The sequence below is a fragment of the Stenella coeruleoalba genome, assembly GCF_951394435.1.
Source record: "Stenella coeruleoalba genome assembly, chromosome: 7".
NCBI classification, from domain to species: Eukaryota; Metazoa; Chordata; class Mammalia; order Artiodactyla; family Delphinidae; genus Stenella; species Stenella coeruleoalba.
The window spans coordinates 103,563,155-104,080,042 of NC_137153.1; the positions used below are offsets into that span (position 1 = coordinate 103,563,155).

At 44.0% G+C, this 516,888-nt stretch overlaps 5 protein-coding genes and 1 long non-coding RNA gene across 18 annotated transcripts; 3 read left to right on the top strand and 3 right to left on the bottom strand.

Moving 5' to 3' along the window:
• The first annotated feature begins 43,468 nt into the window (after nt 1–43,468).
• Nucleotides 43,469–49,502, top strand: ATP6V1G1 (ATPase H+ transporting V1 subunit G1). Its single transcript, XM_079926699.1, has 3 exons — nt 43,469–43,653; nt 47,203–47,303; nt 49,204–49,502. The coding sequence occupies exons 1-3, from the start codon at nt 43,572–43,574 to the stop codon at nt 49,375–49,377; spliced, it is 357 nt and encodes a 118-aa protein (XP_079782825.1). The 5' UTR covers nt 43,469–43,571; the 3' UTR covers nt 49,378–49,502.
• Nucleotides 49,503–49,656: 154 nt separating this feature from the next.
• Nucleotides 49,657–83,036, top strand: TMEM268 (transmembrane protein 268). Of its 6 annotated transcripts, none has more exons than XR_013829093.1 (10): nt 49,657–58,301; nt 60,486–60,672; nt 65,700–65,809; nt 68,244–68,351; nt 69,409–69,558; nt 73,906–74,016; nt 74,824–74,904; nt 76,112–76,297; nt 79,076–81,689; nt 81,932–83,036. XR_013829093.1 is itself a non-coding variant. In XM_079926695.1 (10 exons), the coding sequence occupies exons 1-9, from the start codon at nt 58,212–58,214 to the stop codon at nt 79,253–79,255; spliced, it is 1,203 nt and encodes a 400-aa protein (XP_079782821.1). In that variant the 5' UTR covers nt 49,657–58,211; the 3' UTR covers nt 79,256–79,294; nt 79,423–83,036. The 6 variants fall into 6 exon arrangements, 5 of the variants coding, with proteins under 5 accessions (XP_079782821.1, XP_079782820.1, XP_079782819.1 ...); XM_079926695.1 differs by having other exon boundaries at nt 79,076–79,294; nt 79,423–83,036; XM_079926694.1 differs by having other exon boundaries at nt 49,657–52,095; nt 52,200–58,301; nt 79,076–83,036.
• Nucleotides 83,037–103,515: 20,479 nt separating this feature from the next.
• Nucleotides 103,516–405,304, top strand: LOC307188624. 8 transcript variants are annotated; one of them, XR_013829019.1, is made up of 8 exons: nt 103,516–103,724; nt 248,836–248,930; nt 253,450–253,655; nt 361,907–361,984; nt 370,131–370,205; nt 374,274–374,365; nt 401,491–401,590; nt 405,215–405,304. It is a non-coding gene; the product is annotated as an uncharacterized lncRNA (long non-coding RNA). The 8 variants fall into 8 exon arrangements; XR_013829020.1 differs by lacking the exons at nt 374,274–374,365; nt 405,215–405,304 and adding exons at nt 343,389–343,438; nt 366,571–366,675 and having other exon boundaries at nt 401,491–401,877; XR_013829021.1 differs by lacking the exons at nt 374,274–374,365; nt 405,215–405,304 and adding an exon at nt 366,571–366,675 and having other exon boundaries at nt 401,491–401,877.
• On the bottom strand, nt 201,997–225,786 carry TNFSF15 (TNF superfamily member 15). The gene is made up of 4 exons (XM_079926012.1): nt 225,537–225,786; nt 211,078–211,120; nt 210,076–210,123; nt 201,997–206,641 (listed from the first exon to the last, which is right to left on the bottom strand). The coding sequence occupies exons 1-4, from the start codon at nt 225,759–225,761 to the stop codon at nt 206,187–206,189; spliced, it is 771 nt and encodes a 256-aa protein (XP_079782138.1). The 5' UTR covers nt 225,762–225,786; the 3' UTR covers nt 201,997–206,186.
• Nucleotides 301,368–328,986, bottom strand: TNFSF8 (TNF superfamily member 8). The gene is made up of 4 exons (XM_079926016.1): nt 328,536–328,986; nt 318,611–318,653; nt 306,710–306,781; nt 301,368–305,239 (listed from the first exon to the last, which is right to left on the bottom strand). Exons 1-4 carry the CDS (start codon nt 328,728–328,730, stop codon nt 304,845–304,847), a joined length of 705 nt encoding a protein of 234 aa, XP_079782142.1. The 5' UTR covers nt 328,731–328,986; the 3' UTR covers nt 301,368–304,844.
• A 4,640-nt stretch (nt 405,305–409,944) lies between the features above and the next one.
• On the bottom strand, nt 409,945–503,965 carry TNC (tenascin C). Its single transcript, XM_079926013.1, is given in 31 exon segments — nt 409,945–410,645; nt 413,205–413,368; nt 416,164–416,325; nt 417,201–417,297; nt 418,068–418,219; nt 419,799–419,931; nt 423,183–423,313; nt 424,078–424,221; nt 426,037–426,156; nt 427,986–428,129; nt 429,282–429,404; nt 435,032–435,304; nt 436,859–437,131; nt 440,737–440,989; nt 440,992–441,012; nt 443,448–443,719; nt 445,333–445,605; nt 447,909–448,181; nt 450,946–451,218; nt 451,825–452,097; nt 453,145–453,417; nt 461,138–461,401; nt 462,906–462,995; nt 463,239–463,424; nt 464,174–464,443; nt 468,510–468,666; nt 469,413–469,528; nt 470,617–470,880; nt 472,176–473,585; nt 476,591–477,184; nt 503,718–503,965. Coding segments are annotated over 30 exon segments (7,152 nt in total). The 5' UTR covers nt 477,048–477,184; nt 503,718–503,965; the 3' UTR covers nt 409,945–410,534.
• Between the last annotated feature and the right edge of the window lie 12,923 nt (nt 503,966–516,888).

Here is a 516,888-nt window from a genome sequence, read left to right on the forward strand (position 1 = left end):
GCAATTAATCTACACAAAACAGGCTGTAGTGGCAGGGATAGTGTCCCTCCCACCCCACCAAATGCATGCACATCCGGAACTTCAGAATGTGACCTTATTTGGAACAAAGGTCTTCGCAGAAGTAATTAAGTTAAAGATGCTGAGATGGGATCATCCTGAAGGTGAGCTCTAAATCCAATAACTAGTGTCCTTATAAGAGAGAAAAGAGGGAGACTTGGCACCCAGAGGCATGAAAGGAGGCCAGGAGAAGACTAAAGCAGAGGTTGGAGTTAAGCTGACAGCAGCCAAGAATACCATGGGTTGCCAGCAGCCGCCAGAATCTAGGAGAAAGGCATGGAGTGGATCCTCCTTCAGAGCATCCAGAGGGAACCCACCCAGCCAATGCCTTGATTTGGGGCTTCTGGCCTCCAAACCAGGAGAGAAGAAATTTCTGTCCTTTTAAGCCACTCACTTTGTGGTCATGTGTCACAGCAGGCATAGGAAACTAATACACATGGTTAATAACAATTATTTAAAGTTGCTGTGCCTCAAGTGTTATAGTGTTTGACTCTCCCCGTTTTAGAGATGGGAAACTGAAGTTGAAAGGGTATGACGACTTGCTCAGGGTCCTTCCCTAAGACAGGTGGCGGAGGGACTCAAATTCAAGCAGCCTGGTATGGGCAGGACTTCTCACACTTCGACACGCACAGGAATCTCCCAGGCACCTGTTACAGTGCAGATCTCAGTTGATGAGATGAGATGAGATGGGACCCGGGGTTCTGTGCTTCTCACGGGCTCCCGGGTGATTCCAGTGCCATGGTGCCTGGACCCTCACCTGAGCAGCAAAAGTGTAGTGGGGGACAGGCACTGGGCACTGAAGATCCAGATTCAGGATTCCATCCTGAGTCCTGGCTCCGCTATTGCCTCACCGTGGACCAGGAGTAAGTGGCTGAATTGCTTCACTTTTCACAGTGGGAGTAAACTGAGGATGATCATTCCCACCCACCTCAGATTAAACGAGGTGAGGGGAGGATGAGGGGTGAGCAGTGGAAGTTCATGGAAGGTTTTCAGGGACAATTTCCCTTTCTCTGGGTCTTGGTTTCAGATTCATAGATGCAGTATGGCTCCACAATTAGGAGCAAAACACAGGCCATAGAGTCAGACTGACCTTGGATTAAACCCTGACTCACCTGCTTCTGAAAGCTTCAGTTTCTGTGTCTATAAAATGGACATACACATCTTACCTGCCTTCCTTGTGTGGTCTTCTTGAGGATTCAGTCAGTCAATGCATGTAACGTGATAAGCACAGTGACTTCCACATGGTTAGTCCTCAGTAAATGCCACATAAACATAATAATAATTAATTCAATTAATATGTTATTGTTATTATTGTTAAATCAAAATGAGATGATGAACTTGGAAGCCCTCTATAAACCTTCAAGACAGCAAACAGAGGTGAAGATAAATGGTCTCAAGGCATGTGAATTCAAATTTGCCCTTTTGACCCCTCTCCTCAGAAAGCTGTTTAGGATGGAGGCCACCCAGGGCCCAGCACTGAGCTGCGAGGGCAAGTCCTAGAAAAGGAGGCTTAGCAGTGGATTCCTGTTCCGCTGACCTCTGCTCAAGAAGGGACTTAGACAATTACACTACAATGAGGTGGGTGTTCAGGGAGAAGGTGACTGTGGCACAGAACGGGCACCTAGCCCGACACGGGGGCTGCAAGTCAGGAAAGACTTGCTACAGGAGACAGTGGCTGAGCTGAATCTTTTTTTTTTCTTCTTCTTCTTTTGTTTTTATTGAGCTGAATCTTAAAGGAGAAGTCAGGTGAAGAGAGTTGGTTGGAGAAGGTGCTGTGGAATCGAAGCCAAGCTTCTTCATGCAGTTTAAGGAATGAGTGGGGGTCTGCCGTATTGTGAAGGTGGAGAAATGCAAACCTGACCGAGGGTGTCATTTCTTTTGCAGAAACCCCGTTCAACTAACAAAAGTCAGAAAAGAGGTTCCACCTCATTTGAGAGCAGGGAATTGCTGATTAAAACAACGAGACATCATTTCACACCATCAGATTGGCAAAAATCAAAATATCTGACATTACCAAGTATTGGCAAGAGTATGGTGCAAGAGGTACCGCCTACAGGGCTGGTGGGAGTGTAAATTGGCATGACTACTGTGGAAGACTACTTGGCAATCTCTAGTAGACTTGAAGACGTGCCCAGTCTATAACCCAGCAGCTCCACAGCTTGATACAGCATGTTCCCCAGAGGAACTCTCGGACTTTTGTACCAAAAGTGTGTCAGTTAGTTTCTGCTGCAGAACAAACCACCCTTAGACAATAATCATTTATTCAGCTCATACTTCTGTGGGTCACCTGGGCAGTTCCTCTGGTCTGGCCCACCTTGACTGATCTCTGCTGGGCTCTATCATGCAGGACTGGCAGCTCACTCACATACCTGTGGGATCACCGGCTGTTGGCTGGGGTGAAAGGTGTGGCTGGGCCACATGTCTCTTGTCCTCTGGCTCCATGCACGATTAACACCCTCGCCTGGTACAGGGGTGTCCTTAATAAATGGGAGCTGTCATCACACTTGCCTGCTGAATGAACTGATAACCTGGTTTAGGGAAAGGTAGGCTTAGAGGTTTTATTCTTTTTCTTTCTTTCTTTCTTTTTAATAACAGCTTTATTGGAATATTATTCATGTACCATACAATTCACCCACTTAAAGTTAACAATTCAGTCATTTTGAAATGTATTCACAGAATTGTGACAGCATCACCACAATCAATTTTAGAACATATGCAATCACCCCAAAAAGAAACTCCATACACTTTGGCCACCAGGACCCCCAATCCACTATCCCCCTGAGCCCTAGGCAACCCCCAATCTACTTTCTGTCCCTAGAGATTCGCTTATTCTAGATATTTCATATAAATAGAATCAAACAGTATGTGGCTTTTGTGACTGGCTTCCTTCACTTAGCGTAATGTTTTCCAGGTTCCTCCATGTGATAGCCTATATTAGTACTGCATTCTTTTGTAGCGGAGTCATATTCCACTGTATGGACAGACTATATTTTGTTTATCCATGCATCAGTTGAGGTACATTTGGGTTATTTCTACCTTTTGGCTATTATGAATGCTGCTGCTTAGAAAATTCATGTACAGGTTTTTGTGTAAATATATATTTTCATTTCTCTTAGGAGTAGAACTTCTGGGTCATATGGAAACTCCATGTCTAACAGAACTACTAGATTGTTTTCCAGAGAGGCTGCACGAAGCCTTAGAGAGTTTTATAGCTCTCCAGTCAGCCTTTTGGGTTCTTCAAGGCTAACACCTGTTCGTGTAACTTTTAGTTCCTTCTTTGCTATTCTTGTTTGTTTTGTTTCTGTGGTGGCTTTTTACAAACAAGGATTCAGGTGTGATATGGCTTCAGGTCCACTTCAGTTGACAGTGTCTGGGCAGCTCTGACTATGCCTCCTGCTGGCCTCTGAGGCCCCAACAGGATCTACAGCTAGTGGCTCCCTCCCCTACATGCTTTCCTAGGGCTCCTGGGGAATCTTTCTGTTCCCAGTTCTATTGCATTCCTGTTGCCTCTTCTGTAGAGCCTTCCACACCGCCACTCCTCCGCCAGGCCACCAGAGAAAGGCATGGAAGTCATCCAACCAACTCCCATTTCTCGTTGGGGACTGAGGCAGGATGCGGGGGGACAGGGAGGTTGTGATAAAAACATAAGTTGATAGCAGAATTGAAACAGAAACCCGAGGGTTTTTGTCTTTCTTATATTTTCTTAGTATAGACGTAATGCATGTTTATTGTATAAAAATTAGAAAATAGATATAATTCAAAAACAATAAAAAACATTTTTTAAAAAGATCACCCATAGTTTTACCACCTACAGAAAACTAATGTTAACGTTTTAGTTTATAACTTTTATTCATTTCATTATTCATTACTTTACTCAGTAAATGTTTATTGCGCATCTACTAATTGCCAAGTACTTTACTGAACCCTGAAGACATTTTTCTTTGCATAAGTATATGTGTAAATATATACATCTTTCCCTACAAAAAACAGGATCACCCTATATATGTACTTTATCATTTGAATTTCTCTATCATTCCTACAATATGTGATAAATCCTTTTCTGTGGCAATACATTATTATTCTTAATGAACGCATAGAATATGCTATGATTTATTTAAGCAATCCCCTATTTTGTACAAGTAGATTATTTTTAACTTCCCCTATTATCAATGTAGCTATAATCATCTTTTTATTTCCTTAGTTCTACAGATAAATTTGTAGAAATATAACTACTGGGTCAAAAGGTATATTCTTTTTTTTTTTTTTTTTTTTTTTTGTTTTGTTTTTTTTTTGTTTTTGTTTTTTTTTTTTGTTTGTAACAGGTTTATTTATTTTTTTTAATTTTTTTTTTTAACATCTTTATTGGGGTATAATTACTTTACAATGGTGTGTTAGTTTCTGCTTTATAACAAAGTGAATCAGTTATACATATACATATGTTCCCATATCTCTTCCCTCTTGCGTCTCCCTCCCTCCCACCCTCCCTAGGGTATATTCTTTTTTTTTAAGGCTGCTATTGGTACACTTTGCCAATTCATTCATCAAAAAACAAAAAACAAAAAAAAAACTGTAAACACAGTCTCCCATCATCAGTGTATGAGTGCCTATTACCCACCCCTCAGGAACATCCTACTAAATGCTGGGGAATTTATTCTCTTTATTCTTTTCCAGTGTGAAAAGTAAAAATGGTTTAATTAGTTTCCTAGGGCTGTTCTTACTACAAACCATGTGACTGAAAATAACAGAAACTTATTGTCTCACGGTTCTGGAAGCTAATGTCTAAAATCAAGGTGTTGGCAGGACCCTACTCCCTCTGAAAACTGTCGGGGAATGCTTCCTCCTCTTCCTAGCTTCTGGTGGTTTGCTGGCAATCTTTGGTGTTCCTTGGCTTGCACGGCCTAACTCCAGTCTCTGCCCTCATCATCGTGTGGCTTTCTCCCTGTGTCTCTGTCTTCACAAGGCCATCTTATTATAAGGACACTAGTCATATTGGATTAGGGACCCATCCTACTCCAGTGTGACCTCATCCTAACTGACTGCATCTGCAATGACCTTATTTCCAAATAAGATCGCATTCTGAAGTACGGGGGATTAGGAGTTTTTGGGTTTTCATTTGACATGATTTCTTTTTTTATTGAAGAATAGTTAATTTACAATGTTGCATTAGTTTCAAGTGTACAGCAAAGTGATTCAATTATACACCCCCCCACACACACACACACATATTCTTTCAGATTCTTTTCCATTATTTGGTTATTATAAGACATTGAGTATAGTTCCCTGTGCTATACAGTAGACCCTTGTTGTTTAGCTACTTTATATATAGTTGTGTATATATGTTAATCTCAAACTCCTAATTTATCTCTCCCTCCTCACATACTTTTCTGTTGTTGTTTTTTGATTACTGGTAAAATTGAGCATTTTTTTTCATATGTACCTTAGGCCATTTTTCTACAGGGGTGTTTGTCTTTTCCTTATTTATAAAACTGTTTATAGGGCTTCCCTGGTGGCGCAGTGGTTGAGAGTCCGCCTGCCGATGCAGGGGACACGGATTCGTGCCCCAGTCCGCGAAGATCCCTCATGCCGCGGAGTGGCTGGGCCCGTAAGCCATGGCCACTGAGCCTGCGCGTCCAGAGCCTGTGCTCCGCAACGGGAGAAGCTGCAACAGTGAGAGGCCCGCATACCACAAAAACAAAACAAAACAAACAAAAAAACCTGTTTATATAATAAAAATATTCATACCTAAACCACAGGTTTTTCTTTTTTACTCAAACACAGCAAGATCTGTCCAGACTCTGGGGTATTTGTAAAGTTGCCGGAGTGTGTGTCTTGCTCTGGGTGCAGCTCCCTGCCCACCAGCATGGCAAGACAATGCTCTTGGCATAATTCCAACTGGAGGGCATTGTGACTTCAGGGCTTCTGTATTAGTCAAGATAAGTTAGATTGTGCCCCATCAAAAAAAATGACCTCAGGAATCTTGGCGGGTCACAGCACAAAGGTGTGTGTGTATTTCCTGCTCAGACCACGTGTCCACTGCAGGTTGGCTCTGCCCGCAGCACTGCTCCAAGATCCAGGCTGCTGCAGGAGCTCCCATCTGGGACATCAGGATCAGAAAACAAAAACCACTCTCATTTTAACAGAGAGAATTTAATACAGGGATTGTTTTATTGAGTACTAGTGGTATGGAAAGTCAAAGGGAACAGTGGGGTAATACAGAGAGTAACTGCAAGGGAGCAAAGGCCACCTCTGGGTCTTGGGGAGCAAAGGGGAGGGATTGGGGATGGTACAGCCTGTGGCTTGGAGGTGGGGTGGGGAGTGGGTGTTGCTGCTGGCACCTCACGGAGGGGAGGGGGGGTGTTATGAGGCTGGTTCTGGGAGGGCTGGAACACCTGGAAACTGGAACCAGCTCTTAGTTCAGGAACACGGGCTGTTGCTATTGCAGCACTGACAGGATCAGCAGACAAACAGGAGTGAGCAAGACCCCTCTCCCCTCCTCCAGCCTTGCATCCTCCCTTGAATGCCCACTAATAGTTTCTTAGTTTGAGCAACTATAACAGAATACCATGGACTGGGTGGCTTAACCCACGGAAACTCACTTCTCACAATGCTGGAGGCTGTGCATTCAAATCCGAAAGGCTCATCTCTACAGCACAGCGTGCCTGGTGGTCTCTTTTACCTGGACCAGAGGAGTGTAGACCTTGCATTAAGCCTGGAGAGGTTTTTTTCCCGGTCCCTCTGCGTCATCAGCCTTGAATTCATGTCAGTTCCTCACAATGGCCTTAATTTGAGAGTCCACCTTAGTTTTCCACATTGCTGGGACCTTTCTCTCTCTCTTTTTTTTCTAGTCGTAAGCATTTAGTGAAAAGTTGGAGGGACCCTATTGGGGGTTGCAAGTCAGTTGCCACTTTTCAGCAATTTCTTGACTCCCAGCCCATGGCTCTAAATTGCCTGGACCCTGGTTTGTAACTTCATTAAGACGTCCTTTCTGTGACTCTCCTAAGAGGTTTGGGGTTGTATGAGTTTCCCTGGGCACCCATCACAAACCACCACGAACTTGTGGACGTAACACAACAGAAATGTATTCTCTTACAGTTCTGGAGGCTGGAGATCCAAAATCAAGGTGTCGGCAGGGCCATGCTCCCTTTGAAGGCTCTTGGGAAGAATCCTCCCTTGCCTCTTCCTAGCTTCTGGCGGCTACCTACAATCCTTGGCGTTCCTTGGGTGGGAACTGCAGCCTTCTGCCTCTGCCTCCATACACACATGACCCTCCTCCTCTGGTCTGAGTGTGCCCTCTCCCCTTCTCATATTAACTTTTTCTTTTGGCCACACCGCACAGCACATGGGATCTTAGTTCCCAGACCAAGGATCAAACCAGTGCCCCCTGCAGTGGACGCATGGAGTCTTAACCACTGCACTGTCAGGGAAGTCCCCATATTAACCCCTCTCCTCTTCTTAAAAGGACAGTAGTGATTGATGTAGGGCACACCCTAAATCCAGGATGATTCCTATCTAGATTTGTAACTAATTACATCTCTGCAAAGAACCTATTTCCATGTAAAGTCGCCTTCTGAGGTTCCAAGTAGACTTGGATTGGGGGGATACCATTCAACCCATGTGTGTACTGCCGGGGTGGGTCTCTGCACTTACTCCAAGCGTGAAATCCCCTTGTTGGCTCCGTGGTTTCTTTTTGGGATGCTTCAGAGCACCCTGGCCTCATACCCTAACTCTACAGGGAGGCTCCGTGGTGACAAGAGACAAACGTCTCTCCTGCAGCTGGGTTGTACTAAACCTCAAATCCAAATACTGTAGGATAAGTTAATTAAGGACAAATCTCTTTGCCTTTACAGCATACAAATCCGTGGATGTCTGCAGCAGTTGACTGTACAAAGCCAATTATTTTAAAAAGTGCTCTTAGTTTTCCATATGCTGTGGATTTTCCTCAAAGCAGCAGCCTTGGGCAGCTTTGCGCAGCAAGTCAGTTGAGGCCGGTCAACTGAGCGCTCGGGTAAGTTGTCCTGTTCCCCAGGCTGCACCCAGAGGGAGCATGGTTATCTGCAGACAGAGGGCCCAGAACCACATGGTCCCACCAGACTGTGAGCTCTCTGAGGGCAGAGAACATGTCTTATTCTTTTCTGTATACACAGGACAGTTTCCAGCAGACAGCACTTACTCAGCTGACTCCAGTCAGATTTCCCATACACGGACCTTGAGATGAAGATTTGCGGGCGCGTAGGTAGTTCTGGAAGTACTCCCGGGGGAACCCCGTAAAGGAGCAGGGGAAGCAGATAGGGAAGAGGAGGAGGGCCAGCAAGCAGGGTGCAGGGCTGCAGGAACCAAGTGCCCAGGGTGCAAAGCGTGTGGAGGTTTGTGCACGACCTGAGAACAAGGGTCCCCATAAATTCTGCACCCCATTGCCTCACTTGCCTCGCCCTAGCCCCAGCCCTCTGGGCAAGGATGGAATTTCAGACAAAATCCCTCAGAGGGCAGCTCCAGCCTGATCCTCTGGGGGATGCTGAAGTGTAAACTACACCTCAGTTTTCCTGAGTAGAGGCCAGGGGTCTGGGGCTTTCTGATTCCTGCACTCTGCTGTCATTGGTAAAGTCACCCTGGGGGTTTCGAGGATGTAAATTCCCCAAAAGACCTACAGATGCTGGCTGTCAGAAGAGAAGGCACACCTAAGGAGAGGGTATGGGGCACAGAAAGAGTAAGAAGGGATCTGGGCAGGCCACTAATAATGTGGCTCACCAATGTTTGTTGAGTGAATGAATGAAGGAAAGAGAATATTTATGAGTAAATTAACAGTTGAACAAATGAATGAATGCACTAAAAGTTGAGAATGCTCATAAAAATCCTGTCCTTCTACTACCTCTGAGTTTTTTTTTTTTGCGGTACGCGGGCCTCTCACTGTTGTGGCCTCTCCCGTTGCAGAGCACAGGCTCCGGACGCGCAGGCTCACAGGCCCAACCGCTCCGCGGCATGTGGGATCTTCCCGGACAGGGGCACGAACCCGCGTCCCCTGCATCGGCAGGCGGACTCTCAACCACTGTGCCACCAGGGAAGCCCAGGGGTGGACGTTCTTATAGCAAAGACCAGGACATTTCCCACCACTGGTGGGTACACAGAATACCCAGTGATGTGATCCAAAAGCTGATGGACATAACAGCCCAAAAGAGGGTAGGGCAGAGTGTCCTTCCTTTCCCTGGGAACATCCCCAAGGAAGAGGAAGGGAACGAGGAACGCAGTCGCTGGCTGATTAGTGCCCTGGACGCTGGGCTCTTGTCCTCCCAGTTTCTTGTCCTGCCCATTATTAGGCCTCCCCAAAGCAGCCCGGCATATTGTATCACCGTTTAAATCCCATCACTTCTCCCTGCTGACTCTCATTCCTAAATATTTATTCATCTGATCGCTTAGAAAAATTTCTTGAGTCCCCAGCCTCTGAGACTGGCAGTGCAGAGCGGCAGATAATTCCCATCCTTGCCTGGCTCTCCTGCTGCCAGGCGAGCAGTGGTGGCACCGACAACTCTGGGGGCAACATGAGACATGCAAGCACTGCCCAGCACAGCCCCCTTCACCCGAGAACCACTTTTCCTGTCCACACTCTCACTTTCTGTCAGAGGCATCCTCATTGTTCTGATGACCCAGGCTTAAGACTGAGGGTCATCTATTAATTCATTCAAACACTTACTGAGCACTTACTTTAGACCAAGCCCTGACCCTGCCCTTTAGCTCTATGGTAGGTGATCTGTACATGAGTGCCCATATAGTGCCAGGCATAGAAAAAGCTTTAAATAAATGCTTATTAGATAGAAAAATGGATGGACAGATCCATGGATGGATGGATGGATGGAAGGGTAGAGAGACGGATGGATGCATGGATGGGTTGAATGGTAGGATCTGTTTGCTATGTCTCTTCAGTATCCTGTACACATCCCTTGCGATTAGATGGCGCTGAACTTGACCACTCACATTCTCCACCATGGCCATGTGTCCCAGGCCTAGCTAATCAGATTATTCCAAACTTCCAGCTACAGAAATTGGTTTCAGGCGAGGACATGTAACATGAGCTAGATCCGAGTTCTCCCTGGGATTTTTCCGTTGGGGCAAGCAGTAGACAATCTCCCTTCCCTGGGTTGCTAAGCTGCTAGGATACTTACTTAGGGCTGCTGGAGGCTCTTTTACTTGCCACAAGGAGAGAGCCTGACTGAAGGATGGAAGATGAGAGGTGGGAGAAGGGAAAAAGAAAAGGAGAGGAGGAGGAAGAGGAAGACAGATCCTTGGGGACATAGCTTAAGCCCCCCGTGTGGGAAGCCAGTTGAACTCTTAGACTTTCCAGGTACATGAACCAATGGATTCCCTTCCTCTGACTTAAGACAGCGTGAGTTGTGATTCTTCAACTTGTAACCAAGAGAATCTTGTCAGCGCGGAGGGAGTGAATAAGTGAGTGAATGCGTGATTGAATGAATGAATGAGCTCCATAAATATCAAACTAGACAATGTTTTTTTCCTCTCTTGAGAGCTAGACCTGCTAATATAAGGATTTAATTCGGTGTTCCTGGTTTCCACGGGGGCCTGTCTGATTGCTTCTCCTGTGCCCGGTATTGACTCTAACTCCTGAAATGTAAATGAAAAGTGAAAAGGAGAAAACAGCCCACTAAAATTAATGAATTTCTGGGGCAGGCTTTCAGCTCTGGCTACAGATTCCAGACTCTAGAAATGATTATAAAAGGAGGACTGAAACGAAAACCAATAAAATTAAAAATTCCCCCAAAGTCTTCTTCTCCATCCTCCCACCTCCGTTCAGACCAAAGAAGTGGGAACAGGTGGGAAGGCAAGTCTGTCCATACATACATTTTGTCTCTCCTTCCCTCCCCCCATCTTCCAGAACTCTATCTCCATCCAGAACTTTTCAAGGGCTCCTCAACGACTGACAACAAGCACAGCCTAAGGGTGCATAGAAGGCTTCCCAGTTGAGGGGATGCTTGAGCTGCACCTTGGGGACTGCATCCAGGCCCAGAAAGGTGGGAAGGGCTTCATAGACATGGAAACAGCACAAGTCAAGTCACTGAATGGGAAGTACACGTAATGGGAGTGGCTAGAGATGACTGGAGGAGTTGCAGAGGCCAGCTCACAAAATCCCTCATCAATCCAGAATTTGTGTGTTTCCTTAATTGTCTGATTGTAACTTGCAGAATTTGGTGTTTCTCTAATTGTCCTACATGGAACATCTGTAATGGGAGCTCCCAGGGTGCTTTTAAACAATACTGGTCCCAGGGTCCCACTGCAGATCCACTTAGGAGAGAGTCCGTTGGGGTGAAGTCCTCACGCTGAATTTGCGTCAAGTGCCCCAGTGATTTGGACGCTCACTAAAGTTTACAAACTGCTCCTATAGTTGATGGGAGAGTGTATCAGTTAAGACTGAATCTGACTTCGGTAACAGAAACTGAGATGCAATTACTTAACCAAATAGAGATTTATTTTCCTTGTGTAGGAAAGGAAGTCTGGAGCTTGATGGTCCGAGGGTACTACGGCCGCTCCGTGAGGTCATCAAGAAAACAGGCTTCTTCTACCTTCCTGCTCTACCAACCTTAATGCATGACCTTCATCTCCCTGATGTCAAGATGATTCCTCCTTCTCCACTCATCAATCTGTGAGTCAGACAAAAAGAGGGCAGAGAAAAAGTGCCTTGTACCGCTTAAAGCCGTCCCTTGTTGATCAGGAAAACCATGGCTCCCCTAGAAACCTCCATCTATAGACTTCTGCATACATCTCTTGGACCAGAACCTGGTCATAAAGCTTTGAGAGAGTCTGGAAAGTAAGGGTTTTGTTTGTTTGTACTGAGCACATTGCTACCCCAAGCAAAATTGGGATCTGTTAGGAGAGAAGGCAACGATTGGGTGTTAAGTTAACAGAAAGAAGATTGTATAGGGATCCATGGAGGGCTTTTCAGCGGGGTAGACCCATGGGTGGATGTCAAACATTCTCTCTGCAGAGTAGAGAATGGGTTGACCTGGACAAGGGAGAAGCAGGAGGACTGGGGAGATGGGGGTGCTGCAGCCCATCAGGTGAGAGAGGACAATTATCTACAGGGGGTCATGGCTGTGGAGGAATTCAGGAAGTACTTAGCAGATGAAACTGACAAGACTTGATTGCATGGGAGCAGAATGGGGGAATGGGCAGGGCAGCAGATGATACAGGGGAAAGCAAAGGGGAAAGGAAACATCAAGGATGTCAGTAAGGTTTTCGGCTTCAATGCCTGGATGACGCCATTTATCAATGAGTTTGCAGCCACAGGGAGGGGAATATTTAATCTGGGACAAACTGCATTGCCCGGAAATACAAAATCTTAGCCTCTCGGGTGGGAGTTCAAACTCCCAGGGTTTGTGTGATTGTCAAGGAACATAAGGTAAGAAAAACAGAGGACACAGAGCTTATGTACCCCATGCCGAGCCTGCTTAGGCCTCCAGACAGAAGTAGCACCATTTTGAATTTTTTTTTTTTTGAAACATTGAGACAACAGGGAGCAGAAGCAGAATGCTGTAGCTTCCACCCTCTTTGGGATCCAGGGAGCCACCAAGTGGCTGCCACTGCCTCTGAGGAACCATCTAAGATTCTGTCCTCTGGACTGAAAAAAACAATGAATAATAATAGCTAACACTGAGTGCTGACTTGGAGCAATGTGCTAGGTACGTTACGCATCTCACCTTGTTTCATTCACACAACTGCTCTCTCTCTCCATTTTACAAAAGAGGAAACCAATGAGGAATAAAATGCCTCAGGAAATCAAATGACTTGCCCAAGGACACACAGTCAAAGTCAAAACCAGTAGGTGAACCCAGGTCTGACTCCACAGTTCTAAATCTTAACCGCTATGCAATACAACTTCTTAAACGTCTTCTACAACGAGTTCCAATAATTTATGCCCTTGTCTTATATCCCTATTGAACTGCAGCCATCTGAGAATAGGAGGTTATCTTAGACCTTTCTTTCATAACTGTTGAATAAAGGAATCAATGCAGGTTCCCAGTGATGGGCTAGGTTTAATCGCAGACACGTTCCCTGAACATCATGGCTTCTTTCGTACCCCGTCAGCCCTAAAACAGCCTTCAGGACCAAACTTGGTCCTTTTTAGTGTACAGATATTTGTGAAAATTCTGTCTGTGACTGTATTGATTTCAGAGATGAAAAGGGGCAAATGAGAGGGACTTCCCTGGTGGCGCAGTGGTTGGGGGTCCGCCAGCTGATGCGGGGAACACGGGTTCGTGCCCTGGTCCGGGAGGATCCCACATGCGGTGGAGCGGCTGGGCCCATGAGCCATGGCCGCTGGGCCTGCGCGTCTGGAGCCTGTGCTCCGCAACGGGAGAGGCCACAGCAGTGAGAGGCCCGCTTAACGCAAAAAAAAAAAAAAAAAAAAAAAAGGGGCAAATGACTGTTTGTTAATGAACTGCAGGTACCATTATGCAAAACCAGTGTACCAGTGGTCACCGCTGATTTGAGCATGAGAATTTTAGTTCTTAATGACTATAAAACCACTTTTCTTAAAAAAGATAAAGCAGTACCAGTGGGCTCCTGCTTGTGTGGGGCATTAATAAGCCCCTGAGACATAAGTCTCTGCAACACTAGGGCAAGATGTGACAGGGGGAGCAGACCCTATTTCTGATGATTGAAGCAGGTGGGAAGGGAGCGGTCTTATAAGAACACTGAAATGTAGACCTTGTCTGAGGCATGTCCTACTGCTTTAGGTGACACATTGTGACCTGCCTCAAACTGCTGGCTTTCCTCGGGCCTCCAGGAGGAGCCAAGAGGATGCCTGGTCCATAAAAAGTTATAAACACCACATTTGATAACACCCACGTCATCACTCAGGGAAGATGTCTGAAGACCAGGAGTTGGAAATTAAGGGGATGGAGAGGCTAGGCCACTATTTCCTTCATTTCAACTGCATGCCCCAAATAGGTTTCTCTCCTTTTTTTAAAAAAATTAATGAATTTATGTATTATTCACTTTTGGTTGCACTGGGTCTTTGTTGCTGTGCGTGGGCTTTCTCTAGTTGCGGGCGAGTGGGGGCCACTCTTCGCTGCAGTGCACGGGCTTCTCACTGCAGTGGCCTCTCCCGTTGTGGAGCATTGGTTGTAGGTGCGTGGGCCTCAGTAGCTGTGGCACGTGGGCCCAGCAGCTGTGGCTCGCAGACTGTAGAGCACAGGCTCAGCAGATGTGGTGCACAGTCCTAGTTGCTCCGCGGCACGTGGGATCTTCCCCGACCAGGGCTCGAACCCTTGTCCCCTGCACTGGCAGGCGGGTTCCCATGACTGCACCACCAGGGAAGCCCGGTGTCTTTCCTTTTTTAAAGAGCTGAGTTCTCTATCTCATTTGCCCATATGGTTAGCCTGGGAAGGATTGGAATCAGCTCTTTCTTTCTTGCCCTGAATTCCTCTTGCTAACTCAGAGACTGACCTCCAGACTCATGAATTAAACTCTGGTTTGCTCTTCCAAATACGCTTGTTACATTAATTTAGGGGACATAATAAATCCGGAGCGAAGTATGTTTGCTGCAAATGCTAATTTGCTCAATGAGAATATCCATTAGACCTTTGAGGCATAGAAATGATGGCTGTTAAAGATCTCAAAGGTCATTCTAAACCTGCTCCAAAGTACGAGGCTGAGTAGCTATCTGCTGGAGAGGTCTGGGATACAGTAGTAAAGTTACAAATATTTAATACCACTGAAGTGTCAGGTACTCTGCTTGGGACTGAAAATTCAGGAGTTTTACAGATCCCAGAAACCCATCCATACATAATAATAACAACAACAACAACTTTAAAAAGAAATCTATTTATTTATTTATTTTTGGCTGCCTTGGGTCTTCGTTGCCGCACGTGGGCTTTCTCTAGTTGTGACGAGCAGGGGCTACTTTTCATTGCGGTGCATGGGCTTCTCACTGTGGTGGCTTCTCTTGTTGCAGAGCCCGGGCTCTAGGCGTGTGGGCTTCACTAGCTGTGGCACGCAGGCTTCAGTAGCTGTGGTGCACAGGTTTAGCTGCTCCGCAACACGTGGGATGTTCCCGGACCAGGGCTCGAACACGTGTCCCCTGCATTGGCAGGCGGATTCTTAACAACGGCGCCACCAGGGAAGTCCAATAACGATTATTAGTACAACAAAACTGATAGCTTCTACCTATTGAGCAATTACCATGTATTAGACTCATGTATTAAAGCATTTAATCCTTGCAACAGCTCTATGACATGGGCGCTATTTTTATTTGCATTTTATAGGTAAGGAAATTGAGTCTTAGAGAGTTTAAGTAACTTTCCTGGTTTCTACTTCTAGCCAAACTAGAGAAACAGGGATCAGACTTACTTTCCTTCTTGATTAACTGAAAAACCAAACAACAGCTCTCAGGATATTGGCTATCAGTCAACGAAGGACAGTAATCTCTGAGAGATGGGAAACAAAGGAGGTGTCTTATGCACACACCAGCTTTCTGCCTGGAGAAAGTTTCTAGTCTACAGTGCTGATGGGGATATGGGGTAGAGCCTGATATCCCCAACTCAGGCTCCTTGAGTTGAGGATACAGAGCTGGGAGTTCAAGAAAGTCAAGGTGGCTAGTGGTTGTAAGGTAAAGTACCAGAGAGAAGGGAGCTTAACAGAGAGAGAACTCTGGTGCCTGTCAGAGGGTCACTCACAAGTGTTCCGTTTACTGACAAGTGCACATATGTGTGGAAATTGCCAAGATTGAGGAAAGAACCACCTGAAAGAACTAGAGGAACATGGCTGAGAGTTCCCACAAGACCGGAAACAGCCAGAGTGGAAAACTCTCAGAATACATGGGGCATTAGTGAAAGGACTGAAAAGGGTATTGCCTCATTCGCAGAGAAAATTAACACTGACTAAATATTGCTCTGGTCATGCTAAATAAAACATAAAATAAAGCCCTGAAAGGATGAAACTGCCCTCAAGTAACTGAACCACATCCCAGAAAAACAGCTCAAAAATATATTTTAGAAATACATAACGACGACCTGGCCAGATAAAATGGTAAGTGGATGGGCTAAATGCATACAGTTTAAAAGCTATACATTTTTTCTTTTCTGGTTATAAGTGTCCTAAATTAAAATGATCTCTATTCAGATTTGTTTGTTTGTTTAATACAACAATGTTCAGTACACAACACGGTAAAATTTATAATGTCTGGCATCCAATAAAAAAGCAGTAAAGTAAGGAGAAAAATCAATTAAACCTGACCCAGAAATGACGTAGACGATAGAACTAGTAGATAAGGACTTTGAAACCGTCGTTATAACTTTATTCCATATGTTCTAGAAGCTAGAGGAAAGAATAGGCCTGTTAAGTAGATACAAGGAAGATACTTAAAAGATCAAAATACCCAAACTGACGTTCTAAGAGATGAAAACTACATCAGAGATAAAAATCCATCAGAGGAAATGCATGGCATATTATACATCAGAGAACTTTAGTGAACTTGATGACATAGGGATAGAAAGTATCCAAAACTAAACAAAGAAAATGCAAATCAATCTATTATGACAGAAAGCGGAGCAGTGGTATTCTGGGAATGAGGGTTACTGGGAGGGGTGGGAGGGGCAGGAGGAAACTTTTGGAGGGGATGGGTGTGTTCATTACCTTGGTGGTGGTGATGGTCTCACGTGTGTTGACATATGTCGAAACTTATAAAATTGTATGCTTTGAAAATATGCCGTTTATTTTATGACAGTCATACCTCCATGAATCTGTGTTACAAAACAGGTTTCCAGAGGCCATACAGCTAATAAATTGCAGTCTGGCTCCAGGTGCTAAGCACTTAAGCACTACTTTATACAACAAGGTAGATACTATTATTCCCATTTTATAGATCAAAGAGACTCAAAGAGATGATGTGAATTCTCCAAGGTCATGCAGCTGGTAAGTGACAGAGCTAGAATGTAGACCCATGTCTGTTTTACTCCAAACCAAGTGCTCTTTCTGTCCCATTCTCTCCGTTTTGGGTGTTTATTTGCAGTCTGTAGACACCATGCACACAGCCTCTGCTCTCCCCCCGGGACTCTGGGTCATCGCCTTCTCACTCCACACCTCTTCCTCCAGATACAAAGCCCCCCATGGACTCCCAGTCTTCACCCATGGATCATTCCTCAGCTGTTTACCTTCTCTACCTGGAAACACGGGAACAAATCAATTTGTAAATGCCTAGAAGAGAACAGGGCCCGAGTAACTGCCAATGCATCTTTGCGAAAGCAAGAGCTTGGTGGGCGCTTGGAAGGAAGCCCCTGCCTGTTTGAAAGAAGTAAGCACTCTGAGATGAGACAAACAGACCAGCATGCATGCAGCACTTAGCATCTAGAGAATCCTTTCTCCTCTCTCGAGTCTTTACAACTCAGTAAGCTCTGTTTTCTCACTCCCCCCTCCTCCTTTTTTTTAGGTGAGGCAACTGATGGTGAAATTGGTTATGAGGCATGGAAAAACATAAGTAGCTAAGCTTGCATCGAAATTCATCCTTGTTCGGGGAGGGATCTGAATTCTAGATCTTATTAAGGTCATGGCACAGTGAACATCTGACCACTTTTTTCAATATATGCATGAAGTTTATACAGTCAGAGCTGTTAAAAACAAAAACAAAAACACCTCCAACCACCTGGTTCCTGGAGTGGGAGGGAGGTTTCTATTCCAGTTGGGGGGTTCCAACAGATGGCTGCTATCAAGAATTACACTAAGGAGACCCCTGTACAGAGCAGGGACCAGCCCTGACAATTGCTGAGGTCCCTTCCCAATCTGGTGGTCTCTGAACAACAACGGTACTACGGTCAACCTTAGAACATGAGTGCTATTTATATATGAGGTTAGGGGTGAAGAGGAATGTCTGCCTATGGCCTGCTCTATCCCCTGATCTGACTAATTCAGCATTTCTCAACCACTGGACTGTCTTTCTGAGTGTAATGCCAAGTTTTAATCATTAAGTAAAAAAATTTTTGTAATAACTAAGAAAAGATGCCATTGCATATCGCCTGCTGGATGGTATCTTGTTACAAGATGCAGGGCATAGCAGGGCATGCCTCTCCCTGAACTCCAAGGACACATTTCATGTACCTCTGAATTTTGTGAACTACAAATGTTGGATGATATAAAACATATTAATTAAGCTTTCTTTCTGTGGGCAAAATTTGAAATAAAATTCCCCTAAATTGGAAAAAAAAAAAGTGCATCATGTAAAGAATGATCTCCAAACTGGAAAGAGGCTGGGACGATTTGTATTCTGAGTTTATGCTATTGATTCATGGCTGTACCTCTTTAGCAGGGACAGATCCTGACCATTTCCCTTGGTCAGGATCTGTCTTGATTCACGTACTATCTTCAGGAACCATGTCCCTTGCATTGTCCTGTTGAAAGGTAAGAAGCAACATCAAGCCAGCTCCAATGAAGTGTTGTATATTTTCTGGAACATGAGGGAACTTGGTCTCTGGAGCAGGTTGTTTCAATGGAAATATTATGTGAACTACATACATAATTTTATTGAGAACTTTTCTAGTAGCCATATTAAAAGAAGTTAAAAGAAACAGGTGAGGACTTCCCTGGTGGCGCAGTGCTTAAGAATCTGACTGCCAATGCAGGGGACACGGGTTCGAGCCCTGATCCGGGAAGATCTCACATGCCGCGGAGCAACTAAGCCTGTGCGCCACAACTACTGAGCCTGCGCTCTAGAGCCCTCGAGCCACAACTACTGGGCCTGTGAGCCACAACTACTGAAGCCCACGTGCCTAGAGCCCGAGCTCCGCAACAAGAGAAGCCACCGCAATGAGAAGCCTGTGCACCGCAATGAAGAGTAGCCCCCGCTCACCGCAACTAGAGAAAGCCCGCGCACAGCAAAGAAGACCCAACGTGGCCAAAAATCAATAAATAAAATAAATAAGTTTATTAAAAAACAAAAACAGGTGAGATAAATTTTAATAATATATTTTATTTAACCCAATACACCCAGATTACGTGTTATCTTAACATGTAGTCAATAGAAAAAATGATTTTTGAGATATTTTACATTCTCTATTTCATACTAAATTTTCAAAATCATGTGTGTATTTTAGTGATAGCACATCTCAATTCAGAATGGCCCCAAGTTCTCAGTAGCCACATGTGGCTACTGACTACTGTATTAGGCTAGAATATATAAGGGGTGGGGTCAGAGCACTAAAGAAGTTTCCTTGGTGAGGGGCATAGTTGCATGGATGGTTCCTTCCAGAAAACAGTATGTTAACTGCCTCCCTTATGCTCTAAAACTTTCTCTGACTCTGGCAACCATTGTACTGTAATTTCTGCTCCCTTCATCTTAGTAGGTCTTTTAACCTCACCAAGTGGCCTGCCCCAAACTCCAGTATTCAAAGGCATCTTCTCACACAAGAAGACTGAGAACCACTGGATATAATATTGGACAAGCTACAAGTCCATTAATTACTTTTTGCGATAAACTCCCCATCTGTAGAATGGTGATAGGTAGGAACACCAAGAAGATAAAATGAGGCTGCTGATGTGATGGTATAATTTAATTTTTATTATGGGTGGTTAAAGATATATTCCTCGGCTATATTGCTGTGCGTATGTCCATGTATAATTTTATATTTCACCCTACCTTTGAAGCAGGTATTTGAACTTAAAGCAAGCAAAAACAAACCTAAACAAACAGATAAACAAACAAAACCCCACATGAACTATATGTATTTATCGAACCTCTAACAAACCAAATCCAATTTTTTAAAAAAGTTTAACTGCAAATTGAACCACTCTACCCAAAACAACAACAGCGATAAAACAAACAAGACCCAGTGAGTCACTTCTAAGTAGTCTGATACATTTTTGATCTTTCCTGATTGCTGCCCAACCTCAGTCACAGAGCCAAGTCCAGGTTTGCTACGCCTATCACAGGGCTGCTCTAAGGCATGAGACACCAATACCTGTGGCTCTGGGAGAGGTACTACGGCACCAGCCTAATAATCATTATTTTCTTATGATATGCTGCAGATGCAGTAAGGCTTGTCTGTTCACTTTATAGAATGTGCAGAAAAGGAACCATTTCAGAGGAACTTCCAAGCTGCCAGGACAGGGAAGTCTGTTCCCAAACAGTTATCACAACACATCTGGGTACTCTGATTGAGTACTTGCTTAAAGGAAATTGCACTGAGAATCCATTCAGTAGCCTGTTCCACTCTGTCTTGCTCAGAATCAGATTATTTTCCTTCCATCTGAATGATAGGTTATGATCATGTACCTGAGAAAAGACTTGAAGCTACTGCATGTGGGTGTCATACAATATTTCACTCAATACAGTTTAATGAAGAGCAATCAGAACAGCTATGTTTAATCTTCTTTGCTTGAACAACCAATGGGCTGTCCAAATGCTAAGCTGTAAAGAACTGGTCTACTGCCCTCCAATGGAAAATCCATGGGCTTTGAAGTGGGGCATACCTGGTACATATCCTAGTTTTCCTCCTTATATGGTATCTTAGTTTTTCCGTCAGTAAACTGGAGATAATGCTGGCTATCCAACAAGAGAGAAAATGAGGTCATAGAAGTAACTTCTTGGCACACAGAGGTGCTCAGTAAATACTTTCCCTTTCCAATTGCCAAGCCAGAATTCTCCAGCCAAACTGATCTTTCAAGTAATTGCTGGATGTCTTTCAACTAGAACAGCAGATGATGAATTTATGGATCCTATATAAATTATGACCAACTTTATTACAGCAGCCCGAGAAAGGCTTCCCACAGGCTGGTAGCCAATGATCAAACCGTTGCCAAACTAGAGGACTTTTCTGCTCTGGTTCCTGAATGAGTGGCGAGATACTATCAGCTCCTTCGACTGTAATGACAGTGTATTCTTAGCGGCAGAGTGATCCATCAGAAAATAATGAGGAATTAATGGGAGCTGTATGTGAAGATGTGTGTGTGTTACTATTTAATTCCTTGGAATAAAAATGCGAGTAGAATAGTTGGTTAGCAGAGCTTACGCATTTAAAAGACCTTTAGGACATATTGTCAAAATGAGCTCAGGAATATTCCACCAGCCGTGGAGGAAAGTCCTCCTTTCCTCACAACCTCATTAAAACCAAATCTTGCCATTTTTCACGTTTACTAATATGAAACATGAAATGGTATAATGTTTCATGTGTAAGGCTTTATTGGGCTTTTTTTCCCATATGTTTATCGGCCATTTGTGTTTATTTTGTGTTCATGTTTTTAGCCTCATGTTCTTTGGAGATTAAGTGTTCCCTTATTGGTTCATAAAAGATTTTTGTAATATAGATATATTAACTCTTTATCATATATATAACAACTGTTTTTTTCCCCAGTGTGTTATTTGACTTTTAAGATTTATTATTCTGTTTTTCAAAATTGTCTACAAAGTAATGAGCAACCATTTATCCATCCAATAAACGTTTGCTCTGCCAAGGCATTGGCATTAGAAGAGGAAAAAAGCTCAAACCTCTGCCCTCTAAGAGATCATAATCTAGAGGGGAACAGAATTTTTTTTTTTTTTTCGGTACGTGGGCCTCTCACTGTTGTGGCCTCTCCCGTTGCGGAGCACAGGCTCCAGACGGGCAGGCTCAGCGGCCATGGCTCACGGGCCCAGCCGCTCCGCGGCATGTGGAATCTTCCCGGACTGGGGCACGAACCTGCGTCCTCTGCATCGGCAGGCGGACTCTCAACCACTGCGCCACCAGGGAAGCCCAGACATTTTTTTAAAAGTGCCATCAACCCAGTGTAATAGGTGCTACGGCCAAGGGAAGCACTAGGGTCCACAGGAGCAGGGTAAGGACATTCTAACCCAGTTGGAAGAGGAGGAGGAAAATGAGGGAAGGCTTCATGGAGGTGGTGACATTAGAGCCTGGTCTCAATCAGACACAGTATGGAGGCCATTCCAGGAAGAGGAAAGAGCACAGGCAAAGGTCCCAAGGCATTGAAGAGGCTTCATCTTTTCCGAGACTCCAGACAATTCAGAGGGACTAAAGCATGCGATATAATGGAATGAGGGGAGACTCCTCATTCGAGGAGAGAGATTTGACAGCAACGAAGGCGGACAAGTACGTGAGGACCAGGTCCTGAAGGACTTCAGGATGAGGAGCTTGAATGTCATCCTGAGGAGCACGGGTTGCCAAGTGAAGGGCTCTGGGCTGGGAAGGGGCCAGGTCAGAGGTAGGCCTAGATGTTAAGGCGTAGACTAGCAGCAAAAATCCAGTTGGCTGGGGAAACAAACCAAGCCAAAAGGAAGCTTGGTTTCTAACGGGGCGGGCAACTCTTCAGTTTTCTCTGGGATAAGCTGATATTGGACCCCTTTACATGCATAAGCCTTTCCTGGAAAGATTAGCTGCTATTACTCATAACCTGGAATCAGAATAAGAGGCACAGGAGGAAGGCTCATAAGCCAGGGAAGTTGCAGCCCTGGTTCCTGGGATTGCCCACGACAAGGAGGCAGGAAGGGGGGTGACAAGAGGTTGAGATCTGTTGGCTTCCATTCACCAGGCTCTTTCCAAGCACCCTCTGTATACAAAGCCACAGAGAGGAATAAGTTATGGTCCCTGCGTATAGCACAGGGATAAGAAAAGCATGGAGGATAAGATCAAAGTTGGCCTAAGCTTCCCACCATATAATAAAGACCACACAATTTAAGTCTAAGAATTAGGAAAAGCACCAAGGGACTTTTAGAGGCTGGCCCTAAATGTCTGGGTCCCGTTTCATTGTAAGAGGGATGGAAGAGAGAATTAAACATTTCAGGCAAAGGATATGACTTTTCAGCTTGAAAGAAGTATTCAGAAGTAAGCCTGGAAAAGAAAGTGGAGCCAATCTGGCAGTGGGAAGTCACCGACGACTTTGATTAGGGAGCATTAGAGAGATGGTTTAGGGGGATGACTTTGGAAGCATACATGGATAGACTGGGAACCAAGAGACTAGTTAAGAGGCCATTGCAACCTTCAGGTGGCTCTGAGGGGTGGTGGTGGGGATGGAAAGGATGGAGAGATTGCAGGGCACTGTAAATGTTGAGGGACCTGAGGGATTCAGGTATGGGTTACGGTGATGCTCTCTTACAGAGTCAGCTTAAGGAATTAGACAGTTGCTCCTGGAATCCAAGGTCAGCTCGTTGAGTCTTCATACCCTGGTGCATCTGAACTAGCAGAGCCCTTAGAGGTCATTGTGATCAATTGCATATGGCTGCAAATTCTCTGACATTCCTTTTATTGAGAGGTGGGAACTCTGTGAACTCTGTGACTGCTTGACCAGTAACAGCAGGTGGCAGAAGCTGCACTGTGCAAGTTCCCCGACTCAGACCTTGAGACACTGACAGCTTCCACTTCTCATCTGTTGGAGTACTTACTGTTAGAACACAGCTGCCATACTGTGGGGAAGCGTAAGCAGCCCTATGCAAAAGCCTGCATGAAGACGTACCATCTTCTTTCTTTAAAAAAAAAAAGTCTATATGAGATGATGGACGTTAACTAAATTTGTTGTTGCAATCATTTCACGATATCTATAAGTCAGTCATTATGCTTTATGCCTTAAACTTATACAGTGCTGTTTGTCAATTATATTTCAATAAAACTGGGGAAAAAATGTATCAAGCCTCTGGCCGGCAGCCCCAGATGAATTCCCAGCTGACAGTCAGCACCAACTTGTCCACCACGTGAGTGAACAGTCTTGAAAGCGGATCCTCCAACCTCAGCTGAATTTCCCCAGTTGAAGCTGCCTGGAGCAGAGATAAGCCATACCTGAAGAGTCTCGCAAATTGCAGATTCACGGGCAAAATAACTGATTCCCGTTCTTTTAAGTTGCTATATTTCCGAGTGGCCTGTCACATAGCAATAGTTAAAGGGAACAATCATCTACTAGAGGAGTGGTAAACTCTGGCTAGACAGTCACATTTGGGCCATTGCCTGTTTTTGTAAATAAAACGTTATTGAAACACAGCAATGCCCATGTGTTCACATATTATCTGTCTGCTTTCATGCTGCAGAGGTGGAGTTGAATGATTGTGACAGAGACCCTATGGCTCACGAAGCCTAGAATATTTACTGTCTGGCCCTCCACAGAGAAAGTTTGCCAACCCCTCATCTAGTATATTAGAAAGAGGCCCAAGGGGAAGAAGCAATATTCAAAGCTGACATACAAATTAGGGACAGAATCAAGACAAAAACTCAGGATTTTCTAATCTGACTCCTGTGCTAGTTACATCATTCCACTCAGATTTATTAAGCACCTACTATATAGTAAGCTTCGAGCTGCTAGTGTCAAGGTGATAGGGGTCACAGCTGCTCCTCCAAAGCATATAACCAGCAGGTAAAGAAATATCTCTCTAGGAAAAGCGATGGTAGAAGTGAGCACAGCACAGGCAAAGCAAACACTTTTCATACCTGCTGTGGTGATCAGAAAGAGCTCCTGAGTGCCTTCTCAGCGCCTGGCCCCCCTTCTTTCAACAGCAGCACCCTAATTTTCCCTTAAGACGCCATTGCCATCCTGTCAGTTCATGTGGTTTGAGTGGGGCTGACCTCGCCTTTTGGCTCCAGGCCTGGCCACTGTGCTTTGCTTTGCTCTGGGAATTCAGATGACACACCTGGAAATGAGATTCCACCCTCAGACTTTGGCTGGATCATCTAGACAAAGAGGAATCCTTTCTCTGGAGCGGCTAAGCTGGTGGCCTGGAGCCACTGGGGATCATCTCTGCCACCACAACGGGAGGGCCTAGCCAACACTTAAGCTCCCGCAGAGGAAAGCAGAACCAGAAGCTGGAGAAAGGTTCCTTATGACATTGAATCAGATATAGCTCAGGGCTCTTTCACGTGTGGTCATAAATTTCCTTTTTTCTGAAACCACATAGAGTCTGTCATTGTGACGAAACAATTCCAGGCCCTATCGTTTTTTTCCCTAGGCAGCCACCACCCGGCACTCATCTGAACCCCTCCCTTCCCCACCCCATCTCAGCCGCTGGCTCTCTGCATCCCCATCTTCCGTCTAGGAATGCAAATTTCAGAAACCAATGGTGCCAAGGGCACGTCTGAGAGGAGCGGGGCCACGTTTTCTCATGAATTCCTCATGAATTCCTGCACGCTGAGTCATTCCGAGGTTATTCAGAAACCCACTCAGTGTTTTTCTCCACTGGTAATAAGTACAGTGTTCTTGGTATTGTGTCTGTCACCACCTCCATGACAGTGATAGTTCCACTCAGGATCTTCGTAGACTTGTGGCTCTGGAAATGATGCTTCTCAGAGGAGACTGGCAGCACAGCGCAACAGACGTGTGTGAGCAGGATGTGCTCCAAGCGGCTGGCTGCCGGAGATTCACTGCCCGCGGAGGACCCACTGAGATGTGGACCCCATTGTTTTCAGAGATTCTTGGATTCAGAAGGCTTTTTCTTTCCCTTTGAAGTGAAGACTGACTTCTGCAATTGGCATCTCCAATGTGGGCAGCAGGGCAGCTGGGAAGGAAGTGGTTAGCGGCACTGTGGGTTGGCTCAGATCCTGGATCTCCAACACCTGCTGCTTCAGGATTTCCTGGAGAGCTTTCTGAAAGTCCCCGTTCCAGTTCCCATTCCCCGCAAGATTCTGAGTCAGTAGGTATGGGAGCAATCCTCATATATACCAAGATCTCCGATTCTAAAGGGCAGCCATGCTGGAGAATCATAGTATGAGATGTCCAGAGGCCAGGGTCCCTCTGTTTCCTCTTTGGGGGCCTCTTCTCCCAGCCTTTAAGACCCCCCACTGGAACCCTCCTGGAGTAACCTTTGTGCAGTCAGATGATGTAGTGCAACCCTGTAACTTCTAACCGAGAACCAGAGAGGCCAAATGAGTTTCCCAAGATCACACAGCAAGTCCAGGCATTAACCAGGGTGCATACCAGGGAAGCTGAACAGAGAAAGCTCTCCTGGGCCTGGTCTCACACTGAATTATGGCTGGGGTGCTATCCTCCTATTAGCACACTCAGCCTCCCAAAGCAGACTCAGCAGGCTTCTCTCCAACCTGATAAGTGAGAAGAAGCTGCTCACTGAGGCAGAGGAGAAGGACTTCTCTCAATTCCCCACTCCCAAGCGCAAGCTCTGGGCTCTGCAGAGGCTGCTTAGACTTTAACAGGTATCTCACCAGCATCTATAAGTAAACTTCCCTTCCCTCTTCCAGGCTGGGGTGACTCTGTATGGTGGATACCCCCTCTACCTCCACCCCTTCTCCGTTCCTCAGCCCCTCCCCCCAGTGTTCCCTATACCCACACAGCCACTCAAGTAGAATCGGCTCTTTCCAGGGCAGTGTGTCAGCAAGAGTGAGTGATGGAGCCTGCAGACAGTTGTTTGGGGGAGGATGCTAGTGAGTCAGCGTGAGAGATGCTTTCCAGGCTGTGCTGGGAGGCAGAGTAAGGGCAGCTCTGCACTGGCTTCCTAAAAAGAGAAGGGATGGAGAAGGCTGCCGTCCAGGGATAAGTCCCAGGAACTGGGTGCCCTGGCTGCTCTGATCAGTTAGGTTATAATTCACCGTAGGATGCTGGCTCCTGGTTTGCCCTCTGGTAATTGAAGAGTGTCATTTCAGGCCATTCGAGGTGGGACTTTTAGGTCTCTTGGGGGTTGCAGAAACTATCAGGATGCGACATAAACCAAGGACACTCCATACCCAAGATTCATATACACGTTTACGCTCTCCGTACAGTTTCAGGGGTTCATGGAACCCCCTGACACTCAGTCATGGGCTCCCGGCAACGAATTCCTAATGTATGTGTTCTATTGTTCATTAAGTCTATGAAACGCATTTCTTCCAAATTCTCCCCCTTCCTGCTTCACTTCATAAAACCAAACCTTTTCTTCTTTTTTGTTGTCATTTATTCATAAAACATTTATTGAGTGCTCTCCAGCTCCTTGGGGGACTTTCAGCATTCCTGAGAGGGGGAAGAGAGGAGGGCTGCCTCCTGCGAGGTCTGCAAGAAGGGCCCGGGTATTGGAGGTGCAGACGCACTGAGAAACTGACTGCCAAGGGAAATGGATGGTCAACGTGGGCCGCTTCAGAGCCCAAAAGCCATTCTCCACCCTCCACCCCCTCCCCAGGATGTGGTAAGGGCAGAGATACCCTCTCCCAGCCCCAGGAAAAATTACCATTTGTCTAAGGCAGCCCTGGCAATCCCATCCCTCTTTGTGAGTGTTCCTGGCCCCAGCAAAGTGACTTAAGGGGACATCTGCTTGGGGGCCTCAATATCCACAGAAAAGACAGAGCTTCAGAAGGAGAAGATGTTATTGCTCAGGCCCTTTCTTTCTTCTTTGGGAGGTTGGTATGAGGATTTATGCCTAATGGCTATGACCATCTTGTGACCCTGAGATGACAAGAGTGAAAATGAAAAAAACTAACAGCTTAGGAAGGAGGAACCAAAATGTGAGAAGAGGCTGGCTCTCATTGGACCTCTGACTGGATTTCACTGGATCCTCGGACTCCTAGTCTCCTTATGAAGTGAGATAGTAAGTGTCTGCTTTATGTAAGCCACTGCTGGATGAGCTTGTGGCTTGTAGCCCAAAACATTCGTAAGTGATGCAAGTGAGCATTCCTGGCTCTCCAGCAGGGGTATGAACCTGGTCAAACACCAGGGCTCAGAGAAGGAAGTGATCTACTCTAGTTGGAGGTGAAGGAGGGGATTAAGGAAGACTTGAAGTGGTAGCCTTGGGTTGGGTCAAAAAAGATGGCTTCTTCTTTCTGTTTTATTGGATTAGATTGAAATGACCAGTGGCAGATGAAGAGGTGTATAAGTGAGGTCCTGAAGTGTCCAGAGTGCAGTAGCCTCTGTCCCCATGGAGATGGGATGAGCCAACCTCTCAGCACATAGATATGTTCATCAACTGGGAAGCTCCCCAAACCCCACTGTTTAGGGTTTTAACGGAAGTTTTATTATGTAGGCTTGATTGATAAATCATTTTCCATTGGTGATTGAACTCAACTGGCAGCCCCTCTCACCTCCCCAGAGATGAAGTGAGGCTGAAAATTCTGATCCTATCATCACAGGGTTGGTTCCTCTGGGGACAGGTCTCCATTCTAAGCTATCTAAGGGCTCAGCAAGGGTCACCTTATTAGCATAAACTCAGGTATGGTTGAAAGGGCTCATTACAAATAACAAAAGACACTCCTATCACTTAGAAAATTCCAAGCGTTTTAGAATCCTTTTAGAATCTAGGATCACCAGAAACCGGGGACAAAAACCAAATATGTATTTCTTATTACACCACAGGCTTTTTCACCAAATATTTATTAAGGCGTCTCAACTTTGGGAGAATAAATAGGGTGAGCAGGACCCTTCTGAGAATAAAGGGGGCACATCCACCAAGGCTGTACTGGGTACATTGGGATGTGTGGTCATCTTAATACAGAAATAGCTTTAATTTTCCAGTAGATGGTTCAACTGGCACATATCTTTTCTCCCTCCCCCCACCCCTCCCCTCTTTTCTATTGAGTAATGGTCCCATTATATCATTTTGGTGAGAACCTTTCATTTTACCTTCACTTTGGTCAAAGCTCTGCCTGGCACCCTGGAGTCTGAAGGTGTAGGGATGTTGCATCCCTTGAGCCCTCAGAGCAGCCTGGGTGGGGCCCTGGGCAGCCAGAGCTCCTGGCCAGTTGCCTTGGGCCTTGAGTGTTCAATACACAGCATCCTTTTCTAGGAGATTTGGAAGTACTTCTTTAGGTTATTAGTAGAGTCTCATTTTGGGGTTTCAGACACAATCTTGTTCATTTAATTAACTCACTCCAATTCCAAATGCAACTAAAAACTCTTTTCCTCCTCTTTCCTGTGCAAGTTAAGAACAGGAGCTTCCTCCGAACCAGCAGAGCCAAGAGCTTGGCAAGCAGAGCAAGCTGCGGATCCCAGCCCCACTCCCCACCTCCGCTGGGTACCCCTGTGCTAGACACAAACCTTCACGGCGTCACGGAGCACAACCCTGCAGAACACACACCGCAGAGACCAGCGACCCTGCACTCGTATGGGGTCGTCGCTCCAGGTCCTTTCTCTCCAAAGAGGCTGCTCATCCTATAGCCAGTACAGTCAGCTCTGCTACCACATGACTGTATTACGTGCTGCTGAGAATGACTGTGCTGTGCCAGTCCGTGCAATTACAGACCACAGGGCTTATGGGGAAAATGGGCTAAGGACACAACCCTGGAAAATGTTTTCAGTGACGCATTTAAAAAAAAAGGTAGGAACCTAATAAAAATAGTGCCGTAGTCTTACACATATTAAACGGTTAAGAAATACATAACCACCGCGATAAATACGGCACCTTTCCTTGAGAAAGAGCTGAAGTTTGCTTGTGGAAGTTGGGGAGGGGTTACAGCTTGTGAGTTATGGTGAAATGGTGGAAGGATGTTATGTGAAATCTGAGAGCCAGCTGTGACACCAGATGGGGGTAGGTGTGCCGGTAACACAGGTGGAGAACCGAGGCAGCTGCGGGTGTTTGAAGTGCTCGCGTGTGGGCGTGTTTGCATATTCCAGGGACCATGCTGAATTTAACTGGAGTCCTGTAATCCTGGGAAACAGCGATGGCTAAAGAAACCCCCTCACCTTTTTGTGTTCCAGAAACAGGCAAAAAAATACTCCCCAAAACCCAAAAAACCCACGTTTCCCATGTGACTTAGATAAGAGTCTAGATGACCCCCTTATTAACCTAAGACAAGGCCAACCACACAGCTTGCAAATACCCATTCTTCACCTTGTAAATGAGTAGCTGAATTGTTTTGTCCCACTGATCAATCGGAACAAAATTCCTGTCAGCCAAACTTTGGTTTAAGGCTCTCTCCTCCCCCCAGGCCCCTGAGCTTTGGCCCACCGTGACCCTGAGGCAACATCCAGCATGCCCTGCCCCCTCCCGGGGCCTCCTCAGAGTGGGCTGACATTCTCTGAGTTACTCTGTCCAATCCATCATACCAGGCTCTCATCCTTCTCTCCACAGCTGGTTCTTTCCAGCTTTGATTACTTCTCTCCATCAAAGAACCTCCTGGCCTAAACCTTGTGCAGGTGCAGATCTATGGCGGACGTTTCTCCCCATTGCAACTGTACCTTGTCCCCTTCCCCTCCTTGCAATAAACGCTTCAAATAAAGTCTCTCCTTGCTTTGGTCCAGATTCGTTTTTTATTTGCTGCAAAGTTGGGTCAGAAGGGTCCTGTTTTCTTCTTTCACCTAGTGTTTCTTGTGGATGAAATTAAAATTTGCATTACACCCAAGTTATTCTCTGATGTATCAATTGCATTGGGACAAATTCACATCTACAAAACAAGCATTAAAACAGAACTGACTGTAGAGGTCCGGCCCAGACATTCTGAATCTCAGAGGTGGACACAGCTTATCCATGTGACAGGGTCCCAGTTACCTGACAGTCCTTTTAGACTCAGGGAAAGAGAGATGCTGGGCTCGTATTTTGGTAACACTTTGGAGCCTCTACGACATTTCAATCATCTCCCATCCTTATCTTTATCTCCAAGCAAAGCCTTTCTTCACAGGGCTTCCTCCTAGAATTGACCTCGTGTTCTTCAAAATCATACAATTTCAACATAAGAATGGATTTAAAAATCACTTTGTCCGATGCCTTCATTTCACAAAGGAGGAAAATGATGTTGCTGACGGTGAGCTCCTCAGGGTAGGTCCTGGGCCAGATTCTTATCTGAGACCCTCAGGCTTAGCTCAGGACCTGGTGTGATCAGGTACTCGGGAGGAATCGAAATGAATTACAAACCTGAAGGGAAGGTAGGATAAAAGTCAGTGGAGCAGGGCGTCTTACTTGGTGTTCTCTCAAATTACACCAACTGGCTGAAGCCTGCTGTTCCTTCCAAAGCCAACCAACAATTGTTCTCAGTCTTACTCTCTAGATGTTCCCTAAGCCACCAAAAATATAGAGGCAACTTTGGGCTCAGGGAAGACTGAATTGAATCTTTTCGATTTTTCCTGTTTGATGATTTTTGCCCCTATCGCAGTAGATGATGTGGGCTGTAAATGGTCAGACCACATACTCCAAAATGACTCCTCTGGGAGTTTTTAATCTATGCAAGACACAGACAAGCACAGCAGGGAAAAACGAAAATATCTCAGCTTCATTAGAGGAAATTTATGAGGTTGCTTAGGCTCGCCATGGTGACCAAAAGACAGGAACTTTTTGTAGATGCTGGTACCTGTAGATGATCTCAGGTGAGGGACCGAGCTACATTTGCTGATCACACACGATGTCCCAGGTTGTCTAGCACATATTCCTTTATTTAATCCTTACAGATTCCTATGAGGTGGTTAGTCTTTTCCCGCTTAGAACTGGGGAAACTGAGGCTCAGAAGCGCTAAGCTGTATTTGCTGAAGACCACGCAGAACTGATCTGAACTCAAGTCTGATCCTGAAGCCTCCGTGAGTTGGACTTTTTAAGACTGTGCTTAGGTTGACTCAGAGGTGGAAGCTGTTATAAAACTGCACGGAAGGAGTTCCTTGGTTGCCTTGCGGTTAGGATTTTGGGCTTTCACTACCATGGTCCAGGTTCAATCCCTGGTCAGGGAACTGAGATCCTGCAAGCCATGCGGTGGGGCCAAAACAAAACAAAACTGCACAGAGACATACACATGCCCAGGGAAGCACATCAATGGGGGTGCCGGCATGCAACTCATCTGTTGCTTCTTCCTTTTTCTCACTTTAGTTTCTTTCTTCTCTGCTCCCTGAGAAAAAGAATCAGGTTGCTTTGTTTAATCATAATCACAGAGTGCAGTTCTGGCCCACCATGGGGGGCTGTCTTGGATTAAGGCTCAATCTTTGTCTAATCAGTTGAGCCTGGTGGTACGTGTGGCTTCTCTGGGAAGCAGACCCTGAATCATGGACTTGAGCACAAGTGTTTATGTGGAAGGTGCAGGAAGTGCAGAAGTGACCCAAGAAAGGGGCAGTGCGTTATTAAGCCAGTAGAGAGTAGAGTTAATTCCCTGGGGAAAACCTAGCACAAAACATATGTCTCAGAATTTTCCCACCCAAAAGTTGAGGGAACAGAGATATTTAACACCAACTCCCTAGTGTCACTGGTTGAGGACTGCTCCTTGGAGAGTGCCCCTGGTCACTTTCAGCTGGATCTGTACCTGGGAAGAACAACCTTCCTCGATTCTGGGGAGAAAAAAAAACAAAAAGAGCCTTCAGGCTGAGAGGAGCAGATACTGGCAGCTGGCAATGGGCTGGAGCCCATTAAAAGGCCACAGGGAATTGGGTGTGACAGTGACAGCTTCTGCTACACCAGGGTGGCAGGGGTCACAGGAGCAAAAGCAAGGTGACCTTTTTGCAGGGATCTGCCTCTGGCCACTTGGTTCATGAGTGACCTAAGAGAGTGGCAGACACTGAGTGTGATCTAGATTCTTTTCGTGGACAACGGCCTCTCACTGCATTGAGAAGACCAAACTGCTTTTCCAACATAGTCTGTAATAATAACAGGCTAACATTTCATGCATTAACTCACTAATTCCTCTCAAATCCCTACAGCATAGGCACTACTATTTTCATTTTACAGAAGAGAAAAGCGAGGCTAAGATAACAGAGACAATAATATCTACATGGGGATATCTTTTTCAAAAGGTTGTTGTACAGGCTCGATGAAAGTTGTGATGATGATAATTTACCTAGAAGGTAATAGTATTTTGCTCCTGGCAGGTTTATTCATCCCACAGTCCGGTGTCTCACAAAGTGCTTTGCACATAGAAGATGCTCAATGAATGATGTGTTCAATTGGATTGAATCCATCCTGCTACATGGCACATAAGTGACAAGATCATAGTTTCCACACCAAGGAGTTCTGGCTTATGAATGTATTTGTCTGAAAGAGATCGTCAAAGACAAAACGCACAGGAGAATTAAGGGGGTGATTTTATTCAGGCTGTTGCAACAGGGACAGCCATCCAAATGTGAAGATCAAAGGGTCTTGTCAGAGTGGCTTCATCTTAGACTTTTATAAGAAGGAGTAGATAAGTTACAAGGTGGGGGGATGTAGAGTTGGAATGGTTCTGCAATCAGAAGAAGTCTCAATCAGCCGATTAGGAAGTGTTTATCTTTGTGTCTGGCTAGTTTCAGAGGGATAAACCATTCTAATCTTAATCGCTCAGGAGACAAAGAAGGGTCATCTGTGTCTGGTCTTGCCACAGATAAACAAGGGAGTCATATGTGAATTTGTAAGAGTAGTGACAACTGGTGACAGGGAGTCTTTTCTAAATTATTTGGGGAAGAGTGGTTCTTTCAGGTAAGTTATTTCCAGAAACACAAAAGCGTGGGGGATTTTGGAAAATAAAGGTTAAGGGGGTTTGTTGCTGTTTTCCGGGAGCACAGGACTCAGATAAAATTGAACATTGTCAATCTCACTGATGAAATAAAATTCATATTTTATGGCAAGACAAGAAAAATTTAAGCATAAAATATTTCTTTGCCTGCTTGGCCTCCTCCCTCCCCTTTACTGTATACTGTGCATGTGCATTAACCAGACCTTCTTCGAAGATACCTTCCTTCTTGATCTTATAAAGGGTCATAATGACCCACTACTCCATAACTTCTTAGGAGATAATCTTACTTCTTAATCTTGTAAAGGGTCACAATGACCCACTACTCGCTTTGTACATGCAGATGTGGATTGTGTAAACGTCATTTAATATATAACCCCTTTTCTCAAAAACGTATATAACTGTGTTTTCTTTTTTAATTTATTATTATTTAAAAATTTTTTGGCTGCATCACTCGGCACATGGGATCTTAGTTACCCGATCAGGGATCGAACCCGTGCCCCCTGCAATGGAAGCGCAGAGTCTTAACCACTGGACCACAGAGAAGTCCTATAACTGTGCTTTTACCTCTAACTGGTGGAACAGTCCTCAGGGCTTCCTGAAAGACTGTCTCCTAGGTTATAATTCTCAGGTTGGCTTGAATAAAATTTTCTATTGTAAGGCCAACTGGCCCGAGGCAGGGGAACACAATCAGATTCACAGGTTGCCTCAGACCGAAATTCTCCGGACCACCCAGTTCCAGAAACTGCCCTGGAGACATTCCGGACCACCCAGTTCCAGGAACTGACCTGGGGACTTTGAACCCAGCCCAGCCTTCCCACCTTTCAAGGGGCGGGACCAACGGTCCCCCAGGATACCCGAAAAGACCACCAAATAAGGAATACCCTGCACCCTCCCAGATTCACCACACCCCTTTCCCTTCTTCCCCTATAAAATCTTGCCCAACCCTCGCCCGGGTGCGACTTCTCTGGCCCCTTTCTGTCGGACCAGTGAACCTCGCCCAGGAGCGCTCCCTAATAAAGCTCACTTGAAGCTTTCCTCTGTTTCGCGGTGCCGTTTGTTAAGATCCGACCTTACATCTATTTCTTTCCAAGATCGGCTATTGATTATTTCTTGTCGATATCATGAAAAATGGATAAAAATTAATTATATTTGATTACATATTAAGCCTCATTTGATTCAAAAACAAAAACTACTCATACACATACATACAGATGCAGCAAGAACAATCTTTTAGAAGACAAATGCATCCCTGGCTCTACTCTGCGGGCATCCCATTGCTTTTAAGATAAAGGTCCAAGTCCTTAGCAAGGCCTCCAGGGCCCACCTGATCTGGCCTGTCTCGGACCCTCTACCCCTCCCTCTGTGCACTCCAGCCTCACTGCTCTTTCTGGAATATTCCATGTTCTGTCTTGCCTCAGAGCTCTTCTTGCTCAAGTTGTGTCCTCTGCCTCAGAAGCTCTCCATGCCCCCTGCCCTCAGCCCCATGCAGTATAAACGCCTGAAGCTTGGCTGGTTACCCACTCCTTGACAGTCAGATCAGGTCCTTTGTTAAAAATCCCTGAAGACCCCTCAACCAACAGAAGGTTAGCAACCATTTGAAACTACTTATCTTCATTTGAATGTCTTCTAGAATATGTAAAAAGTAAAAATTAACTCTATCTTCCATGCTTCCATGTACAATCAGAACGGATAGCTATGTTCTTATGAGTAGTGAATACATTCTAAACTAATTACATGTATTAACTAATTTAATCCTCATTATAACCCTATTATACTATTATTAACTTCATATGAAAACCTGAGGCTCACAGAGGTTTAAGAATTTTGCTGAAGGTCACCCAGCAAGTAAATGACAGGGTTGGGATTCGAACCTTGTCCAGTTTCCTTAGCCCAGGGAATGAGAGACCCCGCTTCCCTTAGTCCTTGCTGACCTGGGGCCAGGAAAGATTGTTGATGCTCCTTCACCTTGTTTCAGGCTTGTGTCTGAACAGCCCCACCTCAGAATGGGCACATTCTTTTCCTAGACTTGCTAATACATTCCCTCATCAGGGAAACAAGGCCTGGAATCAACTCTGTACCCTTCAGATGACTTTGCTAATCTTTGTTCTGACCTGTTGGCTCAAGACTTGAAGGCTTCCCTTGGAGGCATTTGCTTCACCCTCATTTCCTAGTTATTGAGGGACATCTCCCCAGGGTACCCAAGTTCTGACAACAAACACCCACTCAGATAATCAGAAAACCCAAACCAGCCTGAATATTTCAGAGGACAGATTGTCTAGAGTTTCTCTCTTTACACAATAAACTTTTGAAATGCTGCGAGGAAAAAAAATTCTGGAATTTGTAGATATTTATATGCTTCAAGGAAGCTGGCTGTTAGAGAAACCCTGATGTGAAGGCTTTTGTTAAGTGGAGAGCTGGATTTGTAAATCAAACAATTATTCCCTAGCCAGCAAAAGACAACAGCTTCCATTTCGTGGCACTTACTGTGGACTAGAAACTGTGCAAATCTTCACATCCACCATCTCTCTTTTCGCGACAGCTTTATTGCGACATAATTCACATACTGTACCATGCGCCCTTTTAAAATGCACAGTTTGGCGTTTTAAGTATATTGACAAGAGTGTGCAACCATCACCCCATCTCATTCCAGAACATTTCCATCATCCCCCAAACCCCCGTACCAGTCCGCAGTCACTCTTCATTCCCTCTTCCCCCAGCCCCATTAGCAACTGTAGGGCAGCAAAACCTGCCGCCCCAAAGTGTCTCTTTAGCATGCAGATTATTTTGAACTGAAAATAATCAAGGCCCAAAAGACTCAGGAAAAACTTTGACCTTCCGCCTAACCGCCTGAAGAATTTAGATAGAGGACCTGTTACAGGAGTAGAGCTATCACCAGAGTTGTCTGCAAAGAATATGGGCTAAGTGTGTTGGGGGAAACTCTTCAGAGACCAGAGTCCACTCTGTGTCCCACTGACTCAGCGTGGCCCAGCAAACATTTATTCACCAAGCCTTTGCTTTTCCATCTCCGTGTCAGTTGCCTTCCTCCCTCTCTGAAGTCCCAAACCCCTACCCCCACTATCCTCTTTTGCTTCAGCTGAAGATGGTATTTAAGGTGAAGGTTTCAGCCATTTTGGTGAGTTACTCAGTTTTCCTGGGTCTCTCCATGTACACACGTTCTTAGGTTTTGCTTGATCTTCTCCTGTTAATTTGTTTCGTGTCCAATTTAATTCTTAGACGAGCCAGAAGAACGTAGAAGGGTAGAGGAAATTTTCTTCCTCCGTAACAGCTCGCGAGGAGGATAGGACGTAGCTTTAGTGACTGTGTAACCGAGCAGGACCCTGTGGGGCCTTCCTGGGACAGGCAGTCCCCCATGTCCTCTGCTTTAGCTCCTCTCTGAAGTACCTAGATAACAGTATTTGATGCACATTTCCTGAGTTGTTTTGCAGTAGTGAACCCCTCCCCACCACCACCAAATGGAAGCCCCAGGCCTCCTGGAGCCTAAGGATTGACAATATTAACCCCTGTGACACCACCCTGCTGCCTCACCATCAGCCAATCAGAGAACTGTGCACAAGCTGATCACGTACCCTGTGAATCCCCCCACCCTGCCTCCTGGCCTTTAAAAATGCTTTGCTAAAACCCTTCGGGGAGCTGGAGGCTTCTCAGGGCATGAGCCACCACGGCTCCTTTTGTGGGCTTTCAATAAACCTTTCTCTGCTCCAAACTCCAACGTTTCAGTTTGTTTGGCCTCTCTGTGCATTGGGCACATGAACTTGCGTTAACAACTGTACACAATTCACCCCAAAGCTGCTGCAGTTAAGAGACCCTGGGACAGCTGACAAAACCTGACGGAAGGTGAGAATCCTTACCGTGTCAGTCAGTCTCCTGGATCTCTGCCTGCAGGATTTGTTGGAAATGAGAATGGTAAGAGTTTTCCTCTTTTCTAAAACTGGATTAGCAGAAAGAAACATTTGTAGGGCTAGCTCCTTGGACTCAGCAACTCTTGGTTTGCAATTCGATTGAGTACTCTTGGTTTGTTGATCCTCTTCTTCCCAGAGATGATCTCTGTTTCTCTGTGTTTCTGTCTTTTGTGTCCTTTGCTATAAGGAGGAAAACCAGTGGTCTGATTAGATTTTCCTTTTGTCTTGCTCTATGTCTTGAGAACTTGGCTTATGAACCCATTGGAATAGTCTCTCTGGTCTCTGCCATCCGGAAGGTGCACACACTGGTGTGCATTTGGCAGCCAGTCAAATAGACTAGGATTCCTAGCGGTCCTTTGTCCAGCTGTGCCACCTCTCAGGGGAGTTTGTCATAAGGGGTCCCAGTCCATAAGAGGCCTTCGTCATGTCAACCTTTGTTGCTTTATTATTGATGCAATAAAGTTCCTCACTTAAAAAAATTTATTTATTTATTTGGTTGCACCAGGTCTTAGTTGCAGCATGTGGCCTCCTCAGTTGTGGCAGGCGAACTCTTAGGTGCAGCATGCATGTGGGATCTACTTCCCTGACCAGGGATGGAACCCAGGCCCCCTGTATTGGGAGCGTGGAGTCTCATCCACTGCGCCACCAGGGAAGTCCGCAAGGTCTTCACTTTTTAAGACTGTTTTTGGACCTTTCTGGACCTTGCAAGGGCCACATCCTTTGTAGTCTCTTGTGCAGACGCCTCTTGCGTCTTATTGGTTTGAGTCACTATTAAGACCCTACTTGTCAATGGCCAGAAGATGGATCCTTTAAATTGAAAAAACTTCTAAATTGGTAAACTTTTTAGAGAGCTCTCATCATAAACAGCTGTTTTATTGGTACCTGTGAAAAGAACAGAACAAATTAAAAGGTGGACACAATGTAACAGCTAACCTTAAGCATTCTAACAACAACAACAGTTTGGGAAGCCTTATGGAGTCTGATTGGTGTCTCAGCTTCCTCTCATGAGTCTTACAGATGCTAGTAAAAACATTCGATTTATTAGCAAGAGAATGAAAAGAAGCTGAGAGGAAAGTCAAGAGACTCTTGCCAATAAGCTATCTGGTCATATCTGAGTCTGTGCATATCTCTCTCAAATATGACATTCCAGTCAAAGCCCTGGTAATATAACCAATGTTTCCAATTGTGCCCTGTTATAAGGAGAACAGATTCTTAGGGAACTTATGCAAATAATGATATTGCCTGAAAATAAGAATATTCCCTAAGAGTTTCCAGATTCTAGAGGGATTAGGTAGGGAGAAAAAGATAAATGTTTAAATTCTGCTTACAAAGGTATAATTTACCAAATTGCTGTAAGGCATAGTTGGCATACGAGGAAAAGTTCCCTTATGTCTGGAAAAAAAACAGTAATATTTCAGACAAAAAGTCATAAAATTATATTCATATCCATCAGTTCATGTTTAGACAATCTTTGTGCCTGTTGCTCTGTGGTCCACTCAGAAAGTTTACCTGAATACCTGATGATATCATCAGAGACATTTTAAACTGCAAAAGATGCTTAGATGCTGACATTTAGAAATCTTCTTGACTGGCAGCTCTCAGGACTTAGACACTGGGTTTACAATTTGCTCCAATCGTTAACCTTTGTTTTTCTTTTGTCTCCATAGAAATGCTTATTAAATACCTGATTGCTTACACTTTACAGACCTAACTTTGAGAGCCCACTTGCATCACTGCTTCATGAAATGAATTTAACTGGACTGACCTAGTGTTAGGACTAAAGGAACTGGCTTAATGAGATGGAACAATCTACCAACTCAGCTTCTGGACCGTGAAACTTCTTAAAAGAAGGGTCAAGAATGGGAATGTAGGAGAGCAAAATTTGCCGCCCCAAAATGTCTCTTTAGCTTGCAGATTATTTTGAACTGAAAATAATCAAGGCCCAATAAAGACTCAGGAAGAAACTTTGACCTTCCCCTTAACTGCCTGAAGAATTTAGATAGAGGACCTGTTACAGGAGTAGAGCTATCACCAGAGTTGTCTGCAAAGAATGTGGGCTAAGTGTGTTGGGGGAAACTCTTAGAGACCACAGTCCACTGTGAGTCCCATTGACCCTACATGGCCCAGCAGACACTTATTCACCAAGCATTTGCTTTTCCATCTTATGTCAATTGCCTTCCTCCCCTTGGAAATCCCAAACCCCTACCCCAAATATCCTCTTTTGTCTTCAGCTGAAGATAGTATTTAAGGTGAAGATTTCAGCCATTTTGGTGAGTTACTGTTTTCCTGGTCCCTCCATGCGTACATGTATCAAGCTTTGTTTGACTTTCTCCTGTAAATCTGTCTCATGTCAATTTCTTAGACCAGCCAGAAGAACCTAGAAGGGTCGGGGAAATTTTCTTCCTTCCCGACACCACAACCTACTTTCTGTCTCTATAGATTTGTCTATTGTGAACATTTCACATAAATGGAACTGTACAGTACGTGGTCTTTCGTGCCTGGATTCTTTCACATCGTGTTATCAAGGTCCAATCATCCTGCAGCATGTACCCGTACTTCATTCCTTTTTATGAACATCTAGTATTCATTGTAAAGATAAGACACATTCTGTTTATCCACTCATCAGATGATACACATTTGAGTTGTTACCACTTTGGGGTTACTATTATCTCTTATTTAATTTAATTTAATTTTTTTTTTGGCCCTGCTATGTGGCATGTGGGATCTTAGTTCCCCCATCAGGGATTGAACCCCTGCCCCCTGCATTGGGAGCATGGAGTCTTAACCACTAGACCACCAGGGAAGTCCCATATTTATATTTAATTTTAATTTTTTAATGGAGGTAGAGTTGATGTACAATATTATATGTTTCAGGTATACAACACAGTGAGTCACAATTTTTAAAGGTTATACTCGATTTACAGTTATTATAAAATATTAGCTATGTTCCCTATTATGTTGTACAATATATCTTTGTAACTTATTTTATACATAGTAGTTTGTGGCTCTTAATCCCCTACCCCACCTTGCCCCTCCCCCCCAATGGTAACCACTAGTTTGTTCTCTATATCTGTGAGTCTGTTTCTTTTTTGTTATATTCACTAATTCGTTCTATTTTTTAAATTCCACATACAAGTAATACCATAGAGTATTTGTCTTTTTCCGTCTGACTTATTTCATTAAGCACAGTACTCTCCAAATCCATCCATGCTGTTGCCAGTGGCAAAATTTCATTCCTTCTTATGGTTGAGTAGTATTCCATTGTATATATATATACCACATCTTCTTTATCCATTCATCTGTTGATGGGCATTTAGGCTGCTTCCATATCTTGGCAATAGTAAATAATGTTGCTATAAACATTGGGGTGCATTTATCTTTCTGCATTAGTGTTTTTGGGTTTTTTGGATATATACCCAGCTCTTTTTTTTAAAACATCTTTATTGGAGTATAATTGCTTTACAACAGTGTGTTAGTTTCTGCTGTATAACAGTGAATCAGCTATACACATACATATATCCCCATATCTCCTCCCTCTTGCATCTGCCTCCCACCCTCCGTATCCCACCCCTCTAGGTGGACACAAAGCACCGAGCTGATATCCCTGTGCTATGCGGCTGCTTCCCACTAGCTATCTATTTTACATTTGGTAGTGTATATATGTCCATGCCACTCTCTCACTTCGTCCCAGCTAACCCTTCCCCCTCCCCGTGTCCTCAAATCCATTCTCTACATGTGTCTTTATTCCTGTCCTGCCCCTAGGTTCTTCATAACCTTTTTTTTTTTAGATTCCACATATATGTGTTAGCATACGGTAATTGTTTTTCTTTCTGACTTACTTCACTCTATATGACAGACTCTAGGTCCATCCACCTCACTACAAATAACTCAGTTTCGTTTTCTTTTTATGGCTGAGTAATGTTCCATTGTATATATGTGCCACATCTTCTTTACCCATTGATCTGTTGATGGACACTTAGGTTGCTTTCATGTCTTGGCTATTGTAAATAGAGCTGCAATGAACATTGTGGTACATGACTCTTTTTGAATTATGGTTTTCTCAGGTTATATGCCCAGGTGTGGGATTGCTGGATCGTATGGTACTTCTATTTTTAGTTTTTTAAGGAACCTCCATACTGTTCTCCATAGTGGCTCTATCAATTTACATTCCCACCAACAGTGCAAGAGGGTTCCCTTTTCTTCACACCCTCTCTAGCATTTACTGTTTGTAGATTTTTTGATGGTGGCCATTCTGACTGGTGTGAGGTGATATCTCATTGTAGTTATGATTTGCATTTCTCTAATGATTAGTGATGTTGAGCATCTTTTCATGTGTTTGCTGGCAATCTGTGTATCTTCTTTGGAGAAATGTCTATTCAGGTCTTCTGCCCATTTTTGGATTGGGTTGTTTGTTTTTTGATATTGAGCTGCATGAGCTGCTTGTATATTTTGGAGATTAATCCTTTGTCAGTTGCTTCATTTGCAAATATTTTCTCCCATTCTGAGGGTTGTCTTTTCATCTTGTTTATGTTTTCCTTTGCTGTGCAAAAGCTTTTAAGTTTCATTAGGTCCCATTTGTTTATTCTTGTTTTTATTTCTATTTCTCTAGGAGGTGATACCCAGCTCTTTTGATCCTCATCACACCCTTAGAAGTGTGTACTGTCCTCCGTTGACTGACTGAATGAATTAAGTTTTCTTGAAATGCCAAAAATGACAAATTTTCCCAGGAAATCATCGACTGGAATTAAAAGTTCCAGAGATCAGTCAAGTAATAGTTCTTGAATCGGGAAAGGAGTTTCTGATTTTAGCCTCCTTTCAACCCCACTCCTAACCTCATCAAATGAAAATGTCCTGAGGCAGGAATCCAGCTCCTTCTGAAGTACAGAGATACTTCTATCTAAAAGTGCTGGCATCATTCTATGCTCGTCGTGCTTGGTGAATTCTAGATCACCTGGTCCTTTCCACAGCCCACAAGATTCTCAGAGAAGAGCACAATGGGTCAGATATTCCACTCTGCAGCCCTGGCTAGATTCATACACCTTATCTCACAGTTAACAGGGATTTGACTTCGGGCAAGTTACTTAACCTCTGTGAGATGCAGTTTGGTCAGCTACAAAATGGGGTTAATAACACTACTTCTAAGTTACCATAAGGAGTTGTCAAGCGTTTAGGACACTGCTTGTCATATTGTAAACTCAACCACTGGCTTCCTACCTCCCTATTTGTGGTGGGAGACCTCTCTGTGCCATGTTGCTCCCCCCAAATCCACATATGCATGTCCTTTTCCCCTAATCACGCTCCACCCCCACTGTCTCCCAGTATCCTTTCCTGGCTAACTTCTCATTATTCTGATATCATTTTAAATACTTCTTTGGGAGAGTCTTCACAGTCACCTCCACACCCCCTCTTCCTTATTCCTTCGTAGAGCAACCTGCGTTTTTCCTTCATTACTTTACCACAGTTTGTAATTTTCCCTTTAGTTTAATCTGGTTTTGCCCATAAACTGCGTGCTCCACCAGGGACCTTGTTGGTCTCGCTCTCTGCTGTATCCTCAGTACCAACAGCGGTCTAGGGTCGCAGCAGGCATTCATCAAATATTTATGGAAAACACTAATCCTTTCCTGAGCTTCGGTTAAGAAAGGGAAAACACCCTTCCTCAAATCACACAGATTAGTGGCAGACTTCACCCCAAGTCTCCCTATTCCCAATTCAGATTCCAACCCAAGAGCCTGACAAGAATTTTAGCCTGTCCCTAAATATATTCCGAGTGCCAAAGAAAACTCCAAAAAGGGGCGGGAGTACAGCAGTGGGCAAAATAGGGGAAAGTGATTTGACTTGGCCCCTTTCTGGATCTCGATGTGAGCTTACTGTAAAGGGAGGGATTACCGCAGTAACGACGTCGCAGAGCGGCCACAAAGATGGAACCAGAGAAAAGACAGACCTTGAAAGGGCCTTGAGCTGCGTCTGAGCAAGGAAGACAGCCACAGCAGATCCTGCGCAGGCGCAGTCAAGGCGCTCTGGTCTCCCGCCTCCGTCCCGCCCCGCCTCGCCCCGCCTCGCCCCGCCTCGCCCCGCCTCGCCCCGCCTCGCCCCGCCTCGCCCCGCCTCGCCCCGCCTCGCCCCGCCTCGCCTTACCTCGTCCCCTCCGAGTCACAAGACGCCAAGCGAAGTCAGCTGACGTGGCGTTGCGGAGGTCACGTGATGGTACGCGGGGCGGCGGGCGCAGGCGCAGATCTTGGGCAGCTGGGTCAGCTGACCCGAGGGGGCGATAGAGCCAATTTAGGCCTGTCTGTGGCGTGTCGGAAACGTCGCCGCAGCTATGGCTAGTCAGTCGCAGGGAATCCAGCAGCTGCTCCAGGCCGAGAAGCGGGCCGCCGAGAAGGTGTCCGAGGCCCGCAAGCGTGAGTTTGGGGTTGGGACGGCCAGGCGTGGCGCGAGTCCAAGAGTTGCGGGCAGGCCGCGGGAGGTGGTAGGTGGGTGAGGCCCGAAAAACTGCTGACGGGGCCGGGGGCGGGGTGGGGATTGGTTACAATCGCACTCGCAGCTCTCTGGATCCGAGGCTTTGGAAGTCTTGTAGGTCGCCTGAGAGCTGCGATGTAGGCTAGTAGATAGGGCGTGGAGACAAAGTGGACGTCCTTCTTAGGGTCTCGGGGGTGTGAAAAGTGGATTATCCCAACGGAACGCGTTGTTCTCCCCCTTCGCACTTACTCCTTTGGGGTCCTCCATCTCACTGTAGGGAGCCACCATCTACACTTTTGCTCAGTCTGGAAACAGTCCTTTTTGCCACGTCTCAGACCCTCCCTCGTTCGCCATGTTTAGTCAGTTGCCAAGGTTTATTTGTTCACTTTTTCTCCATTCCTGCAGCCAGCATCTTAGTCCAGGGCATCAAGTTCTCTGAGGCTCCCCTAGTAGCCTAATTCGTTAATTCCTTACATTTGTTTTTTCAATGCTGTTAATACGTGCCAAACACAGTACCTGGGACATCTGTGGTCTTTATTGCGGTATTCAAAGCCCCAGTGAAGGAAGCAGATTTGGGGTAGATTAATTGCAGGTGAGAGGAGGGCTAGAGTTGAGAAGTGTGAGGTTGCTCAAGAACTTAACAGGTAGATCGAATCTAGATTGGTGAGTGGAAGGCTTCCTCCTCTCTTCCGTTTGGTTCTCCTCACTGCAGTCAGTCATACCTCTCAATTGCGAATATGACTTCCCCACCGCCCCTATAGTCAACAAACGTTTAGTGCTTGCAGAATAAAGCCTAAATTCCTTAAGAGGGTGTAGGAGGTGCTTTTGCATCAGGCTGTGGCTTTCTTCTCTAAGCTCCCTTTTAGGTACTCGCTCCAGACACAGTGATTCCTCAAAAGCGCCTTGGTTGATTTCCCCTGCAAGCCTTTGCACAGCTGGTTCCTGATGGGAAGAGCCTTTTCCTAGGTTACTCTTCATCCTCTAACACTTAGGCTTCTTCCGATATCAAAATTTAGGCAGTAGTTCTTCCAGGAAGCCTTCCCTGACTTCATCTTTTCCCCTCAGACTAGGCTAGGAGTCCTCCCCAAGTACCTATTCCCGTCATCACTGTGCAGTAAGCTGTTTCTTCATATGGCTCAGTCACTAGACTAAGCTCCTGGAGAATAGGGACTATGTCTGATTTAACTTTTATATCTTCAGTTTCCCATCTGGTGAGATAGATGTTTCTATTCCTATTTGACAGATGGGAAAAATGAGGCTCAGAGAAAAATGGTATGACCATACCCTGGGAAACAACATAGCTGGGGTAAAATACCAAAAACTATTAATCTTAGTAATGTCTTGGTGTTCTTTCCCCCAGAATAGGATTTATACTCTTATCCCATACCCAAGTAGATTTCAAGCATGCCTCTTTTACTTTTTCAATTAGGGGTTGTGTGGTGCTCTGTATTTCATTGGAAAAGCTTTCTTTGAGGGAGCTGGAGATGGGAACAAGTCTTCTATTCTTGCTCTGGTGACTGGGAAGTTCTGTGTTCCTCATGGAGTATTTCTGATCATGACCTTGACGCAGTATTTCCAGAATGACTTCTCAGAGTTTGTCCTGTGATGGCTCATCAGCAGCGGAAGTTGTATCTGTTGGGAAGCATGTGAGAATATTTGGGGGAAGTGCAAGAACAGGTATTGGGCATATGGTAAGAATGATTCTGAGTGCCTTGGAGGTAGGGGTCATATTATACATCTTCCTTTATCCCATCAGAACTGGTGCAGGGACTTGTATATCTCAGGTAGCTATTACATAGTGACTGAAAGAACTTGTTTTAAAGGAGTGAGTTCATGGCTAATATACACCTCAGAATTTGCAGTGGTTAGGAACAGAAGTATTGAGCAGACATATAATATGAAGAAGTTACGCTCCTTCTTGATCTGTAATTATGGTTGACACACCCAGTTAGGAATTGGGAAGAGGCAGCGCATGATGTGGTAAAATGGTCCAACCCCAGTTTTTCATGAAATCATTGCTTGGACCATAAACTTTTTAAAAATTTTGTATGTGGTTTGTCATTGGGAGTGAAACAGAACGCTGGCCTCCACATGTAAGGCCCACAAAAAAACAAGATTTAAAAGAAATGATTTCCTCCTCAGATATTTTTAGGTTTTCAGAGAAGCCAATGAAAATTGAACTTTGAAGGTGTTTGCTGACAGGCGGAGAATGGTTTACTAAGTAATTAATTCAGGGAGCCATAGTTGTTGGGAGTCATCAGGACAGTGGTATTGTGAAATTATGTGGAGCTACTGCATAATGTTCAGGCTGTGTTAAAATTTGTTGGTTTGGAAAAGAACCTTGACTTTGGAATATGGCTTTGAATATATAGCAGATGAGGAAGACAAGCATGTGGGGCATTGGGATAGAAGTTGGCTCCAGCAGACCTTAAATAGTAGGCACTAAATAGTACTGGAGTAAATATATACTTGGAGAAATAGTCCTTGTGGGGCTTAGACACCTATTGTTTTAGACTAGCCTCATGGAGGATTGATGTCATGGGGTCATCACCAGTTCAAAATCCTGTTGTTAATCAGGAGGTGGAAGGTTAAATTCAGTTTCATTCACCTACATGGGTTGACTGGGATTTCGGCAGTTGCTATACAATGAATTATAACAGCTTGCTTTTAGATGCAGGATGTCTTTTACTCTGAATTAAATCCTCAATCGATTGTCTAGGACCTGCCCCCCTCCCCCACCATCCCATTTGGGTGTCTTAGAAGTTTGGTGAACAGGGAAACTTGTTGGTTGATCTTGTGGTCTGTTTTCATAAAGCCTCTGATAGAACCTAGAGAATTTTTCCAGCTCTATGTTAAACTATGCTCTTCTAAAAACCAGAGCCCCTGTGTCTCCTCACTTCTTAGATGCTTGTGCAGTCTTATGTCCAGTGCTCCCCGTTCAGAATTCCTTCCCAGAACCACTTTTACTTATTTCCTTGTGCACAGGCATGGGTTTTAGTTTCCAATATTACATCATCTGTTTCATTAGTTACAGTTTAGGTTGATGTCCCTTGGGAGTGTGTTAGCCTCCCTGCTAAGCTTCTAAGCCGAGCTCCAGTTGTAATCAGCAGCATACTTAGGTGTTTACTTCTCAGGAAGAGAGAGAATTCCCCAGATGGCTAATGTCGCCCGTTTTATGTTGGTTCTTAGTAGTTGAGATTGAGAGAATATTCTGACACATTCCAAAATTTTTTGCATCATTTTTACGGTCTACTGTAGGTATAGAAGGCGGTCCTTTTTATCTAGTCACTCCTTCTGAAGTACAGTCTAGTTAAGTACAGGAGGCAGGAGCTTGTACTATTAGTTAGCTCTGAATTCTCTCTCTCTCCCTCTTCCCCATGCATGTCTCTTGAGACTGTATCTTTAAACTTTTGTGCTTGTTTATTAGAATTTACCATCTCAGTCTCTGCTTCCTCTTCTGCTTGTCTCTTAACCACTTCCTTTGAAAACAGGAAAGAACCGGAGGCTGAAGCAGGCCAAAGAAGAAGCCCAGGCTGAAATTGAACAGTACCGCCTGCAGAGGGAGAAGGAATTCAAGGCCAAGGAAGCTGCGGTGGGCTCAGTTTATTTTCATTACTGCCTTAGTTTCCTGAGGCTTCCTTCTCCTCCTCTTCCCCTTAGGCTCTCAAAATATCCAGCGTAGCTCAGAGATTCTGATTCTGGTAGAAATTTGAAAATTTGGTTACTGGATGCTTAGGCTGAATCTCTTAAGGTGATTAATTTTTAACTAACATTTGAATCCTAGTCTTCATTTATTCAGTTAAATTATTAATAGGTATAATTAGATATTAAATATAGATAATTTATAGAGATAAGTTATTTAATATATATATTGAATATAGATATTATTAAATATCTTTTGAACAGTTAATGTGTGCCAGATGCTAGAGGATCAGCTGTGAACAGAAATAGACATGGCCCTCATGGAGTTTAGCGTACAGCCTGGTGGTCAGGGACACTTAGTAATAAAATGTAAGTGATGCAAACCAACAACTGAAGAGGGCTGTAATGGTCATAAACATAAACCACATGGAGCCCCACTTTAGTATAGTCACTTATCAGTAGTATAGGCTAGACCACAATGTGTAAGATGCATATAATAATAGTACAAAAACAGATACAGAAAGTACAGAGGAAGTAGGGAAAATTCTGGAAAAGGGAAAGGATGGAGGAGGTTTCGTAGAGAAAAGAACCTCTATCAGGACTCTTGGATACAGGCAGCAGAAAACAGTTCAAACTGGTTTAAGCAAAATGGAATTTATTGACCTATATGCTTGGAAGCCCAGGTAAAGGCTAAGGTTTTTTGGGGTTTTTTTGTGGTACGCAGGCCTCTCACTGTTGTGGCCTCTCCCGTTGCGGAGCACAGGCTCCGGATGCGCAGGCTCAGCGGCCATGGCTCACGGGCCCAGCCGCTCCGCGGCATGTGGGATCTTCCCGGACCGGGGCACGAACCCGTGTCCCCTGCATCGGCAGGCGGACTCTCAACCACTGCGCCACCAGGGAAGCCCCACTTGGACCTCTTTGAGCCCTGGTTTCCTCAACTGTAGAAAGGGGAGTGATAGCCTCCTCATAGGTTATGGAGGAATAGGTAACAGGTCATATGAGAGAATGCTGTGTAAACTGATGTGTTACACAAATGTGAAGGGATATAGTTGTAAACCTTCATAATGAGGCGACAGCAGTTTAGGTGATGAAAAGATTCAGGCACAAAAAAGTGATACCTTAAGAACCTGATAGATCACATTCTAATAAATTAGGCATAACAGTTAACAATGAGAAGACAGTAGACAGTAAAAGAAAATCTGTCCATCAGTGTGTGTGTTAAGTTGTAAATGGAAACTGAAGAGGTGAGACATCCATGCATTAAAAATTTCAAGCAATAAAACAGGGCAACAATGAAGGGATAGTTTCCCTCTCACCCAGACCCACAGTCCTCTTTAGAGATAACCACTGTTAACAGTTTCTAGTGTATTCTTGTAGAATATTTCTACTTGAAAGAACAGATGTCACGTATTCTTAATACTGGTGAAACCACTGTTGAACTTAAGGGCTAAAACATTAACCAGTAATGGTGAAACTGTATATTCTTTCTAAATTGTATTGCCCTTGTGTTTGTTATTTTTTAAGAGCTTTTTTTTTTTAAAAAAAAAACAAAACACCATGTATCTGCCCCCTTTAAAACCACACAAGGAGACATATTACTAACCACCAGGCCCCAGTTGTTAGGTCTTTAGGTTCATTCCAGTCTCTGGTTAAGGCTGCATGTGAGGCTGTAGAGGGATGTGACTGTGGAACCCTGACTTCTCTCACGCTCTTCAGTCATGCTGCTGATTACTTATATTCATTATGAGACTGGGTTTCTTCAAAAGTCAGAACGTTGCTTATTAAATGTTGTTCCTGCCCAGCCAGAGCGTCGTCCTGACGTTCCCTCTGTCATTGCTCCCCGACTCCAGGCTCTGGGATCCCACGGCAGTTGCAGCACTGAAGTGGAGAAGGACACCCAGGAGAAGATGACCATCCTTCAGACCTACTTCCGGCAGAACAGGGATGAAGTCCTGGATAACCTCTTGGCCTTTGTCTGTGACATCCGGCCAGAAATCCATGAGAATTACCGCATAAACGGATAGGGGAAGAGCAAAAGCGCTGTGCTGTGGATAGGCATTTTAGATGCCTTCATAGAATATGAGGCTTCAACAAGGCTTGGGTTATATTCTTGTGAAAAGGCATTAAATTATTTCTGTATATTATATAATAGGTCCCTTCACTTTTTGCAGAATAGCAATCATAGCTTCTTTGTACAAACTTATGGCCTATCCAAAGATTTTATCTTTTTACCTCACATTTCTTAGAAACTTAATGGGTATATGTTGTCTGTTTTCCTGTGCCTTTTCGCTCGAGTGGCATATTAGGAACACTGACTTTTTCTTTCTTAGATATAGTTTTGTTTTTTCTTTTAATTTTATGTCATAGCTTTATGTTGCAACTCTACTTGTTCAAAAGTTAGATCATGAAGGTTCCTTCCTATGACCTTAGATATAGTTTAAAAAAAAACAATTTTCTTAAGAAAGAAAGGGATTAAATTTTTTTTTTTCCCTAACTCTTTCTTGAAGGTCAGGGGCTTTATCTATGAAAAAGTAGTAAATAGTTACTTGTAACCTATGTGAACAGCCAGCCTTAAAATAGTCCTTTCTGGCTAAGAGTTAGAACAGTGGGGACTAGTATTGGGCTGCTTTTGGTTTCTCTTATTTAAAATTACTAGATGATAGAATTCAAGAACTTGTTGCATGTCACTACTTGGTGTACTGATACTGTACGAATAATCATTTAAAAGTCAAGACTCTGTCATGCATATTTTTCCCCTCTGCTTCATCCTCTTTGATAATGCAAAATGCACTTTGACCCAGATGTTCTGCAGAATTTCACTAAGGAAATTAAATTAGCACATGTATCACACACATTCACATACATACTTAGAAAATATTCATGGTGCATATCTTAGCAGGAAGGAAATCACTTCCTTGGGTGATTTCACCCAACAACTGTTTTGAAAAACAGCAAGCAGGGGACTTCCCTGGTGGTCCAGTGGTTAAGAATCCACCTTCCAGGGCTTCCCTGGTGGCGCAGTGGTTGAGAGTCCGCCTGCCAATGCAGGGGACACGGGTTCGTGCCCCGGTCCGGGAGGATCCCACATGCTGCAGATCGGCTGGGCCTGTGAGCCATGGCCTCTGGACCTGCGCGTCCGGAGCCTGTGCTCCACAACGGGAGAGGCCACAACAGTGAGAGGCCCGCATACCGCAAAAAAAAAAAAGAATCCACCTTCCAATGCAAGGGACAAGGGTTCAATCCCTGGTCAGGGAACTAAGATCCCACATGCCGCGGAGCAACACAGCCATTGCTCCGCAGCTACTGAGCCTGTGTGCTCTGGAGCCTGCTCGCCCTAATGAAGACTCATCGCAGCCAAAAAATTAAAAAAAAAAAAAACCACACGCACACACAAAACAGCAAGCAACTAGTAGATCTGAAGTTTGCCTTTTCTCTAGAGCACCCTGTCCTGGGGCAGCCTTGGACAGGTTATCAAGCGTGTTTCCTTCCTGGTGGGCTAAATGCTGAGTGCAGTACCTATAGTAACTTCACTCTAGCACTTAAGAATTAAATGCCCTCTGGACTTCCCTGGTGGCACAGTGGTTAAGAATCCGCTTGCCAATGCAGGGGACAGGTTCGAGCCCTGCTCTGGGAAGATCCCACGTGCCGCGGAGCTACTGAGCCTGCGCTCTAGAGCCTGCCTGCTACAACTACTGAAGCCCACGCTCCTGGAGCCCATGCTGTGCAGCAAGCGAAGCCACCACAACGAGAAGCCCACGCACCGCAAAGTAGAGTAGCCCCCGCTCGCCACAACTAGAGAAGGCCCGTGCAGCAACGAGGACCCAACGCAGCCAAAAATAAATTTATATTAAAAAAAAATGCCGTCTGACCCACTAGAAGCTGAAAGTCTTCCGCTGCAAGATAATTTCTCGTACGTAGAAACAATTGAAAGAATGTTGTGCTGAAACTACGGGGGAATTAGAGGGCCTTTTAAAAAATTGTATCTTTTATGTGACTGAGGATGGGTGGATCTCAGGCCACTTCCGTCTCTAGTTGCTATTCCCTCTCGCAGAATTCCTCATAAGAATTTTCTATACGAGCTTTTCCATTTTTTACTGTTCAGGCACTCCAGTTAGGCTTGCCATGCCATTGAAACTGCTTGCTCGCCAGGGTCAGCAATGATGACCTAGGTGGGGTCCAATCCTCTGCCTGCTTGACTTTCAGTATCATTGGACAGGGTTGGCTATTCCTTTTTGAGCCACCTTCTTAGCCTCCCTTCTGCAGCCGTGTGCTGCCTTGCCTCTCCAGTCTCTTGCTGGTTCCTCCGCATCTTTTCCTGTGGTTTTGTTCTTGTGTGTCTCTACGTCCCCATTTGAGACCATCTACATTTCATGGCTTTGATACCATCTATATTGAAGACCCAAATTTGTATCTCTAACTGTCCTGAACTCTAGAATTCTCAGATTGTTTATTTGATATTTTCATTCAGTTATCTGGTAAGCATCTCGATCCTAATATGTCCCAAACTATACCTGGTTTTGTTAGGACTTTACTCCTGGTATTGCTAAGTGTATCCAGACCACGGTCAGCAGTGTCCTTGACTTCTACCCACTGGATGCCAGTAGTACCCTGTCAGTTGTGACAACCAAAAATGTCCCCAGATGTCAAATGTCCCCTGGGGATCAAAACCACCCAGTTGACAACTACTGTTAAAGCAACAACAAAATTATTGAAAGTACCACACGATCCCTGGAACATTCTAGGTACTCAAAAATTGTGTCCTAATTTTCCAAAATTTGGTTCTCCTTTTCTCACCCTAATCATCCTTGATTATATGTCTAATAATAGCTCTTATTTGTTGGTATAGGATATACTCTGAAGTCTCAGTGGCTTAATGCAACAAAGATTTCTTACAATGTTTGATACATGTTGGGTGACCAAGGCAGCTGTTCTCCATGTGGTGATGCAGTGATTCAGATCACCTCCACTTTGTGGTTCTACCATTTTAGCACATGGTTCCCATGATTCCAGAGGCAAGGGAAGAAAAAGTTGGCAAACGTGCACCAGCTCGTCTGTGCTTACGTCCTGAAATGAATGACATTTGTTCTCAGCTCATTGACCCTCGTGCATCACGTGAGCCAACCTAACTGCAAGGGAGGCTAAGAGATGAGGCAGATCCTGTGGTTATTTGGTGAGTAAAAAATCTCTGTTTTAATTGCAAACAGTAGCTTTCTCCATGCCAGCTAGTGACCACGTGCATTGTTCACGAGCAAGAATATTTTGAAAGGCATCTTTTTTCCCCAAGTAGTGGGTCTCAACAGTGGGTTTCAAATGTTCGGTAAACCATGTTGTAAACAAATGTGCTGTCATCTAGGCTTTGTTCTATTTATAGAGCACAGGCAGAGTAGATGTAGCACAGTTCTTCAGGGCCCTAGGATTTTCAGAGCGGTCAGTGAACATTGGCTTCAACTTCAAGTCACCAGCTGCATTAGCCCCTAATAAAAGAGACTGTCCTTTGAAGCCAGGCACTGACTCCTCTCTAGCTATGAAAGTCCTAGATGGCATCTTCTTCCAACATAAGACTGTTCTGTCTACATTGAAAACCTGTTGTTTAGTGTAGCCACCTTCGTTCATTATCTTAGCTGGATCTTCTGAGTAACTTGCTGCAGCTTCTACATCAACAATTACTGAATCATGGAGATGGCTTCCTTCCTTAAACCTCACGAACCAATCTCCACTAGCTTCAAACTTTTCTCTGCAGCTTCCTCACCTCTCTCAGCCTTCACAATTACACAGAGTTAAGGCCTTGCCCTGGATTAGGCTTTGGTTTTAGGGAATATTGTGGCTGGTTTGATCTTTTTGACCGCTAAAAACTTTCACCAGGGACTTCCCTGGCGGTCTAGTGGTTAGGACTCCGAGCTTCCACTGTAGGGGCCCCGGGATTGATCCCAGGTTGGGGAGCTAAGATTCCGCAAGCGGCACAGTGCAGCCAAAAATAAATAAAAATTTTAAAAAACCAAAGTATTTCTTCTGGTTTTGACCCAGTTTCCTGACAAATAGCATGTGACTTGTCTAACTCCCTGCACATCCCTGCCAAGGACAGTGGTGTGTCTAGGCCCAAGCTCTCGCGTGCATATCTTACAGGGGAGTACTCACTGTGTAATGTGACTCCCAGGATTTCGAATCAATGTAATGGAGCCAGGAGCAATGGAACGTACTGTGGGGCGTGCTTTTGGAAATACCCGTTAAGATGGCTCTAATTAGTGTCCAAGCCTAGATTTGAACCCAGGTCTGCCTGACTTTCCAGCCTGGGTTGCTGTATGATTCAGTTCAGTGTGTTCTATGGCAGTGTTTCAAGCAGTGTGTTTCTAAAAGAGAAAGTCAATGAGTCTACAACTGGCAGACAGGTTCCAAAAAACAAGATCTAATTTTTGATCTTTGCCGTTTCACTTACTCATCCCATGGTTCTGAGGCTCTCTCCTGTCCTGTCTGCTGCCACACTTGAAGATTCTTCCAGGCCAGGAAGAAGTTCTTTCCCTCTTGCTTCACCAAGGTTGCCAGCTAGTTGGCAGCTAACCCTCAGACATGGGCCTGTAACCCTTGCAAACATGACAGGACGAAGGGGCTAAATGCTGAGTAAGGGTGGCTTTGGCTGGGGTTTGTGGTTATTTGGATTTGTCTGTAGTTGAGGCCCTGATAATTTCATTCATAGCCATTCATTCACTAACTCAGATGTGTGTAACAATAGCTGGGGGCCAGCTCTGAGCATGGGCAGAAACAGCCCTGTGCCCCAAAGGTTTATTCTCCTCTTGGGAAAGGGGACACTGAACATTGACCATAGCGAGTGCTAGGTGTGGCCATAGGTTAAGGAAGAGTAACTATAAGGATGGGGGACTGGCCTGGGCTCAGGACAGGAGAGGGCTCCTAGAAGAAGGGCCCTTTCAGCTGAGACCTGAGAATGTGTCAGTTATCTGGGCAACGAGGTGAGGATGAGGTTTGAGGGTTACCTTCCAGAGGGAGAAGGATGGCAACCACTGAGAACTGGAAGTGAGAGAGAGCACAGGTGTAGGAGGAACGAGAGATGGTCTGTGCTCTTGGAGCTTAGGGTTTTCAGAGGTTGGGGGACAGCGGGTAAAGATGAGTACAGGATAGGCTGGGGGGTGGGGAGGGGCTAGGGCCTACCACAGAGAGCCTTGTGAATCCATCAAGATAGCGCCACTGAAGACTGCTTTCCAGTGGACTTTACTAGGTATTACTCACCTTTTGTCAGATTTCATTCATCTTTCTCCATTCTCCATGGAGCCCCCATTCCCTCACGCCATAGTGCTAGGCCTTGCCATTTACTGTATTTTCGGAGATGCAAAAGAATTGCCCAGAAATGCAGTTCACTTTTTTCTTTTTTTAAAATTTATATATGGCTGCATTGGGTCTTCGTTGCTGCACAAGGGCTTTCTCTAGTTGTGGCGAGCGGGGGCTACCCTTCGCTGCGGTGCGCGGGCTTCTTGCGAGCCACAACTACTGAGCCCTCGTGCCACAACTACTGAAGCCCGTGCGCCTAGAGGCCATGCTCCGCAACAAGAGAACCCACCACAACGAGAAGCCTGCAGTTCACTTTTACTCAGCACTTTCTGCTAAGCACTTCATCATCTCATTTAATTCTTAAAATCTCTCAGTTTAGCAGATATCCTTTTTTTTTTTTTTTTTTTTTTTTGCAGATATCCTTTTATAAATGAGGGAATTGAAACTCAGAGAGGGGAACTGGGCTGTGCAAGTTCACATACCAGTGAGTGGTGGAGCCTGGTCAGCCAGTTCCAAAGGTCCACGTCTTTTGCCTCCTTAGCAAAGGAGGCTGATGTGTCAACATTCAAGCTAGAGAGACAGGCAGTGAGAATGCAGAGTGAAGGTAGCTCAGCTGAAAGGGCAGGAGTATGACATCTGGCTTCATGTAGGAGGTAGGCCTTGCTGGGGAGGCAGGATTTATTTATTATTAAAAAAAAATTTAAACCTATTTTAATTTATTTATTTTTGCTGTGTTGGGTCTTTGTTTCTGTGCGAGGGCCCTCTCCAGGTGTGGCAAGCGGGGGCCACTCTTCATCGCGGTGCGCGGGCCTCCCACTTTCGCGGCCTCTCTCGTTGCGGAGCACAGGCTCCAGACACGCAGGCTCAGCAGCTGTGGCTCACGGGCCTAGTTGCTCCGCGGCATGTGGGATCCTCCCAGACCAGGGCTTGAACCCGTGTCCCCTGCACTAGCAGGCAGACTCTCAACCACTGCGCCACCAGGGAAGCCAGGGAGGCAGAATTTAGATGGTCACCAGTTCACACACCTGTCCCAGGATCCCTTTCAACATCCAGTCAGCAGGTAGGAGAACTCCAACAGCCCATGAATCTTGCTCCCATGCCCCCAGATTGTGTTTTGGGAAATTAGGCAAACTAAATAGAGATCTTGTGTGTCTTGCTCAGTGGTACCCAGAACAATGGCTGGCACTCGGCAGGCACTCGGTGTCGATCTTTTGATGAATAAATGAATAAACTAATTTTTAGTAGCCTGCTTCCTGGATGCTCACTTGTCTGATGAATGAGGATCCTGCCTGGGCAGCATCAGCTGCTTATTCCTCAATCACTGCTCTGCTCGTGTCCCCAAGCACTCCACCTCTGCCTCTGGCAGAGCATGAAGACAGCTATATCTGCCTAAATTAAAATTGCACCCATATTCTGACTCGGCAAGTCCACTTGTAGATAGGCAGCCTGTGGCATGTACCCGGCACTGTGGCTATGACCATCCCAGCAAGGCCTGTGAGCAAGAGTGGGAATTCCCCTTACATGTCCACGAGCGGAGAGAGGCAAAGGAAAGAAAGCCTTCCTATTACAATACATGGAGGTGTGTGCGCACCCCTTAAAAAGAAGCCAGACAGAGAGGAGTGTTCTGGCATGAGGTGAATGCCAAGGAACTTTGCTGAATGAAAAAGCAGGGTGTCCAACAGAATAGAACAGGTTCCCTTTTGTGGAAATGCACAGTGTACACATCTGTCTATACCTTTCTATGGAAATGTACGCAAGGTTAGTGCTTTTCTCAGGGAAGGGGTTAGTTGTCACTGTAGACACCCCTGAAGTCTCGAGTGATGGTGCTGGGGGTGGCAGCCAACGTCTAGTGAGCGGCCATCATGTGTCCTGCAGTTGTGTACACTTCACACCAATTATCTGATTAGAGCTTTACACAATCCCATGAAACAGTATCATCTGTTGTTTACAGAAAACTAAGGCACAGAGAGGTTAAACACTATAGCGAAGATGACTTAAAAAATCGGAGACACCTGGCTTAGAGCTCAGGGAGCCTGATCCCCAAAGCGATGCTGTTAACACAGTGCACGTATAACTTTTCATTAAAAAACAAGTCCCTAAGAAATTTCTGGTCCAAATATTTCTTCATCCACCGGGTCCCGTGACTGTCAGACATGGGCTGGACCTCAGAGGCAAGCCGCTGCTCTCACGAAGGGGAGACGGAGGCTCCGAGGGGGGTTGGAACTCTTTCCGTCCGGGGCGCGGAGACCCCCCTCGCCCCCGCGCCCCAGAAGCGACGTGCGTGGTCGGCGAGCGCCGAGGCGCTTCCCGGCGTCCCGGGAGGGAGCCCGGCTTATGAAAGGCAGCTCCAAGCTCGGTTCCGAAGCGGGTCCGGGAGCCGGCTTCCCTCTGGGCCCCGAGGCGAGCCCGGCGGGCGGCTCCTCCCGGTGGGGTGACCGCGCGGGGCCGCCCCGGCCCGGGGGCGGGACCCGGGAGGGCGGCGCGCGGCGCGGGCGGCGGGCGGAGCGCGGGCAGAGGTGCCCCGAGGCTGCGGCGTTGTGGGGCGGCGGCGCCGCCCGACCTTCGGCATCCCCGGGACCCCCGGGCGGCGGTGAGGCGGCGACGGCGGCGCGGACGGGTGAGTGTGCGCGGGCCCAGGGCGCGCCCCCTGTGTTTGCGCGCGGGCCCGGGCGCGGGCGGCCGCGAGCCCTGATTTGAGGCGCGCGGGTCCCGTGCTGCCGCTGGGCTCCCGTGTCTTGGTCTGGGGTGGGCGCCGCGGGCCGCGTCCGCGTTCTTCCTGCGCCTTTGGGCCCCATTTCCCTCTGTCGTGCGTGGGAGCTGCTCTCGGGCGGCTCCTGGGAGCCGGTGGGCTTGGGACAGTGGGAGTGATTTCAGGGTGAGGGAGGCCCAGAGGCAGCAGACCCGGGAGGAGACTTGAGGGCAGAACCTGAAGCTAGACTCAGCTGCCCAAGGCCAAGGCCAGATGCGGCGGAGCATCCCTTGCCCGAATGAGCTCGGTTCCGTTGTGGCTCCATCCCCCACCTGGCTCCTTGACCTTGGAGAGTTCGCTTTCGTTTCTGGGTCTTAATTTTCTCATGTGGAAAGTGGAGAGCTTGGAGCCATTGTCTCTCAAGGCTTTTCCACCGCAAAACGACTGTGACAGACCCTCTGTGGTCCCTTGTTGGGACTTTCCAGTTTAACAAAATGAAACCTGACTTGTGAAAACTGTAGGAGTCCCCTTCTCCCCCAACACACACGAAGGCACACATGCACACCCCTCAGTGAGGCACAGGGCCTCCTGGGGAAGCTGGGCACTCAGTGTCTGCAGAAATGGAGACCTTTGCTCAGCGGGACTTTTAGGATATCTTCCTTTGCAGAGGCTTGCCACTCAGCTCAAAAAGATGGATAACTGGAAGGTCCGGTTAAGTGGAATCAGCAGTGGGAGTTAAGGAAGCTGGGGAGTGGATGACCCGTTAGTTACAGGAACCTCAGGGCTGTGCTCGCTCCCTGGCTCTGACTCCACCCCTGGTGCCTCTCCCTCCCTCCCTTGTCCCCTAGGGCTAGTGCAGGGCTGAGTGGGGTGGCAGGTCAGGACACACTGATGGGTGATGGGTCAGCACCTGCCCTTGGCCAGTCTTGCCAACAGCCCTCGTGCCCTCTGCAGCCTCCAGGTTGGATGAGGAGCTGCAGGGTGAGTGCACAGGCTGCCCTGATTGGGCCCATCCTGGCCTCTGGTTTGTACCTCTCCCTACTTGGTAGCCCCTTCTCTTGCTCTACCTTTGCCAAGCCAGGAGCCTCTTTCCCTGCTCCAAGAAGCCTCCTGAAACACTCTTCCCTCATTCCAAGGCGCTGCCGGCTCCCTCTGACTGCCTTCTTTGGTCATTGTCTGTTTGTTATTTCTCTTTCTCTGAGTTTCTCTTTCCCACCAGATGGTGGTACCCAGCAGGGAGGGCTGAACAGGGACTTAAAATTTTATTTCTGGTTTTATAGTTTAGAAAGCACAGGGCCTGGCACTAGAAGGTTCTTAGGGAGTGTCTGTGGAGTAAAAATAATGATTGCTATATTCCTTTTTGCCCCGTGCTGCTCTCAAGTGATTCAGGTATGAATTCTTTAAACCTCACAACAGCCTCGTTACATTATTCCCATTTACATGTGTAGAAACTGAGGCAGGTACAAGTCACTTGCTCCAGGTCGTACGTGTGGGAAGTGGCAGGACTGTGCAGGTTGCTTTTATCCATTATGCTAAATGCCCTTCAGGTGAATGAATTCTCCTGGTTGGGACTTTGTGGAGGCTAATTGGGCCAACTGGGGTGCTGGGATTTCTTCTTCCCAAAGACAATGTCTAGTTGTGGGATTTTGCAGCTAATGAACCTTCCATGCAGTCTGGAAGGATGTCTGTGCAGCCCCAGCTTGTGGGTGGTCCCTCCTGCCTGGAGGAGGGAGGGTGGGCTCAAGGACCTTTCTGAGATTCCAGTACAGCTTCTCCGGGCAGCAGGTTCCTAGCTATGATGTCCCTGGGTTCCTGGTCTGGAAAATGGATCCAAAGATTCTGTTTGTCTCCTGGGCCTAGGATATAATCAGGTGAGGCAGCAAAGGGCCTCAGTTATTGCCAAGTGCAGGGCAGACATCCTTGGGCTGTTGTTGCTTTCATGCCTCTTGGGGGGTACGAGATAAGAAGGAGGAAGTAAGGGGTGATATGACTGACCGGTACTCAGTGATATTTGGGAGTGCCTGCTGTGCGCCAGGCTTGGGCTAGGTAAGGGGAGGTGGTCCCTGCCATCCCACAGCTTGGCAGCTCAGATGCCAACTGGAGCTTGTTACTAGATCACACCTGGGAAATGCAGTCTCCCTCTACCCAGTCTTTTTTTTTTTGTGGTATGCGGGCCTCTCACTGTTGTGGCCTCTCCCGTTGCGGAGCACAGGCTCCGGACGCGCAGGTCCAGCAGCCAAGGCTCACGGGCCCAGTCGCTCCGCGGCATGTGGGATCTTCCCAGACTGGGGCACAAACCCGTGTCCCCTGCATCGGCAGGCGGACTCTCAACCACTGCGCCACCAGGGAAGCCCGACCCAGTCTTTTTTAAGGCGGTTTAAGGAGGAGGCTCAGCGATAGCCAGACCTGGGTGCTGAGGTTCAGGGGCATGGGCATGAGGGGCTTGTATTCTGAAGCTGGATAGCCTGGTCCATCTCCTGTCTCCACAGCTCCCAGCCATCCCACCTTGGGCAGGTCATGTTACATCTTTGACCCTGTTAAATGGGAGAAACCTGTGAGGAAATGGACCTTATGATGAGCAGGGTACTGGATGCCATACTTATGTTTCCTTGTGTTACCCCCACAGCAGCTATGCCAGATAGGCCTCCCTGAACCCATTTTACAGATGAGGTCAGAACGGCTCAGGGAGTTAAGTACCTGACAGTGAATGTCCCAGAGCATGTGAGGGCTGAGTGAAGGTTCAAATCTAGGTCTTTTGGTGCTAAAATCCTTGCTCTTTTCTTTTCATAACATTCTGCTGCTTTGTATAAACACGGCTCCCCATGATGAATATACCTATCCTGTACTCAGTCAGGAAGCGAAATCCCAGATGCCTGGGAGTGGGGCCTGGTCAACTCGTGAGTTCTCTGTGGGTCCCTCGATGTGTCTGAGCTGGAGAAGGTCCCAGAGCAGAGGAGGTCTCAGCCAAGACCTTGAAGGGTTTCAGCCCTTGCCCCTCACTCCCTCTGAGAACGTTCCTCAGCACGATCAGCAAGTTCACAGTCCAAGGGAAGACTCTGGGTGGCTCTCACTGGTCTGGTGATGGCTTTGGCCTTGAGAGCCTGAGGAGCCTGGCCTGCCCAGGACCAGGCCTGAAGTTCTTTCTCGTGATGTTGTTTTCTGAAGGCAGGCGAAGCTGAGCTGGCTGCTCCAGGATGCACCACAGCTCTGAGAAGGGGAAGCAGAAATCCTGCTGGCTCTGCTATGGCGTGTGAACCGCAGATGGACCCCGGCGGGGCGGCTGGCCCCTTGCCCACCTCCTCCCCTGGGTGGAGCGCCCTGCCTGGCGGGAGCCCTCCTGGCTGGGGGCAAGGTAGGATCATGACCCTTAATTCCTTCCTCCCCTATCCCCCCAGGATGCTGAACTGGACTCACATAGTATGATTGAGGGGAGGGGAGCGGAGGGGCACAAAAGTGTCTTTAGATAAGAGCGGGCATTTGGGGATGTGTTTCCAGGCCACTTTCTGTCATTTCTACCTCTTCTCTCTGTCACCAACTCCTTAGATTGCCCTCTGCCAGGATCCCTGCTGTAGCTTCCTAGCACCTTTCCTCCTTGCCTCTTCTGTTCTCTGCATGGTGTCTCAGAGAGATTTTTTAAAATGCACAGCCAACCAAATCGCTTTCTGTTTCAGTGTTTCCCATTAGGCTTAGCATGAAGATCTATCATTCTCCAGCTTGCCAGCCCTGCCTAAATGGCTCTTGCTGCCCCTGTTCTCTGTTCCTGCCATGCTGCCCTGCCCCAGGACCTTTGCACCTGCTGTCCCTGCTGTGTGTTATGCCCTTTCCCTGCCTCCTTTTCCCTGCTTAATTTCCATCCATCCTTCAGAGCTAAGTTCAGATATCCCTTCCATGGGGAATCCTCTCCTGATGGCCCAGCCTAAGCCGGGACCCTCTGATATATTCCTGTTTCTCCCTATAGCAATTACCAGTCTGTAATTAAATAATTACCTGTGTAATAAAGTGTTGAATGTCCAGTTTCCTCACTAGAATGTAAGCTCCACAAGTGCAGGGTGCCTGTTTTGCTTTGTTCATCACTGTGTCTATAGTACTTAGCACATGGCTTGGCCCATAGTATTATTATTTTTAAAATTTTATTATTATTTATTTTATTTATTTATTTTTCACGGCATTGGGCCTTTGTTGCTGTGTGCAGGCTTTCTCTAGTTGCGGTGAGCGGAGGCTACTCTTTGTTGCAGTGTGCGGCCTTCTCATTGCAGTGGCTTCTCTTGTTGCAGAGCACGGGTTTTCGGCACCCGGGCTTCAGGAGTTGTGGCTTACAGGTTCTGGAGCGCTGGCTCAGTAGTTGCGGCGCATGGGCTTAGTTGCTCCGCGGCATGTGGGATCTTCCCAGACCAGGGCTCGAACCCGTGTCCCCTGCATTGGCAGGCGGATTTTTAACCACTGCACCACCAGGGAAGCCCTTTGCTCATAGTAGATGCTCAATAAGTATTTTGTTGACTGAATGAATGAGTGGCTGGGCATAGGCAAGGGGAGATGGCATTTTGCATTGTGGCTTGTTTCTTAGATGATTTAAAACTTAAAAACAAGGGTTCCTTTTATGACTACTGTTATTAGGAAAGCAGTTCACATACACACATACCAGTAGAATGAAATGGAATGGAATAATTTACCTTCAGCTCTTTGAAGATATAGCTCTACTGGTTTTTGGCAAGCCAGTTCTTGCCCCTTTATAGGAAATAGCTCCCTGTACACACACACACACACACACACACACACACACACACACACACACACAGTGGAGGACTTGCAGTTCTCACGTTGAGGAGCAGATGAGAGAGATTATTACCAAGAATCCAGGAACTCATGGTTTGAAAGGGAAACAGAGACACTATGAAAAGTCCTCACATTGCTCAGGCAAACACTGTCCTCATAGTGCAAAGAGCCAGGCTAGGGGAGTGGTTCACAACCTCCATGCCTGGGATCCAGCTCAGTGTGTGTTTTCTGCTCTGTGCTGTGCAGTGGAGGGCTAGTCTGAGGCTCCGCACAGCATGACTGCCTGCATTTTGTATGCTACCCTTTCTCTTCACTTCTTCTCTTCTTACTTTCATTTCCCCTGGTACCACCAGGCAAGCTGGTTCTCCTTTCCGAGGTTCAGTTTCCTTTTCCATTGTAATGGTTTTCCACCTTCTAGGAGTCTTGGAGGATTAAATGGAATCACGACTGTGAGCCTAAGTCCGTGCCTGGTGCATAGGATGGGATCAGTCCCTGGAAGCTATTCTTATCGCATTTTATTGTTCTATTTTATTTTGGTCTTGATCTTCTTTTTGTCTGTTTTCCCTCATTTGCTTATTTTTAAATCTAATTTTATCTTTTCATATTTTATTTTATGAAGCCACCTTAAATCCTTTCTGGAACAAGGTGTGGGAAGGTAAAAACCAACACAGCTCAACTGGTGTGCCTTTATGGTAACTTAGGAGCTTTGACAAGCTGGCTTTTAAATTATGACAACAGTAGCAGCCAGTCATTCAGTACCCATTTTGCACCAAGCGCTTAATTTTCATCATCTTAATTATTTGCAAAATCCTCCGTGGTGGATATAATCATCCTCTAAGGGGATGGCCAGGGATTAAATTGTTTCTTCAAGGTGCTCTGTTAGTGAGAGGCTGAGTTACCATTTGAACCCCAAAGCATCTAGCTTGTGCTTTCCCCACCTCATTTATACAGGAAGCATTTATTTAGTGCCTACTGTACACCTGGCACTGAACCCAGCTCAGGGGATTCAATGATGTGCAAAACCAATGTGGGAGTATATAGTCTGATGGAGACAGTGGACTTTAATCAAGTAATTGCATACACATGTGCTCATCTTTGATAAGCATAAAGGAGGAGAGCATGTAGTTATGGGCAGGTTTATCAGACAGATTTGATCTGCTATGAGTTTAGAATGTCAGGGAAGACTTCCTGGGCAAGGGATTAATGAGCTGGAACACAAATGATGACTTGGATATAACGGAGTGAGGCTAGGTGGATGTGTTCTAGGGAGAGAGCCGGAAGAGCATGCACAAAGGCCCTGGGGTGGGAGAGAACACTACACGTCCAAGGGGCTAAGGAGGCTGGGGTGGCAAGACACAGAGTGAGGCTGAGGCTTCAAGGTGAGCTTGGCAGGAGGCTAGTTCTTCGAAGGGCCGGGGGAGCTTGGTAAGGAGGTTGCTTTTTGCCAGAGGACTGGGAGGCTCTTGAAAGTTTTACTCAGAGAATTTGTATTAATCTGATCTGTGCTCTGGCTGCTGTGTGAATGCATCGTAAGAGGAAGAGCAGGTTGGAGAAACCAGTTAGGAGACTACGGCAGGTACAGGGAGAGGTGAAGGGAGCCTGGCCTAGGGTTGTGGTGAAGATACCAAGGGGTGCACCGAGCTGGGAGAGATTTTGTTGGCCCAGGTGGCAGGGCCCAGGGATGGACGGGGTGAGGGGTTAGAGGAGCGTTTGGGTGGGCCAGGGATTCCCAGGAAGGTAGAGCTAGTCATTTTGCTTTAAGACTCAGGGATTAACCCCGAGCTGGGCCCTGAGCCAGCAGGTAACATGTTCATGGTTTAATCCCTTCAGTCCTGCCTCCTTTTCTGAGCAACAGCTGCAGAAAACGTGCTGAAATATTCAGCTCCCAGCCCTGCGTGGCTGAACGCTGGGATCCTAGAATCTCAGGGCTGGACTACCCTGCAGCAGCTGCCCTGGCTGCTCTCTGGTGGCTCCCTGGGCCTCATACGTGATGGAAGGAGATCTCGGTCCTTCTGTTCAGAGTTTCTCGACTCAGAAGGGAAGTTGGTTTGGCTTCTTTCTGCTGCCCTTCCTCCCTGGACCCGAGGGGATTTCACTGTAGCTGGCCTCCCTCGGGTCTCCTGGTCTGGCTTCATTGCAGCCCTGCAGGGCATCCTCGAATAAATTTGATAGCCATTGTGACAAGCCTGAGATGATGTGTGTTTTTGAGGTATGACTTCACTCGATATATGCTTTTAAAATGTTGAGCGAGTGCAGAGACACGGGGGAGGGCTTGCCCGTAAGTCAGCGGATTAGTTTTCTGTGACTGTTGTAACAGGTGCCACTAACAGTGGCTTAGCAAATGCAGTTCTTCTCTTACAGTTCTGTAGGTTAGAAGTCTGACACTGGCCAGACTGTCGGCTCACAGCCTGACAGCCCTGGTCAGCAAGGCTGCATTCCTTTAGGAAGCTCCAGCGGAGAATCTGTTTCCTTTTCTTTTCCAGCATCTAAAGGCCACCCACAGTCCTTGGCTGCTGAAGCCTTCCGCCATTTTTTTTTTTAATTTTATATTTATTTATTTACTTGGCTGCGTCGGGTTTTAGTTGTGGCGTGCGGGCGGCACACGGGCTTCTCTCTAGTCGTGGCGCGCGGGCTCTAGAGCACTTGGGCTTAGTTGCCCCGTGGCATGTGGGATCTTAGTTCCCCGACCAGGGATCGAACCCGCGTCCCCTGCATTGGAAGGCGGATTCTTAACTATTGGACCACCAGGGAAGTCCCCTTCCGCCATTTTAAAGCCAGTAATGTTCCATCTCTCTGTACCTTTCTTCCGTAGTCACATCCCTCCTGGCTCTTCTGCTGCCTCCCTCTTCCACTTCTTTTTTGTTTTTGCTGCGCTGAGTGGCATGCGGGATCTTAGTTCCCTAACCAGGGATCGAACCTGTGCCCTCAGCAGTGAAAGCGTGGAGTCCTAACCACTGGACCGCCAGGGAATCCCCTCTCTTCCACTTTTGAGGATCCTTGTGATTACAGTGGGCCCACCCAGATAATCTAGGATAATCTCCCTATTTCAGGCCAGCTGATTAATACCATTAAGTTCACCTGCAACCCCCATTCCCCTTTGCCGTGTAAGATAACGTATTCACAGGTTCTGGGGGTTAGGGTGGGGACATCCTTGGGGGTTCACTGTTGTGCCTACCACATTGTTACCTCTTACTTAGACTCCGAGCCCACCAGGGATGTAAGTTGTTTGGTTGCACTTCCTTTGCCATCCTCGAATAAATGTCTGCTGGATCATCTCCTCAGTGTAATTAGTTGTTCAATCTCTGTTTAAATATCCCTTGTGAGGGGAGCCCACTACCTCCCAGACTTTGTGTGGACAGAGCTCACATTCTCGAGAAGTTCTTCCTTTGATGGTCTCAAATAATGTCCTAAAAGCCTCCAGCCTCAGTTCTGTCTCCTGGGAGCTTTCCAGTGAAGTCCAGTCCTTCTCCCGTAGGAGTTGGAGGATGGCAAGTCCCTCCTCGCCATGAGAATGTTCTCAAGGCCAGAGGAGGTGATGCCGTCAAGGTCTGGGCTCACCCAAAGTCCTTATTGCTCAGCCCGATGAAGCTCCTGGTCTGCTTTCAGAGCTCCACAACGGCCAGGTCCTCACAGTTCTCCGGATTGACAATACCTGTGCACCCATCTCCTTCGATCTGGGAGCCGCCGAAGAACAACTGCAGACCTGGGGCATTCAGGTGAGCGCTGACTTTATGGAGTCCTTAGTGCTTTTTCTTCCATCCGTCCATCCATCCATCCACCTGTCTGTCCGTCTATCTATTCTATCATCCAATTATTCACAACATTTTTATTAAACACCTACCCTGTGCTCAACATGGTAGGGAATATAAGGAAGATGTCCTCTCCTTCCAATTAATTAACTTAACAGATGTGTGTTTTGGGGTGTCCACCCTGTGCTGGCCACTTAGGCGGTCACTGAGTACTACAGAGGTGACTAGGTCCCCGTGCCTGGTGTCACACTGCTCACAGAGCCCAGTGGGTGAGATAGACATGCGTCAGGTAAAGCAGAACAGTATGGTAGAAGTGCTGCAGTAGAGGGATGCACAAGACATTGAAGACATTCACAGGAGAAAGTGATAAACTCAGCTCAGGGAGCAGTGGTTATGAAAGTGTCCGCCTTATAACTAAAGCAGCCCGTTATTATACTGGCAAAATGGGTTTATTCGGTAATAGCAGAAAGTTGCAATTCGGGACAGGCATGCTATAGTAAAAACTGGGCAAGTCTGGAGAAACGAAGGAAAGGACTGTTGTTTTATAGAGGTTAAAGAGAAGTTGGGAGGGGCTCTTGTAAACAAGGAGGCCAGTGGGGGAAACTGGGGGTTCCAAGTGTAGTGGCTTTTCATTGGCTGAGTTGTGACAGCCTCTGGTTGGCTGGGCTATTGCCAGGCGAGGAGAAAATCTTCCTCCTGCTGAGGTAGTAAAAGGCAGAAACCGACCTTCTTCCTGTTGGAGATGCAAGGTGATTCTCTTCGCCTTTGGAGTCTGCGGATGACAATGGGTGGTAGGGCATGAGAGCACCTCCTTCTGGCCTTCCCAACTCCAGTATAAATGAGCTTTCCTTTATTCATTCTAACAAAAGCTTTGCAGAGGAGCAGATACTTGACCTGGGCTCTTGAAGGAAAAAAAGGAGTTTGCTGGGTGGACAGGAGGAAGGGCATTTTAGGAGAAGGAACTGCTTCTGCAAAGGGAAGGGTGCGTGATCATTAGATGATAATGCAGTACCTTCAAGCATAGTGATTTGAGGCATAGGCTTCACGGGGGTTCATAGATCTGGATGCAGATCCAGCTCAGCTGCTTACTGCCTGGGTAACTTTAGGCAGGTGACTTAACCTCTCTGAGCCACAGTCTCATCATCTGTAAAACGAGGGCAATATTAATACCTATTACACAGGGTTTTTGTATGGATTAAGAGAAGTAGTGCTCGAGGAACACTTGCACTGGCCCTGGCACATAGTAAATGTTCAATAAATTGTGGTATTGCTATTAAGTTCCCACAGGTGTGGTTCTTGCCCTTCTCAAATCCTCCAGCATGATGAGGCCTTCATCTTCACTGCCCAGGGAGGATTATTTATGGCTGAGGAAGCTACACTGCTAATTTTACCTTGAAGACTTGAGAGTTTACTCCTTTAAAACAGAATTGCATTATGGTTTAAAACAACATTTTATCACCATTAAAGGGAAACTTTCCAAGTTGACAATACTAGCCCCACATCAGCACATGAGCTGGTTTTGCTTCCCACGCTTCCTTTCAGCCTTTGTACAAAAGAACATTTTTCTTAAACAGTTGTCTTCAGATTGGGTTTTCTTAACTGATGAACAGTTTACATCTTGTTCTACCATGTTCCTAAATATCTCTAATGATTAAATTCTGTGTTCTTAAGCAATCCATTCTCATAGGACCTTTGCTCTATGACATTTTCTGTTTGGGCAGGAAGATGTGAATTTTCAGTATCTTGGGCTGTATTAATAGTTATTGATGGTACAGTTTGAGAATAACACTTGTGTATCAAGTGTTCACTACGGAACCAGCACCGGGCTTGTGTACACATACACTTAGACACACATATCTATCTAAGTAAGAGAACAGAGGCCCCCAAAGATGTCCAGATAATATGTGTCTACATACTATATGTATATTTATTGTAAATATTGTATATGTATTATCTTATTTAATATGCCTGTCACTTCTACAAGTTGTACTTTGATTATCCTCATTTTATTTTATTTATTTATTTTTTAAAATTTTATTATTTTATTATTGATGGCTGGCTGACTCCATGGCCTGCACCTTAACCATTAGGCTGTCCTGGATCTGCTGTGAGGTGCTGAGCCTTGGGCTACAGGGATCCCTCTCCTGGATGTCCTCCTGGATCTCGAGCTGTCCCACCTCCCCAGTGGTGCCTGTCCTTCTCTGAGCTGGAAGCTGCACCCTGTGATTGCCACGCCGTGCTCCATGCTCCCCATTCTGCCTTTGGGGGCAGCCAGGAATGCACCTCATCCCCCTTCCACGTGATAGCCACGTGAACTGGCCACAACACCCCTGCTGGTGGGAAGGAGTGGGGTGTGGTTCTCCGTGGCTGACAGGTCTCTTTCCCTTGGGTGGCCAAGCAGGTCCCGGCTGAGCAGTACAGGAGCCTGGCTGAGAGTGCCCTCTTGGAGCCCCAAGTGAGAAGATACATCATCTACAACTCGAGGCCTATGCGGCTGGCCTTCGCTGTGGTGAGAGCGAGGGAGGCCTCTGAGGCACTGCTAAATTCGGAGCAGTGCCCTGGAACCTGCTGGTGTGGGTCACGGGTTTGGGGGCTGGTGGCTGGGCTGCCTGGGAGAGAGCAGTACACCTGGACCTGGGTTTGGTGTAAGAGGAGATTCATGGGGGAGAGTTGTAACCAGCTCCCCATGCAGAGGATGTGAGGCAGGGTTTATTAAGGCCAGAGCTGGGGGATTGGGAATCTGTAGACCCACCCCTGAGGCTCTGGACTCAGTGTCTGGCTTTGTCAAGGCTTTCCTCCTCTCTGGCATTTGGTTTCCCCATCTGTTCAACAGATTGGTCTATTTCGGCTCTAGTCACATATGTGTGTGTGTATACATATAAACATATGTATACACCTATATATATACGTAAACACACACAGGCAGACAGAATATGGCGCAGCCGGTGTTGGAACCCGGGCACCCTGGTTTCTGCATCTGTGCTCTTAACCACTGTGACCTGCCACTCCTCTGTATGTATAAATGGTCAAAAAGCACTCTTGACTCCCATGTCCTGCTTCTGGGAGGGGAAGGGATGGCCACTGGCAGTTACTGATTTCCTAAGAAGTGCTAGGCTGTTACATAGGTTATCTTATTAACCCTTATAACAACACTGTGAAGTAGGTATTATTATCCCCATTTTACGGATGAGGAAACTGAGGCCCAGAGAGTTGTTACAACTTGTCTAAGGCCACCTAGCTGTTGAAGGATGAACGTGGGCTTCTGATTGAAATTTATCTCACTCCCAAGCCCCCCCTCCCTTCTCTGTTTTATTTGAATTCAGAGTAAGCAAGGATTTGGAGTGGCTATTCTAACCCCTTGCCTCTCCCTTTGCTTTTGAACAAAGAACAAGGGCCCATTCTCACAGACCACCCCAATCTCCCGCCCCCATCAGTCTCTGACTGGCCTTGTGAACTCGCGCATCCATGGAGGGCGTCAGAAGTGGCCAGAGGGTGTCCCTTGGAATGGAGCTGCTTCGTTTGAGGACTGGTGTTGCTGACGGTGCCCTTTCTCTGGCTTCTTGCAGGTGTTCTACGTGGTGGTATGGGCCAACATCTACTCCACCAGCCAGATGTTCGCCCTGGGGAACCACTGGGTGGGTGTGCTGCTCGTTACCCTGGCTGCCATGAGCCTGACCCTGACTCTTGTGCTCATTTTCGAGAGACACCAGAGGAAGGTAAGCCATCCGGGGACTCCAGCCATGCTCCCTCCAGAAAGGCCGTGTGGACAGGATAATCCCAAGTCAGATTTTTCTTTTACCTGCTTCAAAGAATTTCCCCAACCATGAAAATTCACCCTGGCCCGTGTGCCCAGTGACTAAAAGAAATCAAATCACACGTGTGATTAAATCCTTCCTGTTTTTCTCTCTGATGCCTGTGGGTTGTTTTTCTGGAAGCAGACTGTGTTTTGAGAGAGTCTGGGAGCGGGAAGGATGACACTTTGAGGCGACTGAGCCCTTCCATGCACCTCCTCTGCCTGGGTGCTCGCCACGGCCCTGTGAGGGAGGGTGTTTCCTGGACCCACCTCACAGCATGGGGTAGAGAGGTGGATGGACTCTGCCTGGTGCTTGGTTGACAGTTGTGTCTCATTTAACCCCAGTAACGACCTCTGAGGCAGAGAGTGGGTGGGTGATCAGGGAGTTTAGGTAACTTGTCCCAATCCCACTCTGAGTGGCAGAGTGGAGGTTCAAAGCCTGAACCCTGTGATTCCTGATCTCATTCACAAAGGAGATCGATACCCCCGGCTTAATGTGTGGTTTGCTAATTGTCTTCTGCTTCTTCAACATCTGTCTTTTGTTACTGTTGAGCACTTCATATGTGGTAGGTCATCACTAAATGCTTTACGTGCATTAACTCATTAAACCCCCCAGTAAACCTCTGGGTAGAGGCTTTTACGTTCATTTTGCAGGTGAGGAACCCGAGGCTCCGAGAGGCCCAAGAAGTAGTCCAAGGTCATGCTGCTAATAAATAGCAGAGCTCGAATTCAAGGCCAGGAGGCTCAGATTCCAAGCCACATTCTCAGTCAATACCCAACTGTATTGGTGTTCTGTGGCTGTAACAGATAACCATAAATGTAGTGGCTTAAAACAACAGAAATGTGTTGTGTTACAGTTCTGTAGTTTAAAAGTTTGACGGGGCTGGGCTGCCTCCTTTCTGGAGCCTCTAGGGGGGGAATCTGTTTCCTTGTCTTTTCTAGCTCCTGGAGGCCACCTGCGTTCCTTGGCTCATGGCCCCTTCCTCCATCTTCAAAGCCAGCAGTGGTGGGTTGAGTCCTTCTCGCATTCTTGACTCTGAGTCTTCTGTCTCCCTCTTCTACTTTCAAGGCCCCCTGTGATTACATTGGGCTGTCTAGATAATCTGGGACAATCTTCCCATTTTAAGGCTAACTGATTAGCAACATTAATTCCATCTACACCCTTAATTTTTCAGTGCCAAGTAACATAAATTCACAGGTTCTGGGAAGTAGGATTTACACATCCTTGGGGGACCCTTATTCTGGCAACCACCCCTCCACTGTCTTTCCAGCTGCTTCAGAAGCTCCCCCAGCACCTGGCACAGAGCTGGACTTTGAGATCTTTAGCAAACACTCCACTCTTGCCTCACTCAGGAGGAGAGGGCGGGATGTTGGGAAATGTGGTCAGGGTTCAGGGGTATGAATTCCATTTAGTGCCTGTGCTCACAGGGACAAATAGGAACTTCATGGCTTAATCATTCTGAAAGGATCTTTGTCGGGCTTTGCGATGAGGCTGACAGAATAATGCTGCCCTTGGGCTCTGCTGAAGCTCTCATGGCCCCTGTGTTTGGCCTATAAAAAAATCAGTGGGGCTGGCTGCTTCTGCAGCAAGAACCTTCTCTTGGGGAGGGGGAAGGAGCAAAGTGCCCTGCTTTATCAGGAGCAAGCAAAATATCTGGCACCTGGCAGGTGCTTCAGGGAGGCAGTTCAGGGAATGCCTGCTGTGGCTCTCTGCCTCCTTCCTCCCTTTCTTCCTATTCAGCTGGCATTTATGAAGCCTCCGCAAGTGCCTAGGAGATGTGCTAGGCACAGGGCACAGAGACAAACAAGACCCTGGATCTTTACGTGTAGGGGCAGCGTGGAGGCCCCAGGTACATAATAGCCCTTCTGTCATCACTGTTTGTTGATCCCCTCCAGGATCCTTACTTTCTCATAAGACCATCGTTTAATGAGCACTTACTATGTGTTCTGTGTTTGGGACCTGATATCCATGCCCAACAACCTCACAAGGAGGCAGGGTACCTCTGCCATTTGCTAGCCCTGCAGCCTGGGGTGATTTATTATTTAACCTCTCAGGGCCTTAGTTTTCTCATCTGTACAATGGGATAATAATTTTAGCTCCCTCATAGGATTGTTGGGAGAACTAAATGACTTAATACATGCAACGTGCTTATAATCTTACTTGGTGTTACATAAATGCTCACTATGTATCAACTGTTATGATTATTTACTCTTCACTAGTGGTGAAACCAAAGCTCAGAGAGGTTAAGTAACTAGTCTGTGGTCACACAGCCTTGCTCAGGTCTTCCTCTGAGCCTCAGCTCAAGGACTTCTTTATCCTCGGATCCCTCATCTCTCAGGACCATGCAGATCCCCCTTCCTGACCATTGTCACTCTTACTGTTTGTGTCCTACCCGCATCACATAGCATCCTTGAGAGCCTCAGCATTTGTACACACTGCCTTGTTTTCCCCTTGTTTGGGTCATTATTAGCCTTTTTCAAGATCAGAAGGCTTATGAAGGCAGGCAAGACTCTGTCTTTTATCCCCTAAAGAGTAAAACACATCACTAGGGCATGTTGAAAATTCCTAAAAATATTCGTTTGTGGCCAACATGGTACAGTGGAAAACATGGTGTTTTCAGTTGAGTATCGTCATCATAAAGATATTACTAGGTAACATATATCGAGTGTTCATTCTTCCAGGTGTCCTATGTGTATTAACTCATTTCATCCTTATTCTAACCCTTATTGTTCGGGGGTGTTATCTCCAATTTGGACGTGAGGGTGTGGAGGCAGAGATGGTGACTAATTTGCCCAGGGTTATATAGGTAGTTAAGAGATGGAGTCAGGACCTGAAATCTTGGTGATAGGGGTTTCTGAAAGGGTGAACACCCTTGCTAAAGTTCTAGGCAAAACAAAATATAATCACCCCTTGATTTTTATAATACAGGCAAACTTTGGAGATACTGTGGGTTTGGTTCCAGACCACTGCTATAAAGCGGATATCACAGTAAAGAGAGTCACACGAATTTTTTGGCTTTCCAGTGCATATAAAAGTTATGTTTACACTAAACTGTAGTCTATTAAGTGTGTAAAAGCTCTATGTCTAAAAAAAAGCAATGCACATACCTTAGTTAAAAAATAACGCTAGTGGAAAGATGGCGTCAATAGACTTGCTCGACTCAGGATGTCACAAACATTCAGTTTGTAAAAAAAAAAAAAAAAAAAAAAGGCAGTATCTGTAAAGCGCAATAAAGCGAAATGCAATAAACGAGGTGTGGCATTCCTGGAAAATTCAATGTATTTTAAAACCTATTCACAAAACACTTTAAGTTTATATGTAAAATGGAATTAGGTTGGCCAGTCAGAGAATTATGAAGAGAGTTTTTCACATGTGCTCGTGCCCAGTGGGACATTTAGGGTTCAGGTAGGCTGGGGGACAGTTCTTCCACGTGCAAAATTCTCTGTCATGGGACGTGGCCTACAGTGGAAGGCGTGTGTTTAGCATCCCTGGTCCTCGTCCCTAAATGCCAGCATTGCCTGTCCTGTGCCTGTGACAACCGTAAGGGCCTTCTCACACATTCAGAAGCTCCCTACAGGGGTCCTTCCTGTTTTGGGGACCATTGTCCTCGATTGGGTTGCCTTCTAATTGCATCTGAAAGTCCTTGTAGGGTCTTATAGAGCTTTGGGTCCTGTCACCCTTCCTCTCCTCTCCTGCCCGATCTGCTTAGCACCTACTTTGTCATCCATGGCGTCAGTTGGTTCTGGTGGGAAAAGAAGGAGATGGATGCCCAGAGCCCCCCTCCGAGGGCCAGTCACTGGGTTAGGTAGTATGGAAAATAGGTGCTTTATTTCCGCAATCGATGCTCAAAGCTCTCCAACCCCCTCCTCCCTCAGATATGTGTGGCCCCCGACTGTGTCCCAGGCACTGGGTTAAGTGCGTCTCACACACACAATCTCAGTTCAATCTCACCATGTTCCTAAGGGCCGGAGATGCTTTTTATCCTTCTTCAACAACTGAAGAAAGCAAGACTCAGAAGGGACACATTTGTCCAGGGCCCCACCGCCGGGAAGTAGCAGAGCTGGGCTTCACCCGAAGCTCTCTGACACTGTTGAATTTATTGTCCCAACAATGCCACAGTCTGTTTTATGGGGGAGACAATGGATGTGTCTTGGAGACCAGGATTGTCCCGTGGTGTCTCGGGGAGGGACAGTGTGTGGTTATTGCTCAGGCCCAAGAGCTCCCCGGCAGCATGGAGGTTGGGCCATGGGGCTGGCGTTTGTCTTACAGGCCAACGCCAACACGGATCTGAGGCTGGCGGCTGCCAACGGAGCCCTCCTGAGACACCGGGTGCTGCTGGGGGTGACAGACACGGTGGAAGGCTGCCAGAGTGTGATTCAGGTACTGTGTCTCGGAGTGACCTCTCCAGTGGACCCACTTTGGGGCTGGGCTCTCCCAGTCTGTGCAGTGTCCCCCGGAGTCTGCTAATGGAGATGGCGTCGGCAGCCCCTCCTTCCTCTCTGCTCCAGTGTTTCTTTCTGGAGACTCCTCTCTGGGTGGTAACCAGCAACCTAGAACCTCCACGAGGCGGGGCTGGAAGGGAAGCTCGGCGACCATCCAAGCCACATTCCTCATTGAACATTTATTCAGCAAAGAGATGGGGCCTCCTCTGTTTCGAGCCCTCAGTACCCAGACAAGGTCCCTGGGGAGGCAGGTCAGACCCTGAGGGCCTTGTCCTCCTGGCATGGTTGTTTTCTTGGCCCCAAGGCAATGGGGAGATCTGAAGTGACTAGAGAGGTCACACAGTGGGTCTGGGACACAGCTGGGCTGGTTGAGGCCCAGGGCGCCTGAGCCTGGCTGGGGTCTGCCTGGGAGGATTGATCAATCTCCTCAGCACCACGTCCGCGTTCTTAGCTGGTGAGGGGCCCAGGGTGTGGGTATGGGTGGGCCCCCAGCGGGCACAGGGTTCGACATTTTCCAAATCTGCACACGAAGCCACTTGTCTACCAGATCCCATCGTGCAGGGGGCGGGGGGGCTCTGGGAGAGAGCAGAATGGCATGCTCACGCCGGAGACCGGGATGAATCTGGTCATCCCCAGAAGGGCAAGCCTGCAGCGAGGAGGCAGGAGGTGAGGCCCGTCTCAGAGATGGAGAGTTCAAGGTCGGGTGGGCTTTGGCCTCAGCAGTCACGGCTGCTTCTCTCCCCAGCTCTGGTTTGTCTACTTCGACCTGGAGACCTGTGTGCAGTTTTTGTCCGACCATGTTCGAGAAATGAAGACGAGCCAAGAGGTGAGATACCTTAAGTGAAAAGCAGAAAAATAAACCAGGAGGCTAGGTTGTATAGATTGCATTACCTCAGCGTTGGAACAAGTGTCTAAGGAAAAGTTACTTGGAGGGAAGAATACCTCTGTGGAGTCATGGTTGTTTTTGCCTAGGGAATTATGGCTGTTTTTCTCTTCCTTTTTAAAGAATTTCTTTTTAAATAGAATTAGTTATTTATTTATATTTAATTTTTGGCTGCGTTGGGTCTTTGTTGTGGCGAGCGGGGGCTACTCTTCGTTGCGGTGCGCGGGCTTCTCATTGCGGTGGCTTCTCTCGTTGCAGAGCATGGGCTCTAGGCGCTTGGACTTCAGTAGTTGTGGCGCGTGGGCTCAGTAGTTGTGGCTTGCGGGCTCTAGCGCGCAGGCTCAGTAGTTGTGGCACACGGGCTTAGTTGCTCCGCGGCATGTGGAATCTTCCTGGACCAGGGCTCGAACCCATGTCCCCTGCATTGGCAGGCGGATTCTTAACCACTGTGCCACCAGGGGAGTCCTCTTTTCCTTTTTAACTAGTCGCATTTTCCACATTTTCTACAGTGAATATAAATTTTATCTATAATAATAATAATAAATAACAGTGAGAATATATTTCATTTATAACAACAATAATAAAGATTCTGGCAGAGGATTTAGATGACTTTCACTTGTTTGAAATCCTGAATGTTTTGAGAAGGAACGGGGAGAGTTTGCTCCAGTTCCACAGAGGAGGAAACTGAGGCTCTGAGAAGCCGCATAGCTGGTTGGTGATGCTAAGTTTGGAGCCCAGCTCGCCTGTCCTCGAGCCCTGTGCTTCTTCCCTGGGATCCATTTTCGGGCCCCCGCAAGTGCTGTAGTTGGCTTTGAAGTCAGGATCGTGGCTTAGCCCTGATCCGGACCCATTGGTTCCTGTGTGGCTTTGGGCAATTCCTTTGAGCTCCAGTTTGCTCATCTGCAACATATGGGTAAAGATTCCCACGTCCCAGGCTGCTTTGAGGAGCAGATGAGAGCATGGAAGGAAAAGTGCTTCTGACCATACTTCTGCAGGAATTTTCTGATCTCTCCAGAGTCTCCTGAGGTCAGCATCTGAGTCTGTAGACGGTCTATCCGTCCTGTGTGGGTCTGCGGCTCAGGGAACCACCCGGCATCCTCCATCCACCTAACTTAGGACACCACCGAGCCCCTCTGTGTTTCCTTTGCAGTCCTTGCTGAGAAGCAGATTGAGCCAGCTGTGTGTTGTCATGGAGACTGGGGTGAGCCCCACGGTGGCCGAGGGGCCGGAGAACCTGCTGGAGGAAGCTCCTCTCCTGCCCAGCAGTCCTCGTCCCACGGAGAGGCCACTCATGCAGACCGAGCTTCGCCAGCTTATTCCTGAGGCTGAGCCGGAGGTAACAGGCACCTGGGCCAGTCAGGTCCCCTCCTCCCCAACCAGGTGTTTGCATAGAGTCCGTGTGGGGCTCTCAAGTTCTAGATTCCTGGGGACATGCCTTTACTGGGTTGGTAGGGACCATACACGTCTTCTAGCCTACCAGTTTTCAATATTCTTTTCCTCACGCCAGCACTTTAAAAGATAGCTTAGAGGAATCATTTTATACTTATTGGGTGCCCCCTCACCCCATTTAAAAAATATCTTGGTATTCTTTCGTGTAGTTCTATTGGATATGTAGTTGCATATTGATGGATCATAGCCTACCTAACCATGAACACGTTGATGAATATTTGGGTCATTTTTAAATCTATCAATCAATCTATCATCTCTCCATCCATCTCCTTACATGGCAGTTGGATATTTAAATCTTGTATGCATCTCTGTTGAATTCCATTTCCTCCTGCTCCAGAGTTCTGTTGGGTCCTGCCACCCAAGCTGTCTGTTGGGTATGATCAAGAGCTAGTAGACCAGAAGTCTGGTAATGTGGTTTGCGGCTTGTGCAACCCTCTTCTCACCATGAGGACAGACCCACTGTCTGGGAGACATGCAGTGAGGGGCGACCTGTGGCAGGGTGTGATACAGGAGAGCAGTTGCATTTTATTTTTAGCCAATAGATTTGGGGATTAAAGGTCCAAACCAGCCCAGACTTTCCCTTTTGCATGGATGGGGAGTGGGGGGACCTGCAAATAGGACCATTATGAGAGAAAATGATAAATATATTAATCTCTTCAAAGAGCTGAAAAGATTGATAAGATTACGTTCTTTCTTGTGCATGCATGTCTGGGTTTATGTGAAATAGCTCATTAACTATGATGGGTCTTTTAAATTATTTTTTCAAATTCATTCAAACAAATAGTAATACAATTTCCTGTCATGAATATCAAGTCTCAGTGTGTGTGCACGTTTTTAAAGTAGCTGCCCTTATAAAATAGCAAAGGAAAATACAAGCAATGCCCAAGTCTCAACGTGGGCCAGACTGTCATATTTCAGGAGGAACCCAGTGTGTGCAAAAGGCGGAGAAATAGTTATAATGACCTCTTTCATTTTCACAGGTTTTTATCATGCATAAAATTCTTTAGCATATCCTCTGAAGTATAGATTATTTTCCCTTCTTCCTTGATGGGTGAAGTAAGCTTCCAAGAGGTCAGCTGACTCACCCAAGGTCGCAGAACAAGGGAGAATGTGGCAAAGTCCAAGGCAGAAACCAGTCCTATGATTCTCAGGAGGCCAATTTCTTGTCACAGTTCTTTGTTTCTTATGTTATCAATTTTAGAATAAATGGGCGGGAAGACCAATCTGAGTTAGTAAGTGGTAGGCTGTTTGACGTTTTCAACATTTTTCTAGCACAAAGGATAACTCTAAGGAAACACGGATCCTACAGAGCTAGGTGGAATTTCTGCTTTTTGAATAATGATAATGGTAGTGATATTGATGCCATTTATTGCGAATTAGGTATTGGGCTTTCTATCCATCAGTGCTTTTAGTCCTCACTCCAGCTCAACCAGAAAGGTGCTGTGACTTTCTGTCTTACTGATGAGGAAGTGGGCTAAGCAAGGTGAAGTGACTTTGCTCAGGGTCCGTCCCAGGGTGGCTGAGCTGACATTCCCATTTGGCCCTTTTGATTTAAAAGCCTATTCTTGACCCCTAACTGTATTGACGTAAACAGGCTGGGTGTAACCCACACTTTACTTCATTACATTCAGACCGGACACAAGTACTGTGAAAGACTTCCATGCCACACAAAAGAAACTGGAGCGTCTTTGCTGGAATCCCAACTGCCAGACAGGTGGATGGAACTTTAGAGACCAAATGTGTTAAGAGCATGCATTAAATACAATTAAAAATTTTTTTTTCCTCTTTTTCACTTTTTAATTTTTTTCACTGCAGTCAAATATACATAGTATAAAATTCACCGCCTTAGCTATTTTTAAGTGTACGATTCAGTAGCAGTAAGCGCATTCACATTGTTGTGCAACCATCACTACACCCTCCTCCAGAACTTTTTCATCTTCCCAAATTGAAACAACATACCCACTAAATACAAATTCTTTTACCTTTCAGCCCCTGAAAACCACCATTCTACTTTCTGTCTCTATGAATTTATTGCTCTCGGTGCCTCATATGAGTGGAATCATACCGTATTTGTCTTTTTGTGCTAAATCCAGTTTTGATAAGCACGTTTAATATAGGAGTACTGTCTGAAGCAATTCAGCAGGTACTGCTGTGTATGACTTGAAGAATCCTGCCGTCAGAGGGGTATTCCCCCAACCATGCCTCCATTTACTGGTGATTTTCTTCAAGTGCATTACCTGATGTCATGTACTTTACAAAATCACAGACACTTGAAACTGGAAAAATGTGTGTGTGTGTGTGTGTGTGTGTGTGTGTGTGTGTGTGTGTGTGAGTGTGTGTGTGCACAATTGGCTGGTATAAACCAGTGGTAATTCCTCTAGTGCTTTGAGGCTCCCTAGCTTTTTGTGCACATTATTATCACCTATTAGCAGTTAGGTTACCACCTCAGAGATGTGGAAACTGACGCTGCAGGAGCTCCACAGAGCTTGAGAGCTGGAGTTCCAGACCAGATTCAGGCATCTTGCAGCTGTCCCGGGTGAGGGCCTTGCCGGGTTCTTCCTAGTGAGCATTACTGCTGGTCCAGGGGTGTAAGGACCACTTGGCGTACCCCTCATGCTTTAGACACTTTTCTGTGGCCCTCACTCTTTTTCCCTACCTCTTCCAGGAAATGGCCCAGCAGCTGCTGGCAGTGTTTGGTGGCTACTACATCCGGCTCCTGGTGACCTCTCAGCTCCCCCAGGCATTGGGCACACGACACACAGACTCTCCAAGGATTCCATGCCCCTGCCAGCTCATAGAAGCCCACATCCTGGGCACAGGGTGCTGCCCATTCCTGGCCAGGTGACCTAGGGACGAAGGTACTCATCTTCTTCCAAGGCTGAAGGTGAGAAGTCAGGGAGGCCTCAGGAGCCCAGGGTGGCCGACGGTGAGCCCTAGGCGAGGAGAGCAGCATCTGGGGGCACTCTGAGGCTGTCAGTCGTGTCAGCACTGCGAATATTGTGCTCACTCCAGGACCCTGCACGAGAATGGCTTGTCAACGTCCCACACTGACCCCTGGCCTTTGCAGAAGCCGAGGGTCCCACTCTGAGGTACTTTCTGTGCTGCTTAGCACTGGGCATGGATGAAAGGGCCACCCGCACATCCCTTTCATTGTCTGGAGAGCCCAGGAAATGTGAAGATGACCAGACTGGACTGAATGTGTGTCCCAAGCTTGGTCTCGGGTGATGCTTCTGTCCCCACCCCCTTCTTGTCAGATGGAGACTCAGGGAGGACACTGCTCTTTGTGGCATCGCCTTGGGCCCCTTAGATCATAAGAAGCCTCTTCCCAATCTGAAGTGAAGAAGTAAATTCTGAGAATGTTCTCCATCTTTAAGTTGTTTCTTTCCTACATTTTCTGAAAAAAGATGGCGCTTGGGCTTGTGTGGTAGCACCCAGGCCTTGAGGAGTAGGAAACAGACGGCCTGTAACTGCTAATGGGAATATTTGGAAGAGACTGATCCTGTCTGATTGGAGGACATATTTTGTTCACAGCATGCTTGCTTGTGGGATGGTTTCATACTGCAGACGGAGAATGGCCGTGTGTTCCTTGACACTAACACTGTCCTGGAGTGAAGCGTAATCTGTCACTTGTGGACTTCCATGAAGAGCTCAGAGGCTGCCGGGTGCTCTGCTTCTGAACAAGTTTGAAGACCTGTTGTTCCCTAGGCCCAAATCCAAAAGCCCTAGCCTGGCATTTAAAGGCTCCCCAGCACCTAAGACCTGGCCTTCATCTGCAATTTTGGCTTCATCGCCCATAAAAATCCTTCGTAGGTTGAAACTCTTTTCCTGGACTGACGTACCTGTTCCTTTGTATGTGCTGGACTCCTATGCATGCTTTTGTAAAAAAAAATTTTTTTTAATTGAGGTATGGTTGACGTAAGATATATACAAGGTTCAGGTGTACAACATAGTGATTCACCATTTTTAAATGTTATACTCCACTTACAGCTATTATAAAATATTGACTGTATCCCCTGTGTTGTACAATATATCTTTGTAGCTTATTTATTTTATACATGGTAATTTGTACCTCTTATCCCCTCCCCCTATCTTGCCCCTCCCCCTCCTATGCATGCTTTAATGCTCAGCTTTCCTTACCCCTCCTTCAGGAAGCCTTTCAACATAGCCAGACCTGCCACTCTCTGCCTCCTTTATTTTTTTATTTTTTAAAAATTACCTCTTAATCCATGAATCCAAATCATCTCACTTTTTTTTTTTTTTCCCACGCCACGTGGCTTGGGGGATCGTAGTTCCCCGACCTTGGATTGAACCCAGGCCACCGCAGTGAAAACACCGAGTCCTAACCACTGGACCGCCAGGGAATTCCTGACTCTGCGGCCTTTAAATTCTTGATGTAGTTGCTGCTTTTACTCATGTTTTATGTTATTGATTCTGTTTTCCTGTGCATATACCTATTCTTCTAGCTAGACTATAAGCTCCTCAAGGACAAAGACTGTACCTTGTACTTTTTGTGCATGACCTGGACTTGCTAAGGAAAAAAATCCTGTGGACTGAGTGCTTTGTCATCTCTATAGTAGCTTTTGCAAATTACTCTCTGTACTCAGTTGAATGATGAAGTTGTCACAGACTGGGGTTCTGGTCCTGAACTGCCACTTTTAGCTATGTAACTTTAGGCTGGTCCTCAGTCTACACATCTGTATAGTGGGTAGATTGGATGATTCTTAATGGCCCTTTCAAAGCTAAAGATCTGGGAATTTCCATCTTTTTCTGTTCCATTTTAACCCTTGGCCTTTCTCTCTGTTATGCCTTTATCTACATGCAGAAAGGTTCTATAGACCCACACAGGTGAGGTGTCCCAGACCTGATACCCCTTTGGATGGAACACTGGCCTAGCCAGCAGGAGAGCTGTATTCTCATTTCAGATCTGCTACTTCTTAGCAGTGTGACCTTGGCTAGGTTAACCTCTCTGAATGTCAGTTCACTCTATAAATGAATCTGGTGAACATGAAATGTAATTATGTGGGTGACTTACCATGTAAGAGATGAATCTGACTGTTCACTTTCTCTGGGCCAGAGAAGAGAAATCATGTACATAGACCAGCCCTTGGAAATGGCTCTTTTAGGCGTTTCTCGTCAGCCGACAAATGCTGCGGCCCGCTTTGCTCAATGAGAATTATTCATGAAGGCGATCACTGTCTTTCTCACCTGCCACAGCGGAAGTGTGGGCTGTGAATGTGATCAATAGTAGCCCATATTTATCATCCAACCATAAAACCCTGGTAAGTATAATAACAGAGAATAAAAATGTGTGTTTTGACCAAACAGCAGTTGCTCCATTTGACAGCCTCCTTAAAGGACCCTCGATGTGTTGTTTCCTGCCTTTTCCTCTCTTTAGAGTTTCTGGTGGTGTCACCCAGTGGGTAGGGCATTCAGGTGTGCCCATGAGGTACATTTCTTCGCATTTGAGCCTCAGTTTCCTCTTTTAGAAAATTCTGTGATCTCTGTCTTGCCTGCTTCACAGGGTTGCTGTGAAGATGAGATTCCACAAAGGAACGTGTGCGCCGTTTCAAAGCTCTGTGTTGATGGCGGGCGTGGAGCTGGTGAAGTTGGTGCCGTGTCGTGAAGTGGGAGCGGAGGGCTTGGATTCTAGAGTCACATGTGTTCAAATCCAAGGTCTGCCACCTCGGGGCCGCGTCCTTCCCATCCTCGGGTCTCAGTCCTCAAGTGTGGAATGGGGATAAGTGTGCCCACCTGGCAGGTGATTGTGAAGATTAAATGGTATACAAAATGTAAAGTGCTTACACCTGTGAGTTGCAAACTTGAGTAAGCGCTCAAGAAATTGTTGCTATTATTATTATTTTTTTATCTCTCACTATGTCTTAAATGCTGTAGGTGCCCGACTTATGCTTTTGTGGATGATGTAGTTCATTAACAGTTAATGTTTATTCATTCTGCGTCAGACCTCAGTTACTCCAGCACCATGGGGTGTATTTATGTGAATAAAGATTCTAGTCCTTATTCTTTAATCTAGGGAAGATTCTGCTTCCCTAGCAGGGAAGTTAAGCACAAGCTGGTTGGTGACGTTGGGCCAGATGCTCACCCCCTCTGTTCTTCCTCGTGTTAAGGGGGCATGTGATAATAGGGAGATGAATTGAGGTGACGCGTGCAAAGCACAAGGCCTGATTCATAGTGTGGTCCATAGTAAGGGCTCCATCATCTGATGATGACTTTTCTTCAGCTGCTGCATACTGTTTTCTACCTGTGTCTATTTGTGTGAGTTTTTACTTACCTTATTCAAATCTATATCCTTACTGATTTTGGTTGGTTGGTTCTATCAGCGACCAAGGGAGGAAACTCTCCAGCTAGGATTGTAGATTTTCTGTTTCTCCTTTTACTTTTGACCAAGTTTTTTTTTTTAAATTACAATTGAGATGTAATTAACATACCATAAAATCCACCATTTTAAAGTATAAAATTCAGTGGTTTTTAGTATATATATTCACAAGATTGCACAAACATCACCACTATTTAATTCTAGAACATTTTCATCACATCTTCCCCCCACAGAATCCCCCTACCCATTTGTAGTCGCCCTGTTACTCCCTGTCCCCAGCCTCTGACAGTCACTGGTCTACTTTCTCTCTCTGGATTTTCCCATTCTGGACATTTCATAAATGGAATCATGCAGTTTGTGGCCTTTTATGTCTGGCTTTTTCACATAACATAATGTTTTCCAGAATCATCCATATTGTAGCATGTATCAATACTGTATCCCTTTTTAATGGTTGGATAATATTCCATTGCACGGATAGAGCAGATTTTGTCTATCCATTCATCCAGCTGGGTTATTCACCAAATCTACTTTTTGGCTATTAGGAATAATGCTGCTATGAACAACTGTGTACAAGTTTTTGTGTGAACGTGTATTTTAATTCACTTCTGACGAGTTTTGCTCTGTTATTCCATGCATACAAATTTAGAATTATTAGAACTGCCTGATGGTTTCACCCTTTTATCTTTATGAAATATCCCCCTTTAGTAGATTTTTGCCTTAAGATCTACTTTGTCTGATACATTAGCTTTCTTTTGATTGGCGATTACATAGTATATCTGGTCATCCTTTACCTTCAACTTATCTGCATCCTTATATTTAGGGTGCCCCTCTTGTGAACGTGTGGGATTAAAAAAATGCAGTCCGTTTTTTAACTGGCGTATTTACTGTGCTATGTCCAGTGTGTTTCCTGATATATTAGATAGTTTTGGGCTTAAATGTTCCATCTTACTGTTTACTTACTATTGGTCCTCCCCTTCTGTGTTCTTTTTTCTGTACTATTTTTGCCTTCTTTTGCATTAAGTTTTTGTGATTTGTATAATTTCTCTTCTAGTAGCTTGTGAGGTATGTATTCTTTTCTCTTAGTGGTTACCCTAGATTACAACATGCATCCTGCACTTATGCAATTCTGTTATAAGAGGATCCTTCTATCACTTTCTGGACAATCCAGAGACCTTAGAACCTTTCTGTCTGTGGTGGTCTTGTTCTCATGGATTTCAATTCTTGCTATATTTTAAACCACAACAGACATTATTATTATTATTATTATTATTATTTTTTTGTGGTCTGCGGGCCGCTCACTGTTGTGGCCCCTCCCGCTGCGGAGCACAGGCTCCGGATGCGCAGGCTCAGCGGCCATGGCTCACGGGCCCAGCCGCTCCGCGGCATGTGGGATCTTCCCGAACCGGGGCACGAACCCACGTCCCCCACATCGGCAGGTGGACTCTCAACCACTGCGCCACCAGGGAAGCCCAGACATTATTATTAATGCTTTGTATAGTCAGTGTTCATTTAGGTTTATCCACATGTTTACTTTTTATTATTCTTCATTTATTACTTTGTTATTACTCTTTATCCCTTCCTGCATTTCCACACATTTGTCTAGAATCATTCACCTACTCCCGAAACTACCTTTGGAATTTTTCTTTAGAATAGTATTTATATTTGGAAGTACCTTTAGTATCTTCCTTCCAGTACAGATCTTCTAGTGACAGATTGAGTTTTTGTTTGCTGAGAGATCTCTATTGTGTTTTTATTTTTGAAAGAAGTTTTTGGTAAGTCAAGAATTCTAGAGTACTACAGGTTTCTGGGGTTCTTTTCAACCTTTGGAAGATGTCATCGGTTTTCATTATTTGTGAAGTCAGTTATCAGTCTTGTTGCTGTTCTTAAAATTTCCTCTTTGCTTTGGGTTTCAGTAATTGTATTTTGATGTGCCTAGGTATAACTTTTTTTATATTTATCCTGTTTGGGATTTGTAGCACATCTTGAATCTGTGATACAGTATTTTTCATCATAGCTTCTCCTCTTTTTTCTCATCTCCTTCTGGGACTCTAAGGATATGTGTGTTAAGACCTTGTCACTGTATCTCTAAGACTTTCTGTGTTTTCTATTCTTTTGGTTCTTCATGATTCAGTCTGAATATGTTTTACTGACTTATCTTCCACTTCATTACTCTTACCCTCAGTTATGTTTACTCAGTTGTTAATCCTTTGAATTGAGTTCTTAATTTAAGCTATTGTAATATTCAGTCCTGTAATTTTTAACTGATTTTTTAAAAATAGTGTACAGTTCTCAGATGAAATTATCCATCTTGTCATCTGTTTTCTTCAATATTTTAAAGTCCATATCTGCTGACTCCAGTATCTGGCTCTTCTGTAAGTATGTTCCTCTTGCCTTTTTGATCAGTTGGTCCTATCTTCCGGTATTCCTGGTAATTTTTTATTGAATGCTAGACACTTTTAAAAAATGAAACATTGAAGAGATGTACAAGACTCTGGATATTCCTTCAGAAAGGATTTACTTTTGCTTCTGAGAAAAGTAGAGTTGGGTTAGTTTGACTCTGGGTTTTAGTCCTAGTAAGACTTAGTCTATTTCTGGTTAGCACTGATTTGCAGGTTCTAGCTCTTCAGAGATTTTAACTGGAAACGTACTTTTAAAAACTTTTAACAGCCAATCCTCTTCCTCCAGGGTGAGCCCTCAGCCTCTAAGCAGTGAGTCTACTGAAAGCTCTGCCCAGTTTTTCAGCCTTTTAGACTCTCTTTAGGAGTTGGCAAGTGCCTTGAGGAGGTCAGAAGACCTTGATGTCCATTTCATCTCTCTGCACTTTCTTTCTCTTGAGGATCTTGGCCCCTCCAGTCCTCACTGCATTGGTAGCTCTTTGACATATTCGGACAGATTTAAGAAAAGAAACTACAGCCTTTTAAACTGCTCTCAGTAGGAGGATTGGTCTGATACCAGCTAGTTTGCCATAGTCAGAGGTAAGGTCCAGCTGTGGCTTCCATTATTATTTTTATTGTTATTATTTGAAAATCCTCTAAAGAAAGATATCACCCTGAGGCCAAGAGCCCTTTGACAAGTTCATAGGATGTGAGCCTCCCCCCATCTTTCTGTGAAGTGGCTTCTAAATGCAGGAGGTGACATTTAAGGAGCATCTTTTATGTGCAAAGCACCTGCTGAATCTGTTGCAGGAAACAGTTCCAAGACATAAGGAACATAGGGTTTTCTGGAGGTTCCCTGGTTTCCTTTCAGCCATTGTTCTTTTAACTTTACCTGCCACATATTTCTAACCTCCTTCTGGATGTGGCCGCCTGGATGTCCCATAGACTCATTTAGCTGGACATAGCGCAAGATGAAACGATCTCCTGTGTGTGGTGAACTTGGCCTCACTACCACCCCCTTCGCAGTTCTCTGCATTGCAAAAGAAGTGAAGAACTTCATTTTGCAGAATCTTCTTCCCTGTGTGGTTGCAAGTTCGAATTGGCCAGCTTTACCTGAGATATATTTTGTAACTTGGGGCTCTCGTCTCCATCTTAGGGATGCTGACCTAGTTCATACCTGTATCACTGTCTGTCTTGATTGCCTAGGCAGCCTCATTTTGGATGTCTGTATCAGTTAGGGGCCAATCAGAAGACAGAAAGCACACAGTAATTTGAATATAAGAAGTTTAATATAAAGAATTATTAACTTTAACAGGGGGTTGAAATAATGGATTGGTGAATAAGAAGTAAGAGCCTGTAAAGGATATAGAAATAACAGGTCTAAGGCATAGCCACCACCACAGGGCTGAGATAGAGGCCTCATCTCCAGCTGAGATATGGACCTTGGGAAGGACATGGCTGTGGCCCGTTGGACGCAGAGAAGTCTCTGAGATGCCATGTTGACAGAATGTTCTAGAAATCTGCCCTCTAAGGTGCTAGGGAAAGCTATCACAGAGAGATGGAGGCACTACCCCATTTGTTGGGGGTAAGTCACCGGGAGAAGCTGCTGGCTGCTAAGTGCTGTCGACCACCATATACAGCAGGATCTGGGTGCTGGAGAAGCCACGTGAACTGCCAGAGCCAGATACCCAAGGAGCTACAAGTGCTGCTCCCTGCTCAGTGAGCTCCGCGGAACAGAAGGAAGGCCCTTCCTCTTCCAGTATCTCCAGCACCGCCTACTGACGAAGCCTAACATTGCACTGGCTGCCGAGGGAAAAAGATTTAAAGGGCCCAACTCCAGTTTCGAAGAACAGGCAATGAACTGTCAATTTGGAGCCAAAAGCAATCACTGAATGTCATTCTGCCATCATTGTGAAGGGCAGCATAACTGGCTGGTTAAGAGTGTCAATTCTGGAATCAGGTGGCCTGGGTTCAAGTCTCAGCTCTGCCATTTACTATTAGTGTAATCTTCAGAGACGTGTTTAAGTTCTCTGTGTCTCAGTTTCCTAATTTGTAAAACCAGAGTAGTAACAGTACTATCCTTGTTGGGTTATTATGCTAAGTGAGTTGATATTTATAAAGCATTGAGAAGAGAAATATACCAGAGTTATACACTGCTGTTATCGTTATTGCTCACACTTCTTCAAATTGCACATCCTTCAAATGGCAGCCAGGATGGGCTTTCCATTGTAGGTATGAATCTCAGTCTATAATATTGTGGTATAAGACATCATCTTCCTTTATTCTCCTCTTCAGTGCTGGGGGCAGACACAGGGAGTGCTACTGTGTTGTCTTAACAACTCACCATGTTCATATTGCAAAAACCAGAAATATGGCTATGTCATTTTGTTGCCTAAACATTACCTTCCCTGGCTCCCCATTACCTTCTGGACAGAGTCCAACTTTCTTCTTCTGGATACGAGGGTCTTAAAGCTCTGTCCCCCTCACCTCTCCCAACACCCTGGCTTAGGTTTTCACTTTCGTCTTTCCAAGCGTCGAAGTTCGCTACTTTATACTCCTGCCAGCTTGTGTCTCTGTTTTCCAAATTTGCTTATTCTGTTCCCTCCTTCTGGAATACCATTCCCCTCTCCTCTTTGCTTGGCTAATTCCCTTTCAACTTTCAAAAAACTCAAGCACCATCTCTTCCAGGAAGGCTTCCCCAAATCCCCAAGTTGTCTGTAAGGTGAAGTGATATGCTTCTGTGCCTGGCTCCCTGGCTAAAGTTGAAGCCACTTGGGGTGTCTGGCATGTTACGTTTGCATGCTCTGCGTTTTAGCACAGACAGCTTTCTACAACTGCATGGGCTGTGCATTGCATCACTATAGGGCTGCTTGTTGCAGAGTTGTGCACTACCTGGCCCACTGTCCACTATGACCCTGAGCACCAAATTGAGTCCCACAGTAGGCGAGCAGTATTGTGCCCTCAAGCTCTAGACAGTTATTCCAGCATCTATTTATAGCTGCCCATTGCTGACCAGCCTCTCCTAAGTACTTCATTAGGTTGGTAAGGAGTGACTGAAAGTGTTTTAGAATCAGACCTCATTTCTTAATAAGAGATGCCTAATTCTAATTGTTCTATATTCAAGGGAATCTCAGCAGTAGGGCTGGGAGAGGGGAATAGAGGAGGGACCCAGGCCTAAGATGCAACTAAGGACTTTAATTGGAGGCAGCTCCTCTGCAGTGGCTTCTCCAGGAGCCGAAGTGACTCTTGTTGGAGGCACAGGGATGGCTCAGACGTCTTCTCCTCCTCTGGGGAGTTTCCGAATCAGTCTTCATGGGCCCTGTTCACCGCCCCCTTCCTGCCGGAGACCCTCCAGCAGCCGTGCAGCCTCGGAGACCTGCGAGGGGGCTGCCGTCTAGAATGTTCAGGGTCTCCCAATGAGGCATGGCTGTAACGGCCAGCGATCCTGGGAGTAGCGGCTTAGGTTTCTCTTGTGAAATCCTCTTTTGGAAACATGTGATTTCACATCTGAAAGAAGAAAGGGAAAAATCACACTGAGTGAAGGCTTTGCTCTGGGCCTGGGGGGACTGTTCTGGTCGCCTCCATCCCTGGTCATTGTCAGTTCCTGGAATACTGTGTGAGCCACGTGGATCCTGGCCTGGGACGCATTGGTACCCCATTGGAGCATTCAATGACAGCAGGGTGTCTTGCAAAGTGCAGTGGCCTGGAAAATAGAAGAATTGGGCCCATAATGGTTCTGACGTTAACACTACTCTCTGCTGGGCCTTTGGAAAGTCCCTTCCCACTGTGGGCCAAAGCCTTCTCTACACAGTGAGAGGTGGGTTTATTTTTTTTTTAACATCTTTATTGGAGTATAATTGCTGTACGGTGTTGTGTTAGTTTCTGCTGTATAACAAAGTGAATCAGCTATACATATATCCCCATATCTCCTCCCTCTTGCGTCTCCCTCCCACCCTCCCTATCCCACCCCTCTAGGTGGTCACAAAGCACAGAGATGATCTCCCTGTGCTATGCGGCTGCTTCCCACTAGCTATCTATTTTACGTTTGGTAGTGTATGTATGTCCATGCCACTCTCTCACTTAGTTCCAGCTTACCCTTCCCCCTCCCCGTGTCCTCAAGTCCATCGAGAGGGGGATTTTTAAACTATGCTCCATGGAGCCCTGTGGGGGGGAGGGGAGCTAGGGGGGCTCCCAGACCCTCACCCCCAATTCGAGTAGAGCAGGACCCCTTAGATTTTTTATAGAAATTGGACTTTGAAATTTTGTTTGCCAGGAGGGTTTAGCTGTTACGAGAATTCTGAGGTGACTGGGCTGGATGACGCTTACCTCTTAACAGCCAGCCTAATAGGGTGGTTGTGAGCTATGTGAGATCACCTGGGTACAGTGTGGGTGCCCATCAATGGGGCTGCATTCCTTCTTTCTGGATGTGGCTACACTCCAGGAACCAGAGGCATTTCTCCCCCCACTGGACTACGCTCAATCCACAAGCATTTTCTGGCATGTTTATTTGCCATGTACCTGGTTGAGTTTGGAGGAACAAAAGTGATGTCGGCCCTGCCCTCCTGGAACTTATGGTCTGGTGGCCGAAGCAGACGTGAAGCAAACAATCACGTGCAATACACATATTAAGACAGTGCCACAAGGGCTTAGAAGGAAAGTATGGTTATGTGTTCTTTCTTCCCAGACCTCCTGCTCCTCCTGCAATTCCCAGCTCAGAGGGTCCTGCAGCCAGGTCTTAGACCCCTGGACTCTGTCCAGTGTGTCCTAGAATGTGACTGCAGCTTCCTGAAGGGAGCAGTCCTGTCACCCCACTTAGCTCAATATCAAATTGGGGTTTGGTCATTAGGGCAAGGCCCCCTCCCCCAGAGTTTCCTGGTCAGTGTTAGGACCCCAGTTTGGAACTCACCCTCAAACTCACTGCTGCTGAAATAGGATGTTCTCTTTTCTGGATGGAGCAGGGAGTTTCCCCAAATCACGTGGGACGCTTCATTATCTTGCTTGAGATTTTGTCCGTCAAGCTCATCCTTCTGCAGACCTGGCAGTGGTAATTCCACGTGGTCATGTGGGGAGGCTCAGAGGTGAAGGCGTTTTGCCAACTGGAGCAGGGCACATGGACCAGTGGTGATTATCGTGGGGTGGGGAGTACCTGAGTCTGCGTCCTCTAGTCTTCTGAGTTCTCTGCCTCATAAGCAGGCACTGGATTCAAAATATGTATTCTTTTTAAAATATAAAGTTTACTTTTTTCCTGTTTATAAATATAATGCATACCCATTATAGAAAAGCTAGGAAATATTGAAGAATATGAAGTAGGAAAAAAAGCCCCAAACACCCCTCCCCTCAGATATGATCACAGCTCCAGTGTTTGCCTATATGCACATTTCTACATAGTCCATCACATCCTGTATATTATGCATGCATTTCACTTTTTACATATCATAAACATTTTTCTCACGTCACTAAATTTTAAGAATTTTATGGATAATTCAGGATTTATTTAACCAATGTTCTATTGTTGGGTGTTTAGACTGCTTTCAAATTTCACTACCGTAAATACCATTGTGATGACCACTGTTGTATTGAAGGCTTTGTTTTGACATACTCCTAGATTCTTAAAAGAATAACATACAATCTTGTCAACAGACTAAGCTGTATTCTGTAATAAACGACTGTCCTTTTCTAGCCGCATACCTTGAACAAATTGCTTCACCTCTCTCTGTCTGTGTTTTCAGACCTGCAAAATGATATATCCATTCTGGATAATCAGGTCCACTTCTTAGAGTTATTACAGAGATTAAATAAGATCACTTTTCTAGTGTGTAAGCTCTGAAACAGTAGGGGACTTATCTGATCACAGCTGGGTCCCTTGGGCCTCGATAGTGCCTTGCATGTAATTGGGGCTCAGTAATTATCATTATTATCATCTTGGACAAAGGGACTGACATTTTTAAGTTTCTTGGTTTTTATCGTGAAATTATTTTCAGGGGAAGTATTTTAAAGGCCCCTGCTATGGATTGCTGGCAAAATATGCCATGAGAATTTTTTTTCTGCCATTGAACTGTCCTGTCTCCTAGTAGGATTGTGCCAGCTGCCTGACCAGCCTCCCTGACCCCACCACTCACCGCCCAACTGTGTGTTTGTCAGTCCTAGCTTTGCCTGATCTTGACAATAATGCTTTTTTTTTTTTCTGTCTGAAATTGCTGATTTTGACCCCCAGTCTTCTCCACTATGACCTTTTTTCCTGGATCATCAAGAAGGATGTAATTACAAACTGAAGGTCAGGATGCCTTCTCTCTCTCTCTCTCTCTCTCCTCTTATACATGGTGGCCTTGGAAACTGTGTGTTCCAGATGCTCTGACTAAAGATGAAAATAGATGTGTAATAGACTTTGCATGAGCAAGAAATACACTTTCATTTCATTTAAATGATTGAGATTTAAAGGCATATTTGTTTTAGCAGCAGAGCCTATCCTATCCTGGCCAGTACCTATATACCATAGTTTCCATTTGTTGACCTTTGTTGAATGCCTACCTAGTGCAAGCCCTGTGCTTGGTGCTTCTATATATTCCCTCATTTAATCCTCCCAGTGATCCTGAAAAGTAATAATACAGTATGGATATCCCCATTTTACAAGTAGGGCCACTGAAGCTCAGAGTGAAAGGGTAAGTGACTTGCCCAATTCTGTGGCAGAGCTGATTGGATCTAACCCCAGCCCCAAAGGCAGAGTTTAACTGCTATCTTTATAGTCTTTAGACAAGTGATTCTCAGACTATGATGTATGTTCAGGTTTCCCTGTGGGTCATGTTAAAACGTAGGTTCTGACTTGGTAGGACTGGAGTAGGGTCTGAAAGTGCAGCTTTAACAAGCTCCCAGGTGATGCCAATGTTCCTGGTTCATGAATCACACTTTAAGTTTCAAGATTTTTAAGCTCTATTGTTTATTTGTTTATTTATTAATTTTTTTTTTTTTTTTTTTTTTTTTGTGGTACGCAGGCCTCTCACTGCTGTGGCCTCTCCCGTTGCGGAGCACAGGCTCCGGACGCGCAGGCTCAGCGGCCACGGCTCACGGGCCCAGCCGCTCCGCGGCATGTGGGATCTTCCCGGACCGGGGCACGAACCCGTGTCCCCTGCATCAGCAGGTGGACTCTCAACCACTGCGCCACCAGGGAGGCCCTATTGTTTATTGATTTGGATACTTAACCACCCAATCTTCACCTCATTTTGGGTTGGAATTATTCAATCAAAAGCTGAAAGAAATCTGAGGGTATCTCAGCAGGAAGGGGGATGAGCAAAATGAGGTCTGGAGAGGCCAGGCAGGGTGTTTTTGCCTGGTACCTACCATGCTTTGATGGCTGAAGCTCTGGGGTTTGACTGGGGATCTTGGAGTCATCTGTGGCATTGGGTTCCTCACAGCATTTGCAGCATATACAGAAGATCTTCGAGGCCAGGTTTCGGTGGGCTGCTGTATGAAAGAAAGGAATGGGGCCTTGGGTTCTGGGGCCTGAATTCCAGATGCCCCGTTGGAAATTTACTGTGATGGGGGTCCTACAGGGTCAGCCTCTCCCAAGGTATAATAACATTTCCCTCTCCCAGATCTCTTGTAGCTCCCCACGGCCAGCAGGCCCAAGCCCTCCAGCCTAGGTTACTCTCTCTTAAGGTCACTATCCCTATTTTATACAAAATTTTCTTACCCATGGAAAGGAGTTGAAGCCTCTGTTCTTCCAGCTTTGCTTGCAGGGGTGCCTTATTGAATCAACCGATCTTGAACTTGAGCCCAGTTCCCTGGGCAGGGCTGTTTCCTAAATAAACATACGACTGTGCATGAAAAGTGCCAGTCCTTTACCTGTGCTCACACTCCAGGTAGGATCCCACTACAGCAGAATCCCAGCCCATGCGGAAATCCACGTAAACATGCTTGGCTTTTAACCAGATCTGTATTCTACCCCGTTTCTAGGGCTAGGTTCCTTAACCTTCTCGAGCCTCACTTTTATCACGTGGAAAATGGGAAAAGCAGTGCCTACTTTGCAAAAAGTAAAGGTTTAAACATACGAAAAGTGACCCCTGTGGTGATGGGTACACAAAGTGCCCAGTCAGTGGTCATTGTATTTCCTTTCCCTTCCCTTCATGTAGCTCATTGGCTCCAAACTATTCTAGCTGGTCCAGGTCCCATGAGAACATGGTGAGGAAGCACAGTCTTGTAGATGTAGGTCCTGGTTCTGCCACCAACTTGCTGTATGGCTTTGAGTAAGTCCATGCTTATCTCTGTGTCTCAGGCTTCTCATCAGTAATAAGAGGAAGTTAGGTTAGATGATCTCTTCAAGGATCTTCCTAGTTTGGGTGGTCCAGAATGACAAGGCCTTGTTTTCATCCCAAACTCCTTTCACTGTGTATCAACTTTTCCAGGTCTCTGAATGCTTCCTGTTCTCCCTTCCCTTTCTGTGGCAAACCCCCTCGTAGGAAATTCTTCTCACAATACCCAGCTCACTGTGTGAGTTGTCTCACTCATGGGCATTTGCTTCTCATTTTCTCTACTCTCATACCATCCAAGCCACCATCAGCTCTTGCCTGAATTATGGCAGTAGATTTCAAACAGATCTTACTGTTTCTTTTACCCTTGACTTCTTAATAATTAATACAAAATCTCTAACTTCCTGCACATAAGCTAGTCAATATAGCACAATTTATATACTGTGGCTAGACACAGCCAGCAGACTAGACACATACGATGTCCCCATTGTGTGGGATCCTTGGACCAAGAGGGGCACTTTCTGGGCCCATTTAGCTTCAATCTCCAATAGTCCTTTGGATCTGCTGTCAAGTGAGTTTTTCATCATAATTTGATCTGTGACATATTTCTCTGAGCTCTCTTTAATGGATCTATTTTCTTAGGATTTATAAGCAAATAGAAATTAATATAAGGCAATTAGATCTTTTGTTTTGGAGATGCACCATTTAGCAAATATGCTTGCCATTAATACACTGATTCTTCTGCTGCTTGCTATAGTTTCAATCTTCATCTACTTATATAAACTCTTGCTTCATGGGCTTTTGTTTTGTTCTAGATTGCCTTATGTATGTTGAGTGTAGAAGGAAGTGCTTCATAAGGAAGAAATGAAAACGTAAGTCTGACCTACCTCCACCACCAGGCAGCCCTGGGAACTAATGGTTGGAGGTCTGTTAGATTGGTGGTCAGTTTGTATAAAGGAAATTGCTAAAACTTTGCCTTGGGTCTCTCCAAACCTTCATGAGCACATGTCCGTCTTGGTAAAGCAATGAAAAGTCACTTTTCTCAGCCTATATTTTGGAGTTAGTGATTTCTAGGGCATTGATCATATGAAGCCTTTTAGGTTCTCCTTGGCCAAGGAATTCAAGATGTCATGCATAGTACAAAGTTTTGACTAACTGTAGTGTATTCTTTCCTGTTTGTCATGGTCTCAGCTGCATTAAAGTTGCTTCCTCTTCCCTGGAAAAACTCTTGCTTTGTATATATACTCTCACTGAATGTACTCTGATGTGCTTATCTTAATTAATGGCAAAATTTTGCTAGATGACTTAAAATTACAATGGCCATTATGGCAAACTTTCAGTGTCAAAAATAATAGATTTTAAAAAAAAATAATAGATTTAAGAGGGGCAGTAGAAGAGAGAGAAGACAAAAACACCAAACAGTCAGTAGAGGGCTTCTTTGACTGATATGCTCTCGCTCCAGAAAGAAGAAAAAAAAATCTTAGCACTACTCAAACCTGAAACCTACTTGCCTTGCATGTCTCCCTCTCTCCACCTAGCTTTATCTCTACCACCCACTTAAACTTCTCTTGTTCCTTTCCCTAACTACCTAAATAAACTTTCTTCATGGTGCATTTCTCTAGAAAAGAGAACAAAACATTGCACAATATTCCCCTAAAACTCCTGTACCAGAAGGTGGATCCAGAGAGGTTGAATTTAAAACCTGGGTGAGAGCTGAATTGAGGAGAAATATTTTAAATCATCTCAAATTTTGGAACAACAGAAAGTTGCTGTCTAGTTCAGGATTCTGTTATTGTTACTTATTGCCCTAGACTACCACATTTGTATCAATTAGTTAACTTAACTGTTAACCTTCAACAATGGAGCAAAATGTTTAAAAGCAGCAGGATGGGAAAGACCAGAAGATTTAAATGACCCATCTATGCATAATTCCAAAAAATTAAGGGCTTGAGAAGTTAAGAAACACAGAAAATGCACCACATAAAATTATTTCAAAAGTTATTTCAAAAGGTAAAACCTTTTTCTTAAGGGTAGATTGGGCAAAGATTCAGAATTGAAAACAAAATCAAGATGAATCAGTAGGAGACTGAATAAACTTCAGGACGTTCTGTGGTAGGCCAACAGCTTAAGGGAATCTTTTCTTCTTCTCTTGCAGAGGACTCAGACCTGAAATAGTGAACTTAGATACAATAAATTGGAATGAGAAATGTCGACTTTGATCTCCTGATTATTTTCAAATAGTCCTAAAAATTAATTAGAAATCAAAATAACTTTAAGCCCTCTTGGACCAAAAGTTCCTCTGTTCTTAAAGAACACGGAGCCTGTGGATGAGGACACGTGTGTGTGTGTGTGTGTGTGTGTGTGTGTGTGTATATGTATGTATATATATATATATATATATATCAGCACTCTCCTGTTCTTCCTCTAAACTCCCAAGGAAAATTGATAAATAAAGGTGGACAGTAATACTGCTTGATTGTTGACATGGTTTATTTCTTACTGGGAAATCAGACTCTTCAGTGCCAACCAGGCCTAAGACCTACTGTTCTTTGTGATGACTGTGTGCCTTTCCAAGTGTGCAACTCCCGGGCACACTCAGTGGACAATGTTTCTTACACAGTGTTGGAAGGGAAAAAAATCCTTCATGGGGTTGTCAATATCCCAGACTTCTGAGAACAGTGAGCCCTCCAAAGGCGGTGGACAACACAAGGGGCTCATTTTCCTTCACCTTGACTGACGTAGTACGCAACACAGCCCACATCCTAGGGCACAACTGACCAATTGAAAATTCTTAGCTCAGGGAATAATGGATAATAGAATACCTTTGGATTTTATTTTGGCTAATCGGGGGATTATGCACCATTGCTTTCCCTTCATGCTGTACCTTGATTAATACCACAGGTGAGGTTGATCTATATCTAAGCCCAAAGAAAAGGCAACCTGGCTATTTGAGGTAGACACAGGGTATCATTTGAAATTTATCTTCTTCCGTCATACCTGGGAAATAGTTATGATTCTAGACTGCCTTCCACACTCTCTTAAAAATTCTTTTAATTATTATTGTTTGTCTCACAGCCATTCATTGGCTGTTGTCCAGAGAGTGGAATACTTTTATGCGGCAACTGTTTCAACTTCTGGCTCCACAGATGATTGAAAGACAGAAACAAGAAGACATCAGGCTGGCTGATGCCCCAACTGAACATCAGATCTCTGTAAGTGGAAAACTGTAACTGTGTCTTCAAGGAAAGTGGCCAACAGTGGTGAAGATCTGGACAGTCCCTGAGGGTCTCTCCTGAGGCTTTGGTTGAGGGAGGGCCGAAAGGGGGAGACGAAGAATAAAAAAGGAGTTCCCACACTCCTAAGCGAAGACTGATTGCTTTGTAACCATGGTAACAGATAATCACCAGAACCTGTTTAAACCCGTTTAATCTGTTAATGAACTTTTATCTTGATGACCATTCTCCTGAAAGTAACATCCACAGACAGTACTTCATGGCCTATGATGGTCTACCACTCCTAAGCACTCCTGCCTCTGAAATACCACCTGTCCATGAACTCAGTGCCTCCACAAACCCCTTAAATATTAGCCATTAGCTTTGTTCAGAGACTTTGTCATCAGAGCATAGTTCTCTCTTGTTTAATGAGAAATAAATTCAGTTTTTGTTCCACACGTTGAGTGGAGGTCTCTTCTGCTAAAGCAGCTTATAGGTACATAGCATCTTGGAGATCATTCTGTAGTAGCAGCTCAGCAGATATTTTCAAATATAAGTTTATCTGAATCTAGCGCTGATGCTTTTCATATCTTTACTCCCCAGCAATTTCCCGAGAAACAGAGGGGAGTAGAACCACTTTCTCCTCTAAGCGTTGGTAGCCAAGAGTTTTGAACTTTTGAGCCCCTTCAGAAACGGAAAGGATATTAACACTGTAGCAATTACAAGCACGTTCTTTGGGGTATAATTCCTAAGGATTTACAATTTGTTAGCTATGAAATTTAAAAGAATTTAACTTTCCTGAACTTCTGTTTTCTTATCTGTAAAATGGGAATGATAATAATATCTACCCTAGAATGTGGTTGTGAGGATTAAATAATCCTCAGATAACTAATGACGGAAAGTGCTTAGCACAGCTGTCTGGCACGTTGTAAAGGCTCAATAAATGTAAATGCTGATGCTGATGCAAATGTGGAGTTGATTTTGGTTAGGGCAGGGTGGGTGTGGTGTTCCTTGCACTACCAGCGCCCTCCTCTAGGTGGAAGCAGGAGCCAAAGAAAAGGGCCCTTGGGTTACCCCCAGTGGGCTGTGAACTTCAGGTCTTCAGTGACCCCACAGAACTTCGACCAGAGCAGGAAAGATCAATGAGGTCAAACAGGAAGACTTCTGGAGCTGGAGGAGCCCTTAGGGGTCATTCAGCACAGGTGGGGAGACTGGGACCCAGAGATTGAAACAGTGGGGTCATGGTAAGAGGGATGGTGTCTGCTTCCTGGAGCAACGTGAAAAGGTGCCCAGGAGTGATGGAGACATTGTCCCTTTAAGTATGAAACAATATCCCTCCTGCTCTCAGGTCTAACTTTTGAGCCTCACTCATCTGTGGCTGGCAGAGCAGAGAGGGAACTATCTGTGATGTCACAGGGCCTGGGAACCACGGAATGTTGGGGGCAGAGGGGTTTGGACTGACTGTAAATGCAGGGAGGAGGGAGGATGTCTGCTGATCCTCTCTCTAGTGGTCCTTCCCTCTGTCCACAATGCCATGCTGTCCTTTGGGGCACTGGAATGGAAGTCCTGGTGCCTCTGGTGAAAGCATCTTGAGGATGGCTGGGCCAGAAGGGGGCGGTATAGCACTGGATGCAGAAGACCTTGGTCCACATTCTGTGTCCGTAGCCAGCAGGGTGGTAACCTTAGGCAAATAGACGTCATGTCTTGGTTTCTTCCTCTTTAAAGTGGGAATAATGGGACTTCCCTGGTGGCACAGTGGTTAAGAATCCGCCTGCCAATGCAGGGGAGACGGGTTCAAGCCCTGGTCCGGGAAGATCCCACATGCTGTGCTGTGGAGCAGCTAAGCAGCTAAGCAGCTAAGCAGCTAAGCAGCTATGGAGCCTGTGCTCTGCAGCCCACAAGCTCACAGCTACTGAGCCCACATGCCACAACTAAAGCCCGCGTGCACCTAGAGCCTGTGCTCTGCAACAAGAGGAGCCCCCACTCTCTGCAACTAGAGAAAGCCTGCACGCAGCAACGAAGACCCAACGCAGCCAAAGTTAAAAATAAATAAAGTTATTTTTAAAAAGTGGGAATAATAATTATTTAATTTTAAATGATATTTTTAGGATTAAATGAGGTCAGGTAAACATTTAACACGGTGCCTAGGTATAGTAAACATTCAAGAAATGGTTGTTATTAATGATATGTGCAAATATAAAGTGGCATTCTCTTCCCAAGCTATCTTTCTGGAAAATTGAGTCCTGACAAAATCTCCCACCTTTGGGGAACTCTCAGTTCCTTTATTTAGGACAACCAATTTCTATTTGGGGAAGCCAAATTAGGTTAAAATGTTCTCAATCAGTGCTATCTTTGGATGCTTCTAGAGGTCACCTGATACAAAAGGAACAGAAGCCAGCAAAACTTCAGCACAGTTTTGGATGTTCTGTTGGAGGGGTGGATTGGGGTTCAGGTGGTTACTTTCAGGAGAATGGTCATCAAGATTAAAGTTTATTAACAGATGAAATGTGTTTAAACAAGTTCTGGTGATTATCTGTTACCATAGTTACAGAGCAATTGGTCTATGTGACCTAAGCCGTACTAAGTATTCGACAGTGGTTAAAACAGTCTTTTAAACCTCAGTTGTAAAGAAGTACTCCTAAGTGGTAATATTGAAGGTTCTCAATTCTGGCTGCAAGTGAGATTCATCTGAGATGTTTTTTAAAACATAGGAATACCCTCAGGCCTCACTCCAGATAAATTAGAATCCTTGGGGATAGCAGTGGGTGAAGCCTGGGCATCAGTGGTTTTACAAAGCTTTCCAGGTGATTCTTATACGTAATCAAGACTGAGAACTACTACGTTACATTGTGGAGATGGCTAATTACACACTTAAGCAGTGATTCTCTGCAAAGGCTGCCCTTAGGGAGGAACATTTAAAAATGCCACGCTCAGGGCTTCCCTGGTGGCGCAGTGGTTGAGAGTCCGCCTGCCGTTGCAGGGGACACAGATTCGTGTCCCGGTCCGGGAAGATCCCACGTGCCGCGGAGCAGCTGGGCCCGTGAGCCATGGCCGCCGAGCCTGCGCGTCCGGAGCCTGTGCTCCGCAACGGGAGAGGCCACACTGTGTGAGGCCCGCGTACCACACAAAAAAAAGCCACGCTCAGTGCCCACTCTATAGGCCAGTAAAATCACTATTTCTGGGCATTGGTAGTTTTGGAAAGCTCCCCAGATGATTTTCCCCCATCACACTTTAAAAAAATTGAGATATAATTGGCATATAACGTTGTATAAGTTTGAGATGTACAGTGTGTTGGTATGATACATTTATATATTGCAGTATGATAACTATGCAATAGTAGTGTTAGCTAACACCTTTACTGCATCACATAATTATTTCTTTTTTGTGTTGAGAACAATTAAGATGTAGCCTCTTAGCAACTTTGAAGTTTATAATACAGTATGATTTTTAACTTGCAGCCGGCATTGAAAACTAGTGACCTACAGAACAAATTTTAAAAACCTAACTTTTCTTGATGCTGTATAAATGTATTTTTTTAGCTTTTCAGGAACAGTATTATATATGGATTCAATAGGACTATTTTTCAAATAACTTAGAAATGAAAATATACTCTGGAAACCTGTGTTTGATGAAAATTGTAAAGATACTGATGTTAGAGGTATGTGAGAAGCATTTGAATGAAATTGTTTCAGAAGATGGGAGAATGAGGATAGCGGTATTTCTAAATTAATATATTTTATAATATATAATATGCCATTGTATACGCACATCCTGTATTGAATCCTTGTAAATAGATGTTTGGTTATTTCACCTATAGCACAAAACATTTATATATTCAGGTTGGCCAAAATACTTAAAAAGAAATCTTTGCGTGGGGAAATTGGGAGATTGTCTTCTGTTTGGGGTGGTTTACCATTCAAGCTTAGATCTGGGGTAGGAGTCTAGTTAGCAGGTTCCTGCACTAATCCCTGGTCCAGGTAGAGAATAATGAACTAAGGCACTGGCCTAAGATAAGTGGGTGGATTTTGAATCTGGTGATTCCAGAGGGTATGGGCTCTGGAGTTGGGCTGCCTGCATGAGAAACCTGCTGTGGCAACTTGCTGTATAACGTTGGCCAAGGTCATTTACCCCTCTAATCCTCAGTTTCCTTACCATTTTTTTTTTTTTTTTTTGTGGTATGCGGGCCTCTCACTGTCGTGGCCTCTCCCGTTGCAGAGCACAGGCTCCGGACGCGCAGGCTCAGCGGCCATGGCTCACGGGCCCAGCCACTCCGCGGCATGTGGGATCCTCCCGGACCGGGGCATGAACCCGTGCCCCTTGCATCGGCAGGTGGACTCTCAACCACTGCGCCACCAGGGAAGCCCTCCTTACCTTTAAAATGGGAATTATAATAGCGTTGATGTGAGGAACACATTAGACCAGCCATGGAATGTCATAAGTGTATAGTTGTCCCTCAGTATCTGCGGGGGGAATTGGACCCCCAAGGATACCAAATCTGAGGATGCTCAAGTCGCTTATATAAAATGGTGTAGTATTTGCATGTAACCTAAGCACATCCTCCTGTATACTTTAAATCATCTCTAGATTACTTATAATACCTAATACAATGTAAATGCCATGTAAATAGTTGCTGGAGAGGTGCAAATTCAAATTTTGCTTTTTAGAACTTTCTGGAATTTTTTTTTTTTTTCTCCGAGTATTTTCTGTTGTGGTTGGTCGAATCTGTGGATGTGAAGCCCTCGGATGTGGAGGGCTGACTGTAGTACCTGGTAGAGAAGCATTCAATAAATGTGGCCTGTTACTATTATTATTTGATACTGAGAGTGAAGGGTGAGTCTGGGCTGATGCTTTCACACCTGTGGATGTGAAATTAGAGAATTCAGGAAGAGTACATTTTGGATAAGGATAAATTTAGGTATTTTGTTTTTGTTTTTTAAAACAACTTTATTTTGAAATAATTACAAATTCACAGGAAGTTGCAAAGAAACTTGCAGTTTCTTTATTTTTTAATTTTTAAATTTTATTTTATATTTTTATACAGCAGGTTCTTATTAGTCATCAGTTTTATACACATCAGCGTATACATGTCAATCCCAATCGCCCAATTCATCACACACACACACACGCACCCGCAGCTTTCCCCCCTTGGTGTCCATGTTTGTTCTCTACATCTGTGTCTCAACTTCAAGTGCAGAGAGTTTCTATGAATTCTTTACCCAGTCTCCCCCAATGTTAGCGTCTTGTATCACTAATGATATCACAACCGGAAAATTAACATTGGTGCGATCCACTAAGCTCATTCGACCATTCACCAGTTTCGTACGTACTCATATGTGTGTGTGTGTGTAGCTGCATGCAGTTTTATCACATGTGGCTTCATGTAACTGCCACCACAACCAAGACACTTAACTACCATCCCCACAAAGTTCCTTATGTGCTACTTCTTTATAGCCACACCACCCCCTTTCCCCACCATCTCTAACTCCTGGAAACCACTAATCTGTTTCCCATTTCTACAATTATGTCATTTCATGAATGTTCACAAATGGAAACATGTATCTTTTTGTATCTTTTTGAGTTTTTTTTCAAAAAACTCAAAAAAATGTATCTTTTTGAGTTTCTTCTTCTTTTTTTTTTGAGGTACGCGGGCCTCTCACTGTTGTGGCCTCTCCCGTTGCGGAGCACAGGCTCTGGACGCGCAGGCTCAGCGGCCATGGCTCATGGGCCCAGCCACTCCGAGGCATGTGGGGCCACTCCGAAGCCCCTCTTTTTGAGTTTTTTTTTTCACTCAGCATAATTTCCTTGAGAGTAATCCAAGTTCTAGCATGTATCAATAGTTTATTCCTTTTCTTTGCTGACTCATAATCCACAGTATGCATGTACCACAGTTTGTTTAACCAGTCATCCAGTGACAGATATTTGAATGGTTTCTAGTTTTTGGCCATTACAAAGAAAGCTACTCTCGGGGCTTCCCTGGTGGCACAGTAGCTAAGAATCCGCCTGCCAATGCAGGGGACACAGGTTCGAGCCCTGGTCCGGGAAGATCCCACATGCCACGGAGCAGCTAAGCCCGTGTGCCACAACTACTGAACCTGTGCTCTAGAGCCCGCGAGCCACAGCTACTGAACCCCGCGCGCCTAGAGCCCGTGCTCCACACCAAGAGAAGCCACCGCAATGAGAAGCCCGTGCACCCCAACAAAGAGTAGCCCTCGCTCGCTGCAGGTAGAGAAAAGCCAGTGCGCAGCAACAAAGACCCAACGCAGCCAAAGATAAAATAAATAAATTTATGGAAAAATACATAAAGCTACTCTGAACATTCATGTACTAGTTTCTGGGTGAAAATAAGTTTTCACTTCTGTGGGGTAAATGCCCAAGAGTACAATTTCTAGATTGTATGGTAAAGCCATTTTTAGTTCTAAAAGAAAATGCCGAATTGTTACCAGCCCTTCCAAGTTGGTCCCCAACAGGGGTCTTCCTGCCTAGTGTCGCTCGCGCCAATATAACTAGACTGACCTGGGTTCAGAAGCAAAGGAAAGTTTTATTCTTTTTTTTTTTTTTGCGGTAGGCGGGCCTCTCACCGCTGCGGCCTCTCCCGCTGTGGAGCACAGGCTCCAGACGCGCAGGCTCAGCGGCCACGGCTCACGATCCCAGCCGCTCCGCGGCATGCGGGATCCTCCCGGACCGGGGCACTAACCCGCGTCCCCAGCATCGGCCGGCGGACTCCCAACCACTGCGCCACCAGGGAAGCCCCAGTTTTATTCTTTGATCAAAGAATGCAGAGGTGCCAGCTCCCGCTCTAAAGTCTGCGCTCCGCCCGCTCCCGCTCCCCAGGCCATCAGGGCGGGGCTGCTTTGCAGGGGGTGGGTGTGTCTCTTCAGCGGGGGGCGGGGCCGGAGTTCTCCTGGGTCTTGCGCAGTTACGCTACTCACGCTCCAGATCACAGTGCCGGGTGCAGCGTCTCTGCACGCGGCCTGCTGCAGCCATCTTGAATTGAAGTGTCGTGCTGCGCTTCTGCATGGCCCCGAGGTGCAGTGTCGGGCGAAGCCCTTTCGCACTAGGAACTCTGGTCTGAATTCCCGGTGGAGTTCTCTGCCCATGGTATCCTGTGAGAAAGTGAAGCTAGACGGGACACAAAGAAAAAGAAAAAAAGGTTAGACTTTATTTTATTACCCAGATTCTATTTTTATTTCTCGGGAATTGTGAATAGGCCCTGCTGTTGACCAGGTTATTTTCCAGAGGGACTGTGCCATTTTACATTTCCACCAGCAACGCTCCTCTTCTCCAGTGTTTTTTTCACTGTTTTTTATTTTAGTCATTCTAATAGGTGTGTCTTGGTATCTTATTGTGATTTTAATGTGCATTTCCCTAATAGCTACTAGTGTTGAACATCTTTTGTTTTTTAAGAAGATGTTGGGGGTAGGAGTTTATTAATTTATTTTTGCTGTGTTGGGTCTTCGTTTCAGTGCGAGGGCTTTCTCTAGTTGCGGTGAGCGGGGGCCACTCATCATCGCGGTGCGCGGGCCTCTCACTGTCGCAGCCTCTCTTGTTGCGGAGCACAGGCTCCAGACGCGCAGGCTCAGTAGTTGTGGCTCACGGGCCTAGTTGCTCCGCGGCATGTGGGATCCTCCCAGACCAGGGCACGAACCCGCGTCCCCTGCATCGGCAGGTAGATTCTCAACCACTGCGCCACCAGGGAAGCTCTGAACATCTTTTTACATGCTTATTAGTCACTCATACATCCTCTTTGGTGAAACGTCTCTTCATGTCTTTTGCCCACTTTCTAACTGGATTGTTTTGAAAATTCAGTTTTTAAAATGATAGCTTATTGAAATATAATTCATATGCCATAAAATTTATACTTCTAAGGTGTACAAGTCAGTAGTTTTTAGTATATTCATAGAATTGTGCAACACTGTTCAATTCCTGAATATTTGCATCACCCCAAAAGGAAACTCCATGTCCATTAGCAGTCACTCTCCATTCCCCCTTCCTTCCAGCCCCTGGCAACCACTAATCTGCTTTCTGTCTCTATGGATTTGCCTCTTCTGGACGTTTCATATAAATTAGATCATACAATATGATTTACTTTCTCAAGGTACCTCCAGGTTGTACCATATATCAGTTCTTCATTCCTTTGTGTTGCCAAATAATATTCCATTGTATGGATATACCACATTTTGTTCATCTATTGATGGACATTTAGGTTCTCTTCACTTCTTGGCTCAAAAAATACTGCTATGAATATTTGTGTGCAAGTTTTCTTGTGGACATGTGTTTTCTTTTATCTTGGGTATATATACCTGGAAATGAATTTGCTGAGTCAGATAGTAACTCAATTTTAACTTTTCAGAAATTGCCAGACTGTTTCCAAGGTGGCACTACCCTCAGCAATGTATGAGGGTTTCATTTGCTTTATATCCTCAACAACACTTGTTATTGTCTGTCTTTTTTACTTTAACCATCTTAGTGAGTGCGAATAGTATCTCATTGTGGTTTAGATCTGTATTTTCCTAATGGCTAATGATATTGAGCATCTTTTCATGTATTTATTGGCCATTTGTATACCTTGATTGGAGAAATGTCTGTTAAGCTCCTTTGCCCATTTAAAAATTGGACTGTCTTTTTATGGTTGAATTTTAAGAGTTCTTTATATATTCTGGGTATTAGACCGTTATCAGATATATGGTTTGCAGATATTTCTCGCATTCTGTTTTTCTTGCATTCTCAATGTGTCTTTTCACGTTCTTGCTGGTGTCCTTTGAAGTACAAAAGTTTTTAATTTTGATGAAGTTCACTTAACCATTTTTTCTTTTGTTGCTTGTGTTTTTAATGTCATATCTAACAAATCAACCACCTAACCCAAGGTCATGAAGATTTACTACCATATTTTCTTCTAAGATTTTATAGTTTTAACTCTTACATGTAGGTCTTTGGTCCATTTTGAGTTAGTATTAAAGTAGGAGTCCCAACTTCATTGTTTTGCATGTGGATGTCTAGTGGTCCCAGCACCATTTGTTTAAAAGACTATTCTTTCCACATTGAATTGTCTTGGTCTTGGCACTGTTGTCAAGAATCAGTTGACCATAAATGTAAGAACTAAAATTTACTTCTGAGAATGTTGCATTTGATATTGTAAGAGAGAGTCAAATGAAGGTTTCCAGAAAGGTCAAATGAGTGTGGTAGATGGCACTGTTGGCCCCAATTCTTTACCCCTGCCAATGGTCATACGTTCTCCATGGCATCATCATAAGCAAAGTGTATTTCCCTGTGTTTGATTTTGGATTTGACTAAGTGACTTGCTTTGGTCAATGGTTTGTGGGCAAAAGGGACAGTATTAGAGTTTTGAGATTAGAATTCCTAGCATGTTGCCACTTCGGCTCTTGCTCTTCTGCCTCTGCCCTGACAGACTATGTCCCCATTAGCCCATTAGTCCCAGAAGAAGAATGAGAGACATAGATCAGAGTCACTCCAGGCAAGCAGTCAAGCTAAGTCCAGCTTAGATCAGCCAACCCCCATTCAACTCACAGACAGTTAGAGGCCTTGGGACGTTTGCTAGGCACAGGCATTCATATTTTCCCAAAGTGTGGGACGCAGTCCCCCAGTGGGAAGTGCAATGATTTAAGGTCAAACATGGACATGACACTATATAGCATTGAATCGTATCATGAGAGAGCAACTCCCTTTTGAGTCTTCAATTACATAAGGGGAGAGAGAAGTCTCTGCTAGGTGTTACCCACTCTGTAATGCCTCCAGAAAGTTGACAATCTCCCTTTATAACAAAAAAAAAAAAAATAGCCTGCAGGCTCAGAGTCTTTGCAGGTGACAGCATCATACCAGGATTTCAGCACATTATTTTGTTTTCATTCTGTTTTTTTATGTTGACCTTTTCCATTTGTGGTACATTTGTTTTAGTGTAAAATAATGAGATGGTTTAAAGAAAAATATTAAGGGAATAATAGTAGAGATACTAGGCAGATCCAACAATGTTATGTGAATAAATGCAGTTTAGGAAATACTGATTTGATATACAACATCATGTCTATGACCTATATAATAAATATTAAGAGAGATTTATGTTTCTCTTCTAAGCAGCTTGTGGAAGGGCATCATTTTATTTATTTATTTATTTATTTATTTATTTATTATTGGCTGTGTTGGGTCTTCGTTGCTGCGCGCAGGCTTTCTCTAGTTGCGGCGAGTGGGGGCCACTCTTAGTTGTGGTGCGCGGGCTGCTCATTGAGGTGGCTTCTCTTGTTGCGGACCACAGGCTCTAGGCGTGCGGGATTCAGTAGTTCTGGCGCTTGGGCTCAGTAGTTGTGGCTCGTGGGCTTGAGAGCGCAGGCTCAGTAGTTGTGGCGCACGGGCTTAGTTGCTCCGTGGCATGTGGGATCTTCCTGGACCAGGGCTCGAACCTGTGTCCCCTGCATTGCCAGGCAGATTCTTAACTACTGCGCCACTAGGGAAGTCCCAGGGCATCATTTTAGTTGTAAACTCATCTCTTGCCCGTACTTTTTGAGCTGAAAATTGGGTTTGTTCTTTCAAAAAATGTAGGCTTCTCAATTTCCAGGAGTCTTAACCCCTAGACTCCCTTCAAAGCCCCAGGGTGCTGGTAGCAAATAAAACCCTTTTGTGGCTCTTACATAATTGATACTTAAGAACCTTTTGGAAAAATACTCCTCTGTAATCTCACATTCTAAAAATAGGCTTGACTTTTGGATTGCTTCTAAATAAAAACATATTTTTCGATTACACTGGAGACAAAGAAAAAAACTTTCCAGTATCTATTTGAGACTTGTGGGAAAACGGAGAGAATCAAAGTTTCACTGTTCTCGGTGAAGGTTTTGGTATTGAAATCCTGTCATGTTGGCTGACTTTTGAGTGTGATGGCGGTGGGGAGGAAGGAAGGGTAAACATTGTCACCAGTCATTTAATATGTCACTTATTACTCAGATCTGACACTAAATGCAAAGGCTTGCGGCAGGAAGACGAAGCTCGCATCACCGTACATGCTGTGGTCCAGGAGAACATCTCTGAAATGCTATGGCTTCTCTGAGTAATTACTGAATCATCTCTTTATTACAGTGAAACTTCACAGTGACACTATTTGCTGTGGAGCAGAACCAGAGGGCTTCATTCTGGGACTTCTTGGGCAGCAACTAAAATGGCTTGGCTTCCAAAGAGGCAAGGCATGTCACTTTACAAGTCCCTGTCACCTGAGCACAGCCCACAGGACAATGCTACAGTGTAGGCTATTTCTCAAGAACTCCCTCTTGGTGCTGAATTTTGTTTTTTCTCCCTCCTCTTTTGAAACAGTGGAAAGAAAAGAAGGAGCCATGGGCAGTGTAGGGTAGCATGTAATCCAGAGTTAAACTGTGGTCTTTCCCTATTCATTCAAGGATGTTTTCCCCTTACACCAAGTCATCTGCTAGGTCCATGGTCTAAAAAATTACTTACCCTATGTGGATTCAGACTTCTGCCTTTCCCATTCACGGCAAATCACTTCCCTTCTTTGAGTCCCATTTGCTTATCTCTGAAATGGGACCCATAATTCCCACCTCTCCCAGGGCAAGAAGAACGGGCATCTATGAAATTGCTTGTTGAACTGCACCATGTGTGTATTTTGGAAGAACATCTGTGCCTTCCCCAGTGTCTCACCAGGCTGTCTTTATATAGCCACCCACCTCTCTGTGCTCTCTTTGTAAGCTTTTGTGCTCACAAGGCACCATCATATTACCTGACCCAGAGGGGTATAGTGTAACTTGACTGGACGATAAAGGGGGAAGCTTGATACCTCACCTTTTTTTCCTGACCTTTGAACAGCAATATTGTTTATTATGTCTCTTTATATTACAGATCCCAGCAGAGTGCCATATACATGTGGAGGAGGGTACATAAATATACTTTAATTGGATTTGAGTAAGAATCTATATTTATTGTTGCCTCGATGCTTGAAAGAAGTAAACAGAGGGGATATAGGAAAACATACTCACACAGTGTCAAGCTATAGGGGGATAGAGAAGAAGTATGTTACAAGACAAAGGACAAAGTCTTACAGAGAAAAACATTTAACAAATGAGTTGAGAAAGAGAGATTCATGGTTTACAAATCAGTGGATTTGGATTTATCTACTGGTGTATCCACATACGTTCTTCCAGTATTTTCTCTGGTCTACTCATGGGCAAAGATGCACCATTAGAATTGATAATACATCCATGTGCAACGTACAGAAAGTCTTCCATTTCTAACATCCAGCCACCTGAACTCCATCAGTCATCTCTTCAGCTGGATAAATTAGAGGTTGCTCTTTGTAAAGAAAGATTGGAAACTACCAATTTGGAGTTCCACCCTTTCCATGGTGATTCTCCACTTAGCCTTATAACTGATTTCAAGACAATTTGCCAACTTCCCAGGCATACGGAAGAGATTATTTCTTAAGATTGTTTTAAAAAGCCCTAAAAAGTGAAATCCAACATTCTCAAAAACTAGGTCAATAACACAAATCCTTTGACTTTGGCAGGGATGCCGGAGTTCTACAGGAGAACTTATGGGCTTCTCCCATGGAAGTCAGCTAGATGCTGTGGGTTAGAGGATCCCTGGGGCCACCTTGCCTAAATATAGGCAAGAGTCATTTTATGGGGAGTTAGCACAATAGTAACATGAGTGGAAACTCTGTGCCAGGCAGTGTACTAAGGGCTTTGTTTGGGAGAAACTACCTAGGATGAAATATGACCTTGTACATGTTATGTGGTTTCTCTGAGCTTCAGCGTTCACGCCTCTAAATGGGGTCAGAACACCTAACTCTCAGGAATTTTTAAGGATTTGTTGAGACATTGAACTCAAAGTAATAGGTACAGAGGAAACACTCAATACCTAATGTTGCTGTTTTCTTGTTATTCATACATTTCATACAAACTTCAGGCAGCCATGAATTTCATGGCAGATGGAGCATTCCGCCTGGCCCTGGGCTTTGGTGCCATTTTGAAATTTTCTCTTCCAAAGAGAGAGATATTTAAATTTTAAAGGAAGAGGATTTCTGAGTTGTAAACTAAATGAGTCTGATTTATAAAAGTAGAACAATTTTGACTGCAAATCCAATGACAATGATTTCAAAGTAGATAAAGACAAAGCCATAGACCTAGGCTTATTTTGGAAGAAGAGATTCTTATGTCTATCAGATGGAAGAGACTTACTCTAAGATTTGAAAACCTCGTAATATTATCCTAACCTAGAAGGGAGTAAGTAGTTTCTTTCATCACAGAATTGTAAGGCTTTATAAGACTTGTAGAAGAATTTAATTAGACTCTGAGCAAAGGTTTATTTCCTCTTTATAAAGTGCACATATGGGCTATATAATTTGATGGTGGTAAATTAAAATGTGTTTGTTCTCTATTCCCGCTCCAAACAGGGTCACATAAATGTCGCCTGGCTGGATTTTGAATATCTGACTGCTCCCTTCACAGATCTTTTTGGATCGCATAGCTTCCTTGCACTGGGTCAGGAGCGGGCGTTGAGCGGTGTAAATTGATCTTTGTTCTCTGACCACTACTAGGGTTATAGCTAAGATCAGCCTTAGGACCTCCTGGGCTCCCGAGACAGCCACTTCTATGCAACTCAAAAAGTAGCAATGAGAGAGCTCAGGTAGATCTCTCTCTTTATCCAACGCAGGTTTATATTTGGCATTTTTCCTTTTATTCACTAAATGCTTTCAGACTAAAGAGGAGATGTCACCTGGGTTCATAAATAGGTATATCTCTAATGGAAGGCTAACCCACTCAGAATCTTCATTCTATGATTCTGGAAAGGGAAGAGCCAGAAGGAGATTAAGAGGCCATGCAGACCAACTCTCTCCTTTGCCCCCATTGTATAGGTAGGAACACTGAGGCCTGAAGAAGGAAAGAATTTTCCCAAGTTTGTAAGTTGAGGTCCTGGTTGAGCTATGATATGGATCTAGGTCTGTTTGATCCAAAACCTGTTTGGACTTGCAGCAGAAACTACTAGTTGTTTCCCAATTTCCATCTTCTACTTCTCCCTTATTAATAGAACCTCCAATTTGTGGCTGAGCATATAACTGTCTGGAAAACGATTTATTTTCCACTCTTCTTTGCAGTAGAGGTAGTCAAGAGACTAAGTTCTGGCCAATGACAAATAAGTGGTAGTATCCTATGCGTCTTCTGGAAATATTACTTGGTCCTTCCTCCATCTTACTGGTTGTAATATGGAAGTGAAGGCTGGAGCTTGAGCAGCTGTCTTGGATTATGAGGTGGAAGCCAGGTGTTGAGGATGGGGGAACATCCAGATAGCAGAATCCTGGGTGCCTGACTTCACAGAACGTGATAGCAGCCCTGAAATGCCCATCCCTGGCCTTTTTATGTGATTGAATTATTTTTTTAAAAATTTCATTTGCTTCTGGATCTTATCTTTACTGATACTCCACTACCTGGTTCTGCCTCCAGTTAAGTTTTCTTGTTGTTAAGAAGACAGAAATTAGGTCTTGGGAGTTCTGCAGGGGGATGGTGAGGTAAGATCCTCATAGATAAAGAAAAAGATGTTCGTGTGTCTCTTTCAGCAGATTGGGATCCCTAGGAGGTAGGACCATGACTAAATTTTCCTTGTGGCTCAGAACCCAGCATAGGATACAGAAGACGCTGGTAAATGTTGTTGGATCTTATGACAGTAATTTATTGCCAAAGTAACGCTGAGTAACAAATAACCACAAAACCTCGGTGGCTTATGACAATGCCTATTTATCGCTCATGTGTCTGGGCTGGTCAACTAGGCAGCTCTGCTGAACTTGGCTGGACCTGACCACACGTCTGGGAGATTGGCTGGCTACTGGATGATCTAGTGTGGCCATGGCTTGGGCAACTGGGGTGACTTGACTCTGCTTCACATGCCTGTTATATCCTACCAAGCTAGCCTATGCCAATGGAAGAGGCCACAAATGATGAGTAGAAACATGCAGGTAATTTTTCTTGCCTCTGCTTGTGTCATATCTGCTAACACCCCCATTGGCCAGAGCAAGTGCCATGGCTGGACCCAGAGATAAGAGTGGGAGGCCACTTAACTGTGGCATGGCAAAGGCATTGGTACAGGGCGGGATGAGAACTGGGGCCTTAATGGAGCCAGTCTACTACAGATGGATGGAGGGATAGATGGAAAGAGAGAGAGAAAAAAGGCAGGCAAGGGTAGGAAGTTCTAGTCACTGTGTCCAATACAAGGGAAAAGAGGCACTAGAGGGTGGTTTCGTAAGCCTCTAGTGCTCTCTGGGGTGAGCAGCTTTGGGCTCGGGGGTGCCCATGGCACATGGGGTCTGCAGCTTTGGCACAGACCCAGGCTATGGGGCATTTATATTGTGACTTGCTTCTGTGCTGGGGAATCTTTTCTTCTGAGTGAGTCATTATGAAAGGCTTTGCAAGCTTTACCTAGTGGTTGGGAAGAGTCTATTTTGGAGACGAGAAGCCTTTTCAGAGAGAACTAATTCATAACATGAAGACTGTTGTGTCGTGGCCTGAGAACTGAACTGGGAAGCAAGGGGCGTAAGTTTCAGTCCTGCCTCTGTCAAGTCAGGAAGAAACACCATATATACAAGCTTCTCTTAGGCAACTTCTGAGCACTATAGTACTTGTCAGCAAGAGAAAAGGCTAAAAAGAAAAAATAAGTTTTAAAGAATACATTTTTCTCCCAGTCTTTATAGTTGTTTGAGCTCCTGGAAATAATCTTATTATTACTATTTTTTAGATGTTGGGGGTAGGAGTTTATTAATTAATTTATTTTAATTTTGGCTGTGTTGGGTCTTCGTTTCTGTGCGAGGGCTTTCTCTAGTTGCGGCAAGCGGGGGCCACTCTTCATCGCAGTGCGCGGGCCTCCCACTTTCGCAGCCTCTCTTGTTGCGGAGCACAGGCTCCAGACGCGCAGGCTCTGTAGTTGTGGCTCACGGGCCCAGTTGCTCCGCGGCATGTGGGGTCCTCCCAGACCAGGGCTCGAACCCGTGTCCCCTGCATTAGCAGGCAGATTCTCAACCACTGCACCACCAGGGAAGCCCTGGAAATAGTATTTTTTAAGAAGATGAAAATTCTCTAGTGCTAATAAATTTGGTAACTTAGTTTTCTGTTATATATATTGAAGATCCTTTTTCATTTGTTGTTTCAAATGCTTTCAAAATAATGCTTAAATGTTTATATCATAAAATGATGGCTAGTATGAAAATTAAACATTATTAATGTGAACATTAACAATGATTCTAAATTTCATAATTGTTGATGCAAGAGATTTACTGGTAAGTCTAATCAAGTTTTCCCTCAAAGATGGGAAAAAAAAAACTCAATTGGTTCTGATGGTGTTAGGATGAACAATTCTCTTCATTTTCCTTCTGTTGTAGAAATGAAAGTGATCCTGGCAATTTTCCTGAATCTTCAACACAAAGTAAATGCTTTGTTTGTTTTCTCAGCTTAAATGAAAGGAAAATTAGATCCAATTCCTTGGCAACTGAAGATCCTGCAGGCTTTTCAGAGTCAAGGTCAGGAGCACCAAAGTATGCCATCTTCCAAGGGATTGAATTCTGCAGGCCTGGGACAGGTCTTTCTGATCCTCTTTTTGATCCTTCCCCCACCTTTAAATTCCCGGGAATCCTGTGGCCTGGAAGAGGAAAGAGACTTGCCTGTGTGAGTCTCAGAGGGCCACCAGGAATACTGGATCCTCATGCTGGTTCCCTGTACGTTGCACGAGATCTTGTTCTTCCATCCTACACAGCTTGTGTCCCTTTAAATAGTGACTTGCCAGTTCCGAGATGCACTAATTCAAAACATATTTCTATATCTGCTTTCAGAAGAGAGCAAGCAATGTCATATAATGTTGCCCCCGAGGAAAGTGGAGAAATAGCTATTTCATTTCCTTATTACTCGAGCATACTCAGCTTAAACCCCAGAAGTTTGTTAACTAGAGCCAGGGCCTGTCTCATTCTGTCTCAGTCCTTTTTATCCCTCTCCTCCATGGCTTGTACTGAAATATAGAAAAGATGCCTTCTTTTTGCTGGTGCATGGTTTGTGATTTCACTTCATTATGCATTCAGGATAGGCATGAGATTGAAAGCATCAGCACGAGGCACTGACAGCTGTGGGATGGAAGGGCTCCCGGGAGTGTCTCAAATCTCCCTCTATCAGACGTCAGATAGATCTTACAAGGGCTTCTGTTCCTGCCACTTTGATTCATGTGGACAATGATGCCTGTGTGCAGAATGATGGCTTCTAATACAGGAGGTGATCTTGAGATTCATCTGCTGATTCCTTGAGTCAAAACCTTGCATCTGGAGTCTTAATTCTTTAGAGAGAAGCAACAGTCCCCATCTCCCTTGCTGACAGTGGCCAGGATTGGGTGTGCCTCTGGTATCAAGATTCATAGCTGCTTCTTTAGATTTTGTGTTGTTCCAAATAGGATGAAAAGAACCACCTCCAGACTATTGGCCTGGAAGGCATCCAGGGTTCTGGAGTTCGGAGTGAGTCTTCAGAGACCTTAAAGTCCCATGGCTTTCTCACTGGAGTCTGTAGTCATTTTCCCTTCTCTGACCTCAGTTTTCCCCCCTGCCAAAACTGATGGCCATGTAAAGACCACCCCGGGGGGTTAAGGAAAAGCTGAACAGAAAGGGCCCTGACGTCTTGCATAGGCTTTAAAAAGAGCACATCCAGTCTTAACAATTTCATAAATTGAGGATACCTGTAAGATTGTGTTCAAACAAAGGGCTCTGCTATTGAAGAAGCTTGAACTCTTCCTCACCTCTTTTATCAACGTGACCTATGCTTGATATCTGAGAACTTCTGTTCTTAAATACTCCCAGGGATGTGAGGTGGTAGTAAGGAAACAAAATTCCCCAAACTCTTCATTGTTTATGACATCTTGGCAACGAGTGTGAAAGGCCAACTGGCCCAAGGCAGGGGAACGCAATCAGATTCACAGGTTGCATCAGACCGAAACCCTCCGGACCACCCAGTTCCAGAAACTGCCCTGGAGACATTCCGGACCACCCAGTTCCAGGAACTGACCTGGGGACTTTGAACCCAGCCCAGCCTTCCCACCTTTCGAGGGGCGGGACCAACGGTCCCCCAGGATACCCGAAAAGACCACCAAATAAGGAATACCCTGCGCCCTCCCAGATTCACCACACCCCTTTCCCTTCTTCCCCTATAAAATCTTGCCCAACCCTCGCCCGGGTGCGACTTCTCTGGCCCCTTTCTCTCGGACCAGTGAACCTCTCCCGGGAGCGCTCCCTAATAAAGCTCACTTGAAGCTTTCCTCTGTTTCGCGGTGCCGTTTGTTAAGATCCGACCTTACAGAGTGGACTTCTGCAGTATATTTTTTTGTTCTCTGTATGTTAATACTTTCTTCTTATCTCTGCTTTTTGGCCCTGGATTGAACCCCTGAATCCCTGAGTAGTGATTAGCCTTGGGAGTAGACATATCTTATCCAAGTTCATAAGGGACTAATGTACAAACTGGATGCCGTGGTGTCAGTTTACAATCTATATAAATAAAAATATTTGTCCATTTGCCTGTTATTACATGATATGAAAATATTGATTGACTTTAGAGATTATGTTTTGGATGGAATAACCTAAATAATAGTCTCTGTGTCCGTATTAGTCAATGTTTTTTGCTTGGTAATACTGCATAACAATCCCACCTACCCACCCCCATATCGGTGACTTATGATAACGTGTATTTTTCTTACTCACAGATTTGCTGGTCAGTTCACGTGTCTCTGTTGGGCTTAGCTTGGATCAGCAGGGCTTGGCTCTAGGATGAAGATCAGTGCAGGTCTGCCTCACATATCTTCATTTTAGGACCTGAACTGAAGGGGCAGAAGCTGCTTGGGGGAAGCTTTTAACGTGGCAAATAGCAGGAGTACAGGAGAGGTGAGCAGAAGCGTGTGATGCCTCTTAAAGCCGTTGTTAGAACTGGCACTTTGTCACTTCCACCCACGTCCCACTGGCTAAAACAAGCCTTATGGCCGAGTCCAGTGTTAATGGGCTTGGATATATACTTTATTTCTTCTACTCAGAGGGAATGACAAGTGACAAGGCAAAAAGGATATGTAGTCCTAATAGTAATGACAGGGCAGAGAACTGGGACTAGTAATTCAGCCTACTACAGAGGCATATGTTAAATTCACTTAGTGGGAGGCACTGGGGAGCACCTCAAAGAGACAGCCATTCACCTCCCAGAGTAGTTAAAATGGAATTACAATGAGAGCCCGTGTTACACTGCCCTTCAGAGCCTATCACATAAGACAGCAAGCAGTGGTTTCAAATATGAGCTCTACATTGAAAATCACAACGATAGGCAGGTAGGTAAAGGTAGGTATTGGTTTTCAGGTGAGCTGTTTCCCACCACACGGCATCTCTATTCATTGTACTCCTGGGCTGGCCGCACCACGTCCCAGCTGAGTCCACACTTAACCTGTGAACTTTGGCTTTTCCAAAAAAGATCAGAATTCTTGTAAAGATGGCAGCTCTCATGAGCTTTTGTCCATTTGTCTTATTTTCATTCTCAGGGTTCTAGATATGACTGTTTCTGTCACCTTCATATTCTGCCTACAGTAATGCTGCTCAGCATAGGAGAAAAGGGAGTGAGAATAGAATCCAGACAAACAGGAAATGGAGAGTGACCAGTCTGCCTGTAGCACTCGTGACAGACGCTGATGAACAAGTGTCCTCTCTCCTGCTGAGCTCACGCAAACCATCGTTCTTGTAACAGTGAGCTCCACGCAGCCATCGCCAATCCATCCACCTGACAAGGAAACTATTTGCCATCTTTTCCTAAAAGGAAATGTCCATGGTGCCAAAGATAGAGTGTCTGTCCTGAGAGATCTCCAAGGAGAGAGGCAAGGCAGTGGAATGAAAAGAGCTTTGACCTACGAGGGACACAGGTTCTGCCCCCAGGCCTGTGGGTGACCTCCTGTGTGACTTTAGGCAAATTGTTTTCCCTCCTCTGACCTCAGTTTCCCCAATGCTCATTGATATCTATGATGGAAGTAGTGGGTTTTAGTCCTGACTCAGCTGTGTGGCCCCAGTCATCTCATCTGGGCTTTCAGAATCCCATTTTTCTCATCTGGTAGAGTGAGGTCAAATTTTCTGCAATAACTGGGACAAGAAAGTGACCTGTAAACTCCAAAGTGTCAGAGAAATGGGAAGGGCTTTCATCCAAGGGCTTCTTGATCAGTCCTGGAAGAGCCAGGATTCTCCCTGCGGTGGCTTTTTCAGTTGATCTGGTAGAAGGCAGAGGACTGGGTCCCAGAAGCTTTGAGGGTCCCTTCCTCCCTGACTTGGATGCTTTTGCAACCTTTGCTCCCAGAGAAGGTGAAAGGCCCCGTTGCATGCTGGTGTGCATGTTGGAAAAACAAAACAAAATCCCACCACTTTCTCGCCTGGGGCCTCGTCTGAATCTCTCTGCAGAGAGAAATTAGGGATGCCCTGAAATTGAGAATGTGGCAGAGGACTGAGGCCAAATTGCTCACCACACAGTTATGTGACGGATGCTCAGTCATATCAGGACCCAGAAGACGCGCAGAGCCCTGCCCTGTGGGCCGTTTGAAGGTCACACCGACTTTGCCCTGCTGGGAAACGAACTCAGCGTGTCTGTTTGCGGGTTCCCCGTGCTGAGGGCACGGTTCCCTGGGGCTCTGGCTCCCCTATTCCCACTGCTGCTTGGCTGTGTCTCTACCATCCGCTTTCTGGGCCCTGCTCCAGAGCCCCTCCTTGTGGGGGCAACTTTTAGACTTAATTACTTTTGAATTCTCCTCTTTTTTGGTGTGTTTTCCTCAAAATTTGTTACAAAAGGGGTAACTTGGCACAGGAAGTGCAGCTGTGGCCTGAGGCCGTTCCAGTCTAATTGAGTCTGGGCCAGAAAGGAGCTCCTGACTCATCTCTGAGGGAATGAAAGCAGAATGACCCCTGGGACTGCCCTGGGGTCACGGGGTCACTCAGGACGGTGAAGGGAAATGATTTCTCTGGAGCACTTGCTGTGAGGCAGTTTTTCCTAGGTAAACCTCACAACCCACAGCACGGGGGGGAGGTGCTCCTGCTTTGCAGGTGTGACTCAGGGAGGAAAAGAGCTCCTCCGTGGGGGAATGACTAGCCCCGTGGCACCTCCTTTTTCAGCCCCTCTGCCTTAACAAGTGTGTGCTGTGGAGGATAGGGTGTCATTCCGTTCTGTTCTGTGTCTTTAGGAACGCCCTTTTCTCTCTGAGTTTCAGTCATTGGCATTAGACCTCCTTGAGCTCAAGAATCCTATATTCCATGCCCTCTTAGCACTTCCCTCAGTTCTCCTTAGCTCCAGAACAGGCTGGATAACTTCCTGGGATGTTGGCATCCATTTCAAGGAGTGACCCCACAGACAGCTGTGGATCTAGTAGTTAGGATGACAGAGGTACCTACCTAGATGTGGCAGGGAAGATGGTGAATGACTGTGAAGCGGACTGAAAAGATTCCTCGTGTCTGCAATGGAAAACTAGGTGTTTCTGTTGGGCCGCTGTGCCTCTCATTGCCTTTGAGCTATTTCAGAGCTCTGTAAGCCATAGATGACTGAGAGCAGCGCAAATGGTTTGTGTTCATGATTTTTTTTTCCAGTGCAAGTACAGCTGTTTCAGCACACCCGCTGTGGAATAAGCCACTTGTGCATCTATTTGTAGTTTCATTTCAACGTTTCTTGTTGTTTGTGTATATGTGATTCTTTGAACCAATTGTGACATCTTACTAGTTCCTTCAGTGATTAACGAGCTAAATAAAATCCTTGATATGTGTTTATTTTATATTTCTATGAGGGTCATGATTATATCCTTTCAAATAAACTCTCCTTGAACAATGTATAGTAACTGCAACATAAATCGGTTTGGCGTAGTTGGTGGGTAAAGGGTTGCAGGTGGGGGTATATAACCCTTTGTCTATACTTCCAGCCTAGAGGCTGCTTTTCTGGTCCAGACTATTTCCCTCAAAACTCTGGTCCCCTGAGTTTTTCTTTTTGCATTTCCTGGAAAGGGGCCCATTCTTCCCAGCTTCCTACTTCAAAGCTACCCTTGAAGCCTTGCTAACCTACTACCTACTTCTGTGTTTAGACTTGACCCATCATGATTAGGGGGATAGAAATACCTCCCATGGGGAAGTGAGAGGATTAGATTAGGCTGTGCATGTCTGAGGGTACTTATCTGCAGTCATGTCAGGTACCAACGGAGATGGCCACTCGAGGGATCAATGCCTTGTGCCTGCCTTAAGTTTGTTTATGAGAATTGGGCTACCCATCTCCAGTCCACTCCTCTCCCCGCATCTGGTCCTTAGCAAGGCTGGTGGAATTCTTTGCCACTTAGAGATGAAATCTGGGCCTGAATAGCCGACCAGACCAGGATGTTAGGTGCTTCTGCTTCTCAGACCAGGTGACAGGATTTTCTCAGGCCTCCAGTATTTCTAGGAATGACCTTTTCCAGGATTTCCTCACCAGCATTTTCCTATTGACAAAATGTATTTTCATCCATTCTGAGTTGAACCCTACAATAACTCCTTGAGCTAGGCTGGAAGAGTTTGACTATCCCCCCACTTCACACATGTGAGATATGAACTTCAGAGAGAGGAAGTGACTCAAGGTGAGTGTGGCAGGGAAAGAACCCAAGTCAGGACGTGGCAGTCCTCAGACCTCTATCTCTACACTTCACTTTGATCCTAGGCTGCCAGCTCCCCGCAACCTGGGCTGTCTTAGACATTTGTGTCTTCGGTCAAAGAGAGGATCTGAGTGAGGCAGGGGAGGACTCTGTTCCACCCTTTCTTTATTCTTGGGATATTCCTCTGCCCTGATGTTAGCTGACTACTGTTCTTTGAGATGCAAGTAAAATGGGGTTGATGGCTTGAATGTTATCTCCTAGGGAGTGGGGGCCCTGGGGCTCTCCTAGTCTCTCTCCCTGGGAGTATCAGTTAAAATGCAGCTGGCCGCAGGTACCAGAAAACTCAATATACAGTAACCTACAGATTAGGGATTTCTCTTGATTAACAAGGAGTTTGGAGATGGATGGCTCAATGTCAGGGTCAGAGATTCTATGATTCTCTAGTCCTAGCTGTCCAATAAGTAGCTTCTGCCACATGTGGCTATTTAAATTTAGGTAAATTAAAATTAATAAAAATTAAAAAGAATTCAGTTCCTCAGTCATACTAGCAACATTTCAAGTGGCTAGTTGCTCCTGCTTTGGGCCAGTACAGGTATAGAGCACTTCCATCAGTGCAGAAGGTTCTGTTGGAGAGCAGCAAGATGTCTCCTGCTGTCTAGGTGTGGAATAGATGGCAAAGAAAGAAGAAAGGTAGAACATGATGGTGCTACCATGCTTGTTCCTTTTTATTGAGAAGGAAAGGCTTTTGTAGAATTCCTACAAGACTTCTATCAGTGTCTTACTGATGATGTCACAGGGCCCCTCCTAGCTGCCAGGGAAGTTTCTGATAGCAAGAAGAGAGAAGGATTTTGGGCAGGCAGTTCTGTGATGGGGAGAGGCTTATCTTTTCCTGGTCATGTCTGCTCTGAGATCCTCTTTCTGCCCAGTGTGTTCTAAGTCCTTGGGTTGTCTCTGTGTGTGTTGACCTGGTCTACCCCGCTTTCCCCAGCACCTCTTCTTCAATTTGCACCAAAAAACCCCAGCAATACAAATGTCCACAGAAGTCACACTCTAGTAGAGGTTCCAGGGACTTGAAGGGGCCTTAGATCTTATTAATGCAAATCACTTAACACTAACGTTGGGAGTTCCCAATCTTACCAATCTGTCTGTGTCACACTGTCATGTTGCTCTGCCATCCGGTTTCTCCCCTCTGTGTTCCCATTATTAGGAGCCCCACCTCTTAGGCCACCTGATTCCCCTCCTTTTACTAAGTAGAGCAATTTAGGCTGACACTACAGACCACGTGGCCTGGGGGGGGGGTGTCTCTTTGCACAATCAAAGATGCTGCAAAGCCATGGCAGTCTTCTTCATCCTCCCTCCCCCAGCCTCCTGCCTTTTCACTAGGGCAAGAGAAACAAGGAAAGGCCTTGGAATGTCCGTCTATTCCTTTCTCTGTCCCTATCAGCTCTGTCAGACTAGAGGCCACTGTATAGATGTACCTTCACTGATGAAAATGATTTCATCTGTCTTTGGAAGGCACCAACAACCACAGCTAGTTTTGATTTTAAATAACAATTTTTGTTCTATTGCATTCATATACAGCATTTTCACTATTGAATGTTGACAATACAATTAATCAGGCATTTTGGTTAAGAACCAGATTTTGGAAGAAATAGAATAAAATAAAGTATTCTTAATTCTGGAGGCAGAGTGGCCCATGAGTCAGATCTGAGTATGAGGGACAGTCCTGATGGCTGAGTGACCTCAGACAAATGTACTTAAACTCTGTGCAATGCGAGGGTTAAATGAATTAGAGACCCATGGACCATGGTCTTCAGGCCAAATTCTGCCACAGGTCTGTTTGTGTTACAACCCCTGAGCTACAAATAGTTTTTTCATTCTTAAATGGCTTTTAGGGACTTCCCTGGCTGTCCAGTGGTTAAGACTCTGAGCTTCCAGTTCAGTGGGCGCGGGTTCAATCCCTGGTTGGGGAACTAAGATCCCACATGCTGCACGGTGTGGCCAAAAAAAAAAAAAGGCTTTTAAAAAGTAAAGAAGGATATGCAACAGATATTGGATGTGACCCACTAAGTGTAACAAATATACAACTTGGCCCTTTACAGAAAAAGTTCACCCTACCCTGGATTAGATGGTCTCTGAGTGTTTTTCCAACTCTCAGGGTCTAGATGTCTGGGATTCTGGTAGACTAGATGATTCAGGATGTGTTAAGTCCAAGGCCTTGTGAGGCTCAACAGCGGTTTCCTTCATTTCTGGGGTCTCTCGATTCTGTATCAAAAGGAAAATGGGAGGGGGCATGACTAATCAGGGACTGAGGCTGGAAGTTACTGGAGGATGGCTTTACGGTAAACCTGCTGACGTGGTCCGTGGAGAGAGATTTCCCTCAGCAGGCGAGCAGCAGGCATGTACGTCAGATACTGGAAACTGTGGGGCAGAACGTTCTGGCCTTCTAGCCACAGCCAGGTGTGCCCATCCGGGGCAGGTGTCAGCAGCTCCGACTGCGGTCAGCTGGGCAGCTCTGGCACCAGGCTGTGTGTGTGGGGGGCAAGGTTGGAGGTGGAGGAGTTGGGGTAGGGAAACTGGGTCACATTTGCTCCCCCTGGAGGCACTGAGGTCTTGAATTCCCCCCTGGTAAGGACTTTGTATGGGGACTGCTACCCTTAGCCTCTTACTCTGAGGTCTGGGAAACCAGGCCTTTAGTGCAGGGCTTCGAAGAAGCCCAGTCTTCACTTCCATTCGTCTCCAGGGTGACCACGAGCAAGTCACTTCACTTCTCTCTGTTTTCTCAACAGTAAGATGGTGCTCATGAATCCTAATCTACAGACCTCCTTGGGTTGTTGAGAGGGCAAAAGCAGATATTTTATGGAAAATCAGTTACAAACAGGAAAGTACAATAAGGCCCCAAAGGTTCAAGGGGAGCTTTCTTTAAAAACTACCATTTGTTGAACAGTTACTGTGCCAGGCACTTGGATAAGCTCTTTACATAGTTTATCCATTTAAACCTCAAAACAACCCTCTGAGACACGTATTATTATCCCTGTTTATGGACGAGGTGACTCTGGATCACGAGCATTTTAGGCTGCAGCACTGGGATCCAGTCCCAGGTCTGGGTGATGCAGTTTTTTTGCTCCTAACCACTTTTCAAGGTCTGGAAAGACCATCAACTTCTGGAATTGACACTTAAGTGGCTCTGTGGATTCCTCATTTCATTCGTGGGAATGGCTAGTATTGCTTTAGACTGGCCTATATTTTTGTTGTCTCATAGAATTTTACTTTGGCTCCTGAAAATTCGCATGGGTGATTGTCCTTATTAAAGCTCTTAACTGGCGTATTTATACTGTTTAGTAACTTTAGAGAAAAGAAAAAAGACAATGTTCTCAGGAAACAAACACCCAAAAATCTCAACCCCAAATAAAATAATCATAGCCATGAAAAACCAGTTAAGATGAAATTTTGATGTTTGTGCCATTAGAGGTTTCAGAATCCTTTGATTTTTATCTTACCTCTCCCACTGCTAATTCTCACCTTTTCTGCTTGCGTTCGAGATAATTATGGGATGGAAACATTTTAGAATTACAGATGTCCAGTCATATCTGAATAATTATTGTCCTTTTATGGAGTCATGCTACAGAGTTTTCTAACCACTTTTATTTCCAATATGTTAGTCGAATTTTACAGACACTTTCTGAGGTCTGGAAAGCATGAAGTCTGTTGTCTTTAAGAGGAAGCAGAGGCTCAGGGAGGTTAAGTGACTTACCTAGACTCACACAACTACTACACAGCAGAGGTAGAATTTCTAGGACTCACCACATCTACCCACCTCCTCTGGGGAGGGCAGCCTACTCTGATTTCAGGGTGTATCCAACCACTGCAAATATTGGCTGATCATGGTTTAATTACTTTTCATCATTAAATTCATCAAATTAATTTATTAAATTCATTACATTTATTTATTAATTATATTATTATACTATAATATTATATTGTAGTTTATTATACCAATATAAATTATAGTATACTATAATATACTATGTGTATTATAATATATTATACCATATAATATATCATATATTATTATATTTATAATATCATTTATTATTTATTATGAAATCCATTATATTAATTTATTAAATTCATCACATTAATCATATTATATTATAATGTATTATAATGTATTATTATACTTATATATATTATAGTATGCTATAATATACTATATATAATAGTATATTTTATACTATACATATTATATATTATATTTAAATAAATATTATTATTAAATCCATTACATTTATTAATTTCCTCATTAAATTTGTTACATTAATTAATTAATTTCCTCATTAAATTCATTACATTAATTCATGACAGCCCTGCAAAATAGGTATTTATTATCATTGGAGTTTTACAAATGAGGAAACCAAGACTTAGAGAGGTGGGTATTTGTTCGTTTACTCAGCCAAATAGAAGCAGAGGCAGGGTTTGAACCCATCTCTGCCTGACTCCAGAACCATGCTCTTGCCAGCTGTCTTCTACGCCATCATTGGCATAGCCAGGGAAGGTTTAAAAGAGGCAGAAGGGAGGGTATAGAGTATCTTGGTTCCAAAACCCATTGGTATTTTATCTGACCCACTGGAGAGCCAGGGTGCGCATCTTGTGAGTGACCTTAACGCAGGTTTGGTGATGGAGATGGAAGGTGTGTCCTGGCCTCGATCACCAGGAGATGGGTCTGCACGAAGGCAGCTAAGAGAGTGATCTAAAAGCAGCAGCAAGTCTTGTCAGTTTGGGCAGGTGAAGTGTGTGCCTATGTGGGTGTCTCTTCCCTTTCTCTTTTCTAGCTCAGGATTCAGGGGTTAATAACACTTATTAAGCCCCTCTTAGATACCTTGAGCTCACTGCAAGCTGCATGCGTATGATGTCCGTTTCAAAAAGGAGGAAATGGAGGCTGAGAGGCGTGCCATGACTCACCGGAGATCATACAGCTGGAAGGGGCAGAGCTGGGATTTACACCTAGGTCTCTCTGGAATTAAGACGCTCCGCCTGCTGCCTTTGTCTGTCTTTTCATTCAGTCCTGGACCCCTTCTTTTTCAAGTAGCACTCCCTGCCATATTTCTAATCTCATTTTTCCCCAGGCCCAGCTGCTGGAGAAGTCCATGCTGGGCCCAGGCAGGAGAAAACGCAATGCCCAGAGACCCAGGTGCTGCTCCTGTGTACGTGCTCTGCCGGGTCAGTGAGCTCCTGACTTCTAGTCCTTGTTACCTTACTAGCAACTTGCATGACCTGGGCAGGCGGTCCCCATGAGGATTAATGGTAGTAATAGCTAACAGATGCCCAGCTCTGTACGCTCACATTCATTCTCCATCTGAACTGGGAAGGCTCAAACACTTCATGAGTGTCGCCCCCTTCCTGGGTTCCTGGGTCCTGCTCTAAGCTCGGCCAATAATATTTGTATGGCCGTGGCTCCTCGCCTTCCCTTTTTTGGACCACAGCTTTTCCATCTGCAAGTGAAAGAGATCCTTGGAAAGCTTCCAAGGGACAAATCTGAGGCCTGTGGGTTCTGTATAAAATTATCTCCTTTGTTTTTCAAATTTTGAACTATGTTAAACTACTTCATTTAATTTTATAGAAATACCCAAACAACAACAACTCTCTCAAACCTTTTTTTTTTCCCCTGTTTTTGCGGGGAGATCCTTTTTTCTTCTTGTAGTATGACCTTTGCCCATTATTCTCTAGTCCACCTCCAAGAAATGGGGAAGTGGAATTTAGCTTTGAGGCGACTACTTCTAATCCAGCACAGTCTTCACTGTCACGAGCTGAACCCCTAACAGCACATTGGGATGATGACACACGTTCCACCCAGGTGACCGTATCTGTTTCCGTCGCCAACCTCATCCCTCTCCCTCTCACTGAGGGCTCAATTCTTGGACAATTTTAAGAGCTCATTTGAGGGAAAAGCCCATTTTTTCCACCCCGACAATAGAGATTTCTTTTTGGATCAGCTTTAGAAACTGCAGCCCAGGGAAAAAGATGGCTCCCTTTTCTTTGCCAAATGCTTTTTCTTTTCCCTTTATGGTTATTTCATGAGCATCTTTTCACCCATCACTATCCCACCCTCACCTCTGCGCTAACTGGAAGTATGGGTCTAGGATGGCAAACAGGACATGAAACCTGGAACAGTGTCTTACCAGGCTGCAAGGAGAGCTGCAATGGTAGGGGTCTGGTTCCATTCCTTGCCACTCTGTCCCTTATGGCTGCACAGCATCTCCCGGCCAGGTTGGGGAGGTTTTCCTCATCACCTCTGAAGCATCATAAATCAGCTGCCCCTGCTCTATGCTTAGCTGAGCTCTGGAGGTTAGCAGAGAAGTCTGAAGGTCTATTTTTGTCCTCAGGGGGTGTTTTGTTGAGGCAAGTAGATTTGATTGGAAAAAGTTCAGAGTTGATTAAGAATGGTCTGGGGCCCTACTGAAATTACTAACATGCCGCCTGCTCCGCCCACGAATTCTGGGGCTCCAGGCTCTTCCGGGTTTGTGCTAACCACCTGGGGGTTTGCAGATCAAAAATAAATGTAGCTATTTGGTCTTTGGAGGCCACAAGGTAGCCTGGTAAAATACCACTTTCATAGTGTCCCTGCTTTGCTCAGGAATACACAGTGGTTCCTCGTGGTAGTTTTCTGCTTGTGTGTAACAATTACCCACAAACCTAGTGGGTCAAAAATTTGGGAGCCGCTTAGGCATGTGGTTCTGGCTTCAAGAGGGTGTGTCCTCACATCTCAGCAGGGGAGACAGATTCATGAATGCATATGAATGTTATGGTTTATGTTACCAGCTTTGAGTGTGAACATAGTCACAAAAAATTATTAGGCAATATATTTTAAGAGCGGAAAGGCCTAAAGAATCTTGTAAGACGGGTGTACTCGATCTATCCTAAGAAACAAATACTTCCAATCCTGTAGAAACTCCTGGGTATCCCTTTCCTATTGCATGTTCCCCACCACCTCTTCACCCAAATGGTAACCAATTCCTTGAATGAAGTCTTTATCGGTCCCAATCATTTCTCTTATACTTTTATTGCACCAGCATGTATACCTAAACAATGTGTAGCATTACTTTGCAGACTTTTAAATTACATTGAATTATGTCATAGTGCACGTGCTTTTCTGCAGTGTGCTTTCTTCACCCAACATGCTACATGTGAATACCCTTGTTCATCCAGTTTTTGCTGCTGTATAGTATTACACTGTGTGGCTATACTATAATTTATTTGTTCATTCTCTTGTTGATGGATACCTGGATTGGTTATAATTTCTTTCAGATTAATCGTAGGAGCTCTCCCTGCCCCGATTAACAGAATGTTCTCTACCACCCCCTTGAGATTCTATGATACCCCCCAAAATGGATAGGAATCTTAGGGATTTTCTTAGGCATAAGGGATGAGTTCTGCTCAAGAGCTGAATCAGTCCATGGTTGCCCTTGCTTCTGTGATAGTTACATGGCGTCACTGCTCAAAACTTGTTTCTCGTAGTCCTTGGCATCCTTATTCCCTGATATGGTAACATCTCCAGGAGAAGAGCTGAGCAGGTGAGTATGAACCAAAGAGCCCTGACCTGGAGTGTGAGCTTGGGCCACTGCTGGTCCCGTGCAAGGACCCAGTCATCACCAAGGCTGTCCCTGCAGCAGGGCAGTGGGGGCAAAGACTCCCACCAGCCCCCAGCGCACTGATCTAGGTAAACGATCGGTAACCATGGCTACCGCCACGCTGTGAGGTTGGAATTCTCCTGCTGAGGCCTCTAGAAGCACAGCCTTAATGTATTGGCATTAACAGGAGGCACGTCTTCATTTTTCGGCCTGGGTCTCTTAGCCTCTGTGTTTTAGTTTCCTCTTCTGTCAAGAATGCATTACCCCATGTGATGCAGACAATCATAGTCATTGATTGCTTAGCTGGAAGCAACCACTTCTAGTAGGGGCCCCTACCCCTGACATACCCTCCTCCTTCCCGAAGGCAGTCGCTCTTTCCTGGGCTTCCCTGTTAAGAGGCTACTTAACTCTGGCATGGCCAGGACACTGCTCTTGGAATGAGAGGACCCGGCCTAGGCCCCACTCCATCCACATTCTTGCTGTGTGATCTTTTTCATATTCCTTAACCTCTCTGAACCTCAGGTTCCCCATGTGTAAACACAGGGAGAATCACCTCTCTGCAGAGAATTGCTATGAGGGCAAAATGAGACCATGGACTTGAAAGGGCTTGAGAGGCTGGAATGGGTGGGGTGAGGGTGGGGGTCTTTTCAGCTTTGGAGCAGCGCATTCTTTTGTTAAACAGTTCTGACTTTGCAAACATGTGAGTCGGGTCCTGCTTCCCCACAGCAGACTCTCGACAGCTTTTTGTGAATTCAAGACTCCCAGCATGTTCAAAACATCCGTCCACACCCCAGGTCTTTTCTTCTCCAGAAAAATCTTCCCTAGTTCCTTCACAAATTATATTATGGGTCACAGTTTCCATAAAACAAAAGAAGGTTGTAGAATATAAACTGCTTGCAAAAATATAAAATGCCATATAGTTCTAAGGTGATATCATTGTTAATGAGACCATTTATTATTATCACTATGGTGAGAATGACAACCTCCTCTGTTGAGGGCAGAGGTCACTGATGACTTCCATGCCCCTAAATCCAGGGACACCTTTCAGGCCTCATCTGACTTGATTTCTCACCTGGCCACATTTCTTAACACACACTCTTTCCTTGGCTGCCAAGGGGACAACAGTGTGTATTTCACTGACAACTTCTTCTTAGCACCTTGCTGTCTCTTCTTCTTCAGACCAGACCTTAAATGTTGTAATCCTCAGGGATAGGTCCCAGGCCCTCTATTCTTCTACCTCCTCACACCATCCCTGGAAGTTCACCTATGCTCATCTACTCCAACAGCTTCAATGACCATTCATGGGCTGATGACTTCCAAGGTCATCCAGTCCATATTTCTCTCCTGACCGCCAGCTCTATAACTCCGACTGCCTGTTAAACATCTCAGTTTGGATGTCTTGTTGGCATGTCAATCTCATTGAGTCCTTCCCCCCAATCCCAAACTGTCTCGTGCTATACTGTGAAAGCTACCACCATCCACCCAGTTGCCCAAGCCAGCAGCCTAGGAATCCTTCATGACTTCTTTCTTGCTTTCTATCCAGCGTGTAAAGAATTACCAACTCCTGTCAACACCATCTGTTTCTCCTTTCCCACCACCACTACCTCTGTCTAGGAGTCAACAGCTCATTTATTGCAGTAGCCCCTTATCTAGTTTCTTGAGCTCCGATGTTGCCCACTTCTAATTCAGTTTCTACACTGAAGCCAAAGAGATCTTTCTAAAGCCCAATCAGACCATGGGGATTTCGGGCTGGATGGTTCACTCCACTCCTGCTGGCCCTCCTGCCCTACCCCCTGCCACCAAAACCTGAACTCTGGGGACATTATGGAAGGAGGGTGAAGCATGGAGGCACTGAAGAACTGGCATGAAATCTGTGGGAAAACTCTGGGGAGGACATCCTGACTTGGCATGTGGAGGGAACATGAGCCAGAGGCAGACGGGGATGGGGAGCCTCACCAGGGGACAGATATGACTTCTGCTCTTTCCTCTCTCCCACTCATTGCCTCAGGGCACCAGTGCCTACCTGGCACAACTCAGCTGTGACACAGAAAACTATGGGGGCACCTTGGGTTATCCCTGCAGCCAATACCAACAATAAGAAATGAGAAGTTCAAGTCCTAACCCCCAGAACCTCAGACTGTGACTGTATTTGGAGATAGAGTCTTTAAAAATATAATGAAGTTAAAATAGGGTCATTAGGGTGGGCCCTAATCCAATAGGACTGGTGGCCTTGTAAGAAGAGGAGAACGGGACACAGACATGTACAGAGGAAAGACCATGTAAAGACAGGGAGAAGATGGCCATGTGCAAGCCAAGAAGAGAGCCTCAGAAGAAACCAATCCTCCTGACACCTGATTTTGGACTTCTAGCCTCTAGAATGGTGAGAAAATAAATTTCTGCTGCTTCAGCTATTTAGTCTATGGCACTGCGTTGTAGCTTCCCCAGCCAACTAATACAGACTGAAGGGAAAAGGGAAAGCTACCATTATTCACATGAGTTATGATCATCGACAAAGAAAGCCAACTGAATCAGCAAACCCTCTTTTAAAACTAATAAGAGGATTCAGCAAGGTTGCCAAACACAAGACCAACTACTAAAAACCAATAGCATGTTTCCACACCAGCAAACACCAACCACAAAATACATAAGAGAAAATATGGTGCCACTCACCATAGTTAAACAACTATACCTAGGAGTTACTTTATCAAGGAATAAACAAGTCATCTATGGAAGAAAAATTTAAGTTCAATTAAAGGATGTAAAATGAAGTTTTAAATAAATGGAGAGATATTCTCCATTCATGATGGAATAATATAACATTGTACACATGTCCACTATCTTCAAATTAATTTGTACATCTGATACAATTGCAATCAGAATTCCAGATAGATATGTTGAGAAACTTAACAAACTTATTCTGAAATGGATAAGTATAAAGGTCTTCAAATAGCTGAGGCAACTTTTAAAAAGAGGAGGGACATATCTTCTAGATATTAAAACACATTAAAAAGTCATGGTAATAGAAGAATTTTGTGGTTCTCATGGAAGGATAGGTTAATAAACCAATGGAAGAGGACAGAGAGCTCAGAGACGGACCACACATACATGGGAACTTGATATATGATAAGTATGGCACCATAGATCAATGGGAAAGGTCCCACTGACTTGCAGATGGCTTTGGAAAGCTGGCTGATTACATATATCAGAAGAGAACTGGATTCCTACTTTACCCAGAGCACAAAAGTGGCCTCCAGATAAATTAAAAACTCAAAGGTTAAGCAATAAAACTGATTGATTGAAGAAAATGTAGGGGAACATTTTTATAACCTAGGCATGAGGAAGTCTTCTCAAAGAAAACCCCCAAGACAAAGTATAATATCAAAAATTAATTTATTTTTAATCAAAATTATGGATTTCTAATCAATGGGATTAGATAACCATAACCCGGTGGGAGGGATAACCTGTAGACCAGTGGTTCTCAACTGGGGGTGATATGGCCCCCCATCCCAGGACATTGGCAATATCTGGAGACACTTTTGGTTGTCACAGCTGGCCTGGAGGCACTACTGGCATCTAGTGGGTAGAGGCCAGGGATGCTGTTAAACATGCTCCAGTGCGTAGGACAGCCCCTCAGGGAAGGATTATGAGGACAAAAGATCAGTAGTGCTGGGGCCGAGAAACTCTCCTGTAGGCACATATCACATGCAGATGCCACATCTAAAACCTGGAATATACAAGAAGTCCTATAAATCGTTAAGAAAAAGGAAACCCAATGGAAAATTGGACAAAGTGTACAAATAAGCAATCCACAACAATAGAAGCCAAGTTGGCTCATGAGTATATGAAGAGCTGCTCAAACTCATTAATAATGGAAGGTACGAGTTAACACAACAGTGAACATTTACACTCACTAGACTGGCAAAAATGAGAAAATTGGATAATGCCAAGCATTCACAGGGATCTGGGGAAGCAGAGACACATGCACACCACTGGTGGGGGTGTAGACTGACGTAGTGACTTCAGAGAGTTATCAGGCAGAATTCAGTCAAGATAGTGTATCCATACCGATGGACCCCCCAGTATCTGGTGAGCATCCAAGGCTTTCTACATAGGCCCCTAAGGAAACATATTCAAACATGCTCATCACAGCATTGCTTTTGGTAGCAAGGTGATTGGGAGATCCTTAGGGTACACTGGGGAAACAGAAGAATAAAATATGGTATAGGCGCATGATAAAATACGATGCATCAGTCAGAATCCGCAGACTGGATATATGTACGGCATCGTGGATAGATTTTAAACAATTGTAAGAATTAAATGAAATAAAGTAGAACCGTGTCTGGCACACAGCTTTGGATGATGTTTTTGCACGTGCCACTTAGATAAAATTAAAACAAGTGCACATACAGATTTTACCAGCAAACGCACATCTGTGTTTTAAATTTACCTAAATTCGTTCTCTGTCTAGCTTTGTTCAACTCAGTACTATGATATTGTGTGCCAGACGCTAGTCTTTTTGTTACCCTCCTCCTCAAGGCCCGGTAGGTAATTATTTTAAGGAATTTGATATATATCATTCGTGTTGGGAATAAAAAGGAATAAAACCAGGAGAGAAGTGTTGTATTAGTCTGCTTAGGCTGCCATAATAAAACACCACAGACAGGGTGGATTAAACAACAGAAGTTTATTTTCCCACAGGTCTGGAGGCTGGACGTTTAAGATCAAGGTGTTGGCAGGTTTGTTTCTCCTGAGGCCTCTTTCCTTGGCTTGCACATGGCTGCCTCTGGCTGTGTCCTCACATGTCCTTTTGTCTTTCTGCATGCCTCCCTGCTGTCTCTTCCTCTTCTTACAAGGACACCGGTTCTGTGGGATTAGGGCCCCACTTTATGACCTTATTTAACATTAATTACCTTTTTCAAGGTCCCATTTCCAAATACAGTAACATTGGAGGATAAGGCTTAGACATACGAATTTGTGGTGGGGAGAGGACAGTTCAGATCATAACAGGTCTATTGGTCTTTTTTTTTTTTAAGTTATTTATTTATTTATTTGTTATTATTTTTTGGCCATGCCGAACGGCATGTGAGATCTTAGTTCCCCCACCAGGGATCGAACCCATGTACCCTGCAGTGGAAGCACAGAGTCTTAACCACTGGACTGCCAGGGAAGTCCCAGGCCTATTGGTCTTGAAGGGGACGTGAGGAGGACTCTGGGATGCTTGTTTCCTGGTCCAGTTGCTGATTACACAGGTATATTTAGTTGGTAAAAATTCATTGACTGACACTTATGATTTATATGCTTTTCTCTAGGTATGTTACCCTTCAAAAATTTTTTTAAAAAAGGATTAATTTTAGCAGCTGCTTTTATTACCTTTACTGATATGTTTATATGGATTTTCTATTTTATTCTTTTTCTGTGGTATTGTATTAGTTTGCTAGCACTGCCGTAACAAAGTACCACTGTTTGGGTGTCTTAAACAACAGGAATTTATTTTCTCGCAGCTCTGGAGGCCAGAAGTCCAAGTTCAAGGTGTCAGTAGGGTTAGTTTCTCCTGAGGCCTCTCCATTTGGCTTATAGATGGCCATCTTCTCCCTGTGTCTTCACAGCCTCTTCCCTCTGTACCTGTGTCCAAATTTCCTCTTCTTTTAAAGACACCAGTCCTGTTGGATTAAGGCCCACCCTAATGACCTCATTTTAACTGAATTATTTCTTTAAAGACCCTATCTCTAAATACAGTCACATTCTGAGATACTAGGAGTCAGGACTTGAACATATAAATTTAGGGGGACACAAGTCAGTCCATAACAAGTATAGTGCGTTAACGGATTGTCTGAAGGAATATTCTTGTAATACTTGAGTGTGATGTATTTTACACATTGCTTGCTGAATTCACATTGACAGCATTTTATATAAGATTTAAAAAATACTGTGGCCATATTTAAATTTGTCTTTTATTTTATGGCAGCATCCCTATCAGGTTTAAGCATCAGGGTTATAATAGCTTTATAAAATGAGATAGGTAATTTTTGCTCTTCATTCTGTTCTATAAAACAACTGTTGTAACCTCATTTTATGTGTGCCTTGAAGGCTTGGGGAAACTGAACTGTAAAATTCCACTGCCTCGACAAAAAGTAAACCAAAGGGAGAAAAAGAAGAAGGGCACTTGTCAAGGTGGATGGTGAACACCATGAGCATATTTTCTTTATCCAAGGTTCAATTCTGCTTCCTCAAAACAGACAAAGGGATGAACAAACCAAGTCGGATCAAGTCACTCTCCTGCTCAGATCCTTCACTGGCTTTCCATTGCCCTCAGGAAGGAGCCTACTCTTTACCACAGCCTTCTAGGATCTTCGTGTTCTGGCTCTACCAGCCTGTCCCATCTTGCTTCCTAAACCTGGTTGGAATGCATTTGATTTGATCCTCACTCCTAGGATTTTGCTTAGAATGCTGCCCTTTCCCCCATATCCTTACCTGTGGAACTCCTCCTCCAGTTCCCATCTCAGAAGTCACCTCCTTCAGGAAGCCTCCCAGACCTCTCCCTTGCCAGCCCCCAGGCTCAATTAAATAACACTCCCTGTGCTCCTCCTGCCCTTCATGCTTCTCCCAACTTCAGCTCTTGCTACCCTGTCTCTCTTATTGCTGGGAGCCCTTCCATGGCCTGGACCTATAGTCATGGGCTCCAAGACAGATCCTGCTGGATGAGTGACAATCTGAGACCCCAGAGTCACATCATGAAACAGCTTTCCCCAGTTAAATAGGCAAAGAAGTGGGAGTCAGCTCTTTTAAGATAATGGCTCTCAAATTTAATCTAAAGTTAAACACTACTCAAGTTCTTGTTTTAGAGTGAGATGGAGTTGGGTGGGTGAGGGACACGCAGCTCCCTCTGTCTTTTCTTAAAACACAAAGCCTGCTGGAGGCAACTTATAGTGCTGCTTCTGTGCCAGCTGAGTCAGGGTCCCTTGCTCTTAAGGGAAGGTCTCAATCCTCTGACTTTGTGTTACCTCCCATCTCTTCTTTTTGCCTTGAATGGACCTATTGAAAAATATCTGACTCTTCTTTGAGTCCCAGGGGCATTCACCCTCTGCATTGAGAACCTGACAGTACCCAGGGGATCTTGGAGAATAGCATCCCCTCCTGTGCTGTAGATGTAGGGAAACTGAGTCCAGACAGGGGAAGGGGCTTGTCCAATCCACCTCCAGTGGGGCAGAGGCAGGTCTGGACACAGGGTTCTTGCTACCAGATGGAGACTCTGGGCAGTGTGTTTTCTAGGCCCAGTGTGAGGCCAGGAGATCCCCCTGTCCCCCAACTGGGCTGCTGTCTTCCCTCTTTCATGTCCCCTCTGCCCTCTTACTATGGACTGAATGGTATACCAGCTCCCCTCAAATTCACATGTTGAAGCCCTAACCCCCAGTGTGACTGTATTTGGGGAAAGGACCTTTAGGGAAGTACTTAAGGTTAAATGAAGTCGTAAGGGTGGGGCCCTGATCCAATAGGCTTAGTGTCCCTATAAGAAGAAATACAGAGAACTAGCTCTCTTTCTCTACCACGTGGGGATACAGCTAGAAGGTGGCTGTCTGCAAGCCAAGGAGAGAGTCCTCAGCAGAACCCAGCCATGTTGGCATCCTGATCTCAGACTTCCAGCTTCTAGAACTGTGAGAAAAAAAATTCTGTTGTTTAAGACTCCCAGTCTATGGTCTTTTGTTCTGCGCTAGGACACCTCCCAATCTTCATGGATCTGCCCTTTTCCTTACCTCTGATGGCTTCATTTGTCTAACCCTTTAGCTCCTTTTCTTCCTAAGATCCTAAATGTTGGCATTCTTTGAGGCTTTGCCCTTTACTCACTCTCTTTCCCCTCCTTTTCTCCTATTCCCTCTCTTTCTTCTTCTTTTCTCTCTTCTATTCTTTGGCTCTCATATCTGCAATTCTAGCCTCACCGTAGGTAACATCTCCGTTTATTATTTCTTTCCTCACTCCCACATAGCATCTCCTGCTACCTCCTGGACTTTTCTACTTGAATCTCCTGCTGTCGGGGATGGGAATCCTCTCCTCTCCTACTGACCAGAAAATTCATGCCCCCTCCTGACTTCCCTGTTTACATGTTTAGCACCTGCCCCCCAGAAAGAATCTCACAGCCTTGGAATGAATTTCCATGTCACGCTGGCCTTCCACTCCCTCCCTGTGGACCAGAGAAGAGTGGGTGTGGGTTGCAGCCTTAGGGAGTGGTTAGTAAACTCAGTTGAATAGTCAAAAAGCACAGCTCCCCTAGCCACAGAATTTAAATACCCGGCAGGAGTGGCCTCTGTGAGTCATGAAGGATGAAACCACACGGTACTCACCTCTTGTGTTTTTCTTGGAATCGGGTGTGTGGGTGTGAGCATCCTCTCACGAAGACCTTTGAAGATTTGCGTCTTAAAAGGGGGCTGACAGTTCACCTGTACAGGATGCTCTGCAGGTGACAAAGCGCTTTCACATACCTTGATTCATTCCTACCTTGTGACAACCTGTGAAGTTGGGATTGTCGTTTGCAGGCAAGAGCTGAAGAGTCTGAGCCCCCCGGGAGCGGCTTGCCTAAGGTCATCACGGTAGATGGCCCAACTGCCACTTGGAACCTGGTCTTCCTGCTCACAGATGGAGGAAAGAGCATGGGCACCTCTCACTGCCAAGTCCTCGACAGTTGTTACCTTGATATGTGAGGGAAGTTGAGGCTCACCTGAGTGGGTTTGCTCAGAGTCTCCAGCTGATGAGTGTTATCGTGAGGGTCTAAACCCACATGGCTCTGACTCCAAAGTCAGTGGATGTGTGAATTCATCAGGTTCATGGCCTTCTAAATCCAGGCCTTCCCACTGACCTAAAGGGACTTCCCGATGGCCACTGATGGCTTGTCATCCTGTTGCAGTAGTTCCCAATCTGGAGAGAATCATTATCTCCATCATCACCCTCACCTTTGGTACCACTTACTGAGTGCTTCCTGTCTGCTAAGGCTGCCCCAGATGCATTATATAACTGATGCTCTGGGCTGAATTGTGCCCCCCCTGAAATTCATGTGTTAAAGTCCTAACCCCCGGTACCTCAGACTATGACTATGTTTGAAAATAGGGTCTTTAAAGAGATAATTAATTTAAATGAGGTCATCAGGGTGGACTGTAATTCAGTATGACTGGTATTTTTGTAAAAAGAGGACATTATGACGTAGACATACACAGAGAGAAGACCACGTGAAGACACAGGAGAAGAACACCATCTGCAAGCCAAGGAGAGAGGCCTCAGAAGAAACCAACTTAGCAAATCTTGATCTTGGACTTGTGGCCTCCGGAACTGTAAGGAACCACATTTCTGTTGTTTAAGCCAACCAGTCTGTGGTACTTTGTTATGGCAGCCCTGGCAAACTAATACAACTGATCTTATGAAGTTCTCACAGGCATTATGGGAAATGGGGAGCCTGAAGGAGGCAGGAGTGAGAGGGGAATAGGCCTCATGTGGTTGCCTGAGAGACGGCAGACAACCCGCCTGGTGCCCACAAAGTGGCAGTTATCCTGGTATGTCTCCGTGATGGGGACTGGCGGCCCTCAGCTCTGTGCATTCAGACACCCCTGGGTCAGCCCACTGAGAGTGAAAGCCACCCAGCTGCCCGTGGCTGGGCTCCGGCTCTGTGCTGGGCACATGCCCGGTGCTGTGCGCACACCATCTTGCTTCCTTTCCACGGCAGCCCCCTGGGGTGAGCGTGGAATCTCTTCACTTTACACATGGGGACGTGGAAGCTCGTGAAGAAGGTTCCCTGACTTGCCCAGGAGAACGCAGCTCATACAGACTAGAAGTAGAATGTGAGCCTAGTTTTGCCTGGCTTCAGAACTCGGAGTGACACCAGCCAACTCAGAAAGAATGGTGCGCATATGGTGCCCCGCTGATGCCAAGGGGTCCGTTCCAATGAGAAGACGGCCCCATGTGGTCTGGACTGCTCTGGGGGCTTGGAGGGGTGTTCTGTTCCCCACGGTCATGCTTTCAGAAGTTTCCTGGTAATGCTGGCATTGGAGCAAGGAGAGGGAGAAAGCGTGCCTGTGTTTTTCTTCTCTTGAGCCAATAAGGCACAGTGGCTGCGAGAACACAGCCCCGGGCTAGCCTGCGTAGATTCACATCTCACCTCCATCACTTGTGTGCGGTGTGACCTAGGACGGGTTGTGTAACCTCCTGGTGCCTCAGTCTCCTCTTCCAGGAAGCATAGAAGGTTTTGCTCACAGAGCCCCCTCCTGGGGCTGCTGGGAGGACTGGCAGGTCTGTGTGTCTAAAGCCTCCAGTGGCCCCTGTCCCCAGTAGGACGAGGAGGGGGCACATATCCATCGAGGGTGGTCTTGGTGTCTGTGCCAACCTGTCCCCCTTGTCCTTCCCTTTTCTCGACGCCGTACACGATTGACCCTGGTAGGTTTATTATCGTCCCCCAAACAGAACCCAGTCCACTGACTGCAGATCATCCTCCCTGGGGCTTTGGAAATCAAGCTCTTCACACACAACATTCTTCTCTTCCACACAGACGGCTCATCTCTTCCTTCTTGGGTGGATTTGGTAACTTGAATATTCTATCCCTCTCTCTTGCTTCTAGGCCTTTGTACATGTGTCTCCCTTTGCTTGGAAACTTCTCCTCCTGCCTCTTTGATCAACTCCTACTCATCTTTCAGGTGTCAACTTAAATACCACCTCCCCTGAGAAGCCCACCCTGATTTGATCCTGGCTTCTGGGCTCCCACAGATCCTACCATAGAAATGGCCACAACATTGCAGTCGCTCCTTCCTTGTAGTGGTCTCTACCTGCACCTTCCCCTACCCATTGTACTGTGAGTTCACCAAGGGCAGGAGTGGCCTTCCTGTCCAATATTGGATCCACAGTGAGTGTCTGACACACAGTATGTGCGTCACACATTTTAATTGACTTAAAGGTGATATTGTATGTGAGGACAAAACTGATGAAAGTAACACTGCTGGCCCTGGTTATCCCTCGTTTGTTTTGCAAGGAGCACCCTTGGTTGGCATTGCTTGTTGGGGTGTGGAGAGGAGCAAGGTGGAAGCCTCCAGGGCCAGGCTTCTCTACTTGAGGGGCTGGGGAAGGGAAAAGAGTGTGACTCTCAAGTTCTAGGATTTGAGCACAGTGAGAATGAGTGGGAAAGGGCAGAGATTTGAGCAGGTTCACAAAGGAGAAAACTCGGTAGAGAGGGAGAAGTGTTGAAGGAGGAGTTTAAAGAAGTTTTGTGTGTGAGAGGAGCTGTCAGACTCCCTCCTCGACGTCCTCAAAGGGCCTTCAATAAAGTGTGGTCCCTAGAAGAGAACCAGCAACCCCATCACCCAGGAATTGTCAGAAATGCAGATTCTCTGGCTCCGCCCTGGATCTGTTGAATCAGAAAACCTGTGGGTGGACCCGGCAATCTGCGCTTTAACGAGCCCTCCAGGGGATTCTGACTCACGTTAAAGTTTGGGAACCAACTGCAGTAAAACCATACACATCTTTCTGTCGCTCTGTAGAGCTGCTCTTGTGCTTCATCTGGGGAAGAGCCCCCTCCGTGTAGAGCTAGGCTTCGGGTGGAGCAGCAAAGCCAAGTGCTGGTCCCACTTACCTGCAAGCTCTTGGTGTGCATTTGCTCTCTTCTAACCTTGAGGTACTGCCAACAGCCTCTGTTTGAGACAGACTGAGGCTCAGAGAGGTAAGGAGCTTGATCTAGAGACATCACTGGACTGAACAAGTCAGGCTTTGGAGTTGAGACCTGATTTCTAGCATCACTTGTGCTTTCCTAAAGCATTTGTCACTCTGAGTCCAGGTATTTTGGTCTGTAAAATGGAAACATGGGTGCCTTGAGCCAGCAATGGGGTAACAGGTGTGGAAGGAAAGGGTAAGGAGCCTCATAGGGAAGATGCTGTGACAGTAGAAGTGCACGGTCCTGTTGCTTACTAGGGACATGGCTTCAGTAATTTGACACTTGTAATTGGAAATTGCTGACTCCAAGAGGTACTGTCTAAGGCTGGGGGAAAGAGAGAGAGAGAGAGAGAGAGAGGGAGAGGGGGAGAGAGAGGACTTGTCACAAAGCCTTTTTGCTCATGAATGCATTTGGAGGAAATCTTTGTCTGTGTCTGATTTCTGTGCATCTATTCAGGACTGGAATGAAAGTCAACAATGTGTGTCTTGGATGATACTGCTGCAGACCTATGGTTCGCAAACTTGGCTGACGGTTAGAATATCTGGGCAGTTTTATAAAATGTCAGTGTTCTGGCTGCACCCCAGACCAATGACTTTAGAGTCTCTGTGGGTGGGCCTGGGCTGCTGGTGAGGCGTCCAAGAAGTGATTTCCAGTGGAGATGACAGAGCATTAAAGATGAAGCTCAAAAGATTGTTATAAGGAAAGCGGGGAGGGGAGATTCCATTTACTGATCACCTATTCTTCTGTGGTCACATCTCCCTCTGACTTCAGCTGGGAAATATTCTTGGCTTTCAGGGACCCATTTCATTAGACTGATAATAGAGTTTAGACCCAGATAGTCCAGGATCATTTTCCCACCTCAAGGTCCTTACCTTAAACACATCTGCAAAGTCCCTTTTGCCATGTAAGATGATATAGTCACAGGTTCTAGGGATCAAGGACATCTTTGAAGGGCCATTATTCTGCATACCACAATTGCTTAGCACAGTGAGGGCTCGGTAAGTTTAGCTATGTTAACCTCATTTAGTTATAGCAATGACTTGGAGAAACAGACACTATTATTCTGTCTAGTTTTTATCACATCCTTGATGTGTGACCTTGGGCTGGTTACTTAGCATCTCTGAACCTCAGTCCCCTACTCTGTATAATGAGGGATAATAGTACCTATCGTATGGTGTTGGTTTTGATAATAAAGTGAATTATTTCTAAGCAAAGTGCTTAGAACATTGTCTGGTATACAGTAAACTTCCAATAGGCATTATCTAAAGTCATCATCATCATCATAACAACAACATCATCTTCATCTTACATGGCATGGAGAAACAGGTCATTCAAGGTTTCAAGGTCTGTCGCAGATACAAGTTTGTGATCCCAAGTTCTGTGCTTTCTTCTGGAGAAATGGAGGGTTCTCTGGAGTAGAATAAAGGCTGAGGGTAGACTCTCCAAGAAGCAGATTTCAACTCAGTGAAAGAACTTTCTATCAGGCAAGATGTCTGGCAAAATGTGCGCCTCCTTCCCTGGGAGCGGCAGGGAAGGAGGTGCACATTCCCCCGTAGCCCCCTCTTCCAATTCTGGAGTCTGTGAGTCTGGCCAAGGAGGAGGGTTGGGGGCCCAGGGAGGGACAGAGGATGCACCTTGCTGGCTTACTGACCTCCTCCAGCAGGAACGGGGCTGAGAGGGGTTGGGGAGCTCACTTCATAGTGGGTGGCGAGGGCTTCTGTTTCTCCTCTCTGCTCCCATCCTCCCTTTTTCAGGAAACCATGGCTTGTGCATAGGTTGTTGGCAGAGGCCATGTGAACATGGAAGCAGAATCAGAGAGGTGGCAACCTCTCCTGGATCATGGGGCCCTCACCCACCATTTTACAGATGACGAAACTGAGGTCCAAAGAGGTGCAGGGATTTGCCTGAGGTCATAATGCAAGTGGGCAGAGAGCTGGGACTAGAACCCGGATCTTATGGTTCCCAGGAGCAGCTTCTCGACCCCCATCCCTCCTAGTACAAGCACACTGCCTGCTAGGCACTGTGCCAGATGCTCTGTTCCCAGCAGGGAAAAGACAGACACCCACCATGCTGATGTACTTCCTCTCCTGTGGTCCATCCTCGGTAGCCTCCTGTCCACCCTCATGTGTCAAACACTCTTCAGCCTCCAAACGTTTGTCCCTGCTGTTCTCTGTGCCTGGAGCCTCTTCTCCCTGCTCTGTGCACATCCTATTCCTTCACATCTCTGTTCCCAGGGAAGCTGATTCCAGCCCTTTGCCACATACACAATGGCTCCCTCTTCTTTCTCTCGTGGCCTCATTTTGTTTCCTTTGCTTATTCCCCATCACCATCTCTGCTTACACTGATTGACTTGCTCATCGTCCCTTCCCCTCTTGGTGCTAAGCCCCACCAAAGGCAGGGACTCTGTTGTTGTTTTCACCACGGTGTCTGCATGGCCTCTGTGCTCAAAATATACCTGGTGACTGAATGAATGGATAAGCCTGCTTTCCAGTGGGCAAAAGAGTCATTAACAAGGCCTCCATCCGATGGGTCTATCACTGTGCATTGTGGTCACTGCTGTGAGGGAGGTTCACAGCACTCACGAGGGCACGCTCTGCGGGGCCTTGACCTCTGCCGAGTCTCCACTGAGGCACTCGTGACTGTGGGGTCGTAATGGGGGTTCCTCTGAGAAGCATCCCTGATCCCCAGACTAAGGCAAGCCTCCCTGTCCTGTGGCCGGATAGCTCCCTGAACACTTTCTCTGCAGCACTTACTGCAATGATACACACTTGTACAGTTAGTTTTATTTTTATTGAGGTGGAATACACATCACATTTACCATTAGTGACATTTAGTACGTTCGCGATATTGCTCAACCATCACTGCTGTCTAGTTCCAGACATTTTCATCATCTCAAAAGGCAACTCCGCACACTTTAAGCAGTCGCTCCACATGCTCCCTACCGCCAGCCCCTGGCAACCACTGATCTGTTTTCTGTATCTATGGATTTACCTATTTTGGATATTTCATATTCACGGAATGAAATTAGTATTAAAAATTTGTTTTCCTATGTTGTCACCTCCCGCAGGGTAGGAGCTGGGGCTGTCTGCCTGGTTTATCTTCACCAAGTCCCTGGCACAAACAAACAGCTGTGGTGTGACAGGAGGCTGTTTTCTCCATCACATGTCAGTGAGCTCATGGAAGCAGGCTCTGTGTCTCAAAGGACCAGAGGAGTGAGAGTCCTTGGGTTCAGTTCCTCCAGCTGTCTCTGCTAGATCAGGTGTCACCTGAGGACAGTTACTTAACACCTTGAAGCATCCATTTCCTCATCAATTAAATGGGGATAATGGCAAGGTTTACCTTGTTTGGCTACACAAGGACAAATGATATGCTGCCTGCAAGAATGTGCCTGGCCCAGAGCAGATTCTCATGAATACTTGCTATTATTTTTTTCCTGTGTTTTTCAATCCCAGGCTCTGGGTTGGGTAATGGGCGGGGTCCAAACCTGGTAAATGCATTTTAGTTGGAATGATGCCTAAAAGGGTTTAAAAATTAGGTAGGTGGACCTTTAGGTAAAAATTGCAGAGAATTCAGTCATGATGAGAATAAAGAAGAGGCCCTTTGCATTAGCTTTTGCTGAGTTATTCTGCAGTGACGAAGAGCACCAACATCTCAGAGGTTTGCAACAATAAACGTTTGTTTTGCTCATGTTGTAGGTCCTTGTGGGCAAGTTGCTTTTTTCATTTGGGGTCCAGGCTGAGGAAGCAGCCCTCATCTGTGATGTGTCATTGCTGTGGTGGAAGGAAGAGGCGGGGAATGGTTCCCAAAGCTCCCTCTTCTATGTTGCTTACATCATTACTGCTCACATCCCGAGGCCACACCAATGACATGGCCAAGCCTCATTTCTGGGGCGGGGGCGGGGGAGTGGGGAGTGTACCACTATCCTTCAAGGATGCACTGCAGACCACAGAGCAATGAGTGGGATGGGTAATCCTCTTCCAGGGAGGGAAGCCAATAACAGGGACTGCTAATACACTGACCACCCCTGGTCTGAGAGCTTTAGCTATTGGGGGGGCATGTTCTGATGCATCCCTTCAGCTTGCTCACCTTGATTCTCCACCCACATCCCAGAAGCGCCACTCTGGGAGATTTGGGGGGCTGTCAACTAAGAATAGATACAATGAGTGGTCTGTGAGAGTCTCTTGCTCTACAGAATGGGTCTATAGACTGAAACCTTTGAAACTCCCTTCATGGCAGTGATATTTATGGTAACCAGGAGCAGCCTAAATATCCAGCAGGAGGGTAATGGCAAAGGAACAGTGGTTTGTTCCTGCAGTGGCATCTATACCTCCATTAAAATAAATGAACCGCAGCCAAAGACTCTCCAAAACATAACGGTGAGTGAAAAAATTAGATGCAGGATGATACCAGCATACAAACATGTAGAGTTTTGGAAACAGGCAATTCCTCAAAATGTTAAACAGAGTTACCATATGCAATTTCACTCCTAGGCGTCTACCCAAGAGAACTGAAAACAATTGTTGACACAAAAACTTGCATATGAATATTCTTAGCACCATTATCCGTAATAGCCAAAAAGTAGAAGCAGTCTAAGTGCCCATCGAGAGATAAGTGGAGGAACAATTATGGCATATGCACAAAATGGAATATTATTTGCCCATAAAAAGAATGAAGTACTGATACATGGAACAATAGGGATGAACCTTGAAAACATCATGCAAAGTGAGAGAAGTCAGACTCAAAAGACCATGTATTGTATGATTCCATTTGTAGGGAATGTCTAGCATAGGCACATCTGTAGAGATGTAAATAAGATGAGTGTGTGTTAGGGGCTGGGGAGAAGAGGAAGTGATTGCTTAAAGGCCACAGGGTTCCTCCTGGGGTGATGAAAACACTGTGGAATTGGAAGGCAGTGATGGTTGTACAACACTGAGTATGCTAAATGACATTAGATTGTACTGTTGATTAAAATGGTAAATTTTATTCTCAGTGTTTTATCATAATAAGAAAAAGCATACAGAACAACACATATGTAGTGTGTATAAAAAAATCTGCATGGAACTGTATACACCAGTATCAGGATAGTGGTTATCTTGGGGATGGAGGAAAGGGGATGGGAGGGAAGCAAGTTTCAATTTTATCTGTAACATGTTATTGCCTTAGAATGCCTGAAGTGTATATGGCAAAATGTCAAACTTTATGAAATCTGGGTTAGTATGTGAGTACTTACTGTATGGTTCTCTGAATTTTTCTGACTGTTTCAAATATATCATAATCAAAAGAGAAGAAAGCCCAGAGGCTTTGAAAACTGTTTCTGGGCAGCTGTTAAGTGTGAGTGTGTCTTCTGCCCCGTTGCACTCTGAGAGCAGGTGACTTAGGGAAAATGGAACATTAGATTTCTCTGTATTTTTGCCTGGCTGCATCCCATTATTTTAGATTCTATTGAAATTAATGATGCAGGGACCTTATTTTTCTCCATCTAGACCTGGAACTTTGACTCTGATCAATGAATTCCATCTTTTGAAGGCACAGTGGTGGGCTGGGGGTTTTCGTCTCAGATAATTGCTTTTTTCCCCTTTGTTTGGTGGAAGACACAGTCTTCCTTTCAGGCCCAAACCATTCAAATATACAGCAGTAAACTTGTTTTCTCAGTTTGCGATTTTTAAAATGAGTTATTCCATCATCATTATAAGCAATTCTCCAATCTGTGGAACCTCTCAGAGATGAAGTGGGAGAGGGAAGAAGCTTGGGTGCTAATTTTAGATGTTACCGATTATGTCTCCAAACAAATTCAGAGAGTATCTCCGGGGATGAGGCAGGAGATGGTCAGAGGTTGTTTTTCCTCAAAGAGATTTAATACCTCTCTGGGTACTATTCTTTTTCTCTGTAAAATGAAGTGATCGTCTTTGTTGTTTCAGAAGCACCTATGCAATAAAGTTAACTATAATTTAAACAAAACTTAGCTAAACTCATATATCCAGCAACAAGCATAATGCCACTGGGGTTTCCATTATTCAAACCTTTCCTGAAGGTCCCTTTAAGGTCATGTTGTCCAACAAACCCACTTTACAGATGAGGAAACTGAGGCCCAGTTTAGCAACAGGTCTTGCCCAAGATCCCAAAATCCGTTTCTCTATTTCAAGGTCAAATTTCTATGTAGTCTACGCACAGATCCACCTCACTTGTCAATCTTGACTTCAGCTATCTATTGTGTATTTCTAAAAAACTTTCCTTCCAAGGACATAGATTCCCCACCAAAAAGATTTTTTAATGGGATAATTGTTCTATGAAAAGAACACTGTTATATGTATAGCTGATTCACTTTGTTATACAGCAGAAACTAACACACCATTGTAAAGCAATTATACTCCAATAAAGATGTTAAAAAAAAAAAAAGAACACTGTTTATTGGAGTCAGAAAATCTGGTTCAAATCCTTGTCTTGCCTGAGAAACTGTGTGATTTGGGGCCAGTCACTTCCCTTGTTTGAGTGTCAGTTTCCACTCCTACAATTTGGGCCAAGGATCCCCAAATCTGAGGGTTGTTGTAACATGGCAGATGTTCCTTGTGTTTGAGAAACTTGAAATCAAAGAAAAGGACCCAGCTGGGAGGAACTGGACATAAGCGTTAGTTAAGATGGCAACACACAGTCAGTCTTCACGTACTGGCACATTGCACATAGAAAACTAGCTTCTCTCAGACCCTTACTATGTGCTAATCACTGTGCTTATCACAGTTGGTGGACTTTCTTCTTTAATCTTCATACAACTCTATAATGTAGATGCTATCATTATCCCTTCTACTTATGGGAAACTAAGGCACATATAGGCTAAGCAGCTTGCTAAAGATCACACAGCTTCTTAGGAGGAGCCAGAATTTGCATCCAGGCCTGCTGGCTCCATTGCTCCTGCATGTAACCACAGGGCTGTCATTCCTCTCTGCTTTTGTGTCCAAGTAGGCGTTTGAAGATCAGACCTCTTCAGCAGGTGAGTCCCAGCACCTTCTTGTCTCAATCTTAGGGATCTTTGGAGCATCTTCATGGATTACCAAGGAACACTGGGGGACGATGCAGCAGAAAGTAGTACCCAGATGGTGTTATTCAAGCCCCAGAGTTCCCTTCCTTGTCAGGAATAGCCTTCTTGTTCAATTCCTGGCTGTTAGCAGGATGATTTCTAACAAAAGGGCTTGTGCCAGTACCATACTGTTTTTTTTTTGTTTTGTTTTTTTTTTTTGCGGTATGCGGGCCTCTCACTGTTGCGCCCTCTCCCGTTGCGGAGCACAGGCTCCAGACGCGCAGGCCCAGCGGCCATGGCTCACGGGCCCAGCCGCTCCTCGGCATGTGGCATCTTCCCAGACCGGGGCACGAACCCACGTCTCCTGCATCAGCAGGCGGGCTCTCAACCACTGCGCCACCAGGGAAGCCCCATACTGTTTTAATTACTGTAGCTTTGGAATATATTTTGAAATCAGGCAGTATGATGCCTCCAGCTTTGTTCTTCTTTCTCAAGATTGCTTTGGCTATTCACAGTGTTTTTTGGGTCCCATATGAATTTTAGGATTGTTTCTTCTTTTTCTGTGAAACATGCCATTGGAGTTTTGCTGGGGATAGTGTTGAATTTATATAGATTGCTTTGGATAGAATGGACAGTAACAATATTGTATTCTGATCCCTGAACACAGGATGTCATTTATTTATTTGTGTAACAAAAATCAACTCAAAATGGATTAAAGTCTTAAATGTAAAACCTGGAACTGTAAAACTTCCAAAAGGAACAAATAAGGGAAAATCTTCTTGACATTTGTCTTGGCAACGATTTCCTTAATGTGACACTAAAAGCATAGGCAACAAAAGCAAAAATAAACAGTGGGATTACATCAAACAAAAAAAGCCTCTGCACTTCAAAGGAAACACCGAACAGAGTGGAAAGGCAACCTATGTAATGGGAGAAAATATTTGCAAACCCTGTATCGGACAAGGGGTTAATATCCAGAATATGTAAGGAACTCCTGTAACTCAATAGCAAAAAGACACACAATTTAAAAATGGGCAAAGGACTAGAATAGACATTTCTTCAAAGAAGACATACAAATGATCAAAGGGTATATGAAAAGGTGCTCAACATCACTAGTTATCGGGGAAATGCAAATCAATACCACAATGGGATATCGCCTCATACCTGTTAGGATGGTGCTTGTCAAAAAAACGAAGGACAAGTGTTGGCAAGAATATGGAAAAGTTGGAATTATTGTTCACTGTTGGTGGGAATGTAAACCGGTACGACCATTATAGAAAACAGTATAGAAGTTAATTAAAAAATTAAAAATAGAGCTATCATATGATTTACCAGTTACACTTCTGGGTATATATCCAAAGGAATTGAAATCAGGATCTCAAAGAAATATCTGTACTCTCATGTTTATTGCAGCTTTATTCACAATGACCAAGATAAGGAAATGACCTCTGTGTTCATCGATGAATGAATAAAGAAAATGTGGTACATACACACAATGGAATAAAACCTTAAAAAAGAGAGAAATCCTGCCATATGTGATAACGTGGATGGAGGACTGTATGCTAAGTGAAATAAGCCAGTCATAGAAGATTACATATTGCATGATTCCACTTATATGAAGTACCTAAAATAGTCAACCGTTGAAGCAGAGAGTAGAAAGGAGGTTGCCAGGGGCTGGGGAAAGGAATAAATGAGCTGTTCATTGGGTATACGGTTCACTTACGCAAGACGAATAAATTCTAGAGATCTGCTGTACAGCATTATACCCATAGTTAAAAATACCATATTGCACACTTAAAATTTTGTTAAGAGGATAGATCTCATGCTAAGTGTTCTTATCACAACAGGAAAAATAAAAGAGCTTGTGGAATTTCACTTTCTTGAGAAAAAGAGAGGCTGAAGAGAAACAGATGGGAGACCATGCATTTTGAAACAATGTTTTGAAAAGCTGACCCAGGATGAATGCTCTTGTTTTACAAATTCCAGATCAGAGCAGTTTTCTCAGCATCGTTTGTTTCTACCCATTCTGTCTGCACCAGAAAAAATAGCAGGTGATCTGCCCAACAGGGCTTCTGACCTTGTGAATGGAGTCCCTGGGGTTTTAACTGCAGTAGGGATTGAGCCACAGACAATGAGTTTGGGCCCTGGTGAGAACATTTCTTTGGTGTTCAGCAGGGGTCCTACTAAAAATCTTTGCAGGTGATTTGTAATGCATGTCATATAGATGTGCCCTGGACCTCTTTCTCTTCTGCTGTGTAGGGTCCTGTTACTTTGTTGCCACTTCTCCATGCTAGGTGAGCCCTGAGTAGGGAGAAAGGTCAGGAAGAAGGCGCAGTTTGGATGACACTGTTTTCTCTTTCCTACCCTCTCTTGCTCTCACTGCCCCTGTTCTTGCTTTTCCTTTCAATCATGTACTTATAGCTTCATGGACTGACCTTCCTGTGACCCCCATCCTCTCCCAGTCCTTGTGAGCATGTAGTTTACAGGTTGGTGGAACACATTTTATTGACTAATCTATTTTTCTTTTCCTAAATAAGTTTTTCAGTATCACCACATAACGTGGGCCTGTCTCTTGATAGTCTCAACAGACTAACCTGAAAGTCTGTTGTGTTCTTGTTAATAGAGTAGGTCCTTATCTCTTGTCTGCAGTTCTGAAATCTATGATGCTCCATAAACCAGAAGCTCTTCTGCTGGGCAAATTCTTTTTCCTAACGTCACCTGAATTGATCTGAGGCTCTTTGTATTCTTTATTTATCCCACCCAGGGTGACTATGCATCTGTTTTGCTGCAGTATTAGTGTGTTTGAGTGTGGGCTGCCCCCAACTTTGCTGGGTGTGATATACAATAGAATAGAAGCTTGGGATTGACGTATATACACTAATGTGTATAAAATGGATAACTAATAAGAACCTGCTATATAAAAAAATAAAATAAAATTCAAAAGAATAGAAGCAATGTATAGCTTTTCTAAAATTGGAAATATTTGATTTCCAAAATATATCAAGCTGTAAGGGTTTGGAGTAAGGGATTGTTCACCTGTGTAATGGACCACATGGTCTGCTTGGCTGTTCTCTTGTTGCTGTGTGTTTGAGATGTTTTCAGCTCTACACTATCATATGTTGTGTCCCTCCTCACCAACCCCTCCTCATATTGGGAATATTTTCTTGGGAACACTCACAGTGGAATTATTTTATCAGCAGGCAGGAACAGTTTTATACTTCTTGGGCCTGGTGCCAGGTTGGGCCCCCTGCACAGGTTTGTGACTTTTACCCACTCATGGTCACCCCCTCTACACTCCAGGGAGGGGAACTTTTATGATGATGCTGTCTTGCTGGAATGAGTCCGTGAGGGTGAGCAAGCAGTAGGGCTCTATACAAGTAATCGGTTACCCTATGAATGGCTTCTTGGATTTCCTGGGTGCAGGATGGTCTCCTCAATCCTGTTGGCTGAGGCCCAAGGCCATCCTATTGGCTGGCTTTCTAGGGGGCGGAAGGTGAGAGCATGGGTATTGGAGGTCCTTATTGCTTCATAAGACTTAAAGCATGGCAGGGGCCTTCTCCTTAGGAGGACAAACATTCATCTATCCATCCATCTTCCATCCATCATGGGATATTTATTGAGGATCTATCCCTAGGAACTGGGGATAAAAGCAGCAAGCAAGACAGACAAGGTTCTTGCTCTTATGAAGCTCACAGTACAGTAGGGGTGGAGAGCAGGAAATGGGTAATAAACAAAAAAATCAATAAACAAGATGATATAATATAGAGTGAAGTATCATGATAGAAATAAAACTGGGCAACAGGATTCAGGGGGCTGCTAATCTGGACAGGGCAATCAAGGAAGTTGACACTTGATTTGAGGCCTGGTTGGCAAGAAGGAAGTCATTGAACAAAGATCTTGGGGGACAAGCCTCCAGCAGAAGGAGTAGGAAGTATGAAGGCCTTGAGATGAGAGGGAGATGGTGTTTTGCAGGATGACATAAGGGCTGCTAGTTATTGGTAAGGGAATATAGAACAAGTGTCTGGAACTAATTCTCTGAGGATGTCAAAGAAGAATTTGAATGAAGGAAAGAAAGAACAACAGATAAATCTGCCATGAGGATTCTCATACTTCTCTAGGACCCTGGACCAAATGTTCTTTCTCTCTGGGGTACAGATCTCTGGGCAGTGGGTGGGTTTCCTGAAGGTTCTCTAAAAAGTCCTTCTAATCTGATGTTCTGATCTTTCCCAGTCTGTCAGATGTATGCCTCCCCTGTGCTCGTGGTCTGTCTAATCCTGAAGATGTCCAAAATGGTAGCCACTAGTCACATGTGACAAGTAAAACTAAAATTAGTATTGATTAAAATTAATAGAAAATATATTTAGTTCCTCAGTTACACTAGCCACATTTCAAGTGCTCAGTAGCAAGCTACCTAGGGCTACCTTTATTGGATAGCGCAGAGAGAAAAACATTTCCATCATTATGCAAAGTTTTCTTGGATAACAGTGGGCTAATTTGAAATATAATCAAGCCCCTCATTTTCCAAAGAACCCCTGGTGACTGTTATGAGCTGAACTGTGTCCCCCCCAAACTCATGTATTGAAGTCCTAATTCTCACTACTTCAGAATGTGACTGTATTTGGAGATAGGACATTTAAAGAGGTAATTAAGGTTAATTGAGGTCATTGAAGTGGACCCTAATCCAATAGGATTTGTTTCCTTATAAAGAGGAGATTAGGACACAAACATACAGAGGAAGACCATGTAAAGACACAGGGTGAAGAGAGCAATCTCCAAGCAGAAAGGCCCTTAGAAGAAACAACTCTGCCAACACCTTTTTCTTTTACTTTTAGGCTCCAGAATTGTAAGAAAATAAATTTATGTTGTTTAAGGCACCCAGTCTATGATGCTTTTGTAGTACTTTTTTTTTTTTAATGGCAGCCTGGGCAAACGAATTCAGTGACTTGGACCTGCTTATAGCACAGGAGAGCGCACTGAACTCTTTGGGAATGCAGTTCTGTCCAGTCGTGGCCTGTGGAAATAAACTAGTCCTGATAGCCCTGGAATAGGTGTTAACTCATATCCTCCTTCTGAGTATTGATATGTCATCCCTGATATCCAGTGCTATTCCGTTCTCCACCCTCTATCACTTGACCTTTGAGGGATGGATACAGAGTTGTCTTTGTGGATTGCTTTCTTCCTGTAATTAAGTTTACAGCCTTACTCTCAGATCCTTAGTGGACCTCTTTTTTAATAAGTAACTGAGAAGTACAATCTACTCATAGAATAGACATAAGAAAAATTTCCTAAGACATTAACAGTACAGGATCAGGAGCAAGGGAATCAGATTTCTGGCCCAATATTGAATAGCATGGGGTTTAAAAGTGTTATTATGTAACATTGTTATATATAATAGTATACATATGCATGTGTGTATCTATAATTATAGCTCTAAATATAGTAAATCAAGAAAAATCATATTCAAATAGGTGACCCTACCACCCAGCAGGGAACTTTTCCAATACTATTGAATTGATCCATATATTGCTCCCTAATCCTATTCCTTCACATATTTCTCAGCAGTAATCACTACTATAAAATAAAAAAAAATTTTTTTTTAAAAAATATGTCTTCACTACTTCTCTATGTATCCCTAAACATTATCTAATTTAGGATTGCTTGCTTTGAATTTTATAAAAGTGGTATAACGCTTACATGCATTGTTCCATGAGTTGGTTCTTTTCATTCAGTACTATACTTTGAGGAGTCATCCATGCTGCTTATAGCTTTAATTTCATTTTTTCTTGCTATATAGTTATTTTTATTGTATCGATGCTCTATAAATTTAATCATTCTCAGTTGGTAGACTTTTGAATTCTTTACAGTTTTCTGTTACAAACAGTCTTGTTTTGAACATTCTTGTGCACGCTTCTTTTTGTATATTGCAAGAATCGCTCTTGTGTATTTATGATGCTTTTACAATTAGAAAAGTTTATGAAGAATGTGTAGAAATGTAAGATACGCTTGAAAATAATTCTACTCGATTTGATTAAAATTAGACAAATGGATTTCTTTTGTCTGAAACAATCTAAATATCTTAACTGTAACGCCCCAGTTTTAGGACATCCAGAGGGCTGATATTTTATTGTATTATTAGTATTTCTTATAAATATTTCATTTCTTAAAATAAATAAAGGTAGTTCAGAATATTTAACTCAGTAGCTTACATCATTGAAGGACTTTTCACATTTTTTATTTGAGATGCTCTAATCTTCCTTTTATTTTTATGTCTGTACCCTGGTTTCCTGACTGGATGGTAAGTATCATGAAGATACATAAAATATAATGAGAATTTATTGCCTCTGTTTATGGGGAAGAAAACTGAGTCTCAGCAAAATTAAGCAATCTGCTTAACATCGCAGAACTGGGAATCAATCTAAAGCCAATGCACATCTCACTGCGTGATGCTGCAGGTCACAGGTGTGCATCCTCCTACCCAGATGCCCACCATCACCTCTTGCTACTGGGGTTGGCATAGGAAGAAAATAAGTCTCTGAATGCAGGCTGATTGTCTGCTAATTGCCACTATGTTTTGTATGCTTACTGTGTGCCTGCCAGACACTGCTAGGTATTCATGGATGGGTTTGAACTAATTCCCATAACAACAGTATAATGTTGATATTATTATCCACATTTTCCAAGATTCCCAGAGGGAATACAGTAATCCCCACTTTATCTGTGGTTTTGCTTTCAACGGTTCCAGTTACCCATGGTCAACCATGATCCAAAAATGTTAAATGGAAAATTCCAGAAATAAACAATTCATAAGTTTTAGACTTCAGTGTGATAAAAACTCGAGCTGTCTGCCTTGACCTGCCCAGGATGTGAATCATCGCTTTGTCCAGCCATTCTCATTCCCGTCTGTTAATCAGTTAGTAGCACCTCTTGGTTATGAGATTGACTGTCATGGTATCACAGTGCTTGTGTTCAAGGAACCCTTATTTTACTTAATAATGGCTCAAAACACAAGAGGCGTAATGCTGGCAGTTTGGATCTGCCAAAGAGAAACCATAAAGTGCTCCGATAGGTGAAAAGGAGAAAGTTCCTGACTTAACAGAGAAAAAAAAAATCAGATGCTGCAATTGCTAAGATCTACGGTAAGACAGAATCTCACCTGTGAAATTGTGAGGAAGGAAGAAGAAAGTTGTGCTAGTTTTGCTGTAGCACCTCAGACCACAGAAGTTACGGCCACAGTGTGTGATAAGTACTTAGTCAAGATGGAAAAGGCATTAAGTTTGTGGGTGGAAGACATGAACAGAAAAAAGGTTCAGTACTATCAGTGGTTTCAGGCATCCACTGGGGTCTTGGAACGTATCTGCCATGGATAAGGGGGGGCCGCTGTAAATCTCCAAGGACAAGCAGGTAGCAGAGATGGCAGAGTTGGGTCTGAAATCTGGGCCTGTCTGACTCCAAAGCCTTTATTCTTCTTAAAAATTTCATATTGCCTTCAGAAGGAGGAAACACCTAATGGACTCCCAACGTGGTGTCACTTCCTATCTGGCTGTTACTACAGATATATACTTATGTTGCTAGAAGGAAGCTGAGTGAGGACAAAAACGCTTAGAATAAGCATGAAAATTCAGTTTAGAGGTGCCTTTGGGAGGACACTGGGCTCAAACTGAAACAGAACCTTTTGTGATTTTGACCTTCAGTTCTGGATTGAAGTCCCACTCCCTACTAGGATTTAGCTAATGGATGGTAAAGATAATCTTCCGAGTGGGGTTGGATTTAAGAGAATGGACTACGAAGTCAGGTGGAGTTGGCTTCAAATTCTGACTCTTTCACTTATTAGCTGTTTGATCTTGGATGAGTTACTTAACCTCTGTGAGCCTCAATTTTTCTATCTCGAAAATGGGGATAATTAGTAGTGCCTTCTGTACAGAGTTTTCATGGAAGTTGGGTTAAGCCATGAGAACGTCTTAGAATAGTGTTACTGTAATCACTCAATACCAGATATTGTTATTGTTGAGTAAAAATAATAAATAGAGGATTGAATCAGGCTAAGCTTCAGGATCCTGTCTAGACATGGTACGAATACTCAGGCTCTTCCTGAGTGGGGGATTAAAATGTGTGATCTGGGATGAAGTCCACTAGATCCTCTCAGTAACCCTGCAAGGCTGGCAGGACCTACTGGATGGCCCCCTGCTACCCATGAGAGAGCTGGGGGGAGGGTAACTCACTCAAAGTCCCACCTGCTGTCTCTGGGGACAGAACTCAGGTGGCTTATTTGAGCCCTACCTTGAATGAAGTCTTCCCTGTGGCCGGTTCAGATTCCAAAGGGATTTAGAGGCTAAAAATAAGACTTCTAAGAATTGTCTTGAATGGGAAATTTTCACTCCATTGCAAAGACCCAACACGACCCACTTCTTTTAGCATTTATTATGATGACTAATTGGGCACCATTAGAATGTGGCGTCTTACATAAGTCAAACTCAGGTTGGCAGTTGCATTGATGTGAAGGTGATTTGCATTCAATTCCTCTGGACTCTTCTATCTTCATAGACAATCACCTGTGGGAGAGATTGGTGTCTGAAAAAAAGGGTTTCTCTAGTTCATGGAGAAGTCAAACATTCTGCTGTTCTTTTCTCTTAGAATTATCCAGTCATGCTTGAGAATATTTTCTAAGTTTCTAAGAAGTTGCCATAGTTAGAGCTTGGTTTGTTTGTATTGAAATCAAAACATTGACACGGTAGGTTTTAAAAAGAAGTAAAACTTTTTGACAGCATAACTGGGTGGGGAAATTACCCAATCTTGGTCAGAGTTCAGCTAAAGCACTACTTGCTGACAGCATAGCTGAGCTGTGCCGAGGGTTCAAGGTCATGTGGACACTGACCACTGAGGGTTTCTGTGTTTCATGTCAGAGAGGATGACCTCTGCTCTGGATGGTCATTAGGGTCTGGGATCTGGCCCTGGCTCTGACCTTTGTTCTTGGTATGACCTCAGGAAAGTCACTTTTCCTCTTGGCCCTTTATTAGTGTCCCATATTTAAATGAGGATGTTAGATTAAATGGTCTCGAAGAGCCCTTTCACTTCTGGAATTCTAGGATTCTGTGAGTTCTGTTTTTGTAGCTTTGTCACCCATTTGAAAGCCATACCCTTTCCCTTTAAATCCACCAGGGGGCGATGTGACTCATGTTTTGGCCCTGCCCCTGGTCTGAGAGACCTGATCACCAAGCTAAGGGTCCAGAAAGAGGAATGTCTGACCCAGTCCCTGCCTTTCATGGGAGGTAGATGGAAAAAGACACTATTTAAAGTGTCCCTTAGGTCTTCAGTTGACAAGGGGTCTTCATATCTATTTGTCCTTTTGACCTCTTATCAGTTTCCTGGGCTAGATGCTGTCTTCCCATTTCACGGACTGGGGAACCAAGGCCCACAGTATGGAAAGGATGTGCCTTGGGCTACGTGGGTTTCCAGTGCTGGACTCAGGACCTTATCTCCTCATCCCCACTCATTCCTCTGGTCATTTTCCACTGGGCTTCAACAGGCTGCCTCTGTTTCTAAGGGGCTTCTGTTGAGCTGAGAAGACAGTTTACACACAAGTTGACTAGGGCAGAATTTGAATCCATATTCGATAAAGTCAAGGATAGTTGCTGAGCTGCATGGGTAGACTAAAGCTTCTTTCCAATAAAACTCTTCTTTTGGGATTTAGACTAAATGATTTATAAAACGTGGTGGCTGACAGAAGCTACTACAGTCCTGGTTCTGCGCTGCAGACAGAAGAATCCACTCTGGCTCATTTAAGTAGCAAAGGAATTTTTGAAAGGGTTTTAGGAAACTCTCAGACTCTCCAGGAGGGCCCGAGAGCAAGAATCCAAAATGAATGTAGCCAAAACCATGACCAAGTACACCGTGAGGGCTTTTCTAGGAAAAAACCACTGCCACCACTGCTTGGCTACTTGGTACTTGGGACTGGGTACCACCACGGGAATTACCACTGATTGAGCCCCTTCTATGTACAGGGTATATACCTAATCTCAATTGATACCTGCAGTACTGATATCATTATCTCTCATTTACCCATACTTGCTCAGTCAAACCCAGGCCTCTCTGACTTCAAAGTCTGGGCTCAAACAGAATGAGAGGATATAGACATTAGACTAGAGTTAGGGTCTACTCCCAGTCCTGAGAGGATGATTTTAGGAGAAGAGAGATATTCCTGGTGTTTCCCACTCCCTTTGTAATGCTTTTGTTTTCTAGTAATGTGGAAGAAGAAGAACAAAAAAGAATGTTAAATTGTCCTTTTCTATTTATTTTATCCCCTTGTGCCTCTGGTCTTTCTGACGAATAGAAATAGCCCCAAAGGAAGGGAGTATTTCCCACTGGATACTCTATAGGCATTGCTTGGATCTGACTCTCTTCGAATAAAAAGTTGTTTGACTTGGAAAAGACCATGACAGAGACTCATTCAATCCCGTTAGTTTATTAATCAGGAAAATGAGGCCCAGAGCAGGGAATTAACTGTTGGAAGTCACATAGTAAGATTGTGGCTTTCATACATCCAGCAATTACTTAATGAGTGCCTACTATGTGCCAGACACAGAACACGGTATAAGACAGACAACTTCCTTGTTGCCATGGAGCTTTATTTCTACAGATACCCCAGAGGTAGCCTTGCCTCTAGTTCTCCAACCTTATCTTAATCTGGAGCAAAAATACTTTTAGCTCTTTTTCTTAATTTTTAAAAATAATAATAAAAAACAATGCCATTAGGAAATGTCACAGGAAAAGAGCTTAACTTTATTAGTTAACAAACAGTACAAATAAACCTTTTTCCTTTCTATCAAATTGCAGTATTTAAGAGAAAAGACTACCCAATGATGATGAAGGTATGTGGAGTTCTTGTAGTCTCATATACTATTTTTTAAAATAAATTTATGTATTTATTTTTGGCTGCACTGGGTCTTCATTGCTGTGTGTGGGCTTTCTCTAGTTGCGGCGAGCGGGGGCTCCCCTTCTTTGCGGTGCGCGGGCTTCTCATTGTGGTGGCTTCTCCTGTTGCGGAGCACGGGCTCTAGGTGCTTGGGCCTCAGTAGTTGTGTCACACAGACTCAGTAGTGGCCCACAGGCTTAGCTGCTCCGTGGCATGTGGGATCTTCCCGGACCAGGATTCGAACCCTCGTCCCTTGCATTGGCAGGCGGGTTCCTAACCACTGCGCCACTAGTGAAGTCCCTCGCATACTATTGATGTGAGTGTAAATTAACCTTTGTAAAGAAAAAAAATTGACTATGTATCAAGACATTCTTGACCCAGAATTTACTTTTTAGACTGTCTCCTAGAAAAATGACTATGCATGTATCCGAAGGTACATCTTATAAGGATCACAGTATGGTTTATAATAGCGTAATCTGAAAAAACCTGAATGTTTGATGATTGATTGATTATATGAAACATGCTATAGCCACTCTACCAGGCAGGATTATATTTGGCTTTGTATAACAGAAACCCCCAAATAATAGTGACTTAGAGATGTATGGATTTATTTTTCTCTCCTAAAAGAAACCTGGAGGTAGGGAGTTTGTGGTTGGTAGGGAGGAGTGACAAAGTCATCTAGAACCCAATTTCCTTCTGTCTTTCAGTACTGCTGTTCTTAGTGCATGGCCAAAAGTGGTTGCTGGAGCTCCTGCCATTGTATTCACACCTCATGTGGAAGGCAGAAATGGCAAAAGTGAGCATGTCATTAGCCGGCATTTAGTCACCTGTCTGTATTTATCTGCAAAGAGACTTCGATTTTTAGCTGGGCACATTGCCAGCAGTTCTGGTATAAGGAACAAAAGGAAGAAAGAATGAATGTGTATTGGGTAGGCCTAAGGTCTTCAAACATTTTTGCTCACATATCCTTTAAAAGAATTTTGAAAAATTATAGACTACCTTGTACACATTTAGATTGTCTCTGAAACTTTTTATTTTTTATCACAGGCATATATGAATATGAAGGATAAAATTTCTGGCCTATTGTAAATGTTGACATAAAAAATAAAACTCTTGTGTCACCTTTGTTTTTTAAACATCTTTATTGGAGTATAATTGCTTTACAATGTTGTGTTAGTTTCTGCTTTATAACGTGTCACCTTTTAAGATACATCCAATGGAATATAAATACCATTGCAATACAATAACCACCATCCTCCATCTAAAAAATAAAAAAACATGGTTTTAAACAGCTGGAAATTTTCTATCATTCCTTTTCTCATTCTGCTTCCTCTACAGATTTTTTTCTAATATATATTTCCTGCTTGAACAGTTTTTTTTTATTGATCACTTTATCATACCTCTCAGCCACAATAATATTTATAGAAGTGGAAATTTTAATTTAAAGTGGCTACGGGACTCTAAAGTATTAAATTTTTTCTTCAGATTATCATTATAATTATTGATACTATACAATTGATTAAAATAATGTAAGCATAGCATATATTTTGGCAAATGTGAAACAAAAAGTTATCTCTTAAAGAGAGGGATGAGGCTTTAAAAAACTAATTTATGTGTCTGTGTATGGTTACTAGTGATAGGAAGTATAGGCATAACCATCAATTATATTTCTGATTTTATTTTCCTAGATTCAAGCACCGCAAAACCTTGTTCCATAAATAAATAAATGGAAATGGAAGGAATTATTTTATAGCAATGTCTCTCAATTCCTTGAACTCTTTTTGAGGGAATGTGAAAAATCACACAGTAGTCTACCATCAAATATTATTCTTAATCGTCTCTCAGTTGACAACTCACTCCATCAGTTTTGTTGAAAACAAGAATTGGAAACCATCTGACTTGTGAAGGAATTTGTTATCCAGTTCTTAGCTTGCTTTTTCAAAGTTGACACCTACATTTTGAATTATCCCTTTTGACAACCTGTATCATCATCATCACCACCATCTTCATCATCATATTCAGGTTGGATGAAAATTGTGTCTTTCTATTGTATACAGAGAAAAAAGTGACTTTGAAAGGGAAAGTGGGAACCCAGAAGATAAGCAAAAAGCCTTACCTTGACCAAAGATGTATTCTCAGGCGGGTCAGTTTTAGGAAAGTATCCAAATGGACAGAGATGATCTAGTCATCAGTTTCTTTAAGACTATTCCTGCCTAAGTGCCCCTTGGAAAAATCCCTAGTGAGAGAGCTAGCAGGTTTTGCCACGTGTCTCTACAAGGTTATACAATATAATTGTGCTGTACAATGTCGTTGTATTCCAGTAGGTGCCGTGTTATTGAAGGACACATTACAAACTATATTGTTAATTTAGAAAATGACTACAAACTAATATGAGCAGTATGATCCCATTTTTGTTGTGTTTGTGTCTGGAAGGTTAAAAAGTGCTTTTCTCTAAGTGAATTAATTAAACACGATTTTAATTTTTCTTGTAATGCAAATGTCCTAGGCTTCTAAAACATCTTTTTCCTCTCTCCCTCCCTCACTTTCTTTCTTATTTCCTTTCACAACTTAATGTATATTTAAAATTGATTTTATATACTTTACATTTTAAATCATTTTTATATATTTTAGATGTATTTATAATACATATATTTAATATGTATTTTACATTTATAATTTAATTTTATTTATATTTATTTATTTATTTAGGCTGCGTTGGGTCTTTGTTGCTTGGTGTGGGCTTTCTCTAGTTGCGGCGAGCGGGGGCTACTCTTTGTTGTGGTGCGTGGGCTTCTCATTGTGGTGGCTTCTCTTGTTGCAGAGCACGGGCTCTAGGCACACGGGCTTCAGTAATTGCAATATGCGGGCTCAGTAGTTGTGGCTCGCGGGCTCTAGAGTGCAGGCTCAGTAGTTGTGGCACACAGGCTTAGTTGCTGCGCGGCACGTGGGATCTTCCTGGACCAGGGATCAAATCCGTGTCCCCTGCATTAGGAGGCGGATTCTCAACCACTGTGCCACCAGGGAAGTCCCATATTTAATATATATTTTAAATTCAGATCTTAAGTATACCATTCAAGCAATTTTGATGAACACGCATCAAGACACCAAACATTTCCATCAACCCAGAAAATTTCCTCATGTTTCTTCCTAGTCAATTCTCGCCTTATTGGTAATCCCCAAATAACCACTGTTTTCACATCTATTGCCAAAGGTTATTTTTGCCTATACTAGAATGCCCTGTAAATGGAATCATACAGCATGTACTTTTTTTGTGTTTGGCTTCTTTTACTTAGTACAATATCCTTAAGATACAACTGTGTTATAACATCTATTACTAATCTTTTCCTTTTAATTGTTGAATAGTATTCCATTGCGTGAATATACCACAGTTTTCTTCTGTTCATAGGCATCAATTCAATAAAAAATAAAGTATTTATTTTAGAGTCATTTAAGATTTATAGAAAAGTTGCAAAGATAGTACAGTTTCCCTGGTAATGTCTTACATTAGTATGGTACATTTGTCGCAACTGATGAAGCAGTATTGAAACAATATTAAGTAAAGTCTGTAATGTATTTAAATTCCTCAGTTTTCCCCCGAGGACTTTTCCTTGTTGTTCAAGGATCCCATTCAGGATACCATGTTACATTTAGTGGTTTTTGGGGGGTTTTTTTGGTTTTGTTTTTTTAAGACTCCTCAGAACTGTGACAGTTTCTGACTTTCCTTGGTTTTGATGATCTAAATAATTTTGAGGGCAGGTTTTTTTTAATAGTTTGTCCTTCAACTGGGGTTTGTCTGATGTTTTTCTATAATTAGACTGGGGTTACAGGTTTTGCGAGGAAGACCACAGAGGTGAAGTGCCCTTCTCATCATATCATGTCAAGGATACCTGCTATCGACGTGACTTATCACTGATGATGCTAAGCTTGATCTCTTGGCTGAGATAATACTTGTCAGATTTCTCTCCTATAAAGTTAACCGTTCCCCCCCACCCCCCGCTTTTCCATACTCTGCTCTCAGGAAGGAAGTCGCTTTGCTCAGCCCAAACTCAAAGAGTTATGGAGTTATGCTTCACTTCCTTGAGGGCAGAATATCTACATAAATTACTTGGAATTTCTTATCATCGGAGATTTGTCTATCCTCCTGCATTTGTTTATTTACTCATTTATTTCTATCAGTATGGACTCATAAATATGAGTTTATACTTTGGGGTGAATCCAATACTACCTTACTTATTTCATTGCTAAATTGTTCCAACTTTGGTCCTTAGGAGCTCTTTTAGTCAGCTCCTGTGTCCCTGGGGCATGCCTCCATTCTTTTGTTTCTTGAGCATTTTCTTACTTTCTGGCACTACAAGGTGCTGTAGGCTCATCCTCTCTATTTTCTGCCATTGGAGAATCAGCCATTTCTCCAAGGAGCCCTGTTTTTTGTTTTTTTATTGGAGAATAGTATTACATACCAATATCTGGGTGCTGGGTTGTGATTTCTTTTTTATACATAATTTTTTGTCATTCACAGCTCTGCTCTGCGAGGTTCTTTCTGATCACCCAATTTAAAATAGCATCCCATCCCCAACCAATCACTCTCTATGACATAATCTTTAAAATATTTTATAGGACTTACCACGACTTAATATACTTATCGTGACTTGTATATATACACACACACTTGAAACCAAGCTATGCATTGTGTTCTGCAACTTGCTTTTCCCACTTCCACAATATATTATGTATATCTTTCCAGATCAATATATATGATTCTGTCTTATTAAAAAATAACAATTTCATATTCTTTTTTCTTCTCTGTCTCTCTGCACACACGTGATAATCTTTACATTGATGGAACAAAAGAGAATTTCAAATTTTCTACTATTACAAACAGTGCTACGAAGAATGTGTATACCTTTGTGAATTCTTGAGTGTTTAGCAGTGGCTAATATTTTTTAAAAGAATTTACTAAGGGATTTTACATGTATTAAATCATATTTAATCTCAAACAAGTTTATAAGATAGCAGTTACTATCATTCTCATCTTACAGGTGAGAAAGCCTAAGATAGGCCAGGTAACTTCTTCAGTATGACCTACTTGGTAGGGGGCAGAGTCTGGATTTGTCTGAGTCCAGAACCAAAGACTTAAATATCATGCAATTCTTTTTTTATAGCTTTTTTAAAATTAATTTTTATTGGAGTATAGTTGCTTTACAATGTTGTGTTAGTTTCTGCTGTACAGCAAAGTGAATCAGCTATACATATACATATATCCGCTCTTTTTTGGATTTCCTTCCCATTTAGGTCACCACAGAGCATTGAGTAGCGTTCCCTGTGCTATACAGTGGGTTCTCATTATTTATCTATTTTATACATAGTATCAATAGTGTATATATGTCAGTCACAATCTCCCAATTCATCCCACCCACCCCCTGTTTCCCCCTTCGTATCCATACATTTGTTCTCTATGGCTGTGTCTCTATTTCTACTTTGCAAACAAGATCATCTATACCATTTTTCTAGATTCCACATATATGTGTTAATATATGATATCTACTTTTCTCTTTCTGACCTACTTCACTCTGTCTCTAAGTCCATCCACATCTCTACAAATGACCCAATTTCGTTCCTTTTTATGGCTGAGTAGTGTTCCATTGTATATATGTACCACATTTTCTTTATCCATTCCTCTGTTGATGGACATTTAGGTTGCTTCCATGTCCTGGCTATTGTAAATAGTGCTGCAGTGAACATTGAGGTGCACGTGTCTTTTTGAATTATGGTTTTCTCTGGGTATATGCCCAGTAGTGGGAATGCTGGGTGATATGGTTGTTCTATTTTTAGTTTTTTAAGGAACCTCCATACTGTTCTCAATAGTGGCTATATCAGTTTTCTTTCCCACCAACAGTGCAAGAGGGTTGCCTTTGCTCCACATCCTCCCCAGCATTTGTTTGTAGATATTTTTGGTGATGGTCATTCTGACCGGTGTGAGGTGATACCTCATTGTAGTTTTGATTTGCATTTCTCTAATGATTAGTGATGTTGAGCATCTTTTCATGTGTTTGTTGGCCATCTGTATGTCTTCTTTGGAGAAATGTCTATTTAGGTCTTCTGCCCATTTTTGGATTGGGTTGTTTGTTTTTTGATATTGAGCTGCATGAGCTGCTTGTAAATTTTGGATATTAATCCTTGGCCAGTTGCTTCATTTGCAAATATTTCCTCCCATTTTGAGGGTTGTCTTTTCATCTTATTTATGGTTTCCTTTGCTGTGCAAAAGCTTTGAAGTTTCATTAGGTCCCATTTTTTTACTTTTGTTTTTATTTTCCTTTCTCTGGGAGGTGGGTCAAAGAAGATCTTGCTGCGATTTATGTCAAGAGAGTGTTCTGCCTATGTTTTCCTCTAAGAATTTTATAGTATCTGGCCTTACATTCAGGTCTTTAATCCACTTTGAGTTTATTTTTGTGTATGGTGTTAGGGAATTCTAATTTCATTCTTTTACATTGTTGCTGTCCAGTTTTCCCAGCACCACTTATTGAAGAGGCTGTCTTTTCTCCATTGTATATTCTTGCCTCCTTTGTCATAGATTAGGTAACCATAGGTGTGTGGGTTTATCTCTGGGCTTTCTATCCTGTTCCATTGGTCTATATTTCTGTTTTTGTGCCAGTACCATACTGTCTTGATTACTGTAGCTTTGTAGTATAGTCTGAAGTCAGGGAGCCTGATTCTTCCAGCTCTGCTTTTATTTTTCAAGATGGCTTTGGCTATTCGGGGTCTTTTGTGTTTCTATACAAATTGTGAAATTTTCTGTTCTAGTTCTGTGATAAATGCCATTGGTAATTTGATAGGGATTGCACTGAACCTGTAGATTGCTTTGGGTAGTATAGTCATTTTCATAATATTGATTCTTCGAATCCAAGAACGTGGTATATCTCTCCATCTGTTTGTGTCATCTTTGATTTCTTTCATCAGTGTTTTATAGTTTTCTGTGTACGGGTCTTTTGCCACCTTAGGTAGGTTTATTTCTAGGTATTTTATTCTTTTTGTTGCAATGGTAAATGTGATTGTTTCCTTAATTTCGCTTTCTGATCTTTCATTATTTGTGTATAGGAATGCAAAAGATTTCTGTGTGTTAGTTTTGTATCCTGCAACTTTACTAAATCTATTGATTAGTTCCAGTAGTTTTCTGGTGGCATCTTTAGGATTTCCTATGTATAGTATCATGTCATCTGCAAACAGTGACAGTTTTACTTCTTCTTTTCCAATGTGGATTCCTTTTATTTCTTTTTCTTCTCTGATTGCCATGGCTAGGACTTCCAAGACTATGTTGAATAATAGTGGCAAAGGTGGACACCCTTGTCTTGTTCCTGATCTTAGAGGAAATGCTTTCAGTTTTTCACCATTGAGAATGATGTTTGCTGTGGGTTTGTCATATATAGCCTTTATTTTGTTGAGGTAGGTTCCCTCTATGCCCACTTTCTGGAGAGTTTTTAATCATAAATTGGTGTTGAATTTTGTCAAAAGCCTTTTCTGCATCTATTGAGATCATCATGTGGTTTTTATTCTTCAATTTGTTAATATGGTGTATCACATTGATTGATTTGCATACATTGAAGAAACCTTGCATCCCTGGGTGCAATTCTTGTAAAACAAAGAAATTTGAAGGGAAAAAGATATATACACATTCCTAAAATTCCCAGTACATATCCATATCCAAACTACCTTTCTATAAGCTCTATCCAGTCTTTCTGTCTATAATTCTGCTCCATATCTGGCAAAAATAAGAATTCCTGCTTCTGATAAAACTTACGTGGTTAATCCTCTAATAAAAATATTTCCCAAAGGAACATATATTTCTCTACTTTGATATCTAGGACCTTCTTATTTTTTAGCAGCCATTAGTGCTATTTATCAAATATTTCCAGATCTTTGCTTTCTGGGTGTATGGTAGAATTATATTTCCTCTAACTTTGAGTTTAAATGTGGTGATATTACTTTCTTTGACCAAAGAAATATGACCAGAAGTGATGCATGTCAGACGCCTGCAGATCCACACTGAACATGTCGTGTGAACCAGAAATAAACTCTGGTTGTGTTAAGCCATTGAGATTTTGATTCTGTTTGTTAATGCAATGTAGCCTAATTTATTCTGATGGTTACAGCTCAGTCTACATTTCCAATTTTCCCTCCTGTAATTTTCCATTGTAGAACCTTTACTCCATTCGTATTCCTTAAGAATACTTTATAGCCTCCTTTCTCTGACCCTTTGCCACCCTCCTTTCTGTCTTTTTAAATCATCCTTATTTGCTATGGCCATGATGAAGTTATACCTCTTTCAGGAAACCTCTCCAGACCTCCCAAACCGTAGGTAAAATATGTGGCTTCGGTAAACCTAAATTTAAATAAATCTGTTTTCTGCCACTAACAAGTTGGTTGACTTTGTGCAGGTAATTTGGTGTCTTTGAAATCTTTTGTGTTCATTAACAAATGTTAGCTACAGTAATGGATAAACCCCTGAACATTGGTGGCTTATGACAATAGAATTTTCTCACTAACCATGCAGAGATTCCAGGAATCAGACCCAAGGTGTCTCTGTCATCTTCAACATGTGGCTTCCAGGATTCTTCTGGCTGTGACAGAGAGATGAGGGAAAATGAAGGATCACACAGAGTTTCTGTGGACCAGAGTTCCTCTTGGTCAGGACTCATACCCATAGCCATACCTGCAAGGGATTTTGGGAAATGTAGTCTACATGTATGAACAGGTAAAAGAGAAATGAGTTTCCTCAAGGTTTGTCAGTCTTTGCTACACTGAGTGTCTTCTCCCACTGTATATAAAATATGGAAAATAATTTCTATTTCATGGCTTGTTGTGAGAATTGAATGAGATGCCACATGGAAAGCACTAATATAGTATCTGGAGTATAGTGGGTGCTCAAAAATGTTTGGTTTCCCCATCTTTTGAATTTATGACTTTAACTTGGGTTCTGTAGACAAAACTGCCCTGGCCGATAGTGAGTCTTCTTTATCCTTGAGCTTTCCATTGTGCCAGGCACGATGACTGGCATATGGTAGGTGTTTGATACAGATCTGGTAGTTCATTGCATTTGCTGAGAAAGGGAGAAGGTTGAGGCCTGCAAACTCCAGAACTCCAGGAGTTACAGACATCAGAGAGCATTAGTTGATCTAAGCCCAGCACTGAGCAGAGAGAAGTGGTTTAATAATTGTGGTGGCATGTTACTTCTTTTTGGCATGCTTTCCTGAAGAAGCAAGGGGGATGAACATTGCTGTGACACCAAGACCACAGTGACCAAGGAACCATGGGTGTGCAAGGCGAGGCTAGGGAGTAGGTGGGGACAATTCCCCCATAAGAGGAAATGCTACCTTTTGCCTGATGTTTCCTCCCTATGTACAGGGACTGTTTTAACTGTGGGTGAAGGGTTGGCAAATTGTGTGGTGGAGATAAAGAAAGTCCAGGCCCCAACCCAGTCTGGTGGGGAATTTGAGCTGGACAGAAATGACTCCGGGTGATGTCTCTTAGATTTTCTTCCTTTGCTCCCCTAAAGGGGAAGTGCGAGCTTCCAGGGTGATGTTAATGACGACCAGCCCCAAGGTGATCTTGGCAGTTTGGCCTGTTGGGGATCCCTTGTTCCTGGGGGCTCCTACAGTCAAGAGGAGTTCTGTCCCAGCTCTACGTCCTCCTGACTTCATGACTTTTCGCCTCACGGACTGTTAGTGTCTCCATTTATGAGATGGGAAGAGTGTTATCTATCTTACAGGGTTGTCGTGAGTGGTATATAAATAATGTATGATATTAAATACACCACCTTGTTATTCCCTGAGCCAAACACGTTTTACCCCTGGCACCATCTAGCTTTGAAAGTAGCACTACTATGCTTCAGTTGCTCCAGCCAGAACCTGGGCATCATACTTGCATATTCTTCTCCTCCAACCACTACATTCTATCAATTGTCAAAGGCTGCTGAATGCGCCTTCTGCATGTCTCTGGTCTTCATGCTTTTCTTGGTCTCTCTGATGATACTTTAGTCCAGGCCACTAGCCTCCAAATAGATCTTCCTGACTCTACTCTTGTTCCTAACCAATTCTTTCTCCTGAGTGCAGCCAGGATAATCTTCCCAAGCTGGAAATCATATCAAGTTCTACCCCTGTTTCAAGCCCATTCATGGCTCCCTAGGACTCCTAGAGAGAGTCCACAGTCATTGACATGGCCCACAGTACTTCTCATCCGTGGTTCCATCTACCTCTTCAGCCTCATCTTTCTTTGTGCCCTCAATCTCTGCCTCTCACCCCAGTGCTCTTCTCTCAGTCAGATTGAATCCCTGTCAGTTTCCCAAACACATCAGCCTGCCCTGTACCTCTAGGCCTTTGGCTGGGCTCTCTCCTCTACTTAAACTCTCTTTGCCAGGCTAACTCTTATTCAGGCTGGGAGGACTAGCTCATGGTCCGTTCTGCTGGGAAATTTGCCTGTGATGCTCCCTTCACTCTTTCCCGAATCATCTGGTTCCTTGTTATCTCCCACACTAGGGCATAAGCCCCTTGAGGTCATGGCTAGCCATGTGTCTAGGGCACATAAGGTCTTGAACTGATAATTGTTAGAGTGAACTGAAATGAATTTAGCAACCTATAGTCTCTTTTCTGAAAGAGTCCCCAGTCAAGACAAGGACAATAACTGCTGGTGTTAATGATCATACGCTAACACTGCGCTCGGTACTTGTTTTCTCTTTCTGAATGAAGCAGATTGGTCTGAAACAGCATATTTTCATGTCACTGGAAGTTGCCAGGTAACATTGGGTTTGCAGTAGAGATAGCACCCTGTTGAGTTGCTAGATTCCTCCAAACCTCGTTTCAAGAAGGTTTAGCTCTTGGTGAAGGACTTCCCGTGTGCTTCCAGGTGCCAGAGCAGAGCAAGTCTGCTGGCCTTCATCAGTGAGAAGTGAAGGGATGGGGCATAGAGTCCAGAGAGGTACTGGGAGGGGAATCTTGATTCTGTGTGCTCTCAGCTCTCCTTCCTCTCCCCCTTGTCATGGAAGGCCATTTGACTTGGGAATGGGAAGATACTGGGAAAGCCCAACATCTTTTCCCTCACCCTCCTCTCAAAGTTGGGAGGGCAGTTTATTTCACTTCTGAAATCTCTGTGAACATCTGGACCTGTGTAGAACCTAGAACTCTAAGGCTGATGCTGTTGGTTGTAGAGAAAGGGGTAGGTGAGAGTTGGTGGGTCGGAGAGAGGAAGTGTGGGTGAGCTGCGTTCTCACTGTAACGATAGGGGATTCTCTCTTGGGTGAAGTGAACCTCAGAAAGGTGCCTGGGGCTTAAACCTCTGCCCACAGGGGCTGTAGGATGGACTTACCCGGGGGTGGGAGGGTTGAAGGAAGAGGAAGATGTCAAGCCTCAGCTGGGCCTCCCAGCCAGGGGCCTGGGTAGAGAGCAGTCCCCAGAGAGCCCCCCTCCACAAAGAACTGCAAACAGCCTGTACAAGAGAGCCTGCATTTGGACACTGGCCCCTAGAGAGAAACAGCCAGCACTTCCAGAATCAGACTGAGAAGCAGAGACAACCAAAAAGAAGGTCACCCACCTTCACCTCGAAAGATCCCTGTGGGTTTGCTCACAAAAGGGAACAAGAGTTATGAGCAATGTAGAAGAGAAGAGAACAGCCACTCACTCACCAATAGTTGGGTGAGAACAAACATCAACCTCTTTCTCCCTCCTTCCCACCCCAACAGAGGAAGAAAGCCAGGGAAGAAGGAAGAGCGGAGTACGTACCGCATGCAACTCCTGCCCCAGGCTACTGAAAGCACGAGCACAACCTGGGCTGGGGCCCAGGAAGAGAACTTTTAGGAGGTGGCTTCAAAACCAGGGGGACCAGGCTGTAAAAATAGAAACTAGGCCATGTTTAATATTTAAGGTGACTGAGAAGTAGTAGAACAGAAGTGAACCATATTTAAGGAAGCTTATTATCCAAAGGGAAGGGAAAGCTGGACAGAGTATAAAAGTAGCAAGAATTAGAAAAATAAAATCTTTCACTGTGTATGTACCAATAAATCGAGAGGCTCTTAATCCTTCCCAAAGCCCTGCAGCATAGGTATTATCGCCTTCATTTCCAGAGATAGAAATTGAGCGTCGTTTAAGCGACTTGCTGAAGATCACCCAGCTGAAAGGCGGATAATCATATTACAGTGTGACAGCAACACACACTGGAGAAAGGCGCAAGGTGGGATTGCTCCTGTCTCGGAGCGGAGTGGAAGAATTAACTGGAAGAATTAACATCTAAGCTGGCTTTAGAGTGACGAAGAGCGTTTTCCTGCAATGAAGAGTGCTGGAGTCAGGAAACCCAGAGAGGTGGAGGGGGTCTGGCAAAGGTCGGATGATGCCGAAGAACAATGGTCTGTGTTTGTAGAGCACCAGTACATCTTACGCAGCTGGATTTTTGATACGTATGTGCTAAATTTCTCTCCATGCTTTCTCTGGCAGTGTATGGAAGTGCCTTTTCCCACGAACCTTGCCTACTTTGCTGTTCACATAAAAGACACTGCCCGTGAGATTTTCAAAACATGCCATTCTCTGATTGCCAATGAAGTTGAAATGTTTTATTCATCTGTTTATTGGCTATTTTATTTTCTTCTTTTGTATATAGGTATCCTTTGCCCATTTTCCATTGGGGTGTTTGTTTTTCTTCTTGCTTTGCAAGAATTATTTAAAGAGTGATGTTCCTAATACATTTCCTAGTTTTTGGTTGACTTCTTAAATTCTAGTTTTTGATGAATAGAAATTTAAAATATTCATCTGGTCAAAATGTCTTTCCCTTTGTGGCTCCCATTGTCAGAGTTTATAGGAAGGTCGCCCGCTATATCTTCATATGACTTTATCCCTATTTTCTCCTAGTACTTTTGCTGTTTTATATTTTATCCCTACCTAATTTTATACTTCTTAGTTTTGGTAGGTTTGTAAAATGGAAAGTTAAACTTAGCAGAATTACTAGTAGGGTCATAATGAAGGCCTTGCCTTTTTTTCTTTTTTCTTTTTAAGCCAAGTTCGTGAACTTGAGTGCAGGTAATTTTGAGTTATTTGTGGTTTCTCTCTCCCCTTCCTTGCCTCAAATTCTCCTGTCACTTCCATCAGGCTGTGGTCCTGTGGAAGATTAAAGATGGCCACAGTTTCTTTGCTAACCTCCTATTGGAAGGTGAAGACTATTTTCCCTCCCCTTGATTCTGGACTTACTTTGATTAGTAGGACATTGTAGAAGCAGTGCTTCGTGACTTCTGAAGCTGGTTCATCAGAATCCCTGCAGTTTCTGCCTGGGTGTGTCTCGTGGTCTGGTCCCTCTTGCGACACTCCTTCTCAAAACTGAGATGCCGTGAGAAGCCTAAGCTACGTGGAGAGGCCACATGTAGTCAGTTTGGTCCATAGCCCAAGTGGAGCTCCCAGCTGACTGCCAGCATTAAATTCCATCCATGCTGGATGTTCCAGCTTGATGATTCCAGATGACTGTAATCATCCCAACTCACCACCCGATACTACGTGGAAGAGAGGAACTGCCAGTCAACGCACAGAATGATGAGAAATAATAAATTGTTCTTTTCAGGTTCTTTGTAAGTACTTGGTGATCTGTTACTTAGTGACAGACAACTGAAACAGATTCCCACCACCACACTGAGACACTGCTTTTCAAGTGTACCAACCATCTTCATGTTGTCAGATCCAGTGGTGGGCATTTCTTGGGTTTTACGTTGTGTGGTCTCCCAGAAGTATCCCTTCTTGAAACGCTCTATTCCCTTGGCTTCTGTGACCTCTCACTCTCCTGGCTTTTTCCCTACCTGACTGGGTGACACTTCTGTTTCTTTTGCCTTGTCTTTCACTCAACCTCTAAATCTTGGGATGTCTCAGAGCAGTCTTGGGCTTCTTTCTCCATCTATATCTATATGAGTCTCTCTAGGTGACCTCATTTAGCCCTGTGGCTTAACAACTATCTCTGTGCTGATGGCTCCCCGACATATAGACTGGTGTTGATTTCTCCCTGGGACTGTGGATTCATGTTGCCCATTGCTTGTCTGCCACCTCCACCTGGCTGTTCAGTAAGCGTCCCCAAACTTACACAGTGGAATATAACTCTGGGCTCTCCCCACAGCCAAGGCCATTCCTCCATCTGTTGACTCTAGGAAATGGCAGCAACAGCCACCCAGATGCTAAAGCCCAGAAAACTAGGTGTTAAGGTAACCTTGACTTCTCTCTTCCTTTCAGCACCCACATCCAACCCAGTGTTAAGTCATGTGGGATCTGTTTGAAAAACGTGATCCAAAAGAATCTCCTTCTCTTGAATCTACATCTATAGACTGTGGCCCCATTTTCTCTTGCCTTGGATCATCCAAACAATCTCCTAACTGGTGCCCTTTCTCTCCTACTCTTGCACCTCTATCATCTATTCTCTAAACTGCAGACAGATTGCTCTTTGAACATATAACTCAGATTATGTCACTACCTTGTTTACTGTTAATGGATTCCAACTGCCTATAGATTAAACCCCAACTCTTTATCCTTATACAGAGCCCTACATGACCTGGCCCCTATCTTCCTCTTTGACCCTATCTCCCACTGCATTGCCTCCCTCCTCATTCTTCTAGGGCTACCCTGGCTTTCTCTTGTCTCCTTGAACACTTCAAGCTCATCACACTTAAAGTCTTTGCACTGGTTATTCTCTGTGCCTGGAATTGTCTCTTGTTTGATCAACTCTAATTGGTTCCTTTCTGCCCACTCAATCACTCCTGATTCCATCCATCACCATCTTTAGTTCTCCTTGTAGTGGCTGCTTTGTTACCAGTTTCCCCCACTAGAATATTATCTCCATGAGACCACAGATGTTATCTGTCCTGCCCACTATGGTGTCTCCAGTACTTCCACTAATATCTGGCATATAGTATATACTCAACAAATATTCATTAAAATAACTCTTCTTTTTCATTTTTTCATTCTTCTCTGCTCCCTTTGAGCCAGAGATAAATAAAATGCTGTTTAAAAAGGAAAACAGCAGTGAGCTGTCAGGGCAGAGAGCTCACTAGAAGAAGGGAATCTCCTGGACGCACCATCTTGCCTTGACTCTTACAACTCCTCCAACAAAGCCCGGAATCAAGGAGGGCTACACCCAGTTCCACCTGCCACTTCGATCTTATCCACCATTGCTGCTCTGTGTCACTCTCTCTCCCCAGTAAACTCATCTTCTTCCCTAAATAGCCAATTCTTCTCCCTGTTTCTGTATCTTTCCCATTGGTCCCCAGACCGAAGTGCCTGTTCCTTTTGTCTCAGCATATCCTGCCGAATCCATCCTCAGCCCCACCTCAGCAGGCTGGCGCACCTTTATTGAGCTCTCACCACAGGTCAGGCCTGTTTAGTCATTGCTGTCGGGCAGACTCAACAGTGGCAGCCACACCTTACCTGCATTCGACAGATGGCCCAGGACTTGGTCTCTAGAGAGGTGAAGAAGTCAGGGGAAGCTGCATCAGGGAGGGGGAGGCTCTTGGAGTTTCTCCCAGGTCACTTCATCAGAGCCACTCTGCTTTATCTGTTGTATAGTAGAATCCGATCCTAACCAGGGTGGGATTTTAAAGTCAGCCTGTGAAAACCCATTCAGAAGTCATGGCTCTGGAGAGAAACTCTCATTAAGCACTGAACAGCCAGTTTTATCTCCGGTAGAGCCGCTGTCCCTTTAGTTGAGCAGCACTGTCCTCCACTTACTGGGCGTGTTTTAGGGACAGTGCATATCTATACCTTTAAATGACGGAGCTGCCTTCAGCTCACACTCTTAAAGGAAGCGTGGGCTGAGACCACCCCCTGCCCCACGGGTCCAGCAGCATCACACCTGCTCACCTGGTGGAATGACTGGCAGAGCCCCACACCATGAGACTTGCTGATTTTGTGTTTGTGGGCAGTAACCAAAGTAGTTTGGGATCTTGCCCAGTGACTGCCTTGCTTTCAAAGCATCTTATGTTTCATTTAAATATAGGGCTCTGCTGTTAACATGTTGCAACCACATGTTGATAGCTGTACTTCAGCAAATTGCTGAATTTGCACTATGCAATATGCATATGTAGTATGTCTTGGAGATGATCTGAGGCCCACAGTGAAATTATTGCTTTCAAGTTATGGGAGCAGGGAATTCATCACCTTGTGCTATAAATACAGCCATGAAAAATGTGGATACATAGGATTAAATCCAGCTGTTTGGGCTGAAAAGAGTGCTATCGAGGTGCTTTTTTCCTTTTTATTCTAAATTCTCAGAATGTAAGGTTATTAAATCAGCAAGGTCAAGAGAAAAAAAGGTTCTCGAATAAATTGAAAGCAGCTTCACTAAGCATTGTGTGAACTGAGTAATTAGGATTTCCAATCTCTTGTTAAAATACCTCAGTGACTTTCAGGAGGGAAATTTTCCTGAAATTTACAACATATCAACAGAAAGGACTTGATGATGGGCTTGACTATGCATTTTAGGCCAATGCATTCAGTTCTTCATTCACCCAATGTTTGTTGAGTGCTTACCTGTTCCAGGCAGTGTTCTATACGCATTAGGCTATAACCATTAACAAATAGGCAGGGTCTCAACTCTCAGGGCGCTTACATTCTAGTGGGGATGGAGAGAGGCAATAAAAACAAACATGATTTTTTTAAATTGAAGTATAGTTGACGTACAATATTATGTAAGTTACAGGTGTACAATAGAGTGATTCACAATTTTTAAAGGTTATACTCCATTTATAGTTATTAAATATTGGCTATATTCCTTGTGTTGTACAATATATCCTTGTAGCTTATTTTTTTTTAAACATCTTTATTTGAGTATAATGGCTTTACAATGGTGTGTTAGTTTCTGCTTTATAACAAAGTGAATCAGCTGTACATATACATTTATCGCCATATCTCCTCCCTCTTGCGTCTCTCTCCCATCCCTCTAGGTGGTCACAAAGCACAGAGCTGATCTCCCTGTGCTATGCGGCTGCCTCCCACTACCTATCGATTTTACATTTGTTAGTGTGTGTATGTCCATGCCACTCTCTCACTTCGTCCCAGCTTACCCTTCCCCCTCCTGTGTCCTCAAGTCCATTCTCTATGTCTTTATTCCTGTGCTGCCCCTAAGTTCTTCAGACCATTTTTTTTTTCTTTTAGATTCCATATATATATGTTAGCATACAGTATTTGTTTTTCTCTTTTTGACTTACTTCACTCTGTATGATAGACTCTAGGTCCATCCACCTCACTGCAAATAACTCAGTTTTCTTTCTTTTTATGGCAGAGTAATATTCCATTGCATATATGTGCCACATCTTCTTTATCCATTCATCTGTCGGTGGACACTTAGGTTGCTTCCATGTCCTGGCTATTGTAAATAGAGCTGCAATGAACATTGTGGTACATGACTCTTTTTGAATTATGGTTTTCTCAGGGTATATGCCCAGTAGTGGGATTTCTGGGTCGTATGGTAGTTCTATATTTAGTTCTTTAAGGAAGCTCCATACTGTTCTCCATAGTGGCTGTATCAATTTACATTCCCACCAACAGTGCAAGAGGGTTCCCTTTTCTCCCCACCCTCTCCAGCATTTACTGTTTGTAGATTTTTTGATGGTGGCCATTCTGACTGGTGGGAGGTGATACCTCACTGTAGATTTGATTTGCATTTCTCTAATGATTAACGATGTTGACCATCCTTTAATGTGTTTGTTGACAATCTGTATATCTTCTTTGGACAAATGTCTATTCAGGTCTTCTGCCCACTTTTGGACTTGGTTGTTTGTTTTTTTTTATATTGAGCTGCATGAGCTGTTGTCTAATTTAGAGATGAATCCTTTGTCAGTTGCTTCCTTTGCAATGATTTTCTCCCATTCTGAGGGTCGTCTTATTGTCTTGTTTATGGTTTCCTTTGCCGTGCAAAAGCTCTTAAGTTTCATTAGGTCCCATTTGTTTATTTTTATTTCATTTCTCTAGGAGGTGGGTCAAAAAGGATCTTGCTGTGATTTATGTCATACAGTGTTCTGCCTATGGTTTCCTCTAAGAGTTTTATAGTGTCTGGCCTTACATTTAGGCCTTTAATACATTTTGAGTGGATTTTTGTGTGTGGTGTTAGGGAGTGTTCTAATTTCATTCTTTTACATGTAGCTGTCCAGTTTGTGCAGCACCACTTATTGAAGAGGCTGTCTTATCTCCACTATATATTCTTGCCTCCTTTATCAAAAATAAGGTGACCATATGTGTGTGGGTTTATCTCTGGGCTTTCTGTCCTGTTCTAGTGATCTATATTTCTGTTTTTGTACCACTACCATAGAGTCTTGATTACTGTAGCTTTGTAGTATAGTCTGAAGTCCACAAGCCTGATTCCTCCAGCTCCGTTTTTCGTTCTCAAGATTGCTTTGGCTATTCGGGCTCTTTTGTTTTTCCATACAAATTGTGAAATTTTTTGTTTTAGTTCTGCCAAAAATGCCATTGATAGTTTGATAAGGATTGCATTGAATCTGTAGATTGCTTTGGGTAGTATAGTCATTTTCACAACAATGATTCTTCGAATCCACGAACGTGGTATATCTCTGCTTATGTTTGTGTCATCTTTGATTTCTCTCATCAGTGTTTTATAGTTTTCTGTGTACGGGTCTTTTGCCACCTCAGATAGGTTTATTTCTAGGTATTTTATTCTTTGTGTTGCAATGGTAAATGAGAGTGTTTCCTTAATTTCTCTTTCAGATTTTTCGTCATTAGTGTTTAGGAATGCAAGAAATTTCTGTGCATTAATTTTGGATCCTACTACCTTACCAGATTCATTGATTAGCTCTCATTTTCTTCTCTGATTGCTGTGGCTAAAACTTCCAGAACTATGTTGAATAACAGTGGTGAGAGTGGACATCCTTGTCTTGTTCCTGATCTTAGAGGAAATGGTTTCAGTTTTTCACCACTGAGAACGATGTTGGCTATGGGTTTGTCATATATGGCCTTTATTATGTTGAGGTAAGTTCCCTCTATGCCTACTTTCTGGACAGTTTCTATCATAAATGGGTGTTGAATTTTGTCAAAAGCTTTTTCTGCATCTATTGAGATAATCATATGGTTTTTCTCCTTCAATTTGTTAATATGGTTTATCACATTGATTGATTTGCATATATTGAAGAATTCTTGCATTGTTGGGATAAACCCCACTTGACCATGTTGTATGATCCTTTTAATGTGCTGTTGGATTCTGTTTGCTAGTATTTTGTTGAGGATTTTTGCATCTATGTTTATCAGTGATATTGGCCTTTAGTTTTCTTTCCTTGTGACATCTGTGTCTGGTTTTGGTATCAGGGTGATGGTGACCTCGTAGAATGAGTTTGGGAGTGTTCCTCCCTCTGCTATATTTTGGAAGAGTTTGAGAAGGATAGGTGTTAGCTCTTCTCTAAATGTTTGATAGAATTCGTCTGTGAAGCCATCTGGTCTGGGGCTTTTGTTTGTTGGAAGAGTTTTAATCACAGTTTCAATTTCAGTGCTTGTGATTGGTCTGTTCATATTTTCTATTTCTTCCTGATTCAGTCTTGGCAGGTTGTGCCTTTCTAAGAATTTGTCCATTTCTTCCAGGTTGTCCATTTTATTGGCATAGAGTTGCTTGTAGTAATCGCTCATGATCCTTTGTATTTCTGCAGTGTCAGTTGTTACTTCTCCTTTTTCATTTCTAATTCTGTTGTTTAAGTCTTCTCCCTTTTTTTCTTGATGAGTCTGGCTAATGGTTTATCAATTTTGTTTATCTTCTCAAAGAACCAGCTTTTAGTTGTATTGATCTTTGCTATCGTTTCTTTCATTTCTTTTTCATTTATTTCTGATCTGATTTTTATGATTTCTTTCCTTCTGCTAACTTTGGGTTTTATTTTTATTCTTTTTTCTCTAATTGCTTTAGGTGCAAGGGTTGGTTGTTTATTCAAGATGTTTCCTGTTTCTTAAGGTAGGATTGTATTGCTATAAACTTCCCTCTTAGAACTGCTTTTGCTGCATCCCATAGATTTTGAGTCGTCGTGTCTCCGTTGTCATTTGTTTCTAGGTATTTTTTGGTTTCCTCTTTGATTTCTTCAGTGATCACTTCGTTATTAAGTAGTGTATTGTTTAGCCTTCATGTGTTTGTATTTTTTACAGATCTTTTCCTGTAATTGATATCTAGTCTCATAGCGTTGTGGTCAGAAAAGATACTTGATACAATTTCAATTTTCTTAAATTTACCAAGGCTTGATTTGTGACCCAAGATATGATCTATCCTGGAGAATGTTCCATGAGCACTAGAGAAAAATGTGTATTCTGTTGTTTTTGGATGGAATGTCCTATAAATATCAATTAAGTCCATTTTGTTTAATGTATCATTTAAAGCTTGTGTTTCCTTATTTATTTTCATTTTGGATGATCTGTCCATTGGTGAAAGTGGGGTGTTAAAGTCCCCTACTATGAATGTGTTACTGTCGATTTCCCCTTTTATGGCTGTTAGTAATTGCCTTATGTATTGAGGTGCTCCTATGTTGGGTGCATAAATATTTACAATTGTTATATCTTCTTCTTGGATCGATCCCTTGATCATTATGTAGTGTCCTTCTTTGTCTCTTCTGATAGTTTTTATTTTAACGTCTATTTTATCTAATATGAGAATTGCTACTCCAGCTTTCTTTTGGTTTCCATTTGCATGAAATACCTTTTTCCATCCCCTTACTTTCAGTCTGTATGTGTCTCTAGGTCTGAAGTGGGTCTCTTGTAGACAGCAAATATATGCGTCTTGTTTTTGTATCCATTCAGCCAATATGTGTCTTTTGGTGGGAGCATTTAGTCCATTTTCATTCAAGGTAATTATCGATATGTATGTTCCTATTCCCATTTTCTTAATTGTTTTTGGTTCGTTATTGTAGGTCTTTTCCTTCTCTTGTGTTTCTTGCCTGGAGAAGTTCCTTTAGCAGTTGTTGTAGAGCTGGTTTGGTGGTGCTGAACTCTCTCAGCTTTTTGCTTGTCTGTAAAGGTTTTAATTTCTCTATCAAATCTGAATGAGATCCTTGCTGGGTAGAGTAATCTTGGTTGCAGGTTTTTCTCCTTCATCACTTTCAATATGTCCTCCCACTCCCTTCTGGCTTGCAGAGTTTCTGCTGAAAGATCAGCCGTTAACCTTATGGGGATTCCCTTGTGTGTTATTTGTTGTTTTTCCCTTGCTGCTTTTAATATGTTTTCTTTGTATTTAATTTTTGACAGTTTGATTACTATGTGTCTTGGCGTATTTCTCCTTGGATTTATCCTGTATGGGACTCTCTGTGCTTCCTGGACTTGATTAACTATTTCCTTTCCCATATTAGGGAAGTTTTCAACTATAATCTCTTCAAATATTTTCTCAGTCCCTTTCTTTTTCTCTTCTTCTTCTGGAACCCGTATAATTCGAATGTTGGTGCGTTTAGTGTTGTCCCAGAGGTCTCTGAGACTGTCCTCAGTTCTTTTCATTCTTTTTTCTTTATTCTGCTCTGCATTAGTTATTTCCACTATTTTATCTTCCAGGTCACTTATCCGTTCTTCTGCCTCAGTTATTCTGCTATTGATCCCATCTAGAGTATTTTTCATTTAATTTTTGTGGTGTTCATCATTGTTTGTTTCATCTTTAGTTCTTCTAGGTCCTTGTTAAATGTTTCTTGCATTTTCTCTATTCTATTTCCAAGATTTTGGATCATCTTTACTATCATTATTCTGAATTATTTTTCAGGTAGACTGCCTATTTCCTTTTCATTTGTTAGGTCTGGTGGGTTTTTATCTTGCTCCTTCATCTGCTGTGTGTTTTTCTGTCTTCTCATTTTACTTATCTTACTGTGTTTGGGGTCGCCTTTTTGCAGGCTGCAGGTTCGTAGTTCCTGTTGTTTTTGGTGTCTGTCCCCAGTGGCTAAGGTTGGTTCAGTGGGTTGTGTAGGCTTCCTGGTGGAGGGGACTAGTGCCTGTGTTCTGGTGGATGAGGCTGGATCTTGTCTTTCTGGTGGGCAGGTCCACGTCTGGTGGTGTGTTTTTTGGGATGTCTGTGGACTTATTATGATTTTGGGAAGCCTCTCTGCTAATGGGTGGGGTTGTGTTCCTGTCTTGCTAGTTGTTTGGCATAGGATGTCCAGCACTGTAGTTTGCTGGTCATTGAGTGAAGCTGGGTGCTGGTGTTGAGATGGAGATGTCTGGGAGATTTTCGCCGTTTGATATTATGTGCACCTGGGAGGTCTCTTGTGGACCAGTGTCCTGAAGTTGGCTCTCCCACCTCAGGCACAGCACTAACTCCTGGCTGCAGCACCAAGATCCTTTCATCCACACAGCTCAGAAGAAAAGGGAGAAAAAGTAGAAAGAAAGAATTAGTAGAAGTAGAAGGAAAGAAAGAAAGGAGGGAGGGAGGGAGGGAGCAAGGAAGGAAGGAGGGAAGGAAGGAAAAAAAGAAAGAAGATAAAGTAAAATAAAATAAAGTAAGATAAAATGTAATAAAGTTATTAAAATAAAAAAATAATTATTAAGAGGAAAAAAAACCCAAAAAAACAGATGGATAGAACCCTGGAACAAATGGTGGAAGCAAAGCTATACGGACAAAATCTCACACAGAAGCATACACATACACACTCCCAAAAAGAGGAAAAGGGGAAAAAAATCATAAATCTTGCTCTCAAAGTCCACCTCCTTAATTTGGGATGATTCGTTGTCTATTCATGTATTCCACAGATGCAGGGTATATCAAGTTGATTGCGGAGCTTTAATCCGCTGCTTCTTTGGCTGCTGGGAGAGATTTCCCTTTCTCTTCTTTGTTCTCACAGCTCCCAGGGGCTCAGCTTTGGAGTTCGCCTTGCCTGTGCGTGTAGGTCGCTGGAGGGCGTCTGTTTTTTGCTCAGACAGGACGGGCTTAAAGGAACCGCTGATTCGGAGGCTCTGGCTCACTCAGGCCGGGGTAGGGAGGGTCATGGAGTGCAGGGCGAGCCTGCGGCGGCAGAGGCCGGCGTGACGTTGCCCCAGCCTGAGGCGCGCCATGCGTTCTCCCGGGGTAGTTGTTCCTGGATCCTGGAACCCTGGCAGTGGCGGGCTGCACAGGCTCCCCGGAAGGGGGATGTGGATAGTGACCTCTGTTCGCACACAGGCTTCTTGGTGGCGGCCGCAGCAGCCTTAGCGTCTCATGTCTGTCTCTGGGGTCCGTGCTTTTAGCCGCGGCTCATGCCCGTCTCTGGAGCTCCTTTAAGCAGCGCTCTTAATCCCCTCTCCTCGCGCACCGGGAAACAAAGAGGGAAGAAAAAGTCTCTTGCCTCTTCGGCAGGTCCAGACTTTCCCCCGGACTCCCTCCCACGCAGCCGTGGCGCACTAACCCCCTGCAGTCTGTGTTCACGCCACCAACCCCAGTCCTCTCCCTGCTCTCCGACGGAAGCCCTAGCCTCAGCTCCCAGCCCCGCCCGCCCCGGCGGGGGAGCAGGCAAGCCTCTCGGGCTGGTGAGTGCCGGTCGGCCCTGATCCTCTGTGCAGGAATCTCTCTGCTTTGCCCTCCGCACCCCTGTTGCTGTGCTGTGCTCCGCGGCCCCGAAGCTTCCCCGCTCCGCCACCTACAGCCTCTACCCGCGAAGAGGCCTTTCCTCCTTCACAGCTCCCTCCCACTGGTGCACGTCCGGTCCCTATTCTTTTGTCTCTGTTTTTTCTTTTTTCTTTTGCCCTACCCAGGTACGTGGGGGGTTTCTTGCCTTTTGGGAGGTCTGAGGTCTTCTGCCAGCGTTCAGTAGGTGTTCTGTAGGAGTTGTTCCACGTGTAGATGTATTTCTGGTGTATCTGTGGGGAGGAAGGTGATCTCCGCATCTTACTCTTCCGCTGTCTTCCCAGAAGTCCCTCTAATAACCTGTGATCTTAATTTCCCTACTTGTAAACACTTGAGGCAAAAGGGGATCATATGGAGAAGTTGCACAGCAGAAACACCAGGAAAGGCTCAACATTCCAATTTTCAAAAGCCTTATAAATTGGAATCTCTAAGATTGGGCCTGGATAAGTATTACTTTAAATATTTCTATGTGAGGTGATTCAGAATCTCTGTTCTAATCCTTCCTTCTGCAGGGGAATAAGCTGGCGCAGCAAGCAAATACTGAATGATCCCATTCTCTTGCTTAAAACCTTCCAATGGCTTCCCATTGCAGTTAGAATTAAATGTCCACTGTGGCGATTTGCTGACTGTGATCTACAAGGCCCTGCATAACAGGACCCCACCTGCCTTTAACCACGCCCCTCCAGGGATTCTCAGGGACTTTGCACTGGCTGTCCTTGTGCTCATAATGTTCCTCCCAGAATTTTTTGTGCCTCACTCCCTCCTATCAGTCTCAGCTCAAAAGTCACCTTCTTGGAGAGGCTTCCCCCAACCGTAGCAAGCCTGAACCCTACCCCTGCTCCCATCACTGTCTCCGTTGTTCCTGTTGTCCACTCAGAGCACGTACCACTATCCAAAATCATGTTTGTTTGTTTCAACCCAATTAAGAAATGGGCAGGAGAACTGAATAGACATTTTTCCAAAGAGGACCTCCAGATGGCCAACAGGCACATGAAAAGAAGCTCAACATTGTTAATCAGAGATGCAAGTTAAAACCACAATGAGATACCAGCTCACACCTGTCAGAATGGCTATCATCAAAAAGAACACAAATAATAAACATTGGCGAAGATGTGGAGAAAAAGGAACCCTTGTACATTGTTGCTGGGAATGTAAATTAGTGTAGCCACTGGGGAAAACAGTATGGAGGTTTCACAAAAAAACGAAAAATAGAGCTACCATATGACCCAGCAATTCCACTCCTGAGTATATATTAAAAAAAAAACCCAAAACACTAATTCAAAAAGATACATGCACCCCAGTGTTATTAGCAGCGTTATTTACAATTGCTAAGATAAGGAAGTAACCTAAATGACCATTGACAGATGAATGGATAAAGAAGATGTGGTGTGTGTGTGTGTGTGTGTGTGTGTGTGTATGTATGTATGTATATGTATATACACGCACAGTAGAATACTATTCAGCCATAAAAGTAATAAAATTTTGCTATTTGCACCAACATGGATGGACGTGGAGGATGTTATGCTAAGTGAAATAAGTCAGACAGAGAAAGACAAACATGGTATGATACCACTTATATGTGGAATCTAAAAAATACAACAAATTAGTGAGCATAATGAAAAAGAAGCAGATTCACAGATATAGAGAACAAAGTAGTGGTTACCGGTGGGGAGAAGGAAGGGGGAAGGGGCAATATAGAGGTAAGGGGTTAAGAGGAACAAACTATTAGGTATAAAATAAGCTACAGGGCTTCCCTGGTGGTGCAGTGGTTGAGAGTCCGCCTGCCGATGCAGGGGAAACGGGTTCGTGCCCCAGTCCTGGAAGATCCCACATGCCACAGAGCGGCTGGGCCCGTGAGCCATGGCTGCTGAGCCTGCGCGTCCGGAGCCTGTGCTCCACACGGGAGAGGCCACAACAGTGAGAGGCCTGCGTACCGCCAAAAAAAGAAAAAAAAAAGCTACAAGGGAGAAAATGGCAGCCTGCAGGGGACCTCATGAGGAGGAATATTCTCTGGAGCTTCTGCCTCTAGTGTCTTTGTCCTCACAGTGAGTCACAGGCACCCCCACCTCCCCAGGAGACCCTCCAAGACCTGCAGGTCCTATGGGAACTTGTCTTCCTGGTGGAACAGTCAATAGAGCCTGCAGACACTTCATGAAATCGATTTCTTGACCAAGGGCCCTGTCTGTAGGGATCAATGAACCCCCAGAGTTTTGGAGGCTCTCATCCATGAGCCAAGCACTTGGAATGGAAGCCGTGTGACTGACAGGGTCTTGGTGCTCCGGCCAGGTGTCAGCCCTGTGTCTCTGAGGTCAGAGAGCCGAGTTCAGGACATTGGTCCACCAGAGACCTCCCGGCTCCAAGTAATATTAAACGGCAGAAGATCTCCCAGAGATCTCCATCTCAGTGCTAAGACCCAGCTCCACTCAACGACCAGCAAGCTATAGTCCTGGACACCCTATGCCAAACAACTAGCAAGACAGGAACACAACCCCACCCATTATCAGAGGGGCTGCCTAAAATCATAATTAGGTCACACACACCCCAAAACACACCATCGGACGTGGTTCTGCCCACCGGAAAGACAGGATCCATCCTCATCCACCAGAACACAGGCAGCAGACCCCTCCACCAGGAAGCCTACACAACCCACTGAACCAGCCTTAGCCACTGGGGACAGACACCAAAAACAACGGGAACTACGAACCAGCAGCCTGTGAAAAGGAGACCCCAAACACAGTGAGTTAAGCAAAATGAGAAGACAGAGAAATGCACAGCAGATGAAGGAGCAAGATCAAAACCCACCAGACCAAACAAATGAAGAGGAAATAGGCAGTCTACCTGGAAAAGAATTCAGAGTAATGAGAGTAAAGATGATCCAAAATCTTGGAAATAGAATGGGGAAAATACAAGAAACGTTCAACAAGGACCTAGAAGAACTAAAGAGCAAACAAACAATGATGAACAACACAATACATGATATTAAAAGTTCTCTAAAAGGAATCAATAGCAGAATACCTGAGGCAAAAGAATGGATAAGTGACCTGGAAGGTAAAATAGTCAAAATAACAACCGCGAGCAGAGGAAAGAAAAGAGAACGAATAGACTTGAGGAGAGTCTCAGAGACCTCTGGGAGAACATTAAACACACCAACATTCGAATTATAGGGGTTCCAGAAGGAGAAGAGAAAAAAGAAAGAGACTGAAAAAATATTTGAAGAGATTATAGTTGGAAACTTCCCTAATACGGGAAAGGAAATAGTCAATCAAGTTCAGGAAGTGCAGAGAGTCTCATACAGGAAAAATCCAAGGAGAAACACGCCAAGACACATATTAATCAAAGTATCAAAAATTAAATACAAAGAAAAAATATTAAAAACAGCAAGGGAAAAACAACAAATAACATAGAAGAGAATCCCTGTACGGCTAACAGCTGATCTTTCAGCAGAAACTCTGCAAGCCAGAAGGGATTGGCAGGACATATTTAAAGTGATGAAGGAGAAAAACCTGCAACCAAGATTACTCTACCCAGCAAGGATCTCATGCAGATTCAGTGGAGAAATTAAAACCTTTACAGACAAGCAAAAGCTAAGAGAATTTAGCACCAGCAAACCAGCTTTAAAACAAATGCTAAGGCAACTTTTCTAGGCAGGAAACACAAGAGAAGGAAAAGACCTACAACAACAAACCCAAAACGATTAAGAAAATGGTAATAAGAACATACATATTGAAAACTACCTTAAATGTAAATGGATTAAATGCTCCAACCAAAAGACATAGACTGGCTGAATGGATACAAAAGCAGACTCATATATATGCTGTCTACAAGAGACCCACTTCAGACCTAGGGGCACATACAGACTGAAAGTGAGGGCATAGAAAAAGATATTCCATGCAAATGGAAACCAAAAGAAAGCTGGAGTAGCAATTCTCATATCAGACAAAATAGACTTTAAAATAAAGTATTACAAGAGACAAGGATACTACATAATGATCAAGGGATCAATTCAAGAAGAAGATACAACAATTGTAAATATTTATGCACCCAACCTAGGAGTACCTCAATACATAAGACAAAGGCTAACAGCCATAAGAGGGGAAATCGACAGTAACAAAATCATAGTAGGGGACTTTAATACCCACCTTTCACCAATGGAAAGATCATCCAAAATGAAAATAAATAAGGAAACACAAGCTTTAAATGATACATTAAACACAATGGACTTAATTGATATTTATAGGATATTCCATCCAAAAACAACAGCATACACTTTCTTCTCAAGTGCTCATGGAACATTCTCCAGGATAGATCATATCTTGGGTCACAAATCAAGCCTTGGTAAATTTAAGAAAATTGAAATTGTATCAAGTATCTTTTCTGACCACAACGCTATGAGACTAGATATTAATTACAGGAAAAAATTCTGTAAAAAATACAAACACATGGAGTCTAAACAATACACTACTAAATAACCAAGAGATCACTGAAGAAATCAAAAAATACCTAGAAACAAATGACAATGAAAACATGACGACCCAAAACCTGTGAGATGCAGCAAAAGCAGTTCTAAGAGGGAAGTTTATAGCAATACAATCCTACGTCAAGAAACAAGAAACATCTCAAATAAACAACCTAACTTTACACCTAAAGCAATTAGAGAAAGAAGAACATAAAAAAACCCAAAGTTAGCAGAAGGAAAGAAATCGTAAAAATCAGATCAGAAATAAATGAAAAGGGAATGAAGGAAACAATAGCAAGGATAAATAAAACTAAAAGCTGGTTCTTTGAGAAGATAAACAAAATTCATAAACCATTAGCCAGACTCATCAAGAAAAAAAGGGAGAAGACTGAAACAATAGAATTAGAAATGAAAAAGGAGAAGTAACAACTGACAGTACAGAAATACAAAAGATCATGAGAGATTACTACAAGCAACTCTATGCCAATAAAATGGACAACCTGGAAGAAATGGACAAATTCTTAGAAAGGCACAACCTGCCAAGACTGAATCAGGAAGAAATAGAAAATATGAACAGACCAATCACAAGCACTGAAATTGAAACTGTGATTAAAAATCTTCCAACAGGCAAAACCCCAGGACCAGATGGCTTCACAGGCGAATTCTATCAAACATTTAGAGAAGAGCTAACACCTATTCTTCTCAAACTCTTCCAAAATATAGCAGAGGGAGGAACACTGCCCAACTCATTCTACGAGGGCACCATCACCCTGATACCAAAACCAGACAAAGATGTCACAAAGAAAGAAAACTACAGGCCAATATCACTGATGAACATAGATGCAAAAATCCTCAACAAAATACTAGCAAACAGAATCCAACAGCACATTAAACGGATCATACACCATGATCAAGTGGGATTTATTCCAGGATTGCAAGGATCCTTCAATACACGCAAATCAATCAACGTGATACACCATATTAACAAATTGAAGAAGAAAAACCATATGGTCATCTCAATAGATGCAGAGAAAGCTTTTGACAAAATCCAACACCCATTTATGATAAAAACCCTGCAGCAAGTAGGCATAGAGGGAACTTTCCTCAACATAATAAAGGCCATATATGACAAACCCACAGCCAACATCGTCCTCAATGGTGAAAAACTGAAAGCATTTCCACTAAGATCAGGAACAAGACAAGGTTGCCCACTCTCACCACTCTTATTCAACGTAGTTTTGGAAGTTTTAGCCACAGCAATTAGAGAAGAAAAGGAAATAAAAGGAATCCAAATCGGAAAAGAAGTAAAGCTGTCACTATTTGCAGATGACATGATACTCTACGTAGAGAATCCTAAAGATGCTACCAGAAAACTACTAGAGCTAATCAATGAATTTGGTAAAGTAGCAGGATACAAAATTAATGCACAGAAATCTCTTGCATTCCTATACACTAATGATGAAAAATCTGAAAGGGAAATTAAGGAAACACGCTCATTTACCATTGCAACAAAAAGAATAAAATACCTAGGAATAAACGTACCTAAGGAGACTAAAGACCTGTATGCAGAAAACTATTAGACACTGATGAAAGAAATTAAAAATGACACAGGCAGATGGAGAGATATACCTTGTTCTTGGATTGGAAGAAATCAACATTGTGAAAATGACTCTAGTACCCAAAGCAATCTACAAATTCAATGCAATCCCTATCAAACTACTACTGGCATTTTTCACAGAACTAGAACAAAAAATTTCAGAATTTGTATGGAAACACAAAAGACCCCGAATAGTCAAAGCAATCTTGAGAAAGAAAAACAGAGCTGGAGGAATCAGGCTCCCTGACTTTAGACTATACTGCAAAGCTACAGTAATCAAGACAGTATGGTACTGGTACAAAAACAGAAATATAGATCAATGGAACAGTGTAGAAAGCCCAGCGGTAAACCCACGCACATATGGTCACCTTATTTTTGATAAAGGAGGCAAGAACATACAATGGAAAAAAGACAGCCTCTTCAATAAGTGGTGCTGCACAAACGGAACAGCTATATGTAAAAGAATGAAATTAGAACACTCCCTAACACCATACACAAAAATCCACCCAAAATGGATTAAAGACCTAAATGTAATGCTAGATACTATAAATCTCTTAGAGGAAAACATAGGCTGAACACTGTGTGACACAAGTCACAGCAAGATCCTATTTGACCCACCTCCTAGAGAAATGGAAATAAAAACAAGAATAAACAAATGGGACCTAATGAAACTTAGAAGATTTTGCACATTAAAGGAAACCATAAACAAGTTGAATAGACAACCCTCAGAATGGGGGAAAATATTTGCAAATGAAGCAACTGACAAAGGATTCATCTCTAAATTAGACAAGCAGCTCGTGCAGCTCAATATCAAAAAAACAAATAACCCAATCCAGAAATTGGCAGAAGACCTAAGTAGACATTTCTCCAAAGAAGATATACAGATTGCCAACAAACACATGAAAGGATGCTCAACATCACTAATCATTAGAGAAATGCAAATCAGATCTACAGTGAGGTATCACCTCACACCAGTCAGAATGGCCATCATTAGAAAATCTACAAACAATAAATGCTGGAGAGGCTGTGGAGAGAAGGGGACCCTCTTGCACTCTTGGTAGGAATGTAAATTGATACAGCCACTATGGAGAACAGTATGGAGGTTCCTTGAAAACCTAAAAATAGACCTACCATACGATCCAGCAATCCCACTACTGGGCCTATACCCTGAGAAAACCATAATTCGGAAAGAGTCATGTACCATAATGTTCATTGCAGCTCAATTTACAATAGCCAGGACATGGATGCAATCTAAGTGTCCATTGACAGATGAATGGATAAAGGAGGTTTGGTACATGTATACAATGGAATATTACTCTGCCATAAAAAGAAACGAAATTGAGTTATTTGCAGTGAGGTGGATGGACCTAGAGTCTGTCATACAGAGTGAAGTAAGTCAGAAAGAGAAAAACAAATACAGTATGCTAACACATATATATGGATTCAAAAAAAAAATTAAAGTGGTCCTGAGGAGCCTAGGGGCAGCACAGGAATGAAGACACAGACCTAGAGAATGGACTTGAGGACACAGGGAGGGGGAAGGGTAAGCTGGGATGAAGTGAGCGAGTGGCATGGACATATATACACACTACCAAATGTAAAATAGATAGGTAGTGGGAGGCAGCCGCAGAGTACAGGGAGATCAGCTGGGTGCTCTGTGACCACCTAGTGGGGTGGGATAGGGAGGGTGGGAGGGAGACGCAAGATGGAGCAGATATGGGGATATATGTATATGTATAGCTGATTCACTTTTTTATCTAGCAGAAAGTAACACACCATTGTAAAGCAATTATACTACAATAAAGATTTAAAAAAAAATAAAATTGCCTTCTACTAATAAAAATTAACTCGTCATTGGTGAGTGATTTATCGTTGCTTGGCTAACATATTAGCCAATTGGAACTTACCTTTATTGTGGCTTCATTTTCGTTTCTCATTTTTGTGAGGACATTGTGCTGTGAGGACATTTGTTATTTCTAAATTTTCTAGTTCTTCTGACCATTGCTAGCTCACGCGTGCGGAATATTGTGACAAATGCTTAGTCTCGTGATGTTGACATATATTCTATTCTTTTCATACAGTTATAGTGCCATTGTATAATAAACACACTATATTGCCATCTATTTGGCAAAACAATAGTCCACACTCCACTGTATCTTAAAGCGAGACCTCGGAAGTCCACTTGTTTTTTTTTAACATGACAGATTTGCATTGGTAATATTAAGAAAAGCTGCATTACAGGTATAAGTATGAAACTCAAAATGCTCTAAGTTATGACTGCATTACTGTGATTTACAGTTCACTACACAGCAGTTAGAGGTGATGGGAGTGGCAGATACCGGTTCTGTTGGTCTGCTGTGCCATTATTGTGCAAAAGCAGCCGTAGATGCTGCCTAAGCAAATGAGCATAGCTGTGTTCTATGCAGTGAGTGTTTTTATGGACAGTGAAATTTGAATTTCATATAACTTCCCACATGTTGTGAAATGTTATTACACTGTTGATTTATTTTCAGCTATGCAACATTAAAAAATTTTTATCTTTATCAAGCCATTTTACCTTGTGGGCTGTACAGAAGTAGACAGCAAGCCAGATATGACCTGCTTGTTGTAGCTTGACGAGCTCTACTTTAAAGTCAATTGTCTTTTTTTTTTGGCGTATAATTGCTTTACAATGTTGTGTTAGTTTCTGCATCACAGTGAAGTGAATCAGCCATATGCATACACACGTCCCCTCTCTCTTGGACCTCCCTCCCACCCATCCACCCAACTAGACCATCACAGAACACGGAACTGTCAATGGTCTTTTTTTTTTTTTTTTTTTTTTTGCGGTACGCGGGCCTCTCACTGTTGTGGCCTCTCCCGCTGCGGAGTACAGGCTCCGGACGCGCAGGCTCAGCGGCCATGGCTCACGGGCCTAGCCGCTCCGCGGCATGTGGGATCCTCCTGGACCGGGGCGCAAACCCATGTCCCCTGCATCGGCAGGCCGACTCTCAACCACTGCGCCACCAGGGAAGCCCTGTCAATGGTCTTTTAAAAAATTAACAAATAAGGGAAAACTTCTTTCATATTCCCTCTTATATTTGCCATTTCTGGTGTTTTCATTTCTTTGCATAGATCTTTGTTTCCTGTGGTTTCATCTTCCACAAACCTGAAGAAATTCCTTTAATATTTCTTTCAGTGCAGATGTACTACTGATAAATTCTCAGTTTCAGTATATTTTAAATGGTTTATTTTGCCTTCATTATTCCCCCCCCCCCACTTTTTTTTTGATGTGGACCATTTTTACAGTCTCTACTGAATTTGTTACAGTACCGCTCCTGTTCTATGCCTTGGTTTCTTGGGTGTGAGGCATGTGGAATCCCAGCTCCCTGACCTGGGATCCACCCTCCTGCCCTGTCCCCACACTGGAAGGTGAAGTCTCAACCACTGGACTGCCAGAGAAGTCCCCATTATGCCCTTTTAAGTATTTTTATTTTCACAAAGACAAAAGAAAAAAGCAGTACACCAAATAATGACAATATTAATAACATTTTAAGGAAATTAGAAGCAATTTGTAGTTCTAGTATGTAATCACTCATTTATATTCCATCTTGGCCGTCATAATATCCAATACTATTAATTTCCAATTAGCATTCACACTGCTTATTAGATGCATTTTTCTCCTTTCTTTAGTTCCAACATGATGCTGGTACATTTGTTTATGTGATAATGCACATCTCAAGAGGTGTGTGTAAATAGGTGTATGTGTGTGGTATGTGCATGCATGTTTTGGTCCTCTACCCACAAGTTTACGTATGTCAAGAAAATCTGGAGTTCCTCTTTTCTGGATCTTCTTTTGTGTTACACCCTCTCAGTTGTCTCCATCTTCATCAAGGCTTCGTGAAAGCTAAGGTCTGCTTTAATTCCAAAACATTATATTCCTCTGCTCTCAATTTAACTCTTTTTTTAATAACTATCAACCATTTGAAGTTATTCAGTTAGATGAAAATTCAAATTCTTAAGGTTACCAAAATAAAATTCATGTGTGCTTAAAATTCAGCATATGGAACTCTCCATTAAGGAGAAGAAAGTGCAGATATATTGTGGCTTTGAAGACTTTTTTTGGTGATCAAGTTTAAGCTGAAATATTTTTGTATGTTTCATAGTTTTCATATACCTCAGGAATAGAATTAACATTTTTTGTAGAATGTTTATACTTTTATACTTCAATTTCAACTTAAAATTTTATCTTACAGACTGGCTATAATTAAAAACTATAAAACTACTTAGTGTAAATATTTAAAGATGTATAATATATGCATTCCTGCCTTTCAGTAAGCTATTTTCCAGTTGAATATTCATTCAACACATTTTTGTTACATAGTCACTATAGTTAGGGCGCTGTGTTAACTGCTGGGATTCTTCAGTGAAACGGCAGATATTCTACCTTATAAGCACTTAAAAATGAACTATGCAAGGTGACATGGAGGAAACAAAAGAGATGCAGGGCTACATGTAGAGTTTCAGGGAACTCTTCACTAAGGTAATCAATGAATTGGACGACTTTGAATAATGACTGATAAAAACATGGGTGAGAGGGATGGTCTCTGTGGGCCATCTGAGACAACAGTAGATTCATTTCAGGTTACTTGTAGCCATATGGAATCTAGTTTCCTTTCGTTCAGTCTTAGAAGCGTTCCTATGTGTGGCTGCTGAACTGGAGCTATTGCCTATTGCTACAGCTGAGCTGTATTACCTGCTGAAATGTTAGTTCATCGGTGCTCTGAAAGAGCTGCTGCTGGGAACTGTGGTCCAAAAGACCTAGGGTAGCTTCTGAAGAGTCCACTGGGACCTGAATACCAAGACTGTCAACTATAAAAAGTCCAGATCAACTTGTTCCAGGTGTCCAGATTCTGTGTTTCAGCATTTGAAAATTCTTCAACTAGGGCTTTATTACCTATAGAATTAGGAAGAGGCCACAGTTCATCTGGGGGGTTAGTACTGGGGCCCAGATGCTCAACTACTTCAGTTGAGAGACTTGATGACTTCTAGGAGTACACTTAAATCTTTGCAATTAACCTCCATTCCATTTGATAGATTTTTAAAATTTATTTTATTTATTTTTTGTTTTTGTTTTAAATTTTTAATTTATTTTTTTACAGTAGGTCCTTGTTGGTTATCTATTCTAAATATAGCAGTGTGTACATGTCAGTCCCAAACTCCCAATCTGTCCCTCTCCCCGACCCCCAGAATCATTATCATCATCTCCTTTTTTAAGATCTCTGTCCCCAACTCCATCACTTTCTCCATGGCTCCTATTGCCCATATAGAGCATGTGTACTATCCAAATTGTGTTTTTAAAAGATTCTCCACTCCCACCCTACTAGAATGTTAGCTTCTTTTTTTTTTTTTTTTTTTTTTTGCTGTATGCGGGCCTCTCATTGTTGTGGCCTCTCCCGTTGTGGAGCGCAGGCTCAGTGGCCATGGCTCACGGGCCTAACCGCTCCACGGCATGTGGGATCTTCCCGGACCGGGGCACGAACCCATGTCCCCTGCATCGGCAGGCGGACTCTCAACCACTGCGCCACCAGGGAAGCCCTAGAATGTTAGCTTCTTGAGAGCAGAGACCATGCCTATGTTGTTAATGGTTATAGGCAGGACACATAGAACACTGGTACAAGGTAAGCACTCAACAAATACTGGGTGAATGAATGAGCTGAATGCATTGGCCTCCTAAAACGATATCAAGCCCATATGTCCTTTCTGTTGATATGTTGTCAATCACAGGAAATTCACCCTAGTGAAATTCTCTGGAGTATTTTAAAAAGGGAATCCTAGTTACTCAGTTCACACAATGCTTTCTGATCGCAGAGGCAGTATCACATTTACTGCATTGTTTCCATGAAAAAAACCCTGTCCAGATTTTCTCTGTACCATAAACTGGAACACTGAATGATGAGAAGTTTCCCATGCAGTCTCTCTTCATTTATTGTCCCCCAAGAAATGTGCCTTTTTGTTGCTTTTGTTAAGGCTCCCAAAGAATCTTTTTCCATAGAAAACGCTTTCAAAAAATTTTGGTAGTCAAAAGCTATTTCTGGGTGAACAAGTAGAAGAAACTGCCCTTCTGGTCGTGTGTCAGTAAAGTTATCATCATCTCTTTCATTCCCTGAGATTTTAGCCTAAGAGCTTGAGAGTCATGGTTCATTTCATCCACAGACAAACCTAGACTACTGCAATTCTCTCAGGTCTCCCATGCTGAAATCTAATCTCTATTTTGCCTTCATTTCTGAAGGAGAGTTTCACTGAATACAGAATTGTGTGTTGATATATTTTTTCCTTCAGCAATTTAAAGATGTTATTCCACTGTCTTGTTTCTGTTAAGAAATCGGATGTCATTCCTATCATTGTTTCCCTGAATGTAATGTGTATTTTTCTCTGACTGCTTTAAGATTTTTCTCTTCTCCATTCATTTGAATATGATAACCTTCGTTTGGTGTTCTTTTTTTCTTTTTAAAAAACATATCCTGTTGGTGGCTTTAAGTTTCTTTGGTTCATGTGTTGCTTTTTTTCCATTAAATTTGGAAAAATTTTGCTATTCTTTCATGTATATTTTCTGCTTCAGTGAATTTTCTTTTCTCTTTTGGGGACTCTCATTAAACATATATTCGACCTGATTTTGTCCCGCAGGTCACTGGGTTTCTGTTAATATTTTCAGTATTTTTTCTTCTTCTGTCTTAATTTGGTTCATTTCTATTAACCTGTCTTTGAGTTCACCAATATTTTTTTTTCTGCAATGTCCATTAAGCTGTTAAACCCATCCAGCAAATTTTGAAATTCGTGATGTGGTATTTTTCAGTGCTAGAATCTTCTTTTGATTGTTTTTGTAGTTTCCAGTTATTCCCTGAGAGTCCAGATGTTTACTTGTCATGTCCATCTTTTGATTTAAAGCAATGACCATATATATAATATCAAATAGATATTGTCCCCTATTTCCAGCAGCTCTGCCATCTCTGGTATGTTTCAGTGATTTCTTTTTCTTTCTGGCTGCAAGGCACATTTGTCCTGACTTCTGCACATGTCTGGTAATTTTTATTGTATGCTGGATATTATGGATGCTAGGTTGCTGAGAGCCTGGATTTTTGTTGTCTTACTTTGAAAAATGTTGAGCTTTTTTGTGTTTTCTTTTGTTTGTTTGTTTTGTTTTGTTTCTGGAAGTCTTGATCCTGTCAAGCCATGTTCAAAGGGCTTGTTAGGATGAGACTCATGTCTACTAACATTTATCCTATTCCTAAATGTGGTCTTTCTAGGGTCTCAGCTGAATGCCTGGGCTTACAGTCATCTGTCTCTACTCTGGTTGGTCAGAATTCCATCCTATCACAATAGTGTGTGACTTCTGTAATCTCCATTCAGCTCTTAAGCTCCCTGTAGCTGTTTGCTGTGATGCTTCTGCATTTGCACAGTTTAATATTCAGCCAAAGGGACCTGCGTGAAGATTTCTGCAGCTTCTCTATACAACATGCTTCTTTCCTGTATCCTTCCGCACAGATTCTAGCTGTCCCCAAACCTGCTGTTTCCTCTACCTTGTCAGACTGCTGCTTTCTCTTTGGGTACCACTTCCCTGGGTCACTGTTTGGAAACTGCATAGGCAGGAAGCTGAGATGAATGTGGAGCACATCTCACATATTTCCTTTCTCTCAAGATCACAGCCCTATGTTGTCTGTTGTCCAATGCCCAAAAGCAGTTGCTTCATATACTTAGTCCAGTTTTACAGCTGTGATGACAGGAAGTCTTTTAGTCATTACTCTGCGTGGCTACAACTGGAAGTCCCAATGTCTTCTTTATCTTTGTTCTCTCAGGGTAGTGCTTAGAGCTAGGTGCTGATGTTGGTTGAATGAGTGCACAATAATTTTGTCAAGTGACCTGGATAAGGGCATGCGGTGGAGCATTACAGGGACCCCATGTCTCTAGCCTCTTGCTTTTCTATGCTGTATTGTAAGGGGCTTCATTTTCTTCTCTCTGTGGTTATGAATTGGGGCCCAGCGTTCACCTTTGCAGAAAGAAAGCTTAAGTTCCCCACGAATGACTTTTTCTTCCCCATTTTATGAAATTGACAACCACACTTGTGATGAAACCACTTTTAACCTTTCAGGATTCACTTTGGGGGACTATGGGGGAAGCACAGGCAAATGTCCAGTGTTTTTCAGTACTCTCTTCATAGCTTCCTTCTTCATTTACCAAAGCCATGGAACATTGCTTAGAGCATCTGTGTGATTCAATCAGGGGCTGCTTTTCTGTCTTCCTGAATAATCCTAATGATTAGCCTGGTCCATCTGGAGCAGCCATTGACTGGCTCACACTCTTTCGAGTTAACGCTGAGCCATCAATTTCTATTTAAGCCATTTCCTGGGAGTGACTGTGGGGGGAAGTCGGGTTAGAAGATTGCATCAGGTCAGAAATGTAAACCCTGGAAGGAAGAAGGCCTCTGAAAGCTGAGTTCTATTGCTTATGAGGTGAACAGCAGTGGTCAATTTTCTTACAGCTTTCTAAGCCTCAGTTCCTTCATGTGTAGAACGGGAATATTAATACCTATCTTCTAGGTAAGGTTAAATGAGTTAACAAGTGTAAAGCGCCTTGTGTCACGCCTGCCTCAGGGGAGGTGCTCAGTAATGGCAGATATCCCTCCCTTTCCCTCCCCTCCCCTTCCCCCTCCCCTGTCCTTCTTTCTTCTTTTGGACACTTGGTGGAGGATGGCTGTGCCTCTGAAGTGCTAGGGCTCATGAATATATGGACGGGGAGAATATCCTAGGGGGTTCTAGGTATTTTTGCTGTGAGCTTCTTTGCCATAAACATCTTTGCCATGAGCTTTTTGCCGAAAATATTTTTGCCGCATAACAAATTGATGGTAAGGCAGTTTTGCTGTGAAAGATAAGATAACTGGCTGAGTTTGTTTTGACAGTTTGGTTTCAAACGGTTGGAATGAATAGCGTTCTTCCCAGTTAGCGACGTTATTGATGGCTTTATCAAGTTGACAGAGCGTGATGGTTTGCCCCAAGAGTTGGTTTGTTATTTTGAAACACACTACATTGGAGGTGAAATGGGCCAAGGGCTTTGAAGGCACAGAGTTGAACCCACCTTTCCCATGGGATGTCTATCAACGGACACGTGCCAGTATGTCAAGAATAAGCAACAGGCTTCCACCACGCAATGCGGAGCTCCGCCACAAATATGCGCCCTAGTGCTTGGAAATCTCTCTTAACGACAGAAGGAATTTTAGCAAAAAGGAAAATGTATGACGTGGTGAACGAGGAGACGAATCAATAAGCCAAAAAATGTATATTACTGTGAATGAAAGACTTGGAAGACAAGTTCTTAGGTACAACCCACAAAATAAAGTCAGCTCTTTGTGCAGTATTGCCATGAATCTACGCACATTTTAAATATATTCAGATATTTTGTATTTTGCAATAAAGTCTTTAACTTTGTTATTCATTTTTCATGTTTCATTATGTCCTTAAGATTTGAGTTTTTTTGAAATTTTTTGAAATTTTTTGATTATTATTATTTTTTTTGCGGTACGCAGGCCTCTCACTGTTGTGGCCTCTCCCGTTGCGGAGCACAGGCTCCGGACACACAGGCTCAGCGGCCATGGCTCACGGGCCCAGCCGCTCCGTAGCATGTGGGATCCTCCCGGACCGGGGCACGAACCTGTGTCCCCTGCATCGGCAGGCGGACTCTCAACCACTGCGCCACCAGGGAAGCCCTGAAATTTTTATTTTATGTTGGAGGATAGTTGATTAACAATGCTCTGTTAGTTTCAGGTGTGCATCAGAGTGATTCAGTTATACATATACATGTATCTGTTCTTTTTTAAATTCTTTACCCATTTAGGTTATTACAGAATATTGAGCAGAGTTCCATGTGCTATACAGTCGGTCCTTGTTGGTTATCCTTTTTAAATATAGCAGTGTGTACATGTCAATCCCAAACTCGCAATCTACCTCCCTGTCCCCCACCCTTCCTCCCTGGTAACCATAAGTATGTTCTCTAAGTCTGTGAGTTTGTTTCTGTTTTGTAAATAAGTCATTATGTCCTTTTTTTTTCTTTTTAGGTTTTTTTTTTAATTTCTGAATTTTATTTTATTTATTTTTTTATACAGCAGGTTATTAGTCATACATTTTATACACATCAGTGCATACATGTCATGTCCTTTTACATGTCCCTTTTTTTTTTTTTTTTTTTGCATTACACAGGCCTCCCACTGTTGTGGCCTCTCCCGTTGCGGAGCACAGGCTCCGGACGCGCAGGCGCAGTGGCCATGGCTCATGGGCCCAGCCGCTCCGCGGCATCTGGGATCTTTCCGGACCGGGGCACGAACCTGCGTCCCCTGCATTGGCAGGCAGACTCTCAGCCACTGTGCCACCAGGGAAGCCCTAAATGTCCCTCTTTTTTAAATTATTTTATCTTTTATGGCAAAATTGCCTTACAACCAATTGGCTATATGGCGAAAAAGCTTGCAGCAAAGATGTCTATGGTAAAAATGCTCACAGTGAAAATACTGGACAAGGTCGTGGAGACGTGAGAAGGTCCCAGTATGTTGGTCCTTACTCCTCTGTTCCTGCCTGCATCATACCTGCAAGCACTTACAGGGATTTAATTTTGCTGTGTAGACTTCCAGAGTGGGACATGTCTGGCCCTTTTGCTCAGGGACCACACCCTCTAGGGGAGCACTGTAGGGGCTGGGAACACTGTATTGGTGTTGCTCAGACATGGCCCCCTTTATTCCTGTGAATCCTTGGGCCTGATGGTTTCCTCTCTAGGCCTCAGTTTACTTCTCTATAAAATGGTTACTGTCATCCAGACCCTATTCTCCTCTCCATGGAACTCTTGGGAGAAGGGATACATGCCACTAATTTTTTTTATTGTGTCAGATTGTGTTTCTTAGTGCCAGGGCAATAACTGGGAGAGTTCCCTAGCACAGGAAGCAAAGTCCAGTTGGGTGTCACTTCTAAAAAACCGCAGAGAGTGCCAAGAAGCGTTCTCGATCCCCAGGCAGTGGTACAGGAGAAATGTTTCCCATCTGAGAGCATGGAATGGAGCTCCAGGGATTGCTGGGGTGGTTGTTACCAGCCGTGCCAGAGGAGTCCAAGGTGCAGCTCATTTGCTTTTGGCTCAGGGACAGCTGGCAGCTGGCCAGTGCTCAGTCATCTTGTTCTTTGCCCCGGAACCTAGTAATTAGCAATACCCACTGGGTGAGTCATGCTTGCTATCAGTCAGTAATTGTGTTGTGGAGCTGTCCGTCCAAATGTTACTAAATCAGACACACTGAATCACCTATGTGGGTCCCCCTTGTTCTCTATCTTTGCACACTGTTTGTTTCCTTTAGATGATGGCTTATCAGAATGTATTATTATTTTGTAATTCCTTTATTGTACCCCCCTCACGATTTCAACTCAATAGCTTGGAAGCTTGGTGAGCTCAATAGCCATGCCGATTTCACTCACAACTCCCAGCAGGAGCCTAACACATGGAGGGTGCTTGTTAAATACCAGCTGAATGAATGAATAACCAAATCTGCAGCTCATCATCTACCCTACGCCATTTCATTATAATCTTATAACTTCCGTAATTTGCTTTTGCTTCCTTAAATGCGGAAGAAAAGAAATACAGGGAGCAGAATCTCACGTCATTTTCTGACAGAATGTCAGCCGCCATTTATTGAGCTCTGAGCAGGGGCCATGCACCTTCATGGGCAATATCTCATTTTATCTTCACAAGGACACCTGAGGCATGCACTATCATTCTCATTTTGCAGATGAGGAAGGTCAGGCTCAGCTAGACTAACTAATCTGTCTGAGGGCTCACAGCTGGAGCAGGGTGGAGTTGAGACCATAAGGCGGATCTGTCTAGCTTCAGGGCCTTGCTTTTTGCTTCATGCGCCAGTGCTTCAAAAATTCTGGTTCAACTCTGGCTGCACCTTGGAATTACCTAGGAGTTAAAAAAATACAGTTGCTTGTCTTGCATTGTTGGAGATTCTGATTTAATCAGTCTGGGGTAGTGCCTGGACATCAGGTTTTGTTAATCTAGCCCCATCCCCCACCCCAGCTCTGGCCAAAGTGTAGTCAAAATTGAGAACTATTGCCCTGTAAAGCATGAGATAAACATACAGCCAGACAAGTCGCTTTGCTTGGGGACAGAGCCCCCTGGGAAAGGCTTTGATGACGGTTCATCATGGTCCCCTGGGATGAGCGCACAACCTGGAGAGGAGAGGGATCTGGGTAGGATGTCCCCTTAAAAAGAAAGACCTGCTCTTACTCATCTATAATATGGGAATGATGACAATTCTGGCATTGCTCAGCTGGGATTCCGAGAATCTTAGGCTGGAAGTGAACTTAGAAATTCACATTGTGGCCCAGAGACGTTAGATGGCTTGCCCAAGGCCACGCAGTGGGTAAGAGGTAGAGACGTGGGCAAAACAGAGAAGCAGAACATGACGGTGGATAAGAGGTTGGGATTAGGCTGACTGATGGATCCAAATCCAGATTTATCACTCTGGCTGTGTGCCTTTGAGAAAGTCACTGTGCTTCCCTGAGCCTCAGATTCCTCATTTACAAACTAGCCATACTGGTAATAGTATCTACCCTCTAGTGTTTTGTGAAAACACTAAAAGGAAATTGTGTTTGCAACATGCTTAGCATCGTGCTTGGCCCTGGGTAGGTGCTCAGATCTTTCTGGGGTTGACAAAAGCAGAATGGAGAATCAAGACAAAGGCAAAATGGGGCTCTAGTGGTAGGCGGTGATATTGCCAAGACCCTGGGGCCAGTAGAGAAGGAAATCAAGTGAGCTGGAGCTGGCGTGAGGGATGAATGTGTCCAGATTTAGGGCCTCCCGGCCGGGGTAAGTTTGAGCTGACAGGACAGTGGTGCTGCCAGTGTTCCTATTCCAGGTACCGGGATTAGGACATCAAGTGGGACGTGGTATTCAGGAAGGGAGGGCATCCTTGGATCCCTTCTCAGGTTAGAGTGGTTGTTCAATCAGTGGTATTACACTGAACGGAAGACCCAGTCATCTTTGGAGGTCCGTTCCTGAGAATGCCAATCTCTGTGGGAGCAGATGTGTTTTACTGATTTGAGACTAGGAAATCAGCCTCTGACTGAGGATTAAATGAGATGATGCAGTGCTTATCTAAGTGCCCACTAAATGTCAGTGATTGTTATTTACTGCTAACAATAAACCCTGAGAGTTGGGCACTTTTATCCTGCCTGGGTTCAAATGTTGACTTAGCTGAGTAATTCTGGGCAGGTAAACTTAATCTTTTAGGCTTCATTTCCCTCATATGTAAAATGGGGTAATAGTGCAATCTCATCACATTGGGAAGTAAGATGAACTGTCTGAAGAGTTGAGTTCAATGTGTTCCATAAGGTAAGAACACAAAAAATGCCTGCTCTAAGCACTAGTGTTAAAGTCCAACCTCAGCCCGTGAGGGGCCATCCCTGTTATGTGGAATGGTGAGTGGGCTGCCATGCCCGGTGGAGAATTGGGGTGGGAGGGGCAGAGGGGCATGGAGAGTGTTGTCAGCATGGAACAGCGTTCACCGACCCTGGAGTTGAGGTCTCAGTTCCAGCTACCTTTCCATTTCATGCCCCGAAGGGGTAAAAAGTCCCTGTGTGCCAAGTGTAAGGTACATGAAGTGTACAGTACATGGGGAATTTTGCTTTCCCTTGCAGAAACCCTCTCCTCTACCCCCACACACTGAAAAAGGGAAGCTCGTTTGAAAGTCAAGCATTATAAGCATAGAATATTGAGACCAGTTTCTAAACTACAAACGGAAGGGGCTTTAGCTCACTTTATCCACTGCTACTCATGATTCTCACAGGAGGACGTTGAGATTCATAGGAATGAAGTGGTTGGCCCAAGGCCTCAGAATTTGCCAGCTGGCAGACCTGGGCCTGGAACGAAGATCTGTTGACTCCAATCCACTGTGTTTTCTACAATTCCACCCTGGAGCATTGTTATTATTATTACTATTATTTTGGTGTGTACATGTGGGTGAGTGGAAGCAATGTGAACAGGGATGGTAAATAAAGATAGTCAGACTATCTAACAGTTGGTCAGTTTTGTCTCCTTGACCTAAAGTTCCTAGGGATGAAGAGTCTCTGAGAACTGAGTGCAAAAGTTGTGTTTGGTAGCTGGATTAGGAGAACAATCTTTTTCATCTGGAGAACTGGCATTATGACTTTTGTAGACATTTGGCTTTTAATAAATTCAGGGCAAATAATTCATTTCTTTACATAAGGGTAAAAAATGTTTTGTTCTCATCACTCCCAGGAGTTGGGTACAAGCTAAAAGTGAGAACTGAATTTCAGAAGGACACTACTACATGCTTAGATTTCCCACTGGGAGGGGAAATTTTGAGACTGAGTTTTTGGAGGAGAGCGTTATCCTCTTCTCCCTTAATCCATGTCTCATTTTACCTACAGCTATTAGCTGGAAACAAATGAAATTTCAATGTGACCCTTTTTGACCCACAGAAATGGCAATTTAATATGGTCCCACCCTATTATTGGCTGAGCATCAATGGTGACTAACTATTGCTCTGGGAAGTGGAAAGAGATGGATGAGTTGAACCCTTTTAATTCTTGCTGATTGCCATTTCATGAGTGGCAGCATGTATAGTGTCAGAGAGACCTGGGTCCAAATTCTGGCTCCATCATGTACTAATATGACTCTCTCTGGCCTTTCTTTCTCTTTTTTTAGGGTTGTTTGCTGTGAGTTTAAGCCACTTAACCACAGAGTCTCCTAATTCATAAAAGGAACTAAGTATATTCCCTCCTTCTCTTCCTTTCCCTCATCTGACCAGAGTGGCGCAACCTGTGGGGTTTCATAGTCAGTTTGTCATAGGATTTATTATGACCTGTGAAAATCAGTTGCCATTTTGAATTCAAATACATGGAGAACTAGAGGCATTTTAAAACCCCAAGAGGTTGTCCTTAGACCTTAATCTAGAAAGAAAAATAAATGAACAGATGGACAAAAGAATTGATCTAATTATTAAAATTCTGCAGCTTTCAATGCCAATTTATTAAGTTACATCTATTAAATACTTTACACACGTACAACATTTCATTCACAGTGATTGGAATCCATACAGTAGTGCTGGAAGACGGGGCACTTATATCTGTTAAATACATATCCAACAACATACAATATGCAATTTACCTTGGGTTTGTGATGTTTTAACATAAAACATAAAATCAGTAGAAGCACATGGGGCTTATCATTAAAACCACATAAACACCTATACTTGTTTAATCTTTTCACCCCTGAAACAAAAGGGGGGAAGTTACATATTTTAATGACTTTACAAATAAAGTCATCTGATTAAGTTCAGCTACTTTATTTACTCAATATTGTGTGTCTCCTTCCTCCTGAACGCATATGCAACATGGTAGTGGGACTTGCCTGTCATACTCCCTCTTGCCTTGGCTCTCCAGCATCTAGGTAAGTGCTGCCATGTGACATATGCTCAAGAAAATAACTGAGTCGTGGATGACATGGAAAGATTGCTGGGCTGGGTGTCAGGAGATACGCATTCTAGCCTCACGCTGCTACTAGCTACTGTCTGGCATTGGGCCATTTACGTCACCTTTCTGAGCCTTGCTTCCTTCATCCTTAAAATGATGTAACTTGGAGCAGATAAGCTGTGCAGATCCCGTCAGCTCTAAAATTCCATGATGTGCTCTATTGGTCAACATCTCAGAGTCACTGTGTTGGACAATCTCTGAACAAGTGGGAAATGGCAACCACTTCTAAGCTAGAAGTCCAGAACTCTTGACAAGACCAGTCAGGTTCTTAATGATCAAATAGAACACACAGAAGTCAATTGAAAAATGACCATGTAATCAAAGATTTGGAAAAGACCTCAGAAATCCTTTGGCTCAATCCTTTCTCTCACCTCAATGAAGGAATGGTTTCTACAAAAGCCTTGAGATGAGCCCTTTGCTTGAATGTCTCCTGGGACTGAGCAATCACTATCTGGAGACATTCTGTTTTGGGGTGGAAAGTTCATTTGGATATCAAGCCAGAAATGGTAACCCTGTAACTTCAACTTATTAGCCCTAGCTTTTTCCTCTAGGGAGACATGGAAGAAATTTCTTCCCCCTTTCTACGTCACCCCATAGATATTTGATAATATTTCTCATGTCTTCCTCCAATTTCTCCTCCAGTTATTATTAATTACTATTTAATAAGAGCAGAGGGTAATTGGGTGAGCCTAGGATTATGATTCAGAGGAACAGTATCCTAGCTCTAGATCACCATTAACTCATTGTGTGGTCCTGAACAAGTAAGTCCTGTCTGAGCTGGTATGGTATTTTCTTCTTAAAATGGGTGATGGAATGGATGGCAGGGGGTAAATGTGTCTCAGAGCTTGGAAAGTTGTAAATATGGTTAACAGAGTGGAGCAGGGCATAGATGTGACTGCTCTGACCCTCACTCTCTCACTGCTGGAGCAAAAGCATTCAGGGGTTAACAGTCCACTGAATTCTTCCCAGGCCCAGCTGTCAGTGTGATGCAATAGCTCTTAATATCCAGGACAGGGGTACATTGTTTAAAAAATTTCTCCTAAAAATGGCAGAATACTTCCAGGACTCTGGGTCCTGGGAGAGTAAGAAGTCTTGAGGCGAGTGGCTTCTGCATGTGTTTTGCAAGGTGTAACGTGTAAAGAGTCCTGTGCTGAAGAATTAATCCCCAGTGTCACAATCATGGAAACACGACAGGGAGAGGACTTGGGAAAATACCTTGCGAGAGGAACTTGGTAACAGACCTGCCGTGTGCACAGTGAGCTAGTTGAACTTTTATAAGCCAGAGAGGTTATTGACAATCGCAGAGGTGGAATTTCCTCTGGGGTGACATAGCCTAGACTGAAATAGAGGCAAGGGCTCTGGCATGCCTAGTTATTGAACTGAACCAGACACCTTTCTGGATGTGAAAGTGTACTTTTTCACATTCTACAGTATGTTAGTCAAAAAAAGCTAGGAATTTTAGTAGCTTAAGCAATTTTGTTCCAAATAGATCTAAACCAGGGTCAAAATACTAGTGACCCCATGCATTTTGATCATGGCTTCTGTATTGGCTGAGAAACACAGGCTTTTCAAAACATCTGGGTTATCCATAAAGTTCTAATATTTTCATGGGTGTTGATGGCCAAACTCTAGTCCAGGAGATAATAAACCTTTCTCTACATGTGGCTTAAATAATGGATTTTAGCACAGAAAGTACCTTTATTTTCCCCCCTTTTATTTATGGAGAACTATCCTTGAATAGCTATTTAAAAAAGCACTTAGAGTAAACACAAGTCATTTTGTTAATGCTCATCCTTCATCAAATGTCACCCATTTTCGTAATGAGAAAATATCCATGTGTCTAAAGTTAGCTAATTAATTAGCTAATACAACCAAAATAATAAAGGATCTGCAGACAGTGGAGGTGCTAAGCAGTTAGAATGAATACGTCTGAGACTAAAATAATTTAGCTTTGTATCCCCAGGGCAAGTAGGTACTCAGTAAGTGTTTGTGGAATTGATTTGAATTCAGCCTTTTCAGAGACGTGGAATCGGTAAAACATTTTCTCCCTAAATTAACTATTTTCTAAAGCACATAAGCATGCTCCTTTTTCCCTTCCAAATCTTTGGATGCACCCCATTTACTCCTTTTAGGGGACCATCACATTCTTAAAAAGCATTCTCCCACCTCACTCTCCCAACTAGTATGCTAAGTTTTGCTATGGACATAATGCCTAGGAAACAGAAGTTCTGACTTGAGTTCCACTAGGAACGTCTGGCTGGGCCTATCTGAACAGTAAAAGAAATATCAGAGAGAATTTAACAAATTCAGCAGTGACGACTTGAGCACAATACAATCTTCAATAAACAAGCTTATGACAGGAGCAAAGCAAATGTGTGGCAGGGATTTTTCCAAGGCCTCAAGGCTTCCAGGGTAGTAGGGAGTTCCTATTGGATAAACTTCCAAATTCACCAGACTCCCTGTGGAAGAGAGGGAAGGTTTGAGGGCCCTTGGTATAGGGGTTCCTTTCAGTGGAGGGGACTCTGGACTCTTCTGTGCATGCAGATCCTTTGCCATATCCCAGGTTGCTGGGTGTGCTCATGGAGGTGCAGGCAGAGCATTTTCCTTCCCTAATAGGGTGTTAGTTCTGATCTTGGGGCCAGACTGGAGTCATTGATAAAGCATTCCTGATTTAACAATAAATATTGTTCTAGGAGTCGGTTGAGGAAACATTCTCTCATCAAGCTGAGTTTGTAGTTACTGAGGAACCTTTCCTTTCTGCTTTAAGTAAAGGGTAATTAGTCTGTCTGAGATGCCCTTTCCCTGAGGCCATCCGCTGCCTGCCCACCTCCTTTCAGGAGTCACTCAGGCTTCACTCCCCTTGTGAAGTCACTTCTGAACCAGGTGGAGGTGACCGTGCCCTGCTCTGTGCTCATGCTGGGCCTGTGCTGTTTTGAGAAGCTGAGGGCTTTAGAACCTTAACCTCCCAACTCAGAAATTAGAAGTTAATTTTTATTTAATTATAACTCAACAGATATTGATCAAGTACTGCTACACCAGTCATCATGTTCAGGAACCCCATAATGCATGTCTCTGCCGCTGTAGTCTCCTGGTGAAAAGAGTAAGTAAGAGTGATGTCATTGCCAAATTTGCTTTCAGACCAACCTGTGAGGTCTCTCACAATAGGGAACATTTATTATAGAGACCAAGGTGCTGGAGATCACTCCGCATGTCACACTGACATGCTCTCAGACTTCACAGAATGCTTGAAGTTAGCATGTTTCATCCCCATGAGCTCATTTGATCCTGGGAAACAGATTGGTGGATTCCTCCTTTACAGACAAGTCAACAGAGGCTAAGAGAGCAGAAATGCCTCTCCAACCCTTGACATATGAGTGCAGAAAACTCATACGGATTAGAGGATATGAACTCATTGAAGCAATGGAAGGACCTTCACAATGTTCAGCCTCTTCTTCAGGAAAGATGCCTTGGCTGGGCTGATTAGCCAATTCCACATTTAAATCCCTTTGAATATTTTAAGAGAAAAATACCCATATAACGCTCTGCATAGAAAGTTGTGAATCAAACCTCAGAGCAGATCTCGGTTAACATCTCCAGATGTGGTGACTGATATTTCCCCCCCAGGGAATAAATCCATTGTCTCTTGGCATCAGTCAAGTTTGTTATATAATTGGTCTGTTAGCTAGAACTCTGTCTTCAAGTTTTTTGAGTGACCTAATCAGCTGGTTATATTACATAGTCAGGAGAGCTTCAGAAATCTTCTGTAACAGTGTCTGATTTGTTAGAACTTAGAATTAGTCCTTGGAATATGTAGAGCGATATTTGACCAGAAGCCATCTAGTGTATTCATATACATTTGGGTAGAGTCTGTCTCAAGTCTTCATAGTGTCTTTTGGGTTAAGGAAGCACACACATAAAAGGCGCTCAAGAACACTGTTCTGAATAGATGCTATTGTTATATGTATTTCGACATACACATGTGGAACTCACACTTGCTTGTTTTGATGCATGTGTACATAGTAAAGAGAAAGGTAGTTTTTCTCACTTGCCATAGATGGCGTGAAAATCAGTTTCTTCTTTTGAGAATATTTATGAGAAATATCAGCTCTCTTTTCATTTTTGTAGGCAAGGCATTAAAGTATGTGTTTAGAGGAACTGACGTAGGATTTTGCCTCTCAAGGGTTTACACTGTTTTCTAGGGCATTAGGTTTTGTTTTCAAGGTTCCTGAACCGAAGCAAATGCTTCATAATAAAATTGAACAGTATCTGGGCCCTCTGGTGACAAATGTGTAGTAGGAAGGCGTGGAAATGTTCCGTTCATCTGGTGATCAGTGTTTTAATGTTTAGAAACTCACCACTCTTCCAAGAAACCATGATAATAGGTCTGTTCTCTTATGCCTTTTTCCAATTAGTATTCTCATCAGTAAGGCACATAAACTGTGAACTTTGGGCCCCTAAATTTCATGGCTTAACCACTGTCTCTATGGATGTTCCAAAAAAACCTTCTAGTTATAATTACATATGAATGAGGAAAATTAGGAGCTAAGAGGCAGAGGACCTTCACACAACGACATCTGCCTTGCCACTATAGCAAGAAGGCTCCGAAGAAGGTTTTATCTTCTTTTGTGTAATCCACCAAAGAGATGTCACTGACGTTCACCATGAGCTTGTCCCCTTCATTCAGGAAGAACATGGCCCCTAGGTAGATGGGTTGGAACCAGTTGCTGCCTATTTCACACACTGACTTGGTCCCCATTAGGAGCTGGGTCGGCTCAGGGTAGCTGTCCGTTACCTTGGTGATGACCACGATGATGGAGTCTGGCTTGTTTAGTCGGCTCCCTTGGCTGATTTCACCACACTCGGATGTGGTCCCTCGGAATGTGACCTGGGAGTAAACAAAGTAGTCTCCTGACTCTGGGATCACCAGAAATTTGTTGGTGTAGTTCATCCGGTTCTTGGTGAAGGCCAAGCCAAGTTCATGTTCCCAATGCAGAGCTGGGAACTGATTTTTCAAGGACTGCGTGGGAGTTTGTCTCACAACTGCAAAGACAAGAGGGAGGTTTCATTTGCTTGTGTCAGAACCTGTGGAATTTGCTAAAAAGAGTCTTAAATCATTTTCAAAGAGTAAAGAGATTGGATAAAACCAACAGCTAGCAAGTTCCTTGAGGAGGAATGAGTAGAGGATGTGTGAGTGGACATACACATCTGTTCAGAGAGTAGCATCTTAGGTAGGTGACCTCAAGCAAATTGCTTTGCCTCTCTGAGCCTGAGTTTTCTTATTTGAAAATCTTGAATTTTTTCCTGAGGCCTGTGATCCTGGGAAAGAGTTAAGGTTAAAAAATCTCTTTACTCCTCTGTGTTTTGGAAAACAGCTTACAACAAAGAACTCCTCTTCCCCAGTGACCTAGATAAAACTGATGGATGACCTCCGTTGTTTAACTGTGCCAGGGCCAGACACCAGCCCCTCCCAATTCCCATTCTTTGCTTCATAAGTGATTAGCTGGACTGTTTTATCCTCACTGATTCATCGGAACAAAATGTTTTTTAACCAAACTTCAGTTAAGTTTCTCTCCTTCCTCCAGGCCCCTGAACTTTGGCCCACCCTCAACCTGACCCTCAACCTGAACCAGCCTCCTGAAAATAGGCTGGCCTCAGGGTAAAACATTCTCTGAGCCTGTCAAGCCAACCTTTCATCCACTTCCCCACACCTGGTTCATTTCAGCTTTGTGTCCTCCTCTCTATAAAAGAAAAACGCTTTTAGCCTAACTCTTGAGACACTTGCAGACTTTATGGTCAGAGGTTCTCCTGCCTGCAGTAGTCCCTCACCTCCCCTACCTCCCCACCTTGTGATAATCCTTTTGCTTAAAGTATTTCTTTACTAAGCAAAGATTTGCTTTTTTGATGTACCTTTCCTTAAAAAACAAACAAATAAGAAAAAAAGAAGAAAGGAAAAGGAGATAATAATACCTGTGGAAAGGATTAAGAGATGGTTAATTTTTTTTTTTTTTAATGTGGAATTAGGAATATCCTCTAAACTACATTTACTTTTGTTAGGCTTCTGGTTTCAGAAATGCTCTGCTACAGACAGAGGGCATTGCAGAGAGAGAGAGTCATGTTCCTTGTTACTCCCTTCCAATGCATGGTCCAAAGCCACATGAAACACAGGTAGTAATTAATAAAAAATTAGCTTGCAGAACACCAGAGATCCAGAAGATTTTGTAAATGCCTCTCCCACATCAACAGGGCCAAAATGTAAGACAAAATATAATTGAGTTGTGGAGTGAAAGGGACTGGGGCTCCGGGCTTCCGACTCTGTATCATGTAGGTTCTTCTCTCTGAGTCTCACTTTCCTGTCTGTGAACTGGAGACAAAGCTCCCTTATAGTGTTGTTCTGAAGATCAAATGAGTGAAAGAGACATGGACATATTTATCATGGTGGCTGGATACAGTGTTACTCAATACATATTTATTTTCTTTCCTCAAATAAACTAACATCTTTCATTTTGACAGATTAAAAAATAAGCCTGTTTCATTTTATATATTTTTATATGTTTTTATGTTTGCATTATTTACAAGTATATGTTATATAGAACATATGAATGAATGCTTTTTGTGAGGTTATATCTATAGCAGAAAAAAAAGAATAGAATCACACCATTGATTCAAACCAAATAAGATAACCTGCAATAAAACTAATACTTTTCAGAAAAAATTAAAACACATTTTAATTTCCTACAACCTCTTTTGAAATCCATAGCAATTACCATTATGCACCGTTGGCCATAGTTTTGGGATAGGTCATATTTAAGTAAGTGTTCAGCAAACTTCTCACCTGGTAATTGACCAAAAACCTGGTTCCTGGATTTTTCTAAAGTGTTTTTCCCATTGCTGACTAGACTATGGCTTCTTTTGCAATTATGACACATGTTCAGAATATGTGTGTCTCCCCTGGCCCCTGTACTAAGTGGCCCCTGGAGAGCTCTGTTGCTTCTTTGCAAGATCTGTAAAGGGCATTTTTATTAGTCACCTCTTATAGTCTCTACTCCTTTGTGGGTGATGCAATAGATTTAACAAATTCATCTCAGATGATTAAAAGCAAAAATCAGGTATTTTCTAGACAAAGCAAGTTCTATTAACTTGGTATGCAATTAGGCCAACACAGCAGCAAGTAGGAGATTGGGTAGGAAGTATTTGTAATGGAAACAGTTGGAGTCAGTCTCAGATCTCAACCCTCCTAGTCCTATGACTTGGGATAAGTGAATTTAGTTGTCTGAGCCTCAGTTTCCCCATCCTGTTTTGCTGATACGCAGATTAAAAGAGATCCTGGATGTAAACTGCCTGCCACAGTGCTTGGTACATATTAAAAGCTCAGTAGAACCTAGATTCCTTTCCCCATTTCCACTCCCCCCATTCAATAGGAAGAGGGTTGGCATCTCCATACTCAGTTTCTAGGATTTTCCTGCCCAGCCTGTTCAATAACCCCCATTCTTAGATGCAAGTGGTAAGTGATGGTGACTGGCATCTCCCTGGTCCTAATCCTCACTCAGGACTCACCGCAGTTCCCTCTTGGTCAAACGTTAAGACAGGTGTTGTGGGCCACAAGGATATCCCCCTTCTGGGTTGCAGGTTTTCTTACAGCTCAGAAGAATATGCTTGTTTTTTAACTTTCTAGTTTTTCAATGGATTCAGCAAAGTTTATTTATTTATTTTAAAATTTGTATTGGAGTATGGTTGCTTTACAATATTGTGTTAGTTTCTACTGTACAGCAAAGTGAATCAGCTATACGTATACATATATCCTCTCTTTGTTGGATTCTTTCCCATTTAGGTCACCACAGAGCACTGAGTAGAGTTCCCTGAGCTATACAGTAGGTTCTCATTAGTTATCTATTTTATATGTAGTATCAATGGATTTTTAACACGTATTTCTGCACTGTCTTGCTCTTTTCTCTGGAGTCGTAGAAGTATATGTGACTCCAGATGTGAGGTGTCAGGAATTTCGACACTAGACTTGGGAATCTGGCCAACCGGTGATGTTAAGAGATTGCTCTTAATCTCTTTACATCAATGAAAATTCTTTAGAAATACCTACCTGAATCTAAGTGTCCAATAACTTCTTGAATGGACTCAATAAATTGGCTTAGGGGAGCTTTCATCTTTGACTAGATTCAAAATTACATGAATCTCTGAATCTGAGGAAAGCCATTTCTGAATGACTGAGTGTGAGAATGAAAGAGAGAAACAGTAGATAAGGAAGAGAGCTGATAGAATCTGGAAGAAAATGCCCAAGAAACATGGGGCTTTGGACACTTCGAGAGAGGAAGACATCTGAAGACCCTGACTGAGAGGAGGAGTCTGTTACCAAAGGGTGTGGTTTCCAGTTTAAAGCTACAAGAATGAGTTTTGGCAAACACTGAAAGAAACCTCAAGCCCAGGGCCCATAGTCTCCTGGAAAACCCACCCGGAAGAATTACCTGTTAGGTGTGCCCTTGGCTTATCCCCACCGGCTCCAGGAGGTGCGTCTGTAAGGAAAGGAGAAAAATGTTTTGTATGAGTCAGAGGGTGATTGGAGTGAAGACAGCCTTTGGTGAGCTGCGCGGTGCCTGCAGCTGGAGAGAAACATTCCTCTCCTGCAGTTTGGTCCAGGTCTTTCTTGGGGGTGGGCAGGGACAAGGCAGCCTCAGGAGAAATAATCTTGAACACAAATGAACCTTGGCCCCATGACTTTGGACAAGTTATCCATCCTGTCTGAGACTCTGTTTTCTCGTATCTAACATGGGTACATCAATTCCTTCCATGGATGATGGGTGCTCAGAACGATTCCTGGCACATGCTTGGTGTTCAGCAAAGCTCACCTCGCCTCTCCTTTGCTTCTGTTGGTTCTGTGGGAGCTGGTTGGCCTTTTGCCTTCTTCGTAGTCCCTTTAACCATATCCACTGAGCCATCTGGATGTCCTAACAGAACTAGGTGGGGACTACTCTGTAGCTATATGACCTTGGCAAATCCCTTTCCCTCTCTGGACCTCTGTTTCCCTATCAGTTCTCCAGAAGGCCTCAGCATTTCCTTTTGGTTCTCAGAGATGACTATACTGAACAAGTGTGTTCTAACTACAGTGATAAAGATGATGTTATTGATGATAAAAGGAAAAATTATTGCATACTTTTGATGTGCTAGGTATTGTTCTAATATCTTTAAAGGAATTAACTAATTTAATCCACACTAACCCTGGGAGGTAAGTACTATTATAACCACTTTTATTGGTGAGTAAACTGAGACAGAGAAAGGTGAAATTATTTGCCTAAAGGCTGTCAGCTCCACAGGCCATGCACTTGGCCAGGGCACCATTTTGCCTTCTTAGTGACCGGGGAGGAGCCTCTCTTTTCCTCTGGGTCCTGCCTCTTAACTTCCCATGTATCAGACTATGAGAAATGTGCTTGTCCCCCACAAGAAAAGGCATAAAATATGAACACACTTACAAGATCGCTGATATGAAGGTCCAAGCTCCTGTCCTTTTGGAGTCTATTGGGAAAGAAAGATATGGTTCATATTATCTTGTGGTCCTTTTGACCCCATACCCATGCAGCTGCCCATGTTATGGGCGTGTTTAAGATGCTGCTGCTACCCAGCCTCAGTACTCAGAGATAAGGGAAATGGGAATGAGAATATTGAGTTGATGGGAATCTTGCACCCAAGCTCTCTTCTTTCATCTTCCAGCACCCCAATGACCTTTCTCTCTCCTATGCTTGTCTCTGAAGCTCAACTTTAAAGTTTTGTCCTGAGAGCTTTTCCTGTTCCATTCTAGGGCACTCTGTCATCTTATCATTGCTTCTTTTATTTGAACAAATAGCCTCACTTGCTTTATTTTCTTTTCTTCAGCACAATTTAAAAATTGGAACTGTTGCAAAAAGTGATACCAAAAAAGGAATAATGACTATGCTCTCTTTCTCATCAACCTCCAAAATCCTGCCTTGTTTCCATGCAATATATGAAGACTTTTTTATTCTTGCAACCCTAGTTTGTGAGCCATTTCAGATACCACATGGTAGTTAAAAAGAGTAACTGATTTGGGGGTAGACAGACCTGAATTTGAATCCTGGTTCCACCATTTATTAACAATATAATCTTGAGCAAGACACTTCCGCTCTGAGTTTTGGTGTCGTCATCTGAAAAATGGGAATAATAACAACCCCAGCGATAGATAACTCCCAGATTTGAGATGAAGAAAATGTATGAGTCAATGCAAAGAATGCATGGAAAATGAAGAACCACCATTCACAAGACCTGCGTATAAACTCAGGAGCAAAACCAAGCTCTTAGTTTAGGAATGACATCACTCTCTTACATTTTCCAATGTTCTCTTCTCTGATACAATTTTGACTCAATCCAGAGTCTTCTCATTTGATCCTCATAACTACACAGTCCCCAAGACCACTGATCCTCATGTCACCATGAACACTTGTCATTTTACATCTTAAAATTCGTGTGTGTTTGTGTGAGTGTGTGTGTGTGTACTTGTGAATGAGAAATTGTATGTCCATGTGAGTATGAGAGAAGACAGCTTCATCAGTGGAAGAGGGTATGAGTCAATGTGTTTTTGCATCTGTGTGTCTACGTGTGTCTATGGTCTGGTGTTGTGTGCACGGATTCTCTACACGCATGTGTGGTTGTGTGGATGCAGCTGTGTCGTTGGTGAGTCTAGGTCTGCGAGCAGTCCTGTGATAACAGTGATCTTATTAGAGCCCAGAGCACCAGGCTCTTTTTACTCCAAGACATGTTACCTAACCTCTATTGGAAGCCCTCTTGAAGGCAGAGATCTTGTCTTTGAATGCCTAACTGACTTTCTCCCCTTTCCAGTGCTCTTTTTTCCACTTCCTAGTTCTGTTGATGGCAACACTACTGCCTCTCCTCAGTTACCAAGCCTGAAATTTCTTTCTTTCTTCTTTCGCAAACCCAAGCTGTCATTTCTATTTTGGAGTTTTTCTCATTCATGCCTCTACGCCAGGCCTCAGCACCCTGCTCTCCAGGATTCTTCCCATAGGCTCCTAACAGAGCTTCCTCCACCTGGTTCCTCCTTTTCTTGAACCCGTCTCTTAGCCTGCCTCCAGAGGGCTTTTTCTAAAGCATCCCTTTGAGACACGTCTCTGTTCATAAACCTTCAATGGCTCCCCATAACCTTTAACACAGTCCCGAATACTTACGTTGGCATTCAAAGTGCCAACTGCCATCCCAGTCTTGGTACCTACTGTTTATCCTTCTCCAGGTTCTCTGTACTCCAGCCATGAGAGGCGACCACGGTGAATGATTCAAGGGACATGAAGAAGGCAGTAAGTGTAGCTACCGTTTATTCGCCGAGTAGCGGCGCTGGGCCGTGCCAAGCCCTTCACGTGCCTCATCTCCTTCAGCCTGGCAGTGACCCTCCACGGTGGATGCTGTTTATATCCTCATACTGAAAATTAGGCCTAGGACATTAAGAAACTTGCCCAGTGTCTTATACCTGGAAAGCGGAGGAGCAGGATTTTAACCCAGGTCAACTGACTCCAGAATCCCAAGCCCTCAGCCATTGCTCCTTATAACTTCCAGGCAAGCCCCTCATCCGCTGAGGTGGATGGATAAGTACTAGTGGTTCCCTGCACTGTGACAGTGGGGGAAACACAGAGACCAGAAAACAGGAACCTGGCCCAGAAGTGGGAGAATCAGGGGGGATTACACCTGAACTGCATCTTATATATACTCACGGGTATATAATACTCACAGGTATTAACCAGGTAATAAAGATAATGACCATTTCAGACAGGCTAAAAGCTTGTGCAAGAGTTAGGAGGCCCAACAGAGCACAGGAGCAGTTGGGAAACTGCAAGAATTTCTGCTGCCAAGTGAATATATTATACGCTTTTAGCATAGGGTCATGAGTACCATAGTCTTTGAAAACCTAAACCCAATCGACATGACTGCTTATCCAGCATCAGTAACTTTGATGATCTTGGGAGGTGGAGAAGCAGCCTAGAAATGGCCTTATTCTGTAGACTGTTTCCTTACTTGCTATTGACAGAGCTGACAAAGAACTCGATCCTTTGGCAAGGCAGAAAACTGAAGGTGAACTCTCAAAAAATTTGGAAGAGCCTGGTTGCATCCCCTTGTGTAGGAAATGGCTGCCTTGGTTGGCCACCTTCTACTTCATTTAGTTCTCTGCTGAGAAACCTTCTTGAACATCCTGCTTATTTTTGTCTAAGCAGACCCTCAGCTAAGAGTCTGGAGCATTTCTTCTGGTTCAGAGTCCCATTGTCATTAGCAAGAATTTGAGAGTGAACACATTTCCTTATTTGCTCTGCTGGATTTCTGTAACTTAGACACATTTTATTTTCATATATGGATGGATGTGTGTGGGTTTTAAGTGGCCCACCCGGAATACTACTAAACTTCTGGAGGCTAAGATAGTGCCTGTTGGCAGGTTTGAAGAACACAACATTCCAAGAGTCTCCACGAAGAACATCAGCTGGGACCCTGTTTCCAAGAACAACATCTAAAGGCTTCCATTGCTGTTTCTCTTAATAATCACTCTGTTTGTCATGGGAGGAAGATTATTGTGATAAGAAGCAGGAATGAATGAAGAGGAGATTTGAGAGGATGAGCTAGTAGGTCTTTGAGGAAAGGTTTATGCATGTGAGCTGGCTCAATGCCTGCTCTCGAGATGGTTGCTTATAAAAAAAGTCAATAAATGGCTTACTGTCTTCCAGCTCTGACTCATGTCCATCACTTCTGATTATTCTGGGATACCAAGGAGATGATGGCTCCCGAGAGATGCTGGTCACTGCAACATTAGCTTCCAAATCTGAATAGACATGGAGTCCAAGAACACCCCTGAAGAATGTGATTTATTTCCCCTTACATACCTTCTCAAATCACTGGCTGAGAACCAGGGTCCAATTTTATTTCCCCTTCGGAGCATTTATTACTCCCTCAAGTGATATGACTTATTTGTGTGCTATTGATTTTCTCTCTCTAGCAGAATTCCAGCTGCCTGTAGAATTCTGCCTGTCTTGCTCACCACTATATTTGTAGCACCTCAGACAGTGCCTGGCACTCCCACTGGATTAGCCAGTTGGCAAAATACACTGATGCTCGGGCACCAGTGAGACAGGCAGGAAACAGAGAAGAAGATGGAGTCAAATTCAGCTTCAGTGACTGTAGCCAGAGTTTTACAATTAAAAAAACTAGGAAAGAGACCCTGTAATTTTAGAATACATGCAGAGTTTTGAGTTTTTGTTTCAATTTAAAAACGTGATTATGTAGAGGTGGGTAGCCATAATCTTTTAGTACTGGGGCCTCCAGAGTTTTTCATCAGGCTCTGCTTGGAGCATAGCCATGGCTCTAGAAATGCTTGTTGAGAGTCGTGACAGTTGGCCAGGATCAGAGCCAGAAAAGGCAGATGTGTCTGCCGATGGGCATACATATTAGTGGGAGAGTGGGTTGCCTGCCACCCTGGTATTTATTAGCCCGAGCAAAGTAAGCTGGTGCTTTTCACCCCTTAGTTCTTACAGGTCAGGGAATTTTCAGTCTCACTTGATTTTATTTCCTTTTTTCTTCTTGCTTTTTTTTGGGGGGGTGGCTGCATATAGATTGGTAAACCCCAACTCAAACTAACCATGACCTATTACTTTAAGCATTTTCGGAATTCTCTAATACTTCCAACAAGGAACAAAGAAGGATGGAGGGAAGGAGGAGACTACTGTCTAGCTGAGGGTTTCCCTGTGCCAGGTCCTTCTGGTGTTTGTGTGGGCTTCTCAGCTAGTAAGTACTCCAGCTGCTCTCAGAAGAGGTTATCACCTGATAATAGTCTTTGTAAGCCAAAGGCAAAGAGTACATGAAAGGCCTGGGAGCTAAACCTTTAGACCAAGTACAGACTGGCACATATCAGGAGCCCCGTAAACGTTAGCTGACTACATAATGGATGAGCCTGAAGCGATGTGGTCTTTGAGATTCTCTTATTGGCATCTCCCCAGAAAAATCCCCTGAGCGTATTTTAACTAATGACCCATTTAGCCTTTCTCCCATATTCTGTACTCACTCTCTAGTATATTCATAAACAGGAAGAGATAGCTATTTCTTGCTGTCATAAATGCCACAATTGCAAAGGCATAAACGTTTTATGATCCATAACATCCTCCCAGCACTTCTAGGAGAAATACACAGACATTTGCCTTTTCCTCTTGCAATTTCCTGTTTATACTTGCACAAGGATACACATCCAACCTGGACGTGTTTGATTCCAAGGTGGTTTCATTTCATCCTCCTCTAAGGTGCACTGGACGGTGGTGTTTTTTTCCCCCAGATCTTTATTGGAGTATAATTGCTTTACAATGTTGCGTTAGTTTCTGCTGTACAACGAAGTGAATCAGCTATATGTATACATATATCCCCATATCCCCTCCCTCTTGATCCTCCCTCCCACCCTTCCTATCCCACCCCTCTAGGTCATCACAGAGTATCTAGTTGATCTTGTGCTATGCAGCAGCTTCCACTAGCCATCCATTTTACATTTGGTAGTGTATTTATGTCAATGCTACTCTCTCACTTCATCCCAGCTTCCCTCCCCACCCCCATGTCCTCAAGTCCATTCTCTACATCTGTCTTTATTCCTACCCTGCCACTAGGTTCATCAGTACCGTTTTTTTAGATTCCATATATATGTGTTAGTATACGGTATTTGTTTTCCTTCTGATTTCACTCTGTATGACAGGCTCTGGGTCCATCCACCTCACTACAAATAACCCAATTTCATTCCTTTTTATGGCTGAGTAATATTCCATTGTATATATGTGCCACATCTTCTTCATCCATTCGTCTGTCGATGGACATTTAGGTTGCTTCCATGTCCTGGCTATTGTAAATAGAGCTGCAGTGAACATTGTGGTACATGTATCTTTTTGAATTATGGTTTTCTCAGGGTATATGCCCAGTAGTGGGATTGCTGGGTCATATGGTAGTTCTATTTTTAGTTTTTTAAGGAACCTCCATACTGTTCTCCATAGTGGCTGTAACAATTTACATTCCCACCAACAGTGCAAGAGGGTTCCCTTTTCTCCCCACCCTCTCCAGCATTTATTGTTTGTAGATTTTTTGATGATGGCCATTCTGACTGGTGTGAGGTGATACCTCATTGTGGTTTTGATGTGCATTTCTCTAATGATTAGTGATGTTGAGCATCCTTTCATGTGTTTGTTGGCAATCTGTATGTCTTCTTTGGAGAAATGTCTATTTAGGTCTTCTGCCCATTTTGGATTGGGTTGTTTGTTTTTTGATATTGAGCTGCATGAGCTGCTTGTATATTTTGGGGATTAATCCTTTGTCAGTTGCTTCGTTTGCAAATATTTTCTCCCATTCTGAGGGTTGTCTTTTCGTCTTTCTTATGGTTTCCTTTGCTGAGCAAAAGCTTTTGTTTCATTAGGTCCCATTTGTTTATTTTTCTTTTTATTTCCGTTACTCTAGGAGGTGGGTCAAAAAGGAACTTGCTGTGATTTATGTCATAGAGTGTTTTGCCTGTGTTTTCATCGAAGAGTTTTATAGTGTCTGGCCTTACGTTTAGGTCTTTAACTGGACGGGTCTTTACATGCAACACTTAGAGTGGTACAGAGCAAAGAATGTGGTGTTTGCAGCCCAGCAAATGTGGAAATCCCATCTCTATTATTTCCTATTTGTCACTTAACCTCAGTAAGGCTCAAGTTTCCTCATCAATAAAAGTAAACAATGGGGCTTCCCTGGTGGCGCAGTGGTTGAGAGTCCGCCTGCCAATGCAGGGGATGTGGATTCGTGCTCCGGTCCGGGAGGATCCCACGTGCCGTGGAGCAGCTGGGCCCGTGGGCCGTGGCTGCTGGGCCTGCATGTCTGGGGCCTGTGCTCCGCGGCGGGAGAGGCCACAGCAGTGAGAGGCCCGCATACCCCCCCCCCCCCACACAGTAAACAATGATTCTTTCCTCCCAGGACTGTTGTGATGGCTAAGAAAGACCAGACGCATAGAGTGGATAGCCAATTCATTTTCCTTCTGTGTTTGTGCTCAATCCATCCTTGTGGTATGTATTTTTGGTTCCATATACCTTCCCCTTGGTCCCACCACTGTAGTGGTAAACAGAAGCCACCTGTGTGTCTCTTTATGACCAGCGGCACAGAGATCATTTCGGAGCTCTGGATGGCTTCCCGCTTCTCCCAACAGGAGGGGCCTCCTCAGTCCACAGTTTGCTTCTGGACTCCTGCCGTTTCACAGTCTCCAGGAGTTTAGGGAATGGGATATCCCTCCACCCGTTCATACTCCATGCTTGTTGCCGCTGTCAGCTCCTGGGCCTCATTAAGGACACCAGGCTGGGAGATGACCTCTTACAGCCACGGTGCTGCGGCTGCTGGGCTGCCTGTGGTCTGTTAGATGAGGAAGCTGGGGTTGAGCGATGTGCGTGTTGATTTTAAAGGGGGAATGAATGGATCGTGGAATCACCAGCCAGGAGCTGCAGCGGCGGTGTGGGATTCACTCTCCCTGCTCGCTTGCCCTCCCTTCATTTCATTTCGACAGCGCACCCTCACCTTCTCTGGATTCTCTGCCCTTTGCCCCTGGCCTGACCTTGGGAGTGAGCTGGGCTTCTCCTCCAGCTGTGCCAGGGCTCCCTGAGGCTACAGCAGAGGCAGCCACTGAGTGCTCAGTGTTTTGCAAAGGGGCTTATCGTTACCATCCTCATCCAACAGAGGGAATAGCTTGAGTGAAATAAAAGGCTCAGATGTGGAGTCTGTGGAGAAGTAATGTCTGTGGAGCATCTACCTTATGGCAGCAGCTTTCCGGACTTGTCCTTGCAGAATTCTCAGCAAAATGCTACGAAGAAAGTGTGTTACACTCCCCATTCTGTAGACAGGTAGTATGACTTAGGGAGGTCAGGTACCTCGTGCACCTCTCCATCCTTCTCTCCAACCGGGGAATGCTTAGTGAGTGCCTCTGTGTGCCAGGGATAGCTAGGTGTCCCCAGGGGAGGAAGGGAACTAGCATTTATGAGCACTTACTATGTGAAAGGTATTTTCTAGGGTATCATTTTTAAATCCCCCTGACCACCGCCAGCAAGTGAATAATTTGCTGGGTTTATACTCAGAGGCACACTAGCGTAGTGGCTAGGAGGAGCATACACGTGGGTTTGAATCCCAGTGTCACACTCTGTGTGACTTTGGACATGTGGTTTCGATTTTCTAAGCCTGAGATTCATCTTCTTTAAAGTGGAGATAACAGTAGTACTTTCTTCATTGTGCAGTTTCAAGGATTAACTGAGATGATGCATGAAGTACCGACGGTAAACATGTAGTACACGTGTTATATGCCAGACCTCACATTAAGAACTTTATATCATGATCTCATGTACTCTTCTCAAAACGCTAAATATGAAAAAACTTAGAATGGAGTCTGATATATAATAAATTATTATAAGGCCACAGTTGTGATGTGGTGGGGCCATGGCTTTCCTTCTAATCTGTGTACCTCTGAAGCCTGAGCTGGCCTCACTGTGGGGTCCTGCTGGTCTGGATGGAAACCAGGGCCTCTCAGGGGAATGTGTAGGAGAAAGGAGGTGCAGGGAACAAGGACTAGGAGCCTTGCGTGGATTTTCGGGAAGGGTCGAAAGTGAGATTGGAGGGGACCAAAGAGAGGTGAGGAGAATGTGTGCAGATGATTCTAGAAGTAGGACTTGGAGGGAAGGGCAGAGACTGACAGTGGTGCAGCCCTGGGAAGCAGTGCCTCCCTTGGCATCCCTGACTCTTCATTGCACAGTGCTGAGTCCCCGTTCTGTGCTGGGCTTGGGCTGAGCCAGTGTGGTGCATTCAGTTATGCCTGGAGCATAGAGTCCTGTGTTCTGGAGCAGTGCTCGGGGAAGACAAAGGCCTGGCCTCTGGGGACCTGTGGGCCAGAGCGGGGGCGGTGGACCTGTCCTGAAGGCAGTGGATGCCACTAAGGACCAAAAGAAGGCCCAGGCCATGGTCAAGTGCAGCCGGTAAAGGATGGATTGGAGCGTGGGTTGAGCGTACAAGACCAGGGTGGAGAAGGAGGCACGAAGATAGCTCACAAATATCAGGGGCCAAGAAAAGCCCTCCAGTGCCAGAACCTGCTCCCTGGACTGGTGATGGCAGATTCCAGGGCAGCTGCAGAATTCGTTCTCTTTGACATAATTTCCATGAGCAGGGAAGTTCCGAGGACATAACTGTTACACTTGCTAATCCTCCACCCCCTGCCAGATACTTTAAGGGTTTTATTTCTAATTATCTCTGTTTCATACATTAAAAAACGGAGGCCAGGAAGCTTAGGTAACATGGCTGAGAAGTGGCTAAGCCAGAAATCAAACTGGGTTTGAACTTTTGACCCATGGTTTTTCCACGTTGCAAATCTATCTAGCATTCTCCAGGAGTCTAAAGATCCTAAAACATTTTACTGTGTCGCTCTCTCTATATTTTATATATATATATATATATATATATATATATATGTATTTTTCTGTATAGGTAACATATACATTTTGTACAAAAGGATATAGGTTCAAAAATGTGTCCCCATTTCCCTTGTTACCCAGCCACCCAGTTTCCCCATCTGGATGCTAACAGAGTTACCAGACTCCTTGTTCATCTTCCTGAAATAGTCTATGCCTTTATAAATACATTCATATGTATTAATGTACATTATTTTTTCAGAAAATGAAGTGTTTCACATTCTATATGCTGTTAATGTACTTCGATTTTTTCACTTAATATACATCTTCAAGAAATTCCCTATCCTTACACGTAGAGATGCTTCATTTTAATTTTCCATTGCATGAAAGGACCATGATATATTTAATCGATGCTATATTTATGGTCACTTCACCTAAAGGCAGTTAACCCAACCTTCTCAAATCTAATTTTGATTTCTGCTCTGCAACTTACTGGATAATAAGTTTGTCATGTTGAATCTTTCCTTACACAACCCCTGAAGGAAGAGTCCAGTTTAAAATATTTTTTAACAGTCCTGGTGACCGTTTTTGTTGCTGCTAATAAAATCCTGGAACATTACTCACAAGTTGCTGTTGCTTTTCCACAGTCTGGTCTAGGGACCCAGCAGGAAAGGAGTTGGTCCTGTTTTCTGGTAGAACGAGGCCAGGCAACATAGAAATAGTATCTAGTTCTAGGTCTGCCCCCAACCTGCTCTGTGACCCTGAACTTTTCCTTCCCTTCTCTGATCCTTGGCTTCTTCGAGTGTAAAACGAGGAGATTAGACTAGATCAAGGGTCAGCAAACTTTTCCTGTAAAGGGTCACATAGTAAATATTAACTTTGCAGGTCATATGGCCTCTGTCACAAATACTTAACTCCTTTGTTTAGTGTGAAAACAGCCAAGGCAGTACGTAAGCAAGTGGGTGTGGCTGTGTTTCAGTAAAACTTTGTTTATAAAACATGCAGTGAGTGAGATTTGGCCCATGGGTCATAGTTGCTGGCCCTGGGACTAAGGGCACTTCCATCTCTTAATTTCTATAAATCTGTGAAGAGCTTTTCCACTTAGGGGAAAGAAAGGGACAAATACCCAGCTAGTGCCCATATTGCAAGCACTTGTGAGGGGCTTTATAGAGATTCCTTAGAACCCTCACTGCACTTCAGTAGGGTGGGTATTATGGGAAGACTGAAACTCGGGGAGCTTCTGTACTTTGCTCACTCTCTTCCTTTCAAGTCCTTTTGAGCCTTCTCTTCTCAAGCCTCAACTCCCTCCTAAATTAGAGTAGAAAAGATTCTCAGGGATGCTGGCCTCCTCTGGTTGCTACAAGGATGGAATGAGGAAGTCCCTTAGGGCAGCCCTGGCAGAGGGAACGGCCCCGCTGAGGACTGGGGACAGGAGAGCACTGGAGTCCTGAGGGAACTGAGGGAAGCCGGGGTGGCTGAAAGACCAGAGGCAGGAGAGAAGGGAAAGGGGTAGAAGATGAAGCCACAGAGGTGACACAATGCAGTGAAAGCTTCCAAGGAATAATTTTGGCTCCTGTGTGGAGAATCAAGACCAGGCCCATCTTTACAGAATTTCCTGTTTCACAGAATACTCCTGGTTCCTGTCCTCCTCAACACATGAGGGTGATCCCCTCATTCATCCACAAAAAGGGCAGATGGAAAGTATTTTCGTTGATCGAGAGCTTGACTGTGGTTGGGGAGGAGGTGGAAGGGAGGCAACAGGGAAGCCGAGAGAAACCGGATTTGCCAACTGAGACTTGGCTCCGTCCCTCCCCGCTGCGACCTTGGGTGCTCACGCAGACGCTCTCTCTCCAAGTTCCTCGTCTGCCACACGCCACTGCTCACCGTCTTACTGCATCTCTGGGTTGGTGTGAATATCCCGCGGGATCATGTTTGGGAGAGCTCTCTACGAGTCTGAGGTGGGAGCTCATATCATGTCGTTATTATTGTCATTATTATCATCAGCTTATCCTCTGCTGCTGCCGAGCCAGCTCTTCAGGCCTGTGAATGTATCTGAAGGTCTGTGTGGCCCTCCTCTCTCTGTTTTTCTTGTGTTAGGATTGAATTGCCTTTTGCCTGGCCACTGTGGGAATGGAAACCTCATTCCATAAACAATCTCAGATTCCATGGATCTCATGAAGGCTGTGGGCAGAAGAGGAGGACTGTGGGGCTGCGTGCGGGAGGTGAAGAGGAGGGGGGAGCAAGGCTGGGACACGGGGGAAGCGGGTGTAGGTGGCGGCGAAGGTGGCTATTGGCCCCTAGGTGAGTCTGGGGGAGTCCACGCGGGCAGATCACAGTGGGGCTTTGTATTTGCAGAGCTCGTGGAATGTTCCAGGCTTTGAGGGAGACAGATCTGAGTTTGAGTTCTGGATCTAGGTCTTACTAACTGTGGGGTCTAGATCATAAGAACAAGTGCAAATGAAAAATAAGAGGCTTAGTTCCCCCTTTTGAAAATAAGGGACGAGATTTCTTTCCCTTCCTTTTTCCTAGAGCATTTAGGTTAGAAAACTTGTAAGTACTTTCTTCTTGCTTTGAAATGTATTTAAATCCTTTTGAAGAACAGATAGGCCTTTTCTTCCCCCCCTGCCCCCGTGACCTGGGAGCATCTCTCTGAAATGTGAACACCAGGAGAGGTAATGCCCCCACCTCCCAGTTTCTGTAGGAAGACAGGTGCCTAATTTAGGTGAGCACCTTGCTCCAATTTGCCAAACTACCATAAGGAAATTAGAAGTTGGTTTTTCCCCTGGAGAAAGCCAATTACCTAACACAGATGGTCACTTCAATTAAGAGGAGAAGTTTGGACGAACTCTGCGTGACAAATGGTGCTGTCGAGTCCTGTTACTGCGTAATTGTAGCTCTCCCCACATTCCCAACATATAAACTGCTCCTGCACATACCTTATTAGTGCTGTCAGAGAACTGATATTAGTATCTTTTTTTGGTAGAAAGAGAAACAGACTCCAAAAAAAAAAAAAAAAAAAAGCCATGTGCTTATTTACACAGCTGGAGGTTATGGAGCTGGGAGTCAAACTCAGGTGACTAAGAGTCCTGACATTTCATTGTTATGTCCCCAAGCTGTCCCGGTGACCTGGTTTTCCCACTTGAATCCCATCTTCTTGCATCTCTTTTGAGCTGGTTATTGTCTGTTAGCCCCTGCGGATCCACTCTATGCCCTGAGCCCTCACTGACCTCCTGGCACACTTGCTCCTTGGCTCTTTTGAGCCCGGCTTCCAATTGAGTCTGGCCAAGGGGATGAGAGGCTGGGGGCAGACTGGTCAGAGTTTTCCCTCGCTGCTTTCTGTTCCCTCCCTGCTGCTTTGGCAGATGGCCTTCCTCAACTCAACCCTCAGCTCCTCCAGGCAGGCCTTCTCCTACGTTTTAGGTCTCCTTGGGTTCCTCTAAAACTTTTCCCTCTATTTGCCTCTTCAGGCCAAGGGGTGGTGACGAGCTTCATACTGTGGTAACCCCAGGATGCTTCCGGCCCTGCGGTTCTCATTAATCTGTCTGCAACTCAGTAAATTGACCTTTCTTTGAACTCTTTAAGCACTCTTACTTAAATCTCTTCTTTGAATGGGCCAGGTGTTTCTTTTCAGTACTCCCTTTGTTTCATGTGCCCCAGCCTTAGCCCCATTTTCCTTTCTTTTTCTTCTGACTAAGTTATATAGCTTGGCCAAACCACAGCTCCAAAGGTCCCCATGACAGAATGGGGTATTGGCCTTTGCATCTCTTTTTTTTTTTTTCCGGTACGTGGGCCTCTCACTGTTGTGGCCTCTCCCGTTGCGGAGCACAGGCTCCGGACGCGCAGGCTCAGCGGCCATGGCTCACGGGCCCAGCCGCTCCGCGGCATGTGGGATCTTCCTGGACCGGGGCACGAACCCGCGTCCCCTGCATCAGCAGGCGGACTCGCAACCACTGCGCCACCAGGGAAGCCCAGCCTTTGCATCTCTTGAGTGCCTGCAGCAGGGCAGGCATGCAGCTCCTTCCCTCGAGGGGCTTCCTGGGCAGCGCCAGCTTGTGCCTCACACTCTCTTCCTAAGCACATCACTGGCCTCCACTGTACCGTGGCATCGCACCTGATGGACTTCTAGATCAACACAACATGGGCAATCTCAGACATCGTTTGGGGCAGAGGGAGTGTTTTCATCAGAACGCAGGAGAGCTCAGGTTACCGGAAGCCACTTAATGCCTCATTCAAGAACAGCCATCTCTTTCTGGCTAAAGAGGGACTGAGTCCAGAATGCTGACTGCACGCTGCAGTTTGACTTTGTTGGAACCAGCCCCATGGCGGTCTAGGCATCACAGCCTGAACCCCCGTGCCCTCCCATTCTCCTGGAACATGAACAGCATTTCCAGTTGTCTGCATATTTCTACATTTCCTGAATGATGGCATGTGGCCATGGATGTTGCTGTCTGAATCTCAGTCTGTTTGCTGACCCTCATGGGTGGTGAAAGTTACACGTTAACCATGGCTTGCTCATGGTCTCTGCTTTGAAGTTGCCAGCAGTGCTTAGAAAACAGGTTTCCAATTAAACCAACTGAAAAACCTGTTTTCCCCTCTGGAATTTAATACTTTGGACCGAGGTTGAATTGCCTACCAGAGATTATGTAGGAGAGTTGTTTTTGGTTTTTAAAGGGTATCCCTTGAATGACACATTCTTCAGGTTTTAAGGTTTTTGAAGTTCCTAGTCTAGAACTATGTTTTCCCCATCACCTGTCAGCACCTGCCCACCATTGCACCATTGTTTTCCCTAGACCCTGTATTCTTTTTTGACTAAGCTTCCTGACATCCCACCCCTACCAAGACCAGAGATAAATAATCAGGTGGGAGATTCTTTCTTGGGCTTCGAAAAAGAATATTTCTAAACCCAAGAAAGGGGAGTTGATTGAATTACAGCATCTACATACATAAGAATACAATACAACCATCTGTATCATCATGCTGCTGTGAATTTACTAACAATAAACAAAATCATAATAGGAGACTCAAAACAATCCCATCTTATTAAAAAGTATGAAATTATATATCCCCAAATGTTAATAATGGTCACTCTACGCAGTTATGGGTAATGATAATTATCTTCTTTTCCTTATCTGTGTTTTCTACCTTTTTTCAATGACTATGTATTAGTTTTGTAATTTAGGTTTTTTTTTTTAGTTTTTCATTTTTTTTAGAGAAAATGAATGTTCCCAAATTATCAGTGCACTATGATTATAATTATTTAAAATAAGTGGCTTGTGGTTGTTTCCATATAAACCTAAAAAGGCACAATTCATCCCCCAGAAATACTGAGAATAAAAACCAAATTGGAGTTCTCCACCTTTCACATTCTGCCTTTCCTTTGCATATGGAAGCAGGGACCATGATGGACCAAGAAGCTCTGTCCAGAGCTGCGATAGCGGCCAGGTGGCCCCAGGGGGGTCTGCTGATCCCCCAGGTCACTGCGGAGTCTTGCTTACCTGAAACACACAGGCCTCTCCTTGGGCCCGGAGCTGGCCAACGAGCAGGTAGGCGGTGAGTCCTGCCAGGATAGGGAGCAACACGAGGCAGCAGGTCAGAGCGCAGCGTGCACTGTTGCTCCTGGATGCTAGCCCAGCTCTGGCCTTGGGCCTGCAGCCTCCGTCCTCGGGCAGCATTTCGACACTGACTGTTTCCCCAAAACCCGGCCCTAGATCCTCTGCCATGCCCCTGATGGTCCTAGAGTTGCCTCTAACTCCTTCAGAGCAGAGAGACCCCCCCATTAAATAGAAGCCCAGCTCTCACAGTGGGTGAATTAATCACTGCCTACTCCTCCCCCTGCCCTCCCCACTCCACTTTCCACAGCACACTGTGCCCCACCCTACCCTGCTAGGGAATGCACCGCCTACAACAGAAACCAAGTTTGGTTTAAGAAAAAAAAAAAGAGAAGGAGAGAAGAAGAGGAAAGCTTTCCCAAGCATATTTATATATACAGTGTGCTCATGTGCACCTTCCTTCATTTACAGAAGGAAGTTAGGAAAGTCCCTGGAGGAGGAGAAAATAAATTCATCAATTCAGTGGGAGGGGCCAATGAAAATATACCTGCTCCCTGAACTGGAGGCCTGCCAGTGTGCCAGTCTGGGGAGTGTGCTTCTTCCGGAAGTGAAAGTGAGTATGGGTGGTGTGGCTTGCAGACTGGGAGATGGAAACCACGTTTGCATCACCAGTTTGCTAAGTGCCGCCAAGCCCTCTGTCTTTTTGAGTCTCCTAGGAGCTCGTTCCCATTGCACAGATGGGACTACTGACGTTCTGGAAGGAGAAGGCACTTGCCCTAGGTCAGCCAGGGATTAAGACGGAGGAGCCAGGAAGAGGATCTAGTTTTTCCAAATCATGGTTTAAGGTTCTTGCCTCTACTACACGGTTGCCTGTGAAAGGAAAGCGTATTTCTAGCTTGTGTTGACCAATTGCCTGAGGAAAGAGTATGAGGTCGTAGAGGTGACTGTCCATAAGGGGAGGACATTGACTTCTACTCTCTGATGAGTCCAAAGTTGACTGAGCTTACAGTTGGGTGTGTACGGGGGCCACAACATGTAACAAAGGCTAAGACTGATTAAACGCTGGCTTTGGGCCAGTCACTCTTCTGAGTGAGTTAAATGTATCCATGAAATTATTCCACCCTGAGATAATCTTTTGACATAGAAATGTTGTTATTTCCACCTGACAGATAAGGAAACTGGAGCGTAGAGAGTACGCAGTAAAGCCAGGCTCGGAACTGGGGCAAGCTGGTCCTAGAGCATCCTGCTGATTACGCTATACTGTATGTGATGCTATACAGCGCACCTGCACAGACACCCGTACCCACTCTACCTGGAGTAGGTCATATCCTGCTGATTACGCTATACTGTATGTGATGCTATACAGCGCACCTGCACACACACCCATACCCACTCTACCCGGAGTAGGCCATCCCTTCCAGTTAGGGGTTGGGAGGCTTCCTAGAGAAAGAGGTGTATTGGAACAAGGTCTGGAAACTTAGGGACGGTGATAGTGGACAAGAATAGAGGGCCCTGCAAAAAGATGGGTTACAGAAAGAGGAAAGCTTAAGGATGTCCTGTGGCATTTGGTAGAAACCAGTCTGACTAGTGCCTCCATTCAGTGGCTGTATCTGCTTATATCATAGCCTAAACCCTTCAGGCTACTTGGAAAAGCCTTTCATGACCTGCCCACCATCATCCCTTCTCGGCATCCAGCTCTTCTCTTACTACGTTCTAAGCTGCAGTTTCTCCAGATGCACTGTGGACTAGCTGCACTGTTATATCTGCTGTTCCCTCCACTGGGAAATCTTCCATTCCTTTCCTTTCATATCACCAAGCTCCCATATTTTTTTCAACTTCATGTAGAAAACTTTCCTGCATCTCCCTGCCTCCAAGATGGGGTGAGATGCTCATCTATGTTCTTACAGCTTCCCATTCTTCCTCTGTGATTGACTACTTCATACTAGACTGTGATTGATTGTTTTTCATCACCCTGATTAAGGTAGCAAATCTAAGAGGGCAGTCACAAGCCTTCCCTGTAGCTTCTAACATAGTAACTGTCACACAGAAGACTCTTAACCAACATCTATTGAAATAAGCATCTAACATATTTTCAAAGAATTCCAGCAAAGGATGATTTTTTTTGTGTTCCGTGGTTACCCATTCTTGGTTTAACAAATCAAATAAGAAACTTTTCCTTGAAACTAACCTAACTCTTTGCTGTTGTAACTTTTAAACACAAAATCACACTTAACATCAAATCATCTTGAAGGGATTTACAGGTGTGTTCTTACCCTTGTATTTCTTTTTTAGAAAGTTGCTGTGCTTGATCAAACCAGGGTCTTAAACGTGGTAAATGTATGGGTTCAAATGAAGAGATGTGTATTCTCATCCATAATGCAAGAAGGCCTTAAAAGATGGTGAATACTAAAAACACCAGACTGGGGATTTGGATACCTGGGTTTTAGTCCCTTTACTGTGTGACCTTGAGAACTCTAGCAGGCTCTCCTCATTCTAATGTATCTAGCTATCTGCAAAAGAGTTTGTGCCTGGGGAACTTCTGTGGGAAGAGGATAAGAGTTTTAGGGCATGGACCTACAGACCTTTATTTGAGATAACTGTAGAGGTAGATTTACATATAGTTGTAAGAAAAAATAGAGAGAGATTCTGTATACCCTTTACTCTGCTTTCCCCAAAGACAACATCTTGCATAACTATAATATTGATATAATACCACAACCAGGAAGTTGACACTGATATTCAGATTCTATCAGCTTTATATGCGCGTTTTTGTGTATATGTATTTAGTCCTGTGATGTTTATCACATGTATAGAATCCTGTGACCAACGCCACAGTCAAGATACAGAAAATCTCCATCAGAAAGATCCCTCGCGCTGCATTTTATGGTCACAGCCGCTATCCTCCCCCTCTTCCTCCCTTAATTCCGGGCAACTACAAATCTACTTTACAGCTTGGAGTTACCTTATTTGCCAATGTAATATAAATGAATCATGTGGTCTGTGTCTTTTGGGGACTGGCTTTTTTTTCCCCACTCAGCATCACTTCCTTGAGGTCTATCCAAGTTATTGTATGATTAATACATCATATCTTTTAATTGCTGAATGGTGTTCCATGGTATGGATGGACCACAGTTTGTTTAACTAGTTACCCACTAATAAACATTTGGGTTATTCCCAGTTTAGAGTTATTATGAATAAAGCTGCTATGAATACTGCTGTACAGGTTCTTGTGTGAACACGTTTTTATTTCTCTAGTGTAAATGCCCAAGAGTGAAATTGCTGGGTCATACAGCTGGCGCATATTTAGTTTGTAGGTAACTGCCAGACTCTTTTCCAGAGTGGTTGTATCATTTTATTTCCCACCAGCAATGTGTGAAAGAACCAACATCCTCTCAGCATTCTCTCTCTAGAATTTGGGGTTACTACTCTTTTTTTTTTTTTTTTGCGGTACACAGGCCTCTCACCATTGTGGTCTCTCCCGTTGCGGAGCACAGGCTCAGCGGCCATGGCTCACGGGCCCAGCCGCTCCGCGGCACGTGGGATCTTCCTGGACTGGGGCACGAACCCGCGTCCCCTGCATCGGCAGGCGGACTCCCAATCACTGTGCCGCCAGGGAAGCCCCTACTACTCTTTTTTATTTTAGCTATTTTGTTAAGTGTAGAGTGATATCTCACTGTGGTTTTAATTTGCATTTCCCTAATGGCTAACAACATTGAACATCTTTTCATGCACTCATTTGCCATCTGTATAACCTTTTTGGTGATACAGACATCTATTTTGGCTGCTACAAGGTACTTCTCCCTTCCTTCTTGATTCTCAGTGGATTCTAAGGCAGAGGTAAATAGCTTACAAATAAATAATGAGCTATTGTACTTGAGCGCTTACTATGGGGTACAATATAGTGTTCTAGGTGATGGGGTAAAGCAGTGATGAAAACGGATAAAAATCCCTGGTTTCATGAAGCTCATATTCTAGTGGGCGGAGATGGCCAGTAGACAGCAAAAATAAGTTACATTTATAGTATAGTAGATGACCTTAGTGCTTTAGAAAAAAATTAAAAAACAGAAAAGAGAGCCAGGGAGTTACCTTAGTTGCAGTTTAAAATAGGGTGGTCAGAAGAGGCAACCTTTCCTGAGAGTGGACATTTGAGTGAAGACCTGGAGTGAGGGGAAGCTCTGTGGGTGTCTGGTAGAAGATTTCTCCTGGCCTTGAAGCAGGTGTGTTCAAGGAGCATCAAGGTGGCCAGGATGGCTGGAGCAGTGTTGGAGGAGGGTGACCACACAGGACTTCTGGGGTGAGAGTTGGGTAGGACTTGGCTTCTCCTTCAGTGAGTTGGGGAGGCTTTGGAAGGTGTGGTGCAGAAGGGTGGCAGGTTCCGATTTCAGCTTCAAAAGGATGATCCTGTTTGCTCTGTTGAGAGTGGCCTGAAGACAGGAGGGTGGCATCAGGGAGACCACGTTGGAAACTACTGCAGTTTCCTAGGTGAGGAATGATGGTGGATTGGATAGGGTGGTGGCAGGGAGGATCGCAAGAAATGGCAGATTCAGAATATATTTTGTAGTAGAGCAGATATAATTTCTTATTGAGCTGAATGTGAATGAGCGGGAAAGATAAGAGAGAAGTCTGAGTCCAAGTTCTTGGTTGGAACATCAGAAGGATGGAGATGCCTTTCATGGAGACAAGGAAGACTGGGGGAGGGAGTTCAAGATCTCGGATCAAGATGTGCATCCTTGGGGCTTCCCTGGTGGCGCAGTGGTTGAGAGTCCGCCTGCCGATGCAGGGGACACGGGTTCATGCCCCGGTCCGGGAGGATCCCACATGCCGCGGAGCGGCTGGGCCCGTGAGCCATGGCCGCTGAGCCTGCGCATCTGGAGCCTGTGCTCCGCAACGGGAGAGGCCACAACAGTGAGAGGCCCGTGTACCGCAAAAAAAAAAAAAGAATGTGCATCCTTTAAGGTGATTTAGACACCAAGTGGAGAGGACATGATGAGGAGGCAGTTGGATGACTGGGGTCCTGGGGAGAGGCTTGGGTGGAGATATTAAATTTTGGGTCACTTCTGAGGCAGTACCTATCACATAGTTAGTGATTTAAAATGGAGGCTTCTTTTGTAATCACAGGTCCTCATGTCCTTAATGCAAAATCCTCGGGACCAGGTTTTAGAAAAGCATTAAATTGAATATGAAATTGCCAATATCTGACTATTCTTGATGTACAATAATAATAATTTTATTATTTCACTGTACTATTTCACTGTAATAGTGCATTCCAAATGCCTTATATTATGCAACACTCCCAGTGCGGTCTGGAAAAGTACTCTATAGTCAAGCATGGAGGTATTTCTGAAAGTCCAACGTACTCATACTGAGTGGGATTTATCTACACACACACACTCACCCTTTCAGGTCAGCTTTGCTGCCAAAGGCATCATAACAGTGTTTTACATTTGTGTCTCACATTTTTAGATTTTGGATTGTGAACGTGTATTATTATCGTTGTTGTTGTTATTATTTTACCAGTCTGTGTGGCATCCACAGAGTTGAATGAGTGGAAGCTGCTGAGGGGCATATTTCAGCTCCATTTTAAGCCTGTGTCAGTACTCTTCAATGATAAATCGTGGTGCTTCCAAAGGTGGGAGCTCTCTGTCTTATCAGTAAATACAAGACCTGAATAACCACTTATTGGGGGATATTTTAGGAGAAATTCAATCATTCGAGAGATGATTGGAGTTGATGTCTTTTACAGTTCTTGATCTCACTGAGACAGGATGACTAAATCCTTTCTACTCTTCAGGCCTCATTCTCTGCATCTGTAAAATGGGGACAGGGAGTTGAACTTTGTGAATGCTGAGGTGCTTTTGGCATTAACGTTTTCAGGGTCTCTCTGATTCTCTGTATCTTCTCACTGGTTTCCCCCCCCACACCATCTCTACACATCCTTGTCTGCTAAGTAACCCTTGTCCATACTGTACCATGGCAATTTCCCCATGATGTGCAATGAGGGATTAGCATGGGCAGCTGGGAAAGGGAGGCCGAGGTTCCCCTGTTACTTCCCAAATTGGGAAAAAGTCATTTTTCAGGAATTACTTCTTGACCTCTAAGTGTGTTTTGACTTGTGCAGCATCCGCAGTCTTCCTGGGAGATCGCTAATCCAGGGCACAGCTTCATCTTCCTGGAATGGTGTTCTTGTTGCAGGGCCTCCCCTTTCCAGTTCTGTTGGGAAATGAGTTATTTGATGAAATAATTTTTCTTTTTTTAAAAAAAATATTTATTTATTTATTTATATTGAAGTAGAGTCGATGTACCATATTATATAAGTTACAGTGTACAATATAGTGATTCACAATTTTTAAAGGTTTATAGTCATTATAGAATGTTGGCTATCTTCCCTGTGTTGTACAGTGTATCTTTGTAGTTTATTTTATACATAGTTTGTAGCTTTTAATTTCCCATCCCTACATTGCTCCTCCCCTTTTCCCTTTCCCTGCTGGTAGCCACGAGTTTGTTCTCTCTATCTGTGAGTCTGTTTCTTTTCTGTTATGTTCACTAGTTTGTTGTATTTTTAAGATCCACATATAAGTGATACCACGCAGTACTTGTCTTTCTGTCTTACTTATTTCACTTAGTATAATACCCTCCAAGCCCATCCATGTTGTTACAAGTGGCAAAATTTCATTCTTTAAAATTTTTTTTGGCTGAGTACTATTCCATTGTGTGTGTGTGTGTGTGTGTGTGTATGTGTGTGTGTGTGTGTGTGTGTGTGTGTATATATATGTGTATATATATATATATATATATATATATATATATATATACACCACATCTTCTTTATCCATTCATCTGTTGATGTACTCTTTGGTTGCTTTCATATCTTGGCAATTGTAAATAATGCTGCTCTGAACATTGGGGTGTGTGTATCTTTTCAAATTAGTGTTTTTGTTTTTTTCAGATATATACCCAGGAGTATGTATCACATGGGTCATATGGTAGTTGTATTTTTAGGTTTTTGCGAGCCCTCCATACTGTTTTCCACAGTGGCTGTACCAATTTACATTCCACCAACGCTGTACGAGGGCTCCCTTTTCTCTAAATCCTCGCCAACATTTGTTATTTGTGTTCTTTTTGATGATAGCCTTTATGACAGGTGTGAGGTGATATCTCATTGTGGTTTTGATGTGCATTTTCCTGATGATTAGTGATGTTGAACATCTTTTCATGTGCCTGTTGGCCATCTGCATGTCCTCTTTGGAGAAATGTCTATTCAGGTCTTCTGCCCATTTAAAAAAATATATTTAATTAATTAATTAATTTTCTTGTCTGTGTTGGGTCTTAGTTGCAGCACGTGGGCTCTTTCTTTGCAGCACATGGGCTTCTCTCTAGTTGTGGCGTGCGAGTTTTCTCTCTCTCATTGAGGCGCATGAGCTCAGTAGTCATGGCTTGTGGCCTTAGTTGCCCCACAGCATGTGGGATCTTAGTTCTAAGATCAGGGATCGAACCCGTGTCCCCTGCCTTGGAAGGCGGATTCTTTACCACTGGACCACCAGGGAAGTCCCTTCCGCCCATTTTAATTTTTTTTTTTTAATTTTTTTTTAATTTTTAACTTTTTTTTTTGTGGTACACGGGCCTCTCACTGCTGTGGCCTCTTCCGTTAAGGAGCACAGGCTCCGGACGCTCAGGCCCAGCGGGCATGGCTCACGGGCCCAGCCGCTCTGCGGCACGTGGGATCCTCCTGGTCCAGGGCACGAACCCGTGTCCCCTGCATCGGCAGGCGGACTCTCAACCACTGCGCCACCAGGGAAGCCCCTGGCCCATTTTTAAATTGGGTTGTTTGTTTTTTTTGATGTTGAGTTGTATGAGCTATTTATATATTTTGGATGTTAACCGTTTATTGGTCATATCATTTGCAGATATTTTCTCCCATTCAGTAGACTGTCTTTCATTTAGTCAATGGTTTCCTTTGCTGTGCAAAAGATTTAAGTCTAATTAGGTCCCATTTGTTTATTTTTGCTTTTATTGTCTTTGCTTTAGGAGACAGATCCAAAAAAATACTGATACTATTTTATGTCACAGAGTGTTCTGCCTGTGTTTTCCTCTAGGAGTTGTATGGTTTCCAGTCTTACATTTACACCTTTATGCCCTTTAGACTTATCAAAATTCTCAAGCAGGTTAGAGCCAACTGGTCCACTCCTAGGCACCTGCTCGAGAGAAACTCTTGCACACATTCAACAGGAGGTACGTACAATGACCTTTGTCATAACAGTCACCACGGTAGAAAAAACCTGGGTGTCACCAGGAAAAGTGGTGAATAAAGTATGGCAAAGCCACCCAGTGGGGCATTATACAGCCTTCCAAATGGAGGAACAACGCAACATGCCTCAATACGGATGAATCTTAGCAAAATGATATAAAGTGAAAGGTTATATACAGCAAGGTTATATAAAGAGGTTATATCCAGCAAGATTATATAAAGTTAAAAACAATGCATGTGCCTGTACACACACAGAAATACATACGATACAACTGATTAAAAAGGAGAATAAAGCAATGATGAACACAGGACCCAGGATGATGGATACCTGAGCTGGGGCAGTTAATGGGTGGCTGCAAGAGGTTTCCTGTAGTGTCATATGATCCCCTCAAGGTCCTGGCTTTCATTTTACATCATTGGTTAATTGGTACTTACAACGTTATAACTAATTAATTAATTACAAGGAAGTCCAAGCATGGACCATGATGTGTGTGACATGATCCAGGGATTATGACAGTTCCAATTCTGTCTTTTTGAGATCCAAAAATAGACAAGAAATAAGAATCAGTGGGTGCTGCGTCTGGTCCTAATAGACTTTCCAACGAATCACGTGGATGGGTGTTAGTACATAGATTTCAGGGTATCTGTTCTGGCCTCACAGAGGAACGTTTTTATTTCTTCTTAGTTCTTGATTCTGGTCCAGCAGCTGATGTTGCTAGATAAATGAAGTCTTGTTGAACCTGGTCCCATTGTTAAGTCTTTCCTTAAATCAGCATTCCTTTAAAAGGGCCAGGAGTTATGATTGTGTATTTGTTGACCACTTGATTATGGTAAGAAAATGGTGGAGAGCTGTCTCTGGACAGATGACATGTTCTGGTTGGGAGGAGAGTGCTTGGGTGAAGAGAGGGTTGGAGCAAATTTGGAGCAGGCAAGATGGATACTGAGTTGTCTTGGCCAAACAACTAGACTCTTCCCTTGAACTCTTGCTTCCTTCTCTGGCTTTTATAGTATTCAATCAATAATGTTGCTAAGTTGTGAGGCCTGGCTGTGGCTGTGGGCATTCTCTGATTCCTCGGATACCTACTCTGTGGCCCAAACTCAACCAGAAACTGGATACACAGATGTGACCCATATCTGAGGCTGAACACCATTATTATTTTGCCCTTGTCTTATTCTCTCTCAACACGGACAGCATTGGCTCTTAGTGCAGCATTGCATCAAGTGGATCTTGCAATAGAGGAGCAGAGGGCTCAGCTATGCAGCTGCATTCACAGTGGTAGCCCCAGGCAAAGTTAGAGCTCCCTCCTCTCAGTATGTCTAGCCCACACCTCAGTTACTGAAGTCTTACCACACTGCATTGTCATGGTGCATTTACACAGCTCTCCCGCCCACTAGCCTGTGAACGGCTTAAGGGTAGAGACTATGCGTTTTTCCTTGCCAAGTCTCCCAAGTTCAGGACAGAGTGTAGGTGCTACATGAATGTTGAGGGAGCATCATGCATTTCACCTTGCCATCAGCGCCCAGTGACTGGGACCTCAAAGTGCAGACAGATTGTCACTGGAGGAGTCCAGGGAAGCTCAGAGATAAGTGGGGGGTGGTTTGGTTTGGCCTTTGAAGTGGATTTCATGGATGGAGATGGAAGGGGAAAATGGGGAGGAGTGGTGGTGATCGTGGGGTGGGGATATTCAAAGTAAATAACAACTGGAACTGCGTGCCTGCTGATCCATCATATTTGGTGGCAAATATCAATAATATTGCTGTCCCGGGGTCTACCAGCTGCAGGTCAGCCAGGGAGACGAGGAGGGGCCTGGGGTTTGGGTGGTGAAGAGGTAGAACAGGAATAAATGTTTCCCCATCAGCATCTTTGTTCCAGCTCTGCATCAGGAACTTCCTATACATGATCTTATTTGATTCTCACACAACTTTGGCAGGTAGGCACTATGACTCCAATTTTTAAAAGTAGGAAAGAGACAGTAGAGGGGTGATGCAGCTTGCTCAGAATTACCCCAAAAGTGAGTAGTAAAGCTGGAGTTGAAGTTGAACCCACACCCCCAAGTTCCTAGCGTGTGCTCTGCTCCCTCTGCCATCCTGTCACACTGCCACGTGTGGAGGGTGTGGCCAGTGGAGGTCAGGGTGAGCACCAAGGCATGAGGCAGGAGCCATTAGACACATCCAGAGGACTGCGTGGAGGAGGGGCAGGAGTGAGGCTGCAGCAGAGGGCTGGGCCGCTCCTGAGGCCGGGGTGGGTGTCCGTGCTCAGGGACATTCTATGTATAGTCTGTAAACCTTCGCCCTTCATCCCCGAAAAAGTCCGCAGTGGCCACACCCTTGTCATGGGCTTTCTGGGGAATGTTTCTGGAACTGGACAGAGAGCTTGGGCAGGGAAGGAGGGCAAGGCACTGCCCTGGAACCAGGGCCAGAGATGATTCTGGAATTTAGAAGGGAGAGGTTGAGCACAGGTTTTCAGCCTTTGGGGCTGGAGATGAGTAATGTCTGGTTGGGGGAGGAGCTACAATCTAGGGATGAAAAGGAAGTGAAAAAAGAGAATCAGAGGCAGAAGATGTGACTGAACAAGTAAATGGTTTTAGTTCCAGTTCTGGTGGGAGAGAAGCCCAAGGACTAATTTCAAGGGGTCGTCAGAAAACGTCTGAGTGGTATATTGATGGAGACAGTGTATGTGGGGGAGAGATAGAGTGAAGATTGGGAGAGAGGAGAAAAGATTCACAGGAATAGAGAGACAGACTGAGGTGGAGGCAGAAACATACAAAGGTAAAAGGAAAACACAAAGACACAGAGACAACACCCTGGAGATCCAGATGCACATAGAAACCAGGGCAGTGAGAGAGAGAGAATCAGAGAAGCAGAGAGATAGGGACAGAGACAAAGAGAGAAAGGGGAAGCTACCCAATGGATAGCTGTGTTTAATGGAAAAAAACATATAAACTTCTTGAGAAGGACTGCATCCTGGCCCTTTGGGCTTCCTGGGAGGAAGGGTTCTTTGGCTTACCTGAGGTGCTGGATAGTCCTAAGTCTCTGTGCTTTCCTCACTGACAGGTGGAAATGCTGGGGTAAAAGGCCACCTACAATATAGACTTCCCCTGTAACCACAGCATCCCAGTCCCGGAAGAGGCCTCAGTGCTGTCTCCTATCGTCCCATCTCACATCTCTGCTTACAGCCCTCCAGTGAACTGCAAAGACCAACCACTTAGTACTAACTCTCAGAATATTATTCTTTAGGCTGAGCCACCTCCCCGCGACTTTCAGTTTGGGAGCATCACGTGAGCAAATCTGGTGCTGCTTTTCCACTTGGCTCTTCAGGTTGTTGATGACAATGACTGTGTTCCCACATGGTCTCTCTTCTTCAGGACCATGATCTTTGGTTCCTTCACTGGTGTTACCGGTCAGGACAGGCTAAGTTATGCTGTAGTAACAAACAATCCCAAGATCTCCGGCGTTCTCAGGAACAAATAGTTATTTCTTATAGTAAAGAAAAAATAATCTTCTAACTGTTAAAGAAAAAAAAAATTATTCATGACCCTTGTTAAAGAATAGTAAGGAGACTTTATTCAAGGAGGGTGGTGGTATTTCGATGGATGTAGGGGCCACCACAACAAAGCCTTGCAGAGACTGGACCCAACTCCAAATATAGCATATGGGCAAGTGGGAATTTATAGCCAAGGAGCAGGGTGGGGATCAGTGGATGGAAAGTTGCTAAGGAGAAATATCAGGAGTAAGGGAGATTCTGGCTGACAGGACCTAACAGGATTCTCACTGAAGGCGGGCCAGGGTGACCACACCGTCACCTGGGTGGGGGGTGGAGGATGAAGACCTGAATAAATATTGAGAGCCATCAGATATGCAGGATGGAGGATTCTGGCTAAACTGACTTGGCAGGATTCTTGCTAAAACTGGACAATGCAAAGATGAGCACTGAAGCTCGAAAGTCAGAGTCTACTTGGGAAGACAGTTCCCTAGAGCCTGAACAGAGTTGGCCGAGGAGAGAATCTTTGTCATTTGCTCACGCTCTATGTTCACTGTGGGCCAGAACAACGGCTCCAATTCATATTCATTCCAGGACCCAGGCTGGTCAAGCAGCCTCTCTCTGAGCTCCTGGGAGTCCACCTAGGAGAGGAGGCTGGGCGCACAGGACAGCGGAGCATGCGCGTTGCCTTCCGTCCGCGATGTGACGCAGCACGCGGACGCCCTCCGGGTCGTCCCCGGCCCCAAGCCAGGCGCTGCCGTGTGCCGACCGCCAGAGGAAGCGCACCTTTAATCTGATCGTTCTACCTAAGTTCTACTGGGCTTTACCATTCAGTGCCTTTTAAAAATCTCATCACTTGGGGTCTAGAAGCAATTGGCTCTTCTGTAGCTCCAAGATGGAAAAGGGCATCTTATCTTCTTTGGGCTTTGAATGAATGAGAAATAAACCTTTATTGTTTTAATCCACTGAAATTTTAGGATTTATCTGTTTTGACAGCTACTGTTAATTATTTTAATGCAGAAATTGGTAAGAAGTGGAGTGCTCCATAACAAAAACGTAAAATATATGGTATCTTAGTGATCGGGGACAGGTAATGGGGAAGTGAATTGGAGACTGGAAAGATGGAGGTAAGAGTATTCAGTGACAAGGTATTTGTAACGTTGTTGCTTGTGGTGACTTGAAAATGCAGAGCTTGCACTTACTGTACTTGTCATTCCAGGGAAGGTGTAGGAAAATAGAATGATGGTAGCGTGGCTGCATTTGGCAAGGTATTTATAAGTATGAGATGAGCTCAGAAAATTCTAAGGTGGATTGCAAGCAGAAATTAAGGAGAGAGAGTCCAGAAATGTGAGGCCTTGAGGGTGGAATAGCATACTGCTTTAGACATCACACAGTAAGAGATGGGATTCAATAAGGATTTAAATGGCAAAGGCCCAGCAAAACCTGTCAGTTGGAAAAATGATGCAGGGCATAGATCAAGTGAAAAGAGCAGACTTCTCATTGATTTTTCCGTATAGTCTCAAGATAGCTGCCATTGGCTTAAGAGAGAGAGAAGCAAGGCATGAGAAAGCAAGGAAAAGGACAGATTTGAGAACTATATCTTAAAAAGAACTTTGGTTGTGGTCAGTGGAAATAGATCAGAAACCTATTACATTACTGGGTGAAATGCAATGCCAAAGAAACCGTGAGCCTGGTCTAGAAAATCTTTGAGGCTTAAAACAACCCTTGGGATGCCAACCTTCCACGAACAGAAAGTTGACTAAGAAAAAGATACAACACCCAGGAGGGCATAAATCCCTAATACTTACTTCATAAGTGTCTAAGGCAGGTCATGGCTCCTAAAAGGGGGACCCTGGGGTCATGAGAACAGTGGATAAGCATTGGTTGCTCTGAGAGGAAATTTATTCCCCCTTACCCAGAGCAGGAGGCTTCCTGAAGTCTGCCCAGCAGGATTTCAGAACTGCTCCGGATCTGTGACTCTTGTATGTTTCCCATTCTTTCCAAGCAGGTATGTTTTTTTAAAAAAAATTTATTTTACTTTATTTTATTTTTTATTGGAGTATAGTTGCTTTACAATGGTGTGTTAGTTTCTGCTGTACAGTGAAGTGAATCAGCTATGTGTATACATATATCCCCTCCCTCTTGGACCTCCCTCCCACCCCACCCCCATCCCACCCATCTAAGTGGTCACAGAGCACCGAGCTGAGCTCCCTGTGCTCTATAGCAGGTATGTTGATTGTGATTATCCTGCCCCTTTTAGCCCATTGTATTTTGGATAAGTGGTGTGTATGTTGGGGGAGAGGGATGGCTGGGAGAGAGGGATATATAATTTGTCCTTTTAGATCTTACGTGTAAGGTAGTGATTCTAAACTGGGCAACATTTGGCAGTACCTGGGCATTGTTGATTGTCACACTGGGGGAGGGATGCTACTGGCATTTCTTTAATAGAGGCCAGGGATGCTGCTAAACATCCTACAATGCACAGGACAGGCCCCCCCCCCCAAACAAAGAATTGTCCAGTCTGAAATGTCAATATTGGGTCTAGGGAATACACTTTGGTCTAGGGAATAAAAGTTGTAGCATCCTGACCTAATAGCAAGATTAGTGAGCTTCACCTGCAAATAAGAAAGCCTGAAGTGGAGTTGGTGCACATTCCTTCCTTCAACACTTAACTGAGTGCCTGCAAAGTTGGGGTGGGGTGGGGAATTGTCAGGTATTAGTGCTAGTTGCTGCAGTAGACAACCTCCCTGAGTCTTAGTGTCTTAAACAATAAAAGTGTGTTTTTCGCATCATGTCAAGGAAAACCTGTTTTCCTCCCGAACAACTAATATGTTTCTTTCTTAGGGGCATTGTGAGCCCAGTAATAGATTGATTTTCCTCCTTGAGTTGGCTACAAGGAAGCTCATCATAACAGCTGTTCATTGCTGTTTACTCACGTTCCCTGGCTCATCTTCCGATTTGACACTCATTTGCCCATGACTTCGATTTTTTTCCATCCCCGCCCCCTAACATTGCATGTACTTTTGTTTGTTGCCTCAAAATACCAAAATACCTTTGGGGATGAGGTGAGCTATAGGGTAAATGAGTGACTCAAAAGCATTCTTGCTGGAAGATGGCTGCTGTTAAAGGGAAATTAGGGAAAGAGTAAGTATCCCTTTCCTTCTTTAAAAAGGAAAGTGGAGCTTTGGGCCCTAGCTTGAAAATTTTCAGAATTGAAACTGTTGTTTGGGCTTGGGATCTGCAAATAGCTTTTGTTTTTCATTCTGCGGTTTTACTTACCCCTTTTGAGTTGCTGTTTTAACAATCCAGACTCCCATTTGCTTCAGCTGGCAGAGGGAGACAAGGAAACCTTTTCTCCAAAGTCTTTTGGGGAATCACTGCATGCAAATGTCTTTGTCTCAGAAGGAAGCTGTCCTGAGGTTAAGTCTCTGTCCGCTCCTGAGAAAGCAGCATTCAGAGTTGGTGTTTTTCCTTTTGCTTTTCTGTTTCCAAATATGAAACAGTCAAGGAGTCAGGAGACCAGTCACAAACTCGCCGTTTCTGATCTCTGAAAAAAAAGTGGGCTGAGAACCCACCCAGCTTCACAGTTCTCGTCTGTGTACCAAAAGAGTAGGCTAATCAGTGAAATGTGCTTTCTGATGACTTTGGCTGAGTGGAATTTTAGTGACACCCAAACCGTGTGTTCAGAAGAAGCTAGCTCTGCTCCCTGTAAGCATGGAAAAAATGTTGGGTTTGGAGGCCCAGGCCAGGGTCTCTCTGGTGAGCTTTGAGAAGTGGGTCAGCGTGAACCTAGGGGCCCCACCGCCTGGCTTCCAGTCCCTCCTGCATCTCTCAGTTGTGTAATCTTGGGCAAACCACGTTGCCTCCTTAAGCCCCAGTGTCTTCATTAGCCACAGTGGGATGACAACAATAGAACCACGTGTCATAAAAAGTAAATGGCATATTACTCATAAAGTGCTGGGCACATTATGCAACATGTATTCGTGATTGCTTTTCTTAATTGGGTAGGACACTGCTGGATTGGAGTGTGGCCACCAGAAGGACTGAGTCAGGATGGCCTCACCCTGGGCCCCTTGGGCCTTCCTTTCCCCTCTTCAAAGAGGTCGGAAAAGAAGTGCCCCAAATGGGGAGCAGGAAGGGCATAGAAACATCCTCATGGAAAGCTTCCAGAAGTCCAGCTCTTAATCTGCAGAATCCTCTTCCTCTCCATGTAATCCCTCCTTGGGACATGAGTTGCTTTCCCTTTTCTCTTTTTGTGCAATGAATAGGTTAAATTAGATCATCTCTAATCTAACGTATTTCATTTCACCCCAGTTTAGATATTTTGCATTAAATTAAAGCAGGATTTCTCAACCTTGACGTTATTGACATTACTGGGCAGATAATTCTTTGTTGTCCTGTGTACTGTAGAACGTTTAGCAGCAGCGCTGGCCTCCACCTGCAAATGCCAGTAACATCTCTCCCCCAAGTTGTGACAACCAAAAATGCCCCCAGACATTGCCAAACGTCCTGAGGGGTAGGGGCAGCACAATTGTCCTAGTTGTACACCACTGACTTAAGAGTACTTAAATGTAATAATGCTGGTCACCTTTATCGAGTACTTCTTTATGCTCGCCACAGTGCTGAGATTTCCATGCTGGAATCTTATCCAATCCTCACAATATCTTGTGAAGTAGGTATTGATAGCTTCTGCTTAGCAAATGAGGGTGTTGAGCTACTAATAAATGATAAAACTGGGATTTGAACCCATGTTTTCCCAACATCAGCACCTGTAATGCTTCACCACTTTAAATGTTTAGAAACACAGGGGCAGTCTTTTGAAAAGTACGGCAATAGGGTTTATTTAGTAAGAACACAGAATTTGGAAACAGACAGACCTCATTTAGAATATCAGCTCCAAGCTGATGAGCTCATCATCATCTCCTCAGTGAGCTCCATTTCTTCCATTGTTAAATCGAGGGTAATACCAGCCTCGTAGGTTGCTGGAGGAGAGAGACACCTGGCACTCCAGGTCCTTCTCCAGCTAAATGATACGCTCGACAGTGATGGAGAACACTGCTGACATTTCTTTCATTCCTTCCCTGCAGCCCTGGGTGTGCTGTCAGCAGTCCTGGGGTGGATGAAAACCTCATGCCATAGTGTATCACCTCATTACTGGTCCCACCCTCATTTGGGTGTCTACACCTTTCTTCTGAGCTCCAGACCAACGTAGACAGTGGTCTTCAGAAAATCTATACTCAGTACAACCAGAACTGAAATAGTCATGCTGTCCCTAATCTACTTCTCCATTGTGTCCCCTTCCTCAGTGACCCCAGTCACCTAAGAGAGGACTCTGGGAGTCATTCTTGACTTCTCCCAGCTCCTCACTCCCCGTAGCCAAGCAGTAACCAGGTACTGTCCATCGCACCTGCTGAGACCTGCCTGCATTTATCTGCATCTCTCATCCTCTCTGCCTCTGCCTATGCCCCTCGCAACCCCCTTCTCCCGCCCCGCCAGCCAAGTCACCATACCTTGCACCAGGGTGCTGACAGTGCTTTCAAGCCAGTCTCGCTTCCTCCACACTTGCCCTCACAATCCATCCCCAAAATGTGGCCAGAATAATCCTTCTCAGTTGTGCTTGTGCGTCTGACCAAGTCTCTCCCTCCTTATTCTCAGGATAAAGCCCAGTTCCGTAACTGGCACTGAAGCGCTTCTCATTCTGGTTCCATCTTCTCTTCATCCTCACCTTTGGCCTCTCTCTCCATCTTTTTCTCAGTTTCAGCCATGTGGAGCCACTCATAATTTCTCAAAGGGGCCATGCTCTCCCTTCTCTTTAGCCATCTGTATATGTTTTCGCCTAGTAGAGAACACTTCCCTGCCCCTTTTGCTCTGGCCTAGATAACTCCACCCAGCTTCAGCTTAGAGCTCACTTCGCCTTGGGAGCCTTCTCTGATTCCCTAAACGTGGTCAAGCACTTCCTTGGACTTCCCCACTAAGGCAGTTACTGTACTGTGCTGTCACCACCTGTGGACAGGTCTGTCTCCCCCACTAGACTGCAGTTTTTCTGGGCGGCCAGTGTGCCTTTTTCTGTAATCCCCAGTATCCAGCACAGGCCTTGTTATAATAAATGTTTGTAGCACAAATGAATGGTACTCAGTGTTGCATAAGTTAAAGAGTGGCTGTCAGAGGAGGGAGGAAACCAAGGCAGTGAGTTAACAGAAACTGGTCCTGAAACTAGCTCAGAGACCCCTCTTTCCATCTTGAAATCTCCAGGAATTCAACAGGAAGATTATCCTATTTGGTGGAAATGTGACTCAGGTACCTTTATCTTTGACATTAAGATAGATAAGAAACCATCTTCGTACCTGACAAGGAACTTGTGTTCCTTTTTGTGGTATAAATGTCAGATGGAGAGGGTCAAAGAACCAGGAGCGATATGACCTAGGATTCACTTTCAGCTTAGCTGTCAGAGAATTTATGAATGTGTCTTTCGGATGCTGTAACTTGAAAACCTAGATGAGCTTCTGGTATGCTTTAGAGCAGGATTTATCAACATTATGGTGACAAAATTGGCCCTGGTTGAGAATCATGGGAACTAGAGGAATTAGAACGGGAGTCCATCTGAAGGAGGCAAAGGAGCACTGGATGAGAGTTGCGTTTAAAGTTCATTGCCAACTTTGCCATTTACAGAAGATGTTTCTCATAAATTCTATACGAATCCAAAAGTAGGATGTTTGACTTTGAGGAAATCAGCTTGATCTCTGTGGATTATAGCCTCCTCATCTGAAGTAATAGAATAATGCAAGTTCAGAATGTTTTGAATCCTTCCAATTTCAGTTTTGGACTTAGGGGTGATCAGGGAGGTGGAATGAGCTCAGAACTGGGAATGAGGACCTATGGCCTGGCAGCTCCAATCAGCCGATGAGATTTAGGCCTCTGCTTGCTCAATATGGCCTGTTTCCACAGGCCAACTCGGCTCTCTTCCTAGAGCTTCTCAAGATCTCTCCCAGGAAGCACTGTCTCACTCAGTCATTTTTGGCTGTTCTCCCTCCCCAACAGCTAAGACTGCCAGAGCTGGAGAGTGCTTAGGAACGTTTGGTCTGAGCCCTTTGTTAGAGAGGGGGAATCTGAGACTCAGAAGAGGGATGAGACTTAGCTGAGGTCACACAGTGAGTTCGAGTAAAGGCCTCTTACTGACTAAGTTTCGTTCTTTCTTTTTTTTTTTTTTTTTTTTTAATTAAACTGCTTTGTTAAGGTATGATGACATGTAAAAAGGTGTACATATTTAGTGTATATAACTCAGTGGGTTTGGGGATAAAGTATACACCTGTGAAACCATCACCACCCTCAAGGTCATAGGCAGATCCATCACCTTCCAAAGTTTACTCCTGCCCCCTTTATTATTATTATTAAATTTTTTGGTGGTAAGAACACTTAACTAAGATCCATACTCTTGGCAGATTTTAAGTATACAATACAGCATTGTTAGCCATAGGTGCTCTGCTCTAGAACTAGTAGAGCTCTAAAACTTACTTGTCAGTGTCAGTTATGACCCAAGTTTCCTTCTCCCGCTCTGTGCTAACTCTGGGAGCTTACCCGTGTCTGTTCAACTCTTGGTGGAAGTCTTTATTTCATTGAAACTTAACATGTCTTTGGTTTTATGCTTCCTATATCCTGATTTCTGCTTGGTGATAGCCATCTAATGCAAACATAGGACCATAACGCTTTAGCAAGAAATAATGTGTTTACCTCCAGCAGAAACATTTGGCTTTTAATTGAGCTTTGAAATGAAAGCTCAAATTTGAGCTAATGAAATGAAACTAATAGTAGGAATTTGAGGCACTGGGCTAGGTTTAGAAAGACTTTTGGAACAGCTAGATCCTTTTGGGAAATTCCCCATCTTTGGAGGTCATGTAGTCTACCCTTTCATATAGAGCTGCACACTGGGGTTGTTTCCCATCATGTGATTTAGAGGAAAGAACCTGGACTGTGGACATAGGTTCAGATTCCAGCTCCACCTCTTCATAGCTGTGTGAATTTATCACAAGGATAACACCAGTTTTGAATGGCACGTGTGGGCTGGTCACGTTACATTTATTATTATTATTATTATTATTTTTTTTTTTTGCAATACATGGGCCTTTCACTGTTGTGGCCTCTCCCGTTGTGGAGCACAGGCTCCGGATGCGCAGGCTCAGCGGCCATGGCTCACGGGCCCAGCTGCTCCGCGGCATGTGGGATCCTCCCAGACCAGGGCACAAACCCGTGTCCCCTGCATCGGCACGTGGACTCTCAACCACTGCGCCACCAGGGAAGCCCCTACATATATTATTTTATTAATTCTTATGACAGCTGTGGGCAGAAGGGTTCAGAGTTTATGGGTGAGAAAACTGAGTCTCAGATGGTTTAAGATACAAAGGTACATTGACTAACAAAGTTAGAAGTGGTGGTGTGAGGAGTTTAACCCAGGGCAATCCGGGTCCAAATTATAAATGACCAAACTGAGATTAAAAACAAATGATTAGGCATAACATAACTTCCTGGAACTTTAGTTTCTTAATATGCTAAATTGCATTGATAATGTCTCCTTAGAAGTATTGCTGGCAGGATTAAATAAAATAATGCCTGTATAGCACCTGGTACCCACTGAGTGCTTGATAGATGGTTAGTCTTCTCTTTAGCTCATGTTAGTTTAATGTCAGTTATGATTTATGAAGTGCTAACTTGGCGTGGGCAAAGTGCTAAGTAAGTTTACAGACGTAATTTCACTAAATTTTGCAAAAGTTATGTGAAGGAGGTTACTATCATTTCCCCCTATTCCCACTGAACGAATTGAGGCACAGAGACATGAAGGAAACTGCAGAGTCAACCAGTGAGGAAATGGCAGAGTCAAGATTCGCATTCAGGCCTGGCTGACTCCAAAGCAGTGCTCTTGCCCCCTTGGCTATGCTCACCCCTCTAACTGCTCAAAGCCACACCTGAGCTTCAGAAAATCTCAGATGCCCCAAGCTGTCCCCTTGGCATGCTTTTCACCTTGTGAGACTAAAATAAATGCAAATTTCATCTTAATTAGTAGATCTCTTACTGTTGGTGCCTTGAGGACCATCTGAGCTCTATTTTTTTTTTTTTTTTGCGGTAGGCGGGCCTCTCACTGTTGTGGCCTCTCCCGTTGCGGAGCACAGGCTCCGGACGCGCAGGCTCAGCGGCCACGGCTCACGAGCCCAGCCGCTCCGCGGCATGTGGGATCTTCCCGGACCGGGTCACGAACCCGCGTCCCCTGCATTGGCAGGCGGACTCTCAACCACTGCGCCACCAGGGAAGCCCTGAGCTCTATTAAGCCTTGAGGATACTGGAGTCAATTCTTGCTTTATCTTCGGTGAATGTCTAATTCGGACTCATATCCATCCCTCTTCCATCCTGCCCAATATGGCCTCAGGGACTTCAGACTAATCTTCAGCCAAATTGCAGTGAGATCTAATTAAAACCGTTCATGGTCTGCACCCAGCTCACCCAGCCAGCCTCATTTCCCAACATACTCTCTCCTCCTGGAGCCCCCTTGCGAATCCTAGCTTCCTCTGAGCCCTTTAACCTGTCAGATCCCTGTTCCTCTGCTCGGAACAAACCTGTCTTCATTTGCTTCAAACTTCTTCTCTCCAAACCCATGCCTGCAAGTGTGAAAAAGTTGGGTAGGGTCAGAGTCACATTTTTTTTCAGACCAAAATGATGAGACTGGAAGCCAATTTTCTCTTCATTCTTTATCTGTAAGAGCTCACTATGGTGCCAAAACCTGTAGGCCCTAATAAGTGCCTGGTGATAAAAGAGGAAACTTCACAGGGCACACAAGCAAGGTGTGGAGGCAGACAGACCTGGGTGTGAATCCCAGCACTTCTTATCTCTCTGGTCTGAAACAAGTTATACTGAACCTCTCTGTGCCTCAGTTTCCTTACCAGTAAAGTAGGGACAGCAATGTGGTTGTTGTTAAGATCCAAAAAGGCCACATCTGTCATCTGTAAAAGCACTTGACACTGCTGTATTTGATCGGAGCAGATGTTTGCTAAATCATAGTGGGACCATGAGTTGCTCTTCTCTGATCTGACCTCACGGCATTTTCTCTATATCTCTTCCAGCCACTGAACACTTTCCACCTTGGTTGTGGTAAACTGGATGTGTACAGATGTTCTCCTGCTACTCTGAGCTCCTTGAAGAGAGGCCTCATAGCAGACTCGATTTTGACTTCCTGGTCCACCAGGGCCATGCCTTATATAGAAGTGGTTAATAAATAGTTCATTAAGAAACAGAATAGATGAAAGAGAAATTTGCTCCAAAGAGGAATTTGTGATAATCACCTTCTGAAGGTTGGGATCAAGTCTACCTTGGTCCACAGCTGTGTCCTCATCACTTGGCACAGGGACAGGTGATAGCCAGAGTTTAACAAACGCCTACTGAATAAATGAATATGGGGTCCAGGAATATTTAACTTATCAGAGTCCATGGAGCTCACTTGGACTGATGCCTACCTAGCCTCAGAAGGAGAAGCTGAGGCCCAGGGAAGGGGAAGGACTGCCCAGTTTCACACAGGGACTCAGCAGCAGGTAGTTTAGAATACCTGGCATATAAGATTTTCTATAACCTGGTACAGCCATAGCTCTTGGTTGACAAAGACTGACTCTGTGTGGCCAGTCAGAACTGAATCTAGCTTAATTCTCGTGCGCTTCAGTGATTGGCAGGAGCTGAATAAACCAGAGGATAAAGGGGACCAAAGCATTCGAGGGGTTCTTTTTGGGCTGAGATTCAGTGCATTCCTAAATCAAACTGAGTCTTGGTTATTTTTTCGTTGTGTGCCTTGACTTTTACCATGTGGAGTTCTACAACCAGATTCTGCCTCTTTTTTTTTTCCCCCAAGTTGTGCTAAACCATCTAGTTATGCTAGTTAGGCACATTCTCCTTGGGAACCAGAGTCTTGCCTTACAAAGCATCAAGGTATGTTGTGTGGCCCAACACAATAGTTAGTTAGAGTCAAATTCTGTTTTGGTTTTCTAATTCTGAACTCACTTTGTTTCCTTTTCTTCATGGCTTTTCTGAAAAATAAGTCTTTCCTGTGATTCAGATGGGTCCATAAAGAATTACATAAGAAACTAGAATGTAAGCTTCATGAGGGCAGAAACTTTGTTTTGTTGCTACTGTGTCCCCAGTACCTAGAATAGTGGCCCTAATGTTGGTGGGAGTTGAAAGAAAGAAAGGAAGGAAGGAAGAAATGAATGAATGAATGAATGAGTGAATGAATCCGCCGTTCCTTGAGCATGCAGAAGAGCCTTAAAGACTGGTGCTGAGGGATCCTGAAGACATCGGTACTTTTGCTTATAGCTAATTGTGCGGCATTGGGCAAGCGTCCTCACGTCTCTGGATTGCTGATTGGTCTGTAAAGTGAAGTGGGTGGGATGAGTGGATATGAAGAGGATTGAGTTCAGTAATGGATATGAAAGTATTTGGGAAAAATACTTTGCTTTCATCATTTTCCTTTCTTTAAACTTTCTCTATAGGAGACTCTCCAGATATGTTTATTTTTGGACTCTTGTGGACAACCAGCTGTGCACCAGGGTGGATTGTGAAGACGTTGCTGGATGGTTTATGGCAGGTGTGTTATAATCAGATCAAGTATGTGTAAGTGGCAAAGACTGAGGTATTTTCTGGAAGTTTGTACTGGGGGTAGTGTTGTGTGCCTCCCTGATGGGTTATGCTCAGAGCTGCATCCAGAAACCATCGAGGAAGCTGGAGAGGCAGAGAGAGCAGCACAGAAGTTCGGTGAGCTGCTTTGGAAAAGCATATCAGTAAAAGTTAAAGTTGAAACTTCGGGTTGTTCAGGTCAGATTTGTATCCACAAAAGGGTGGGAGAAAAAATGAGGAAAGGTGAATAATATAGGGCTGAGAGACCGAGAGAAAGCAAGTGAGGAAATGAGGTTATCAAGAGTTGATTCACACTTGACCTCTTCTAGTTGTATGACCTTGGACAAGCCATTTTGAGAAGAGCCAAGTGTTGTTTCAGGCCCTCTGGGGGGTAGAGATGAGTATAACTCAGTCTCAGCCCTCACAGCCCCCGGAGATGCAGGCAGGCAAGGCAAAGATGAGTGATGACTGCAGAGCTAAAGGATGTATAAGATTCTGTGGGAATAGAAAAACGGGAGGGAATTAAACCTTCTTAAGTGGTTCTGGGAAGGTATTAAAGAGGAGGTGGTGTTTGAGATAAGCATTACGGGAAGAAGAGACCTTTACCAGGTGGAGTAGGAGTGATGATGGGCCAGGTGGCACTGTTCTCAAAGGAGAGAATTACTTGCATAAAGCTGGAGGCAGGAGGTAGCATGGTGTCTTTGGGCAATCGATTGCGATTGGGTACAGCTCCATCATAGGTAATACGGAGAAGAAAGCAGGGAAGAAGGGAGGGCACAGATCATAAAGATCCAGTGAAACCAGGCTCACTGGGACTTTTGTACCTGTAGACAGTGATAAGCTATGGAAAAATTGTAGGCAGAAGAGGAACACGGTCACATTTACATTTCAAAACGATCATTCCACTGCTGTGTGGAGGATGAGGTGGAATGAGAGAGGCTGGCAGGAGGGCCACCAGTGCCTGTGGCACTTGTCCAGGTGAGAGATGATTAAGGCAGCAGCCAGGGATATGGGATGGGGGCCTCAGATTCCCCATATATAAAGTCAAATAAAGTTAAATACTTTTGAACCCAAGTTTCTATGGTAGCCTCAAAGACAAAAATAAAGTGTTGGAGGTTGGAGATACCTGGGAAATGAGTGTCCTCAGGAGGAATATCATTTTGTAGACTCCATAATTCCATTGGCTGAGTGTATTGGGGGGAGGGAGTGCTCCAGTTTTCATAACAGCCCTGCTAAAGGGTGGGGAAACCATGCTGTGAAACTCGAAGAATGGGAGCTGAGGCTGGGTATATTTGAACGATTGTAGGAGAGTCTAAGTTTGGAAGAATCTTGAGAAGACAACTTGTTGAGTGCTCTCAACCTCTCTACGACATGATTACTAAAGACATTGCCCAACCTCTTCTTGGTCCTTCCTGTAATGAGAAGATATTCACCTCCTGAACTGCCTGTTCCATTGCTGAAAAGTCTCAACACTGAACATCAACCCATCTATCCCATTTCTACCCCGCCTTGGCCAGGGAATGGAGTGTTTTTGAAAGAGACTTTCTTAAGAATCCTTGCACAAAAATGCCTGATTAACAAAGGCATTACAAAAGCAAGCCATTGCCTTGATTGAAATTGATTTTCATTTTTTTCTCTTTTGAGACCCAGTAGTATTTCTAGCTTCATGTCAGAGAGAGACAGAAACATGGTTGAGCTCAAGGAGGATTTTTGTCAAAATAGAGCTCTGGGTGTCAGATAATTCTAATGCCAGCTGTAGCTGAGGTGGGTCCATCTGTGATGAGGAAGGAGTACACGTGGGTCAGGAAGGCCACAGGGTACAGGCTGAGAAAGCCAGAATCCATTCTTGGTATTTTAGGGATGGTGTAAAAGCCCTGTCCTAGGATGAACATGGGAACTGTTAAGAAATAAGGAAGAACCTGCTGCAGTGAGTGTGACTAGAGGGTGGGAAAACCATTGAGGCAATGACTCCAAACGCAACGGACTGCTTACTGCCATCTCTCACCCCTACTTCCCTTATTTTCTTCCTACTCCCAACCTCTTCTTCCTGTTTTTTCCCCATAGTCCCCTGTCTAAATTGGCTAACTTCTCCCTCCTTTTCCCATCCAGCTCTTTCTCACTCCAGGTCTCTGTCTCATTCCTCATATAGAGGCAATGCCTTATGTGTTTATGATGCTTTGCAGTTCACAGAGTCAGTTGGAATACATGATCTCAAAAACCTCACAGCCACACTTATAGGAAGGTGCTGTCCCCATTCTGCAGATGATGAAAATGAGGCTATGGGAGATGAAGTCACTTGCCAAAAGACGCATAGCCATGTGGTGGCCAGAGGCAGGTGATGACTCATGCTCTTTTCTCCAGATGTCACTCCATCACGCCAACTTTATAGATTAAGTCTCTGGTATTCCAGTGTGCTGACTTATGCTGGATCTTCCCTGAACATAAGAAACCGAATGATCTCCTCATTTAAAGACCCCAAAGGATGATTGCTTTCTTCTGGAGAGATTTTTAGAGAAGGTCAAAGGAGAATTTGTCTCCCTGAAAGTTTTCTTGAATTCTGCGGAAGTCTCACTGGCCATCGGAGTCTTTTAATGTCCAGGCCCACTGCATTTGCCCAAACTCCATTCTGATGATACTGACACTGTGGGCAGAAGTAGACTAGAATCAGCATTGTGCTGGAGCCAGTTCACACTGGTCCGTTTGTTAAATTTTCAGGAATTTTGCAAGCTGGTTGTGAAACACAGCCATTATTGAAAATTATATAAACTTATAATCAAATGAATTATAATGAAAACAAAGGTAAGGGAATATTCAAGACAGCACTTCTTAATTATTTTACTACATTTTACTGTTACTATGATTATTTTACTCTTGAGGTTATTTACGTCTGTTGTAGCTGAATGGTAAAAATATGATATAATGATATTACTCATCTCTTACCAACTCTGTGCTCCATATCATCACCTTGGCAGCTTGAAATTGGCCATGGGAATATTTACACCATGGAAATTGGCAAAAGCTACAAATCAAGGCCCTTTTTCTTCCTTAGAGAACCAGTTATTAAACATGTACTAGCCCAGCACTGGCTAGGATAGGTGAAAGTTTATGGTAAGTGGGCCTCCAGAATCCTGAGTGCCCAGCTTGGTCTTCCTCCCTGACAGCAGGAACTTGGGCAGAAGGGTAATGATGTCTAGAGAGGAATGGAGAAGAATGGAGAAAATAGACATTAGACGGTCACTCACTGTTTGCCCTTCCTTCCTCTACCTTGGTGGTAATAATAATACCAGCAAAGGTATATAACATTTAACACCTGCTATGGACCAGGTACTGTGTTAGCCGTTTGACACACCCTAGACTGTTTAAATCTCACAAAGGCCGTATGAGGTGAATATTACTGTTCCCATTTTAGCGATGGAAACCCACAGTCCAGGGAAGTGGAATAATTTGCCCAAATATACCCAGAGTGAAAGAGGTAGGGCCAGGCTTTGAGGCCAGGTTGGTCTGATCCCAAATCAGTGCTTTTTCTGAAATGCTGATAGGAGGGAAGTCATCGACACCCTAGGGACCACCCTATACATCTGTTCTTGCCTCTAGAAGCTCTTTTGTTGCTGTGGATCAATGATATTTCAGGTGTCTTTCATTAAGATTAATCACTAATTCCAAATAGAAGCCAAATTTGAGGCATCTATTCATTTATCCAAACAAGTTTTTGAGTGCATATTGTGTACCAGGCACTATCTAGGGGCTTGGGAGCCAGCAGTGGACAAGACAGACAATATCCGTGCTTTTGAGGAGCTAATGGACCAGCAAAGAGTCAACTTTAGGCCTGGTGACACACAGGTCTTATTCTGAGGTTATTGTGTTCAGAAAACTGGGCAACAATCATGTGCTCTCCTGCCGTCACCAGGCCTTGCCTACATCTGGCAATATCCGCCTTTGGGCTTAGCAGAACTCCCTGTCTCTCCCCTCTTTCGAAAGAAGCTTGGTCACCAGTTGTCAAATTTGGTACTGCTGCAGAATAGGAAAAGTGGCCCTGGACACTGTCTGAAGATCGTTTCCCCTTCCGGGTGAGGGGATCAGAGAGGGATGTGTCCATGGTTTCCTCAAATCGTGGTTTCCTGTTTGGGTTTGTGGTTTAAATCCCTATGTTTGGCAGTTACGTCAGCTATAGACCAGCTAGTCACACAGGTGAGTCAGTTCTACACCCCCCGGGACAGATTTTGATGTTAGAGGGGAGAGGTGTGTGATTTATTATTATTTCATCCTTCTTTTGGGGGAGGAGAAGCAAAGCTAGTTGTTGCGGGAATTTTTTTCTTCTTCCTCATGGGCAAGGTCAGGCCATTCTAGAGTGCTTTACTGCAGCCACACTGAAGTTACTAACGGAGATATTTCCTGAAGCCTATATTTTGGCTGGGAAACATACAATAGCACTGTTTTGGTAGGTAGAAGGGATGCAGTCATTTTGATCTACGTAATGTTGATTTCCTTAGGCTACCTGGAGTCATTTCTCCTGTTGTGATGATGATAGAAACATCTTGAAAAGCCTAGAAACCTACGGAGGAAAGTCCCTCAGGAAGCTTGATTGTTGAACATATCTGACCACAGCCTCATCCAACTGTGATTGGTTTTCAGTTATCAGAAGATTTGGGCTTTCCGTGGCTGCATCATCTTCCCCTCTTGCCATTTGTAAAGAGAGGTGAGTATTGATTCTACTTGAAAAGTATACCCAGAAGATGGCCTTCATTCCAATGGAATGATGAGAGTGGCCCATTGGTACTAGGAAATGTCAGGCTGGGAGTCGAGAAATGAAAGAAAGGAAAGCACCCTGCAAAGCTGGTGAAGTGTGAGCTCAGAGATTCCCAGCCTGGCGGGGAGGGGCTGCAGAGGCAGGTGTGGTCGGAGCCGAACTGATCTTCCGCCTCAGCCTGCCTTCATCTCCCTTCTGTCAAGACCATGGGCTAGGGCTTCCCTGGTGGCGCAGTGGTTGGGAGTTTGCCTGCCGATGCAGGGGACGCGGGTTCGTGCCCCGGTCCGGGAAGATCCCACATGCCGCGGAGCGGCTAGGCCGGTGAGCCATGGCCGCTGAGCCTGCGCGTCCGGAGCCTGTGCTCCGCAACGGGAGAGGCCCGCGTACTGCAAAAAAAAAAAAAAAAAAAAAAAGGGCTAATACTGGACTGAATGTCAATATTATGACATGGTATGAGTGCTTCCTGTAGTATGAGTGCTTCCTGTTTGGTAATTGCAGTCATTGTTGCTTTTGTTATGGTCATCCATTTACAATGCTTGGTGTCAGTCTGTTTATCTCTTGTAAAAATACAGTGTGTATGTGTGGAAAAAAAAAAGAACATGGGCTAAATCCTCTTTGATAGACCCCTCCCCCCATCCCAACGGGGTCCTGTTTTAGTAATTCAGGCAAATGGGATTGTTTCCCCAAGCTGGAATCACACACACAGGGAGGGGCAGTGTTTGTCCTCTATAGAGTTCTTGACCATTTCGTTGCTTTTGACTGCATGCATCCCTTCTCCTTTGAAATCCCTGCCACAAGCAGCTCCCAACTCTTTCCCTTCAGGGACAGTTTTATTTCTCTGCAGTTCTGCTGCCCAACAAAACTGTATGTTTTTTTTTTTAAAAAACTCTATGTTTTGAAAGATGTTTTCTACCAATAATTTATTTCCCTAGTTTATATGAATCAAAGACCTAGGAATCAAAGACGTAGGAGAGCTATCTGAAAAGTCAAGAGACTGTTAAAGGAACCTGACTTAAGTACTATTTAGAGAACAAGAGAAATTACTGAACTGTACTTGAATTAGAACAAGAAAAAAACATAAGTTTAGTGAAAATGACAAGTGTTATGAAATGAATTTGCGTCCCATGCCGTGGACTTGTGACAGCATGAGGTCAGCCTTTCTTTTGATGTTCATGAGCTAAGACACTTGATGAGTTCCGTGAATGAACGAATGAATGAATTTCAGAGTTGTGAATGAGAAAGCAAAAAGGCAAGACAAGAAGGATGGAGATCTTTGTATTTGGGGAGAATGAATGATGTAGGCAGGTTTTATTTACAGTGGTGAGGGCCTCATAGTTTAAGCAAAGATTAAAAAGCAAAAATACAGGATTTATGTGTTATATTAATTGTAAATATTGAACAACTTAGAACTTGTAGTACCAAAAATATATTGCAATATATTTGTGCTATTCATAAGATGAAACAGACTCCATAAAAAGTATTACTCTGTATACCCAAATATTATACAACCGGATATAGTCGTTTAGAATGATAGGCAAAGGAATCTAACGCAAATTCAATAAATTTTCTTGGGTTCTGCCTTCCCAAACGTAAGTGATGGGTGAAAGTTAAACAGATGTTTTCATGAACCAAGAGAATTAAAGTGGTTATGCTTTGAGCATCACAAATATACACCAGAAGACAAATAAAAACAAACTTTTCCAGAGTTCTGAAAATGGGAATTGTTGCTTTGGGTTGCATTTGAGATGTGAGTATGATTTGTGGGCCAACTTATAGTCCTGAAGCAGAAGTACAGATGATACACTCTGAAAAACTGAGTTAGATGACTCAAAAAATGGCTCTGATGGTGACAAAGACAATGAAGTTGAAGATGCACATGAAGACTTTGAATAAAGTTATTACAATATACATGAGAGTGGGTGAAAACAGTATATTTCCACATTAATGTAATTTTATGTACTGGGTTGTCTTAGATGTGTTTGTATAACTTAACTGCTGTACTAAATATTATGAGTAGAAATATGACTATTTCTTGTATAACCCTAAAAGGTTGTATATTCAGCTTGATCAAAAATCTTTTTTATTGATATTTTGTCAGGGATAGTAAGGCCTCTCCCTGTATATGGGGTTGCTTTGTATGTGGTCATATATGGCACTCATTGAGCTCCCTAGGAAGCAGAGATTTTGGTTACTGGCACAAGTTAAAAGTTGCATAACGAGTGCCTTATTTAATCCTGTGATATACAACCATAATTGAAATAAAGGTCAGAAAGTCTTCATGAATCTGAGACCTGCCATTTATCTGAGATCCTTCATGCTGGGACCTTGATGTGATTTTTCTGAGAGAAGAGAAGCCATAGGAGAGGCTTAGGTGAGGAGATCACAGGGGGTCTTCAACTATTTAAAGTTCTAGATCATTCTTTTCCTCCCAGGCCCCTAAAATATCCAAGAAATCCTCCTTCTCATATCATGTTTCTAGGAATCCAGCTCCTTAGTCCTGCCTCCCTCTATCCCAGCCTTTCTCAACTGGGAGCCTCATCCGTGCCACAGAACACAGAAAATGATTTGAGCAATGATTTTCTCATTTCTTCCAAGGGTGGTTCGTAACTAGCACAATTCTGGATGCATAGGAGAGAAGCAGATAGATACCTTAGGGCCTCTATTCTATCTTTTTGGGTTTCTTTCTTTCCCAGGATTCCTAGATATGAAGACCCATTTCCTCGTTAGATGAGAGAAACTATTGTCGCAGCACTTACTATGGGCTAGGACTGTGTGGGACATTTTGTATAATTCTCATTTACTCTTTCCAACAAGGCCATGACCTGTGTACCATTATGTGCATTTTAAGGCTAAGGATATTGGAGCTCAGAGAAGTTAATTACTTGGTGATGGTGATGGTTAGTTAGAAAACTAGAATTTGATCCCAGGTCATCTAGACTCCAAAGACCTTGCTTTTAACTCCTGCTCTCCATTGCCTGTAGCTTGGTATGAATTTTCCCTTTTGATGATGAAAAATTTAATAAGACTAAGGTTTATAAGAATCATAAGCAAAACTCTCAGTCTATTGTTTGGCCTTTTGTTTCCTTTCTCATATGTCTTATCTGAGTCCATTCTTACCTGAGTCTGTCTAGATGTCGCCTGAAAATTTGACTTCAGTTGATACTTATGGTAGGGTAGGGTAGCTACCATGAGCTGGGGACTGTGCTTGGTAGTAGTGTAAAAGGCAAATTAAAAACTAGCCCCAGAATTCCTCCTGGGGAAAGTAGTTTAATGAGTAGCACCTGGGGTTGTGAGTGAGCCCTCCCCAAGGGCTCTGGTTAGAGATAAGGAGGCAGGAGCTGAAGCAGTCAGGGTAACAAATCAGCAGGAATTTGGGTATGGAGGGTGAGGAGAGAGGAGAGGCATGAGGGCTGATGTTGGTAGGGGAAGCAGCAGCTGAGGGACTTCTTGAAGACCAGGGTTGTCTACCACAGAATTTTAACATGCTTGGGCTATTGTAATGCAACACCATCTTCATTCCTGTAATTTCTGCAAACCTCTTGTAGAGTCTGCTGCATGTGTCAGGGTCCTTTGAGCTCATGTACTGCAAATAAGAAAATGAGTCAAATTCCAGATCTGCATCAACTTTTAAGGAAGTGAGGGAGTGCATACGACAAGCAGGACAGGCATAAATGAACTGATTCAGTTGGTAGAAGCTGGGGCTCAGAGGGTTCATGACAATGTCAGTTCCCTGGGAATTGTCGGAAAACTTGAGGAGCTGCCCAAGCTTTCCTCAAGTTGAGTGATGGGGATTCAAGACAAGCTTATCTAGGTCTTAAGAGGCATAGTGCCTGTAGCTCTGAGCCTCATATTTGGATTACTCAGTGAACAGCAAGGTATAGACTCTGTCCTTAAGCAGCTTACAGTCTAGAGGGAAAGGCAGTTACATAGAGGTCGTTTGAAAATCATGTCTCAAGCTTCAGGGGAAGGTAAAAGTCCTGAGTTCTGTGAGTTCAAAGGAAGGGTGCAAGGATGGGTTGTGCTAGGGCCAAGCAAGGCTTCTTGGAGGAGAAGGCAAGAGCCTTCAAGGAGGACTAGAGATTATCTAGGTGAAGAAGAGTGGAAAGAACTTTCCGGGTAGACAGATTAGTCAGAATACTGCTGCTGCTACTACCACTACCTCTAGCTAACATTTACTGAGTACATACTATATGTACCAAACATTGTTCTTAGCAGTTTAGATCTACCAACTCATTTGAACCTCACAACTCTATGAGATATGTACTGTTATTGTCAGTATTTTACACATGAAGGAGCTGATCAGGTGACCTGCCCAGGGTCACACAACCAAGTGAGTAGTGGTGAGCTGCACCCAGACAGTCTGCCACCAGGACCTGATAAGCTTAAGCGTTATTTGAGAGTGACTCCCCATACTGGTAGGGAAATTTAGGGAGTTTGGTATTAATGAGTATAAGGATAAATGCTGGAAGGGGTTCGAGATGAAGCTGGAGTTGGTAATTAAAGGCCTGGTCATGGGGTTCTATTGCTCTTTTCTTCTGTGGGAAGGGGTTCCTGGAATTTTCCCTTTCATCTCTCTTTTCTGCCAAGGAACCTCTTTCCAGTTGAGATGGACCAATACTTGCATGTTAGTTGGTGTTGCATCAGTTGTCTCTTGCCACAAAAATGCTATGTGACAACCGACCACAAAATGTTTGTTTAGCTCAGGAGTCGGTGCAGTTCAGATGATCTGGGTTAGACTTGATCTGGGTTTGCTCGTGCAACTGTGGACAGCGGTGAGTCAGTCAGGTAGCTCTACTGAACTTGGAAGAGCTTGCTTACATGTCTGGGAGTAGGCTGGCTGTTGGGTCATCTGTGCTGGGGTGCCTCTGCTCTGCTCTACATGACTTTCATCCTCCAGCGGTCTAGCTCAGGACAGGTCACATGGCAGTGGCAGAAGTAAAAGAAGCAAGTTGGAATGTTCAAGCCCTTTTTCACGTCTCTGATTGCATCCTGTTTGCTAACATCTCATTAGCCAAAGCATGTCAATAGGCCAGCCAGTATTCAAGCAGTGGAGAAATAAACTAAGAAGCATGTGACAAAGGGCATGATATATGAACATGAGAAGAAGTAGATCATTAAGCCAATCAGTCTGCCATATACACTCACGTGCTCTCAGTCAATTGCTACAAGCCATTTACAGGATCACGTGGAGGACGTGCTTGAGGAGTGTGCTTGTTAAAGCAAGGAGAGGAAGAGCGAAGAGAAGAAAAACAGGACAGTGATCATTTTGGAGCGGGAAGAAAGAAAGACATAGAAAAATGTCATAATTCTACATTGAGGTTTTTTTTAAAAAAACCTTTTATTTTAGGAATTTTAGCGTGGTTTTAGATTGACAGAAAAATTACGAAGATAGTACAGAGAGTTCCCATATACCTGTACCCAATTTCCCCATCTTACTAACATCTTACATTAGTATGGTACATTTGCCATAATTAATGAACCAATATTGGTTTAATATTATTAACAAAATTTCTTATTTTATTCATATTTCCTCAGTTTTTACCTAATGTTCTTTTTCTGTTCCAGGATCCTCTCCAGGGTATCACATTACATTTTAGTCATCATATCTCCTTAGGCTCCTCTTGGCTGTGACAGTTTCTCAGACTTTTCTTGTTTTTGATGACCTTGGCAGTTTTGAGGTGAAGGGTCAGGTGTTTTGTAGAATAGCCTTCATCGGAGTTTGTCTGATATTTTTCTCATGATTAGACTAGAGTTATGGGTTTGGGGGAGGAAAACCACAGAGGTGGTGTCATTTTCACCACATCATATCAAGGGTTCATGCTATCAACATAACTTATCACACTTTTGGTATTAACCTGCATTGAGTTTTAAAAATGAATCTTATATATAATAATTTGTTTTTAATTACATAAACTATATAAAGAACAAACTTACCAATGTTTTTTTCTAATTCTAAGAGAATTTGTGCCATTTTAGCTACCATTTGGATTAAATATGGCAAGATGAGTGAGAACTTAAGTCAGTGGGTTAACTGTTACAAGCGTGTTAAATAAGTTTAATTTCTCATAACAAATACAAGGTGAGTAAATACAATTCCCCAAAGCAAACAAACAAAGGAAGCATCTTAGTGTCACTATGAACCAATGCAGTTGAAGGAGTGTCTCATATATGAGTTTCCTGGAAATAAACAACTCCTTTCCATGATGATTGGATATAGGATCAGAGCTTTACTTTTCAGGAAGATCTTTCTTTCTTCCTCTTGACTAATGCTGGCCACCTTCCCCCACCCAGGTTACTTCTAGTCTTAGGAAAAATGATATTGTCTACCCCAGAGTGTTTCATTCTCAAAAGAACTCCTGGCAAGAATTTCTTTATATTCTTTCAGGATTCTTCATTTCCTGCCATAAAAGCAAGGGGCCTCTGGTTTCAATAACAATTCAACCCAAGTGGAAACAAGATATTGGGACATATAATTCTCTATTTCCACAGTCTAGGGGCACAAACAAGAAGGAAGCAGGCAGGGGGAGCATTCACTGAGCCAACTAAAATTTATTGAAGACCTGTTTTGTGCCTGGCTCTCACCCAGAGGACAGTGAGACGGTCACTGCCCTGAAGGAGTTCAGTTGCAATGTGGAAGCGATGAAAAGCCAGTATGAAGAGTGTGATATGAAAGAAGTCCCCTGTGCGGGGCTGCAAAGCAGAGGCGCCGCCTTCTGGGAAGGGCGGCTGTGGGCAATGGCTCAGGGAAGGTTTCTCAGAGTCCCTGACTTCTAGGACACCTGAAGGAGGAGTAGGATTAGGGGAAAGACGCATTTGTGTGTACGTATGTGAGCACGCATGTACATGCTATTTGTGTGTGTGTATGTGCGTGCTTGCACGTGTGAATAAAGACTGTTTTAGGTGGAGGGAAGATCATGTCCATAAAACCTAGAAATAAGCATGGTTGTGGCATGTTCAGAGAAGCCCAAGAATATCTCTGTGTTTAATGTAATCTGAGGAGTTTGGTTTAGGAGGGTTTCCTGGCTGCAGAACTGCTGAGCTGGCCTTAAATGATGGGTGGGAGACAGCAAACCAACCCAAGGGGTGGGAGGCCAGGACTCTCTGAATGGGGACCACAGCCCAGCAAAGGCATAGAGGAGGTGACCTGCCTGGTGTCTTCAGGAAACTACAGATAGCTCAGCCAGACCAGAAAATAGATTGGAGGGAGGAGGGTACGGAGGGAGGGGAGGTGGGGAGGTGACAGGTCTCAGGTCTGCCACTCGCTAGCCTTGAGATCTCATCTCTGAGCCTCAGTCTTTTTGTCTTAAAGTGGGGACAACAAACAATAACAACAATAGACCCTGCTCCAAAGCATTGTTGAGTATTAAATGAGATAAGCCTGCAGACCATCTAGCACAGTGCTTGGCACAGTAGAGAGAGCTCAGAAAGAGGCAGATTTCATTACCATTCATTACCTTTGAATTGTTAATGCACTGATCAGTAGTCACTGTTTGCTACTGGGGGGTCCTGAAATTCTCTGGGAGAGAGCCTTGGCGGGGCAGAGGGCCTGGCCCATTCCTGGCAGTCAAGGGCTAGGCCTAGAGGTGAAGGGAGATTATTCTCTAGGTTTCAGCCACAGGGATGAACCTCAGCCCTGCCTCAGCCCTGCCCAGGTTCAAGTGAAATAGACCAGAAGGCTACATGGGGGTTTGGCCCCCACCGGGAGGTGTTCCTCACCCTGGACTGAGAGATTTCAGATGGACATGTGTCCTTGAAGGCTACTGTAAGTTCTTATTCCAATTTTAATCCCCTCTCCTCAGTTCTTTTCCCCAGAATAAAAATGTGCATGTTGGGAGTGATGGTGGTAGGAAAGAGCGTTAGGCAATAGTTTTTCGTTTAGTAAAGTACTGCTCTGCCACAAATTCAACTTGTGGTTTTCACCTTTTCAGTTATTAATTGGCTGACTCTGGGGGTGTAGAATGTTTAACGAGATGCTTTTAACCTTTACAAGAGAGAAAGAACCTAGAGAGGGAACCTGCCTGCAGTAGGCTGAATGTTGTTTGTGTCCCTCCAAAATTCATATGTTAAAATCCTAACCCTCAACGTGATGTATTAGGAGGTGGGGCATTTGGGAGGTGATTAGCTCATGTGGGTGGAAGGACCGTTATAAAAGGACTCCAGAGAGCTCGTGCCCTCTTTCTGCTGAGGCAGGATACAATAATTCTGCAACCCAGAAGAGGGTTCTCATCAGAAGCCGACTGCTGGCACCCTGATCTTGGACTTCCAGCTGCCAGAAGTGTGAGAAATAAGTAGCTGTGGTTTATAAGTCACCCGGTCTACGGTAGTTTGTTATAGCGGCCCAGACAAAGACACTTGCTATCCATTGTTAGTGTTCACTTAGCCCAGTGAGGCCTCTATGGCTCTTCTCTGAAGGGGTTTGGAGCCTCAGCTCAGGGCACTAGGGTCAGACCACTAGGTAAGGAGTTCGTAATAGTACCCTACTCACAAACGTGAATAGGATAGTAGGAGCTCTGTAAAGCTTCATTACTTCTCTCTATAAATTAAGAAAAATGCCAAACCAGCTCTTGACCAAACCAGCTTTTCTGGCTATTTCTTTATAGCCATCCCACTTTTGGATGTTTATCTGAAAAAAACAAAAACACTAATCTGAAAAGATATATGTACCCCCCCCCCTTGTTCATTGCAGCATTATTTACAATGGTAAAGATATGGAAACAATCCCATCAATGGATGAATGGATAAAGAAAATGTGATACATAAATAAATGAATTAGTGAAAAAAAACTGGGAGTAGACTGAGAAAACCCACCTGAGTAATTGTTTTTTCTTAGTTTTTTAGAATACTTTAAAGAGAATAGTCTTGATAGATTTTCACTCTTTATAATAGCTTAGTAAAAGTTGCCTTAAAAAGTTTATTGTTTAAAAAAATCATTTCAAAAATAGCTGTTTATTGTAAATACTTCAGAATTTACCAGTAAGGAGCAAAGTACAGCCTCCTATAATTTTGCCATAATTCTATAATATTTTCATATATACCTTTACATTTTCTCAAATATGTATATCATTTTAAATACCATATAAAGTGTTATATAACCTTCCTTTAATCACCTTCTATATCATGGAAATCTTTCTTGCCATTAAATATTTCTATTGTAATAGCTGCATGATATTCTGCTAAAGATGAATCCTACTTTGTTCACTTATTTGCCTGGATGCAGGCCTTTTAGATGGCTTCTGTTGTTTTCTTTATTTGCTATTATGACTAGTGCCATAAGGAGCATTTTTGCAGCTAAATATTTGTGCACATTTATGTTTTGCTTTCCTGCTTTAGGATACATTCTCAGAAATAAAATACTGGGGTCAAAGAGTATGTGTATAACTTTTAAGACTTTTAACACATGTTGCCTCTTTGCAGTTGAGGAAGTTCATACCATTGAAGTGACCCCAGCAATGGGCATTGCCATTAGTTTTAATATTTGGCAATTAAACAAGTAGAAAATGGTATCTTATTGGAAGATGCATTTCTTTGATGATTGGTGAGGTTCAGCATCCTGTTTGTTGATTGATCATTTGTTTTTCTTCTTTCGAGAATTACCTATTAAAGATTTTCATCCATTTTCCAATTTCTGGGTTCATCTTTTTTTTTCTAGTAGCAATGATACTACTAACATTTTATTGACGTCCACTGTTTGCTAAATGTCTTGCATCAGTTATCTCATCTAATTCACACAGTTACTCTATGAGGAGGTAAGAGAATTTTTTCCTCCTGACACCAAATATGTGATGTTTTTTCCAAGGCCACCTCTCTAACTCTGACACCAACTAGGTGTCAATTCTGACACTAATGACCCAGAGTTAGCATCAGGCTCACAGATTTAAGGGCTCAGTCTCACAAGACTGCCTTCAGTTCAGACACTAATTACAAGTATCAGGTCACTGAGAGACTGGCTGTAAATTGGGGTTTCCCACAACCCCCTTCTCGGGTTTGGTGGATTGCTAGAATGGCTCACAGAACTCAGGAAAGCACTGTACTTACTGTTACAGGTTTATTATGAAAGATGTAAGTGAACAGCCAGATGAAGAGGTACATAGAGTGAAGTCCAGAATGGTCCTGAGTGCGGGTGCCTCTGTGCCCGTGGACAGACCTTGATGTGTTCACCAGCTCTGAATCTCTCAGAGCTCTGTTGTTCAGGAGTTTCTATGGAGGCTTCATTACATAGGCATGATTAATTAAATAACTGGTCATTGGTGATAACTCAATCTCCATCCCCACTCTCCTTGGAGATTGGGGGATGGGGCTGAAAGTTTCAAACTTCTAATTAAGTGTTGATCTTTCTAGTGACCATCCCCCATCCTCATCGAGGAGCCCACCCAGAGTCACCTCATTAGAACAAGAGATGCTTCTCTCACCCTTATCACTCAGGGTTTAAGGAGCTCTGTACCAGGACTTGGGGACAAAGATCAGATATTTTACTTGTTATATTACAGGAGGGTATTATCCTCATTTTGCAGAGAAAGAAACTGAGGCAAAGAGAGAACATGGCCTAAGTCATACATTTGGCAAGAGGGAGCCTTGGAGCTGATTCGATCTGTCTGTCTGCAAAGCCCATTTCTGAACAAAAGGCTACATGACATTATTAATATTTATTAGTTCATATATTAAATATAGTAGCCTATGCCTGTGGTAGGTGTTGCAAATACATTTTCTTTTCAGTATATTATTTGTCTTTAATTTTTTGACTCTGGAAGTTTAAATTTTTGCATTATTATTTCATTCAAAAAGCTAATCTACAGGCATAAAAGCAGCACAGTGACAAGTTAGTCACTTTCTCACTCTTGGACCAAGGCTTCAGTTTTCTACCCCAGGAGTTAAAAAAAAATTATAGCTGAATCCATTCATTTTTCTTTTGTGACTTCTACCTTAAGTACTGTATTAAATAGGAAGTGTATCACTACAAGATGTTATGAATATTCACTTATATTTTTCTTACAGCTTTTATAGTTTTTTAAGATCTAGATTTTTAAATCTATGGAATTTATTTTTACTTATGGCATAAAATAAGGTTCTTTTTTCTTCTGAGTAGTTAACTTACTTACATTTGAATTTTAAATTTGGAGGGAAGACAGAGCATATTTCATGTCCAATTTCAGAATCCAAGAGAATTAATTATGCAATAATAAAAACATCTGGAGGGGATGCGGAGGATGTCACAAGAAAGAACTGCTTCTGTGAGGGAAGGTGAATGCACTCATGATCTCACCAGTGGAATCCACAACTTTTAACAGAACTGGTTTGAACAAATTTATGTGATGAAAGAGGAACACACAGGGCCACTCCCAGCAGACTCTACCAGTTGGATTTCTGCCACCATATTCTGCTGCAACTCCCAGGGAAGAATGAAGGAACCCTTTCCTTCATTCCTTCAAGGGGTTCTCCTATGCATAGCAAGTTTGGGGACTTTCTCAATTTTCCTGAGTGGAGGTCCATCCCCTCTCATGATTAGTGTAACTAAGGCCTTTGGCAAATAGCCAATCCTGGGACCCATGATGGAAATCTTGACTCCGTAACCTTATTTGGCTCAGTCAGTGCCAGATGGAAACTGGACCTTGGGAGCCACAGTCCTGGGGGAAAGTGGGGAGTTAGATGGAGGCTGGTCGGGGGAAGTCCAAAACCTGTTCTAATTTCCATTTTCTTACTGATTCCCTGGGTGAATTTGAACATACTCAAATTCTACAGGATCTCTAAGATCCTTTCCAACTTCAAGTTCATGATCCTTCTGGGCACTTCCCATTGTCACCTTCAGGCATTCATCCATTCATCAAATATTTATTAAACACCTACTGTATATATAGAAATTGTTCTCACAATTAACTGAAATGAAATGTATTGAAAGCCCTTCAGGAAAACGAGAACCCACATAAAAGTTGCTTAAATAATAAGACTTAAAAAAAATCTTACATAACAAGATGTCGCAAGATAGGAAGATTAAAAATAGGTTAATTCAGCTGCTGAATGACATCAAATACCAGGCTCTTTCTGCATTTCCCCTGTTCCTCTTTCAACATGTTAGTTGGGTCCCTAATTTTCTCAGTATAGCTGCAGCAGCTCATTGTATCTCCATGTATCTAGGGGCAAACAGAGTGGGTATTGAAATGCCTTGACTTTCTTTTTAAGATCTAAGAAACGGTTCCTAAAGCCTTTCTCATCTTTCTCAATATATTTCTTGTGGTGCTCCAAGGACAATGTTGCTTCAAGGACAAAGGACAACCCTGCCTGAAAAAGTTTCAGAGTTACACCCCCTACCAGACTCTTTTTTCAAAAAATTTTTACCATAACTTTATTTATTTATTTTACATCTTTATTGGAGTATAATTGCTTTACAATGGTGTGTTAGTTTCTGCTTTATAACAAAGTGAAGCAGTTATACATATACACATGTTCCCATATCTCTTCCTTCTTGCGTCTCCCTCCCTCCCTCCCACCCTCCATATCCCACCCCTCTAGGTGGTCACAAAGCACCGAGCTGATATCCCTGTGCTATGCGGCTGCTTCCCACTAGCTATCTGTTTTACGTTTGGTAGTGTATATATGTCCATGCCACTCTCTCGCTTTGTCACAGCTCACCCTTCCCGCTCCCCATATCCTCAAGTCCATTCTCTAGTAGGTCTGTGTCTTCATTCCTGTCTTACCCCTAGGTTCTTCATGACATTTTTTTTTCTTAAATTCCATATATATGTGTTAGCATACAGTATTTCTCTTTCTCTTTCTGACTTACTTCGCTGTGTATGACAGACTCTGGGTCCATCCACCTCATTACAAATAGCTCAATTTTGTTTCTTTTTATGGCTGAGTAATATTCCGTTGTATATATGTGCCACATCTTCTTTATCCATTCATCCGATGATGCACACTTAGGTTGTCTCCATCTCCTGGCTATTGTAAATAGAGCTGCAATGAACATTTTGGTACATGACTGTTTCAATTATGGTTTTCTCAGGGTATACGCCCAGTAGTGGGATTGCTGGGTCACATGGTAGTTCTATTTGTAGTTTTTTAAGGGACCTCCATACTGTTCTCCACAGTGGCTGTACCAATTCATATTCCCATCAGCAGTATAAGAGTGTTCCCTTTTCTCCACACCCTCTCCAGCATTTATATTGTTTCTAGATTTTTTGATGATGGCCATTCTGACTGGTGTGAGATGATATCTCATTGTAGTTTTGATTTGCATTTCTCTAATGATTAATGATGTTGAGGATTCTTTCATGTGTTTGTTGGCAGTCTGTACGTCTTCTTTGGAGAAATGTCTATTTAGGTCTTCTGCCCATTTTTGGATTGGGTTATTAGTTTTTTTGATATTGAGCTGCATGAGCTGCTTGTCTAATTTAGAGATGAATCCTTTGTCAGTTGCTTCATTTGCAAAATATTTTCCCCCATTCTGAGGGCTGTCTATTCAACTTGTTTATGGTTTCCTTTAATGTGCAAAATCTTCTAAGTTTCATTAGGTCCCATTTGTTTATTCTTGTTTTTATTTCCATTTCTCTAGGAGGTGGGTCAAAAAGGATCTTGCTGTGATTTATGTCATAGAGTGTCCTGTCCTGCCTATGTTTTCCTCTAAGAGTTTGATAGTTTCTGGCCTTACATTTAGGTCTTTAATCCATTTTGAGCTTATTTTTGTGTATGGTGTTAGGAAGTGATCTAATCTCATACTTTTATATGTACCTGTCCAGTTTTCCCAGCACCACTTATTGAAGAGGCTGTCTTTTTTCCACTGTATATTCTTGCCTCGTTTATCAAAGATAAGGTGACCATATGTGCGTGGGTTTATCTCTGGGCTTTCTATCCTGTTCCATTGATCTATGTTTCTGTTTTTGTGCCAGTACCATACTGTCTTGATTACTGTAGCTTTGAGCCTGATTCCTCAAGCTCCGTTTTTCGTTCTCAAGATTGCTTTGGCTATTCGGGGTCTTTTGTGTTTCCATACAAATTGTGAAATTTTTTGTTCTGGTTCTGTGAAAAATGCCAGTGGTAGTTTGATAGGGATTGCATTGAATCTGTAGATTGCTTTGGGTAGTAGAGTCATTTTCACAATGTTGATTCTTCCAATCCAAGAACATGGTATATCTCTCCGTCTATTTGTATCATCTTTAATTTCTTTCATCAGTGTCTTATAATTTTCTGCATACAGGTCTTTTGTCTCCTTAGGTAGGTTTATTCCTAGATATTTTATTCTTTTTGTTGCAATGGTAAATGGGAGTGTTTTCTTGATTTCACTTGCAGATTTTTCATCATTAGTGTATAGGAATGCCAGAGATTTCTGTGCATTAATTTTGTATCCTGCTACTTTACCAAATTCATTGATTAGCTCTAGTAGTTTTCTGGTAGCATCTTTAGGATTCTCTACGTAGAGTATCATGTCATCTGCAAACAGTGACAGCTTTACTTCTTCTTTTCCGATTTGGACTCCTTTTATTTCCTTTTCTTCTCTGATTGCTCTGGCTAAAACTTCCAAAACTATGCTGAATAAGAGTGGTGAGAGTGGGCAACCTTTTCTTGTTCCTGATCTTTGTGGAAATGGTTTCAGTTTTTCACCATTGAGGACGATGTTGGCTGTGGGTTTGTCATATATGGCCTTTATTATGTTGAGGAAAGTTCCCTCTATGCCTACTTTCTGCAGGGTTTTTATCATAAATGGGTGTTGAATTTTGTTGAAAGCTTTCTCTGCATCTATTGAGATGATCATATGGTTTTTCTCCTTCAATTTGTTAATATGGTGTATCATGTTGATTGATTTGCATATATTGAAGAATCCTTGCATTCCTGGAATAAACCCCACTTGATCATGGGGTATGACCCTTCTAATGTGATGTTGGATTCTGTTTGCTAGTATTTTCTTGAGGATTTTTGCATCTATGTTCATCAGTGATATTGGCCTGTAGTTTTCTTTCTTTGTGACATCCTTGTCTGGTTTTGGTATCAGGGTGATGGTGGCCTCGTAGAATGAGTTTGGGAGTGTTCCTCCGTCTGCTATATTTTGGAAGAGTTTGAGAAGGATAGGTGTTAGCTCTTCTCTAAATGTTTGATAGAATTCGCCTGTGAAGCCATCTGGTCCTGGGCTTTTGTTTGTTGGAAGATTTTTAATCACAGTTTCAATTTCAGTGCTTGTGATTGGTCTGTTCATATTTTCTATTTCTTCCTGATTCAGTCTCGGCAGGTTGTGCATTTCTAAGAATTTGTCCATTTCTTCCAGGTTGTCCATTTTTTTGGCATAGAGTTGCTTGTAGTAATCTCTCATGATCTTTTGTATATCTGCAGTGTCAGTTGTTACTTCTTTTTCATTTCTAATTCTATTGATTTGAGTCTTCTCCCTTTTTTTCTTGATGAGTCTGGCTAATAGTTTATCAATTTTGTTTATCTTCTCGAAGAACCAGCTTTTAGTTTTATTGATCTTTGCTATCGTTTCCTTCATTTCTTTTTCATTTATTTCTGATCTGATCTTTATGATTTCTTTCCTTCTGCTAATTTCAGGGGTTTTTTGTTCTTCTTTCTCTAATTGCTTTAGGTGCAAGGTTAGGTTGTTTATTCGAGATGTTTCCTGTTTCTTAAGGTAGGATTGTATTGCTATAAACTTCCCTCTTAGAACTGGCTTTGCTGCATCCCATAGGTTTTGGGTCGTCGTGTCTCCATTGTCATTTGTTTCTAGGTATTTTTTGATTTCCTCTTTGATTTCTTCAGTGATCACTTTGTTATTAAGTAGTGTATTGTTTAGCCTCCATGTGTTTGTATTTTTTACAGATCTTTTCCTGTAATTGATATCTAGTCTCATAGCATTGTGATCAGAAAGGATACATGATACAATTTCAATTTTCTTAAATTTACAAAGGCTTGATTTGTGACCCAAGATATGATCTATCCTGGAGAATGTTCCATGAGCACTTGAGAAAAATGTGTATTCTGGTGTTTTTGGATGGAATGTCCTATAAATATCAATTAAGTCCATCTTATTTAATGTATCATTTAAAGCTTGTGTTTCCTTATTTATTTTCATTTTGGATGATCTGTCCATTGGTGAAAGTGGGGTGTTAGAGTCCCCTACTATGATTTTTTTACTGTCGATTTCTCCTTTTATGGCTGTTAGTATTTGCCTTATGTATTGAGGTGCTCCTATGTTGAATGCATAAATATTTACAATAGTTATATCTTCTTGGATCGATCTCTTGATCATTATGTAGTGTCCTTCTTTGTCTCTTCTAATAGTCTTTATTTTAAAGTCTATTTTGTCTGATATGAGAATTGCTACTCCAGCTTTCTTGTGGTTTCTATTTGCATGGAATATCTTTTTCCATCCCCTTACTTTCACTCTGTATGTGTCTCTAGGTCTGAAGTGGGTCTCTTGTAGACAGCATGTATATGGGTCTTCTTTTTGTATCCATTCAGCCAGTCTGTGTCTTTTGGTGGGAGCATTTGATCAGTTTACATTTAAGGTAATTATTGATGTGTATGTTCCTATTCCCATTTTCTTAATTGTTTTCGGTTTGTTATTGTAGGTCTTTTCCTTCTCTTGTGTTTCTTGCCTAGAGAAGTTCCTTTAGCGTTTGTTGTAAAGCTGGTTTGGTGGTGCTGAACTCTCTCAGCTTTTGCTTGTCTGTAAAGGTTTTAATTTGTCCATCAAATCTGAATGAGATCCTTGCTGGGTAGAGTAATCTTGTTTGTACGTTTTTTTCCTTCATCACTTTAAGTATGTCCTGCCAGTCCCTTCTGGCTTGCAGAGTTTCTGCTGAAAGATCAGCTGTTAACCTTATGGGGATTCCACTGTGTGTTATTTGTTGTTTTTCCCTTGCTGCTTTTAATATGTTTTCTTTGTATTTAATTTTTGACAGTTTGATTAGTATGTGTCTTGGCATGTTTCTCCTTGGATTTATCCTGTATGGGACTCTCTGTGCCTCCTGGACTTGATGAACTACTTCCTTTCCCATATTAGGGAAGTTTTCAACTATAATCTCTTCAAATATTTTCGGTCCCTTTCTTTTTCTCTTCTTCTTCTGTAACCCCTTTAATTCGAATGTTGGTGCATTTAGTGTTGTCCCAGAGGTCTCTGAGACTGTCCTCAGTTCTTTTCATTGTTTTGTCTTTATTCTGCTCTGCAGTAGTTATTTCCACTATTTTATCTTCCAGGTCACTTATCCGTTCTTCTGCCTCAGTTATTCTGCTATTGATCCCATCTAGAGTATTTTTAATTTCATTTATTGTGTTGTTCATCATTGTTTGTTTCATCTTTAGTTCTTCTAGGTCCTTGTTAAATGTTTCTTGCATTTTCTCTATTCTGTTTCCAAGATTTTGGATCATCTTTACTATCATATTCTGAATTCTTTTTCAGGTAGACTGCCTATTTCCTCTTCATTTGATAGGTCTGTTGGGGTTTTGCCTTGCTCCTTCATCTGCTGTGTTTTTCTGTCTTCTCATTTTGCTTACCTTACTGTGTTTGGGGTCTCCTTTTTGCAGGCTGCAGGTTCGTTGTTCCCGTTGTTTTTTGTGTCTGTCCCCAGTGGCTAAGATTGGTTCAGTGGGTTGTGTAGGCTTCCTGGTGGAGGGGATTAGTGCCTGTGTTCTGGTGGATGAGGCTGGATCTTGTCTTTCTGGTGGACAGATCCACATCTGGTGGTGTGTTTTGGGGTGTCTGTGGACTTATTATGATTTTAGGCAGCCTCTCTGCTAATGGGTGGGGTTGTGTTCCTGTCTTGCTAGTTGTTTGGCATAGGGTGTCCAGTATTGTAGCTTGCTGGTCGTTGAGTGAAGCTGGGTGCTGGTGTTGAGATGGACATCTCTGGGACATTTTCGCCGTTTGATATTATGTGGAGCTGGGAGGTCTCTTGTGGACCAGTGTCCTGAAGTTGTCTCTCCTACCTCAGAGGCACAGCACTGACTCCTGGCTGTAGCACCAAGAGCCTTTCATCCACATGGCTCAGAATAAAAGGGAGAAAAAGTAGAAAGGAAGAAAGAAAGAAAGAGAGAGAGAGAGGGAGGGAGGAAGGGGGAGAGAGAGAGAGAGAGAAAGAAAAAAGGGAAAAAAAGAAAGGAGGGAGGGAGGAAGGAAGGAAGGAAAAGAAAAGAAGGTAAGATAAAATAAAATAAAGTTATTAAAATAAAAAATCATTATTAAGAAAAAAATTTAAAAAAACACTAAAAACGGACGGATAGAACCCTAGGACAAATGGTGAAAGCAAAGCTATACAGACAAAATCTCACACAGAGGCATCCACATACACACTTTCAAAAAGAGGAAAAGGGGAAAAAATAATAAATCTTGTCTCAAAGTCTACCTCTTCAATTTGGGATGATTCGTTGTCTATTCAGGTATTCCACAGATGCAGGGTACATCAAGTTGATTGTGGAGCTTTAATCTGCTGCTCCTGAGGCTGCTGGGAGAGATTTCCCTTCCTCTTCTTTGTTCTCACAGCTCCCAGGGGTTAAGCTTTGGATGTGCCCCCGCCTCTGTGTGTAGGTCGCCGGAGGGCGTCTGTTCTTCGCTCAGACAGGACGGGGTTACAGGAGCCGCTAATTCGTGGGCTCTGGCTCACTCAGGCCGCGGGGAGGGAGGGGCACGGTTGGCGGGGCAAGCCTGCGGCGGCAGAAGCCGGCGTGATGTTGCGCTGGCGTGATGTTGCACCAGCCTGAGGCGCGCTGTGCGTTCTCCCGGGGAAGTTGTCCCTGGATCCCGGGACCCTGGCAGTGGCGGGCTGCACAGGCTCCCCGTAAGGGAGGTGTGGATAGTGACCTGTGCTCGCACACAGGCTTCTTGGTGGCGGCAGCAGCTGCAGCCTTAGCGTCTCATGCCCGTCTCTGGGGCCCGTGCTGTTAGCGGCGACTCGCGCCCGTCTCTGGAGCTCCTTTAAGCAGCGCTCCTAATCCCCTCTCCTTGCGCACCAGGAAACAAAGAGGGAAGAAAAAGTCTCTTGCCTCTTCGGCAGGTTCAGACTTTTCCCCGGACTCCCTCCCGGCCAGCCGTGGCGCACTAACCCCCTGCAGGCTGTGTTCACGCCGCCAACCCCAGTCCTCTCCCGGCGCTCCGACCGAAGCCCGAGCCTCAACTCCAGGCCCCGCCCGCCCCGGCGGGTGAGCAGACAAAGCCTCTCAGACTGGTGAGTTCTGGTCGGCCCTGATTCCCTGTGCGGGAATCTCTCCGCTTTGCCCTCCGCACCCCTGTTGCCTTGCTCTACTCCGCGGCTCCGAAGCTTCCCCCCTCCGCCACCCGCAGTCTCCTCTCGCGAAGGGGCTTCTAAGTGTGTGGAAACCTTTCTTCCTTCACAGCTCCCTCCCACTGGTGCGGGTCCCGTCCGTATTCTTTTGTCTGTGTTTATTCTTTTTTCTTTTGCCCTACCCAGGTACGTGGGGGAGTTTCTTGCCTTTTGGGAGGTCTGTGGTCTTCTGCCTGCGTCACTAGGTGTTCTGTAGGAGTTGTTCCACGTGTAGATGTATTTCTGATGTATCCGTGGGGAGGAAGGTGATCTCCGCGTCTTACTCTTCCGCCATCTTCCTGATTCCCCTACCGGACTGTTAATCGCCCTCCCTGCCCTCCCCACCATGTTGCCATGGTTATGAAATTCCTGAGCCCACCCGGGCAATGGGACCTGTCCGAAATAAAGAAAGGCATCTGGCCTGTCCCACTCCCACCCTATAGAAGGAAGGTACATGTGCCTTGACCAGTTAGTAAACAAAATTTTCACCTTGGACCATTCCTTTGTTTTCTGGCTGTGAAAGCTAATCGCTATCACATGTTTGGGCTCGACTCTCCCAGACTACTAGGAAGTCGGCCTGCTGTTCTGACAGCCACCCTTCCCTCTAATGAATTCTGTCTTGTTTACATTCTGCCTTGTGTCTGGAAATTCTTTTCCAACCCGCGTTTGGACCACGACATTTCTGTCAAATATCATTAGCCAGAATTGGAACATATGTCCCTTCCCAAGTCAATCACTGATAAAGTGAATGGAATCACCAGTTTCGGCTCATACTGTAGCAAAGTTCTTCCTTACTTGGATGGGGCTTGGCTGGGATCTAGGAAAATAAAGGCAGTCTGAAGAGTCTGGATAACTCAACAGATCCAGAGTTCTGTTGGCAAGGAAGGATGCTGTTGGGTAGGCAACCAAGTGTTTGCCTTACCAATCTTTATATTTTTTGCCAATCTTAGAGGCAAAAAGTGATATCTTATATTTTTGTTTATGTTTACTTTTTTATTCAGTTAGGCATTTCTTCCATATTTCTTAGCCATTTTTATTTCTTCTTTTATAATAAGCCTGTTCATATCTATGGCCTGTTTTTCTACTGGTATGTTCATTTTTCTTATTGATTTTTAAGAGTTTTTTGTTTATTTTTTTTCTAGTGGGAGTATTATTTCCTTCCCCATTCCTTTACTCTGAGTCAGGCAATGCTGAGTTCTTTCTTTTCCACAGTCCCGTATACCTTCCAAATTTACCTTCTTGGAGCTGTTTCAAAAATTCTTGCCTTTATAATGCACACATCCCTGGTCTAGCACAGAATAGTTTCCCACCACCATCTAGTTAGTCCCCAGTCTACTGTATTCTTCTTTTAGAATAAATATCCTGTTTCAATTGAAAATGCCCCAACCACTTCTCCCTTTGGACTGTTAATCTCCCTCGTCGACCTCGCTACCATGTTGCCATGGTTATGGAATTCTTGAGCCCACCTGCGCGATGCCCACCTGGGCAACGCCCACCTGGGCACCGGGACCTGTCCCAAATAAGGAAAGGCGTCTGGCCTGTCCCACTCCCACCCTATAGAAGGAAGGTATATGTGCCTTTGGACTGTTGCCATGGCCTCATAATTGTTTTCCTCTCCTCTAGTGCCTTCCTTTTCCTCCGTCCTGCAGTATCTCAGTGAAGAAACACCAAGGTGTGGATGACACGGCTTTCCGCCCTTTGTTGCGAAGGCTGCCCTTTTGCTTATTCAGTAAAGTCTAGACTTCTAAGCGTAGCCTGTAAGACCTGCTCCATTCAATTCCAAATAATCCCTTTTCACTGTTGCCTTGTGCTCTTATTATATCAGTTTACCATGCCTAATCCTGCTTTCTGCCAGCGCCGTTTCCCTTTCTATCATGTCCTTTTGGTGAAATCTCACCCATTTTTCAGCACCCACCTCAGAGCTACCACCTAAGCCAAGTCTTCCCAGATTCCTCAAGACAGAATGACCTTCTCCTTCCTCTTTCATAAGGATTTTTACTGTGTGTGTCTGAGTGTGTAGGACATCTTACCTGCATCACTGTCCCACACGTGTGGGGCTTTCCACCAGTCCGCATCACCTCCTAGAGTTTATGTGGAGTGGTGTTCAGTGTGAGCTTGCTGAATCTGTCAGTGCTCAGGAAATGCTTGACATTAACAATTCCTCTTGGCGTGCAGTTACCCTAGGGGTGAACTTAAATTTAATTGCCGTTTAGCACTTGCTGGAGCAAGGCTGATGACCACTGCCTGCAAGAACACTTGTGGAAGAGGAGGTGTTTCCACAGTCTGCTTGTAGTGTGGATTTTCAAGCCTCGTTTTCGATTCGTCAGCAGACGGCTCCCTGACGGTACTTCAGTCAATCGATCCTTTTAGCATAAGGCTAGTTTAAGTGAATTCAGCCTGGAAATTACAACTACAAACAGGTCTTTAGAAGTCATGCTAAATTATGGGGAGTGGGATCAATTGTAGAAATTTACTTTTCTAGTTCTTTTCAAGAAACTTTAATAGGTATATAATAACCGGTAGTTATTGACAATTTGCTATACGTCATGCACTATTTTAATCACTCTACATGTGTGAATTAATTTATTCCTCATAACACTTTTAAGAGATAGGTACAATGATCATTTTCATCATAGATATGGGAAACTGAGGCAAGGGAGTTTAAGTAACTTGCTTTAAGTCACAAAGCTAGTAAGTGGAGGAAGCAGGATTTAAATTCAGGCAGTTGAATTTCTGAACTTGCACCCCGAAGTGAACTCTGAGCTATATTTTTACTGACCACTAAGGAGATAAATAGTCATTTCGAAGCCATTCAATATAAATTACTTTTATTAAGCCAAACATCAAAGAAATTTCTAAAATGTAAAAAAAAACCAGAAACCACTGCCATTTTTCTCATTATTTTTGTTTTTGAAAAATATTTTTCATAAAAATGGTGTTTGTGTTAACCCATTAACATGTAATGGGTTTATTACTGTTATTTTAAAATAAATATTCTCAAGTGATCAGTTTTAATTCATAACACAGTGCATATCAATAGGTGTAACCCACATAAACAGAAGCTCTTTAAGATCGTCAATCATTTTAGGAATGGAAAAGGGTCTGAGACCACAAAGTGTGAGAACCACGGGTATAAAGAGACTAGAACAGATCCAAGTCATGAGTTATATTTAGGTTAGATTCTAAGATCATGATTTCAACTCTGTGTATGTGCTGAAATATTTAAAGCTTGAAATATATTCATTTAATTGTTCACGTATACAGTGGCTATCTGTTGAACGCTTTCTGTGTGCCAGGTGCTGGGTGAAGCATTGAGGATATAGTGGGGAGCAAGATAGCCTACCCTCCCAAAGCTTAACTTTGGCATTCATTCATGCAGCTTTCCCTTTGTCAGTGATACCCAGGGTCTACTCTAGTCTTAGAAGAGCCCCCAAAGGATTTATAATCTAGGGAGGCAAGACACCTGTGTGGAATCTTTAAGCAAATCAGGATGAATACAGTTACGACGTCATCATTGGCAGTTCTCATGATGTAGGAGCTCAGAGAAGGGAGAAATCAGTGTGGGTTGGTATAATAAGGGATTCTGGGACTGGACTTAAACCCAGAAGGATAGGCAGACTTAAGAGAGTTCAGTTGAGAGGAAGGGGCCAGGCTGAGTTGTGGAGGTGAATCATTGCTCACTGTCGGCATGTAGGGAAGGAAAGGGGCTTGCCTAATGGAAGAGTCTTATGGAGGGGAACTCCTGGTCTAGGACTGGGTTTGCTTCTGTAGTTGATGGAAACCTCCTTATGTCTTCTAAGCTGCTGGTCATCAGATGTCTCTCTTGGGTGTACTTAGAAATCTGTGCCATCACTCAGTGTTCCCAAACTTGGCAGATCTGAAACTTTCCCAAATGACATAGTTATCTGGAAGTACTTGTTAAGGACACGGATTCCAGAGCTTCATCCAAGATGTGCTGATCTGGACAGGGGCCTAGCGTTCTGAATTTTTATTAGGTATACAAGGTGATTTTCTTTTTTTTAACTATATGCAAGTTTGGGAAATGTAACTCATCTCATTACCAATGGTTCCAACCCTGATGGTGCACACTGGGAAACTTAAAAAAAATACTACTGCTGAGGCCCTACCCACAGTGACCTAGTTAATAACAACAAAATGATAAAAATAAAGATAGACTAACAATAATTGGAATTAAATTAGGAGAGTTTTGGGGTCCATAATTATTCCTTCAGTGGCACCATATTTCCCATAATCCCAGAATCAGCTAGGAAAATCACATCTGGCTCCATTAACAGTGTTTTTCTAGTTTCAACAGGCCAAGAACACAGCACTGCGAACTAGGGGTGTGTTTATCGGTGGGGTGGAGGCAGGGGAGTTACATCACTTGCTTTGAAGAAAAATAAAAGAACATTTATGGTTGCTTTGGGCTGTCAGTGTCTGTTCAGGTCACAGCAAAAGTTAAAAGCATCCCACTGAGGCCACGTGGGAAATTATCCTCCCAGTTCCACTTAACTGGAACCTTTGGGAGGAAGCAGAGAAACAAATCACACCAGGGCTCTCATTGTTCCTGAGAACTTTCTGAGTAAATGCAAAGTGCGTGCCATCTGATCCCACAGGAAATCAATTCCGTTTTACTGAGAAAGTGTGTGTATATTTCCATTTATGAAATCATGGACTCCAAGTTCTGGGAGGTCACAGAGCCACAAAATATGCGAGAGGCCACTTGGCTCTACTGCTTACTCTCTCTCTCTCTGCTCTTCCTCATGCAGCTGGATTGGGTACCAGGAGACAGTGAACTTTGAGCTGCCTCTGGCACTGGCTTGCTCTGTGACCTTGAGCAAACCTCTTGCACCCTCTGGGCCTCAGCTTCCATATCTGTTTGAAGAAAGGTGTGCTTTAATCTGTTGAGCCCTTCTAGCTGCATCTTTGGAAAAATATAAGCCTCAATTATGACATTTTTCTGGCTCCTTCCTAGAAAAAGGACACCCAGTTTATAGAGCCAAAGGGTTGAACTGCATCTAGAAAGAACTATGCTTGTAATGTGTCCCAGTGGAACAGGATCTGTGCAGGGACTTAGAAAAGAGTCTGAGTATTCAGGAAAGCATATCTGAAATTCTGAAGAAAGTAAGGTTCTGAAACTTGACCTTCTTGATTCATCTCCCTGGTGGGTTGTATGGTCTTGAGCTTGTGAATTATTCTCTATGGGATCCGTTTTCTTCATTTATAAAATAGGAATGATAACAATAATAACTTGTGTCATGAAGTTGTTCTGACAAGTAGATAAGATGTATCTACTTAGTATCTCAATAAAAACTAGCTGTCATTATTTTCCCTTTATAATTTGGTTGCAGTGGATGTTTTCTCCTTTCCTTGGTGTATCCCTTGGTACTGTTCTAGATTAGTTTTGTTAATGCATCTTTATTCTCTTTCTACTCTATAATTATTTTTGCCTGGTTCACCTAAGGAAAGAAGAAAGGAAATGTTTTTTATGAAGTCAAGTTTTAAAGAACAAAGAGTATACCTGGATGGTAAGATCAAAGAAGGTGAAAAATTACCTGTATTTAATGCTATGAAATGGAGACGGAAGTAGAGTCCAGAATTTTGGCAGGGGAACAGGTCTCTGGGTGAAGGATTGCCTCCTAGCACTGTGCTTTTATGACCTTCGTTTCCTGAGCAGGAACTTTCTGTGCAAACAACTGACATGAATCAAAGAACATCTGGGTTCTTGCTAAGGGCAGCTTCCAGAGCAGGGCAGCAGTCAGGACCTTCCTGCCGTCTTTCTCCACCTCTCACCTTCCCAGCCCCAGTCCCTTGGAATGGAGCAATGATAGCAGGGAGTCCACAGCTGCAACACAGCTGCCACGTGCTGGGCCTTGATGTCCAGATTTGGGATTTAGTGCTGATTCTTCAGCTTCATCTTTTCTGTGGGTCCTTGAGTGAGTTGCTTGCCCCATCAGCCTCACTCAGAACCCACACCTGTGAATGGGCAGGTTGGAATGGATGTGAGCTTCCATACATCAGGACTACCGAAGAATATTTTATTAAAACTACACAGTTTCAGACCTCACTCTCAGTGATCCTGGTTCAGAAAAGTCAAAGATGAGTTGAGAGCCACTGCTCCTGACCCCGTAAAATCCTAGATGTCCTCCATTCATGGTATGTGGCATGACTCACCCTCCTGATGGAAGTGAGAGAACTCAAGCAAGTTTCCTCTTGCACAGTGTCGCCATCCAGGCCGTGGTTCTGGAAGTGTGGTCTCCAGGTCTCCAGTGAGCCATGAGGGTTTATCTGAAGGTCTTAGAATCACATGTGAGTCTTATTTTACTTTTAGGAGGTTAGTGACATAAATTTCCATAGGTTGGGATCTTTTATGTAATTAAAGACTACCTGTTAATCTAATATCTGAGTTTGGGTTCCCCTGAAAGCAAACCTAAGGCGAAGTTTTTAGGTGAGAAGTTTATTTAGAAGGTGACCCCATGAAGTATTATAGAAAGGAGGGATGGGAGAAAAGCCAATAAAGACTATGTCACTGAATTACTCACTGTTGTGGGCAGCTGGGCTTAATGCCTTGGGGACCCTCTGTCAATCCGCATAGTTCGTGATTCTCAACTGCGTGGTTTTTCTCGCAATGGAATTTGGCGGTGTATGGAGATAACCGGGAAGGGCTACTGGCGTCCAGGATGCTGCTAAACATGCTGCAATACCCAGGACAGACCCTGCAACAGAAAGAATTATTCAGCCCAAAATGTCAGTAGGGCTCATGTTGAGAAACCTGTCTCAGAATTCTCCCTCTTATGGAGATGTGCCTGGCATCTGTCCATCAACTCCCACCCCCCCCCCCCCCCCACCGGATAAAGGTTGCCTCTGGGAGTGTAAATGTCCTCAGACCAGTAGGCTGCACTTGAATTAAGGCTGAGCAGCCTTCTGTGGTTTTGGAGAAATCCCTGAGGCAAAAAAGCAGAGAGATTACATGACACGTAGGTGGGACCCTGCCCGTGTGCATGCCATAGCCTGTTGTGTACTGAAATCAGGCCAAGGTCAAAGGGATGTGACTAAATGTGATTCTCCTAGCTGAGTAATGATTCAGGGTTGTGGAGAGTATGGTACAACTGAAAAAAAATTATAGACCCTGAAACTGCCTTAATTTAATTTGACCGTGAAAATGGCTGAAGTCTGGAAATCCAATATAGTACAGAGGTCCTGTATGGTGAAATGGTTAAAAATGTGGTGTCTGGGCCGAGACTAGCTGCCTTCAAATTCTGCCTCTAATAGTTTTTAGCTTTGTGACTGTGGATGAATTAATTAACTTCTCTGTCCCTTAGTTTTCTCACCTAGAAAATGGGGTTAATAATGTTTCCCATCTCATAAAGTTATTGTGAGGATTAAACTTTATTTGTGTATGTGCATTTGTGTTTGTATGTATGTATATATATTGATGTAACATATATATTTAATGTAACGTGTATTTAATATTTAATGTAACATTTTAACAGTACCTGGCATTTGGTGAGCTGGAGTGACTGACTGGCTCTTATCATCATCCCAGGGCTTGGGTTCTGGGCTTGGGAAGTTGCAGCATTAATTTAGCTTGGCCTTTTTCCATTGGTAGTAGGCACAAGACCTTCACTTCAATTGAAAAACATTTATTGAGCTCTTACTATAGCCAGATACTATGGTATCTGTGGCTCTTGGCCAGGCTCTTGGTAATAAGAATAGGAATCTCTCTCTTTCCTCCTCAGCTCTTTGTTTATGTACCACCATTCCTTTCTTTGGTTTCATAAGGTGTGATGGAGAGTAAAGAGTATAGGACTTGGAGAAATGAACTTCTGTTCCAGGCTCAACTTCATCATTCACTGGCTGTGGATTTGGGAAATGACTTTGCTTTACAATTTTATAAGTGAATATAACCCACTTATGCCTCTCTGTGAGACTTAAATGACTTGCTATAAGGAAAAATACTGTAAGAATTTCTAAGTGAACCAACCGGTAGTTTATTGTTTCACTTGCATGTCCAGTGTTCTCAATTCTGTCTGGGACTGCGGAGCTTTAAAACAGATTTCTGGGTTCTAGCCCTATGGTTGTTGAGAGTGTCTTGAGGGGCACCAAGGGAGCCCATAATCAAAAATATTTTTTCTAGTCAATTCTGACAATCAGCCAGATTTGAGAACCACTAAACTACTGTGAGTGCCATGGAGCAGGGACGATGTCTTATTCAACTTTTGTGTTCCCACTGCCTAACAAAGTTCTAAATATACAGCGTGCTCAATACATGTTTTCTGAATGAATAAAAGGCTAAACCTCTCTATACTTAAGAAAATAGAGGAAAGGTACAACACTCTAGGAGTCACCCTATTCCCCGATCTGCATGTTTGTCTGACCCACCTTCCTTCCACTGAAGTAGTTTGTTGCTGAAGCACCTGAGCTAATTTACACCTGGGACTATAACACTTGAACAGCTTGCACTGTATGTTCAGATTCACCATGAGTGACAATATCTGTTCTTTCTACTTTAAAGGTGGTTGGGAAGATTAAGGGGATAATAGGTAAGAAAGTGATTTTTCAGGCCGCAGTGTGCTATAAATATATAGGGAATTAATGTTATTAAGAAGACAAGGCTCAGTAGATACAGTGTAGAAGAGAGAAGATTCTTTAATCAGAGCCTGTAGGCCCACAGATTCACTACTGAGCTTACTAAAGTGATAACAGAGAACAGATTTAAAATAAAGTGACATGGAGAGGTGAAAGTATAAGACTGGGCAGAGGTATACAGGCCAAGGAAACCCCAAAGAATCCAGAGGGATCTCAGTATTAATGTCAGGAAATTGGAATACAAGGTGTTAAACAGGTCAAAAAGGAACCTTTTATAGCGATGGAGTGTGTGATCCATAATGGAATATACTGGCATGAATAGTTATGCACCAATGAACATGGCACTAAAATATAGAAAACAAAATCATCAGAAAATACAAACAACAAGAGCAAAACCCCTGACAGAATCAAATTTGTAGTGGGAACATTTGTTATACACCTTTGGAACTTCGGCAGATCCAGTAGATACAGTAGTAAAGATAAAGAGGCATAGGGAGTTGAGGAAGATGGTGGAAGAGTAAGACGCGGAGATCACCTTCCTCCCCACAGATACACCAGAAATACATCTACACGTGGAACAACTCCTACAGAATACCCACTGAACGCTGGCAGAAGACCTCATACCTCCCAAAAGGCAAGAAACTCCACACGTACCTGGGTGGGGCAAAAGAAAAAAGAAACAACAGAGACAAAAGAATAGGGACGGGACCTGCACCACTGGGAGGGAGCTGTGAAGGAGGAAAGGTTTACACACACTAGGAAGCCCCTTCGCGGGCGGAGACTGCGGTGCCGGAGGCGGGGAGCTTCGGGGCCGAGGAGGAGAGCACAGCAACAGGGGTGCGGAGGGCAAAGCGGAGAGATTCCCGCACAGAGGATCAGGGCCGACCAGAACTCACCAGTCTGAGAGGCTTGTCTGCTCACCCGCCGGGGCGGGCGGGACCTGGAGTTAAGGCTTGGGCTTCGGTGGGATCCCAGGGAGAGGACTGGGGTTGGCTGTGTGAACACAGCCTAAAGGGGTTAGGGCACCACGGCTAGCTGGGAGGGAGTCCGGGAAAATGTCTGGACCTGCCGAAGAGACAAAAGACTTTTTCTTGCCTCTTTGTCTCTTGGTGTGTGAGGAGAGGGATTAAGAGCGCTGCTTAAAGGAGCTCCAGAGACGGGCGTAAGCCGCGGCTAAAAGCGCGGACCCCAGAGACGGGCATGAGACGCTAAGGCTGCTGCTGCCACCACCAAGTGACCTGCAAGCACAGGTCACTATCCACACTGCCCCACCCAGGAGCCTGTGAAGCACGCCACTGCCAGGGTCCCGTGATCCAGGGACAACTTTCCCGGGAGAACGCACAGCGGCACAGCGCGCCTCAGGCTGGTGCAACGTCCCGCTGGCCTCTGCCACCGCTGGCTCGCCCGCATCTGTACCCCTCCCTCCATCCGGCCTGAGTGAGCCAGAGCCCCCGAATCAGCAGCTCCTGTAACCACGTCCTGTCTGAGCCAAGAACAGGCGCCCTCCGGTGACCTACACGCAGAGGCGGGGGCAAATCCAAAGCTAAGCCCTGGGAGCTATATGAACAAAGAAGAGAAAGGGAAATCTCTACCAGCAGCTTCAGGAGCAGTGGATTAAATCTCCACAGTCAACTTGATGTACCTGCATCTGTGGAATACCTGAATAGACAACGAATCATCCCAAATTGAGGAGGTGGACTTTGGGAGCAAGATATATTATTTTTTCCCCCTTTTCCTCTTTTTGTGAGTGTGTATGTGTATGCTTCTGTGTGAGATTTTGTCTGTATAGCTTTGCTTTCATAATTTGTCCTAGGGTTCTGTCCATCCATTTTTTTGTTTCTTTTTCTTTTTACTTTAAAAAAATTTTTTCTCTTAATAATTATTTTTTATTTTAATAACTTTATTTTGTGTTATCTTTATTTTATCCTCTTTCTTTCTTTCTTTCTGTCTGTCTTTCTTTCTGTTTTTTCTCCCTTTTATTCTGAGGCGTGTGGATGAAAGGCGCTTGGTGCTCCAAACAGGAGTCAGTGCTGTGCCTCTGAGGTGGGAGAGTCAACTTCAAGACACTGGTCCATAAGAGACCTCCCAGCTCCACGTAATATCAAATGGCGAAAATCTCCCAGAGATCTGCATCTCCCAGAGATCTGCATCTCAGTCTCCCTGAGATCTGCATCTCAACACCCAGCTTCACTCAATGACCAGCAAGCTACAGTGCTGGACACCCTATGTCAAACAACTAGCAAGAGAGGACCACAACTCCACCCATTAGCAGAGAGGCTGCCTAAAATCATAATAAGTCCACAGACACCCCAAAACACACCACCAGACGTGGACCTGCCCACCAGAAAGACAAGATCCAGCCTCATCCACCAGAACACAGGCACTAATCCCCTCCACCAGGAAGCCTACACAACCCACTGAACCAACTTTAGCCACTGGGGACAGACACCAAAAACAACGGGAACTACAAACCTGCAGCCTGCAAAAAGGAGACCCCAAACACAGTAAGATAAGCAAAATGAGAAGACAGAAAAACACACAGCAGATGAAGGAGAAAGGTAAAAACCCACTAGACCTAACAAATGAAGAGGAAATAGGCAGTCTACCTGAAAAAGAATTCAGAATAATGATAGTAAAGGTGATCCAAAATCTTGGAAATAGAATAGAGAAAATGCAAGAAACATTTAACAAGGACCTAGAAGAACTAAAGAAACAAGCAATGATGAACAACACAGTTAATGAAATTAAAAATACTCTAGATGGGATCAATAGCAGAATAACTGAGGCAGAAGAATGGATAAGTGACCTGGAAGATAAAATAGTGGAAATAACTACTGCAGAGCAGAATAAAGACAAAACAATGAAAAGAACTGAGGACAGTCTCAGGGACCTCTGAGACAACATTAAATGCACCAACATTCGAATTATATGGGTCCCAGAAAAAGAGAAAAAGAAAGGGACTGAGAAAATATTTGAAGAGATTATAGTTGAAAACTTCCCTAATATGGGAAAGGAAATAGTTAATCAAGTCCAGGAAGCACAGAGAGTCCCATACAGGATAAATCCAAGGAGAAACACGCCAAGACACATACTAATCAAACTATCAAAAATTAAATACAAAGAAAACATATTAAAAGCAGCAAGGGAAAAACAACAAATAACACACAAGGGAATCCCCATAAGGTTAACGGCTGATCTTTCAGCAGAAACTCTGCAAGCCAGAAGGGACTGGCAGGACATACTTAAAGTGATGAAGGAAAAAAACGTACAACCAAGATTACTCTACTCAGCAAGGATCTCATTCAGATTTGATAGAGAAATTAAAACCTTTACAGACAAGCAAAAGCTGAGAGAGTTCAGCACCATGAAACCAGCTTTACAACAAATGTTAAAGGAACTTCTCTAGGCAAGAAACACAGGAGAAGGAAAAGACCTACAATAACAAACCCAAAACAATTACAAAAATGGGAATCAGAACATACATATCGATAATTACCTTAAATGTAAATGGAGTAAATGCTCCCACCAAAAGACACAGACTGGCTGAATGGATACAAAAATAAGACCCATATATATGCTGTCTACAACAGACTCACTTCAGACCTAGGGACACATACAGACTGAAAGTGAGAGGATGGAAAAAGATATTCCATGCAAATAGAAACCACAAGAAAGCTGGAGTAGCAATTCTCATATCAGACAAAATAGACTTTAAAATAAAATCTATTACAAGAGACAAAGAAGGACACTACATAATGACCAAGGGATCAATACAAGAAGAAGATATAACAATTGTAAATATTTATGCACTCAACATAGGAGCACCTCAATACATAAGGCAAATACTAACAGCCATATAAGGGGAAATCAACAGTAACACAATCATAGTAGGGGACTCTAACAGCCCACTTTCACCGATGGACAGATCATCCAAAATGAAAATAAATAAGGAAACACAAGCTTCAAATGATACATTACACAAGATGGACTCAATTGATATTTATAGGACATTCCATCCAAAATCGACAGAATAGACATTTTTCTCAAGTGCTCATGGAACATTCTCCAGGATAGATCATATCTTGGGTCAAATATCAAGCCTTGGTAAATTTAAGAAAATTGAAATAGTATCAAGTATCTTTTCTGACCACAACGCTATGAGACTAGATATCAATTACAGGAAAAGGTCTGTAAAAAATACAAACACATGGAGGCTAAACAATACACTACTTAATAACGAAGTGATCACTGAAGAAATCAAAGAGGAAATCAAAAAATACCTAGAAACAAATGACAATGGAGACACGATGACACAAAACCTATGGGATACAGCAAAAGCAGTTCTAAGAGGGAAGTTTTTAGCAATACATACAGTCCTACCTCAAGAAGCAAGAAACATCGCAAATAAACAACCTGACCTACACCTAAAGCAATTAGAGAAAGAAGAACAGAAAAAACCCTGAAGTTAGCAGAAGGAAAGAAATCATAAAGATCAGGTCAGAAATAAATGAAGGAAACGATAGTAAAGATCAATAAAACCAAAAACTGGTTCTTTGAGAAGATAAACAAAATTGATAAACTATTAGCCAGACTCATCAAGGAAAAAAAGGGAGAAGACTCAAATCAATAGAATGCGAAATGAAAAAGGAGAAGTAACAACTGACACTGCAGAAATACAAAGAATCATGAGAGATTACTACAAGCAACTCTATGCCAATAAAATGGACAACCTGGAAGAAATGGACAAATTCTTAGAAATGCACAACCTGCTGAGACTGAACCAGGAAGAAATAGAAAATATGCACAGACCAATCACAAGCACTGAAATTGAGACTGTGATTAAAAATCTTCCAACAAACAAAATTCCAGGACCAGATGGCTTCACAAGCGAATTCTATCAAACACCGAGAGAAGAGCTAACACCTGTCCTTCTCAAACTCTTCCAAAATATAGCAGAGGGAGGAACACTCCTAAACTCATTCTACGAGGCCACCATCACCCTGATACCAAAACCAGAGAAAGATGTCACAAAGAAAGAAAACTATACGCCAATATTACTGATGAACATTGATGCAAAAATCCTCAACAAAATACTAGCAAACAGAATCCAACAGCACATTAAAAGGATCATACCCCATGATCAAGTGGGGTTTATTCCAGGAATGCAAGGATTCTTCAATATACTTAAATCAATCAACGTGATACACCATATTAACAAATTGAAGGAGAATAACCATATGATCATCTCAATAGATGCAGAAAAAGCTTTCGACAAAATTCAACACCCAGTTATGATAAAAACCCTGCAGAAAGTAGGCATAGAGGGAACTTTCCTCAACATAATAAAGGCCATATATGACAAACCCACAGCCAACATCGTCCTCAATGGTGAAAAACTGAAAGCATCTCCACTGAGATCAGGAACAAGACAAGGTTGCCCACTCTCACCACTCTTATTCAACATAATTTTGGAAGTTTTAGCCACAGCAATCAGAGAAGAAAAAGAAATAAAAGGAGTCCAAATCGGAAAAGAAGAAGTAAAGCTGTCACTATTTGCAGATGACATGATACTCTACATAGAGAATCCTAAAGATGCTACCAGAAAACTACTAGAGCTAATCAATGAATTTGGTAAAGTAGCAGGATACAAAATTAATGCACAGAAATCTCTGGCATTCCTACACACTAATGATGAAAAATCTGAAAGTGAAATTAAGAAAACACTCCCATTTACCATTGCAACAAAAAGAATAAAATATCTAGGAATAAATCTACCTAAGGAGACAAAAGACTTGTATGCAGAAAATTATAAGACGCCGATGAAAGAAATTAAAATCATTCAAATAGATGGAGAGATATACCATGTTCTTGGATTGGAAGAATCAACATTGTGAAAATGACTCTACTACCCAAAGCAATCTACAGATTCAGTGCAATCCCTATCAAACTACCACTGACATTTTTCACAGGACTAGAACAAAAAATTTCACAATCTGTATGGAAACCTAAAAGACCCCGAATAGCCAAAGCAATCTTGAGAACAAAAAATGGAGCTGGAGGAGCCAGGCTCCCTGACTTCAGACTATACTACCAAGCTACAGTAATGAAGACAGCATGGTACTGGCACAGAAATATAGATCAATGGAACAGCATAGAAAGCCCAGAGATAAACCCACACACGTATGGTCATCTTATCTTTGATAAAGGAGGTAAGAATATACAGTGGAAAAAAGACAGCCTCTTCAGTAAGTGGTGCTGGGAAAACTGGACAGGTACATATAAAAGTATGAAATTAGAACACTCCCTAACACCGTACACAAAAATAAACTCATAATGGATTAAAGACCTAAGTGTAAGGCCAGATATTGTCAAACTCTTAGAGGAAAACATAGGCAGAACACTCTATGACAGAAATCACAGCAAGATCCTTTTTGACCCACCTCCTAGAGAAATGGAAATAAAAACAAAAATAAACAAATGGGACCTAATGAAACGTCAAAGCTTTTGCACAGCAAAGGAATCCATAAACAAGACGAAAAGACAGCGCTCAGAATGGGAGAAAATATTTGTAAATGAAGCAACTGACAAAGGATTAATCTCCAAGATTTACAAGCAGCTCATGCAGCTCAATAACAAAAAAACAAACAACCCAATCCAAAAATGGGCAGAAGACCAAAATAGACATTTCTCCAAAGAAGATATACAGATTGCCAACAAACACATGAAAGGATGCTCAACATCATTAATCATTAGAGAAATGGAAATCAAAACTACAATGAGATATCATCTCACACCAGTCAGAATGGCCAGTCATCAAAAAATCTAGAAATAGTAAATGCTGGAGACGGTGTGGAGAAAAGAGAACCCTCTTGCACTGTTGGTAGGAATGTAAATTGATACAGCCATTATGGAGAACAGTATGGAGGTTCCTTAAAAAACTAAAAATAGAATTACCATATGACCCAGCAATCCCACTACTGGGCATATACCCTGAGAAAACCATAATTCAAAGAGTCATGTACCACAGTATTCATTGCAGCTCTATTTACAATAGCCAGGACAAGGAAGCAACCTAAGTGTCCATCATCGGATGAATGGATAAAGAAGATGTGGCACATATACAATGGAATATTACTCATCCATGAAAAGAAATGAAATTGAGATATTTGTAGTGAGGTGGATGGACCTAGACTCTGTCATACAGAGTGAAGTAAGGCAGAAAGAGAAAAACAAATAGCGTATGCTAACACATATATATGGAATCTAAGAAAAAAAGGTCACAAAGAACCCAGGGATAAGACGGGAATAAAGAGTCAGAGCTACTAGAGAATGGACTTGAGGATATGGGGAGGGGGAAGGGTAAGCTGGGACAAAGTGAGAGAGTGGCATGGACATATATACACTACCAAACGTAAAATAGATAGCTAGTGGGAAGCAGCGGCATAGCACAGGGATATCAGCTCAGTGCTTTGTGACCACCTCAAGGGGTGGGATAGGGAGGGTGGGAGGGAGGGAGACGCAAGAGGGAAGTGTTATAGGAGCATGTGTATATATATATAACTGATTCACTTTGTTATAAAGCAGAAACTAACACACCATTGTAAAGCAATTATACTCTAATAAAGATGTTAAAAAAAAGAGGCATGAACATAATTTATAAGCTGTTTCTAATAGAAATACATTGATCCCTACAAACAAAGAATAAACCTTTTTTAAAGCACCTATGGGACAGAATTTTACCATACTTTTAGCCTAAAACTACTCTAATAATTTCTTTAAAGAACAAAGAGTATTGACCTGAGTTTTCTAATATGATAACCACAGTTCACATCTGGCCCTTGAACACTTGAAATGTGGCTAGTTTTAATTGAGGTGGGATGTAAGTATGAAACACACACTAGAATTCATTCCAAATAAAAGGAATGTTAAATAGGTCATTAAAATTTTTATAGTGACTAATGTTCAAATGATAATATTTTTTATATATTGGGTTAAATAAAAATATTAAAATTAATTTCACTTTTCTTTTTACCTTTTTTAATGTCACTACTAGAGTATTTAAAATTACATATGTGACTCCTATTTTTGGCTTGCATTATATTTCTGTTGGATAACACTTGTATAGGCCATACTTATTTTCCACAGTGTGATAGAGGACAAAATCTAAAGCATAATAATAATTTTTTAAACCCAAACCACTTAGAAATTGAAAAAATAAAAATACAAATGATAAACTCCCATTTAAAAATCTTGTTGCCTTCAATAAAAAATTTTTCAGAAAACTAAAAATCTTTTTGTGTCAAAGAGGAAATCAAACTGACAATGTCAGAACATTTAAGGAAGTAAATTTGGAGGATAAAAATAATTTATTTCAAAAGGTATGTGATTTACCCAAAAGAAAAGGAAGAGCCCTAAATATTTTCAGTACTAAATAAGAAAAGGTGGAAATAAATGAAAAACAGTCAACAGTCAACTCAAGAAATTAGGAAAATGAAACTACATTTTTCCAGGGGTCTTATGGTCCAGAGAAAGAAGTCTGCCAGTGTACAATGGATGTCTGGTTGTTCTCAGTATTGAGTATCTCCTGTGAGTCAAGCAGCAGGGGCTCACCTACATTATCTCTAATCCTTTCAAACACACTACAAGATTGGCATAATTATACCCATTTTGCAGGTGATTAAACAGACTCAGCTAGGTTAAGTGACTTTTTCAAGAACTCAAGACAAAATAGTAGATGTGTGTGATTGGAATTCTGTCTCTAAGGCCCATGCTGTTTCCAGTTCATCACACTGATTTCATAAAATGTTCAGCTGCTTGTTTTAGAGTCCATGGGGTACTGGATAGGAATTCAGAAGTGAGAGAATTAAAAAGTCCAAAGCATTGATTCACCTTGATTTCGTTGGTATCCCTTAGTTTAGTTGTAGGAACTTCAGTCTACTCCTTTATCAGACAAGGGAACAAAAATAGGTCATTGTTTAAGGCCTCTTTTGGAAGGTAGCAATGAAAGGTGCTTTGGGCAGGTCAGTTTTCATGTGTGTGATGGGTATAAGTGGTATCTGCCAGAAAAGGCCCTTCCCCACCATCATGGTATAGCATGCCGTCACACATATGGGACACTCCTGACATGTGTCCTATTAAGAGTTCCCTGGAGTTTGGGTTGTCTGTCCAAGTACTGCTCTAATACTGACTTCACATTTGGACACATTGCAGCTGAAGTTTCATTACCTGAAAAGTAGACTTTCACCAGAATTTATTCTCTGTTTTGTTTTAAAAGAGAGGGGGGAATCACAAAAAATCTAGAACTAATCCATTTCTTGGAACATCCTGATCAGTTGAATTCATCTCAACATAGACTTTCCAGGCTCCTACTATGTGCCAGAACCGGGGACAGAGTTGCAAACGAGACAGAACACTAACTCTAGGACGAGACATATAGACTCTATTAGTGTGTTATTTTTCCAGTTGTAAGAACAGAGACCCTCCTGGGTCAGACCAGAAGATATTTGATATCAGAGAACTACTTGAATAAACAAACCAAATTCCAGGGAACCTAGGAGAGCCCTCCGCCTACTCTAAGGGTACATGTAGGAGTAAGAAGAATAGAATCCCAGTCACACAGCTAGATTCCTAAAAGACTGGCTCATCAAGTGGTCACTGGAAGGCTTATGGCTTCCCCAGAACACTACTTGACTGTTACCACAGTTTCAGCTACCACCAACAAATTTCTCTTTAATGATGATCATGGGCTTCCCTGGTGGTGCAGTGGTTGAAAGTCCATCTGCCGATGCAGGGGACACGGGTTCGTGCCCCGGTCTGGGAAGATCCCACATGCCGCGGAGCGGCTGGGACCATGAGCCATGGCCGCTGAGCCTGCCCATCCGGAGCCTGTGCTCCCCAACGGGAGAGGCCACAGCAGTGAGAGGCCCGCGTACTGCAAAAAAAAATGAACACTGTTTCTCGATTGAGCCTTTTGTCACAATTCAAATAACCATGTACGTGTGGATCTATTGTTAGACCCTACTGTTTTCATGATCTTAACCTTGTAGTAAATTGAAATCTGATAGTTTGTCTTGCAAAATTCTCATTTTCTTTAAGGCTATCTTGTCCATTTTAGGTTCTTTTGCATTTCCAAAAAAATTTCACAGTCAGTTTGCCAATTTCCACACATAAAATACCTACAGAGATTTTAATGAGGATAAAATTTATTCTTATAGGTCAATTTGGGGAGAATTTACATCATAATATATTGAGTCTTCCAACTCATATACTTGAAATATCTCTCCATTTAAGTCTTTAATTTCTCTTAGCAATATTTTATAATTTTCTGTGTGGAGGTCTTGTACATCTTTCATTAGATTTAGTCCTAGATATTTGATATTTTGGGGTACTACTGTACATGGTATATTTTTCTGAATTTTGTTTTCCAATTGTTTGTTGATAGTATGTAGAAATATAATTGATTTTTATATGTTGACTTTGTAACCAGCAACTTTGCTAAGTTTGTTTATAAACTATTTTTGATTTTATAATTATAGTATTTGTATCATCTATTAATAGACTGTTTCACTTCTTTTCTGATCTTTGCACAGTGTATTTCTTTTTCTTCCCTTATTGCTCTGGCTAGGACTGCTGGTTCAGCATTGCACAAAAGTGGTGGTAATGGACATCTTGTCTTGTTGCCAACCAGTAGACAAATGTTCAGTATTTCACCACTGAGTATGATTTTAATTGTAGGCTTTTGTAAATATAATTCTTTTGTTTCTTAGTATGAAATATTTAAAATAATGATGAGTGTTAGTGAGGAACACTTCTCTTTTCCAGATGTTTCACATGAAGGAAGCTCAGTTAGTATAACATTATGTTTCTTTTTGTTCTTTGGTTCATTCTGCCGCAGGAATGGTGGAGTGGCCTTATCTGCTTGCTAAATCTGAGAAGAATACAGTGGGCATGTTCCTTCAACTGCTCTCTTGATCTTCCTCTTGGTGGTCCCATGTTCTTGTCCAGGATTCAGGAATGTTACAACAGGCAGTTCTCTCTAGATCAGGAATTTAGCTAGAAGGGCTGGCCTGTTTGGCTCTGAAGCCAAGCTACATCATCTGACTTGGCCTTTCACAATGACAAAGTTGATACTTTAATTTCCCATCTGTCTTAATTTTTGTTTTAATTTTCAGTTTCTTCCAGAGCCCTTCCTTTTTATACCTAGGCTCTGGAAGAAACTGAAAATTAAACAGGGGAAGCAAGGGATACTGTTACTTGTTGTATTATTTTTAAATAAGTTTGCCACAAAGAATTAAACAATCTGTAAGGACAGGATGTTTTCAAGGTATGACTTCATGAGCCATTTGAGCATCCTTCCTTATTCTGCTTATCCTGGCCCTCTTGCTGATACCCTTTCCTTCTCCACAATCTTCCTGCTGTGCCTTAGCCAAGTTTTACCCCCAGACAGGAAACTGCCCAGCACCCTCCCTCCTTGAAGCCCTCGGCTTCTCCCTCAGCGCCACCGCATCTGCACAGCTGATTTGTCCTGTGGATCCCCTTCTTCCCCACTGGTCCTGCAAAGTCTGCAAAGTCAAATCCCACAAGTATCACAGAAGTTCCACCCCTTAGTTAGACATTCCCACCACAGGCCCTGAAGTAAATTTATCTCTCAGGGCCTCATTTCCATACCTTTAAATTGGAGATCATAATAGGACCAACCTCATAGAATACGTGTGAAGATTAAAGAGTTATTTGGATGTAAAGCACTTAGATTCATGTCTGGCTCAGTATGCTCTCATTACATGTTAGATATTATTATTAGCTGATACTATCACATTCACTGGGCTTTTTAATATATCATTTTATACTCTTCCATACTTTAACTGGATGTTTTGTGTACATATAACTTATTTTCCAAATTAGTTTTTAAGCTCTATAAAAGCACATCTGAGTCTTGTACTTTTCTTGCATTTCCTTTGTGCTAGTCAAATTTACTACCTGTAATAGAACAGCAAAATGATAATATTGGGATTTCAGTATTTTTTGTAACTGTATTTCTGCAATACCATTAGCCTGATCCTTTTTGAAGTGGTGATATTTCTGGGATATGTATGTGTCTCTATTATTGGAGATTTTACTTCTTTAAGTATTCAGAGAAAGAGATGTAGAAAGCTTCTCTCAAATAGAATAAAAACTAATTTGGTTCCTGAAAATCTGGGTTAGAGTCCTGGTTTTTCCATTTAGTATTTATTAGCTAGGTGATTTTCATCTCTGATTCTCAGTAAAAGAGGGACAATAGGCCTCCTTTTCAATGCAGCATTTAGCTTTCTTCTGTATTTTAATATTCAGATTAAAAATAGCAAAAAATCTTATTTGTTGGACAAAAATACTACTTAAAAATAGCTGGACTACCTGAATGCTATAAATCTGGACCACAGTCACTAGTACATGTACGTCTGTGAGTATGAGAGATACATGTATATGTATATTCATATATGTATTGGGTTGGCCAAAAAGTTCGTTTGGTTTTTCAGTAAGATGGCTCTAGTAGCGGTTAGTTGTCCTTTACTTCATCTGAAACAATTTTGTTAGATTGTATTGTGACAGCTGTCATATCAGCATGCATGTAAAAAAAAAATCAAAATTAGTGAATTTTTGTGTAGCCATTTTAGTATTGAAGATGGAAGAAAAAAAGCAACATTTTCGGCATATTATGCTTTGTTATTTCAAGAAAGGTAAAAATGCAACTGAAACACAAAAAAAGATTTGTGCAGCGTACAAAGAAGGTGCTGTGACTGATCAAATGTGTCAAAAGTGGTTTGCGAAGTTTTGCGCTGGAAATTTCTTGCTGGACGATGCTCCGTGGTCAGGTAGACCAGCTTAGGTTGATAGTGATCAAATCAAGACATTAATTGAAAACAATCAACGTTATACCATGCCGAAGATAGCGGACATACTCAAAATACCCAAGTCAATCACTGAAAATCATTTGCACCAGCTTGGTTATGTTAATCACTTTGATGTTTGGTTTCCACATAAGTTAAGCGAAAAAGACCTTCCTGAGCGTATTTCTGCATGCGATTCTCTACTTAAATGTGACGAAAACGTTCTGTTTTTAAAGCAAATTGTGACAGACGATGAAAAGTGGATACTGTACAACAATGTGGAATGGAAGCGATTGTGGGGCAAGTGAAATGAACCACCACCAACCACACCAAAGGCCGGTCTTCATCCAAAAAAGGTGATGTTATTTATATGGTGGGATTGGAAGGGAGTCCTCTATTATGAGCTCCTTCCAGAAAACCAAACGATTAATTCCAACAAGTACTGCTCCCAGTTAGACGAACTGAAAGCAACACTCGTCGAAAAAACTCCAGAACTAGTCAACAGAAAATGCATAATCTTACATCAGGATAACACAAGACCACATGCTTCTTTGATGACCAGGCAAAAACTGTTAACAGCTTGGCTGGGAAGTTCTGCTTCGTCCACCGTGTTCACCAGACATTGAACCTTCAAATTTCCATTTATTTCGGTCTTTACAAATTCTCTTAATGGAAAAAACGTCAATTCCTGGAAGACTGTAAAAGGCACCTGGAACAGTTCTTTGCTCAAAAAGTTAAAAAGTTTTGGGAAGTGGAATTATGAAGTTGCCTGAAAAATGGCAGAAGGTAGTGGAACAAAACGGTGAAGAGTTTGTTCAATAAAGATCTTGGTGAAAATAAAAAACGTGTCTTTTATTTTCACTTAAAAACCAAAGGAAATTTTTGGCCAATTGTTATTGAGTTAACAATTCCAGAAAAGGGTATAGACCAGTGTTTACCAAAGAGAATTCTCTTGAGGTGCTAATAGACCTGACTCTCCCTGGGTCAGGCAGAGGGTTACAGTAGATGAAAAACTTGCAGAACTGTTCAGTATCCACAGAAAGGTAATCAGTCGCATTGCATGGGGGCATAATTTGCATTTTTATGGACAAGAATTATTTGTATTACTATCATTTTTCTGCAGCTTTAAGGGTTGTAAAAATATCAGAGATAACAAAAGCTTGAAATAATTAGAATTTATGAGCTAGTCAGTAATTCCACTAAATTTCAGTCTTTCACAGTTTTTCCCTATACCACAGGTTCTCTGAAATAGAATGCTACTCTTGGCAGTCCTTTATTTAAAAGGAGGCTTTAGTTACTTATTTTAAAAATATAACAATATAGAGCTCATTTAATGAGTATTTACGTAGAATATCTTCAGTTTAAGAGAGACTGAACTAAAAGGAAAAAATTCAATATAGGAAGTTGTTTTTACAGGTGATTTCAGCGTCTATTCAAATCAATAAATATTTCCTAAGTCCCTACTATGTGATTCAAAGAGGAGTAATAATGATACCTTGTCTTTGTTGGGCACCAATAATGTTCCACTACTCACAGTGTTAGGTTGGGCCCCATGTTTGAGTAGGACCTTACGTCTGATAGTATGTTTCTGGGAGTCTGGATAATTGAGTCCAGAAAATAGCCATATATTGGTTTCCATAATTCACATAGAATTCACTTAAGTCCCCTTTACTAGTGTAAATGGAAGTTATGTTTTCCTACCCCTCCAGCCACCATCTTGTCTCTGTATCCAAACTCCGCTGGGTAGCTGATTGAAGAAAAACATCTAAGAGCAAACAATAATTTTCTTGGAGCAGTGCATTCTGAATCCCTATTTTAGAAAGAGACATCCATTTAAAACCTTTTCATCATTGTAAAGAACTTCAAATCCTCACATCTCAAGCCTCTTTTTTAGAACAAGATCTTTGCTTTGTTTTTGTGTAACTAAAAGGTCCATTAATGTTTTTTCCCAAAAGAAAAAACTCATTGTCCTCAAAGGTTAATTCAGGCTCTTGACTTAGAAAGCTCCTGGCAGTTTTTTCTCTAACTCAAGTCATCACGATTTAATAATAATAAAAAATGAAAATAATACAAGAAATGTGTTTCAGTGTCAGCCATCATATTACTACGGGACTGAACTGGGTCAATTATAAGGGTGTGTAGGGCTGGGAACCTGGTAAGGAAGCATTCATTAAGTGTTACCAGTTATGTGTATTCATATAATATAAAGCTGTTTAAATAAACACACCATAGTTATTGAAGGAGGAGCATGGGAAGATCAGATCCAATTAAGACTACATATTCGAGTGTAAGAATGTAACTTTGTAGGAATCAAGCCTCCTTAAGCATTTTCTTGATTTTCCTCATCCTGATGTGTCAGTTCCGTGACGGATGGCCTTTCTTCCCTTGTCTTCTTCTGTGCCTGATGCTGTGTGCATGAGGCCAGCTGGTAAAATGAAACTAATTGTGAGAGCAGAAGGCAAAGTCAGAAGGTCATGGCAGTTACGTCATCTGTGCCCCTAGCAGAGGGGGTGAAATGATGACGTACTTCAGCTGGTTTTCCCTTGGAGCCTTCCAGGAGTGGGAGGGATAAAACTTCTTTTCAGCATGTTCCTAACTAGCTGCACTGACATCCTCACCCATTAATTCTCTGTCTCGCTGTGAGTGAAATCTCCTTTTTCCGAGTGCTGACTCTGTGCCGGACACTGATCTAGGTGCCGGGGATTCAGAGGAAGAGTCTTGCCTTCTAGATGTTCTAGGTAGGAAAAAAGACATGCAAATACCAATAGTCCACTGCTGCCATGAGGGAGACACAGGGAGGGGACTGTCAACACTCTATCTCCCAAGTATTCCACTGGCTTATCCAGGACAGTTATCCAGGACAGTATAAAAGTACGTCCGGGTGTTTGTCTCACGGACACCTTTGTTTGTCAAATGGCTAGTTTTTCTGGCCACAGAAGGGAGACATGGCTTCGGTGAATTTGAGGAACTTCATTCCTCTCAAACCTTTCCCCCTGCTCCTTTTCCCACAGTCAAACTCCTTTGTGAATATGGAATATAATACAATTACCTCACATCTGTGTACTTTTCAAGCTTATTGCATGTTTCTTCTCCCACAGCTTTGGGAAGGATTATGCGCCTCATTTCACAGCTGAGGAAATTTAAGTTTAAAGAGTGTTTGTGACGTGTCAAAATCCTAATGTTAACAATTACCTGAGCTAGGATTCAAAGTCAGGTTTCCAAAGTGTTCTTTCCCACCTGCTGCCCCCAAACTTGTTTTCCCTGTTCCTTGGCCACAGGGAAAGTACATCCCCCTCTCTGTACTGTATCTAGAGCTTTCAACATATTGGCCAGAATTTTGTCCCAGCTCTTGCCTAAGATTCCCAGGGGAGAGAGCTGGACCAAAAGCAAATTTTAAAAACTCCGTGATGATAATTACAAATGAATACCATCATAGTGACTGAACTATGCCTTTGGCAGTGTCCAAACCCTCACATCTGCATATGCAGTAGAAGGGAATGGAAAATCCATTTTCCAAAATCAGCTTGAGGGAAACAGGGAAGCATAATGGATTCAGGGTAATCTCCACTTACCAGGGAAAGTCATGGAAACCAGTGTTGCTGAGACCATTCAGTGCCCATGAATCCCTTTTGGATCTTATTAAAACGCACATTCTTTTCTAGTAGGTCTGGGTGAGTGTGAGAGTCTGCGTTTTGAATAAGCTGTCTAGGGATACTAAGGCTGCTGGTCCAGAGCACAGTATGGATAGCGTGGATTTAAACCGTTGACTTTTAAACTTAGCTTAAGTTTTGGGAGCTCAATCCTAATGCCTGGGTCCTAACTCTAGAGATTCTAACTTGATTGGTCTGAGATGTGGCCTGGGCATGAGGGTTTTAAGAAGTCCTTCAGTTGGTTCTAAGGTGTTAAATTTGATTTAAACTCTCTAGGGTGAGTATCCCCTCCTGTGAAATGATTCCAATAGCATATAGCTGTCTTATAAGGATAGTAAGAGACAGGTTATGTAGCAAATATTATACCTGGCTTATAGAAAAGGTTCAATAAAGTAAGTGAGCGTTTGTCTTTTCCCCTTCCAAATTTCTGATGGCACAGGTGGATTTTGTTTTCTGAAAATTTCACCTCTGTTTAATCAACATTCTTACTCTCCTGAGTGCTGAGAAACGTTCATAAGAGAAAAGGTGACTTTCAATTTACATTTCCATATTTAGTAAGGATTTTAAGTTTTTAAATGATTTTGGTGGCTTATTTGATATCTTTCCCCTGGAATGGGGCCCATGTTTAAAGAGTTTTTTTCCAATTATTTATTTAAGAAATATAGCTATTGAGCTATCTATAGTTAAGAAATATAGCTATCTGTTATATCAGAAACTGTGCTGGGCTATAGAGGACCCAGTGCTGAATAAGGTTCCTACTGTCAAGGACTTTGGATGTTGGAGAAGAGCTATAGAGAGAACCAGGGGTGGACGATAAAGTGTCATGCACGTAAGGATGGGGCAAGCGTGAGAGAAGACAGCAGGAAATTAGGTGAGACCAGAAGAGTCAGAAAGACTTTGTTGAGGAGCTCAGAACAATGTTAGGAGTTAACCAGGCAAAAGAGAGTGAAACGAGCATTCCAGGCAGAAGGAAGAACATGTGCAAACACCTGGCGGCAAGGCTGAACACAGAAGGTTTGAGGAATTGGGAGTTCAATGTCATCTGAGCATAGAGCATGGGAGGTGGGAGGTGGGTATGAACACATGAAGCTGAAGAGAAAGGCAGGATCTAGATGGATATAGAGCTGGTTTGGAGAGCTTGGAATTTAGGAAGGCTGGATTCGAAGTGATTGGAACATGAATGTTGAAATGGGATGTTCACAAACCAGGGCTTGAATCCCAGCTCTGCTACCCCTGGCTGTGTGATGTTGACCGTGCCACTGTGTCTCAGAGTCTCAATGTCATTGTTGCCTGCAGTGTGGCGGTAATAGTGCCTCCCTCATAGGGCTGACTTGAGGATTGAATGAGTGAGTACATGACAAATGCATAAGATGTAAAAGTTTGATAAATGATAATTATTACTATCATTCCAGGAACAAGGGAAAGTTGTTATTCTGTCTGGAGATGTGATTTGTAAGGAGTAAGTCAGGAGACAGGGATGTGAATTAGGAGGTGATGGGAATAGTGCACGTGAGATGGTGGTGGCTAGGACCAGAGAACTGGATAAACTGGACAGATGTTGATTGGATGGGAGACATGAAAGAAGGGTCATGAGAGTCTCAGGTAGTCTTTGAGATTTGGAACATGGGGATAGTGACAAGTCTGGGGTGTGTATCATGAGGTCAGTTTTATACATATTGATTGTATCCATCAGGGATCAGTTGCAGGGAGCAGACTTCTCTCCAGCTTTTTAGCAGGAAGGCATGTATCCCAGGGTATTAAATGGCTTACAGAATTGTCAGAGGGCTGAGCAAACAGAATCCAGGTTGAGCTTTCAGGAGCAACCTCTAACGCTGCTCCTAGGCACTGAGCCACCATGGTCGCTGCTGCCTCTTCAACAGTCTTGCAGTCAGGAAGCTGTTCTACAGCCACAACACTGCTGTTTCAAACAGGAAACCACCCCAGTAAGGAAGCCACTGCTGCTGCCAGGTGTGGAACCAATGTGAATCTGCAACAGACCATGTCAGCAGAATGGATGCTTCTCTCCCTACACCCAGGCTCGCCATACCTACTAAGCTCGTATCTGAACACTGGAAGCTATGCAGATGCAGCTACAGAAAACCCACAGGCCTCCACAGCTGTGCTTGCTGGGTGAATGGACGAACATTCCTAAATCTTGTCCATCTCAGACAGAACTATTCTAAAGCCCAAAAGCTGCAAGAGAGTAAGGAAAGTATATCTTTAGTGTCCCCACCTCTGGAGCAGGGAAAGGCAAGCTTGAACAGTTGTGGGTTGTGACTCATTAGAGCATCATAAAATCAACTCAGGTGGTCATAACAAGATTTTTTTCCTTAGTCATAAATAGTAAGGGTAGGCATTACTTAATGAAATGCTTGTCTTAGGTGTGTGTGTTGTTGTTTGTGTGTGCACATGTACATGCAATCATTTGCGAACTAAAGTGTTATTTTCTCTGGGTCATGGTAAAAAAAAAAAAAAAATTGAAAGCCACTGCACTAGACATTGACTCCAATCTTCCACTGCAAGGTCTCGGAGAGAACTAATGGATAGAGTGCAATAGCTACTCAATGTATGGGGCTGGATTTTAGGACAAGAACCAAACTGAAGGTAGAGATGGTGCAGTCATTGGCAAGAAGATGTCATTTGAAAGCAAGGGGGTTGATTAAGTCACGCAGGGAGACAGTGTGGAGTCTGAAGAGCAAAGGGAACAGAGCCCAAGGAACATGGACGTTTGGTCTTGGGGCAGAAGGTTCCTTCTGGGGTTGTGCTCATTCATCTTTCAGTCTGGGATTTTTCATTTATCCTCCAGAAAGAGACCTGGACCCAGGGGAGCCCCAGAGTGCTTTGGAAAAGCGTGTTTTAAGCACACGCTAACTAGAGCTGATTTTTCAGCAGCCTGGAAGAGCCATGGCACACACCGTGCTGAAGCCCGGGGCCTGGTACCACACTGGCACTTGGGACTTCACGTGGAATGGTTGTACAGAGCAGAGAGGTTCTTAGGAAAGATGGAAAGAGCTCTTTAGATTCCAAGGCTCCAGCCTATGCGCTGGGACCACAGAGGGGTCTAAACCCTCACTGGTCAAGGCTAACTCGGTAGCTTTAGGGTACTATTTCTAATTTTCAAAGAGGATTTCTGCTGTATTGAAAAATGGCTAAAAGGAGGGGGAGCTGTACAGGAAGATCCTTATTGCAGCAAAAGCGGGAGACAAACTACGTGCTTATCCATAGGAGGATGAGCTCACTGTGGTGTATCCAAACAATGAAATAGTACGATAGCAGTTAAATGAATGACCTAGATCTACGTGGGTCAGCCTGGAAAAACAGAAACTTAACGTTACATGAAAAATTTCAAGTCACAAATGTTAGGTAAAGTATGATATTTATTGGAAATTTAAAAAACACAAAATTGTACTGTATATTCTTATGGGACAAGAAATATGAAATTATGTAAATGAAGGGGACATGAAAACTCCCAGGTAGTTGTTACCTCTGGGGAGGGCATAGGGAAATGGTGGGAGGGGTGAGACTTCAGCTCTCTCTGTATTATTTTATTTTTTAAAAGAAGCAGAACCAAATACAGCAAAATATTGATAGTTATTAAATACACTGATGAGGCATGGGAGAAATATTACTTTCTGCTCTTTTCATAATTAAAAATAAATACAAGAGTATATAAATTTTGCAATGTCCAGAGCAAGAATCAGGTTTCTTCCCGGGACCCCAGGTTAAGCAGATGACCTATACAACAATTATTAGGGGAAAGCATATACACACATGTACACATATGTGTATAATATACATATATGTACATGCATATACACATACCTACTTATCCACACATATATACATATATATACATACACACATATATGCATAACCTCAAATTAAGACAAGCTTTTAATATTTTTATTGCAAAATATTGTCCTTATCATATATTTCTTCAGTTTCTGAGAGAGACAACTTTGACATCGTGGGACCCTAACATTTTTCTGTGATTTGACCATGTACAAAATCTACAGACCACCTGATGATCCCAGATTGTTTTGAGAGGTGCAGGGAGAAACAGAAGAATCCCTGAAGGTTGGGGCCTACTGCAGTGCAGGGCTGGAAAGATGTGATCTGAGGGGTTACAGGAAGGCTACAGTGGGGACCAGTATGGCCTGCTGGGGAGTAATGGCATGAGGAGTCTGGGCTCAAATCCCCACTCAGGTCCCAGCCACATGCGAGGATTTTAGTCTCTGTCCCATATTGGGCTTCCGTTCAAACACTGGCTCAGCTGATCTCTCAGCATCTTTCCAGAGATGACACTGACTGACTTCTGTATCGTCTTAACTTAAGGGCTTTGTCCCCCAGTGCCAGGACAATCGGTGGTATTCCAGGGATTCTGGAAGCCTCCCTTGTTTGGTGAATGCTGCCCAGTTTCCCTCAGCACTTCCTTGCTTTAGTGCCTGTTCATATCAACCCTCCTGGAGGTGCTGGGCCCTCCTCTGAGCCAACCTTTGTGTGATAGCGGGATTCTGAGAAGGAACCGGACAGGGAAGTCCCAGGAGACATTGGTGTGTGATGGAGAAAAGGGGTGAAGAAAGTCACCAAGTATAGAGGAAGCCCTATGAATTTTCCCAAAGGCAGAAATACATTTACACTCATTATTTTTCATCAACTCACCCATCACCCTCTTGTCCAAGTTCTACGAGTAAACTGTGTGTGTGTGTGTGTGTGTGTGTGTGTGTGTGTGTGTGTGTGTGTGTGTGTGTGTGTGTGTGTGTGTGTGTGTGTGTGTTGGGGGTGGGAGAGGGCAGAATCAGTGAGCTCCAGATGAGTTTTTACCAAAGAGGCATATGTTTCAGGTAACCTGGGTTCCCAGTTAGAAAAATGATTCGTTTTACTTGTGTAGATGGTGTCATTTGCTCACAGCATTTCCAGGGGGTGCGTAACCCTTGGGGAGTGACAGAATTTCATTTTAAACTTCCTAGGCTGTGCTCTCCCTGTGGGTTATCCCTACCTTGGGTTATTAATGATTATTCTCTTATACTTTTTTGTCGTGCTGCTGGATTCCTTTAAATTCTGTGCCCCCTTGTGTCTTCAGATGTTGACTTTCAGGGCATTGCTTGACAGAGACTGAGATTAGGAACCCCTCACGAGGTGACAGTCAGGTACCTCTGCTCAGAGGAGGGTTGCTGAAAAACGAAAATGGAAACTTTCTCAAGTTAGAATACGAGACGGTAGAAAACTTGCTTAGGTTACACGTGCTTAGGTTGCAGATATCTTTTCAAGAGCGCGTGAGTTGGTTTAAGCAGGATTCATTTGTCCTACAGAGTTAGGGTATAAATGCCAGGTGCCCCCTTATTCTGTGGCTTCGGGTCCTCAAAGCCTGTCTGCTTTTACCACATACCACTTGGCTTGATGAATTCAACACTTCTTCCAGTGCCCGCTCCTCCCAAAGAATCTACTCACAGAAAGTGTTAAAGAGAAGTGTAGACTTTACTGAATATTTCATAGTGGAGACCTAGGAAGGGGTCGACGTAACACCCTGCTCAGCAAATTGCTTAAATCTTTCCCTTAGCCGTTTTTGTTCTCCCAAGTCCCTCTCATCCGTACCACCACTGCTGGGTTTTTTTTTTTTTTTTTTTCTGTAAATCATTTCTAGTCTTTCTCTGACAAACTTTCCTGAGTTCCTACTCGTTTCTCTCTCCTGCTAATTGAGAAAAATGTAAATTTTGCTCCATTCTTTTGCACAGCAGTTAAGGGTCCCTTTTCCTTCGGAAGCATAACCTCACGGGCTTATATTTCAAGTCAGTGGTCCTTCCCTCAAACAAACAAGGTGCTCCTTCGAAGACGGACAAATGTAAATGTGGGTTGAAATGTCGTGCCTAATGTCAGGAGAGGAGGTGGCCGCTGCTCAGAAGTCCTTCTCACCATTTTCAGAGTCATCACTGTCTATCATCAATGCTGTGGGGCCTTAAAAGCCCTCCGAGAGTATCTGAAGCAGGAAAGAGTTCATGTGGGCGATGGCAGCAGCTCTTCTCTGAGCAAATGACTGATCACCTGGACTGAGCGCTTGCCGAATTCACAGCACTTTCCTGACAGGAAACAAAAGCTGTCTGTTGGTGACTTATTGTCAGTCTTAACTGCAATGGAGTCAAGCCTGGTCAGGTGGTTTTCCAAATACCCAGAAGGCATTAGATTCCGGATGGTCAGTTTTACACACTTTAGATCCTACTGTTCACACCATTTGTCAAGGTGCCCTGAACCTTGTGCCCAAATCCTGACTCTGCTGGGGTGACACGCAGCCAGATACTGCTAGTACCATCGGTTTTCTGCCAGTGCGGGGAACTTGCCTTTGGTCGGGGGCTTCGAGAACATTGCCTGGAATCTTAGTTCACAGGTCTGTGATGAGGGAGCCTGATCTTCTGGGATGGAAGAGGCTTTGGAGAGATTCAAACTCAGCCCCTTGATTTTTCTGACGTGGAATCTGAGTTCCAGGGAGGGGAAAGGACTAGCTCAGGTCATACAGTGAGTTAGTGATCGGGCTGGGCCTAAACCCATCCCTTCTGATGCCCGTGTGTGGCTTTGCCTACCACACCACATTGCGTCCCTGCCTTCTATCTGGAAGATACTTCACTCAAAACTCTCTTTTTAACCCAGAGTTGTATCTTCCCAGGAAACAGAAGGAGAAGTGTACTATTTAATTCCCTTTGTGGTTTCAGTCTTGGCCTAAACTGTTCTTTTTTCCCCAAGTATCTGGAAGGATGAAGTGCTGTATGGTAGAGAGTTGCTTTCTTCCTGAAGGCCGGGAGGGATGGTTCAGTCTGAACTACTGTATAAGAAGATGGACAACACATTCTCAAGAGGAAAGGTGTTTGTATCCACATACTGGAATTTATCCACCTTGACTGATATGGTGGCGTTGACCTGGAGGTGCTCCAGCAAGAACTGAGAGAGGTTCTGGTATATGTTTTTGGTTTGCACTCCAGACTCACACACTGTCACCAGTGTCTGTTTTTTGACATCTCTGTTGATGAGAAGCTCCAGCTTCAGGTCGACAGAATGTTCTGGGCATTTCACAAGAAATTGCAGTTGGCAAATGATGAAGTACCAACCTGGGAACTGGATCACCAGATTCCCATCCTGATATCTGACTCCATGGGTAATGCCATCTTTGTTCCAAGACAACTTGGTTTTGTTTATATGCTTTGACACTGGAAAGAGAAGGACAAAAGAACCTCAGAATTATTAGGTAAATTTCAGATGCGGATTGGAAAATTTGAAGTCTTTATTCAAGGTTCCCCATTCAAGTCCTGTGTTTTCTATAATATTGACTGCTGGTTCAACCACCTGGAATATCTTCCATGTTACTCCTAGGCATTACTGAGTATTCAAGGTACAGGTACAAAACCACCCCCTGCCTTTTCTCTAATGCATAAAGCTGGAGGGTCAGAACACACACAGTATTAGACCTTTACCTCCTACGGAACTGTTTCCCATTTAATCATTGTATCATTCTGTTATTATTATAATTATTATTTTTCCCTTTTCAGACTATTAGCTCCTGGACTGTATTCCCCATAAGTTCTGGACTATCATGGACATTTAATCAACCGATCAAGGAATCTTTGATCAATGGGGGACTGCTATTTGGTAGGCATTGCACAAAGTATCAGAGAAAAAAACATTCAACTTTGTTCAATTAGTAAACAGTTTAGGCATCACGAGGTCCAGGAGAATCTCAATTTGTTAACTTTCACATTAAGATACGTCCCTTAACATTGTCTGAATTTTTAAATGTCTTCCTCTCTTTAAAAGGCCAGACAGACATAATTTTGTAGACCCCTCAAGTGCACATTGAGGGCCTCTTCCCAGCTGGGTTTTATAGAAAAGCAAAGAATTAGCAGACCCTCTAAGCTGACAAGTTGGCATCGGAAGCCAAGTCTCTGAGTCTTAACAAGTGAAAATCGGCACTGATTTGTCAGGTTGTCTTTCAGAATTGGGAAGCTGGCGTGTTCATTTTAATTGCTTCCCTTTAAACCTCGTTGCAATTCAGCTGAAGAATGAGAACTGAGCTGACTGCAAAATTGAATTTTTTTAAATGAGCAGAATGGCTATTTCAGAGAATCTCGGCCATCTCCTCTGTACCTCATCTCTTCCAGTGTAAGTGCCTCTTATTATTTCATCTATAAGGGGCCTCTCTCCCGAAGCATGCTGCAATATGCAAATAGACCCTGTGCGAACATGGCCATTAAGCTGTCAATCTGGGCACAGGGCAATTTTGTGGCTCCCTTATGAATAACTTGATAGAGGCAGAGGTTAGGAGCCTGCTTCCCGTGCCTGAGGAAAAGTACTGCACACTTGGCCTGCAGCCCCTAGATGGATGAGTAACGAGGGGTGGTGAGGTGAGGTACAAATGCCCTCACAGGCCAGGGACGCAAACTTGAGACAGTGAATGAGGCTGAGGAAGTGGGAACCTTGTAGCTTTCGAGAGTAATGCCCTCCCTTCGCCCCCTAAAGCATTTAAATTCAAATTATAAAAAAATATCATGCAGGCTAAACAAAATCCACATGCAGGTCACATATGGCCGTGGGCTTCTACTTGTGACCTCTGGCTTAGAAATTTCAGAAAGGCCACAGGAAGTGGCCCTCATGTGGTTGGGTTCCTGGATGCGGTTACTGACCTTGGAGGTAGGCCCATGACTTCTTGAATGCAGCCCTTTCCAGGATACATGAGATGTCCTCTGAACAATTCCCTAAAAATAAGGAGATCCCGTGTTAAATGCCTCTCTCTGCCCCGGGAACTGGAGCTGCCAGATCTTTCTCCGTGACCCTTTGATGGAGACGATGACTATTCTGTTTCCATTTGGGGGACAAAAGGAAACCTGTTTATTTCTCATTTTGCTGTCAAGTACCTTACAAGGTTTTTAAAAACGTGATTGCTCCCACTTGGGCTTTTACAAAAGGCTGTGGAAGTTGGGGGGAGGAAACAGACAGGGCCTGAGTTCCTGTATGTACCAGCTGCATTCTTGTTGCTTTATGTACGCCACCTCACTTGATCTTTGCAACAACTCCATGAGAGAGGTATTATTATGTCCCTTTGAGAGGTGGAAAAAAGCGTGTGGACCAGACAGATGAAGTACATTGTCCTACGTCAGTCAGTCAGCCAGGCAGTGGTAGTCAGAACACTAAGGCTGGGAGTAATTATTGCCACCCTTCCTTTAAGAGTGCACTAGTTGAAATATACATATTTCAGCTAATCTGATTCTCAGAATAACCCTGAAAGGCTAATCCTGGACAGTGTTGAGAGCTGGCCACTGCTCCAAGGTCATGCAAGTTGGTGGAAACCCTTAGATCCACCCCCATGTCTATATGATTCCAGAGAATCAGGTTTCTTCCTCAGGGCCATGTTGCTAGACAAAGGAGATAAACACATCTTGGTGCTCAGTTTTAAGAGGATAGAGGATCAAAGAGATCTAAGCAGGGAGCCTGCTATTTGGAGCGTCCTTGGCAAGGAAAAGAGACAATGTTTATGCCATTGTGGAATTTAAGAAATAAAAATATTTTAAATATATTCACTGGTGATGGCAGCTCAGCTTCTTATTATAGTAACTATTTCGTATGCAAAGAACCAAGTTATACATTTCCTTCAAAGACTCATGAATTCAGCTTATTCTGGGCAAATCTTTTCTTCTCTTTGGGTCTTGGTTTCCCTAATCTGTAAAACTGGGAGATCTAAGACCTGACACTGACATCTTTTTGACGGTGTCACCAGAGATGATCGCTCATTCCATCCATCAGAGACCAGGCAGCCATTCAGTCGAAGTGGCCACACCCTAGCAGGCTCGTTCACTGGATCTTCTAGTAGAGCATATGTTGGGCTCACCATCCTCCCCATTGCCTTCTCTGTCCAGACCTGAGAAGGTCCCTCCTGGCCTTCCTTAAAGCGGGGTGGGGTCCTTGGAGTGGTGGAAAGCTAAGTGAGGAGTCCCCTCTGCTGTCTGAACAAGCTCACTGCTAGAGGCACCCCCAGCAGAAGCAGGGGACAGTTTTCATCCTTTTCTTCCCTCAAGGCATGAAGAGCTTCTGGTCCGAAGGTGTCTCAGCTGAGGAGGGCTGGTAGGCCAGCTGCCGTTCTTCTGATCCCATCTCTCACGCATCCTCCAACTAGCGTTCTTGTCCTGCCTGCAGCCCACGCTCTCGGGGTGTGTCCAGCCACATTCACAACAGCGAGGCGATGACAGCTGCCCATTCTTTTTTTTTTTTTTTGGCCATGAGGTGCGGCTTTCGGGATCTCAGTTCCCTGACCAGAGATTGAACCTGGGTCATGGCAGTGAGAGCCCGGAATCCTAACCACTAGGCCACCAGGGAACTCTCGAGGGCTGTTCATCCTTAAATGTGCTCTGACTACTGGTAGGGAGTCCCCCTGGCCCAGCCTTCTCTTTTTGGTACGTGGAACATCAAGTCAAAAGGAATCACAGAGAGGCACGTCTGGCTGCATCTCTTCTCTGCTTGGAACCCCTTTCTGACACTACTGTGACTGCAGGATCAGGGCCAAGCTCCTCCACATGGCATTCATTTTCCCTTGTGTTCTAATCGCTACGGAATTCTGCGGTCTCATCCCTCACTTTCCCTCTTTCCCTGTACTCTCCTGTACTTGTCCCAATAGTAGTAGTAGTAGTAGTAGTAGTAGTGCTAGTAATAATAATAATAATAATAATAGCTAATACACATCGACCGAGGGCTGTTTCCTTGGCACTGTGCCAAGCACGTTACATGCATTATTTTACTTAATTCTCACAATCATCCCACGAGAAAGGTACTCTAATGACCTCTCTCTTGTATATAAGGAAACAGAGGCTTTAAAAAGTTCACATTCGCACAGCTAGTCAGTGGTGGAGTGGAGAGTCAAACCCAGGCTATCTGACTCTAATGCCTGAGTGGATTTTTGACCATTTTACTGAAGGTTGGGGCCTTGGGGTGCCCCCAAACACACCATGTTGGTTTTCCATTGCACTTGGAATTCCCCTCTTCACTGATAAGCTATTCCTTGTGTAAAGCACAGCCTCTGGGAACCCCTCCGTCTGTTGGTGTTTACCTCCGTCTGTTTGGTATTCTTTGACCCCTCCGTCTGTTTGGTATTTACCTCCTCTGTTAGATGGTGAATCCTCAGGGCAGAGGCTGCTGTTTAACTATCCCCACTGCCAGCTCAGAAGCTGCTCTGCAAATGTTGAATTGGATCATCTAGTGTGTCTCTCTTACTCCCCTCTGTGGGTGTCAGCTAAGCTCTCAAGGCTTGAGTGGGATGAATGCAGAGTCTTGGCCTGCTTTCCCTTCTGGGCTGGAATAGCACCTGGCCTCAGTCTACCATTGGTTCTGCAGGTTAGGTTAGATTAAACGGGAGGTTAAGATTCAAGCCCTTGGCGGAAGCCAGCACATCGCACCAGGAACAGGCTCTACTCCGTGGCTGAAGACCCCCTCACACCATGTCACTTGTGGTGGCATCTGTCAGGTGAGCTTCTGTAAATGGGTGTCTGTAGAAGTACAAGCCTGGGGTTGGGTTGACTCTCACACATGCATGTTCTTGTTTTTTTATTTCCCCTTTGGTCTTTGCATGTTTGCTGGGTTGACCTCAGTTGTAATTCTGAGAAACCCAAGGATGGAAAAAAAAAAACACCTTATTTTGAAGCATTTGCATTTCCTGAAGTCAAATGCCATGGCGTATCTTAGTTTTTCTTTAAGAATCTTTTAGATGTTTCAAGAGAGAGGGAAAACAGAGGCAACTCCCTTGAAGAATGACATCGCTAGAGCCGGCTCAATGAAGGGGCTGGGAAACCAGGACACCGGAGGAGCTCTTGGTGGAATGGGGCCGCTGAACTTGGAGAGGAGTCCAGGGGAGGGCACACTGGTGGCCTTTCGCAGCTGCCGAGGCTGTTAGGAGGGCCAGAGCTGAGGGGGCCCGGCTCTCTGGGGCCCAAACACGAAGGCTCCGTGAACGTTTAAGGAGGTGATGCACTCAGCTAATGGTTAACACCACTCCTGTTCCCATTTCTCAGATGAGGCAGTGGGAAGACATTCATTAAGGACACACAACTCACACTGTAAGTCACAGTGCTGGCAGCTCCAATATTTGACCAGTTAGTGCTGTTCAAAGTTGTGTTGGACTGATGTGAGGGTCGGGAGGCTCTTGTCAAGACCTAGATGAATGTCTCAGGGGTCATTAGTCATGTGGCTTGAGGCTTCTCATCACCCTGTGAATCCATGCTCTGACTTTCTTTTTTGGTTATGAGACAGGAATCCTATAGTATTCCTGGAATTTTGAATTTGGGGAACATTGGGAGCAAAACACACCCGTTTCATTCACTTCCCAACCAGATTTGCTGTCTCGAGGGGTTTAGTTTGAAGAAGTAAACACTAGCGTGGGGAAATGAGAACAATCTGCAAATCATGGCAGAGTAGATGGCCTGGGAGTTAGAATCTAGGAATTGTCCCTCTCTGGGCTGTCATGTCCCTAGCTAGATGAAGAGCAGTATGAATCTGATGATCTAGAAGGGCCCTTCTAGCTGATTGTAGCAGGCTGTGTAGACCCAGCTTTACACCACCAGGCTTGCTGTGGGGACCAAAAGTCAGTCCCAGCTCCAACTGTCTGTCTTTTGAGGCATGTTGCTCTACCCCAGCTAGGAATCTGTCTTCACATAGTAAGATTTCCAGGTAGCTGTATCAGTAGAACAGAGCATTTTAGGTCTGGGGACAATCGAAGTTATGAAGAGCCTTGTTCTGTTAGCGGTTTCCATGGCTCATAGAAATGGAAGTTCCCTGAGAACTCATCTGGTCCAGGCTTGGTAACTATGTAACACGTGTGTTCCTCAATGTTACCCCCCACCCAGCAGACTTGTCCTAGGTCACCCCATGAGTCAGTGACAGAGGCAGGGCCAAAACCCAGGACTCCGTGCTTCTGTGGGGCATTCCATCTTTTGGACAACCCAAGTACTCTGTGAATAATTCTGAGGACCAAGGCCTTCAGATGGGCAAGATTTGTAAGCGTTCTCCCAAGCTTTGGCCTCCTCTAGGGGGATCATGGAACTTTCTTGGGCTTTTTTTTGGAAGCCTGGGGAGAAATATGTGCCAATGAAACCATCCTGGACAGGCGCACGTAAGACAGAGATAGGGAGAGAGATGTTGCCTAAGGTGATTGAAAGGGTCATGTTCTAGAGGTCAGAATAATGGCAACCTGAAGATGGGAACACACCTTGAGATCTCAAAACATTAGACCCAAGAGGACCATTAGATGCCAAGTTAACCAAGACCCTAGATTTATGAGTGGGGAGACTGAACCCAGAGGGACTGAAGGTCTGGCTCAAGACCCCACCGTAGGCTAGTGGCAGAGCTGGGTTCAGAGCACAGAGTTCCTGACTCCTAGTCCAGGGCTCAGTCCCATTTTTCAGTCTTTCCATGTAGCAGGAAGGGTTAAATGTAGGAAGAAGTGGGTTTGTGGCCACCATACACGCTGGACTGAAAACTGATGAGACAGCTGGTGGTGCTGGGAAAACAAGCACAAATGAGCCTTCTGGGCTCCCTCTTCCTGGGAGAATGGCAGCAGGTGACTTCAGGCGGGTGTGCTGAACACTGCCAAGTTGTAAGTCAGGGGCAATCAGAGCTCCATTAAGATACAGCAATGCCCAAGGGGGCAAGACAAACCACACTTATCATTCCAGCCAGAAAGTATGTGGTCTGAGTGCCAGGCACCTTCCAGGTTGATACCAGGGCAAAACAAACACAGTGCATCTCAAAGAGAGCACTTGGGTTCTGGTCAAGGCTTTTAACTTCAGACCTGTCACTTTCCCTTACTGACCCTCAATGACTGCATCTGTGAAGTGGGGATGGTAACAACCCAAATGTATATGGATGTTGCAAAGATGCAATGAGATTATGGATATCAAGTGGCCGGCACAGCACATGGTAGCCCCTTCCTCCCCCACTCCTCTTTCCCTAGTTGTTACAGTGGCACAGTTTAGCAGTGCTGCTTAGCTGATGAAGTGATCTGGCTGATGAAATGCTCATTAAACCAGAGCTCATGGCATTATCTGATGGATTGAAGTTTCTCAGTTATGTACATAAGTGTTTGAAGCCATCTGATGCTCCCAGGGAAGTGTGAATAATCCTCCTCCCATCTGCTGAAAATATTTTAATGCTTCCAAGAAAGAGAGGAATCATCCTCATGACTCTGCGTCTACCATGTCCTGGCTTCTTAGTTCCTCCCTTTGGCGGAATATCTAGGAGAGTCCCAACAGTGACATCTAGGGGAGAGTCCGCTATCAGTCGAATTCAGAATCAAAATGAATCCTTAACCTAAGGGTCATTTCAGCTGTTTTCTCAATGCCACCAGGCCAGCTAGTAACAGAGAAACTCCAGGATGCGCTATTTGTTAAACAAAGGACAACTAGGTGACCCTGGATTTACAAACAGCATTTGGGGAATAGCCATTACGGCATGCTCAGCGTTAAGCACATAGAAAGCCACCAGTAAGTACAAATTGGGATCAAGCTGAAATTCATTTGAATCCCTTGAAGGTTACTTAGGATTTTGAGGTCTTTTTTTTTTTTTTTTTTTTTTTAGCCACATGGCAAGGCTTGATAAAACTATCAAGTCAGATAGTTTTACCTTACATACTGCAACAGGTCAGGATTGAAAAGACTCCAAGGGAATTCCCTGGCGGTCCAGTGGTTAGGATTCTGTGCTTTCACTGCTGTGGGCCCCGGTTCGATCCCTGGTCAGGGAACTAAGATGCTGTGTGCCTCACAGTGAGGCCAAAAAAAAACCCAAAAGACAGGTTAAGAGTGGGCTTTAAGTGAATGGGTTTAAAGTGAATGGAGAAGCCAATAAGCTCTTTGAGGCCTGTGACTATCTGAAAAGCAGTTACCCCATGAGCAGGGGTATCCCCACTTACTGTGGAAAAATAAACTACAACAACTTGTAGACTGGGCAATCTAGATCCAGATCAGTCCACCTGATGGAAGTGAGGTCTCTGCTGTTTTTCAGTCTTTCTAGGGGAGGAGGCTGCTGCTTCTCTACCTGCCTCTTCTGCTGCCAGGGCAGCATCCTGGTGCGGCTGCAGCCATCCAGATCCCAGGTGTGTGACACCAGGGCTAGCGGGGCATTGGTGAGTAGCTAGCTCCTTGGTTTAGTTTCACTGCCTTCGATGGGCAGCTTGTATCATTTCCCTGGGGGTGGGTTCACTGGTTACAACTAGAGAGCTAACTTACTTGATCTCTTTTAATGCTCACATTTTCTTTTTAGCGGGGAAACGGGGAGAAAGGTAGCTTGCCAAGCCATGCACAAATTACAAATTGTTAGAATGGTGACATGGTCAAAGAATCCTAAGATATTTGATTCCTGGAATGTTATATTCAGAGCAAAATCCATGCTAGGTCAGGACAGCTGGCTTGCCCACCTCATGCCTGATATTTTCAAAAACAGGAAACTCCAGTCCCTGGGAGTTCAAGTCATAGGACTGGAGTCTAGGTATTCCGAAGTTCAACCCAATTCTCTGCCTTTTGTACCTCATCCCCAGCTGGAGACTGAATTCAGGCTGAGGGTGGGGAATGCAAGAAGGGGTACAGGACCACTTCATGTGGTCTGTCCACTGTTCCCACTTCCTCAGGGCCTCCAGGGAACCTTGGGATATTAGGGGCCATGTGACATTCACAGGAAAGACAAACTCTTCTAACTGGCAGGCTGTGGGGAGGAAGGAATCATCCCAGGTCTCATGACTCCTGGGGCTTGAATTTGGCCTCTAGATCCCCTGCCGTGGGCCCTTCATGCCCCCTACCACCTCACCTCTTGTGCAAACCCACGTGTGTGGTTGTGCTAGTGGCCCTGTCTGTCTCAAAGCTCGACAGCAGAGAGCATACTTCAGTGCCAAGAAGAAAGACAGCTGCAGGAGCAGGTGCTCAGGAAGTGGCAGAGAGCCTTGGAAGGATTCCTAGCCTTGGAGGACTGGTAGGGGCACCGGAAGGAAGCACAGTTGTGTTGTACTCAGCATCTGACCATACAATCCTGGTTCGGCAAAAGGGCTCCAAGGCGGTCAGCCTGCCTTCTGAGGTCTCCCCACTCCATGCTAGCTGTGCAGTCTTAGGCAAGTCAAGTCGGTAAACCTCTCTGTGCTCTAGTTTCCCTACTTATAAATAATAAGGGGCTACTGATTATCCCCCGGACTTGTTGTGAGACTGTACGCGTGAATCACGAAGCACTCAGCTCAGTGCGTGGCACGGAGTGAGTGACCCATCAGTGTTTATTATTTTCACTTCACCAGATCCTCACACATACCTAGTAAGGGAATAAGAGAAAAACTGACTTACAGGTTGTCTACAGAATTCCTCCAGTACAGCTAAGAATTGATATTTTGTTGTTGGGAAGTTAGGAAGGCCTGGGGCTGAGACCAAGGTGACCAAAATTATTTTGCAGTAAAAGCAGTAGAATTTGAGTTTCTGCAGAGTTTGTGAGGGGAAGTGAAGGCGTGGTGAAAATGGGAAGAAGGAGAGCATGGCCACAGGGCTGAACCCCAGGGAGCAGTGCAGTCCCTCCAGAAGGCCCTGGTGGCTGGGGCGCAGAAGCCTCACGAGCACAGAGGGGTCTGCAACTCAAGTCTGCCTCATCCTCCATGATGGAAGGCACTGCCCCGCCGCCTTCTCCACGTACCCTAAATGCTACTGTCAGCTTTGCTACACACAGCTGCGGGTGCTTCTGGAACTCTGGGGACCTCAGGCATGGGGGCTGTGTTCCAGGGTTTGGGGAAGTAAGGCACATACACGAGCATAGGTGAGAGTCAAAACGCTGTGGAGGCAGGAGACTGGAACAAGAAGTGACGAGAAGCAGTACAAGCCTCCCTCGCCCAGCCCGCCTGGACTCTTGTTGTGTCCAGAGGACTCATGCTCGACCATGTGGCAGACAAGGGTCGTATCTGCTGTCCCATTTCACCCTCGTAGTATCTCTGTGCAGGAGTCCTTCATGGCTGCATTTGCCAGAGAAGAGGAGAAGCGTGTGGGAAAATGTTCTCCTCCCATTGCCCTTCCTACCCTTAGTCCCGGCTGGGCCCCCGCATGGGCCACTGAGTCCTAGGCACGATGGAGTGTGTGTGAGGTAGCAGTCTGCCAGTGACAAGTCTCCTGGTTGGGAGCGGGAAGCTTGTGTTGAGACTCAGACATCTTTTCATTACAAAAAAAGGCTTGGCTTTCGGTGGTTTCCCTGCAGCTAAGTGTCATCCTGTGTTACATTACTTTAGTGTACGGACATGGCCCTGTTTTCCAGCCTCTGGGCTGCTGCTGGCTTCCTGCTGATGGTGGGCAGTTTCCATCAGTTGGTGGCAGAGGTCTCCCTGGGAAGCGTCTGGCTTCTGCTCTTCTCCAGCCCCGTGACAAACCACATGCTGACCCCTGGGGCTTCCTCCCTGGAGTTTCTGGGGGACGATGCCTCTCTGCCTGGAATGTCTTGCAATGGCTTTTCAAAAGGGAGTTTGCTGTTTCTGCCTGTTTAAGAGGGGTTTGTTGGGGGAGAAGGCTGTGTATGCAGACTTCCTCAAGGCTATTAGGAATAATCTTTTTAGACTTCTCTATATTTCCATAATGAATGAAAGATTGGAGTATCATAAAGCATCAAAGTTGGAAGGGCCCTTCCAGTTCATTCAGTACATTGTTGTTATGTTATAGACGAGACCCAAAGAGGAGGAAAGACTTGCCCAGAGAAGCACAGCCTGCTGGTGTGAAGGTCAGTTCTGGAGCCCAGGCCTTGCTCCAAGGTAGTGTTCTTTCCACCTCACCCTGCTACTGTGTCTGTAGTTTGCCAAGTTAAGAGAAGTGGAAACTTGCATTAAAAGCAGGAGAAAGCTAGGGACCACGCACAGTAGGTCACTGACATTTTATGGCTGAAGCATGTCATGTGGGGGCTAGAGAGGAGCCCTGGATTCTGATCCGTGCTCTGCCATCCACTCCCTAGATGACCTTGGGCAAGTCACCTTGATTCCCTGGGCCTCAGCTCATTATCTGCAAAATGGGACTATTAATCCCCGTGTTGTTTGCTTACAGGTTGGAGGCTAATATAAATCCAGGGGAGGTGTGGGAAGGTCTTTAACGAAAGTTTCATGGCCCTGGTGAGAATTATTAGCATTTTCTACCTGGTTGCAGAAACATTGAATTGTAAACTGCAGTCAGTTTTGGATTAGTTTGTGTTCTGATATCTACAGTGATGGCCCATTTAAGAAGCGATCTGGTAACTGATCTAGTCCACAGCTTCCAAAACTTTGAATTTTATGGACCAAAATAATTACTCCAAAATGTAAATTCAGTTACCAGTATACAATGGGCAGCTTATTATTTTGCCTTGTGACCATTCAAACAAACAAACAAAATAACTCTGACTAAAAGCAAACCAACTTAATTCCCATCTATATCAGCTTCATGTTGTAAAAGAAAGGACATTTTAATACCAGAAAACTGTAGAGGACTTCCCTGGTGGCTCAGTGATTAAGAATCCGCCTGCCAGTGCAGGGGACACGGGTTCAAGCCCTGGTCCGGGAAGATCCCACATGCCGCGGAGCAACTAAGCCCATGCGCCACAACTACTGAGCCTGTGCTCTAGAGCCTGTGAGCCACAACTACTGAGCCCACGTGCCACAACTACTGAAGCCTGCATGCCTAGAGCCCATCCTCCTCAACAAGAGAAGCCACCGCAATGAGAAGCCTGCGCACCACAACGAAGAGTAGACCCTGCTCGCCGCAACTAGAGGAAGCCCACGTGCAGCAACGAAGACCCAACACAGCCAAAAATAAAAAAAAACTGTGGAAAAGGAGGTGCTCTCAGAGGAAAGCATAGTTGGCCATGGGAAAAGGGGGATCAGGTTAGAACCTCTGTAGTTGGTGACCTACAATGGAAGTGCAGAAACTGAGACCCAGAATGGCTGAGGTCGTGTTGCCTGATCAAAATTGTCCTTGTCACTGGGGTCATGTTCTCCCTAAAGATCATCTCCCCGTCTTGAAAAATGAAGTTCTCGTCAAAACTTGGAAAATCTGGATGGATGTGGAACAGTGGGACTGGGGAAGGGAAAATGACATTTACTCAGTGTGTTTGGTTTCTTGCAAGCTTCCGTGTTCTGAATCCAAAGCCGGTACTGTTTCCATGATGAGGGGCAGCACACCCTGGTCTGTGGGTGAGATCCGGACCACCGCCTCATTCTGCGCATGAAGTCTTGTGGGCCCGCAGCCATGCCTGCTCATTTGCTGCTTCTGCACCACGGCAGTGGAGCGGACTCGCCACAGGGACTCTTATGGCCTGCAAAGCCTAGAATGTTTACTCTCTGGCCCTTTACAGAAAAAATTTGCTTACTTCTGCATTATGCCATCTCCTTTTTACCTCAATGTGACTGTCTACAGAGGCATTGTGGGAACTGAGGTCACATGCTAAGTAATTCCAGCCAAAGTTAAGCTATTGTTGACAAAGCTGTATTTACTAGTCTGCCTTGAAAGATCCAGAATGCTGCTCCTTTTAGGGGATTTTGCCCTTACTTTCTAAGTCTCTGGATGACAAATAGCAGGAGAAGCATGACTACGGGTGTCCTGAAGGAAACTCCAAGTGTGGTGGCTGCTGCTGTGAGAAGCTGTGTCCAGACACTTACGTCCTCTGGCCCCAAGCATGACCGGGTGTCTCTATCCAGGTGCCTATAATGACCCACTCTTTCTCTTTTACTTTTTTTTCTCTGAGCTGTCTGGTGATCCAGTTGCTAGTTAGGTTCTGAGGGTTACAGGACTGAGATGGGGCTAAAGATTTTGGGTTGAAGGAACACTGGATTAGAGATGAGGACATCTGGGTTCTAGGTTTGACTTCATATGACTCTGAACAAGACCCTTCACTTGGTCTTACTTTTCCTCTTCTGTGCAATGAAAACGTTCATCAGATGATCCCAAAGTTTTTCATTTTCCATGTTAACCTAACTCTGCATATCACCAGTCTGGGGCTAGTAGAGACAATGCATTAATTAGTGACTTCAGTGATAGGAAATATGAGGGGTGGGGAGGTCTGTTTCACAAGCCCTCAGCTTCATTATGCATTTTGTCTGTTACCAGTTATTTAATGATTACTATGTGTTGGTCACCGTGCCAAGCAATATCTGGAAGAGATCTGACAGCTTCTCCAATACCTTCATGAGGTGGGTATGATTAGTCCTATTTCACAGATGAGGACCTGAGTTTCTCAGGTGGGGTGTAGAGCCTAGATTCATACCCACATTGCCTGACTCCAGATTTTAAGCTCTTAACACAACGCTGCCTCGTGTTCCTCTCTGTGTCCGTGTGACAGCCTATGCCAGAGGTACAGTTTTCACTAGTGGGAGAGTTGAGGGCTGGTGGGAGAACTTGTGGGGAGGTGAGTGCAGCTCAGAGGCTGCTCGGATGAATGGAGAAGCATCAGCTCTGCCCTGACGGCCCCCCTCCGCCCACTCTCCTGTTGGACACTATCGTGATGTTTCTGGTTGGTAACCATCTGTGATGTGATATGGATGCGTCCCTGCACATTTATTCCCAATTCCAAAGTCTTACCTCCTTTAAGGTGGAATTTGCCCGGCGGGTTGGGAATGGAGTCCTGGAAGAGAAGAAAGAGGGAAAAAAAAAAAAGCAGCATGAGAATGTCATCAGATTGAAACAGCTATTCCTTTTCTTTTCCATTTTGGTTGTCCTCAAAGTATTATGCAATTTAGAATTCATGTTCCATCTGACTCTTAGATTTAAAAAAAATTCATTCACTGACTTAGTTTACAGTGGGCTTTCTCATCCATTTGCTTTACAACCTGCTTATCAGAAACACAACTGGAGGATTGCTGTCCTCATTTCACATGTGAGGAACGGGGGGCCGAGAGGTAAAGTTTATGGCAGTTCAGGGACTAGAATCTGCAACTCAACTTTCAGTCCAGAGCTTTTTGTTTTCACCACCACATGTGTTATTTTTTCCTACTTTGATTAACATAAGAGCAAACAAGTGTATTATATAAATATATGTGGGGTTTTTTTTTCTATGTTTGATTCAGCAAACAGTGAAAGTATGTTGTAAACATACCTAGGAAGGTACATTTCTATTTTTCCTGTGGTTGGAAATACTGAATTAATAGAACGTTTACGTGCCAAGCATTGCGAAGATACCAAAAATAATTAAATTGGGTCCCTGCTCTCATGGATTTATTACAAGTTTATATTTGACTATAACATCTAAATACTTATAAATATATAACATAAAAAGCATAAATGTATATTATTTATTTTAATAGTCACATGTTTTATGTTATTCTATAATAAGCGTAAATATATGCATAAATATTTACATAGTTAAGTAAGAGGTTGATAGCAGATACTCTGATAGCGGATTGTCTTCTGAAGGAGGGCCTCCAGGCTGGGGAGTGGAGGGGATGAAAGGAGGTCTTACTCAGGTGCTCTGAGCAACAGAAGCAGGTGGGCATAGTTTTTCACCCCTAGTTCTTCAGAGACTAGCTTCCTCCCCGGTCTCCCCCCAATTTCTCCCCACCTCAGCCATTAGAGACACCCCTCTGTTGTCCTGCCAATAAGGAATGAAGTGTCTTATTTATCTTTTGACCTCTCCTGGTCAGGATCTCCTATAGTGCATTGGATTGAAATATTAATAAAGACCTAGAGGAATGTGAGCATTTACAAGGATGAAAACAACTTCCCAACTTCTAACGGAGCAAGAAGTGTGCAGCTTCCCACACCTTATTTTCTTAGTGTCCTGTATGAACACCTAGGACCATCTGGAGTCCTCTCTTTATTCTACCGTCGCTCTAGGGGCTCTGTCCTTTGCCTTCCATTGCCAGCTCTCCTGATCAGTGACTCTCTTCTCCAGCCCAGATGTGTGGCAGTGGGTCCGAGGGAGGCTCCTGAGGCAGAGCCCCGGCAGAGCACTGATGTGGAGATGGAAGTCAGTATAGATTTGGGAGCTTCAGCTTATCAGGGAGAAGAAGTGAACTTGGCTCGGAAGGTCCTTTCCTCCCTGCTCTAACAGCCTATGATTTTGTTGCTTTAGTTGAAAGCTCTTAACCTAATTAACAATGCTGTACACTTGTGGTCTCTCAGTTGCACATGTAGTTCAAAGGAGAACCTGATGTCACAAAATTCCCCTCCCGGTTGCCTCTGTGAGACAACAAACAGCATTTCATAATTTATAATAAACACCTAGTTTACTGCCAAGCATGTCCGTCGATTAGAGTGATGTGCAAATACGTGAAGAAGAACATCTACGTTTAAATGTGGTGCTAAGACCGTTGAATTCATTGGCTGCCCAGGAACATGTCCAGGGACAGTGAGAGACTGCCAGAGCGGCAGTCCCCGCGGAGCCATCGCAGCGGCCACTGGCAGTTGGGAAATACCAGAGAATCATACATTCAGCACATGTTGAATTGGGCACCTGGTATGTGCCAGGCTCTAAGTTAGTCATTGGAAGACATCCTGTGGATTTTATGGCTCGATCATTAAAGCAGTCATTTAAGATATACAAGTAAATATCTAATTAGAATCGCAAGTTGCGGCAAGAGCTGCCAGGAGAGAGGCAGAGTTTTTCAAAATAGAACGTCTTGAACTTTAGCATGTGTATGAATCACTTGGGGAGCTCATTAAAATGCAAGTGCTGATTCAGCACGTGTGGGTGGAGCCTGAGAGTCTATTTCTGACAAGCTCCCAGGTGACATCGGTGCTCCTGGCCCACAGGACACAATTTGAGTAGAAAGGTTGTAAGAGATAATATCTGGAAGGAGATCTAATTTACATGGGGGGTTGGGGGTACAGGGGGAGTCTCTGCCATTTGAGGGCTTTCTGGTTTTCTAGCTTCAGACAGGAGGATGTCAGAAACAAAGCTTCATAGTACAGGAAAGAATCCTTTTGCTTGAACCTTCACCCAGGACCCATGACATCCAAGACAGAAGTGTGACTATTCCTATCTTGAAGAGCTCCTGGGATGAGGACAGGTCTCCATAGCTTCCCTTGGCTACCCATGGTAGATGAGATCAGAGAATCAGGGCCAGTGGGGAACCAAGACATCCTTTAGTCCATCAAGCTAAGTTTCACAGGCAAGGAGACTGAGACACTCATGAGTCAGTGGAATCCCAGATCCCAGACTGAAATTCTCCAGTGCTCTTTCCCTGGCTCTATGCCCCAGGAGAGATGCTGTCTTCAGAAGCCAAGGATAGAAAAGCTCATTCTTCCCCGGCCCCCCGGCCCTTAGTAGTCCTTGTTTTTGGAGGTGCAGAAGTAGGGTATGAAGAGATGACGACTTAAATTTTGCTGAGGACCCTTTCTGTGCTATGCTCAGTGCTGTTCATCTATCTATTCCTCTTTAGTGAGGTACCTCCCAGTCTTAGAATTCTTTCCCATACCTAGCCTGGGGATCCGGGTCTTGGCTGGGGAAATGTGAACTACCTTGCTTAGCAACTTGGCTTTGTGGTAAACAGTACATAGGCTAGACATAGACACAAGCAAATGGACCCTCCCAAGTTGGCATTCTCGGCTCCATTGAGTAGCTCAGGAAACTTCATCTCCGAGGTTACCAACCAGGTACATTTCATTAAGTGTACTTCTCTCTCTCTCTTTTTTCCCCAGAATCTGTGTGTCTAATGGGTATCCTCAACAATGTTTCTGTGTGTGGAGGGAGGAGCTGTCACATTTAACTTGTTTGTTTCCAGGTGGAATGGCCTGTTCCAATCATCTTCCCTGCCTAGGAGTCTGTTTTCCCATTTCCTTTCATCACTGTGATTACAGGGCTAATAATGCTTCCCTCCGCTGGGTTGTTGTGGACATAATAAGATATTATACATAGAGTGTTAGCAAGTACTTGAAAACTGTAGTTATTTTGGTTACTCCTAATGAGGTGCTTAATTTGCCTCAATACCTTGAAAGTCTTATTTCTTTTTTGCAGAGCAAAGTATCACAGGGCATTTCAGTTCACCCCTATATTTTATCTGGGCTGAAAAGCAGGGGAGTCAGCTCTCAAATTTACTTTGAAAAAAGATACCCTCTCTGATGGAAAGTGGCCAAAAGGAACTAATATTTGGAATATGCCAGGTGGCCTCCCATCTTGTAAGGTGGGCCATGGAGACCTTTGCCAGGAATGCCTCTCTTATTTTCCAGTGAACGTGATTAAGCACTCAATGAGGGTGCTTAATCCTTGGGGGCTATATGCTTTACATGCATTATCTTATTTGATCTTTACCCCAAGAGTTAGTGATTGACTAAGACTTAGAGAAGTGACTTAATGATTATAGAAGGTCCCATAGATGGTGAATAGCAAGGAAAGTGTTCAAACTCTGGCGTGTTGACTTGGAAGGCAATGCTCTTCAATGCCAAGCCACGTTGCCTCTCTAGGGTAGGGCAGGATGAAGCTGGCGCAGGAAATTCTCCTGAGACTCCATGAGAAAGTGGTTGGAGGTCATAGAAAATTTTCCTTGACAGCCTTTGTTTTGGTAATGTTAGTGAAAGTGGTCATTGGAATACAGTGGCTTAAAGCAGTGCTTCTCCCCCTGGGGAATCTAGTTAAAATGCTAATTCTGATTCTGTAGGTGTGAGATGGGCCCTTAGGTTTTGCATTTCTAATGAGCTTCCAGATGATTCTTGTGCTGCTGGGCCAGGGTCCACACTTTGAAAAACAAGGGCTTAAAGACGTTACTCAGCCTGGAGGGGTGGGATAGGGTGGGTGGGAGGGAGGGAGACGCAACAGGGAAGACATATGGGAACATATGTTTATGTATGACTGATTCACTTTGTTATAAAGCAGAAACTAACACACCATTGTAAAGCAATTATACTCCAATAAAGATGTTAAAAAAATTAAAAAAAAAAAAAAAAGACGTTACTCAACAGGCAATCAGGATACTGAGGCCTTCCTTCCCCGAGGAATGGGGAATGGCTTCTGGAGGCTGAGTGCGGAGCTGAGCTCATGCATGGGTGTAGGAAATCTTCCTAGTCTGTTGATAGGGTGGCTTCCTATCCTCTCATCTTCCTCTATCAATGCTTCTTGCCACCTAGCTCTAAGTCCTGCTGCTCCCCCGTGCAGTCTGGACTGACCTCTGTTCTGGCCCTGCAACTCCTGTCCTCACACTTGGGCTCGCCTTCTCCCAGGCTGTGCGTCTCCTCACTGTTGCCTCACCTGGAATGCCCGGCACCATCTCCACCTGCCACCATCCTTCCAATGGAGAGCTCTTCTCCATTGAAGAATGTCAGCTAATAAATGCACAAAGAATGATAGAATTAGGCAATTATCATTCTTCAACCCTCAGTACATTAGCTGACTCAGATGAGGGTCATCATCAAAGAATGCCAAAAATGTGAAGTGAAGGATATTGGTATGTCTTCAAAGTACTACCCCATAGATGACTTATTAATAAGAAAGAACAAAGTGTTCTACTAAAGAGATAGCCAGTGGTCTCCGCCTGAATCAAGGGACTAAACATTATTGCCAATGATGGGGCAACCTGACATATATGCCTCTAGCTCTGCTGCAGTAAGAAGTATATAACATCGCCTGTGTACTGTTCTTGCCAAAAATGTTTCATCTGAATATAATCATGAGTAAACACTAAGACAGTTCCAAATCGTAAGCTATTCTACAACAGAACTGACCCTTTGAAAAAGTCAATGCCGTGAAAAGCAACAAAGAGCAGAGGAGATTGTTAGATCTGTGCTTCTCAAACTTAACGTGTGTATAGATCACCAGGGACCTTATTAAAAAGCAGGTCTAGAATGGGGCTTGGCATTTCTAACAAGCTCCCAGGACCACCTTTTAAATAGTAACATTCTAGATTGGAACAGATAACCTGAGAGTGGATTCTGGGTCAACAAACAAAACAAGGCACAACAGCTGTAGAAGACATTTTTGACCAAGTGGAGGAAATTAAAATATGGACTACATATTATAATAAGGTGATGTTGCCAAATTAACATTAACTCTCTTGGCTATGATAATGGCACTGCGGTAAGTAGGAAATGGGTGCTGAAACATGCAGGTGAAAGGTCACACTATCTGAAACTTACTTTCACATATATAGAAAGAGCAGAAATACGGCAAAATATTAACACAGTGAATTTAGGTGAAAGGTTATATGGGTGTTTACCATTCCATTTTTCTGTAGGTTTAAAGTTTTTCAAAATAAAACTTTGGGCATAAGACATGATCCTTTTAATTCTTGGAGGAGGCTCAGCTTCCCTTCTAAGCTCTTCTGCAAAGCCTTCCCTCATCCCAAGCAGAAATTGTCTTCCTCTCCTCTGGTATGGCATTCAGTGCCATTCTGCCCCAAATTCAGTCTCTTGAGTGTTTGGGCCTCATTTCTCCAACTTAGAGATTCTCGGAGAAAAGGGTCCTGCCTTACCCACTTGGGTCCTTCCCTCACAGCCCAGCATAGGGCTTTCCCTGGAGAAGATTTTCAGTGGCCTTTTTTGGATTGATAAATTGAATGCATTGGAGAGAGTAACATGGGTAGAGAGAAGAATCACAGGGCATTTCAATTCTCCCCTATATTTTATTGGGCTGAAAAGCAAACCAGAAAACCTTACCACCATGACCACCGGTCACTACCCCTATACTCCACTCTTGGTGGGGAAGTAGAGTGGTATTGTAAGGATAAATTTTTTTAAAAAGGAATTTTCTTTGCTGATAAAGGGAAAGAAGGCAGCTGCTTTCTCTTCTTTCTAGAGGACATAATGAGCCCTTGCTAACCGTGTGGACTGTAAATGGATCTCTCTAGGGGTTGGATAAGTCCAGGCTCCTGGTTTGTGACAGAGATGTCTCTAAGATTGAAGACCTCGGAGCCACTTGAACTGTAAACACTTTTGGTGTCAACCTTGTAGCCTATATAAATCTGTATATAACCCTTTGTCTCTGGAGGAGATATGAGAAATTTTATTATTTTTCTTTTTTTGTTGTTTTTCATTCTTTGCTGTGTGAATTGTGTGAAATTTCATCCTGACACATATGCAGGTACTCTGTTGTGCTTACTCAGTAAGAAATCCATTTTCTGTCTTTCTCATGAAGATCTGTCTCTTTGTTGGTAGGACTTTTACTTCCTCAAGAGTAGTATATTGGTACAATCTCTTTGGAAGCTGATTTACATAATTTATAGAAATGAAAAACACATTATATTACCACCACTAGGAATTTGTCCCACAGATATACTTGCAGATGTGCACAGTGGGCAAAACTTCTAGAGGAAAACCTGAGTGTCCTTCACTAGGCGCGGTGAAATATGAAGTACAATAAAATGCTATGTGACTCTTCAAAAGAATGAGATGGACTTCCATGTGCTGGCATGGAAGGATCTCCAAGATACACTGTCAAGTCAATAAAGCAAGGTGCAAATTTATGAGTTTACTATAATGACCTGTGTATACTATATATTTGTAGAAGCAGAGATTTTTGGAAGGACATGGAAGAATCTGTTAATGGTCATTATCTCAGGGAAGAGGGATTGCTGGTTGGGTGGGGAGAGTGTGAGAGATTTCTATTTTTCTTTCTTTTCCCTTGTTTACTATTTACTTTTCTTAAACCACAAGAATAGAATATTTTAAATAAATATAATAGTTTAAAGGTAAATAAAATACAGCCACCACAGAGACTTAAGACATCAGTAGGCAATAAGTTCCATAAGTAACAGGAAAGCAGGGATTTTGTTGGCTTTGATCAAGGCTCTGTACCCATTACTTAGAACAATGTCCTGTACACAGCAGATGCTCAACAAGTATTTGAGGTTGAAACCTAATTCTTTCTTTGCCTCTGCCAAGGAATTTGGCCTTGGAGTTATTTGGTCTTCAAGCCAAATCTCAAGGCGATCTTTGTTGATTTTCCTACATGCCTTTCACTTTTCTTCTCCATCACTTTTCTCACACTGTTCCACTGGCCAGGGAAGCTCTCTCCTCTAATCTCCCTTCACCCATTTGAAACTGTGCACATTTCTCAAGCCAAACTGAAATGTCAATCTCCAGTGAAGTTTTTCTTAGCTCTGCCTGGGAAAATGTTCTGTCTCCTTAACTTGTGGTCTCATGGTAGCCCTATGTGCCTACCTTCCATCGCTTATTATATATTATGAGTTAAGCGTGTTTTAAATTTTGTCTGTGCATGTGCCTTTTCATTTAGAGCTGTGACCTCTTAGGCCAACAGAACCATTCTCATGGTTCTCACCCCTGCCCCGATCCACCCTCATAGCAGAGTGCTATGTGGCCACCAGTCCATTCCATTGTTAATAATTGGGATATGAGTTTAAGGTCCTTGGTTATCTCCCATTGACTTCTTTATCAGAAGTCCTGTTAGAGTCTCTTCATTTGTCTCTTCACTGTCATTTGTACCTGTCCTAAAGCCAGCCTGCATTCCCTCCTCCTGTAGGAAGCCTTTCCTGATAACTCAGGCTCAAGGGGATAACTCTCTCTTCTTAGCTCTTCTAACAGTTAATATCTGAACAAATTATCGGAAATGGTATGTGTAAAACACTTCACTTTTAATGTCGCAGTTCTTTTACGCAAGTAACTGACATTTCTCGGGCTAAGAAATCACAGTACACCAAAGCCAACAATCAGACTTTGAAGTGAATCTTTTCATATCCCAACGTGAGGCTAAGTCAAGGAGATGGATGCCAAGAAGATAGCGCTCCCAAGAGAAGAGCAGGAACAGAGTTTCTTAGTGCTTCTGTGGCTGGCTGTATCATCAAAGGGAATGGTGTCCTGATTAAATAATCAAGCAGTCTTTACCACTTTCTCAGGACGACTTAGGTCAAGCCCTGTCCCCTTTCTGTTCCTCATTTTCCACATTTACAAAAATGAGGGAGAAAGATCCACTCTCGTTCCTTCATGGAAAGAATCAGTTCATACAAAGGTTGGATTTGAATAAGGACCATTCTGGAGCTCTCTCTAGCTTTATATGTTACCACCACACCTTATACCCCCATCATCTCTTTCTCTTTTCCTTCCTTCCTTCCTTCCTTCGTTTCTTCCTTCCTTCCTTCCTTCCTTCCTTCCTTCCTTCCTTCCTTCCTTCCTTCCTTTTCTCTCTCTCTGTCTCATAGCAGTTCTAGCTGCAACCTTTAACTACAGAACTTTTCAAAGACCACTTTAATTTCTTTGCTTTGGCTGTTGCTATAAAATGTTACACCTCTGGTTTACTTCAGATTAGAATTATAGAAATTATAGAGCCTCTACAGAAAAAAAAAAAAAAGTGTCCTAGAATGTTTTCAAGAGTATTATTCCTAGTAGATGTAGATGAGCCCATTAAATGATGACCTTCATAAATTCTACAATCTAAATCTCAAATGCTAGCAATTCTATTTTCTTTCACTTTTGTGGAGATATGAGCCTCAAAGTTTCATTTAAATTTCCAAGCTTGATGACACTTGAGAAACAGATACCAAAGCCTGTTAAAGCCCTGTTCTTTTTAGCAATCAATAAGTTAAAGAGCGTTCAGCCTAAGACAACTGAAGGAAACCAGAACAAATTCTGCAGGATTATAACACCATACAAAATGGGAGCTTTGAAGGAATAATAGAAATGTACTTACTCTGGCAGGTTGGTGGGGGGTACAGTTCATAAACTATCAAAATTATTTCATTAAAAAAATTCATGAGCAATATATCCTATCAGTACAGTATTTTCTATAAAATACATGCTGGTGGATTCTCTGTAAACACCAATTTCCTAAAATATAAAGAAGCTTCCTCCTTCATCTCTTCTGGTTTCACAATAAATCTCACCATTTACTTCAAAAAAAGGTGAATTTCCTGAGACCCTTTGGCCTCACAGTGTGTACCCGTAATTGCTTGTAGTTTTAGAATTCTGAGCAGTCTCAAGGGAACAGATGTGAAAAACATCTCTAGGTTCTGCCTCTGTGCTTTATGTTTTTGTGGAAGAGCTAAGCTCTTCAAAGCAGTGGCTCAGGAGGAAGCTTTCAGTCTGTCTTGTGAGCTTTAACGCTGAAATGCCCAAGCTCTAAGAAGCCCTGGTCTTCTCTCTTGCCTCTTTCCCTTATAGACTTTGGCCTCTGAAACTTAGCTCCAGGTTAAAAAAAGCTCTTAGCATTGGATGAGGCCTCCGAAGTCTCAGGAACATTTAGACAGAGAATAGAGAACCTTGGAATCTGGTCTGAAGGCATTGAAGACTTGACACCAAGTTGTACAAATGTGTTACCAAGTTTCCTTATCACTTCCTTCCTTGATAGGAATGTTGCTCTGGCTCAGCAACATTTAACTATTAATTTCTCAAGGCTAAGAGCTCCTCTCCCTTCTTTTGGCTCCTGGGAGCCTGGAAAGTTTGGAGATGATGGCTCAACAAAATTTTCTCTCCAAAAGCCAAACTATTTGAGAGAGTTAAGTTCCCATTTCTTTGCTCCCTTTCTCTGCGTGATATAGGTTCTTTTTTAAGTTTATTTCCAAGTCTCTCTCTGGAGAAAACTGAACATAAATCAGAAAGGAAAGGCAAAGAAGAGAAGTCCACTTACCGTCTTCTGAACTACCAGCACCATAATGGTTGCCACAGCAAAGACGAGACACAGAGCCAGTGAGGCCGTGGTGAAATAGAAATAACTGCGGCTAGTGGTTCCCAAGTGGCTGGTGACGGAGCCTGCGGGCACATGCATGGCTGTGTCTTGAGAAGGGGCCAGTGGGTTGAGTGCTCGCTGCAGCCCTGCGTCCATTCTTATATAGTCTTCCCCACATCACACCTTATCTCTCCTCATCTGATTTGGTTCTGGGCCCGTCTCTGTTCCAAGAAGGATTCTCCCCCTGCATCCCGGATCATGTGACTTGGAAAAAAACCTTCACCGTCTGCCTCATGAAGAAATGCTTCTCTGGGGGCGGGAGGCGAAAGGCAGCAGCGCGGGTGGGGGAGAGGTTCATTTTTCATCGCCAGGGATTAATGTGAGTGAAGAGAAACTGTAGCTACAGAGAAGGTGGCTGATATCAGAGGGTGAGTAGGAAAATGACGGTTTCCCTACTCTGATGTGTACGCGTGTGTGTGTGTGCGTGTGTGTGTGTGTGTGCGTGCGCGCGCACAAAGCAACTTCTGTTTCAATCACACTCAGCCACAAAACGCCTTCCGGCCTGAGAAGCTGCGCGTTCTCTTTAGCAAGGCCTGTGGCTCAGAAGTCCTCATCAGAAAAATGTCTCTTTGCTGGGCCTTGGGGAGGCTGGATCCCTTGGACTGTGGTAGAATGACTTAAAAGGTTGATAATATTGGCTCCTGCTAAAAACTGGAAATGCTACCAGATATCTGGGAAGGAAGAGCCCACAAATGTGGAGATTGAGCCAAAGGGAGACAAGCTCATGGCAGTATGAAATTTGGTGACAGGTCCAAAGATACTGTTTGAGAGCAGGAATCTGGAGACACTGATCTTCTGAACAAAAATTCCTGCAGAGTGTATTGGGATCTGTTAAATTTGCATATAAACTTGGGCCTGCCGTAAAACTCAGAAAAAGGGGAAGGAATTGGCGGTGAGGGTGGGTGTCGGGAAGTGGTATGGTGCGGAATGCAGGGGGTGTGTGTGTTCTGTATGGTGTGTGCATGTGTGGTGTGCCTTTATGACGTGTGGTGCATATTGTGTGGTGCATGATGTGTGCATACGTGTGTGTTGTGTGTGCTGTGTGTGTATGTGACCACTACAGTTGAACCTCTTCTGTCTCAGGCACAGTGCTAGGAGATTTACACGATCCCTCACTTCATCCTCACCTCTGCCCTCTGAGGCAGCTAATATTTCTTTTTTACAGATGGGAAAATTGAGGATCAGAGAGGATGAACACTGCCTCAGTCAAAGTTGCAAGATAACTTGAGTGCATAGCTATACCTGTCTGGCCCCTGAACCCATGCTAAATCGTTCAACTCTCATTGCACTTGAAGGCTGAAAACCTGAGGTCTTGTCTCAGCCCAACCCCATAAAGGTCTTGGGACCTTGTACAAATCCTTATGCCCCTCTCTTTTCCCCATCTGCACTGACAGCCACTGTGAAGATAAATGAGATGGTGATGTAAGAGTACTTCATGAACGGGAATAGACTTGGCCGATGGTATTGGACCATTCTGGTTCTACGTTCCAAATAGTCTGGAATTTAGACAGATAGAGAAGATAGATTCTCTGGGGGGCAGAGCTGCGTCACATCTGTGGTTACTAATGATCTCCACTTCAAAATACCATTTAAAAAATGAATCACTGCATAATTGGCGCCTCCGGATGTAGCTCTTCGAAAACTTCATTTGGAAGTACCCAGGTCTTTGTAGCACCCCTCCCCTTTCTGCTCACTGTTTGGCTGCCATATATCTCTGAGAGCAAGCAGAAATCACAGATCCCCCCAAGGAAAGGTCCCGTGTCCAAAGCCAAGCTTGGATTATTACCACTGCCACCTTTGCAGAGATCCCACTGCTGACCGTAACCTAAGTTGGGTCACTCTAGGAATTGGTCTGGATATTCCTTCCGAGTGAATCCATAAGATCATAGATTCTGGAGATGAAAGAGCCATCAAGAGGTAACTCTGGGGGGGGGGGGCTAAATAGAGTGGTGTAAAATGTACCCATTTTATAGTCAAGGAAGCTGAGGTCCCCTTGATCCCACATCGGACTTGGTTTTGGAAGAAGTAGGTGCACACCTTCATTTGATCTGTGGCTGAGGTGGGAATGAAGCAAGCCAGTGTTCTGTGGGGTATGCGCCCGGCTGATTCGGGGAGAAGACTGTGTCCTCTGGTGGGCATAAGCAGTGAGTGGGTAGCAGGGGGCTCTGTAACCTTCCTAGAGCTGCTGAGAACAGACTGCTCCCTCGACCTTTCTCTGCAGTCTCTTTGATGAAAGTGGAAAACTTCTGATTGTTGAATGGAAGCTGTGGGTGTTGAAAAATAAAAAGGCTTTGCTTGAAGTGCAGGTCTTCCTGAAGGCCCGTGGGGCTCAGAAGGGCAGTGGAAAAAAATGTTTGTCTTACAGTTACACGTTTTGCATACAGTACAATGTCCTGGGAGGGAAGGCTGACAAGGGGGAAAAATCACCCTTTTGTTTTTTTTTACTCAGAGCCTTCTGAGCAGTTGAGATTTTGCTTCCCTGGCTGCTTGTGGGCGCAATTCCACTCCTCTCCCTGTGCTACTCCTCCACCCATGAACCATCAATGGTTTCCTAATTCTAACCTCCATTGGCCTGAACTCCTCTCTGCTGTCAAGCTGTGCCGGAAGCTAGCCCGGCCCACCTAGTGGTCCCATCCCTTGTGCTGACTGGCTGCTTTCTCCTCTCTCTCCAGCCACCCCGTGTACAAATGGAAAGAGCTTTTACAGAGTTTCTTGCTCAGTGATTTTCAAATCCTTTCTGGAAGTGAAACTGTACAATGAGTGTAACAGTGCAGGAAAGTGGAGTTCTCTGGCTGAAGCAGAAGCAGGATGACAAGGGCTGAGCACAGACTGCTCATTTACCATTGAATAACCTGGGATCTCTCTAAGATGGAACAAAATTTGGAAACTTGTGATTTAGCTCAAAGCCCTCAATCCTCAAATCAGGAAACAGAGACAAAGGAATGGAAATGACTCGGGGGAGTTTCCTTGGGGAGGGGTAGAGACATACTTAGAAGTCCCTGTGCTCATTCTTATCCCCTCTCTGCTGGTATTCTAGGCACACTCTGGCTTCTTGCCGTGTTCTCCTCACTCTTCCACCGCTTCAGATCCTTCCTGTCCCTCGAGGCCCCTGCCAGCCTGGCTCAATGCTCTAGGAAAGGCTGCCTAGACCTCTCAAGTCCACCAGCATCCTCTCTCCAGAGCCTTCTATCTTCACACCACATAACATTGCATCTCAACATCTACTTGTCTCGACACTGTCGTGAATTTTGCCTTCCACGTAAGATTGAGAGTTCCTGAGGGCAGTCTGCACTTTTCCAGTCTTTTGAGTCCTTGCAGCCCACCCTGCATTACTCGGTGCTGGGCCTACATATGGTCAATCTGCAGTCAATGATTGTGTTGATTTTGTGTTTATGGAAAGAGAAAGTTCTAGAAGGTTGGCTTATACAAAGGAATTGTGTGATTGCATATCTGTCACTTCTCAATGGTCCCCCCTTTCCCTGTCCTTCTCCGGATGGCTCACCCATTGGCTTTGACGTTCCACCATGGCTCCATGAGAGTCACCACCAGCCTCCTTTCAGCCTGTAATTAGTTGCTGAGGTGTGGCTGTGGCACCAGAGACTCAGCGGGCAAACAGAACTAATCTCTCATCCCTTCAAGAAGGAACCCCATTCTGAAAAACTGAAGGGGAACCAGCTGTAGGACCCTCCTCCCCTGCCATTGCTTCCCCATAAGAGGGACTGTGAGATCTCTATCATGTAGACAGACTAGTTGTTCCCAAAGCATGGTCCCTGAACCAGCGATAGCAGAACTTGGCGGCACTGCAAATTCTTGGGCTCCACCCTAGACCTACTGAATCCGAAACTCAGGCTGGGGTTTAGTAATCTGTGTTTTAACCAGCACCCAAGGGAATTCTGATTCCTGAAACCATTTGGAAATCATTGGTTTAGGAAAATAACCTGTCCAGCTTCCAGAAAGAACCTACAAGGGATCATTTGGTCCAGACTCTGGCCTTTGTGCAGGTGAAATTCTGCCCCCTGTTGTGCAGATGAGAATACTAAGGCTCATGAAGAGGTGAGTGTTGGCATGAAGACTTTTTTTTTTAATCCCTTGATTGAGACCTCTTTCTAGCCTCAAATATGGCTATAGGCTGCAAAAATGTTACTGCTTATGCAGATGGAGATATATTTGTCGTATTTACCTAAAGTTCTCTTGTGGTGATCACTGTATGTAGTAGCAAGAAATCTTTTATAAAACTATTGGTGTATGTGAGAGGACAGACTCCCCCAGGGTATCTTCAAGCAATAAACCTTGCAATGAAACTGCTTACTGAGGAGGGAGGGCCCTGTCCCATTAACTGGGGAGGGCTTTGCTTTGCTGAGGCTAAAGAACTTGGAGAGACTGGACACTGGAGTTGGCCAGAGTGACACTTCCTGAGAGCGTCCAGTGATGACAGATACAGTAGGGGAAAGGTTAGGGCAGGGTCAGCAAACTGTGGTCACCGGCCAAATCCAACCCACCACCTATTTTAATAAATACAGTTTTATCAAAACACAGTCATGCACATTTGCTTATGCACGTCTGTGACTCTGTTTGCATTCTAATGGCAGAGTTAAGTAGTTGCAACAGACACCTCATGACCCATAGTCTAAAAATTACTCTCTACTCCTTTACTGGAAAGTTTGCTGATCCCTGGTTTAGTGTATTAAACTCAAAACAGAATAACCAAAGAAGGGATCTGGAGAAAGGAACAGAAATGGGTTTCCTAAGACTCTTCTATAAAATCTTCACTTATGTTTACATTATTAAGTCATGCTTTCATGAGACCTGAGAGTGAGGTATGGCAGAAAACATCTGGGAACCGTGTAGCTAGGTATACTTTTAGTATTGGATATATGTGTGTGTTTATAAATAATATGTAGTAAACATATATATATATATGAATATATACATGAATACACACATGTTACTCCTGCCTACTTTAAAAAGGTTTTGAGGCAACTTAAAATAAATGCACAGATGTATAATAACTGAAGCCATTAAAACAAGGCAAAAGGTAGGAGCCAAGTTATAAAGGTAGAGTGTCAAGTGAATGGCTTAGGAGCCCTGGCTGATGAGCACAATACCCCTGAGTTTCCTGGTAACGAGGGCAAGGAAGAAAGAAAACACACTGGGTTGCATAACTCCTTGATGGTAAAAAGAAGATGAGTTCAAACAGAGAAACGGACCCTTTGTTGCTTGTATAGGTGCTTTGAAATATACAGTCTCTGACTTAGGATAGCTTAACTTACAATTTTTCGACTTGACGATGCTGTGAAAGTAATATGAATTTAGGAGAAAGCTTACATCGAGTTTTGAATTTTGATGTTTTCCTTGGCTGGCAATATGGGTATGATACTTTCTCCTGATACTGGGCAGCAGCAGCCGCAGCTCCCAGTCAGCCACGAGATCACGAGGGGAAATAACCATTCTGTACCCGTACAACAGTCTGTTTTTCACTTACAGTGTAGTTTTCAATAAATACATGAGATGTTCAGCATTTATTATAAAATAGGCTTTGTGTTAGATGATTTAGCCCAGATTTAGGCTAATGTAAGAGTTCTGAGCACATTTAAGGTAAGCTAGGCTAATCTGTGATGTTCTGGAGGTTAGGTATTTTAAATACCTTTTCAACTTTTAAATTATAAAAAGTACTTTCAATTTACAATGGGTTTATCAGAGCATAATTCCATCCTAGGTTGAGGAAGGTCTGTATAACATGTTCTCAAATGACAAATGAATGCAATCTATGAATTTAAATTATGACATTGCAATGACTTAGGATAAAAACCATTTTAACAAATGAGAATACTGGAATATTTAAAAAGAAATGTTTTATGATTTTCAATGAAGCAGAACTAATGATAAATAAATACTAAGGAAGTGAGAGATTCAAGAAAAAAAAAAAGTATCACTTTCCTAGTCTCTAGGGTCTTACAGTAGAGTTGAAGGACTAGAAAAAAATTTTTTTCTTTTTTGCGGTACACGGGCCTCTCACTGTTGTGGCCTCTCCCGTTGCGGAGCACAGGCTCCAGACGCGCAGGCTCAGCGGCCATGGCTCACGGGCCCAGCCGCTCCGCGGCATGTGGGATCCTCCTGGACCGGGGCACGAACCCGCGTCCCCTGCATCAGCAGGCGGACTCTCAACCACTGCGCCACCAGGGAAGCCCCAGACTAGAAAATTCTTAAGTTAGATGGTCCTTAAGAACTCAATTGTCATTCAAAAGAGAGAGGTGAGTTTGCACTTTTTGCAAAGCTGAGGAGAGGTCCTTCCATATCAATAAAAAAAGATATGGGAACGTACAGGATGATGTGTTCTACATCACCCATTGGGTGTTCGGGAGCTTACTATGTGCCGGGCCCTGTCAATATAACAATGAACACGGCAGATGTCATCCCTGCCTTCATGAAGCTTGTAATCGGGTGAGTGAGATGGGCAATTAAATAAGTTATTATAACATGATTGCTATTAACAACAGATGATTCAGGGTGTTATATGTGCACAGTGGGAAGATTCGAGGTCTCCTATCACTCTCTAGGGGACTTCTTTGAGGTGACCTCTTTGACGTCTACATTAGTTTAATGAGTAAACATCCACCCAGACTCTACTAGGTCATTTGACTCTCTTTCTTTTCCACTGTCAAATCTTTCAGCGTCTCTCCTTGCCTGTGGAACCCTGGTTGCGTTTCCTTGCAAGACTTCCCTGACCTTTCCTCAGCCTTCGTTTTCAGCCTCTGATCCCACTTAACCCTTCCCCCCACTCCAGGGGCAGTTTATGTCGATCCTCTGACCTGCTAACCCTTCCCCTGAATCCGTTTCTGTGCAGGCAGCATCCTCACTGCAACATCAAATGCCCTACCTTGCTCCAGCAGTTCTCCTGCTCCGGCAGGTTTTTTTTGTTTTTTTTTAAGCTGCTGTTCAAATGTTGTCTCTTCTCTGAGCTTCCACCCTCAGCGTCCAGTAAGAAATATATCCCTCTTTTCTCTGCAGCATTTCATAGCATACTTATACCCCCAGTCAGTAGTGATGAGAGTAATAATAATTATTTTGTGATTACAACCGCCACCTACATTTAATGAGCACATATTGTACACCATTCACATTACATTAATAATCTCACTTAATTTTTACTGTTATCCCATAAATGCTGTTATTCCCATTTGGCAGATAAGGAAACTTAGGCTTGGATCTGGCATTCTGGCACAGGTCTGCCTAATGGCAGAGCAAATTGCTGTAACCACTAAGGGATTATATTACCTGTACTCTAGGTATCTACCTGGGCTCTGTCCCCCCAGATATACTGTAATCACCTTGAGAACAGAGTATGTCCCTGGAGGAAATGACTTACAAGTGTCCACACCTAGAAGGCACCTAGAAGTACCACACCTAGAAGGCATTATAGTTTAATGTTTAAACTATAATCTACCTAACAAATCCATTTAAAATACATCATATTGGGGAAAACACCGTTTAAAAATTTTTTCTTAAATGAGGTCTAAACATGAGCCTGTCCCAGAAAAGAGATCCCAGGCCTGGTCCCTTCCCCAACCCCTTCCCTCTTGCTGCCTTCCATCCTCCAAATTCCTGTCTCTCTCCCTACGCCAGTCCTTGCCTCTAAGTATATGTGTACACACATGTCTATAAATAGAAGCAGAGGTAAACTCTGACATGTAGAGATGTGTAAGGACATTAGGGTCTTCTTGGAACATACTTGGTGAACGAAGAATTGGAAGAACAGATGTTATTTGGAGAAAAGGAGAAAGAGAAAATGTGGAGAGGGAGAGGCAGAAATCTGGAAACTTTTCAGAGTTCAGGATCTGTTCTTTCGAAAGGAAGAACGGCTCATTTCTGAGATACTCAAACTTTTTTCATGTAAAGTCCAGCCTCTATTCTCTGATTGTGTTAGATTTTCGGATTTCACTGGAGGTGAGGTTGACACTGAAACATGTCCTAAAGTGTTGTTTCCTGATGTTAGCAAAATCAGGAAGTGACCTTTTCTTTTCTCTTGAAAGTGGGCTAACTTTTCTTTTTCTCTATTTCTACGAAATCTGAAGCTTGATGGGTCTCGGTTTTGAAGTAAAAATCTATTTATCCCTGGAGTAAACAATTCCAATTGAACAGGTGCTTTAGCTGTGCGATGCTGCATATTTTCAGTTGCAAAGGGCCAAGCAAAGGAGGAAACATGTGAACCACAACAGAATGCACCAGTTCATTTTTCATGGCTGTTATTTTTACTGGGAAGAACAAAGGAGTCCCAACCTAAACTTGCCTTCTTAACATCAGATTTTCAGCTGTGCAAAGAAAGGGGGTATTGGCAGATGGAAAAATGCCAAAATGTGAGTGCTTGCACAGGACATAATCAACAGAGGGAGACACTAACGCTGTGAAAAGTGGAAAAACAGGTAGTGGAGCACTTTTCTGGGAAATGCATCCCCAGTGAAGTTATGGAGTGTAGGCGTTTGGAGGAGGTTCAGAGAAGTGTCCTGGAAACACAGACCCAACTTCAAATCCCCTTTCCCTTCCTTCTACTCAAAACAAACATTTGTTGAGCACTTGCAGTAAAATGCTTGTAACCTTTGAGAGGCGGGTCTACTTCGTCACCCCAAGTCTCAGTTGTTTTTATTGGTAATGTGACAACAATCATTGTCACTTTTAGGGTGGTTAAAAGATTGATATTGTGTTTAAAACACCTTAGAGGGACTTCCCTCGTGGCACAGAGGTTAAGAAGCCGCCTGTCAGTGCAGGGGACACGGGTTCGATCCCTCGTCTGGGAAGATCCCACATGCCGCGGAGCAACTAAGCCTGTGCACAACTACTGAGCCTGCGCTTCTGCCACAAGAGAAGCCCCCGCTCGCCACAACTAGAGAAAGCCTGCGTGCAGCAATGAAGACCCAACACAGCCAAAACTAAATTAAAGAAAAAATAAAATAAAATAAAACACCTTAGAACACCTCCTGGTACATAGCGGGCAATTGGTTTACATTTGTTGAAAAGATGTGCACTATTCTTCTGCTGACTTGAAGTGTTAGACACCAGTGTAGCTAAATACACCACTGGGTGCGTATCCAGGCAACAGAACTCTTCCTCCATTGTCCCTGGTCAAATCACAAAAGATGTCTATTCTCCCTTTCCTTTCTTCCTCTTTCTCTCCTCCCACGCTCTTTCCCTTTCTTTCCTCATTTGTCCTTGTGCCCTCCTTGGTTTAACTTCTGAGCCGCAATTTTACCAAGTATATTTTTCTCTTTTATTTTCATGTTGTATGTTTTTTGGTTTGTCTCAAATTGTTTATAATGAATATATATTGCTTTTTGTATAGAAGATACTAGAAGCAACCCATAATCCATATCCATAGGGGAGACGGCAAGTAGTACTTGGGATCATGCTGAACATATATTATACAGTTGTTTTCTTTCTAAATATATGTAGTTTCCTATAGGTCATAGGAAATCTGTTATTTCCTTGTCTGTATATCATGTACTATCTTTCACTACCTCTTTCCAGGGAATGTGGAATATATAAGAAATAAAATTAAGTTTCTCCCTCTGAAACCAGCACACAGAGTGGTTGACACAGGCTGTGTGCCCTTTTTCCTTGGTCTTAAAGTTTCTTTCTGGGGTATCCCATTCTGTCCTCAGGTCGGAAAATATAGGCGTAGCTGACATATAGCCGGACAGCCTGAAAATTTTCTACGGGAACTGAGAAAGCATAAGGTATCAGTATAAAGGGCTCATCTGCCAGTTTGGCAAAACCTGAGAAGATGATTCCCACCCCGCTCCCCCACCTTAGAGGACTGGAACCCAGGCGTGGCTTGCAAGATGCTCTTGGTGGCGAGCTCCTCTCGTGAGGTCCTGCCTTTGGTTTCCCTGTGAATGCCCCTTGGAGCATCCAGGTTGAAAAACTTGCCCAGCTCTCCTGGACTTCATGGGACCAGGGGAAACGCCACCCCTGAAACCATATGGCTTTGCCTTTCTTTGCGCTTTTTCTTGCTTTGATGTGATAGACCTTGATAAGTATTTTTGGGAGAGGAAATAAAGCTCAAATGTTAATACATTAAAAACACTGTAGAAGTTGTAGCCCCTGCTGCATTGGGATTAAGAGCTAATTGATTAATTGTAGGTTAACATAAGAGGACCTCATCGCTCTTGTAGAGTTCTCTGGAGAACATCATATTGTTGTGATTAAAGAATTACAAGTAAAAAGTAGAAACAAGGGGAAAATATGCACGGATATTGATTTGATCTGGAAATGAGAGCTTCTTTAGAGTGGCAGAAGTTGGCTGGTTTCCACAGTTATGACCATTCTATGTGATGACCGGTTCTGGTCCTGGGTTCATCGAACTTTAATTATGCATAGGAATTGCCTGAAGATCTTGTTAAAATGTCAATTCTAATTCAGTAGGTCTGGGCTGGTGCTGACTGCATTTCTAAAAAGTTCTGGATAATGCTGGTACTGTCTCTCCAAGGGCCATACTTTGATAGCAAGGATGCATAACCAAACCTACACAGCCACAGAGATCTGCCTCACCTAGAGCACAGCAGAGGAAATACAGCAGACCCAGAGGCGGCACCAAGTGTGTCTCTTCATGGCAGTCCGAGAGCTGTTTCCTCCCTGCCCCCGGCAACACAGGTGTTATCCTTGTAATGAGACTACGCACTTGGGCACAGGGGCCACTCTGGTTTAAAAGCCCCAAGCTCCACTGGAACCAATATCTCTTTTCATAGCTTCTAGGTCCCACATGGTGAGAAGCCCAAATCTATGGCTTTCTACCAGGTATTCATAGCTCATTCATGGTTTCCCAGTCTAAAGGCAGTTTATCAATTAAAGATCATTTTCCCCATTCACAGTGTCATTCCACCGTTGTCAGGGAATAGTGCTTTGAGGTTAATGCATGGTCACTTTCCTGTGGAGAAAGCAAAGGCATTTTGTTAAACCTCTATTCGTACTCCCCAAATTGCTTTTGTTTCTCAAGATCACCATGAAGTCTACAACTATCTGTTTCCCTTGCAGTAAGGGTGGAGTTTGAAGCTTGGCTAGTTTGAAGCAATGATGAGAAGGTACGAGTTGGCATATTTCCCTGAGCTCCCTCTTAGCTACTGAGCTAAGGAGGTACAAGTTGGCATATTTCCCTGAGCTCCTTCTTAGCTACTGAGCTAAGGAGGTACAAGTTGGCGTATTTCCCTGAGCTCCTTCTTAGCTACTGAGCTGGGGACAGAGGATCCAGTAAAGGACTCCAGGGAACATGTTGGGGGGGATGGTGGAGTCTCAAGGTGAACGGAGAATAGAAGTATGAACTGAAAGATGTCTGGTAAGAGTTGCTATATGTCGTGTGTGATATAACCAGCTTATTCTGTAATGTATTGTTTAAACCAGGATGCCTAAGAGGCAAAGGGGGCTCTTCTATTAGTAACGACACTGAATTACACTGGGACAGTAGGTCTAAATGGGCACTGTCCTAGCCAAACCCTAACACATATGGTCACTCTAGATATAATCCATTTTGTTATCACCCCACAAATTCTTCAGTAAAACAATGTGGTTTACCATTGCTTTTGGAGCTGTGTAATACGTGTGGGGGAGAGGAATGTAATGAAGTATGAGTTCAGCTTCCAGGTAATATGCAAAATCAAGAGCCATCCACGGTGATCTGTTCATGTTTGAGTAACACGGATGAGAAAATTCAGAGCCAGACAGGTGAATTTCCAATGTCACCTCATAAGCTGATGACAGAGTTGGGCTTCAAACTCTTGTTTTCTTCATTTCATTTCCCAGTGTTCCACTCTGCCTCTTTGTATTCGTCAGGTTACTACTAGGATATGCAGCAGTAAAGAGTTAGTCCTGAACTATCAGGAACTTAATAAAATCAAAGTTTCTCACTTATGAAGTCTTGTGAGCGACAGATAGCCCTTGTGGCCTCCAAGTGTTGGAGGACTGCACATAGGATACCTATGGGTCAGGCCTGGGAATGGCTTATGTCATTGCTGCCTGCAATTCTACTGGCCAGAACGCAGTCATAGGACCCCAGTCTAAGTAGGACCCCAGGGGAGGCTGAGAGATGTAGCCTTTCCGTGTGTTCTCCATGCACTGTTTCAGAACCATGCTTTAACAGTTGGTGTTAACAATTGCATACTAAACGATATAAATAAGACTGAAGGCCTCATGGGTATAGCAGAGTATCCCCCACCTCCACTCCTGCCCGCCATCGGAGACTGTATTAGTCTGCTCCAGCTGCTGTAACAAAACACCATAGACTAGGTGGCTTAAACAACAGACATTTATTTCTTACATCTATGGAGACTGGGAAGTCCAAGATCAGGGTTCCACCAAGGTTGGGTTCTGATGAGAGTTCCCTTCCTGTATTGCAGATGACTGCCTTCTCGATGTGCCTCACATGGCAGAGCTAAAGAGAGCAAGCTCTCTGTTCTCTTCTTAGAAGAGCACTAATCCCATCATAAGGACCCCACCCTCAGGATCTCATCTAAATCTCATTACCTCCAAAGTCCCCATCTCCAAATAGCATCACACAGAGGGTTAGGACTTCAAACTATGAATTTTGGGAGGACACAAACATTCAGTCCATAACAGAGACCTTCTGCCATTTTCTGCCGAGACCCAGGATACTGTATGGTTGGAAATAGGGATACTTGTGTTCTGGCCCACTTGTGACTCTGGGAACTGGAGTCTCTGGTCATGTGGCTTCTCGATGCATCAGTTTCCTCAAATATTTACCTTCAGAGTTCCTGAAGTAGTGAACATGAAAAAAAAAAGGTGTGGAAAGAGGTGGTGCTTACTGTGCCACAGAGGAGGTGAGGTGGTCTGTTCATCTTTTCATTTAACATGTATTTTGAGCACTAAGTGTGAAACAGTTTCCAAGAAACTAGGAATACAATGGTGATCAACAACAAATTCACTTGCTGCTCAAATCCTTACTTTTTTTTTCTTTTGCCTATTTAAGGACACATACATTATTTTATGATGACAGTTGACCCTTGAACAACCAGCTTTGAACTGCATGGTCCACTTACATGCAGATTTTTAAAGATACTACAGTACTACATGGTCTGCGGCTGGTTGAATCCGAGGATTCAGAAGTGCAAATGTGGAGGAACTGTGGATACTGGAGTGTGGACTACAAGCTGTACTTGGATTTTCAACTGCACAGAGGATTGGCACCTCTAACCCCCCGCACTGTTCAAGGGTTAATGGTATTTGAATCATAGGGGTTGTAGATAGTGCTGTGAAGGAAAGTTACCCAGACACATGAATACCATGATTGGGGTACTCAGTCTCATTTGGGGGAACATAGAATCTTCCTGGAGCAAGCGATATTGATTACAGATCTGAAGGGTAATTTGGAAGTAATCATTAATAATGATGAAAACACTTATTGAGCTCTTACTGTGTGTCAGGTGCTGTTTTACATGCCTTATATGTATGATCTCAATTATCTTACTACCTTGATTCTTCCTCACAACAACTTTATGATCTAGGCATTAATATTAGCCCATTTTCACAGAACAAATTGTAGAAAAGAGGGGTGCATCTTCCAGTAGAAGGGAGCCCCAAATACAAGAGTCCTGTGGTTGGAGAGAACAAGGCAAATGAGTCATCTGAGGAGCTGAAAGAAAGATGAAGTGTTTGGAATCATATTGTGTTACATGCTATCAGGAAAAAGATTTCGCCTCTTCTCATCAAAGCGCAAATGTGTTGGGGGACAGAGGAGAGAAGCAACTGTGAAAGTCTGTGTTTGGGTATCAGATTCAGCTATCGATAAAGTGCACTTACCAGGTAATATGTAGAACTAGACGTAAAAGTGTTGTCTGTATTCTTTATAATGGGACCACAAGAGCTCAGAGAAATCGGGGCTTTTGGAAGATGCAGAAAACCCCAAGACCAGGAGGAGGGAATTTAGGGCTTGCTAGCACTTTTCTTCTTTTGAAGCTGTAAAGTTAGTGGTGGGAGCTACCAAGGTTTTATCAAGAAGAAAGAGTTCGGGGAGGAATTCTTCCACTTGACCTTATTTCAATCTGTTTGTGGATTGGGGACGATAACAATTTTGTGTTACACGGTGGTAACTTATCTAGTCTGGCTCAGCCTGTTTTCACAGCAAGTTAATAGGAAGGACATTTTTTCTTCTCTTCTTAGAAAATGATCAGCTCTTTTTGAAGTTAGAGTGATTTTTTATGCTAGGCAGCATTTTGTTTTCATCGAATTGACTTTGATGTGAAATTTCCTGGCATTTCTTAATTCTGTAGAGGAGGCTTCTCCCTTTGAAATTGAAATGTGTACGTGCATAATTATATGTGCTATTATGTCTCTGACTGATGCATGTGTTCACACATTAACTAGCAAGTATTTATTCAGCACCTACCATATGTTAGATCCAGAGTGCTGCAGTGAACACGTGGGGTTTACGTGTCCACGGAATTGACCATCTGAAAGTGCTTATAGACATTCAGCAAAAAGATATGAAAGTAAATATTTTATTGAATACTAAGAAGAAAACAGATTGCTATGAGACAGAATAACAGGAGGGTCTACCTGAGAATGGATGGTGGGCTGGGTAGCTTCTGCTCACCCCTGTCATCCTTTTTTCTACCCTTCTCCATCTTTCCTGGGAGGCTGACCTGCAGGGACTGCCTTAAAAGGCTCCTCTGCTCCCAGTTGGGGATTGGCCGTTTGGATGGTGGGAGAAGAATGAAGCTGGGGTATTTACTTCCTTTGTTCCTTTCTCTACAGATCCCGCTGCTTAGTTGTGACCCTCTACTGGTGGCCACCAATACTTTAAGGTAGCCTTCTTTTACACTACTCTCTCCAGGTTCTGGTACATGTTCCCTCCCCTCCTGCTTCAGGCCTGAGGGAGGTAATGGAGCCCTACTGTTGCTAGCCATGGGGTGCTGTGTTATCTCCTGTTGGTGTCCCTAAACCCTGTCCATACCTTTGTATAGAGCCCCTTTATCATCATTTTAGCCCACTTGACATATGACACCTGTTTCCTGCCAGGGCCCTGACTGATAGATAACCTAGAGGGTCTTTTTGAGGATGTGGCTTTTAAGTTGAAAACTGGAATGTCAGAAATTGTGGACCAGAAAATTAATGGGAGGAAGTGGGTTTTACAAAGAGGGAAGAGCATGTGTGAAAGCCCTGAGGCCAGACAGAATTTTATGTGTTCAAGGGACATATAGGGGAGAGACACACATGTAAGGAAAAGGAGACGTAGCCCCAAATGAGGCTGGAGAAGTGAACAGGGACAATCAAACATGGCTTTATAGCTGCTATTAGGGAGTTGGGGTGTAATTTGAGTGCAGTGGAAGCCATCGAAGCGGTTTAGGCAGGAGGGTGTAAATATCAGATTTGATTTATTTATCTATCAGTTTGCTTAAGGCCGTTAGTTGACACTTACTCTATGCCAGGAGCTGTGCAGAGTATGGGGGAGAGGGAGGCAGATGTAGAGGCATGAAGACATAGCCCTTCCATCAAATAGCAGCCTACTGGAAGAGTCAGGATGTGGGTATACAGAATGCTAATACAAGACGTGAGTTAACTAGTGTAAGAGGGAGCACCAATGACAGATTGTTTTCAGTGGAGATGAATAGAGAAGACTTCCTGGAGGTGGTAGCATTTGAGTGGGGATTTAAAGGATAGACAGGTGTTAGATATTGATGATGGAAAGGCATTCCAGGGAAAGAGAACTGTATTGGCAGCACTATTCAAAGTAGCTAGTCTGTGTACCAATGACATAAGAAACTTGCGTCCGCATGTAAAGCAATATATTGCTTCCTTCATCAAGAGAGTTTTGCAGTGGGCCATCTGGCATTTACAGGTAGAGGTGGAGGGGCAGAGAGAGAAAGAAGAGTTTGGTAAAGTGGGCTGTAGCCAGATCACAGAAGGATGCAAATAGCAGGGTAAAGGGTTGGGATTTCAGGCTGTGGGCAGTGGTAGGACAGACACTGGACATTTTTGAGAAGAAGGGTAAATTTAGAGCTGTGTTTAGAAACATAATCCAGCAGGACAAGGCTGGATAGCTCCAAGGGGGAAAGTGTGAGGCAGTGATTAGAAAATCACTGTGGAGATTCAGTTCTCTCTCGTGTGGTTTCGTTAATTTATTTTTTTCTTTTAATTGAAGTATAGTTGATTTATAATGTTGTGTTAATTTCTGCTGTACAGCAGAGTGACTCAGTTATACATTCTTTTTATATTCTTTTTCATTACGGTTTATCTCAGGACATCGAATATGGTTCCCTGTGCTATATAGTAAGACCTTGTTGTTTATCCATCCTATATATAATAGTTTGCACCTACTAACCCCAAACTCCCAGTCCATCCCTTCCCCACCCCGCTCCCTGCTTCGCAACCACAAGTCTATTCCCTACGTCCATGAGTCTGTTTCTGCTTTTTAGATAGGTTCATTTTTGTCATATTTTAGATTCCACATTTAAGTGATATCATATGGTATTTGTCTTTCTCTGACTTACTTCACTTAGTATGATAATCTCTAGTTGCATCCATGTTGCTGCAAATGGCATTATTTCGTTCTTTTTTATGGTTGAGTAATATTCCATTGTATATATGTGCCACATCTTCTTTATCCATTCATCCGTCAATGGACATTTAGGTTGCTTCCATGTCTTGGCTATTGTGAATAGTGCTGCTGTGAACAGAGGGGCGCGTGTATCTTTTTGAATTATAGTTTTGTCAGGATATATGCCCGGGAGTGGGATTGCTGGATCATATGGTAATTCTATTTTTTGTCTTCAGAGGAACCTCCACACTGTTTTCCACTGTGGCTGCACCAACTTACATTCCCACCAACATTGTAGAAGGGTTCCCTTTTCTCCACACCTTCTCTAGCATTTGTTATTTGTAGAGTTTTTAACGGTGGCCATTCTGACTGGTGTGATATGGTACCTCATTGTAGTTTTGATTTACATTTCTCTAATAAATAGCAATGTTGAGCATCTGTTCATGTGCCTATTGGCCGTCTGTATGTCTTCTTTGGAGAAATGTCTGTTTGGGTCTTCTGCCCATTTTTTGATTGGGTTGTTTTTGTTGTTGTTGTTAAGTTGTATGAGCTGTTCGTATATTTTGGAAATTAACACATTGTCAGTTGCATCATTTGCAAATATTTTATCCCATTCCATAGGTTGTCTTTGAGTTTTGTTTATGGCTTCCTTTGCTGTTCAAAAGCTTGTAAGTTTGATTAGGTCCCATTTGTTTATTTTTGTTTTTATTTCTATTGCCTTGGGAGACTGACCTAAGAAAACATTGGTGTGATATTTGTCAGAGAATGTTTTGCCTATGTTTTCTTCTAGGAGTTTTATGGTGCCATGTCTTATATTTAAGTCTTTAAGCCATTTTCAGTTTATTTTTGTGCATGATGTGAGGGTGTGTTCTAACTTCCTTGATTTACATGCAGCTGTCCAACTTCCCCAGCACCACTTGCTGAAGAGACGTTTTTCCATTTTATATTCTTGCCTCCTTTGTCAAAGATTAATTGACCATAGGTGTGTGGATTTATTTCTGGGTCCTCTATTCTTTTCCATTGATCCATATGTCTGTTTTTGTGCCAATACCAAGCTGCTTTGATTATTGTAGCTTTGTAGTATTATCTGAAGTCTGGGAGGGTTATGCCTCCTGCTTTATTCTTTTTTCTCAGGATTGCTTTGGCAATTCTGGGTCTTTTATGGTTTCATATAAAGTTTAGGATTATTTGTTCCAGCTCTGTGAAAAATGTCATGGGTAATTTAATAGGGATCACATTAAATCTGTATATCGTTTTGGGTAGTATGGCCATTTTAACAATATTAATTCTTCCAGTCCAAGAGCATGGGATATCTTTCCATTTCTTTGGATCATCTTTAATTTCCTTTATTAATGTTTTATAGTTCTCAGCATATCTGTCTTTCACCTCCTTGGTCAGGTTTATTCCTATTTTATTTTATTTTTTTGGTGCGATTTTCAAAGGAATTTCTTTTTTACATTCTCTTTCTGATATTTCATTGTTAGTGTAAAGAAATGCAACCAATATCTGTATGTTAATCTTCTATACTGCTACCTTGCTGAATTCATTTATCAGGTTTTATTAACTTAATAATAGTTGTTTTATCTTTGAAATGTTGGCCGTGGTCTAAAATATAGTGTTATTTACTTCGTCCCTTTCCATGCTAATTTTTGATATTCTGGAACAAAGTGAGGTGTCCTCACTGAAATAAAACGAGAGTTTTGAGGGCAAAAGTGAATTGCAGTCTGCTAATTTTTGTCTTGTTGATTTGGTGGAGAAGAGGAGGGTATAGCTCTCTATTCTGTAACCTGTGTGAACTTAGGCACACTGCAGATTTGTCCTAGGACCCATCATTTCCTGGGCAATGTCAAAGAATTATGCAGAGCAACTTGGTGAATTACCAGCACACTGTTTATTTGTAGATAAAAGAGATCAATCATTTTAATTAACAAAGGTCTCAAATAGGATTTATAGAAGAGAAGAAGAGAGGGCAGACAAAAAACTGCAGGTAGTCTAGGAAAAGTGAACTCAGGGGCACATTTTCTGGGTAAACTGATAAGCGAGCATCAAGCAAATAGTTCAGTGTGGAGTGTATCCTTGAAGAGACTGGGTAGGGGTGACAAAGAAAACCATTGCTGTTACTTATGGATTCTCCGGAAGATCTGGAGAGTTTAGCTATGGAACATACATGACAGACTGGGTGACTGTGAATTTGGAGTGGTTCAGAGTGCTTCTGAGCAGAGGGAGTAGCATTTAGGAAAGCCCTAAGGCTGGGAGAAACCTGGCATAATTGAGAATCTGAAAGACAGCTCTTGTGGCTGGAATAGAGCGAGGGGAGGGAAGCTGTAGCTTCTGCATGGAAGCCCCTCTGTGGGTCCTGGAATCAGCTGGTTGTGCCAACATCAGGGTGTTGCTGCCTCATCATTACTATGGTCCACATCATCACAACTGCCATTTGGGGGGCTCTTACTATGTCAGGCCCAGCGGTAGGTACTTTCCATACATTATCCTATATGAACTTCCCTCAAACCCCAGGAGACTGGCATTGTTCTCCCCATTTCACCGGTGAAGATACTGAGGTTCACAGAATCCTATGACTTGCCCAGGTCATACAGTTAGTAAGTGGCGGAAAGGGATTAGAAACCAATACCATCTTAATGCACAACCTCAGTCCTTATACTGAATGCATTGTTTCTTGCCACGGTCCTCTCTTCCCCCTCGACTCCAGCACTCAGCAAAGTGCAAATCCTCTGTTTGCTCAGCTGATTATTACTATGATTATCGTTTTGCTCAGCAGATGCCAGGTTTAGGGCAGTGCTTTCCCCCCAAAGGGGCACCCAAATAAGACACTCTGCTTCCTTAAATAGGAATCTATACCCTAGACAGCGAAATAGTATTGAGATAAGCTATTGAATGAATGATGGATCCAAATGAATTGCCCACAAATGACTATTCAAGAACGGGGTGAACTGCTTCTTAAGGTAAGTCCAGCGCCTTTGAGTGTCATCACTTTGGCCATTGGGTGTCCACCCAAAGAGTCCCACAGACCCCGAGTCATGGCTTGTGGGTCGAAATGTTTAAAAACAAATTTACCAATATCCTAACAAACACTTTCTTATAAGAAATAGGATGTAAACATATCTTCTGCTTGCTTGATTGGGAAGATCAAGTGAAACCTCTCATGTGAAAACACTAATGTTCGAATAAATAAATATATTCTGCTTTTTTATTTTAATTAAGCTAGTGGTTCTCAAAATGTGGTCCGGGGACAACTGAGGATCCCTGGAACCCTTTTAGGGTGGCCATGAGGTCAAAGCTATTCTCATGACAATACCAAGATGATTTTGGCCTTTTCCCAGCTCATTCTCTCATCAGTGTAAATGGAGTTTTCCAGAGGATTCATGATGTGTTTTATCTACATCTGAATGAAGAAGCAGATGTGAGAATCCAGCTGTCATCTATTAATTCAGACATGGAAGAGATTTACAAAAATGCAAAACCAATGCCACTCTTCTCAGTACTTTTTTTTACATATTTTTAAAAAAAATATAAAAAATGTCATTTATATTAACATGTAGTGGATTTATTGTTGGCATTTTAAAATAAATTAATAAGTAAAGATTTCTTAAACTTTCTCAGTTTTTATTTCTAAGAATATCTATAAATAAACCTATACCAACTCAAACTTTGGGGTCCTTGATTTTTAAAAAGCTAAGGAGTTTTGAGACCAAGTGACTGAGAGCCACTGACTAAATTAATGTTTAGGACACATTATTAATTCAGTACTGTCTTGTCCCAGGACAATAAAAATAATTTGTAATTAATCTTTAGTAATGCCTTCAAGAAAATGCGAGCAGCAATAATGTAAGGCTTCCTGATGCTTCTGAGGAAGCAAGAGTTAATATACAGAGAATAAGTGCTATTTCATGGAAATATTTAAATCTGGGTACACATTAACCGAAGGGCATGAATTGTAAAATGTAACTAGAACATATTTCCCTAATATTAATCATAATTTCTTTAATAGATGAAAAAACTCTATTAATAGAGGGTACGAAAAGGAAATTTCACCTCTTGGAAATTCAGAGTCTCAGGCTCCTGCCCATAGATGTGTAGTAGCTGTGTTTTGGGTTTTCTTCCTGCAGAGTCTTGAAGGGAGGACCTCACAAACCGAAAGTGGTGCAATTTGCATTGTGACCCTGGTTCTGTCATCAGCTTGCTGCCTGATGTTGGGGAAATGGACCCTGGGCTCCATTTTCCTCATAAAAGTATGGAGAAATCATCTCTCGGGTCCTTCCTTGGAAGTTCCAAATCTGTTTTGAGACATTTGGGACAGAATTATGAGAGGGTGGATAATAGGGCACTTAGGAAGGCAGTCAAGTGATGGCAAAAACCAGGACTTTGGAATTTGATTTAAGAGGGGCAAGTAGGAGCCTGAGAAGAGATCGCAGGGAATCCTGCATCCAAAATTCCTGGAGGAACTGAGGGGGTGGAGTAGGAGGGTATGGGAGCAGGAGTTTATTGGAGAAAAGCATGTCACTTGCAAAGCCCTCGGGGGCACTGGGAGGTCACCTCACTGCTTATGGATGAGTCTGACATGTCATCTTGAAAGGAACAGCTACAGTCTGGCTCAACTTTCTGACTACACAGTAACTCCTTCTATTGGGTTGTGGATTTGAGTCAGTTTCTAATGCAAAAATCATGAAAAGAAGAAATGTGCTGCAAATGTTGGTCACAGTGTTGCAACACGTTGTTATGTGAGTCAGCAGTCCCTTTGCCATGCTTCATGGTGGCATCATGGTCTCTTTCTTGCTGTCTTTGCTAGTTTGTTCCTGAACACTTCTCACCCTCAGCCAATCCTGTCCACTTCAAGTCGTTTAAATCATCATGCTTGCTCTCACCCCAGGCCTTTGCACGTGCTAGTCCTTTGCCTGGGAGTCCCCTTTGCCTAAACTGGCTGGCTGGCTAACTTGCAAGTTATCAGTTTAAATTTCATCTGCGTAGAACCCACTTCTCTGAAGACAAAAGTAAATTTATAGTTTATCCACTTTCATTATTCTTTATCATGGCATCTTGTTTTGGGGCTTCATGACACCTATTGTGTAATTTTTGAGATTGTGTGTTTTTGAAAATTAACTGCCACTTTATTAAATAATATGTATACACAGTTAAAAACAAAAAAAAAACAATGTCAAGGGGCTTCCCTGGTGGTGCAGTGGTTGAGAGTCTGCCTGCCGATGCAGGGGACGCGGGTTCGTGCCCCGGTCCGGGAAGATCCCACATGCCGCGGAGCGGCTGGGCCTGTGAGCCATGGCCGCTGAGCCTGCGCGTCTGGAGCCTGTGTTCCACAACGGGAGAGGCCACAACAGTGAGAGGCCCTCGTACCGCAAAAACAAAACAAAAACAAACAATGTCAAAAGATTTATAATGAAGATAGTAGTGCCTGTTTACTAATCCCTACCTCATTTGGTCCTGCTCACCAGACAAATCACTTTTTAGCTCTTTTTGTTATTTCTTATGGCATATGCCTCTGTATTTCTAGCAAATATGCTTCTATTGTTATCTATTGATTTATCGGTGACAGACTTCCTGCTATAGTAGATGAAAATATAGATCTTTTATACATCTCTTCATTTCTTCTCTCTTCTTCCCTTGATATGCATATCATAATTTTTTTATAAATCAGAATCAGAGTTTATGTTTTTATGATCATGCAAATATTGTCCACTGCAGAGTTTAAGTAGTTTCCTATGATCATTTCTTTTCTTGCACAACTTTGTATTTCTTGAATTCACAGTTGCTTCTTTACCTCCAGTTGGTGTAAATTTTTTTCCTTGTATTTATTCTTTCTTCACCCAGTCCATCAAATCAGTATTTTTTTCCCCTTTTAAATCAGGTTTTGGCAAATTCTTTCTTAGTAAAGGATTACATAGTAAAAATTTTACACTTTTCAGTCTAGACAGTCTCTGTCGCAACGGTTCAACTCAGCTGTTACAGAGGGAGCAGTCATGGGCAATATGTAAATGAATGGGCATGGCTGTGTGCCAATAAAAAGTGGCGGGCAGAATTTGGTCCCTGGGCTGGAGTTTGCCCAGCGCTGTTCTAATTGGTAAAATATATCAGATATTAATGTGTGTCATTTTTAATTTTCCTACAGCCCTTGTCCTGGAGCCCTCCACCCTGTGCTGACCGTACAGCGAGTTCTCTTTGTGTCTTGCCCCGCTGGCATCCTGGAAATTCCCTCCACTGCCTTCTGGTTTTGGACCCCTTATTTCTTGGGTCTCTGCATCTTCCTCTTTTTGCTTCATTCCTTTGCTTAGCGGGAGGATGTTCTCAATTAACTTCCTAAAAAAGAGGGAGTGTATGGGAGGTAAATTTTCTGAGCCTTCATATGTCTGAAAATGTTTATATGTTTCTCCCTATGTTTGTTGATAGTGTAGCTAAGTAATAGATTCTAGGTTAAAAACTTCCTTAGAAATCTGAAGGCTTTCTCCAGTTCTTTTCCAACTTCTAGCATTTCTGGTAGAAACCTGATTGCACTTCTGATTCCTGTTTGTTTGCCTACGATCATCTCCTGTCTTCCTACCGCTCCGCAGCTGGAGCTTTTAGGATCATCTTTTTATCCATGGAGTTCTGGATTGTGACAGTGATGGGCCCTGGCATGATCATTTTCAGACCCGTGCATCTCTGTTCTGCTCTGTGCCTGACGTTCATGGGTCTGGAGCTTCCTCAAACAATTTCTCCAGACACTAGCTCTTCTGCCTCTAGGGTGTCTGTCAGGCTCTGCAGGGCCGAGGGGAAATCTAAGAGTTTAATCCTCTCTGTGTCCGGATGTGCAGCCTCATGCCTCTGTGGAAGATCTGGCCCATGAGAGCCTTGCCTTGCAGATGGTTCCACAGGGTCCGTGACTATGTCAGAATATGCCTCTCCAGGTGGTTAAGGTTGACATTTTCTCCACTGTGCTTAGTTGATCATTGCTCATCTATCTATAGCCTGTCTTCCAAAGTTTCATCATGATGTGTTGTCCACTTATACGTTAAACAGTTTCTTGTTGTTGTTTATTTCATTGGAGGAAAGAGAAGATATAAATGCTATGGTCAATCTGTCATGTTTAACCAGGAGTTCACAATTTGTCATCATACATGTGTTTATGTGTCTAAAGACTGTTCTACTACAGAGAGGCTGTGTCTGTTTATTCACCCCCTGTATCCCTAATACTTGGCTTAATGTGGACATTCTACTAATATTTAGTGAATGGAATGAGTACATGTTGAGTGAAATGGTTTGATGGAAGCAGAAGCCTTAGGTGGGGAGCCCTGCCTGGGAGATGATGCTTGAAGAAGCTGAGCCTGGATATGAAGAGCCTTGAGCACCAGGTCAAGGAGTGTACACTTTTCCAGTTAGAAGTTTGTTGATGGTTTTAATGGCAGTGAAGGTGGTGATGGAAGGGTATTTTGGTCAACATGATTTCAGAAAGAATTTTTCTGGCTGTGGAATAAAGGCTAGTTTGAAAGTGAAACTGTGCAACTCAGACTGGGACTTGAACCCACGTGCCAGAACTCGAACCTGGCCAAAACCAGATTGGGGCTTAAACCCATGGTCTTTTAATTGAGGTCACACACCTGGTCTCAGGACTTAATGAAGCTCAGATTCTTGATATCTCGTTGCAGAAAGAATTCAGTGAGAGACAGGTAAGAAGTGGATTTATTTACAGAGAAACAGACTCACACAGACAGAGTGTGAGCCATCTCAGAAGGTGAGAGGCCCCCACATATGGCATGGTTAGTTTTTATGGGCTGGGTAATTGCATAGGCTAATGAGTGGGCGGGTTATTCCAACTATTTCAGAGAAGGGGTGGGGATTTCCAGGAATTGGGCCACTGCCTGCTTTTTGGCCTTTTATGGTTAGCCTCAGAACTGTCATGGTGCTGGTGGGTGTGTTACTTAGATGCTAACTTATTACAATGAGCATATAATGAGGCTCGAGGTCCACTGGAAGTCGAATCTTCTGCCATCTTGGACCTAGCTGGTTCTAACCAGTTTTTGCCATGTCCTATGGCTATGTCATTCTTTTAAAGGTTGTGCCCTGTCCCCTTTCCCTCCTGTTTCAAAAGGAGTACACGTATAGGGGAATAAAATGTCATGAACTGACCAGAACCTGTGAGAAATGAAGAGTTGGACTACACAGAACTATATGGAGGAAGAATCAAAAAGATTTATGTTCTAACTCAATATGGGGAGTTAAAAACGGATCTCAATGACTGGTGGTTTCATTAGCAGAAAGAAAGAACAGTACAAAGGATGTGAGGGGATGGGAAAGAGTAGATAATGCTTTTTGTTTGTCATATTTGAGGCAATAAAGGAACATCTAAGTGGAAATGTTTAGCAGGCTGTTGGCTATGTTAGAGGTAGGGAATGAAAACATAGATTAGGGAGTTCTTCTCACAGAGAAGTCAAAGGACCGAATGACATGAAGGCACATAGATGGCAATAGACAGGCCCAGAATTTGAAGTCAGATCTGCTTAAATCCACAGACCATGTTCAACCACAATAGTGTACTAACTTGTCAAGATGCAGCCCAGAAGAGTAGAGGCTTCAGATTGGCCTTGGGAAAGACTCACATTTAATGGGACATGTGACTTCTTAAGAATGAAGGTGCAAAGTGCAATAGGAACCTAATGAGGTGTGAGAGCAGAGCGCTGATGCTACAAGGCTCCCCCAAGTCTGGACGGGGGGCAAGCCTGGCAGCAACACTTGGCAGGCCACCTTGGCCTTGGCCAGAACTGAGGTCTCCCATAGATCCCACCTGGTTTCACTCTGATGACTTCCCCGAGGACATCAGTTACACTTCCTTTTCTTACACTTTCCACCTTGCCCGCTGCTATGGTTCAAGCCAGAGAAAACTATGGCCAAGTAGCAATTCTCAGAACCCAAGCGGGGCTAACATACTGCCTGGTTTCCCGCTCCTTCTTGCTCAGCCCCGAGCTGCTTGAGAGGATCGCGGGGAGGTGGTAGTTAGAGATTCTCAGAAGTGTCACATGCAGGGAAGAACTCCTGGGCCCCTCCCTAATGGCCCCCTTCTTGTAGCCTGCCTTTGGGTTCATGGCATGGACTGAGGGAGGAAGGGGAAGCAGACTCATGAGAGTGGGGGCGTGGGGAGTGTAGGTTGTGAAATAATATGACAAACCTCCAGAATTAGCAAAGAAAGCTTTGTTTCTGGAATTTGGAATTCAAACTTTTTTCACAGTCAACATTTCTGTGACTAGAAGGTGAGATAAAAATCTCTGTCATTCCACTGGCTTTCACCTTTGTTTTAAATTATCAGATTTTAAAACAGAAATTATTATCAGTCTGATATTGTTTCCTTTTCTAAAATGTGGTTTAATTTTGTAAAGAGCCGAGTAAGACGGCAGAGCTGAATCATAGGAAGTGTCAGCATGCAAGCTCTACACCCGTGATTACAGAACCATGGCCGAGTAACCTTGGTATTCTCCTTGAGAAAGTGTTCCTTAATCCTTTTTGTTTTTAGCTAGGGGAATTTCCTCTTCCTTCCTCCTACCAATATGGCTTCTTTGATTTCACGTGAGAAAATGTTAAATCGAATGAGAAAGTATGTGTCTTGAATTTGAATCTCACTTCCTCTTCCCTACTGGGTAGTACTGGAAGAGTCACTTAACCTCTCTGAGCCTCAGTTGTCTCCCTATAAATGCAGATAATAAGATGGAGGATATTTGCTTAATTATTAATATATGATTAATAATTAATATATATTATATATGATTAATTATTGTATATTTATGATTAATGCATTGCTGGCACTTAGCAGATGCTGAAACTGTGTTAATTCTTACCATTGAACAGGGTTGGATAATTTTTTCCCTATTGATAGTCACTGACTCACCAAAAAAAAAGAAAAAATCAATTTACTGTATGCCGTTAACTCAAGGGAGAGAGTTGTGGGTGTTTTTGTTTTGGGTCTTATTTTTAGACATTATAAAAATGTTCCATCCATTGTATTTTGAAATTAAGAATGGGGAACGTTATTTATATCTGAATCATATATTATAACAAATGAAAATATTATATGAATGACTTAAGTTCTATATTATAGGCATTTAAGAGAGAGAGACAGAGAGAGGGAAAGAGGGAGAGAGAGAGAAGGAAGACAAGGGAAGTAAAGGAAAGGGGGAAAGGGGGAAGATAGGATATTGGTAGAGACATAAAAGAAATACCAAGGGCAAGAGTCACTGGACGGAAGCACCAGTGTTTTTAGATAAATAGCTTTGGTTTTGCCCTAATTGACACTTGAGCTATCCATACTAAAGTCATGTATTTGCTACTCTCATTTCCCTTTGAGACCCGTTCATCCATCCAGCTATCTATCCATGATTCTTTAATTTATTTTTTTGAATCAACAAGCAACTACTAAATACAGCCTACGTGTTTAGCCCTGCCCTAGGTGGTAGTGATGCAAGAGATCAAGCCAATCTGTTTTCTAAGAGCTCACAGTTTTGTGGCAGAGACATCCAGGTAAACAAATAGCAGCAGGATAGAATAAGTGACTGACTCAGTTCTGGGGTGGGAGGAAGGATTCGTAAAGGAGGTGCTCCATTACTGGGTCTTGAAGGAAATGCAATCATTTGTTAGGCAGATAAGACTGTTTGGTGGTGGTGGAGATTAAGATGTGTTCTGGGCAGAGTAAAACTCTGAATACCTTTTGGACTGACCCAGTTCTGTCCAAACTGGGAACTGCTTTATTTGAAACATAGCTCTGTGTGTTCATGGAGCCAGTGTGGCAGGTGGTTAAGATCAAGGATGCTGCAGGCAGATAGATAGGAGTTTAATCTTGATTTACTAGCTGTGTGCCTTTGGTCAAGCTGTTCATCCTTTCTGAGCCCTAGCTTCATCGTACTTAAAAGGAGGATAAAACTCATGAATGCTTTAAACTTTAAGTGAATCGACATACTACATATAAAAGCTTTGCACCTTGCTGGGCACACAATAGACGGTCAAATCGAAACCATTATTTTCCTTTCAATCTATTGGACCCTTGGTGTATTAGAATCTTAGTGGCCCTCTGAGCAAGTTGGGTCAGGGATGAGAAACAATGCCCCTGTGACAAAAAAATAGATTGTTTTATTTATGACTCTTTTTAAAAATTTTTATTATTATGTTTTAAATTTATGATTCTTTAACTCTCTTCTTGAAACTTCTCAGAAACTTTTCTGCATCATAATAACTCAGGTATCAATCAAAATCAAATTTTTTCTTTGGGGTGCATCTCCCTCTGTGTCTTCTAAGGCTGGAATGAAACCAGACCAAGGATAGGAGGTTCACTGTCTTTGTTGTAGATTACCTCTCGGTGAACAACCTTAAAGCATTAGCTCCTGAGAGCAAAGCTCTTGAGAAGGCTATCAGCCACACCTTCAGCACAAAGCTGTCTCCAAACCTGTATTATGAGTAGCACCGTGAGTACCCAGTGGAGAGGATACCGTAGACCTGGGCCAGCTCTCTTAGAATAGACACTCACGTACAATAGCGAGAGCAAGTGAAAGCGTGAGACTAAAGTGTGAATGGATGGGAGTCATTTTCTTTTTTTAAAAAAAAAATTATTTATTTGTGGCTGTGTTGGGTCTTCGTTGCTGCGCGCGGGCTTTCTCTAGTTACGGCGAGTGGGGCTACTGTTTGTTGCGGTGCGTGGGCTTCTCACTGCAGTGGCTTCTCTTTGTTGCGGAGCACGGGCTCTAGGTGCGCCGCCTTCGGTAGTTGTGGCTCTCGGGTTTAGTTACTCTGCGGCATGTGGGATCTTCCCAGCCCAGGGATCGAACCTGTGTCCCCTGCATTGGCAGGCAGATTCTTAACCACTGCGCCACCAGGGAAGTCCTGGGAGTCGTTTTCAACACCGACCGTCTGGAAGTTAACTGTCTCTTCCGTAGGAGTACTATTAATTACTGGGAGGTTGGAGTGTAATTCGTATCAAATGAGTGGCTCTCCAGTTTATAATTGCTGTTTCTCAGGTAACACAGTGGCCAGGTTTGTTCTTGAGGTCCCTGTGTCCTTGGCCATAGCTGATCCTAAGGCAGTTGCTTCCAGACTTGAGTGTGCATCAGAATCTCCTTGTTAACATATGGATTGCTAGGTGCCAGCCCCAGACTTTTTGGTCCAGTAGGTCTAGGGTGGGGCGTGAGAATTTGCAATTCAGAAAGTTCGCAAGTATGCTGCTGCTCCGGGAGCGCACGCTGAAAACCAATGATCTATGGCATAGGCAACTGTGAGCTAGCTCGGTGCTCTTCCTTCCAGTGCACCCATCTCCCCTCAACCTTTCCTGTATGTTTGCTGGGTGTAGTTTCTATTACACACAAATAAAATAATTTTAATGAATACCGGAGGGGGGTGTGTCTTTATCCTGGAGAAGAGAGGAATCAAAGCGTAAAGGGGAAATGAAGGTGTTCTCTAACATCTGAAGATTTACTGTGTCAAAACAAGAATGCGAGACGGATCTTACCAAGTTGCCTGTTTTGCCTCAAACTAAGTAAAACATTTTTAACTATTTAAATTGTCTGAGAATGGGCAGCCTTCGGTTAAAGATGATAAATTGAACATACTCATTTATCCCTGTTCTCTCCCAAAACACCAATAAAATGACAGTAACTGAAATTTAGCATAATGCATGGCATAAACTCAAGGACAAAAAGAAAGGAAGAAGGGATGATAAGGATACTGAAAGCTGGAAAGCAGATGGACAACTGGTCCAATTGGTATTAGCAGACCTGAGAAGTTCTGGAGAACAAAGAGAGCAAAGAAATTTATAGCCTAGAGACTTAGATAGGTTCTGGATTCTGGAACTTCTGAACAGGGCAAAGTTGGGCCTTCCAAGAGGAGGACTGGTTGAAAATCTGTAAAAGCAAAGGGTCCTTTAGATCGCCCCAAGCAACTGCATGAGGTGTCATCTTCTCCTATGCCCTGGTATATGGCTGGAAGTTTACTCTTTATGGGAATGAACCAGAGGGGCTCTGGACTAGTGGATGCCAGGTACAGTGGTAAGGATTACCTTACAGAAAATGTGTGGTGGTGGGAATTAAATGAGAATGAACACATGGAACTTTATACCCCAGTCTTCTTTCCATACTGAGCTCCCCGAATCTTGACCTTCACGCATGTGCCTTCCACATATTAGTATGGTGTTGGGATTTAGAAGGTACTCAACAACAGGTAGCTATTACACAAAAAGATTGGGAAAGGAGAGGAGGGGGCTTGTGGTGCAGGGGAGGCCTGCTGAAGCTGTCTAAACTGAGTTTAAGTGAACAATATTTACTGAGCAGCTATTCTGTGCCAAATAGCAAGCTGTAAGCTCCAATGATTCAGTAGTGAGTAAGATTCAGTGTGCCCATCCGTCAGTGAACCAGACAGGAGGGTTGGGGGAAGGAACAGCGTGTATAGAGGCAGACAATAGTGAAACAGCATGCTGAGTTCGTGGAACTACAGGCAGTTCAGTATTGTTGGCATGGAAAGTGTAGACACACAGGGAGCGCGGGAGGAGGAGAGGCCAAACAGATGCTATTGGATTTATGTCTCTCTCTCTGTTTGCATGAGTTCTCTCAAAATGCATATTATTTTATATGCATGTATTTTGAATCTTCATAAATGTATCCATTCTGGTTTTCCCTTTCTTCTCATCAAGGGCAATGTTTTTAAGATCCATCAGTGTTGCTATAACAATAACCTAAACCATTCCTGTGAACTCTTGTCTGATATTTCATGGGTTTTTTTTTGAAAGGAAGGTTGTTTTCTTTTTTTAATAAACTTATTTATTTATTTATTTGTTTTTGGCTGTGTTGGGTCTTCGTTTCTGTGCGAGGGCTTTCTCTAGTTGCGGCAAGTGGGGGCCTCTCTTCATCGCGGTGTGCGGACCTTTCACTGTCGTGGCCTCTCTTGTTGCGGGGCACAGGCTCCAGATGCGCAGGCTCAGTAGTTGTGGCTCACGGGCCTAGTTGCTCCGCGGCATGTGGGATCTTCCCAGACGAGGGCTCGAACCCGTGTCCCCTGCATTGGCAGGCAGATTCTCAACCACTGCGCCACCAGGGAAGCCCTTCATAGTATTTTATGCTGTGTTTCTACCTACTTTTACCTACTCATTTTCCCAGGAATGAGCATCAGAATTATTTTCCACTCCATCTTCCCATTTGCTCCAAGAAAGAAATACAACGATAACCATCTCCAGGTGTGTCCTCTGATGAAGCTTTGTGAGAATTGCTTGTGCTTTACACCCTAGAGGGAGATTGTCGGGTATGTGCAGATATATACCCAACAATCTACACATAGAGTAAGGAGTGGGGTAAGTGTTGCTAGTTTGCCTTCCAGGATGTCCTCCCACTGGGCCATTAGTTCCCACATCACTACTAGTTCGGTTTTGTGTTTTGTTTTTCTTTCACCTGCAAAAGTTTCCTTGAGCCTCTTTGGGTAATTATTACTATTATTGATTGTTTTGTAAGAACAGTTAACATGGGTCCTACCTTCCTAACAAATCTTTAAATATACAATACTGTATTGTTGATCACAGGCACTGTGCTGTACAGCAGAGCTCCAGAACATACTCATCTTGCATAACTGCACTTTATCCCCATTGAGCAACTCCCCATTTTCCACTCTGCCTAGCCTCTGGCAACCGTCATTCTATTCTCTGCTTCTGTGAGTTGGACTTTTTCTTTTTTGGCCACACTGCGTGACTTGTGAGATCTTAGTTCACCGACCAGGTATTGAACCCACACCCTTGACAGTGAAAGCGTGGAGTCCTAACCACTGGGCCACCAGGGACTTCCCTGAGTTTGACTATTTTAGGTACCTCATATAAGTAGGATCATGCAGTATTTGTTCTTCTGTGGCTGGCTTATGTCATTTAGCATAATGTCCTCCAGCTTCATCCATGTTGTCATATATGGCAGGATTTCCTTCTTTTTTAAGGCTGAATAATATTCTATTGTATGTATATACCATGTTTTCTTTATCTATTCATGTGTCAATGGACTTTCAGGTTGTTTCCATACCTTAGTTATTGTGAATAGTGTTGTATTGGACATGGGAGTGCAGGTATTTCTTCAAGATTCTGATTTCGGTTCTTTTGGATATATACCCGGAAGTGGGATTCCTGGATCCTATGGTAACTATATTTTTAATTTTTTGAGGAACCTCCATCTTGTTTTTCATAGCGGCTGCACCATTTTGCATTCCCACCAACAATGTACAGGGTTCCAATTTCTCCACAACCTCACCAACCAAGTTTATGGCACAGTATTTTTTTCCTTTTTTTTATTGTTTTTGCTAGTGCAAAATGCTTATAATTTTTCTTTTTTTTATTGTTTTTGCTAGTGCAAAATGCTTATAATTTTTCCTAGGTTCAGAATGTCATTTGCATTTCTCTAATTGCTGATGATCTTGCACATCTCTTTAAAGCTTGTTAGCTTTTGAGGCTTCCTCTTCTGAAGTTGACTGTTTGTATCCTGTTACCATATTTCTATTGGGGCGGCTTTCTGTTTCTTATTGATTTGCATGATTTTCTGTTATATTTTAGATCTGAATCTCTTGTTCGCCGCTTATCTTAGAGCTGAGGAGTGCCCTTCAATTGCAAGTCTAGCCTCAAGATGTAGCCATAGAGTCTCAGAAAGAGAAAAATGACCTTGGGACTTGAGATAGAATAAACTGGCAGTGATCCTTTGTGTGACATGTACTTTCTTATGACCCCAGGGACTACTGGGGTTATCTTGTCGTTAAATGTCCTAATATCGGACTTCATTCACAGACTTCCCCCTTCATTACTTCCTTCAGTTATAGGCACCATATATTACTATCATTATTACATTTATTACACCGATGAAAAATGTTTTGCTGCTGATGTAAAATACTCAAACTGATAACAAAATTATTAAAAACTACCCACAACTCTGCCACCTAGAAATGACTACAGTTATTCTTTTAGGATGTGTTCCAATCCCTGGACGGGAATGGCTGAGAAGATGTAAGCATTATTTTGACAAATGGTCCTCCCTTCCACCCCAGGGCTCTATATTAATCTCTCTTGTAGAACCTTCTACATCTTACTATAGTTATTTGTTCAGGGATTATTAGAACAAGAGTCAGTTGACTTATGTTTTAGCTCCATCTTGGATTTATCAAAGCTTCCCTTTTTTAAGAAAAGACTTTGAACATCAGGCTGGGGGTTTGGACTTTCTTCTGTAAGTGATTGGGAGCCATTGAAGGATTTGAGGTAGTGACTCATCCAAAATGGTTTTGGTAAAGGAAGTTCTTCCTGGAAGCAATGATACATGAATGTAATTGAATCAAAGTTACATTTATCAAGTACCGGGTATTGTGCTCAAGGTATTATCTATGGTATTTCACTAGATCTTTTCAGTACAATAGCATAGGGATGATCACCTCCAAGTTAGAGGTAAGAAATTTGAAACTCAGTGGGGTTAAGCAGTGTGCTCAAGGACACACAGCTGGTGTTGGATTATGCTGTTAAATCCAGCACGTTCCGCTAGCTGGTTTCTTTCCAGGTACAGATGCTGGTGTGAAAGATATTTTAGCAGTCTAGGTGGGATCAATTCCCATTTAATAGTGAGAAGTTCAAGTGCCTAGCAAGCTGCTTTCTTAGAGCAGCAGCTTTGCTAATTGCTGGCTGTCCCCAGGGGTTTTTCTCTGTGACTCACACAGCAGGGGAATCCTGAGGGAAGCTCAGCTTTTACTTCTTGAATTGCAGAGTCCTGACCAACTGTGTGGTGATTGGAGATAGATATCTGAGTCCCTGCCAGCAGAGAGATTGAAGCAGGCATCTTGGGTAAGTCCCTTCTCTCTGGACCTCAGTTTTCTTAACCACAAAGGATTAAATGATCTCTGAAGTTTTCTTTCGTTCTAACACTCAAGGATCTCTCATGGTGCGTAATGTAGTGCTGAGTTCTGTGTGGAGCTTAGTAATGGTGATTCGTAGGAACTAAACCAGCAAAATATAATTACACACAAAACTGGTTGAAAGTAGGCTGTAGGCAGGGAATAAAAGATACATGTTCTTAGTTACATGTGGGAGGGACTATATGTAAGTTCATTCTTAGAGTCTGTTACTAGTGCCTTATATATGGGTGGCCAGACGGTTTTGTTGAAGGAAAGAATGAGCAATACAGAAAGGCTATTTGTCCCCTAATATCTGTCCTCCACCTTCTCCTTCAGTAATGCAGCACCTGAAAATTACCTGGAAACCGTAGCCCGGGACAAAACCTCATTCCCCAGACTTCCTTGTAGTTAGACATGGCCATGTTATTAAATTCTGACCGTAGGGTATAAATGGAATTAGTGTTGACATTTTTTCAGGAAATATTTTTAAAGGGAGGGGCATGATTTTCTCCTCTGTTTCTCCTCCTGGCTGGCTAAAATAAAATAGATAAATGGGTAAGATATATGGAGCTTGGATCACAAGCTGGAAGTCACAAAGCAGTAAGAGGGATGGAGTCTGCGTACCTGATGATATTCAAGCCTCTGGATAAACCTTGAACTGCTATGTTAACATGAGAGAGAAATAGATTTCTATTTTGTTTAAAACATTATTGTTATTGTTTTACTATATGTTGCAGTTGAACCAGATACAAGGGAACATTTTTTTAAAAGAAACACATGATTTTCATCATTTTTATTTCAGAGAACAGCTGATAAAAAAAATATTTGGAACACGGTTGTCATAAACCACACAATCACATATGGCAGATCTGATTTGGGGGATGGCTGGGGGGTGCCTGCCCAGCTGGCCAATAGTTAAGTGTAATCAGGGCCAGTAATTTTTGTATAACTACATACAGGTTTTGCTAGGGCAATAACTTGGATATTTTACACTAAGTTCTTAAACTAATCCTTTTATTTTCACGAAAACTTTTATATTTCTGTTCTTTACGTGAGGTTGTTAATATAAAAGCAATTTATTTTTGTGAATGGAGTGAAGTAGAGGAAAAAAATAAAGGTTCCAAACCATTTATTTCATAGGATGTATGTTTGCCACTGACTTAAAAAACACATTTGTCATATATTAAATTCATATGTATACAGAAACATTTGAAGGATAATGACAAGGAATTTTACAAATTTGATTAAAAAATATAAATCCACAGATCCAAGAAGTTCATCAAATCTCAAGCTGGAAAAGCACAGAGAAAACACACAAAACGCGTATTAATTAAATTAATTAAATTTCTGGAAACAAGAGATGAAGAGAAAAATCTTAAAAACAGCCAGAAAAAAATTATGTATAGAGGAATAAATGTATTAATCCAATTTCTCATCAAAGACTATGCATGCCAGGGACTTCCCTGGTGGCGCAGCGGTTAAGAATCTGCCTGCCAATGCAGGGGACATGGGTTTGATCCCTGGTCCAGGAAGATCCCGCGGAGCAGCTAAGCCCGTGCGCCACAACTACTGAGCCTGCGTGCCACAACTACTGAAGCGCGCGCGCCTAGAGCCCAACCTCTGCAGCAACAGAAGCCACCACAATGAGAAGCCCGCGCACGACAATGAAGAGTAGCCCCCGCAGGCGGCAACTGAAGAAAGCCCACGCAGCAACTAAGACCAAACCACGAAGACACAATGCAGCCAAAAATAAATTTAAAAAAGAAAAAAGACCATGCATGCCAGAAGAATAGAAAAACGTCTTCAAGATGCTGAAAGAAAAAAGAAACTGTAAAACTAGATTTATATATCTGACGGAAATATTCTTCAATATTGAAAAGAGAACAAAGACTTTTTCAGAAAAAAAAAAAAGAGAATTTTTGGCTAGCAGACCTGGATTACAAGAAATGTTAAAAAAGAAGTTCTTCACATGGAAGGAAAATAAATGATGAAAATTTGGATCTATAGGGAGAAATGAAAAGCTCCAGAAATGGTAAATGTAACATAATTTTTAAATTTAAGTATATTACGTTTCTGTAAAAATGATTGATTACTGAAAGCAAAATCAAACCAATATATTGTTGATTTTAATCTATGTGAGAATAAATTTTATGATAAAATTTATCAAAGTACATGAGGAGGTGAATGGAAGTATACTATTACAAGGTTTTTAATTTATATGTGAAGTAGTATAATATTAATTGAAGGTAGATTGTGATAAGTTAGAGACGTATATTGTGAACCCTAGTGAACAAACAAATAAACAAAGAAGTATTGCTTATAACCCAATAGTGGAATTAAACTAGAAAGATAAAAAATATTCAATTAATCCAAAAGAAGACAGGGAAAAAGAAAAGAGGGAACAAAGAACATTTGGGCCAAATCCAAAACAAATAACAAGAAGGTAAATTTACCTAATTATATTATTAATTATATTGAATATAAATGGTAAACTTCCCATTAAAAGGCAGAAATCAGTCCAGACTGGATAAAAATGCAAGACCGACTGTGTGCTGCTTATAAGGAAATCACTTTAAACACAAAGACACGGATAAGTTAGAATTCAAAGTATTGAAAAAAGATGTAATGTGCACATACTAATCATAAGAAAGAAGAATTGGCTATATTAATACCAGACAAAGTAGAATTCAAAACAAAGAATATTATCAAGACTAACGAGGGACGTTTTATAGGAACATGAGGGTAATTCATCAAGAAGACATAATCCTAAACTACCCAATTAAGACAGCTTTAAAATACATGACTCAAAAATGGACAGAGCAGAAAGAAGAATTAGGTAAATCCACAATTATATTTGGAGACTTTAACATTGCTCTTCCTACAAAGAGCTCTTCATGCTCTTCCTATGAAATGAGACAGAAAATTACTAAAGGTATAGAAGAATTGAACACATCAACAAAATTGACCTGAATGACATTTATCAAACACTCTACCCACGAGAGCAGAATACTCATTCTGTTCAGAACTCATGGCACATCCACCAAGATAGACTTGACTGTGTGCTGAACCATGAGACAGTTCTCAGTAAATTTAAAAGTACGGAAATCATGCAGAGTATATTATTTGACAATAGCAGAACTAAATTAGAAATCAGTAACAAAATGGTAATTCCTGAATATTTGGAAATTAAACAACATACTTCTAAATAATCCATAGGTCCAAAAAGATAATACGAAGTAAACTAGACAGCATTTGAACTGGAACATAGAGGGACATTTTACCTTTACATACTTACATTAGAAAATTAAAAGGATTGAAAATTAATGGTGTAATCTTTCACCTCTAAGCACTGTGTCATCTGTTTCTTACAAATTTTCATATGTTGTACTATGGTCGTTCCATTCAAAATGTTTTCTAGTTTCCCTTGTATTGTCAACACAATATTGCATGCTGTGGGAAGGGACAGAGATCAGTGTCACCTTAAAGACCTAGGACATAGGGTTGGTTGTCCTTATCTCTATTAATTCATCAGTGTGGCCCCTACAAAGGTCAGATGGTTCCTGGAGGATGATCGAGTCTACTGCAAACTCAGCCTAGATGGAACTCTACTTGCAGCTGTTATACAAGATGTGATGCCTTTAATAGGGTCATTAACAGGGTCTTAGATACATGGAATGTGGCCACTTGTATGACAAATGTGTTCTTTCCATCCCTATCAGAAAAGGGAGTGAGATACAGTTTGTATTCACTTAGAACATACAATAGTATACATTAGTCATGCCCCAGGGCTATCTTAGCTCTCTTTCCCTCTGTCATAATATATTCCGAGGAAGTCTGAACATCAGGAAGAATATCACACTTATATTCATGATGTCGTGATAATTGGACCACATATGTAAGAACTGTCAAGTACGTTAGAGGTGTTAACCACACATACAGACTCTTCCTAGGGGGCAGGAGATAAACCCTAGGAAGATTCACTTTGAAGGGGCAGCGATTCCTTTTGACAGGAATAGGTACATAGGTCAGGTGTGGCTTTGCCTTTCTTGCCTGCCGGGCCTCACCTGGTATCACTGTCTGGGAGCTTTAAGACTGTACCATTCACTGCCAGTGGATCCCATGTAACAGTGTGTCAGACTGGGGGAGGGGGGACCCACTTTACAGTTAAAGAGGCTTTGGAGATTCACTTATCATATCACATTCCACTCATCCAGAAATTGCCAACCTAATAGAGTGATGGAATGGCTTGTTGAAGACACAGCTGAGGCACTAGTGTTAGAATGATGTGTCATCTTCCAGGCTGCAGTGTATATTCTAAATCAATGATCTTTGTATGTCACTGTGCCCTCAAAAGGTAGAATATATGGACTGGTAACCAAGGGAGGTAGCAGTGAGAGTATCCTCACTTGGAGAATTTATGCATCCGTTATGGAAAATCTGAACACTGAGTGTTTGGAGGTCTTGGTTAACAAAAGGGAATACTTTCAAGGGAACATGGAGAGAGACCATTGAAATATAGTTTATTACTGTTTCCAGGGAGCTTTGGGCTCCTTGTCCCAGGGGAACATCATGCAAGAAGCGGAGTCACCATCCTGATGAAGATAATTATTTCTGATAAGGAGGAGAAAGTGCTCAGTAACGGTAAGAAGTAATGTTTGGCCTCCAGGTGATCCACTTTGGCATTCTGCTGGTGTTCTTCTACCCCATCTTTTTTTTTTTTTTTTTTTTTTTTGGTGGTATGCGGGCCTCTCACCGTTGTGGCCTCTCCCGTTGCGGAGCACAGGCTCCGGACGCGCAGGCTCAGCGGCCATGGCTCACGGGCCCAGCCGCTCCGCGGCATGTGGGATCCTCCCGGACTGGGGCACGAACCCGTGTCCCCTGCATCGGCAGGCGGACTCTCAACCACTGCGCCACCAGGGAAGCCCTCTTCTACCCCATCTTGATAGTAAATGGACAAATGCAGCAGTCACAGTCTAAGGAGGGCAGGTGACCATGGCCTCAGACTCTTCCAGGATGAATGGGTGAATGGGTCATGCCATTAACTTCTAGCTGAGGGTGAGGGAAAATCTAGAATGCATAGCGGAGCAGTGAATGATGACTAACTTAAAGCCCCAAGACAAATAGCAGTATGGTCGGGGCTGTAGTTTCCCTATAAACCTTTTAGAATCCTGAAGGAATGGTTCCAGAACTAATATGAAGAAGTGGGTCCAAGCAGCACAGGCAGTGGACTCCAGCGGATGCTGTGATCTGCTGCCCTGATAATCATGGAGGCACCATCCCAGCCCTGGAAAGAGAACTAACACATAACCTTGCTTGTACCATTGCCAATTTGAGTCTTATGTTACACCAGCCAAACCTATACTCTATCTATCTAGTGCAGTCCTAAAGCAGGTAATACCGTTGTCATGTTGGGACACGTAGGGTTGTTTAGAGGACACCAGGCTGTGAGGCTAGAGCTTTGCCATTACGAGTGAAGCTCTGCCTCGAGACTCAGAACTTCTCCTCTGTCTCCCCAGCTACCTGTCTCTGCAGATGCGTTCCTGTGGCTCAGGGCTCACCCCATAGTTTTCACCTAGTGCTTTGGCAGACATAACTCACTGTGGAGAAGAAGGTGGAAAAGAGCACATGGAGATTTTTCCCTAAAGGTTTCAGGTTTCAGTTTGAAAACGATTAGTCTTCCCCTCCCCCGCCCCTTTTTGAGAAGGTTTGAAATAATCTCTCAATCAGTTAATCCAGAATTGAATTGCTTTGTGACTCACATAGTTAATTTCACATCATTAAATGCCTCTTTGGAAATTTGAAACTTTTCATTACGCCTCTGGTGGAAAGTAGGGAAATGCCAAGATAGTTCATAAGGAAATTCCAAGGGATGCCTCGGTTTTTAAATCTTCACGTGTCCTTCTAGAGCCTGGAGTGCAAAGAAGGTCATTATTTGAATAAGTCACATCATGTCAGGGTCACATTTTTCACTTGTAAAATGAGACACTTATTCTTAGGGCAAAAATGATCATCTCCAGTCAGAGGAGTTGAGTGAATTGGCAAAGATGACACAGATAGTATGTGACAGAGATGTAGCTTGAGCAAAAGTCTGTTGAGACTGAGTCCAGTGGTCTGTCTCAGATCCATTCAAGGAGGCTGCCTGTAGCTGAGAGAAGCCAGAGGAGCTCGCCATGAAGTCACTTGACTGGAGCGAAGGGTGACTGGATGAAGGCAGACTTGAGATGAGGCTGCACTGGGGGGGAGCTTCAGAGCAGAGCTTGAGATGGTCCAGAGTTGGACTTGAAAAACTAAGAGCTAGAACCTTCAAATAGGAATCAAATAAGAACCAGAGAATTGCCTTCAAAAGGTTCATGTCCTTTAGGCAAACAATTCTCTTCTTGGGATTCATCTGAAGGAATGAATGAATGAGCACCTGTACCCACAGGAAGAGCCAGAGAAGAATTCCTTGTAGTGTCAATGCAGTGGAAACAGCCTAGATGTCCAACAAGAGGGGATTTTTAAAATAAAGCGTGGCACAGTCGTATAGTGGAATATTGTGTGTCCAATAAAAGTGATGATGGGTTGCTCTTAATTTTTGGCTCATGGACGCTTTTGAGTCTCCAAGAACCGTAGATCTTCTCCCCATAAAAAGCCATATATGCACATACACATAAACGTCAACTTTCAATTTTAGAAGTCTCCGTTTTCCTAAAGTCAGTCCATGGAACATTATGTTAAGAATCCCTATGTTAGATGTGTCTTTAATAACCTGGAAAGGTACTTGTGCACAGCATGATTTTTGCATGGAAAAACAGTTTACAAAATGGCATGTGTGAGATGACAACATTTTATTTAAAAAATGTAAATATCCTTCCAGCTATGCAGAAAAAAATCTGGAAGTTGGCAGTTGTGCAAGTAGAGTGCACAGGACAGAGCTCAGAGCTGTGAGGACTCTGGAGTTGGCCAGGTGTGTGGCAAATGTACCCAAGGGCCCCGTCTAATGTTGAGGCAGGTCTAGGAGCCTGGCCCTGCCTGATCTGAGGGCCCCTATCCCTGCTCTTGTAGGGGAGTGCAGTCCTGAATATTTACATGAGCACTTCTTCCTCCAGGTGCCAGTTCTTGAGAACCTGCAGGGCTCTCCTGAAAGTATGACATTGTGTCCCAGTTGTCAGAGTGACCTTGGGAAATGGGAGCGTATACAAGGGAGGGGGACAAAGATGGAGAGGGAGCCAGGGTCCATGTGAAGGAAGGATTAGTGAAAGATTCTAGGAGTCTCGGTGGAGAAGAGATGAATAGGATGGGCAAGGTCATTGTCTTCATGCATTTGAAGGCTGTCAAAGAGGGGATACAGTTTTTGTGCAGTAATTCAGTACAGTAATTCAGTAATAATGTATATTATGCACAGTGGCCTAGGCCTTGTGCCAAAAGCTGGAGAAATAGATGATGAAGTTTCTTTTATGTAGTAGGGGAAGGTGGAGGATTTAACAAAACATTCCAGTGTGGTCTGCTATGTGCTATATAATAAAGATATGTAGGAGACCTCCAGGAAAACAAAGGAGCAATTGAACTACTCTACCTGGGGAAGTTGCAGTGGATTTTAGAGATGAACAGAACTTTTCCAGGTTTAGAAACATGACAAAGAGAATTCCAGGCAGGAAAAACAACATATACAAAGGCCAGAGGCATGAAAACCAGAGTGTGTAGGGGAGAGAAGAGGGAGGGAAGGCTAGAGATTTAGGTGGCTTCCAAGGAGTGAAGACTCTCAAATTCTTTGCTAAAACATTTGCACCTGTGCCGTGGGAGCCATTAAAAAGTATCACCTGTCCCTCATCCTGTGATGGAACCAGGTCCAATGATGGCAGGTACAGTGGGTCAGAATTGCCTTGGCAAAGAATGACTCTCCATTAGGCAGAGGCTGGTCAGGCCCTTCTTGGAGGTGGATCAAAGAGTGACAGCTACTGAATGGGGCATTTGACAGGACTTTATGATCTCTTCCACCCCTGGCCTCAGCTTTTCAGGGAGGTATATTTATGTATCTTCCTCTGTGAAAAAAAATGTCTTGGAGGTATTGTATATTTTTGTTTTCTAACTGAATAAACTTTTTATTGTCTTAATAGCTGGTGCCAGAATTCATCTATCAAGGGATTCTTCTTATTTGGAAAGCTCACATGTCAAGTCACTCTGAGTGGCAGGTAAGACTCCAAGAGGGTTGGTAAGAGCTCAAGCAAAAGAATAACGGGCTAAGCTGTCCAACTTGGGAACCTAAGAGGAATTTAGAGATATGTCTCTATCTCTGTATCAATGAGGAAAAGGAGAAATCAGGGACATATAAGGGAGCCGGGGGTGGGGGGAAGGAGGGACTAGAGAGCTGGTCTGTGACTGAGGACTACATGGGGTAAAGGCAGAGCCACTGGCAGGTTCTGAGAGTCGCCGTTGCTCAGGTTGGCTGGCTGAGGGGCCAGGTTAGGGCTGCAATGAAACCAGTGCTTTGCTCTCCACGTCCCTTGGTCTATGAGTACATGGAGGGAGTGCCTCTACCGCTTCCAGGTGACCCTGGGAAGAACATCCCATGGGAATTCCCTTGTGGCAGGGTGGCCAGAGGAAAGCTTCACAAGGAAGATCTTTAATGTTCAATTTGAAGTTGTTGGTATGGAACCCCTTTCCTATCTCCTATGTAAATCTTCAAGTAAGTATACTATACTTATCAGCTCTTTGTGCAAGATGCCACACGTGTGTGTGAAAGTGTATGTAGGAATTGAGGAAGGGCTGGATTTCTTGTCTGGTTTGTAGCAATGTGGAATAAACAGCACTTGAAAAATGAGGAACCCAGATTTGGAGACGTCAGAATGCAATCCCTCCCTGGAAATCTGCAGAAATCTTACAGGCTTTGCTTTTCCATGGAGCATGAAGTTAGTGATTTGAGTCAACTTTATCTGGATTTTAAAGGGCTGGAGGAAGCAAGTGACATTAGGATTATATTTTATTGTTTTGATGCCACCAGCAAGATGTCATTGATACTTTTATTTTATGACTGACTGTCTCTTGCTCAAGTAAACCGCTATTGCATCATGGGTAGTTTACACAGATCACTGGAGTTTTATGGAAGCTGTTTAAAACACCAATTATACGGGCAAATGGAGATTCTGATCTCCAGGATTCAAAGGAGAATAGTTAATTTATGCAATAGATCTTCTGGAATGTATTTTTATAGACTGTAATTGGATGAGCTCGCTGAGCGCAATGCATGGTATGGAAGAGTAAACAATTAGATGTCCTAAGTTCAAGACCCAGCTCTCATGCTACATTGCTGTGTGAGTTTGGGTACCCCCCGTCCTCTCTGATAGATAATTGTCCCATAATATTAGAATGTTAAACAGAAATGGTGCTTCACTACAATGCTGAACCATTATAAAGGATTACTAACAGTATGTACGATATTGTTCTAAGCCACTTTTTAAGTTGACTGCTTTCCAGAGGGTCCTCATGTTCCCTGTCCTTGCTTTCCTGTCTCCTGGTCCCTGCTTCTGCCCTCCTTCTTCGTATGTCCTGAGTGAACCTTTATTTATTTATTTATTTATTTTTTTTTGCGGTACGCGGGCCTCTCACTGCCACGGCCTCTCCCTTTGCGGAGCACAGGCTCTGGACGCGCAGGCTCAGCGGCCATGGCTCACAGGCCCAGCCGCTCCACGGCATGTGGGATCTTCCCGGACTGGGGCACGAACCCGCGTCCCCTGCATCGGCAGGTGGACTCTCAACCACTGCGCCACCAGGGAAGCCCTGAACCTTTATTTTTTTATAATTCAGGGTTCCTTAACCTCTGCACACTTGATATCGTGGGCTGGACAGTGCTTTGTTGCAGGCGGGGGCTGGGCTGTCCCGTGCTTTGCAAGATGCTGAGCGGCGTCCTTGTCCTCTCCTCATTAGATGCCAATGACACTGTTCTCCCCCTTGAGATGGCCAAAAATGTCTCCAGACATTGCCAAATGTCCCTCTGGGAGCTAAACCATACACTCCCTCCTCCAGTTTGGTGAATATCCAAGTTTGATGATTATTAAATTATTGTTGCCAGTGAGAAGTAGAAATTGAGGATTCTTCCTGATTTCCACCCCCCTCCTTTCACACACACACACACACACGCACACACACACACACACACACGCACCACTCAAACACATCTTCATCCTCTCATATTAATACAGATATTAATTCTCTAAGGCAGCCCACTGTGTGAGCATTCCCATCATGGGAGCAGGGCTCGGTGAGGATGGAGAGCAGTCTTTCCTCTCTTGGTTCATCCTCTGGTTTCCAGGGTGGATGGAGGTACCTGCACTTCTAGAGCTCAGTGATCAGGACTTGAAGCTGAGGCCCAACGTGATTTTATAATTTGTTCCAGAAAATTTTTCCCCAGAAAGATAAAGCTGCAAACCAGTAAATAACCTCATTTAACCTCAGCAGCTTATTCTGCTCAGGATGATTGAATGCTCACCTGGGCAAATATCACCTTTCTCAGGACAGTAGATTACTCAACAGGGCAAACACTCTTGCTCATCAAACAACTGTTTACTCATGAACACACCCTTCAGGACTTTCCTATCCTACACTGTTGACTACACCCTTGACCTCCCCTTTCTGAGATACACTAGAACCCTCTCAAGGTGATGTTCTCCCTTATGTGACGAGTAAAAACTCAACTTTGCCTGATAAATGGAGGTCTCTTTGGGGGAACTGGCAGTCCCCCAGAACCTGTCTACTTTTAAAGAAAGGGGTACCATCATAAAGCATGGACCCAGTGATGCTTACGAAAAGACCAGGAGGAAATTTTGAAACAGCAGCTTTTCGGCATCTTTGGCCAGATAAGATTCCTAGTCATGGTGTCCCCACACTGCACTCTGTAAGTAGAAAGGAGGTAACAGTAGGATTTATGATTCTCCTGCCCACAGAGTGTGAGTGTAAGTGGAATAGAGTCAGGGTCACAAGTTTTGTTTTGTTTTGTTTTTTGTGGTTCGCGGGCCTCTCACTGTTGTGGCCTCTGCCGTTGCAGAGCACAGGCTCCGGACGCGCAGGCTCAGTGGCCATGGCTCATGGGCCCAGCCGCTCCGCGGCATGTGGGATCTTCCCGGACCGGGGCACGAACCCATGTCCCCTGCATCGGCAGGCGGACTCTCAACCACTGCGCCACCAGGGAAGCCCAGGGTCACAAGTTTCATAAGCAGAGAAAAGAAGGAAAGCACAGAAACACACATACACACAAACACACATACATACTTTGGAATTATGGAATATTTCGTTTTTATACTTTTCCATATTTAACATGTTTTTCTTAATGAAGATGTCTTCCTGTTCATCAGAATACTTGCTGTTTTAATTTTAGATGAAATAATAAGTTAATATAATTCTCTCCTAGCATATACTGGGATATCCAGGATCTTGGCTTCAAAAACTACTACAGAGCTGGGAGTGTATCATTTGTAGCAAGTGTTAACATGAAGTATGAATTAAAAGAATTGTGATTACTTCTCCTTTTTTTTTCCCTTTGCATTTCTTTAACAATCTCATGGCTACTAATAAATGCACTTAGCAGTGAGATGGGATGGGTAACCTGTGGGGCATATGACAGGACACAATGACCAGGCACTAAAATAAGTCATACTGCTGATACCCAGAGACATGGATGGATATAAAAACTGCGGATACCCTTGACCCATTATGTCTCTATAAAGATGAACCCTCTGGGTTTGGCTTCACTTCTACTACTTACTAATTTTGTAACCGTGAGCAAAATGCTTCACTTTTTAGCTACAGTTTCTTTACCTGCTAAGGTGAGATACCTGTACCTGCCCAGTGAGCCTCATGAGTTTTTTGTAAAGACCAAAAGAGATAATGGATATATGCATGTTTAGGAGACAGTTCAAATACATGGTATTATGAGAATACCTCTCAATTTTTCAAACTGATATTAGCATCCATTAACATAAACTCCCACACCCAATTAGAATGCTGGAGCTATTCAGCTCGATGGGATTGCCTGCGGCAGAGATATAGGCGTTTGGGGATCTCCACCTTATCTTAGAGTACCATGGCCTCGCACAGCACCAGGGACCTGGCTGGAGACCCCAACTTGCAGCCTAGTTCCCCCAGGGCTGCGTGGGTGATAGGTACACTCGCTGAGAGCATCCCTTGGGGGAACGTGTAGGAATGCTTGCCACAGCTACTCACCATCCCTCATGCCTAGCCTGTAATCCACAAATTGGATTTTCCAGGGTGGAATCAGAGGAATGCAGGAATGAGGGAGGAAAAGATGGATAAACACATCTCCTGCATCCACTATTTACTGTGTTCCCACCACCTTCTGGTAAGTGTTATCTCATAAAATACCCAGAACTGATATTACTAGTATAAAGTCTGTGTGATTGTACCCATGACAAGCTTCAAGAGTTTACGTATTTTGCCCCAGGTCACAGAGCTCATCAATAGCAGAGCAAGAATTCGCATTCACCTGCATAAATTCCATTCTGCCTTACTCCATCTGAGAAGGAGAGCCTTCTGGGATTTGTAGATTAGCCCCGTCGGGTAGGACAGCATCAGTACTAGAAGTGAGTTCCGTTAATATCAGACAGTTCCTAGAGCTAAATGCTTTCAGCTTTTTTTTTTCCTCTGCCACTTCCATATTTTGATTCCAAGGATCAAATAATCTAAGAATGTCATAATCCAATGTTAATTCAATGAGACATGCATGAAATTCACAAAAATAGGTAAATTTTTTTTTTTCTTTTTTAAGGCTATCTTTGGGTGGTGGGTGAGGATGGCTTTAGGCAATGGCTTCCCACTTTTTTTGACTTTCGAAATATGAACTGGGGAAAGTACGTGAAAATAGAGTTTGATAGACTGGAGAAAAGGTTTTTCTAAAATCCCTACAACCTGTGATGGATATGAATAAGGTCACACTCATTATTGCTTGTTAGCCTACATTCCCACTAGAAGGAAAGGAAGTATTTCCTTTTCTTTTGTTTTTTTTTTTTTTTTTGCTGTACGCGGGCCTCTCACTGTTGTGGCCTCTCCCGTTGCGGAGCACAGGTTCCGGACGCACAGGCTCAGCGGCCATGGCTCACGGGCCCAGCCGCTCTGAGGCATGTGGGATCTTCCCGGACCAGGGCACGAACCCATGTGCCCTGCATCGGCAGGCGGACTCTCAACCACTGTGCCACCAGGGAAGCCCTCCTTTTCATTTTAATACTCTTGCCACTTCTCCAGATTTTCTAGGAACCTTAGATACTTACTCAGTTCTAGGAGAATCAGTTCTTTAATAAATTTCAAGCCCAGAGAGAAAACTGGTTTCTGAGCACCTGCTTCTTCCTGCCACACAGGGAAGCTGTTGTAGATCAGTCCTGCAGAGCCCTGTGGCTAGTTTTCCTGTCTGCAGTAATGTGCTTGCTGGTCCAGGTCCTTGTCCAGGCTGAAAATCTTACTTGGTCTTCAGAGTAATGGTTCTTTTTAATTACATTCTTAAGCCCAGGCAGTTTTGCCCACCTCACTTCACTCTGCCTGAGTACTGCACTTGAACCAGCTTTCCCTGTGTTGCATGCTAGCTTGTGTTTCCTTTTCCTAAAGGTAATTTTCTTCCTGGTGTCTGTTGCCTTTCCCTGGACCTCTGATCAAATCTCAGTGAGCAGCAGTGGAGTCCTCTTGTCACTTCTCTCCCAGAAGACCCACCCTGTACCCCTTATATAACTTGACCCCTCTTTCTCAGCAAGCTGCCTTGTATACAACTGGTCTGTGGAAGTAACAGCTCTGGCGCAATAATACAAGATGCAGTTCCTGACTCTCCTTGCCCCTGAGTATCACCTACATTTACGTAACTCAGGGGTCCCAGAAGGTGTTTTTTGTAAGCAATTTCTTTTTCCATATCTAAATAGAAGAATGACTAGCATAACTTTAAAATCCATCCCTTCAACAGACACCCTGTTTGGTGTCTTGACAGGCAGCCTATTGCTGATATATTACATGACATCCTGAAAAAGAGCTTGGGGTTTGCAGTCTGAGCAAAATCGGGCTGTGAAGCCTGGCTCCCAGTCATCACTTGTGTGACGAGGTTATTGTTAACTCAAACCAGGATTCTCTCTCTTGCCTCCTGTTTCTGCCTCACCAATCCAGCCTCCATGCTGCAGACTGCTTCTAGGACTGATTCGTCTAAATCACCACTCTGTGTAATAGGCTTTAAAAAATCCCCTCTTTTATATTCCAAGTTCTCTGTATTGATCAGCCATTCCTTCTGTAGTTTAGAAAAAAAGAATAAAGGAATGCATAAATGAAACATGATGGCATATCCTATAGCAATTAAAACTGAATGAACTAGGTCTAAATACAACAGCAAGGGCAAATCTACAAATCACTCCAACGAGTGAAAAAACCATGCTGCAAATACGTTCTGAATGTAAATATGTCCTATTTATGTTCAATTTCAGACATACGAAGTATAAAATAAGTTGAGATTTGAAGGATCCAGTAGGTAGTTTTCCCTTCCCTACCAGAGTTCAAACCCATCACACTCCAGGGGCCTTGGGTGGAACATTCTGTGTAGCCTCTGGAAAGACCCTTCATTTGGATTGAGGTTGGGGGAAGTGCGTTCCCCTCCCCTCCCCTGTGATGGGATGAGGATGAAGGAAACCAAAGCACCCCGGCAAATGCTTTCTCTATAAAGGCTCCAGTTCTTTGATCTCTTCATCCTCTGGAAGAATGAATTGCAAGCCCTTTCTTAAAGCCTGCAGGTGAGTGACGGGGTCAGTCTGGCCACCTGCCCTCAAGTCTTGACATAGAATGTTCATGCTTCAGAATATAAGGTATTTGATAGGTACTGCTTTGTAAGTGGTCTTTGTGGGGGGTTTTCTACACAAACTCCAAGGTAGTAGTAGATGACGTTGTTCACACTCTTGTACATTTCATTAAGGCCCAAAGGTTCCACAATCAGGCCCCAATGCTGTTCGTTCAGTGCCTGGTTCTTCTGTGCCCAGCCCTGTACTGGGCACTCGGACATGAACAAGCCCAGGTTCCTGGCTTTGGGGGTTTCAGGGCTGGTTGGAATTACCTTCCTAGTTAGTTCTCTGCAACTGTCACCCGCAAACAAGCTAAGAGTCATCAGAGCGCTGACTCACCAGTATGTAACCGCGTACTTCCCCGCCTTGAGGCCTTTGCCCTGTGTATCCCTCTGCTTGCAGTGACTTTTCTTCCTCCAGTGAACACACGCTCACCCCAAAGGCCAGGAGACCTTTTTTGATTCCCAGTCTACCACATCTCTCCCATCCTCACCCTCCATGCTTCCTCTGTGCCCTTCTAGTCCTTCTCCCAGTGCGCCTGGCGTTGGCTTGAGCTGTGCGTGTAGCTGTCTCCCCCACTGGATTGGGAGCTCTGTGAGGGTAGAGCCCTTGGCTTTTTCATTTCTGTGTTTTCAAGATGCCCGATGCAGTGACTGGCACCTGGTAGAATGGAGGACATCTAAGTGCACTTTGCCATGAGCTATGTGGCCCTCAGTGCATGAAGCTGCCTCCCCTCCTTCTTTGGGGGGTCTCAGGAAAAGTGGCTGTCCAGATGTGTGGAAAGAGCAGTGGGCAAAGCATCATGAGGCTTGGATTTTTCTTCCTGCCTCTCAGCCTCCTGGTCCACGGGCAGTCACTTTCCCTCTCTGGGCCTTGGTCTCCACTTCTCAGAAGGGGGCTTGTGTCTCACTGCTCTGAACATGTAAGAACCTGGTGTTATTTGCTGTGCTTCTTTCAGATCAAACGTCCCCTGTATCTGTGTCTCTTTCTTTTCCCCGTCCTTCCTCTTAGATGCGTAATAAACCAAGAGTTTACAGTAAAATCACAGGAAGAGCTAAATGATGTGTTCTCTTCAGGAAAGTACCTGGTCCCCCAGGTAGCCAGCGGCTGCCTCAGGAACCCCGAGCCTCCCTGAGCTGTGGCTCCCGAGGACTTTCAGTGTAGACCCGGCAACCCACCTCGAGCCTTTGATGTGGCTTTGACAGGGCATGATGCAAAGGCAGCCCTGATTCAGAGCTGCAGAAAGCCTTGCTGCTTTCTGCCACCAGCCCCGGGGATCGAACAGTGGTGGGGGACAGTCAGGGCAACGGCAGAGAGCAAGACTCTCAGTAATCACACCCACCAGATCCCCAGACTTCAGGCGGGACCAACCTTTTTTCCACCAGAGCTCTCCTAAAGAGGGAAATAGACATGTCCTTAGGATCGGTTTGCACCCTAAGAAGCCAGGTGGTGCTCAGAGGAAGCCCCTGGAGAGACGACACATTGAATAATCAGCCCCCGAATCCTCGGAGCTCTCGGTGCTCTTATAAAGAACCAAGGACTCTCCAACGTGCTTATCCATGTCTTCTCAGTAGAAATAAAGGAAATGGAGGAGCCTGAAGATATCGTTTCTACTCATGGCTTTCGTTCAATGCATTCATTCATTTATTCACTTACTTAGCAAAGACTTGAGGACTTATGGCATACATGGCACTGTGCTGGCACTAGGGACACAATAGTTTTAGATAGATAGATAGGTGATAGATATGTGGATATTGATATGGATATAGATAGGGATGTGAATGTGGATATAGACAAATGGAGATAGAGATATTGACTAGACCCTTGCAAAGCTCAGAATCTGGTAATGGACACAGGCATTATACAAACAGTGGCACCAATAATTGTGGTAACTGCCTGGGGGAAAAGACCCGTGAGCCACAAACCTACAAAATGGGGGCCTCTTGATTTCTTCTGGGGCTCAGGCAAGGCTTCCTATGTAGAGTCATTTGAGAGTTGAGCTCCAATGAAAGGAGACCACCCTCCCCCAACCCCCCTACCACAGACACTGGTCAAATTAATTGTAAAGTGGGTTCTGGAGTCAGACTACTTGAGTTTCCATCTGTCTCCACTATAAAGTAAGTAGTTTTACAAAGTCATCGAGGACCCAGGCTCCTTCCTTCTGCCCTCGCATCTGCAGCTCTAGAATATTGCTTTCAATTTCAGGTGACAGGATGGCTGCTCCTCCTATAGGCGTCACAGCTGTTTTCAGGTGCCAGGAAAGGAAAGACCAAATGCCAAAGGGGGCATTTCCTTCCAAAGAGGTTAGCCACAAGCTCCAGCCATTGGATTCTGCCCATGTTTCATGGGCCAGAACTGGATCTTACAAGTACTTCTAGTTGCAAGAATGTCTGGGAGGGGGCGGGGGGATTTTGAACTGGGCACTTTGCCTCATTGAACCAAATCAGAGGACACTGGGTGGTAAACTAGCTGTGTCTGCCTCCACCTGCAGGGAGCCATCCTTCATACCCATCTGTCTCTGCTCCACTTCCCTCACGTGAGGTTCTCATCCTACCACCGCTTGGTGGACCAAGCATGCACTGTGCTTTCCCATCCCTGTGTTCTCTCCAGCTGAAACGCCCTTCCCCAGTCCACCTGTACCAATCATATTCTTCATTTAAGACCTGTGTCAAGTGGTGGAGGCACATGAAATCCTCCTGGATCTACCCGCCTTGTCAAGCTCCTCCTTCTCTAAACCTCCATGGAACCTCATATTGTCTTCTTGGGGTCTAAGGAGTGAGTGGGGAGTGGGAAAGTAAGGCTTTGGAGACAGACACACTCTGTGAGGTCACTTTTCAGCCTCTCACTAGCTTTATGAATAATTTTGGCAAGTTACTTAGCCTTCTGAAGTCTCTTAGTGTCTGTAAGAAGGATATAGTAGTCTACACTTCAGGAATATGAGACAACTCTCATAAAATGACTTATGCCCCTGCCTCTCCCCCGACCACCACTTTTATTACATCTACCACCCACCCTTTCTCTGAGGCAAAGATGCTAGGCAACCTACGGGCCTGACTTTCTATCACTCTTAGTGATCATCTTAGTGATTATGCATTAAGAAATGACACCCTTGTTGGTTATCACTTCTGTCTAGTCTGCAAGGGTACTCATGGCCCCCATAGCAATTTCCTGGCCTCCTGATGTCTGAGTTCCCCAGGGGCCGGTGAGCAACACCCTAGACGTGAATATCTGCCCCATCAACATGGAAATTCTATCTCAGCAGCCTTGCCACTGGTTTATATTGGTAGGTCAGATAAAGGGCATTGCAGGCCGTGTGTGGAAGGGGGAGGATGTGTGCATGTACGGAAGGAAAACAGCCTGGTTCTAGTCATGGAACTGCCTCTTACTCATTGTGCGATTTCCTCAAGTCTCTGGCCCTCTCTGGCCTCAGTTTCCCACCTGTAAAATTTGATAGTGGGAATCAGTCCCTAAGCAGTGTCCACCTGGCTCAACTCTTAGGTCTAGAAGTCTGTTTCAGGGAAGTCAGCTTGGCTTCAGATACCCCATGGTGCTGGGGAGGGGTGATTGTTGGTTGTGGGTCATCCTGAACTAGAGGAGTTCAGGATGTGTGTGTGTGTGTGTGTGTGTGTGTGTGTGTGTGTAGGAGTAGGGGGACCAGGACCAATCCAGGGGGCTACTCAGAGGATGTGTGACATCAACCTAGAAACAGCCACTGAGAGTTCAGTACCACTTGGAATTCTTGAAGGCACGCTAGACAGTCTTTGTATATTATCCTAAAGTCAAGCAATTAGCATTCATTGCATGCCTACTGTATACACATGTGATACTGATATGAGTTTTACATTTAGAGTTATATTTTTATAGGGATAGTTGAGCTATATACTCTGTCTCAGAGCATAGTATCATCATTGGAACAACAGCCTCTTGTTACATTTTTATTTTATTAATATTAGTTTCTTCCTTGTACCCTTGATCCCCTCCCTTATCCTCCCCCCACCCCATCATAAGGATATGTGTATACTTTTTAAAGTGTGTAGTAGTCACGGTGAATGTGTAAGCTTTTAATTTATACATATATGGTGCCATGATATATATTTTATTCAGTTTCTTCTCCCTTCACTCAATATTTTATTTTAAGACTCTATCCACCTCCATGATGTACTTGTAGTTGACTTTTCTAACTGCTACATAGTATCTCTGTGGACCCACTACACTGTACTCTTCTATCCTGCCAGGGGTGCTAAGTGTATTGCCTCCAGTTCCCAGAAGCAGTGAGGCAAGTCTTGTCTGCTAGGGTACTCATTGCTTTTTCCCAGGTGCTTTTTAAAGGCAGATACTTGCTGCTAACGGAGACAGCTTTAGGTGCTGCGTAGCGTAACTATCAGCAACATGGACTTATATACTATATTTCATCATGAAGCTCCTATCAGTTTAGTGCTAGTAGGTCATTGCTAACCCTCTTCGCTCACTAAATTTCTCTTTTTAAATAGATTAGGAGCAGGTCTCAGGCTAACATATTTGCAGGCAGCGCGCTTTAGCTGAAATTTAATTCTGTTGGAAATTCAATTAAAGTGTAATTTAATAAAATCTATTCATTTAACTTGTTCCTTCTATTTTTAATAAGCAACCTAGTTTTTTAAAGAAGTGACATTCCATATATAATAGAATCTAAATGCTGCTGGTTATACAAACATCATTATTGTATATTCCATTAAGAAAGAAATATCATTCTACTAATTGACCATCATACACCATTGAGTATAAGCATGCTGCTTTCAAAGATGTTAAAATGTGAACAAACAGGCATCTGTTTTTGTTTTCTTTTACAAAGAAGGGTAGTTGGGTAAACAGGAATGTTGATTTAATGGAAAAAAAATGAACAGTAAATAATTGACAATTCTGGAGTTAAGTGAATTTGGTAGAAATGAGATTGCTGGTGCCAGAATGACTGAAGCTTGGGAAGCACTGAATTATCTCACGTGGGTGGTCCTCAGACCAGCTTTGTAAGGCAGGCATGGTTATTCCTGCTTAGCAGGCAGGGAGAAGTGGTCTTCCCCAGGCCACAAGGTTAAGAGTAAACTTCTATTCAGGCACATACGGCAAAAGTCCCAGCCTCCAGGTACTAAGAGTCCATCAAACTTGTGACCTGGTTCCAGGGTGGCTCTCTCCTGCCCCTCCTTTTTGAGAAGTCTTGAGGAGTGCCTAGATCTTGGCCATGTCCTCCCAATCTTGAGCCCTTCAAAGCACCTGAATGCTTTCATGTTAGCAACCAGAATCACTCCCGCCTGAGTATGAATTAGTGTGTGTTCTGGTATCTTTCTCACAATGGCTACATTATCAACAGAGAAGTCAGATGATGATGAGTGGACGTTTCTGATATTGAGATATCCACTAAGGGATGTATATTGAGGGCAGAGAATATTCTAGTAATAGCAGAGGTAGTTGTAGTAGCAGTAATAGTGGTAGTAATGCTTCATTAGTTACGAGTTTTTTTCACTTTTATTTTTATTTGATTCTTACCACCATCCTGAGTAGATATTATCCCCATTTTACAGGTGGAAAAACTGACAATGTTAATTTGCCCAAAAATCTCACAATAACTGGTAGAACTGTAAGTAGATCTGTGAAGGAACTGCCTTTCTCTCTTTTTTAAATTAAACTGTTATTTTGAGATAGTTGTAGATTCACTACTATTAGAGATAAGGTAGACCGGTCCAAGAGATCTGGTGTGTTACTGGATTTATCACTTTTCCCCATTGGTAACATCTCACAAAATTGTAGCACCATGTCACAACCAGGGTGCAGACGTTGATATAATCAAGATGTAGAGCGTTTCCACGGGTCTGTCCCCTGGTGTTGCCCTTTTATAGTCACATCCACCTCCCTCTCCTGCACCCCATCCCATTCCTGACTCCTGGCAACCACTGACATGTTCTCCATTTCTATAATTTTGCCATTTCAAATGTGTTACATAAATATCATTATACCGTGTACAACCTTTTGAGGTTGTTTTTTCACTCAGTTTAATCCTCTGGAGATTCACACAAGTCAAGTCGTTCAGTGCATCAATAGTTTGTTCCTCTTACCCCTGAGTAGTGTTCTGCGGTTTATCCATTCAGCTTTTGGATGGGTTGTTTTCAGTTTCCAGCTATTACAAATAAGCCTTCTGTGAATAACCTTGCACAGGTTTTTGCGTGAACATAAGCGTTCCTTTCTCTGGAAGAAATGCCCGAGTGTGATTACTGGGTTTTAGGGCAGTTGCATGTTTTTTTTAACAAGAAACTGGCAGACTGGTTTCCAGAGTGCCTATGCTGTTTACATCTCTCACCAGCAACGTATGTGACCCAGTTTCTCTGCATCTTCACTAACATTTGGTTTTGTCATTAATTTTTATCTTGGCCAATTTGACAGGTGTGTAGTTATATCTCATTGTAGTTTTAATTTACTTTTCCCTAATGGCTAATGATGTTGAACGTCTTTTATGTGCTTGATTACCAACTGTATATCCTCTTTGTTGAAACTTTGCTGCTTTTTTTTTTTTTTTATAGGAACATAGAGCCACTGAAGCATGCTGTATTCCTGAAAGTCTTTAGATTGCTGTCTGAGTAACACTCTTGAGATGCATTTTATTTTTATTTTTTAAATTTTTTTTTTGCGGTACGCGGGCCTCTCACTGTTGTGGCCTCTCCCGTTGCAGAGCACAGGCTCTGGACGCGCAGGCTCAGCGGCCATGGCTCACGGGCCCAGCCGCTCCGTGGCATGTGGGATCTTCCCGGACCGGGGCACGAACCCGTGTCCCCTGCATCGTCAGGTGGACTCTCAACCACTGCGCCACCAGGGAAGCCCTTTGCTGCTTTTTTTTTTCCCCTAAATACCCTTCCATTTTCCCCAGTATTCTGTCTTTCAAAAAATTTAATTTTGTAGGTTGTAACTTCATATGCCATTGTTAGAAATAATACAGAGATCAATAATAATAATATGAAGAACTCAAAAAGTGGGCAAAAGATTTGAAAAGACATTTCTCCAGAGAAAACATACAGTGGCCAATAAGCACATGAAAAGACGGGCAACCTCGTTAGCCATTAGGGAAATACAAATGAAAATTACAGTGAGATACCATTTCACAGCCACCAGAATGAACATAATAAAAAAAGAGAGAAAATGACAAGTGTTGGTGAGGATATGGAGACACTTGAACCTTCCCACACTGCTGATGGGAATGTAAAATGGTGCAGCTGTTTTGAAAAACAGTCTGGAAGTTTGTCAGAAGGTTAAATGTAAACATATAATTCAGCAATTCCATTGCTAGGTACACGTTTAAGAGAGTATTTATAGTAAAAGTGTCCATACTAGCCGAAAAGTGGAAACACCCGTATGTCCATCAACTAATGAATAGATGATAAAATGTGGTGTATGCATACAATGGGATACTGTTCATCAATAAAAAGAAATGAAATATCGATACATGCCACAATAAATGCTAAGGGAAAGAAGCCAGTCACATATTATATGAAATATCCAAAACAGACAAATCTATAGAGACAAAAAGTAGACTAGCAGTTTCCTATGGCTTAGGGGTATGGGGGCGTTGGGGAATGATAGATAACAGAGGCAGGGTTTCTTTTTGGGAGATAATTAAAATGTTCTAAAACTGTGGTGATGGATAGATAACAGAGGCAGGGTTTCTTTTGGGGGGATAATTAAAATGTTCTGAAACTGTGGTGATGGATGTAGAACTCTGTGAATATACTAAAAGCTGTTGAACTGTACACGTTACATGAGTGAATTGTATGTTACATGAATCATACCTCTATAAACTTGTCTTTTCTTAAGGAAATAGTATGGAGAGATTCTGTGTATCCTTTACCCAATTTCCCCCAATGGTAATATTTTGCAAAACCATGGTATGATAGAATATTGACACCAGGATGTTGAGATTGATACAACCCGCTATGTTATTTAGATTTCCCCAGATTTACCTGTACTTCTCTCTCTGTCTCTCTTTTTCTCATTCCCTCTGTCTCTGTGCCTCTGTGCCTGTGTGTGTTGTTCTATACATTCTACCACGAATGTCACTTTGTGTATCCACCACTGTAGTCAAGACACCAAACTGAACATTGCCTCTTTTAAAGCTCTACTCACCTTAGATTCTGTCTGAGGACGTGCTCTAAAGACCTTTAATTTGTCCTCACTGTTAATAACCCAAAGCAGAGCAGATGCCCCTTGCCTCCAAGCATACTCCTCCTCGCCATCAAAGGGCAGAAGTCATAGAGGAGCATGAATTCCCACCCACACCGGAGGGACGGAAGGTTGGGATTGCAGGCACCATTCATCTAGATTCTAGAATCACCCACACTTCTGAAAGAGTAGGAAATTATCTTACCAAAAGGAGGAGCATGAATTCGGGAAGGGGGATACGCCCCCACGTCTCCACTCCCGCTTCCTCCTCCCACCAAGTTCGGAGGCGAGCTCTCTAACTCCCAGGCCCGGGGGGTGACTCGTCAGCGCTTTCAGAGATCCGGTATTTATTGGGTTGCCACTAGCAAACGGTCTCAGGGAGAGGACTGGCAATGATTCATCTGTTCTAATCCCTGTGTTTTCATCAGCCTTGCTTCTGTGAAAGGGGACAGCCCCGGTCGCTCTTCCACATCATCATTGCTTTGGTTTCTCTCAAAATGTTTGCTCAGAAAAAGCCCAGAGTTTGGCCCAGGTTCATTCTGGGCTTCCAGGGGAATTTCCCATCCTCAGACTCCATGGGTGAATTTGCTAGAACATCCGCTCCTTACCTGGCAGGGCAGAAGGTAAATCTGGCTCTATCACAGATGGGTTTTTTTGGATCAAAGACAAACTTACTAGGATCCCATCTTCTAGGACAAGAGATGTGGGAAGAAATAGCCATTTTTACTCTCTGTCTCTCAACTGTGCTCCCACTGCTTCCACATCACTGGTCCTATCACAGCTGACCACGTGCTGGTCTCAGCTCTACCCTCCACCTGGATCTTATAATCCAGCCATGACTTGGTCATCTAACACTTACCTTGTGTCCATCTGGCCTTTACAACCCTAACTGTGACCCTTGAGTGCCAACTTCATCATCTGATCCCCACCTCTGCAAAACCTCAAACTCCAACACTCACAATCCCAGGATCCCAGTTAAATATTGCACTGTGACTGGTGCTTGGTAGAACCTCCAAAAACAAGTACTAACCCTAAGGATGATAATATCTTGATTAGTTGAGGAACTTTGTGAGACTAATAGAAGCTCAGAGATGTGAAATGACTTGTCCAAGGTCACATAGTGTAATAGCGATGAAAACTTGTAAGAACAAATTCACATGTTTCTCCTTTAACCATGGTTTCCTTGTAGTCTCCTACCTCCTTCAAGTTCATTATCTCAGATTACAGGTACTTGTCTTCCTTAGTAAGACCATAGCCTTGAAAACTAGAGGAAAAAAAAAGGGTGATCAGCGGGCTGGAGACCCAAGGAACAGTTGGTGTTGTAGCTTGGGTCTGAAGGCAGACTGTTGGCAGAACTCCCTCTTCCTTGAAGGGGGGGTGAGTCTTTTCCTTAAGACCTTCAAATGATTGGATGAGGCCCACCCACATTATGGAGGGCAATCTGCTTTACTCAGAGTCTGTTGATTTAAATGTTAACCTCATCTAAAAAATACCTCCACAGCAACATCCAGACATGCTCGATCAAATGTCTGGGTACCATGGCCTAGCCAAATTGACACATGAAATCGGCCATCACATCAACTAAGGCTTTGATGGAAAGGAGACTGGGTGGGAAGCAGAGGGGATTGAAACATCCTGTGTGGGCATTTGACCAAGAAAAGAGAAGTCGTTTAGATAAATGAAGGAAACATCTAGAACAGAAGGTGGTTCTTATTTCCACTCTGTGGTAGTGGAGCCGCCAGGCAGAACTGCTTCATAGGCTATCATACAAATGTAAGGGCAGCTGTCTAAGAGTAAACATGGCAGGGAAGCATCTGTGAGGCCAAGAGCCTTAGTCCTTTCAAGCTGCCTTTGGTTCCCATGTGCTGTGCACAGCTGAGTGCTGGGGTGGGGTACTGGTTAGAAGATCTTTCATAGCAAGACCAAGGTAGTTCTGTGGAGAAGGCTGCAGACATAACAAACCAGTTGGTCTGAGGTCAAAGGGACTCACAGCCAGACCTCAGAAAGGTGTAGAAGTGGCAGGGCTGAGTTAGCCAGGGAGCACCCAGACTTTGCCCAAGCAGAGAGAGAAACACAGCAGACCTCAAATTTCACCTGTTGCAGACATCAGTTGCAAGCACTAGCAGGTCAGTCTGCAATTAGGTAGATCAAGGTTGTTACTTCTGACACCAGCCTCCAACTGGCTTTGTGCCTCAGGGCTCCAGCATTTCCCTTCCATCCTAAGGTTCCATAAGCTGGAGGGGCAGGTGAAAACCATCGCTTTCGAGATTGGACCTTATTCTCCTAGAGAAACGGAGAAGTTTCTAAAGAGTTTATTTAAATTATTGGCGTAAGTTAAGTATAAATTATATAAAATTTAAAGTCCACACTTCATCTGCTAACTGGCATGAAGATTAGGCCTCTAGATTCATTAGAGAAAGTAATACATTTCAAAGTTGATGTGGGATTGCATTTGTGACCTTATTATATTAGTAAGTGGTAAGGAGTGAAAACTAGGTCTTCATCTTTCAAAGTTTTCTGCTGACTTCTAGAAAGTGTTAACATGATGCACCAGAACTCTCCACGGTCCTCCATTACCGCTGACTGACCCCTACCAGCCTTGATCCCGCCCTCTGGCCATGGCCTTCTGACATTCACTCCAAGGTCAGCGTAGGCTAACTGAAGGACGGACGCTTCTAACACTCTTCTTTGTACAATGCATTGCTATGCTTTCATTACTTTTATTTTGAGAAATAAAAAAAATGTAGAAAGGTAAAAAGAATAATATCATGCACGTTACCACTATCCAGATTAACAAATGCTAAGGCTTTGTCATATTTGTTTCTAGTTTTTTAGACACGTGTTTTAGTGAAACACTACAGATGAAATTACAGTCCCCTTTGACCATTATCCCCAGACCCGTTTTCTTCCTACCTTCCCCAGAAGCAACCAGGTTCATGAGTTTGATATGTGTTCTAGTCCACTGGAAAATACCTTTATATATACAAATGCACACATCCGTGAAAAATACAAAATATTTTGTGTGTGTTTTAAAATCTAATCAGGTGGTACCCACCTGTATCTATAATCCAATAACTGCATTTTTCATTCAATCTTCATGAGACTACATGCTAATGATTCTAGTTATTCATCTGCTACATTTTATTTACTCTCCTGTTGATAGGCATTTAGTTTTTTTCCCTGATTTTTAGATTTATAGCCAGATTTCAGTGGACAGCTCTGCATGGTAGTCCCCCTTTATCTGTGGTCTTGCTCTCCATGGTTTCACTTTCTGTGCTTTCAGTTACCTGTGCTCAATGACAGTCCAAAAACTATTAAATGGAAAAATTCCAGAAATAAACAATTTGTACTTTTTCAATTGCTTGCTGTTCTGATGGAGTCTCGTGCCGTTCTGCTCTGTCCCACCCAGGATGTGAATCAGGCATTTGTCCAGTGCTTCTTACCCATTAGTCACTTAGTAGCTGTCTCAGTTATCAGATTGACTGTTGTGGTATCTCAGTGCTTGTGTTCAAGTCACCCTTATGACCCCAAAGTGCAAGAGTAATGATGCTGGACAAGACGTAGTGTATAGAGAGTTCGGTATGACCCACGGTTTCAGGCATGCACTGGGGGTCTTGGAATGTATACCCCGAAAATAAGGGGGGAACCGCTGTCCGTGTTTTTCATGGACACACATGTTTATCTCTCTATGGCATGCTTCTAGAAGTGGACTGCTGTATTTCTTGTACTTGTATGCAGTAGTTCACACTAGGGGATCAATAACCTATGTGTGTGTCTGTCTTTCCACCTAGAAGCTGAATTCCTTGAGGTTGGGGGCTGTGCTTTATTCATTTCTGTATTGCCAGCTCCTGACACATGATGTTGAGATAAATGAATAGATACACGAATGAATGAAATGCTCCCCCTGCTTTCCCAAACGAGCTTCTTCCCTCACCCTAGCATAAGAGTAAAGGGAAGTTCCTGCCACGACTTAACAATATGTTTACTCAAACTAGCTCATTTAATTACCACGACTTTCTGAGATATACTGTTTTACAGGTGATGAAACAGAGGCTTAGAAACGTGAAGTGAATTCCTGCCATCACAGTCAGTTAGGAGTGAAGGCAAGATTTGAACCCAGGTCTGTCCAGATCCACAGCCTGGGGCCTCTCCATTCTCTTCCGCTACCTCTCCAACACTGGGACTTGCTACTATGGAACTGGTCTGATCTTTTGCCTTCATAAACATGACATCAACTCGACAGTTCTCTCCACTTCAATGAAATCTTTTTTCCTTCAGAGTCTGGGGAAATCACCTTTGTGAATTATCCCGCAGCTTTGACTAATTAACCTACATCCTTCTCTCTTGGGCCTTGAGAGATCTACTTAGGATTTTAAAATGTGAGCAGGGGCTTCCCTGGTGGCGCAGTGGTTGAGAGTCCACCTGCCGATGCAGGGGACGCGGGTTCGTGCCCTGGTCCAGGAAGATCCCACATGCCGCGGAGCGGCTGGGCCCGTGAGCCATGGCTGCTGAGCCTGCGCGTCCGGAGCCTGTGCTCCGCAACGGGAGAGGCCACAGCAGTGAGAAGCCCGCGTACCGCAAAAAAAAAAAAAAAAAAAAAATGTGAGCAGGATTCTTTGGTATCAGTGAGGCTGACCCTGTAATTCTCATAATAATGGGAAAGCTAGACCAAGGAGCCGAGGAAACGTGCTCAAAGTGACATAGTGGATTGGAAGCCGAGCTAAGTTCAGTACCAGGTCTCCTGTGCCTGCAGCCCTTTCATCTGGCTTTTGGCTCTTCTCTGACAGGGAGGAGAGCTGGGTGGGGTATGGCTTTGCTGTCTAACTGATTTCAGGGGCAATGCAGAAGGGCAGGGGGCAAGGACTGGGGGCAGGAACGAATATCCCAGAAGCCAAGGAATGCACGTTCAGTGAAGTCCAGCTTGGTACATACCAGATGGAGATGCTGAATCCGCTGGACTCAGGTCAGAGGAGAAAGCCGTCCTGGCTTCTCGGGACTGTATTGGCCAGGGTTGGCTAACTGCCGCAGCAGACAACCCCATACGCTCTGTGGCAGAGCACTATACCAGTTGATTTCTTGCTCACATCACGGCCCGGTGCTCTTGGGTTTGATCTCTGCTCTCCGGGGTTGTCTGGGGGAGTCAGCCTCCTTGCATCTGCAGACTCTTCCCTCTTCAGCCCGCAGCCTGCAAAGTCAGTGTCCAAGGCGAGTAGGGAGCTGTGAGCCAGAGCCAGTCAGGGGCATAGCCTGGGCTAGAGTGGACATTCCTCGCTCTGTGGCCGGGGGCTGGCATTCCTACCACACTGTCTTGCCTCTCAACATCTCTGATCCTGTTTGCTCCTCTCAGGAGTGGGAATCATGCAGCCTGTTCTGCCCGTGCTCAGCACTGAGACTTCACTCCCTGGAATGTGTTTTATAAATGGGCGTGTGCCCTGCAGATACAAGCATGGCGGTGGTTTATTTTCTAAGTGTCAAAGAACTAAGCAGTCTGCCCACCCCGACCTGGAATCCTTTTCTTTAAGGCCCTAAAAGTAGATGACAAATCTGAGGAACATTCCTCAAGGATGGAAAGACAGCTGCAGTGTGACCGCCTAGGACACGGTCACTGCCGCTGTGATGTAAGGCACAGGGAGCATCTCTCCCCAGGTGGTGTGGTGAACACGTGCTGTGTGTACATGTTGACGCTGGGAAACAGTTCCCACCTCTCCCAACCCCTCCCACCTGCAGCTATCAAGCTTATAGCCGCAGGGTCAGTGGCTGACATTGAACCCGGGCTGCAGCACCACTGGAGCCTGGCAGGGTAGTTGGCTGGCCAGAGCATGGAATTTGGAACCTAGAACGTCTGGTTCGAGTCTTGGTTCTAGGGCTTAGTGGGCTCACTTTCCTCATCTATACAATAGGGAGAATGCCTTACACGGTCGTTTTGAGAACAAAAGGGCTCATTATGAAAACTGCTGAGCAGATTGAAAAGAGACAGCAGTCAGGAAAGCTGCGGTTATTTTCATGCCATGTCCAATGTGCTAGAGAGATGAATTCTGGGCACTCGTATAAGTGTTGAGTCAGAACGTTACCTTGCGGCTTCCCAGGTGGCCCCATTTCAATAAGCGGACTTTTGCCTCAGTGTCCCCTCCCTGCCTCTCCCAGTCACTTCCCTGAATCTTTGCGGGCTTCACGCAGGCCAGGTCCAGTCAGGCCAGATCCCCGGCCACCACTGCCACCTGAAGGCCCGTGGGCTGGATTCCCAGGCTGGGCTCCACCATCTTGGCCACTGGGCAGTGCAGTCTAAAATCTAAAGTTTCTCCATGGCCCGTTCATGGTTTGGCTCGGACTGACCTCACGGACCTGGTCTTACATAGCCCTCCTGTTTCTCACTATAGCCACGATGAGCTTCCACCTCAGCTTATCAGGCCTAAAGCACAGCCTGAGACAAGAGCTTGGCAGGTAGTCCTAGGATGCAGGAGTGAGGGCGTGGGCAGGGTGAGGCAGGGAGCGGGGCAGGACCAGTGTGTGCTTTGGTATTCAGGTCTTGCCGTGGGCAGCCATGGCTCCATCCCACTGGAGCTCCTGCGAGAAGGCCTGCGGGACGTGCCTCAGAGTTGTCCCGTGGAAGGAGAGGAGCCTGGGCGTTCATCCAGGCCTCCCATCCCTCACTAGTTGAGGGATCCCAGGGATGTCCCACCTCCCACTTTGGAAACGTTCCTGAGTTAGATCTGAGTGGGCTTCCCAGGCTCTGAAGGAAAGCCCTGAGGCAGAGGATGGAGAGACTTAGAGGCACGTGCTTGAAGGACAACCTGTCCACTGCAGCCACACTGATGGCAGAGACGATGTCGGATACAGGAAGCGTCTGCTGGACCCATGCTCGGCAAGCTGCAAGCTGCTTCTCACTCGGGGCCTTTCGCTCTTCCTGCCCACACTAGTGGTCTAGGTTCAAAGGTCGCCTTCTCCAAAGGGGCTTGCCTGGCATCCTATCTGTAGACACCTACCTGTGATTACTCCATCCCAATATTTTTCTTTCCATGACTTCTCTGGCAGCCTGGACAGTGTAGCTTAAAACCTATCAGCCGGTACATGGGTCTGGGTGTTGGGATAGGTTCAAACAGGACCTGCACCAGGCTTGGGTTGGGGTCATTACAGAAAACTAGGGGCCAGATGCCAATGCTGGTGCAGGGAGCAGGTGCCAAAGGAATGCTAAAACTTTGGTTGATTATCAGATATTGGGGTAGAAAAGGTCAGTCAGGCACAGCAGGCAAGGTAAGCACCCAGCAGAAACTAACCAGGCAGTAGGAAGTGGGGACTTAGGAGGAGACCAGAAGGAAGATCCAGTGTTATTTCTGCAGACAATGTCAGGCTAGCAGGAGTCTCTTGGGAGTGGACAAGATGCACTTCCTGGTCCTGCTTTGTCATTTAAACAGCACCTTCCTGCCTCTGGGTTTCTCTCCCTCAGTGTGGCCACACCAATGATGTCACTAAAGGTTGGGAGAAGTGACAACTTGTGTACACACCTCAATGAAGATGCATTTCTATCCTGTAGGTCATTTTGAAGCCCTGAAGGTGATGGAATTTTAAGACCAGGAAAGAATCTCTTTTTGAGTCTTGGTCCAAAGGGGAAGCATCCTGAAGTGACCCCTAGAATTCTGGAGGCTCTGGAATGCAGACCAGCAGGAGACTGCCTTCCACTGACCATAGTTTTCCGAGCCGCATGTGAGAGCAGCCACTTCAGCAGGACCAGCTTGCCTGAATACAGTGTGCGTCACAGACTGTGGTCAGAAGCTGGGGAGGCAGGTGTTCCTTTCACAATGACCTCGAGCACCCTGTCTCAATTCTCCACACTGGGGGAAAAGCATCAAGTCAGGAAGAGCCTGCAGAATGATGTGTCTGCCTTGTAGGCAGAGAAAACATTAGGTTGTGTGCCCTTATGTATATGAATCTTCTTCCCTTCTGACTCAGTTACAGCAAACAACCTCTTGGCTTTTGTTGTTTGTACAGTCAGGTTCCGCAGTTCCTGAGAGTGAAACTTGAATGGGAGAGGAAAGACTTATTCCTTACCCTTATCACCCGTGTCTGTACTGTGTGGGCAGCCTCCACTGCCGGGCTTTGCAGTGTATTAAGTGTCCGGTTGGCCCTTGAACAACACGAGTTTGAACTGTACAGGTCCATGAATACATGGATATTTTGCAGTAAATATGTACTATTGGATCTGTGGTTGGCTGGAGCTGCAGATGTGGAACCGTGGATATGGAGGGCAGCCTGACTGTATCCACAGCTGTCTTCATGGTTCCCAGTTCATGAGGTTCTAAGTTAAAGTGTTCCATTTAATCCTAATTGCATTAAGTACAGCACCTCCTCAAGAGTGTAGTTTTGAAGTTATCTAACCTTTCTGTGCCTCAGTTTCCTCCTTTGAATAATGGACATAATGGCATTTTTTACCTCCTAGGATTTTTGTGAAAATTACATGAGTTTCTACATGGGAAGCACTTATAACAGTACTTGGCATATATCTGGAGCTGTTTTAAGTGTTTGAAGTTATTATTTTTTAGTATCATCACTCATTTAAAGATGATGACTCGGAGGGAGAGAAATCAGATATTGTTTTCAAACTACGGGAACCCACACTGGGAACCTGTGTGCACTTTCTTATTTTAAAGATCTATCTTACCTTTTTGCAGAAAGATTTGTGACGGTTTATGGATTAAACAGAAGCAAAATCAAATCACTGGGATGAAAAAGACAACAGAAACCCTTAGAAGGATCTAGAAGGAATAGTTTATGCCCCAGACCTGAGCTGTGATGACTGGAATAGTGGCCAATGAATTGGCCCTTAATTTCCTTGCAGTTAAGGCGGTGAGGGGTCGAGCTGGATGACATATGTTTCTCCTCCTCATAACGGCATCAGATACACATTCATTTGCAGAAATAAACTCAGCGGGGGCAGGGAGGGCGGACCAGACACAATAGGAATTTATTATGTGGTTCCTTTAAGTATAAGTGACTCTGAGTGGAATTTCCTGTGGCTGTGTACCCAGTTTTACTAATGAAAAGCTGTCAGATGTGTGAATCTTACGTGAATCCTCTGGCAGATCCAGGGACTTTGCCTTTTAGAGCTGAAACACTAAATTAAAAAATCATAGTGTGGACGAAAAACACATCATGAGTGTTAGCTGCCTCTCACAGTTAGCAGAGGTATCCTTAAATTTTAGATTTCCTTCTCTCCCTCTGCCCCAGACTCTTCCACTGAGCAGCTACCTGAACCCAAGGCACATGAACTCACCTGTCTGCTCTTCCTAAATTAACTGCAAGCATTCACGTCAGCTCCGTCTATACATCAGCCAGGCAGACATTCACCGGTCAGTCAGTGTGTGCAGTCAGTAGGGAGAGGATACCATTTGCTGAGCCCTAAGTCTGTGCGAGACACTTTCTGGGACACTTTCTGGCATACACATTATTATTATTATTATTATTTGCCTCTGAGTCCTTGTGGGATTTTTTTAAAATTCAAACAGAAAGTCACAAAAATTATAATCATCCTCATCAGTTCACTCAGTCCCATGTAATTAATCTTTTTTTCATCTTGATCTTCTGTTAGCACTTTTATGAATTCATCAGTTTTCCATTAGAGTTCTGAAAATGCTTACTCATTCAGTTCAGCAGTATAGTCAGTTACCAGAAACCTGTACTTGTCAGAGTCTTTTCCATGAATTCCTTGAAGATGAAACCCTCTTATAAGAACATATTTGCAAAAGCATCAGAGTACACCCAGAACTGTCTGTAAATGACAAAAGACTTAAAAATGACCACGGTTAAAGATTTGATGAAAGTTCATAATAATGCAACTGACAAGGAAATTTAGTTATTTCTGAGATATACATTTTAAAGTAATAACTAGAATTATGACTTATAACATTATTCAAGAACATACAAGATTTTTAGAAATTTCATGTAATGTCTGAAACATTTATATAAAATATTTCCATACAAATAAGCCAATGAAAGTTTAGTATTAGTTGTTTTGTTTGTTTGTTTATACTGCAGGTTCTTAATAGTCATCAATTTTACACACATCAGTGTATACATGTCAATCCCAATCGCCCAACTCAGCACAACACCATCCCCACCCCACTGTGGTTTTTCCCCCTTGGTGTCCATATGTCTGTTCTCTACATCTGTGTCTCAACTTCTACCCTGCAAACCAGCTCAGCTGTACCATTTTTCTAGGTTCCACATACATGCGTTAATATACAATATTTGTTTTTCTCTTTTTGACTGACTTCACTCTGTATGACATATGACTGTATGACAGTCTCTAGATCCATCCACGTCTCAACAAATGACTCAATTTCATTCCTTTTTATGGCTGAGTAATATTCCATTGTATATATGTACCACAACTTCTTTATCCATTTGTCTGTCGATGGGCATTTAGGTTGCTTCCATGAACTGGCTATTGTAAATAGTGCTGCAATGAACATTGGGGTGCATGTGTCTTTTTGAATTATGGTTTTCTCTGGGTATATGCCCAGTAGTGGGAATGCTGGATCATACGGTAAATCTATTTTTAGTTTTTTAAGGAACCTCCATACTGTTCTCCATAGTGGCTGTATCAATTTACATTCCCACCAACAGTGCAAGAGGGTTCCCTTTTCTCCACACCCTCTCCAGCATTTGTTGTTTGTAGATTTTCTGATGATGCCCATTCTAACTGGTGTGAGGTGATACCTCATTGTAGTTTTGATTTGTATTTCTCTAATAATTAGTGACGTTGAGCAGCTCTTCATGTGCTTCTTGGCAATCTGTATGTCTTCTTTGGAGAAATGTCTATTTAGGTCTTCTGCCCATTTTTGGATTGGGTTGTTTGTTTCTTTAATATTGAGCTGCATGAACTGTTTATATATTTTGGAGATTAATCCTTTGTCCGTTGATTCATTTGCAAATATTTTCTCCCATTCTGAGGGTTGTCTTTTCATCTTGTTTATGGTTTTCTTTGCTGTGCAAAAGGTTTTAAGTTTCATTAGGTCCCATTTGTTTATTTTTGTTTTTATTTCCATTACTCTAGGAGGTGGTCAAAAAAGATCTTGCTGTGATTTATGTCAAAGAGTGTTCTTCCTATGTTTTCCTCTAAGAGTTTTGTAGTGTCTGGTCTTACATTTAGGTCTCGAATTCATTTTGAGTTTAATTTTGTGTATGGTATTAGGGAGTGTTCTAATTTCATTCTTTTACATGTAGCTGTCCAGTTTTCCCAGCACCACTTACTGAAGAGACTGTCTTTTCTCCATTGTATATCTTTGCCTCCTTTGTCATAGAGTAGTTGACCATAGGTGCGTGGGTTTATCTCTGGGCTTTCTATCTTGTTCCATTGATCTATGTTTCTGTTTTGTGGCAGTACCATATTGCCTTGATTACTATAGCTTTGTAGTATAGTCTGAAATCAGGGAGTCTGATTCCTCCAGCTCCATTTTTTCCCCTCAAGATTGCTTTGGCTATTCAGGGTCTTTTGTGTCTCCATACAAATTTTAAGATGATGTGTTCTAGTTCCATAAAAAATGCCATTGTTAATTTGATAGGGATTGCATTGAATCTGTAGATTGCTTTGGGTGGTATAGTCATTTTCACAATATTGATTCTTCCAATCCAAGAACATGGTATATCTCTCCATCTGTTGGTATCATCTTTAATTTCTTTCATCAGTGTCTTATAGTTTTCTGCATATGGGTCTTTTGTTTCCCTAGGTAGGTTTATTCCTAGGTATTTTATTCTTTTTGTTGCAATGGTAAATGGGAGTGTTTCCATAATTTCTCTTTCAGATTTTTCATCATTAGTGTATAGGAATACAAGAGATTTCTGTGCATTAATTTTGTATCCTGCAACTTTGCCAAATTCATTGATTAGCTCTAGTAGTTTTCTGGTGGCATTTTTAGGATTCTCTATGTATAATGTCATGTCATCTGCAAACAGTGACAGTTTTACTTCTTCTTTTCCAATTTGTATTCCGTTTATTTCTATTTCTTCTCTGATTGCTGTGGCTATGACTTCCAAAACTGTGTTGAATAATAGTGGTGAGAGTGGACATCCTTGTCTCGTTCCTGATCTTAGAGGAAATGCTTTTAGTTTTTCACCATTGAGACTGATGTTTGCTGTGGGTTTGTCATATATGGCCTTTATTATGTTGAGGTAGGTTCCCTCTATGCCCACTTTCTGGAGAGTTTTTATCATAAATTGGTGTTCAATTTTGTCAAAAGCTTTTTCTGCATCTATTGAGATTATCATATGGCTTTTATTCTTCAATTTGTCAATTATTGAGATGATCATATGGTTTTTATTCTTCAGTTTGTTAATATGGTATATCACATTGATTGATTTGCATATATTGAAGAATCCTTGCATCCCTGGTATAAATCCCACTTGATTGTGGTGTATGATCCTTTTAATGTGTTGTTGGATTCTTTTTGCTAGTGTTTTGTTGAGGATTTTTGCATCTATATTCATCAGTGATATTGGTCTGTAATTTTCTCTTTTTGTAGCATCTTTGTCTGAGTTTGGTATCAGGGTGATGGTGGCCTCATAGAATGAGTTTGGGAGTGTTCCTCCCTCTGCAGTTTTTTGGAAGAGTTTGAGAAGGATGGGTGTTAGCTCTTCTCTAAATGTTTGATAGAATTCACCTGTGAAGCCATCTGGTCCTGGACTTTTGTTTCTTGGAAGATTTTTTTCTTTTTTTGTTGTACGCGGGCCTCTTACTGTTGTGGCCTCTCCCGTTGTGGAGCACAGACTCTGGACGTGCAGGCTCAGCGGCCATGGCTCACGGGCCCAGCCGCTCCGCGGCATGTGGCATCTTCCTGGACCAGGGCACAAACCCACGTCCCCTGCATTGGCAGGCGAACTCTCAACCACTGCGCCACCAGGGAAGCCCTCTTGGAAGATTTTTAATCACAGTTTCAATTTCATTACCTATGATTGGTCTGTTCATATTTTCTCTTTCTTCCTGGTTCAGTCTTGGAAGGTTATGCCTTTCTAAGAATTTGTCCATTTCTTCCAGGTTGTCCATTTTACTGGCATAGAGTTGCTTGTAGTAGTCTCTTAGGATGCTTTGTATTTCTGTGGTGTCTGTTGTAACTTCTCCTTTTTCATTTCTAATTTTATTGATTTGAGTCCTCTCCCTCTTTTTCTTGATGAGTCTGGCTGATGGTTTATCAATTTTGTTTATCTTCTCAAAGAACCAGCTTTTAGTTTTATTGATCTTTGCTATTGTTTTCTTTGTTTCTCTTTCATTTATTTCTGTTCTGATCTTTATGATTTCTTTCCTTCTGCTAACTTTGGGTTTTGTTTGTTCTTCTTTCTCTAGTTGCTTTAGGTGTAATGTTAGATTGTTTACTAGAGATTTTTCTTGTTTCTTGAGGTAGGCTTGTATAGCTGTAACCTTCCCTCTTAGAACTGCTTTTGCTGCATCCCATAGGTTTTGGATCATCGTGTTTTCATTGTCATTTGTCTCTAGTTATTTTTTGATTTCCTCTTTGATTTCTTCAGTGATCTCTTGGTTATTTAGTAATGTATTGTCTAGCCTCCATGTGTTTGTGTTTTTTACGTTTTTTTCCCCTGTGATTCATTTCTAATCTCATAGCATTGTGGTCAGGAAAGATGCTTGATATGATTTCAATTTTCTTAAATTTACTGAGGCTCGATTTGTGACCCAAGATGTGATCTATCCTGGAGAATGTTCCATGTGCACTTGAGAAGAAAGTGTAATCTGCTGTTTTTGGATGGAATGTCCTATAAATATCAATTAAATCTATCTGGTCTTTTGTGTCATTTAAAGCTTCTGTTTCCTTATTAATTTTCTGTTTGGATGATCTGTCCATTGGTGTAAGTGAGGTGTTAAAGTCCCCCACTATTGTTGTGTTACTGTCGATTTCCTCTTTTATAGCTGTTAGCAGTTGCCTTATGTATTGAACTGCTCCTATGTCGGGTGCATATATATTTATAATTGTTCTGTCTTCTTCTTGGACTGATCCCGTGATCATTATGTAGTGTCCTTCCTTGTCTCTTGTAACATTCTTCATTTTAAAGTCTATTTTATCTGATGTGAGTATTGCTACTCCAGCTTTCTTTTGATTTCCATTTGCATGGAATATCTTTTTCCATCCTCTCACTTTCAGTCTGTATGTGTCCCTAGGTCTGAAGTGGGTCTCTTGTAGACAGCATATATATGGGTCTTATTTTTGTATCCATTCAGCAAGCCTGTGTCTTTTGGTTGGAGCATTTAATCCATTCATGTTTAAGGTAATTATCAATATGTATGTTCCTATGACCATCTTCTTAATTGTTTTGGGTTTGTTTTTGTAGGTACTTTTCTTCTCTTGTGTTTCCCACTTAGAGAAGTTCCTTTAGCATTTGTTGTAGAGCTGGTTTAGTGGTGCGGAATTCTCTTAGCTTTTGCTTGTCTGTAAAGCTTTTGATTTCTCCATCGAATCTGAATGAAATCCTTGCCAAGTAGAGTAATCTTGGTTGTAGGTTCTTCCCTTTCATCACTTTCAGTATATCGTGCCACTCCCTTCTGGCTTGTAGAGTTTCTGCTGAGAAATCAGCTGTTAACCTTATGGGAGTTCCCTTGTATGTTATTTGTCGTTTTTCCCTTGCTGCTTTCAATAATTTTTCTTTGTCTTTAATTTTTGCCCATTTGATTACTATGTGTCTCAGCGTGTTTCTCCTTGGGTTTATCCTGTATGGGACTCGCTGCATTTCCTGGACTTGGGTAGCTATTTCCTTTCCCATGTTAGGGAAGTTTTCGACTATAATCTCCAGATATTTTCTCTGGTCCTTTCTCTCTCTCTTCTCCTTCTGGGACCCCTATAATGCGAATGTTGTTGCGTTTAATGTTGTCCCAGAAATCTCTTAGGCTGTCTTCATTTCTTTTCATTCTTTTTTCTTTAGTCTGTTCCGCAGCAGTGAATTCCACCATTCTGTCTTCCAGGTTACTTATCCGTTCTTCTGCCTCAGTTATTCTGCTATTGATTCCTTCTAGTGTAGTTTTCATTTCAGTTATTGCATTGTTCATCTCTGTTTGTTTGTTCTTTAATTCTTCTAGGTCTTTGTTAAACATTTCTTGTATCTTCTCGATCTTTGCCTCCATTCTTTTTCCGAGGTCCTGGATCATCTTCACTATTATTATTCTGAATTCTTTTTCTGGAAGGTTGCCTATCTCCACTTCATTTAGTTGTTTTACTGGGTTTTTTTTTTTTGTTCCTTCATCTGATACATAGTCCTCTGCCTTTTCATTTTGCCTCTCTGTCTGTGAATGTGGTTTTTGTTCCACAGGCTGCGGGATTGTAGTTCTTCTTGCTTCTGCTATTGCATACACATTATTGCAAAGACATCGTTGCATTTGTTGTAATCCTTCGAGGTAGCTATTATTATTTCTTACTTATAGATGAAAGCATCTGTGGCTCAGAGAAGTTATGTAATTTAACCAAGGTCACACGGCTAATTCTGCAGCAGAATCAGAGCTTGAAGCCATCATTCATTGGTTGAGCATATCTCTATCTTCCTTGCCAGAGTCTGCCAAGGAATGATTCCTGCCCTCTCCACACCTGCAGTCTGGTTGGAGAGGCACTCTTCTAGCTCCTTGCCCAGTGGTCTTGTTATGATTGATCTCAAGACTTAGTATTAAAAAGGTGTATTATATGCTGTACACGAAGCCATTTAAATTCCATTTGAATGCTTGTGGTATTTAGCTTAAGTGGGTAAGAAAGGATGAAGTGGTGACTGAGATAAGGAGCTGAATGATAATATTATATATGTTTTACACTTAAGATCTCCTTTATGGAGACTGTGTCTTTGAGCAAACCTCCTATAATTTCCTAAGAGAAGTTTAGAAAGTACAGTTTGGCCTTGAGCAGTCTCCTGGAGCAAATCCTGGCCCAGGGAGGCAAGGCAGTAAGAGTCTCTGGCAACAAGTCATGGCTGAGGCTGCATATTTCTTTTTCTGTAAGGAGCTTGCTTCAGAGAAACTAATTAAACCCAGAAATCTTAGGAGGTTCATGGTGTTGCCAGGTTGCAAATATGGCTCCTCCCCAGGGTGTTCCCCGGAGGAAGGGCTCTGTCTGAGCAGAGAGACAGGCAGCTCTCTGGTTTTTCGTCAACCCTCCTGTCTTCCCAGACGGCCACTTTCTTCTTAAGAACAATATCTGGGTTTTGTAGTGTCTTAACTCTTTCTTTCTTTTTTAAAATTTTATTTAGTTTTTATACGGCAGGTTCTTATTAGTAATCTATTTTATATGTATTAGTGTATATATGTCAATCCCACTCTCCCAATTCATCCCCCGCCCCCCGCTGCTTTTCCCCCCTTGGCGTCCATTCGTTTGTTCTCTACATCTGTGTCTCTATTTCTGCCTTGCAAACCCGTTCATCTGTACCATTGTTCTAGATTCCACATATATGCATTAGTATACGATATTTGTTTTTCTCTCTGACTTACTTCACTGTCTTACCTCTTTCTTGACAGCCCTTCCTCGTGTTGTATTAGAGACTCAGGATGGAGCCTGAAAGCCTGGAGTAGAACTACATTCTGGACGCCTTGTATGAAACAACTGACTGAACCAGAGGTACAGAGTAAGTCTGTTTTGAGGGTAGAAGGGCACTTATACCACTCTGTTTAATGTCTAACCACTACCAAGACCTGGGGTCCCTCCAGCATCAGGGGCTCGCTGCTTCTACGACTGCCTGTTCTCTGGATGGCTTTGGTCACTGCAATTTCTCTTCTTATCTGAGTGCCATTTGTCGCCGTGGAGATTTAACCATTGGACCCTCGTTCTTCTCTCTCTCACCTAATAGAATGTCTGCCCTTTCCTTTCCATGACAGACCTTCAGAGATTTTGAGACAGAGGTTATGTACCTGCTTACTATTCCATTTTTCTCTCTCTAAAGAGCTGGGGATTGTCGTCTTCCCACTATCCTGATTGTCTAACATGCACTGTTCAAAGAATGACAAATATATTAATGAAACGTCTATTAATTGAGCACACCCTTCTTTTCGAATGGGCCTGGTTGTGACCTCACTGTCCTTCCCAGTAACGTCCAGGCAGCTATTATAAATTGACTTCTTAATAAATAAACATTAATTGTGCAGCTACTGTGTTCAAGCTCCATGTCCTGTGGATGTGAACACAGCAGAACAGTCCATGCCCTCATGGAATTTGTAGCCCACTCTGAAGCTAACCCTGTGTGGCACTGAGTTGGAAGCTCTTTGCTACCCTGAACTGGGCTTTTGGGTGGAGATAGATGCCTTTTCATACCTGACTCTGATGCTCACCTGAAAGGTGCCCGGGTGGAATGTGGTCTTCTGCCTCTACTGAGCTGGGTCTGCTATGTCCCTCTCTCCCAGATTTCATTTGCACACCTGGGGCCTGGTCTACTCTCTCTAATGCTAATTGCTTAGAAGACCTTGATTGTGGAGAAATATATACACGGAAAAGCTAAATGCCTCTGGGGATAATCCAGGCCTCATTTTGCACTGGAAAATAGAGGCACTTTTTGGAGAAGCTTTTGAACCCACAGCTATGTGAATCCAGTTTAGTGATGTTCCTACCATACCTGGAAAATTCCCTTTCTCTCTTTCTTTTTCTCTGTTATTTTAGTAACCTTTCAAAGCTAACGCCTGCAAATAAAAGGCTTGAGCGGTCAGCTGCTTTTGCTCACTTCCCATCAATTCTTGAGAAATGAGGGCTCTCTGTGTCGTGGGGTGGTAGGACCTCTGTCCAAAACTGGAGGATGCTCTCCAAGAGACCACATGTGTGGAGAGTCCCTGCAGAAGTAATTTTCACTGGGCACGTATTATCCCCTGTCTTTGAAATGACTGATACTTATGGTGTTTTTTTTCCTCTAAATGTCCTATTGGATTTCTCCCTCCTTGGCTGTGAGACAATCTCCGCCCATAGCCTCTCCCTCCCTAGGAGAAGCTGCTGTCTGGGGCTCTTGATAGAGCAATTCTTTCCTGTTTCTTTAAATCCCACCATTAGCTTCTGACCTGTTAAGGCAATGAGGTGGGTGAACGGGAACTGAGTGTAAATCCAAATTGACTGCATGGCCACTTTGGAGAAGTTACTTCTTTTCTAAGTTTGTTTGTTTCCATTTACAATGATGATCTGGGGACAAAGTCAATACTCAGTGAATTGAATAGAAAAATAAGGTGAGGCTAATAGACCTCTCCTCTCAGGTCTGATCATGTATTCCGTAAACATGTAATGACTGAGAAAAACAGAACAGGCTCCATTCTAGGTGCTGGGGATACAGCAGAGGGGAGACGCATTTAAAGTCCCTGTTGTCACGGAGCTTGATTTCTGGAAAACATACACGCAATTAAGTAAGCCAGTAGTATGTCTGTCCGGTGAAATTATGTGCTATGGAGAAAAATAAAGAAGAGTACTGGGGATGGGAAGGCATGTGTGCATGTGTTTTTGCACACGTGAGTATGCGAGTGTGTGTTTACGTAGGAGGTGAGGGAAAGGCTCATTGAGAAGGTGACATTGGGAGGACACCTGAAGAACATGAACAAGTGAGCCATGCATGGTGGGGGAGGTTGGCGTGGCGGAGTGCTACAGGCCAAGGGTCTGCAGTGGGAGAGTGCTTGCTGGGTTTGAAGAACGGCAGGAGGCCAGTGTGTTAGCGCATCATGAGAGAGGGGTTGAGGTCAGGGAAGCAGCAGGGCACAGATCACTCGGGGCTTCAAAGGCCACTGTGACACCTTGGCTTTGCTCTAAGCCGGAAGGTGAGCTTTGGAGGCCTTTAAGCAGTGGAATGAGATGACACAACTCAGCATTTCAGGTGGATGGCTCTGGGGGACAGAGGGTCCTTGGCTTCATTTTCAATGCTGTCCAAGCTGCTCAGGATAATCTGGAGGGATCGGCATCTAAACCAGGCTTTAGAGGTGAAGGGAAAGGAAAACAACAGCGACCCATGGCAATAGGAACTAGCCCCCAATTCTAGACGTGCCTCACTTTGTCTGCAGAGAGAAGCGATTGGGAAGGAGGACAGAGGTCTTGTTGCTGCGGGGCCAGGGACAAGCCAAAGGAACAGACATAGGACAGGAGAAAATGTGTGAGCTTGGCCTTCACAAGCAGCAATCGGGGTTAGCAGGCGAAAGTGAGTTGGTGATGGGACTTCAATACAGTGGAGCAAGGGGGGTCCTCGCCAGGGGTCCTTGCAGAATCTGAGTGGGGACTGGATACGTCGGCCAGAAACCCTCCTTCCCTGTCCCCACTCTGTCCTCCCCTCCCCACACAGCGTACATTTGTAAAAGGTGATAAGCAAGAGGGTTTGTGGTTGTTGACAGGAGGCTTTGTGTAGCAGAGGGGGAGGAAAGAGCAGAAGAGGTGCTTGCCATGCCCTGCTGCCCGGGGCTGGGTGTCAGCCCCTCCTCGAAAGAGGGATTAGAGTGACAGTAGAGAAGGTGTTTTCCTGAAAGTGTCTGTGAGCCTGGGAGCCCCTCGTTCCGTCAACACATCCGCAAGGATGTGCTCTCCTAAAGCCGGGGTAGGCTGCCACCTGCTGGTTGACCTCAGTGTTTCACCCGGACGCTCGGCTTTGGACAAAGGTCTTTCAACGTCAAATACAGATCTGCGCTAGCATTTTCTCAAGGCCAGGCGCTTCCCATATTCTCTTTTAAATCATCACAGATTCTCATCAGCATAGGTCCTCTTCATTCTCATTTTTAGGGATGCTCAGAAAAATTAAGTGACTAGACCCAGATCATTCAGTAATTGGAAAACTTGGAATTCGAGCTTGGCTCTGACTACAAACACAATTACTTAAAGAAGTTGGTATGATCACATCAGCTTTGCAGACTGTGAGTGTTGTGAGGGAACCAGCAAATGGCAGGTGTTCCGTGTGTGCTGAACAGAAAAGTGGGTGCAGGAATAGATCTGCGGATGGATGGGTGATCCTCAAGGCGGTGCAGCCCGGGGGTCAGCGGACCTAGGTTTTAGTCCCAGCTCTGGCATTTCAGGGCCGGTGAACTTGGGGAAGTCATCTCATTACTCTGATACACAACTTCTTTGCCTGTAACTGCAAATGTACTGGGCTAACGTGGGAGCTACTTATTTTGCCTGTGTGTGTGTGTGTTTTCTTTCTGAAGCATCTTGAAATGTATTTTCCAGTCTTGGTGGGATTGGAGCGATTCTCAAGAGGACAGCTTTCCCTGCTTCCCTTCCAAGCTCTAAATTCTTTTGCAGGGCTCTCTGGGGAGGGCGGAGGACGAGGGAGTGAGCCCTGTGCTGGCACTGATACACCACACCAGCCCAGATCCTGGCAAGACGCATGTGTGAGGAGGGCAGCACCCCGCGGGCCAGAGGACACAGGTGCACAGGCAGCTGCCTCTCTAGTGCAGGCGTGAGCTTTCGAAAGGGCAACGCTGGTGTCTCCTGGCCTAAATATCTCCAGCTCTCAGCTGCGCTCAGAGGATGCAAAGCCTTCAAGGCCAGGCCCTGCACCACCGTCACCCTTGGTGTCCAGCCACAGCTTCCCCTGGCATCGCCACAGTAACCTCCAGGGCCTCCCCGATTCTCCTGCTCACCCTACTCAAATTCTGAAGAGCCTAGCGCTCCTCGGCACCCTGTAGCCCCCCCTGTTCCGGAAGCTAATGGAGGCTTGACTTCAGCTCCCCACGTCCCTCATTAGTCTGGCTTAATTGAGACGACAGGGAAAATCTCCCGTAGGAATTGAGAGCAGCTCAAAAATGGGGTGTAGACATGGAGAAGCTCTCCGAGACCTCAAGCCCTATGGGTTTTACCTTCTAAACGTCTCTCAGAGCTATGTGCTCCATCTCCAGGACCACAGATGTAAACTCAGTCACCTTTCAACTGGACTCCTGCAGTGACCTCCTTACGGCTCTTTCTCATCTGTACCTCCCGGCCCAAAGACAAATTGCAACAAAAAGGTGGTTTTCTTTTTTAATTGAAGTATAGTTGAGTTACAATATTTTGTTAGTTTCAGGTGTACAGCACAGCGATTCATTCCTGTATTCATTCATTTACATATATATTCTTTTTCAGTTTCTTTTACCTTACAGGTTATTACAAAATATTGAGCAGAGTTCCCTGTGCTATACAGTAGGTCCTTGTTGGTTGCCTATTTTATATATAGTAGAATGTATATGATAATCCCAACCTCCTAATTTATCCCTCCCTCCACCCCCGTTTCCCCTTTTGTAACCATCAGTTTGTTTTCTATGTCTGTGAGTCTCTTTGTGTTTTGAAAATAAGTTCATTTGTATCTTTATTTATTTATTTTAGATTCCACATGTAAGCGATATCATATGATATTTGTCTTTCTCTGTCTGGTTTACTTCACTTAGTATGATAACCTCTAGGTCCATCCATGTTGCTGCAAATGGCATTATTTCATTCTCAAAAAGATTAAAAAAAAAACAAAACAAAACCAGACATGAGCATAATACTTCTCTGCTCAAAATTCCTTAGTTGCTTCCCATTGCATTTAGGAAAAAGATTAAAATCCTCATTCTGGATCAGAAGAACCTGCAGAACAGGGTTCCTGTTGCCACTGCAGCCTCTCTTTCTCCTGAGCCTCTGACTTTCTTTCTGAGCAGGCTAGCAGCCTCGGGGCCTCTAAAAACGTTCTGCCCTCTGCCTCCCCTGCCTCGATCACTGGTGAACTCCTATTTACCACTTAGACTCCCAATTCGTGTGCTCTTCCTCAGGGAAGCTATCCTGGTCAGGTCCTCAGTAGATGTTCTCCTAGCGTCTCGTGTTCGCTTCCAGAGCATACCTTCAGTCTGCAGTTATACGTCCGCTTGTCTGCTGTGAATGTGTAACTCACATTGCCATCCTCTCCCCGGTGTGGAGGCTGCATGAGGGCAGGCTTGTTCACTTAGTGCTGGGCACATGGGGGTTACTCATGACTGACTTTCAAATGCAAAGGGAAATGAGAATGTTGGGAGAAGAGAGCCGCTCAGCACAGCCCACAGGGAGCCCCCTGGACACTCCGGAGTTGGCGAGGTGCGGTGAGAAGGAGAAAGGCTTGGGAGGGGCAGGCCGAGAAAGGGAGCAGGTGGGGTGGATGGTAGTCGCAAAGGACGGGGCTATGTGGGTAGATGCTGTGATGGTGGGTGTGGGGAAGCAGCCTCAGAGGCTCTTTGGTCTGCATTCCTTGCTGAAGTTTAGAAGTCCCTCCGCAGGTATCCAGCGGACCAAGCTCAAGTTGTGTGCCCGAGCCCGGCTACCATGGGGAAGAGGAAAGAGTATTTTCCCTTGTGGCTTCCATCGTGGGAGGAAGGGCCCTCACCCAATGGGAAATTCTCCAAAAGCAGAAAGGAGTTGGGATGCAGGGAAGCCAATAAATGACCAACGTGTACTACAGGGAGAGAGGCATGAGCAGAACTGATGGGATAAGGTCAGCAGGCAACTGTAACAGTGGTGCCTAGTGCCTGGGTATCCCCGAGAATGGGCACGCCTGTCAGGGTCCCTGAGAAAAGTTTAACTAGAGGGCCTATTTCCAAAGGGGTGGGCAGGCTGGAGGAGAACCACAAAGGCCAGCACGGTTCCCCAGGTCTAGTAGCAGCTGATGTGCAGAGACCACCCCTGGCCTGAAGGGGCAAGTTGGGGGGGAGCAGTTGTGTGGAGACAGTCAGTTGACAGGCACTGTAACTCCTCTGAGGGAAACTCTCCCACCATGATGGCCCTCCCGCCATGATGCTGTAGAGATGGCGCTGGAAAAGGGGTTCCCCGACTCACCCCCCGCTCCATCTCCATCAGTCTCTTCCCTTCCATGTCCCTGTGCTGCCTGCTGGAAGCCTGGGGGCATGGGAGTCCATTGGTCTAATTCATAAAGGGTGGTCTTAAGGATACAGAGCACGGAGAGGGGAGCAGAGCAGATAGGGGAGGGGCAAAAGGGGGACCAAACACCCTGGAAACGCACTTTCAGTGGAGAGCTACAGAGTGCATCATGGAGGTGGCAGTGGGCTTGGACCTTGAGGGTGGGGTAGAATTTCACGAGACCTTTCAAGATGGAGGAGGGTGCTTGAACAAAGCCACAGAGCCAGCCACTGAAAGATGTGTTTGAGGAATACCGAGCCCACACTTCTGACCAGAACTTGTGGAGTGTAGACAGTCTGAAACCCACTGTGGTGGTTTTGAATGCCATGGCCTCGGGCCTTCTGCCTACCCTGTCTCCATGTGGAGGCGTCTGCGATCTTCTGAAGGCCGTGATTAAGGACTGCTGTTGGATGCAGCGTCTTCACCAAGAGACTTCGATTCTTGTGTGGCTTCTGGGGAATACCTTACCCGCTTAGTGACATCTGTCTCTCTCGGGAGCGGTTAAGTTGGGGCTTGGGGGCTCCCACGTCAGCAGCCAGTAGGGGGTTAAGCCCCTCACTTAAGGCTTGGTTGTTGCAGGGAGCCAGTTTGTTTGAGTTTACACAGCAAGGCCAGTGTTGCTATGGCTGGATTGTAGGCAACGAGTCTTATGACCTGGAGCAGCGGATTGTGTATATAACACGTCTGCATTTATTAAAGCAGGATGAGCTCAGCAGCAAAGGATCTGGCTGGAGCCACGAATTCCTCTGATCCTTGTTTCGGAGCCATCGCATTCCATCTGAGTGAGGTCATCAGCCCAAACATTTTCATTAAATAAGTCGATTTGTTGAAAATCCCCAAGAGAGTGAACTGAGGATTGCAACGCCCACCACCATCCTTGTTTTAAAAGACAAATGTATAATGTGCGGTCCTGACTCACATTCTCTGAGTACAAACAGGTCTGCTTTTCCGGGCAGTGAGTTCCCTTCATCACTAGATGTAGTCGGACCAGACTGGGCGACACAGGCTCTCTTCCTTTTGGGGGACGCTGAGCAGGGGACAAGGAGACATTCCTAACAGACTTTCTCTCTAAGATTGCACGGTTGTGGGAGCCTGATGAAGGAGTCAGGTAGCCTCCCACACCCGTCATTCTGCACCGCGGCACACGTACGCTCAGGGAAGGAGAGATTTTCACCAGAGGCTTGGGGGAGAGAAAGAACCCTGGGGCCAGAAGGCCTGAGTTTAAATCCTAGTTCTGTTATTAACTGGGGAGATAGCCACGGGCAAGTCATTCCATCCTATGACGCCCCCCAGGCCACCATATATCAAGTGAGAGTAGCGACAGCCCATGCTGATGAGCACTTGATATCTGCCACGCACCGTGCGAAGGGCCTCGTGGGGATGATACCATTTATTTTCCACAGAAATGCTCTGAAATTAAGAAGTTTGTGTATCCCCATTTTTCTGACGGGAAAACTGAGGCACAGAAAGGTTAGGGAACTAAGGAATGGTGGAGCCAAGGTTTGAACACAGGCAGTCTGCCTCTGGAGACCTTAACCCTTGCACGATAACAATTGTCACCTCATCTATGTCATAGAACTTTTAGGAGACTGCATTAGAAAATGGGTATAAAAGTGCCTTTTTGGTTTTGTTTTGTTTTTTGCCCTACGCGGGCCTCCCACTGTTGTGGCCTCTCCCGTTGCGGAGCACAGGCTCCGGACGCGCAGGCTCAGCGGCCATGGCTCACGGGCCCAGCTGCTCCGTGGCATGTGGGATCCTCCCGGACCGGGGCACGAACCCGTGTCCCCTGCATCGGCAGGCGGACTCTCAACCATTGCGCCACCAGGGAAGCCCTAAAAGTGCCTTTTAAAACGATAAACTGTTAGTCTTGGAAGTGTTGAGCAGGAAGCTGTATCTTAAGTTATAAGCTTTTCCCAAACTTATACAGCTTTGTTCAAAACTGTTTTCCTCTCTCCCAGCCTGTAGTCTCCCTTTCCTTCTTCCCCTCCTGCTTGGCCATCATCCCTCCTTTCCTCTCCCTTCCAACATCCCTCCTTTGCTCAAATATATTGGTGGAATTTGGTGGCTTTGGTGGAATCCAGGCTCGACAATGAAAGGAAAACCAATGGCCAAATTTAAAAGTACTTGTGCTTTTATTAAACAAAAAAAAAATACAATCAGGTACTGTCCAGATGTGTTTTGGAAAGGAAGATCTGTTTAAAAATCCTTAGTTTACATCATCATCATCATTATTATATTAATAACATTAATCATATCCTTAAAATCGAAACAGTATTGCTTTTCTGAAATGTAAAAAAAGGGACGGCTTCAAGACACACATTGAATCACTGCTAACAAAAATAATGATAATTAATTATACAGCTTTGTGTAAAATATAGCTGGTTCTAAAACAAACTACCACTGTACAGCCTACCCCGCTCTCATTCCCGGAGCCACCCAAGAGAAGGAAAATCATTGTGATGCTGTCACTGGAAGACTTTTGCTGAATCAAACAACAAAATGGAAACCTGTTGGACACTGTGGTCTTTGGTGTGAAGGGAAGTCATCGCAGAGTGGGTGAGGCCAGCGCTGCCGCCGCTGGCCTGGGTAATCCATGGTCAACTTTAGCTCCTGCCAGATGCCCAGGTGTGGCTTAATGGTCAGACTGCTCACATCGATGCTTTGGTAACATTATTTTCGTTCTCTGGGCCCTACTCTTCTCTCCCCCAGTTGTCCCCAGAATTTATGCCCGTTTGCGCCTGCCTTCGAGGTTTCGGAAGTTGCTGGGTCTCAGCTTCATCTCAGCAAACTGGATTGAATACTCGTGGCCCTTCCAGTGGAACCAGTTAACACCCTGTGAAAAAGAGAAGACCTTCAGATTGGTTTCCACCAGGCAAGGTGTTCACCGACCATCGCTGTCTCGTTGACGGAACAAGACGAGTTCTGTTTCAACTAGACCGTTTGGTAGTTCCCAGCTGTCTCTTGCCAATCCGTTTGTTGATCTGTGTAGTGAAAACTTTCAGAGGGGCTGGCTGACTCAGACTCAGTTTTTTTACTTTAGGCAGAAGTCACCTGAGTTTGCATTGAGCTTTGATCTGCCATCTTGAAATACAGTGGTGGCTGATGAAACTTACCGTCACTAGGACTGGGTGCTGCAGGAATTCGGATCATGATTGGAGCTTACAGAATTGAGTAGCTATATGCAGGGGTGTCTACACTTCACAGGATTCCTATGGAGTGTTTTAATAGGGGTTCCTATGGAACGGCACAAAGAGCAAATACGTGGACACAAGTTTTGCAACCTGACATATAAGGTTAAATCTTAGTGCTCTTACTTGAGAGATATAAATGAACAAGTTATCAAAACGTTCTGGGCCTCAGTTTCATTATTTTTTTCTTAAGGCCCAATAATGCTAACCTTGGCAGGATGCTGTGAAGATTAACTGGGTCAGTAAAGGAGCTGCCACAGTGCTGGAAACATCATAGGTGCTCCGTAAATACTCTTCCCCAATCTCAAGAAGGGAGAGATATTCTCGGAATTTTGGCCAAAGATTTTCCCCAAGGAAAGACTATATTTGCTTCCGGGCCTCCTGGTTCCAGGTCTGACTCTTTAGCAAAGTCTACAGATGGTAGACTCTGCCCATGGAATCCCACAGACCCCTTGTCCTACTGGGCGTGGGGGTCAGCTTCAGAGAATCCTCCTATAAGGCCTCCACCCTGCGCACTGACACCTCTTCTCTTTAAGCTTCATAGGGCTGGGAGGGAACATGTCCACAGAGGAGATGATGGCTGGTGAAATGAGGGAAAATATCGATGTTTTGTTTGATTGTAATTTTTTGGCATTGACTGGTATTGGACAGTCTCTGTATCTGACAGGGGGATGGGATTTGAGAAGCGCTGACTCATTTTATGGGCAAATGTGTCTGTAATTACTCAACCTGGTCCTTGTGCTGCCTTCCTCTGCCCTCGTTCTCCCCTCTGATAGAGGTTCAGAGCTGGAAGCAAGCCCTCCTCGTACTATGGTGGAGACTGAAGGCAGAGGGGAAAGTGACTTCACGGAGGCCACACGGAGCCAGAGCTGGGACTGAACTCCCATAATTGTTCTGTGGTCTTTAACGTCATCTCCTTCTTCCAAAATTGGATGGAAAAAGAAGTTTCCTCTTGGCATGTAGCTTTTTCTCCCCCTCCCAAAGGACTTTGTGTTACACTGGTGTTAGGGGACAAGGAGACAAAGGCAGTACAGCAGCTCTCAGAGTGGACGTGCTATTGAGGCCACATGATAAGATGGAGAAAACACAGGACTGGCGTCCAGAGGTGTCCTTCAAGTCTTCCCTCCTCTGTCAAATAGGCATGAAAAGCCATGTCCTGGTCCCCTTACAGAGTAAAAGTGGTGCACATGGGAGACAAGGCGAGAATGCTTTGAAAAGTGTCAGAAATTATGTCAAAGTAAGGTCTGCACTTAAGGTCACGACAAGCATTTGCTGGTAGTCAAGTCAACATAAACACATGTATCAAAATCATTAATAGCAGAGAGCAGCATGTAAAAACAAAAAAAACAAAAAAAACCAACAGCAAAAGTGTAAATAAGCAAGATGACGAGATGCTGCTTCCCGCCCGGGACCACCCATCAGAACTCCTGGGGCTGTTCGGTGTGATTTGTACCTTTGCCTTTTTACAAAGGGATCCCAGGTTGCAGACTGGGTAGGAGTTGCTGAGGCCCAGCCCAGGGTGATCAGTCTGGGTGAATACCCGTCCTTCCTCCCTGGAGCAGGGATGGCCGCTGAGAAGGACCATCATGGTTAAGCAGCTGGGCCCACTAGACTTTGCCCACTTTTCAGGCACCTGCTCGTGCAGGCAGGACTCAGTGTGAGATGGTGGTTGAATTTGGTTTTGCTCACTTATCTCCACAGGGAATCTAAAAAATCCTTTTCTATGATTGCAGAAATTGTGTCACAGCATCCTGTGTGGTGCAGGGAAATTTGGAGAGCTGGAAGGTTTGACTCTGCCTCCAGCTTTGCTCTGTGACCTCAGGGAAGTCACCTTTTTCTGGAACTCGATCTTAGGAATCAGAAAAGGAAGGGACTTAAAATCTGTGGTCTTTGCTCTGAGATGTTCTTGGGGTGCTGGAGGTGCCTCTACGCCAGGGTGGGGAAGCAGCGCCCTGGGCCTGCATCACCCCTGGTTCACCTAGATGGCCTCTACTTTCATCTGTTTCCTTCTGGGGTTCAGACAAAGACTTAATTTGAGGAAAGCTGGCTACGCTTGGTGTCTCCCTGACCAGTGGTTCTCCTTGGGATCTTCGTGGGTTAAGACATGCTATCTCTGTGATCTCTCCTGGCCTGCGGTCTCATGGGGATCTCTCCCTCCTGGCCTGCTGGCCTCAGCCCTGCCCAGGGCCTCACTGTCTGCTCACCTGACTGTGGTTATTGTCCCCGTATCTCCCCATCAGGTTGACGCGGTGGCAGTTCTTGTACCAGAAAGCCCCCTTGTAGGACAGGGCACAGTTGGTGATGGCCGAGTCTGTGTCCTTGTCAAAGGTGGAGAAGGATCTGCCATTGTGGTAGGCCATGGAGTCACCTGGGAGAGAGAAAGCACAGACTGAGAGCCCAGCTGGAGCTCCCTGTGGGCTGTGAAGGGCAGCGCCAGGGTGACGGCTGAAGGGCCCTGGGGTGGGCCGGCCTCAAACACTGGACCCCGAATTCGGATCCAGCGTGGGCCTGGATAGGACATGAGTGTCATCCCCGAGCCTCGTTTCTGATAGAAGCAGCATAAAGTGGTAGAAGGTAGAAGGTACAGGTGGCTTTGGAGGATCTAGCTCCAATCCCATCTCTTTCACTCTTAGCTGTGACCCTGCACAGGTCAAGCCTCTTGCTGAACCTCAGTTTTCCTATCTGTAGAATGGAACTAGCACATTGATTTGATCCACCTCAGAGGGCTGTTGGAGCAATGGATACGAAGGTGTACACTAAACAGGTAGTGTGGTGTGCAAACGGTCATGATTGTCGCTATATTTTTTTTTTTTTGCGGTACGTGGGCCTCTCACAGTTGTGGCCTCTCCCGTTGCGGAGCACAGGCTCCGGACGTGCAGGCTCAGCGGCCATGGATCATGGGCCCAGCCGCTCTGCGGCATGTGGGATCTTCCCGGACCGGGGCACGAACCCGTGTCCCCTGCATCAGCAGGAGGACTCTCAACCACTGCGCCACCAGGGAAGCCCGATTGTTGCTATTTTTATGATTGTGTTTGCATTCACTGTACGTAAAGGAACTCAGAGAGTAAGGTGGGAAATTTGTATTCAGTAATGGTGTGCTTTCCCCTCAAATGCAAGTATTCAGAGCCATACTTTAAAACAATTCTTTTCGTGCATTTATTTATTTATTGTCTATTTATTCATTAATTCACATTCACTCACTTATTCACTCACCCATCTAATATTTATCAAGTTCTAGTATGAGTTTAGTTTTCCACTCTGCCATGCTGGTTTTCCAGAGCTATCCTGAGACAGTCTATCTTGAGTCTCAGCCTACAGAGCCATACTTATAATCAAACCTTTCGGGTTTTAGATGTCACCGAATAGCTTGTATATCGTACAGTTATTTTTCAAAGTGTTTATGGGACCAGTTTTCCCTGATTCTTAGACAAAAAGTCCATGTATATATAGTGCTATATGGGAATCTAGTTTGCAATTGAATATATTGAATTTTAGGAGCATTTAAGTGCCATTTCTTTCTGTGTCCCCTCACTCCCAGCCCTGGTCAATGCAGTGCAGAAAGATTTCAAGACATCAAGGCATTCTATCCTGATATTTTGGAGCAAGTTGTCAGAGGGACTCGGGTGCCTTGGTAACTGATGAAGCTATCAAGAGCATGAGGATGGCAGCTAGATATTGATGAAACAAGATGCTTTCCTGTGGAGGGGCTGCTTGCCATCGATACGCACAGGAGGATGTAGCCCCAAGGGTTAGCTCAGTGCAGGGGCATAACATGGCTCATTTTCTGTTGGAAATACAGAAAGAGGTGGGTGGAGGCCACCTTCCCGCCCCTCGGTGCCTGTGCTTGCCCTGTAACAGTATCCTCCTTGCCTGAAGCCATCTCAACAAAAGAGGTATTTATTGCCAGGTAATAAAATGTCAGAATTCTTTGAGGGATGCAAGAATGAAAACAGTTTTCACCCCTGCGTCTCTGTCTTCATTTCCACCAGACTGATCTCTAAAGAGCTCTGTCTTTCATTAGGTTGAGCCTGGCTTTTGGCAAATCTTGCGTGGAGGCTTTTCCCATTATGGATGCATTCTTTCAGGGCTGAGAGGTTGGGAATGTGCTACAGCATCTGTCTCTTCTGTTTCAATAAACGTAACTGAAAACCACCCCAAAGTGGGCAAGGGGTGACATGGCGTGGTCACGGTCTTACACCTGATCCCCCTTGTTACCAAGAATACTCGTCAGCAGCCAGGCTTGTACCGTGGGCCCACCGTCCACAGGCTCTTACAGCTGTTCTCTGAGCCTCAGTTTCCTCATCTGTATAATAGCAATATCACCTGGAGATATATATATATATAATTTTTTTTTTTTTGGTGAGACCTAAAAGAGGGTAATGATATGAAGTATCTGCAAAAGAAGCTGCTACCTGGTGGGCCTGAATGCATATCGTTTCCTTATTTGTTTCTCCTATGATGTGGTGTCAGAAAACCACACAAAGGCCATTTCAAGGCAAAGAAACCTTCAAAACCCAAACCAGGTTATGTGCCAGTCAAGGAGTGAAGGACTGCTGGAGAGGTGGTGAGCTCCTGGTCATGGGGGTGTGCAGGCCGAGGCTGGATGGCCACGTGGCAGGAATGTCTTAGAAGAGATTCCTCCAGCTGGGTGATGGAGTGGACTGTCTGCTACTCAAAGTACAGGCCACAGACCAGCAAAGCCACCAACAGTGGCATCATGTGGGAACTCAGCAGAAATGCAGCATCTTGATTTCACCCTGGACATACTGTGTCAGCACACTCACAGGCTCCCCCAGTGGGTCATATGTGTGTCACAAATTGAGAAGCACAGCAGTAGATGAGTATTAAGGCTCCCAAGAGACTGCTTTTTTCTCAGTCTAAAACAGATCTCTAAACATGGCTAAGAAAAAGACATATTTTGAGTGACAATAGCTACAAGTCCGTCCTGATTGTCCTAATTCCCAACCTACTCTATGTTTTGGTGACCAGAATATCTACCCAACCTTGTTCAACTGTAGTTCTGCTGGTTGGCACCTAGTAGGGATTCAATTATTTGTCGATAAACAGATGGACCCATGAAGGAAGGAATGAGGAGTGGAGGAGCTGGCTGAAAACCCGAGAAGCTTTTGCGGTTCCCTGGGCTCTGAGGATGTCTGTCCATACCTGCTGTCCCGCTGTACCCCTCCACCTTCAGCCGGTAGCGAGTCCGGGCGTCTCCCACGCTGAACTTGTCGTAGACGGCGTAGGCTGACTGCCCGTGGTCCCGCAGGTCCACCCGGAGCTCGTACTGCCCTTGGGCTGTGATTTTGTTCAGGGTGTCCAGCCCTGTGGACGACAGGCAAGGGGTTGCCTAAGAAGCGCAGTGACCAAGGCCCTCATTCCTACGCACCCCGTAAGAGCAGCGGCCGTGTGTGCTCGAAAGAGGTTTGCGTCGCGCCTGGGCTTGCAGCTTGGTTTGCTCTTTGCTGCTGCGACACCAGGTGAGATATATACGGTTTCTGGGCCTCAGCTAAAATTGTGTTGACATCTTTGCCCTGCCAACCGCCTAACGTATTATGAAGATAAAGGAGATAAGGTGGAGCGCGCACCTTTTAAACTCTGCAGCTCCTTACAAGTGAAAGGCGATGGAGGACAGGGACGGACATTCCCTGGCCTGGGTGCTGGAACGTAGGACGGCGCCCTGTGCCGGTCGCTTGTTGCAGTGTGGGCTGCGTGGATGGATGGATGGGTGATGGCATTGTCGTGTTGGCTTGGGAGAGTTCACACTGCAGCTCAGCTCTTGATTGGCTAGATATGGCCAGCAGCGTAACCTCTCTGAGGCTCTGTTTTCCCAGGTGCGTGCAAGATAGGAATTTTGTACCTTGTGGGGTGCTATGAGACTTAGAGGTTGTGGCCCTGAGGGACTTAGCATAGGATGGAAGCAGTGAAGGACATCAGTGAGGATAATTCTCTAAATGGCCCAGTGATTGACTTGAGGCTAGGCTAGGCCTGGCTAGTGGCTCTCCTTTGGCTGGATTTTTATTTTTAATGACCCAGAGAATTTAAAGTCTTTCCATAGAGAATTTGACACCCTGTGTCGCCCACCAGAGCTATTGTTTCCTCGTAACCCATTTCCTCTCCCACAGTTCGCTGTGGGTTAGGACAGATGACAAGGAGGACAGAAATGGACATTTGGGACACAAACACGCAGGCTGTATTACCAAGCCAGAATTCTTCTTTTAGGTCCCCAAATCCAGCAGTGTAGGCCTTCCAGTTTCGATAGAAATCTTCACGTCCATTTTTGCGTCTCAGGAACACCTATAAACATAACCAATGAATCTGGGTGCGCTTAAGCTATTGAAGGAAAGAGAAGACCTCTTTCTGAGAGGAAGAAACATCCACTGTAGGAAAAGCACCCGTCCCCACCTCTGTCCTCACTAGTTCGCCACGTGACTCAGTGCACGTCGCCTCCCCTCTCTGAGTCTCAGTGTTCTCACCCGAAACATACAGATTAGTAAGACCACCACCCAGCTTTGGGTGACTGTGATGTGCCAGCGTAGGTTCGTCACGTGTAACACACGAACCCCTCTGGTGTGGGCTGCTGACAGTGGAGGAGGCCGTGCCTGTGGGGGCCGGAGGCACACGGGACCTCAGCGAACCTTCTGCTCCACTTTGCTGCCCATCTAAAACTGCTCTAAGAAAGAAAGTTTAATAATTAAAAAGCATACTACCCAGCTCATATGGCAACGGGATGGAAATAATTCATGTAAAACCCTTCGCACAGTGCCTGGTAGATGGCCAACGTTAAGTCATAAACGTAAGGGGCTCGATGACCACTGCCATTTATAGATCACAGAGTTTTTTGAGGATCAAATGAGATAAATGACGGGGAAACAGGGGAGCTGGTTTTTAGGCTCAGCTGCTTTCCCATTACTTTGAGAGAGAATCCCTGAGTGTCTCCATGTGACAGGCGCTGTCTTGGAGAGCTCCTGCACATTAGCGTCGGAGGGCACGGGGAGGACCGCGGCCTCTCCTCTGCCCCCATCCCCCTGCCGGAGAGCTCTGGAGTCTGTCTCCATGATACTCACGATCCATCCACCCCCGTCAGAGGTCATGTCACAGAAGACTTCCTGCTTTTGGGTCTTGTTGTTGTTCAGATAAACGGTGTAGACGCCAGAGGTCGTGTCTCCATTCAGCATGGCTTGGGAGCAGTCCCTGGGGAATGGGTACAGGACTCCAGCTGCGGGATGAGAAGGAAGAGTGGCTCTCTCAGAGCGGGACTGGGGCAGGGGCTTTCAGGTCGCAGCTCGAGTGCTCACTGACTAGACGCCTCTGGGCAAGCAGCCCCACCTCTCTGAGGCTCTGTTCTCTCACGCGCAAGATGGGGATTAAAGCCATTTTGCGGGGGGTGCGGTGAGGCTTAGAGGTTACGGATAAAAGGGACCCAGTTCAGTCTCTTATACTGATGGAAGTCACCAGTGATATCAGTGGGAGGAGAGCTGAACCGCTGTGAGGGCCATGTGTCAGGTAGCACCCAATGAACACCCAGGTGCTGGCCAGGATGGCTGGGTCTCCAGCACCCGGCTGGTGGCTCACTGTGGGTGAGGACCCTCTGCCAGGCTGGATGCATCTCAGGCTCTTCAGAGGATCCTGAAGCCAAAGACAAGGGTTCTAAGCCCTGAACTTGCCCCTGCCTTGCCTTCTGAGCCCGGGGACCTGAGAGGGCTAACACAAGCATGCCTGGGGAACTTCCACGTGTATAATGTGGTGCAAAAATTAAAAACTCGATAGCAGTGAGTGATCTTGGGGCTGTGCTTAGCAGGTGGGCTTGAGAACTGACGGCAGTAGCAGCTCTTTGTTCTGGTCCGACCTCCTCACTGTACTTTACCTTCACCTGAGGTTGTTTCGTTAGCAGTTTTCTTGTCTGTTTCACAGCCCTAGTCTGGGAGCATCTTTAGGGCACACTGGTATTTTTTGTGCTCCTAACACGTGCCGTGAGATCTGGCAAAGAGGTGCTTTTGTCCCTTCCCCTCCCTCAGCAGGTGTGTGTAGAGGGACTAGAGTGAAGTGCGAAGGGCGGGAGACAGCGCCGGGATACACTCCATTTACCCAGGTTCAGGGCTCTGCAAAGACCCCCTCCTCCCTTCCTCAGAGAAGCATGCTTCCTCTTCACCAATGGAGCGCTTGCCCATTTGCCACCTGCAGAGGAGACCTAGTGGCCGGGTGTGGAGGTGGTTCCCTGGTCCTGGGACACCTGAACCCAGATCTGACTCCAACTCATGGTGTAACCCTGAGCAGGTCATTTAGTCTCTGGGAGCCTCTGTTTTCCCACCAGAAAACTGGGCATGATTATCCTGGCCCAACGTACCAGCTTCGTGGGAGGACTGTTGGTGATTCTGAATATGAACAGGCTTTGTAAATGCCTGAAGGAGAACACTGAGCTTATAATGAGCCTTGACAAGGGCTACCCACTGGGCTGGGAGTTCAAATACAATACAGAGATTCTCACACGGTCCTCATGAAGAAGGGATAGTTATTAACCCCATTATACAGATGAAGAAACTGAGGCTCGTAGAATGGCAGTAACTTTCCTCAGTCACGCAGAGCAAATGGTGGAGATGGGGAATGAATCCAGCTGTTCTCACTGCTGGCCCTCCTTCCCTTTCACCACGAGGCCTGTAACCTCCTGCATCCACATTGCTCTAGCTTTTCCGGTAATAGCGGGGAATTGATTCTTTTCAGAAATTTGATGGAAACATTTAAAGTAGCAGTTAGAGGAGAAGTGGAGGGTTGGTTCAGTCTCCTCCGGAGCCCCTTACTTGTGGTGAAGGTGGTCTTGATGATCTTGCTTCTCAGGGGCCCATTCAGTGCCTGGATCTTGGCCATGTAGTGGGTGGATGGGCTCAGCTCTGCCAGGCTATAAGAGGTGGTGTCTGGATCCACAACAACCTCCTAAGGGCAGAAGAAAAATATAATAGCTTTTGGCCACATAAATCCTCAGAGTACAGATGATGCATTCACTTATTCACCCATCCGTTAATTTCTTCATTCAGCAAGAATCCGCTGAGTCCCACTCTGTGCCAGGCTCCATGCTCACTTCAGGGCTTCAGACATGGGGAGAGTGCAGCATGAGCAAAGCTCCTGGGGCCAGAAGGGGCAGAGCAAATTCAAGTAATATGAGGAGGCAGCGACCTACCTCAGCCACACTTCAGTTAGGGAAGCCGTGGAAGAGGTGGGCGAAGACCAGATTACAAAGGGCCTTAAGTGCCAAGCTATGGAATTTGAAGCTTATCATGATAAGGAATGGAGGTTTTTGAAAGTTTTTTGAAAAAGGGAATGCCGTGATCTCAGCTTCATCTGGTAGGAAGATGAATCACACAAAGGGCAAAGGTTTAGACTTTGAGACCAGTTAAGTCAGTGGTCCCTAATATGGCTCTTTTTCACAGATCTCTGGGGAGCTTTAAAATAAAACAGTGCCTGGGCTTCATCCTAGAATGACTGGATCATAAGAGCCAGAAGTGGAGCCTGACCAGGTGCATATTTAAGAAGCTCCCTGGATGATTCTGACGCATAGTCACTCAGGGGGTCTCTTGAGTCAGGAGATGATTACAGCTGCTCAGGAGGCACGGCATGACGACAGCGCAAGCTGACCCAGCATGTCACTTTTCTAGAACAGAGATGTCCAGGAGAGGCAGATGTGTACAGCTGCTGTAGACCTACGCTAACTACACCTGCTGTTGGTGACTGGTCACTGTGCTGCTGTCCAGACGAGGGGGATCGGTTTCAGTTCTGCAGGAGATCCTCCTTCTTTTCAAATCCTCTTTTTACCTTCCAGTGCCTGTAAGATCACCTTTTAGCAGATGACCCTGGTGTCAGGGATGGGAATGCAACCTGCAGTCCTAGTAAAGCAAACACAGCCCACTGGGTTTAGGCAGTAATGAACCAGTGTGGAGGCCCCTGGAAGGTTGTTCGGCATCCTCACAACCGGGAAGGTGAAGTTATCCTGACTTTTCCAGTGCGGCAGGGTTTGAGGGGGTGGGTGTTGGAGGTGTGAGTAGTTTCAAAGAAGCTAAAAGACTTGCACTCACTCCATAATTTGTTGGTGGCAGAGGACGGTCTTGCATCCTGTCTCCTAACGTGCTCTCCAGGACTCTTTCCTCCTCTACCAGGTTGACTTTCTTGAGTGAAACAGATTAAGCTGGGGACTGGTCATGCAGGGAAGTAAACCCGGGTGAGTGCCTATTTGATACCAGTGACCCAGTGACCTTTGTGTGGCCCCCAGGTCTAGTCCTTGGGGAAGAATCAGGTACAAAGCTGGGTTCCTTGAATTACTTGGGGATAAAATTACCTATCAGCTTTCTAAGCTGCTGTTCAAAGTTATTTTCTAGGCAATCAGGGTAGATCGAAATGAGACTCATGAGTTCAGGTAAACAGTGAATCCTAGGATGCCTGACCAGGAAGGGCCCTTAGAGACTGGGGAGTTCAGTGCACTCATTTTACAGATGTGAACACTGACACCCAGAGAAGGCGAGGGACTTGCCTCTGTTCACACAGTGAGTTAGTTCATTGTCACAGCGACTCCAAGAAGGACCGTAATGGTACCTAGAGATGTGTGTCCACTCCTGGTTAAACGTGGCATATTGAACAAGACAGTTTATCTCTACTTGCTTCTGATACCCACTAAAATGAAAGTAAAGGAGATATAAAGTATAAATTCACAAGGATGAGGGAAATGGCAGAGGAGACAGGTACTTGATGTCACCAGAATCTTGATCAGTGGAAAGTGTGGAGTGGTGGAGTGACAGCTGAAGTGACAGAATGGAGAAAGCCAGGAGCTAACTAACCAGTGGGTGCAGCCACAATGCTGCAGAGCCCGGCAAGTTCAGGACTGAAATGTATGCGAAAGCAGAGATGCTTTGAAGGCCAGTGTGGGGCATGGCTGAACAAAGGTTTGTTTAAAACTTTGTATAATAAACAGATCCCCAGCTCTCTCCACCCCCCCAACAGTCCGGGTGACTGTTCTTCCCAGCCCAGATGAGAGGCTGAGGTTTCCCCCCTGGAGAGGCTGAGCCAGAGGGGAGACTCTGGATTCAAATCCATCAGGCCCAGCTGCAAGGGAGGCTCGGGTGCTGCGCTGGAAACAGGAGAAGTGAAGGTGAAGGTGTGTACACAGTGGGAGCCCAGGCTCCTTCTCCAGCAAGGCTCCTGGCAGCCTGCTTCGAAGGAGGTAGAGGATCCTCCAAGGAGACTGATGAGCTTGAGAGAAATAGTTTACAGGCCTGATGCTTGGGAGTCCCCCAAGAAAACTGCTGGGTATTTGCCCAATCACTCTACAGCGAGCCCCATAGTTGGCAAGACCTGTCTGTGCAACTAGACCTCCCAATCGGCTATTTCATTCTTGGCTCCGGTACAAAACGACCAACAGGCATTAGGTGGAAGTCTCCAACATGAAAGATGGAGACCCAAACCAAACCAAACGGCAGCAAACCAGAAAAGAGACCTTGGAGGAAACACTATGTAGGCTGTGGAAGACAAATGCCAAGAACATATATTCTTAGAGATAAAGAGAAGAAGATAACAGGAAATGCAAACGATATGCTAGCAAAAGATCAATGTGCAGAAAAGAAGTAGAAGATCTTGGAAGTATACAGGATGGTGGCCAAAATTAAAAAGTCAAAAACAACTTTAGAAGGTAAAGGTTAGAAAATTTCTTTCGCTTGTGTGATGGTCTAAAGTTATTTCAAATTAAAAAGTAGAAGAAAAAAAATCATGGGTAGGGAATAGAAATAAAAATTGCTGTAAACAGTTGATGTCATAAGAACATGGTGATATATATTTCATTATATAATGGAATGATGCCGTCTGTGAGATAAATGGCAAAGATGCAGAAGAAGCTTTTGGCCTTTGCTCAATAAAACATTTAAGGACAAAGAGTCCAGCTCCTAAAACGTCCTCAAGTCTTGTGAGCAGTGGTTCTTGACCCTGGCTGGCTGTCAAAACTGGAGTCTGGTTAAAATGAGACAGGGAGGCTGCAGCTTATGATTCAGAAGGTCTGGCATGGTGTCCAGTTCCTACTAATTTTTTTCCAGCTCCCCAGTTGCACTGGGAGAGGAGAAACAGCATGCAGATAATTCTTCCCTCCTTTGAGGATCCCGTAAATGTTTCGACCAGCAGTGGGGAGTTTTTTATATACTTCAAGATACCTTGGTTGTACCGTCCACAGATTCATACACCAACAGGTAACCAGTGACAGATGCCCGGGGAGGTCTCCAGGTGAGAACGGCAGTTTCCGACTGAACCTCAGTAGCAGTGAAGTCTCTTGGAGAATCGAGGTCTGGAGAAGATAAGAATTTAATATCAGATAAGTCAGCAGGTGTAGGACAAAGTCCCCAGCTGGGTATCAGGAGGGCTGGGTTCAAGTCCTTTCCCTACCATTGACTTATATGACCTTGGGCAAAACCTTCCCCATCTGTAAATGAAGAGGTTGAGCCAGGTGACCTCCAAAGGCGTCCATTCTCTGTGGTTCATCTCATCCCAAGGGCCACGTTTTCCTGAGCCCAACGGGATATTGACTGGCTTTAGTTGGATTTGGGAAGAAAGACACAGCCATGAACGTAATCAGAAGCCCCCTTGTTTCTGAAGAAGAGGACAGCTGAATGCTGGTAGTGGTGCTTGCCCCTACTCGGAGGACATGGCCTCTGTTTCTCTGCTTCCTGCAGTTTTTAAAAAGATCTCAGTGTATAAAAGCCCAGTGGAGATCTAGGAAAACTTGCCTTTAAAATCTTTCTCTTCAAAATATTTCCCTGCCTAGACCATGGATCATTAAATACTGGGTTTAGGGTCAGCGGGGACTGGGTTTCCACTTATAAAGCCCTCCTCTGAAAATCATTTCCTAGTCCATGGGGAGAGCAAGGTCATTTCAGTGCAAAAGGAAATGGTGTGTTTCTTAAGGTCTTGACGGAGTGGCACCGGTGACTTTAGCCGATGCTGACGTCATCACATTACAGGGAGCTGACTGGGGAAATAAGAGTTGGAGAGGGATACTGTTAAAGATAGAGGCTGTGGGTGGGCATCATCCAGCTCTCGATGTCTTTGTACCTGTCATGAACTTGGTGGTGATAGTTGAGCTCTTTTGGGGCCCCTTCTCTGCAAAGATCCTCAGCGTGTATTCCGTGGCAGGCTCGAGGTTGGTCAGCGCATACTCCACCGTGTTCCCGGACACCTTGCGGGTAATTTCTGGCTCTAAACAGGAAATATACACACCACACCGTGGCAGTCACCAGTCCGCTGTCTGGGCCATCAGCGGACTTGGCCAAGAGCGCACACACCTTCTAACATAGAAAATTTCAGTGACCCTACAGAAAAGCAGGTTTGTTTTCTGAGATGACTCACACTCCTGTCTCTCCCTCTTGAGCAATCACTTCATATACAAAGGATTTATCGTACGGTACTGGAGTTTTCCAGGCACCAAGTCAGAAGGAAGGGGCCCTGGGGGTCAGGAGACTTTTGCACGTGGTGCCACTGGGACAGTGTTGCAGCTGAGGCACAGGACCCAGTTACAGGAGAGCTGCAGGTAACATCTCTAAGACTTGGGCTACTCAAATTTAATTTGTCCCCTTGCTTGCCCTCCCCTTTTTTTTCACTTACTCTCATGTCCTTTTATTTGCCAAATGTCAAATCATTAGGCTGGGGGATCACAAAAATCAGGTGGCGTAGACACACCAGAGCCTGATTACGGGCTCTCAGTCCCACTGGGTCAGGACCAACAGTGGCCCCCAAACCATGGTGCCCAGGGTATATGTGCTTACTTCTTAATCACAGGTGACCAGCTACCCTGAACTGCCAAGGACTAAGAAGTTTCCCAGGGCATGGGACTTTTAAGGCTAAAACTGGGAAGGTCCAGGGCAGAGTGGAATGAGCTGGTCACTCTGTTCATCAGTCATGAGCCCACACCCCCAGCCTCACACACACGTCTGGACTCTAGGGAATTTCTACACTTGCATCCACAATTTCCATGATTCCCACGAACTATACTCTGATTTATTTTAGGTGAGACACCATCATCTCCCCTGACTTGGAAGAGTTTGCTCACAGGGAATATTTAAAAATAGAGAAGTAGAAAGAATAAACCCAAGCATCCCTCTAGCCCCGCCCCATCTTTGCTCTGTCCTCGCAAGGAGCTCTCGTAAGTGGTTGCCGGGGCTGAGTTAAGATTTTCAGAGGCCCCAGCACAGCTCATGGTGCCCTCTCGTATTGTTACTGAAAGTAGAACAATACTGAACCATAAAATATGAAACCCACATATACTTTGAGATTAAAATAACAACATATTTTTTCTAGTCTAGCTCATGACAAAAGTATGGATTTGTTCATTGAAAAGGAATCTTTCCTTCTCTCTTATTTGTATTTAATTTTACCTTCTGGTAGCCTTGGTTTGCTGGTGCCCCAAACAAGTGTTTAATCTCCAACTGAGTAAATTAGCACAGATGGTTGCAAAGACAAGGAAAAATAATTTCTGATTTCTCAATCGGGTCTGCTCTAATGGGCCTTGTCTGTGGCACCCAAGAAGCCTGGGCTCCCCAGAGCGACCTGAAATAGTCTGTTTAAGATTTCAGATTCTGGACTCCTTCTTTGTAAGAGGTGAGAGCTGCTGCCTGGAGAGGGTGACTCACCCTGATGGCAGAGAAACTAGCAGGAGAGGAGGAAGAGGCTGGAGACGCACCCTCTGCTTTTCCTTAAATGGCCTGCTGGCCTCCCGTGATACAACCATGGTTCTGATGCTCGTTCACTTGACAACAAGCAGGGGATGTGGGTAGGACCTCTCTTGCCACCGCCTGAACCGGTGCCTCCACAGCCACCCACCCAGCCCCAGTCCCAGCCCATGAGTCTGTTCTGAGGGGGCAAGTCGAGAGCCACAGGGACGTTGCTGGACTCTCCAGTCTACCCATGCATTTTTGCTACCATGCACCAAGTGTGGCACAAGGAAGGGAGAACAGGAAGAGTTTACTGCAGGACAGACACTCCTCAGGGTGGGGAGGGTCTTGGACACGAGCTTACCTCTCTCCCCTGTGTAGGAGATGACATAATTGTCCACAGGGGCAATGGCCGGCTGCCACGTGGCCAAGGCTTCTGAATCGGTGATGTTGGCTGTCACCAGGCCAGATGGGCCATCCAGAGCTGCAAGGAAAGATGGTGATGTGTTTAAGGGATGGGCAGTCATGGGGTAGGACATCAGACCACAACTGCTCTGCTGTCTACACTGCCCCTGGACTCCAGTACGGGTCCGCGGCCTGTTAGGACCCGAGCTGTCCAGCAGGAGGCGAGTGGCGGGCGAGCGAGCGAAGCTTCATCTGCCGCTGCCCATCGCTCCCCATCGCTCGCATCACCGCCTGAACCATTCCCACCGCCATCCATGGAAAAACTGTCTTCCACGAAACCCGTCCCTGGTGCCCAAAAGGTTGGGGACCGCTGAGCTAGAGGATGTGTGTGAACTGGGTTAGGGGCAGCACTCAATAATTGCAGTTGTTATTAACATGACTATTAAAGCTATTTGGAGTTTTCAATATGATTTCCAAATGACTTGTACTGAGGAAAGATGGATAGTCCTAGAGCCTTGGCCCTTTTAATTCACCACTGCTACAACCCAACATCCCCTTTCTTAGAAACCAACCTAAATATGACTAGTTCCCGCTTTTGTTCACATTTATGACTCAGTTCTCCAGGACGACAGCCCTGGGAGGATGGGGGATGCGGCAGCCACCATCAGCTCATTTTACAAATGAGGTGTCTGGGCCCCAAGAGGTGAAGTGACTGGCCTGAGAGTCAGGAGTTGGTAGAGTGATTTGGGACCCACCCCGTCCACTCTGAGGTCCTTCCTGTCTCATCTTTCACATACAGAATCTCCTTTAACGGATGAGGACAACATGGCCTCCGGAGGAAACAGATCCAGACTTTGCAACCAGTTGCCATGGAGAACCCGTGAATGAAAGATTTCTAGGGGGGAAACGAGGGTCTGTGTGGCAGAGTGTGCAGAACTCTGGGTTCAGACAGGAGGTTTTAATTGCATATTAGCAACCCTTTTAAGACTATTAGGATATTTTTAAACTTTCCTGTGAGGCCCATTCTTTAGATCCTTTAACGGATTAGGCTGGATAATTGCTCATATATCAAAGGATAAATTGTTTAGGAACATGGCTGCCTGAAGAGAAATTTTCCACTTCATTCTCCTTCAATGCCATTCATTATTTTTGCCTCCTTACAGTGTGTTGTACAAATCAGGTTATAACGGGAAAATCATCCTTTATTTTAGAAGAATAGAGAGTTTGTAGTCAGACTGACCTAAGTTCAAATTTGCTTTCAGCATTTACTAGTTATATGGACTTGCCCAAGGCATTTAATTTCCCCAGGTCTCAGTTGTTTCGTCTGTAAAATGGGAAGGGTAATAGCTATAGGGTTGACACTTGAAGGGTTTAGTAACAGGGCCTGAAATACAGTAGCTGCCGGATCCAGAGTAGTTACTTTAGAGTGTCTGCGAGAAACACCTGATTGGAGGGTTCCTCACACTGGTCCTGGCACTATCGGGGAAGGGAAGGAAGTGGATTAATGTGGACAGTCTTGTTTTATATTTGCAGATGCTTTACATATACAGTTCCACGTGATTCTTACAGCTTCCTGCAAAGGAAGCAGAACTGCACCCATTTTACAGAGTAGGGAACTAGACCCTCGAGAAATTAACTGACAGCTCATGTATCTAGAAGCGGCAGGACGTGGGATTTCCACCAGGTCGGCATGACTCCCCAGCTTGTGCTATTTTTCCCCACAATACCCTGGGAAACGGTGGCCCAGGGAGGTTGAGGATGCAGCTCAGAAGAGGCTACAGACGGACCAGAAATGAGACCGCTGGTGCGCCAAATCCAGCCCACTTTCCCCGAGAATTTCCTTAAAAAAAAACCTTTTTTTTCTAGCTTCTGAATCATGAGAAATAATGTTGAAGGTGAGAAAAATACCTGTGGTGAGCATCCCCGAGACAGGCGTGCTTTCTTCAAAGCCCTTCAGGGCGGTGACGCTGACGAGGTACTCCACTCCAGGTAACAGTCTCAGCAGCCTGGTCTGAGTCTTGGTCCCAGCCACAGTTACCACTGAGGGTGTACCTGGAACACAGTAAAAGCAAGACGGCGAAAGGTGAACCTCACTGAAACTTATTCATGGTTGTCTCAAGAATGGGCGTATCCGATTTGGCAGTGAAACTATATCTTTATCCAACACCATTTTCTTGACTTCTCAGTTGCTCCTACCCTCTGGCATAAGAGAAGAGGTTTTTACTTTTTGTATAATGTTTTTTCCATCCATGAAGATGCCAAAAACTGAGCCGGGGAGGAAAAACCGTGAGGTCACAATGTGCTAAACATGGCAAGTTTCCATTCATCAGAGAGCTGGCCATGTTGCACAAATTTTATTTACCTATTTTTCCCACAAAGAATATGGGAAGCTTGCTATATATAGCAAGTATAGCAAGTATATCTGATATATTGAATCCATTGTATTAGCTAAAGAATATATAGACTCATCCCTTACTAGCAGAGATTCTATTATTGAAGAAAATGGTCATGGTCAAGCTTGTACTCTTACATTTATGAAAAAGTCCAAAGTTTATATTTCTTAGAACTTGGGGGCTGGTGAGGAGCGTGTATATCAGCTGGCCAAACTGCCCACAGAGATGCTACCGCATTTCTCTGAAGAGGTTATCAACTATCATCTTTGTATACACTTCCACTAACAGGGAGCTCACTACCTCCCAGAATGTCTTTAGACATATTTGACTATGCTCCCCCCACCCCCTTGGTCTCTTTTATAGCCGGTGTGCTCTGAACTAGAACTCCCAACTCTGCTAAGTCACAGCTTCCCATCCTACTCTGAGACAGACAGATTTTGGGACCAAGAGGTAACACCTCACCTATATCCAGGTTAAGACCAGCTTTGCAGATGAGTGCGTTCAAAGAGAAAAAGGCCAATGGATTTAGAGTCTTCTGTCATTGTGTGAAAACATTATTGGGGATCTACAGCTCATAGAACTTTAAGACTATGAGCCTGGCAACGATCTTCATAACATGACCCTTCACAAAATAGTTTCTTCCAAGGGTCTCATAGGACTCTACAAATGAAGTCTCTCCAGATGATCTCAACTATAAAGAAGCAGTTTTCTTTGGCCACGATGTTTGGGAGGATGGGATTATCAGGGTCTCTTCACTGTTCCACCCAAACCCTCCAGATCGTCCTCCCTCTCCCCTCCCCAAGTGCCCTACCTCCTGCAGTGGGTACAGAGGTAACCCGGAAGCTCTCCACCTGGGTAGTGGGTGCCTTCCAGCTGACAGTGGCTGAGTTTTCAGTGATGTCTGAGAAAACGATTTCCTTCGGGGAGCCCATGGCTGTTGAGGAAAGAGCACAGGAGAAACCCAGAAACGGTTAAGTATCTTGCTCATCAGCGATCCTTCCCAAATTCCTCATCCATGAAAACTCAGTCCCTAGTTTATGTCCCAGCCAAGCCTTTAGGATGGAGAATGTGGTGATCTGTGATTAGGTTACGACTTGATGGAAACAATTGTTCTTTCATTCAGGTACAGGGCCCAGAGCTGTAGGGCTGCCGTTTGGTTTCATTCAAGAACGTTAGTTAGCACCATAGCTGACATCTAAGGGAGTGAGGGCGGTTTCACAGCTTGGAATACACCCTCCTTTAAGTTTTGATGTTTAGCAATTTTTCATATCTTTGCTTTGTAGTTCCTTTTATTAAATGATACCAAGACTTGACAATTGTACAGTTCTTTGCAATTTATAAGGATTAACCCTCATTTAGAAACCACTGAGGTGTGGTTGTAGCCATTTTACAGAGGACTAAACTGAGGCTAAGTTCTCCAATGAACATTCTTGTGATATGACCTTTCTAAGTCCCAGGAGCAGAGCTGAGCACAGCCCTGGGATCTTGGAAATAATGTTCACATGGAAACTGACCTCGACAAACCCATTCCCAGAACTGGATGGAGGTCCAGAGCCAGAGGAGCAACCTCAGACCTTTCAGCAAAGCAAACACCCCTTGGATATTGGGTCTACCTGGGGGAAAGCCATGCCTGAGGGACGGTTCCTGCTACGTAAATGCCTCCCCCGCAAACCCAGTTTCCTTTGGTTCTTCCCTGTGTAGTTTTTGGCTTAGCGTTTTGCCCTCTTCAGCTGACCACGCTTAACCATAGAATTCAGGAAACAATTTTCAGGTCTCCAGGGAACTCATTTCCTCATCTTTTCCCCTCTGCATCCCACATTGATCGTTCAGTTCTGAAACCCACAGCCCACTTTGGGGAGCTTTTTTTCTCTCTATTTCTGTCTTTTTCTCTCCTCCTACGGCGTTCTCCTGTGACCTGCTAGCCACCCTCAGATTCTGTGGCTGCCTGGGGTGTTGCCCTCTCCTTAGAAAGCTTTGGAAGCCACAGGGGCTCTGGAGCCTGGAAGATCTTGATTGTCCAAATACCATGGAGAGGCTGGGCAACCCGGGGCAGTCCCCTTCCCTTCCGAGAGCCTCAGTTGCTCCGTCTCCATCTTTCCAGTGGGAAAAGTGGTGCCCACCTTCAGGAATGTTTCGAGGACCTAGCAGAGATAATGGATGTGAAACCCGAGCACAGAATCTGGCACGCAGTAAGGGTTCAGTAAACATGCTGGCCCTCTCTTTTTTCTTTCTTTCCCACGCGATTCTTTTTTCCAGGGGCCACCTGAGTTTTGCGGTAGCCCCCAGGAAAGATCTAGATGAGGCAGAATGAGAAAAAAAACCCCGTGGGGTGTGTAAACTCAGGCACTGGGGCTCTCCTTCTGCCAGGCTAGTCCACTCTGACCTTCAGTCCGACTGTGAACCTCGCTGGGGCAGGTCCTGGCACATTTTAGAAAGTGTATCTTGTGGCCACAGCTCTCCTCTCTCGATCCCAATTTTCTCATCTGCAAAATGGCAATATTATCTGCCCTGGCTGAAAAACCGTAAGAATTAGTAACCTCATCTGTCACGCACTCCTGAGGGATGTGCTTGATGGAAGTGACAGTAGGAAGATAGATAGCCATGTGTCATCTGAAGAATGGCACAGTAGTGGTAGAATTCCAGGGTCAATGGCATTTTTAGGCAACAGACCTTCCTAGGTATGGAAGACAATTTGTATTTTAGCGTGTGTCCTTCTGCCATAAATAGGGCCTGCAGGTCTCCAGCACCACAGCGGAAGAGATGGTCAATAGCAACCTGAAGGCTGAGCCTCAGAGAACAACTAAATCATATCTATTGAAAAGTTAGGGAGACCCAGGAAAGGCAATGCCTCTGTCTCTCTTTCCAAGAAGACTCTTGGTTTTCAATAAAAATTCCATTAGGAAAACATTTGGAATTGCTAGAAATTCTCAAGGAGGATGAAGAGTACTTCTGTCTGTTATCTGTATAAAATGTTGCCTCCCCAAATCTGGAGCAAATGTCTTTAATAATGTGACCATTAATAATCATTTAAAAAATTCTCCCTTTGACATATTTTTATTCAATACTTAATATGTGAATCGTGATAAGCTCAGGGGACGATTATTGTAGCCAGTGTGATTTAAGAGCAAGGATTTTGGAGTTACACCGACCTGGGTTTGAATTCCATTCTGGCTTTCCTAGCTAAAAACACCTTAGCCCCTTAGGCCTCTGTGAAATGGGGCTGAATGTGACGCTTAGACTGTCTGTGTCACGTGAGTCAGTGAGGTAAAGTGTGTCAGTTGCCCTGCTGTGTGTGGCATGAAGTGCATGCTCTGTAATCGATAGTTTACACTTTATGAGAGTCAGAGGCAAAGGTACTAGGCATAAGGAGCCTGTTTCACTTAGAAGGGAGGATTTCTGAGCACGTGTGTCTGCAGACCCGCTGACCCAGGTCCCCAGACACGATGCCATTGCAGCTGTGTGGTGTGTGGTTTTAAGTCCATCTGAACTGCAACTGAGCAGGGGAGCTGGGAGGCTGCCTGGCTGGGAGAAGTGAGGTAGAGTGGGAGGGGGCACATTCTGGGAGTGGGGAGAGGGGCTGTCCCCTTGGCTTTGGGGATGTTTGGGGGTGGTGATGGTGCAGGTTAAAGAAGCGTTTCAGGGTCCTCACTACCCCCGAGGTGAGCCATCTTACTCTGGTTTTGGATTTTGAACCACTTTCTGTCTATTCTGGGGACCGTCCCAATGGTATACAGAGGCATGTTGGCATTTAACTCCCCAGAGGCAAAAGAAGCTCCTGGCAACTCTGGGCTTCCCAAAGCGGAGCCCAGGCTACTGTGAAGAAGTGGCTCAAACCACGGAGGGGAAGAGGAGCCACTGCAAATGCAGAGGTTGACAGAGGAAAGAAACAACCCATAATCTAAGGGTCTGTCAGTAGGGGGATGGTTAAATAAATAAGGCATATGGGATTATCTCTGAGATCTATTAATAAGCAAGGAACACACACCCACACACACACTCTCACACACACACACACCCCCAATGTGTGGAAGAGTGGGTATGTTAACCGCCACACCAAAAGAAAAAGGTGAAAAAGAAAGGGAACATAGACTTATGTCTAATCTTATCTGTTTGTATAGCATATTTCTGCAGTGATTCAGAAGAAAGTGGTAATACTGACTGCTTCTAGATAGAACAACTGCTTCTAGATAGAACAACTGTTGTCAGGGACACAGTAGAATAGAGACCTCACTATATATCCTTTTTTTTAACTTTTGAATTTTGAACCAACTGGGCCATTAAAAAATAAAATGTATGGGCTTCCCTGGTGGCGCAGTGGTTGAGAGTCCGCCTGCCGATGCAGGGGACATGGGTTCATGCCCCGGTCCGGGAAGATCCCACATGCCGCGGAGCAGCTGGGCACGTGGGCCATGGCCACTGAGCCTGCGTGTCCGGAGCCTGTGCTCCGCAACGGGAGAGGCCACAACAGTGAGAGGCCTGCATACCGCAAAAAAATAAAAATAAAAAAATAAAATGTATGTTAAATCACCCAAACATAATATTAGCTAATATTGTTACAAGGAAACTAAATACTTGACATTTATGATGTGACATGAACCTCATGGCTGACCTTGGAGTTAAATTCTATTGGCCAGATGAGGGGACTGAGGCTGGGAGGGGAAGGAGACTTGCTCACGCTCACATAGCTGTGGGAAGAGGTAGAGCAGGGATCCGACTCCAGGGGATCTGCCCAGAGGCTGCAGGCTTAACCTTTCAGCTACACTGCTTCTACCCACGCTCCCTGGCGCTGGGGCACTCAGGGCTGCCAGCTCATGTTCAGGGAGTGAGAGGAGAACCTGCGGCAGCTTTTACAGGGAAAAAGAGGAACAGAGAGAAGGGTTTACAAGGAGAAAGAATGAAAACACAAAAGGGAGACTTTACGAAGCTGATGAGGTAAATTGCACGTCTGCTGTGATCAAAAGTCACCTCTCCCGTCCTTGCCAGGTACCGGAGCATACGTGTGTACACGCATACACCAACGCACACGCTTCTCTTCGGCTGTGAGACACAAGGCCCCAGAGAAAAAAAATCAAAGAAAGGGCAATCCTAGAGGGCCTTTTCTTTTCTCTTGTTCTTAGGAAAAAAAAAACAAAACCTCATGATTATTCGTTTTCATTTTTGCTTTAGAACTGCGGAGCCTCTAGAAAAAAAAAGATCGGCAAAACAAAACCAGTGATCAGAAGTAAACTTTGAAAAGCAGTGTTTATAAACCAAGGGCAGAATCAGCCTCTGCCTCTGATCTGAAGTTGTTTTACGGGAAGCCACAGGGAAGAGGAGACAAGGACCCGCGTCCCTGGGATAGGGTCTGTGTTAATAAGAAACAGGGTATTTCTTCTGGCTGAATTGCCGCATGTCTACAAATACTGAGTATGATTTCTACAGGTGGCTTCTCGGAGCTCATTAGGTCCTGAAATTTGGCATCAAAAAATACTCATCTCTGGACAAAGGGAAGGTTTTGGCTAGTGTTATGCTCTTTGCCTGTCAGAGATGGCAAGTGTGTCTATTCGTTGGTTATCTGTCACCTAGCCCACTTCTATTTAATAATATTAAAATAACTTGGCATTTGGGTTCTACCCCAAATCTGGCTGTGTGACCTTAGGCAAGTCACTTCACCTTTTTGGGCCACAGATTCTTCGTGCACAAACAGAAGAGTCTGGGCTACATCATTTCTCAGGTCCCTTCTACCTCTGCCTGTGGTTCTGTGATTCTTCCCCCTGGTTCCTCTGAAGCAGTGGTCTCTAGCAAATGCTCCATTTCTGTACCTGCCTCAGTTTCCTGAAGGAATTCACCCTACCTGTTGAAGGTCATTCCTTTTCTCTTTAAAGAGTCATATTAGTCTTAGTATTATCATTATAAACAGTCATGTTATGACCATCTTTTTTCGTTCTCCTTGAAACAACTCATATTGAAAAGGATTTTCATTTCTCCCTCCAGTGCCATTTAGAGTTGCCGTGAGTATCAGATAAAATGACGGAGCCTCGTGAGGAGCAGCCTGCCGACCGTGCCAGCCTCCTCTTTTTTCCTTCTTGATCAGGGAACTGACCATTTCACACATAGCATTTTATAAGTATTAATCTTTATAGGTGGAGGTACCACTTCTTCATTATTCCCTGCATAGTTTGAACATTTGACCAAAGAACAAGGAAGTATACCTCTGGATAAAACATGATAATAGGTAGAAGGAAGGGCCTTTGGAATTAAAAAAAAGAAAAGCAACGATTGTAATGACTATCTTAATGACAATAATAAAAATGTTAATAGCTCTCATTTGCTCAGCCCTTGCTGTGTGCCAGGGCCTCTGTATGGGCTTTCCATGAATTATCTCATTTAATCCTCACAACACTATTAAGTAAGTGGCATCGTACTTTTTGCGTAAAGACTTAGCCATGGTCGCCTAGGCTATACTCAGGAGTCAGGATTCAAACACAAGCTTGTCTGCATCCGAAGCTCTTGTAATTTCCCAGCCCTGTGAGAAGAGGAACAGAGAACTTTTCTCTGTTCTCTCCCATTTATATACGGTACCTGTTGTTGCTATAGCACTGACTGGCTGGGATCGCCTTCCACTGCTTATTCCATAGAGTTCAATTTCGTATTCAGTGGCCTCTCTGAGACCTGTTATGTCCCTGGTACGTTCGGGGGCAAGTAGGGTTATTTCCAGTGGTTCAGACTGCTTTTTGGTATCTCTGATTTTGAGAACAAAGCTGTCGAAGACCCCTTCATCAGCTGTCCAGGACAGACGGAAACCGTCTGGGGTGGCATCTGAAACCAGAAGGTTGTCAACTTCTGGCTCGGCTTCTAGAGGGGGAGAAAATGGTGGAAGGAGGAGAGAGAATATCATTCAGCAGCCCGTGCAATCTTCTCTCCAGTGGGGGTATCAATATGGAGTGATGCCCCAGCTCTCAGAGGTAGAAGTGTCCTGAGATACCGAAAATAAAACTATCAAACACGAACATGTCTAGTAGATCTAGGAGAGGGAAAGGATGGAGTTGACACATTCAGTACAAGCCAAGTGGGTGCTTGCATGTGTGAGTTTTGTCTAAAAGCAATTCTGTAAATCCACATCTGGACTCAGCAGTGGCCCCTCCCATGCATTATTAAACAAGTTCAAAGTCAGTAATTTGTTTACGTTTGCTCTCTGTCCGCCAGTGGCTGAGTGCCCGTGCTCTGTGAGACCCTCTTTTCTTTTTGAAAAGACACATAAACCAGCATTAATGATCTGTAGAGCTGCCCGTGATGATACTACTGATTATATCTCCCTTGATCCTGAGGAAAATGGCTTTTGAAATGTTACAAGTGTTATGTTCTTTTTGGTCTTTTTCTTGGAGCTGCTTTCCTAAAGAAGGCTCCTACTCTTGACTGGCCTGCTTTGTGTTAAATATTCAGTAAGTGTTCAGATGGTAGAACTAAGAATTGGAACCTCTTGTGCTACGTACTTCAGACCCAAGGTATTATCTTGGATTGGCTTAACTAGACAAAACTCAATGTCAAGGTAAATTTAGAGCTGAGTTTCCCTAAGTGCACTTAGAGCAAACTATTCCTGTTTGATCATAATCCATTGTAAAATAAGTTTGGGAAACATTGCCTGGGTAAGTCCCTCTTGGAGAGAAGCATGCACATTAGAATGTTCTCTAAAGCCTTGTGGTCAAGGATCCTGTTAAACTATGTTTAACTCCATGTTTCCAAAACTTATTTGAACATGGAACTTCTTCACTAAGTAGTACCTTTGAATATGGAGTTAGTAAGCTCTAGAAAGACTTTGGGAAATACAGATTGTGGACTGTTAAAGTTGTTCATGCTATATTTCTCTAGGAAGTATTAGTGTTGAGAAAATTATGCATTTAGTCTGTGCTGAAGAATCTCGATGATATTAGTGTTTACCAGTATAAGTGCACAGTTGGTTTTCCAATGACAAGCCCACCTGGGAAGTTTGTCAAGACTACAGTTGAGGCTTTGAGGTGACAAACGTAGTAAATAAGTTTTTGAAATATACTCGCTGGTATATTTCTTTTGAGAAGGCTGAAATGTAGCTGGGGACCAGCCATGATGAACACAGAGGACGGTGACGTGGAGTAAGCACGCAAGAGCTACAGACAAGACATGGCCTAAAGGATTTGGGATGCCTAGTGGAAACATTTCGACCTTCTCGTATCTGGAGTGGGAGAAGGGGAGAGCTTGTTAGAGACATAAGACAAGAGAAAGTGTTGGGGGGGGGTGACATATGGAACAGGCCACATCTATGGATTAAGTAGGGAACATGGACAGGGGTGTTAAAACCGTGGTGATCTCGTAGATGGATTACATGGAAGGGAACCAGGAAGAGGAGAAAATGGCTCACTTGAGCCAAAATACCTGTAACAATCTCAGCCCTCAAGGGCTTGGTTTGGTGCCCTTGGGTGAAGCCAGAGACCGTGACCTCATAGCCAATGCCGGTTATGAGGCCTCTAAGCTCCAGCTTCCTCTGGGTTCCTGAAAGTGTGAATTCCTGGGGGTCCAGCAGCTTCCCAGAATCCACCACCGTTACTAGGAATCTGTCAAAGGCATTCTCCGATGCCATCCAGGAAACTGTGAACCCGTAGGGATTAATGTCGGAAATGGTTAGGTTTTCCAGAAGGGGCAGGGCCTCTGAAAGAAGGGAGGGGTGAAAATAACTCAGGTTAGCAGCACTGACTCTGCTGGGAAAGCACAAGTCTCCACGAGCACTGGTAGATACCCACTCAATCATTAAACATGTTATATATTCAGAAAGTGCATATTTCATAAGAGCTTATTGGGTGCCAGAGGATGTTGTCTTGTGTAAATCTCTCAACCAGCCTATGAGATAGATGTTATTCCCATTATACAGGCAAGAAAACTGAGCTTCAAAGAAGTTGACTGACTTGGCCAAAGTCACAGAGCCTAGTATGTGAGAGAGCAAGATTTTAGCTGGGTCTGACTCCAAAGACCATGAATTTTTCCTGATAAAATCAAATATCTTGTGTTGGGTTTGGTCTCCTTTGTCTATTTCCCACTAACTTGTAGTCTTGAAGGAAATCAGCTTTTTTATTTTATTTTTTAAAGTATACTTCCTTTTTGGTATACTTTGTATATTTCTATTCCACTTCTAGTTCCTATTTTGAATTAAGTTGAATAGGCCAGTTAGTGACATACATCCTCACCAGCTGAGATAAAGGGATGAGGTAAGATTTTTCATGCGTCCGAATGTAACCACTTATGATTATGGCCCAGTAAGGAATACTAAGATTTGCTAATTCTCTTGCTGTTTATTTTCCTGGATAAAGTTAGGCTCTTCAGTAAGTTCTGTCACTATTTGTTCATTCGTTCACCAGACATCTGTTTCTCAGGCACTCTTATTTCATAGGTGCCAAGGGATGCCCCAAAGGAATGACCTTATATCAGCTTGGTTTCTGTCAATACTTCCCAGTTGACAAGGCTTCACATCCATCATCCTATTGAGTCCCCACAATGACACTGTAAGTAGATATCACTACCCGCTCTTCTCCCCCGTGGCAGCAAAGGAAGTAGAGAGGTCAGTGATTTATCCAAGGTCACATATCCACTAGGCGGCTGAGCTGGGATCCAACCCACATCATCTGACTCCGGGTTCAATGTTCTTTCCACACCCTAAGCCAAAGTCTAATAATTAGTCAACCCCACGGGTGCTGGCAAGACCTGAGGCATAAGCAGGGTTAGTGGAGAAGGTCCAGTGGCTCCCCTCTAATAAAACAAAACACAGTCATGGTGAATGTGTTTGTTTTTCATCAAAGTGGGCATGGGGATGGGAATTCCATGGCCAAGCCTGCTTTAGCCACATCTAGGTTAGAGCCTGCTTTTTCACTGAAGCTAAATGGAAGCATTCAAAGAGATAAACGACCTTACACTAATGCCCAGAGTCTAATCCATGGAATGTAAAGAAAAATGTTTAAAAAGAGATGTTTGGTGACTGAAAGAACGAGTGAATGAATGCCCTAACCCCCTAAGCGGAGATTTAAATTTTGCTGTGGCTTGGATTTCCAGTACTTATTTTGAACCACTTGGTGTTTGTCTTGAAGCTTTTTTTTTTTTTAAGCAAATAAGGATCTCCCCCAAATCATAACTCTATCAAAGACAAAGATGAAATGACATATACTGTGCAAACAGGCCTCTTTGTCTGCAAGGCAAGGGTTTCAAATTCTGTTGCAGAGCTTTGTTTAGATAAGTGGCGCCTTTCTCTGATAACTGGCCTCCTTGCACTTCCATGCCATCAAAGCAGAGAATTCTGATGAAAAGGAGGGCGTTCAGGCTAATTAGTCCATCAAGGGCTTGTTATTTATAGTCCCTTATGTTCAGTTTTTTTTTTTGTTGTTTTTTTTCTCTTTTTAAAATGTGCTTCTTTTAAAATGCAGAGTCTTTTCACATCAAGGATTAGCTGAGACAATGCTGTAACTGGATCTAGGATTCCCAAGACCAGCCTCCCTTTCTTCTCTCTGTTCTGTGGGAGGTCCTGCAAGAGGCTACAAATAAGGGCCTGATGGGATCCGTGGCCGGCCATGCTTCCCCTCCTGGGCAGTGAGGTTCTTAGTCATGGCTACTCCTCGCCTCACCCCACTAAGGAATTACTTGTTCTGCATCTGAAGACTGAACAATTGAATTCACATTAGCTAACTGGACAGAAAGCATAACTACTCTCTGATCTTACCTGAAAACGTGTAGTGTTCTCTTAAAAATAATAGGAAAGGGCTTTCCTGGTGGCACAGTAGTTGAGAATCTGCCTGCCAATGCAGGGGACACGGGTTTGAGCCCTGGTCTGGGAGGATCCCACATGCCGCGGAGCAACTGGGCCCGTGAGCCACAACTACTGAGCCTGCGCGTCTGGAGCCTGTGCTCCGCAACAAGAGAGGCCGCGATAGTGAGAAGCCCGTGCACCGTGATGAAGAGTGGCCCCCGCTTGCCACAAGTAGAGAAAGCCCTTGCACATAAACGAAGACCCAACACAGCAAAAGTAAATAAATTAATTAATACACTCCTTCCCCCAAGATCTAAAAATAATAATAATAGGAAAGTCATGATTGCAGAGGTCTATTGTTTCTATCTAGGCTGTTGCTTTTTTTTTTCTTTCTTTTCTCTTCCTTTTTTTTTTTTTTTTCTTATTGCTTATTTTTGAGAACACTACTTTCCTCATATTGTTGGGAGATAGAGGAAAGGACCCAGCAACTGTAAAATGCCTCCGGGATGCCAGGCAGTTAAATTGCACCACATCTATTTAATACCTGAGAATAGGCTGCCAGAGGTGCCCGTGAATTGAATATCTTCTCTTCATACATAAAGGAGTGGGGTTCAGAGAAGTTAAGAACTGGCCAAGGTTATGTAGCTAAAAAGATGTGGAAGAGGATTAGGAACCACATAGCCTGATCTGAAGATCCCCACTCTTCTAGGAAACCATGCTGCCTCTAGTTAAATATGTAATTGAACTTATTAATGTATTTTACTTATATAGATAAATAGCAATTTATAGCAATTCAGACCTCAAGAGAGGCCTGGTTTAAAGTGAAAATCAGCCAGCAAAGTTGGTCTCCTAAAAATTATCATTAGTGGAAGGCAAGAGACTTCTAAATATTTTCTGAGGCTTTTCAGGCTGGAGACTTGGTAAATTGACACCATTTGCATCCTTTGCCATGGATTTAGGATACTTTCAGGAAAGGAAATAGAAAACCATTTGTTTTTGTAATTCAAAGAGAAGTAAGAAGTCGAGTTTAATGAATGGTTAAGGTTTAATTAAAATTGAGATTTATTTGCTATCTTAGATTGAACCTTCCTTAATCTGTTGTAGATGTCAATCTTAAGAAGTAACTTTTTTAGAAGAAAAAGATAAATTATTTTATTTCTGGGGCAGGTAGTTCATGGGCTGCTTTACCTAGCATGACTTATGGACAAAATCCTGCCTTGGGCCATTTGTAACTTAGAACTCACTCTTCAGCCAGGATCTCCAAACCGTGACTCAGAAAACCTATAAAACTGGGCACAGGATTCCCTGGCAGTTTTATACAACTGTTGAGTCTACTGGCTCCATTTCCTAAGAGTGGCTGTGAAAGGTCTCTCTTTGCAAGAGTATTTGCTTTCTTTTCACGTAGAAGTTTACATATGGAATGAAGGCTATATTGGGGGTTGAATTTCCCTTTAGAATGCCTATCCTCTTTCTTTTCCCCATTTTAGAATTCTGAACAGACAAGCAAGAACCTCTGAATGAGTACCTGTCACGACAAAGGCAGTGAGGGGTCTGGTGGGGTCCCCAGCCCAGGTGGTCCCTGCCACACTAACGTCACAGCCAGTGTTCTCCACCAAGCCTGTGATGTGAGCGTGCTGTGCGTCTCCTGAGACTGTGAACTGCCGGGGCTCCTGCAGCGAGGGAGAAAGCCTAACACTGATAACAATCTTTGCAAAAGGCCCGGCTTGAGTGGTCCGTGACACGGTGAAGCTGTCAGGGGTAATATTGCTAAGGATTAGCATACGCCCAGCAGTGGCTCTGGCTCTGAGGGAAAGGAACATGGGCAGAGAGAAAGAGAGACACATTATGAGAGGAAGCAGAGGATTTCTACAGAACGTACCCATAGAATATGAAAGTATCAATCCCTCCAAATATTTGCAGAAAGGTAGTGTATTAGGTTGTGTCCACACCTGCATTGGTTATAATGTTAGAAAATACATTGCTTTCTCTGCAGGTGTGGACTTGCATTTTTTTTTTTAAGTAGAGACGTGACCACTTGCGGGTCATGTATGAAGAAAAGTGAAGAAGCCATTATAGCAGTAGATGAATTATTGTAAAGATGTATTAAGAGTACATTTTCTAAGGTTTGCGATGGGACACTAGCTCTGTAAGATGTTCCAAGAAAAGATAGCTTCACATTATATTGAATATTGTATCTCACCCTAGAGATTCACGAAGCATACTAGCATTTTAAAGGCCTCAGAATGCTGGTTCTGTAAAGAAGCCTACTTAATTTTGTTTAGCCCAGCACTTCATAAGCTTATCAATGGATACCTTTCCTGAGGAGTATTCTCTGAACATCTCAAGTTGCTGATGTGCCCCTGAACATGCCTTAGAAAATGCTACTTTGGAGTTTCCCGATTTAGTCTTCTGTGATCTATTTGGACTGTAGAAATTAAAGGTTAATATCCACAGAAGAGAAATTCTTTGTAGTAGTCAAAAACCCAGATGTATGCACCATAGGAAAATCCACATCTCACTCTAAACACTATAAAGGTGAAAATGTCCTCTATTTAAAAATTCCTGGTATATGTAAAAGTTAAAGGAAAACTTGAAGTTAGACTTTGCGTTTTCTGATTATGAAATTCACTTATTGGATAATTTGGAAAGATGGATGGTTCCCCTGAGGTTAAGTTTCTCTTGTCCCTTAAAATCTAGATAATCAGTGATGAGAACGATTCATTTTTAATGTAGGGGGCCTATACTGCTAGTTTCAACTGGGATGTATATGGTCTGGCCACCTAAATGCACATTTATCAAATAATACTAACATTAAAATAAGTTCAACCCAGACTGTATTTTAGAGAGAGGCAACAGTCCTGGAGGATTGAGATACTAGGATCAGGATTTAGGGTTGGGAAGAAGCAGACCCTTTCTTCCAAGGACTCGGGTGTTGTTTTGCTGCAGCTCCAGTATTTGGAGGAAAGAAGGAGCTCATCTGGATAAACTTTAACTGGACAACTGCACAGCATAACTCAATGCCATAGAGTCTCTAAGGACAAATGAATCTGGCTCAGAAGCAGAGGACAGCCGTAAGTAATGGCATGGGATTTCCTCCTTAGCAATTAGTTAGAGAAGCTAATGATGCTATAATTTTCAGGTACAGCATTGGCAAATTACCTCAACCACAGAAAAAGTGAAATCCTTCAAATGGGACTCTGTCTGCTTTTTCCTTATATTTTGCTGTGGAAGGAATCTCCCGAATTAAGGACGCACGTTAGGACTCTTTTCATGCTACCAGACAGAGACTGGCAGTGCCAAAACCCAATAAGACCTGGGTTTGCAAGGTTAGCTTAACCTCTAGCTGTCTCCCAAATGATGCAACCAAGCTGAAAAGCGAGGTGCAAGAAGAGAACTCAGAGAGTGGTAGTTAGGGTCCGGTCAGTGTTGCATGCAAGCTAGGGGTGTTTTTCTTTTACCACTTCTAACCCTTTGAAACAGTTTCTTGACATGTTGTCTGCTTCCAGGAAAGACAGACATTTTCAAAAACTTAATACTCTGAATGCTCACCACATGCACCAAGATTGGAACAAGATGATAGATGAAAAGAAGACTCTGACACTTTGTGACAGATGTCAGTGGATGACAAAACATACTTGATAGAGTAAATGTCAAAAAAAGAGCAGTCTGTAGGGAATGCAGACAAAAGTCTCAAGAACAAGATGAGACCACTGGGTCCTCTCGCGTGGGACTTGGGGTGTGCTTTGGGGTCTTTTTCTCTGCATGCTAGTGACACTACTTTTAAAATCTTGGTGGAGAGAAAGAGAATGTAGACCGTTCTGACCGAGGAAACAACAATGACATGCACACACCCCTTTGAATAAGACACGTGGGCAAACTTTGATTAGAAAGACCACAGGCAGACAATAATGGGAACTGGAAAAGATTATTCGAGATCAGATGAAAGGATGGCTTGGAAATTCAACCAAAGCACATCAGGTTAACTCTATACAAACAAACAGAGCAACTCCAGATGTGAGTGCGTATTTAGAAAAAAGAGGTTGACACAGAAGTTCCTTAATTTGGGGTGAGAATTTTTCTTTTTAAAGTTTTCAAGCTCTGATTTGGATGTCTCTGTCAAATTTGAGAAGGATCTGGAGGGACCAGGAGGGTGAAAAATGGGTAGAGGTTGATTTTTTTGGAACGCTCTTCGGGGGAAGTTCAAGGGAGAGTGAAGAACCCATCGTGGGAAATACATGTGGTTGCTTGGACCATCAGGGTCTGAGCACACTGCCTGCCAATCAGCCCGTGGAGGTGGACAGTGTAATCAGAAGAAGCTTTGAGGTTGGTGATGACAAAGCTGCGAGACGCCGCAGGCGCAGAACGTACCACCATTTCCTGGAGGTGGTCAGAATTCCTAACTTCTATAAGAAAGCTATCAAAGGCAGACTCCTGAGCTACCCATGAGATGGACACACTGCCCGAGGTCACATTTGAGACAGTGAGGCAGCTAAGGAGAGGTTCAGCTACTAAAGCAAGAAGAAAAAAATACGAAAGTGTGTCAGTTCAAAACACTATTAGAGGGACTTCCCTGGTGGCGCAGTGATTAAGAATCCGCCTGCCAATGCAGGGGACAAGGGTTCAAGCTCTGGTCCGGGAAGATCCCACATGCCACGGAGCAACTAAGCCCGTGAGCCACAACTACTGAGCCTATGCTCTAGGGCCCATGAGCCACAACTACTGAAGCCTGCATGCCTAGAGCCCGTGCTCCTCAACAAGAGAGGCCACCGCAATGAGAAGCCCGAGCACTGCATCGAAGAGTAGCCCCTGCTGGCCGCAAGTAGAGAAAGCCCACGCGTGGCAATGAAGACCCAACACAGCCAAAAAAAAAAACAAAAAAACAAAAAACAAACAAAAAAAAACACTATTAGAGGGTCAAAATCAAAACATGTAAGACTAAATCCATAAAGTTTTAGCCTTAACCCTCTGGTAAAGACACTTGCCTTTTTTTGAAAACCAACTTGAGCCGTGAGGAAGAAATATATGTGTTTGACTAATTTCCCTAGGTTTTGGTATACTTTCATCTGGCTGGGCTGAGAACTAGATATTGCTGGCTCACTGCTTTTCCTGTGGTCCATGCTGATAACACTTTGTGGACTCATGTGGAATGAGGACAGACTCTCCCTCAGCTGTGAGTGATTTAAATGATAGATGCTTTTGATACTACAATGTTAACCCTTCTCTTAAATTGCCCTAGAATATGGGACCCCTTTTTGTGGTCAAGAAGAAAAGACTCTCCTATGCTTACTCCACAAATAACTTTAAATTTCAGTTTGTGATATCTCACTTTATCTCTCAAGAGAAGGCATTGTCCAAAATGTGCTGAGAATGCTATTTTGAATGGACAAGGCTCTCCTTTCTGAATTCACATAGAATCGTCTTTTGCTGCATTCCAGAGAGCATTTCCCATAGTGTGTATGTCACAGGTACCGCGGATTTGGTGAAAGTGGTTCACTCTTTTGTTGACCAAATTCCTTATTTAAACTCTACTTTTATTTTTGCCATCTGCCATTCACTGTTCTGGAAGCAAGCCAGCATGTTCTGGTCTTTTCTCCTAGAGGTGGCATTGGAATTGGAGTGGTCTGAATGGCATGATTTCCTCGTGAACTCATGTGGTGAATAATCTTTGCTCTTTCTCATCACTTGCCCAATTCAGTTTCATTAAATCGTTGGAATATTTGGGTATTAGGAAGTCAAAGGCACTAGGAAGACAAGACAGTTGGATAACACACAATATAAGTTTTAAGACCTCTCTGACCAATATAGACGTCTTTCCAAGTCAAGGACAGCTCTCATCATGGCTTTTTGGCTACTGATGAGGAGAATTCTTTTCTCCAGATTCAACTTGGCATTCTGGACCAAACTACATTTTATGCTGCAAATGTCCTGGTCAGGGACAAATTAGGAAAGTCACCATTTGGGCTGCTGCTGGAAGAGAGTTATGTTAAATAGCGCTCCAGCCTAGTGTCACGGAACAGTTAGTGCCCTGTGGCCTGTGCTTCAATGGGCAGGAAGGAGTGGCTTTGCCCTGCAAAAAAGATTCTGGAGAGAGGGTGTTAGGAACAGGCGAATGTGCATGTACCTGTGGTGGCCGTGGCACTGATGGTTTTGGTCCGGATGCTGGGAGTGAGTCCAGAGAGGTAGACAATAAAATCATTATTAGGGCGGAGCCCTGAGATGTGAGCAGTTCGTTCAGCACCAGAGATGTTATATTCCATCGTTTCCAGGAACCTATTGGAATCAATAATTTCAATGGTAAAGGTCTTGAAGGCCCCATCGGTGGCTGTCCAGGAGAGATTGAAGCTCTCAGGAGTGATGTCGGAAACATTTAAGTTTCCGATTTCAGGTTCTCCGGCTGAAAAAGGAGGGGTAGGAGAGAAGAAACAAATAAATCTGAGTTAATCATTGCGTTTGGGTTTTAAGACTGCAGTTGTTAACAGAACCATAGCCAGCTAGAAAGATCCGACAGTTCAGGCTTAGGGTGACACGAAGAGATGTTACCAATCAGTGCCAATGGGAGAGAAAAAGGGGATTTATTAAAAGAAAAATACAAAAAGGAAGGTATGGCAATTAGATTTCCCCGCTCCCGAGCTGCCACACAAGATCAGGGCCTGGCCGAGATCTGGCGTGTGTGAGGAGACATGCCCAGTGACGGCAGCAGGACCTGTTCTGTCGAAGCCCAGATGCTTCTGGGAGCCACACCTCAGGGATGCTGGCCATCGGTCAAAAGATACGAGCGCTGGCGGCTTCTAGTCTCTTAAATTGCACTCAGGAGACCACAAGTACTTGGCTGCAGCCAGCGGACATCCTTTGCTTTGAGGGAGCTCCCATCTGTTCAGATGACGACTAAATAATTCTGACGCCATTACCCTCCCAAGGTGGTACCTTGAGGCTTCTGATTTTGTGACTTAAAGGGAATTGGCAATTTGTCAATGTAAATCTTGGTATTTTCATCATACTTCTGACAAGGGCCAGCTGTTCTCATATTCTGTTAAAATAGCTTGTCTTTTCTTAACTGCTTCTACATGGGCCAAGAAAGCTAGTATTGCATTGCCAACCAAGAGAGCTGAGCCAGGACAAGGCCATCAGGCAACCCTGTTTGGCCAAGAAGTAACATTTTGTCTCAGAGATGATCCTACCAGTGGTTTTCCAAGCAACAGGAATAAAATGTGCAGAAGGCAGGCAGAAGCAAGATTTGAAAAGCTAGTATTGTCTCTCTAGCAAGGCAGGAGAAAGACTTCCCGTCCCAAGAGATCTGGTGAAACGCAGGTCAGATGGAATTATGGCCCTTCTTCCCCACAGACCAACTTGTCAGGAGCAAGAATGTTGCTATCATTATAAAGAAAAAATATATATATATAAATACTAAGAACACCCAAACCGCAAGATCTTCAGGAAAGATCAAAAGTGGCGGGTGATTTCTTTGCCTTCTGAGACGGGATTGTTTATGGATGTTAGATAAAAGAGCCCTGAGTCCATCCAGGGCAGCCTCAGCTGCAATTTTTAGGCATTTCAGGGTCACCAGTCATGCAGCAGTTGTCTGTGCTGTGTGTTTATCTCAGCGAGAGTTACTGAAATGATTGAGGCTAAAATGCAGAGCTTTTGCTAGAATCCACTAGGACACACAGGTTTGCAGAAAAGTTTAGTTGCAATAATTATAGGAAAATGGGGCAGGCATATGCAAAAACCAAACCTGACCGCCTCTGTTCAGTTTCACACCAGCGGAGGCACATGGGAAGATGAAACATGGAAACCAGTGCTGGGGAGGGCTGGGCTCTTGAGCAGGCTGCAGGGAAACACTGAATGCCCTGTCACTGGAGCAGAGTGATGAGTAAACTGTAAGGCACCCTCCTGGGTCCGGGCTGGGAGTGTGCCATGCAAAGGCCAGCAGTCCAGGGAGCAACTCTCCATTAAAAGAACAAAAAGGGCATCAGATCTTTGACATTCATAGCCCGGACATTCTTTGTTTCACATGCTGCTGTGTGTACTTCTGCTAATGAATGGCTTGTTCTTTGGTACTGTCTCCAGTCATAATTGTGTGATTTTTTTGTTTTTTTTTCTTTTTTGGTCTAGCTATTTGCTAATTTGATGTTCTAACAGTGACTTGAGTATCTGAGAGAATTGCCCGGAGGAGGAGGGTAATTCAGTTCTCGTATTATACTCAGTGCATTTTAAAGAAACATTTAAATTAAAACATTTCTTTTAAATGCAAGAACCACATGCCCATACCCTTGAGGGATCTGGGATAGTAAAGCAGCATTGGCAGCTAGGAAAGAGACTCTCTAAGGTAAATAATCTGTGCTCCACCAGAACTCACACGACGGAAGGGTCGGCTCTTAGTTATAGCCAAGCACTGGAGAAAAGAGTTAAGACCATCGGGCTGTCTCGTGAAATGGAAAGCCATCCTTTAGAAGAGATGTAGTTACAGGATTGGATAGGTAAGGTCTGGGAGAGGCTAGAGGTCAGAAGAGGTAGCATCTGCACGTTCATTCTTGAGATGTCAGAGGCGTCTGGACCAAGGCGCAGCCCATAGGGAGGTGTGTGAGCATGCAAGTTCAGTAGCTGATGGGCGCGTGGGAAGGATTTAGATATGGACAGAAGCTGGCTCCCCACACGCCTCTTGGAGAGAAAGCATCATGGACAGGGAGAGGAAGGTACCTGTGGAGGCCTCAGCAGAGAGCATTGGTGTTCTATAGCCCCGGATCACCCCGTAGATGGTGACTCTGTAAGGGGTGGCGGCCTTGAGGCCCTGGATGTCCGCAGCCCGCAGGCTGCCGGGCACCGTGAGGTTCTGAGCTGCCTCCACCCTGTTGGCCTCCTGCACCTGAATGACAAAATGCTCATAGGCCTGGTCAGCTGTGGTCCAGTTGAGTTTGAGGCCGTCCCAGCCAGCCTCGGTCACGGCTAAGTGTCCCAGCTGGGGGAGCTCCGCTGAAGAAGGACAGAGAGGAATTTGTCAGTGCTGCAAACAGAAAGCGAAGAAACCAAACGTCCCACAGCCCAGCTCTAGGGAAGAAAGAAAGGGGCAAGAGATTTTCTTATGTTTGTGTGTGTGGTCATTCTTGGTCTCGGGGAGTTTCCTGTCTGAACTGCAGTAATCTGGCCACAGCTTTCTTCAGGAGTTGAAGATGGTCAGAAAAGGGAACATCTACACTGTTCCTCCTTGAGATGGCCATGCCGTCACGACCGCTGACAACCCACTGCTGGGAGGTCTCTGAGGATCATGAGATCCTCAGATCACGAGATCCTTTAGGGTGCATGACTAGCACCCTAAAGGCCCATGAAAAATGTGGGATTGTGGGTCAGGGTAAGAGAAGTAGGAGTTGGTTAAAAGTACAGGCTCTGGAGGCAGATGGGCCTTGGTTAGAACTCCAGCACCGATGTTTGCTAGCTGCGTAATCTTGGGCATGTCACCCAGGTCATCTCTGAGCCTTGTGCCCCTCATCTTCAATTGGAGCTGACAGTACCATTTCATTGGAATGTGTGATGATTGGATGATAATATTTATAAACCTCTGAGTTTATACCTGACAGATACCTGACGTCACACCTGATACATAGTGAGGACCTGGTAAGTGGCAGCCTAACAGACACACAGCTGTTCCTTGGTACCCTTGGGGGATGGGTTCCAGGACCCCCATAGATAACAAGCTGAGGATGCATGTAAAATGCTGTAGTATTTGCATATCGCCTATGCACATCCTCCTGTATACTTTAAAAACTCATCTCTAGATTACTTATAACACCTAATGCGATGTAAATGCTATGTGTGTAGTTACCAGCACATGGAAAATTCAAGTCTGGCCTTTTGGAGCTTCCTGGAATTTTTTTCCCTAGTATTTTCTATCCTCAGTTCGTTGGCTCTGAGAATGCAGAGCTGTGTATCACTGTTTCGATGTTTCTCCTTGGAACTTCTTGGTCACGTGGGAGAGAATTACCTGCTTCGTCTCAGTACTGGACTTTGGAGAGATCATCTCATTGTTGGCCACAGGCTGTCTGACGGGGTGTATAAAGCATGTGCTGAATCAGGTTTGGACAAGTCCGATGTTTTATCTCTGGACTTTTCTCATCCTTCAGAGATCAAAGTTTCCGTACTGTACTGGATTCTTGGCTTTGCATTTTCCCTCCCCCCTTCTCCTGATAGCACTTTGTGTCTGATTGAAGAATGTCTGCATCACAAACAAGGCCGTTTGTGCCTACTCTTCCTTAAAAGTGATTATGTTTTGCTCAGCAAATGGTGCAGAGCAGGGCCCACTATTCGTTTTTCTACAAGGTAGGAAGGAAATTTAACGTAGTCATTGCTGATTTAGAAAGTTTGGGTTCCGGATATGGAAACACTCACTACTTAGTGGAATGCTGCTCAGGGTGAAGTGCAATCTCCCAGCCTCTCTTCTTAAGGCTGAAGTGGCCACGGATTTGAAGTCAGAAAAGAAAATATCTGCAAGATTTCCCCCAGAAAGAGTATGAGATATTCCAGGATTCAGTGCACAAGGCGAGTGTGGGCAGCCCTCTCCTCCTTCCCAGCTCACCAAGAATAGCTGTTCATTTATCTGTCACATAGTGGGGCTCCTTGTAAGATTTTACGTGCAAAAGGAATTTGCTGCTAAAAACAAAACGTTTACAAAACGTTGACGAACTACAGATGCGGATCGTTAGCACCCTGCTCCCGGATCCCAGGTGTCTCAAAGGCCCCCTTTGCTCTTGTCTGGTTTGACAATCTTCTGGGAAACACAGGCCGTGGATAATCGGGCCCGTTTAGGTGTATTGCAACATTACTTTTCTTATTTGGGGAATTGTGTGTCGTTTCTAGCAAGGGCCAGGTTTATTTGGTATGTATGAGCAAGGAAAACAATTCATTGATTAGGTTATTTGGGCGGCCTTTTCAAAACACGGTATGTGTAGAGAAGGGCATGGGCTTAGGGCCCAGCATAAAAACCCTGTTCCCCCAAATCGGGCTCACTTTCCCATGACTTTTTTTAAAGTTGTTTCTAGAAACCGCATGACCAGCACAGAGTTTTCTATAACAGATGGAGTTGCACATCTTCAGGGGACAAACTGAGATGAATTGTTTTTCCTCTTCAAACTGAATCAAAAACTTTGAGGTCAAACGTGACTGTCCTTTCTTAGAAATAGCCCTGCCTTGAGGATCTGTTAAGGAGAGAGAGACTTGGCTAACTTCAGCAGAAGATGGTAGATCATTTCAAAGGTTATTCTGTGGAGGTCTGACTACCAGATGGATGTCAGTAAGTGACTCTGAGGCCACTTATGATAAGATTTCTCTAGAAAGTTCTGACCTTATTCTTGTGTCACAGCCCTACTGTTTATGCTATTTATATTATGATACGTTGCTATCTGATAAATTTAGCTATTTGGCATTCAAAATTTACTACAGGAGGGGTGCTTTGCTATGTACTTTTGTTCATTATCTCATTTACTGCTCAAGACAGTGTTCTGAGGTAGGAGTATTATCTCTGATTTGAAGGTGAGAAATGAAGGCTCAGAGGTGTACAATGAGATACCCAAGAATATTCGGCCAGAAAGGTGGAATTCCAACCCACACCCTCCGGAGTTAGAGCTTGTGTTCACGCTGCCTGCCAACAGCTTTGAGAGAGGGCCCTGATGCATGGGGAATTTTCTCTATTCCAGTGAATTGGCTGACACAATCAGGTCCCTGGTCTGGGAGGAGGGTCATGTACCTGTGATGACCTCCACAGCAAGGGGCTGCGTGCTGCGGCCCCTGACCTCGCCACGCAGGGTAATTGTATAAGGGGTACCAGCCCTGAGGCCTGGGATTTCCGCGGAGCACAGGCTGCCAGGAACCGTGAGACTGTGAGCTTCTTGGGTCTGGTCAGCCGCCTGGATCTCAATGACAAACTGCTCATAGATCCCATCTGGGCTGGTCCAGTCCAGTCTGAGGGCATCCCAGCTAACCTCAGTCACGGTGAGGTTCCCCAGATCTGGAACCTCCTCTGCGTAAGAAGACAGAGTTGCTGAGTTACTAAAAAAGGCAGTTGCATGCTGGGATTCAGGCGAGATGGCATTTTGGCTGAGGCTGGGGTGAGTTGTTTGGTGAGTGCTGATCACAGACGCGTGATTTACAGCCGGTGTTGAGGACACTCTGTTGGCACTAAAGCCAGGGCTTTTCTAGTCAGCCTTTGGAAATGAAAGATAGTTCTCAGAATTGTTCACAACTTCCATTCTTGACATACAAATGGTGCTTTGGGGAGTCCTCTGATGCATTCTTAAAATGAGCTCAGATCAACGTTTATTTTTTCCCCACTCGCAGAGCGTGCTTTCCAACTTCTTAGCTATTACGACTGAAACTTGCTTTAAAAGAAAAGTCACCTCAATTTATATAAAAGAAGAGTAGGTGGAACTTTCCATGGAATTGGCTGCCATGCTAGGACTAGGACGCGGCCAAATAAGGGACAGGACCTTTGTATGGAAGCAGGGATGATTCATCGGTATTTCCCACTGGGGTAGGGGCTGAGCCCAGTTTAGAGGAGGGAAGAGCGTTGATGCCTCCTGAGCAGAGACAGTGGGAGGAAACAAATTAATGAAGTAGCCTAGAATACCTGTCAAGACTTCAACAGAGAGAGGGGTTGTGCTGAAGTCCCGAGTCACCCCGCGGATGGTGACTCTATAGTGTGTGTCTGCCTTGAGCCCAGGCAGGTCCACGGACCTCAGTCCTCCCGGGACAGTGAGGTTTTGGGCTGCCTCCTCTGTGTCAGTTTCCTGCACCTGAATGAGAAACTGCTCGTAGGCTCCTTCCGGAGCTGTCCAGTGGAGTTTGAGGGCATCCCAGCCCACCTCGGACACCGTGACCTCTCCCAAATGGGGAGCTTCTCCTGGAGAAGGACAAAAAACCAGGGAGATCAGCTCGGTGCTTTGAGACCACCTGGAGGGGTGGGATAGGGAGGGTGAGAGGGAGGGAGACGCAAGAGGGAGGAGATATGGGAACATATGTATATGTATAACTGATTCACTTTGTTATAAAGCAGAAACTAACACACCATTGTTAAGCAATTATACTCCAATAAAGATGTAAAAAAAAAAAAAAACGAATGGGCAAATGTTGAGATAGTAAATGCAAATAAAAAAGATAAAATATTTAAAAAAAGAACTAGTTTAACGATCCAATCACACACCAAGATCCAGGGACTCCTTAACGAAAGAATAGGCTTTATATTACCTTTTTTTTTTTTTTTTAATGTGACTTTCTTTAGATAACCATGCAGCTTCCTAAATTTGAGAAATAGATCCAAGGGGGTGAGGCGTAGGAAAACGTTTGTGATCTTATTTCATTAAGGAATTGCCCTAGCCTCCGGCAGACAAAGAGATTATTATTATTTTTTCCTTCTAAATATAATGCCTTAACATCCCTCACCAGGAGGGAGCCTGTTTGTGAAGCCAAAGGTCCCTGCCACTGGGGCTGTGTGTATAGTCCCCAGGCTGGGCTATGCACAGCCCTAGAGGCTGTGGTTCACATGGGGTGCAGTGAGAAAGCTACCCCAGGAGTTGTGCGGCTTGATATCTTCCCATCATTAGGCACCATAGTGCTATTACTTAAGGTACTCAAATCTATTCAGAAACGAGTTGCGGGGCTTCCCTGGTGGGAAGTGGTTGAGAGTCCGCCTGCCGATGCAGGGGACACGGGTTCGTACCCCGGTCCGGGAAGATCCCACGTGCCGCGGAGCGGCTGGGCCCGTGAGCCATGGCCGCTGAGCATTCGCGTCCAGAGCCTGTGCTCCGCAACGGGAGAGGCCACAACAGTGAGAGAGGCCCGCGTACCGCAAACAAAACAAAACAAAAACAAAAACGAGTTGCATCTGATTATCCTTGGGCAGGTTCCTGTTGGGAAAAACAGAAGCTATAGACGGAAAGGTAAGAGGTACCTGTGGAGGCCTCAGCAGAGAGCATTGGTGTTCTATGGCCCCGGATCACCCCGTAGATGGTGACTCTGTAAGGGGTGGCGGCCTTGAGGCCCTGGATGTCCGCAGCCCGCAGGCTGCCGGGCACCGTGAGGTTCTGAGCTGCCTCCACCCTGTTGGCCTCCTGCACCTGAATGACAAAATGCTCATAGGCCTGGTCAGCTGTGGTCCAGTTGAGTTTGAGGCCGTCCCAGCCAGCCTCGGTCACGGTGAGGTTTTCCATTTCAGGGGCGTGGTCTGAATAATGACAGAGACGGGGTCAGTTAAATCATTCCTGAAATGCTTTCCATCTGGGAACTCAGAAATGGCAAACCCGCTGCCAATGCTGCGAGACCATGGGGGCCGCAAGGCCCACCTGCATCCCTGAGCCATGCTGTCGCCATCAGAACACCAACAGATAAATCAATAGAATACTTATTTTGCCTTGTTGTGTGTTTGGGTTTGACTTTTGAATACGGTGTTTTTCTACTGAGCAGTGTCCTGTGGATTTGGAAAATGCTACACGTCTGTGTTAGTACTGCTCTGGGCTGCAGTTTCCACTTTGGAAAGCGGCTCTCATCTTAAAGGTGAGATCATAGGAACAGCCTTCGGCTACGCTTGGGATCCTTGGCCTGAGCCGTCCAGCCTTCTGTGTTTTGAGGAAATTGCCTCCTCTGAGATTCTCTTCCTTTCCGTGCTTCCTCAATCTCTCCTGGAAGGCATGTTTTAGTCTCTTTATGTTGGGATTTTGTCAGTTTCTGGGGCTCAAATCAGTTTACTTCAGAATGATCAGAGATAAATTAACACAGTACAAGTAAGACTGTCCAGAGGAAGTCACTGAGTCTTCGCAAAGCTGTCCCTCATTGGATAGAAAGAAAGACTGAGGCCCTGGGAGAAATAGCTTATTAAGCTCAGTTAAAACTTGCCGTCTTTATTCATCTCTAGAATGAGCAAAGCACAGAACGTTCACTTGTCTGAATGCATATGCCTTCAAGGGGATAATTTGCCCAGGGCAGAGCCTAAATGGACTTCGCATCACCTAGGAAGAAAGGATTTTCTCTGGAAACAGATCCCCTAAACAACAGAGTAAGAACTGCCTTGAGCTCATTTAGGTGAACAAGTTGTTTCTCTCTATATGCCTCACATCGGCTGCTCATTTCAAATCAGTCCTATCTGTCCATTAAAGCAGACGTCTCACTTGAAAACCTTAGCTTGCAGTTGGATAGAAGATATCCTTTCAGAGGGGAAAATGTTTCTTTTCAAGAATCTTTTTGATTCAGACTTTTCTACGTTCTGGGGAAGGTTCTTCCTAATTGTTCCATTTTGGCAAAGCTGACACTCCTTCAAATCTTGTTTGATCTAGAACAGCGGTCTGCCAACTATGACCTGAGGGTCAAATCCAGCCTGCTGCCTCTCTTGGTAATAAGTGAGCTGACAACAGTTTTTAAATTTTTAAATGGTTGGAAAAATCCAAAGAAGAATACTTCATGACAGATGAAAGTATATGAAATTCAGATTTTGATGTCATAAATAAAATCCCATTGGCGCTCAGCCGTGCCTGCACGGTTGCACATTGCTGACGGCCGCTTGTGTGCTGCAGTGGCGCAGTAGAGGAGTTGAGACCGAGACCGCATGGCCTGAAAAGTCTAAAATACTGTCTGGCCCTTTCAGAAAATGTTTGCCATACCTGCCCTTGACCTTCATTCTACAGATTCCTCATTCAACCCAAATCTGTGTCCTGGAGCCCTTATCCAAGACCCCATAGCAGTTCTTAACCACACAAACATGGTCTAGGTGAGAAAAAGAGGCCCCCAAGCTCCAAGTGATGTATCTACTTGTGGGGAAAGACAGGGGAAAAGCTCAGCTATCTTTTAACCCAGTGGCCCTTGTGAGGCCAGGAGCAGTGTTCCAGTTGTAGCAGTTATCTCCTTGACCTTGGGATTTCAGCACAGCTAAACTCAGGAGTGTGTCCTTTTCAAATATTCCAAGAGCCCTCATGCATGAAGAGACATCAGACAAAAACCAATCTAAGCCAAACTGTAAAGTTAAGGAAATGAACTCTGTGGCCCATAAACTCTCCTTTTTATCCCACTTTATTTTTTTTCTCCTGCTGCTGTCAAAACTTCTGTCAAGAACCTAGCTGACATTGATAGTTGACCCCCCCCTTGTGTGAATGAAGTCAGTGTTTCCTCTCAGGTAACTGCCTTTTAAGTTCTTTCTCTAATTATGACATAAAGCATATTTTTTTCCATGAAAGAGATTTCAGGTACCAGGTTGCAAGAGATGTGGGGAGAATTACCTAACTGGGGGAGGGAGGGGTTATGGCGGGGTTACAGATAGTCTATTAAGCTGTTGTAGTAAAGATGGTTGGAGAGAGGAGGAGATCCACATTAGAAAATGTCTCTTCCTCACGAGAACCATTGTTTTCTTTAAATCAGCTTTTTTATATGCCACGGATAGTTTATACAATGTCCTTCACATCCTGCTTCATCTCTTCTTACAGTGGATAGAGTAATTTTCATAAAATGTCATGTTGCTCAGTAAATGGTAATAGTCATGGTGATGATACTTCCACCCAAATTTTTGGCTATTCTTCCACTTTTGTGTGTATGTGGGGTGGGGGGGAGGGGGTTAGGCAGATCAAGAAAAAAAAAATCAGTTCTATTTAGTGCTGTGACCGTGACCACTGCTGGGTGGGTGCTTTTGGTGCCCGACCCAAAACCCTTCACTAAACAAATGCTAGACAGATAAGTAAAAGGTGTAACTTCAGTGAATAAAATCAGTAGATAAATTAAAGGGAGGCAGGTAAGAATTATGAAAAGAGAGGGAAAAACATGAATAAAAATACAGCAGACAACAGTCGAGATCGAGACCAGAGGCTTCTCATCAATGCGGACTCCGCATTTCAACAGCAAATGACACACTTGTGGGCTTACGGCCCCAGAAGCCCAGTGTTTCCGTTGTATAGTTCCATAGTGAATTTCTTGGCCTTTCTTTATGAAAAGGCTGTTGTCTTTTTCTTCCAGCTGTGCACTGGCATCTACCCTCTGAACAATGTCAGTGGGCCTGGGAAATCAGAATTTCAAAATCCCATTTCTGTGCTCATGGTGAGTTGACCAGCTGGCCTGGGGGAATTTCTGGCTGTGCCAACTTTAAATCTTTAGATTTCCACCATCTTGTAGATGGTAATTACCAAGTGCTGACTGATGAGGAATCCACTTTTAGTGCTCACCGATGGGAGAGAGAGGGATTCTCCAACGGCAGCGGGATGGCCAAATTCAAGCCTCAGGACCCCTAAGGGTAGATTAAATTGCTTGGATCTCATCTTGTAAAGTTAATTGATATTAAAAGCCTTGCCTGCCTTAAAACTTTCTGGTGACTCTTCACACTGTCAAGAATGAAACCCAAGCCCCTCGGCATGATATTCACTGCCCTTTGTAGATGGTACTGATAATGTCTGTAACCTTGTACCCTGTTATCCCCAGCTCCATCATACAGCAGGACTGTATGGCTGGTGTTTCAATAACATGAAGTTTCTCATGCCTTTGAGCTTCTCACATACTGTTCCTCCGGCTGGAAATGTCGTCACTCCCTTCTCCACTTGCCCAACTCATTTTCCTTTTTCAGGATTCAGCCAAGTATCACCTCTTCCAAAAAGCCTTCTCTGATACGCTGCCTTCACTTTGCTCAGGTCTGGGATGGGTATCTGCCTCTGTGCTCCTGTAGCTTCCCACACTTTCCTCTAAGCAGACTAGTTACGTTCCTATAATTTTGGTTTTGGTCCTGTCATTCTCACTGCAATGTGTGTCATTTCCTGAGTGGAGGGGTTGTGTCTTTCTGTTCTCTATACCAGCACTGCCTGACCCATGGCAGGTAAGAAATAAATACTTGTTGCATGGATAGATATTTGACTAAATTTCAGTTTGCTCCATGAGAAAATCAAAATGGAAAATTAGAGCAGAATGTTTTCTATTACTTGCAGCTGTGGCTAAAAACAAAATTCCACCTCTCTGCTTCCCAAACCCTTGAGAATTACTTGGGTATCACTGTCAAGTCTTACTCGGTGTGGGAGGATGCTTTATTGGCCTTGGGTTTCTGCATATCCTCCCTGCTTTATGGCCCTTACTGCTCAAAGAAAATCATGGCCTCCACTTCAAGCAGGGTGTTGTTGAGTTTATTAGAATACAAATATGGGGCCAGAGGGGGAGATGCCTGGCACAGACTCATTTTGTTCAATGCTAACAGGGATAGTACCTTTTTTCTTTCCTTCCTTCCTTTTTCCCCCCTCTGTCCCTTTCTCCTTCCCTTCATCCTTCCTTCTTTCTTTCCTTCCATTTTTATCCAGAGTAAGCTTAATTAAAGACTCCAGAAGAATGACTTCCCTTCCCTTAATCCTTAAGAGAGAGAATTTGGGCCTTTGATACAGAGGTGAAAGAAAAAGACCAGAAGATTCAGTGGAAATACTGCCTCTGGAGGAGCTGGAGTCCGCAGATGCTCGTGAAGCATACGCCCCGTGTTTGGCTGTGTTCAGGGTACTGGGGCTGCAGCGCTGGATGAAGGAGACAGAGTCCTTTCTGGCTAGAAGTAGGAGGCAGGCCATAGGTGAGTAAACCAACGAGTGAGTGACGTGAGGCAAGTGTCATGAGGAGCTCTGGAGCAGCATGAAGGGGTAAATCAGGATAGGGCACCGTTTTAGACTGGTTGACAGGTCTGTTGAGATGAGACTTGAGCTGAATGAAATGAGGGAGGTGCTAGGTGTAGCACTGGGGGAAGAGTGGTATCTAGGCAGCAGGAGCAGCACGTGCAAAGGCCCTGAGGCAGGAGCAGGCTTGGCATGCTTGAGGAACAGCGAGAAGGCCAGGGTGACCACGGTGAAATGAGCAAGGGGACAAGTAGTGGGAGTGAGGTCAGAGAGATGGGAAGGACCAGACTCCGTAGGGCTGTGTAGCCTGTGATAGGGTCTTTGCATTGTATTTCAGGTGTGATGGGCAGCTAGGTGAGGCATACTTTTAACTTAACTTGGTGCTGCATCAAGGAAAAGGCTTGCGCTTTGGCTCAATGCCGCGACTAGAGCCCTGGAATTCTCTGGGAAGAACGCTTTGGGGCAGCCAATTTCACATCTTCTCTGTAAAACCCACAGACAACGAGGGACACTTTGCAGACTTCTGCTGTTCAGAGTCGAGTAATGCAGAGCTGGGAATCCCTTTCTTCTGACCTTTGAACCTACAACCCTTTGACATTTCAGGACTCATAACCACATGGTACCTTCCTCTAAGCCCTCCCACTTTTCCTGTTTCTTTTTTCTCCCCATGTGTTTACCAAGGCCGGGTGCCTGGACTTCTGCTTCTTTGTGCCTTCCACAGCATAGTCCTGCTTGCCTAGTTACAGCAAGTGAAGGTGTCTGTTTACTAGACAGTTACCTCCTTGGAAGCACAGACTTGTCTTCATGGCCGTAGTATCCCCGGGACCTAGCACGGAGCATGGTTGTAGTGCATTACTGACTGAGTAAATGAAGGAGATATTTACTGGGAGGATATTGTAGGAGATATTTATTGGGAAGATAGACTTCAGGAGGTGGAGAGAAATGTCCACCTCACTTTTAATAAATAAAATCGTTCTATGGAGAAAGCCATAGAGAGAAATATTCTAGAGACAATGGGGGAAGAGCCCATAAAAGGGACTTTGCACATTTTTCCTGTAATGAAGAATGTCTTTAAATATGCAACGTGATTTCTTTGAAACAGTGTTAAGGAGGCACGGCTGGGGAAAAGAAACCACTGAGCCCTTGGGATGCCAAAACTGGGCTCTTAGTTAGAGACAAAGTAATTCCAGCCTGTGATTCACTTGAAAGCTTTCATCTCCCTGAGCCGCTAAAGCCTGGGGATTCCCTGCTGGAGATAGGAGATAAAGTGGCTATAGCCAGAGGGTAAGATGACTGAGTGGAGATAGGAAACTCTCTTTAATCTAGCATTTGTAAAACTCGGGGAAAAGTGAAGAGACAGGGAAAGAGAGAGAGAGGGAGGGAGGGAGAGGAGGAGGGAAGAGAAGAAGAAATTCCCTCTCTTGTTTCTCCGATTCATTTGTGGTCCCTTCGCATCTTATAACAAACTCATGTTTATAAAGCTGAACCATTGAAACCTCTACCGTAGATTTATTTCTTCCCCAATTTATTCTCCCCTCCCCCCTCATCTATGATCAAGCTACCCACCCCCCACCGCCACGCATCCTTGACGATCATCTCATAGCTGCATGGGAAGCAGTCCATGCACAGAGTCAACAGAATTGAGCACCTGAGCTCACTTTAGACTTTCTGAAGAGGCTGCTCTTTGTCTACTAAATACCCCTTCTCTCTCTCTTCCTTACAAACTACCACAATTTTATGTGGGCAGCAACATGCTCCGCCAGCAGACTACGTTTCCTAGACTTACTTATAGCTAGAAGTGGCCAGTGAAATGCAAGTAGAAGTCATTGGTGAGGTTTCCAGAAAGACTCTCATCTAGAAGTTACTTTTTTTGTTTTGGTTTTGGCTCTTCCTTCTTCGTGCTGCCTAGAACACAAATGTGAAGGCTGTACTGAAGTAGCCGTATTGTGACGTGGAGGTGACTTTGCGAATGGAAGCCAAGAACTAAGACTAGTGAAACAGAAAGCTAGAAGGAGCCCAGATCCCCGATCATTTGGAACTGCTGTGCCATCCCTGAGCCACCTATAACCGCAGACTGACTTTATGAGAGAGGAAACCAACTTGTATCTTGCTTAAGTGACCGTTATTTGAGATTTCTGTTATATGCACGTGAAAGTATCCATAAATGACAAAGACGCTTCAAGGCGTTTCCAAATATGCCCGTCAGTGCAGCACATTTTCTGCTTATGGAGACTCAGCTGGAGTAGCATCTCTGCCAAGACACCGTCCCTGGCTGCTCCTGACTCCCCCAGTCACTCCCTTTCCTCGGCTGAGTGCTGCCCGGTCACTCCCTTTCCTTGCTTGAGTGCTGCCCAGTCACTCCCTTTCCTCGGCTGAGTGCTGCCCAGTCACTCCCTCTCCTTGCTTGAGTGCTGTCTGACATCCATCTGGTCTTCCCCCAGGGACTGTGAGTAAGTGCACATGAGTCAGAATAGCAGTGCTAAGTACATAACCCATTTTTTTCCCCTCCAGTATCAGCATACCACAATATATTCAGTGGGTTCTCAATACATACTTATTATTGAATTGAAACTAAAGACTATTACTTGTCAGACCCTGAAGAAGTAACATTTTTCCCCTGAACCTCTTGAATATTTGGGGGCCAAAGTTAAATGTGTATATTTTCATATAGGAAGAACTGATTTTTTTTCTCAATTTAGCCATTGAGAAAATATGGAAGCAGGTACAAAGAACAGGATACTTGGGCTAGAAGGGATACTGGAGGTCAGGATTAAGCTGTCGTGCAAAAACAAAGTTCACCTCTTAATGACCAAGAGAAAATGAGAAGGCCACCGTGGAAGGCTCAAAGGACCGTGTGCAATGTTTCAGGTAACCTGAGAGGAAAGCAAAAGACCTGGAATAAAAACAATTAATGGGAAAAAAACAAGGAATTATTCCCAACATCTTGGTCATCTTGAAAAGAAATAAAATGAAAAGTTAATTAATTGTGCTAAAGAGGGAGGAAAATGAGAAAAATTTAAAAGATTCTGTGAAATGCACAAAATTAAAAAAAAGAAAAGAACCAAAGACAAACACAAACTTTGATGCTTTAAGTTCTCCTAGGAGGAAATATTTAAAAACCACTTTGCTTGCCCAACTAGGGAACTTTGCTGTTGATGAGTTGACAAGAGGAAAAGATAGGTAAGTAACTCTTTCAAATGGGATTTAGAGCAGTCATGAGTAGAGACATCCCCACGTCTTCCCATCTGGTCTTCTCATTTGAAGACAATCTGGCTGATGGGTCTGCAACCTCAGAATCAACAGAGGGTACGGCGAGAGCTCAGAGGCTGACCTCACCTGTGGATGCCTGTACCCGTGCAGGCTTGCTCTTGTGCCTGCCCTTCTCTGCTGTGAGGAGGATGGTGTATTCCTGCCCAGGTTCCAGGCCTTTCAGGACGTAGAAGGTGGTGCCTCTGGGGAGCTGTACCTCCACTGGCTGGCCCGAGGGAAGACTGTAGTTTAGGCGGTAACGGTCACACTTGGCCAGTGGCGCCTGCCAGAGCAGGGTCAAGCTGGTCTCCGTAGTTTCAGAAACCCGAAGGTCCCTGGGCGCGTCCAGGTCTGGGAGGAAAACAGAGAGTTGAACACCCTTCAGGCTTCAGGGCAGGACTGCTTCTGGGACTGAAAGCTGGTTGTGGGCTACAGTCCTAGGTCTGCCGTAGCGCTGTGTGGCTTCAGGTGACTCAGCTGTCTGAGTCTCAGTTTTCACCTTTGTGAGATGCTGTTATTGTACGGTACCTCACTGAGTTTTTGAAAGATTAAAAATAATATAGTGATATATCCATACCATGAAGGGATACTCAATCAGATGCCTTTAAGAGGAACTGATTATTGATACAAGACACAATTTGGATGGATCTCAAGAGAATTATTCTTAGCGAAAAAGCCAATCTCTAAAGGTTGCATATTGTATGATTCCTTTTATGTAGCATTCTTGAAATAACAAAATTGGATGCAGCCCAGATCAGTGATTGCCAAGGATTAAGGTGAAGGGGAGGGTGGGAGTTGCCTTGGCTATAGAACCGTGTAGCAAGAGTGATCCTTGGGATTGGAACTATTTGGTGTCTGACTGTCGTGGTAGATTCCAAAATCTACAAGTGATAACAAGTGGTAGCTTCCAAAATCTACAAGTGATAACATAGAACTAAATATACACACACACACACACACACACACACACACACACACACACACACACACACATATACACACACACACACACAGCTGAGTGAAATCTGAATAAAGTTGATAGACTATCAATGTCAGTTTCCTGGTTGTGATAGTGTTCTGCAGTTACACAAATTTTACCAATGGGGGGAACTAGACAAAGGGTACAGATCTCTCTGTATTCCTTCTTACACTGCATGTGAATCTACAATTACCTCCAAATGAAAGATAAAAGAGAATATGTATAAGTGCTCAGCATTGGGTCCTACATAATGATCTCCCCACACCAGCCACCCTTATCATCACAGTCCGGGGGGAGATAAGCAGGAGGCTGGTGGAGAGGTAAAGGGAGGAGTTTTCTTTCTTTACAAATTTTCCAGAAAAAACAAACAAACTTGCAGAAAGAATCAGTGGCCTCAAATCATGTAGCCCCTCAGCATCCTCCCGCAGAGGCTGGAGCTGCAGGATGCAATACGTAAGAGCAAAGATTGCCTTAAACTACGCTCCTGCCACTTATAATTTATGTGATGAGGGTATGCAATATAAGTTAAGTGTTTGCTAAGAGAAAAGCCCCCAGATGTGTTTTGATTAGTCAGTGGTTTATAAAAAATTGAATCAGTTGCCAACTTTCAAAAGTTTGTAGATCTCTTATAAAGTCTGGTTCCAATTTTTGTAAAATATCCCGTCCCCCTTCCTGCGTAGAGAGTAGCGTTAGGATCATTCACGTGGGGAGTGCCTATGCTACTTTGGAATGTGGACATCTGGGCTGGATGATCCTAGAAGCCCCGCCTCCCTCTGGGCATCTACTGTTTCTTTTTAAGTAGGTTTCCTGCCTCCTGGACCCTGTTGTGTCTGCTGATGGTAGTCCCATGGAGGTGGGAATCCAGGCGGGCCTCACCTGTGGCCGCATTGATGGTGGCTGGGTCACTCTCCTTGTCCCCCTTCACGGCAGACACTCCAATACCATATTCGGTTCCTGGCCTCAGACCTAAGAGAGAACATGCAGGTTGAGATTCAGCCCAAAACTGGACAGACTTTCAGAAGGCCATAAAAATAGCCCTGAACTAGTCCCTGAAGGCTACGATTTCTCAATGTCTGGACTGTTTCACAGCCTGACTCACTGATGCCCAAGTGAGATGGGTAGCTGGGAACCGTTTTTATTCCCTCTCTGGAGGGTTGCAACGTGGGGACATGCCCCCAGGGCCAGTTGGGTCACGGACGCGGACCTCACCTGTGAGTGTAGTTTTGGTTGTGGTTTGTTGCCTCCTGGGGACTTCTACCTCGGCATGGTCACCTCCGGAGATGGGTGCGTACTTAATTCTGTAATTGTCGGCGGCTGCCTTGACATTCCTCCACTCCAGGGTGATGCTGTTGTCTGTCTGGGAGATGCGGCGGAGATTTCTGGGCGCATCCAGGCCTGTTTGGGAGAGGAAGGGGCATTGGTATGGAGAACACCAGGCACCAGGAGAGAGGGAGTCCTTGACAGTTCAAGGTGAGACATGAAAGGTGCCTGCCATTGGAGAGAAATGACAGAATTGCCCACACACTTCTCTGGTTCAATAGTTAATGCACACATCTAAACAAATACTACATGCTTGACACTTTCCTGATTATTAAAGCACATGTTACCTCAATCATTCACGTTTTCCACCGATTTCGTGCTTAATAAAAACTGTACAGAAACTTGCAAATAAGCTCTGTGACTGTAAGAACAGGTTTGTTGTATTCATCACTGGATTTTTAATAAGTCATACGGAGCTTACCGAGCTCTGAAAAACTATTTAGTGAATGAATGATTGACGCTTTGGTACTTTTAAGATAGTGCTGTAGGCTAAGAAGTTAGAAGGCATCTTTGTCATTTATGTTTTCCATATACTGCATTTTATTATTAAAATATTTATTTAAATTTTGTTTTAACCAAAATGTCTGAGAATCTCAGACCAGAATCTTCTATGTAGGCAAAAATTTTCTTTTGCCTTAGAAGGTTATTTGGGGTAATATTAATCAATTGCTACAGTATTTTAAAATAAAACTTAAAGGAATGAAAATCCCCTTTCCATTGTTTCCACTGTAAAAGGAGCCTGGAAGACACCTCGACATGTAGTGGGGATGGGAGTCTGGCAATCTTTCCTCTCCTGGGGCTGTTAGCAGGGGGAGGCCCGTTACCTGTTGTGAAGGTCTCTCTGGCGGGGCTGCTAGACATGTCGGCCCTGTGGGAGATGAGGGAAACCTCGTACTCTGTGTCTGGCTTCAGGTTCCCGATGGAGTACTGGTTCTCCTCGTGTGTGAGGTCGATGCTGGTTCGGTCGCCTGGCACATCTTTGATCCCGTATGTGAGCTCAATGCTGTCGATCTCGGCCAGGGGCTTGGACCAGGTGATCAGAGCAGTGGTGTCCGTAACGTCTTTCACTTCGATCTGGCTGGGGGCGTCCAAGCCTGTGACAGGCAGAGGACAGAGGGGTTTCAGAGGTCAGGGCCAGTGCCAAGGGCTGAGCAGAAAGAGGGCTTGTAGCCTTCCAGATGCGTGAGCGTACGTTCAGGTGCGTCCTGGCCAACTGACCTTATTTTGTCTTTCGGAACCTCAGTTTCCCGTTTGCTATGCTATAAGTAGGGATGATGACGATTACCTTGTAGGGTTTCTGTTTTTTCAAACATTAAAGGAAATAATGCGTGTGGAGCATCTAGCGCATGGCCTGCAATGTAGTGGTTATATGATAAATGGTTGTGACTATATTATTATTATCATCATCATCATCATAAGTTGAAGAAACACACTTACGGGCTACTTCACTTGAAAAACATTGACTTAGCCTCTATGGTTTTTTAATTAGGCAGAACTCCCTAATTGGTAACTTCTCTATCCAAATAATGAAACAGAAAAGTGAGGCAATGACTGTCTTGACAATGCATGGAAAGTTAGTTTTGATGAAAATAATTCAAGCAAGAAAGTCACGGCTATCTCAAGCCTTGCGTGTCTCTGAGGCCGCATCTTGGCCCTTCCTCCTGCCCTGCTGCGCACCTCCTGCCCCACCCACTCTGGGCTTCCTGCTCTGACAGCATACTTCTCCTCCGAGAGCACCCCGTGTTGTTTCTCACCCCCGGCCTCTACACTTGCTGTTCCTCTGTTTCTTCTTCCTGAGATTGCTCCTCTCCCTCTAAAAATCTCCTATTCATCCTTCAAAATCCCACTCATATGTCACTTTCTAACAAGAACCATTGTCTGACCCTGCTGCAAACAGATAAACACATACTCCTTCCCCTAGGGGTATAAAGTTTCAGTTTGCGAGACGATTAAGTTCTAGAGGTCTGCTGTACAGCAGTATGCCTCTGGTTGACAGTACTCTACCGTGCACGTAAAAACGTGTTAAGAGGGTAGATCTCCGGTTAAGTGTTCTTACCACAATCAAAAATAAGAACTTCCTAGTATTGTGCTTTTCTCACTATTCTGTAACAAATTTCTCACAGTTTATTCAAACCGTATTATACAATCTAGATAGGGTCATTCAGAGAGTCGGTCTTTGACCTTTTTTTTTTTTTAAACTAGATCCTTATTCTATCTACAATTTCCCCTTTCTTCTTTGCCTTTAGTATTTATTTATTTATTTTTGGCTGTGTTGGGTCTTCGTTTCTGTGCGAGGGCTTTCTCTGGTTGTGGCAAGCGGGGGCCACTCTTAATCGCGGTGCGCAGGCCTCTCACTGTCGCGGCCTCTCTTGTTGTGGAGCACAGGCTCCAGTCGCGCAGGCTCAGTAGTTGTGGCTCACGGGCCTAGTTGCTCCGCGGCATGTGGGATCTTCCCAGGCCGGGGCTCAAACCCATGTCCTCTGCATTGCAGGCAGATTCTCAACCACTGCGCCACCAGGGAAGCCCCGGTCTTTGACCTTTTTGAATCCCGAGTGTCGCATCAGGCTTTGCCATTTATCTTTACTCTTTTTTTTTCTAATTAGATAATTTTAATGCATTAAAACATTATATAGTAAAACATACCAGGCTGAAAGTTAAGATATTAAAGCATTCAGTCAATGTTTCTTCATTTTTTTAAATAGTTTGTGATTTCAGCACTGGTTGAGGAAACAATATCAAATGAAAGGAACTTGGTTTTATAAAGGGAATGAGGAGGAGGAGGAATAATTCATAGCTGATTGTGAGAAACCTGCAGAGTCTAGTTTTTGAACTCTATTAGTCTCAGCTCACAGATGTTGAAGCCGTGAAATCCACAATGAAAATAATACTGCAATTCAGCAGTGAAGCCTCCCATCCTATGATCTTCAAGGTGCTAGGAAACACCTGAACCATACCTACTACCTTTCTTAACAGCCCTTTCATTAAAGAAGTTGAGATACAGTCAAGGACACCGATCTCGCCCTAGGTTCAGAACCCTTCAATACAGGAGATTAACATTGTCTTGTGCTCACTGTGTGCCAAGCACAGTGCTTTGTCGTTTAAGTCTTAACTCTCGTGACTATGCCGTAGGAAGATATATGAACCCGGTTTCCAGATGGTGGGTCTAAGGCTTAAAGAAGTGGATCTACCCAAGGTGATGGTTATTGGTGAAGCTGAAATTCAAGCTCAGGACTGTTTGCATCCAAAGCCCAGGCTCTTTCTCCTTTAAATGATGGCTCTCAAAAATATTTACATATCAGAAATGGTTGTCATACAATCTCTATATAGAGCTGAGAGGGAAGGAGCTAACTATGAAATTTTTAAGATCCTTTAAATCTGGAAAAAGATCTGGTATCAGCAAAATAAACAGGTAAGTATCTGCCTCTCAGTGTTGTTATTTATGTGATTATGAAACTTCAAATGTTGGGATGTTTGTCCTTCAAGAAGAAGAAAATAAAGCAGCGAATCCCTAAATTTAGATTAAAAAGAAAAGGGCAGGTGAAAGAAATGTCTTTTGTATTTTCAATGGGCCGTCTCTGTAGCAAATAAGCATTTGCTTAATCTTTTCTATGGCTTTCTGGTGATCTAATGATTTTTTCTTGTTGGTACCCGCCTTCTACCTACCACAGTGCAATGTTGTCAGGATGATGGAAAACACTTGCTTATAAAAAAGACAATCTTATGAATTGGATCTGAGTTAAACAAAATGTGCAAATATTTAAATGCAAGATGTTCTTTCTTGTCATTAGTAAACAGATTTAAATTGTCCAATCACCCCCTGCCAAGAAGAGTCAGTACCTTAAATAGTTGGCACGTATACTATCTTGAAGAAGATAAAGAGATTTTCCCAAATGTCAGTGCAAATTTTATTTGCTTATTTATTTATAAAAATTTGCTTCTTGATAGAACAACTCCAAATTCAGGATTTTTATTCCCCCCACCAAATGATCTAGCAATGCCAAGTCCTACTCTACACCCAAGAAGTTCTGATCTCTTTAGCACGGAGTCACATTTTATCTAAGTTCCTGTTGAAGACATGGAATCAACACTCTACATAACCCAGAGCCTAGTCAATGTTACTGGTAATGGGGTTAAAGTCATAAAAGTAAACCCAGGCTTAAAATTCTGGCCCTGATAGTATTAACCGTGTGGTGTTAGTTAAACTGATTCAGCTTCTTTAAGCCTCAGTTTTGACTCTTGAAAAATAATAGCATTAATATTGTCCCTACCTTTTCCATAGGACTGGGTACTAATATTGAATCAGATAGTATGGTAGATTATTTGCTAGAGTCTCACTTATTTGTTTTCCTGTATCGGTGCCCCTTTGCAATGTCACTTTGAAGCTTCTCACATAAAGAGATGGATCTTTTCCCCCACCCCTTCAATCTGGACTGGCCTTGAGATTTGCTTTGATGGAAGTGACCCAGTGTCTTTTGTGAGCCTGCTCAGCCGCCGTGAGATCAGGCCCAGGCTAGCCCACCGGAGGCTGAGGGACCATGTGAGGCAGAAGGGCACCGTCCTGGCTGAGGCCATCCTGGGCCAACCAGCCCCCAGCCCATACAGATGCATAAGTGAGTCGAGTCAAGAACAGAAAAACTGTCCAACCCCAAACCACCAATGTGCAAAAGTATCATTTCAAGCCACAAGGTTTGGAGCTTGTTTTTTATGTAGCAAAAGCTAATTGAGGGCTTCCCTGGTGGCACAGTGGTTGGGAATCTGCCTGTCAATGCAGGGGACGCGGGTTCGAGCCCTGGTCCAGGAGGATCCCACATGCCGTGGAGCAACTAAGCCCGTGCGCCACAACTACCAAGCCCGTGAGCCACAACTACTGAAGCCTGCATGCCTAGAGCCCGTGCTCCTCAACAAGAGAGGCCACCGCGATGAGGGGCCCCCGTGCCACAACGAGGAGTGGCCCCCGCTCGCCACAACTTCAGAAAGCCCGCACGCAGCAGCAAAGACCCAACGCGGCCAAAAATAAATATAAATAAAATAAATAAATTTGTAAAAAAAAAAAAGCTAATTGATACAGATGCTCTGTAAGAGGGCACGTTATCAACCAGAGATGCTTTGCAGTACAGTCAGCTTTATCCTTGTGTCAGTGGTGTTAAAGGTGATACTCACGGGTCGTTGTCACCCTCTTCAGGCTTGGGCCCCGGGTATTGTTTTTCACGATGTGCAGAGATATCTCATACGCTTGCCCGGGAGCCAGGCCAGTTTGCCGGTACGTGGTCTCCGGCCTCCGCAGGCTTTTGGTGATCTCTTCCTCATCTTCTTTATTCTGAAATAGAGAGGCACCTTTGTAAGACCTAAGGAGGTACCAGCTCCTTCATTTATGTGATTCATTCATTCTGTATTCATGCCTTCCTCTTTCATCTATCACTAGGCACTTACTAAGCATCTGATCAGCATGGCAGGTGCTGAGGATATAGAGACATGAATACATCTCTCAAGTTGGTTTCTCCCTCCCACAGACCTCTCTACTCACCCCTTTGACACTCAAGTCAAATGACAGGCATGAGAACCAAAGGAACTCTGGAGCCACCAAATCAGTCCTTCTTTTCATAGACGAGGAAGCCAGCATCCCAGAAGTCAGGTCATTGCCCCATCTTCCACATAGCTAGTAAGAGGCAGAGCTTGACTTTGAACTCAGGGACCACTTTCCTGCCTCACATGTGCTTTTAGGCACAGAGAGAAAGGATACTGAATCTCAGACATGCCTGGAGGCATTCTGAGACAGAGACCATTTCTTGTCTTCTTTGCCTCTGCGTGGAGATTTGTAAGACTGTCATGGGTACTCGGAACATAGAGATGACTTGCCATCTACTTACTTAGGCTCTCAGCCCTAAGTGCTGTGCTTATTGTCTTCTTAAGTCACTTAAAAATAGATGCAGATGCACAGGGGCTACTTAGAGCCTTGTCCCCCACCAGAAGCCAAGGAAGTGAGTTGATAGAAAAGTCTACAGAGCCTGTGAGCATCTGTCAGATTCTCGTGGTTGAAGGCGCCCACTCCTCTGTGCCCCTTACCATATTCCGGAAGATGACCTCCCACGTTTCAAAAGCGATGTCCACAGGATCCCACTCCACTTCCACAGATGTCTCCTTGATGGACTTGAATTTTAGACCTTCAGGTGTAGGCAGGTCTGTCAGGAAGAGCACAGAGAGGAGGTAGAGATGACTACATGTGGGATGGAGCAGACAGACCTGATTCCACTAAACCCCACAGGGCTGTCTGTCAGAGCTGGAGTCTATTTAAGGGTTCTCCTGGGATGCCGTCTACTATGAGGCGTCATGGAAATTAATATCAATATACGGACCCACCATATGATTGAATACTGGCAATTTCGTATGCTTAAACCTAATATGACAATAGACTTTGAAATCATACAGATGGGCTAGAATCTCAGCTCCATCATCACGACTTTTGTGCACTTGGTTGAGTTAACAAAATGCCCTGAGCCTCAGTTTCTTCATCCAAGAGAAGGAGCTAAGTATGCCTACCCCTTGGGAATGTTTTGAGACTGCTGAGTCCCACAGTGACTGCTGGCCATGGTCCCTGGCCTGAAGCACAAGTTTAATAAAAGCAGCCAATGTTACTATTACTAAGCAAAAAAGAACCAATTTCTAGCCACAGCTTGCTTTTTAGGAGTGGAGGTAATTATTCTCATGTTGGACTCTTAAAGGAAGAATAACATGAACCTTGATGTTTCCACTTTTGTATTTTTTAAATATATAGACAGTGAGCTCCATAGAAAGGTAGTAGTAGAATAGAGTACTTAAGACTGCTGGGGTTCAAATCCTATCTCTACCACTTATTAACTGTGTGATATGGGATGAGATGCTTAACCATTCAGAGTCTCAGTTTCCTCATCTGTAAAATAGGTTAACAGTAGCTCCTGTCTCATAGGGTTATTGTGAGTTAAATGAGTTAGTATGTGAGGACTTTCTTTAACAAATAATCAATGGGTTATAGGAAGAAGAATACATATATATGTATAACTGAATCACTTTGCTGTACAGCAGAAATTAACATTATAAATCAACTATATGTCAATAAAATTTTTAAAAAATTCATTGGGCTTAACTGGATTCCAGAGTTTTAACTAGTGTAACTGCATAAAGACAGCCAGAGAGCTGCAGGGGCAAAGGTGAGGCAGTAACTTATGGGGGGGCTGTGTACTGGACAGGAGGAGGGCAGTGGAGGCTGCCCAGAGGTGTTCTGCTCACTCACAGGTGGCCACCCTGGCGCTGACAGGAATGCTCTTCTTGTTCTCCAGGATGGCGAACACGCGGATAAGGTACTCCACGCCAGGCTCCAACTCCTGGATGGTGGTGGACGTCTGGTTTCCAGGGACGCGGAACTGCATTTCTAGGCCGTCTTCGTGGGTGGGCGTGTACACGATGAGGTACTCTGTGACCCGCATCTCATTTTCCCAGGCCAGGTTTATGGTCTCTTCTGTCACTTCTGTCACGATGAGGTCTTTGGGAGGGGACACTGGCAAGAATAAGGAAGGACAGTTTGGGTCAGATGGTGTCATAACGCACTCAATGAATTCCCTCTTGGTTTGTTTCCCTGGACCTGTCTCTTCCCCCAGTCACGGAGCCCTGAAATCCAGCTTCCACTTTCTAAAATGCAGACTCATCAAGGACCCTCCTGCTGTGACCCATCTTCAAAACCTTTGGTGGCCATCCCTTGCCTTCAGGCTAAAGTTCCAGGTCTGCAGCGTGGCCTTCAGGGCTCTTTGTGAACTGGTCCCTCTGACTTCTCCACTCCCTGGACCTTAGTTCACATTCAGGCCATCTGCATGGGAAAGTGCAGCCTGGGCTTGGCTTTCTGCTCTGAACTTCACGTCATACATTCTTAGCACTGGGAGGGTATTTTAGGCTCATCTGGTCCAACTCTTTCCTTTTCTGAGAGGTGAGTGAGGCAGAGGGACTTGCTCAACTTTGCTTACTCATCAAATTTGGAACGTACCTCTCCTCCCAGCCAGCCTGGTCTTCCTTCCAACCAGGCTTCCCTGGCTTGGCCATGTCAAACACAGAGCCGTGTGTTTGTTTTTATGTGCCAATGGCTTTAATCAAGGCAGAAAGTCTCCATTACGACAGGTATATAAGGGTGGATGAGGGAAGTACAAAGAAGACCCTCGTTAAACATGAGCATTATCGGTCTTTGCTGTGTTTTCACTCAACCAGTGTTTACTTACTGAATACATGCCCTGTGCTAACTGCTGGGATAATGCTCCTTTAAGGCACTCACAGTCCTTGGGATAAAAGACAGCAAAAAAAGGTGATTAAGAGACGGGCCTGCTTCATAGGTGATCAGCACTTCATCTTTAGCTGAATGTGCATTTAAAACAGTTTGTTTTATGTAATCTCACTGTCCATTCAATTTAGCTGAGTTTTTACTTCCATTCAAATGAGGGATTTAGTTCATTATTGGTTCCATGTCAATACAGAGTAGGAAAGAAGGTTGATGTTTAGCAAAAGGGAGGTGAGCGTTTCATCTACCCTCTTCGTGGGCACTGGGTGTTAAACTCAGCGTAGATGAGTTACCCAGATTCAGGTACCAGCTCTGTGATGTATAAGCTGTGTGTCTTTGGGACAATTCCATAACCTCTCTGAGCCTCTGAGCCCTCAAATAGATAGCTCTGTAACAGGTAAGTCAAAGAGTCGGGGTGTGTGTGTGTGTGTGTGTGTGTGTGTGTGTTTGGTATAACATGGAGTTCTCCAGCACACGCCAACTCGATGATGGCTGTCATCACGCTAGTTCGCTGGAGCGCTGGTACTCACCTTGGGAGCAGTCTTCTCCGGTGTAGCCCTCATTGCAGATGCAGCGGCCGGAGATGCACTGCCCCCAGTTGCTGCAGTCGTTGGGGCAGGAGCGCTGCCCGCAGTCCAACCCAGTGAAGCCCTCGTGGCACACGCACTGGCCGTCCACGCAGCGGCCCTGGCCGTGACAGTCGTCGGGACACCTGCGCTGCCCGCAGTCCTTGCCCGTGAAGCCCTCGTGGCACACGCACTGGCCGTCCACGCAGCGGCCCCGGCCGTGGCAGTCGCCGGGACAGGAGAGGTCTGCGCAGTCGGGGCCGGCGAAGCCGTCCTCGCACACACACCGCCCGTCCACGCAGCGGCCCCGCTGGCTGCAGTCCTGGGGGCAGCGCAGCTCCCGGCAGTCCTCACCCATGTAGGCGTCATCACAGACACACATGCCATTCAGGCAGCGGCCGTGCTGGTAACAGTCATGGGGGCAGCTCATCTCGCTACAGTCATAGCCCTGGAAGCCGAGTTCGCACTCGCACCGCCCCTGCACACAGCGCCCGCGGCCGTGACAGTCGTTGGGGCACCGCAGCTGCCCGCAGTCCTCCCCGGTGCGACCCTCGTTGCACACGCACTGCCCGTTGACGCAGCGGCCATGGCCGCTGCAGTCGCGGGGACACCGCAGCTCGCCGCAGTCCGCGCCCGTGAAGCCGTCGTCGCACTCGCAGTGCCCGTCCAGGCAGCGGCCGCGGTCGTGGCAGTCAGAGGGACAGCGCTTCTCGCTGCAGTCCGCACCCGCGAAGCCCTCGTCGCACACGCACTGGCCCTCGTCGCAGCGGCCGCGGCCGTGGCAGGCGTGGGGGCAGGCGAGCTGGCCGCAGTCCTCACCCGCGAAGCCCTCGTCGCAGTAGCAGGTGCCGTTGACGCAGCGGCCGCGGTCGAAGCAGTCGTTGGGGCAGACGAGCTCGCCGCAGTCCTCGCCCGTGAAGCCCTCATCGCACACGCACTCGTTCTCCACGCAGCTCCCGCGGCCGCGGCAGTTGTGCAGACACAGGGGCTCGTTGCAGTCCTCGCCGGCGAAGCCGTCCTGACACACACAGCGGCCGTCCACGCAGCGGCCGTGCTCCTCGCTGCAGGGCACCGGGCAGGGCTCCTGGCTGCAGTCCACCCCCGAATAGCCTTCGAAGCAGACGCAGGTCCCGTTCATGCACTTGCCCTGGTCATTGCAGTCGCTGGGACAGGCCAGCTGGCCGCAGTCCTCCCCCGTGAAGCCCTTGTCACACACGCACTGCCCGTCCAGGCACTGGCCTCGCAGGTGACAGTTGCCTGGACATTCAGGCTCAGAGCAGTTGGGGCCTTTCCAGCCCGGTTCACACACACAGCCACAGCCTTCAGTGCTGAAGTTGCCCCGGCCGCTGCAGAAGGGTTTGGTGTCCAGGTGGCCTGCAGGGAGGGAAGAGAACAGAGGCTCTCCACTGAGCACCAGCAGCCCAGTTTCTTGGTTTGTAGCCACAAAACCCAAATTCAAATTCAGCCAGAGCAGGGTTGCACCCTCAGGCCCCATCTGGCTTGAAAACCACTTGCTTATTGTGTGAAATCAGTTGGGGCCTCATCTAATGGTACTAGGTGGGAATTCTTAACCTGTACTCTCTGAAATTGTAGGTTCATATGCAGATTCTGTGTGTGTGTGTGTGTGTGTATGTGTGTATATTTCCATCCCTGGGGAGAACTCCCATAGTTTTCATCAAATTTCCGAGTAATCCCGTGACCCAAAGGTTACGAATCACTGCCAGTGCAATGCATTATGCTGGCCTGTGTTGTTACTTTTCCCGTACCTAGCCAAGGTCAGACATACAGGAGAATAAGTGTTTCACCAAGAAATAATTGTTGAACTGAACTCAGTTCTGATGCCTCGACTCAATAGCTGTGCTGCATTTGCAAAAAATTTTAGACGCTCTGGAGCTGTTTCTTCGTCGGTCAGGTGGGACCAATGGCCCACTTCCCTGGGTAAATCAGGTTAAACGAGGACATTAAGGACCCGCTGTTGTGCTTACTGTGGTTTCCTTTTGCAGAGCGCTTTGGGTCGACTCAAGTTGTTATGTGTGTTTATGTGACCAAAACCTTCTAACTTTTTTGTAACTGAAATGAGGCAGCTAAGGAGTGGCTTTTTTTTTTTTTTTTTGCGGTACGCGGGCCTCTCACTGTTGTGTCCTCTCCCGCTGCGGAGCACAGGCTCCGGACGCGCAGGCTCAGCAGCCATGGCTCACGGACCCAGCCACTCTGCGGCATGTGGGATCTTCCCGGACCGGGGCGCGAACCCGTGTCCCCTGCATCGGCAGGCGGACTCTCAACCACTGCGCCACCAGGGAAGCCCAGGAGTGGCTTTCTAATTCTGTGAGGACAGCTTTGCATTGGGCTCAGCGCTCACAAAGCTCATGTGCCTCCATCTCCTTTCCTCTCTATCCTGAAAGCTGCGGTGGTGGGTGAATACGAGGAATACGTGGCCAGGGCTGCTGTGACTCTGGCTGTTTGAAGTCTCTGTAATGTCTTGGCTTAACTTGCAGCACTGGCTGGTGTGGTCTCCATGGAGCCGAGGAGAAGAAACAAACAAAACTCACTCCATTTTCTCTGCATCTAAATACAGTTGAATTAATACACTTTATCTCCTTCCTGACAACAGGAGGGAAGTCCATTTTAAGAAAAAAGTTGGCTTGGAGAGTGAGAATCTAAACCTATGTTGTCTAGTATGGTAGCCACCAGACACACGTGGCTTCTGAACAACTGAATTGTGGCTAGTCTGGATTGAGATGTGCTCTAACTGGGAACTACATACACACTGGATTTCAAAGACTTAGCATAAAAGAAAAGAATGTAAAATGTCCATTAACAATTTTTGTATTGATTCCAAGCTGAAAGATTATTTACTTATATTGGATAGATGATTAAAATCATTTTTACCTGTTCCTTTTTTCTTTCATTAATGTGACTATTGGAAAAGTTAATTACATACATGGCTCAGATTACAGTTCTAATGGACAGCACTGCATTAACCTTTTTTTTTTTTTTTTTTTTTTTTTTTGCGGTATGCGGGCCTCTCACTGTTGTGGCCTCTCCCGTTGCGGAGCACAGGCTCCAGACGGGCAGGTTCAGCGGCCACGGCTCACGGGCCTAGCCGCTCCACGGCATATGGGATCTTCCCAGACCGGGGCACGAACCCATGTCCCCTGCATCAGCAGGCGGACTCTCAACCACTGCGCCACCAGGGAAGCCCTAACCATTTTTTTTAACCCATTCTTTAGCATGTCCTATTGTGGAAGTCCCCCCCTGCGTTTTGCCAGGGAGTTGACAGAAGTGGAAGATAAAGTCATTTGTGCATAAAGAAAACTTTTTTGTTGCTGTTGCCTTGGAAACCTAAAGGATGTCCTATAGTACTCTCCACTTACAACAATTAGGACTACTCTTGAAATAATCTGCCAAAATACTTTCTAGTATTTTTTATGAGCAGCAGAAATAGAGATTTTCATCTCTGATTTGAAGCTGTTGAAGCCCCTGTAGCTCTATCAACTTTAGGGGATGAAGATGAAGACAAACTTCCAAAGTGACACAATTCCTTAAAAAAAGATGCACCTGGAGACAGGGTATCACTGGGATAGCGTGAGCTGTGGAGACCCACAGGCACCTTCAAAGCTCCTATCTCTTATCACTCTTTGAGTCATCTTGCGCCAGCTGTTTAACTTTTTTGAGTCTCATTTCTTAGATCTGTAGAGAGGGGGTATTAAACCTTATCTCAAAGGGTTGTTGGAAGGATTAAATGAGATGGTGAATTACAATTCCTGGTACATAAAGGGGCTCAACTCATATTGCGATCATCATCGTTGCTGCCGTTAAACTGGAACATTTTTTCTATTTCCCACAGATTTTGCATCACCATAGGCAGCATTGTAACTTTGCAAGAACACTGGGGTGTGGAATACTGTAGTTTAAGTCCTAACTTGGCCACTTATGGCAGGACCTTGAGGAATCCCAACTTCCTCTTAGGGCTTAGTTTCCCTATTTGTACAACGAAGTGATGGGGCTACCTCACCACTTTTCAGAGAATGATCTTTGGGTTAGGGATTTCAAAATAAATTCATAGGTTTTAAGCGTAGAGAATGAGTAGATTTCATTGTCAAGTAAGTTTTAGAAACTCGTACTTAAACTAAAATAGGGTTTTTCAAAGCAGGAATTCTCAGAGGCCTGAAAATTCCTCTGAGAAACATTTGTCACCAAGACTCTCCAAGAGCAGAGTGGAGATGATTACGTTCTGCACAATCATTTGTCCATAAAATCTCTTTTGAATGAACACCTTGTGAGGCTAGTTCCACAGGGAGCCCACTCTGGAAAACAACCGATGGATCCCGGCCTGCTCACATGTACAGTGAGGGGCTGGGCCGGTCACCAGCTCCTACCTTCGGCAGGCTGGAAGCAGCAGCCTGCTCCCAAGGTGCACTGCTCCCGCAGGGAAGACACCAGGTTCTCTAGCTCCTCCAGTCTGCTCAGAAGCTCCTTGATGTCAGGAGCAGCGGCACAACCACAGGCCCGGCGGGGGATGTTGATGCGGTGTGTGAAGACGATCTGGTTTTCCCCATCTACCGTGTGCTCCTGGAAGCTCTCCCTGGGCTCTGACAGTGGGACCAAGTCTTTCTCCCCACTGGCTGATTCCAGATCCACCGAGCACTGGGACCCCACAGGCAGCTTGATGTTGTAGACGTGATTAAACACCACCGGCTGGTTCTCCTCTGGCAGGGTGACATTCACCCCACTCTGTCGCTTGTGCCGGATGACTTTCTTGAGGACGCCACCTTCGGCAGGAAGGGCAAGCAGAGCTAGGAAGATGCCTGCCAACAGCCGAGTCACGACCCCCATGGTGGAGGTGGGTTTGGCTGAAGGTTCCCGAGGTTCTACGGTCCTAGGGTATCTCACTCTTAGGCAGAATTGGGGATTTGGAAGCTGACAGTAGAATCCAGATCCGTTGTTCCTGATCTTCTTGAAGGAATTCTCTTCTACAAGTAAACAAAGGAAAACAATAAGCTTGTTAGTATCTACTGATCATTGGATATCTACAATTCCAAGTGCATTTATATTTCCTGTGTTTGAAGATCTCCTTTTATTCCTTCAGTGTGCACTGCGGTGTGGATATAAAATGGTCTCTAAAAGAATTTTGCAATCTTGAAGGAATGACTTCACTCACTATTCAATATTTGGAAATATAGGGAGACAGCAGAAAGGACGAGACAGATCAGATGCGGGTTTGGATCTCAGCTCTAGTTCTGGGCCTTTGGGCAAGTTATATAACTTTTATTTGTCTTATTTCACTTCTGTACAGTGAAGATCATAATGTCAAGGTTAAAGTAATGACGGAAGGGAAAACAATAAGTAGAAATCATTCATATAGTCATGAAGCCCTTCGCTATTTACTGGATGAGCACGCTGAGTGATATGAAGGCCGTAGTCCCATAGATGTCCAGTAACTCCTCCCTCTTATTAGTGACCCTCCAATCTAAGATTAACTCCATCTGCTGGTTTTCCTCTGCTGTGAGAGGCAGAGGTGAAAATGAAAGACTTTAGAAAGCAAACTGAGTTTTTACTGTAACTGAACATCTAACTAGTTATGTGGCTGTTGGAATAGTATTCTACCTCTTTGAACCTCAATTCCTCTTCTTTTCGATTTATTTCTAAAACCTTAAAAGGTCAAGTTTTTAGAAGAGCCTGACAGAATGTTCCTGAACCAGTTATCCAAACTATGACCCAGGGCAAGAGATGACTCAGAAAGATGTCCATGAGCCCTCGATGTCTTCTGCAATCAACAAGTACTTATTCTTTTTTTTTTTAAATTAATTACTTATTTTTGGCTGCGTTGGGTCTTCATTGCTGCGTGCAGGCTTTTCTCTAGTTGTGGCAAGCAGGGGCTACTCTTCCTTGTGGTGCACGGGCTTCTCACTGCAGTGGCTTCTGTTGCAGAGCATGGGCTCTAGGCACGCAGGCTCAGTAGTTGTGGCTTGCGGGCTCTGGAGCGCAGGCTCAGTAGTTGTGGCGCTCGGGCTTAGTTGCTCTGCAGCATGTGGGATCTTCCCGGACCAGGGCTCGAACCTGTGTCCCCTGCATTGGCAGGAGGATTCTTAACCACTATGCCACCAGGGAAGTCCCAACAAGTACTTATTCTATTCTTACTGAGTGTCGTACACTGAATCATATCTTCCCCTCCCCCCCCAAATTCATACTTGAAGTCCTAATCCTCAGTGTGACTATATTTGGAGATAGGACTCTTAGGGAGGTAATCAAGGTTAAATGAAGGTCATGAGGGTGGGGCCCTAATCTGATGATAGTATTGGTGTCCTTATAAGAAGAGGAAGAGACCTCAGATCTCTCTCTGACTCTGTGTCTGTTTGTGCACAGCAGAAAGGCCATATGAGGACACAGTGAGAAGGTGGCCATCTGTATGCTTTATCATTCAAATTAGTTTCCTAATAAGAGTTTGTGGATCTGTGATGTAGGCAAGCCCACTGAATGAAAATTATTATGAAGAGGAGAACTTGGCAAGTTCTCTTCTTTCAAACTGCCATAGCCTATCTTAGTTGTTTACCGGACAAATATTTATTGATTGCGTATTCTACTGCAATTGTTTGAACTCTCTTTGCCTTCCACAAAGTCCTTCTTTCTCACCCTCTTCTCATCAATTCTTAGCTCTTTTTTTTTTTTTTTTATGAGAAAGGGCCATGGGCCAAGTTTGCAATGCTTTTGGACTTTTACCCAACACTTTTGTGTGTGTTGTTAAATGACTTAAATTTCCATCTAAAAGGCTGTTAGAATTGTTGGTTGAGACTTTAATGCAACAAATCTAGGGAAATAATGACCAGAGTATGGGTTGAGTGAGGATTTTTCACTCCGTATGTGCGCTGGCACAGCCAAATGCTGCATTGTTTGGAGGAAAGAAATGTGATTCTTGAGGGTTGTGGATTTTCCATATTGGCTCATGGTGGTCTGAGGGCAGGTGGATGTTTTTTCACTTTGGGAAAGACCCATTATACCTTCAGAGTGGTGGAAAATGTCTAGACTTTGGAATTAGACACACCTGAGTACAAATGCCACTCACTAACTCTGTGACTTGGGCAAGCTATTGATATTTATCCTCTCTAAACCATGATCTCACTTTCACAATGGGGTCAAAATCCTTGCAGAGGGAATTATGAATTAAAGATCTGCACAGAAAACACCCAACATAGTGTCAAGCCCATAACAGGCACATATTAAAAAGTAGCTGCTATTTCGTTATGCTCTGAAGAACAAAACCTAGCATGAGTCCAGGCCGATAGCCTCCTTTTGCTTAAGCTTGACCTCTTCATTGAATCCAGTACTAAACCCAACAGCAACTTGGATCTAGATCAAAGAGGAGCTGCAGAATCACTGATGGGTGAGGGGGTAAACCTTGCGAAGATAAATTTACTAGAACTGGAAATATTTACACCAGAGAAGCAAACATACAAAGCAAATAGTAATCTTTAAGAATGTAAAATTAAAAAAAAAAAGAATGTAAAATATTCTTATGCAGACAACTGGCTGGTTAATGTCTCCTCTGAGGATAGACCTAGGGAAAATTACTTTAGATTACAGTTTGTGATATTTAGGTTAGACATGAAGGATCATGTTCGGACAGTGGGGCTTTTAAAATCGGAGAATGAGCAACTTATTCTGTAGAGATTCTTTAGAAAGCACAAGCAGATTCTTATCTTTATAGGAAGTGACCAGTTAATGGAAGGTCTGGAAACTATCTTGTAGGAGGAAGGAGTGTGGACCTGTACATGTTTATTCTGTAGCTGAGAAAGCCAAGATTGAGAGGAACAGGATTCCTGTGATTCCTATAAATCCTGGGGAAGCAGGAGCTGGCTTGTCCCTTGTGGCCTCAAAGGACAAAACAAGCACCAATATGTGTGTATGTTAGGGGTGGAGAGGAGGGTTGGCTACAAGAAGGCAAATTTCAGCACAACAGAAGAAATATGTTTCTAATTGGAATTATCCAATAGAAAGGGCTTCTTTGAGAATATGGCAAGCTCCAAGGCCCTGGAATGTAAATAGAAGAGTGTTGAAGAGCACAAGTTTGTGGACAAACTGTCTTGAGTCATTGTTCGACCACTTCCTATCCCTTGGGCAAACTATCTATACCACAGGCCAGAGTCATTTCATCAATAAAACATGCTACGAGTGTCCTCGTAGGACTACTTTGGAAAGTGCGTGAGATAATGTGTGTGGTGGGAATGGTACAGTCTTTGGCAGCAGCAAGAGCGCAATAAAGGGGAGCTTTTGTTGTAAAAATATGGACTTCAATTAGTATTTTTTTCAGGATTTTCTTCCCCCCAACTCTTGAAACTCCTACCTTGGCATATGCAGTTCTGTTTTTCTAAGCAAAGGTGAGTTCTGCAGTGAAGTGAAGGAATCTCTGTCTCAGAGCCCCCAGGCAAATATGTCCTGGGAGAGATCTCTATATTTATCTCTTTCCCTATCTCCACATCTACATCTGTATCTACATCTTTATCTTTATCTACATCTCTACCTATACCTACGTCCATATCCCTGTCTACGTCTATACCTGTATCTATCTATCTATCTATCTATCTGTCTACTCTCTATCTACCTAGTTATCTATCTTCTATCTTTTATGGAGAGATTAAAGGATCTGTTTGTCAATGTTTGCAAAGGTGAAAGGAGGGCACCAGGAAGAGACACAGCCTTTGTATTGGCTCAATACACAGATTGTTGGGGTCACACATCCAGGACAAAGTGGCTATATCCAGGCCATGCACGTTGCCTTGCTCTGTAACCTGCCTCGGCATATATGCTAAGTGCAGAAAAGTACACGTGTGGCTCAGACTCTACTTTCTGTTTTTATCAAAAGAAACTTTTGGAGCCAAATTAACTCTGTGATTGTGTTCGTGGCTCTTTAGGTGCCTTCATTCCTGTTACCTTTTCAAGCATAATTAATCTGGAGGAGAAAAAAAAAACTACCTTAAAGATTTCTTCATGAGAGAGAGGGTTTAAGAAGAGGAAGAAAACTTTGAATTCTTTGGTCCAGAGCTGCATTATTCAAATTCAATACGGTAGCCACTAGCTACAAGTGATTATTAAAATTAAATACAATTAAAAATTCCATCCTCAATTGTACTGTTCACATTTCAAGTGCTTAATAGCAATGTGGCTAGTGGCTATAATTCAGACAGTGTGGATAAATAACATTTCCATCATTGCAGGAAATTCTGTTTAGCAGTGCAAGTTTAGAAGTCCGCTTGGTTATGTTAAGCCCATGGTACAAATGAGGAAACTGAGGCTCTGAGAGGTTAAAAGGAGTCTAAAAAAGAAAGGTAGGATATTGCTAAGTCTCCTATCTAATTAAAATTGGTGAGTACCTCACCTGCAGATGCCAGGAGACTAGAGAAGATGACATCTTTTTAGTTAACATAAGCAAATATTTATGTGCACTGTAACTTCCATACCTTACATGTTCAAACATATCCAGGTACAAGTGAGGAGTGGTCTTTATGGCTGTTGTCCTCCTCAGATATGAAGGGACATGGAGCTTGCCCCAGGTCATCATCCTTTCCCCCATCCTACACTTGGGATATGAAATCTTTTTTCTTTTTCTCTCTGCATACCTTAGAACCCCAAGTTTTCCACGAGATTCTTCTCAAATAAAACCGAAGATAGATTGCCCAGGAGCCACTCTGGCTACACCTAACATCTTGTTCTGCCCTGCCTCACCTTTCTCTTGGGAGCTGGTGGGTTTGTCGAAATTAACTCATGGCTCCCCTGCTTCTGTTGACTCTGTACTACTTTGCTGCAGACTTTTTGAGGGGACTCAGTCCATTTTCTTCAGTAGTCTGATGAAGTGGCTAGGTATGGGAGAAAGAGCCTGGTCTTTGCAGAGAAATAGACCTGTGTTAGAATCCAGCTCTTCCACTTGGTAGCTGCTACCTGTGGCCATTCACTTCCCCCTCTGAGTATCACTTGCTTCATCTCCTGCATGGCTGTATATATATGCTTATTTTATAAAGTTATGAGAAGATGGGATAAAATGAGATGTATCTTAAGCCACCAGCACAGTGCCTGGCACATAGTAGGTACTTAACATGGTAGCTAATGATAATAGAAACAATAATAACGACACTGGTCAAATAGAGAGTAGATTAGAAAGGAAAGTTTGCATCCAGAAGGCATGGGAGAATTAGGGAATTACGTCATGGCTATGACAATGATGTAATACGCAACAAAAGAGATTGGCTAACCTGGGTCTTTTAAGGTTCAAAGTGGAGGGTGGCTACATTCTCTTGAGGGGCTGAAGAAAGACACCTCGAAAGAGGTGGCACCTGAGATGAGCCTGAAGGATGGGTGGGATTCTAAAAAGTGGTTGGTTACAACAGAGTAGGTGGATTGAACTTGCACCCTACCCACCTACCCTTCTAGATTAGGCGTCTAGAAAGAGGCAATAGCGTGAGAAAAGGCAAGGAATGCATGGGTGAGGAGGGGAATGAGGAAGGAGACAGTGATAACAGCAGCTTCCCTCTGCAGCTGCCTGATGTAGGCAAAAGTGGGGTAACACGTACGGAATACTGACGTCCTGGTTCTACTGGGGTGTATAAGATGTGTAGGGGAGTGGAAAGGAGAGAGCACGTGGAGTTGGTACAGCCAGTGAGGAGAGCATGAATGGTCAATGTGAAGGGCTGGTCCTGAGCCCAGGAAGCACTGCTGTGTCTTTCTAAGGCTAGGTGCCTAATTGCTCAGTGTCATCTGTGGAGAAGATTAGGGAAAACATAGGCTTCTGTATTTAGTCCTTTGGTCTGCAAATACCTGGCAAACTTATGTTGCCTCCCCTTTATAAAAAAAAGGAAGAAAAGAAAAGATAAAACAATGGTCTTGAAGCCTTTTTTTTTTTTTTGATGGAGGGAGGTGTTAAAATGTTAGGACTTCCAACAAGGACCTACTGTACAGCACAGGGAACTCTGCTCAATATTATGTGACAACCTAAACAGGAAAAGAATTTGAAAAAGAATAGATACATGTATATGTTTAACTCACTTTGCTGTACACCTGAAACGAACACAACATTGTTAATCAACTATACTCCAATACGAAATAAAAATTTTAAAAATGTTAAGCCTTCATCACTGATGAAAGATAAAAATTAGTTCTTGTTTCAGTTCCTTTGATATTAGCTGTGGCCAGTGTAGGATGATATCTCCAGATTTGGGCATTATAGATTTTTATTCAGAACATTACTGTGAAGTAACATTCATTTAATATTTAATGGGGAAACCTCGGTCAGGTCAGTGTCATGGCAGCCGTGTCCCAAGAGCCTTTTGGTTTACAGTTGTATACTCTGAGGTGCCTCTTGGATTGTTATCAGATCTTCCTTTTTTTTTTTTTTTTCTTCTTCCAGCAGAGCTGTTTGATGGCTAACCTTTTGGAAGCAGCATGGAATAAACAAATTGAGGGTTATTTTTAGGCACTTCACCACAGGACAAAGACCGTTGCTTAGATGAAGGAATCAACAATCTTTGAATGTTTCCCGGTTCACAGCTGGAGAATAAAGTTTCATTTTTAGATTAAGATAAAATTTCCAACTGGCTAGAATCATATTTCAGAATACTTATGACTTCACTTTTAGTAACTCAGGGAATATATTTATCTTGTTGACTTAGGCATTTACGTCAAACAGCCTTGGCTGGGGGGCCAAGGAAGATTCCTACTGTTTAGAAATGCAGATGAATTTCTTTCCACATCATTTTGGCAACACCTGAGACAGATCACATTAAATTTTTCTTCCTGCAGGCAAGAGAATTTTATTGTGCACAGTCAGTTAAGCATGGAGTTACTTGCATGGGCGTTCTTAAAGGTTGTAGAATTCCTCACCCCTTGTCCTTCCCAACATCCATAAATTCCTTGTTGGAATGTGTCAGGAAGAGAGAGAAGCTAAGAAACAGCCTGAAGTGTGGATTTTTTCCGAGGATATCTGAGCCTTACACTTGATTGAGTCCAGCACCACCTGTGTCTTAAAAGAATTGAGCAAACACTGCCTGCCTAAGCAAAGCCCCTCCGAGCCCTGGGTGTTGGAGTGTTGGGTGTTGGAATTCCAGCACTGAGAAGCACTTTTCCATTTAGGTAGTAGGGTGGCGTAGCTGGCGCCCAGTTCAGATGCTTGTAGAGCCAGCAGTCATTTCAGAGTCCTGGGAATTAAGTCATTTTTAAAATCATTCATTCTTGCATTCAACAGATGAGTTGAATGAGTGTTAAGACCAGGCTATGGGGGCTTCCCTGGTGGTGCAGTGGTTGAGAATCCGCCTGCCAATGCACGGGACATGGGTTCGAGCCCTGGGCCGGGAAGATCCCACATGCCGCGGAGCGACTAAGCCTGTGCACCACAACTACTGAGCGTGTGCTCTAGAGCCCGTGAGCCACAACTACTGAGCCGTGTGCTGCAGCTACTGAAGCCCGCACACCTAGAGCCCGTGCTCCGCAACAGGAGAAGCCACCGCAGTGAGAAGCCCGTGCACCGCAACGAAGAGTAGCCCCCGCTCGCCGCAACTAGAGAAAGCCTGCGCACAGCAACGAAGACCCAACACAGCCAAAAGCAAATAAAATAAATAAATTTATATATATATAAAAAAAGACCAGGCTATGGGATAGATCAAGGGGTAGTGAGGTGTTTCAGAGACCAATGATGGGTAGGTCCTGTTCTCAATCAGTTCATAGTCCAGTAAAGGAAACAGACAGGTAAGCAAATACTTATAGGGAAGAATGATAGATGCTAAAACTGACAAATCTCCAAGGAGGGTCTGTGCAGTGTTTGTGAATATCTGCTCTAGAATCAGCCAAATACTGTGGATTCTGGTCCTGCCACTTGCTATCAGTTTGAATCCTATGGAATTGCCATTTTCGTATGTCAAATATGGTTGGATAGGGGCAACTTCATAGAGCTCCATCTAGAAGCTTTGACCTTAGATGTGTAACATTGCCTCTCTGAGCCTCAGCTTTCTTGTCTGTAAAGTGGCAACACTCATAAAAACCCCACAATAAAGTTCTTTCAACTGCAAGTGAGAAGAAAATGAGATCAAACGAGATAACACATGGAAATATTTAGGACAGTGCCTAACAGGAGGGAGGTCTTAGTAACCGGTTTATTGTTCTTGTGTGATGATTTGTGTCTTTTGTTTGAAGAAGGCAGTTCGTGGAAGGCTAGTCTCTGAAGGATGAGGGATTCCTAAGAGAATTTTGGGGAGCCTCCTTCTGCCCACTGTTGCTTTTTCCATAAAAGTGTAAAATTCTTAGTGTTTTCAGTTTGTCAAGTGACAGAGACACTCTGAAATCCTTAGGAGAAGAGGAGACTGTGTCTATAGTCCTGGTTTTCCTCCTAGCCTACATATTCTCATTCAGTAGCAAGAAAAGCAAGCCTGTGAGCCCAGGGTGGAGCTCTTTTCTGGCAGGTCAGTCCCCTGGCTAAGAGGCAGTGCTGCTACTGGGTGGTTGTCCATGCTGCTCAGCCAGGTCTTTCTCCAGAACAGGCTGCCTGTGGTTTAGTTTTTCAAGACATTGCTTCTGACGGGAAATGTTTGGCTCAGTTTTTCAGTACTTTCGATAGACACAGACAGACATTGGATTATAGAATCAACATCAGACTTGAGCAGGCTTAGAATCAACTGTAGAAGATTGAGTCCAGGGGTGGCAAGCCTGTGGCACCCACACGCATCCTTCCAGTGTACATGGCAGACGTTGCTAATTGATGCCTACATGCTTCCATGCCCCCAACCTGAGAGTTATTACGAATATATCGCTTCAGGCAGCCACATTGAATGGAGTAAAAGTAGTACATGACATGAAAGAGAATATCTGAACTGAAACACCCAGAGAGGGTCACCGGCTAATTAGTGGTAAAGCAAATATTAAAACCCAGATATCCTACCTTTTTTGTCAGTGAATTTGATTAAGGTTTATCTCTCCCCTGAAACCACTGCGAGGCCTTCAACAATAAGTGCATATGAAAGGTTTCTAGTAATTCTTAGTCTGTGGTCATTGTATTGGTCCCTAGAAGGAAATATCAGCAATGGGATCTTGGAGAGCATCTGTGTTAAGAGATGTCCAGATTTCTTTGTGCTATAGGGTTTCTTCAATTGCCACCATCCATCCATCCATCATCCGACTATGCATCTTTTCAGTACGTATTTATTAAATACCTACCATATGCCAAACCCTGAGTTAAGCATAAGGGATACAAAAATGAAGGGGATAAGCATGTTCTCTATTATCAAAAAGCTTACAGTTTCCCCCGGAAAGGTCACAAAATAGAATTGACTTTAAATCCATGTATTGTGGATTGAATATTTGTGGTATACTTAAGTGTCCCTGCACACTGTAAGCCAACAGCAGGCATACAAATGTTAAGGTTCTTTCAAGAGCTACCTGCTGTTTACTTACTATGTACTGCGTGTTGGGAAAACTTGGCAGAGTAAGGACCTATTCTCTGTTTCCAGAAATCTCAGAAACTAGAACATACACAAGCAAGGTTCTGTAGCAGTGCTAGTCTGAATGAAGGAACTGAGAGAAGTGTCACTCTGAGCTTGGAAGTTCACAGAGGGCTTCCTGGAGGAGGAAGTGCTTAGGATCCCCAAATATTGATCGAAGAGGCCTTGGAAGATCAGGAAAAGATTGAAATAATAACAAGGATAATAAAAGTAATGAAGACATCATTACCTATCATTCATTCAGTGCTTAATTGTCAGAGCTTGTGCTAAGCATTTTAAATCTTCAATTTTAAATTCTTACAAAGTGATATGAGATGGTATCTTTATTCTTATTTTGAAGATGAGGAAACCGAGGCATGGGATAATTAAGTGGCTTGTGCAAGTTCAGATATCCATTAAGTAGTGGAGTTAGGATTTGAACGCAGGTCTATCAGAGTCCAAAGTAAGTGTTCTGAGCCACCACCTTATAAAGCCTTTTGTGCTGGAGGGCCAAGGAAAGGAGTTATGATTCAGGACCAGGCCCAAGCTCTGTCTATATAACTTCCAAACACTTGGCTCAAGAGGGAATACTATCAGTACCCTGGAATTAGGACCTTAAGAAGCCAGATATCCTGTGAGTGCTCTAGAGATGAAGCATGCTGACAGACACCTTGGAGAAGCTGTCAAAGCTCAGTTATCATTGAGGAAGGGTTCCAGATGCCTTGAAGTCTCCTCAGAAAGCCCCCTTGCCATCTGAGCAGGCAAATCTCTCTGTCCTTCAACATACAGTTCAAAAAAAATAATATATTGGAAGTTTTCTCAGGTAACTTTGTCCCTCTTCTGAATTCTCTGAGTATTGATCTAATATTATTTTCATCACATGTCATTCTAAAAATGATTTGGGGCGGTTTTATCCTGTATGTATATTTTCCTCTTTTAGAGCAATAAGCAAATTCTATCTTGTATTTACGTTAAACTGTAAGCAGTTCATCTTCACATAGTTAGACTGTATGTAGACTGTAAGCTCCACGAGGGCAGGAACCATATCTGAGTCATTCATCTCTTAATACCCAACACCAAGCACTCTTAACCTGATCATAGTAAGTGCACAATATATTTATATTTGAATAAAGTAAAGCTAAATATATTTTTTGATTTGAATTTACATATAGCTGGTGCTCATTATTCATGGAATTAATGAATGAACAAATACTCTTATTTTCATGATGGCCTTAATGTAATTAGCTCTCCTGTGATCTCTTCTAAGGCAAGATGTGTCAAGGAATTCATCATTGCCAGACTCCTGGAATGAGTTCATTTTTGCTCATTCAACTCTTCAGTGAGTTTGTACTATGTCCCAGATGCCATAAGCACAGGGGTTACAAAAATGGCCAAGACAGAACTTACTCCTTCCTAAGACATTCTAGTCAACACCCCAAGAGTTCTTGAGAGCCCAGTACTGTCTGCTTTGAGACAAGCTTTGTGTCTGACTGAAGTATACTCAGCTGGACCTTTGGCAGGAGGTGGACTTCACCAGGCCTGTGAGTTAGTCAGTGTAAAACTCTGGTTTCAGTGCAAGGGAAGCATCCTGGGTTGTTAGTCAGGAATCCTTCCAATTTCATTGTAGTGTTTTTTGTTTGTTAAATTTAGGTCACTCTCTTTCTCCTTTTGTATCCTGAATGTTCATTACTTATTTTTAAGCTCCTGGAGATTTGGGGCTCTCGTGGGGCCCTGTAGTAGAACGTGCCATCGATTGAAGAGCTATAAGATGAGTCATGAGCCACAGTTCTGCCAACCACTGTGGCAAGTCACATCCACTCTTGGTGCCTCGGATTCTCCTGTAACATAAGCAGCTGTTTATGGCTTCAATTCTAGAATCCCTTTCATTCTAGTGACATGCGGTCCATTGCTGATTCAGCACTATTTCTGCTGAACTTAATTTTGGATTTCATTTTAGACCCAGGTCACGTGGCTGATGTTAAGAACACCCCCGCTCCCCGCGCAGTACCGAGTGTTTCTTTCTTTAGTGTTTGGCGTAAGCATCGGTAGTGCTTCATGGTTTCCTCCCTCCCATCCCTCAAACATACGTTTCATTACCAACCAAATTAAGCCCACAAATCTTAATCCATAAAGTATTTCCACCCAGACACAATAATGAGGTTCATATTTGTGGTTTGGTATACCTAAGAAAAGCTCAGATGAAACATGACTAGATCCACTGATACATTCAGACCACAAACTGCCCTGGTGTGGTCTGGTTTCAATTTTTGAAATAAAAATTCTGCAGAGCACTTGCTTTCTCTCTTCTATTTCTTTGCCTAGACAGAAAAGAAAATAAAAAAGTGGGCCTGACCAAGTGGCAACAATATAGGTTCCTGTAAAATTCTGGAAAATTGTTTCAAAAATAGATTTGAATTCATTTCCCAGTGAAACAATGACCTCCTCTGTTTCGGCCTTCATCCAGAATTTTAAGAAATCTAGTTGACTCTTTCACAAGTATTGGAACATGGATTCTTGAACTTTTGAACCAATATTAAAAAATTAAAGAGATTTATCTAAGAAGGACAGGTTATAGATGGACTCATAACCCTAAAAAAAGAGATTTTCTGAAAAAGGCGGTATGACATGGTGGCCTTTGTGAAGCTGTTATCAGCCACCCAAAACCAGAGAAGGGGCACTGTGATGGGAGAGGGAAGAAATAGTCCTTAGAGTCAGGAAGACCTGAAATCAAATCCTGTTTACCTGCTGGGAGCCTTGGACAAAGTCTTGCAACTTTTCTGAACTATGGCTTCTTTAAACTGTAAAATAGAGATCCTTCCAGATTTGTTGGAGATGGTGAATGTGATAAGGAGTTATCAATGCCTGGCATATTAATAATAAGTGCTACCCAGATGTTAGTATATATTCTCCTCCTCTCTCCTTTTCCTTCTCCTCCTCTCCCCTATCAGGAAGCTCTACAACATTGAACATATTTTTTAAAAATAGACAATAATATTGTAGAGGTCACTCAAGTATTGGTTAAGAGGTTGGATTGGTTTGGGATGACAAGTTTCAGTTTATGTGTCAACTTCAATTACCTGCTAATGGCTGCCTGGAGCTGCCTTTTTTTTTTTTTTTTTTGCGGTACGTGGGCCTCTCACTGTTGTGGCCTCTCCCGTTGCGGAGCACAGGCTCCGGACGCGCAGACTCAGCGGCCATGGCTCACGGGCCCAGCCGCTCCGCGGCATGTGGGATCCTCCCGGACTGGGGCACGAACCCGCGTTCCCTGCATCGGCAGGCGGACTCTCAGCCTCTGCGCCACCAGGGAAGCCCTGGAGCTGCTTTGAGAGATTCTGTGGCCGTGTTTGGACTCAAGGCAAAAGGTGTTGTGATGGATTCGCAATGTCTGCTCTGGGTACAGAAGTGTTGGTATGTGTGCCAGATGTTTGGTACAGCAAGACTAGATAGCTTTGGCAATCTTTTCCAACCCGATGTGCTGATATTTAAATGGATGGAATGCGGCTTGACTGATGCCTGGGTCTGAGGGAGCCAGATGGAGTCACTGACGGTTATAAAAGCCTGTATGAATCAACTTCAATAAAGTTTGACACATTTTGATGAAAGTTGACTCCTGAAATGAAAATATGCCTCTAAGACTGGAAGCAGGAAACTAGACTCTCAGGGAAAGCTAAGACTACTCCAGTAATTAATGTGTGTGACCCAGGCAAGGCAAACATACTTTCAATGTCTACTTTTTCTTTCTCAAAAAGGGGCGATTTAAATGCTACGATAATAGCTAACATTGAACACATCTGCGCCGGGAACTGCTTTACGTATCTTACGTGGATATTTTATTGAATCTTCTTCAAGACCTCTGAGGTAACTACCTTTTTCCCCTCCGTTTACAAATGAGAAAACGGAGGCTCGCACAGCTCAAGGTCACAGAGCTGAAAAGGAGGAGCAGGAATTTAATTCGGGGGGGGACTGACTCAGGAATCGGACGCCCCATGCCTAACCATCGTCTTTGCTGCCATCCTTTAATGATGTTAAGGAGTCGTTTGCATGACTGAGTTAAAAGGCCGAATTTCAGAAGGACTCAGTGATCAGGGTCCGGAATGACTATCGGCAATGAAAGACCTTTATGACTTACAGAGAGAACAGGAGAAGCTGCGCATGAGCCTGAAAACTAGAGATTATTTTCAACCCTTGCCTTGGGCTTAGTTTAGCTGGGTAACTTTTTTTTTTTTTTGCGGTACACGGGCCTCTCACTGTTGTGGCCTCTCCCGTTGCGGAGCACAGGCTCCGGACGCACAGGCTCAGCGGCCGTGGCTGACGGGCCCAGCTGCTCTGCGGCATGTGGGATCTTCCCGGACCGGGGCACGAACCCGCGTCCCCTGAATTGGCAGGCGGTCTCTCAACCACTGCACCACCAGGGAAGCCCTAGCTGGGTAACTTTAAGCAGCCTTTCCTAGGGTGTAAGTTACAACATGTTGTATTAATGCAAGGGGAAGAGATTACTAATTCAACATATTTGGAAAATAATATTTTGAACCAGATGTTATTTATACCAAACAAATTACCCAGCTTTCATTACTTCAGGATTTTCTAGGGTCTTTAATATGTTTGTGTTTATCCGAAATCTCCAAGAAAGGGAGAGTTTATAGTGTTTCCCAAACTTGCTTGTGTTCGAAGTATGTCACAGGATTAGGTTTGATGGCGCACAATGGGGAAAGTACAGATTTGGAAGAAATCCTAGACCCTTTCCTCTTTCATTTCCTTATATGTTAGATGAGAGTAATGGTATACCCAGCTATGACTGGTCTGTGATAAGGGTGAAGTTCAGGATGGAGCCTCTCTAGCAATTTAAAGTAAGAGTGAGGCAAATGGTTGAACATGTATCCTGTGCCTGGAACTTTAGGGATGCCATTTAACTCTGACACCAACCTTATGAGTTAGGAAGCACTGTTTTTATTTTACTGTTAAGAGAACTGAAGGCTTGGGACGGTTAAATTAGTTGCCTAGTCAGTGATCATTTGACTCAGAATTAAGAACCCAGTCTAATTCCAAACCCTTTGCTTTTCCTGCTATACCAAGTTATCTTTTGAAACAAGATTCATTGTTCAGTTTAAAAAATTAATATTTATGCAATAAACATCGGCAGGACATCCACCATCATTGACATAAAGAGAGTTATTGGATTCCTAAAATGGGACCGCTTGGGAAGGTGACGTTGGGGTGCACGTAACCGTTTTAGGTACAGTTTTGAACTTGAAGGGAAGGCACGGAGCCACATGTGCTACAATATCTATGTGTCAGGCAAATCTATAAAGCCCCTGGAAACAGCCTATTCTCCATGAGTCTGGCCTGGAGAGAAAGAAAGTGAGTAAGTGAGAGGGAGATAAAGTGAGAAGTAGCAGACAGAGGAGCTTAAAAATCTCTCCTTTATGGAAAATTGGGCCTCATGCTAAATATAAATGTATGGCTTCCAAGAAGTTAGTTAAGACATGAGAGCATTTTAGAGGGTCTAGAAATTACAACTTTCATTTTTGAAAGAATGGACTTACATGAGCAAACAAACAAATAAATAAGGAAGCAGGGGTGGGGGAGGGAATCCCTTCTAGACAGGATCATATAGTTCAGCATATGACAGGAAAGTCAAGAAATTTAGCCTGAGAGTGATAAAAGTCAGAGGTAGTCAGGAGCAAATCGAGGCTGAATCATACAAATGAGTAACTTTTCTATCATTTTTCTAAGCTTCTTTTAGGTATAGAGTTTGGCTTCATGTTTTTGGAGGAAGACTTACTAGATGAACCTTTATTTCTGCTTCAATCTCTTCATACATATAAGTATAATAATATACAACTTGCTAGGTTGTGATGATTGGAAATTACATACGTAAATTTAACACACTGACTTGTAGGAGTCAGTAAACTTTTTCTTAAGTGACCAGACAGTAAATACGTTTGGCTTTGCAGCCAGATGGTCTGTCACAACCATTCAATTCTACAATAGTAGATAAAGTAGCCCTAAACATGACATAAATGAATGAGCATGGATGTGTTCCAATAAAACTTTATTTACAAAAATAGGCTGCCACCCCATGGTTTGCTGACACTTGCTGGAATATAGCAGTTAGTTAATAAATGATGACCTTATTATAAAAGCAAATACAGATTGAAATGGACAGGAAGGAAAGTAACATTTTGTTGAAAGCCTACTGCATACCTATTTAGTGCCAAGCCTTATGCCAGATGCTTTTTTATACATGTTTTCATTTATCTTGTCATTTGTCATGACAACAGGTATCATTATGCCCATCTGGAAGTTAAATCTAGACTCAGGGAGGTTCTGCGACTGACGTAAGAGGCAAAGGCAGCTTTTGGACCCTGATTTGTGACTCTAAAATGTGTGCTCTAAACTACTACACTGGGGTGACTCATCAAGCAACTTCCCGCAGTTCATATAAGGTGAAAACTAAAACGAGCGCTTCTTGATAAAGAGAGCAGACTCCTTCAGCTTCCATTTCCCAGAGCTGCACTTACACATGGTGGCTGTCCACGTGTAAGTGCAGAAATATTTGACCTCTGTCTTTCTCCCAGAGCCTCTGGCTGGACCTCCAGTTTCATACACTCCCCCCTTGGAGCATGCTTTAGCCAAGGTGTATTGTTTTCAAATGCTTATTAGATTCTAGGCAGATGTTGGCAAGTTTTATTTGGCCCGAGATGGAGTTCCAGAGTCTGCTGAAGACTGGCTGTGCTCACTGATCATCTTAGCCAAAAAGAGCTGCTAATTAGGGTGACGCTCTCCTTGTCTCTACCTCTGGAGCTAGGTTTTCCCACTCTGGGCACGCCCGTTTCAGCTCAAATGGTTTGCCTGGCTTTTTACCATAGATCTAGAGAGCAAATTTACAGTCCTTTTAAAATCTATGAAGCCTTGTGCTCCAGTGCAGAATTTACCAGACTATGTTCCAAGACGTTCTTAGGTAGATGTTCTGTGGACAAGGGTGTTTGTGTTCAAATAAGTTTGAGGCTATTGGATTAAACAAAGCTGAACACTAACTGCTGTAGGATTTCTCAGATCATGCACTCTTCTACGTCAAATCTCCCATTGCCTTCTAATCACACTCTGAATAAAATCCTAACTCCCCACCGCTCCCTACCGAGCTCATTTCCTCATTTCATTCAGATCTCTGCTAAAAGGTCATCTCCATGTCTCATCCTAATTAAAAGAGCACCCCCCTCACCACCAGCCATTGACCGATCCCTTACCTCGTTTTAGATTTCTTCTTAGCAAGTATCTACCGGAGATTGTATTCTAAGTTTGATTCCTTTTTTGTTGTCTACCTCTTTCACCGTTAAGCTCCATGCATAAAAGGGCCTTGCATGCCTTGTTTTCCATTGTATCTCTAGCCCTTAGAATTACATACTGAGTGAGCATATGAGCTACGAATCTCCAAGAACAGGACAGTATCAAGTGTTCTCCACTCTTTTAGCCACCGAACACTTTTTTAGGTGCATCTCATGGGAAGGCTGTTCCACAGGACACACTTTTGGGAACTGCTTCTCTAGTGGAGTCTTATTGCCAAGAACTACTTCAACAACAGATAACAACAGCAGCAATAACAATAGAACACTGATATGGAGTGCATTTCTGTGCAAAGCAATGCACTTGCACTATGTTATTGAATCATCCCGACAGCCTTATGGAGTAGGTGTTACTATTTTGCCTTTAATACAGATGAAGAAAATGAGGCTTGGAGCAAACAGCAAGCTCTCAAGCCCAGAGCCACACTCTTAGCCATTACGCAATCCTTTTCCTGGGCCGTGAATCTCTCCGTGCCCTAAGGTAGAGAACCCCTTATCTTCATCCCTCCTTTACCCTCTCCTTCCTCCCACCAGTTGTAGACAGATCTGTGTTATAACGGCCAGATTTTCCGCTGTCTCATGTGACTCAGCCTCAAATTCCCCAGACGGGCCTCCTCTGTCCTTGGTACTGGTTTTTCAAAATTCCAGGCAGTTCAAACTTTGATCCTAGGGGCCACCTCTGAAAGTAAGGGCATTCCTTGAAGTCTGCATCCTGAGATGGTTTCCTGTCTCAGGGCTGGGCTGCCTTTCCCCGTCACGCGTTATGACAGCACTCTGCACAGCTGAGAGCCTAGAGGGCTAAGCATGAAAACAATGTCAAGTTCTGGGCTTTCTGAACAAACTCTGATGAGGAAGGGTAAGTCCAAATCTGGGACACAGCAAGGACTCCTGCCCGTGGTTGAAGACAATGGGTTTGATTCCAGTTGTACTTGATTTTAGGTAAACTAGATACAAATTCTCCTTTTTAAATCTTTATTGGCAGGAGGAGTTGACCTGTGAGCAGACAGGCAATTCTAGAATGATGAAGTGATGAGAGAGAGACACACGGGGTGGGAAGGGGTGACATGAAGGGCCATCTACTCTGCTGCAGGAGGTAGATCCTGAACTGAAGAGGGATATGAGTAGGTGAAACCACAGGGAAAGACATTCTAGGAAGAAAGGAATGGCGTTTGGAAGGGCATAAAAAGCATGAAGTGGTTGGTGTGGAACGCATGAGTGAGAGCTGAAGTTACAAGGTCTGTTTGGAGACCAGGGCCAGATCATGGAGAAAACTGAGTGCCCGGCTGGGGATTTGAATTCTTCCTATGGCCAAAAGAGAACCATTTGGAAAACTTTATGCCTAGGAATGTTGACTTCTACAACCCAACATTGAGGGACAGATTGGAAGGGAAGGCTGGTGGATGGGGAGTAGTGGGGAAACTGTTGCAGTGGTCCATCTGTGAGATGCCACAGCCTGAACTAGCCTGATGATAGGGAGGGTGAGAGGCAGTGAACTGTTTTACTTGTCAAGGCAGTAGAGTCCACAGGTTTGGTGTATGATGAGGTAGTAACCAAAAGTTGGAAAAGGAGAGGGAATTAATCCTAGAGCGTCATCTTCATTATAATATCTGCTAAGAGAGGAATAGGTTGTGGAGGGGGGAACAATGGGTGAGTTTCAGGTTGGTCCCTTTGAATTGTCTTGCCCTTGAATAAAATACATTTGAAGTCATTGCCTTGGAAGATCCTACTCTGGGGTTATATTCAAGAGGAATCATGGCTCCCCAGTGAACTATGACATCTGATGCAAGATACCCGGCTCCACCTCATAAATGGATAGGAAGCTTAAATAAGACACAGTCCACCCTAGTGGTTGTCGTAAGTACCAACTGCTAATCAATACGAGTGCAGTTGGGTTGGATGAACTGATTGATAAGAAGTTGTCAGAATCCGTGACAGTGGAGTGCTGGAGGCAATAGCAGGCAAATTCTAAGACTGGCGCCACCGATCCTACCTCCTGATGGTCACATCTTTGTGTAATTCCTTCTCCTTGAGTGTGGGATGGCTCAGAGGCTTGCTTCTTCCCAATAGAATACGGCTAAGGCAATGGGATGTCACGTCCACCATCAGGCTACTCAAGATTGTGATATCTGTCTTGTTTGCAAGCTCTCTCTCTCTCTCTCTCTCTCTCTCTGGTTTTGATGAAGCAAATGGCTATGTTGGAGAGGCCCATGTGGCAATAAACTGAGGGTGGCCTCAGGCCAACAGCCAGCCAGGAATTGAATCCAGCCAACAACCACACAAGTGAGCTTGGAAGCTAATCATTCCCCTGTTGAGCCTTCAGATGAGACCCCAATCCTGGCCAACTCTGTGACTGTAGCCTCATGAGAGAACATGAAGCAGGACATCCATCTAAGCTGTGCTTGGAATCCTGACCTACAGAAACTGTAGGGTAATTAATGTGTGTTGTTCTAAATGATCCAAGTTTTGTGGGAATTTGTTGTGCAACGATGGATCGCTAATACAGAGGACTCCTTGGCTCAGTTCATGTGCTAAAGCTGTTCAGAGAATAAAAATCTGCTAATTTTTCCTTTCTAAAGAATGTACTAACTCTGATATTTTTTACACTGCCCCCATCTTCTAAGAGCACAAGAGAAGACCTAGGACTCAGTGCTGACCCTGTTGCCAAATGGCATGAGATCTTAGAAGGACTTTTTTTTTCCCTTCTCCGTGTCTCCGTTTCACCATTTTTAAAATGAGGGAAGATAAACTAGGCCAGCGGTTTCCAAAACTTTTTATTTTTTATTTTTTTTGGCCGCAGAACTCTTTCATCATATGATATTTCACGAGGAGGCTCAGTGCATAAAACAGATAAAAGAGGAGGGGCTTTAGCTGAAATGAGGTTGAGTGCTTGGCCTCCCCATCTCTCCACGGCAGCCCCCTAATATCTCGGAAGAGCCTTTTAAGTCTAGTCTCCAAGCCCCTGGCTTGGAGGTTACCGATGAGCCCTTTCAGTTTCAACATTCTATGGGTTGAAGGGAATTTTTTTTAACACCCTACCTATAAATTGGAGCATTCTTCTGTGACATCTCCGCATAGAGCTACCTCTGTGTGACCATCCCAGGACCCAGGGCATAAGTGCCTCGGAGAGCAGGCCCCTTGCTTGGGGGCAGCACTAAAGGTGTCTCTGCCCACCATGAGCCACCTCCCGAGCAGGGGGAGCTGTTTAGGTATTTGCCTCTACTGGACTGTCTCTTCCCTAGGTGGAAAGTCATGGCTTCCTCGTCTGGTTGTGCTCATGGGCTTTATCATTGTTGTTGTTGTTGTTGTTTTGTATCTGGGTGCCTACCCTGGGTGCAGTGTTCCTGAGGGTCTCCGGCTGGCAGGGAGTTCCGTGCTGCTCTAGGTTCTGTTGCGCTGGCTGTGGTGTGTCGCTTCTGCAGTGAGGTTACGCGTGTGCATATTGCATGAAGTGCCTAGCAGAGTTCCCCAGGGCACTGCTATCAGCCAGGCTTTCCCTGGGTGGCATCCGTAGGCATAGAGCTTTCAACCAAAATATACTGACTTGCACTCAATATTCAGTCTGCCATCTTTTTTTCTACCTACCAAATATTTTACCCGGAACACATCCCTGGGTGGTTAAATTTAAGCTCTCCGAAGCATCCCCTTGCCTAATGCCTATCACTGGCAGTTCTCGTATTTGTGTTAAGCATCACCCTTTCTACTGAACCACCCTTTGAAAATGTGACTCTTCCTCTAGCAAGTAGCCTGCTACCTCTAACCTCTTTTCTCATCTGGAAAATGGGAATAATACCTGAATACCCAATGACACAGCGGAGGAAGTACAGTTCTGGGAGTCAGGCAGCTTTGGGAGTGCCTGGAGAGGAATCCCAATGCCACCACTTTCTGCTTTGTGCAACTGACAACCTTTTGTGGCCTCAGTTTACTTAACTGTGAAATAATATTTGGTTGCTGGGAAAATCTGAGAGTGATGCACAGAAAAGTTATTTTATACATTTATAAATTCATTAGAATCTTGCTTTATTAAAACTATCTGGGGGGGCTTCCCTGGCGGCGCAGTGGTTGAGAGTCCGCCTGCCGATGCAGGGGACACGGGTTCGTGCCCCGGTCCGGGAAGATCCCACATGCAGCGGAGCAGCTGGGCCCGTGAGCCATGGCCGCTGAGCCTGCGCGTCTGGAGCCTGTGCTCCGCAATGGGAGAGGCCACAACAGTGAGAGGCCCGCGTACCGCAAAAAAAAAAAAAAAAAAGAAAAAAATCTGGCACGTGAAAATGCTTCATTCACCATAGGACACAGTTCAGAAGCCAAGCGGTGTTGCGCTATTGTTCATTTCCGTTAGGACAGCAGAGTTTCTTCAACAATACCTTTCTGAGGACCTGATACCTGCCAGCAGGTAGCTAACCTCTGGGGAGAATGAGCTCCAGCACACAGGGTTCCTGCCTCACTGATGATCTTGGCCTCAATGGCGTACAGTCAGGTGGGGCAGGGGAGTACATCGTCAGCGCAGTTATGATGCGCCGAGGTCAGTGGGGGGAAGCACAGAGCCTCTGCAGGAACTGTCAGAGGGGTGTGTATGCCCGTCTGCAGGGCAAGCACTTGCTTATGTGTGCGTCCATGCTTCACGTCTCAGGCTGGCAGGAGGGCTTCACCCTCCTGCAGCTTCCAGCCCATAGGGGAAACATAGTACACTTGAAATCATACACTACTTATTTAATTACAGTTTCTGCAGGAAGTGGGCCCTGAAGGAGCAAGTTGGAGAGAGCTGCAGTGGCCACCTGCTGGAGATAACACTAGGGTCTGAAAGACACGCCTCTGACTCTTTCTGGGCTCTGCTCTGTCCAGCCCCATCTGTTGTCAGAGATGAACAGAATTTCAGTGTGGAGTGTGACGGTTATAACCACTTGCTCAGGACTTGGAAGTGGGTTTGAGTTCTGGCTCCGGCAATCACCCTCTGAGCGGCCTTGGGGAAGCTACTTAAACTTTTCCAGCCCTAGGTCCCCTAGGTTTGAATTCGGGGGGCAGTTACACTTGCTGGAAGCAATTGTTGCTGATTAAATGGCATAATGCCTGTAGAGTACTCAGTAAATATTAGTTATTGCCGTCAGCCCCTCCCTGAAAAACGTTTTAGACACGTTCATGTAGAATTCAGTAGCAGCCAACTCACCTCCTCCAGGGTAAGAGTTGGTCAGTGGTTAATTCTGAAACAAGCTGTCTACTTTCAGAGTTTATGAAATATCTCTGGCTGTTGACATAGGGGAAGTTCAAGGACCAACCAAAGCTATTTGAGTTACCATGGCTGCATAATTAAGGGCCTGTGAATTTCAGGATATTTCAAAAAAAAATCTGAGACAACTTGGTATGAAATGATTTTTTTTCATTTTCACTCACAAATAGACTAAAAATACACATGGAAGGGATTTTCCATTCACAATCTGCTTTCAATGTGGGCATTTGAATTTTTTTCCGTGATGGAGGGTCAGAGGGAGTGATGAAGTATTGAACTTAGTTTGTTTCTAAAGTTAAGGAGAGGCGGGAAAAATGAGACAACAGAGGAGGAAACAGAACAAGGCTTCAGGGCATAACTGAAAAAAATAGTCTGGTCACCAGGGTTAGAATCAGGTAGGCGCATAGGCTTTTCTCCTCTACTGAGAAGGTCACAGGGTGTGTAGAACCCCTTATGGTAGGTAAGGCCACCGCTCTTTGTCTCGGATGGAATTATTGCCTATAGTTTGCAGGAGTTTGGAGGGGTTTCATTCTTGGAAAGGAGGCTTCATCTAATGTTTCCCACATGTTGAAGGTGTCCGTACTAGCCTGGGATTAAATTCAAGGGGATTCCTTGTGATGTTAAAGTGAGAAGTGATTGAACCATAGCCCAGGGGGACTTGTGGCTCAGAGCTTACAACCATTTCCTGGCCATCCTGGGATTCACTGCCCCGAGGCTGAGCACACTGATTTCAGTTTATCTCCCAATCAGCTCTTTTAAAACCAGATGCTCCATTCACCTGGCTCTCAGAGAGGGTGCAGGCACAGGTACAGCCCTGCTTTCCCAGTCAGAGCTCCCACCTGTCAAGCTTGGCCAAGGGTGGCATGAAACTCAGCAGTAATGACCTGACTGCTGCCTCTAGTGTCATTCTTCTCTCTCTCGGGGCTTGAAATTTGAACGTTTCTGTTTCCAGGCAGAGAATTTTGCCACCATGAGCTGACCTTTTCTGAGCACCATGAAAAGTGATATACGCAGGGCTATTCTGCAAAATCAATAGACACCAATGCCAGCTGAGGGCTTCTCTGCCATCTCGGCCAGCCACCGAAAGACATCGTTCAAGGTCCCATAGAGGTCCGCCCAGCTTGACATCAGGAGACGATGCAGCATAAGGGAAAGAAGAGTAGGGTTTTGGTCCACAAGTTTGGGTTCAAAGCCAACTCTGCTTCCCTCTTATGGAAATCCTCAGACGCATCATTTCACCTCCTTGGGCCTTGATTTCTCTGGCCATAAAATGGGGCTAGTAATTTATAACTTGCAGAATGAGAGTGAGAATTTGATGAGAAACCATAGGCAAACCATCCTATCACATATGTGATATGTTGTTAACCTTCCACGTTAACTATTTTGAGTGTGTGTGTGTGTGTGTGTGTGTGTGTGTGTGTATTATCATCACAGAGGGGTCGTGTATTGAATCAGCTAAATGTTTGTTCCCTACTCCCTGCATTTCAAACTGCCGTGACTACAGCATGACTTATGTATTAAGCCAGCTGGATATTTTTTCCTATAAGAAAACATGGCTATTTGTAGAAATCCAGGGGGAAGGAGAGAATAGGTGTTCATAGACCATTGTGAGCATTAGAAAGGGTAAGATTAAGGGGGATATGTTTTTCATTCCGACAGCTTGAATTCCCTTTCCAAATTCCATTCTGGTTATATGATCAGGCTACCGCTGCATTTAGGGGTGGCCACAGTCTGGCTGGAGGGGCGGATTTAGTGAGAAAGAACGTTTTCTTCCTTGTAAAGGCAGTTCACGAAGCGGCAGCATTCAGGAGCGCGGCGGAATGGGCCCTGATTTGGGGGTCACGGGGACCTGGGTCTGAAAACCGGCTCCATCCCTCTGAGTTCTGTTACTCATTCTCTCTGCTTTTCAGCCTTTGTCAGATAGGTTCGGTCCCTTTCTCAGAGACCTGTGGCTATTCAGTAAGATGAGGTATACAGAGATTTAGAGCGTGGGTTCTCCGTATGATTTGTCTATTGCTATCATTACAATTAATTAGAAGAATCATCCTTTGCTAAGCATTTTAAACTCCCCACGTATATGTCTGTCTACCGTACTACTTGGGAAATTGCTCGGACTTCCACTGGACATGGAGGGGGCACAAATCCTTGTCAAAGTGCAGAATTGCAGCCTGAACGCACACCACCTGGCTTCATGATTTTTAACTGTGTTTTGTGTGTTCAGGATTCTGGGGAAATGTCCCAGAGACTGAGAGCTGTGGGGTGAGTTTTAGAACCCTCCAGCCCCTGCTTCAATCAAATCGGGCCCACATTTACCTGCCATATATTAGGGTATTGCCAATTCATTTCCATTTCATTTAATGAATATTTCCACTGCTAAAAGTAACTTTGAAAACCACTGTCTTAGAACATTAATCTTGGATAAGTCCTAGTAAATTGATAAGCAGGAAAACCAAGGAAAATCTCCATTTATTGAGCTCCTACTACGTGCCAGGTTCTGTGCGAAGGTTGATATACATATTATCTCACTTGAGGGTCACAAGCACCCTATGAGCTATAGATGGTCATCCTCTTTATATGGGTGACAAAGCTGCCGGCAGGAAAGTTGGTCACTTTGGGTGGGGGAGGCAGTTACTGGGAAACGAGATAAGGAAGCTAGGTTTTGCAAAGCATAGAAAAAAATAATCTTTAACAACTGTGGAGTTTGGCAACCCCCCTCTCAATCCTTATCCAATTCACATGGTTTGAGCAAATCAGAGAATATTCATATTCACTTTCGTTCCCCAAATGCCATCACCTCCCTGCAACGCACAGGTTCAGAGCACACTCACTTCCATCTCCTTCCAAGGGCTGGATGCACACAAGGCTAGCAAACATTTCACAGCTTTCAACAGCCCCGAACAAAGCTCTCCCCACTCCTGAGTTGGCCTTGCCACACTGCAGGACGAGGCAGGAAGCTGGCTGGGGTGGGCAGCAGGTTTTATTTCTAAAGCATATATGGGAAAACTCCATAAAAAAGGGGGAAAGGGTCCACAAAAACATGAAAAAGAGGCGTTCATTCTTCAAATGGGGCTCCCTGTCCAGCTCTCCCTCTGGACAGAACGCATTTCCAAAGAGTCCCCCGGCGGCATGGTACTTTCTAGCCGACAGCTTCAGAATCTGCAAATGCCCAAACTCAAACATTTACACCCAACCCAGGCTTCTCCCTTTTCTCGCAACCTGTGCTGACATAACCTCCAGCTTGTAAAATACAGCCAAGATCTGACCTGCCAGATAGTGAGATGCCCGCAGACCTGGTGAGATAAAAAGACAGGGAGCGGGGGTATGGGGGCTGAGGAACACAGAAGAAACAATCCAAGATTGGCTAAGTGCCTCTTTTAACTTCCAAAGTGGTAGCAGTTTGGGGCAATGACAGCGACTACCCAGACTTCCAGTTCTTGAGCCCTCGCTCTTCCAATCTCTTTATATTTCGTGTTCTCATAATGACAGCAGAAGTTATTGTCCCCATTTTAGAGAAGTGAAAACTGAGGCTCGAAGAGGTCACATATTTTCATCAGGGTCATATGTGTTGTGGTGGTGGGGACACTAAAAGGATCCCTGGCCTCAAAACCCAAGTTCCTAATCCCCTTACAGCACGGCTGGGAACAAGAAACCCCTGCGTTCCTTCCACCGTCGGCCAGGGGAGATGTGCTTCCCATCCCTAGAGGCAATTGTTTCTCAGGGCTTTCTGCGATGAGAGATGAGGAAGGAGAGGTGATTTTAGAAAAATACGGGGTACTGCTGGCTCTAGCACCCCAAACATGCCCAGGTACCCAGCCCAGGGATCAATGACTCAGGAGGCATCCCTGGGGAGTCCCCCGGCCCTTCAGAACAGAAGCCAGTGTCCACCACTCCCGTCTCCTAGTCTGCACTTTGCCACCTGGCCCTAGGAGTTACCGTCTCTGTTCTGTCCCCCAGCCCTCATCCCTTTCCATGTCTGACTACAAGGTGGCTATTGTGGAACACAAGGATGGATACACAACTCTTTGTAAACTGTAAGGTAAAGGCTGTTGAGATGTAAAATTTTATTGTTCTTCTACCATCGTCTATCAATCTCCCCCAACCCACCCCAAAGTAAGGCCATGCGCAAACTCCACTTTCAAACTCTACTTCCTTAACCCTCAAACAAAAATATTCACAGGTGAATCAGCCAGGTAGGGAGTTAAGAGTAAATTCTTACTTTCCCTCAGAAGAAGGACAGAGATAAAAACTTCCTAAAAAGTTCCTTGCACGTGGAACTATTCATAGAACTAAAACAAGCAGACAGAAATCTACGAGACTGGAAGGGGGCAAGTAGAAAACAAGTCAAGGTGCATCCGATCACAGCAAATACCCCATTTTGCCAGCAGCCAAGATAAAGCAAAAGTTTCAGAATTAGGACACCACAACCTATTTGGTCCCGGAAATGCAAACAGTGTCTCACATCTTTGGAAATGGGATGAAACAGACTTACCTTTTTGGAGTTAGAAAAGACCTAGATCCTTGAGTGAACCAGCTCCATGGAATAAGTACCTGGATGTGAGCAGCGGGGCTCCCGGTGCGCTGCCCCAGTGTCACCCCGAGCCTGCTGTCTTTGTGTGGACAGGCGGGGGTGTGTGTCTGCGCGCGCGGGAGAGCTTGTGACAGTAGGCAGGCTGTGGCCAGTGCGGCCAGCTTTGGCTGGCTTATATAGCCAGCTCCTTCCTCTGTAATGGGACGCCTCGCCTCCAGACATCCTTTCCCACTTTTTCAGTTGGTGAATTAAAGGAACAGCCCTCCCAGCGGAACAGGGTTAGCTCATGAAAGACGCACTCACTCCCTGCTCTCTGCCAGGAAAAGAACTTATTTGCATACAATTTATTGCAAAAGTAGGAATTCCCTCTCCCCTCGCCTCCTGCCCCTGGCTGGGAGCAGCTGTTAGTAAAGTGGGATTTTTGCCTTGCTCCGCAAACGCAAACGGTTTGGTTTTTCTAATTGTGAGACAGAAGCCCAGGGAGCGAGAGGGAGAAGAATCAGCAGCTCTGGCTCTCTCACCAGGCAGGCTGGAAACATGGAAACGAGACCGGGGGCTAGCCTGCCTGGGCGCTGGGCAGCAGCTGCTCAGTGGCACCTCGGAGAGAGCAGAGGGGCTGAGCCGAATTCCTGGAAAGAGGAGATAAAGACTTTCGGAAGCCTGGGGTGTTTGGGGTTCCTCGGGGCCAGCAGAGAGATAAGGGATTAGTTCTCAGCAGGTGGGAAAAGCACTGGGAACACAGATCAGTCCGGAGTCTCTTTTGGGGAGACAGCCACGGTCCTGTCCAGCTGCCTGGAGGCGGTATTGTCCCAGCCCCGGTGCACTACAGGGGAGCAGCTTTTTGACACTGAACATGCCCTGTGCCTGGTCCTGTCTTCTAAGCTGCGTCTCCTAAAGAAAGGTCTCCAAGGTTTCTTCTCAATGCTGAAAGGTGCCCACCATAAGAAAAAAAGTAACAAGTTAATCTTTGAAACATAAGCTGTGCCTTTGCTCTCCAGCCTGCTGTGGCTTCCTTCCAAGCTCTGAGTCATCGGTGAGTTTGGTGGTTAGCATGCATTGGGTATCCTCAGGGCACACACAGGCATGGGAGGGAGCGGGGGAAGAGGCCAGGCCAGGGCACCCACGCTTGAGCTTGTCACAGCACTTAGTACTTTTTGGGATCCTGGAGGGAAATGAGGCATCATGTAACCTGTACCTACCGCTGGACCCTCCTTTATTAAGTCTGTATTAGATGCCACCCAAGGTACTTTATAGTCGTTATTTCATTACATCCTCACAACCAGAAAGTGTGATAGGCACATGTGCTGTCCCCTCTTTACAGACGAAGAAACTGAAATTCAGAGAAGTAATGGAACCTCACTGAGGGAATACACCTGGGGAGCATTTAAATGACAACACTGGGCTTCACAGTTCTTTCTATTACACATTACTGCCCAGGAACATTGTAAGATGATATTTAAACAATGTTTTATGCCCTGTTAGATTGTAACACTGCTTGTATAAAAATCACTGCCGTATTTGTATATGGAAGATATGTTTCCTTGTTCCACAGAGCTAATTCAGAGATCCTTGATTGTTAAAAAAATCAGGTATGAATAACAGAGGTTTCAATTATCTGCCTATTTTCAGTACTGAATGATATCGCCCCCATACTTATTATCATTGCTGTGGGCCTCAGTTCCCCAATCTGAAAAAAGGGGGACAAGATTAGGTCATCCCTATGGTCTCTCTGTATCCTAGGATTCTCTGCTTAAGTGACCATCCCAGACAACAAGAAAGCCCATAGATAGTCATGTCATAAGACAGTTCATTTGAACTTTTCAACGATTTTGGCTGATTCAAATGTTGGTTGTTTTGGAAGTTTTTAACTCTCTGTTTTAGCTAAAGCGTATTGTAGTAGCCTGAGGCCATGTCTTTTTACCAGTAGTGAGTGCTTCCATGTCTCTTGGCTTCTCAGAATCTACTGAGTTTATCTCCTGGGTTAGGGAATAGAAATATTAGAATAGTATATTATACATGTCATATGGCATATAGACTTCATTTACATATAATGCATAATCAATACATATTTGCAGTCGTATGTATATTTAAATGGAATAAGAGCACGTGCTAGAAAGCTGGGTGATAACATACGGCTTCTTCTGGGAACCTCCCAAACCCAGCCCCCCATCCTTGTAGTATTCCTACTACAAGTGGCTTAGCCAATCACAGGGAAAACAAAGCCAAATATGACCAGGCTGGCCCTTAAGACAGGAAACAGTCCAGTGGAACAAACAAAGAAGAATATTATTAAGCATTAAGTTAACTATCATAGAAGTATATTCCAGACTTCCCCGGTGGCTCGGTGGTTGAGAATCCGCCTGCCAATGCAGGGGACACGGGTTCGAACCCCGGTCCGGTAGGATCCCACATGCCGCGGAGCAACTGGGCCCGTGAGCCACAACTACTGAGCCTGCGCGTCTGGAGCCTGTGCTCCGCAACAAAAGAGGCTGCGATAGTGAGAGGCCCGCGCACTGTGATGGAGAGTGGCCCCCGCTCGCCACAACTAGAGAAAGCCCTCGCACAGAAACGAAGACACAACACAGCCAAAAATAAATATAAAAATAAATAAATAAAAAAAAGTTACCATTCTTTAAAAAAAAAAAGTATATTCCAGAGATGATTAGCTTTATTTGTGTATTTTTAGCAGAGGCTACTTGTAAAAGGAGTTTTCTCCAAAACCTATGTGGCATCTTAAGCCATACCTTGGCTTTTAAGTAAGAGGGGCCCAGATAAGGCACTTGTTTTCATCTATCTCTGGACTTTTTTCAGCCTCCCTTCCAGGCAAATGGGTCTGCGTACACCTTGTGCTCTCCAGTACCTGAACCTTTGCTAATGCCGTACTCTACCTGGAATCCTCACCTCCACCTTCTCACATCCACTTGGCATCCAATTCTGATCTAACTTCACCATGTTGCTTCCTAGATGTCTTCCGCAAGAAATGCTTCCATGCATGTTGTAACTCTGTTAGGACATTCATTGCCTCTACATGGTATAATTATACGTATGTCTCGTTTTTCTTCCTACATGCTAGGCCTCCAGAGGGCAGTGATCACACCTGCTTTTCCTTGCCTAGCACAGAGCCTTGGGTATCGTAGGAGCTCAGTAAATGTTTATTGAATGAAAGAAGTAATGAAGGAACAAGTGAACGTTTGACATGCTGTGCTTTATAATTAAACTCTTCTTTTTTCACCCTTAGAACGTAAGAGGGAAACTAGATTCCCCAACACATCCATTTCACAGGTGAGGAGAGGGGGCCCAGGGAAGAGAAACGGCTTACTCAAGGCCACCTCGGCTGCTTTCCATGAAGATGGTCATCAAGGTCAGAACTGAGCAACCAAACCACGTTAGACATTACAGCGGAGGATGCTTATGGAATCAATACCCATTCATCCTCCTGTCTGGCAGAGGCTGCACCTCTAAGCATCAGGTGTCTTATGGTGGCCCTCTGCTCAGTACGGTAAACACTTTTTCCTGAAGCTGTGTATTCCCTCTGTAACCTGCGTTAAGTCCTGAGATCCTCTGACTCACTTGCATTCATCACAGCAGCCTGCGCGCACACCAGTAAACATGACCAAAACCAGCCCCTCGGCCCTTCCACAACTCCAGACCTTCCAACTCAGCAGGAAGGTGAGAGGGCAGAGTGAACGCTTGCAAACTCCACCTCTACACAGAGTTCTCGGCCAAAGCCCGATTTTGTTGTTGTTCGTTTGCTATCCTCATTTACAGGTTGCTAGTGGAGGGCATGGTTTGGAGGCCCAAGGGAGTGTGGAGGCTCACCCCAGGTGAGATCATTCTCATTACCTTGAAGGTCTCTTAGATGCAACACTTTTTTTTCTTTCCCAAGATAGATCAGCCAGGGAGTAGAGTATCGGCCAGGACTGGCACTGTCGGAGGAAGCTGAGCGCCCATGTCTTTGAGAAGTCTAGCATTTACTTCCCACGGGACCCCTTGATTTCCACCCCACCCCCCCTTGCTTACCCACTGCTCCCAACCTCTTCCTCCTCTTCTTGGGATTCATCTAGTGTGCTAACTCCCATCCAAAAGTCCCATGTGACTCTGTATTTGCCAGAAATCTCTCCCAAAGCAATGAAGGAGCTCGGGTCCAACACAGAGGGCTAGTCATTCAATTAGATGGATTTGTTTAGGGTCAAGTTTCCCCGACTTGCTGTCTGCAAGGCTTTGTTCAGTACTCTTCTTCTCCATCTCTTCTCACTTCTCCTTAGACAGCAAAGGACAAAAAAGCTCAAAGACATCATTGGTCATTGAATGAGTGGCAAGATAGAGGAGAGCTTCCCTGCCAGCTGGAATAGGGTGAATCAACCAATAAGGAGGCTCTCTGGTCAATGTGGAAAAGTGGAAAGAACTTTGGTTTACAGTAGGTTTGAGTCCTGAGGATGTATAACTTACCGTGTGACTTTGGGCAAATCTCTTCTCTTCTCTGGCTCTTGGTGTACTGGTTACAAAATGAGCGATGCCTAAGGATCTTAGCCACTTAAAAATGCTACGTAAAAAAATCAAGAGAATAATTTAGAGGCCTCTAAGCCTTTGTACATTCCCAGTCCCCAGAATAACCCTCCCTGGACTTTATCCTCATGGCAAGTTCCTATATTATTTTTCAAGATTTACTTCTAAGACAGTTTCCATAACCTTACATTCAGAGAGAAGGGCACCTCATCCAGACTTCCTTTTTTTATTTTTAGCATACTGTATAATTGCCTTTTTAGCTCATTAGGCCATGAATACTTTGAGGGTAGGCACTGGCACTTTTCAAGTGCTTACTAACAGATCTGTTTAGAGCCAGTGTCCGTTTCTTGTTGGCGCCTATGCCATGCCACTAGTTAATTATTTTTAATATCGTTCCTGCATATCGTGGTTTTTAGAATGGCATGTGATCTGTGGCAGAATTTAGGTAAACCATAAAATTTCCTTGAAATGATTTATTAGATGATTAGAGTGTTTATTCTTATCACTGATTTACTCACCCAATTCCCCAAAGGAACTGTAAGAGTTCCCTGGGGCCAAGAACTGTGCCTTCCTTCTCAAAGCACCGGGAAGTCAATTAATGTTCCCATGAAATGAGTGACTGATTGGCCGAATGATGGGGAAGATGGAAAAGGCATAAGACTGGCACAAGCAGTTTTGGGTTCCAATCATCTTGACCATTTACAAGGTGAATTATCTTGAGAAAATCATATTGCTTCTCTGAAACTCAGATTCCTCATTAGTGAGACAGATAAGAAATCCCTACCTCAAGTCCCTCCCAGAGTTGGTGTGAAGACCAAGTAGGAGAGTGGAAGAGAAAGTGCTCAGTAAACTGTGATGCCTTATGCAGATTTTTTTGGTGATGAATGACCCCCCCCACCCCAAATTGCAGTCGAAAGCTCACACTCGGCACGGCTGTGTGGTGCATGAATCCCAGCTTCCATCTAAAGTATTTCTGGGCTCTGCAGGGGTTAGCAGGGGAGAGAAGGGAGTTGAAACCGCCAGGTGCTGTCTTGTTTGCTAATACTTTCTAAGGATGACCTCTTAGCTGGAGCCAAAGGGGAAGAGGGAAGGATTCAAACGATGAGCATTGACCAGTGCCGAGTTGGAAGGTCTAGAGTTGTAGAAGAGCTGAGGGGATATTTTTGGTCGTGTTTACTGGTGTGCACGCAGGCTGCTGTGATGAATATGAATAGGCAAAGGATCTCAGGACTTAACGCAGGTTGCAGAGGGAATACACAGCTTTGAAGCCAAGGCAGATTGAATTTTTTTGACTGATTTGTCACAACTGAGTTAGATACTTGTGAGGATGTTGAATTTGTCCCTTTTCTTTGTTTCTCTTCTTGGTTTTTCTTAGATTTCTTTTGTGGACAAAGATGGATTTGAGTGGCCCACATTGACTGACTTGTTCCTGTTAGGCACTTTTTAAGTAGTTTGCATGTATGAAGTTCAGCCATCTGTACAGTGAGCCCATTGGGTTGATACTATCATTATTCCCATTTTGCAGATGGGAGCGGTGAGGAACAGAGAGCTTAAGTAAATTGTCCGAGTCACGTGAGTAATAAATGACAGCAAGAATATCCAAACCCAGGCTGTGGGCTCTATCCCCAACCTCCTGTGATTGGGGGGTGCTTCCTCATGTACTTAATTTAACAGGTACCCAAAGGCAAAAATGACATTCTTGGGCTCGGATGGACCACCCTGAGGGATTATGGAGTCTAATGAGGCAAGAGGGGCTTTGCTTGTGTTTCTTCGGGTACTGTGGCAGCAAGAGACCATGAGAAGTCCATGTCTGTCAGTGCTAATGCTGGAGCTGTGAAAGTACTGGCGTGGACTTTGTTCCCATCCTAATTCAACCACTAAGTAGTTAGGAAAAGAAGTGGGGCCTTGGACAAATTATTTTACTTCTTTGTTATCAGTGCCTCATTTGTAAAATGGGTACATTAATAACTGGTACTTCTTAGAGTTATTCTCAGGATTAAAGGAAATACACTTAATCAAATGTTTATGCTTGCTACACTCTAAAATAGTCTCAAAACGATGCCTATTGGCTATTCTAGGTAAGTCGCTTTTCTATTCTGGGCCTTTATTTTCTCATTTTTAAATGATGGAAAAGATAGCCTCAAGCTATGTTCCAAAAATGAGCTCACTAAAATAAAAAGGGTTAAAGGAAAAAAAAAACTGTGTAAGCATGTAAAAAAATACATAGCACCTTTTGTTACAGGTCTTGGGATTCCCAGGTTGACCAGACTGAGTGTACTGGTTACTCTGTTTACTTAAACATCCTTCATAGATCCCCCTCCATCCTACTGTGCACATGCAATCAACAGCAGGCTTTAAGGGTCCTGTTCTCCCATCGTTTCCAAGTCTTTACACATTCTGTGTCTTCAGGTGGTGCTTGAAAATTCTCCGCTAGTCAGAGTCGGCGGGATGGTATTGCTCGCCTCAGAGCTAGAAGCTCCCCCAGCAGGGCCTAGAGGTTGATGTACAGCTATCACAGAGGTATGGGAATCACTTCCCTCCCTGGGGAGTTCCCCTGGGCTGGTCTTGGTCCTGACGGAGCAGTCTCACCTGTACTCCTTCCCTACCCCACAGCCTTCCAATGGCAGGACTGATGGCAAATACACTCACTTATATTTCTAGTAACAGTTACAAAGCAGTGCCATTATTTCAGTCCTCATACCTAAGCTTCCCCCATATACAGGTGAGAAGAGATCAAGGGACTTGCTTAAAGTCACAGAGCCAATGCATGGTTTGGCAGAAGTCTCCATGTGCAAAATACTGGGCTCTTTGGTTTCCACCACGGAAACCATTTATAGAGGCTTGTGTTATTAGTCTTGTAGGGGAACAAAGTTTGCCATCCCCAAACTTTGTCATAGAGATTATTTTGAGCTGAAAACAATCGAGGCCCAAAAGACTCAAGAATTCTTTCATTTTACCTATGGCTTAGCTGCCTAAAGAATTTAGGTAAAAGGCCTGTCCTAGAAGAGAGCTATCAGGAGAGGTATCTGCAAAGAATACAGGTTAGGCATGGTGGTGAAGGAAATTGAGCAGGGCCTAGAGATCAGAGTCTACTCTCTGTCCCATTGTCTCTGCTGAGGCCCAGCAAACATTTGTTTATCAAACATTTGCTTTTCCATTTCCATATGAATTTCCTTTTTCCCCTTTCAAGTCCCAGCTACTCCAACATGCTCTTGTGTCTTTAGAGGAAGATGGTATTTAAGGTGAGGGTGTCAGCCATTTGGAGAGTTACTCGGTTTCTCTGGGTCTCTGCCACGTATACATGTTATTAAAATTTGTTTGATTTTCTCTTGTTAATCTGCCTCATGTCAATTTAATTCTTAGAGCAGCCAGAAGGACCTGGAAGGGGAGAGAAAAATTCTTCCTCCCTGACTGTATTTTGGGTACAGTGGTATAAAATAAGAAGCCTGTGACTGGAAAATAGACAGACTTAGGTTTAATTCCCGCTCTGCCATTTACTAGTGTGTGAAATGTTTCAAATTCCTTCACTCCTATGAGCCCCATCTGTGTCTTTGACTGTAAAATGAGAGTGAGGGTACTCCCTTCATAGAGCTGACAGGACTGTAGTAGGTTGAATAATGGCTCCCCCGAGATAGCCATACCCTAATTTCCCAGAACCAGTGAATGTCACCTTATACGGCAAAAGGGACTTTTCAGATGTAATTTAAGGATTATGACACAAGGAGATTATCCTGGATGCAATCACAAGCGACCTTATAAGAGTAGGCAGAGGGAGATTTGCTTACAGGAGAGGAAAAGGCAATGTGACCAGGGAACAGAAATTGAAGTGATGTGGCCACAAGCCAAGGAATGCTGGCCATTACCAGACTTTAAAAGAGGCAAGGAACAGATTCTTCCCTGGAGCCTCCAGAAGGACCCAGCCCTGTGGACAAGTTGATTTTAGCTGAGTAAAACTCATTTCAGACTCTTCCCTCCAGAACTATAAGAGAAAAAACTTCTGTTGTTTTAAGCCACTAAGTTTGTGGTGATTTGTTAAAGCAGCCGTAGGAAACTGATAACAAGGGCTAAATGGGCCTGCCTTGTGCATAACAGGGGCTTAAAATGGTAACTCTATCTCACTAGATTTAGAATACTTTCTTTTTTTCTAATTTAATTTTTCTTTTATATTGGCATATAGTTGATTAACAATGTTGTGATAGTTTCAGGTCTACAGCAAAGTGATTCTTTCATACATATACATTTCTTTTTCAAACTCTTTTCCCATTTAGGTTGTTACATAATATTGAGCAGAGTTCCCTGCACTATACAGTAGGTCCTTGTTGGTTATCCATTACAAATATAGCAGTGTGTACATGTCAATCCCAAACTCCCTAACTATCCCTTCCTCCCACCCTTCCCCCCACCCCACGTAATCATAAGTTTGTGCTCTAAGTCTGTGAGTCTGTTTCTGTTTTGTAAGTAAATTCATTTTTGTATCATTTCTTTTCTTTTTTTTTTCCTTACATCTTTATTGGAGTATAATTGTTTTACAATGGTTTGTTAGTTTCTGCTCTATAACAAAGTGAATCAGTTATACATATACATATGTTCCCATGTCTCTTCCCTCTTGCGTCTCCCTCCCTCCCACCCTCCCTATCCCAGCCCTCCAGGCAGTCACAAAGCACCAAGCTGATCTCCCTGTGCTATGAGACTGCTTCCCACTAGCTATCTACCTTACGTTTGGTAGTGTATAAATGTCCATGCCTCTCTCTCGCTTTGTCAAAGCTTACCCTTCCCCCTCCCCATATCCTCAAGTCCATTCTCTAGTAGGTCTGTGTCCTTATTCCTGTCTTACCCCTAGGTTCTTCATGACATTTTTTTTCTTAAATTCCATATATGTGTGTTAGCATACGGTATTTGTCTTTCTCTTTCTGACTTACTTCACTCTGTATGACAGACTCTAGGTCTATCCACCTCATTACAAATAGCTCAATTTCGTTTCTTTTTATGGCTGAGTAATATTCCATTTTATATATGTGCCACATCTTCTTTATCCATTCATCTGATGATGGACACTTAGGTTGTTTCCATCTCCGGTCTATTGTAAATAGAGCTGCAATGAATATTTTGGTACATGACTCTTTTTGAATTATGGTTTTCTCAGGGTATATGCCCAGTAGTGGGATTGCTGGGTCATATGGTAGTTCTATTTGTAGTTTTTTAAGGAACCTCCATACTGTTCTCCACAGTGGCTGTATCAGTTTACATTCCCACCAACAGTGCAAGAGGGTTCCCTTTTCTCCACACCCTCTCCAGGATTGTTTGTTTCTAGATTTTTTGATGATGGCCATTCTGACTGGTGTGAGATGATATCTCATTGTAGTTTTGATTTGCATTTCTCTAATGATTAATGATGTTGAGCATTCTTTCATGTATTTGTTGGCAGTCTGTATATCTTCTTTGGAGAAATGTCTATTTAGGTCTTCTGCCCATTTTTGGATTCGGTTGTTTGTTTTTTAGTTATTGAGCTGCATGAGCTGCTTGTAAATTTTGGAGATCAATCCTTTGTCAGTTGCTTCATTTGCAAATATTTTCTCCCATTCTGAGGGTTGTCTTTTGGTCTTTTTTTTTTTTTTTTTTTTGGAGCAATTTAAATTTTATTTTGATATTATTAGTATTTTATATTTTGAATATTATGCTATAATATTGGTATTATGTAGATATTTTTTTTTTTAACATCTTTATTGGGGTATAATTACTTTACAATGGTGTGTTAGTTTCTGCTTTATAACAAAGTGAATCAGTTATACATATACATATGTTCCCATATCTCTTCCCTCTTGCGTCTCCCTCCCTCCCACCCTCCCTATCCCACCCCTCCAGGCTGTCACAGAGCACCGAGCCAATATCCCTGTGCCATGCGGCTGCTTCCCACTAGCTATCTACCTTACTACGTTTGTTAGTGTGTATATGTCCATGACTCTCTCTCGCCCCGTCACAGCTCACCCTTCCCCCTCCCCATAACCTCAAGTCCGTTCTCTAGGAGGTCTGCGTCTTTATTCCTGCCTTACCCCTAGGTTCTTCATGACATTTTTTTTTTCTTAAATTCCATATATATGTGTTAGCATACTGTATTTGTCTTTTTCTTTCTGACTTACTTCACTGTGTATGACAGACTCTAGGTCTATCCACCTCATTACAAATAGCTCAATTTCGTTTCTTTTTATGGCTGAGTAATATTCCATTGTATATATGTGCCACATCTTCTTTATCCATTCATCCGATGATGGGCACTTAGGTTGTTTCCATCTCTGGGCTATTGTAAATAGAGCTGCGATGAACATTTTGGTACATGACTCTTTTTGAATTTCGGTTTTCTCAGGGTATATGCCCAGTAGTGGGATTGCTGGGTCATATGGTAGTTCTATTTGTAGTTTTTTAAGGAACCTCCATACTGTTCTCCATAGTGGCTGAACCAATTCACATTCCCACCAGCAGTGCAAGAGGGTTCCCTTTTCTCCACACCCTCTCCAGCATTTATTGTTTCTAGATTTATTGATGATGGCCATTCTGACTGGTGTGAGATGATATCTCATTGTAGTTTTGATTTGCATTTCTCTAATGATTAATGATGTTGAGCATTCTTTCATGTGTTTGTTGGCAGTCTGTATATCTTCTTTGGAGAAATGTCTATTTAGGTCTTCTGCCCATTTTTGGATTGGGTTGTTTGTTTTTTTGTTGTTGAGCTGCATGAGCTGCTTGTAAATTTTGGAGATTAATCCTTTGTCAGTTGCTTCATTTGCAAATATTTTCTCCCATTCTGAGGGTTGTCTTTTGGTCTTGTTTATGGTTTCCTTTGCTGTGCAAAAGCTTTGAAGTTTCATTAGGTCCCATTTGTTTATTTTTGTTTTTATTTCCATTACTCTAGGGGGTGGGTCAGAAAGAATCTTGCTGTGATTTATGTCATAGAGTGTTCTGCCTATGTTTTCCTCTAATAGTTTGATAGTTTCTGGCCTTATATTTAGGTCTTTAATCCATTTTGAGCTTATTTTTGTGTATGGTGTTAGGGAGTGTTCTAATTTCATTCTTTTACATGTACCTGTCCAGTTTTCCCAGCACCATTTATTGAAGAGGCTGTCCTTTTTCCACTGTACATTCCTGCCACCTTTATCAAAGATAAGGTGTCCATATGTGCATGGGTTTATCTCTGGGCTTTCTATCCTGTTCCATTGATCTATCTTTCTGTTTTTGTGCCAGTACCATACTGTCTTGATAACTGTAGCTTTGTAGTATAGTCTGAAGTCAGGGAGCCTGATTCCTCCAGTTCCTTTTTTTGTTCTCAAGATAGCTTTGGCTATTCGGGGTCTTTTGTGTTTCCATACAAATTGCGAAATTTTTTGTTCTAGTTCTGTGAAAAATGCCAGTGGTAGTTTGATAGGGATTGCATTGAATCTATAGATTGCTTTGGGTAGTAGAGTCATTTTCACAATGTTGATTCTTCCAATCCAAGAACATGGTATATGTCTCCATCTATTTGTATCATCTTTAATTTCTTTCATCAGTGTCTTATAGTTTTCTGCATACAGGTCTTTTGTCTCCTTAGGTAGGTTTATTCCTAGATATTTTATTCTTTTTGTTGCAATGGTAAATGGGAGTGTTTTCTTGATTTCACTTTCAGATTTTTCATCATTAGTATATAGGAATGCCAGGGATTTCTGTGCATTAATTTTGTATCCTGCTACTTTACCAAATTCATTGATTAGCTCTAGTAGTTTTCTGGTAGCATCTTTAGGATTCTCTATGTATAGGATCATGTCATCTGCAAACTGTGACAGCTTTACTTCTTCTTTTCCGATTTGGATTCCTTTTATTTCCTTCTCTTCTCTGATTGCTGTGGCTAAAACTTCCAAAACTATGTTGAATAAGAGTGGTGAGAGTGGGCACCCTTGTCTTGTTCCTGATCTTAGTGGAAATGCTTTCAGTTTTTCACCATTGAGGATGATGTTTGCTGTGGGCTTGTCGTATATGGCCTTTATTATGTTGAGGAAAGTTCCCTCTATGCCTACTTTCTGCAGGGTTTTTATCATAAATGGGTGTTGAATTTTGTCAAAAGCTTTCTCTGCATCTATTGAGATGATCATATGGTTTTTCTCCTTCAGTTTGTTAATATGGTTTATCACATTGATAGATTTGCGTATATTGAAGAATCCTTGCATTCCTGGAACAAACCCCACCTGATCATGGTGTATGATCCGTTTAATGTGCTGTTGGATTCTGTTTGCTAGTATATTGTTGAGGATTTTTGCATCTATGTTCATCAGTGATATTGGCCTGTAGTGTTCTTTCTTTGTTACATCCTTGTCTGGTTTTGGTATCAGGGTGATGGTGGCCTCGTAGAATGAGTTTGGGAGTGTTCCTCCCTCTGCTATATTTTGGAAGAGTTTGAGAAGGATAGGTGTTAGCTCTTCTCTAAATGTTTGATAGAATTCGCCTGTGAAGCCATCTGGTCCTGGGCTTTTGTTTGTTGGAAGATTTTTAATCACAGTTTCAATTTCAGTGCTTGTGATTGGTCTTTTCATATTTTCTATTTCTTCCAGATTCAGTCTTGGCAGGTTGTGCATTTCTAAGAATTTGTCCATTTCTTCCA

Excerpts from the sequence above, each read along its gene's own strand:
- ATP6V1G1 (XM_079926699.1), top strand. The coding sequence starts at position 43,572 with ATGGCTAGTCAGTCGCAGGGAATCCAGCAGCTGCTCCAGGCCGAGAAG. Across the intron at positions 43,654-47,202 it reads GGTGTCCGAGGCCCGCAAGC|GAAAGAACCGGAGGCTGAAG; the intron begins GTGAGTTTGGGG and ends CTTTGAAAACAG. Across the intron at positions 47,304-49,203 it reads TCAAGGCCAAGGAAGCTGCG|GCTCTGGGATCCCACGGCAG; the intron begins GTGGGCTCAGTT and ends CCCCGACTCCAG.
- TMEM268 (XM_079926693.1), top strand. The coding sequence starts at position 58,212 with ATGGGTGATGGGTCAGCACCTGCCCTTGGCCAGTCTTGCCAACAGCCC. Across the intron at positions 69,559-73,905 it reads TCGAGAGACACCAGAGGAAG|GCCAACGCCAACACGGATCT; the intron begins GTAAGCCATCCG and ends TTTGTCTTACAG. Across the intron at positions 74,017-74,823 it reads GCTGCCAGAGTGTGATTCAG|CTCTGGTTTGTCTACTTCGA; the intron begins GTACTGTGTCTC and ends TTCTCTCCCCAG.
- TNFSF15 (XM_079926012.1), bottom strand. The coding sequence starts at position 225,761 with ATGGCAGAGGATCTAGGGCCGGGTTTTGGGGAAACAGTCAGTGTCGAA. Across the intron at positions 210,124-211,077 it reads ACCTTCATATCAGCGATCTT|ACGCACCTCCTGGAGCCGGT; the intron begins GTAAGTGTGTTC and ends CTTTCCTTACAG. Across the intron at positions 206,642-210,075 it reads GCCAAGGGCACACCTAACAG|TTGTGAGACAAACTCCCACG; the intron begins GTAATTCTTCCG and ends TTGTCTTTGCAG.
- TNFSF8 (XM_079926016.1), bottom strand. The coding sequence starts at position 328,730 with ATGGACGCAGGGCTGCAGCGAGCACTCAACCCACTGGCCCCTTCTCAA. Across the intron at positions 306,782-318,610 it reads CAAATTCCACCTTAAAGGAG|GGAATTGTTCAGAGGACATC; the intron begins GTAAGACTTTGG and ends CCTTATTTTTAG. Across the intron at positions 305,240-306,709 it reads GTCATGGGCCTACCTCCAAG|TGTCAAAGCATATAAACAAA; the intron begins GTCAGTAACCGC and ends TTCTCTTTCCAG.